General features: G+C 43.3%; 6 protein-coding genes, 3 long non-coding RNA genes and 1 other non-coding gene across 25 annotated transcripts; 5 read left to right on the forward strand and 5 right to left on the reverse strand.

The window, feature by feature from the left end:
• Positions 1–19,425: 19,425 nt before the first annotated feature.
• Positions 19,426–93,192, reverse strand: LOC136014606 (uncharacterized). 5 transcript variants are annotated; one of them, XM_065679449.1, is made up of 6 exons: positions 71,346–71,537; positions 70,614–70,683; positions 55,918–55,993; positions 54,305–54,795; positions 33,292–33,345; positions 19,426–20,880 (listed from the first exon to the last, which is right to left on the reverse strand). In XM_065679449.1, exons 2-6 carry the CDS (start codon positions 70,629–70,631, stop codon positions 20,752–20,754), a joined length of 768 nt encoding a protein of 255 aa, XP_065535521.1. In that variant the 5' UTR covers positions 70,632–70,683; positions 71,346–71,537; the 3' UTR covers positions 19,426–20,751. The 5 variants fall into 5 exon arrangements, with proteins under 5 accessions (XP_065535521.1, XP_065535520.1, XP_065535519.1 ...); XM_065679448.1 differs by lacking the exons at positions 70,614–70,683; positions 71,346–71,537 and adding an exon at positions 92,707–93,192; XM_065679447.1 differs by lacking the exons at positions 70,614–70,683; positions 71,346–71,537 and adding an exon at positions 73,099–73,631 and having other exon boundaries at positions 33,292–33,342.
• On the reverse strand, positions 76,261–87,414 carry LOC136014609 (uncharacterized). Of its 3 annotated transcripts, none has more exons than XR_010612796.1 (4): positions 86,946–87,414; positions 85,137–85,235; positions 84,691–84,876; positions 76,261–76,341 (listed from the first exon to the last, which is right to left on the reverse strand). It is a non-coding gene; the product is annotated as an uncharacterized LOC136014609 (long non-coding RNA). The 3 variants fall into 3 exon arrangements; XR_010612795.1 differs by lacking the exon at positions 76,261–76,341 and adding an exon at positions 86,706–86,899 and having other exon boundaries at positions 81,890–84,876; positions 87,061–87,414; XR_010612794.1 differs by lacking the exon at positions 76,261–76,341 and having other exon boundaries at positions 81,890–84,876.
• A 9,535-nt stretch (positions 93,193–102,727) lies between the features above and the next one.
• Positions 102,728–102,814, forward strand: TRNASTOP-UCA (transfer RNA opal suppressor (anticodon UCA)). The gene has a single exon. It is a non-coding gene; the product is annotated as a tRNA-Sec (tRNA).
• A 23,182-nt stretch (positions 102,815–125,996) lies between these two features.
• Positions 125,997–129,760, reverse strand: LOC136014610 (uncharacterized). The gene is made up of 3 exons (XR_010612797.1): positions 129,205–129,760; positions 127,332–127,547; positions 125,997–126,111 (listed from the first exon to the last, which is right to left on the reverse strand). It is a non-coding gene; the product is annotated as an uncharacterized LOC136014610 (long non-coding RNA).
• A 6-nt stretch (positions 129,761–129,766) lies between these two features.
• On the forward strand, positions 129,767–137,186 carry MRPL33 (mitochondrial ribosomal protein L33). Its single transcript, XM_065679451.1, has 4 exons — positions 129,767–129,855; positions 131,107–131,125; positions 133,214–133,320; positions 135,469–137,186. The coding sequence occupies exons 1-4, from the start codon at positions 129,834–129,836 to the stop codon at positions 135,516–135,518; spliced, it is 198 nt and encodes a 65-aa protein (XP_065535523.1). The 5' UTR covers positions 129,767–129,833; the 3' UTR covers positions 135,519–137,186.
• On the reverse strand, positions 135,707–207,269 carry RBKS (ribokinase). Of its 2 annotated transcripts, XM_065679445.1 has the most exons (10): positions 206,540–206,627; positions 192,347–192,438; positions 187,758–187,890; positions 182,280–182,343; positions 179,431–179,493; positions 171,897–172,061; positions 166,913–167,004; positions 157,100–157,288; positions 136,603–136,796; positions 135,707–135,983 (listed from the first exon to the last, which is right to left on the reverse strand). In XM_065679445.1, exons 2-9 carry the CDS (start codon positions 192,352–192,354, stop codon positions 136,623–136,625), a joined length of 888 nt encoding a protein of 295 aa, XP_065535517.1. In that variant the 5' UTR covers positions 192,355–192,438; positions 206,540–206,627; the 3' UTR covers positions 135,707–135,983; positions 136,603–136,622. The 2 variants fall into 2 exon arrangements, with proteins under 2 accessions (XP_065535517.1, XP_065535516.1); XM_065679444.1 differs by lacking the exon at positions 192,347–192,438 and having other exon boundaries at positions 206,540–207,269.
• BABAM2 (BRISC and BRCA1 A complex member 2) lies at positions 206,985–373,756 on the forward strand. 3 transcript variants are annotated; one of them, XM_065679442.1, is made up of 12 exons: positions 206,985–207,068; positions 210,514–210,673; positions 226,355–226,431; positions 236,618–236,712; positions 252,028–252,222; positions 256,067–256,141; positions 290,830–290,939; positions 330,500–330,599; positions 332,591–332,661; positions 334,195–334,277; positions 351,215–351,368; positions 370,346–373,756. In XM_065679442.1, the coding sequence occupies exons 2-12, from the start codon at positions 210,546–210,548 to the stop codon at positions 370,407–370,409; spliced, it is 1,152 nt and encodes a 383-aa protein (XP_065535514.1). In that variant the 5' UTR covers positions 206,985–207,068; positions 210,514–210,545; the 3' UTR covers positions 370,410–373,756. The 3 variants fall into 3 exon arrangements, with proteins under 3 accessions (XP_065535514.1, XP_065535512.1, XP_065535515.1); XM_065679440.1 differs by lacking the exon at positions 206,985–207,068 and adding an exon at positions 207,150–207,371; XM_065679443.1 differs by lacking the exon at positions 206,985–207,068 and adding an exon at positions 207,443–207,582.
• Positions 373,757–400,048: 26,292 nt separating this feature from the next.
• FOSL2 (FOS like 2, AP-1 transcription factor subunit) lies at positions 400,049–417,782 on the forward strand. Of its 2 annotated transcripts, XM_065679453.1 has the most exons (5): positions 400,049–400,144; positions 400,515–400,781; positions 406,601–406,855; positions 410,348–410,455; positions 412,028–417,782. In XM_065679453.1, exons 2-5 carry the CDS (start codon positions 400,683–400,685, stop codon positions 412,535–412,537), a joined length of 972 nt encoding a protein of 323 aa, XP_065535525.1. In that variant the 5' UTR covers positions 400,049–400,144; positions 400,515–400,682; the 3' UTR covers positions 412,538–417,782. The 2 variants fall into 2 exon arrangements, with proteins under 2 accessions (XP_065535525.1, XP_065535526.1); XM_065679454.1 differs by lacking the exons at positions 400,049–400,144; positions 400,515–400,781 and adding an exon at positions 401,469–402,477.
• Positions 417,783–434,556: 16,774 nt separating this feature from the next.
• Positions 434,557–517,287, forward strand: PLB1 (phospholipase B1). Of its 6 annotated transcripts, XM_065679456.1 has the most exons (59): positions 434,557–434,664; positions 434,754–434,857; positions 439,034–439,071; positions 440,743–440,806; positions 441,277–441,335; positions 442,802–442,842; positions 443,730–443,773; positions 444,692–444,776; positions 445,311–445,362; positions 446,529–446,609; positions 447,223–447,285; positions 448,566–448,648; positions 450,852–450,930; positions 451,580–451,684; positions 452,620–452,712; positions 459,669–459,737; positions 460,509–460,589; positions 462,084–462,150; positions 462,837–462,895; positions 463,963–464,036; positions 465,396–465,439; positions 466,275–466,383; positions 467,294–467,345; positions 469,245–469,325; positions 470,716–470,781; positions 471,445–471,542; positions 474,130–474,211; positions 474,859–474,963; positions 475,672–475,767; positions 476,230–476,301; positions 476,924–476,983; positions 477,389–477,449; positions 478,161–478,219; positions 479,960–480,027; positions 481,062–481,105; positions 482,344–482,452; positions 486,843–486,894; positions 487,039–487,119; positions 488,272–488,337; positions 488,825–488,925; positions 489,798–489,879; positions 490,311–490,415; positions 491,917–492,012; positions 493,097–493,168; positions 494,905–494,982; positions 496,958–497,018; positions 497,971–498,029; positions 500,955–501,013; positions 501,806–501,849; positions 503,067–503,166; positions 504,549–504,600; positions 506,417–506,497; positions 507,578–507,643; positions 508,166–508,260; positions 509,253–509,334; positions 510,589–510,693; positions 511,756–511,851; positions 515,357–515,431; positions 515,894–517,287. In XM_065679456.1, exons 2-59 carry the CDS (start codon positions 434,809–434,811, stop codon positions 516,113–516,115), a joined length of 4,422 nt encoding a protein of 1,473 aa, XP_065535528.1. In that variant the 5' UTR covers positions 434,557–434,664; positions 434,754–434,808; the 3' UTR covers positions 516,116–517,287. The 6 variants fall into 6 exon arrangements, with proteins under 6 accessions (XP_065535528.1, XP_065535527.1, XP_065535530.1 ...); XM_065679455.1 differs by having other exon boundaries at positions 434,557–434,857; XM_065679458.1 differs by lacking the exon at positions 434,754–434,857.
• A 7,086-nt stretch (positions 517,288–524,373) lies between these two features.
• Positions 524,374–525,703, reverse strand: LOC136014615 (uncharacterized). The gene is made up of 2 exons (XR_010612801.1): positions 525,618–525,703; positions 524,374–525,190 (listed from the first exon to the last, which is right to left on the reverse strand). It is a non-coding gene; the product is annotated as an uncharacterized LOC136014615 (long non-coding RNA).
• Between the last annotated feature and the right edge of the window lie 41,975 nt (positions 525,704–567,678).

The following is a 567,678-nucleotide window of genomic DNA, read 5'->3' on the forward strand; positions in this document are numbered from 1 at the left end:
GCACAGCACTGTGTGCAGGCAGGAGGGAGGTGGTACTGTCCATTGCCAGAGGGCATTTTCCTTCATGTCCTCCAGCCTTTTGCTGGGGGATGTATTTATATTTAACTCCATGTTTCCAGGTCAAAAGAACCGTTGCCCCTTCCTGAAAACAGACCATCTTAATGCCGATGCATGTGGTCTCACAAATCGTTTCCCCACAGCAACAGCTGTTGAAGCTGTTTGCTGCAGTGTAGAGGATTTCCTGAGCAGCCTGCTCCAGTGAGTCTTGCTCTTTAATCACAGGACAACACGCGTGAAGGGGACCTGATGAGCTGTACCTAGTCCTTTGCTATCACAGGCAACTAGGCCATAAAATCCTCTGAAGAGACCTTTCCTTTACTCTGTGGTGGTATTCCTGGGAACGTTTGGTTAGCAAGAGTAATATTTATGTTAAGCATGAACCAGAATCAAACCTCAAGCACAGGTTTCAGTTCTTGTTTGGCATTTCCTGAGCCCCATCCCAACTATATATGAAATCTCTAAACCTTCAGGTTTGGTTTCACACTCTGTCTTACCTGTGCCTCCAACCAGGCTACCTGGATTTGCTGCAGTGTAGAAACAACAAGCTTGCATTTAGCTGTAAGACCCTGCCCAGGGTATCCCAGGTATCCCACTGAGTGGGTCCCAAAGTGCATGACAGGCTATGGAAAGGTTTCTAGGAACCACCTGGGGTCCTGCTGAGAAGCAGCCACCTCTGAACACATTGCAGCACTCATTGAATGGCTTTCAACAGTGTGAGAGCTTCATTTGTGAGACTCCTAAGGAGATTGCATCCAGTTATCATTGCAAAAGGGGGAATTTCAGACATGCACAATGAAATTATTCCCACTGGGAGCTGCCAAAAACAACAAGGGTGGCACCCCATTGCTGTGAAGAGGGGGAAAAAAAGGCTGTAGACTGTCATCTCCTGCTGTGTGTGGCCAGGACTTTGATGTCCCATCTCCTCTGAGCACAGCCCTTCCCCATGGCTTCCCCTCCACCAGCCTCCCAGGCTCCCCAGGTACTACAGGAGACCATCGACCAGACTGGAGGCAGAGGTGAGCCCCATCAAGCTGCACATGCTATTTGCCTGCCTGGTGTGGGAGCACAGATCTGTACTCAGGGATAGGCTACCAGCTTATTTTTGGAATATTATTATTATAATAATATATTATATATTTTATAATATATAATATATATTAATATAATGTTATGATTATGGAATATTATTATTTGGAATATATATTTTGGAAGGTCAAAACTTCATTTACAATGTATTACCAGCAAATGACTTAGATCCAGGCAGTCACTGAAGTAGTGAGTTCTCCTAGATTTAACTTGAGGTTGGTGTCTAAATGCTTCCGAGGATCTTTCTACACAACAAGGATAACGGCACCTCAGGTTTTCACACAGGTTTTGTGAGGACACAGAAACTCCACCTTGTGAGGTGGGCAGCACTGGCAGCACAGGTAGGTTATGTCTTAGGGGCACTGCCCTTTCTTTACCAGGAGCTCAGTACCACCATGCAGCCGCTGCCCTGCCATACAAAGGACTTCCCTGTTGACGTCCATAAGCCTCAAGTCTTCCTAGTTGGGTAGTCCTGCCTCAGTTATCTGAAGACAAAGCCATCCCTGGGTTGTCAGGCTGGAAAGCTCATCCATAGACTGTCCCAGGCTTCCCCACCACCCTCTGGGCTCTGCAAATGTCTTCTGGTGTCACCAGCGTTCTAAAAGACCTGGGAAGCAACACCTGGACCAGATCTAGGCTTCGTTAATCTCTAAAATGTCCTTTTTTCTCTAACCAAGCTCTTCTCCTCCCAGCATACAAAGTAAAGCAGCAAAGATCTCTGGGGGAGGCTGGGCCTGGAAGAGGCTCAAAAGAACTTAATCTCATTCTTCTGTGTATGTTTTTGCTTTGCATAATGTTCTGTACATGCTTTCTCTCCAGATGTCATCATCAGAGATGTCAGCAGCCAAGCTACGGGTGACAGAGCAGCTGGAGAGGTGGTGGGGCTGCCATGAGCATGGTGATCAGGAGGGGTGGGCATCCTGCACTAGGGCAGCATTACCCTCGCTCTCTCCTATGGCATCACCGCTGGCACTTGCAAGGCTATTCCTAGCACTGACTCTGCTGGTGTAAGACAGCCTGGTCCCCAGCTGTCAAGAGGAGCTGTGTCTCATCTGATCTCCCATAAGGAGGACAGCTCAAGCGAAACCACTGGATAGGTCTGACCAATGGCTGGAGTTGGGCACCATGGCCATGGCACAGTCCTGCCAGATGCCAAAACGCGGGAAGCATCCCGCTGACAAGAAGATGGACAGTGAAATGGTCAAAGCCACATTGATCAATCTTCAACGTCAGCTCTAGATTCCAGTAGTTGTTTTGATCTGTGCGTTAAATAATACCAGTGCTTTACTGAAAGTACATTTGGAGAGGTTTAACAGCAATTAAACTCATATGTATCTCTCGCATGGGAGCTTGGCTTCAGTGAATATGGTTCCAATAATCAAGTGGTATTTTGTTTACATGCTGTAATTATGATATTAAAATCTATACACAAACCTCAGTGGAGACAGCAATCTTTTAATGTGTACTGGGCTTTGCAATTGGCAGCAGGATGCAGAGGTAAAAGGTGACAAGGTGGATGTGACGTGAGTGCCCCGAAGATTAACCCATACCTCAAACACAGCTGAGTGGGGACCCTGACAACAAAGGCACAGCTTCCAGATCTTCAGCTGCAAGCTACTAGAAGGCTAGCTGAAATCCCTGAAAGACAAGCACTGGCAGGAGACCAGTTTGAGATGCTCTGTCACACAACAGGGTCACAGCATGGATGAAGTATTTAAACTCATAGCTGCTTGTAAGCTTCATACAACTAAGGCTCATATTTAGGATTAAGATAATGCTCCCCTCAAATGACAGGATGTAGGATCCTGAACCTTAGTCCTTTGAAATTGCCTACGGGACCCAAAAAGGGTTGCACTGAGAAATTTACCTTGTGGAGGAAAGCTTTTAGGAGAACCAGAGAAAACTTCAGAGGCCTGACAAAGACATTGTGATTCAGCATCTACTGCCATAAATCAAGCACAAGTGGCTTCAGTACCATTCCTGGTTTAAAAGCCTTCAGCACCTCACTTTCCCTCTCTGGATTTGTGTCTCCCACCTCATGGTTGCCTTCTCCACCTGCACTGTGAGCTTTAGGAGAAAGAAGCTCTGTTGATACCAGATGCTTGACCCAGAGATTTCACCTAGCGAGTCATAGCCAGTGCCCCAGTGAGGACGCAGCCAGGAGATAATCGGTAAGAGCTGGTGAGGAGAAGTACCTTGAGATGTTATGTGTTCCCTTAGTTCTGAATGTGGATAACCCTGTCCTGCCAGGGACACATCAGCCTCTCTGTGCCCATCACCTGGACACTGATGCTCAGGCTCTCTGGGCTGCACTGCATGATCAGCTGAGCAGGATCCAAATGGCTGCTCCTCCCTTTAATATCTGTGGCCACAAAGGAGAGTTCATTTCTTTGCCACATGAACTGATGACTTTCCTCCAAGCAGAGGAGTTGTGGGGAGGCAAACAGTCAGAGGCTGAGATGAAACGGTACCTCCAGTAATAAAAGTGAAGCAGATTTGCCTATAGTGAGTTTTCCTCTCTGAGAGCCATGCCTGGATAATCTCAGTTTCTACCTAAGAGATAGCAGAGCTGACACACTCCATGTGGCCACACACGAAAACACAGACATGACCCCTTGGCTCTTAGTAAAGGGGAGGAGGGGAAAGCACTAGCAAGGGAAAAGAAAACAATGAAACCCAAATTCATAGAGCAAACAAATGCAAGAGCTCCTATTTTTACCCAGTGATTTAAATGCCTGGCCCCCTTCTTATTTCTTCCATTTTTTAATCTACAATAAGTATCTCTGAACTTTGCTGAGACAATAAATCTGGGCCTCTTTGAAGACCTTGGGTGGCAGTGCAACAACAATACACTTTATAAACTAAACATCTTAGAGGTTCGTTTTCCTTTTGATCTGCAGCACGGTACCCCCACTGCATACGTATGCACACACCAACGCAAGCACACATCCTGCTGAACTCACCACGCTGAGGTCTATTGTTCCTCTGCCACCAGAAATGGACATAAGAGAGGTCATAGCTGGACGTAATACGCAATAACACCCTCGCAGAGACGCACAAGTGAGCAAAGGCTTCTTGGTAAAAGAACACCATAAAAGATGTGACCACTCCAAAGCCAGTGAAGAGCAGAGTTTAAGGTCACAGAGGAAGAATTAATTGTTCCATGGTAGGGGCAGGAAGTGGTTGTAAGGAATGTTAGAGTTTATTTTTAAAGCACAGTGAGAGAAAAGGAAAGAAACTTCATTGCACGATGTCTCTCTGGCACCCCGGGGACTACCAGCGGGGTCACATCCATGAGATCTACTATGCAGACTTCAGCCCCCTGAACTAGCAGCCTAAGTGAGGGCAACAGCTATTTATCATCCTTTGTGTGAGCCTGCTCTGGATGCTTTGTCTGTGGATTTCACTGACAATTGTTGACAGAGAAAAAACAACAAGGCACTGATCACTTCACCGCTCTAGCAGATGTGCATCTCGGTCCATGTGCCTCCTACAGCCATTGAGCTGAAGGGATGCAAAGCATTTATGAACTGCACATTACCCACCAGTCCATCACTCACCTGCTTCCCAAATAGAGCTCCCCTGGGCCAGCAGTATGGCTGTAGATTAGCAAGCAAGCATGATCTCTGAGCACAGCAATTTGGGGCACAGCTCAAAGAAAGAGTAAAATCTGGAGTGAGAGGAATGCATGGCCCATGTTCTATTTCCTGGTCATGGTGATGTGAAGTCCCCATCTCATCAGATCATCCTCCAGCACCCTACAGCAGTAGGATAGGGTGACTGATCCTACTGAGCCATGAAAGAGGTTGCCATGTCTGGTGACATCCTGGCCCTTCCCCTGAGGAATGTCAACCAAGTGCTGACCTGGATCGAACCCCTTTGACTTACATGAGCTGACAGGATCACAATAGGAGTGAGGAGGTCCACGAGCATATCATTTAAGCCACAAATAGGTCAGCTACAGCACTTGCTGCGTGATGTGCATTGTGGAGATTGAAGCACGGTGCTAAATCCTGGGGAACAGACAGAAGATTGATGCCTCTTGTTCTCACTCATTTTCTTGATAATCCAGCCTCTTGTTATCCTACCATTCTGCAAGCAACGATTCAAACTCCAGAATATCAACTTCTGCTGAAGGTAGAAATGCCTATGGAAAAGCTCACTCAAAGTGTGAGATGGGGTTAATTAAAGCAATGTTGTCTTCTTGAGCCTGGAGAGAGCTTGAAACAACAGCCCGGAGAGGTGAAAAAGCTTTCTTTCCACATTAAGTTTCTAATTCTGGGACAACAACTGATTTAAGTATCACTGTTTGACTTACTAGCATTTTATCAGCAATATCCTGCTTAGATGTCCATGCCAGGTCTTAAATAATCTCCTACACTTTTCCTGCTGCCATATTGCCTTTTGTTCTATTGCCTGCTTAATTGCCTTTTGCTCTGTAACAAGATCTTCAGTTTCTTCCCTGTGATTTTTAATGGAGATACAGTTTGATGATGCATCAGTCTAGTAGTGTGTCAAAACATGGACCCAGCCAAGGGAGTGAAGGAGGACAGGAGGGAGAGAGAAGGAATGATGCTCAAACTCCTCATTCTCCCCATACTTGCTGCCTGGGGAAGAGCTGCACCAAGCACATAGAGCCATGGGGACAGAAGAGCAGGGCAATAGCTGCAGCTTTCTGAATGAACAGCATCCTCCAACCCCTGCCCTCCAAAAAGCAAAGCCAAAACGGATCTGCCTGACACACATTAATTTCCTGGAGACGGCAGAGCGAGTTAAAAGCACATGCGAGTGCTCACCCGCAGCGCCCAAGCCCTGAAACCTGACCCGGAGCAAGCTGCGGCAGGCAAGGCTGACACAGGGGGATGCTGAAAGCTCTCCATCCCCGCAGGAGGTGGATGCGAACCATGCAGCCCCCTCCATGGTTCAAGCTGGCAAGCAGAGGGAAGCGCTGGTGTTTGGACAGATGCAGGCCTGTGTCACAGGCAGAAAGGCTGAGCGCAGCACTGCATCCCCTGCTGCCTGTTATGGGTCCATCCGTAATTATCCTCCAGGCTCCTTTTAGCCATCTCAAAAGGACTTGCTCTCCAGCTGCTTCTCAGGTCCTCATCACTCTACAACTCTAGTCCCACCGTAGTAACAGAGCAGACATCAGTGAGGAACACTGCGGTTTGACAGAGCATTAGCAAAAAGTGATTCAGGCCCTGGGTTGCCCTCTGATCCTTTGAAGAGGAGCTATAAAGAGCAAAGGCTTAAAGAAATACATTTCAGGCTTTTCCACCTTGCTTTCAGGGCCCCGAGAAGTGTCAGTCTCCAGGGTCCCAACACGGAATTTTGCATGTCACTTCTGACTCTCCCTGATCACACTTTGCTGCCCAGATGCCACCCCAGCACACCAAGCCATTGCACAGCAGTGGCTGGATGCCTCACAGCAAGGGCACAGTGCCCAGAAGCATAAAGCAGATGTCAAAGTATGGGTGGGCTTATAACACCAGACACACCTAAGGCCATTCCCAGGTCCTGGCTTTCATTCTTTGTGCTCAGGATCAGAGGAGCTCAGAAATTAGGGCTAGGAAATACCTTCAGGAGTTTGCAAGACAGTATCAGCTATCCCTACACTGCTCCTGACATGTTTGTCCAACTTCTTCTTTGAGACACCTCCGCTAATGGATTTCCACCCTCTTTTATGTGATCCATTAGCAAAGACGACCTAGGACATGCTTAACAGCTTGGGGAGGCAAGCAGTAAACACTGCAGTGACTGCTTTCTGGGCTGAGAGAAGGGGAGAAAGTTAAACGGGAGAAGGATGGGAAAGCTGAGAGGAGCCACAAAAAGTCTGCACAGATTTTGATTTGTGTCCCCTTCAAACCCCCAAGAGCTGCACAAAGCCTGATCCTCCTCCATCACATCTGGAGGCCCAAGAGGCTTCCAGATGGTCTACAAACGAAGAGTCAGAGCCATGTCAGCACCCCATGAGCTCACATCACCACCAGGAGGTGATGCGTGAGAGTGTGACTGTAAAACCCGAGTCTTTGTCACAAGCCAGGAGTAAGATCACGTTGGGAAGACGGTCACTGGCATGTGGCACCGCTCCCTCCCATTAAAGTAGCCTCTTTAGGTTGGCAGATGCTGGTGGTGCCAACTCCAGGGCCTTGACACCACAGCAGCTCTCTTGCAATTGGCTTGTTTCAGCTCCAAGCGGGTACAGCCCTGTAATAGCAGCACAACTCCACTCGCTGCACTTGGACATTACCACTACTGTTGATCTTGGCGTACTATTTATCCATCTTCCCAGCCATAAATTTCCTTCCTGGATTCCATGACTTGCTTTATGACCGCACTCTTTGAGCTGAGACTGCAAAGCCCTGGGGACGAGACCTTTGCCTCTGTGCTTTCTATTTAGAGCTTTGCAGCTTTACGACACTAACAGAAAGAGTAACTTCCCAGATGACTTTGCAGCCCAAGCTTGTTGAAATGCTACTTTTTGGCTACTTAGAAGGTCGCCCATAAGAGCACGGATAAATCTCACGCCCCAGCTACTACACATGGGGAGGAGGAGATCTTGACAGCTTGCTTCAAATATGACCTACAACAAACCATAAAGTCTTTCCCCTGTTCTCCCAAATGGATCAGCATGAGAGTCCACCCCAGAGGCTCATTACTTGGCCTCTGTTTCCCGAGTTTAAAGCCTTGAAGGAGGTGAGCAGTCCCCCTGTATTAACACCAGAGGCTCACAGATCTTTGCACCAAGCTCTGGGAGCTCAAGCAAGGCCAGGGTTCACACAGCATGCATTAACACCTGTCTGTCTGAGAGTCCCAGAGCTTGCCATGCTCCTGGCTCATGCTGATAGCCTCAGAAACAATCTGATGACAGCACAGTCCAGCATCAGCTGCCCAATGCTCCTGTCCCCCTCCCAGAGTCATTCCTTCCTGCCAGCTCTCTTGCTCTGGACCTCTTCAAGCAGTCTGCTGTGGGTGTCTTTTCATCGGGGTGAGTAAATCTGAACGATGCTTTCCATCCCTGCCTGCCTCAGCTCAGAGGAGTCCCTTGGGTGCACTATGAAAGGAGAGGCGCATCTCGGCTGGATTACGGGGCGGTGCAGTGGCTTTTAGAGCTACAGATTCCTGCATATGTTTCCTAGCAGGATGTATATACTTGCACATAAAGATGCGGAGAGACCTCAGGGTTGAGGGCCCTCATATAAATGAGTCCTTCTTGCTTGCCCCCTCTTTGGAGGGCACCTTGGTGGGCTGCGGTTGGTGGGAGATGCTCTTGGCTGCTGATAACCAGGTCTCCCACTGGGCAAGGAGTGTTGCTTCTTTCTGAGAACAGAGGCCAAACAGAGGGAGTCATTTGCACCATTGGGAAGTGGGTGTAACGCTGTGATTTACTGGCATATTACAGCCACATCGGCACTGACTTCGCACGGAGAAGGACAACTGTGAGGAAAACAAGGGAGGAGGCAACGAGACTCAGAGTAAATCCACAGAGATCAATAACGTTACATCAGATTTACGCTGGTTAGTAAACCAAAGGTTGCAGTCTGCTCCCCACAGCACTGGTTTATTACAGCTCCTGATTTCATACCACAGCCACTGAAACCAGGATCTGTCCCCTGAGGTTTGATAAATGACCTCTTTCTCTCGAAAAACCTCTTCTTTAGCTCTCCGTGAGTGGAGAAGAAGAGACAACGATGCATGGATGGAAAAGCAACAAGAAAAACTAAATCAGAACTAAAACACAGCAAGGCTCCAAAGAATTCACAGATGTCTCTCCTCTCCTTCCCCCCTCCCCTTCCCCGTGGTCAGCTGTAAATATTTATCTGGCAGGCTGCAGTGAAAGGCATGGCCCAAAACACTTCATCACCATTTCAGCGTGGCTGCCCTCCAGAGCACCCTGAACATGGGGGTCGGCGAGTTCTTTCCTGCAGCTTTGTTAGAGGAAGGTTCCTCTGTCCTTACGTGGGCACAGGAGTGCTTTCAGAAGCAATTCAGAACATCTCAAACACGGGCTGCCAGATGTGTTGGTTTTCTTCTGTTTTTCCTTCCTAGAGGGTCTGATTTTCCTTTTTTAAGCTGGAGGGAGGGATGTGGGTCAGCCCTGCCACCCCAACACCAGCAGCATGGTGCTGATTGCCAGACAGAAGTAGTGAAGGGGAGATGTGAAGTTGGACCGGATCAGTCAGGAGATTTGGGAAGCAAAGGAATCACTATATTTCTATAATTCACCCCAAAGTGTTGATGAGACACAACCCCACCTCCCCTGGCAAGGGTGGCTGTCTCGAGGGAGGAGCCCATCAGCTCCTATGGGGAGCTCAGCTCCACTCGGGACAAGTGGAAGCACTCCAGAGGCTGGCAATTTGAGGGGCTTTGGTTTTGAGGATGCCCAGCAAGAAACACCATTGGTGCCTAGGGCTGTGTTCAGAAACCAAGTCAAAACATTTCCAGCAACTGCACTTAGTGTGTATCTCCGTTTGCCAAGAGCAGCTCCCTCCTCCTATGGTTGTGGCTAAGGGAATGCATTGTGTGTTTAAAGGGGAAAAAACCCAAAGGCTTCCTTGGAAACTCTCAGCAAACACTTGGACACGTGTAGAGTGATGCCAGCCCAGAGAAGATAGGGACTAGCTCAGCTGGAGTCCTGTAGCTGAATGACAGCTGGATCTCCCTGGCTGGTGGTGTTTAGAGGTGCCAACACAGGGTATAGAACATTGCCTTCAGCTAGCACCAACGTGACACGCAGAATCCAAATATTCCATCCAAAATATTCCTCCTTTTTTTTTTTTTTTTCCTAACTTTTTCCTGCCCCTTCCTCCCTGTTCAAATCCAGAGCGGTGTCTAGGGCCCATAAATATTCCATAAAATTCATCTATTGACTTCCTTCAAAGAAGATATTCTGTTGAGCCTCTGCCAATGGCTCAGTCTACGCTCTGGTATGGAGGAGCTGGGAGAGGAGAAAGGAAGGACACGACCATAACAAGTCCACCCTCAGGGTCTCCTTATAGGTTCACTCCAGCCCCACAGCACCTCAGAGGCTGGAGCAGGTGAAGAGGCCCAGCCAATGCATGGTAGAGTCTTCCCTGAGAGAGGCACTGAGATGTCCAACCAAAACCTCTCTTGCTACTTCAATGAGCAGCTTATTGCCCCAGTCTCCAGCTGAAGCATGAAAGTAGTTTGTTTTTCCAGTTCTCTGCTATTTTCTGCAGGGAGCAGCACACTTTGGCAAAGCAGAGCCACGCCTGACATCATGTATTCTTACTGGCCTTCATCACACTGCAATTTACTGCCAATTAGCTGGTTCACCCCCTGATTATTTATTAGTCTGCCTCTATGCCTTCCTGGGCAATGAGATTCAGGTCGCTTCTTCCCTCCTTGCCAACGCTTCCAGTGGAAATGAGGCTTGGTCAGCACATCTGCAAACACACAGAGCTCCTTGAAAAGGCAAGTCCCCTCCTTGCAATGAACTCATTTAGAGCAAGGGATCAGTAACCACACACATGAACTGATCTGAGGTTAATCTATTGTCATATCAATGGCTCTTGCAATATTTAACACTCTCAGAGCCTCCTGCCTGTAAATGTATGAGAATCTCCTCTTCCTTCATAAAATAAACAGCCCTGTAACTCCCTCTCTGCAGTAATTATGGTGCCTTTGCAATTGCAATGCAAAGGGAAGCTGAAAATGTGGCCCAGCTGTATCCAAAGGTTTTAAAAACCCAAATAGAGGATAAGTAATCAGACCTCAAACTGCACAGTTTTTAAGCCAGTGGTGTGAGATGTGAGGCCTTACTTGGGATTTTGAAATCTCCAGGGCTGACAGTGCTGCAGCAGTTAATCGTGTGCACTGACACTGATCACAGCATTATTACCTGGATGCTCTGCGAGCAGCATCTCCTCTTAGGGCTGGCTTTCCCAAGAGGCTCTGTTTTCCTTTGACTAAAATGGGCTGTTGGCTTTTTATTGCATGTAGGGCACAGTACCGTGAGCAATTTCCAGTCTCCCTAGTCCTGTCTCCCTCTGAGCCCATGCCAGTGACTGCCCAGCATCACACCCCAAAATCCCTGATACTGGCAGGCCCACCTTTCCCCCTTGTAATGTACTAAATGACAACACACAGGGGCACCTGGGGAAAGACCACTTCTATGGCAAGGTGCACGGTGCCTCGGAAGAGCCAGGGAGAAGGTGAGGGAAGGCTTTGCATTACTGATACAACAGGGTCTGCCCTGGCAGTGCCAGGAACCAACCTTGAGCAGGACAGAGCAGAGCTGGTGCTTTGCATGCCCACGTGGCCATGACCCCATGGGGTTAATATGGCATTGAGTTTACCCAGCTGCCATTCCCATCATCTGCTCTGTAGTCAGTCCCCATGTCCCGCCAGCAGGCACTTGGGGTAGCTGGCTCCTCCATCAGCCCCGCTCCATCAGGGCAGCCAGTTATTGCTGCCTTCTTAGCACCGAGGCCGAGCATGGCAGGCATGGGGAGGGCATGGAGTGGGGGGATGAAATATTTTGAGCACTGCAACTGCTGCCGAGCTGACAGCAGCCAGCAAGAGCTGGGATATCCCACGATCCCTTCACCTTCCTATCAGTGGGAAGTGCCAGTCTGGCCCCCGGCTCCTGGCCAGCTCTCAAGGGGTGGGGATGTGGAAGGGACTTCCTAGGCCCAGATAGAGCTTCTCTGACTCAGACATCCAGCACGATGCTGTTTTGGCGATGCACTTTGCCCTCCTGCTTTATAAACCCTGCGGGAAAAGTGCCTCCTTTTCCTCCTGGCACTGCCAGCCCTGCTTTCAGCTGCAGGCACTGCTTCGCCACCTGCCTCTGAGCTGCAGATGCAGCTCACTCTTCCCTCTTGTCTTATTAAAGCTGTTTGCTTTTCCTGGGCAAGGGACCGGCTTGGTGACAAGCAGGAGATGATAAGGAAAGGTGAGAAGGAGCTGAGGCTCTGTGTAAAGCCCATAGACAGAGGTTGGCTGACACTGCTGCACCACAACTGCCCCTTGGCCAAGCCTGGGTGGTCAGAGCCTCCCTATCCCAGCACTGAGCCCATCCACAGATTGGGAAATTTGCAGCAAACACACTGTTTATGGACTAAGAACCTTGGGAGTTAGGGAAGGGCACCTTGCACCTTGGAGGGAAGACGATCCTTGCAGTGAGACCATCAAGACAGACCGTGGAGATGCAGGGCAAAGTCTCCACGCAACCAAGAGTTTCTCTAGGGACTGAAATGATTTGCTTCCTCTGCTCTGAGTTTCAGCTCCAAAGGGAGGATCTTTCCTCTGTGCAGATTTTTCCTATTCAGAAATAGCAGGAAAACTCAGTATTTTGGTGTGCGCAAGAAGTAAAATCCCATTTACCTTGAATCTTGCACCGTCTCCCAGAAACAACCACAAGGCTACAGTCTGTAGAGCACCACAGTAAAGAAAGCCCCAGAAAGACCACTGGAGATAGAAAGGGGAGGTGATTTAATATGAACCATACGTGCTGCTCAGGGGTTTCTGAGTAATCCAGCTTCTGCATGTCCTCGCTGCATTACAGAAATGATGCATTGTCTCCCCTTTTCTTGGCTTCATTGCAGGGAATGAATCTTCCCCGAGACCCTAATTGCTTCAAATGCTCTCTGCTCTATTTATGTTTGATTTTACCCAGTGGTTTCAAGCAGTACTGATCCTGAATGACTGTTGATCTAGGGCTGTACCCTGGCTAACATCCATTTTGAAGGAGCTGTGTGCAGGTCTGTTTGAATAACATTAGACAGGGCAGAGAGGACTTGACTCTTCAATTAAAGGCTTTAGAATGACCCAGTCAATACAGTGCTTTTCTTCACAGACACAGCCATGTGACCATGATGGCTTTAATTTCAGGCTAATGTGTATGTTTCCACTATCTTTGTGTCAATTCCTTGCCTTAGCTGCTCCCTGCCTCAGTTTCCTCCTCACAAACTGGCTGTAGCTCCTGTGCTTGGGCCAGCGTGCAGTCAAAACCTTAATACCACACCGTGCCCTATTAAAAAGAGATCTTTCCTACCCTGACTGGTGGAAAGATCTTCAGCAGCCACTACTGCCATCAGCCCTAGCATCCAGAGATCAGCAGAGAGGGGCAGCATCGCTTGCTGCTTCTGGGCAGAGCAGGAGGGGAACATGTGTACCCTTGTCTGAGCACATGGTGACCTGCTTCACAGGCAGGGCAAAGTGATGCCTTCTCTCTCTGCTCTCATGAGAACAGACACAGCTCAGTTTGTGTGGTGGTGGAGGACAGGAGGAGCATGTAAAGCAGACAGATGGCTACACAGCCAGACCGGTTATTACTGGAATAAATTGGGTAAATCACAGGCTAAGCAGTTGCTCTCCCTGTGGTAGGAGAGGATCTGACACTGTGATTGAAAATCAGCAGCACCTCAGAGGCAATCATGGCTGGGAAGCTTGCTGTGCTGGGAAGCTCCGCTCAACCGGGTGCTGCACTTGGACCCTGTTATTACTGCACTTTAAACCACAAGAACAAAATGTTTGGGACATGCTAATGACACCAGGAGAATCAGAAGCATTCTGATTTGGTAGTAATTGTTGTAATTATTTGCTACCAGAGCAGACAGGAATATAATATAATGAGTCTGATTATTTATCAGCATTCAACACAAGAAGAAAACAGTGCCGGTAAATAGCAGAGGGTTTATTTTGGGGAACTGTTTAAAGCTAAGAAAGGACAAAACATCTCTCTTCAAAACAGGGCCTGTGCAGGCTCTGCATTGAAGATCTGACAAAAGGCTTTCAGGATTCAAAACAGCTGTATATGGTTGAGGGTTTGCCCTATGTATTTGGCTTGGTCAGACTGCCAAGGCCAGGTTTGCTGAGCAGCCTTCCCTTAGGCAAGACCCTTGCCAACATCTTGCCAAATGTTACCCACTGGCAGTGAAATCGTCCAAGGTGGAACACCCTGGTTACCCTTTGTGGGAGAATCTGGCAACGATGCTTCAAACATTTCCAGGAGTGGCAATGTAGTTTTGTCTACATTAACACTTTAGTGCTGCTGAGATGAAAGGCTGAAACAAGATTGCCAAGGAAGGAAATGAGTATGACAAGAACTGTGAGTGAAAAGAAATTGCACTGAGACCCCAGTGCCAAAGCCTCTGGGCTGGTTCACTGCAGGGTCTTAGAGGAACCTCAAACCAGGAGAGGTGAAGAAATGGGAGGCCTGGAAAAATACATGGTTAGGTAGAGGAAAGGCATTCATGGAGGCCAGGGGGAAAGAGAAGTAGGCCCAGGTGGACAAACAGGAGAGCTATGGGCACACAAGGACAGGTCTCACACCAGCAATAAAGGGTACCAGTACGCCAGTGTGCTCCAAGGCTCCCCTACACAGAGGACACATGCTGGTTAGCCCACCCTGGGGCATCTGCAGGATGAGGCATGGCAAGAAGAGCAGAGCTCCTGGGGGACCCTTTGATAGGAAGCAACTTTCCTCCCATTGTGGATGGTGACCACTTTCCTCATCAAAGGGGCTTTGTTGTCTCCATTTATCTCCCCATTTGGCATCTCTCTTAAGGCACTTTCAGTTCCCCACTCCTCTGACCTTGGAGCTACAATGCTATGAACATGTCAGACAGGAACATGCAATCGATGCTGGCTAACCCACTAACTGACTGAGCTATTATTACAGCAGGCACTGATGTGAGCAGCCACAGAAAGGAAAACAGATTTTGGGGCTCCTCATGTGTCTGGGGCTATCTGCACATCCTGTCCCGGGTTAACTGAAAACATGTGGTCAAGGCTGCCAGGCTGGTGTGCAGCTACAGCCAGAGCTAGCTCTCAAGGCATCGGCATCTTCTATTTCCTTGTCCCCTTTCTTGAGTAAGCCCACTAAAATCTAGCTCAGGAAATGGTAAGATACCAACATGCTTAAATATCCTCCTTGTCACTGATGTTAATTCTGCAGAGCCCAGCTGTTTCAGCTGCACCCTTTTTGGCTAGCTCACTCCCACGTGAGGGTTACCACTTGCTAGAAGACACTTGTCCTTATTTTCCTCTGGTGTTCCTATATCCCAAAAATATACTACATGTGTAATATACATGTCATAAGCCTGAGACAGTGCTCAAACCAAACTCACTTTGTCGCTATGACACACAGACACTGTCCTGTGACCCGGTACAGACCTGACCCACTTCAGAAACCTAAGCTGTGCTCTTGCAACCAGACCCTGCATGCAGTAACCATGGATGCCTCAGGCTCAGCCTGGCTGTGGCAAGGTGATGGATACCGGGCAGCGTTGATGAACTGCAGTGAGAGCAGAGAGGCTGAGATGGGGCTGGCAGACAGCAACCTTCCCACCTCCTCACCTTCCTCAGCCAGAGGTGGCACTTGTGCAGGCAGTGTTTCCTGGGGAGCAGTTTTCGTTCTTTCTTTTCAGATGTGGAGCCATGTACATAGCGAGCAGCCTCCGCCTCCTGTGGTGCAGGGTTCCCCAGGGCAACCTCGCACTTGGTGCGGATCTGCTTCCAGTTGTTTGCTTTGAACCTGCCACCTGCTGCTTTTATTTGATGTCCCTGAAGTTCTTGTCTGATAAGGTACAGTGTACAATCACTCTCTATTTTGTAACCAGGACTCTTTGTTTTGAGTCACTGTTGTCTGGGTCCCTGCTTCTTTTTAATTCAATGGCAAAAGCTTCCAAGTGCCTCAAGGGCACAGATCAGGCATTTGCAATTTTTAATTCACTTTTCCTAAACATTACTGGTGTGATGCTTTGCTAAAGCCTGCCAGTTGCTACCACAAGTGGCTAAGACTGCAGAAAGAGCAAAGAAATACTCACTACCCTTGCCTTGGCACATGTAACCTATTTGTACACCCTCTGTGCATCGCCATCTGCAGACACCTGCAAACATACAGCCTCATTTATGTCCCTCCCCAGCACAAGCTCTTCTGCCCATGCCCGAGGATCCACCAGCAGCCACCCTGCCAGCCCCACACCTGCCTGCATGCATACTCATTGGCTCCACGACTTCCTTTCCACTTCAAATATAAACAACATGCTGAAAATGTAAATGCCATAACCATATAAACACCACTGTCAATGCATTCTGTATCTATATACACCCATGCGGTATCAGCACATACCCCATGCAACCCTAACGTGATACACACCCTTGAATGCATTCTTCCACCCCACGCCTTGCTACAACAGGCTAAGCAGCTTCAGAAGGAGCAAGGGAAAGCCCCAGTCTTTTTTCCCATGCAGATGGAAACGGGGTAGGTGCGTTTTCCAAGCATCATCGTGCTTTGTAGCACACAGACGGTGAGCGTGCCACATGTGGGCTTCACATCGGGCCCTGTCAAAGAAAGGCTCAGGAGAGCACAGGCTCCCTGCTCATGGGTGACTGCAGGAGTACAGAGATTTCTGCACAAATAAAACATATGGAGACATAAGTACCTATTACGTTTGTGCATATATGTATATACATCTGTATAAGAGGACGTTTGGACAACACATCAAGCAGTGCCAGTCTTGTAGACTGGTTGCAAAGGGACTTGCCAATCCCAGGGTACACATACAACTCACTTTGCCACTGCTGTGAGCTTGGATCCCCTCTGTTATTTTTATAAGCCCATAGCATTAACCTAATTAATTTGCTTTAATTGGAGAACATTATTAGCCTAAATGGTCCCACTTAAATCACAGAGAAGCCTTGGCCAAGCTCTTCAAACAGCCGCCTGTCCCCACTCACCCTCCTGCTGTTGGTTAACACAGCTGGGTTCAGCCCGGGCTGTGCCTTGGCACAGCAGTCCTCCTCTTCACAGGGCTTGTTTTCTGCTCTGGAGGGAAACACCTGCACAGCTCAAAGCGAGATCGACCCAGAGCAAAGATACCAGCTTAGTAGTTACAGGCTCCCTCACGGAGCCACCACCCAAACCTGGTGGGAGGAGAACAGTTATCCTGAGCCACCTCTGGCAGTTACACTGGTAACTACAGCTGAAAAGTACCCATAAAATCTTCACAAATACCACTAGCCTGCTATTGGCTTTAGAGATACCAAGGTTTATCGTCACATTTTACCACAAAATCTGCCCCCTTTTTGTCCTTAACATTAAGGGCTACCTGCAGGGACATAGAGAGGTGGCCATGACTGAACTTAACCCAAACATGCTGGGAACCCAGACTACAGCCCTGGGTGCAGCAGAGGAAGCTCACCCAGAGGACTGCACACCGCAAAGCTTTATGTCAGCTTTCTGCCACTCCCTGCTGAACCCAGGCTTTGGCACAATAGGGGCCCATACCTATGGTGTGGCTGATACAAGATCAGTGCATCCCTCTCTATGCATTGACAGACTTATGATCAAGCTTGACCTGGCAGAAGGCTGCGGATGATCAGTGTTTGTGGAGCCAAAGCAGTCACAGTGCTTCTGAATGGCCTCTAGGGCCCCAAAAGCAGGTGCTGAGCAGTGAGGATGGTTTGGAATAAACATCACATAGAAAGGTAATTCTGTAGAGGAGGTATAAGAGCAAAGGGCTTGGGAGAGCAGCGAGTCCACCTTATAACCCTTGCAAAATGGGCCAAGGCCAATTAACTTTGAACTGCAGCTGACAGAAAGGGGAGGAGGATTTCAAGAGATGGCAGGAAGCCTAGAGGAGATCAGAGCTTGGAGAGGAGGACGGAGGAGGCCTCCTGGGAACGAGTCTAAGTAGGACTGCTAAGGGAATTTAAGCTAGTATCTCTCAGGAGGCCTTGGAAAAGGGGACATAGGTAATAGCTTTGTGAAGTGCTGGCTAAGATACAGAGCTAGGATTGTGGGGGAGAGACAGGTATTAGCTCAAGGAGATAGGAAGGGGTGGGGAATGCACATTACAGGTACCTGAGATGGAGTTTTTGAAGCAAGATCCAGAGGAAGGTGATGGCTACAATCATGCCATTGAGGAGCACAAGTGCTCTGGCTGTAAGCAAAAGGGCTGCTGAGAATCTTGGCATAGAGATGCAAGATGTGCTGAGGCTAAAATTGCAAGCTGAAGACCAGCTGTGTGGTCACCCACCCTTCTGTTCTGGCAGGATGGAGACCTCCAGCCAGGTCACATTCAACCCCCGAGCAATAGGCAGGTCACTCAATAGCCAAAGCACCTTCTTGATGAGGGAAGCACTACTGAGAGCAAATCAATACAATCCTGTCAGGGCTAGACTCAAAGGAAGCAGCTGCACAGGGAGCTCCTCTTACATACAAAGAATTGGGTATTTGTGTTTTCAAAGCTCTTGCTAGCTGGTTGTTTCCATGCTCTTGCAGGTCTGAGATTTGGGAGTGCTTGGGACCGGCAGTGCTGTGTCATAGCTCACTCTTCTCCATCCTCTCCTATACCCCAGGCCCACAAACACCTAGATGGTAGCAAACAAGAGACCCACCAGAGGTGTTAATATAGCAGCTGTTACACTTTATTTCATTGCTTTTTAATCATTTTTCCAATTCAAAAAGACAAAAGTTACAAAAGTACTAAAAGGCATCGATATTGGCAGGACATCCCTGTGCTCCCACCCAGGGAAGGCAGCTTGCAGCACCCATGGGTTGGCAGAAACACAGCTCTGGGGCCAAGCACCTCAGCAGCTCTTGCTGAGCAAAGCTTGGGGCCACGCAGGGGCTGCTGCCCCAGCCATCTGCATGGGGAACGTGGCTCTTCAGACAGGGACCACATGTCCTGAGCACAGGCATTTGGTCTGAAGGGCCAATGCTTCTTGTCCTGCACTGATCAGGTTGATTGGCAGCAGTTAAAAAGCAGAGGTGTGCCATCCAAACAAGACAAGCAGAGTCTCTATAGGGGCAGGAGGATTCAGCAGAGGAATTGGCCTTTCTTGGAAAAAGGGACTTACTGCAGGGAGCCACGATGCTCTGCCAGAGGTACCTCACCAACAGAAGCAAGCACACCCTTGGAGGTGATGCTGGGGCGGTGGGTGGCCCAGCTGTGGTGGCCTGGAGCCAAAGAGCAGGCAGAGCTGGGTCAGCATCTGGACAGATGTTCCCTCACTGCCTTGCCCAGCTGCTCTGCCTGTCTGCGTGAGAGGTGGCTGGGGAGCGTGGAGGATAGAGATGGGGATTTGGGTCCCCAGGGCTCCACAGCCTTTGGGCTTTCCCCAGGGGTCTCAGTGAAAGGCCCAGAAAGCACCAGTCAATGCTGGTTCACTGTGTAGCCTCTTAGTGGCAGCCGGACTGACCATTGGTCTCATCCACAGAGTGGCATCAAAGACCTCCCCGCTGCAGCAGAGTTAAAAACAAATGTTTCACTCACAGTTGCTCCTCTTGATCCAAGCAAGAACTGCTCACTCCCCCCTGCATTCAGCAAGATAGAGGCTCAAGGTGGGGAGCACCTAGACAAAGAGGTTCCTCTCTCTGCCAAGTGCAGCAAGGGGGAATGCCTTGTTTCTCTGCCTCACCAAAAGAGGTGAAACCTTGTTCTATTAGCTGTTGCCTTGTGGCGCAGAACACATACATGCCTCAAGGACAGATCCCAATCAAATTCCAGTGGTAGTAAGGCCCAGCATGGTCCAGGCTGCCTTAGGACTGTATGGAGAAATGTCCCATAGCTTCACTCGAACTCCCCTCCTGTTTCTTCCACCACTAAGTGGCCACAAAACAGAGACCTCTTTCTTCCACTCTATGCTACATCTGGGAATATTTGTTCCACTGATATAAGTGTACCTGAATTTACTAGCCAGCATAACAGGGGAGTGGAAAGCTTGCTGGAGACATTAGATTTGGTTGAGTCTGGTGATAGCCATTACTTTTAGCATCATGCTAGGGCAGCAGGGTAATGCTGTGGAGAAGTACTGCATATTCCAGAACACAGCCTCAGCAGAGAGGAACCCAATAGCTCACAGTCACCCCCAAGCTGTTCTCCCTGATCATGCTGAGGACTGAGGGTGGGTGCTGTGTTTTTTCAGATGGCTGAACACAGACCTTCCATTCTAGAGTTTTACTCTACAAGTGGGAGGCTCATGCCTCTCATTTCAATCCCTTTTTAGATGATATCACTGAGTTGCCAGCAGACCAGCTGGAACTCACAGCTAGATGTGCCTGCTGCCTCTCCGCACCCCCCTCCAAGGGTCTTCCATTCAGAAGAGTTTGAAGTGAATGCAATTATAGCAATATCACAGAGGGATCTTCTTGCTTTGCAGGCAGCCCTGTATAGCCTCTGTCTCCAATCCTGAGGTCACTTCTGAGTGAGAGAACGATCAGGCCTATAGCAAAGCACTGTAGACACAGGCACTCTTGGGAAACTGCCTAGACTTGGTCCCCGCTGCCATATAGGCCATACTAGCCCCTGAACCCCTCAGAGATATCAACCACCACCATCCCCAGGTTTGACACTGCCTTGGTGGCTGCCCTTGCCAGTTTGTGGACCTGATTGATTTGTTTTGCCCTGAAAGACAAAATCTCTCCCTTTGCCACTATTCAAATATGGCATTGGTATGAAAACAGGCACTGCTGCAAAGCCATAGGCTTCCTGCTGCCAGAAAAGCTGTACTGCAAAGAAGGGTCAATGTCCTCTCCTTCTCCCACCCATCCCCTTGGGTATCACCACCTCCCCTTCTCCCTGCCAGGCAGGTGGCTGGATTATAGTTCCTGAGGTTTTTGGAGAAACTCCTTCAGTAGGCACATGACGGTTCTTCCACTGGAGCTATCGGGCTCAGCGGCTTCAAGGTGCTGAGGGAACGGAAGGCAAAGGTGGATGGATCATACACAAAGTGGGGTGGTGGGCAGCCTCCATTGATGCTCTGCCAGGGAATAAAAAGAGGGATTAAGTCAGTGCTCATGCAAGCTGTAAATGGTAAAATTCCTGCCTTGAGTGCTGGTCACATCCCTCTCTAGCACAATTGCACCTCCTTGAATGAGGTCACGCTTGTACTTGCAGCAAATGCAACAAAAGCAGCGCAGCTCTTTGCTTGTGTCCTTACTCTTACCCATTGAGAAAAAAGCATGCATATCCCACCTTCTCCAGAACTGAGATCCCTGGGATCCACATGCCTAGGACTCACTGCACCTGCAGCCAGTAAGTGAAATAGGATATCCATGATGCATGGCTCCAGACTCCAGAGTTCAATGAGGAGTGGCTGAGAAATTCTCAGAGGAAAATATCCCACCTGAAAGCCTTAAAGCTTTGTTTGTACCACTGTACCAGCCACCAAAAACCATTCTCTTCTCTTTTGCTCCCAGTGTTCAGAGCAGATCCAGAGTAAGGAGGCCAGAAATACCAGTGCACTCTCTGCAGTGCATGACAGAGAAATGTTGTTCTTCCCTAGGCTCTGCTGGGACCTGTGGATCCCAGAGGAATTAATAGCGCCAAAGAAGTGATTCTGCTCTGTTAAATAGGAAGAGTTTTCCTTCTGCTTCTTGGGAACTGTTTTGTTTCTTCTGTTCCGCAAGCACAAGCACCAGTGGGGCAGCTGCTTCACAGACACTCTTTGGCCAGGAGATGAGGTCTCACCGCTTTATGCGCCAGCAGAGTTTTTAATCATAATCCCATAGAGTTCTTTCCCCAGGGATAGGGGTGAGCTACTGTGAGTGCCACAGGCTGGGAAGTTCAGAAGCTTAGAAACTCATGCAGACGTCCAGCACCCTCATCTCACTTCCGTCACTGCTGGGAAGGGCTTTACCGTTGTTTTCATGGAGGTTAGATAAGAGATCTGAGCTGGGCTCTGGTGTTACGTGTCTCCCTGCTCCCTCTTCCAGACTTCTCCTAGCAAGACCCATGATTTCTCCTGCTCAGCCTGCACTAAGGGACTGCTCTTCAAGTAACAGAGCTTTTTAGGAACAATTGCCAGCTCTGCTGTCTCCTCTAAGACAGAGGTACATTTTGGCACTTCAAAGTCAGGTCTATCAGACAGCTGCAACCACAAAATGGCATGGCAAGGTGATGTTTTGATGCCACATGCTTCTGTCCCCGCTGGGTTTTCACTTGTCATCACAGCACAAACACACACAACTTTTCCCAGAAAGCTGATCAAACGGTCAGGCTTACCCAGTCATATCGAATTAGAGGGTGCTGTGGCAGTGTCCAAGCCAGGCCCTGGGTGCTGCAGTCACATGCAGCAGGATCTGGGAGCCTCTGCCTCTAGGATCTTGGTCATAGCTGGGCCCCATAAGCCCTTCATGTCAGAAAGGGCCTCTAAAAGCCAGTATGGGCAGCATGTTCCTGCCTAATTGGTACCTCCTCTGCCAATTAAGATGGGCACTTGAGAATGGAAAATGCCAACATGGTGCTTGGCCTCATCTGTGCCTGGATTTTCAGCCAGCAATCATGCCCTGCTGCATCCCCCTGACACCTTGGCCAGCAGCATAAGAAACAAGAGAGGCAGATTTAAGGGCCTTTACTCAATAGCCACCTGCTGTGGGGTTATATATGGTGTGTGCTCTGGCAAGCCTCAGAGCTGGAGAGTAACATAGCAACCCCTATTCAAAGCTAAGGGGCAGAATAAATCAGCACATTTGTCCTTCTCCAGAGCAGAGAACGTCCCCTGCCAGTGCCAAAACGGAATGGGAACAAAGAACCTGGCAGTCCCCTCCATTTTGAAATGCCAGACAGGATTAGGGAAGGCAGCTGAATCGGTTCATTTCTGGCACACAGCAGATGAAGAAGAGGCTGGGGAAAGATGGGTCCAGAGGAGAGGCAAAAAGTCATCCACAAAAGCCACCAGGCTTTGGATGGGAAGGTGCCCTGGGGTTTCTCTCTGGACCTTTTTCTGGGTCAATGTATGGGGCGAAGAGCTTTCCCAGGTACTGCAAGGAACACAGGCACAGAACAAAGGCTGAGGAGAAGGACAGGGATGTGAAAAGACATAGGAGGATGCAAAGATTCACAGTTGGTCAGGGAGCTGCAAGTAAGGCTCAAACTGCACCAATCCTGCCTCTTCATCATGAAACCTCTCAAGCAGCCACAAGATGATGTCTGACTTTCAACAGCACAGCTACCATAATGGCAGGGCGAGAAGAGCCCTGCAGGCAGTAACAGGAGGATGCAGTAATGCAACCACCTTAATTCATGGCAACACCAGGGCCAATCTGCAGTGATTTATAACCCTGAACAGTATGGGTCTGTCTTGCACCTACTCCGTGACTGATAGAGCAGCAACTCTGCTAGGAAGAGCGAGCACCGGCACCAAATCACTCCACAATCTTCTTGCAGAAGAGCATGTTTTCTTTGGAACCTTATCCTGCTCTAGGGATGACCAGACCTGATCTGGCTTAGTCCACGACACCATTTGGGATCACAGCATGTGGTGGTCTGGCTCTGATGGGTAGCACAAGGCAAAGCTCTGTAGATGTATTCCCAGAAAGAAGGCGGAGGGCTGGCTGCCAGAGAGGGAAACATGTTCCTCCCACCCTATCCCTTGCGCCAGCTGCCTCTCTGTAATGTGGGCAAGCGTCCTAGCGAGCCTGCTCTTCCCCTCGGGTGCCCAGTGCCAGCCTGGGATGCCTAGGATATTGCTCTGACTACAGAAGGCTGTTAAGAGTGGTTGCTGCCGCTGCAGCAGCTCCAGGGAGCTTGCTATAAACCTGCCTGACAGCCCCTGCTGAGCAACCCCAGACCAGCTCCTGCACTGGCTCCTCAGAGCGCAAACAGTCCCTGCTGACATTAAAGGCTGGTGCGTTCACTCTAATGGCATTCAGACAGCTGGGTAACTCGCACAAAATGGAGCCTAATATGGGCCCTGTGCTAATGGCAATCATTAACCAGAGCCCTCAGTTTGTTAGGCAATGTATTTACACAGCTGGAGAACGGCCTGAGACACGAGCACTCAGCTGCAGGCAGGAGGGTGCACACGCTCTGTCACACGTGCCCGTGCTCACTTGCACACGCTCACCTGCTCTCACACACCTCAGATTCTCCCCAGGACACAGGCACTTCCCTGGTCACTTGTCCACATCCCTCTGCGCACACACAGACCTTCCTGTGACTCAGAAATCAAAAGGAGAGCTCTCCCTGCTCATACAATTCTTCTCTGCTCACGTTGCAACTCAAGCCAAGGAGGGCTTGAACTCCACGGGCATCAGGGGACAGTCCAAGGCAGCACTGCTCATCACTTGCTTATACAACTGCCCGGAGCAGGGGGTAGTTTCAGTACCTGCAGACACCTGCGCTGCCTCATTGCATGCCTCATTTGAGTTAGAGGAGCTCCTAAGGGACCTAGCTTGGGTTACACTATGTGCAGCCCACCTTGGTCACGTACACTTGTCAGCATGCACACAGACACACACTTTTTCCTCCATATACACCCCCCTACATGCACACTCTTGCAAACCTGTCACCAGTTGCATTACCACCACTGAATACAGGTGGTAAATAAGCAGCCAGGCTTGAAGCGTATCTAAAGCACATTAACAAAGCAGCACAACAGACGATGGTACAGATAGCAACCGGATGCAGGTGCCTCAAAGAAGACCAGTGAGATTAAACACCACAGAAGAAATGCAGGATTTCAATCATATTAGCAGCCCTCAGAAAAGAGAAATGTGCAATTGCTTCATAAATCCATCTGTAACGTGATTGTACATATCAGCAAGGAAAAAGCACATAGGAATAAGATAAAACAGGTAAAGCATAAGCCTACTGAAACAAACACACATTCCTTCTAGAAACCCATCCCTTACCCCTGTGAAGTCTGGGAAAATATCCCAAATGCAGATTGTGAAACAACTTTATTTTGGACTCGTAATTCCACAGAAGTGAGGTTCTCCAGACAAAGCAGAAGCAAGCACAGCTCCAAGCATGCTTTCAGCTGTGGGAATGACAATCCCCACAGGAGGGGTAAATGAAGTTACCTAACACAACAATGTCTTAGAAGGGAGTGGTGTGCCAGGGGTGATACAAAACTAAGCCCTGCTTAATACTCTTTGGTCCTCTTTCATAAGAGCTCTAGTATCCTGGTGGGATTCAAAATCAGATCAGCTTGTGCACTCTGCCAACCCATCCCTTACTCAGGGCCAACCCAGCACAGGAGTCCCTTCTTTTTCCTACCCTTGGGCCCTGCTGATTGGGAAATGCTGTTGAGCTCTGTTTAAAGGATACTGCCTTCCAGTGGCGGATGCCTCTCAGTGGTGGGTGAATGAATGATCCCTTTGCAGTCTGCAGACTCACTTGTTAAAAGTCCTTTGGGATGAAAGGCACCATGTAATTGCAAGTTGTAAAGGCGCATCCGATTCCCACCACTGCCCTATGTGGAAAGGAATAAATTCCCAAAAGAGCCTTGGCAAAGACAGATGTCTGCCTGCTTGAGACAGTTGCCTTGCCCAGGAGTAGACAGAGCCAGAGGTAGTACAGATACTCAGGCAAGGCACAGAAAGAGTAAAGTCAGACTCCATACTGGAGCATTTATAGTTACACTGCTTTTAATTCCACTTTTCATTCTCCTTCCATTCACCCCTGCCAGGTGGTTAGAAAAGAAGCTGACAACACTTCAACTCTGATGTGTGAAACCATCAGCTGTGAGCAAGGGAAGGGGACCTTCATACTTGCTCCTAGCTATATTCCAAACATGGCCCTGACCGAGCCACTTCCTCAGTTTCTCCTGTCCTGGTTTCAGCTGGGATAGAGAAATGCTCTTTCTAGTAGCTGGTACAGTGCTGTTTTTTGGATTTAGTATGAGAGTAAGGGTGATAACACACGGCTTTTTAGTTGTTGCCAGGTAGTGTTTATATCAAATCAAGGATTTAGAGCTTCTCAAGCCCTGCCAGTGTGAAGGCTGGAGTGGCACAAGGAGTTGGGAGGGGACACAGCTGGGACAGCTGCCCCAGGGGATATTCCACACCGTATGATATCTGCTCAGCATATGAACTAGGGGGACGTTTGGAGTGATGGCATTTGTCCTCCCAAGTAACCGCTAGGTGTGATTAAGTCCCGCTCTTCTAGAGATGGCTGAACATCTGCCTGCTAATGGGAAGCGGTGAATGAATTCCTTGTTTTGCTTTGCTTCTGTGCGTGGCTTTTGCTTTACTTATTAAACTGTCTTCATCTCAATGCACAAGTTTTCTCACTTTTACCTTCCTGCTCCCACTGGCTGTGTGGCGCCTAGCTGCCAGCTGGGGTTAAACCCTGACAGTACACCACAGTCAGGCAGCCAGGATGAACTAATTACCATCTAGGTGTTGGGACCTTCGATGAGAGGTGATTTCCTTTGAATTACAGTCTTGCTTCAGGCAGTTTTCAAGAAATAGTGGCTGACAAGCAGGACCAGCTCCTCCAGTGGAGCAGCAATTCACATTTAACTGCTGCTTCATTAACTCCTGGAGGGCCTCTGACAATTTATTCCAGTCACAGACCTGGAGCAGCAAAAAGAGTAACTTTTCAAAGGCAAGCCCTTTTCCTCCTGGAAGTCTCTCCTCCACATCGAGGTTCATATACAGTTTAATTTCAGCTAAAAGATACAGCATAACAGAACTTCATTTCAAGACTATCCTCCCTTCTCTTCCAAGAAAAGAAAGGGTCAACTCCAAACACTGCTCTGATAAGGAAAACAAAACTCTGCAGTGAGCTTTGTTTCCCTGGGTTCTCCATTGCCCTTCCCTAAAAGGCTGAAAGGGCTGGCTTCCTCCATCAGCATATGGCTGCCCAATACCAACTTCCTTCTGTGCAACCACACTGCAGAGAGCAGTTCAGCAGTTTACAAACACATCGCTGCTCCTCTCTGAAAGGAAAGAAACCCCTTAAGAATCTACAAAACATCTGCACATCTGTGTGCAGAGTTGTCAGATGGCAACTACCACACCTAAGAGAGGTGCAACCAGACAGACATCATCAAACTTTTTTGGAAGGTGCTTCAAAGGACCTAGCAGATGCTTGCTGGTCACTTGCCCAAAAGCAGAAATAAGCCAGTTTCAGCTATGGGTCCCTGCTGGCACCAGTGAGCTAAGCCTTTCTTCTCCTCTCTCTTACACATCTTTGAGATGTGTCTTAGAGAAAGCTGTTTGCAAGCTCTGATTTGCCAGCCTGACAACCTGAAGGAAGGAGGCTGCATGTTGAAAAGAGACAGATGGGTCATTCAGAGGGGCAAGCTGTCAGTGGTCCCTGGCCAACCTGAGGAACTCACGCTCCAGGGTCCCAGTGAAGCTCATGCATTGAAGGCCACACAAATCTCTTATGAACAAGTGAATGAACCCACATGCCCCTACTAGTGAGCTGTGCCTTGTTCCCACTTTCTCTCCTTCTGATACAATGGCCTGTGCTTCCCTAAACACACCTGCAGCAGCTCCTGAACACACCACAAGGTCTGTGTGTGCCTGAGTGGGATGAAGAGTGGGCATGAGAGGAGCTCCAAGCACCCACAGACACACACAAGGCACAATCTGACCCTAAGTCAGAAGTCTGTACCTAAGTGACACTACATTTTCCTCTCCTCCTTCTCCACCTTCCCTTTCCCTCCCTGTGTGGCAGGAACATTGTCCCTCCAGAGAGATCACAGTCAACTGCCCTCACAGCCCTCCTCCCTTTAGGGTAGGAGCCCCAGCTACCATGCTTCTCACACCGCCAGCGCGTGGTGTGTCCTTGTGCATGTGCAGCTTCCAGTTTGGATGAGGCCAGGACAACCTGACTGCCTCTGGCCAGGCAGGCTGGCACAGAGCAGCACGCAGCTTTCAACTTAAAGGGAACCCAAATTAAAACGGCAAAGTGAGTATTAATTACCCTGGCATGAGCAGGCTGCAAACACATGCTGACACAGTGCGCTTGCCTCTGGACAAACCGCCCCCAAGTGCAGGAAGTAGGTGTATTAAGGGAGAGGTGTGTGGGAAAAGAGGATTACAGCTCTGGGGATTGGCAGAGGGAATGGGTGCCAGGTTCCCACAAACACGCGAACGAAGGGGAGCGGGGAGCAACTGCAGTGGGACTGGATGTGGTGGCAAAAGACATGCCTGATGTGCCATCTTGGACTCGAAGCTCTGCTGGAAAACAGTGGCAGAGCCACTGTGACCCTCTGCCATCCCCTACCATTCTCTCTCTGCTCTACTACCCAGGTGTGACCAAATCTGTCCCCCTCTCTGAGAAACATGCCTTGCCACTTCCCAGCCCCTTGCACCATGGTGCCGCCAGCCACAGCCACCACCAACACCCAGGGCTGCCCCAGCAGCAGCTGGTCACTGGGCTGCACCTCTGCCGTAAACTCCTTTCTACCCCTTCCTCACACCCCCCCTTCTTAAACCAGACCCACAACCCACATCTGACCACAAAGCAAGGACAGCGCTGAGAATAGGGATAGGAAGGATGTCAGCCTCCTGACTCACCAGCCACTCTCTACTTTCGTAATGCTGTCTGGATGATGGAGCTCTTGGTTATTCCACAACATCCCTTCAGCAAGCACTTACATGATACAATGGATGCAAGGGCACACATAGCAGGACTTTATGAAGAGCAGGCAGCAATAAAAATCCTTTAAGGAAGCAGAAGAAGAGACATGACAGTCCCTCTTCTGGCTGCTATGGACAGGTTGAAGGCTAGTTAGCCTTTGCCATGAAATCTAATGAAAGCAATGCTAAATAAAAGAACGTCTAGAGCCAGATGCTTGGGATTGTTTAGAACAGACAGAGGCATTCCCACCTTGGCTACACTGGATCCAGAGGAAAAGTCTTTTGTCAGGAATTATTCACACTAAGGGCTGAGGTTCTCCAGGGCCAGCTGTCCCTGCACAGAGACCCTCAGCAGGAGCAGGCAGCTCAGTGGCTGGGTTGGGAGCATGGGGGGATCTGGTTCCCCCAATAAGCTAATGGATATTCATACTCTCACTTAGCAGAGGACCTTCTCGATTGGGCTCAGTACACATGTGCCTATCAACAGGACACAGGAGCCCACTCAGGGAACTGGAATGTGAAAACCTCAGTGAGCAGCCTCTGCACAGCAAGTAACCCAAGGATGCGACTGGCAAGGAAGATGAGTCTCTCTCGTCGCTTCTAAAGGGCAGGTTTAGGTTTAGGCACACTAAAGACAACCAGGACAGTATGACAAACTGTTAGCTAGCTGCAGTTTGGGATCTCCGCTGCCTGAGATGTCAGAGCTGTTTGTACTGCGTGATAGGGTACGCATACAGACACAGCTCAAGGTATGTGGTTTGAAGATCAAAGTCCAGACCTCGGGTCTCCTCATGCTCTCTCTTTGGGCAAGTGCTGGTTTCTCAGTTTAACTCTGCCTCTGAGATGCTATATTTAGCAGTGTTTGCAAAGCACATTGGGAGCCTGTGACGGAAGGGGCAACATATGTGTGTGTATGTACACACAGTCTTCTGACTTTTTAGAAACCTTTACCTCATGCTGTGTGGCCAGAACGAGAGGTTTGCACCAGTACTGCTCTGTCACCTAGCCTGCCTTACATTTGTGAATGGCTCAGGTATCTGCCAAGAAGGCTTAGGCTGGCATATCTCCTGCTCAGCTCCAACCTGAAAAGGTCCCTTATTTTAGGGGAAGAAAACCTAGCATGTTTCTGCAGTGGCCTTTTAGGATGCAGATGCAAGAGATATAAGACAGGGAAGTCATTCCAGGGATCTGGCCTCTGTCCAAGCAGAAGGCGTTCTCAACATTGATAAGATCAAGGCAAGAGCACAAGAGGTTTATGTTCCGATTTAAAATTCTTATTTTGTTTTTACATAGCAGAAAACATCTCTCTGATCAGCCAGGTTATCAGATTGGCCTTGAAATCCTTACTCCCTCTCTGCTTGCTCCAACAAGAGCTCTTGAGATAACCAGGGGCTTGCCAGTTGGGTCTTCTACCCACCTGCTGCTGCTGAGATAAGCCCAGCTCCACTGATCCCATTGAGAGACTGCAGGTAGGAATTTGTGATGGAAGAACAAGAATAGGACTAGACGAATATCTTGTAAAAGGGCCTGGAGAACTGAAAACTTCTGGTATTACAGAAAGACATTGGAAGATGGGTCTCTGCATTCAGAGCTGGCTACAGCTGACCAAGTCTGGCCCAAAGCAGAGGCAGTTACCTGTGAGCACGAGCACATCCTTCCACAGTCATCCTTCCAGTGCTAAGGAAGTGTCTCCATGCAACACCCAGCTGAACCATGCAAACATGCTCTGGATGCTCAAATACACACACTCACACGCATGCTGTACCCCTCATCCACATCTAGAGCCTTGCTTCCAGTTACACACATTACACCAGCTGACCAGGTCTGTACACATGCGTTGCCCACCTCACTGTGCAGCACCCATGTAGGCTCATGCCAACCCCTCCCCTTGCAGTGACATGTGCTATGCTACACAGAATCACAGAATCCCAAGGGTTGGAAGGGACCTAAAAAGATCATCTAGTCCAACCCCCCTGCAAGAGCAGGGTAACCTACAGTACATCACACAGGAACTTGTCCAGGCGGGCCTTGAATATCTCCAGTGTAGGAGACTCCACAACCCCCCTGGGCAACCTGTTCCAGTGCTCTGTCACTCTTACAGTAAAGAAGTTCTTCCTGATGTTAACATGGAACTTCCTATGTTCCAGTTTACACCCATTGCCCCTTGTCCTATCACTGGATATCACTGAAAAAAGCCTAGCTCCATCATCCTGACACCCACCCTTTACATATTTGTAAACATTGATGAGGTCACCCCTCAGTCTCCTCTTTTGCAAGCTAAAGAGACCCAGCTCCCTCAGCCTCTCCACGTATCTACTATGTACAGATCCATACTTCATACACACACTGTCACCTCCAAATGATCTCTGCTGGAGGGGCTGATTCTCCTGTTCCATTACCCTTTACTGGGGGGGAACAGAAGCAAGATTTTTTTGAGCATTATTTTCTCTTCACTATAGGCCCTCCCCTTGCACAGCTGCTAGTCCTGAACACATTTCAACACAACTGCGCTGCTGGACATTTGGGAAGTTTATTAATCTCTCTGCCTCAATCTGTTTAAGTTCTTAGACTTGTCACATCACTGTCCTATCATCCCTCTTAAGAACTGCTGAATGAGAAGAAAGGTTGTAGCCTGACACCACCTGAGCTGCCCCTTGGGAAGCTGAAGGGAACAGTGATAAGGTGACACCTTAATGTTAAAACAGCACGTGGAAAAGCAAAACCCCACCTCACTACCATATGAAACGCTGTCCTCAGCCAGGACAGGACAAAAATGCTTCATTGATGTTACTAGCAGGTCACCACCATCATCATCCTCACAAAGGAGGCAATAAGCATAATCCTTTCTCCTTCACTCTATCTGGCAGCAGAACTACAAGGAGAAAACAAGCATGTCTTAGTGGCTGGACTGAGATTTCCCTTCATATGACAAGAGCATAGCACCATCCTTCAGAGGTACTGACCTCTCTCAGCTACTTCCAGAGCTGAGGCACCTCAGCAAGGCATTCTGCCAGGGACCTGCTGCCTCCTAAGCTAGATATACTAAAGTGGGCACTTGCAATCACTTTAAAAATTGAAGCAAAAATGGTCCTTTACCTAATGACTCTGCCACCACGCCAGACCACCAAGAGACAGTGAAGTATCATATGCTATTGTCATGGAAACCACGAGCACCTCAGGTATAGAGATGCACTGTCACAGCTTGGCAAGGTTGGCCAGAGAAGCATGGATTCTGTGCCATCTGTCAGAACGGTGTGCTCTCAGTTTCTGCTGTTTATTTTAGTGTGAGCTGACATGGGCTCAGCAGGGAGCAAAGGGATAATTCTGCCTCTCAGATTCTCCAGGGACACAAGAGTAGCTGCAATAATGAGCTCAAGGTGTCAGAGGAAACCGTGCCACTGAGGCATCACTGGAACCTCAGGGACTGAGGGACTGACACCAAGCAGCATTGCAAATAGCTACAAGTCCAGGGACACCCAGGAAAAATAGTGGAAGGACATGAACAGGCATAAAGGAAGGTGATAAACAAGTTGCACTAAAACACTGCAGCAGGATTAGACTGTCAGTAGGTCTGAAGGATAGGCATAGTACAGGGAGAGCTCACAGGCAGAGGAGGAGACAGCTCTAGTTAAAACAATCCAAGCAGGAGCACAAGAGATGATAACAGATCAGGATTAATTGTGCAATCAGAAGTATCAGGTCATTGTGGGGTTGCTGAAAGACAGGACTGAAGTGCCCTGGCAGGAGGCATGTAAGGGGGTTGGAGAAACACTGTCCAGCTCTGCACAAGGTTCTAGCCAGGCCAGCCTGCTCCTCCTCCTGCCAAATACCAAATCCACCAACAAAGCAATGATGGATAGGGGCACTCAACAGTATGCCCATAAACAGAAGCACTTCTGGGTGCACAAAGGCATCAGTCCCATTTCCTGCCGGACAAGGCATAAACCCTGAAGGATCCTGGTCTGTCATTCATCCCTCCTGCAAGACTATAATTAATGCAATGAAAGTAGCAGTTTTATCACAAAGGATACCTGTTTTCTTCATCCTGACCTGTTTTTGCCTGTGTATCACAAACATGGGGAGCATCAGATGCAGCTCAGTGGACTAAGGCACTTGTTTTGGCTGCAGCGTGCAAGGTCACAGACACATCTCCCACAGCACTATCCAGTACTGACCAAAAGAATGCCAAGGTACCCATGGAAGAGACAGGCTGGCTGAAAAGTCAGGGTATAGGATGCTAGAGACAGAGACTCAGAGGTGCAGGCAGCATAAATTACAAGCAGGAGAGTTGGGCAGACCTAGCCCTGCCAGGCATGCATGTGCTCAAGAACAGGAGATGCTCAGACACTGCAGTGCCAGCCCAGCTACAAAGCCACCCAAGCAATCTAGCCTTCTCGTGTGCCAACATTCAGTCCCACATGCCATGCAGTCCTGCAGGTATAGTCCATTTTCTGCAGCTGCCTACTCAGTACCTCTCACCCCTACCAAACACCACTTGTTACTTCAGATTAGCACTTCCCTCAGCCAAGAAGGAACCAAATGACACCTTACAGGATAGTTATGCATAGCTGTATGCACATACATATGTGCAATACATAGCTGTATTCACAGCAGGGAATGTAGAGTTTCACTCCAAGAAAGCTTTGAGCCCACAGCCTCCAAAATGGAAAAGCCAATGTATTATTAGCCTCATCAGCACCTAATTACAACTAGTAGCTTTTGTTATGCAGCTGATCAAGCCACAGGAAACCTCCAGAAATGATCTTCTGGGTACAGATGTTCACAAAGAATCACCACATTCAGATATATGTGGAAAGATGCAGGAACTGGACCAGAAATGGGCAACTTACACGAATTTTAATTACTCTAGTCTTCGTTCCACAATTCTTCTTAAGCAGCATCTTCTGAAAGAGAATTAGAATCAAGGGATTAGTAGAAGTAGCACGAGGGAACAGAAAGAGGGAGGTTGCAGGGAGTCTCTTTTCATCAACATTTAATTAGCAAACAAGATAGACAGATGGATGGGTAGGTGAGATATGGAAGGCTAAGAATTACTAGAGGTGGCCTGAGACTGTCTCACCCAAACTGCACAGTCCATTGGCAGTGACTGATACCCTGGGATCTGAAAGAACATACAAGAAATTCCAAGGAGAAAGAGACGGAACAACTTCCTAAAAGGAAGTTTCTTCTGTCCATTAGCGGTTAGACTTTGCCCTGAAGCAGCTGAATTTATCTTCCTTTCATGGAGAATAGTGTATTTAATGTAAATGTGGATGTTCTCATTATTTAATAGCTATTTTCATTATGTCTGTTTATTTAGAATTAAAAAACAAGGTAAAAAGCACCTGCCCACAGACCTAAATCCCCTTGCTATACACTGCAAGGGCCATTAAAGTTGCTGTAACACGTGAACTGCACAACTTAGCAAACAGGATATCCTTAAACCAGCAATTACTGTGTGTAACTACAGAAACAAACAGGTGAATTACAGCTTTATCCCAGTTCTGAAGCACTGCTTTGAAAGTTGGCAAGTGAATAAAATCATTCCTTCCCCTCAAAAAACCTCCAAAAAGTGACTCCAAGTGCAAAACCAAAGCTTTTCCCATAAATAATACTTCAACTACATTTTTATGACAAAAAGCTTGGTGATGGAGGCACATCAGGAAGAAGCTTCCCCATCAGCTTTTGAAATAAATAATAGATTTTGCTAGCTCCTGCCTGTTTTCAAAGAATCAGGTTGTAAAACACCATTAAGATCACAGAGCCCAACCATTACCCCAGGACTAGCAATCCCACCACTAAACCATGTCACTAAGGGCAAACTGATCTCCCTCATGGCTGCCTCTCATGACCTCCAGTCACAGCCACCACAGTGGGATAAAATGTGTGAGACAAAGTAGGGTCCAGCAATCAGTCTGGAGTCCTGATTCTCAGTTTTCAAGCCCCATCCTTGAGGGGACGAGCACTGTTACAGTAGAACATATCCTGCTGCATCCCATTTGACTACCAGCTGCATGACTTTGGGCAAGACTCTCAAAGTTCTCTAAGCAAGGTTCTCTAAGCTCCTGTAAGATGAGCTTTACAATGGTACTTGGCTGAACCCTCACGGACGGAGCAAGGCTGTGACACCAAACTCCACAGTGCCTCAGTAGCACCACAGGATCCTCAGCTGAAAGGGGAAAAGTATCTTTAAACACAACCCTGTCAGCCATGGAGCAAGCAAACCACTTTCCAGTGCAGTCCAGAAGGATCCAGTGCCTAATGAGGTCCCATCCACAGATCCCCCAGTGACTCCATCACAGTGCAACAAAAGACATTATTTCCCAAGTATCAGTTAGCTGAGGCAGCAAGACCTTAAATTTACTCGCCCTGACCTTCTACTAAAATGCATAGGGAGGAAAAACAGAGACAGCAATTACAAGACAACAACTAAGACTGTCAGAAAAGTCTGAACTAGCCCATGGGTGAATGGATGGATGGATGGATGGATGGATGATGGATGGATGGATGGTCGGTCAACCGAGCAACTCTACCAAGAGGAATTCAAGTGCTCAGCTATATCCCAAACCCTGTATTTCTGGCAGAAAAATCAGGTGCACTTACAGCAGTGCTGTTGTGATGAGTTTTAACCATATGAAGATCTTACCACTATTTGCACTGTTGCTACAATGTGCAGCAAGAGCACGATGCCCTACATAACAATTTTTGTTAGTTAATAGAGGTCTTTGGTGTGCCTCTTGATGGGCTTAGAAGTAAAATGCAGACATGACATCGTCTCATCTACAGGCGGTAAAACTGGAGCATAAGCCTCAGAGGAAAGTCTCTGGAACTGCTGGATTTTCCTACTTCCATTTAAACTGCAAGTGGAGCAAGACCATTTGTGCTGTACTCTTCCAACTTCACTGCAAGATCCCAAGAACTCCATAACAGACAAAACAGAGGGGGGGCAGACAGCGAGCAAGCCAGCCACATGATCCTGCAGCTGAAAATGAATAAACAGAAGGCCAGTTATCAAATGTTATTCTATTTAATCAAATTGCTTCCACCTCACTTGCAGCCACACACTCGCTGCACCCAGCACAGTAAAGCCATGCTTTACAAAAAGTAAGTTGAGCATCTTTGTGTGGTTTTCCATCCCTCGGTTTTCCCTTTCCTTGCCAAACCTGAGTGCAGACTTTCAGTCGGGGAAGCTAAAATGCAGTGCTGCCTAGCAACAACCAGGGACTTTCCACGGCAGCAGCCTCTCCTCATCCTCCCTCTGGAGACCTCCACGTCACGAGTCAGCCAGGAGATGCAGCAACTCATTAACTCCTATTTACACAGATACAGGGTAGAGCTGAAATAACATTTATTTGGTTACATGACTTGCAGTAGCCTAAAAGCAGGAGAAATGGCCTGTAAGAAAGGTGACACGTTCAGTTTAGTAATTATGTGATTGTTCCTAACTACTAAGCCAATCTGGAAGTGCAGTTTTGTTTCCGAGTTAGTTTTTGGGAGCTATGACAAGGACAAGAGCAGAGATTTGCTGAAGGTCATAGAGAAAGTAGCAGAGTTGAGAATAAACTGTAGGGTTTGGTTTCTGAGATTCTTTCTTCCACCTGCAGAAAAGGAAATGGAAGAAGAGGCAGCATCTGTGTTCAGCTTTTAATTTCAATTAAAAAGGCCCTCCTGTTGATCTCTGACAGAACTTCTGGCATCAGAGCTGAAGCCTACAGATTGGGAGCACCGTTATTTGCACAAAGGAAAGTTTGTTTTATGATCCTCTACTTAAAAAGAGGAAATGACATGACTAAGGAAACGTGGAAAGTCTTTTTGAGGGCACAAGAGTTATGTCTCTCTCTAAAAATAAGACTAAATTGGAACGATTTGGGTTAAACTCCCAGGAAACAGCAGAATCCGGTCAGCCTAAAAACCCTCCCATCAGTCTCACCTCCTGTTACACAAATACTTTCTGTTTATAAACCCCGTGACTGTGCTCTGGATTCAAAAGAAAGTTGCAGGGACTGGAAACGATCACTTGGAGAGTTACATATTTACTGAGTAAGATGTGGTAACGAACCCCTGAACAGGCACGTGTGGCTTTGCTGCACATCGCTGCCTCATCAAAATACCACATTAAGAGCAGAGATGAACCACCACCCCTGCTTCCCTCACAGCACAGCTCTCTAGTCCAGCCTTGCTTTAGCAGAGATCTCTGATTAAGCTCCAAGTCCTCTAACACTAACTTAAGCAGTAATGAACTAACCCCATTAACTAATGAACTAATACCCTAACTAAGGGTGTTAAGTCCTGCACACAGGTATTTGCTTATGTACACAAGCTCCTGTACCCAGATCTAGACTGGGTTATCTGCATTATCTAGATGATTGTAACAGATACTAACAAAATACAGGTATTCTTAATACAAGGTCATTCTAGGAATAGCGAAACTCTCAAGAGGGATGAATCTATGTCACCCTACTGCAGTTCAAAACTAAGTATGTACCACTGTGCCAATGAATGGCTTAAAGACGGGCATCACAGCTAAATATTAGAATATTTAAGAGTTTGAACAATCTCTTAAGTCAGTGTACAATGGAAAGTATCAGCTTATATGTTAATAAACACCTTTCATCTTACATCTGCTTTTTATGTGCACAGTTTTAGAATGATTTCATTTTCGCTACCTCCATAGGACAAAGCAGCAGCTCTTCTGTCTACTAGTGGGTGGATTATTATTGTTATTTATTATCTGGTTGTAGTTTTAAGCCCAAGAGCTGGATGCTGTTTAACTACTACCATTTCTTTCAGAACAGTTTAGTCTCTTTCATGCAAGAGAGCACAGGAACTCTCAGTTCAACTTAACCCGTTTAATTTACAACAAATCAGGGCACTTCATCAAATGGTCCATACTGATACACAATCAGCTTTGCTTTGATTGAATAATTTTGCACGTATTTTCACTTGCTTAATGAAAAAGATTTCAAAAGTGAAGAATTTGTTTCAGTAACTGTGCTGCCACTTGACTCAAAGACCAGACTTCCAGAAGAACATCAAGCAGGCCAGAAGTTTGCCTTTCATTAGTTTTCCTGAGACCCTCCACAGCACTTTGAAGATACCCATGTGTCCGTCACTTGTTGGCATCTTAAAGCTCTTGACAGAATACAAAGGTTAAAGCAGACCAAGTTTTAAGAAGTCTCTTCAGCTGCATAACTCGTTTTACTTCCACGCTGTTAACCCTACCAGTCTGCTTCCCAGTTGTCTGGAGTCTTCCAGAAACAAGGCAGACCAAGCTTGAATCTCTATCACAGAAAATACATACATAGGAACAGACTGATGAGGCTTCTTTGTTCAGAAAGAACTAAAAGAAACATTGCGACATGAGTAGAAACTGTGCTCTAAGTCATAGCAGAAGGCTGATGAGAAGGAGAAACCATGCCCAGTGATGCGATGACCATAAAGAGAAGAAAAAATGACAGCAAGGCAGTGAAGCAGCTCAATGGCCCAACAAGCAGAGGGCTTAAAGGCCCTCGACATGATGCCTCTTGCGAGGGGGAAATGAAGAAGACACTAATGCAGAGGCAATGCCAATGTGTGAGCTCCAGCCCAATGCCACTCCTGGTGCACTCACAGAGCTGGCCAGGGGAGCACAGCCCCATGGCCCTTCTCTCCTTGGAAGGCACTGGAGAGCAAGGAGCCCGCCCGACTTCTTTCCCTACTGGCCCCTAGAGCCCGGTTTGGGCCAGGAGACACAGCCTTCCCCACCAGCCTGCTGCTGAACACGGCCTGTCCCAGCCCACCGCTGCTGAGGCAGGGAGAGCACACGGAGGGTTAAGGCGCAGGGCAGCAGTGCAGCTGCGGGCAGTGGGCAGATGAGGTCAGGGCACCGCACAGAGTGGCTATTGTGCAGCACGCTGCGGCTGCAGGCTTCCGCTTCACCGAGGCCCACCTCCGTCCCACCGCGTGGCATGGGGTGGATGGCCCAGGGGTCCACAGGGGCAGGAGGCTCACAGCTGCTGGACACCAGAGAAAGGTGACACACACATGCAAGCAAAGCAGCAGCACCCACATGGTACCGAGTGGAGCATTTTAGCAGGGCCCTTTTTGCAGCACAGGATGAATTAAAAGAAGGAGATTATCTCCAAAGGCAATGCTCCCACAAGCGAGGCCCTAGCCAGAGCTCAGTGGGGATGCTGAAGTTATCAGTCCCTCCCTGACACAACAGCACCAATGCCTTTGGGCTTAAACATCAGAGCCCAGTGCTCTCTGCTTTCGCAGATGTCTCCTATCCAGGAGCTCAGTGCTCTATGCCCATGCGGCACAGCACAAGGGAGCCAGACCACAGCTCCCGTCCTTCTGCCAACATGGAGATGGGTGCTCTGCAAGGGGGAAAGCTGGCTCTGCCCTCCCAATCGGTTTAGGAGGATAACAAGGAAAAAACCTTTTAAATCTATTTTGTAGGTTGATTTTGGACTGGATCTTGAAATTCCTTGGCACTGAGCAGTGCTGCTAGGGCACTGGCATCACCTTTTAGCTCTGCAGTACAAAAACTGTATGGAAGAAGAAGGTCACGGGCTCCTCCTTACTGCTGGAAAGCTGAGGCAACTCCAGCTGACCTTACCCCCCAGCCAGGCTCAGGCTCACAGGCACACATGACTATAATCAGCAGAGAAACAAGAGGGGCAGGCCTTCCCAGCTCCTACATGAGCACAGCGCCATGGGGGCTGCATTTCACCCACAGCCTTAAATCACAGTTATCATCTGTCGGTCTGCAAACTGCTCCACCAGAAGTTTGACAGCCTCACAGCACTTGAAAATACAGGCTAATTCAAGTGCTTTGGCCAAGAGGCTCCTCCCAGGAAAACAAACTCCAGCATCCAAAGCCTGTAAGTTGTGGTAATGCTGTGGATATCCTGAAAAGCTTTTGAGTTCCTTAGAAAGTTCTTTCATATTCAGTTGAATTAGTCATTAAAGCTTCTTTTGCAACATTTACCCTCAATCTGCCTTCAAAACATCAGTAATTTTGGTCTTTCAACACTGTCATAAAGGACCCCATCTCTAACTGACACAGGAGCCCCAGTTTTTCAGGCAGAACCTCTGCCAGCAAGTGGCACGAATCCATGGCCTCCGTATAGTGCAAATAGTGACCACTTAGCATCTCTGGACAGGACAGCAGAGGGAATGCTGGCTGATTACTAAAGTGATCACTGAGAACAAATTCAAACTAGAAGCGAAACAAAAAAGCCAGACAAGGCCTTACAAAACAGCGTACTGCAGGGACCTGCCTGAGATCACACACGGCAAATGGTAGACCATGAAAGCGACAATAAATTAACTTCTGTGGTTATCAAAATCCTTTCTAATCACAGTGTCACTCATCACCTTATTTTGTATGCTACTAGGAGTGGTTCAGCTGTCACTGCTTAAGAGAAATGGGTGAAAGCCTACAGCAAACCCAAAATGGCCCTGAACCAGGGGTGAGTCTTACCTGGCAGAACAGCAAGTCTATCCCACAGGTGATTGCTCTCTAAAGCAGCACAACCCACTTGCAGTGCCCACTACAAGAGAGTGTGAGCCCAAGCCTGGCCAGGAAGGTCTGCCACCTGGCAGGGCATCTGAATTCCCACCACTCCCAGGGAGCAGGAAGCAGATAAGGTTATTAAATTACAGGCTGCTTTTTGAAGTTCTCACTGACTATTACACTACTGCCAGAGCTAATGCAAACACAGCTACCAATTTACACAGTTATGGTCTAAGCAAACAGACTGTCCAGGTGACTGGTTTTCTACTGCTCCTCTGTCACCTTTGTGGCATATGGTCTCCAGATATGCTCTGGATCTGTACAGAAGCCCTGTCCCCCTAGGCACAGATAAGAGGCCAGATTTGCCCTGGCACTTTTACCACTAGCCCTTTGATTTGAATTTGGGGATGGAGGAAGTGAACACTCTGCATGGTGCATCTCTGCCTCAGCAGCCGTTTCCCCTGCTGGTTTGCCTGGCAGGGTCTGAGTCTGCTGGTCTGCGGGGTACATCAGATGGTTCATCTATTCACCCCTCGCCAGCCCCAAATCCCTCACTGGTTTTCTTTGAGGCCTGGAAAGAATGCAAAGCTCCATTTGTGTAGCAAGCAGACATGACCAAAACCTCCAGCACCTGTGGAGTAACACAAATACAAAGAAGGAGCAAGATTCATTAATTCCCTATCACTCAGCTGCACTTTGCCAAAGTTATCAAAGTTCAAATGCTGGGCTTGCCCCTCCTGCTCACTAAAGCCTGGCAATGGAGGAGGGAGGGGTGTGAAGGAACAGAAGGGTCTAGTTTCACAGCTGGCAGGCATGGTAGCAGCTCTTGAGGAAAAGCTTACAAGGCTTTTAATTCAGGGTTGCCAACGTGACTGTTTCCTCGCTTCGTTCCTGGCCTTGGTAGCAAAGCTGTCCACAGGGAACACCCAGTCTGGTCTACCGTATCATCTTATGTCTCTGTAGTGTATGTCACTTGTGCAGCTCCAGCTTGTGACTGTTAACTGAAGCCTTGGCTCGGATGCGAGTCCAAAGCCCTCCCTCCCCATGGACTTTCACCATAGGCAGAGGAAGGGCAGAAGGCACATTGCTGCTTGCAGCTTTATCCTGTTCCCCTTGACAGCACATGGGAAATGCTGCTTAAATGCTGTCCCTGAGCACACCAAGAAAGGATTAAGACATTAGTGGAAGTCAGGCAATAGAGTAAACAGTTTCCTCCAAGCAGGAAGACAAGAGAGGGCTCTCAAAGTCACACAGCTGAGTTACAAGAAAAAGAATTCAAATCAATGAAAGGTACAGGCTCTTGTCAGCTGTGACATTACAGGGACACAGAGAGGAAGAGAATCCACAGATGGCTGCACACAGGCACTACAAGGAGGAGGGCCAGGTTACCTGTACACCATCCGCTAACTGAAAAACCTACAAGACACTCCAAAGGCTCTCTGCAAGCCACAGGTTCTGGTGCATACCAGCCAGAAACTGAACAGCTTAGGCACCTGGGAAACCACATTTCCAGAAGGAGACTCCATGCTTGCACAGGTTCAGCCTGGCAGAGGAAAGAATAGCTGTACGCAGAGAAGGTAAAAGAAAAAGGTCAAAAATCTTTCAAGTCTAGGTTTTTAAGCCAATTTCTTCATGGTTTTGAGCCAACGTGAATGTTTTAGATGTTGATATCATGTATTTATGTTTTAAGTATAAATTCTTGGCCTGGAATGCCTGTTTGTGAGCCCAAAAGCCTGCTCTAAAGAGTATAGGCATAAAAGGGACTTTTCAGGAAGTAGAAACCCCACACTGTACCTGCCTAATCCATCACAGTAACTGTACAATAGAGATCAGTGGGTTGGTCTGGGGAGAATCTGGAATATGCACCTTTTTAGCAGATTCTTAGCTAGATGGTTGGTCTTAACGGAGCTTACCAAAAATAGGGCAACATGGGGTATACTCATTGGACTCAAGGAAGGAAGGACTTTTCAGTGGCATGGCAGGCAGGCATGGCCTGTCCTTCACAATAGAAACCTCAAAACATGACTGAATCACCTCCCACCCTCTCTCCAGCTGAGTGCCAGAGACACTACCCTATGGGAACCCCTGCCTTGGGTTCAGCTGGTGCTGCTGGGAGCACTCACAAAGGCAGCTTTCAGCAGAACACACCCAAGGTCACATCTTCAGATGAGAACTTGGATGTGTGGACAGTGGAGAAGCTCTGAAGAAAAGTGAAATGCAAGCTGCCTGCGTAAAGAGCTCTGGGAAGCCAAAACGAGCCTTGTCAAACAAACAAACATCCTGAGCCATGGAGCTTGCTCAGGCTCCACAAAGCCTGAACACAGGGCACAGAGTCCCACTCTTTCTCCCAAGACACACACATGTACACGTCATGTCTGCACAGCCCCACAGCATATTTCAGCACCTCTCCTTTCATATGATGCTATTTGTGAGATCTCATTTGTTTTCATGGGCACATGAAAATAATTTTACATAAACAAGTAATGTATTAGAAATTGCATGCCAGAAGATTATTAACACGCCTGAGAGACCATTTGTTTGTCTTCAGATAGATGTCCATGAAGTGGATTTGTAGGTTGAAGCTCAGAGCTTCTGATGAGGTTTGATCACCAGCTTTAAAAGGGCTGACCTAGGCCTGTACCCATGCGAACAGCTTGCAAGGATTTCAGAGGCACCAGTATCCCCCACCTGGTACTCTGTCCTTCCTCTTAAGTAGGTATATGATCCCCTTCAGCACTGGAGATCAGCACTTGTGGATTCCAATACCCTATTGCATCCTCTTTGTTCACATCCTCATGGTAGCATGTGACTCCAGATGGCCCAGAAGCTGGTCCAGGGAAGCCTCCCCTGTGCAAGACACAAAACAATCCAGCAAACTGTGCTTTCTCTGGTCACTTCAGCACACTCAGCTTCAGCATCTCCTCTTGTCCATGGGTGCCAGTACAGGATACACATCTCACTCCTGCAATGTTTTGAACCTTCTCTATGTGAGAGCAGTGATGAACCAGCTCAGAGCCAGAAGCAGGCCACCACCTCCCCAGCCCCTGTTAGCAGAGCATGGCAACCCTTATAGCTGTGCCCAAAGCACTAATTGGAGAACTGCTGACCTCTTGTATTGTTTTCAGTTGTGCGCATCAGGATCCACTTTCCAAATCATTGGAAATATGCCTTCAACTCAAATGCCTGTAAGATCCACATCACAGCCTGTATAACACATGTCAATGCTCATAATACGTGCATCAATTTTAACACACAAATACATTTGTTGTTTCCTTTTCTCCGTTCAGGATTTTGGCTCATCTGATGCTTACAAAGCAGTCATGTCCTAGGACCAAGAGGACTCATTCACCCACAACACTGGAGAATAACAAAATGTCAGGTCATCTCATTGAAAGAAGAAAGAGTCCAAAGAGAGACCTGAATGTCTCAAGGCCAAGGTCATTAAGATCCTCTGTGCACATAAAAGTTGATAATCAAAGCAAACATTGATACCACATTTATATGAATAGTTTTGAGGTAGTTTGCATGATTTGGGTGGTTGCATCTGGAAAGCAAACAAACCAGTGTCCCAACTCAGTACAGTTTTATACAGTGGACCAAGCATAGGCAAGTCTCACAGTTGCAGCAGTAGTTACCACTGCTTTACACTTCAAACCCTACCAGCAGCCATTATGAGATAGCAATCTGATTTGTTTCAGCTTCTTGTGGTTTACTGTTGCACTAATCCTTAGGGTCTTCCTATAGGCTGTTTAAGCACAACTGCCCATAGTGATAGCCTGCAAAATGCAGACAGGAAGAATTAGCACAAAAATGCCTTTCCATACTTATTCTTCTCAAGTCTGGCTGCTACATTGCCTGTATGATGAAAGAAAAGATACAAGAACACTACAAAAATGTCTACTAGAACTCCCTCTGCTCAAAACACATGCCTTCAAATCACGTTTTCCAACAGCACCACTTCCACTGCTCATAATTACACTCCTACCTCTAACAATACTTAGAGCTGGCCATGTTATTCAGAGGATGACATGAAATTCTATTGAGCTGAAGACGAGCTAAGAGCTTGATTTGATGATACACCAGATTCAGAACCACAATAAAAACTCAATATAGTGTCTTATTACCTCAATATAGTGTCTTATCACCTGGCCAGGTACAGCATGTTCTTGTGTGAGGTTTGCCCGTCTTTCTTGCACATATGGGAAACAATGGCAGTAACAGACTTTCCTGAGCAAACCCAAGGCATTCCCTATGGTGGCTTCCCCAGCTGCAGACCACATGGCCTGTAACATAACAGCTAATGGGTTTAACAGCAGCGAGAAAACCAGACACGTGACTGGCTCCATTTTAAAGATATTCCTACCTATACCAGGAACTGCACAGATCCACAGGCTTCGCAGCTTGGAAAAGGATGTGTTAAACTGTACTTTGTTTCTTAATCATGTATTATGCCCACACCCTATCACACCAGAGCCTAGAGGATGTCTGATGAGCCTCTGAAGAGATATGCAAGATAATAGAGAGGTTCCTGAAATCTCCATAGGTAGGCAAAAATACCGTCAAAAAGGAACATGCTTACAATAAGATTGCAAAGTAACTTGCAAAGTGATTCAGGGTTTTATCCTTTGTGTAACCTACTTTTTCCATAATCAAAGGCATGAAGGTGAAATTATAGCTTACAAGGATATGCCAGGGTCTTGAAACACAAGCACATTCTTAGATTTAGAAATACAGTTTGCCTAGAGTAGATATGACCACAGACTTCATTTATATTAAGTTCCTAACACTCTAGAGGATCCTCAGTGTTGTGAATTCATTCCTATGGAAATTGCTTTCTATGAACAAGCAAAGTCCAACAGGAGATTGAAAAGATTATTTTCAATAAGGAAAACCAGCAAACTTAATAGGGCTTCTCTTAAGTATCTTGATTTGTGCTTTCTTTTAATGTACCTGGAGCCTCCAGGACACCTATGCTTTTGAAGCCTTGAATTCAGAAAAGAACATAATTATATGTTTGTGCCTTGGAGAGGAAAGGTTCACCTCTGACATACCGGGCATCTCAAAACCAACTGCAGCTCAGCAAGAAGTGTGTGTCTGGCAACAGAGCTCTGGAGAAGGGCAGGGAGGTTTAGAAGAGAATCTGCTCTGGTTTAATTCAGTCTCCATCTACATGTGGATGGAGATGGATAGAGGCCTCTATTGAGTGCCTCCTCCTGCGAGATGAGCTGTGGACCAATGCCCAAAACTCCCATTGACATCAACAGGCTGAAAGGGAGCGTGAGCAGAGCCCAGCAGTGCGGTTCTCATGTGAGCCAACAATGGAGAGGCTATTCAGAGCTAAGGCAGAAAATCAGAGCTAAACCCCAGCCCATGCCAAGGACAGCTGTGTTGTTGACAGCCAGGCTGGCTATTCTACTATGCCAAAGCTTGTCCAAAAAGAGTATTTCCTAGAGTGTTTACTCTAGTTGTAGGCTTAGCCTTAAAAGCTCGGCCAGTTTCTGCCTCTTGAACAGCAATGGCTGCTGTATTTCCATGTGTCAGACTTACCCTGGGACAAGCTGCTTGCTTTCAGTGTGCCATGGCAGACCCGGAGCACAAATGCCTGCCATTAATAGTTAATGCGCACCATCACAGGACCGCCCTGTTTCTGTTGATTCCAAACCCACACTACCACATCCCTCCTTCCTTCTCACTCACACAGGCAGTGCCCCAGGGGAGACTGCAGGGTGGAAAGCACACCTCTCAAGCACCGGTGCCAAGCCGTGCTGGATGAGGACAGTGTCCTGCTTCAGAGATACTAGGCTAAGCAGTGCCGGTGGAAAACAAAGGGAAAAACAAGCTCTTACTTTCCGTTCCTTGATACCATTGTAGTGCTTTGAACAAGCCTCTTACTATCTGATTTTCAAGCAGCCGCAGCCCCTGTTGTCTTATGGGTGCTGACTTTTAAGAGACTGGTCATTTGCGTAAGTGCTCAAGGTGGGAATGCAACACTTAGTCGTGGTGGTAGGGTAGGAACAAGAGAAAAAACCTAACCTACCTCTTGTGCTCATTTCAGTTTCTTAATCAATGTAACAGCAAGAAAAGCGACCGAAAACTGCCATCAGGCACTTTCTGGACTACATGAGGAATAACCAGCTTGGTTCTAAATAGCAATTTACCCTCTCTAGTCTCCTCAAGCTCACCTCACCGCTCCTCTGAAGAGGTAAACGTAAGGCTTTCTCCTTTTCAGAGGTTGCTAGCATAAGCAAAAGATGTAACTTCATCCGCAAACCAAATACAACATGGGCAGTGGCAGCATATGGTGAAGCCACCTGCAAACTCCTTTTCTCCCCAGGCAAGGATGAGATATTTGTATCACAATGAGCCACATGCTGCAGGAGGAGTAGGAAACGAGAGGTATCAACAGCCACATGGGGACCCAACCCAGGCTGCACTTCTAGTCCAGACACACCAAGGCTGTCTGAGGACAATCCAGCCCTATTCCAGAAGAAAGCACTATAGAGAAGGTTCTGGCCTTCATTTCCAAGCAACATCTACTAACTGGTCTTGCTGGAAAGTACAAACAGGTTACAGCAAAACTTCTTAATCTGCCAGGCCCTCAAGGCTACTTGGGCTGAATTGAGACAGTGGGGAAGAAAATGTGCCGGCATTATCCTTCTGCACTGTACTGTGTCAAAACAAGAAGCAAAACACCCTTTGGAAAACCTTATTTAAAAAGCATCCACAACAGCCACCTCCCAAGAGAAAGAAGAGGAAAACGCTGCAAGATGGACACAATTGGGTATCCAACCCAGCACCCGCTCTGTGACTGCCATTCACTCCACCTGCAGTTAGGATCTCTAGGGTTTGCTGAGTGATGATTTGTGTGGCCTGCCACCAGCCAACCATGAACCACTTCAGGAAATACGGGGGGACTGGGCTTTCCTTCTACTTGTTCAGCAGACATTATTCTCTGTGGTTCTCTGAGAGAAAAAGGGATAGAGGTCAAGACCCCAGCCCTGTCCATCCATACGCAGATATTCTGGCAGCCACTTTCAGGTGGCAACATTCTCCCCTACCACCCCCAAATTTACTCCCTCCAGGCCTACCTACCCCTCAGTCACACCAGGAGTTCAAGCCTCACACAGTATCACCACCCTCACTCGGGACTTGCTCCCTAAATCACATCTCAAGGACGCATGCCAGTGGTGCCCATATGCCCATTTGATCTCCTCTCTCTGGTCTGCAGCCAAAGAATTGGCTTTAGCCTAATACCTTCTTACCAAGCTTTAGAGCTTAGAGAAAAAAGGACAGCAGGATTGGGAAGGTAGCCAGCAAGCTTGCCAATCTAAATGATAAGCCATCGGCTTTAACTTTAGGCTCACAATTTACTGCCACTGGTGCCAGGGTACTATTATTGTCCCTTTGGGAATCTTAATACAACAAAATTACTTTCTCTCGCTCTGTCTCTACCCATTCTTGATCTTGTCTTCCCCACAGCTCTTTTCTTGCCTTCAACACGTACTTTTCCAAACTTCAGCCACATCTAATTTCCTTCCCTAATGTTCCTTTTCCTTCACCCAAGCTCTTTGGTGCACTCTAAATCGCTCTGACCAACCTAATCCCCACTCTGATGATTCAAAGCAGCACCTCAAGGAACCAGGCTTCAGAGGTTTCAGCAGATGTTCAGACTGCTGGCTTACGCTTAGAGACAGCCCAAATGGTACTTAGGTCTCATGGTAGCTATATTCACCAACATGCAAGCTCCTAGGAAAAGAAGGCAAAGTTACATGGCCAGATACCCAGAGACAGATAAATATTTCCAGAAAGAAGCACACAGAGTAGCTCACTTGTCCATCTCCCCCTTGAACTGATGCCCCTTTGCATGTGTTACAAGACCAGGTGAAAAATGCACTCAGGCAAAACGGGGAAGGAAGGGATTAAGGGACAAGAGCTGAAGTGTTTGGCACTAGGAACAGACAAGCCAACACACTGCCATAGGGCTAACACAATGATAGAAGAGGTCCAAGGAGAGATGCATGATCAGAATGAAGGTTCGCAAGTTGCACACCTGAAAGGTGAACACAGCATCAACAGATGTCATGGGGTGAGGCCACACCTGGAGTGCTGGGTCCAGCTCTGGACAGGAGAGATGCGGAGCTACTGGACAAAGTCCAAAAGAGGACCACAAAGATGATTAAGGGACTGAAGCATCTCTCCTATGAGGAGTGGCTTAGAGAGCTTGGATTGTTCTTGTATTGTGCACCAATATCTGAAGGGAGGATGGAGCCTGTGCTTTTCAGTGGTGCCCAGGACCAGGGGCAATGGGCACAAGCTGAAACACAGGAAGAGGTTCCCTCTGAATGTCAGGAAACACGATTACTGTGAGGGTAACTAAGCTCTGGCACAAGTTGCCCAGGGAAGTTATGGAGTCTCCATCCTTGGAAATACTCAAAAGCTGTCTGGATGCAGTCCTAGACCACTGGCTGTAGGTGACCATCCTTGAGCACAGCAGTTGGACAGGATAATCTCCAGAGGCCCCTTCCAACCTCAACCATTCTGTGAGAATGCTCTAACCTCTGTCATACTCACTGATGCCAAGAGTTTAGGAATAGGATTACATTATCCTATCTGCTTTGCCCTTGGCATTTACAGCCTGGCACCGTGGCAGCAGGTGAACCTTACTGTCAGTGAAGTGAAAACATAGTCAGCCCAATTACCTCCTTCAGGAAAGAAGAGAAAATCATTACCCTTTCTAGGAAGCAGCTAGGCCAAGTTCTACATGGGTTACTGCTCTCTGATGCTCTGATTCATCCAGCCCAGCAGCATGCAGGCACTTCCACTACGGCATGTTTTTGCCTGGATTAGATAACCATCCAGGGAACACTTAGGGAACACAGAGAAAGAGGTATCTGCTGCCTGGCAGAGTCATAATCACCCCCTCGGGGCAGGGTGGGGTTCCTCATGCCTTCCCTTGTTATTGAGTCTCTCTACCTTCCAGACAGCACCCTTCCTTCCCACTCCCCCCTCTCCACCACTGTCAAACTAGGAGTGCCTTAATCAGCAAACCAGACATCAGCCGGGTGGCACTGAGCCAGAGTCCTTGTAGCAAACATCAAGCCAGAAGAGAACATCAACTCAGCTCCTCCAAATGTGCGAAGAACAAGACACCTCTACCAATGCCCCATTGCACACTCATGTGGTCTATGCCTAGAGTCCCAGAGCTACATCCCGGCTGGGAAGTAGCCTGGACCACCAGTCATTTTCAGCTCCAGACTTTCTCATGCTCGGATTGCCTTGCAGCAGCCAGGCACAGCCTTTGTTTTGCTGGCTGCTTTGGTGCCAAATGCTGGTAGGGGTGAGATGGACAGGAGCTTCTGTGCTGGAGGAACAGCTGGTGTAGAATATTTCTGGGGGTGACAAATACAAGCAAAATTGCAGGAGGTTACCAGAAGCAGGACTTCTCATTCTGTAATGGTGCAATCAGCTTCTGCAACAGTTTCCTTATTGCATTGCTTCAGCAAGCACTCTGCTGCACCCTGGGACAAAGAGCTGCTATGGCCCAGTTTCTCACAACTGGGAGAGACAAGTTCTGGCATGGGGCTGCTTGGGAAATGGTGTAAGCCATTAACACTAAGCACAAGCCCCTCAGGTCCACTCAGTCCCTCTGGAGAGTGAGGCTTAGGGTAGAGACAGCACCAGCACCGGGGTTTCCAGCTCCCCATCGGCACAGAGGCAGGTTCAGACAAGCAAACAGATGATAACAATCTTCAGGAGCTGACAAGGCCTGGATTCAAATGGGAGGCCAAGAGGTGAAAAGGACTCAGGAGCTCACACGTTCTCTATCTGGAAGCTATTTGTCAAGTCCTGGAGAGACAGACAAGGGCAAAGCCCAGCTGTGGTAAAGATATGGGAATCTCACCCTGGAGTCATTAGCAGCCCAAAGGCCTGACCTCAGTGAGCCAAGGGTCATACACTGGTCCTTGGTCATGGGTGTTGAGTGCTGCCCTGCAGCCTCGGTGCAACCACTATTGGCCCCAAGAAAGCTTCCAAGTGACAATCACCCTACCAGGCCCAATACAACCAAAGTAGCAGCAATCAAACATTCAGCAGAAGCATTGCTGGGCTTGGTATTACACAGCTAAGCCCAGATCAGAGCTCACACTGTATTAAGGCCACTTTCAGTGTCAGGCCAAGATGGACTCCCACTTACCTGTTGTGCACTGCAACTATCCACCCACCAAAGGGGTGCAGTGCCCGCAGTGAGAAATCCAAATGTTAGCACAGGATGCATTTTTCTCTTCTGTGATAGCCTTTTTCACCCTAGCACCTCAAAGCACTTTAAATAATGCATTAAGCCTCCATAAGACAAGAGTATTGATATTATCTAATCATGCATGCAGGCAAACCATAGCAGGAAGGTTTCACAACTTGCTCAGAACTACTAGTGACTTTGTAGTGTAACTGGAAATACACCCTTGTAGTCAAACTCCCTGCCTCGTACTTTAAAACAATGCTTTCCTTACTAGCCACCTACCCACACATAAATGAGGACAATTTGGATTGCTCATCATGCCAACCCAAAGCTGCTGTCCTCCAAGAGAGATATCTTATGTTCTCTCTCCCTGAAACACTACACTCTGGCTTCTCAAGCTGCTGAAAGATTTCAAAGGAGCTCCAGGCAGTCCCACTAAACAGCACTGGAGGAAGGACCCTTTACTTCCTCTCCATTTACACAATGTGCCAAGACCAGTTAGTCTCATGTGCTGGGAATAAGTTCAGCAACTCCATGGAGTCTTTGTGACACCCTGGACTTCCTTACACCTTAGCCAACCCTTGCATCCCTCCATGCCTTCACCTCAAGGATGTCCCTGCTCTCCTTGACCTTATGCTCTCAGCATTGCTGTAAAAGCCAGGTCTGTCAAAGGTAACAGGGTGGAAGCAACCACAGGCTTTCTAGGACACACACCGTCTTCATTCAACAGCAAGTGGATGGCAGCAGGGCCTGCATGTAATGACATTGCTGTCCAAGGACCATAATCAAGGGGTGTCTGGAGAGGTCATTCACTGCTGTGGCATGGGTGTCTGCATGGCCTGGCACCTCACCAGAAAAGGACTTTTTAGGCCTGCTCCTGTGCAGCCTTCCCTGCTGAGGGAGGCTGAACTGAAATGCCCAGATAATAGAGATTTCCATCTGCCCACAGGCCATGAAGGCAGAAGCATAGCAATTCCCTAACACCTTAAATGTGCTCAGATTACCCCTAACCCACTTGGTCTCTCCCACACTTCCTAGAATCAGAGAATGGTTTGGGTAGGAAGGGACCTTAAAGCTCATCCAGTTCCAACCCCCTGCCATGGACACCTTCCACTAGGCCAGGTTGCTCCAAGCCCCATCCAACGTGGCCTTGAACACTGCCAGGGATGGGGCAGCCACAGCTTCCCCGGACAACCCTGTGCCAGTGTCTCGACACCCTAATATTGAAGATTTTTCCCCAAATATCTAATCTAAATCTACCCTCTGGCAGTTTAAAACCATTCCCCCTTTTCCTATGGGATCTCCCCAGAGCCTTCTCTTCTCCAGGCTGAATGAGCCCAGCTCTCTCAGCTGGTCTTCATAGGAGAGGTACTCCAGCCCTGTGAGCATCTTTGTGGCCCTTCTTTGGACACAATCCAACAGGGCCAAGTCCCTCTTGTGGTGTTGCCCACAGAGCTGAATGCAGTACTGCAGGCGGGTCTCACAAGAGCAGAGGGGGAGAATCATCTCCCTCAAACTGCTAGCCACGCTCCTTTTGATGCAGGCCAGAATACAGTTGGCTTCCTGGGCTGCAAGCACATACTGCCAGCTCCTGTGGAGCTTTTTATCAATGAACATCCCCAAGACATCCCACAGAGCTGCTCTCTGGCCTAATTTTCCATCACCATCCAACATAAACAGGATTTGATGCAAAGGCAAAGCACTCAACATCTCTTCTTCAACCCTTGAGTGACCCATACCCCATCACGCACCCAAAAGTGCTGTTCTGCCTTAGAACACATTTGCTTCTGGTACAAATTAATCTTGCCTGATCCTCTTTGTCATCTGTCAGCTCCACAAAGCTGCAGGAATGGAAAGTAAGAGCCCAGATGAAGCCTTACAGTAGCCAGTTTAATATTGTCATTCCTCACTTAAATTGCTTACCTGACTGAAAAACACATGATGCCAAGTGCTGCCCAGGTGGTTAAGACCAGTTTTGTTGGAGAATGAAAACAGATCAAGAAACACCTTGGTCTCATTTTACAGGTGGGGAATAGAGGTATGGAATAAGACTTGCCCGAGGATTTGTGGCAGAACTCAAACCCCAGATTTTCAGATCATTCTCATGAGAAATAAGATTGCTGAGTTCAGCTAAGCTGATGGGAATCCAAATGTCAGAATATGGAACCTACAACACAATTCTATTGCCATTTTTGTAGCAGAAACAAGTACAGGTAGCAAGTAAGAAGTCATCATAAAGCTTCAAGATTTACTGGTTGACAAGTAACCAACTGGAACTATAAAAATGATGCAAATGATGACACACTGTTTCAATATTCAGGCTACATCTTGCTTTGCATGTGTTATGTCCCTGCTGTCCCCCACCAAAGTACACTCTTAAATTAAAGCCACTAGGTGAACATCCTCTTTTTATCACAGGGATTCCACAACCTACAAGTGTAAAAGTACTTTAAAAACCACACAACTCCAGTCCAGCTTCCAACATCTTTTGCAGAACTCTTTGCCTCAATTGAGAAGTGTGGAGAGCAGATAGACCAGGGAGCAAATTGTTCTCACAAGGTTGCCCAGAGAAACAACAACAGTTCAAAAAGCTTACTTCATTATACCCTAACCTTCACCAACATACTGCTGAGAAGAACTGAAGGCAGAGTAGGTAGATGTTATGCCTGGGATCCAAATGAGAGCAAGCACCTGCTCTAAAGGAACATTTCTGCATTTACTCACATGCACTCCAAAAGAACAGGCAGCTGGGCACCAGCTCACCAGCTTTTCTCTCATCTCATTAGGATGTGAGACTAATTAAAGTCTGTCAGTATCAGTAGAAGATTTGGGTGATGTGAAATGCAAGACTGGGCCTTTTGAATGTTCTGTGAGCAGAAACTTGGCTAGAAGAGCAAAGAGGCAGTGATGAAAACTGTACTGAAACCACAAGTCCCTGAATTATGTATTCATGAGATGTATGCTGCCAGCAGGACTGAGAACAAGCAGCAATGTAATGGGGAAATGGAGGAGTCTAACTTGCATACATCTTGGAAAATATAGTCCTTTCTTTCAGTGGGTTCATCTTGTAGGCTTAAAGGGAGTATTGTTAGTGAGGTTAAAACTAGTACATCCTACCAACCAGAGGCTGTAAAATTCTTCCCTAGCAAGAGGAAATTCAGAATTAAGATTAACTGTCTTTAACTTCCTGCAGTTTACCAGGCTCAGCAGATGCCTGCAGGTACCCTTTCAAACAGTTTTTCTACACCAGTGCAAGAAAAATAAGTAATCAAGAGGGAGCTGGAACACTAACTCTGCAGTAATGCCTTGTGGAAACGAGATGCCAGATGGGCACTGTACAGGGCAGCCCAGCACACCAGTACCAGGTGCACTCCATTTCCCAGCCACTACAGAAATAAGGCAGCCTCCTGGCATTTACACACCTTAACCCCAGGCCCCTACACAGGTCCTGCAAAACCAAGAGTAACTGCATCTAGAGCAAGCTGTAATCCTTTGTAAAGTGTTAAAAAGGTGGAAAGTACTGGATTACATTGCTGTGAAACTCCTAGGAGGCATAGAGAGACTCAGCTCCAAGGAGATCAACAAGTGTGGAAATACCTATCATCATCAAGTCTACAACCACTTTCATCACAAAGGTGTCTCCTTATACACCCCTGAGCAATTCATTTCTTTTGGAGTAACTGGTATGGGTCAGATCATGGCAGCAGGGTAACTTGACACAAGTCAACTCCAGCAATTTTGTTCCTGCATCGTGTGATCAACTGGACAGTAAGGATGTCGCCTTCCTAATGGGGGTTGCCTTCCTAATGGGGGTTGCCTTCCTAATGGGGGTTGCCTTCCTAATGGGGGTTGCCTTCCTAATGGGGGTTGCAAGAGAACAGCCCAACTGTAGTAAGAGCCACTCAAGTAGCAGCAGCTACTTGAGTATCTACACTTTGGTATCTACACTTAGGCCTAGCGTACCCTAGACAGACAGCAGAAGTAGGCTTAAAGAGGGTATTCGCAAGAAGACCTATTCACAAGAAGCAGCCCTATGAATTTACTGAACCCTGCCCCAGTAACTCATTTATGTCTTTCCTTACATCACCTTCTCTCAAGTGATGCTGCCTTCCTCTTACAAAGTTCTTACCTGTTGCATTTTTTCCAGGTCAAGGCTGGGCCTGCTGACCTTATCCCCATACCCTTGTCGATGTCTCTTACAAGGCATGACTTGCTCAAGGCCTGCCCCAACACTTGTGAAGATTAAAGGTCTGGAGGCTGTGCTCCGCACCAAGGGCTGGAGTCTCTTGGGAGGGGAGGCACTGAAGAGCACAGGGCTGGGGCTGGCGTGCAGGCCATCGGCGGGCTCTGCCACAGGCCGGAAGGACATGGCGCACAGGTTCTTCACTTCATCGTCGCTGGAGGAGGTGTTGTTGCTGTCACTGCAGCAGGCAAGCCTGCTCACCTGCGACCACTTCCGCTTCTCAGCCGCAAACTCCCGGTGGATGCGCTCAAGCTCCTCTTCTGAGCTGTGGCGGTCAAGGCTGGCGTGGAGGAGGGCACGAACCTTGCAGCATTGGTTCTCCTGGTTCTGGAGCTGGTTGGTGGCCAGAGGGGTCAGGGTACAATTCCGTCTTCTCTCTGGTGGGAAGAGAAAAGAGAGTAGTTGCAAAGCATTTCTGTGTCCCATGCCCTGGGCCTGCCTTTTCCTGACCTGTGCTTTTTACCTTCTCCCAGGTAAACTGAGCTGTTTTCCTCCCTTTTCTTCCCCAGAAGACACCCACTCTGGCTGAATGCTTCCCTTTGGAAGTTTCCAGACTTCTGCTTAGACTAGACTGCTAGACATCCCCTCACAAACTGTCACTTGGAAGTCTAGTTGCAGAGCAAGAATGTGGATTTGCTGCCCACCTCATCTCCTGGATGAGGAACTTGCTTCCAACTAAAACCATTAAGTTCTAATGACCAGTTCTCAGGGCAAAGGAGGCAAGTAAGTTATATTATTCTAAGCATCATATCTGTGGCTCAAATAACAGAGATCTGGTTTCTGGGGGTGAAAGTCCTCTTTCTATTACAAGGCTTGTCATACAAGAAAGCCTGCCTTCAGCCATAAGCTGGGCACACTTTACCTGTTCTACTGAGCTCTTTCTATGTTAAGCATATGGGGCAGGGATTTTAATTTTGATAGGACATCTCCTGTGGGTCAGGAATTTTACTTCTGCCTTAGCATAAGAACCCACTTGAATTTGGCTAAACAACAATAAAACACAGGGTACACACAAATGGCAGAGACTTAGCACAGCTCAACAGATGCTCTAAGCTGCTTTCTACCAGATTCAGAAACAGCAGCAGAGCACGTGTCTATCCTCTGTCAATAGGGCTGCCTAATACCAACAGTACAGCAGGAACAGAGCAAGCTAAGTAGAAAATGAGCCCAGGGGAATGAGGTAAGTAAAGGTCAGAACTCAAGGAAAAGGAAACCTAGAACAAAGATGATGCAGGTGCACAAGAATGGAACAGAAGATGAATTTTTAGTCCCAGTTCTGCCACTGGCTCAGTTGTAAATCTTTGCTGCCCCATCTCTGCAGCACTGATGCTTTAACACATCTACCTCTGGTAAGAAAAGTGTGACTGCAGTTTCTGATAACACCAGCTTCTACCTGTGAGGTCCAAAAGACTACAGGGTGACTGATTCAATGTATTTGGTTGTGGTACACTGAGGACAGAGAAGGAGATACTTCCAAGAACATGAGCACATCCCTTTACCTCTGTCAATCTGAGCAAGTTCCTGGTTCTCTCCCTCAGAGTCATCGCTGTCCTCATCACTTTGGGGGTAGGAGATCTAGGGGGCAAAGAGAAATAAAAGGCTTCATCATGAACACTGAATATTGCCCTGCTGCTGCCCAAGCAGCTTCTCCCACCCTCCCACTCTCATATCCTGCAGGCATCACCCCACCTAACCGCACACACTCAGCCATACCACCTCCCTATTTACACATCCTCATCTCCCACCTCAAACTCCCATCATATCCTCTTTACTTGCACCAACACAGAACACACAACCCACTGCTATTTCCACCTTACTGCACCGCCAGCTCTTTCCCAAGCACAACGAACATGCCCTGCCCTGAGCTTGCTAGGCATGCAGCTTGTAACCATCATGGCCTACCACATCCACATCACGTGGACAACTGCATCTCCAAAACCCACCGCCGAAATAAAGACACATCCTGTCAACAGCGCTATCATCTTGCAAGGTACCCACAAATGGAAGTGGTATGTTAACTTCAGCCATCCTATGCATGTACCCACACTTCCCCCCGACAGCAGACACTATGCTGTCCCTGCCAGCACAGAATCTTACAGTCCCACTGGACACCTGTAAATGCTCTTAGAGTAATGATAATTCACATATTCTGTCTATCAGGAATTTTCAGGAACATTTGCTCTGGGTAATCCAATGGACTTCTCCAAACAACTTATTGTATACCCAAATACCCAATTAAAGTGTGTTCTAACACTGGACAAACTTGGTAGTTGCCTCTTGAGAAGGGTTGGGATATCTGAAACCAAGCTTTTGTAGGTCAGATAGATCCCATTGCTGCAGTCTCCTGTGTAGAGGAAACTCTACCTTAGCATGCGTCTCTGGCAGCGGCCAAAAGCAAGTAAGTCAAAGGAAAATGCAATACTTCAAAAGAAACCTTTATAGAGACAGTTCTGGAATAACATGATCACTACAAGAGCAGTTTCATCATTCCTTACAGCTTTTTATTCAGAGTAACAAGCATTCCCATCAGTCTGAGCCAAGTCTCACAGGCTACTCACCCACAACAGAACTCAGTGACAACAGGTTTCAAAAGGTTAAATGCTGTGTTTCCTTTTTAAAAAGGCCTGATGTGCTGTGCTTGACTTTTATAGATAAAGCAGCATGCAGCCATCACACTGATGGGGACCTGTTTTGCCTCCACCACTGTTCTAGGGAAGCATCCTTGGAGTGTTTCAGCCTCTCGGAGACCCAGAAGAGCAACTACACTTCACTAGGTGCCTACAAAAGACACATAACAGCTGGTGCAGAGAAACAGGAACAGGGGAGAAATTCTGACTGACACAGCTAGCAAGTCAACACATCTACTTTGTGATCGTCACAATATGACTGTGTTTGTAGATTCTGTTCCCCCCCCAAGCCTATTGCCACCTTTTTTCTCCTCCTTTTCTAAAGCTACCTTTTGCCCTTCTCTGTTTACATTGCTCTTTAAGAAATCAGAACTATTTTCCTTCCTAGCTAGTCTTCAAACTACTTTCCCAACTGTTAAATGATGAATGAATGGTGAAAGTGGCACAGCTTTACCCCCATTGCTGATATTCCTGAAGTAAACGCAGGGCGTTGTTTTTCCCACTGCAGCCACAGTTTTCTTGTATGCGTTCACACGCACGTGTCATTTAAGAAAGGCAGCTGGCACTGAGGAACACTGCCAAGTTAACAGACCTCTGCTTGTCCCCAGAACAGGTATAATACCTTGTTTGTGCCACAGCAGTTCATAGAGGGGACAGCTGACACTGAGGTGCCATTGTGCTAGCTGCTGTACAGACAGACAGCAGGGTCCTGTCTTCCTTACAAAAGCCAAGGCTCCAATTCTAACCCGAGAGGTACTGACCTTGCTCTGTGGCTCATTCCTACATAAAACCCTTTCATTTGGATGTGGCAGGGCTTTCAGTGAAGTTTAACAGCTCTGCCTGGGAAACCTATCAGCCATTTTTTTGTACCATGTAAATGTCAATACATGGCATGGCCCTGCTTCAAAAAAGAGGCAATGACATCTAGCACATGCAGGTCAGAGAGCTACGGCACAACATCACTGGCTTGAGATGCTTGACATAGGAGTTGGATTTGAGTCAATGATTGACACTTTGAAGGTCTTGGTGTCTATTGGTCCTGGGCTTCCAAAATACTCACTCTTCCCTGTAGAAGTGCAATCTTGCTGGCCTATTGTCTCATAGGGATAACTCCCCTCTGTTAAGTGTTCACCAGTCCCACAGGCAGCCTAACACTAATCCCCCGTGAGTTGCCTCGACCGCTTCTCTGGAGGCTTTGTTCAGAGCACCTGTGAGAGAAATCTCTTTCAAACAAGAACATACTGGGTCTGTGGATTTGGTCTCATAGTAGATCCCAAAGAAATGTAAGTGGTGGGACAACATGAAAGGCTTCATGGAGAAAAGGGGATCCTACAGACTTGCATCCTGACACTAGTCACGGAAATGTAAGCTCCAGCTCTTTAACCAGCTACAGTTTTTACAAGTAACATATCAAGTGCTTTTCAGAATGAAGACAATCAGAGACACCTATGGAGTCACTCTTCCCGACACCTACCTTTTGGAAGAATATACCAGTAGCCCATTTCTCTACACAGCCAGACTTGTGTTCTCCCATTATTCCCACTGGTGTCATCATACCCTTGTTCTAGACCATACCCTTGTTCTAGACCATACCCTCAAAAATTAGAGTATTTCCATGATGTACATCACAGGCTAACCATAAAAAGTGTTAAAACCCAGCAATTGTGCATTTTGTGCATGACAGATGCTAAGTCTCAGAAGTCACATTGCCTCTTATGTCCCATGATCTGTACTGGCTTTCAGGCTGCCTCGCATCTCTTATTGTGTGTGTGTTACATGCAAATACCCTCCTCCTCCGTCTTTGCATCTTCCAATCAGAAACATCACCATTTTCTTCCCATTTGTCATTTAGCAAGGTCTTCTGTTTTAGTATTGTTACATTCTATTAGTAAACCCTCCCACAAATTACATGCTAGCTGTGGGAACTGAAGTCTCCCAAGCTCCTGTGTATGAGACCCTAACTCCCATGCTCCCTAACAGAGAGCCATCACTCATGGCAGACTAACTCATCGCTCATGAATCTTGCAGAGTTGCTATTTTACACATGAAACTCCTTGCCATAATACACCACACGGATGAAGACTAATGGAAGTTGAAAAAAGAAAGATTTTCTCTCTGCATGGATAACAAGAATTCCTAGAAATGATAAAGATATAAGGACTCAAAGACTAATGCTTCAACTACTTGGAAATTAATGCTCTCTCCCTTGACTTTTCCAAGGCTTTCACACTTTTCTCTTTTCAAAAGCATTGCACTAAACACAGCAGGACTGTGTTCAGGTCTCCAGCCTCCCTTGCATAGTCCCTGTCTTATATTAGCCACAGCTTTACTTTCATCCAAGGAAGCACAGCCTTGTTTTCCTCACAAACTCAGAATTGTGGCACTGCTACAGCAGAAAACTCGATCTCCTCCTACCAGGTCACGGCTTCAGTCACAGCACACAAGTCTTAGAACTGTTTGTATTGAAAAGACACCTCTTGTTATCATCTCATCCAAGTCCCTGATCAACTAGAATAGGTTGCCCAGGACCGTGCCCAGTACACTCTGTACCTTAACACACAAAATTGAAAAGAAGAATCTCTCCAGTTCACAGAGATCTGTGAATGTCTAAAAGCCATGGCAAAAAAAAAAAAGCCAGAAAAAGGACAGGTGCCCATCCATCCTCCAGGCTTTCTTCAGGAAATGCATCAGATCCAAAGGTCAAAGGCAGCGGCCTCCTGTTGATGAGGTTCTCAATCTTACACCTGAGTTCTTCAGCTCCAGCACCAGACATGCCTTCTGCCAGGCTAAGGACTACTGTGACAAATGGAAACATGGACAAATTTCCTTACAGATTTGATTTTGTAGTCTCCAGCAAGGAAAGATGGGCTTGTACAGAATAACCACATGGCATTTAAGAGGAACTAAGCGTCAAGCTTATAACTTTGAGGGACATTTAACATAAAAGAAATTAGCAGATACAAGAAAAAGCTAGAGACAGAGAAACATCTCTTTCTCACCACACTGCTGTTTTTCAACTGAGTAATGATAAGTAGCTGCAGCCAGAATTGTCCAGGTCCTAAAGAGTCCCATCACCCTTGAAGTCTGAAGTCCCAAAATACACCAGACAACAACACACACACCCCACCCCCCCGGGTAAATTGGAGTCCCTCCTGGCTTTGCTTACAGAAAAAAAATTAACCTGCTATCACAGGATCAAAAGTAACTGCATTAAGAATCATCTGGGCGCTTACAAAAGAGAAGGGAATCTCACAGGCAGAATAAATCTCGCCCAACAGACTTCACTTAATGTCTGTATTGTCCTAAAACCATAAACACCAACAATGTGGTTTGGTGCAGTGGAGGGCGTTTGCCTAAGGAGCAGATAAGACAAAGATACAATTGACCACAGGCAACCCCTCATTCCCAGTTTGAATCAAGAATACACATAGGCTGGAGGGCATGTTCCCAATCTCCCTCTGGGAGGGAGAGAATTTACCTCCAGCCAGGTGGCTTCCCCAGCAGAGGTGAATATTACCTGTGCTGCCACATACAAGGCTGTGTGACACAAGCTCATTCACTTCAGCCCTGCTACTCCAGGGAGTCTCTGCAACTGAATAAAGCCCCTTCCAAGAGCTCTGCAAAGAGACTTTGGTGAGTTGGTCCCACTCACTGGGTCCTGGCACAAAAGCACAAAGGGATGATGAGCTTACCAATGACTACTGGTATCTCTGCTGTGGGGAGCCAATTTCCATTTCTTCAGATTAGAGAAATGAAACCAGTGATCACTTACATCGTCCCTGCCACACAGCCTTCGGAACAGCTGCTAGAGACATGGGCATCCTAAAGCACAGGGCTCTGCTCCTGGCTCTTCTCCATCCCCACTGCTTTGGCTTTAGTAAAAGCATTTACTAGATTTCCCTTGTGTTATTTTTCCAGGTCAACAATCACTGCAGTTGCTATGGGACACTGCCTCATCTTCAACAAGGGAGGTGCCAGCCTCCCAAGTATAAGAAACATTCAGTTAAACAAGTGAGAAACAGGAGTGATGAGACATCGAAAGGCAGTTTTGAGCCATGGAACAACATGAGGAAGAAGGAAAGAATGAGTCAAACAGACCTCCAAATTAACATCTAATTCCTCTCACAAGTTCTTCTTTAACTTCTATTTTAGAGATATTACAGGGACAATTTATGTTAGTAAAACAAGCTGTAATGCCTGCTCTTTCCTCAAGAACAGTTAGAGATTTAGTTCGGTCTTCAAATATCCGTGAGATATGACTACCCAGACCAGATATGGGTTTTACATCTGGGGTCCTTCAACAGCTAAACTTCCAGCCAGAACAGTCTTTGGAAATGCTTTCTAAAGTCTTTCTTTCCATTGTTACTATTATTTTCCTTTTTAATTTTCATAGCAGCTCTGCCTTCCAACACCTTTCCCCATTTCCTTGCAAATGGCTACAGTTCAAACCCCCGGTTCATAACCTGTCCTGCTTGATAGAGCAGCTGTCTGGATGAGTCCTGAAAGCAGAACAAGCCAGTGGGACACAGCACCCCAAGGTCCTCGTTTTCCAGGCTTGCTCCATGCTGAAAACAGCAAAATTCATGTTTTTGTCGGAATGCTGCACGTTTAGTCAGACACATCAGCTTCTGCATGGGCCCAGAGTCTGCTTAACCATCAGTGGTCTCAGATTTGAGAAGCAGAGGGTCACTCCAGGTAGCAGAGCCCACAATGTGTTAACAATGTAAATGTCATTTCTGTTGAATGCTTGCCTTACACAAACACAGGCAAACATGGGGAGTGGCAACAATCAGGGTGCAAGTGGTGGGAGTCATTAAGCAGAGAACACAGAAACTGAGCCTCTGTTCTGAGGAACAATTGCTGAACTTGATTTCCAGAAGCACAGGTTTCAGTTGGATTACCTAGACCTTGAGAGGAAAGCACTATGCTTGCACACAACAGTGAGGACATGCGCGATGGGCTGGCGGAGGTGCATGTGTGATCCTCTTACTGTTTTAAATCCTCTTCGTCATGCTTCTGCAATTCCACGAACAAACGGGTGTTCTGAGCGTAGTTTGCATGGCAAGATTATGTTTAGCTACTGTCTACAGCTCCTGCAAAGAAGTGATAACTGTGGCCAAACCTGACTAGAAGTACAGAGGCAACAAGGGCACTGGCTTAGGCTTGGGAATCCTCACTTGCAAGTGGAGTGCAGAAGAAGACTCAATGCAAAGGCAACTGCAGCGGGGCTCGCTCCAGCGCTGTGAAACAGGCCAAACCCACAGAGCAAGCGGGGCTTCTTGCACTCTCTCATCTGCCCCATATCAGTTCTTCTGCATCAGACCTCCTCTTCTAGACCTCCCCTTGCTCTTCCCAGGGCAAAGCTGAGGTGAGACTAAAGATGAACACACAAAGGGCTTCCACAAAGTAAAAAATAATAAATTAAAGCACACACACAAACCCAAACAACCAGCAAGTCCCAATGCTTCAACATCACTCCAGAGCAGTATGGTATACAGCACCAATAATCCTCTGGTGCATGAACATGTGGACTACAGAGTCAACCAGAAACAACCGACATTTGATGTTCTCTGATCCCAGGGAACTGAATGCAGCTGATGCTTACAGCCAACACTTCTATATCCACCCTGGCTCTGTTCTCAAAAGCTCTGGGCAAATACTGTTAGAAGAGCAAAACCAAAATCATCCTTTTTAATTCCACTCAAGATAAACATCCAAAAGACAGTGTTTGCAAAGAGACTAGAACAGACTTGGTTCTACACAGCAGAGATTCTCGGAACAGTAACATTCACCTGTTAACTTACTCATCCTATGCAGGGAGATAGCATTTAACATACATTCAGAAAGGAATTAGCAAGAAAAACAGTGTAAAATGTTGGGAAGCACCCATCGGAAAGAAGCAGTGACCTACAAAACAGTTGTGCTGCAAAGAGATCCCTTTGCAAAGGAGGTCAACTGTTCTGACAGCTCACAGCATGGAGCCCTGGCATTCCCCTGGCTCGAAGTGCGTTACTCAGCAGTGTTGACACCACAAAGCACAGCAGTCCAGAAAGACAAGAAGGAGCCTGAAGGATTAAAGACCTTCATTATGGGGCCTCATCCAACCTGCATTAAGATACAGCAGCTTAGCTCCATCTGTAATTTATAGCCCATTTGCTGCTGAACCTCAGCTCCAAACACAGTCAGATTAAAAGCAGCACTATTTGTCACAGGCTGACAACCCTCGCAAACATAAGGGGAAGACAGTACAAGGGACACCTAGAACTGGACAGGCACCTATAGCATAGCTAATTTTATCTGTAACGCACGTTCTGAGAGGGGAGAATGGGAGATGGATGCTCACCAGTGGCAACCATTCCTGCTTTGGCCATAGGGATTTAAATACACACCCTCCCCACTGGCATAACTCAGTTATTACACTGCTGTGATGAGAAGTGATGCCTTCGCACAGACCAGCTTCTCTGATGGTTCACAGCAAGATCCCAGCACTGCATGGGTCCCCTCCACCAGGGTGGTAGAGCTGGCAACAGCTGCCATAAACAGCACATCTGGTAATGGTTGTTCCATTCCCTTCTCAAATGGCCCAGAAAGGGCAACTGCCATTGCCCCGAGATACCTCATTAGCTGAGGAGAAGCTGTCGGTGTTGGGAGACCTCACTCAACACTCACCTCTGCTCAGCCACAGAGAACTACATTAGCCAGATTTGCAAACACAAGGAACAATGCCTTACAGTCAGGCTGGAAAATGCATTTGGAGCACATGAGACATTTCAGGCTTCTCCTCCTCTAAAAATCACACATTAACCCTTCTGAGTACAAGCAGACATGAGCTGTTTCATCTCTATGGATTGACACCAAACTTGCACTTTAGCATGGAGCAAGGCAGTAATGCAGGATAACCCATCAAGAGCAGATCTTTGAATCATCCCATCAAGCATCTTTTAAAGTAAGAGAACTATATAAGAGCTTGCAGTAGCTCTTGCAGCACCAAATCCTCTCTCTGTGGGATTCCAAGTGGTTCGTAGTTAGGAGAGTCCGGCCAAAGTGGTGGTGTCTTCATCCTGCACGTGAGGGATGGGCTAGAGATGAGTGACACAAAGAAAGAATTTGAATGTTTACTGTCTCCTCCATGAAATTAAATTAGCAAAGAGGTAGGGCCTAAACAAACAGTGGTGATCCTTCAGCAACACGTAGTTAATGGTGTGATATGTTTTGCCACAAGATGCTCTGGATGCAAACATTTGGTGGGGGGAAGTAGACAGGTTTAAGTAAAAGAAGTTCATTGAGCTACTAATACACAGACAGCAGCTCTTCCTGAGAAGTCCCACAGACCAAAATATGTGCTGTTCTCGTGGTCTCCCCTAGGTGCCCACTTCTGGTGCCTGCAGGAGATAGAATACCAAGGGAAACAGACTGTATGGGTTTACGACAGAATGAATGCTCTCAAGCCCCATTCATGCAAGCAGGCCACGCAGCACATACATCTACTTGCAATGTCACAACAAGGGAATGAACGCAAAACCCAACAGTGTTCTTGCAGATCAACTCACCAGCTTGAGCCCGTGCCCAAGCACCACGAAAATCAACACCCCAATGTACCATTTCAGGAACATGAAAGGAAAAGTTGCATTGCAGAATACCACTGAGGGGTTTCCCAAGAATGACTTGTTCTGTCCAAGCCAGGATAAAGGGTTTCTATGAACAAAAATATATACACGGAAGCTGCTGATTTTTTAAGCCTCTAGATGATTTCACTGCACATGCTCCACACCAAATAGCACTGCTCTCCCCTGTTAAAGGGCCTTTGGCCAAAGAACTTTTATTTCTTTGGAATAACCAAGTCCTAAGAATAGAAATTAAAAAAAGGAACCCCCACACAAACCAGTCTGGCTGCAGACAACTGTCTGGAACAACCACTTGGCTTGTGCGTAGCAACTGGGTGACAGGATATGGAAGGATTATTTTGTATTTTCCCAGCTTACATCCACAGACACACTCTCAGCACACTGGAGGATGGATCTAGACGCCTGTCTGGCACCTTTCCGCAAGATGGGAAATTCCCTCTTCGACCAAAGAAAAGTTTCTTCTCATCTTATGCCCATATAGAGCTTGGCAGATTGTGGCCTCTGATGCCAAGAAGGACATCAGTTAAAAAATAGCCTGCACCATGGAAACAATGTGAGCCCAATAGGAAGGAGAAAAATAAGACAGATTTGTGGACAAAATGAGTGTGAGGGGATGGGATCTGTATGCCATCAGCAACTTGTATTCTGTGATCAGCTTGCAATCAGTGGCTGAAAACCAGGGATGTAGCCTGGTCAATCAATCAGCTAACCAAGACCAGTCAATAGTTTGCTCCCTAGAAGTGTCAGAAACCAAGGTCTGCCTACTCTCATTGTGGACATTAATGAATATTAAGGTATTTGGGAGTACTTCATGCAGGCATCTCCTGTCCTTTCAGAAACTCAAACTCAGATAAGGACCTGCCTTGCAGTCAGGCAACAAACCTCAGGTCAACCCATCCCTGAAATAGTACACATGACTAATAAAGACCTCCTTAGGCTACCTAGGCTTAGGCACTAGTTGCCTCTTTTCCTCAGAAGGCACTTCTAGTTGTGAACTCTTAGGTCTTCTCATATGGGCTGATGCTGGAACAAGGGCCAAAAGCTGATCCCAGGCAAAGCTGTAAAGGGCTTTCCTTAGGTGAGTTTGCTGGCTACAACGACCAACCCACCCATGTTGTCATGCCAGTCCCACACAAGGCAGCTCATCTCAGGAAGCCAATCCATAGCCTCACAGTCTATCATGCTTGAGGGACACCTCCCCAGGTTTCACCACATCTAGCTGACAGCCCTCATTTAGAAGGTGCGTGCCAGTGGGACACAAGCACTGACTTCTGTTCCCAGCACCACAGCTCAAACCTTGGCAAGCTGAAAGGGCTCTGCAGCAGGACTTCATCTCTACAGTGAGCCTGGATGGTGAGCCAAGAGTGCTGGGGGAGGAGAGGGTTGAAAACAAAGACTGCCTACACCAGCTGCTTGCAAGGCTGATAGTCACATAACCTTACTTAGGCTCTTAGCTGCTGCCATGCTAACCCACAACAACTAAGGAAGACCCAGGATCTGGATTACTGTATGTGCAGCTATGTGACAGCTTTGATGTAAACCTTCCAAGCAAAATACTTTCCTACATCCAGCTCCACCAGGAAGCTTTCCTAAGTGTCCACAGTATTTCACACTCCATAAAGGCTAGACTAGAGAGGCAACCAGGTGAGCTCTTCACATGATGTAGTTTGTTGCAGCATTCCCATTCTGCTAGGGCTGTCTCAGAGAAAACAGCAGACATTCACCTGGCCAAGGACTTGGTATACTGCAGTAACTAAAGAGGAGGCAGAGAGACTTCTTACCATGCAAGATCGACTCCCACTGACTCAGCCAGCTCCTGAGATGCTCCAGCCTCAAAATGCCTGTCCTATAACAACGATTCATAATGCTGTATGTATTGAGGTACATGTGGAGGCCGGGTCGTTGTTCAAGCAGACCAGTCCATGGCAGGGATAATGAGTCCAAAAAGCAAGAACACAGCAAGAGAGGGGAGAAATGCCCAGAGGCACCCAGTTGGTCTGGAAGAAGCCTTTTTTGAACTGTGCTTCACCTGTGTGCCATGTTCCCACAGCTTGGGCAGGCCTGTGTCCAGAGTAGGATGCAGACAGCTCTGCAAGGTCACACTGGGCCATATGTCCTTTACACTGACTTTTAGGCCTGGGTCAGAGCAGAGTTTGCACCACACAGGGAATGCTTTCTGTGCAGATAAAGGTCAGGACTAATTGGCTTTTCTCTAAATCCTTGCCTGGGTGTTCATGCTGAGTAGTTGTGGGTGGTACTGGTGCTTTTCAAAAACAGCTTAGCTGGCTTACTCTGCTGGTCAACGATGGCAAGAGGACAAACAGGCTCTGCCCACAACCACATACAACAGTTACTGCAGAGAAAACAGCCCTGAGTGCACAGATACCTGTGATGCTGGTTGCTAGGAGGAGTTGGGTCACCAGGCAACCCGAATCCCACTGAACGGGAGAACAGGGGCTACAGATAAATGCATGGGGGTAGGAGAGGTTGGCACTGCCTACGCTGCGGGTGGTAGTGTATTTCTCACTGAAAAGGGAATACAGCCCCTGATTCCCATTCTGAGGCATCCCAACAACACTTCTGTAGCCCCAGCATGCTTGAGAAACAGCCGGAGGAGCTGGCCAGACTGGCCCTGCTACCCACCACTCCTCAGAGATGTCCTCAGTGGATGCAAGCCTTGCCTTTTACTTTAAAAAAGGTGAACTCACTGTTCTGCAAGACAGAATTAAAGTAAGTTATGACCTGCGTCTGCTTTCTATTTTTGCTTGAGCTATAAGCTGCTTTCCTGCTCAGGAAAACTTCTAGCATCCCAAATAGTGCAACATAAATTCAGGAGTTATAAGACAGTGCATGACAGCAGGAAATTAAGCACAAAGTCCAGCAAAGCAAAATGGATTTATCTGTTTAACTTCACGCAAAAGTTCAATACACAGTATTACCTTTTCAGAATTCATTTTGCGTTCAAGTAAAAATCAAGAATTTAGAAATACAAGAAAAACTAATGATATTTCTTCATTACACTGGTGAGTAGGTTGTTCTTCTTTTAATTTAGCCCATATTTTCCTATCAGTCAGAGAGGAGGCAGCTGAGGGGATGTCCACTGAACTATCCCAACATCAGTGAACTGCCCATTATGCTGTATTTGCAATACCTGCAATTTGTCTAAAGTCCAGCTCTCTGGAATTAAGTCATTACAGGAGTTTATCAGCACTGGATGTCAGCACAGGAGAGATGACAGCCCTTAAAGATTTAGACATTAGATGTCAAGTAGAAAGATTTGCAAACCTATTATTTTACAATGCCTCAGGCATAAATCTCAAAAACTCAAGGTTTCTGAATGGCTGGGATTGCCTGTTCTATCCTTTCCCTTGGCTAAGTGTCTACCACAGCATTTCTAATCCTTTAACATAATTCTAGTCAAAAATACCACAAGCCTAACTTTAGGCATATTCACAGATACTCCAATAGCCAAAACTGTACTTACACACATTTATGCAAGTGCTTGGGTCCCTCCTGAGTGAGAGCAAGATAAACCAGAAGGATCTAAGGTTACCAGGTGCTAATAGGAGGAAAAGCAAAGCTGGAGGAATGAACCTGCTTGGTGAGATGTGCTGAAAAACCCGTGAAGGAGACAAAACCTTCATACACCACAGGAGACAGACAAAGGTACATTTTCACTGCGCCAGGCTGTCTTCAGCAAGCCTGAAGAGCAGAGGCTAGCTGAGCACGTGACAAGCAATCAGCCCAAAGAAAGAAGGAAATTAATCTGTCCTCATTCATACAAAGCATGAGCCCTTACACAGATCTTTGAAAGCACACCCACTGTGCACCAATAATAATGACTCTACTTCACTCTTCTTTTGGTCTGAGGAGACAAAAACTTGAATCACGCACTCCTGGCTCTGCAGAATAACCAGCTGCCATCAGGACAGTGGCTCAAGTCACTGCCTGCAAGCCTGAGGTTCACTTTGCACAGCCAAACGAACCCCTTCATATAGGAAGGATCAGGATTATTCCCAGGCTGGCCACACTGGAGTCTCACAGCTGATTCCACACACAGGTGCCAGTAGAAAATAACCAACATGATTTGCTGGTCCCCAGTGCTGTGCACGCACACACGGGAGCTGCAAGGGCACGTGAAGAGAGCCGATACAGTGGCTTTGTTAGTGCCTCATCCACAGTTCCCTGGTGGAACGGACACCCATGTTCCATGTCACCCACAGTTCCCATGTCACCTGAACAGACTCACCTATGACTTCATTTCATTGATGAACATTAATGAAATGACAAACATGTCTGTCTTACCTCTGCCAAGGACAAAAAGGAACATGCCAAGCACATAAGGAATTTAACAACTTTTTTGGATTAGAACATCAATTGTATCACCTCCAAAGCTGTCTGTGTCGACAGCAAAGTTGGAATGGACTTGCCACCCTTAAAGTGCTCAGTTTCCTTCAGCTGCATGTTCCAGCCAGCTACTTTTTTAACACCCCACAATCCAAGTACTTCATTCTGATAACACCTAGGGCCACAAATTAAGGGCTTAGTTTGACTGGCAATGCACAGACTTGTTCCAATGAGATGCTCCCTACACTTCAGCTATTACGCAAATGTGCAAGGGCACAAGAGTTGAAGAGGGATTTGGAAGAAATACATTTGTGTGAGAAAACCCTAACCCAAGGTGCAGGGATTAATAAGACATTTCATTAGTAGAAAGCTTACTGTGTCAGTGGAGAATACTCCTAAGGACTCGGTACTCAACAGCAATACACTCTGAGCAAGTTTGCTGACTACATCAAGCTGTGTATTGCGGTCAACACAGAGCCACACAGAGGGACCTGGACAGGCCTGGCAGGAGAGGAGGGCCAGTGCAAACCTAATGAAGTTCAACAAGGCCAAGTACAAGATCCTGCATCCCAGCTGGGACAATGCCAAGCACAAAGGCTGGGAGGAGAATGTATTGAGAGCAGCCCTGAGGAGAAGGACCTGGGGGTGTTGGTCAATAAGAAAATTAATATGAGCCGGCTTCTGTGTGTGCTCACAGCCCAGAAACCAACTCTGTCCTGGGATGCATCAAGAGGAGTGTGATCAGCAGGTCAAGGGAGGTGATTCTCCCCCTGTACTTCACTCCTGTGAGACCTCACCTGCAGTATTGTGTTCAGCTCTGGGGGAAACAACACGAGGGATGTGGACCTGCTCGAGCAAGTGCAGCGGAGGCCACAAAGAAGATCAGATGGATGGAGCACCTCTCCTGTGGAAGCAGGTTGAGAGAGTTGGGGTTGTTCAGCCTGGAGAAGAGAAGGCTCTGGGGAGACCTTAGAGCAGCTTCCAGCAGCTAAAGGGGCCTACAAGACATCTGGAAAGGGACTTTCTACAAGGTCTTGTACAGATAGGACAAGGGGCAATGGCTTTAAACTGACAGAGGGGAGATTTAGATATTAGGAAGTTCTTCCCTGTGAGAGTGGAAAGACACTGGCACAGGTTGCCACAAGAAGCTGTGGCTGCTCCATCTCTGGCAGTGCCCAAGGCCACGCTGGACAGCAGCCTGGTCTAGTGGAAGGTGTCACTGCCCATGGTAGGGGCTTGGAACTAGATGGGCTTTAAGGTCCCTTCTAACTCAAACCATTCTATGACAACCATGCTTCAGCCACAGCAGCTGAAGGACTCTAAGCCAATTGGCTGGACTATGAACCATAACAGCTCAGGAGCAGACATGCTGCCACTTACAGTGGAACAGGTGCCCAGTGGGGAGGCAGGAAGGTCAGCAAGACCTGACTTCCAAGCGTTCAGATTAGAACCCTAACTAACACCCTTCCAGCCCAACCACCCCTACCACAAACTGATGGCAGCACTAACCCAACAGCAGGTGAAACACTGGTCTGTCAATCCCTCCCTTCCCATTATGGTGACTTCTGGTGAAAGGGCAATAAAAGAGACACTAACCTCAGCAACACCAGTCATCTTGAGTCAAAGCACTCTGAGCAGTGTTAGCTGTCAGCTGCCTAAAGGCCAACTTCAATAGGGAACAAAAAGAAGAAAAGTTCATTATATCAACACCCAAAGCTTGTGTATTTCCTTGATTCACTTACAGGAGGCAATGGCAGCCTCTCAGCTTCTCCAAGGAGGGGAAGACTAGGAAGACCAATCACAGCAACATTAAACCTGTTCAGCACACATGGTACCAAAGCGAGGCCCTTAGACTGGGCAGAAATTCCATCCTGAAAAGATTTCCAAAGCTTGGCTGACAATCCAAGGTTGGTCAAATCTCCCAAGCTTACAAGAATGAGTTGACAGTTTATCCAAGGACAGTCTCCTGGGACTTTGCCTAATGGTAATACTGTTGCAAGCTGGAAACAAAACAACAGCTTGCTTTTCCTTGAATTCGGGAACTTCCAACAAAGGTCATAAAGTAGAAAAGCAAATGGGTAATGAAGGAGAAGAGCAGTTAAGCACGCTGTTTTTAAAGCTCTGGAAGCTCTTGGTTTGGGTGGTGGATGCAGAGCAGTTTTTATTCTACCCAAATTAGATGCTCATTCTCCACTTACACTACTATAGACCTGATTTTATGCTCACACCTAACTAACTTTTCACTAGGTTTCAAGACAGCAAACTGAAGCTTTTAAATAATGCACATAACACGTGCCAGACAATATATAAAGCTGTAGAGACACAGACCAGCATGAGGAAGTTGAGAAGGCAGAAGTTGGGTCCATGCCTGGCAGCCTCATGTCATCTGAGGGCAAGAGAGGGAGATGGTCCAGGACACTTGGCCTTGTCAGAGGGTCCATGCAGTGAGCCATGGGAAGCTCCCACACCACTTGCTGCTTGTGACACCGACCCACTGTCCACACCTGCAAGGAGATCTGGCCCAATGCCTAAGATAGAGCACTGCATGGTGTTAATGTTAAGGAATTATAGATGCTGACACAAGGCTCCACCAAGACCAAGCAGCTGCACAAGATCCCCAAAGGCCCACAAAACACACATAAACCCAGAGTTTGAAAGTCTGGCTTTCTGCCCATACACATGTATACCAGCCATTGTACCACTCTCATGCTCTGTGCATCAGCCTTGCAAGAACCAGTGCAAGATTACACCTCTCTTCTCGACTGAGCCAGCAAAAATGCAGACAACCTGTTTGCAGCACAAACCCCCCACACCAGTATGGACAAAATGGCTGCAGATACCCACTCCTGCAGCCTCCAAGCATCCTTAGGGCTGTATATACCCCCAGAGCTCTTTCCAAAGATTCTCCTGGTTTCTCAACCTAAGGTTCCAAGAGACAAACAAGGCCCTGAAACACAGTGTTCAAGAGAAATCCCCCCCAGTCTCTGCAGAGATTCACTGCACTAAATAGGTCCACAGCCTAAAGCATTGACTTTATTTCTAAAAATAAAGTCTAATCCTGCCTCCAAGAACCATAGAATGTGCAATCCCCAAAGGAAGAAGTTCACGGACGCAGCAAACTTTGAGGAAGCATCAGCACTGTTTCTAACCAAGTTACCATCAGCCAGTCCAGTGAGTGCGCAGAAGTGCAGCCACACAGCAAGCCGCCCTGTGCAACACATACAAAAGACCACTAGAGCCTGGTATAGGAATCCCCAGCCCCCAACTCACGCAACGAGGGCTGCTACTTTTCCCAGATCCCTTCTTTGATTTGTGGCCAGACACTACACTTCCCACAGTACTGATGCCAACCCAGCGCAGCTCTGCTGATTACAGGGGGTATCCCTGAGTTCACAACGCTTCTGCCAAGTCAGGATCTGGTATTTTTTTGTAACTCACTCCTCATGACTCCATTTTATCCCATTGCATATGGCTCAAAAATTCCTCCTTGCATTTGGCAGGAAAGGCTTCGATATTCCTTATCCTGAATTTGTGATCCTCATTTTTCTTTCGAGCACTAAGAAAGGATGTAAGCAGAGTGTGGAAAGCCAGGGGTCAGTGCAGTGAGCCAGCCTGTAAACTCCAGCTCAGAATCTGTCCTTTAGGACCAGAGGAGAGAAATGCAAATAATGAGCCAAAAGGCATTTTAGGCAAACCATGTTTGCATAGTACCTGGCACAGTGGGGCTCTAGCCTGGCAAGGGCTGGGAGGTTGCACACATACAAAGGTAACTAGACAGACAGACAAATGCCTATGTAGTTAAACATGAACCCTGTTAAAAGTAAATACTTCTAAAGGACAAATACATCTACCTTTATCCACCTTTCTGTATTACCTATTGGATTGTGCAGAATAACCCTCAGAGCAAAGAAGCACGACTTCAGTATGTGGAACACAGCCTAGGCCAGCTCAATTAAGCACACTGGCTGAGAGGAAACTGGCCTGGCATAATAAACACTGCAAGTTACTAGCTTCCCAAAGCCCAGTTATTAGTTACCTGAAGGGTACAAAAAACAACAGTGACAAAACGGGCTGTTCTTACCTTTAGCTGAAAAGGTTGAATTTCGTTCAAACTCTGGTTCCTGAGCTTTTTGGTGAGGATTTTGAGCATGGTACAAATCCGAGGAGTCAAGAAAGGGTTAAGTATACGCGCACGCCTCTTACATCTGCCGAGCCGCCGCTGCTGCGCTCGGAGGAGCTCTGCAGAGCTCGCATCCAGCACCCCAGGTACACGGCGGCGGGGTGAGGCTCGGGACAGCCCGTTCCAGCTGTGCCCCTCTCTCTTCCGCACCGCACTCTGTCCTACAGCCCTCGGCGGTGGGAGGGAGAGGGAACCCCTTCTCAAAGCCTACAAATACACACCAAACTTCCTTCGCTTTTAGCCCCCTCCCCGGCTACGCTTCATAAAGGAGGGAGGTGCAGCGTGCTAAAGGGGACAGGCGGCATGGGGCGCAGCGCCTACTGCGGGCCGAGGCCCCGGGCTCCGCTCGCCCCAGGCGGGTCCCGCACCGCCCCGCACCGGCACCGCATCGCACCCCACTACCCCCGGGCGCCGCGCGCCCCCGCGCCCGCACCGCGACGCGCAACTTGTAACAAACGGCGCGGCAGCCGCGGAGCCCATTGGCAGCACGGGCAGGGACGGGGCGGGGCCTCCGCTTAAAGGGACCCCGCCGGCGTCACCGAGGTGGAGCTGGGGTAGGTCCTTAGGGGCGATGTAACGAGATAGGGAAAGAGCACCCATGGAATGCTGACTGCAGGATGGAGAGCGTCTTCCTGCAAGGAAAGGCCTCGGTTCGGCTCCAGTTGGCAAAGTAACTTTTCTTAAAGGCATACAGCCAGAAAACAGCTCTGCTCTTCAGACAGTGCCTTCCTAGAGGTGCCTGCAGTACCTCATCTGTTAAACCACACTGGCCCTGTAAATTCTGTATTCACACTGTGAATTGATTTCCTCCAGTTCACACCAAATTGAAATCACCATCCAGACTTATGTCTCTAAGCCACCATACACTATTCTAGGTACTTCTGGTTTCCTCATTGCAGGAATACAGAAAACCAGGGACAGCTCACATGAGCAGATCACTAGCTGAGCATCCTGCCGCCGACGGGGTAGAGTAAAACGCCAGGTGAAAGCAGAAATCCTCCCTGTAGATATGCAATAGTATACCTAATGTTAGGTAAGAACTACTCCTGATCCCTAACTGGTAATCACGGTATATCCCTAAGCCCAACATCTGAGAATCTCTTATTACAATGTTCTTACCCCAGTGGATGTCACTGTCTATAAAATCTCACCCATAAACCATCACAAACCATCACTTGCTGTGGCTGCTTTCCCATATCTGAGCTCTCCAGGTTCAAGCAATGGGACAGGCACACGTCAGGGCCCAGTTTTTTGTCTCAGGGCAGATGAAGCTGAAAAAGCTCCCTGGAACAGAGAAGAGCAGAACCTGCCATCGCTCTTGCATCACCTCACAGCCCTGTACACAAACTGTTACTGCCCCACTAAGGCACAGAGCAGCAGTGTGGTGCTCAGCTGCCTGACCTGCTCTGGGGCCAGTGCTGCTCAAGACAAGCAGCAAAAGCACGTGCCCATGGGGCACTTGTGATGTGAGAGAGACTACAACTGTAATTCCTTGTGTTAACTCTGCTCCTCCCACCTTTACCTGCATGTGTTCCAGCAGACACCTGCAGAGCAGCTATTTCTTTCTTGCTCTGTATTCCATATAAGCAGAATAGACAGGAAAACCGCCTTCAGTGTCTTGTCTCAAACTGCATAGCCATGAGCATCTCTGTGTTCCAGTAGGCTCAGGAGAAACTCACACTCTCAAGTTCCTCCCCAGCTAACCTTGTACCTCACACTGGTAAAGTACTGTGACCTCTCTCCTGCTCCACAAACGCAATGCCAGGAGGAACTGATTGACAGATCACAAGCTCTCCATTGGTTCACAACATCCAGCAGCAATTCTGAATGAGGCACAAGGACACACTGCTATAGCCAACAAGGAATTTAGCAAACCCTTGCAGAAAGCAGAGCTGCAATGTATTGCTACGACTCCTGTCTTGTGTGATCCCTGCCCCGAGGATGAAGCTTGACATGCTAGATGGTTTCCCAGTAGATGACAAGTCACACTGCTGCATCATACACTGGAAAGAAAGCTTCCTGAGAGGTCTAGATGTGCTGCTCCTCCGCACATGTACAGATTGCGGAACACTACCAAATAATTTCTATCAAAGGATAGCAACATACTTTCCAGGCATAAGTAACAGTATTATTCCCAAAGGAGAAAACTAAGACAGAGGAAGGTTACTTGACTTTCTAAAGGTCACTGAGGAAAGCCGTGGAAAATCCAAGAATAGAAGTGGTATCTCCTGGCCCCTAACCGCATGCTCCAGGCTGTAATCTAGCCTGTTACTAGATCGCACTGCTGGAGCTATGCGAAGTTCAGTGGTTTCACTGCCCAAGCATCTCATGTGATCACTTTGCTTTGGTTTTGGTTCCTGCGGGTTTCTCACCCCTGCAGTTTTGATCTGCCTACTGGGTTCAATCCAAATCTCAAACCTCGTCCAAGTTTCCTCTGGTCACATGATAAAAACCTGAAAAATACATTGCATAACATTGGGGTAAGCCCAGACCCCTGCTCCAGCATTGCTTGAAGGTCTCTTTAAATTCCTCGTGGCCACACCAGAAGCAGAAGGGAGGCAAGTGGCAAGTTTCCCCTGCAAGAGCACATGGCATTGCAGAGACAGGGAGAGGGCAGGGGGCTGTGAGCTGAGCCGGGATCCTCGTTCACTTCTGCAATACCTGCCTGTTGCTGCCATGGGGAAGAGATCCCTGGAGAACTGCCTCAGCTGATGGTGTGCCCCATCTTATTTTCCTTCCGAGGCATACCTCTGTGGGAATTCTGGCCAAACAGCATAATAAAGGAGACAGGCAGGAGGTGTGAAGACAGTGCAGCAAGGATTACTTTAATACACAGATTCCCCCTGAGCTGTATTTCTTGTGCTTGGAGGACAGTCTAATACCTTCTGCAGTTTATTCTGCCCAGGGTGTGCCATTAACACTGCAAGACACAAGAACAGGAATGTGTGTGGGCGCAGCAGGGCCCATTAGGCAGGCCTGGCCAAGCCTGCTCATAAGCAAAGAGACTATTTTCACCTTTTGAAGTCACCCGGGGCTCACCTTGCACAATGAACCCCCTTCGGCCCCTCTTTCCTTCACACTCTGCCGTAGCTGGATCACGCTGCATCTGTGCGGTCGTTGGTCTGAACATCCCGATGTTGGAGGCTGTTAAAAAGCCATCCAAGGCAGAGGTTCAAGTGCCATCTATTGGGGATCTCCCCTCATTACACCAAGGGAGGCAGAGGAGGGGATGGAAAATCCCTATCTGCCGGGACTCGCTTATGGCCCTGACTGGATGATGTCTGAGATAGACACTGGAGCTACAGCAAGTGCCAGGCACAGAAGCGGCATCTACCTGCCAAGGGCAACGCTAAAGAATAGCAAGGGAGAGGCAGGATGAAAGCTGAGCCTAAGGCTTGCTTTGGAGGGAGATGTGGGCCCAAAGCCTGCCATGCTTTGAATGGTCCCACAGAGCAGAGCCATCCACCAGCTGTCTCAGCCACAGTCCAGTGTATGTAGATAAAAGCAGAGGAGAAGGACAGTCCACAGAAACAATGATAATTGTTCCCAGAATAGTATGACTGGCAAAACAGGCAAAGGGCACTGAGCTCTGCCCCTGAGCCAGCTACTGATCACCTGTGGCAGGTACCGCTGGGCATCTCTCCTCCCAGTGAGGGAATTGCTGAGCCTGTAGGCTCCTTTGGGAGGGATCATCTCTGACTCTGCTTCTGTGCAATGCCAGCCCTTACATAGGCCGACCAATGCTGCATCCCCACCAACACAAACCAAAGGCACACCATGAACCAGCTGCAGGGGTGAAGCTGCAGTGCGCACGCATGATCTCAGAGCTTTGGCTGTGTGGTCTTAAAATTGGGAGTGTGGGGACAGTAGTTGGGAACCATCCCATGTGCAGTCACCAGGCAGCCCTTCACTAAGTCTATAGGCACCCATAGGGGAGAACTGGCCACTCTTATTTGAATGGCTACAAACTGTCACAGAAAAGAGCCAGCTGCTGTCACGCAAACACTTTGGACATGCAGGGAGCATCAGGAAAGGCTGGTCAGAGATGGCTGAGATTGACAACTGTCTGTTCTCTTTTAGATACATCTTTTAGGCACATCCGAGCAATGAACTGTTCAGTATACATGCTTTGCAGATACAGTTTTTGACTGCCACAAGAAGAGGAAAAGAACCAGAAAAGAAATTAAATACACAGGTGTTTGGCAGTTACTGATCCTTACTATTTGATAGAGAAACAATGTCCATGCCAGCACAGGCCATGTGACAGCAGTAAGGAAAAGAGATGATCCTCTTAACAGCATTGCTGGGCAGCCTCGTTTCTGTTATAACTCCCTTGCTGCCAATTCTCTCCCTGCAAATTGCTAGGGCCAATTGGAAAGTCAGCGTGTGGCTAATACACCAACAGCCAGGGAGAGCAGGATTACTATGGCTGTTTACACCATGCTCCTCTAACTGGTATATTTGTTCCTCTGCAAAGAGGCCTCTAAGGGGCCCCATGACACCCACTTGGTAATGAGCTGCTTGGACAGTGCCCACAGGGCCCACGGTTTAGCTTGGCCAACTGAAAGCTCCAGGGTCAGTGTAGCCTGGCTTCTCAGAATCACAAGCAAAGACAATAGATGATTCTTGCTTTAAATAGGTCCTTCCCTCTAACCCCTGGAGAAGAGGAATTATGTCATCTGGCTAAAGGATCTCTGACCTTCTTCTCTTCAAATACAGCCACTGTAACTCTCTTCCTTTTCAAACGCGTTCACGGCAACAGTCCTCAGCATAGGTCACACAGTGGTTCTGAGTCCTGCCATGTAGCTAGCCAGGAGTGCAGAGACAAAATAAACACCCTACCCCCACAGAGAGGGTCAACCAACTCATCAGCTGCCTTGGGATTGAGGCCTTTAGGTCAAAACCAAGAAACCTCAGTCTACAATGCTTACTTAGAAGGGCAGCATCAGAGAGAAAGGGCCCATGATCCTGCAAAAGCAGGGAACTTCTTAAGCAAAAGTGCTAGAAATGAGCACACACAGTCTCCACATGGGAAGGGAAAAATATTATTGTGGTTGCTAGTTTGATGGGGGGAAATTCCTTTCTGGAATTTCCTGGCTGCCCAGACAGCCTCTGGGCTTATCCCAAGTGTACAAATAAAATACAGCTTTCAACATCAAAGAGGTTTCCCAGTTCGTCTAGTTGGGCGCCATGTCTAGATCTGTATTTGTGAGTGGTTTCAGTGCTTCTAAGAAAAGTGCAAAAAGAGCCAGGTTAGCATCACCAGGGAAAGAAATTCTGGGAATGATTTCCAGGAGGCGCAAGTTTGAACTTGCTGCCTTGCAGCTCCTCCTTACCATGGGCCCAGTGCACGAGAGGAGAGCAACAGCCAGGTGTCACACATGCTGGGCCAGGCTGGAAGTCTCCTGGCCACAGTGCCTTGCTGCAAGCCTGGCCAGACCTCTCAAATTGCCATTAGCTGATCAGGAAACATCAGCCAGGCACTGGAGATGCTTCACAGGACTCCCATCAGCCTGCCTGTGCCCCAGCTCCAGTTCATCAGTGGGGAGGGAAGACAGTTCTGGGTCTGCTGAAGTCAGGGCATAAACCTGTGCTACTGAGCTGCTCAGAGAAGGCTGGGGACAGGAGCGTGTACTACCTGAGGCCTCTGCAGGAGTGACAGAAGATGAAGACCTTGGGCCCACTGTAGGAGAGGATCTGGTTCGAGACCATCTTCAAAATCTGAACGCACAGAAGTCCGTGGGACCTGATGGAATCCATCCGCGGGTCCTGAAGGAGCTGGCGAATGAAGCTGCTAAGCCACTGGCCATCGTATTTGAAAAATCATGGCAGTCAGGTGAAGTTCCCGACGACTGGAAAAAGGGAAATATAACCCCCATTTTCAAGAAGGGGAAAGTGGAAGACCCGGGGAATTACAGACCAGTCAGTCTCACCTCTGTGCCTGGCAAAATCTTGGAGCACATTCTCCTGGATGGCATGCTAAGGCACATGAAAAACAACAAGGTGCTTGGTAACAGCCAGCAGGGCTTCACTAAGGGGAAATCCTGCCTGACCAATTTGGTGGCCTTCTATGATGGGGCTACAGAATTGATGGATAAGGGTAAAGCAGTTGATGTCATCTACCTGGACTTGTGCAAAGCGTTTGACACTGTCCCACACGACATCCTTCTCTCTAAATTGGAAAGACATCAATTTGATGGATGGACCACTTAGTGGATAAAGAACTGGCTGACCTTGAGGTCCTTTCCAACCCTAACTATTCTATGATTCCATGATTCTATGACAGCACAGCAGAATCCTCAGAGAAAGGCTTGGAGGTAAAACATACAGCTCTTAAAATAACTGAAGAACTGAAAACGACTGAGGATTTGTGGCCACAAACCAGCTGAAAGCCAGTCAAAGGGTCCAAGCATCCAGTAAAACTGCGCTTTGATGAACAGGACAAGACAACTTGTCTTCATAAGCCTCTGCCTCAAAAGTGCAGATTGCCAGACTGGCCAAGGGAAGAGAGACCTTAGAAAATTTTGTAATGAGAATAAACCACAGGCATGTCTTGCTCCTGGCTTTCTGAACTCTGAATGCATGCTGTGTCTGTATATTCCCCCTCTTCCTCCCCTCTCCCAGTTTCTTCTAGAGGCCAAGGCCAAATGCTGAAGCTTTTATCAGTTTCTTACAACTAAGGACAGTTATTTGCAAGCTATCCACCAGAAATCCCAGTTGGAACAGCTCTCTAGGCAGCATGGCTGTGTAAACAAGGATGAAAATGGCCTTGGGAGGGAGGAAATGAGTTTGGCATCAGAAACCGCAAGCTTCGCATGCAGGCACGCTAGCACTAAAAATGGTCAAAAAGGGGGGCAAGAGAAGATGGGCTAAGACAAAGATCAGACAGAGGGTGAGGATGGGATATTACTGTGGAAGTCTTATGATACATCACTCCCTTATGCCTCTTTGTTCCCAGGGTAAAACACTTCAGCTAAAAGGTGTTGTCGGAACAGAAGCAGGATCTGGCAGGTCCATGAAGAGACGACAGCCACGGCCTGCTGCTTTCCGACAAACCTCCCTTATGGGGGGGCTGCCTAAAGGAAACCTTGTGGAAAGCCGTGTATTGCATCCGATACTTTCTGTTGCCTGTATTATATACATCCGTCCCCAGAGGGCACAAGAGACCACCACTTTGCCTCCCCACCGGCTCACTCTTTCCAGCTGAGAACTGACAAGAGAAGGCAGAATGGTCTGGAGGGGTTCTTGTTTTTTCCCCATCTTTGCCTCTGTGTCCTTCCTTCCTTCCTCATGCGCCGAGGCAGAACAGGGATAACTACATAGCAGCAAGGAGCTGCTTTATGTTGACAAGCACGCACGTAAGCGGGAAGTTACACTTTGTTAGCCAAAGGCCTGGGTGCCTCACGCACAGCCAGCCAGGTTGCTGATCGCAGGCGCTGCACTTCCCTTTGTCAGTGCTTAAGCCCAAGGACAGGGTAACCAGTCTCCCGGCCCTCAAAGGAGAACAAAAGTATGGCCCACACAACCTGACAGCGTTCAGAGGAGGCAATGTAGAAGCAAATTCTCTGGGTCTTAGTTTCCCCACCGCAGCCAGCATTCCTAGAGGTATTTATGAGTCATTTTCTGGAACCTGGTTTTGAAAAACCTCTTGTTTCTCAGCCAGATCCACTCAGCTGTATGCTGGCTCCTCTCTAGATGGGTAACGGGCCCAAATACACAGCATCAAATCCCCCCAATTAACCTGCTCATGCTACACAAAGAGGCACATACAGCAGGTGCGTGGGATTCAATCTCTGGGAGACCTGCACAGCTGTGTAGCAAATTGCAAGAAAAGCAGGACAGATTCAGCCTAAAGGATAAGCTGTTTATCTCATCACTCCCCAACCCTCCCCTTTTCTCCTTTGTAAACCCAAAGGATGACTTCTGAAGATCCAGGCAGATTTGCTGTATATATGGCAGACACACATCATGCCAGAAGATAAACAGGCTTTCAACATACTTCTGCCCAGTTTCTTGCTGCTGTCATCACCACACTGCATTAACATCACTACAGTATCAGAGTTGTCCCAACATCTATTTGCACATGTGGGCGGGATGGCTGGATACTTAAGTCACATATTGAATAGTAGAGTGGGAGTTCGACCAGAGCAACCAGGCTTGCACAGGTAAGAAGAGACATTCATTATGTCTGTGTTCATCTCAGCCCTGGCCTGTGCATTCTGATGCTAATGTGGTGGCTACCCTGACAGAAATGAAGCTCAAGTTACGGTAAGAGTCAGGCTAAGAGGATAATAGCCATAAAAATTTAGGAGAAACAGCTACGATTAGAAGAGCAGATAGGTCAGGAAAAGTACCCAACATGGAGCACTGTCATTAGCATCCTGACCAAAGGAATTTTGTTCCTTCACACCAATGCATCTTTGCTGCTGTCAGTCAGACACCTTTCTGTGCCATTCCTCAGAGGACATAGAGAGCTAAAATCTCAAGTGCATTCACGTAGTGGAAACTGGATAGCGCCGTTCCCAGGAGGTGTTGTACCACAGCGGTCAGGGTAACTGGACACACTTGCAGGGGTGTTCCCTTGCAGAATATAGTCAGTCCCTCCATAATTTCATATAGCAAAATTAGTGTAATCTTAAAATCTCCAGGTTTTACCTGAAGGAAAGGAAACTATTTTCTACAAAGCCTGATGAAAATTAGCCAGGCTTTGAAAAGCTACTGGTTTGTATGGTTTTATTTTTAACTCTTATGTTTTATGTGACTTTCTTCCTAAAAAAATATGTTAATTACACAGAGTTCACCATTGTTATATGCCACTGTCATGAAGGCAGCAATAATAAAACTGTGTAATTATACTTCACCTTCCACCAGGGGTATGTTATTTAGGGACAACAGGAAAGGGCCATTAACTGCAGAACCAAGGTGATACAAGATTTAAAGGATCAAGGCCCATGTCCACAAAACACACAAGGTACTATAAAATGGATCTTGGGAGAAATCAAGTATCTAAGTCCAGGCATGCAACCCTTAAAACCCTGCCTAATCCCTTGGGCTCCCAGACTATGTCTATACCAGTAAATTAAACGTGCCCAGGTCTGTTCTCTGGCACTGAGGGCCCTGGCACAGGATGGCTTGCACCCATAACATTAAACTCTTTTATCCTTCAAGCAAGGCATTTGGATCCAAGTGGTTGTTGGGAACGGCCCCTGGCCCACACTAACTCCCTCCCTCAGTCATGCCTGGGAATTGTTTGGAAGAGTGCTAACTGGCACAGCCCAAAACACATGGCAAGAATAAATTAATGGGAATCAGCTATTCATTTCTTAGATGATGGACTTGTAGTGCCCCAGGGCATTTGCCAATATAGATGTAACCCTAAAATCCTGTATGTGCACATATATTATCTATATACATACTTATATAATACCTCTTTATGTACATTTATGTAGACTATTATGCACTTATACCATATATAGTTACAAGCATCAAGCTTGGTCTGCATAGGAGGGATTCCTTGGCAGAAATGCAGTGGATAGGTGTTTATGTTGCTGGGTGACCAGCCACCAGCAGTCCTTACTTTAAAGGGTCTTCATTCCTCCCTTCCGGGTCAGCCTGGAATTTCTGCCTTCACAGACACTGCAGGTTTGTTCTGAATAACTGGAAATATTTGGGGGCAATCTTCACATCCATTTTCACAACTGGAGTGTGAATTCATCCATGCTTAGAGGTACTTGTCTGGAGACTGCCTTTGCTTTGGAGATTTGCTGTGCATCTCTAACACTGCCTCATGTCTATGCTGTACATGATCTGGCAGATCGCAGGAACAGTGTAAAGCCCAGGACTCTCCTGTGACTGAGCACCTCGTGTCCACCTTGTCAGAAGGGAGCCTGAATCTCCAGCTCTACCTGCTCCTCCTGGAAAACACTGCAGCCCTTCGGAGCTGGAAGCCGTTGCTCTGTCCTGCCTGCCTGATGTCAGTCACAGTGTCATTTTGCAGGGGCAAACAGGACACACAGGGATGACAGGATTGGCATGGCAATGGTGGGCCCGTTCCTATAGCACATATAGAACCTAGAGCATATCCCAAATTACAAGGCACACTTTGATTTCTCCTGGTAGCAATAGCTGGTTTTCCCTAAAACTGCTCCAGGCAAGTCACGTGGAGGCATATAATATTCATTTCCAGGCTTAGCTTTCAGACCATCCATCAAAAGGATAGCATCCTCTGTCCAGCCTTGTTTCAGCAGTGGAACATGAGCAGTAGCTTGACTACTACAGGAAAGAGCCTGAGCTACAACGGCAAAATCCGATGCTGTAGAAAAGGAAACTCTTTGTTCATATATAACCATGTCCCTATAAACTGTATCATGTCCTTGTTCATATAAAACAATATACTGTGAAACCTGTCGCTCCATGCAGTGGGTCTTCTGTGCTAGCCAGACAGCATGAGCTTGAAAAGCCTCTTCTGTGAGACCCTGCAGGTGACTTACCTGGTCCTTGAGCCATGCTGACACCTTTCAGTCAGCACTGGGTAAATACCAGGCACTATGAAGGCTGCGGAATAGCACCCTGCCAGCTGCAGTTAGTGCCTGATGGGTGCTGAGGGACCCGCAAAACAAAAGCCCAAGGCTTGTCTCCAAGCTGCCCCTGTGCGAGCAGGAGAGTGTGATGTCTTCACAGCTGAAGACCTGAGCTAAAAGCCAGAGCCATACGCGCTGTGACTGATGCCGCTGAGTCAAGAGGAAATGACCCACTCCTAGATAGCCCTGCAGGAACTGCTGCAGGGATACAGTCACACACATGTACGGCCGGGCAAGGCACGCCGTAACTGAAAGCATCTGCAGACTCGCTCTGCTACAGCGGACCGGCCAAGCCATGCCCGGCGAGGGGGGCTCGGGGAGCGGGGTGGGCCGGAGGTCCGCACAGCCTGCCCTGGCAGCAGCTCTCTGCTCACAGCCGGACAGGGGAGTCTTGCTCAGCCCTTAGCCCAGGCAGGGAGTCACATCCTCCCGTCCAAAACAAGACCTCGGGGGTCTTGTGGCCCCGCTGTCCGCGGTCCCTGCGGGCCGAGATCGCCGCCGGCCGCTTCCCCTCAGCGCTACCTCAGCGGCGCCGGCAGGGGGCAGCAGCGGCGCACGCACCGACGGCCGCCCGGCCGGTCGCGCTCAGCGTGCAACGGCCCTAACGGCCCGCGGGGCGCGGCCTCTGCCGCCCCGGGCACCACACGCGCCCTGAGGAACCCGGAGCCCCCCCAGCACCGTCACCGCCAAACGGGCCGCCTGAAGGAGCCCCTGTGCTCGGCTATAACACCACTGGTGCCTGGCTTACAGCGCTCAGCCACCCAAACCATCTCGGTCCCCTTCTCCCCTGCGGGAAGGGAGTACCCCGTGTGCCCTGTCACTGCAGTGAGCCCCCTCCTCGCTTCACCCCGAGGCCTCGGCCAAGAACGCTCGCATGGTTGCCTCCACACTCCCCTTCCTGAGCTTTCCTCACCCCGGTGCAATCCCTTCTTACAACAGCCGGAACATTGAAGCCAGTTGCAAGAGTGCGTGTGCGAGTCCCTGCCAAGATTTTCCCATTGTCACGGCTCGCTGAGTTCCTTCCCCTTCCTCCACCCACCGAATCCTGCTGGGTTACTGGAAACACCGCAGTCCTCATGTACCAGTGTCTTCAGGCCACCTATGGCAGAAAGGGATTTTTCCAGGAAAGGCACTTAATCACTGTCATTCCCAACTGCTTTGCCACTTGTAACTGCTTCTTCTCCCTTACTGAAGAGGGTGAAAACCTGTTTTGACAGCATAATCTCCTCGATAGGGCAGAAATAAAGAAATAAAACTTAATAATAGTAATCTAGGTGCATCTGTGTTCCCCAGGCTCCAGGACACAGCCAACCTGGTCCATACAAAACCCACTCCAGAGGCTAGCTCCATCACACCCACCTGTGCCGTGGCTGGAGCCTTCTGATAAGGTCACTATGTAGGCAGGCACTTCAGTTACCTGGGGTTAAAGTGACAATTGTACCTTTTTAGGGTTGCAACCTGAAGGAAAATAAGACTGATGGTTAACTAGAGGTGGAGAACACTCCATTAATGAAGGCAGTGAAGGCAGGACTATAAGGTTCTTGTTCTCTTTCTGAAGGCTGGATTATTCTGTCATTCTGCAAAATTAGCTTTTAAATGTTAATGTCTTACAGCATTTTAAATGCCTCAAACTGCAAAATGGAGGTAAATGCCTACTGCACAGAGGCAACATGAGGTTTATTTATATAAGCAACACTGGAAAGGTTCTTGGAAGTTGCCAGATAAGGTATGTCACAGAAGAGCAGAGAACAAAGTTAATATGGTCAATAGCTTCAGCATGAAGGAAGTAGCGTATATTTTTGTCTTTATGACACTGAGAAGTATAAGGAATAAACAGCCTCTTTTTACACTGTACGTTGCATTTGCTTGCTGGACATTCCCTGCTAGATACCTGATTTTCTTAGCTAGAACTCAGGACTCTCATGTTATTGTCACCAGACACAACCCTAAAGAGAGCGAAACACAAACAGAGAAACAACCAGAAGCTTTCTTGTACCATCAAAGATGTAGGAAAAGGAGCAAGGAAAGGTGGCAAGCCACAAAGTCTGCCCAACAGAGAGACCAAAACAGGGCAGAGAAGCATCAAAAGCAGCCACAGGCATCTGAAAGGAAAGCACAAGTGAGTGGGAGGGAGACAATGCAGTAACACAAAAATAAAGCCCCAGGCCCATTTGGGCACGTTCAGATTAAAGGGCAGGGGCCAGCCAGACTGACAACTGTCTTGGAGCTCTTCCCCAGGCAGCAAGGCACTGAGTGCTCTTTGTATGCAATAGGAAGGCTTTAGGCACTTCTGGTCATGCCAGCTCTCTTTATTACTTGTTCCTCAGTGAACTACTCATCCTCCCTCCATGACTTTCCCCCAGCAGCCTTACCTGAACCCTTTAGGCAAGGGCTGCTTTCCTCTGCCCACAGAGCAGCAGAACACAACATCCATCACACGCACCCCACCACTGCCTGCCCCACCAGGCCTACCAAGGTACAAAATCTGCCGGAGCAACTTACTAAGGACTTGCTTATTTTGGCCATTCTGAGGAGAAAAGCCACAGGGTTTTAGTCACAGCTCAGGTGCTCTTTTTACCAACAGACCCCCACTGAGCTAATGCACGAGACCCATTAGGTGATGCTGGCTAGCTGCACTGCATCTTCACTATCATGAAAGCACACAGCATGGTACTGCAATGGTAAAAACTTGAAAGACAGCTAGGAAATCTCCCTTCTCTCCATAACTCCAGCAGAGATATACACATGGGAATACCCTGACATGCTTTTAAATTCAGTTCTTGCCCCAAGGTTCAGAGCTTGCTGCATCCTAGTAGCACGTGCAGTATAACACAGCCCAGCAAAACCTGGGTGTGATATAGGTGGGCTCAAAGCCTCTACCCTGCCTAAACCTTTTATACAAGAAGTCATTCTCACAGCCCTACTCACCCCTAAGTAAATTCTGCTCCAGTTTTGGTATCCTCTGTGCACTGCTGGAATCTCAGGACTCTTTCTTGTCTGAGAAGACCTCACAGTATAAGAGCAGGCTCTGTGGTTGCCCTTTACTGCATTTGTGAGCCATGGAGAACCAGACTGGTAGGAGCCCCTTGATGCCACCCTGCTAGCTAGGAGAAGTACAGCAACTAAGAAAGATAAGATGATCTCATAGCACTTCAGGCTTTTTGTTACCTCCAGGTAGTTAGAGTTTGATCCAGCCCCATCCTCCTTGAAGAATCTCCAGCCAAACTGCCCACTGTTCTGTAGGAAGGACACTACCTGGTTCCCCCCCACAAGCTTGGCTCACCAAGTTGCTGGCAGAATGGTCCTGGTATGAAATGATGGGAAGACCCTGAGTATCAGATCTGTTGTTTCTCCCAGCTCAAAGATTAACTAGGGAAAGCTGGTGCCTTTCCTTTCTGAGGAGCTTGGCTTGACTCCAGAGAGATTAAAGAAGCTGAACTGGGAGGGGAGGATCCTGCCATTAATAAAGGACCAGGTGCAAGTGTGGGGAAGGAATCTATTCCATCATTAAGATATCCCCATTCCCTCTGGGAGGCCTCTGACCTGTAGTAAGGGTTCAATGTCATTCTTGAGGCAGGTCATTAAGCAGGAGGCTGGTGGAGGAAGTAATCTCTTCACTCTCTCCTTCCTGCTCCTGTCTCCATAGACATCTTGCACCATGAAACAGAAGTCCTTACCCATGCACAACCCTTACCTATTGCCAAGCGCTGGGAATGCTGTGCCTTCAGGGACCGTCACAAAAAGGTCACTGAGCTGCTGAAATCTGACAGCATCTCCATCACATCCAAACCATGGCAGCCAGCTTGTTCTCTGCACAGCCTTCCATAGCTACAATAAAAGTGGGCAGCCCAGCAGGTAATGCTTGCAACTCAGAGTAACTGAAATTGCATAGGGCCCAATTCCAACCCTGCTTTTGGGCAAATCTGGAAAAGACACCAGTTCTTCCTGCACCCAAGCGAAAAAAAACAGCCATCAGGCAGGAGGCTGGCTTGTCTGAATGAATTAATAGCTGTAAAACCACCTGAGTTCCACACAGGCCTGTCGAAGCCATTACTGGCAGTTTGGCTATTACCCCTCCCTTAGAAACAAAGGGCAAAAAGAGGCTACATCAGGCAACTGCAGAATGACCCAGCCTCAGAGAGAGATTCAACATCATGAAGGTGCCTAACAGTAACATTCATCCATCAGGATGATGTAGACTAGTTATGACCCAGGCAATCTGTAGTTTCATAGCCATCCTCTTAGCTCCTAAGGCTGAGAGCCTTAGAAGGTTGTAGCATCTAAATAACATCAGCTACCTGAAACCTAAATACTTTTGAAGAGCAGGACCTCAGGGTTAGCCTGCTAACCAAAGGAGCCTAACTTCATGCTGCTGGGAACACCAGTCTCGCCTGATACTTGCAAAGAGGCAGTTGAGGATTGAGAACCCACCCAGTTAAAGCAGTGTAGTATCTTGCTTCTTAATAGGGAGATATAATTGATGTTAATCTTTTGGGTGTGCTACTAAATATCCAGAGGGGATGTTTGTTTTTCAATTTCCCTCTTCCTTAATGGCAGGTTTTCCCTACCCTGCACAGTCAGTCACCCTGCAATTCAAAGCTATATTTTAGCCGCTTGATAGCTGTAGCATTTCAGTGCCTTTCACCTCAAGCTTCACCTCATCCATTATCCACTGCTCCTTTGTGGCGGAGTTTCTGAGCTGATCTCCTCCTGTTAAGCTACACAGGCTGTGAGTTCTGTGTCAACTTTTCCTCCAGCTGATCCATACCAGGTACCTGAAGGGGAAGTATCAAAGGAGAGGGAGCTCCTGCCTTGGGCAACTCGGGGAGACGCAAGCTGTTTTCCTGCACCACCAGAGACAGCAGAGATGTCCATCTCTGGCTGAAGAAGATGGATGAGACTGGGAGCCAGGGAAGAGTGAAAAAGGGAAAAGGGGAATAGAGAAGGAGGGGGACAGGATGGGTTGTCATGAGAAGGGCAGCAGGAAGCATAAGGCAGACGAAAGCTGGAGCAGAAGTAGGGAGAAACAGGGTTTGAAATAAAGGAGTGGGCTGATAGGCAGAGTGGGCATGGCTTAGAGTCATACATGAAGTTTAGCTAAGGGGCCAAATGTATGTGGAAGAGGGGAGATCATGTGGGAAAAGAAGGCAGCAGCAGTTGTGGATATGGATGGATATAGATAGATTCTTACACACCAACTCCTAGCTATGGAAGTAGTTTTGGAGTTGCTATACAGTGGGCCTTAGCAAGGGCCCAAAACAATCCAGTGGGTTTTTACAATGGGACTTGAGAAGTCTCTGACATGATGTCTAGAGAGGACATGTCTAAGATGTGACTGGAGAGAATGGAAATCTGCAACCTGGAGACTTCCTAGGCATAAGGGTTGGGAGGGTTGGGAGTAGTGGGTGAGTGAACAGCAGATGAAGGTGGCATTAGTGTGCAGAGAATATGAACAGATTGAAGGAAAAGTAGTGCTGCTACTGTTGTTCCTAGCCTCTTAGGCAACCATGTGCAAGTGCTCTAGATGAAGCTGGCTTTGCTGCAGGCTTTACAGTTAATGCCATTTTAATTTATGACATGTCACTAATGGAGAAAGATTTAACATGTATTTATTCAATGTCACTAAAAATACTCCAGCAGTTGCAGGGGGAAGAGGACACGGCTGATCAATGGGGGAGGGTAAGGAGGACCTGCACTTTCGTAAGGACTGAAGTGTGATGCTTACAAGTGGGATTTGGAAAGGCTCTCTCCCACTAACTGCCCAGTATCCTCTGCCATGAAAACCTGCTGTCAAGTGTCATGTCAAATCAGGGAGACTGGGCAGAGGCTGAGAGGGACCCTTCTCCTAAATGCAGCCTGATGGACAGACAGGAATTTCACTGCTATGGCAATGCCTGAACCTGGCAGGTTCTCACTAGAAGCAAATGCTGTTTGCCTGATAATGAAGGAAAGGGTTAATCTGATTTCAGTCCGGATGAGAATGTTCAGTGCAGGAGTCCCTTTGTCACTGGTAACACTGTGTTAGCCATGAGCAATCATCTGGCAGGTTTTAATCTGTCACAAAGTCTGCAGAAAGTGTGGGGCAGTAGGTCAGCTGTGGGGACAGCTGGGTGCATGATTTTCTTCCTCCTTCTTCCTGCAAAGCCAGGTCTCTGGTTCCTGTCCTGGGCTTCTCCCTTATCTCTACATAGGGAAGCTTGTCTCTACAGCAAGTGGTAGGGGTGGCAGAGTGCCTTCTCTCTTCTTGCCCTGGAGCTGGATGCAGCCTTGATGCACAGATGGTGAAGATGTACAGATCCGCCCCTACTTCCACACGGGAAGGTAGACAGCACACTGGGCAGGGGATTATGGCTCCCTGCGCTCCCTTGGTAAACCGGCCTGCCTTCCCTGCAATAACCAAGAGGATATAATGCTTCCTGGCCAGGAGTGACCATGATGTCCTGACTCCTTCAGAACATAACTGGGCTATAAAGTAACAGAAGGCTTCTTGCTCACAATATGCAGCTCTGTCCCTATGCTTGCTAATTAGAGATGGGCTCACATAAAATGCTAAGATTCAAGCCTCCATGGGCACCAAGGGAACTGGGATCCAGATTAGACAGTGCTTGGATGCTTTGGTGATTGGCACCTTAGAAATTACAGAGATAGAGCACAATGGAAATAGATGGGACTTTGTAGCTTTGACTCTTCTCTGCTAGTTATAATTATTTCAGATGATGTTTCACATCATATTCAAGCTCCTGTGCAGATAGCAGCAGCAGCAGAGAACAAGAGCTCTCAGCCACCTAGGAGAGGCTTATGTGGCTATGACAATGTTCAAACCCACTGGGCTCTGCCATGCTGCATTATTTAAGCCCAGTAACCAAATTTAGTAACCAACCCCTGAGGCACTGAGAGAAAAACACAGCTTCCAGAGCTCCTTCCCTGCAGTCCTGTCGCTCCCTCCCTTAAAGGAGCCACTGCTTTTCTCTTCCTCTCTCAGCCTTACCAGCCAGGCCTGATCTACCACAGTGCTCCCACAGGAGCAGTGAACTCCTTTGCACAGGCATAACGTGTGACCCAGGCACAAGCCATTCCACACAGTGTGAAGCCGTGGGAGTCGGGTGCAGAGTTACCACACAGGGAAAACAAGAGCTGTCTCAGCTCCAGCCCTTCAGGATGCATCAGGCTGATATTGCATCTGTGCAGTGAGGCGTGAGCTCAGGTATAGACAGACCAACCCTACAGCCAGCACAAAGCCTGTCTGGAGGACTGGCTGCTTCCCAGCTGTAGCTCCGTACTAGATACCCACGTGTGCTCAGGCTGCTAATGCTTCCCACTCTGCCCGGACCCGGCTCTCAGCTCTGAAGCTCCAGCTAAATCTGTGCATGAATGTGCCTGCTGGTAAAGTGTGTGGACAAAAGCAATTCTGGACATACGGGCAGGCTTAAACTTGTGCTTGGGTGAAGATCTCTCCTTGCCTCCCCTGCCCACCAAGCGCTGCAGCTGGAGGAAAGAAACGGACTCAGCTCTAGCTCTCACCAGCTCATGCCTTCCCTCATTGGCAGAGCTTTGTTGCTGCTCCACCATGTCACAGTGCCAAACACTGGCACTTGTTAACCAGTTTTTAAAAGGAATAAGACAAGGGGAGGCTTGGAGTCTTGGGCAGACCCTCTTCGCCAGCACCTCAGACTGTTGCATCATTTGGCTTGTGGTCAGTGAGAAGATGCTATGCCACAGCAGGCCCTTGTCTCCCCAGTAAGATGGGAGAGCCCAAGTCCATGTACGTGGCCAAGCTCTCTGGAGACATCTATGGGAAGGAGAGGTTGGGCAGAGTGAATATTTAACCAGCACTGTGTCAAATGCAAACACACATCCACTGTGGTGTTTGTCATCACCGGGCACTGATCTTGTACACACATTTAATGCAACTCAGCTTACCTCCCTGCTGATTCTGGCAGAGCTGGCTTGAAAGACCCAGAATTTACCTTGGCGTGTGAAGAGGTCATTTCAGTAAAGCCCAAGGTCAGCCTCAGGGAGCCATGAAATAGTGCTGAGACCTGCGGGTACCGTAGGTGACTCCCACCACCACCGCTATTAACTGCAAGGTGTGTCCGCTCCACAGCAGCAATCGGACGCCACAGCCTCTTAAAGCTGTCTGCTGTCTCTCAGATCCCTCCCTGGCCTCCTGCCCAGCGCCCCGGAGGCAGCGAGTCGGAGCCTGGTGTTTACAAACACAGCCTTTCAAACCCTGCCTGGAATGAGGAAAAGGAGCGAGCCCAGCTGAAGGGCCCTGGGAGGAGCACATCTCATAGGAACTCATCGGGAACATCTTCCCGAGCCACCTCTCTTGACCTAGATGAGCTATGGCTGAGCTGCCAGAACAAGGAACAACGACAAGCCAGCAGCAAAGGGGCTCCTGCCAGACTGGCCTTGCTCCAGCTGGGCCTCTGGTGGCTACCATGCCAGGGAGCATACAGCAAGACTGATCATAAAGGCGAGCTCTGCAAGGAAAGAAAGACTTCGGGGTGGCATGGATGGTATCAGCTAGTTGACAGGCCAAAACACCCCTGCCATCTTGTGCCATTCTCAGATGCCAAACTGTGGGTATTCAGGATTGATCGGGCTTCTAACTTCTTTGCTGTTGTTGTTTCTGCGATATCCTGCCTGACCAAACTCAGAGATGGGCTATTTATCACATACCTTGAATGCCATGACACATATAACCTATTGCACCAATGCCCCTGAGCTGCCCCTATGCCACAGCCATTTTGTCTGCAGACCTCAGGCTCCTTCCCAGTACTCGTATTGTTGTGGTGGCCACCAGAGCCGATACCAGCCTATGGTGGATGATCCCGACAAGCAGGCAACGCTCAGCAACAACTGAATTCTTGTCCCTCCCTGAGCCCTCATGCCCAGCCAGCTCTTTCCTCGCCACACAGACACCCACCACAGTGCCGCGGGTGGCAGCGAGGATGGCGGCGGTGGCCGTCATGTGGAGCTCGGCCCTTGGAGAGCTGTCCTCATCCAACGCACGGCACCAAACGCCTGTCGGTTCCAGGCTGGCTCCTGCTGCGCAGCGCAGGACAGGGCTGGGTTTCTGTGAAGCCAGGATACCCGAGTCCTTTCTGAGGTCTTGTCCCGAGGGGGAAGTTTCCCCAGCATGGTTGTTGTGGGAGAAGTTATTCCGCAGGAACCTCTAAAATCCCATGGGATGCAGTGTGCTGGAAAAACAGTCGGTTCGTTCCAGTGCGATCACTCCCCCCGCTCCCATGCGCTGGAAATCAGCTCGCTTGATTCAGCTGCAAGCTCTTTTGCGGGCCGTGGTTTGGCCTGCGAGAGGACAGCCGCCCAGCTCTGCAGGCTGGGGTGCCCTCCTCGCTGCTTCAAAGCAAACAGCAGAGCGTGCAAATGCGCAACGCCAGCGTGGATCCTGCTCTTGGGAAGGGAGGTGGCTCCTCAGCCTTCTCTAGGGACACACATGGAAACTGAGCTGTCGGGATAAAAATAATGGTCCTGGTGAGAGCACAGCAGCTGTGACTAACATCAATCCACTTGGCAAAGGGCTTCCCGCTCTCCGCCTCTCCCCTTCTCCGGGAACCTCGCAAAGGGCATAACTGGAATCCCCGTGTGGGGCAGGGGAGGATGAGGAACACGCAGACGCCCAGCCTGGGATTCCCTACAGCTATTGCTGGTTCCCGGCAGACGAGAGCCACGTGCAGCAGTCTCACAGGAAGGGAAAGGCGTGAGACTGTTTGTGTGCAATATATACAGGCGGGCTGGCTGAGGGCAGCCCGGGCCTCTGCTCTCTGCATGCAGCAGCAAGGCTCCCGGTTTCGCCAGCAGCCTGCCGCCGCGCAGCCTGCTCGCTTGTGCTAGCGGGAATGCATCCGCAGCAGCAAACATCCAGGCAGAGGAGATTTGCAGGATGGGCTGCTCGGCCGGGAGGGAAGGGGTGAGTGGGTGTGGAGAGGATAAACCTGTGATGCTCCTCAGTTGCGGTGCAGAAGCAGGCCTCAGATTTCCTACCCAGTAGAAACCTCCCATAGTAGAACTCTTACCAGTGCCCAGCCCCACAATCACGCAGGGGAAGTGCCACCACTGCTGGGTGCACAGGGCCCTTCTTGGTACTGCAGGCTCCGTTCTTCTGCCTTAGACTCCCTCAGGGCTGACCCGGTGGCAGCCAAAAGCCGCAGGAGACGCATGGATGCAGCAGAACCAGACAGACATGAGCTGCGCTCTGGCACAGGCAGGATGAAGCAGTTGCCTGGGAGAGAAATTACTGGGGGCATAGAAACATGCTGGTTGCCTTCACACAGAAGCAGGCTCAGGAGAGAAACCCACTGCAGAGCAGTTGAGCTCGGTCCTGTCTCCTCTACACCACAAAGCACGTGCCGCTCATGCTGTACCCTTCTCATCCCATGACTGCACAAGCCATGGCCCATCATTAGCAGCTTTCTTTCTCAGACAGACCATCCTCACAACAACGGTAACCTGAGTGGAACTGCACTTTCAAAGCAGTGTGCCCTGCAAGCCATGGTCCTAATATTGTTTGCATTGAAGTCCAAAAGATCAGCCCTTTTTGATCTTTCCCGGGCAGCCAATAACTAACCTCTGGAACCTGCCTGTTTACGAGACACGGACAGAAAATATCTAAAAGAGAGCGATAAAGAGGACGTGGGTGCAGGGGGAGGAGGGAGGCGGGGAGGGGGAGAGGAGGGATACGTGTGTCACAGCTTACCTCAGAGCCAGAATTAGAAGCTGGGTAAAAAAATAAAATCACAGCAGGAAATAATGTGTGGCTTAAAATAGCAACGTCAAATGGGAGCGAGAATGGGGAGTGGGTGGCATTTGAGGTTGCTGCTCTGTTCCTCCCTCAATGGCAGGGTGATTAATATGTCTACGCTACTTGTGTTTATGTAACAAAGGGCACTAAAGGCCAAAGCTGCATTTTCACTAACAAACACTGCAAGGGAGTCTGTGAAAAGCCGTCACCAAAAATCCATGCTCCAGCACTGCATGTTTCCACGCTTGGCACTGTGGCACAGAGACCTCTAAGGCTTTGAAGGCATTCTTCTGTCTTTCATGGCTCTCCATGGAAAGAGCCTGTTCCCAGAGCACACCTGTAAGTGTGGTCGGGTTGTCTCTGGCTGGAGGCTGTGTTCTAATAGCAGGCAAGGTACCACTGCGTGTTACTACACATTTTTGTGCTCATTCTCTGTATTTGCAGTGAATCATAGATCTCTGAGATGGGTCATGCAGTCCATTTCCTTGCCAATGTAGGACTGTTCCCAGCCATATACTTAATCCCTCACGTTTCTCTTGGGAGACAATGACTCAGACTGATCAGTCTTCTCTCTCCACACCTTGTACCCTGAGAACTGCATTAAAGACTGGCACTCACTCATGTGTTTTGGTAAGGAAAGGACATTTCTCTTGGGTGCATCAAGAAATAGTGAACCCACCACATCACTGTTCACAGATGATGCTGAAGTTACCTAGCAAAGAGGCCAAGGGAGGTATGGCACTTGTGTTTCGGACTGCTGTGATCTCCTCTGGACTAATAAGCAGAACAGGCCTGCTCTGAACTTGCAGACAAAAGAGACCTGGAAAGCATCCCAAGTGAGCCCCGTGGGGTGCAGGAAGCTCGGGTCTCAGTACCTCCCCTTCATCCAAAAGGCGGTGTGCTACTACAGGTCCCCCCTCCCACGTCTGGTCCACTCAGAGAGCGAAGGCAAGAGCAGAGACCTCCCTTCACCTGCACTCACAGCCTAAGCCTGCACCCCCTCACAGTCACCGCTCCTATCAAAATACCCGTTTGCAAATATCTGTACACACAAATAGCACAAGACCAAGTTTGTTGTGTGATAAAAACCTGCTGCACGGGCCTGATTCTGATACTCTCTGACATCAGCAGATATCTTTGACATAAGCTGCGCTATGCTGCTGTCAGAGGAAGGAGAATCTGGCCCAGATCTGATGCAAATCTTCCCACAGGCAGGCAGAGCAGCACGATTTGTTTAAACATGGTATGCTGGTGGTGCAGACACAGATCACTTCCAGCAACTCCATCAACATGTATAATATCCTGCTAGTTAAATCCAGCCGAGGTAAATATCTCCGCCATGTTATCCCTCCAAGCAAATATAGTACCTGTATGGAAGAAATTCCTTAGAACATTTCCTGTCTGGAGCTGAAGCTTGCCAGGGACTGAATTTCCTGTGAGGCTACAGTTGGGAATGCAAAGCAAAGAAGCTAACAAGAAAATGAGATGATATGTATTTGAACCTGCTCTACACAGATCCTCCTCAGCAAGCACATTCCCCCCCTCCCCCTTTAGATAAAAATGAAGCACTTTGATTTTCACATATCGCCTGGGTCATTTTTCATTAGTAATTTTTGGTTTTACCCCACTGCCTCCTTTCTGCCTCTCTTTTTCCAGCTGCAATTCCGTGACTTACACATCCTCAAAATGAGAGAGATTGTTTTTGCCAATAGCAAAGTGCTATGCATCCTTTCAACCATCTGGAAATGGATTTTTTATTCTTCCCGTCTCCCAACCGCACATGCACGTGCACACACACAACCAAGTCTTTGTCTCTTAGAATCACTTCCCGCACCGAAGCTGATGGCCATGAAAAGAATTCAATAAAAGAAGTTCCACAAGCATTAAGAGGCTGAGACAGAATAAACAGGCCGACTTCCTGGGCACTTGTTCTCGTCCAAACTGCCACCTCACGAGGAAGTGATGAATGCAATGGAGCATATGGTTCAGTGGTTAGAGATTAAGAGAGGTAGTTAAGGCTCCTGTGTTTTCATCCTGGCTTTGCTACAAATCTCCTTTGCCACTACCAGCAAGTTGCCTACCTGCCTAATGCCTAACCTGCCCCAGCTATAAATAGGGTTACAGATATTTTCTAATCCCTTGTGATGACCAGTGTGTTCGTGTTTGTAAAGTGAGCTGATCTCCAGAGATAAAAGAAGTAATCTAAAGTGAAAATTGCCATGGTAGCTATATGCTGAGACTAATAGAGTCAAGCAGGACAGTCTGGGAGCCAAAAACTAGACTTGATCATCTCTTGCCCAGAGGCAAATGTTAAGTGAGCTATGTCACCATGCTATCCAGATGACTGCAGGTCTGCAAGAGACAAAGAAGAGCCAGAGCCACACTGACTGGTACAAACATGCTTACGGTGTCCAGCTGAGAATGAGTAACAGCTGCTTGCTCATCATCCTGATTTCTGTCACTACTAGTGTTTCTGAACGCTCAAGTGTCCCAATGCTGTGACTCAGGGTTGTGAGTCATGGGGCTGCATGTCTCTACCGCGTGGAATCACTCACTTGCTCTCTCTGATGAGACTGCAGAAATCACAGATCATCTTGGGTCTCCTATCCTGGTAAGCCTTAAAAATATAGGCAGATATTTACAAACACATCCAGGCCAAAGTCTCCAATGACTGTCTCTCTGGGATTCATATTAAGAAATCAGTTTCACATAACACCCCCCCATCAAAAAAAATCTAGGAAAAGTAGAAGCATTTTTTTTTCTTCTGTGGACATTTAATTCCTATATCCCCAAAGCTGTCGTAAATCTGGAGTAAACAGGATGCAGTGCAGGTAGCATTCAACTTCTTGCTTCCCCTGCTTTTACCAGTCATGCATTTAGACCTGAAATGCTGACAGCAGGGCGACACAATGATTTTTGGCACCGCATCTGCCTCAGCCTTGTCCCAGCTCCCCAGCCTTCCTGGTGAGGAAGCTTTGATCTAGCAGCATTCTCCTCACCTCAGCGCTAGGCTGCAATTAGCTGCACACAGGGCTGCAGTGGGAGCCCTCTGTGAGCTGGCTGGCAAGACCTCTGAGAACACACCAGATACTCCCCAGGTATCATCAAGACCTGTGTTGACCACATACAATGCAGTGGACAATCTTCCCATCTGCAGACTGCAACAGCAACCGGCTGCGTGTTCTGGAGCTCACCTCCAGTTTGTATAAATTCCCTGTTGATACAGGTGCAGCTGAAATGGCCGCTGCTTCCTCTCGGGATGAGGGAGCATCACCTCAGCACTGAGGTGCAAAGCTCTGCGTGATCTCACCGGCTGGGAACCTCCTGTGCTGCCTGCCCATACAGCCCCTAATCAGCGGAGCGGAGGCCCCATGCTGACAAGAGTGGGATTGCCGATACTCTGCTAGTGGCAGCGTGGTTTGTGTTGGCAAAAGAGTGTTTCTGTTGGCATATGCCTCTTCCCTGAACTGATTAAGTCATGCCTGTTTTTGCAAGTATCTCTGCAGCAAGGTGTTTTGCTGGTGTAAAGATGTGGTAAAGAATCACTGTCCCTGCTCACAGCCAGTTCCCCGAAAAGCAGATAAAGAGCTACGATGGCAATCTCTCTGAGTGAGCTTTCAGTGTGCTGAGACAGGGTGAGTGCCCTTATATGTCTGAACTAATGCAGACAATCACCAAGATCCGTACTAGGAAAGCAAACACAATGCTCTGAGCACAGGGACTCCCGAGTGATAGGAAGTGACTTCAGCACACCAATTCCTCTGTTCCCGTAACTCTCTGTGGGTTTGCCAATAATCCTTATCGTCCTTGCTGAGAAAGGAGCGCCTTTGCTAACTGATTACATCCTCCTTTCCTTACCATGGTCAGCCAGTTGCTGCATGCCAGAAACAGCTGGTATGATTGAAAGATAAGCACATGTCTCAATGTATTTTCCTCTGTCTGCTGTAACCCATCCATCCCTGCAGCCGCTAGAAGGCGGTTCTAGAAAGGAGTGAAACAACACAGAGCAGTTTTGTTACCAGTACTGGTTTTCTAGAAACACGAATCCAGGGAATCTCAACCTTTCTCGTATTTCCATACAAAACACCGCAGGTCTCTGTGAAGGAAGGCAGGGTGGTCCCGAACTTCCACCTCTCAGCTAGCATCCATGCCCCGTACTGACGCAGGGTCAGGTCTAACAACACAACCGGAGACTAACCAAGAAATGTGCAGGAGCAGACTCTTTGAGGACAAGCATGAATGCTTTTGGTCTTTTATCCCATTTTGATTAAAGCTTTGTGCACCTGGAATTCAACATTTTTTGATAGCCTGCAGGCATTCTTCGAATGCAGTAGCACAGTTGAGTAATAAAATGCTTCAGGATCCTCTCTATTCCGAGTAAATCACCCTCTTTTAAGTAGCACATCCTAACAAAAGGCATGTCAGGCCAAATTTCTCTTCAATTTGAGTCACAGGAGTGACATCAGAGACGGAGTTAGCCCTGCTTGTTAAGTGACTCGAAGATGCCCAATTTTATTTTATGAGGTTTTGTTCTGTACTAGTTCCTGGAATCTGTTTTGTAGACACAGCCCTTCCCTTGCTGTTAGCTCACACCATGAGGTGGGCAGGGAATTTCACACAGCATCTTCTTTGACCTTTCTGGTACTGAGATGATTGCTGCTGCTGTTTTGGAGGCTTCTGAGAAGCTCCCACAAGGTTTTGTCCCCCTATCTCCTGAGCTGCATCTGCAGCATCCAACCACAGTCCCTCCGGAGGGCAGGCTGGCTCTCACAGTGACGACACCGCACTCTTAATTTGTTCCAGCCTGTTTCACACTGACATTTTAGCACTGACGTCACCAGCTGCTGAAATTTCATTGCTGCTGCTAAGAATAACAGCCCTTCTCTTCCCCCACCTTACTCCAAATAATTAGTTTAATACAGTAGGGATCAAGGCTTATCTTCTCTGACACAAATCAGGTTCTGGTGGTTAAAAGAAGTAGGAACAGAGCAGTGAAGATGCTTATGTGTTCTGTCAGCCTGGGACCAAAAAAAAACCCAACCTAGAGTGTATTGTTAGGTAGGTGGTAAGAGTGCTATAAAAAAATGAATGGGCGAAGTTCAGGCTGATTTAAGCCTCTCTTGCCATACATGCTTAGGCACAGCAAATTGCTTAAATAGCCTAGGCTACAGTCTGCCCCAGAAGTCCTTCATAAAGCCCCTTCCCAATTCTCCAAGGCTTAGTACCTTGAATATTTGCTTATACTGGTGCAGTGTGGGCATAAAATACTGCCAAATCCAGATTTCCCATTGAGTTTGGGGCCTGAACCAAATCCCATTGATTTCCGTGGGAGGATTTCTATTAACTTGAATGGGCATTGAATCAAACCTAAATTGGCAGTGCTCTGCAGCCATTTGGCATAGTGTAGTTGTCTGCATAAGGTGGAGAATTGGGTCCAAAGACACTAAGAAATGCTTTAATTAAGAGCTTTACCGAGGAGAGCGAGATTTTCCATCATTAATCTGATAAACTGAATTTGCTCTATACTTTTAATGGCAAAGGGTCAGGTTTTCAAGGATGCCTGGACTGAAGACGAAGCCGAGTGCTTATGGGGTTTTAAGAAATGTTTCAAGGCAAATCAGGCACTGAGGAGTCTTTCCAATCAACAGGTCTGTTCAGTTACTCACACCCTTTGAAAATCCTACTTGCATTTTGGGTAGCCTTATAAATCCAGTCATAAGAAACCTGTCCCCTGTGGCCCCTCCTCATAGAAGGAGACCGTCACCTCTGACAGATGCAGCCACTCATCCGCAGTCCCTCCTGGTCAGAGGTGACAAAGGCCTTTATGAACCAGACACACAGGGCCCTGGAAATGTTATTTCTAACCCCTGCTGGGGAAGTTGGTGGCTAGCACAGCTTCCGCTCCAGAAGCAGACCTGAACCTACACAGACCAGCATCCGGTCAGCAAGAAAAGTCTCAAAACTTCTTTGTTACCACTTCCCCATCAACTCTGAGGTCCGGCATAATTTCCTATGTTGCTGCTGACCCTCTCAGGCACCTTCCTCCAGTGCTTGATCTTCAGAAACAGCTGCATTCACTATCTCCGCATGTCCCTTTACTGCAGAACAAGGGAAGTTTTAGGAGCTGGCCCTTCTGCTGGATCCTTTGGCTACTTGGCTGGAGTATTTTGCCTAGTTATTATTTTGAATTTGGACTTGAGTGCTTGGCGTAGTCTTTTTCTGGAGAGCACAGAGAGATCGGTCACAAGACATGAAAGAGACATGTCTGCTCAGAAATCCCAGAGGACAAGGGAGGAAAGAGGAGCGCAGCACTGTCATGCTGGGACGCCTTCCCCTGAAGTGCAGCAAGGGAAGAGATCCAGAGAAGGTAGATGCTAGAGAGGGAAGGAAAGAGAAAGTGAAAGTACTGTTCAAGCCGAGCCTTGAAAATGAAGCAGAGGAGTGCGGAATGTCTCCTCCGACCCCTGGCAGCCATTCTTGTTCGGCCCAAATCAGTCAGCCAGGTCAAATGCTGCTAGGCCAAAGGAGCATATCTCCGAGCTGACGTGCCTCTCCCAGCAGACGTCAGGATGGGCTTGGCTGGAAGCCTGAGGGATTGCTGCGGCCACCTGATTTCCTCAACCCCCCGCGCTAACCTCTTCCTCCCCATGACTAACTGTGCTGCGCCTCCTCCCCCGTGGTCCCTCACCCCGTGCACTTTCATGCACGGAAGAAACTTGCACCACCTAATCCTGGGATGAGTACCAGGTAAAGCGAGAGGGGTGCATCAGGGAACACAACTCCTACAAACCAAGGGAGGGGAGAAAAACTCCAGCCTGGCACTGGCAGGCACTGAAACAGCTGCTTCTGATAAAAACCCCATCTCTGGGTTGGAAAACGTGCCCTAAAAAACACAGACTGAAGCTGACGAAAAGCTGTTTGCTACCAACAGTAAGGCCTCAGGTAAACTCATGCCCAGGCTGCGGAGTCAGCAGGCCAGGTGATACCAGAGCTGCTTCAGCTCCAAGCTTCGTGTCTTGGAGCCCCACTCTAAAGCCAAGCTGTGCCCAGAGGCATTCCTGGATGGAAGCAGGAATGGCACTGCCACACTGTGTACTTTTCATTTTCTTTTGCTGACATCCACAAAACTGCTCCCAGCTTTCGGCTGTGGCCCTCGTTCTGTTCCATACCAGTTTGCTGCTGGTGCTGCTCCACTGAGGACCAGTTTTGAGCCTCATCTTCCCCGGGGCGAGCAAGAGGGGGAATGGGCCTATGGTTTTATTTGGTGCTTACTCCAAAAAGAATCATCTAATTAAAAATCACTGGAAACCACATGCATTTGCAGAAATGGCTCCACTTCAGAGGAATCTCTCGAGGCAAATAAGTGAGTAATTCTTCAAGGGTTTAGACGTTTATGAAAATAGCCTCTATAGTTACACTCGCTCGGATAAAATTACAAGTGTTTCCAATCCTCATACTTTGGGTCATAAGTTGATCCTCAGCTGGGGGCCAGGGAGGAATTTCCTCCCAGAGGATATTATTGTTCTGCGAGGTTCTCAGGGGAGATTCACATCCTCCGGAGGATCTGGCAATAGCCACTGCATCGAAAAAAGACACTGCTCAGAACGAGCCTGTGCTCTGCTCTCCTCTGCCGAGCCCTGCCTGTCCTGGCTGTATGCATTTAACTAACCCTTCAGTAACGGCTCAACACCGGCCGAACGCCCCGGGCAGCCCCACCGGCGGAGAGCGGAAACGCGGACCCGCGCCCGGACGCTGCCGCACGTGGGAAGGGAGCCCGAGGGGTCGAAAGGCACACGGGTGTCCGCGGGGACCGCGCTCGGGAGGCGTCCGGAGCGGGACGGGTGCGGGACGGGTGCGGGACGGGTGCGGGGTGCGAGGCGCTGGCACAACCCCACTCATTCTGGTAAGCGCCGTGACTCAAAGCAACACCGCCCCGCCCCGCCCGCGGGCTCAGCCAATCACCGCCAGGAGATTTGCATACAGGCCCGGGCGGTTCTGGGCCCGCAGCAGGGTCCGCGGCCGGCTGCTGCCTCCGCTCCCCCTCCAGCAGCCGCTACGGGCACCGTGGCGGCTCCGCAGGGGAGCGGGCGGCAGGAGCGGCCCCCGGGCGAAGAGCCCCTCGCCCTGTCCTTGGGGTGACAATAGGAAGCGGCTTTATGTACGGAGAGTTTGCGGTTTGCAGATTGCCCGGATGACCCTCAGTGGTCTGGGGTGCAGGCTTCAAACCTGTAGCTGTCTAGCGACAGAGTGGTTCAATTCCACCTTTCGGGCGAGCCGCCAGAGACCCCGCGGCTCTAAGAACGCTTTTATGCCCCAGGGTCGGTCGGGTTCCAGCATCCGGCATAGCCCGAATGCGCACCCGGCAATCAAAAGGCCTCTTTCCCTGCAGCGTTATCCCTTGACACAGTGCAGGGAGACACTTGCCCCAAAGAACACCTCCTGGGGCACAACCGGGAGGTCCCAACCACTCATCCATCCGCCCATCTTCCACCGGGCTGGCAAACAAAGTGTTTTCCCTTTCCATTTGTTATTGCCATCCCCTCAGAGCACAGGACTGGACTGATGAAGTGGCAGTGTGCTGGCACAGCTGAGGGAAGAGAAATCACCCAGGGGAGCCTGGGTGAGATCTGGATTTTAATTGGATTCTGCTAAGCAGTTCTTTGTTATGGTGTCACGCATCCCACAAGAACAAAAAAGAAGTAAATAACAGAAGTCATTCTCTAGATCTGCTCCATATTGATGATAACCCATCTCCCACCCACACTACAACAAAGATGCTTCACTTCAGCAGCAAGCATGGGTGCTAATAATGTCACCCAGCCCCACAAAAAATAAAGGTTAGCGTGAAGCTAAAAACCATATTCTCCAAGCAGAAGGCATTTATTTTGTGATACCCTATTGCAATGACTCCAGCAGATGATTTGTGGAGCCTCTAGCTAGGATGAGACCCAACCACCCCCACTGCAGGGGAGAGGGAGGATTTGAAGGGCATTTCCTTGGCACCTCCTGGTCCCACAGGCAGGAAGGGTGATTCTGCCTGGTGAATCCCCCGGAGGGAAGGGAGGAATGCCGAGTGAAATACCGGGTCTCCGGTGTTCCTGGGTGCTTTCTGGGGTGTGCACTGCCATCCGGAGTTAAGTAGGTAAGCACCCCTGGGGAGGTAAGCTGGAATGACTGTGCTTCCTGTACATCAATGACTCACTCAGGAAAGCACCGGGAAGAGAAGGGAAGGGCAGTGAGGGCCCTGACACCCCTCCTGATGGCCACTGCTGCTTCCAGCCCACAGATCACCCCATTCAATCTGAGAGGAGCAGCCCTAGTGCCAGCAAGGCCTGCTCTCGGGAATACACTGCTCCATTATGGGAAATCTCAGGGGAAACCCCCTCTGTGGCTCAGTCCAGGGTTTTTACGGCCTTGTAGGGGACGTGCGTGCGCTCTCGCCAGCGCAGCAGGGAGTGCTCCAAGCCCCAGATGGCTATCTATGTGCTCCGTGCTGCTCCGTTTACCAGCCGGCCTCCTCTGCCCATAATGAACTTTCTATGTGGAATTTCTCTGCAGCCTCAGAAACTGGTATCTGCACCGCAGCTTGGCTGGGGGCTTTTGTTTGTGGCGGGGCGGGGAGAGCATTGGAAAGGCCTTTGCCCAGTAGTGGGCAGCTGAGAACGTTAACGTTGGATGTCAGTTACCAAGTCGAACATAATACGGCTCTTTCATGTGGTGTTTATAACTGAACATGCTGTTTTGTGTCAGCCTGGGGTTTTTTCTCTTCCAAGAAGTAGTTTTGGATTAAATTATGACAATTACATTCTTATATTCACCCCCCCTCGCCAACCCCCACCCTTGCCCTGCATGCACATAAACACAAATGGGAATTATGTGCTCTGAGCGCGATTTGAACTATACAGCCTGGGATCTGTGCCTGGCATTGAGTTCACTTTTTTCCCTCCAGAACAAAAAGGCCACATCCACTCTGCACTCTTTCATCGCCTTAGGATAAAGTAGGATGGTCAGATTGCTGGGGTGGGTGATACTGTCCCGCAGGGAGTTCATGGTGAAAACAGACTTTCAAGCTCATGAGACGGGAGGCTGGGGCACCGTGGCAGGGGAGGTTGTGGTAAGCAGCATGGGGGGCTAGGTTTGTGAAATCCAGTGTGAAACCCTACTCCGAGCTGCTTACACACCCCAGCTGGCTCACGTACCTGGGCAGTGCCTCATCTGCAGGCAGACAGCAGGAAGTGATCCCGTCCTTTGGGGCTGTGTGCCCTTTAGGATGTGGCTGAATGTAGGGAAACATGGGGTTTCATCAGGACAGGAGACACCACAAGGCTGCTCTTGCAGCCTTTAGCCGACACCGTAGGTGGGACAAGGCTCAGGAAACAGGGCACCCTCTATTTTGGTGCTATTCTTTAATCACTAGCTGGAGAAGAGCACCAGTGCGGATTCCCGTGTAGATGATCTGCCTGTAGGAGGGACATTTTGCACAATGCTACCCATGTCTTGCCTGAGTTGGCTTTGTTTGGAGTCACTCATTAGTCAGGCAAAGCTTTCAGCGTTTGAACCTGAATGTCACTTTCTTCCCTGACAAAGGGCCAAGCTAAGAGGAGCCAAAGGCTTCACCACTGGTTAGAAGGCAAGCCAGGGGTTACTCAGAGCCAAGACGCACGAGATCCTGGCTCCTCAGCAAACGTAATCTGCCTCCTGTTGTTTTCCCCATGGAGTCACGGCGGGGTGAGGAGGATGTGCTGGTGACAGATGGCTGACGCGACTCGCTAAGTGCTAAGGGTGACTGGGCTGTGACTCAGCAAGTGTTTGGTTTCAAGAGCTTGGGAGCATGTGCTTTTGTACTGGTAACGGTGGCCCTCGCTGGCTCTCCTGGAGGACTGGGCATGGGCTGTCATCTGAAGCCTGTGCCTGCCATCCTCCATGGGAGGAAAGCAGGCACACGTGGCCCATTGAAGCAGAAAGTTAAGCTCCTAATTACTGTTTACATTGGTAAAGGATAATGTTTGAGTGTGTATAAATGTATGACCTGCCAGTGGTGCTCAGGTGTCCTGCTGGCCTTCAGAAAGGAAACCATTCAATATCCTGGCCTAAAATAATGACCAACTTGCTTGGAGCGAGTAGGACTCGGAAAACTTCTTTTGCAGTAGAGTCACTAGAGGGGGACAAAGACCTAGTCTGGGTACACATCAGTCTACCAGCTCCCCTGGTGCAGCTGTGGGAGACACCTCGGAAAAGCAGAGATGGCCCTTGTCTACTCTAGACTTGAAGGTGTCCAAGTGCTGTGACAGCTTTCTGCATGCTGAGAACCAGCAATGCACTGGGGAAACAAAGCCACTCTGCTCCCCCAGAAGCAGGGTAGCGCATGCATGTTCATGGGTAGTTGAGCAGCCTTTATGTTGGCTCTTCCAGCATATCTCCCTACCTAGGGCAGCCTGTCCATGGCTGGCTGGAGTTTCCAAAGGCTAAATTCCAGTCATTGCACAGCACAAGACAGTGTCACCTGGGTGGACAGCCCAGACAATCATGTATGTTCACAGGCACATACCATTGTTCTCCTTTCTCTTATGAATGGGGGAGAGCTGAATTCTCAGGTCTGGATAGGTGCCAGGTGTTACTGTTATCTCTGTGTGTTAAAGACGCCATGGAAACACTGGAGGACTTGAACAGAGTGTACCTGAGTGCATCCCACACACGTGCAGGGAGTAGACAGAAGTGGCCATGGCAAGCAGTAAGGCAGCGTTTGCAGCTAACATATTGACCTGAAGGGCTTAAAAGCCACTACACATTCTCCCCTGGCAAAATGTCGACCAGAATGACTCATGCGAATGGATCGTGATACGCAGCCCTCAGCCCAGCCAGGCTGTGTGGGGAACCAAGACACTCCCATTTTCTCCCCTCCAGCATACTTCCCTGACCAGAGCCAGGACTGAGCCATTTTGGCTCTGACTGGAGCTGGTCAGAACATGTTTTTCTTTTCTTCTCTTTTCCCCTCCGTTACCCTTTGGAAAATGTTGACATTTTAGCAAAGGGCTGAAAACCCAAACACTGAATATTTTCCATTGGAAAGTGCTGGGGGGAAAGGGAGGAGAATAATCCCCAAAATGCCAACAATCAAATCTCTTTTGCTTTTAAGGCTTTTGGGTTTATGAGAGGGGGCACATTTGAAGGACAGTGAACACCTTCTATGAAAATATCTGTTCTCTCAAGCCCCATGTTTTTACTAGGCAAGTGTCCCAGCTGGCATCCTTTTCACTGGCGATGGTTTGGACATTCTCTACGTCTAATTTTGGAATCAACCTGAAGAAAGCTTAATTGATTTGATTGGAATATAACGCACAAATGATACTCCCACAGCACAACCGATACTCGCTTGGTATTCCCAGTACCAGGAGAATATATCCTGATATTCTCTCTTTGACAACAGTACTGTTTACACAAACATCTCAAGCAAGTCTCTGGAAACACTGCACTCCCAGAGCTCCAGCTGACTTGCCTCAGACCTCAGAGCACATTCCTGAAGGGAATCTACCTTTCACAAGATCACATTAAAGGCTGCGAAGGAAAAAATATGTACTGCGAGGCGCATTACCTGTAAATATTCCTTGAGTAATTGATAGCACAGAAACACTTACAAAGCATTTTGTTCTGATGTCTTCAGCTGATTTAGATTTCTGTCTGAATTGTAATGTGGACCTGGAACATCTGTTTCATCTCCTCTTTGCACATCACTCTGCTTTCCTGTAAGTTAAAAACAAAAAAGGGACGGTGTTAGCATAACAGAGCACACACATTTGTAGGAGATGAGTTCTGCCCTCAACCTTTTACTGAATGTGGCTAATAGCAGGTTGGAGTTTAAAAAAGGAAAGATCTGAAAACGGGCATGCCCTGCTCATACATAAATTCAGGCTGCAAGCTAGCAGAAGCTTTCAAAACAACAGCAGAAGGAAGTTCAGAATAGCCTCCAAAGAAGAACAACAGGAATAAAACCTGTTTGAACACATTTCTTTATCAGTTGTGGGATATGACAGCAGAGTAGATTCAACGACCCAGAGATCCCTTCTCATTTGTTGTGCCTCTTCCCCCATTTTTTTGCACACTGAAGTAGTTACTCTTTACATTTACTCTTTATATTCCCTCTGCTATAATCGAGCAATTGCACTGCTGCACTTTGTCCAGATTTAGCAGAGGTCTCTGTCCCCTGTCACCTGCAGGCCTTTCGGAACTAGCCACCTGTGGTTGAATTAAATCAGTGCCAAAGAAGAGGCATATTTGGCGCTATCAAATATCTGTGTTTCATTTCCTTTTCTGTTTAGGAACATCCCCCGTCATCATTAAAGCTTATAAAGCAGTGGGTTTAAAAAGATAATGGTGCAAAATCTCAATTTTAGACCTCAGCTGTATCAGCTGGGGTCAACTAAGTTTCATACTGATAAAAGGAAGAGGCACTAAATGTCTCTGGTAATGCGATGACAAGAAACACAGAGCTCCCAAGAACCTGCATTGGTGCTGTATGTCCTTGGTCATCATTTTTCAAGGTAAGTAACCAATTTTTCACTTGCAGAACTCTACTTCAGACTTAATAAAGTCAGAAGATCAAGAGCTTTCATCCCTCACCTTGGAAACACAACTGCATGCAAGAAGCCACAGCAGATACCCTAAAAGTAGCCATCCAGATGAAGAGCTGTAACTAGCCGTTGGAAACCCATACACACATAGCTGTGGTGTAGCTATATGATCTGCCAAAGGCTGAGCTGTCCTTGCTCCTGTCGGTGCTAAAGGGGCAGATGCAGAAACAAGGAGATTCCAAGTAGGAAGACAAAGGGTCAAATGAATCACCCAGTCCCTGTGTGAGATGTAACAACTGGGAGAGCAAACAAATTAAGCTAGGGCTTGTGACTGTTAACATTCAGGAAACATGTTCCACAAATCCAGCTTTCCAAGAAAAATCCGATTCTAGCTTCCTTCTGGTAATTTAAGGAAGCAACAATCTGTTCATACGACCCTCAGATCAGGCTGGCACAGGGACCAGATCTGTCAATAAACACTGAAGAACAGCCCTTGTGGGGCAGAGCAGTAGTACCCCCCACGCACCACTCTGCTCCCAACTGGGGCAAGGTGAGAGGCTATCCAGAGAGAGCACATGGACCTGGACATTTCCCTCTCCCTTGTGTTTCCTCAGCATTTGCCTATGTTGGATAGGGACGTTAGATGATGCGTCTTGCTTGTCCCCTTTAGTGTCCATTTACAGACCTGTTGTCCGTGAATTTGTCTGATCCCACTTCGAGCCTGCTGATGCTGTCTGCCTCAGTAGCCTGCTGAGCCAGCAGCTTCCAGAAGTTCTCTACTTCATGTGATGTAATTTCTTTAATCTGATTTAAACTTGTCTTCTCCCAGTTTCACCGAGTGCGGCCTGCTCTACTGTTGGCCACTAACAGCTCTGCATTCACCTCAGCCATCCTTGTTTTGTGAACGCAGTCCTTAATCACCAGAAAAATAGCCAAGAATTGCAATATTGGATTGCTCAGCTCACTTCCGTCCCCGTCGCTTGCTGACCTGCCCGGAGTGGTTCTGTGCCTGGAGCACTCTGGCTGTCACCAAACTCAGAGAGGAGCAAAATGACAGCAGAGGAAATGGAGCACCACTTCCTTCCAGTGCTCGAGTCCCTGCGCAGCTGCTCACAGGCGACGCAATGGGTCCGTTCCTGCGGTCCAGAGCTGGATGCTGATGGTCCTGTCCCCATCCTGGGGCTCTGCAGGTCCCTGCCCTGCAGGGGGCTGCAAAGCAGCGAGCAGGATTTGGGCAGGGTAGGCTGGCAGCCCCAGCGGGGGAGTCAGGGGCATCTTCCAAAGTGGCTTTAATTAATGAGCACATGTGCGGCGAGGAGAGTTACAGCATCCCACTCAAATTGTTGACTTGGAGCCGCTTCTGGAGACAGCCGTATTCTGCTCATTAGGAAAGAGCTTTTTTGCAATGCCCTTGGATTGGATGGCTCTTGGATTGCACCACGAGATCAAGTCCACGTACGGGCTGCCTGCCTTTCGGCTGCCAGCTCCAAGAGGGTTGTTTTTCTTGTCTTCTCATTCTCAAGGAGTGCTCAGCCAGATGGCCTGTTTTCGAATGCACTGTGCGTTGGTTGGATGTGTGTTTGGAGAGTCTGCCAGCTTCACGAGAAGGAAGAAAGAGCAAAAGAAAGGGAAAAAAGCGCCATTTGGTATCTATCTCTGGGACCCAGCCAGAGTTGAGGCTCTGTTTGAAGAAGGGGGGAGTCTTAAGAAAGAAACTCTAGACAAAATTAAAAGCTGGAAAAACTTTCAAGCTTGACAGACTGGGAGACTGAAGTTCTGTGCAACATCCATCCACTACCTGGCTCCCTTGCAAACATGGAGCAGACTCCTTCAAGATCAATAGTGAGAGCAAGCACAAGCACCGAGTATCTGCCTTGCTGTCCTCCCAGCGCACTTCACCTATGGGCTGGCATGTGGAGGGATGAACCACCCATTCTGCTCACCAAGGCTGGGTAACACTGCCTGTGGCCTCTGGGATTTTGCTCTCAGTTCACCGGCACGCAGCCTGAACACATCAGCCCAGAAAGAGGAGCCACAGTTGATCAGTATGAAACCATCATCACCACGGCCCAGCTCTCAAAGAAGCTAGCCTTAATTTTACTGCAGGCCAATGTCGTTTTCTTGCAGCCCCTCATGTTCACTTCCCAGAAATACCTTCTGTTGATTTGGGGCAGCAAATAAACACAGGCCAAACCAGAGCAACGGCTTTTTCCAGCACTCATTGGCAAATAATTTGAACCTGACGAGAAAAATCTGTGGTTGAAGGGAAGGGGGAAGTTTTGAAGTTTGGGTGGATTGTGCTTGGCTTTCTTTTTTAACTAGATGTCGTGTTGTGGTAAAAACACATTGTTCCAAGCAGCAGGAGGAGGTCTTGTTAAGCAGAGCCGGAGAAAGCCACGTTTGTAACCATCCCCGCTGGCTGTCACGCCACTGCGCCTTACAAGCAGACTTCAGTACTGAAACCATGGCACAAAGAGGATGGCGGTGCGGTGGGTGCCTGCAAACCCCCTGTTTCTGCTGGTTGCATCATATGATTTTCAGTGAAATGATGAGGATTCAGGGGCCCAGGGTGAACAGTGTGTCCACAGCAACACCGGCTGGGCTGTGGGTTACATGCTACACACAGCAGGGGCAAAGGGGCTCTTCTCACACAAGCTGTGGGTCACATATCTCAGGCAAGACCTGCTGGTCTCTGCAGCCTGTGGTAAGTACCTGCAGCCTTCCAGAACTTCCTGATGGGCACTGCACCATGTCCAGGATGGATTCAGTGTTCCTTTCACAGCAGCAGCAAAGAGCATTTGCAGTCCCCAGCATGTCAAGAGCAGGACCCTTCCCTGCACGCAGGGAAACATCAGCAGCTGGTGGCAAAATGGACTCTGACACTGAGACTTGGTGGTGCAGACGCTGCCCTGGAAGGGAAGGAGGATCTGACAGTTCAAGACAAGGACTACGGCATGCAAATACATTTCTTCATGGGTCAAAGGCTGCACAATGAGATCACCTCAATTCCACTCTGAACGGGTAAACTATTTACCGATTTTGGTAAATATTCTCAGCGTAAGAAACCCAGGCTGCAGTACCTACAGTCACAGCTAAAATCATTGTAAGGGGTTGGATTTTCTGCCTGCTGGAAAACAAGGTGGGAAAATCCAACAGGAAGTTGAACCAGGGCTTTTGAGGGCTCATTAAACCATCCAGGCAAGTGCCTGATTGTCACCAAGTGTGACGTCATGGAACTGGTAAAGGAAGGATTTCTGTCTTTAAGAGTACAGAAAATGCAGGGGTCCAGGAGCCATAAGACTGAGCTTTGCCAAAGAGGGATGAACTGCCTTAGGCTTGTTACTGCACCTCTTGGCACATGGAAATAGTAATTACCACAGCGTTCACATGAGAACTGTTGGGATGAGGTAGCTGCATGTTTTCAAAGGTCTTAGGTGCACTTTGGGTGAGAGATCAGCTGGAAACAAACTCACCCAAGGTGCATGGCTGTGTCAGACCCCAATACTAACGTGTTAGTTTTCATGTGCTTTATCTCATTGCTGTAGTGCTGCCTGACCCCTGGACCGGTGCACCTCTAGGACACACACAGTGGGCTTCAGGCAGGAGCTGACAGGCGAGTCTGAGAAAACCTTTTCCTCTAAGCTATCTGCTGGCTGTCATTACATAGCTAACATTGTTTAAGGAGGGGAAGCTACAGGGATTGCCCAAACATGGGAGTTTGGAAATGCACGTACTGTAAAGAACGGGGAGGCTTGCCTTCTAGCACCAGTCCTGGCTGCTCTGCCACCAGGCCTTGTGTATAACTATTTTAGCCAGTCAGTACCTGGATGGGAGATCTCTAGTATTCGGAAAGTCTCCTCTACCTAGCTAGGCAGAGGTCAGTACACACCTCAATATGGCATGTTGAGGTATTGTGTTGTCCATTATGAACAACAGTGAGTGTGGCTGCACCTGAGTTCAGTAGCACCCACTGAGATACTGTGGAGGATGGCTCTGATTAAGCTGCAGAGCAGCTCACTTAGGCACCATCCTCCTTCAATGCCTCAGGGCTTTGAGAGGGAGCTCCCCAACCCAGTTATAAAATGGCCAACAATCTCCTTTTCCTCCATGCGTGGCGTCTGTACCCAGAAGCCTTCAGAGCACATTCTTAACTTCAATCAAAAAGTAATGTTGCTACCAAGAAGAGATGATGGGGAGCACACAGAGCTTCTATTTCCCAGTTGCCAGGCAAAACTTTCTGCACTACATCTCCGAACAGGAGATGACACGACAGGCAGAGGACAGAGTTGGACATCAGTAGCAACAATGTGCTGATTGAAGCTGGAGAGCTGGTTTAAATTTAGACCCTAAATATACACAGAGTGGATGGTGCCTGAGAACCATACTGCTTACGTTGACAAGCCTATGCAGGCCAGGCAGGGAGCCAGTCCTGTTCTTCTGGAGTGTCTCACTCACATCCATTCTCAGTCCATGAGCTTCCCGTGATTTTATTGGTGGTCCATATCTCCTATAGACCATATGTTTGACATTAGTGGGGAAAGCAGAGGTCAGAAAGATTAGAACTCCTTTTGAAGTTAAGGGAAGGAAAATCTTTAGAGAATGACTTATGGCTGGAAGTAGCTCCATCATTCACATGCAGAGACCCATTTGACACATGACTGGAGCTGGATGTAAGGACAAAGATGGTTGCTTTAAGAAATCGTGGTCAAAGGTAAAATGAAAAACAACAGAGCACATGTTCAAGAAATCTAACTCTAAGACCCAAATTTACTTCAATGCCACACTGATTGGCTTTTAGTCTGTGACTGCACGGTAGTTCCCAGTCTGTTTTCAAAAAGCACATGCACATACACACACATACAAGTAAATACAAAATATGTAGCTGTTATTCACACATGATTTCTTGGCAGGCATTTTACCATGAGTTTAGCAAGGCTTAACACTATCTACCACAATATTCGTGTATTTCAGTTAGGATGTTATGGTCTGGATGGATGGACTAGCAGAAGGTAAAAAATTGGTTTAGACGGTCAGGCTCAGAGGGGAGTGGATGTGTGTTGTGCTCTACCTGCAGGTTGGTAACAAGTGGGGTACTGTCCCATTTAAACACCTTTAGCATTTGTCTGGATCAATGGAGTGCTTGTTCATCAAGTTTGGAGACAACATCAAACTAGCAGGGGGCAGTCGATATGCTTGAGTGCAGGGTTGCCATTGAGAGGACCCTGGGCAGCCTGGAAGAATGGACTAACAGGAACCTTATGAAATTCACCAAGGACACATGAAAGCCCTTCACCTGGGAAGGAAGAGCCCCTGCAGCAGTACAGGTTGAAACTGATGGGCAGATGAGCAGCTCTGCAAAAATGATTTGAGTATCCAGGCAGAAAGCAAGCCAAAGGCACTCTGGGCTGTATTAACAGAGTCACAGCCAGTAGGTCGACAGATTGACGGGTGTGTTTATCCCCTTTCCCTAGGTACTCAGATGGCAACTGCAAAACTGAACCCAATTTTGGACTCCCAATGCAAGAAAAACATTGACACATGGGACCAAGTTCAGCAGACAGCACCACGATGGTTAGGGGCCTGAGTCCTGTGAGGAGAGGCTGAGGGCAGCTGGGCTTGTTTGGTCTGGAAGACAAATGGCTTTGTAGGGGACAAACAATGGCCTGACAGCTCCTACATGGAGATTATCATGAAGATAGAGCCAGACTCTTCATGATAGTGCATAGTGGGAGGACAAGAGACAATGGACATAAATTAAAGACACTCAGGCTGGCAATAAGGAAAAGCATTTTCACCATGAAGACAGTCAAGCATTGTTCTCGTCTTATAGCTGACTTTCTCCTTCCTGTTCAGCCTGGAGAAGAGAAGGCTGCGTGGAGACCTCATAGCAACCTTCCAGTATCTGAAGGGGGGCTATAGGGATGCTGGGGAGGGACTCTTCATCAGGGACTGCAGTGACAGGACAAGGGGTAACGGGTTAAAACTGAAACAGGGGAAGTTTAGATTGGATCTAAGGAGGAAATTCTTTACTGTGAGGGTGGTGAGGCACTGGAATGGGTTGCCCAGGGAGGTTGTGAGTGCTCCATCCCTGGCGGTGTTCAAGGCCAGGTTGGACGAAGCCTTGGGTGGGATGGTTTAGTGTGAGGTGTCCCTGCCCATGGCAGGGCGGTTGGAACTGGATGATCTTGAGGTCCTTTCCAACCCAAACTATTCTGTGATTCTATTCTATGATTCTTTGAATAAGAGGTGAAACTAGAGACCTCCTAAAGTAATTTCTAACCTGAGCAATTCAGTGATTGTATGGTTTTGAAAGGTATGTGGGAGCCTGAATGTTATCCACTTCAGGAGCAAACACAGTACTATGTGAGATGATTGGCCAACCACTCTGCATGAGTAGAAACTACTCAATCAAAAGTCACAATGAACCATTTGCAAAAAGATCTGTTTGCATAAAACAATTCACTGACAGTTTTAGACTAACAAATAGTTGAGCAAAAGTCTGTTCTTCACAGCCTGACAAGGAACGCAATTTCAGTGAATTTATTACCCACTTGCACACCAGTTCTCCTTACTGCCCAGTAAACTGAAAGCTCTCTTCTCTCATTGAGGGCTGTCATCTCTACATGAAAAAGAATAAGAAGACCAAAACCCAAAGCAGCTAGAAATATTTCTTTGATTATTATTATGGCATCTTCAGACTGAAAACTCAGGTTGCTTCACTGTTGTTAATTAATTAAGCCTAGAAACACTTATGCCAGGAAGTTTGATATCATCACCCCTTTTTACAGATGGGGAAGAACAAGACATAAGATTCACTCGGGGCCACTCAGCGAATGAAGGGCCAAACCAGAAATAAAACCTGGGAATCCTGGCTCAGAGTCTTCTCTTACAATCTCTAGACAAAGCTTCTTTCCTGTAAAAATCCATCTAAGCTCTTCATAGAATAATGAGAGCCAATTTATTTCCTCACTTGTTAACAATGAAATCTGACAGGCTTTGTAGTCAGGATGCTGCAGCTCAGTTAGGGGACCAAGGCTCTTCCCCATGAGGGGAGGCCTGGAATGTCAGTCTTTAGGTGGCTTAGCAGGGGCATGGTTCCAACTGCCAGGTACTTGAACTCCTGCCCAAATCCCTGTGGCAAAGCTTTAGGGAAGAACTGGGATATAAATGACCAAAGTGACTTGCCAGAAATGTTAGAGAAGGATTTAGACAAATAGCAGCTGGTTTTGTAATGATAACGCTTTGCCCTTGCTGGCACTGAAGAGGTAATGAAAGAACATTTACCTGTCCCTGTATCAGGTTGGTTTCTCTTTTCTTTCTGTTTCATTTGCCTATGAACCACTTCAGAGAGCTGAAAAACCTCTGAGACACAGGCAAGTTCCCAGCAGCACTTCAGCTGTGCCCCTCAGTTCTGCCTTCTTCAGTTCCATCAGGTCCAGAGCACACAAAGTTCCTAAGGGCTTACAGCTCACGAGTAGTGACTTGCACTACCTTGGGATACATAGGAAGGTAATGAGTCACAGACTTCTCTACCTTCTCTGCCCAGGGCAAATGGCTCACCATCCTCTCTGTCATCACTTCTACAGTTTCTTCAGAGGCCAAGAAATGGAGTCATGAAGAGCTCCACAAGTGCTGACCATCCAATATTTTGAAACTAACGACTCTGAAGATTGCTCAGCACCTTTTAACCACAGGACATTACATTTGAAACTGCAGCATCCCAAACTAGGGGATGCATGTAACTGTGCCATACTTGCTCAGCATCACATGAAACAGGCTCTGGCAGAGGAGAGGCACACTCAAGATTTCCACATTAAAAACCCTGTACCTTTTCTGCTCTGATGTATTTTCTTTTTGCAAAGCAGTACAAGAAACACTATTCCCACAGAGCTTCTGGGGAAATCCCGCATGCCCTCTGCGTTGCTGCCTTCAGCTTTTGGCTATAGGAAAGCTTTCTGCAGGGTAGAGTTGAGGACGCTGATTATAAAGTACAGAAACCAGAAGAGGGGAGGGAGGGTCCATCTTTTACAATAAATCCTTGGGGAATATGGAAACTCATCCTCCCTGTCTCTTTAGTGTCATCTGCCCCATCTCTACCAAGTCTCCAAGCTCAGGTCCAGTAGGTGGCATGTTTGAATGGACTAAACATCTGGAACTAGTTTGTTATTTGTAGTCCCCTCCCTCAAAGCTCAATTTGTGGTTACACGTGGTTAACAAATCACTTCTTTGGTCCCAGATGTTTGCTGTGGCCCTTCCCTTTCCCTCGGGGGCATTTTTAGCCACTAGTACAGAGTGTGCATCACCTCCTGCAGTGAGGCAGACTGACAGAAAACAATGGCAGGAAAGCCATTGACTTAATATTTGGGGCCAAATCACCTAGCCTCTGCCTGCCCACATCCCTTGGTCCAGCATTGTCTTGGTGAGCTAGGAAGCAGAATTTCATATACACCTTCTCCCATAGGAGAAGTAAAAATGTGAAAGAGGTAGATGCAACCTTTCTAAGGTTGCAGACTCAGCCGAGATCTGGGGAGGGTGGTGGTAAAAAGAGGGAACAGAGAGAAAAGGGAAAGCACAGAGAAGAGCACTTGTGTCTGTCAAAGCAAAACTAAAAGGTCTGGGGAACAAAGGAGGCTGGCTTTGGCTTTGACTCAAGATCAAAGCCTGGAGGTTGCTGTAGTTTTCTGAACTTCTAGCTAAAAGTAGCAGAGAGAGGCTCCTGTTTTATAACGCTGATGGTACTGGGAGCTGCTTGCAAGGGTCCAAAACTGCAGAAAGAGAGTGAGACCCAAGGATGCGAGCCTTCCCATCACCCTGATTTTCACTTGGAGGGGAAGAGGTTGGTGGGATTCGAGTCTCATGTAACAGGGAAGACAATTTAGGTTATACTACCTCAGTGACTTCAGAAAGACCAAGAGCAAACAACCACAACTGCCTATCTGGTTGAAGAAGGGTCAGGGGAAGCTGCAGGATAGGGAAGGGGCTAATTCTTCACCAAGCTGTGTGTTCGATGGAAACATGCTTTGGCAAGAGAGGACAGTTCAGCTGAAGCCTAGAACATGAAAGTGAACAAGTGGCTTTCTAAGGAAAAGCTAAAGGAGAAGTTCCACAGCTTGTTTCCCTGTAGCAAATCACAGCAAGACATTGCAGCCGTAGAGAAGGGAGTCAGGTTAATTAAGAAGGGACTTGATACTCTGCTGAACTACAATTTGTGTAATTGTTGTATAGACAACTGTTTTCTTGAGGGTACCTACCTCTTTCAAATGTAGATGAGAATGGCTGAGGACATTCTCAAGAGGATAGCCTTCCATGGTGTTGAATCTTTGCCCAGAAGCCACACCACCCATCTATTCATTCACAAATGCCCCAGTCTGTCAATCACTTACCATGCAGCCTGGCCATTGAGATAAATCGCTGGGATTGATAGGTTAGGAAGCACTGGATATTGTAACTAGGATCAGCTGAAGCAACCACTTAAGAAGCTCCTTGGGGTGAGGGACATGCACCCATTTCAGGAGTTTCACAGTTCAGTACAGTTGACATTCAATTATTTCTCTCTCTGAATTTCTTGCATACCAAAGGATTCTGGCAAAGAAACAAGGAGAAGGGCTCAGCTAACCCAGGCGTAGCTGGTTTTTATGCCTCTTTGCATCCTGAGACATGGGAACACTTTTACACATTAGTGTGTTGGTGTCTCACTGTGGCTTGGCTGGGATCAATGGCAGATGGCATAGTGGCATGTCCAGCAGAAGGCCTAACAATACAAGAAAATGTCTTCTGTGGCCAGTGAAGCTGTGGCAGAGACCACTGCAGCTGTTCATGTTAACAACTCACAAATAATACAACCAACCATTAGGAAGGTTACTGTAAATTCATCAGGAAAATATTATTCAACCATCTGAAGAACGGCTTGACTAATGAAAAGGTTATTTATGAATAATTCCAGAAGGATGATAACACACTGGAAAAAGGACAGAGAAAAGATACTGGGTTGATTAAAGGGCTAGAAACCATGCCTTACAGTGCAAGACTCCAGGAGCTCAATCTGCTTGAACAAAGACCAGGTGAAGGGTTAATCTGGTCACAGTCTCTTAGTGCCAATATAAAAGCAGAGGTCTGATGAAGGAGGGCTGTTCAACCTGCCAGACAAATAGATAAAACAATGGTAGAGAAATGAAATTGGACAAATCCTGGCTAGAAGAGATCCCATGCTTTTTCAGAAGTGAGAGTCATTAAGCAGTCTAAGTAAGGCTTCTCATGGATTACTCCATTCACCAGCGATTTGTAAAGCAATAAAACCTCTCTGAAATCTCTATTTCCAAGAAAAAGCGAGTCCGTGTGATTCTGCAGCCTATGGTATTTAGGAGCTCAGGCTCATGATACCACTGGCTCCTTCTCACTTTGCAATCTCTGAACCAACTCAGAACTGGCAGCAGAAGGTGCTGAACACAGGGATACACCAATTGTGAGTGTTATTCAGCAAGGTTTAATTACTATGTTTGTAGTGACTGAGGAGATCAATGGAAAGACTCCTAGTGAAGACATCACCTTGAGGAAATCACTGTCGACAAGACACACCTTCTCTCCCTTTGTTCTTCAAAGAGCAAAATCCTCTATGCAGATGCATTTTGCCCCTTGCTGTGCCTCTTTCCCTTTGCCTTCCACCAGTGAAAGCAACTTAGCACTAACTCAGGATGAATTTGTGAGGTTTAACTCATTAATGATTGCACAGTGCTTTAGGAGCCTCATCTGGGAGACCCAGCCTGTTTGTGTGCGATCCCCTCAGACAAATGGAGGGAGGCACTTGCATCCTCCTATCTGGCAGCTACTGCAATAACAACTTCAAAAATAGATTTTGGCAGAGAATTCAAAACATTAAGTGTCCTAACTTTAAAGGCTAGAACAAGGATTAGACAAGGCTGCTTGATCTGGTAATTCACAGGGCAATCAGTAGTGCCTTCACTCATGACTGTATCATTCATTGAATAAAGAGAGCCACTGCCTGAACCATTCCCAGTTCCATGTAGCTTAAAGGAAAAAAAGCCACTCTTCTTGTGGCCAAAGGCGAAGTCACTCTTCGGATCACGGGATAATGCCATAAGGGTTTGCTGTGATTCCTTTTAAGAGAGGAGGTTTTCATATTGGTGAAAAAGGCAGTTCAAGTTCAGCCTCCACTCCATCAGCAGATTTCACCTCTAAAATCATAACAAAAGCTGCTAGGAGGGAAACAGGCCCACTGCTCAGCTGCCTTTCTTTGTGTATCTGCTTGAAACCAATCTTGCAGAAAGCTCTTAGCCTCTAGACTGAACACTAGTCGAGCTGAAATAAATATGAATCAACAACAGTTAGGATGCTCAAGAACAAACAGTTGGTAGTGTGGTAATGGAAGAGAAGAGAGGGAGTGGTGAAGGCAGAAGTCCATGTGTGTGGATTCCTTTGACAGTGGGTTTGCTTTGCCTAAGTATAATAATTCCTTGTACTTCTACAAAGCTTTCCTTCCAAAGACCTCCAAATTTCTTAGAGATAAAACTGTCCTTTATCTTAGAGCTGTCAAGCAGTACAAACAGGGAAATGTAACTGTCCTTATCTCAGAGGTACTGAGAGGTACAGAGAAAATTAACTACTTGAGACCACACAGAAGGACCGCCTATTGTAAGGCACTTAACTAAAAGACCTAAACTGTAGATCTCATGCCAACTACTGCTAATGGAATACAATTCCATCTGCTCTCTGGAATGGCTATAGCAGTTGATGAAACTTTAAGTATCTAAGGTTTGATAGGATGAGGTTAAGACCTCAGCCCAACATCTTAATGCTTTGTTTTAGCTGAAACTCCCTCCACAAAACTCACTGAAATCAGTGGGAAACCTCTCAAGGATGCCAATGAACTTAGAAGAAAGCCATACAGCTCAAGGTCCAGGCCTTGGTGGCTACCACTTTGTTTTGGGAACTTCAGCCTAAATTTCCAAAACAGTTCAGCTGCAGATACCAACCCACCACCAAGACTGTCCCGTTCAGCCTGATTGGGAATAGGTGTCATTCCCTGTAGGACAATCAGAGGCTGAGCAGATGCAGCATTTCCTTAGTGCCAATGTCTCTGAGCCATTTATATGAATCAATTGCACGTTTCCAAAGTGGCTGGAGCTCCGGCTGCAAATGCAGCGGAAGATGGTCTACCTGTGTGTGCTGCCCCACTGACCAGGATTTCTGGATAGCCACAGTCAGAGCGGAAAATCCATCATTCTGCTCAAGAACCTCGGCTACTCCTACCTAATTTCTGTTGATCAGTCAGTGAGTTATAGGCTCCTTCTGGAACAGGAGCAACCTCACAAGAAGCAAGGCAATGAACACAGCAGCAGAGCAGGCAGCTGCTCCATCCTCCTGTTAAGCAGAGATTGCAGAAGAGTTACGGAAGATTACACACCCCTTCCACTGCCAATCACAGTTGTTCCTCTTCTTGAAGTGAGCATTGATCAAAGGGCCTTTGCTCTTTGTTGCATTTCACACTGTTTGACCTTTCTGCTCAGGAGTTCTAAGAATGAGAAAATGAAGCCAAGATCGGCAACTGGTAGATTTGCTTAAAAAGGTTAAATGATAAATTGCATCTGACTGAGTGAACCCGGGAGGCCTACAGCAATTCAGCCTCTCTAAATCCTGGGATTTTATTGAAGGGGGTATAGCTGCATCTGATATGAACATATGCAGTAGGGAGACATGAATGCCCTATTTCTAAGCTTACTCTGGTATTACCAAAGCCCTTGGATACATAAGGGCATACTATCCATACAGCCTGGCACTCAGGAAGGACCACGGACTAACCTGCTGTCGCTCTCACTGCCACTCACAGCTGAGTGTGTTTAACCAAGGAATCATTCAGCTCCTTGTAAACAGAACTCATCACTGCTGTATCTGAGCATCTCCATGCAGGGCCAAAATCAGGACCTTCAAGGACTTGCTGGCAGAATTTGGTCACAGCAGCATTGCAGGAGTGCGCACCCAGGAGCATCACCTAGGCTCTCACAGAGCGTCTGACAGCTCATGATATCAGTGCTGCCTAACACCAGGAGATTTGGTGAGAAGAGGGAAGCCAGCTGCAAGGAGACACAGGCAGGCAGTGCCTTTTTAACTCTCTCAGTGAAGGGGACCTTCTTTGCTCTTTGCTCTGACAGTCTTTTCTCATATCATTCCTGGGAGGGACCACGCAGAGCCCACTCCTGGGGAAGAGCCACCCAAGCATTTATAGCAGCTGGAGATGTAAGATACTACTGTGGCTGGAGAATGCGTTAGGATTCTTGTCAAGGTACCAGTAAGTCACTGGTCTCAGTGTGCTGCTTTCTGAAGACAACGCAGAGCTGGGTCCTGACTTCACATCAAAAGAGGGGAAAAGGAACCACCAAAAAAGCCTCAACAGGGAATGTTTTCCATAGGGAAAGTGAGAAAAAAACCCACACCAATAAATAAATAAAAAAAGGAAATTGTCCACTGGGATGAAAATCTGAAACCCACTGAAACCCATAGACTTCTCTATGCAATTAACTTGATTTTTAAAAATAAAATAATAATAATTAAAAAGAAAAGTGAAAAATGTTTACTTTTTTCCTCACCTTTCCTTTCTCCCCTTCCACTTTTCTCCTGTGCCATCACTGAAAAGGGGGTAAGAGGAAAACTGACAATAAAGCCTGGGTCCCACAGGCTTCTGAGGAGAGTAATATGTTCTTTGTAGGAAGACTTTCAAAAAAGGTCCATGAGCAGCCCCACGTGTTGACATCAGACACGTTGAGCTCCCCCCTCTGTACTTCCTGTTCTTCGGGGAAATCCATTTGCCCCTGGGGTTAAATGCTTCAATTATTAATCTAGGTATATAATCAGGGCTGAATACAGCCACTATGTGAAGCATGACTGCTCTCTCATCAAACAACTGGGAATATTCACCAAAAGAGCAGAGAAGGTGTGACCTCTTCACATTCCCATTTAACTCTGTTCCTAATTAAATACCCTAAAGGCGAGTTGATCAGCATGAGACCTCCCATCGGACAGGGAAGTTGGTACAGAGGGGTTTTATTCTCCTTGCTTTCCAATTATTATTTCATGAAAAATACATCAGTTCTAAAACGTCTGGAATGGATCCTGAGCTACATATGGAAGCGGATGGTTTGCCAGTGCTGGATGCTACCATAACATGTACGTCACCATGCCTTTCTCAGTTGGTGACTAGTAGTTTGCAAAGTCTGGGTGAGCATGGAGTGATTTTACCAGACATGAGTGAGATGCTATGTAAAAGCAGTCGTATGGTGTTTGAGGTTTGTCTTTGTAACTGGCTCCAGCATTCAAATACACCTCCTCCCAAGCTGTTGTTTCCTACTCTGTACATAAATCTTCCATCCACTTAGCTTGAATTGTGTTTTTTTGCTATGAAAGACATTATAGATATGAGATGTGATTGCCTAGAGAGGGCAGGCAGATAATCTCAGTTGTAGAGTTATATTTTTCTGTGTTAGCTTTCCAGGTTTGCCCTTTAAAGATATGACAGTTGTATATAAGTGGAAGTAATTTAGCCCTGGAGGGGTGAAATTCTTTTTTAAGCTCTCCATGTAATCTTAATTTGTTATTGCAAAAAGATCTCTAACCAGGAGCAACTGGGTCCAATCTGATGCTGAATTATAAATAACTAGAAATCCTGGGGCAGTGCTCTGCAGTGCCAGAGCTGTTGCCAGATGCAGTTGGCGTCAGATGTACGTCTAACTCGAATGCATCTGCCCATATTTCACCCACAGGTATTGCAGACAGGAGGGGAGCTGTAGATGTGTCCTGCTGACTGTCCTGCAAGTGAAGCCTTCCAAACACCATGGTGCAGAGGGTCAGATGGGTTGGCACTCTACAAAACTAGTGGCCGTATTGATACAGAGTAGAAGACAGTCCCTGCCTAGAAGAGTTAAAAGGCTGCAACTGGTAACAGAGAAGTGCAATGACTGCCTCTGGTTGTTCAGCAGCTCAGAAAACCTTTGGAATTGATTTGGCTCTGCAGACACTTTAAAAACAAGTTTAATCCCTTTACACTAAATCATTCTGGTTTAGTGCTAGCATGAAATGTCCTGACCACCATTTTATATACAAGCATGAGGTCGCTACAGCCAATACTGGATTATGTACACTCTTCAATGGGAGTATCACCATTTCAAAGTGATGCAAGAGTGTTTTTGTACTGAGGAAGCAGTGAGATCTTGTTACCCAGAACTAGGTCATCAGAAGCTAGTGCAGGGCAGGGCTGGGAATATCAACCCACCAGCCTTCTCCCGCTTCATCTGGAGAATGGACTGAGTCACGTGAGAAAGCAAAACATTTGGGCAGGAATTTATCTAAGGTCAGGTGCTATGGATTGCATCTCCATCATGTTTACATATATGATTATTACGCAGCCATGCCCCTTGGATGCTCACTGAAGTTAGGCTAAATAGCAAGGCACCCTTAAAGAACTGGAGTAGAGTCATAGGACCTTTCGGGAATAACAACTAGTCTCTTACTGATCTTCACAGTTGGGAAGAGCGGTATTTCCTGTAGTGAGGTTAGGGCCTGTGTTGTAAGACTTGTGAGAAAAAGGATGGTGAATGTTTTTCTCTGGTTCCTTCAGGTAGGATAACTTCTGGTGAAAATATGTGATTCAGTCTAGCTTTGTTTTGTGGGAAGTTCAGGAATATCTTGGTCTATCTAATGGCATGGGAAAATAGCTTGTTCTTTGTCAGAGAAGGAATATTTCCAGCCAGCTAGCTGGAGCTAACTTTAATTGATTTGATCTAGCAGTATGACAGCACTGAAGGGTTTAATGTGGGCTAAAAGGTGACTGGAGTGTACATATACCTTCATTGATCAACAGATCCCTTACAACAGGCCACCTGTGAATGTTGTTACAGTCCTTATCTTGTTAACCTAATGGACTACCTCCCCTTTACAGAAGGGAGACTGTTTCTTCATATCTGGGAATGTGACGGGGCAAGGCCAGATGGACAGTGCTTATGAAATAGAAAGAGGAAAGACAACGTTTTTGCAGACTATGCAAAGGTCACAGCATACACATCGTGCGTCATCAGGACTTTAAAATTGCTTGTATGTATTTGAGTGAAATGGGTCTAGGGAGACCACAGCAGATGAAAAAACATTTAGGGAACTAGCCAGAGACAGTTAAGCAAGAGTCCAAGACTTTAAACAGATGTCTACACACGCTCCTGCCGAGCCTCATTTCTGGTACCTGTCCCTTTGTGATGGTTCCTATTTCAGGTTTTCATCCCAGGTCTAGCTCAGACCTGAGCTGGGCAGACAGAAATGGATGGAACGCTGCCCTGCTTAACGCCATTTTTCCTGCTGTCCCATCAGGTGCAAATGACTGACTGGCTTCAGAAGCAGAAATGCGTAGAAAAATGAGTGATGATGCATTCAGTGCTTGCAGTGATGAAGCCCTGGGGCTTTCTAAGCCTGGTGTTCTCAAATCAAACAGCCATCAAAGCACATGACACCGCAAATTTATGTCCTGCTCCTCCTTCCCAGCTCTCCGCCCTTCATAAAATCCATCAATATGCCTGCTCCAAATTCCCCAGAGACACGCTATTACCAGACATAGCCAGCCAGCCAGCCATCAGTTAGTGAGGTACAGCTCATAAGTAGCTCACTAAAGAGCCTGCCGGGATAAGGGAGGGAACTGCTGTGGGTGTATTGTTACAGCCCCATCATTTCCCAAAACACTGAATGGAGTAATAACTTGTTTATAATGATGCATGACATCAAGGCAATGCTACACAGCAGCACTTGAGAAACAGCTTTGAACCCTATGACTTTCTTCCAAGTGAGAAAATCTTTAGGGATGCCATGGGATGCAGAAAGCCCTATCCTTCTTCCTCCCTTCTGGTTCTCTAGAGAATTATTATTATTATTACTATCACTATTATTCTTAGTATTATTATTATTATTATTAAATGGACAGGACCACATCCACTTGCCATGCTTGAAACTGCCTATTTTATTTTCCTTTAGAGGTGATCACTCTGGCTTAAAGTTGGAGATATCCCCTTGCCAGGAAGTGATGGGAGTGATACACCAATTATTCCATATTAGATTTTTGACATAAAATGAACCATGTCCAGGCACTTGAGCTATTCCCCAATAGGAGGAAAAAATTCCATTCCCTATCTGTGTCGCACCATGTTCACATATTTATTCTGACATAACTATTCTCTCCCTTTTCCTTTATTTACCCTGGTTAAAGGTAACTGACCTTACAGGTTCACAGCTTTGATTTTGATACACTCTTTCTTTGCCACAGTACCACAGCTAAATCCCTTTGTGCTACATGGCAACCAATCCCTCCTTCCTTTGATAGTGCACTCGGTACGCTGCCTGGTTGGATTCCATGTTTCTCAGCAATAGAGAGCATTTGCTGACCAGCTAGCTCCTTGTATTTTCATGGTTTACACTGCAGCAAAAATAAAAGCAATCCAAATTATAGGGGGGTTGAGGGGGAGAGGGGCACAAGCCAAAACAAATGACAACTGCTCCTGTTCTCCTGAGATATCTGCTTCGGAGATGAAATCTAACGCATCTTCTATCCCATCCTCCCCCAGGCAGCTTCTTCCGAAGAAAGGAATAATGTCTCCAGCATCGGTGTAGGTGACTTACGTCTGGGGGACTAAAAAGTCTTTGGACTGAGCCCTGCAGATGACTTAAGCTGCTCTGTGTACAAAAGTCCATGCAGAGAAGGCAAAAGCCTAGTTTTGTTGCCCCAAAATGGAAGAAGGTTTAGAGGCTTGCTAAAAACAACTTTCAATCAGTTTTACACATGTAGACAATGCTGCCTTTAGTGTCCCATATGGTCCCAGCTGTTGGCATAAGCAATGACAATGACATTCATTTCTTTGCACGTATGTCCCATGCGAGTCCAATTTTTCAGCTGCCTGCTGATGGGAAGTGATATTCACCCAGAGAAAAGCTGTCCTTGAGGCCCACAGGATCCCAAATGCTGTGGAAAAAGTGTCAGTGGGGAGGATTAGTTGTACTATCACTTCCGGCTACTATCTAATTTTGTCTGTGTATCACTGATGCCGAACGTCATTCTTTTTACCATGAGAACCCCTCGACAAACAGGACTAAAAATAAAAAGCAAGAGCTCAGAGTTGGCACAAAGTGTGCTACATGGACTCCAATTTGTATAGCAGGAACTATAATCACTCTGAGACGTGCCCAAGCCCTCAGGCATCCCACGGGATTTCAGTCACTTGTTTACAAGGTGTTTTGATTTGCAGCTGTTTGACTACTGTGGCATTTCAAGAGGGGGCGGTTTGAAAGGATGTTGTTACTTTGGACGTTTGGATTGGGAAATGGGTATTGAAAAATCACACAAGAAAACAGGTGAGTGCTGTCTTTGTTCCTCCCCCCTTACATGTGAATGACGTCAGTGCTGGAGAAAGGAGCGCCGAGAACAGATCTGGAGACTGGCGCTTTGGAAGGGAATAAGCAGGGAACAGGTAAAGCTCTGAGAATGGAGCCATGCCCTAACCTACACCACCAGAGCTCCCCATATCTGATCTGAGGGGACTAAGTGCCGGAGGTAAGAAGGGAACCATCCAAGCCCATTGCTTTTCTGCCTTTTCTAACAAGGCAGCCAACAAATACATTGACACTGTGCCATGGACACCCTATGAACTGGGCTAAAGGCCATCACCAGCTCACTTCAAACAGGCCAGCAGCTAAAATGGATTTGGTCATTGGCTCAAAGTGATTTAGCTCTTTCCATCATTCCTGCTCTCCTGACCTGGACAGTACCTCTTTCAGAGCTGCATTAAGCTAATTCCCACTTTCTTCTGAGCCCTCTTGGGATAATGGATTCAGATACGCAGAAAGAATGTAAAAATCCACCTGCTATGTGGGATGAGTGATGTGCCCGTGAGTGTTTGTTTAACACTGTGGACAGCACGAACTCTACTAAGTTGTAACACGATGAGAAAGGAAAAGCAAGGGGAGAGGAGAAAATAGCCTGGCTGTTTTAAAACTATGTCCACCGAGCTGTGTGCGTTTTTGGCTTAGTTAGCTGTTTGCCTGTTTTTTTGTGGGAAACCAGGAAGGACACGTGGAGCTTTTCCCAGGCTTTAGTGTGTTATTCTCTTGTTTCCAGCATTGGGTTCTGTATGTGTTAACTGACAGTAACTCATGTAGAAAACAGAGTGCCAAGAGGATATTTACCTTGCAAACGTTTCATCTGCTGCCCCGCTCTCCTTCCCTGTGACTTTCTCAAGTGATGACTGATTTGAAGTGCCACACGCACTTGAAGAAGCATCACTCCTGCCAACCTTCGGCACAAGTGCCTTTGCCTGCCCAGTGTGTGCCAGCAACCTGACCGCACTGTCTTGGCAAGGAGCAGACATCTCCTCACTTCCTGGAGGTAAAAGAGGGCTCAGCCTAGAATGTAAAGCATAAAAATGGAAGGAATAAGTTAGGGTACAACATGACAAATTGTTGTTTTTCTAGCTGAATTAAAACCCACCCTATGTTTGATTCTGAGTGACACTGATCGGTTTCGCACCAGCAGCTTCTCCACTGGAGACATAAGTGACTTCTCTCTAAGCAAGCACCAGAATTATCTAGGCTGGCATTACAGTTCATCACACTCCTTGCTTTCTTTAGGCAAAGTTAAAAGAAAAATGTGCATTTGCATTGCACATGCCACCGAAGATCCCGAAGTACATGACTTATCCTAGCCCACACAGCAAATCTGTATCACAGTCATGGTTAGAAATCCCGACTCTCCCTCCTTTCCTCCAGCCAGGATGCCTTGTCCCCAAGGTTAGCTACGACTACAACCATCAGGGGCGTGCTACACTCTCACCACCATGCCATACGCACCAGTTTCAGCCTCCCTATTTTTCACCCATAGCTATGGAAAACTGTCTGCAGAAGAGGCTGCTAGAAAGGAAGCCGAAGATTGCTGAAGTCTATTCTAATCCACGGTGTCTATATTTATGCAGCCCTTGTCACAGCAGAGCAGAGAAAATGTCACTGGAACAGTTTCCTTTTTGCCAGCAGGCAAGAGGTTTAAAAAGAGGCAGTATAACCTCTATTTGATGATGTGTTTGTACAAATGTTTAACTTGCTATTTCATTTTAAGATCATCTTTAATGTTGATTTATATTCCTGGCAGTGAAGCCAGGAGGTTGGCAATCCCATTCCATTTCAGTCTGTTCTCTGACTGAGGCAATAACGCAGATCAAAGAGAAGAAGTCTTACAGCACTCACATTCTATCATCCTGACTGTTTTCAAGTTCTCACTCTGGTATTCATGGGCAGATTATGTAACTACTAGATTTATACTTCTGAAGGCCAAATAGTAAAGACTGAGCCGACGATGCATCATTAAGAGGAAGTATTTGGAAATGACTGGATTGAAACAAAGCGCAACATATCAAGTGAACACTTGACAGGAGCCGCGTGGCTTTCCTTGAGATGTCGTCTTGCTGCAGTCTTTTACAGGGTCAGCCACTTGTTTTTGTGCCACAGAACATCAAATTAACTGCATGTTATTAAACATCCCAAGTCCTGCTTTCCATCTAAATACGTCAGGCTGAAACTGTAATTGCCTTAGTAATCGCTAAATAGCCAAGGACTTGAACTCCATTGGTGTACCCACAGAGTTGTTATCCTTTAGAGGATAACAGCTTACAGTTCGTTTCCTAACAGCTCAGAAGAACATGAAAACTTGCCTGCGTGCCCCTTCGAGCCTCCCTGCCACGGGTTTTGCACAGTCTCTAATAATACTGATAGGCTTAGTTTCCTAATGCCTCAGGGACTTGACACCGCAGTAGCACTCCCTTTTGCACACAGGGAACAAAGACAGGTGGGGGTTAGCAGATGTGCTGAAGGATGACGGAACGGATTGAAAGCAGCCCCAAGAAGAAAGGCTTGGGGGGGTGTAGGTCCATAAGAAACTTAACATGAGCCGGCTTCAGTGTGCGCTCGCAGCCCAGAAACCAACCGTATCCTGGGCTGCATCAAAAGGAGTGTGACCAGCAGGGCGAAGGAGGTGATCCTGCCCCTCTGCTCTGCTCTTGTGAGACCTCACCTGGAGCATTGTGTGCAGTTCTGGTGTCCTCAACACAAGGGGGATGCTGCTCAAGTGAGTCCAGAAGAGGCCCAGAGAGCTGGAGCACCTCTGCTGGGAAGACAAGCTGAGAGCTGGGCTTGTTCGGCCTGGAGAAGGCTCCGTATGGGGCAGCAGCGCCAGTGCCTAAAAGGGCTAACAAGGAATCTGGAGAGGGACTTTTTACAAGGGCACGTAGTGACAGGACAAGGGGCTTTACACTAAAGGAGGGTAGGTTTACATTGGACAAGAGGAAGAGGTTCTCCCCTGTGAGGGTGCTGAGGCGCTGGCACAGGGTGCCCAGGGAAGCTGCGGCTGCCCCATCCCTGGCAGCGTTCAAGGCCAGGGCGCCGGAGCGAGCTGCTCCAGTGTGAGGTGTCCCTGCCCGGGGCAGGGGTTGGCGCCGGCCCCTTCCAACGCAGACCCTGCTGGGACTACTCTGTGGGGCTGACCCCATGGTGGCCCTCAGCACCAAGCAGTGGCGCGGGCCCCACAACCCCGGCCCAAGGGCCCGGCGCCCCGCCCAACCACCGCTCTGCGCCCCGGAACCGCTTCTCCGGGCGACCCGGAACTGGCGGTGGCGGCGGGGGGTGCGTGCGGCGGCCGGCGCTATGTTTGTCACGGCAGCGGCCTGTGAGTGGCGCGGGGGCAGCGCCGTGGGGGGAGCGGGGCCGCGGTGGGTCCCTGGGCTGCGAGCCGAGGGGGGGAGCAAGGGGAAGCGGAACCTGTGAGCCCTCGGTGCGGAGGTCGAGAAGCTCCAGCTCTCGAGTGGAGAAATGAGAAGTGGCGGGGGGGGGGGGGGGGGTGCGCTCCTGGTGTCTGGGTGAGGCTGGGGTGGGATGGGGTGGAGGAACGGTGCCGAGGGAGGCTGGCCAGAAGCTCGCGATGGCCTAAACAAGACCTGCATGGGCGGAATATAGATCAGCCTGTTCGAAGTTACTGTTTCGGTGGGGGTTTGTTTGGCGTTTGTGCTTGGATTTATGATTGCCTTAGGTTCAATTTGCTGACAGAAATAGGTGGTTCTGCCTATTTCATGCTATGTGGCGGGTTAGATCAGGGGAACCTCGTAGCAGCCTTCCAGTACCTGAAGGGGGCCTATAGGGATGCTGGGGAGGGACTCTTCGTCAGGGACTGCAGTGACAGGACAAGGGGTAATGGGTTAAAACTTAAACAAGGGAAGTTTGGATTGGATATAAGGAGGAAATTCTTTCCTGTTAGGGTGGTGAGGCACTGGAATGGGTTGCCCAGGGAGGTTGTGAGTGCTCCATCCCTGGCGGTGTTCAAGGCCAGGTTGGATGAAGCCTTGTGTGGGATGGTTTAGTGTGAGGTGTCCCTGCCCATGGCAGGGGGGTTGGAACTGGATGATCTTGAGGTCCTTTCCAACCCAAACTGTTCTATGATTCTATGATTCTAACAAAACACAGCCTTCCGAGAAGGTCACTGTTATCTGAGAACAGCTCTGGGCTGGTTCACTGTGCGGCCACATGATCTGTTGCACTGTGATTGGAGCCAGAGCAGGTGTAAGCAAGCAGAGACTGGGGCCGCAGCTCTCAGTGGCAGAGTTGTTTATATCATACCTGCCCTAACTGTTCATCCCCATAGTGAGTTCATACCCAGTACTGAAAGCATTTGGAGGCTGCAGCATCTGCACACCGCAAAGGTAGTGGTGGTGGAAGACAGAGCAGGCAACCGTGAGCACGTACACGGGAGGAAGAGTGCAAGGTTTGGGTGACAGCAAAGCTCTTTCACAACGTATCTGGGGCTATGGCAAAGGCAGGCAGTAGAAAACTCTTAATCTTTATATGTTGCATATACAGGAAACAAGATAAAATAACTGTTTTTCTTTTTATTATTCTTCCTCTTCTTCATGCTGAAAACAACCAGTGGCCAAGAGCAAATCTAAGTAAGTGTTTTCCTCATCAGATTTTGATTTCTGCTACCAGCCTATATCTTCAAGTGACTTGACAGAATATTAGGTACCTCTAGCGTTTTGTAATGTACCTGAGAGGACCGCAGTCCTTAAGTCTAGCTGCATCCTCTTGGTCCTTTGGCATGTATGTCTTTTCACAGGTAAGCGCAGAATGGTATGAACCTCCCTCAGGTTCTGGAATTGCAGCAAAGGCAGGTTTTGCCCTATGGGCTGTCTCATTTTGCACAGCTGTAATAGCCAAAGCACCCTGCACAGGGGAAACACGCGTCTGTGCTTTGTGATTAAAGAGGGGCTGTAAATTATCCCCATGACCTTCCTCTTGTTGACCTTACATATGTTTCAGTTGAGAAGGGCAAGCTGGGGTACAGCGTGGGTCTTTGGGCAGGTGCCATGAACCTTTCCCCTGGGCAGAGTGCAGGACACTTCCCGGCTATAGCATGTTTGTGTGTCTGTGTGTGAGCGGATGGGGTGCAGGCAGTGCTCTGGGCATCTTGATTTGCTCTGTACTCCAGCTCAGGATGTCTTTGTGTTTTACTGTTATCTGTTATTTGTGGAAACAAACACAGTGAAGCAGGATGTTTCTGTGAGGTGGAAAAACAGCTTTTAAAAACGGTGTTTCTCATGGTAATGTACTGATTTCCCCCACTCCCTTTTCTGTTTTCCCCCTGGTCTTCCTTTCTCTGTTCTTTGCATAGTCCCATCTATATTTCAGGAATATGTTATCTCCTTATAGTACCTATAAGATTAGGTTTTTTTGAACAAGGTGTGTATCGTTCAGAAAAGGGTTGGCCTCAAATCTGTGGTGCACAAGAATTTTAAGGCCTGGTTGTACAGATCCACTGATTTCCCCCGAAAGGGGAAACCACAAAGAGGGTTTGAGGAAGTGGGTGAGGTACAGGGGAAAGAGTCTGTATGGTTACTGTTGCTACAGTACTGCACAGGAGAGGATAGTAATTGGGGATAATCCCTAGACTGTCCTTGGTCAGTTGGTCTCCAGGAATCCAGCATTCTCTTTATTTTGATCTCTAGAGCGAATTAGATTGCAGAGCTAAAAAGGGAGAGCTCAAGGAAGTACACTGGTCAGAGCTGCACAAGTGGGGAAGAATGGATGTCTCTTCAAGGTTAATTTTGAGAGACCATTTTGTATTAAAAGCAGGAAAATCCAGGGAAATTAATTGAATGCTTACGTGCAGAGATGTATCCAACTTTACACTGCAGTGCAAGAGAAGGACACGATTTGCAGGCTGGTTAAAGGGTTTGACCTTTCTTTTGAAACTCCAGAAGCTGCCCCGTGTCTGGGAAGCTGTGCAGATCTCGGCATGCTTCCAGGCTGGAGGTGTGGTGTCTCCTCAGTCTCCTGGCTTGCCCTACTCCAGGGACACTGCAGCTGCTGCCAGTCAGCCCCACAGACCAAGAGCCCTCCAGTGGGGAAGGGGCTTCCTGGCACTGGGTTAACATCAAGCCCCGTATCTGTAGTGGGATGGGCCGTGCTGATGTGTCCCGCTTCTCCTTTTGCATGCCACTTGTTGCATCCTATCTGCTCGGGTTCTTCCCTGCATGTGGAAATGATATGCTGTGATACAGTGTCATCTGTAGCCCAAACATCTTCAACTACCATCATCCTTCCTCTGTTGCTATTCTCTTTTAAGTTATAATGACTCAGTTGTATGCTGATTCATTTTTCTTTTCCTTTTTTTCCCCTCCTTTTACTTTCCCCTTTTTTCACTTTTTCTTTTCCTTCTCTTTCCTTCTTTTCTGTTCCCTTTCTTTCACTTTCTCTCTTCACTGCTTTGTGGAGGAGCTACTTCTTTCTGGGCTTGTATTCTGTTCAGGAGTTACTTAAACTTGATGCTGGATCCTACAGGTTATAGTGGGCTCTATGTCTAAGTTTAGCATATAATACTGACACTCCTATCCAGAGCAACCATGAAATTGAAATGGAAGTATCTTAACGTGACTCTGCCAAGTTGTTTATGCTGAAAGCTTGTCCATGCCCTGGCAGAGGGGCAGGCCCTTGGTGGGGTTGGTGCACTGATACAAAGACATTCCTTGTGACTTTAGATACATCCTGGTGAGGATGAAAAGTGCGGCGGAGACGGGCTACTGTTTCAACGTCAGGAGACTCCGGCTGCAGGAGAAGCTGGTCCTGTACAAGTACGATCCCATTGGTAAGAGCTGGGGGAAGAAGTCAGCCTGCTTTGTATAAGCTTCTCGGACTGTGTAGGGCAAAAGGTTTGAATGTAACAGGATTTTTCCCATCTAAGCAGAATATGTCATAAGATGTTTCATACTGGGATGACTGTATGGTTGGTGTTCTTTATGACATTCCAGTGGGAAGTAAACATTACCCTCATTACAGATTGTGGCAGTGAAACAAAGTAATGACTTGCCTGACACATCAGAGCTTTGATGACAGCCATGCCACATGTCAGTGGCAAAGCAAAGTAACACAGGAGTTCTTTCATTCTGTTTCTTTGTGTGGTTTGATAGACTGTGCTACCTCCAACAAGCAGCCATGAAGTACGCCTCAATAGAAGTGTTCTTTTATGCTCCCATGGGTGCTCTAGACAATAAATTTTAACCATCACTTACATAATAGACTTTTGAAGAAATAAACACAAGTTCGTCCTTCTCCACAGATGATACTGCTGTCCAGATGACAGTTTGTGGGTTCTTTTGTAGATTTTCTCAGTTTAAGAATCCTATTTGTTGAGGGGTTATAGCACTTGCCAAGCTGCCTTTTGCTCACCCAGCTTTCTGAAAGAGGGCTGAGAGCTCAAGTTTCTGAGGGAGAAACGAGTCTGTACTCACTATTCAAAAGATGAATTTAATGCTAAAAAGCTTAATTTGGGGAAACTTAGAACTTAAACCAGAGCATGCTAGAAATAGCATGATGGAGTTAATGCGAGAAAGGCTTACTTAAATCTCTGGAACACAGAAGTGTATTAAGCAGCTCTAAGTAGATGACATAATGCATGGCCAGTAGTTACGTGGTTCAAGCTTATTTTTTGATTATGTTCTTGTTATCTGACTGGCCTTTTCATCCTGAGCTCTAACAGTACAGTACATGGCAGGTGACAGGAAACACCACAGAAGCAGCATGCTCTCATTAGAGCACTCACGCTGACAGAGGTTGTGGCTCCCCTTCTGAATTCCATGCAGAAGGGGAACTGGAGATCACTGGGATTATTTTGTTGACTAAGAAAAGTTGAAATTACTGCATCGAGACATTGTGCAAAGTGATCTTCCAGAAGCTTCTCAATCTGTAGGGAATACGAAGAGTAGGAGAGCTCAGGCTAAGTAGCGCTTCTGTTGTGGAACATGTAGTAGGTTGTTGAAGTACGAAATTGGAAGTAATTAAGAAAAAAAGCTCTGATCTTTGTAGCCGGTAGTAGAACACAAGTGAGAAATTGATGTGAGAAAGTGCTGCATGTGTGAAGGGAAGTAAATCCGAGTCTAGATACCAACTCACATCAGGAATATGTTAGGAAGCGTTTTCACTTGGCATGCATTTTCACCTTATGTTTTGTACTTCTCAGAAACCTGGGACCTCTGCAGAATGAAGCTTTTTAGTGAAGTAGTGGCAGTGGTGCCCAAGTTTCACTACCTCCTAACTGCAGCAACAGAATGTGTTACTAAGTTGCACTATTTCTTAAAATGAAACTTTTATGTGGAAGAAGAGATTTTGTTATTGTGTAGCTTTCACAGGAATTCATATAACGAAGTTCAGTTGGAACAGTGGTGCTGTTCGCGTGGCATTGTAAAGCTTTGCTTTCATTTATTTTGGGGGCTTTTTTTAAAGTAAGGCATTGACTATGCTGAACCTGCAGCTGAACTGACTTTGCCAACATATGCATCAGGCATTGGAGGCAGGGTCAGTCTGTGCCTCTCTGAGAGATCCACAGGACACTTAGTTACCATTTCAGTCAGTCTGTGAGACCACCTAGATCCAGCTCATCATCTGTAGTTGTTTGGGCTTTGAAGTTGAACAGTAGAAAGCAATAAGAACCTATTTTTGTCCCTCCACTGAGCAGCTGTGACTCAGAATAGTCACACAGAGCAGCTGTTGAATGTTTTCAGGCACTCAGATCTTGATACGTATTTCCATAGAGGTAAAATGGACCTCTTAGGAACTAAAAATTACACATGGTAAAGTGAAAGCACTACTAAAGCCCTTCAAGACCTGGTTAGCAGCAGCGCTGCACCAGTCGGTTGCTCCACACTCATTTAGGCAGTGAAGACAGCCGTAAGAAAGGCTCGTTGGATTGCATTTTAACACTTCAGGCTTCTTAACAGAGTCTTTTTTTCCCCTCTAGCAAAACAACGTGTCCTCTTCACAGAGAAGAGAAAAATCCGCTCTCTCTGAACAATGACCGGAGTTGATTTATGTGAGAGGAGAGATGGTATGGGGGGAGGATGGGGTGAATGCTGATTCCGAAATCCAGCAACATGGGCTGAAAAGAGAGGAAATGAACTGGGATCACCGTCTCCTGTGATTTGAAAGCCATTGTGAATAAAACAATGTAGAGAGAGAAAATTCTTAATGTCTGCACATAGATCATCACAGTAACATTTATTTATCTTTTGAGTTATTTTTACAGTACTCAATTAAAAAAAAATTAAATAGCAAATCCCATTGTGTTTTCCATTGTGAAAGAGGCTGTAATCTTCAAAGGAGCTATTGTTTTATGCGGCAATAAAAATTAACATTTTCCACAGCAGGAATTCAATGGCAGGATTACGAGTTTTTCTAACCTACCAGCCACAGATTCAACAGTAGTGACCACGAACTGGGCATTCCTTGGAGGGGAAGTTCTGCACCAGCACCTTCCTAGGAAAGGAATAAACAGTGGGAACCTGGTGAATTGAGATGAGCTTTTGGATAAGCTGTGACCACGGCTACAAGGGTTAGGTTATTGTCAGTCAGGTAAGCAGGATGGAGTTTTCTCTCCTGCGTGTTTGTCAAGCATGAAGAAAGCAGACAGTCAATGTAGTTCTGGGATGGTTTTGCAAGTTTTTCTTCTTTAGTTAGCTCACCTATTAGCTAACAGTGCTAGAAATGTTTTTCAAAGTCTACCTTAGTAGCACTCTCATCCTCTTTCCAGTCTGAGGGACCTTCCCCAGCCTGGCAGAGCACATGGGAGCAGATAGGGCAGGACCCAAGTGCTGGCCTGGGTGTCTGCAGCCCAGGACTGATGCTGTAGTTTCAAAGCTAATGCTCTGCTTCATGTGAACACTAGCCCCGTGGTTGTGTGTGGGCCTAGAGAGACCTGCTGCTGTGCTGTGTTCAGAAGACCCCATGCGCCCACCCCATCTTACTGCTCTAGAGCAGCAACGAACAGGATTCCTTAGGTAAAAAGCAAAAAGGCTTTCCTGGTCTTTCCAGGTGGCAGAGAAGAACCTCAGTGGTCAGGAGACTAATGTTGTCTGCGATAAGATAAAATCAGTACCTTGAGCTAAGGAATGTCAGTTAGAAGAGGTTCTGAGGCAAGTCCTTCCTATAAGGATATGAAGATTGTGCCCCTGCTGCCTGGACGCTCACTGATGCGATGTAGTTAGAATTCCTGACCATTTCCTCCATGGGTAACTTGGGATAGTAAACCAGGTAGAAGGCCAGTGCTCCCACAAAACTGTCTCCAGCTCCCTGGAATAAAATGACAAGTTTCAGTAACCTCAGAGAGGGAAACAATTCAGACACATTTACTGGAAAGACAAAAAGTTGCAGCACGGGTTGCAGGAGGCCGGAAATTGTTCAGGGGTTGAGTACTATTCACTTTTCTATGCCCAGGAAATTCTGCTGTGTTAAACTATTGATACCACCACACTATCCAAACCACGATCCTGTCTTTGTGCCCAGCTGTTGAGTCAAGGTATACACTATAATATGACTGAAAACAGAAAAAGAAAAGCAAGTGTGCCACAGTTCAGCAACGTGCTGTTCTAAACACTGCTTTTGAAACTTCCTGTTGTTGGAGTGTCCAATTTTGATTTCTCAACCTGAATGTTTCATTAAAGTTATTTTTCTCTCCTTTAACTTCTGTTTTTCATAAAGGTCAGTGGTAGAAGGGACAGAGAAAAGGGGGGAAAAAAAGAAGCCACGTGGCTTGTGGCATCTGTAAATTCCTGGTTGCAGAAAGATACATTTGGATGCCTCCAGAACTTGGCTGTTGCTCATTAAAAAGGTCCCACTCATGAAGGTCTGTGCTGTGTCTCTCACATAACCCACTCTTATTCCCGGGGCAAGCTTTGGCACCTGTGATGGTTTGCTGTAGGAGTGGAAGACAGTGAGGTTCTCCTGGCAGCTATGGCCCTCTCCAGCTATCCGTCCCTGGGCCACTTCTCCTAGCAGAGCTGTCCCATGCTCTGCCCACCCTGCATGATGAGCCCTGGGCAAACAGGGAGGACACCATGCCCTGGCTTGCTCTGAGGTACCACTAGTGCTGATCTGATCAGCAGAGAATGACAACTGTTTGCCTCCCAAGAGCTTTTGAATAATAACTGCTGTTTTGTGATGTTGACTGCTCTGTAGTGTCCCCAACAACTGGCAAAATGGTTCATTTTTAACTAGAGTTGCTCATTTCTGAGCAATTTCTGCTCATTTGAGCAGAAATTCATTGCTTAATGAGCAAGTCTGCTCATTTCTGAGGGACCACAGGGTCCCTTCCTCCTCCTCCCCTAAAACTGCCTTGATCTCTAAGGCCAGACTAGTAGCAATTCTTGTTGATACCATAAAACTGGTTCTAAGGTCCCCTTTTTTAAATCATACTTTATATCAGGAAAAGCATTACACTGAATGCACTGGTAATATCTTCTGCATTCAAAACCCAGCATATGGACTATCTCCCCTCAGGGGATTTGCCTCTGGAGTTGTAATAAATAGGCCCCGAGAGTCATGGGACAAGAGCAAAGGGCCTGGAAAAAGTTAGTTAAGATAGCTGAGCAAAGTTTGTAACTGGAACTTAATGTTAGGAAGTAGTTTTCCAACTCTGAGTTCTAGTGGTTCTCAGTGTTAAACTCCTACTTCCCCTAAAATGAGCTGCATGTAAGATCATTCCAGCTAAAAATCCCACCACTTCCACAGAAATCTGTCCGTAACGTTACAAGCAGCTGACAGGCAGAGCACTGTGGCAATGCAAAGGGACCCTACAAGGTTAAGCACAGGATACAGGCGCCCACACCATGCCTTGGCTCTCTTTGTCCAGCCCTTCCACAGCAGCTGTTTGCACTGGCGTTCCCAGCTGGGAAACTCCCTGCTTAACTCTCACTTAGCCTGGCATTTGGACTCTGTCTCCCATTGCCTTCCCAGTGGGACTCGATGGAGAGCGGCATCTGGCAAGTCAGAAGTTAACAGGGAAGCTGTACCCCCGGCAGGCAGCACCTGTTTCAACAGTTCTGTATTCCTGAACATACCAGGGGCAATCGAAGGCTTTTATCAACTTCTGCTGGGCCTTTGTCTCTCTCCTGGTTTCCAGAGTGCTCCCACAAAGGCAGGTGGAGCAGGAGCCGGTGAGGGCTAGTTAAGCATTGCCACTGCCTTTTGTCTGATGCATAATACAAGAATCTCTGGCCCATCTCACGAGTTTATAATCTAATCAGTGCATGATTAATTATTAAAGCTATTTTGGTGCTGCTGTTACAGACAAGTAGAATTTCAGGTCTGTTATGCTGTAGCTGTAGCAGGAAGAACTCATTTTTACATCAAATATTTCTCATACCGTGATCACTGGGTAATGGAAGTGGCCAAATACTATTTTCATGAGGAATACTCAGAATATCAGGTGTCAGATAGCAAAACCTATTACTCACAAGCAGCATCGAGCAGAATACTGGCTTGCTGATCTTTTTAAATGGAGGTAACTAAATACTGCCCCAATTATTTGCTGCACTGTTTGTTACTGGAGCAAGAAAAGACTAACTGCACATCTCCCAGGTCTTAGCATGGATCATGGCAAGAGGGAACGTAAGTGATTCTCCTTGCAATGTTACCGTGCCTCTTCACTTGTGGGTGATGCACTGACATTGTGAGGCAGCTGTAGATCTCCCTTTTGAAGAGGCTGGACAACATGAGGGGACTACAAAGGTGGAAAAGGGGTGAAGAGCAGATCTCCGTGCAGACTGGAAAAAGGCCCCCTAGATTTGTTTTTGCAAGAGAAAGGCTTATGGAATGATTGGGACAATATACAGAAGGATTTGATGCCTGTAAACCTTTGCTGAAATCCTTACTTCCCATACTGAAGGAGTCGGTATCTCTAAAGCTCAGCTACCGCAGACCCCAAGGGTATCATATGTTCAAGTTGCTGGTCAGTGAATGTTTTGTATGTGGGGTGTTTTCAGTATAGCTACTGCAGTGCAAACAGCAGCGTGCATCAGGGTGATGAGGCAGATACCCCGTTCAACCTCGCTTCTGGTCCATGCAGACATGACTGGCCAAACATGCCTTAAAAAGCAACAGCAGAACTGATTGAGCTGCAAGGTTAACTGCAGTAAGAACTATTTTCAGCTTACAGAAACAGACCTTCCCTCTGTGGTATTGTGGATTAAGCTACGCTGGGTTTGGTAGATTCAGAAAAGGTCAGTGCAGAGCAGAAGAAGGAATCGGCTCAGAGTAAAATCAAGATCATCCAGACTCTGGATTAGCAAATACTGATTTTACATTTACCTGTTTCAAAGTCTTCTATAAGCAAAAAAAAAAAACCCCACAACAACAAACAAGTCCTTTGCAAAAATAATGAATTATGAAAATGACCACTAAGGTGCATTTATTCTGCCCACTGACAAAATATAAACACAGGATATGTAATATTTCACATTCTTCAGCATTTGTCTTCCAGGAATTCTAAATCCATTGCAGATCTCGAGATAATCTTCATCTCCTTGAGTGCCTGGAGACAATTCCTTCCAGAAGTATAAAAATTTAACTTGTTTAACCTTTCCCTAATGCTTGTTTGCATGAAATAAAATAGAAAACTAGATCAGAAAAATAAGGCCTGATATGGTGTGGCTCGCTCTACAATGCGAATGTTACGGTTTTGACTAAGATTTATGGTTTTGAAAACCTATTTATACTCTGTGCCACTAGTCTGGAAGGTCCTTGTTTTCCTGTTTGTCTGGAAAAGGGCATTTTTGTGTGTTACAATCCAGCACTGATTGAGATTCTGTGCCTCTAGAGAAGAGAAAACCCACGAAAACACTTCTATTTATACCTTAGCTTTTGTTAGTCCTGATTTGTCAGAAGCTGGTTCACAACTTTAGTAGAACTATTTTTATACGATGCTGCCCTGAGGAGCTTTTTAAGGAAAGTGCTTTGTAAGTGGAAACTATATTGTTCAACAGACTTTCCAGCAACGAAAGCATTTTCAACCAATCATGCGCAGAATAATAGGATGCATTTCACTTATACAATGAGATATCTTGTTCACCAGAAAAACTGGAGGCCACGAGGCCAAAAGCACAGTTCACAGCGTTTGCAGCTGCTTTGTTCCAGAGCAGCCTCTTGCTCAGGCTTTGCTCTCCCTGCCTGTCCTCTTGGGCAAGAGTGATGGCAACCACATAAGAACAGGAGGGGGCTCTGGCTCATCGTGTTATTGCTGAACCACAGAAAACCCTCCTCAGCTGCTTTTTCAAGAAGTCACAGTCATAGAATCATAGAATGGTTTGGGTTGAAGGGACCTTAAAGATCGTCAAATTCCAACCCTCCTGCCACGGGCAGGGACACCTTCTACTAGATCAGTCTGCTCCAAGCCATGTCCAACCTGGCCTTGAACACTGACAGGGATGGAGCATCCACAGCTTCTCTGGGCACCCTGTGCCAGCGCCTCAGCACCCTCACAGTAAAGAATTTCTTCCTAATACCTATTCTAAATCTACCTTCTTTCGGTTTAATACCATTCCCTATATGCACTCTGTGTATTACAGGGATTCACTCCATTAAATACATTGTAAGAGCATGTTCCCAAGGAATGATGTGTTGTATAGCAGTAGAAGAGAAACGTTAGGCATGCCTGTAATGATAAATGCTTTGTCTAGTGAATAAATCAAAACATCAATCCAAAAGCTGTCAAAAACTGCATTATAATGTGGAATCAATGATACTGCTTGCAATGATGCTTCTAGTCTCATAAGAGCACTCATAGCAGTGCACAAATGCACGAACCCTGAGGATTACACTGATTTAGTGTAGTCTAAATGCACGGCAAGACAGAGATGCCCAACTGTGCTGAAGGAATTGGGCCTTGGAGAATTCCTGTTGTATTTATAGCACTCCACAACCATGTGATACTGGATTATGCTGAGGATGTTATCGCTTTGTGTCACATCTGCTCAACATTCCTTGCTGTTCTCTTGCCTACTCTGTACCCGAACTACAAATTAGCCCCACGTAACACAAAAATAGCTGCCAGTGAAGATGCTCACTATCCATTCCTTGTAAGCAAGGAAAGCCTATCTCCCTACAACAATCCCTGGCTTGTGTGTTGATGAAAGGTTACTAATGGAACCGGTGCAACATTTCCAGCCCTCAGGACATACTCGGACACTCTTGTGCCATGAGGGTCTATGTCTCAGCTAAGAGACAATTTCAGCTGAAATACTCAGGGAGTGAAATATCCCTCGGTAACTGTGTGGCGGGTGCCCACCAAAGCTGCTCTATCACTGCTCTCCTCAGCTGGCAGAGAAAATACAAGGAAAAGCTCATGGGTCAAAATAAGCACAGGGAGACATCACTTACCGATTGCCATCGTGGGCAAAATAGACTTGACTTGAGGAAAAGAGTTTAATTAATTACCAATCAAATCAGAGAAGGATAGTGAGAAATCAAACCAAATCTTACAAACAACTTCCCCCCACCCCTTCCTTCTTCCCAGGCTTAACTTTACTCCCAAATTCACTACATCCTCCCCTAAAGTGGTGCAGGATGACACAGGGAATGGGGTTGTGGTCAGTTCATCACATATTGCCTCTGCTGCTCCTTCGTCCCCAGGGAAGGATTCCTCACTCTGTTCCCCTGCTCCAGCATGGGCTCCTGTCTGCATAAGCCACAGCTCCTGCCAGAAGCCTGCTCCAGGATGGGCTTCCACAGGGTCACAGCCTCCTTCAGGCATCCCGTGCTCCGGTGTGGGGGCCTCCATGGGATGCAGGTGGAGATCTGCTCCACCGTGCACCTCCAGGGGCTGCAGGGGCAGAGCCTGCCTCACTATGGGCTGCACCATGGGCTGTGGGGAAACCTCTGCTCTGGAGCCTGGAGCACTTCCTCCCTCCTCCCGCACTACTCTTGGTGTCTGCAGATACTGGTGGGGCTGGGCATGCCTGTGCTCACAAGAGCAGACCTTTAGAGGTCACAAACTTCTAAACCATGAAATAGTTGAAAATCACAAAGAGATTTCCCACTAGCACTGTTATTCCTATATCTGTGCATGGAATTCTGAGCCAGAATGAAATGACGAAAAGTCCTTAACATGGAACTACCAAATTTTGCAATAAAACCCAAATAAACTTGGAACAAATAAGCAGGGCTCACCTTCCTAGGTCTAAGTTAGGCTTTTGGTGCAGACTAGAGAGCACTGTAAAGCTACTTGGGTTGAAGATAAAGGAGGAATACCCAGAGAAGCACTCTGCACGCTGTGCTCCAGACCTCTGGGGTCTCGATCCACAGCTGCATTACTATGCTTAATCTGTGCTCTGGTAATTGAGTGTTTCTGCAGTCTTGCCACAATGACAAGCTAGCACATGTTACCTTAAGCCGAAAGAAAATACAGAGAGAGAATCCATGGCAGTAGTGCTTGTCTGCTCCTTTCTTCTTCCCCTCTGTCTTCCCCAAAACATTGCCACTGCTTGATGTGGTCTGCATGCTCCAGACCAAGTCCTGGGGAGCTGTTGTGCTGCTGCCTCACCACATGCTCCTTCCTCCTAACCACGTGCAGAATGGCTGTATTTGGCCACTGTTTGACAACGGCTGGAGGTGTAAGCACATTTTAATTTGCATTCCCTGTAGGGTGACAATACACTCTTAACTAAGTGATTCAGACTGCAGTTTCGTAATAGGCTTAAGCCAATCCATGGTTATGTTATGGCTGAAAGGCTCAGTCCCCACTCATGTTTTTATCCTTGTCTCATGCTCCCACACCCTCCTCTACGAGCGCTCGTGAGGTCAAGCAGTGAAGCAGATCAGTTCTCTGATCCTTCTGAAGGCTAAGCCAGCCAACACTGACCAAGAAACATTAGCTTCCATGCAGATCAGCAAGCTGCTGTATTACCGCAATAGCTAGTCCAGTGCAAAGGAGAGAAAGGTTAGAAACACTCCTTTCAGGAGCAGCATGATCTTGGATCAGCTTAAGCCAACTGTGAAACCTCACCCTCAGTCAACACCAGGCAATTCATTAACTCAGTTGTGTATCCAAGACTTAATACTCTGGCTTCTCACTTGCACAGGGAGAGCTGCCTGTTCCACTCTTCCCCCTGTACCCTGTGGGCTTGGACCGGAGGAGTGAGGGAATGATCACGCTTCCTTTCTGTCTCTTTTCCAGGCTCTGTTCTGGGAAGCTGTGGGAAGGAGCAATCCCTGACTTCCTTGCATTTATATTGCATCGTCATACTTGCATAGCCATGCAGGGGAAAAATCTCTTGCTCACTTACTCAAGCTAAACGAGGGCAGCATGTCCTCTGGTCCTTCACATGTCTTGAGAACTTAGAGGTAACTCAACTACACCCACTGCAGACTATCAGTTGGGAAACATCAAAACCAAAGCACACCACAAAATGCTTCACATCAGCTGTCAGGAATTTTTAGCCACTTCCTGACAGATTTCCTGATGGTTCATTAACAGTGATTAATCAGCATGACCGTTAACCCCCTGCATTCCTGAGAGATTAATCTCGATACAAGGCCTCCTGCATGCATTTTGTTTCCTTTCTGAAACATCCTACTACATTAAGTTATTCACTGTTTCTAAAACGATCAGTGACAAGCATTACAGATGCATGAATTCCCCTATAAAGTTATCTGGTTCGTGGTGAATGTTGGAAATACAACATACAGCATTCACAACTCTGCAATTTTTAATTTGTATGTCATCTAAAACGCACAGCTGAAAGTATCTAGAGATCTGGCAATAACGCACAGTCCTGCTTTACATTCCAAGACCCCTGTACAGCATCTGTTTTGAAGGCAGGTAATAGCGCTCTCATTTCAGAGGACAGGAAATGAACCCAACTTAAGATCAAGGATGTTAAGAACACCCACTTCGAGACATCTGTGGGCTCAATCCAGAGCTCCTGATCTTGCAAGGACTTCAACGTGGGTCACACGGGCTACCCATCCTTTGAAAATGAGGCACAGCTTGGGAACCCCGAGACTGATGTGTACAAAACTACTAAGTGGACCTCCACGAGGTGCCACGTTTCTGCTGGATTCTCAGTCGGGATCAGAACAGGGGAGCTCCCACCTCGCTGTTTGCAAGGGAAGTACTGCAAGGTGGCTGCAAGGTGATGGCTTTCTCTTAGTGTACAGTGAAGAAATCGGGGAGGGAGCACGGGAGAGCTTCATTCTGCCAGGTAATAATATTCCAGTACGCCACTCAGCACCAGGGAAGAAAGTTATTGCGTGTTACAGACTAACCCCAGAAAGCCAACAAAGTATTCACCCACAGGGAACACTGTTTTCTGAATCATCGAAACAATTCAGTGTGCTGATGCTCGTATAAACTCCTTTCAACTCCAGACAGCATTAATGAGAGGTGACAAATTTATGTCTTTCTTACACAATGGAGTAAGAGCACTGAACCAGGAACTCTACACGCTGTTTGGAAAACAATGGATCCATGCTGCTGAACCTGTGAAATTCCCGTCAACCAAACAATTCACCGCTACTCTGATTCCTTTGCTACCGGAGTGATAAGATATTTTGGCAAGGAATATTTCAATGTAGGATACAAGTCGATGTAAATCTGCAGTTTAAACTTCAGTTAGCTTTTGCCTTGGTACGTGATTCTTCCCCCATTTCACATCTATGTTCTATGGCCTCCTTTCATCTGATCTGAGAGTTCGTCCCTCACAGAGAAACTCAAAGTCAGCAGAGGAAACCCTCCACACTTGGGTTTTTTGCTGGAGCGCGTATAGAAAACCTATGACATACAAAACACAGCACTGGAGAACTCTCGTCACTCTTCAGCTCAATACAAAACTCTCCAGTGGCACTCTTGCAAAGAACAGCTTATACACCAAGATGGGTCAACAACAGGGGAGCACGTAGATATCGCCACTGACAGAAACAAGATTTCAGCTGAACATGCTACAGGAGCTCTATCTACCTTTCCCAAAGCTTGAGCTTGCACAGAATCAGTTGTGGTTGAAGCTTGTCAGTAAATATATCAGCTGCTCAGAAGGTTGATTTGTACTTCTCAAACTGGTTTATCAAGCCTCAACAACACACAGCTAGTCTCCTACTCTAATCAAAAGCTTCACTTATCTCACTTCCTTGAGAAGTACTCTATTCCCTTCATTATTCATGTCACGCTCATGCCAACTTGTAATTTCTTCCTAACAAAGCTCATGCTTATGTGTTAATTCACAAATTTCATGTAATGAACATATGAAACTACAGCTGAAGCCCTGCCCAGAATACATCATGTTACGCTGATAGTACTCTGCAAATACTGGCAGGAGGTTTCCCTTCCAAACAATGAGCCAATGAGCTCCCCAACCAGGAGAGAACTGGCCAAATTGTCATGCCTGTGTCACCCAGTATCACATCAGGGCTTCAGGACCCCATAATCTAACAGCCAAGTCAGAAGGGGAAAACCTCTTTGCTGGGCAATTTCACTAACCACACATGGGTTTTTTTCCTCTCCGACTGAAAATGCCAAAAGACTCTTAGTGATCCCATCTAATCTGATGAGATGCACTCAGAATGACACAACTGCCATCTCGCCTGGAATTGATCAAAAAGCCATTCTTTTTTTGCACGAAAGCTCCATATGCTCGAGTGCCTCTTTCAAAAGTAACTAGGCTTTGTTGGCTGGCCACTGCTCCTGCCTACCTCAGAACTACATATCCTGGAGGGAAAAAGAAACCACCAGACTTCAGGAGTTGTTTTTTTTTTGTCTGAGCTCACTCTAGCATTGTCCTCTTGCCAGCTCCCTGCATTCTTTTTCCTACTGAGTTTGTCTAAACTTTTCGATGAGTGCTCGAGCTGTATCTCCTCTCTCTAGGTTCAGCCAGATGTGACCTACAAGCCAGAACTGCTGCTCTGCTCTAGAGTACTGTTCTCTGCTACCCACCCATTCTGCTGTCCTTGACCTGTGGTAGGGCAGATGTGCAGAAAACAGAGTTCCCACACCTCACTCATGGTCTTCAGCAGTAGGTGAGCACCAAGACACTGCAAGCACCAAAAGGCATTCTCTGTGGGATTCCCTGTAAAATGGATCTTTACAATGAACATACTGCATACTTAATGATTTCAGTAACAAAATCACAGACAGCAGCTATGAGGCACAAGGCTTTTCTTACCCTTTCCCTGTATTTCATAGAATCACAGAATGGCCAGGGTTGGAAGGGACCTTAAAGCCCACCTAGTTCCAACTCCCCCTCCATTGGCAGGGACACCTTCCACAAGACCAAGGTTGCTCAGTCCAAGCTGGCCTTGAACATTGCCAGGGATGGGGCAGCCACAGCTTCTCTGGGCACCCTGTGCCAGTGCCTCACTACTTTCATAGCGAAGAATTTGTGTCCATTTGTGCTTTGAAATGAATAAAACTATTTACTTATAGCCAGTAAATATTGTTGCCAGAATTTGGCATTTGGTTTTCTACAGTGGAGCTGTTCTAGAAGAGCTGGTTTTATACCTCTATGTCTATCTCTACACACACAGACATAAAACCCTGAGAAAAGTGACAAAATCATTTCACTCAACTGTAAACTCACTATTAAAGACATTTCTATAGTTACTGTCAGCAATCACCAAAACTCACGGCTTTAGCTTCCTTCCATTAGTCTAGCTTAAGCTGTAAAACATATTCTGTCCTTGGGACAGGCTACTAAAGATCTAAGTTCTTTACTCTTTAGAAGAAATAAAACTTCTGGCATTTTCTGTGGTTAGAATTTGCAAAAGCAAGAAGCCTGATTTCCCCACGATTCTCATTTCTCTGTTCTTGTTCTTTTGAAAACCTAATTATGCAATATCACCAATCCAGCACAAACCTTTCTGGTTTCTGTAGTGACCAGAATTGGCAATGTAATCTCTGTTGGGGGAAATCAGGTCTTAGTTCATTATCGACATTACTGTGATTGGGTAACTAAGCAGGCAAGGGGCACTGGAGCCAGGCTTGCCTTCTCTCTCACCATAGCCAGAACTCATGTACAAATTGAGCAGACTAGGCTACATTCCACAGTAGCCAGGATGATACCTGGTTCTGCAGAAACTAGCTTTAAAGAAGAAAAGGAGGCATAAGACATGTGTAAGCTAACCATAAACACAGGAGGTAAAAAATTCTGAGGAGTTTGGCCAAGAATATGCTGCACTATTACACAGCAGATCACATTTGCAGCTTCCTACGGCTCAGGCCAGAAAAAGATGCTTGGGAAGGTGACGCTCTGGATGTGCCAGAAGCGCCAGCTTCCACTAGCTATTTTTAACTGCAGGAATTTAATTAGAAAGGATGGCTGCACACAGTTGGTCTTCCTTCCTCTCCATCCTTTGTGCAGCTCAGATATCCTCGTGTGCTATACACCATTACAACTGACACTGTCTTGTATGCATGCTCTGGAGGCCCAATGTCTGCTCCGAGCACAGGGTGAGCCACATACCAGGACTGAACATCCTCTCGGAGGAGACCATGTGGTGGCTTCATTGTAAAGACAGGGGGAGAAGAGCAAATCACAAAAGGGATGCAGCATGTTCCACTGCAATGATTTTGATTTACGTTGCAAACCAGAGTTAGCCCAAGAGAAGCAATAAAAGGGCATTTCCTACTCTGCTCTCAACCTGTATAAATGTTACCACTGTTTCATTTACTAAAGCATCCTAGAAGTGAGACGGCACAAAGACAGCTTGAAGATATTTCTGAACTTATCTTCCCTGGACCTTATGAGAATATAATCTCAGGTCCAGCTGTTGGATGCTGTATTCTTCACTGGTTCTGGCCCCAAACAAAACAATTCAGTTGGTGCATAAATGCTGCCAGCGTCCCTACTTTTTCCTGTCCATGCCAAGCAAATGGGTTAACTTCTGAACTGGAACATTTCTCAGTACGACAATAGTGGAGCCAAAGCATGTGTACTTGTAGTATTATCTCCACAAATCCCTTACAGCCTCTTCAAGAAGCATCCAATGCAAAGCAACTCTGCATTACTATGCACTTTTTCATTTACACTGATATGTACAATGATGTCCAGTTCTGAAAATGTGACAGCTGATAGCCTGACAAAATTTTTCCTCCAGTCCTGACTCTGGTTCAAGAGAAGCACAGAGAAGAAGTTCTGGTTTTACCAAGGGAAGCAGGTTCACTTGCCACTGGCAAGCCAGTCCTGTGTGCTTTTGTTCCTCATCTGCAAAGCAGTGGTAAGAATAGTACTTTACCTTGTATTGTGAGTGTTGTGAGTACAGAGGCAGTAAATAATGTAAAGTGCTTAGCAACTTATGTAAACATATACAGAACAAAGATGTAGGACACAATGGGACAAAACATCATGAACTGATATGGATGGTGTGTAGCCAAACCAAACAGTTCTTGGTATCACTAAAGTAACTGGGACAGAAACTCAGATTTATGATGAAGTTTTTGTTGCCTGGCACTCTGCAACCTTAGAAGGGGCTTAAAAAATATAAATATTGGTTTTAATCTTCTTTTTTTTTTTCTACATCTTCACTAAGTACCCCCTTGTAATTTAATCCAGTTTGTGGCAAATGCTAATACTGCTTTGGGCCCACTTCTCCCTGTCAGCTCTATCTGTTAAATTATGCATTTCCATCTGGAAAGAAATTGTACAGGACTATAGGCTCTCTTCCACTTAAGAGTCAGGAATGGAAAGGGATTTAATTAGATGCTCCGTGGTTGAGAAAAGGACTAGCGCGAAGCCTGGGTGGTCTGTGGAATCTTCCACTGGAAAACAAGGCTGAAAATTGTTCTGTACAAGCCTGCTTCTGTTTGCTCGTTTTGTTTACATTGTTTGTTCTTACAGATTAAAATAGACAGTTACTAGGCAGATAAACAGTGTTTCCTTCCATGACAATGTTGTCTAGAAGTAAAGAGAGTAGCATGGGTCATTTTTTGGCTGCATGACCCCAACTCACCATGTAACTTGGAGGAGGGTATTTTTAGCTGGTGTTTCAGAGCACCTAATCGCTAACCTTTTTTGTTCCATTTCTCCTATCTGTGAAATGGGGATAGTATAGCTTTCTGCTCTCAAAGAGGAAAGAGGGCTTGATCTGCCATTTCTCAGCTGACTGCCAATGCAGAGAGACACATCTCATGCAGTCCCTCTCATTGCTGGCTGGATACCTGTACACACTTCAGCCACTGGCCAGTCCTTCAAAAACAGAAGTGTCTTTAGAAGGCCTGAATCAGAAGCAGAAACTTGTGATGAGCCAAACAATTCCCATCTACACTTAACCATGAGTCAACTCAAATGCAGTGATTTCAGTCATGTGCCCTTTCACAGTTCAGCTGAACTTAGAACATAATAGATGCAGCTTTAAATAGATTTACAGTGCAGATTGCTGATTGGAGTGTCTGGAAGATTAACTTATTCCTCATGGTTTTTCTGTTCCAAAATTCAATGGATCCCATATTTTCAAAAGAGGGAACGCAGAAGTCTAAGTCAGAAAGTGGGCTATGACTGGAACTACACTTATTTATTAACCTATTTTGGTTGTGTGTTAAAGAAAGGAAGCTATTATGCTGTCGGTTTGTGGGATGTTAATGGGAGCTCTGGGCATAATTACTCTGTGTTGGTGTGTGAATAAACCCTACTGATAGATAAGCTGTTTGCCCGATAGTAACTTTTTCTCTTTCCTTGAAGAAGAAAGGGAAGATAAGAAAAGAAAAAAGAGAAGAAAGAAGAAAGGAGAAAAGAGAAAAAAGAGGAAAAAAAGGGAAGAATATAAAATGAAGCAAAAAATAAAAATAAAATAGAAAAGAGAGAGAGAAAAAAAGAAAAAGAAAGAGGAAAAAAGAAAAAGAAAGAGGAAAAAAGAAAAAGAAAAAAGAAAAAATAAAAATAAAAATAAAAATAAAAATAAAAAGAAAAAGAAAAAGAAAAAGAAAAAGGAAAAGGAAAAGGAAGAAGAAGAGGAAAAATAAAAAATATGAAAAGGAAAAGAAAAAATAAAAATCAAAGAAAAAGCAAAAGTGAAAAAGACACGAAAAAATAAAAGAAAAAATAAGAAAAAGAGTAAGAAGAAAAAGAAGAAAAATAAAATCTTGCCCTTTGTGGTCACTTTACTCCTTGCTACATCCTTGGGTAGGAAAAGGTTAAACACTCAACAACATTTTTCTCTTCTTAGCAAGTTAGAGGACTGTACATCAGACACATTGTCTGCCAAATGCTTCATTTACTACCAGCTGCATTTTTACTTTGTTGAGAGATAGCCGAAATAAAATCACTGTTCTTTGTGGAAACGGCATGCTAAATAATGTACGGCTACAAGATTATTAAATAGCAAAGGCATTTGATAATATTAGAGTCAACCACAAGTCCCACTTCTGCTGATGCACAGAATTTTGAGTAATTAGTCATTGCACAGAGTGTTGTATTTATATCCCCTTGAGCTTCAGACGTTAGGCCACAAAGTCAGGAGACAAAGAATTGCTGTTATTAGGAGGACTGTTTTGGATTTATTTATATTCTAAGGCTTTATTTCAGTGTCCACTTCACTCCTCTGGCTCAGGCCTCCTCCAAACCAGAAGATACAGCTAAGTCAGAGAATTTTAGTGTAAACCATATTTTTACAGACAAGACCTCTTAATTTCAAGCAGAACTTCAATGAGTTTGCAAAGCCCCCAAAGAAGCACAACTGGCCTGAGGTTATATGACAAGCCTGGGAAAAAGGCCTCCCAGGTTCTGTTCTGATCTCTAACAGACTTCTCATGGTTTACATGCAATACATTAATAGCAGCTCCAATTTACGGATAGATGAATTGGGATACAAAGAGGACAAGTAACTCTCCCAAGGATTTACAGCAAGTCTTTTGCAGAGCCCTGGAACTCTTACTCAGTCCTTTGTTCAAATTGCTAAACCACACTGCCTTCTTTAGACCACAATTACTGCACAGGCCTGAATACTGTCACATATCTAAAATTATACAGCTATACACTTATATGAGGCTTTATTGAAATAAAGATTGTGTAACATCTTCAGAGTTCAATACAAAGCTGCACAGTGAGCACTCAATTGCTTAAAGACAGCCTTTTTAATTCTCTCCCATAGCAAAAGAGCCAGATGTAATATACTGCAATGAGAAATCAGAGGGAAACTTAGTAGGATTCGCACACAAAACATCTGATGACAAATTCATATTCTAGCAATGAGCCTTCATTTTGCAGAACTGACATGAAAAAACAGTGGTAACATTTATGATTGTGACAAATAGTATGTATCATCTGTCTCTGAGAATGTCATACAGAGTAAGACTCTATGGAATAAATCATACACTCATGTCAAATTTCAGGCATAACCGAGTGGATTAAGTTTTGAATTTGATCATGTCTCAAATGAGTTTCCTGTTTATAAGCATGGTTTATAAAGGCTATAAGGCTAAGGAGATCAACCTAAGCTGAGCTCCTCAGCTTCCCTCAGCAGGTTGTGTACTCTCTGTATTCAAAAAGCACAACCAGACAGGGAAAACGCTGGTAACGTGAGAAATGATACAGGAATTTAATGTTGTGCTTAGAAATACTGTGAAGTTAGCCATGCTGGGTTCTCCACGAGATTTAAAACAGAGACCGTGGACTTGTTTGGACTAGGGGCACCTCTGTGACAAGCGATTACAAATTTCCATTTAAACATTGTGTGCCCAAGTGTCTCTATTTGCCTTCACAGGGAATACATCCATGCCTAAGCCAGATATGCAGAAGCCTGATCTCCTGATTGCGAGTGTGCTAATGCAGGACTTTTGTGCACACAGCATTGGCATGTGTAAACCTTGAGGTCAAGTAAAAGCTGATGAAGAGAGCTTAAGCAGAGCAACTGTACTTAAAACTCCTGATGGGATGGAAATAAGAAAGTCACCCTAGCTGATGCAAGCATGTATGGATGCTATTCAGCATCTTGATTCAAACTGGGCTCTAGAGCAAACCAGAGGTTACAAAAACTAATCCTAGAGTACTTCCCTCCCCAGAGTGACCTCTGTGCTGCAACCTGGAAATGCGGATGCAGGGGGTGTCAGTGGGGCAGCTCTGGCTTGCTTGGTCAGCATTTTCCACTAGTACCTGCACATAGGAGAGATTCTGCCTATGCCAACCCTCCAATTGAAAGCATAGATCCTAGACAGGATATCCCACCTTCAGCTACAAGGAGCAATGACAGTAAAAGGCAAAGCCCCGAGTCCCGGGGTGCAGCCCCAGAGCCAGCAGACATGCTCCAGCCTGCCACAGCTTCTGGCCACCAGACTGACCCACGTCCCAGGAAGGCCTGGCATGGACAACCCATGGATAACCTGGAGCTCCAGACAGCCCAAGTGCCCCCACAAAGCCCACCTGCACATACCAAGCCCTAGGCAGTCCTCCACAGTACCTCAGGGGCATGACTTGGTCCCCAGCTGCCACCTGAAGCACTCGGCTCTGTTAGATCCTATAGTGCTCTTTTGCAAAATGGAAGGGAACTAATCTCACTGCTGGCCACATTCCAGCTTTGAGTAATTACTTTCTTCTGACAAATTTTCCTTGGCAGTTTGAATGGAATATAATTAGTAAATGTAAATAGATGTAAATAGTGCTGTAAATTACACTTTGCGTGACTGCAGAAGCAGAGGGGGAGAGTGAGGGTGAAGGGGCAAAAAGATCTGAACTTCATTCTCCACACCATAGACAGCAGTGTTGCCTTCCCTGCCATCAGACTGGGAATGCCTCTGCCAGAACGTTGTGCTCAGGGCTCGTGCAGCAGCAGATGCCACGATCCAGGATCATCATGTGGTTCATCACCCAGATCATCCACTTCACCTCAAGTACAGTTTTGACCTGGTGGTGTTCAGTCATGTCCCACAGCTGTGTTCTCAAGCAGCTGCTGCGTTCCACCTCAGCTGTGCTTCTGCTTCAGCAGCAGGCAAACAGCTTCACACACAGACACACTCAACTGCTAAATGTGTGTGCATGATATTATTGTTTTCTATGAAATAGTTATCAAATTTGTGAATGGTTTGTGAAACCTTCTGCTACCAACTGAAGAAGTGTCATAGAAGTGGAGTTATATAATTATCCTTCGCAGCTATTTTAATGCAGCCTCGTGTACTGGCTTCACCTAAAGTGGAAATAGCTTCTTCCAAAAATAAAACAAATGCATATATTTAACTTCACGCAGTCAACTGAATTTAAAAGCAACTATTTAAAGTAATGAAAACAGATTATAACGTACGCTTTTCTTATATTATCTACACATTAATACTTTTCTACATGTCAAATGTCTCTTACGTAGGTCATCTGCTTTAAATACAGATTGATATGGCTAGTAAGCTTCATCAGGTATTTCATATAGTAAATCTGAGGATGATTTTTCAATAATTCACCTATTTTTGTTTTCATCAAAATTTGCACGTAGAAAATAGCAGAAATTAGTAAAACAAAGGGAAAGTTTATTTTCTTAACAAAAGCTTGTTGCACTACTCAGCTATAACAGGAGAAACAGATGTTTCAGCTTTACAATACCACGTCTTGCAAAACATCCTTCTGAACGCCTATTCGTGCTCTACATGTTTTGGACTGCGTATGGAGAGCTCTGCTAACAGTCATGGGAAGCATTGCATACATTAGCAAAGGCCACATTAAGATAATTAGCGCTAAAAAAAAAATAAATCAACAAGCCTCTTTTTTTCCCCTTTATAGTATTGATTTAGTGTGGGTGAAAAATGCCAGATTTTCAATCTTGAAGATTCATGTTCCACCACAGAGCGGGAGATGGAGCCAGCTTTTCCCAGTGTTCTGCCAATAAACTCTGAGATTAACCATCTCAAGAGCTACGAGGAAGAGCCAGGCTCTATGGTCTAACAACCCTTAGTCTCTCTGATGAACCTATGAGCACGGAGAATGGGGAGCACCCAGTGTGGGACAGGGAACTCAAATTCTTAATCTTTGTGGCTGTACTTATGCAAGTATTTTCTTGTAAAAGATGTTCAGAATTGCTGTGGCTGGCAGAAAGGGCCAGGAGGCAGTGCTAAAGTTGCACTGCTGCACAGAGGACTCCAGGCAGTGGTAGCAGCTATGGGAAAAATTCTCCAGTGAAGGAAGTTCATTTTGTATCTCAAATGTGTATCTTCGAAGTGACACGCTCTGTTTTAATACAGACTGTTTTCCTAAGGGGTCTGCAGTGTTTCGCAAGTCCTGTGATGGGTTATACACACATTTAACTCTGTCTGGTGGTAACTTTACCTTCTGTGGATCCAAACAATGTCAATATGCACACAGGCTCATAACCAGATGTGATTGGACTATGGCAGCTTTAAAAATGACTCCCTGGTCCCTCGAGCAGCTGAAGTCAGGGCAGTTTAAGGTAGCAAGTTTTGTTTAGTATTAAATTACATGCTAAGAGCTTGCACATGAGCAGCTCTGAATACTCTGGGGGTAGATGGCTAACTTGCTAAGCCACCTAACAGCTTGAGTTTATTCTCCTGGGGAAGGACCCACTGCAGACATGCCTCCAAAGACTGTAACGTGTCCTACTAGGACGTTTAGTGTTTATCTCAGTAACAGTTATCCAGGTTAGTTGAGGATGTTTGGAAGGGTTGCTTTAAAACCACTTGCTTTCAGGCAAAGTGATAATCAGTCTAAGCACTGTACGACTTTTCTAATGGAAGGCCAACACATCTTTTTTCATTCAGGCTGCAAGAGTAAACCGAGCGCAGCTGTTTTACTGAAAACAACCCACTGGTATTTAAGCAGATTAACAAAATTAACTGTGAAAATCCTCTGCTATGTGAAAGCCAATAACCTGTTGGCCACAAGGAGGCAGGGCAAGGATTCAGTAAACTCAAAGAAATCGCTTCATTTAAAAAAAAAAAAAAAAAGAAAGAAAAAAAAGAGAAGAATTAAAAAAAAAAAAAAAAAAAAAAAAGAGGAGCATTAAATTAGTTCAGTCATGAATCTCTGAACTGCTAGGCAAGATAAAAAGCACTTTTCAGCCCCAGTGTGTGGTTTCAGTATTGCTGTTTTATTCCAAGAGCAGCAAATATCTTAAGATACCAAACAATAGCTGATCTGGCAGCAATTGTCTGCTTCTTTTGAAGAAGCAGATCACACATGTTTCTTCTTCATCACTTCTGTGTGATGTAAAGAAAAACTCTAATGCTAAGCTTTGATAGCAATAGTGGTTTTACCAACTCAGAGCAAGCCACACTGCCAGGTTCACAAGGTGTTGCTCCCAAGCTGATAAACCGTGCTTCTGGGCAGCTTTGGGAGCTCTGCCTTTTGCTCCCTTGGCACTTCTAATTCAGTGCTAAAAGCAAGCAGAGGCAACTTGGTGTCTCTAGTCCCCTACCAAGAACCTTATGCACAGTACAGTACAGCAATACTTCCTTAAACCAGAACTTAAGGACATTCCAAATTCAGCACTAACGCAAGGTCAAACTTCAAAATGACAAAGGGGCAAAAGAGGAAAATAAAGCCAAAGTATCCCTGTTTCAGAGTTAAATTGGAAAGGATTAAATTTAACAGTGAAACAGCCTTCCACAATATCAGCATATCACAGTCCAAATCTATGAGTGATCTTCTGTCTCAGATGAAGTGACTATGCTCCGAGCTCTGCCACTGCATGCTACTGAGCTAGGTAATTCCAGTCCCCTGTGCCTCTGTTTCCTCATCTTTTAAGCAGTTGCTTTCCTTCTTTGTGAAGCAGTATGAGGTCCATGGATAAAAAACATGCTACAAGAACTAGTTATTATTAATGCGATTCAGATACGGAATGCACCAGATGGCAAAATCTCCAGGATTTTAATGAACTATTGTAACAGAGCATATGTAATATGACGTTATTATAACAGGCATTTAAATGTATAGTTAGTACATACAACGTGACCTGCTCTGCTCTCAATAACTCCACTGGAGTTATTTTGGATTTATGTCAGATAATACTAGGAACACAAAATAGCCCCATATGTGCAATGTGGTAAGGTTTTCATAGCAATGCTATCTTAACTATTGCCTGTCCTGTTTTCATTTTTTGCTGGGGGTATTGCATTTAGACTGAAATGCCTCTGACCAAATATCCCTTACCTATCATCAGAAAATAGATGTCATGAAGCAGCAAGAACTTTGTTTTTTTCCCACTAAATTCTCTAAAAATTATGTCTTTGAGCACCTTATGCTAGGACCTGGTAAGCAATTCACACTTGTGTCAGAAGAGCCAAACATTCAGTTTCAGACTGTGAGGACAGTAGTAACTCCTTTCTCCCACAGCATTTGAGTTGTGGACAGCATGAGTTATATGGCTGGGCAAAGGTGAAAAAGCAGGACTGCAGCTCAAGCCACAGGCATCACACATTACAGTCAGAGACAGGTACTGACTTCAGTAAAGGAGGAACATGAAGATACTATCAGTATGTATAATAATTCTAGCTCATCTACAATACAGACTACAAAACTCAAGTGAACTGACATTTAATATATGAGAGGCTGGAAGCAAGGTATCAATTTCACATCATAAATTAGCCTTTGTGCTAGTGCCCAAAGATTTGGCTGATTACTCATTGCTTTCCCTTAGTGCTTAAGCAGTTTTTTCCAAAGCAAGACAGTTAAACCACAAAAACGTACCGTAGTGTCCATAGCCCTGACCTTCCCAGCAGGAACGTGCTTTGGAATGGGTTCTTCTACTGATATCATCATGCAGCCTTCTGCTCCAAGAGTAACAATTACGAGCTTACACCCTCTTTCTAACAGCATGCGTCCCACCTTTCCAGCATCTTCAAGGTTGCCAACTGGGATGCCCGTTAAAATTTCTGCCTGGAAAATAACCCACACAAATGAAAATCACAATCTGACAGAATTCACTTTTGGACAACATTTGCATTTGAGAACATTAGTATGATTTTAAAATGTGTGTTATAGGATGATCATGAAACCACTTCCTACACTGATATTCAGCTACGTCTTGCTCCTCATGTGAAATCACTGGGTACTTCAGGCACGGCACACTAAGAGAGTAGCCTAGGCAGAGACGCAGGAGGCATGGTTTCTGTTCCAGTTTCTATGACTTACCTGGCATGCAGCTCTTAATAAAATCACATTTCTCCCACGTGCCTCAGTTTCTTCATCTGTGAAATGAAGGCAAGGGCACAGCCTTGGCAAAAGCATTTTGTGCTCTAATGTGCAAAATGCTACGTGGCAACTCGGTCACTGTTGTTGGGAGATATTTAGCACCAAGTGAGAAACTTTTAAAATTCTCTTTTAAATTCTCAGTGTTCAGCTAAGGGAAAGCATGAGGGAAAAACTCTTCAAGAGGAAAAAAAATAATTCTCAACTTTGACCACCCTGCTCACTTTAGTATATATTTTTAGATAAAAATACCCAAAAGTAATCTGGAGCCTGCTGTGGGCAAAGGCCCATTGCAAGATTATTATATATTTGTGTTACGGCCATGTCCATAGGCCTCTGTCAAAACTAAGACTCTTCTGTGTTGGCTCTGTGCAAACACAGATAAACTCTTTTTCTAACAGATGGTGACCTTAAGTCAGCTTCTCCCAGCTGGCTCTTAAAATTGATCTCTTCTAGTTCCACCCAACAAAGAGCAAATTTTCCCCAAAATTTGCAATGAAGACTCCAGAATCAAGCATCCTTTTCACCACTTCATACATCTTCTTGAAGGCATAGCACTGTCAACTGTCATGTACTTTTTCTTTTGGCAGGGAAGAGAACAAGAATGAAACAGCAAGGAAGGGAAGAGAAAATACAGTGGCATAATACAGTATGCCTTCGACTGTAAATAAAGAGACATATTCTATTTTGCTGTCTTTACTACATCTTGTCCTGCTTGACTGAGGAGAGGGAAGTCCTCCTTTATCTTGCACTACAAGGCTGCTGCTGGATCTGAAAAATGCAGTCTGAAGTATTTTTAGTTAACTGCCTAGTAACTGGGCATAGCTTCCACTCTCTTAGGGTTACTTTCAGTGGTAAACTTACTTTGGAAGCTATTCACCCGCTCCTCTTCCTAACCTCTGCTACACTGGCTTCTTGGGAAGCCAAGTTGGCTTCTTGGGGAACAGCCGCTGAAATATTTCAAAGTACCTTCCTCTGCATTACTGACACTTGAATTCAGCACACATACTTCTTGATATAACGGCCTATAAACTATAGTGATTAAACAACTGCTCCACGGAGCACGGGCCATGCCTGTAGTAAAGAGAGGGAGGGCAGACAGCTGGGGACAGGAACTACTACAGCCATCCCCGAGTAAACCGCCCCCAGCTGTGAGTCAGCACCCGCTGCTTGCCACTGTCATTTCCTGTGTTTCAGCCTGACCCACGAGAGAGCAGCCACCCTTAGGCTCTGAAGGGCCAGATTATGCCAACGCACTCCCTAGAGTTTGTAGTATCAGTAGCAGAGTACTTACTGGTTTTAACTGTCAAACTTACAGGACCAAGTTCTCAGTCCCTACTTAGACAAACGCATAAATGGTTTCAGGCATTGCCGAGCTGATCGCTGCAAGGCAGAATCTGGTGTGGCACAAACCTTGGTGGGTAAATCCGTGCAGTGCAGGGGCAAGGTGTGGTTAATGCGCACATGCAACTTAAAACTACTTTTTTTAACCTCACTTTTAATCCCAACAAGGATATAGTAAGCTTTAAATCCTAAGACAGCATGTAGACCCATCAAATTTTCTTTAGCATGTCACCATGCTACTTAAACACCTCTTGCAGTACAAACTATTGAAGCAAATGGAACCTATTTTAAACAGCTCATAAAAGCATTTTCAAAGAGGAAACTTTGTTTCAAATAGTATCTCACAAAAACTTTTGAATGTATCTTCTTGCAAGGTTTGCAAGGAGCCAGTACTCCAATAATGGCTTTGGAGAAACTAAGAACAGAAAATAAATAGTATTTTCAGATACATACACTCTATTCTCATATTTAAGTGTCTAAAGAGTCTGTGCCTTTTCATGATTTTTAAGCTCTCTGGAGCTTAGACTATGCATTCCTGTATCCAGAACACCTAGCACATCATGTTACAGGAATAAAAATGGATTAACACAGATCCTTGACTAAAACTGGCTAACTGAATTTCCAATGTACTTTATGAGGGGCAATAATTCCAAACATTTTGCCTAATGTGGCAAAGTCTCCAGGACAAAAACGGATTCGGTTTTGGTAGAGAAACAGTACATCTAATTTGGGTTTATTTACTTTGTATTGACACTTTCCATGAGCAAGGTAAATGAAGTATTTAAATATAATATTATTCCTAATGAAGCACATATGTTGTATGCCCTCTTTGTGCTTGCTGAGCCCCAGGTCAACAGGACTTTTTTGCTTAGGTAGTAAAAGAACTGTTCTGGGACTGATATGTGCAAGTTTTTGCACAAATCTTTCTTTTCATCTTTACACTGCTTGTATCAATAAACAAAATTATTTTGAACAGACAGAGTCTGTATAAAAGTAGATCTTCAACTGCTCAAAACCTATCATCTAACTCATCTACAGCAGGATGGTAACACTAAAAAACACTGGAACAAGCTGGAAGAGCCATAAAAGCAGCAGAAGCCAGACAGATTCTGTGCCAATAATTAGAGATTGCGGTAAATGTCAACTGATGTTAAATACTGTGGTGAGTTTCTAAGTTCCTCCCTTCAGTAGAATCTTATTTAAAAAACAAACTGTGGTACAATTGAAGGAAATAACTAATGGTTATGTAAAGAAAAAATTGAATAACAATACTAAAAGCCCAATGTGGACATTTGCCATAGCACTGTACAAAAGAGCAGCAAATTGAGAATTTTATTTTTCTGCAGCTAGTCCCATAAAACTCCTCACTTCAATGGACCTATTAAAGGAAGAGGACATTCCACAAAACTGCTGTCAGAATAAACCTGCGATGGGTATTACATAAATAATCTACACAGAATTCTCTTCATTTTGTTTACAAAAGTGGAAGAGAAATTTAACTGAAGCTTTTCATTTAACCGATATGAAGGTTCTTGGCAATAATTCTCACTAATCTTAGTTAGCTCTCATGCCTCTTTAGACTGTAGCCTAGTCACAGTAAGTTAACACAAACCAGCACTGCTACGGTAAATAATGGTCCTACTTTTTCCCTTCCACTCCAGCCCACATGATCCATTCTCTTGTGCCAGCACAGCCGTTTGTGTGGCCAGGAAACGAATTGCAAGGCAGATTTGTGTTAAAATTGATGCCACCCCAATCCCATACTACCCCCAAAAGCCAATCTAAAACAATTAATTCTTTCAACAGCAGTACTAGTTTACCCTGGTTATAAGTGAGAATGAAACTGTGATAGGAACCTTTGCCGAGTGTTCCTAGCTGTTGTGTGTTTGGGGCAGCCTCTGGCTTACACAGCCACTTTCAGGAAGATGTCCTGGATCCTCTCCTTGGCATTTGCAAGACCAGATCTGCACCATGGTATCTATTTTGGGGATCTCTGGCACAAGCGAGACACTGACATGCTACAGCATACTACAGCGGAAGGCTGTCAAGATACTCAGAGTGCCAAAGACCAGGACATACAAGAAGAGGCTGGGAGAAGTGGGCTTGTTCAGCCTTAAGAACACAAGGCTAAGAGGGATATAATTGCTGTCTATGGCAATTTAATGGGTGGATATCGAGAAAATGAAGCCAGAGTCTTCTTGAAGGGATGGGACTAGAGACAACAGGCACAAGCTGGAACATGGGAAATTCCAGTACTAGGACAAGCTTTCTCACCACAAGGGTGATGAAGCATTGGAACAGGTGCCCAGAGGTCATGCAATCTCCATCCTTGGAGATTCAGAACTTGACTGGACCTGAGCAATCTGACCTAAATTGGCCATGCTTCACCAGGGTGTTGGACTACAGTGCTCCAGAGGTCTGTTCCCAGCTTCTATGATCCTCAGCAAATAAAAACTGGTGAAATAACAAGAAGTGTTAATTCTTTGGGGAGCAGTCTATCACTTGGACTGCTTTCTGTGCACCTCGCACAATAACAGCTTTGCAAATGCTGCCAGGTACTGCTGGAACAGAAATAATAATAATACAGAAACGGTGCCAGTTCTAAGGCTAACCCATCTAAAATTACATATGATAACTTAAAATATTTTTGATTTAAAACGTTTAAACACAGTAAGCCAGTTGGCTACAAACTTGGCTTGTACCTTAGAAGATTTCTTTGAGAATGACAGCACAAGAACTCCATCTCATTAATTCTAACACATGCGAACAGTCCCAAAGAGGCAGTGAGATAGATCTGGTGTAAAAGCAATTGCAAGATCAGGCCACAAGCCAAGCTAGTTCCAGTTGTTTCAAATTATAAAATTTTTACATACATACAGGCAGAAATACTTATCGTGCTAGAATAATTAAAAACTGATTGAAATGAATTGGCTTGAAGCTATTCCCTCCCCTCCCCAAAGTAACATCTTTCATTTTAGACTAAATATGGGAAATTTCATCGTTTCCAGCAACTGATAAAATGAGGCTTAGAACAAAGTTGGAATTAAAATATACTGTGAAGCGCTGGCAACTTCTGCTTTATGGTGTAATAGCAGCCTTCCATTACTTGAAACAGAAAAAGCAAATTCAAGAGACATTCTGAAATATTTTAATTCTAAAGGACTTACTTTTGTTTTGACTACTAGACTTATCAATCATTTTTCTTAAGGAAGACTATCCCTAGGATTAATGTCGCTATATTAATAAGCAGTATCTTAAATGTCCTAATCCATGACTCTAAAACAGTTTTATGAACTTGATAGCCCCCTAGTCTTGTAAAGGGCAATACTGTCTCTTGATTTTGGACATACTACCACGAATTTCCATTCTTAATATTTCTTCCAAAAATTATCTAGCCTCTAGCAATAGACAACACCGCTTAAAAAGAAACAATAGGATGGTATCTATTTTAACATGCTATTTTTTACACCCCTTGCAGCTTTCTTTAACAAAATTAGCCATTAACCTACGTTTAGTTGTACTGCTTTCTACCACTGATGCCCCAAAGTAGTCTGTTAGCATTTAATCAAATCTTTGCTAGGCCTTTCTCATTTAGATCAGAAGTCTGATACCCATTCTACAACAGGGAGAAAGCAGTTCCCAGTTTTGCATTAAAAATAGCTTGACAAACTAAGTCATTTGCTGTAACCATTTAGAAGTTTTCCTTCTCCTGAAGCACTCCTCAGTATTCTTTGAACAGAGAGGCAGCTGTTCTTCAAAACGGTCAGGACCAAGCTGAAATCGCTGATGTGCAATATATTTTGGTTCCCAACCTGCAGGGCTATGTAATTGCACGCACACACTAAGTAAGAAAAACAACACATGAACTGTATTGACATTGTGGTTGTGCCTAGAGCCATACTGCAGCAAGGCAGCACACAAATACGTGGGGGGAAAATGGTAAGCATTCCAAAGGGCTCATCTTGTATAGGGTTGTCTGTTTCTCAACATTTGTGGATGACTGAAAAGAACAACCATTGGTTTTCACTACAGTGACATTGGATACATTTATTTTTCATTAGAAGAATTAAGGGAATTGAGAACTAGCACATTCCTGCACAAACCTCAGGGATTAGGCTGCGCTACATCTGGGAATTAACAAACTAGTCTCAACAAGTTTGATCTTCCTGGGAAAAGATAAAACTGAACTACAGGCTAAGCAAAGAAAGAACTGATAACCTTGCAAGATTTGTTCTGAGTTTTTTTGTTCATGAACCACATAAAAAGAAAGTAATGTCAGACATAGAAAAAAATTATTATTGCAACAAGCAAGAGTGAAAAGAACAGCTTGTGAAGAGCCTTCTAGACAAACTAATGGTAGATAATGCACAGATAGTATAATTTTGTTTGCTTCTCTCTAGCACATAAATCCATAAGAACAAGCTGTGCTGTTATACCAGATACCGCATGTGATTTCATTAAATCCTAAAGCATAAATCCTAAAGCATTTAATGAAGGATAAAGTGCAATGCTGTGCCTGATGCCTGCATGTTTGGGACCCAGCATCCCATAGCTGGCTGAGACTATAGCTGACATTTTTAAACCTTTATTGTGTGACAAAGGCATTGCAGATCAAACCTCCTGACCTTCGTGGCAGTAAATAACAGGAACTTCTCCCACAGTAATAGTTCAGCTAATCACAAGGACTACCCCATTTTTCTCATTTTTAACAATGCAAACACTGCACATAGTGTATGAAGTGTCCAGCTAAGTGTTCTGTTCTCCAGCTAACATAAACTCCTCTTAGCAAACACATGCACATAATATACACAAACCACAGGATTTTATCATTTAAAGGTATTTCTTGGTGAACAAGAAAGAAAAGGACATTTTGGTAAAACTGTGAGATAAATACTTGTAACTTTAAGTGATTAAACCAAAACTTGCAATTAAAAAAAAGAAAAAAAAAATCAGTGTAAATTTAATCTATATATCTGTTCATATATATATATATATGTGTGTGTGTTTAAAAGTATATCTGTGTTTTAGAAGCAGCTGAACTGGAATGCTCATCTTTAAATCCAAGATGATTTATTAACTATTTAAAAGATCTAGTAACAATAAAGCAGAAGTATACCATTTTTATTCTGGTGGTACCTAAAAATCCCCCCCCCCCCAAAAAAAAAGATCCCAAAAGGGGGTATGGCTGGAGCATAAATAGAACTTCAGCTACGAGGAAGTTATTTGAAACTTAGAAATACCAAGTAGGAGAGGCAATGGAGCTGGAACACAGCATCAGGAAGACATTTTTAAGTGGCATGTTCAATAAATTTGACCATAGAGACTAATGATTAAAAGAAAATCCATAAGATAAGAATAGCCATAATGGCTCAGAGCAAAGAGCAAAGTTCCATCTTACCCAATTGCTCTTTTCTGACTGTGACTGCTAGTAGGTACTGAGGGAAATGAAAAAAATATGTACAAAAAGATCTTTTCCCAGTATATGTTCTGCATCACCAAAGTCCTGGGTTCTTCCTGATGTCAGAAGATAAAGGAAATGCATATGTGGTTCATTGAATGGAAGAAGTCTTAACCATTAGAATTATCTTTAAGATCGGTAGAATTAACATTGCTTTTAAGTGTCATACAGAGATGCGACTGGTAACCTTTATTTGAGTATGTAAACATTTATCTCTCTATCAAGCTTCTCAAGTGAATATATTAAAGGGATCTGAAATTAAAGAAAGTCATGAAAGAAAACAGAAAACAGATGGCATATGAATATATAACAATTACTAAAGCCCCAACTTTCAAACTTGTGACATAAGAAAAACAAATGCTTCATTCTTCCTCTTTTCTCAGCAAAAAGAAAGGAACAATGGCAATAGTTCATCCCTGAAAATCGATTCAGTAACAAATCAGATGCACAGAGAAGATGAAATCAAACATACTTGATTATTACAGTCATGCTTATGTGATTGATTTCATTGCAAAGTATGAAAATGTTACTGCTAAAAGCAAAGGTATTTATGTGCCATTCTTGTTCTCAGAATATGCTGTAGGAGTCCCGCATTGGATCAGTACTCCCATATGGCTGGCAGGAACTTCCAGGTCTACCATTTCCACACATTCAGAAGAGAGAAGCCTCCTCAACGGTAGAGAGTGTATTTCTATGCCTGACTGTGCCTACAGTGATCCCAGCTATCTTCAAATGTTAATTACTTTTTAAAAGAAAATAGCAGAAAAGAATGCAAACTGTACCACCAGCTCTGCAGGAAAGGCAGAGGAGCGAGCAGGGATCTATTATAATTATACACCTGTATTTCTTGTTCTCCAAATAGAATTAATTTTCTTTTCTCCATGTGGTCGTAATAATAATACACTCTGGCTCCAGCAAGCTGAACTTCTCGAAGAATGTCTCTTTCAAGACTGTCCTCTAGCAATAAAGTATAACAAAGGGAAAACTTTAACATGTGTGTTGCAAAGAGCAAGGAGACAAAAGTCAGGAATAGACAAGTAACGGAAAACAAAGTTTTGCTTCTAACATATGGGGGATAAGTTTTTGCAGGGAGAAAAAAGGAACTAGTGACATTATGAAAAAAGCAAACAACGAATGACATTTACTAAACTGGTGGGAGAGCATGGGTGTTCTGAGCCCAAAACGTTAGCTAATCCAGGGGCATAGTCCAGGCACAAGTGTTTCCTGAAAGCATGAAGAAAACACCATATGGGTGTCCTGCAAGTCCTCTGAACAAGAATAAATACTTTTGCCTTAGCATTCTTTTCATTACAGCTAAGTGAGTCCTGATAGCTGCTGGTCTGAGCCACAAATGCTATCACTGCCAGTTACACTGGGAACTTTGCCTTTTGGAGACCTGAGAAGCTGTGGCACCCATCTCCCACCTCGCTATTTTGCTAACTCCTGAATGCTCTGGGGTATCTGAACTGGGCAGGCACATACTGAAACATCCCAGAACAAAATTCAGATGCCCATTTGGGTTACTTAGATTGACGCTTAAATGCTAGACTTAAGAACTGAGAACTTCTGATATGGTTTGTGATGGGTTTTAGAAGAACTTTCAGAAGAGGGCAATTGAGTCTTGAAGAACTTGCTCTGATAGACATTGTCATCAGACAAAAATCCTGTAAATAAGGAGGGCCGAGCTTTTATCTTAGCTCTTGCCCCTTATCTCCACAATGAACAAGGTAACATGTTCATTGCAGAAATCATGTTTGCTGGAGATATCTTTAACTATGATCAAGGCATGGCTTCTATCCACTGGGTTACTTCTCCCACATTCCTGTTTATATAAAGAAAGGGTGAGGGGAAGGAACACAGCATGCATAATGTTAATAAATAGGAAATTTAAACAAAGGCCTTCTGAGATGAGCTTAATTTGTCTCTTGTGTGACAAAACTAATTTCCTTTGGTAGAAATAACACACTTGAATTAGAAAAGGGGGAGAAAGGAGGGCAAAAAAAAAAAAAAAGGAAGATGGAAAACACAGTTGAAGGGTCAGAGAAACAGATTCACTGACAACAGATCTGACAGGAAAAGGCATATGAAGCTACTATTTGCCATCAAGTGCAGCATGTGTGCATCACCTCCTGGCAAGTGAGTTTAAAACTGTCAGAACACTATGGCTAGCACATTCCTGCTAATCATATCAAGGGACCGCAGACAAGGACAACGATCTATCTAAATATTTACCGCTCGGTGAAAACGTTTTAAAAGTCTCCTTTTATGGATTTGTTTTAAGGACATAACCTTCCCACTGCACATGATTTAATTTTGAGTGCAATCTAAAGGTATTCTAGAATACTCCTCTCTGCTTGTTAAGCCACGCGGCAAACTTGTTGCCTCCTAAATCCTATGCGAGAGGAGCATGCCTCAGTTTTCCTGCTCCCTATGATGCATTTCTGAGAAGAGAATGCCTCTGAAATTTTATTGCTCAGTGCTCCTTCTTTAACGTGACATATGACCATTACCTCAGTTTCATTGCAGCAGAAGATATCGGAATGGGTATAAAATTGTGGATCTAGGTCAGCAAGGGCTGGAGCTGGATTAAATAAAGTCTTTACTGGAAAAAAAAAAGAAAAAAAAGAAAGAAAAAGTCTAAATCTCTGGTGGTTTAGATTCATAAGCCATCACCTGAAACCCCACTGAGTTTAATTCACAGCCCCCAGTGCTTATTATTAACATACAAACGAGTCTCGGTTCCTGTAACCTCATTTTATAGAAATGCTAGAAGTTTTGTTTACTTTATTAAAGTTCCTTCTGATTTATGTGCAGGCACCTGTCATGATGGGAACAAGACAGAAAAGTAACAGAAAAAACAACCAAGAAATGACTAACTAAAAAAGGGGGAAAAGCATTAGCCAGCAATGCGATTTGTTTAACTGATGATGCTTCTTCCAAGATTTTAGTAAGTGTAGTTCTAGAGTTTTTTCAGTGTTGTTACCTGCGTTCTGTACATGAAGCAACAGGGGTATGGAGTAATGAAGGGCATGTCCAGACAAGGAGTTAAACGTGCTTCTGAATGTGTTACCTAACTTGTTCAAACTGCCACATTATAAAACTGTAGTGTAGACGAGGCATTGTATGTTTTTAATATGCTATCTGGCAGAGCTAGACCTAAACTTAACACGTGGTAGAATATGTTAGTTAACCGAACTTTAAACTGTAGCCTAAGGCCCTGTGTAACAGCAGAAAAGGTTTGTCATGAGGACAGTGACTTACTCACTGCTAGCACAGGAGATCTTCAGACTTGGTTTCTCACTTTGCCAATTTCATGATTAATACTTCTGTGTCTTAGCCACAAGGCCATCATTTTTATACAGAGCACACTCTCTCACATTAGAAATATTCTTTATAGTAAGTGATCAGATCTTCCAGATTGAATGCCTGTGTTTTCAGACTAAGTTTTAGACCCTAAGCTATAGCACATAATATTCAGACTATTCGGAATCACAGTTAATGCCCTAGAAGAGAAAGATGCACAGAGACCTGTGACACTTGAGTACTGATGACTTCAGAAGATGAGCTTTCTGATTAACACTCTGAGAGTTTTAGCCTTTGACTGTACAACTTTATCGTGTTTCTCTACCTGCCTTGGTAAAATGAGCATTAAAGTGACAAAGACATTTATTCAGACGTCAGAAAATGCAAGGATTAGGATTTCCAATGAAATTTTAATTTGGCTCCCCTATATTATTACAATACAGTATGTATTATAATAAACTCTTTAATTATATGATCACATACCACTGAAAAACAGCATGTGATCACATAATTAAAGACTGCAACATAATACATATGCAGAAAGGATACAAATTAAGGTTTCACATGCAACCTTAACTCTTGCATTTCCTATTCTCTGAATTGCAACCCTAACAAAGTTTTTTAAGACACAAATATTTAAGGTATACCTTCCTAGGTAAGACAAACAAACAGCACATATTGGAAAACAAACTCTGCCATGTGGTATCATACCAAACGTATACATGGGTCAGGAGCAGCACTGGAAGTGTTCCAACTTGGGTTTTAAGTAATACAGGTGCATCATGAATAGTGTGTAATACATTACTATGAGTTTGCTCCCATATTTAATATCTGCTGAGCCTGGGGGAGATAGAGGATCCAGGAAATTCTCTTTCAGGCTGTGAAGATGCGCATAGCTTGTGAACAGGGAAATCTGTTCGGTCTCCCTGAGGAACACCAAATTGTTTTTTGCCCAGTTCTTTCTCATCCTTTGCCAAGAATCCATACTCCTCACCTAGCTTCCATTCTTGATGCTTCCTTACATAAGCACAATGCAATACTAACCTTTTTCACTCAACTTGTATCACATAATAGCTCTTTATGCCCCTTCTCCTATGTCTTCTTTTTCTCCTCTTCCGATACCCACAGCCTACTCCCTACCTCCATATTCCAATTTCTATTCAAATTCAACAAATCCTATTATCTATTCCAATTTTGTTCCCCTTTCAGTTTCTCTCTTCCTTCATCCTCTGCCACCCCCAAAATCAAGCAAATCCCTCCTACACTTCTCTTTGAAACCTACTCTTCGTCCCCAGCATTCCTGTCCAGCTTTCTCTCTTCTGTATTCAAATCAAGGAAGCTCCTGCTCTGCACTTCCTTGGCCTGCAAGAGATCTTCAGTAGTATAAAAGAAGTTACTTAAAACCAGATTCAGGAACTACACTGAAAGTCATCCTGCCCAAAGGGACAACTGCTTGCATGGACAGACTCTCATGGGAAGCTAGCTGTGAAGTTCTAACAAGTCTATGTGGAAAGTAGTTATTTCTCAAAGGCAGATGATACAGTAAAAATCATGCAGATTTCCATGCTATTGTAAAGGCTTTTCTTTGAAAGAAAGCTCCTTTGCTATCAAGACTTATGTAAATTTTAAGGTAGGCAGTATTCATAACTTAAAAGGGGGTAGCCCTTTTAGCCGCTGTGCTTTGGCAGAAATTACAAGGAGTTTAACCACAGAAAAACAACTGATCTGAAAAATCACAGCCCGAGATTAAAAAGGTGAAGCACCTGAAAAATAGATCCTTTACTTACAGGTGGCACAGAACCTTAATAACTGGGGTTGCTTCCAGCCCATTCTTCACTACAGTATTAATAGGCTGGACATTATCAGTCATCTTTTATAGAATCCTTCATTACAGAAGCCCCAAAACTGCTTTATAGACTTACATACACACTAACATTTTGTCCATCAATGAAGTGGTTCTCTTCTTGGAAAAATCAGCAGCTTCACAACATGTGGCCATTAAAGACCTAGAATTTTCCTGTCAGATTTCCACTACAATTTATACAAACTTCATATCATTATTCACAATTAACCTTTTTTCCTTCCCTTTCCCTTCCCTTTCCCTTTCCTTTCCTTTCCTTTCCTTTCCTTTCCTTTCCTTTCCTTTCCTTTCCTTTCCTTTCCTTTCCTTTCCTTTCCTTTCCTTTCCTTTCCTTTCCTTTCCTTTCCTTTCCTTTCCTTTCCTTTCCTTTCCTTTCCTTTCCTTTCCTTTCCTTTCCTTTCCTTTCCTTTCCTCTCCCCTCCTTGACATCTCTATATCTTTAATAATCTGTGCCACAATGAGAGGATATCAGAACATGAAATGTCCCTCTCTAGCTTACAGATCCAGGTGATGCTGAAGAGAAGCCGAGGGTTCCTGCCAGTGTGTCCACATTCTTTCTCCATCTTACTGCATTTTTTCCAGTAAGAATGAAGACAAATAAGCAAAAAAAAAAAAAAAAAAAAAGCCCCTTGAAACAGAGGTTTGAGGCATCTGGGTTTGCATCTGTTTTAAACAAAAATAGTCTAGTGCACTTCTTAAGATGCAGTACTGCATTATACATGAGGGTATTGCAGGCTAAAAGAAGGAAAATTGCAGGAACAATTTACAGTTGGCTAAGGATAGATTTTTACAGTGCTACAAACTCAGCTGTTTACTTCGATGTGACTGCACATGACATTTGAACATGTGTAGCCTACTGCTTTAAAGCAGAAGCAACCAAAGCTTTCTGCATACGAGAGCTGCACAGTGGTAGCTGATTGACAGCACAGAACTACAGCTGGCCTTCAGTTAACTACTATCTTTTCTCGATATATTGTGCTGTCTACAGATGCTGAATGCTTGCATGTCAGTTCCATGTATCAGGTTTGGATTTTTTATTTTAATTGCCTTAAGAAAACACCCCCCTCTTCTGTCACAGACTGGCATTTTGCCATATGAGGGTGACAAAAGTGTGAAGCATCTTACCAGAGCTATGCATAGAGTTAGAAGTAAACAAAATAAGTCACGGATATTGACTCGTGACTCAACTATAGTCCATGAACCACTAGGTTAAGAATGCCTTTATCCATTTTCTTAAAACATAATGAAAAAATATAGTAAGCTCTTTTCCCCCCCTTATATCTCAAGCATTTCAGGTGCTACTCAGTTTTCTGAAGATTTTGTCTAGATTTGCATGAACCCGGCTTTGATATTTCAAACAGAAGTCAAAGTAATTTTTCCCCATGCACAGTTCTGTTTATAGAGTTTATAACTATTACCACCTCAGTTTCAGAGCCACTCTCCTCCAGCCTCGCATCTGGTTCCATCTCTGACCTGCATCTCTATCCCCTCCCAGTCTTACCTTCTCGATAGACATGAACAACATACTTTTCATCTCATACAGATGTCTCACTAGCACAATTATTTACTTAGTGTTCAAACACTGTGGTAACTGTGCTTGAGTAACTGAAAGCATTACAGGCACTTAAACAAAAAAGCCATCGTGTTGGTGGTGAAAACTCATCCTGTTCAAGCAAAATGACAGTTGTCATCTACATATATACTACACTGAAGAACAAGCACCTACATTTTAAAGTACAGCTCAGTAACAATTTACTAATGATTTCACAGACCATAACTGTCTGTTTAATGGCAACATGTCAAGTCACACTCTAAGAATGTTGGTTAAGAAGAAAAAGCTTTAAAGATGTTTACTTCTATGCAGAAAACCACAGCCATACCTACTGCTATGCTGGGAGAACAAGGGCATAAGCCTGGTTTTGAGGTCATTTCATTCACTTCATTGTGTGAAGGACTTCACTGACTTGCATTCATTATCCTTGTTCTGCTCTGGAACAATACCAGAGTCAGGCCAATAGTTCCTGACCTAACAAGATAATACTGTATTTCTTCACAGCATGAAAATCAGAGGAAAAGCAGCACCAAACACATACAGGTTGATTATAAGGGTATGGGTCGATTTGCCATGCAAGGTAAAGAGTGCAAAGTTTAAAACCTGAACTCAGTTTTCATTGGTGTAGCATGGATTTGTTGGCTATTGTTTCATTTCTAAATAAAACCAGTATGACAGAAACCAGAATAGACCTCAAGATCTTTACTTAGAAAGCACGATAAAGGATATTTTTCATGCCACACAAATGAGGGAGACAGAATGGCTTATGTTAAATTACCTCCACTGGCGCGTGCCATTTTCAGAACTTCAAGAGAAACAGCAGGGGTTATTTCTAGCTGGCAAACAACCACTTTGGCTTTACAGATGACATCAGAAGCCCTCTTCAGATCTTCAGAATTTAAAAGCAGGTTGGCTCCTGGGACTATGACAACAACATTCTGTCCTAAAGAGAAGATATTGTGTTTTTTATCTTAACATTTGCAATAAAGTATGTAAAACAATTCCCCGCTTTTCTACAATAAATTTCAGATGAGTGTTTCAATTTACTTTCCAAAAAATCTGCATTAAAGATGTATGCATTGCTGACATTTTCAAGTGTTGGATACTTTTAAGACTCAGCTGGACAGAGTGCTGGGCCATCTTGTCTAGACTGTTTTTGCAAAGAAATGTTGGACCAGATGATCCTTGAGGTCCCTTCCAACCTCGTATTCTGTGATTCTATGACACAACTGAAGATTTCAGAAGATAATCAAAAAGATCATCAGACTAATGAACGATACAACACACAACAAATGCAGTATATATTCCATTGGGAAAAGTCACATATGAGCTTTCCCCAGACTTATTTTGGTGTTTTCTATGAATTCTAAAGATTCACTGTACATTCACTGTACTAGTCACAGTGGAGATGGGGGACATATCCTAAGGCTGATATTTTATAGAATCCTAGAATGGTTTGGGTTGGAAGGGACATTAAAGATCACCTATTTCCAACCCCCTGCCATGGGCAGGGACACCTTCCACTAGACCAGGTTGCTCAAAGCCCTGTCCAATCTGGCCTTGTTTTGTCTCGCTCTTTTAGTCAACAGTTTGTCAGCACTACTTTATGTTTGAAAAATAGCCCCCAAGTTCTTTCTTATTCAATCCAGCTTCATTTCCCTCCTCAAGAAAGCAGAACAAAGCTATTACTTCTTGCGCACATAGCTGCCCTATCGCATTTTACACACCTCATCAGTACAGAGCACCAGGAAAGCAGGGGACACAAGTGATGGGGCAATTTGCATTCTCCTAAAATATGCCAGTAGCACTTGGAAAAGCATCAATGTGATTATTGAGTTCATGCGCCAAAAAATGCCATAAACATTTTAAATTTTCCCATCAGCTGGGAACAGAAGACTATTTCCCACAGCTATGAAAATGATGCACGCTCTTTAGATTTCAGAGCAGCAGGCTTGCTCCATTCACCTGTGACACTTCAAGTCAGGGCCCCTAACTATCATCAAAACCAGAAGCAGCTAGTCACAAAACCCTAGAAAGGTAAAATGTCTGTGTCTAAGGAAAGCTTTATCAGGAGTGAGTAAAGAAGGTGGGTGACACATTCTGCTGCAATTAGAGCTGGCCAGCAGAAGGGTCTAAGCAAAACTACAGGTGCGGAAGCACAGCAGTATCTCAAAGCACGTGAAAGATCCTTTTAACACTCGTAGTTTGTTTTACAGTTAGGTGAGGAGGGTCATTTACGTAGATTCCGAATATTCTTTTGTTTTCCTTCAGACATGCAAGTTGCCTTCTTTTATTGCAGTTTCTTTCTTTCATTGTTCTTTTTAATCTCTGTTACAACACCCAGAGACCTTCAGGCATAAGAGCCTTCAAATTAAAATTTATTGTTAATCACTCAGGTATTAAATTCAATAAGTCAGTTGTTCCTTGATTTACAGGCTCAGCCCGCCCCCGCTGAAGATTCCTTTAAGGACTGCCAATCATTAAAGGCTACCAATTCTGTAATGAACTGAATTACTCTGTAAATAAATATTTATGTTTTTAAATACATTATTTTTGTTGAATGCGACTTCAAAGTCCTTTGCATGAGAAATGTGCAAAGCTTGTCTCCGTAAATATGTTCTGAAAAGAAAGCAGGACAATGGAAAGAATAATATAGTGATCTCAGAGGGAGGGGCCCAAGCTTTCCAAAGCAATTCTGCTGTCAATGGTTTGGTACAGAACAGCTGCATATGAAAAGCAAAACCTCAGCATTTAAAGCCAACGCCCTGCTTTTCAACAGACAATGATGGGCATCTGGGATAAAAAAAAAAGAAAAAGAAACAGCCTTCTGCAACAAGTAAATGCTACCAAAGATACCTGAACCCTGTAAAGGGAACATTCAAAGGCAAGTTGAACCTTATTTTGAAAGCTTACAGGGTGCAGCAGTGCAAACAGTAAAAGGCAGGAAATCAGTGGACAAAACCACATTTCATTTCTGCCTGAACTCTGTGCTACCTAGAATCTCAGACTATCCACATGTCTTGCTGCATTATCTTGCTGAACTATTTAGCTGTACTGACATGTATATTATTATTAGACTTTAGAGCTAATGGCCCAAGGCAATAAGGAAGGCTGTTTGCTTAAACCCATATGTACAAATTCAAGGTAGACCATGCTGCACTGGAGCACAGTCAGAAGCTTTTCTTTGCAACTACAGAAGGTCAGAGACTTAAAGTCTGCTTTCAAACCTGCCAGGGAAATGCAGCACCTACTGCGGTACAACAGTCCGGATGGGCTTCACCCAAGCTGGAGGGAAGTAGCTACATTCTGTTCTTAGCTACATATACCACACTAGCTGTGAACGACAGCACCCACCACAAGCTTACACCAGTGTGCATGAAAGCAGAATCTGGACCCATGCACTCATAATTAATACCAGAATTTCGTATTACCAGCAACCATTTTGTTGAAAGCAATTAGTTCTTGCCAGGGAAATCAGATGGGAAATTGGCACCAGGGACAACCGAGTTAAAGACAGATGGCAAAGAGGGGTGGGATTCATCTTGTCCAACATTGACTAATTTTTAAAGTTTAAGAGAAAAATTCTACATTCTAGGAAATTCTAAGAAAACTGATTTCTAAAAAATAGCCTTCTAAGTTCCTTCAACTCAAGTATTTTCTGAGTTTTTATAATCCTACATATCTCAGATATCTGGTTGATGAGGAGATAAGCTACTGTCCAGAAATGCCTATGTACTTCTGTTAACTCTAGGGGAAGCCTTAAGCCATACACCTCATTTTGAAGCAGCTCAAGCGAGGTTAAATGTTACCCACATTAAGAATGAAAAAAATATACTCACTGCATTGCCTTTAATTCTAAAAGATCTTTACTTAGACTAAAAATTCGCACTTTTAATGGGAGCATCTATATAATTTTAAGTTTTGCAGACATCAGCTGGAATATTAAGGGCCACATTCACAGTTGCTATAAGCTAGAATAGCTAAATGAAGCTGATAAGCTTGTGGAAGCTTACACCAGATGGGGATTGGGTCCAATCAATACTTTAAACAGTGTGAATGCTGTCCCCAGTTGGGCTTCTAAACCTGCTACTGTCACTTCTTAGAAAGGTGGGTAACCCAAGCTAGATTTTTCTTACAAGTGACATTTTATAGATGCCACTAGATGAGAAGTGCCAGCGGAAAAATCAAAGCCAAACCATATACAACGCAGTGCAATAACCATCACTTTTTAATATGGATGGTGAGCTAAAAGCTGTCTGTAGTGTTTAGAACTCCCCAAAATCTCCAACAATGTAATTATAACAATAGCTGTGGAGCTTCTGCATAATAATAAGTAAATAAATAAATAAAGGTGATATTGGTGACCAGAAAATAATGCTACGTGAAAAATGTTTGCTGCCAAATCACACAGTTCATGAATATGAGGGCAAGTTCTGGGTGTGTCACGGTATCATAATTCTTATGCAATTACTTGGTAGAAGCATTGTGCAGTCTCCTACACAAAACTTTAAGTTCATGAGGAATGCCAATACATAGTTATGCTATAAAAAATCAGGTGACATTTCTTCATAACCCTGAAGGTTCCAAACAAAGATTTTCTCTTTGGAAAGTATAATTCAAACAAGCTGGCATATGTACTCTACATTTGCCCTGTTTATTTAGCCTTATCTCAATATACATTTTGAATAGGTTTATACTGGTAGTGCTTTGGTATTGAAGGTACACTAACCTACAAAATAATGCCTATTTACCACTCATGAATCATTAATAACTTTACTGTAAAGTCAGCACAATGCCTATCTCAAGTGAGGGTTATCTCACAGTGTCCTGTGTAGGTGGGCTCTAAGTTCTAACTTGTAATAATCAAGAACACGTTAATCATGACTCGTCAACCTCTGTTGCCCCTCCATTTAATTTTTGCTATGAACATTGAAGTTGTCAGACCAGTCCAAACTATTGGTCCAGCCAGGCCAGCTTAAAGGCACTGTCAACACTCAGTACTAGATATATATACAAAGTGCAACAAACTTCAGAGGTGATCATGTAGAATATTACCCATAAAGAGGTTTTTTTCCCTGTAAGTGTATGTAAAAGTGCAACACACATCTTCTTACCACTTAATAGCACACTGTTAGCAGAAGGTGTGCTAAGTGACAGAGCTAGTGGAAAGGTGGCAGGCTGAAAGGGGAAACAAAAGCTGGGGTTCAAAGTGATGTGATGCACTTCAAAGAGAATGTGTTAAGAAAAGCAGCCAGATGTACCGGCTTTTCTCCTTAAGACAGAAAGTACAGGTTCAAAGTGTACAGGGTCCTGGTAAACTGAACTTGTGTTTAGTCAAAATCTATCTGAATAGGCAATCGCACATAAGAGAACAACTGAAAGGAACACAAGGTTCCAGAAAGATTTCTGCACAGAATTCTGTGACCAGTCCAGAGGGAACCTTTGCAGTGTCTCTGGGCTGCATATTTTCCACTGCAGCATTATAATCTCGTTATACATCTCTCCATCATTTTGCATTAAAGCAGTAATTCAACCTCTCTTTTATTGATATATTGCCTTGTCCCAGAATATAACACAACTTTGAGAATATCAGATGTGCCTGATAACTGCCAAATTTTTAGTACTTTGCAATTACAATAATGGGTGAGTTATAGCTGTGCAACTCAGTAACCAGCAAAAAGCTTCCCAGAAATTGAGCAGCACTGGCTAGACAGATGCAGGTAACATCAGGGAAAGTTTATTTCAGAGCTTCCTCCGAGTCTGCTCTCTACGGCTTTCTTTTCCTCTGTATTCACTCATCCATCATTGCCTGCTCCCTCTACTTGAGTATCTCCCATACTCCTGCCTGTGATTTTATTCAGTTGATTGAAGTTGGCATTTTTCTCATGTATCAGTACTTGTAAAGAACCGGTAAGCTGTAAGTGTGGATTAGGCGTGTGAAAATACAGCAATTAAAACTTGGCGATTTAAAGAGATGATACCTATGGTTTTTTATTTGTCCTTCATTGTCTTAACACAAAACACCACCACCACCCCCAACTTCAAATGCTTCCCTTTTAGGTACAATTTGAATTAGCACAAACTGCTTCACATCAGTGTGGTGTTTCAGCTATGCCAGCACAACTACTGCGGTAAAACATACATGCGTAGACAAGCCCTCTGAAAAGTGCTGTAAAACCTGTTTAAGTCAAATCAGCCAGGTTTCTACAGGGGAAAAAAAAAAAAGAAGAAGAAAAAGATGTCTCTTGCAACAGCAAAGCACAATACTATTGCTATTTTATTGCAATTTACGCAATTCAAGGACCAGATGGTTTTAGAGAGAAGCTACAACCAGAACCATTACCAATTCTGTGCATGCGTTTGCTTTGTAGTATACTTCTGACCAGGTTTGCTCTTCTACTAGATTTTAAATGAAATCTGAGGCCAGTGGTAACTTAATTAAGGATTTTTTTCAGTTTCTCAAAGAAACTACATGACATTTTGCATTATTCATCTTACTATGTGAATCACAAGACTGTCACAGACCCTTTGACAGTAACGTGTAAGACAGCCTACTGTGAACTTGTGCCACTGAACAGTCAGTTTCCATTCCTGATGTTTATGAAGGTTTTAGATCCACAAGATGGTTTTGTTCATTAGCCTCCAGAAAGATTCATGGTGTTATAATTCTAAGAGGTCATCCTCTGTTCATTCAAGTTTAGATCACATCTATCTTAGCTATGCATGTGGATCTGGAAGTAGTCAGACTGCTTCTTGCTCAGCTATTCTGTACAGCAAACCTTGTGCAAATCATGGTTACATGTACAGAACAGTGAGGCCTGGGAGCATGCTACTTTTTTCTCACAGTCTCTCCTATTTACAATGGCAAGAGTAGTGACTCTATGCAGCGTAAGAGAGACCTTCATAAGAGTTACTGTGGTAATTAATCTGGCGATGTAAACCAAGAGAAGGGGGTGGAAATAAGAGGCAGGTATCCAGTTTATTCCATGTATTAGAGCTACCTTATTTCTGAATTAGAGCTGTCATGCAAGACTTTGATTAATCTTACTTACAGAAAATTAAACTGACATCTCCAACTAATTTGCCTAATTTTCTGAATGTTCCTGTGTAGACTTGCCTTAAGTCACAGTTCCTTCCCAGGTCTGCTCTTGGAGTGAACAGTCATGTTTCCTTTCCCATTTTGAGCTGTAGCCCAATGTACTACCATCAGGTTACAAAGCTTGTTAAATCAACGTGTAGCTAAACTATGGTAACTGTTCAAATGAAAGCTTTTAGCTGAACTTAAAGTAAATTAATCCATCCAATCAAACTTAAATTGTTAGGTTTGCGCAACCATTATCAGTCTCCTGAGCTCTACATTTTGATCGAGATACACGTACTTCTCCTAAGAGCTCTCAACAGCACAACTTGCTTGAGGAAAAGATAGAAAGTTTTCAGAGGAAAATTTAGCAATCTTGAAGAAGAATATGAAAACAAGACAAATTTTCTTTTCTTCTTCCCCTGCAATATGACAGCAAAGGCACAGACTAAGGAAAATCAACATAGAAAAAACAGATATGCCATTTCACAATTCATCACTGCAGATGTAACTTGGGATCAAGACCTGTGGTAATATTACAAGATCAACATAAATATTTCTACTTATACTAAGGACAATTCCTTTTCCTGATTCAAGGCCTGATGACTCAGTGTGCTGACGAAGGAAACCCCTTTCCCACAGGACACGAGGAAATGGAAATGGCCTCAAGTTGCACCAGGGAAGGAAGGTTTAGATTGCACACTAGGAAAAATTTCTTCACCAAAAAGGTTGTCAAGAGTTGGAAAGGGCTGAAACAGGGAAGTGGCTGAATCGCCATCCCTGGAGGTATTTAAAAGACCTGTAGATGTGGTGCTCAGGGATACGGTTTAGTGGTGGACTTGGCAGTGCTAGGTGAACTGTTAGACTCAATGACCCTAAAGGTCTTTTTCAACCTAAATTATTCAATGATTCTACAGTAAAAGTGGAAAAAGGAGAGCTTTAACCTTCTGCTACACCACGTGCTCCGGCCAATGTAAAATTAGACAGATCAGCTGGCTGACTAAATTATGGCAATCACCCTGTTAATCTAAGTATTTGAATTCTGCCACTTTTAGGCACCTCATCCTACGACATCATCTGAAATAGAAGGAAGTTCCACAAAGTATGAATAAAATCTTGAAAAAATTGAAGATGTAGAAAAAAGTAATTCCACAATTAACAGTGATAAGGCAAAGGTTTCTTTTATGGCTGTAGAGGTAGAACACAGAGGACAATTCAGAGTAGAAATATGTACCTTCACTGTTGACAATTACTGAAGCAGTTCCAGTAGCAGCATCTGCAGTCTGACCTACAAATGCTAAGAAAGGGAAAAGTTACAGCATGCATTAGTTCAATACATTACTTTCAACCAATAGCATGTGATGGAGTTTAATTGAATTAAATCTAAAATGAACCCATAACCTCCAGTAATTTAAAAATGCTAATTACTCTTTCATGTGCAACAATGCCAGAGAAGCTAACAACAACAAAAAGTGTTAATTTACACCCACAAAACAGAAATGCGAGTCCAACATTCTTTAATTTGGCTACATCTCTGCTTTAGAAAAAGAACGTTATTTATACAGCCTTCTCAGGCATTCTACTCCTACGTGGAAGTACTTCTTTTATCCAACGAAACAAAAGAGTCAAGGCTGGAGAAAACAAAAATATTAAAACAACACAGCATTTAATTCTGTGTAGATTTGCATTTCAGCAGTAATATTAACATGTGCTATAAAAGCAGTGGTGAAGCTATGTTTCCTCTTTGGATTATTATTAATCTAAATTAACCAGAAGTGAGGCTGGCAGCACTGTCTGTTACAAAGATTGTTCCATGTTTACTACTATAAGAACCTGTGTTCAGCAGTCAGCAAATTGGTCAAATATTAAACAGTGGTACAAAACTTTCTATGACAGGTGGAGGGTTTTTTTAGGGAGAACTGTAATAGAAAACTGTCAAAATAAGTTGAGTTGTTTCTCCCTCAAAAAACAACCCCTGTATTTGAGAAAAATCTACTATTTGAGGCAAATTCTGGTGACCTTCTTTTTAAGAAGCACTCGTGTTCTAACATTTTAGAACGTGGACTTGATGCTAGGCAGAAGTTCGCTTCTTTCTTAAGATGTGCCTTTTGCAGCCAATTTAGAAAACTGCTCGAATTTGAACAAGGCTGAAAAAACACATAACATTATGCTCATTCAGGTTTGCTAAAGTATTCCAGGTACTTGCCTTGGAGGTACCCTTATCTAGCTCAGAGTTACAGGGCTCAGAGCAGAACTTTCTTTGCTTCTCTTCACCATGAGTTAGGTTTGCACACTAGCATTGAAAACTTGTGCCTTCTGTGCTCTCAGTGCTCTTCCTTCAGGAAATAAGCAGCATGAGCTGCAAGCTGCCCAGTTTACATCAGTAAAGGTCTAAATGGTCTGAGCAGCACTGGTAGCTGACTGTTGTGGAAATTGTGGAAGACAAGAAGACTGGGAAAAGAAAATTGAGAAATGGTTTGAAATTGGAAAGAAAAGGGGTAAATACATTAGGAAACAGAAAAGTGATGCAAAGAAGACATACCACAGGAACCCAGGATATGAAATTTGGCAGAACTGGCATTACAGCAAGGATTTTTATCCAGTAGCTGGTATCTTTATGTATAACAACAGGGATAGGCTAGACAAGAATGAAACTGAGATGGAAAGACAGTGACTGAAATAAGACAGTCCTAAGCAGAAAGGCCTGTGCACATTGAATCACCCTTGCCTACAAATCCAGGAATGCAAGCTGGCATCCTGGACCAGCATCACCAGCACTACATCCTATCTTCCTGTAGGGCGGATAAACATAAGGGGTGACTAACACCATTCTGAGATATTTTTAACTCAATCAGCAGAAATTGGTAACTTGGACCTAAAACTTCCAACCCTTCAGTTGATCTAGCTAGGTATCAGTGAAGTGCAACATGATGGAATTTCTGGGGTTTTTTTTCCCTTTATGATTTTTTTCTTTTGCTGCTATAAAGACTATTTAAAAATGTATGTTAAGTTTGCAAGAGCAATCACTTAAATCAGAAAACACAATATTTAAGGTTCCTTGTGGAATATACATTTTCATTAAGTGCTATGCATTATAATAGCTTTATTTACATGACCAAAGTCTTTATTCATGAGGTAGGCATGCTTTAGAGAGATTTATGACTGTACATTAACAGACATTATTTTTATGGTATCCTTGCTTGGTTTCTTGCGTAAGTTGAAAGACACATAATGAATAAACCTGTATATACACTGGTGAAATATTTAGATGCTGTACTGATAAGCCTAATAAAAAAGCCCACAAAATACTGATAGTTCTGTCTTTAAAGCAGGATCTGAATGCAGTAAATGAAGCTTGTGGCTGAACATTAAGCAGAAACGATAAACAGAATATCGAATTGCCACTTAATGATTGCATCTGCCCATCCTTGTCCACCCTGAAGGAGACGAGTCATGCAGACAAAAATGTGATCATGTAGTCCAGCAGCACACAGTAATACATTTACATAAGAGAAAGAATTAGGCTTACGAAGATACAAAGATATCTAGAATACTGTGAATGTTTAATTTTTCCTTTTCTCCGAAAGCTTTTAACATTGATTTTTGTGTGTATGTGTGTTAACAAATATCAGTTGCAGTCTCTAAAATGACTGCATGTGTCATTTCACAGAAGAGAGGTGAGATGCACTGAGTTGACAAATGCATTTCCACTCTGTCTTTCTGTTCCCAACATGAAATTCAGAATGAATAATCAGACTGGAGTTTTCAATTTCTCACAGGCATTACAATCATTAATGCCAGCCTAAACAATCGTATATCTCCAAGATATCTTCAGGTGAATTCCACTGATGTAATCAGCTGAGATTTAGAGGTAATAACACTGTATTTTATTTTTTGTGGTACAGCTGATTTCAGAAGTCCCCATATTCTCACTCATTCCTTCCTGCCAGTGGTGTCAAAATAATTATTCATAGTTCTGAATGGCAAAACACATCAAATAAGGCAATAAAATAAGAAACCCTCCACTGCCAGTTTTTAAAGCTTAAAAAGCATACGTAAGGTTTCTTTAAAATAAAATTTTACCTGTGGAAATACCATTCTTCTTCAAATTTTCAACGTAATCATTGCCAAAGGAATCCTTCCCAACCTATACAAAAGACAAAAGGGTAGGTTTTCACTACAGAAAGGTGAGAGGATAGATAGATCATCTTTACACAACAGAATCCTCTACTGTAATCTGAATGTAATACTTTCTGTTTTGCAGCACTTTGCCTTATTAACAAACAAATAATAACCTAATAAATAATAATAAAAATGTATTAATAGTATTAATGAGCAATAGGAATAGTGTTCTGCAGTTTCCCCTCCTGTATTACAAAACTGCCCTGTACAACAATGTTGCTATATTAAGGCTTTATGCTCTTAATACCACCTGGCACTGGAGCTTTCTGGGGATTGTAAAATCTGGAAGAATACTGAATCATTCAGCTTCAAATTGAAAGCATTTATAGTAACTCCCATGTCCTTTTTAATTGCAGTTCATGTTTTGAATTTTCTACCTCAAGTTTCCTCAGTGGAAAAATATCAAACTGTCCTTATAGGACAAAAAGGGATGATAAATATGGCATTGATGATTTCTGTAATTCTCGGCACTAAACGTACTGTTTACAAATTTAACCTTTTTTGTTTGCTTTATCCAGCAAGAGCAGATTACGTTGAGTTGGGAAGTCAAGCTATGCTCTATTGTTTTTCTAACAGCAAATTAAAGAGCTTGTAATTTCAGCTCCACTAATCCTTTTAGCTGAACAGAATTCTGCTTGCTGGTTATTCAGACTGACAAATTTTTTTTGGTAACATTACACAAGCTGAACAAAGGAGATGAGGTATGTGAAGAAAAAAAATGGTGTAACTTGCCTAATGTCAAAATAACAATTAAAATATATTTAGAAAGCCAACATAGTTTTAATTTCACTACTTTTAGGTTATGTCTTCAGCATGCACAGCGTGTGCTCCCACTTCCAAGGTTAAGTTTTGTATCTGAGTGGTATCAAAGGCTGACCAGTACTACAGGAAGTATTTTTGCATGAGAAAACATCTTTCAGATTAGAAGCTAAATCAAGATCCTGGTCACAGTCTAAACAGCAAAGGAATTACATGGGAAGCCCTAACTAATGACCCACCTTCTCACAAAACAGCTGTAAACAGCTAATGGTATATTTGAGTTACTGGAAGCACAGAGCAGTTGCCCCTATTGCCTGCTATTAGAAATTAATCTATTCATGAGCTCAGTACTTTAGAAAGCTCAGAGAAGACCTGAGTGCTAGCTAGTGATCACAACAATCAAACCTTGAGATTCAGAATTCTGTAATTTAAAGTGTCATGGATGGATGATCCTTCCCCCACATGTCCTATTGCACAACCATGTTTTGAAACATACTTTCATTTCCTACAATCTCTATAAGGGATTTTTCTAAAGTATTATTAGGGGTGGTCCTGATCTTTTACCAGATGAGGATGGGAATTTAAGTCAAAACAGTCTAAGCAGACAGAACATTCCTCTAGCATATGGAAAAAAAAATCCAACGAACAACATTTCTGTGGGTCACTGTGTTATTCATTGTTTGCACATTAGAGTATTTCTGTATCTCTGACTACTCCCAGTTTGCCAGACAGGGCGGGTTGTCAGAAGCTGCATCTTCTGACTGCTTCAGGCTGGATGACTGCAACCATCTGTGATTTCAACCTGAGCTGTGCTCACCTCTGCAGCCTAACAGCTGTACTACCAGAATGCATTCTGCCTGATGGTATCACCTTCTCCCTGCCTTGCTGCTACAGAGCTTCTACAACAAATCTTAGGATTTGCTCAGTTATTTCAGCAACAAAATATTTCATAACAATTTTCCAAAAGCTCAACTGAAACTTCCTTCCTTCATTTCTGGGTCCTACATAACTGACAGACAGGCATCCCGTATTGTTCAACTGTCATAACAACTGAGATCAGCCGTGGTACTTTTGCTCACAGCAAGACACTGCAGTGCTGGAGGGATGCCCTTGAAGGGGTCTCCATGGAGGTCCTTTTCCTCTGGAAACTTTTTTCCATGTTAGTTCATCAGTATCTAACCCAGTTAATCCTAGCGTGTTTGAAGGGCTTATCTTTCCATTCAGGCTTTACCCCCAAGGAAGAGAGAGTATTGGGCATCAGACTCATTTTAGATTAAAGGCATATTTACTGACCATGTCAAATTATGTAACATTGTTTTAAATATTTTCTGCTTTTGCACAGTCCTTGCTAGATGGACTATTGGATAAACAGAAAAAATAAATGTCTTGGTCTGTTGACCACAGAACATTGTATGTGCTGAAATAGCATTTCTTCTTTCTTGAGTCCTTAACAACAAGCTGTTTGTACAAGCATTATGGTCACATAGTTTGCATATTAGAACAAGTGGAATTACATCAGTATTTTTCAGTCTGCTTTCTTCCTGCTCACCATCATGTTTTCCATGTGGAGCTAAGGGACCTGGCTGGCATCACAGAAGCTAAAATTCTAGCAGCTGAGAGAATCAAATTCCTCTGTACCTGAAAATTAATTGCAATAAAATCATGTACCTCTTAGCAACTGGTTGTTTAATCTGTTCTATATGCTCTTTTTTCTTCATTAGGGAATTAAACAAGTACTAAAGAGTAGTATAAGACAGTAATACAAAAGGAAAAAACAATTGATGTCATCCATCATATTCTGGGCTGCATCTGAATATAGCTATGTTCTTACAACGAACAGAATAAATAAAGTATTCTTACAAAAAAGTGCTTACAGAACTTGAACTTAAATTTGGCTTACAGAGCATTTAAAAAGAGAAGACTACATAGCATGGTAATACAGCTCTTCCTATTTCTAAGTAGGAATCAAATGCAGCTGGTGTTTAAGTAGAATTTAGTATGTGCAGTATCAGGCTAGTGACATCGACGTCCAGTGAGGAGGATTCTAAATTGTTTGTCAGAAGTAAACCAGGACTTTTTTCAGTATGCGCAATGTGTTTCAGATCAACATCCCTCCACCATCTGATTTTTTTGGTAATGGCCACTATAAAAACAAACAAACAAAACACCCCAAAACACCCCCCCCCAAAAAAAAACAAAACAAAACAAAACAAAACAAAAAAAACCCCAAAAAACAAAAAAACAAAAAATGTTTGGGACTTAGGAATTTCTCAAGACCACTGTGCATTTTTCAGTACTGCAGCAGGGTTCTTGCATGAACAACGAGCAGTTAATTTATTTGCTTACTTCCTTTAGTTCCCTGATAGTAATCCTTTACTTTTCTCTGAACAACTGGCTTTGTCTGTTTGAAGTAGCAAGTTTTCCATCAATATGTTGTTTTACTGTACTGAGCAAATTGAGGAGGGGAGTTCCAGACTGATACTGTGATACATACTGATAACCCAGAGCAACGGTGGCCACTTGCAGAGACATCCAGGCAGACCACTATTTGCATTTCCATTACTCAAACTCAGTACTTGATTTTACATTAAAATTCACAGCATTCTGTGGCATCTCTAGTCTTAACTGTAAGTCATTCTAAAACTCCCTCTTCTCTCAAACCCTCACCAGACAGTCACTGGCTCTCTCTTGTGTTTTAAAGCTCTGAAGTATGAAGAGTTCCTTGTCATTTGATCTGAGATGTCTGCTGCTACTCTTGCTGAGGACATCCTCGGTCTAAATTACAGCCCTTGTAAGAGGATGCCACACTCCAGCACAATATCCCTCTAGTATTAACACCAATTTTATTCTGTGAACTTCAGAATGTAGAAGGCATTGTTGCACTTGTACTGGATAATAGGTGCTCTGAATTATGATCAAAACAAGCATATTACTGAGCACTGTGTGTGTGTGCGGGGAAATCTGGCTTTAAGAACCACTGAATACTTATGATGACTTGTTAAAGTAAAGATAATCTAATTGTAATGGCTCATTACTGCCTGACTCTTCTTAGTTTACTCAGCAAGAAACCTTATAGGTTTCCCATTGACCTCTGCAGATATAAGACTCTACTGCCATGGGATGAGACTATTCTGGGAGGTTTCAAGTGCATAATTAATTCAGAAAGTAAATATTGACTGGTAAAATCTAGAAAAAATACAAAATGCTAATACGGATATTAACAGTCAATCTCTGCCACTTCTTTGCTCCAACAAATACACATCAGAATGAAAGAAAGAAGACTGGGTTTTACTGAAATAACATAAATATGATTTTGGAAAGTAATTAGAAATTATAGTAACTGCTAAATTTTATTAGGAATGCAAATGTTTCCAGAAACATGTATGCACTGAGCAAAGGCTAGACCATTAAAAAATAAAACAAAATTCACACTTTCAGTGGAAAAAAACCCTGCTAACATTTAGCAGGAAATGTTAGCAGGGAATTCATTGCCAGTTCATCTTGTTCTTGAATCTGATCGTTATTGAATGCAAAGAAGATCAAATATACACAATATTACAGAAGCACAAACATTGCCAACATATAAAGTACATTGTAGAACAACTAGTGATAATGACAGACAGAAATTATTGCAAGTGTAATTTAGACTTATAGCTATCATTCTTTAGCTTAAAGATTGGATTGGAAAACCAGTGAGAAAGGTTTCTTTGAGATGTTTCCAGTATTTCTCAAAAAATCACTGACAGACAATGATCCAAAAAATTTAGCATCCTCTCCAGCTATGGCAAGAACAAAGCATGCCCAGTCAATTTGAAGTTTCATTTACAGTTGGCACAGAATGGACAATAAGGCTACAGAGAAATAAAATTTGATCTTAACTTTGATAATGATCACCCCAAACTTATAATGTTTAATGACAAAAACGAAATAAAATCATTGTAAGAATATAGCATCTGTCAAGCTGAATCAGCCCGACCGTCTGCGAGCCAGCCTCTAAAACTGCTGCATATTAGATGTTTCAGAAATGTGGGCAAAAAAATCCCATAGCATGCAAAGGTGCTAGGATTTGGATGTGAACATCTCATCCTAATCCCAAGTAATGAGATAATGATTCAACCCTTGAAGCACAAAGTTTTGCATTGCTTCTCAAAGTTGTTACTGGCTTGTCAGTGTCCGGTTTTTAATCACTTACAAAGTAAATTTCAGATTGACTGTAGCGCCTAGCACCTGAATGTCATCGAAGAAGCCCTGACTTTGCAACAGTGGTGAACATAAAAAGGAGAGGCTAATCAAGATTACTAGAATTTCGAACACCTCAGACTCTCTCCCATTCTCTTTTCCATAGTGCATCAATCTTAAGTTTCGCAATCCTTCTTTATATGCAATTTCTGCCAGATCTCTAGCCAACTAGTCTTTGGTTCTGGCAGTGTTTTTAGAACAGCCTCCTCCACGCTTAAATTTATAGCTGAAGTAAGGAAAAGAAAAGAGAATTAGAGAGGGATTAAAACAAAAAAGAAAACCCCAAACCACGAGAAACTTTTCTGTAAATCACCTAAAGGTTTACTGGAATTTGCATAAACATTTAGTTCAGCTGTAATCCAAGAGCATGTCGGTGCTTACCTTGCAGATCAGTGAGGTCTTGGCCCCAAGTCGAGCAGACTGGACACACTGGTTGGCTCCTTTCCCACCAAAACCAATGAAAAACTTATGTCCAAGGACAGTTTCTCCAGCTCTTGGCAATCGTGTAGTAAGGCTATTCCAATTTAAAGCAATATTTACATGCATTAGTGACTGAAAATAACAAGCATCTTCAAAATAAGAGTTACATTCTTATAATCCTGAATGGTCCAACAGCCAGCCAGTAAGACCAAAAAAGACTCAAAAGACCTTTTAGGGTCTCTAGTCCACACCCCACCAGTTTAAGTTTATTCCTTATAGGCCACCCAGTCAAGCTTCTTGTTTATTACTCAAGAGAGGTACTGCATTTCTTTTGTTCATGTTTCTACAGGAAAAGAAGCACTTGAACCCTGCCTGGGATTCCCCAGTGCTAACTCGATACAGATAAATAATAAATCTATAGTATCACTGCTCATGTTGTTTTACTGTAACATTCAGTTCAAGCTTACATATTGTTCATTTAATTTCATTACATCTAATTATACCTTCTTGAACCACCCTCAGTAATTTTTCACTCTGTTGGTATTCACACCCCTCCAAAGTGTAGATTGGTATCAAAACCTTCCTCCCCTCTGCTGTCACTCAGGAGCACTGTACGTATTTAACTTTTCCCTTTGTGAAGTTTTTCTCTCACAAATCAAGCTTTACAACTTCTTAGCATATTTTTTTTCTTGAATGCAGTCCAATTGCGTTTACATCCTTCTGGGGATGGGTGCCCAGAATCAGATGCACTAATACAAGCGGAGACCCATCAGGAGTGTGCTCTGGTTTAATTCCCATTTTGGAAAAGAGAAAACAAAACTGTAATTCTGTTAACCCCACCAGATGCTTTGCTATCTCCAGCAGAAGTAGAAAGGAAGAAAAAAGACACCACCGAGACTATGTGGAGGAATTTCTCTGAATTACACAGAATCAACCAGGTTGGAAAAGACCTTCAAGATCATCAAGTCCAACCATTACCCCAGCACTGCCAAGACCACCACTAAACCATGTCGTTACGGGATGCGAAAGGCTAGCTTACTTTTGCCACTTTCATTAAAACATGTAACACAAAACTGTTTACTGCAGTTGGATTACCAAAATTTCTGCCTTCTCAAGCCATACATTCCAGGCACAAAGTTTAAAAATGTAATTCTTTCTATCTCTTAAGCTACAAACAAACTCACAACACGTGTGGAGGGAGGGCTTCCTATCTATCATGTGCTAGTGACCTGTTCAGTGACAGTTCAGACAGGTTTCCAAAAGTCTGCAGGAAAGGAAAGTGGGGAAGGGGAATCTGAAAGAACACAGAGGAATGTGCCCTAATGAGGAAGAGACTAACTTCAATTCTGTTTGTTAATTTATAACATTATTTTACCCCAAAATCTTCCCACAGCTTCAAAGTTGCCAGCCCTCCAGTTCTGAAAAAAAGTGACGTGCTTCTGCACTAGCAAATCACTACAGCGTGCTCTTTGAAAAGGATATGAAGAATATGTGTAATTACTTTCTGAGTTTATGCTGCACCTTCTGAGGCATACTGGAGTTCACAAAATCTTCTGAATTAATGACAATGCACAACCTGATCTACTGAAAATTCACAGGAAAAAAAGGAAACAATTTTCCCTACTGATTTTCCATTTCAGCACCCATCAATCCAAAGGCTTAGGATCATTAGGAAATCAAGAAAACCTAAAATTAAACTAGCAAACCCAAACAAGTCCTGAACTCCCAGAAATTAAGATTTTTCCTTTGAAGGAGATGTAACGGGTCTGCGCTTCATCAGTTACAGTTTCTGGAGAGATGCAGTCTCTAAGAAAGGATGCTCACTAACAGAGCACCCCAGATTTTAGTGTGAGGGTACGGTGCGCAGCCAGCAGGTTTATTTCATGTGGGTGACCACAAAGCAACCCCAGAAGGCTCACACACACAGCTAATGGCACTCACTTTGTTTCAAGAGAGGCAGAGCTAGGATCATTCTGTTGGGAAATGCTTAAACCATTTTAAATAAAAATACAACATTTTAGAAGCATACTTATAGGTACCTTATACATGGAAAGGATTGCTAGGTTAAAACTACCCACAGCAACATCTGGCAGGTTGCTTACAACAGTGAGTAACTGTAAGGTTTCAGGGAATAAGGTGTAATGAGTGCATATAAGTAATGTTTATTCATGGCAACATCTATAATTTATCACTATTTTAGCCATTGGAAGATAAAGCAGTGAGGGTTGTGAACCAGAGAATGAAGGTCACAAAACTCAGCTGAGGAACCTCCTCTTCAGCTAGTGCCAGGGTACTCCATGCACACTTCTAACATCATGTACATTTAGTAAAGAGTAGTTGTTTCACCCAGGCTTGGTAAGAAACAGTATAGTAGCTTTTGTATAATTGCTTTCATCCACAGATCTCACTGCACTTTAAAAAGCAGAACAAAAACATTATTCCTACTTTTTGGGCATGAAATTTAGGCAAATCATTTTGCCTTTTTGTGCCTTGGGTCAGCCAAGAAGCCAGTTGCAAAATCAAAAATAGAGATCAGCTCAATTCACTAGCTCATGCTGTCTTCTCATTTAAATTCTGCAGTCTGAAAATGGTATCAAGTCTCAATTCATTTTCCTTCCTTAGGGTGCTTTTCAGAGATTATAGCTTATTCTATATAGAATTTGTTTCCACAAAAAGCTAATATATTTTTAGACAAAAATTAACGATTGCGACATCCCAGCAGACAGCTGCTAATAGCGCTGTGCTGAGTTCATAAGCATTCTCAAGAAGTACTTTCAACCATATATATTCTTGTTTTAACAGTAACCAGACCATGACTTAACTCTTGTCTCAGTTATGTTGGCATCAACATGCAACTCCAATGGAAGCATCATAATTGAACTGGTGAAAAAACTGGCTTGGTGAGATGAGAATCTCGGCCCCAGTGTTACAAGCAGCATGGCACAACAACTGCCTGTGGGAATGAAACGGCTTGTTGAAGATGGGGAGATGACCTTTTTTATTGTTTTGATGGCAAGGTACAAGGCAAAGGGCAAAGGATCAAGTTGGAACAGTGACTTATAATTAGGCAATTTTAAAAATAGGCTAACAGACTAGGCAAGACCAGGCAGCAGGCCCCTGTAGCTGACTGTAAACAAACCCTCACCTTATTACATTTCAGGCATGACCGTCAATCCTTTTAGACCAATTCTCCAATTCTTCATTTCAGAAGCCTATTTTTATTTCCCATATTAAACAAATTTAGAGTATTGATCTATTCGTCAGGGACTGTAGTGACAGGACAAGGGGTAACGGGTTAAAACTTAAACAGGGGAAGTTTAGATTGGATCTAAGGAGGAAATTCTTTCCTGTGAGGGTGGTGAGACACTGGAATGGGTTGCCCAGGGAGGTTGTGAGTGCTCCATTCCTGGCAGTGTTCAAGGCCAGGTTGGATGAAGCCTTGGGTGGGGTGGTTTAGTGTGAGGTGTCCCTGCCCATGGCAGGGGGGTTGGAACTAGATGATCTTGAGGTCCTTTCCAACCCTAACTGTTCTATGATTCTATGATTCTGTGCATAAGCCTGGAGCCTTCACTTTCACTGCAACTGGTGTTCCAGATTCTTATTTTTTACTAATGTAATGCTATTCTCTTGTCATTTTTTTGTGCAACTCTACTAACTTTTGATTCACATCAGAGAATGTTAATGAGCATTTCGGGCTTCTGTTATGAGCAGGCAATGATGAGTAATCTGTATGATTAAGGAACCCTATAAATTCTTGGCTTATTAATGGTGCCACAAATACTACTCAAAATAGCCTAAAAATGATGAAACAGCTAATGTTACTCCAAAACTAGGCTAAATTAGTTAATTAGAAAAACTGTCACACAGGCTTTCAGAACTGTTACAAGAATGTTTTGTAAAGCCATTTACAACTTTGACGTCATTTGAAAACACTGACCTGTTAAACCTAATATAAATTGCTATCAAACAGACTGCTCTTTGCTTATGTGATAAATTCTGCTCAGCCTTGAGAGAATAAATGGCTCAAAGGATATTGGGCTCTTATGCCTTATGAACAACCAGAAACGAAACTTGAAAACCCCCAACACTTATTGATGTGAAATAAAATGATTATATAATGTTTTGCAAACTGTGCACCACACTACTGAGCCATATTTATAGAGGAAAGTTCAGACCGAAGCACCCTGAAATACTTACAAAGGAAGGAACAGAATCACTCAGAATTTCAACTGAGATTTTACAGCACGGTATTTAAATGTAATGCACACAGCAATGCTGCCCTAATTTGTTCAGGGGAAATGAAAAATCTTACAGCAACTTATGTTTCAGAGGTTTGGGATGAATAAAAGCACATACATTAGAATTTCACCACTGTAGCAAATTCAACCCTCTTCCAGTAAGTGTGTGCCATAAGTTCCCTTAGAGGCTATTCCTGAGTAGCATTTGTATTTTTAGACAGACAACCCTTTGGAAAGATGGCATTAGAAATAGAACAGAGAACCTTTACTACGGTGTTGAAGCACTGAATCAGAGGTGAATGTGTAACTTACTGAGTCATTAATGCCACTCTCACTGGTATTCTGGGTTTTCTTGTAAAGTTCCCATCTAAGCAGTGACCAGATCATATTCAGAGATAGAAAATCTGAAGAAGAAAGAAGTGGAAAGGAAGAGATGTATACCTGCAGCATTTGCATAAACTAATCCTGAAATTAGTCATGGTTTGCTTCAGATTCTTGACACCTAATCAGTGTGTGTTCACTGTTTTCAACACATGAAAGTGCTATAAAGATGTACTTTTATTATCTTAAGCTGACATAAACCCCCCCCCCCCCCAGCAGCATTTTTGTGCTGTTTCTCTTGCATTGCTTTTATTGCTCACAGAGCTTCCTAATTCAAACTATTTTTTTTGCTCATAGGATAGTTTTAATTTGGATCACCAAATTGGTCCAACTTAGTGCACAGCAGCAAGGGTGGACCAGAACTGCAGAACTGAGGAGAAGGCATCAGTGCACCCATACTGCGCTAAGCCCGTGTTGAAACTTTGACTTGACACTACTTTGTATGTTGAAAACACTGAATACCATGTAACTAAGGCTTAATGAAGTAGTCCAATATATCATTAAACACATTGAAGAAAAGCATAAAGTATCAGTATGTTCCTGAGAAATCACATGTGCACGAGAAAGGAAAATAGACAAGTACATAAATATTTTTCTTAAAAAAAAAAAAAAGAAAACAATATTCTCGTTGGGCAACCGAGAAAAGAGAAATTGTAGGTTATCTGAGGTGACTGCCATTTATATGGTACCAGGAGAAACATTCAGACTTGTGTTTTTATTCCTGAAGAAGGGTGAAGATAATCATGGGTATCAAAATGGTAGCGGAAATGCCGCATTCAAAAGTGTCTTAAGGAAAAGGAATATAATGGTAAAGGTGTAGAATTTAGCTTTGATTCTGCTCTGTTTGAATCACTGAACAAAACTGACTCTTTCTGCCCTCTTGGGAATTTCCTAGAATGGGGAAAATCCCTGTGAGATTAGAGTAGGTGTAACTAGCCACTGTCTAGTACATACAATTTACTGGGCTTTCATGATTCTCAGAACTGAACAAATATCAATGAGGGAACAGTTCTTGCCTCTAACTAAGAATATTAGTACAATATTGTGGTGAAAAAAAATCTTAGACCTCTTTTGAATCTGGCTTAATATTTTGGTTTAGCCTTGGTCTGTTTTGTCTGGCGTAATTTCTAAAGGTTTGAACATGTGCTATGAGAAAATATCCATAACACGGAGACAAAAAGACCACAATTCTTTTCAAAATCTGATGTTCTTGGCTCATTGATGCTTTCATCCCTTTTAAAAATCCACTAAAACATCTTATTGGAAGGTAGAAAATGTCCAAGATTTATCAAGAGCCCACCTCAGGAACTGAGTTAACTACAGCTTGGTTTAAGTATGGGGCTATTCAGTTCTAGGTTCTTAGATCTTCAGTGACTGAAAAAAAGTGTTACAAGACAATTAGAAATCATAGAAATTCTCTATTGTTTTCTTCCTCCTATGTCCCTGAACATGGCAAGTTTTTCTTCAAAAAATAAAATAATTAACTTTTCATACAATTCAAATAATTGGTCATTGCTTGGCTGGGCTTTCTCTCTAGCCTCCAGTAAAGAACAGTGTAAAAACACTACCCAATCAGGTACCAGGAAAAAATAATTGATATTTAAAGAGTGGTCCCTTCTCAGGACAGTGCTGAAGCACAGGGTGAGATGAGCACCTTTACCCCATCATCCATTCAGAGTTGGTTTTTTAAACCTGTTTGATTTTGCATGCTAAAAAGTTTGTTACCACAACACAAACAAGCGAATGATGAATTGGTGCAGAGCAGCAGGAATCTTTTCGATCAATTTTGCCACCAGCAAAAATATGTATTTTATGAAACACAAATATATACATATTTTAAAAGACAAACTGTTTTGTACATCTCATTACTGAATGGATAAACAAGTGAACTGAAACAAATGGTGAAAATTTCCAACAAGGGAGAAAATTAAATGGACGTCTGCAACTACAGGCAGGAGCACCACAGTAGTCGCTGTCTTCTTAGATATGCAATCACCACCTCAATTTAAAAGGACCGAAATCTGTAACATGTAGAATGAGAACAGATGTCCACAGCTCTTTGAGACTGAACGTTTCTGTTGACCCTATGCACAGAAACAAATTTTATGCTCCTAGATATTAAAAGATGAAATAAACAAGAAGGCATCCAAATGAATGTCCTGAAGCATTTATGATAGCTCACTGCACTGAACCTGAGTGAAACAACAGTATCACCAAGAGATCAAAATTCCTAAATTATGGTAGGAGTATGAAACCTTCAGCGCAAAGAAATTATTGATTTGACAAATTGCCATAAGTAAAAAGCTTTCTCACGGAAAATCAAACCTCTAACATTTCCTCACATCACCAGCAGTTAAATTCTAGGAAAAGGTGGGCACAATTCATCATCTATAGAATGTTTAATTCTAAACTCGAACCTCTAAAGAGATTAAAAAAACACAAACAAATATGAATCTATCTTCAGATATTTAAGTCTCACCAAACATTCCATCACTCTTACCAAACATCTGCTTTGTATTTAAGAAAGATTGTGGAAATTTTCAGAATTGCTACTCTCTAACTTTATTTGCCTCCCACGTTGTTCTTCATTGATGTCTCTCGATTACATTATTTTTGGAACTGCAGTTACATAATTATTTTCAAGGCAATCTGATGGCAATATTAGAACAGACTGTCGCTGAAACATGCTGTGCTCACCCAGTGCTGAAGAAGGCTGCCTATGGTTTCTATGCCAAACAGAACATTGTATCATGATGCAGTACCAGGGCTAAAGCAGAAAAACCAACACAAAACAAAGCAACTTTTGCGACCAAGCAAAGAGTGATCTTCATATGCCTGAGGACAGACTAAGATTAAAGAGACGTACATAGAATCATAGAACAGTTAGGGTTCGATGAAGATTAATCTTTACCTCTTAAAGAAAGGATTTATCAGGCAACAAAAAACAAAGTGGAAATAGTATGGTTGAGTGGATAGGCTACAGGGTCCTTGTTCATGTCATCATGATTTTTCATATACTGGTAAATCAACAAAGTAATCTGTGCTTCTGCTTTACTATCATGAAGAAAATAGGGCACCTACTGACCCCTCCACAACTCTCATCATCAGTCTTTTCCAGGTAAAATACAAAGAAGGACCTCACTCCCCCTTAACTATTGGCATTTTTCACACAAGCATATTGTGCTTTATAAACTGCAAGATTAAGAGTGATAATCATAGATGTGTTCTCACTACATGTCATCAAAACAAAGTACAGTCCTGTCCAAACACTAATAATTTTCTTCAGTAACATGTTGCTCTAAAAGTTTGCACCCAGGACAATAATTTTGACAAGTACATTTTTCATCAAGTTGGTAACTACAGCGCTTCCTACAGAATCCATATGGGTCACAAATGTAAAGTATAACCCAAATAATACTTTACTGATACTTACTCAATGTATCACAGATAGTGAAGGTAATCAACATATCTAAGCTTAGTATGAGGACAGGATGGAATGGAATAGACTAGACTAGTCTGAACTAGACTAGAATAGAATAGTTCAATTGGAAAGGACCTACAGTCATCATGCAGTCCAACTGCCTGACCACTTTAGGGTTAAATTTCCAGCGTCTTCACTAGACAAGTTTTCACTTTGAAAATATCCTACCCTTGATTCACTGATTTAAAAACCGAAACAACTTTATCTAAATTCAAACTAATTATGAAGGTATCTACTAAAATCTTGGATTACAGTAACATTCAGGTTTGTGGGGCAAAGATGAGAACGTGCAGGGGGATGCCTGGGCTTTGCTGGCCAAGGTTAACTCTGCTGTGACAGGTAGGAATCTCCTCTAGATAGGTACCTTCATCTTTTTCACGATCTAAGCTCTTTTGGAAAAGGTAGATCCCTGAATACTAAAAGAGGTGCAATTCTGTATAACGCTGCCTTGTGATGCTTGCTGATGGACAACTCCCAAATGCCCATTAATGCCCAGAATTTAATGTGTAACAGGGAATGAAAACTGAAGAAAAATCTGCCCCTTTTTGCTGCCTCTATATAGAGTACTACAAGCTCCAGCAAAACCACCAACTGTTTTTTCCCCACAGGTCATATCTTACTTTGTTCTTTCGAGGGGTGGGAGGGTGAGAAAGGTAAGAAAACTACATTTAGAAAAGATTGAACAATAACAACAAGATATTCCCAATGAATAAAACTAACAGATTCAGACAGAAGAAGACAGGCATATTCACTCTTATTACAGCTGAAAACCTGGAAAGTGTCTGTCTTTCCACGCGAGTTCTGAACATGATCTGCCTATCCTTTATTTTCAGCTCTGACCAAATATGTTTTTTTTCTCTTTCTGCTGTTTATACTATTGGGGTTTATGCATTTTGTATAAACAGGTATCTGAAAAATGACAGGAAGTACAGTAAGTGATGGATGGAATAAACTAGTGAAAGAGAGTTATGACTCTGGAAGCAGAAGTTATTTGAAAGATGAGAGGCAAGAAAAGGGCAATACAGAAAAGAACTTCACTGTAACAATGTGATGTAGAAAGACAACAAGAAGAGGTGAAGACAAATAAGGGGTAATCACAGATGGTTCAGGGATGACATGCTATTGATCTAGTACAGGAAAAAAGGAAAAAAAATGCACTGAAGTCAGAAATGGAAAGAAGAAATAATGAAACTCAGAAGAGAGCACATGACCGATATATTCGGGAACATTACCACCTTCTTATTTTATAATTAGTTGTCACAAAGATCAACCTGTTCTATAAAGCTGCACCCACTTATGCAACATCCTAGTGAAAAATAATCTTGTATTTTTCTTCAGGCTCAAAGTATATGATACTAGGCTTGAAAGGAACCAGGATGCCAGCATCAAATAACCTACTGCAGCTTGATATAGGGGCTAACAAGTGAAGCCACATAAAACAAGCAAACAAAACCTTCCTGGTAGACTCCTATGGAAAGAACAGCTCAGACAGCTCCTAGAGGCAACACGATATATATGCCTGCCCAGAGTGTTTTTACACAAATTTGTTACGATCGACTCTGGATGATTTTTATTGCAGCTTTTGATTTGTGCCAGAAGCTCTTTACTGTCAGGAGTACTAAAATTCACCCAAAAATATTTATGTCTAGAAATGCATCAAGGAAAATGGTTATTTCCATTAACAGTACAGCCAGCAAATAACTCACTCCCAAGACAGAACAGAACTATTACTCATATCATTCTGTGGCTCATAAAGGGGGAGAAACTACAATATTCTCAGTGTTGAGTGTTAAAATATAGTTCCTAACAACTGTTTATTGTTAGAAATACTTTCAAAGGAGTTCCTTTAGAGAATTTCCTCTTTGGCTGTTGTGAATCTGGTATGTCAAATACCTCTAGACTGAAAAGGCAAGAGATGTTTTATTCTAAACAGTCAAACAGAATTTCCAGTAATAGCAGGGATGACAACCAAAACAGTAAAACCCCATGGGAGTTATATGGTAAAAGAGTATTCACTGGGGCTAGAAAATACAGATACATTCATAACACAACATGCTTTTCAATCTTCATCACTGGGATACAGAAGAAGCCCAAGGAATACCCTGAAGTACTGACAATGCCAATGACCAGTATACTGCTGGTTTTCATGCTATTTACTTGGAACTGCCCAGATGCCAAAGAACCTGACAGAAAGCAAATGGCAACAGTTGTGATACCTGTAAAGTGGGATGTTTTAGCATGAAGCAATGGCCATATGCTGAAGTGTATTGCTGAGATAAAATTGTATCTTTCCGTAGCAGAAATTGACACACTACCCCTTACTCCTGATGCTGATATTGGACAATTGGTAAATAAGCTTTTATGCCAATAGCCTCTCCCCTGATGATAATGTTAGTACTTCCTGACTTCTCATTTTCTTCAGAGGTATCACTCTGGATTTTCCAGAGACAGATAAAGCCTCAGCAGGAATGCAAAATTACAGGGAAACTGCACACTCAGGAAGTTGCTGTAACATCACTTGAATGTATGCTCAGCAAACATGGGCCAGGCCTGTTACGGCAGGAGTGATCCCAGTGTCCAGACAGTGATTCTGTCTGTCTTCAGTTCCGTTCCAGCCTGGTTTCATTTCCATGAATGCTGTCAATGAGAAAAGGAACTTCTTTCTACTGTAGTCACTAATATGGTAATGATTTCAGAAAGAACCTTTTCAGGTCCTAGACTTTCTGTGGACTTGGACACATGCAAGTCTTGTATGCATACAGGACACACCATTTTGAGGTATTTTTCTTTCCTAATATTCTGATTTTTTTAAACAAATATTTATTTGAAGGGATGAAATAAATTGTGTTCTGGATCCACCATTTTCATCTTGCAGAATTAGCAACTGATCTAACACCAGACAATAAGTTTTAAATGAATGAATTTTCTTCTGCCATCACAGTGTTGAAACTGGTCTCTGCTGTCACCAACCCCTGAGAAAGCATGTACATACTCATGAAGGTTCAACAAGGAGATCCAACTCCTGATAGCTGGCAAACAGGGCAGCCATTAAAAAGATGAAAAGTCTGATAACCTCGTGGTTTGATTTTTGTGGGTAGTGCATAATAGCTTACTGACCTCCAAAGGGGAAAATGCCAGTCTAATGAGACTAGACAATTGTGATTCTTTAAGTCATGCATTTAAAAAGCTCTGGATAACAAAACAATAAGGAATATGATGGTGTTTCAGACAAGTGTTCTTTGCCAGACAAGAGAACACAAGATGGAGTAGCTGATTTTCTTCTCCCATTAGGAAAATATACCCCCAGAAACTTATCACCTGCTACGATCAAAATGTTTCTGGATTCATTTACTCCATTACCCAAGTGAACTCTCTAGAGAATTAAGCAATAGTTTCCCAGCCTCATATGGACTAAACCTAAAAGCTTGGTAAACATTAGTTTTATCTCACAAACCATAATTTTTAATTGCTAACACACATAGGAAAGGCATAATCCTCCACTGATGATATCATAGTCTACTGCCATGGAAATGACTGCAGAATCATAAACACAGGTTTAAGATGACCTCACTTTCATAGGAAAGAGGAAAATTTCACTGGAATGTGAATGACATTGGGAATAAGCACACACAGATCCTACAGAGTGAAAAAACTCTCTTACTAGTCAGTCAAAATATGGAAGATGAAGACACCAGCTAGATGTGCAACTGAACGGCGAAGGGGTTGTCCTGTCCAAACACCGTATTACTACCTATGAGTCTTTGAACAAAGAGAGCTTTCTTAACTACTGTCAGGGCTCCCCTCCATAAATTCACCATACCAGACAGGAGTGAAATCCCTGCCCTGACAGGCTTACAGTTTAACCACAAGAACATGAACAAAGTATGGCTATAAGACTACAGTGTAGGATCACAGAACAACATCGTAGCTGGAATGCTTCCTAGAATGAGTAAGTACTTCAGAAGTGGGAGGAAAAGAACTATACAGTCTCTTCAAGCACACAAAATAACATGAAGTCAGACGCAAATGCAGAAGTACGATCTTAGTGCAGCAAGTGCTAAGTATTCTGGCTTTGGCTCAGGAAAATACATATATTTAACCTTCAGCTCTGAAGCACTCTAAAAGGCGTCAAACAACTCAAAGATTGGAAGTTCAAATTTCTGTGTAAGCTTTGTGTTGCCGTGAGCTGGGAATGTTGAGCACTGTGCAGGACCCCAAGTTGAGATGAGACAAGAAGCTTGAGCTGAGAACAGGGAGTGGAGAAATGTAGTAGGTGATAATGATCTCACTTAAGTAGAACCTTTCATCTTGAAGGATCTCAAAGCAGTTTACAAACTTAGACCAGACACTGCAGCTGGTAGAAACAGAAGCAGACAGCTGGGAACTCATTCATGGGAGGGAGGAGGTAACAGAGGACTTACTGGGTACCATATCTTCCAAAATGCTGGTGCTGGGAGAAGATGGCAAGACTACAACAGAGCTTTTCCCTGAACCTTGCCATGCAGCCATGTGAGAAAGCTGCAGAAAGTAAGCAGAGAGCCAGAGCTGGCACAGAGTAGCAGAAAAACCTCTGGATAGCCGAGGAGCTGTCACTGTTAGGATTGTAGTTTCCCTGCCTTTTATCTCAACCTCAATTCCATACACTCTTCACACTTTCTGCAGTAAAACCTTATGTCTTTCTTATGTATGCCCTTTCCTATTTTTATCCTTTTTAATATATTTCTCCTATTTCTCTTCACCTTTTTCCTATCTTCTTACAAAGCAAACTGCCCTTCTACTCCTGCAACACCAAAATGTTTTCCAAATGCATAGCAGGACAAACAGTGCTAGTCTTGGTTACTGGGAAGCCAAAGAAATTATTTCAGCTATGGCACTCATGTAGTACAGGCCTGACTGTAGTACCAGAAGGGCTATTCTTTAGTTCAAAAGCACTACTAAATACATGTTATTAAAACTGAACTAGATAAACAAGTCTAAAAAACAAGAGTCATATTAGTTATTGCTGAAATGGAATTGCTTCCTGAAGGAAAGACAGCGCCTAATTAAAGTACACAGTAGCTTAGGACACAAAATGAAGACACCAAATGAAAGGGCAGGGAGGATTCAATTAAATAGAATTCAGAAACCAACTTTCGTTGTGCTTCATTTAAAAGACATTGTGTGACCAGTTTCACATTCATATTTCTCAAGACTTTTAAAACTTCCATATTTCCATTTAGGAAAGGGAGAAAAAAAGTTTTTCATGGATAACAGCCAAAGACAAGTGCGGAGCAGGTGTTCCAGCAACACCAGTCCTTCTCAGAGAAGACCACAGCATCCTCTGTTGCATAAACAGCAGTTTCTTTCAGAAAGTGCCAGCTGGGATCAATGGCATGCTGTTTCTTGCTTTCATAACCTTGGTTGCAAATACAGCTCTTTTAATGGGTTAAAAAAGCCTTTAGTGGACTTGCCCTAATTATTTTGTGTCAATTTAAGAACACCCAACCAGACATTTTCTCTCCTTTTTCCCTCTTCAATATTTTGTTACTTTTTGTTGGAGGAATTTTGCTGGAAGCTTTTTAAGTTTGGAGTAGAACACCAAATATTTTTAACGCAACTAGAACTGAGTCTCATCCTAAAATAAACTGATCACTCATTTTGTGATCAAACTTGATTTAATGGAGGGACAACAATTTAATGAGATTACAGCAGTGAAAAGCTTCTTTTGACATGAATGGACTTGTGTCAGGCCCACATCAAATGAGCAGTGCCTGGGCCACTATAGATATTTGAAAGCTGTATACAAACAGAACTCAATTTTCTTACTGAATTCCATTACTGAGGATTTAATCTACTTGATTTTTATCCCATTTTTCTTTTTGGGCCCCTGAGATACAGCTTTCTGCCTGTCAGGCAATAGAAGGCAAAGGGGAGTTTCTCTAACCTGTGTTTAGGTCCTCTAAAATCAGGGCAGAACAACAAAACACTTAGCCTGTGCATCTTTCATCTACCATACACCCAAACTTTGTTAGGTCAGAGAAGAAGACAAGGGAATAGTACTGCCTCTGAAATCAAGCCCAGATTTTTCACTATTACATAAATGAAACGATTCACAGATGACACATTTTCTCATGCCTTGATGCCTTTCTCTGGATCCAAAAGATTAATTTCCTCAACTGGACTAAGCTTGTATTCCTTCACAGTTGTGCTTTCCCATGCTGCTGGCAATGGCAGATTGACTAGAATAAGGAGTGGCTGCTGCAGGGGAAGCATTATAGATAAAAACAAACACACAAATGGATTTGAAGGATTCTAGAGCACTTTGCTGCTAGGAGAAGCTGAAGAGCATAAAAAAAGAAGACAGTAAAGCAAGAAAAAAACATTAAAACTTGGTGACTATGCATGCACGAGAAATGGTGGAAATGAGAACACACGTGAAAGACCTGAAAACAAAGCAAAGAAGAAAATGAAGTCACATGTGAGGCTTTGCTTTGCTCACTCGAAAGAAGCATGAGAAAATTCCTTTCCATATTCCCAGAAAAGAAGCCTGAAATTATTGCCCCAAACATTGCATTTTGAAAAAAGAAAGTATAGACATAGCTTTGGATCATGGACATTTCCAATGAACCATTTACTTCAGCTGACAATGACCAAAACTAGAGACTTAAGAGGAAGATGTAGAATCTCACAAACGGAGATACCTTTGCCATTTTCCATAGGCAAAGACTGTGCCCAGACAGCGAAGACTTGATGTGTCCATCAGACTGCTCTGGGATGTTAGTTCTGGATGTGCATTTGTCACCACTGCTGTGTCTTTGCTCTCTTGCTAAATGCTTTCAGTCAATCAGTCTAATACTTGTAATAACTCTTAACAACAGTTGTTACAACAGGGGACTGGAAGCATTTCTTTCAGTTACACTCCCTGCAGGGTATGAAGCAACCTAAGGGAAGGAAAGAGCTACACAGAAAACTAAGACTTCAAATTTTGAACATCCTAACAAACACAGTTTTACAGTATTCGGCCTGTGGTCTCATTCCCTTGAGTTAAACTGAAAAACTGTTGTTGTTGTGACTATCCAAACACTGTTTTTCCATTTACATTTTGTTCTTTGCTTCTGCTGTTTTCAATTGCCATGCCAAAGTTTCTCCTGTTTATTCTAATTGTTTTAGTATGTCTGACTCTCATTGGTTTATATGTTTAGTCTTGTCCTGATTTAATATGAATTAAAATGCCAATGCCACGACCAGTCTGCAAATATGAGTCAGAGCAGAAACTATTTAAATAATACTATGGATGGTACCCGTCTGGTTTGGTATCTAGATCATATAGAATAAAGCTGTTTTTGTTTTCTACTACTATTGCCTGCTATTCCCAATGAAGTGTTGATTGTGATTTTGACCACAAATATGTTTTGTTCCTGGTCCTATTAGCCAAAAGAGTGTGGTTTACTGCATGTATGTACGTGAGGTTGTTTTGATTATACTAAATTCACTTTAGAAAACCCACATTCTGCCACTGCAGTGCTACAGGACAATGAGAAAAGAATTTCCAATGAGAACAGTATTTTAAAAGCAAACCACTGGGCCCCTTCCCTTTAAATGAATTTTAAGGCACACTACCCTTTCTTCTGAATTTGATTATTACATCTGAATACTGCCTTCCACAGAAGGCCCCTGTCCTTTCCCATCTCAGTCATTACATAAGACAGAGTAAATTTCAACTTGTACATTTCCAATTCACACCAAAGTTATGCTTTTTTAAATCATTAGTTTACTGCATTGAGGAAAAACATTAGGTGCTAACTGTTTTTTTTAATTATTTATTTAGTGGTGAATCTGGCTACCACATGGCCAATGGCAGCTTGAAGCTTATCTTTCTGATTCTTGGTACCTCTGTGGACATGGGAATATTTTCCATTTTGTGTCTGCCACTCTGAGCTTCTAGCTTTCCAGACAGAGGGGCAAGGCAGAGGGGCTTCATATTTTATCAGTTCAAGTTATAATAGAGCACTGTCAAGCTCTGGCAGAGTCTCAGTTAATATGACTGTCTTCTAGAAAAGACAGCCTTGTGTCAAGTGGTGAATATGCCTATCAAACACAATGCATCCTGAATTCCTTTGCATGACTTTTTCCTAATTTAGTTTACTCAGTCTCCTCCAAACAAGTGATAGTTGGGCATCTAACATGCTGTCCATGTCTTTTACAAGCTGAAACATTAGCATTAATGACAGACAAACTAGCAAAAACCTGATACGCTTTCATCCTGGTTGAAATGAACCTGAAATGAACCGGCTTTAAACCTAGAATATGGAACCCCCTCTAAATCCCAGACATAAAGACTGGGCATCAACCCTAATCCTAATCAGTCAGTTTTTACCATATTTGATAAAGATGGCTTATCATTCCCTGTTTCATAGCTTTTCTCTCCACCCAGGCGCATCCCAGCCAACAGTTTAGTACTTCCCAGTAATTTTACCAGGATTTTGTAACACAGGATACATTTAAACTATGTGTACATGGGGACTACATGGAGATTTAAGTAAGATTAAACTCTTGTCAGCTAAATTTAAATGCACTCTTTGTCTTCAGTGCCTGAAGTCCTGTGCTACTAACACAAAGAATGAGGGAATGAGGCTGTCCCCTCTTTTTCAGCGGAAGCAAATCAGCTTATCACTAATAAAAAGCCCTTCACTGCTCCTTAAAGTAGAGACTAATAACAGTGAGTCAGATATATTCTTGTGATAGCATTTGTACAATTTAAGAAACCCTCCCAGCTGATTGAAAAGTGAAATGGCGTTTCTCCAACCACTTAATCTCAGTGTAACAGCATCTGTGGCTACAACCCATGGTTTAATCTCTGGTTACAGTACGGCCAGTTAATATGGCTTCAAATAAATGACTGTGTTTCTATCATATCAAACTTGCAGCCCAAAAAGAGGGGAGTTTTGGGTTTTTTTAAGTGTTAGAAAAAAAAGCCAAGAAAGCCCAAAGCTGTGGCTGTCAGCAGTGCTTAACCTGGTAGACAATTTCTTGATGATTTTTTTCCCCGCATTTCAGAGAGACAGGAAAAGGAACGTCTTGTCATGTTTTGTATTTTAATATAACGTCACACGCATCTGATAGCTCATTCACACATAACGTCAAGATCTGTTCTACAAGATCTTACTGCGACTTACAAGACAATTACTCTCCTTGGAAAGCTGCCAGTATGTTCTGCACATTACATAAAACATTAAATCTTTCTGACACAGGTTCTATGATTATTTCAAGGGTTTTCACTGTTTCTGCTACACACGTCTATGCCTATACTGTACTTACTCCTCAACATATTCTTCTAATCATCTATTCTACACTTTCTTGACCCACAGGCTTTGATGCAATTGCCTGGTGATAGAGGAATTGAGTTTTTTATTGCAGAATTCCCAGCAGGAGAAGCTGATGGAGTCCAGATACATATACTTTTAAATCCTATTTTAACTAAGACTGCATATGTAGTTTAAAACCAGATGTGTTTAAAATTGTGCAAATCAAAGACTGATTTGCAAGTTTACTGGGGCTGACAAGGTCAACCAGTGTAGGTTAGTATTTTGCATCGTTTTTAGTATCTTGCGTCGTTGCCAGCTCTTGCAATTTTGCTTGAATTTGTTGATACTTAGTATTAACTATAAAAGGCTGGAACTAAGAGCTTTCATGAAGTTCTGTACTTTAATCTTACAACGAAGTTTCCAAACCTTACTTGTGTAAAAAAAATAGAGAATGAGTACCTAATTATAAATGCAAAATGCCCAGAAAAATGAATAAAAAGGAATTAGAACATTCCTTTAAAAAAAGGTTTCTTAATTTAAAAACAAGCTTTGGTGTGCAGAGGTGCTAGATTTTTGAGGGTTTCCCATTTCCACTTCTTACTCTGTTTGGATATGAGTAGCTTGGGAAGCCTCCTCCCTCTCTCCTTTCAAAAGGTCACATAAAATGTTGTCTTCAAGCAATCAACATACAACCTACTTTTTCATGGAGCTAATTTCAGTTTCATTGCATACTTTCTCGCTTTTCTAGTGGAGACAAGTGCTTTGAACAGCAAACGTGTTACAGCTGACCAGCTTTATTTACTTTCATGAAATCGTTTCAAACTCCTCCGTTGATTAAGAGTATCAGAGTTCACAATTCCCCATGCGGGATCACTACGAAATGCCGCTTTCCTGGCAAGACTAACGCCGACCCACCTAGCACAGCTGAAAACACAAACCTAAGTCTCTCTTCTCCCTACAGTTGCAGACAGCCGATCAAAGCTCCAGCAGACAACACGTTCGAACTTCTCCCCGTTCCCACAGTCTTCTTTCAAAGCAGTATTCGCAGTGCTGACATCACCGGGCCCAGCCGCCCCCACGGCTGCTCCGCTCCTTCCCCCCTGCCCTGCCGCTACCAGCTCCCTCTGCCCAGGGCAGACAGCTCCTCGTCGCCGCTCCAAGTGGCGACCCCACGACTCCGGTCCTGGCCTGGAGGGAGACAAGACGCCCGCTGTCCCCGGCCTCAGAGTGTGTGTGTGTGGGGCACCCGGGCCCGGTCCGCTCTCGGGAGGCGCAGGGAGCCGCTGCTCTGCCCCGGGCCCTGTGACCTCGGGGACCGGACCCGTGTCGGGGCCTGCCGGAGCCCCCGCGGGTACTAACCTGACCAGGTCGGTCATACAGGATCCCACCACCACCACCTCAGCGGCCATGGCGCCGGGAGAACGGGGTATCACCGGGCCCCGCTGCCCGGGCCTTGGACCCCGGACCCTGCACCCGACCTTCGCGCTAGGCCCCGCCACCGCCGTGGCGGCGGCTTCACCCGTTGCCACGGGCAACGGTTGGGGGAGCGGCCGGCCCGCAGGGACCTTCGGTCTGGAAGGGTGCCCGTGGCGAACGCCTGCCGGCGAGGTCTCCCCCTCCTCTCCTCCCCTTCTCCCTCGCCCCACTCCGGCTGCACGGCCCCGCAGCCTCACGCCTGCACGGCGGGACAGTCCGCACAGGCACCGCGACAGCCGCCAATAGCGGGGCCGGTGAAGACCCCTCCGGCCCGAGGAGCGGCGGTGGCGGGGAGGGGGGCGGAGGCGCGCATGCCGCGCGGAGGGGCGGGAGCGCGCACGCCCGGTGCGGGCGGACGGGACGGGCGCGTACTCGCAGCCGTTGCTAAGCGGTTGCTTTCCGGCCGCCGTAGGTATGGCGGGGCCCGGGCAGGGCCGGGGACGGGCGGGCGGGAGCAGCGCCCCTGCCGGCCCCGGGGGAGTGGCGCGGCGGGCGGCAGGCCAGGCACGCAGGCGGGCTGGCTGGCTGGCTTTCGCCCCGGCGCCCGCCTCCTCCGCCAGCCCCGGAGCGGCTGCAGGCCGGCTCTTAAGGAGCTGGCCAGGAGGCGGCCCGGGGGCCGGTGTATCCCGGGGTCACGGCTGGCCGAAGCCCGGTTCTCTCCCGGGCGCCGCCGCCATGCCGGGATGGAGCGGGGCGGCACACCGTGGCTCCGGGGGTGGGCCCGCTTTCCTCACCGGGGGGCGGTGGGGCGGCGGGCGCGCCCGGGTGGAGCGGAGGAGCGGGGCTGCAGGGTCAGCGCCGTGCGCGGCCTCTGTGCCAGGGCTGAGGGAGCCTGGGGTTACCCGGGGCTCTGCAGGCCCGCGGTGCTGCTCCCGTCGCGGGCTGGCAGGCTTGGCTGCCTTCGGCCACGGCGGGAGGAGGCGAAGGTGGTCGTGAGTTCCCTGGTTTCTCTGCACCCAGACACCCGTTGCACCCTCGAGGTGAAAACCACAGGCCCAGCCTGCCGGCAGCCGAACGAGAGGGTTGGTCTGGAAGGGTTCCCTCGCTCTTTAAGGCTCCTCCGTCACAATATTCACCTTTTCCTTGCTTCACGTAATGCCCGTAATGCTGTTATCGGTGGTGGGGTGCAGAGTATCTTGCATCTGGACACTCTCTGGTGCCCAAAGCAGTGCCTGGAATTTTAGGGTTGCTGTGAAGCATATGGTACATTTGCCCGAATGCAAAGGATTCACTATTAGTTTGTTTACTTCTTTCAAATGGCTTGTATTCAGAGGGAAGCAGTCTAGTGGATTTTGTTTTCGTTAACTCCCTTGAGTTTGTTTGCGTTCTGTTTCAAGTGCTGTGGGAAAATTAAGCTGGGAAAAAGAAGTGACAACTGAAACTTGCGAAAGCAGCCCTAATTGCGTTAGAGGTTGTAAAGACCTCTGTTTACAAAATAAATTGGTGAGCTTAGTTGGTAGTGACCCTGTATATCTGGCTTGTTATGTAGAAGGTATTGTGGACCTTAAAGAAATGATGCAATAAAACTAGGAAAAATGCCCAGTGGTCACTGGCATCTTGTTTTGACAATATCTGCGTATTTTATTAACAAAATGATAAGGAATCTCATCCTGCAGTTCATTTTGGAAGGTGCAGCTGTTGATCAGATCATCAGCTTGGATCACTGTGTGTATCTCTTAACGCCTCACAATTCTGTCCTCGTAACATGGTCCCCTTAACGTGTCATTATCAGAACTGATTCTGAGAGGCCTGTGTATACCTTTGAGATTGTTGATAGCTTGGTTTTCAGCATGTTTTTAATGATTAGGAAGTTCTTGCTTTCTTCAGTCTAGCTGCCTCTCTGCTTGAGATGACTCTTCCCAGCTGTGGAGCTAGCAAACTGAAACATGTGCTCTGTTTTAGCCACTCTTGTGCAAAGAAATTCTTCAGTGAGACACTGCCACAGGGTGCCCAGAGAACCTGTGGCTGCCCTGTGCCTGGCAGTGTTCAAGGCCACGTTGGATGTGGCTTGGAGCAGCCTGGCCTAGGAAAGGTTTCCTTAGGGGTTGAAACTAGATGAGCTTTAAGGTCCTTTCCACCTGAAACCATTCCATGATTAGTTTAAACTCATGTTTTATTACTGGTTCAATCTAAACCATTGGACTTTGCGCTGAGAGAGGTCAAGTATAGGCTTGTGGTCTCTCAGTTTCTCTGGGGAAGAATAAAGGCGAGCAAGCAGTAATTTTTTGTAGAAAAGTAACAAACAGGAGGTAGCATCTTAAATTGCTGTGGATGTTTGCTAAGTGAACTTAAGTAGTTGCCTCTTGTCAATTACAGCAAATCAAACGTGTGGAGAGTGTGTTATGTGTTAGGACGTGGATATTTAATCTTCAGCTTTTTGTCTACCGTAAAATGTAAGAACCAGAGTATTAAAGATAATTGTAATTTTTAGGAAGTCTTAGTTTATTAGTCTTTTTGTTTGCCTTAGAGTGTCTGGCCTTTGCTTTGTTCAAATACATTCCAACTAGCTAGGATAAATACTCTTTTCTTGAACATTGCTTCACACTCCTTCAGTCGGAATGACTTTCATGAGAACAAAATGTGTAACTTTAATGTTGCTACCAGTTCCAGGGAGTTACCAGTTTGTGGAATATCCCTTAGTTACCAACTAATACTTGTAAACGGAGTGTTAGAAACAACAGCAAATTGCAACTGTTGCCATGAGTTGTTCACACTCTCTTTATAGAACACTTATTAGTACAGCAGCCCATATGGGGCATTTTGCAAGGAAGTAAATACAGTATGTATTGGTGGTTTTCAATTAAGTGGATGTTTCTAAAAGATATTTGTTAATGGTCAGAATTTAAGTATGAGCTCCTCTAACCCACTTGTCAGTGGCATGTTTATGTTACCTTGAGTCATTTATGGCTTTGTTTTCTCAAGCTATCAAGTTCAGTTAATTTTCAGTTGACACTCTCTGCCTAAGAATATGCTTGAATATGATAACTTAGCGTTTTAACAGGTTACCCTTCTTTTCTCCCATTTCTCTTACAACAGTTCGTTGTCCACATACTATAGCCTTTTGGGGGTACAATGAGTTAAAATGTGTGTATGTTAAGTTTCTGCATTTCAGCTAAGAGGTAGCATGTTCTTGAAGTGTGCTAACTTAGTGGACTAACAGATATGGCATAAGGTCACGCAATTGCAAGCACTTCTTTAAAAAGGCGTGCTTAAAATGTGCACACATCAGCTTCCTGATCTGTTTTGTGAATGAAGATGCCTTTCAAAGAGTATGGCGATACCACGGAAAGAAAAGCAGTGTTAGCTTTTAAAAGGCATTGTGAAATGCTGTAAATAGCTACCTAATGGAAGTAATGTGAAAGTAATACTGATTAAGGTTAGAAAAGTGGTATTAGAAATTACAGATGAGAATGCGAAGAGACAATCAAACCATTGCAATTGGTAATGTAAGTGCCATTGATTTTGGTGGAAGCAGAACAGCTGTGGCTTGTCAATTACAGGCTCCTGATGGAAACACTCATGAGAAGGGCCAGGCTGTGAAGTGTCAGAGTGGCCATCAGTTTTATTTCTCTTTCTTGTAGGGATAGGGTCTTAATTAAAGGAGCCTAGGACATATGTCTGTTTTTATCTTGATGTTGAATAAATGGGCTTCATTGAATGTTGCAGAGGTAGGAGGAAAAGAATTAGCTGTGTTTATTTTTTTCTTTATAAAGCTGTGCACACTTCAGTTACTCTACATTCCCAATCCTTTGCATGCATAGATTTTTTCCTGTCCGTGTTTGCAGAGTGCATGTGATTTTACATCAAATAAGTAGGATATTTTCTGATTTTATTTCCCCTTTACCATCCTTGTGCAGCTCAAGACAAAAGGAAAGAGGAACATACTAAAATGTCACCTGAAGTAGCCTTGAACAGAATTTCTCCAGCACTCTCACCCTTTATTTCCAGTGTGGTCAGAAATGGAAAAGTAGGACTGGATGCTACCAATTGTTTACGGATTACAGACTTGAAATCTGGGTAAGTGATCCTCATCCGAAAAGAATATCCAGCCCCTTACAGTTGTCTTTCTAGGACTGAGTTTTATGAGGTTCATGTGTGTTTAAGCATTTCCAATATATCAAGCTGACATCCTAGCTACATTATTTTTTGTCTTACTACCATTTTGTAGTTTGGGAGACATAATTTGTCATATTGTTGGCAATAATACTCCTGTTAAAACACTTCCATTGCTGCCACTTGATAGTGCCGGTTTTCAGCAGCAAGATAAACACTTTTTCTTGTTGTTTATCACTTGCTTACTTGATCTTTTCTGTGAATTAAAAACTTGAGGATAAATCTGTGACCTTGCCTTTAGTCAGGAATATGCTAAATAAGAAAAAAATGTTTATGACTCCCTCAAGATCAGTACATCAATTGGCTAAGGGCCAAGTGCTTGAAATGGGCCAAGCTACTCCTTAGTTTTAATTTTGGGAGGGTTCACGATAGTTTTCATATAGCAGTAAAGTACATGATCCACATGTACAAAGGGACTTTGGTGTGTAACCTCTGTGAATAATACATGGGGAAAGTGAAGTGCTTACAGTTTACTTTAGGTATTGGGCAGAGTGTGGAGGCACCTAAGGTCACTGATAAAAGAATACTTGAAATGGGGTGTGTTGGAAATGGCATCGTTCTTTTAGAGTTAGGCATCTAATGGCATCCCTGATTCAGGTGTTTGATACTGGACTTCAGAGCCTGAAATTGGTTTAACTTACGGTGTCTAAATCATGGCTTATGTACAAACTGCTGCTTTGTGTGTGATTTTGAATGGTAGTGTAACCCATCTTGAGAACCACCACAAATCACTGTTGTTTAAAATTTAGTTCTGCTGAAAACTTTGTTTAATATGCTTCTGTAGGCTGCATGTTTCTGGGAGTTACAGTGCCTTTTCAGGAAGGAGGGGTGAATTCTAGAGTTAGTTTGAAAGGAACCACTTCTTCCCTGTAAGGCCCTGTGACAGATTTATGTAGTCTGAGAAGCTATAACTTTGTTGCTACTGATCTCTGGTTTGGCATTTAGGCTTGCAAATTATCTGAGATAGGCTGAGCGTCTATGCATCAGCTGCTGTCCTTTCATGCAAGACTTTGCTTTCTCTTGAACTATGCTCCCATCTCAGCCTTCCTAGAGGACATCTTCTGTTTTTCCTATTGAATCTGAGAATGAAAAATAAGAGAAAAAACACAGTAGTCTGGTGGTGAAGGTGTCAGCTTGTTAGGAGGTAGATAAGGGTTTTGCTGTCTGCCCAATGAATGCTTATGCTGCCTATCTTTAAAAGAACAGATTAAAATAATATGAAGTGATATTTTCCAGCTGACTCTTTTCAGAGGTATTTAGAATAAAGCGTCTGAAGTTTTCAGCCAGTGATCTTACCAAGATGATCTTGAATTTACTTTGATAAATCCTGAATGTTTTCCAGGGGTTTATTCTTTGGAAAGCTAAAACCTGTCCTAGCAGCACCTGTTACCCAAACCCAAGGATTCAAATTGTGTATTAACTGTGTTGAACATGGTGTCTACAACGCAAATACAACACCTGACAGAGGTTGGACTGTATATTGTTAAAGGCATAGGCTCAGCTAGATGTAAGTGCTAGCAATTTATTTATTTATTTATTTATTTATTTATTTATTTATTCTTGTGCTGGAGCATAAAGAATGAAGTTCATTTCTATGTTGAGGGTTTTTTTTATGGCTTGAGGTTATTAGGAGCTGGAGTTGAGATAATTAAGATCCTGTATTTAGTTGAGAATAATTTTTTAAGGTGATTTTATTTTGGGGGGGTACAAGTAAGTTTTATAAAAGCTGTATTGTAAATGGGATTTATTAGCAATTGCTTGAAACTTGTTTAAAATGTAAATTTCATACAGGTGTTTTTTTACAAAAGGTTTTGTTTTTGTCTTACAAATAAATAATTGCTACTTTATTTATAGTAGGAAAACTCTGGCTTTATGCATTGGTGTGTAAATACAAAGTTCCTTGTCATTTATGCTTTATAGGTAAACAGCGTAAAATCATTCAACATAAGACAGATGGAATTGCAGAGGAGTCCCTTCCGTAACTCAAGATCTCATTCAGTGGTCTTTAACCTTTGATACAGGAGCCTTTGGGACTCCGTGGACTGTTTTTGAGAGGCCTGTATCAGTTGATAAATAAAAAAATCCTCAACCCACCATATTGTCAGGAGATGAGAATTTGTTGCTGCTTCTTAAGGAAGAGAGCCCAAAAATGGATTGAAAACCATTGCTCTGCTCTCCTCCCTATCCTCATATTTCGGGACTATTCAAACCCTGGTATACGGAACAAATAGCAGGCAGAGGTAAATGCAGGCAATATCCACATGAAGAAATGGAAGTATAAGCACGTAGAGGTTGGATGTAAGCAAGAGGAAAATGAGAACCTTTGCTAGAGAAATAGAGATGAGGTTCAGGACTTTAATTGCAAAAGCCCCTTCAGTTTCAATGGGGCAGAATCAGGCTTTAAACAGTGGAACAGGAAGGTGAGGAAGAGGTACTAGATGAATGTCTGATGTTAAATAAAAAGAAGTTATTGCTCTCAAATGAATATGACCATTTATAAGAAGTATCAGTTCAGAAACTTTGCTTTCGAATAGTGATTGCACAGTTATTGACACATGAAAAGGGCTGTAGACACATCTCTTCCATAGTCTAGACTGTTATTACAAAATGTGTGAGTATTTTATACTATAACTGGTGTGTTGTGTGGAAGATTTTGAAGCCTAAAATAAATTAGATTTTACTATAACCTCTAAGATGTTAAAATACTTGAAGTAATCATCTTAATAACTGTTAACTCCAATAACAGAATGATCTGGAAGCTTCTGGGACAAGGGGAAGAGCTGCATGGCTGTTCCATTGTCATGTACCACACTGTTACTCTGATAGAAAGTTAGTGGTTACTGTAGTTACCCCATTTTCCTGAGGAACTGGTGCTTTACAGTTATAGCAATGCAAAATGTACAAACTGAAGATCCATCCATTCTCATTTCTTAGGATTTTGAAATGAGCTGTGATTTAAAAGAGAATAATGGTAACATACTGAATACAGTGATATCTCTAAGGCCTTGCCCATTCAGAGCCTTTGTTTTGACATTCTCTACTCGAAAGTGGAAAGAATTTCGCTTTCAATTCATCAGTGCAAGATCAAGTTCCAGGTTTATTAGTCTGTCATGTCAGTTGGTTTTGATTTGTAAATGGCAAACATGTTAAGCCTTTAATTATTTGAAAAGTCAATCCATATGTCAGATGGTTTTAGTAAGGAACTTATTTTGCACTTATTTGAACTTACTGCTAAGATTGACTACTTAGGTTTGTTGTGTTTTATAAACTGTATTAAAGAGCTGATGGTAGATTAGAAGTATGAAGTATGATGATATGTTAATTTGCTTTGCTTGGTAGTGTAGGAGGGAAATATGTCATAGTAAAGAAATCCTATTGTTTTGCAGTCTTTGAGTATGTAAATGTTTTATAATGATATGTTATGGTTCCATAATGTCTGTGTGTTTTACAAACTTATTAGACAGTACCAGTCTCATCAGACACTTAAATACATTTACATCTATGAGCAGGACCTTCAGGAACAAGTCCTGTTTATAGAAATTATACGGCCACTGCTGGTATAGAAATTATACGGCCACTGCTGGTGTAAGAGTGAGTTAGGGTTAGGGCTTAACCTAACCCTAACCCTGGGTACCCCTGAACTGAGCTCAGCAATATGGCATGACAGGAAAGAAGGCAAATCTTCAATGGAAATAGTGATAAAAAGTTAGGTGGCTAATTCTGCAGTGCCGTTACCTTCTTGTGAAAAGGGCTCCAGAGTGAACAAACCAGAACCTGAGCGTTGGGTCACATCTAAAATACAGCACCGTTAGCAGCATTGATTCTGGTGATAAGAAAACCCTGGCGGCATCTCTGTTTCATTAATAAAAGACATTCTTTGAGATGACAGAGTGGATCAAAGCATTTTTAACTCCTGCATAGCTTATTACCTCGTTCTAGACTCAAAGAAAATACTGCTGCCAGTTGACTCAATGCCACATATTGTATCATGCAGTAAATCTCAAGTAGTGTCTCTCTGAAATAATGACCCATCTTAATTAGATATTAAAATCTACTCATAACCGACTGACTTGTGGCTAAGGCATTTTTCTTAGCATTTATGCATATAATCATGGGAAAGATGTTGAAGTGATTATTAGGTAGATTTAGAAATAGAGGGCATTTGCCTGTGTGAAGGGTGTTTAATTATTGTATAATGTAGAATCCAATTATTTAAGAGGCTGCTGCTTTTCCTGTGGTGTATTGCAATAGTGAAAAACATATTTGTGGTGGTCATTGCCTTTGAGAACTCTTTTTTTTGGGGGGGGGGGGGGTGCGGCAAGTGTTTGGTTTATTTTGTCTTTTCCCCTACAGCTGCTCATCAGGGCCCATGCTTGATCCCCAAATTATGCTGCAAGGCTATTCTTACCCAACAAACTTTGCTTTGTTTTTGAAATTACTTTGATGTGTTGCACCAGCCAGAATTTCAAAATGAATACAGTGATTTAAAGCTGCGTATATGAAGATTTTATTTTATTTTTTCGAAGATACCCACTCATAGCGAGATTTTAAATTTCATACTTGTGTGGTTCACCTTTTTCCATATTTATGAGGAGATTAATTGTGGAATTTTGATGTAACTGGTTTGTAGTAAACCGTGTTGGTATTCTGTTCTTTGCTCTTGTCTGATTTGCTATTGATTTCTGCATCTTTACTTGATATTGAGCTGTGCTTACAATCAGTGTGTTCCTAAAAGAAATCTATGTGAAGAGTGGTCAAAAGAATCTAGTAGATTCTGAAGTAATGTTTAACATACAAATATATTATCAAGCTGTAATAAGCTATTTATAACTTTATTGCCCTGTTTCCTAGTGAGCAGTGATGATTTACTTTTTTGTGTTATCAAGTAGACTGCAATATGGTTTGGTATTTCCCTTTCTTTTGGGCATTTCCCTTTTCAAAGTAAATATGCATTTTTTGTGCATATTTCATGAAATCATATTGGTTTTGGCTGTGAAATACTATTACAATACTGTACTGGTTATTTAAAGCTTCTGCTTGATCTCTTGATTATTTTAAACTGAAAGAGTCAACTTCAGTTACTTGATAAAAGTTCACATTCCATCAGTTACATTGGTATTTATAGAGGGTTTTTTTAACATGCATTCTGTTTATGTATGAAGTTTAATGAGTCTGACTCTTCTGAACACAATTGCTATGAAAAGCTGTTTTAAAACCTGATAATGTTCTGAGTGTAATGTATACTTGAAAGGATTGGCAGTTTCTGGGTGAGGTATGGTGTTACGAGTCTTTTACTATTATATTGGATAAGTCATAAACTATTACTTTTGCACAGAGTAGGTAATTTCTGATAACAAATACATTTCTTTGCTACAGAGAACTTTATTACTTGATGTCAAGCAAAGTTTAACAGGCTGAAGTTCTGATGGGACCATGTTGAGAGAGTTATCACTGTGGAGGAGCACTTGGAACTTCAAACAGCAATTTTTCTGTGCTGGTCCAAAAAAGGCGATCCCCAGGATTGCTCTTTCCTGCATTTACTTCTGAATGTTGAAAAAACAAAGACAAATGTCTGTCTGATAAAGATCTAAGTGTTATATGCGTTCATTTCATAATGGTTTTGCAAATACTCTTCACAGAGTTTAGCTTTTTTTTAATACTAATTTTCAACAAGGTGCTTAATGTTGTTCAGGAAAAAGGTGTGTTTGTCAGTTTCAAGTGCTATGAGTAAGGAAAGTATTCTAAATAGTAAAAGTAGTATTAGGTAATTGTGTTAACTTAGGCTCTAGTTTGAAAAACTACATAGGTTTTCCCAGAATTTGTTCAATTTAAATACTGCACAGTATGTATTTGCTGGTATTTTTAGTCTGGGACAATGAGTGATGAGTGACTTGCTCTTCTTTGACCTTGAAAAAGACTGCATGTAATGTCTACCAGTTTTATGCTTTAATAAAATTGAGAAGAAACTATTTGATGCTGGTGCTGTTTCTTTTATGATTTGTTTAAAGAGAGTTTCACATGATGTAGTACTGATATATGTGCCAAATACAGTTGGAAAGATTATTTTAGCAAGGTATGTGATTGTACATTGGTAATTCATTGATCACCTCTTGAAAGCCAGGGCTTGCATTAATATATTGTATGTCTCTGTCCAGCACTTTCTGCTATTGGAACAGACATTTGTCTTATTTCTTTGCATTGTGCATCATTGCAGGAGAAAAATTCCGAAGACTTTATCTTTTGTTGTAAAGATAGCTAAAAATCATTTGGTACGTGGTCTGATTTCTTTGTAACGTTTGTTTAATGTGAGCTGGATAGATCTCTTGAATACTATAGATTTTGGATGTATATTACATTTGACAAGAAGCTGAGAACAACTGGCTTTTAATTATTTATTCAGAGAAGAATGTATTCCTGGATAGGTGGTTGGTAAATTCTTCCAGCCTTACCTATGCGATTATACTTCATGTATGCCTGACACTCTCATACGCATGTACACATACATGGCATAACATTAAATAGCTGGTATACACTTGTAATGAAGCTGAAGCAAAAGACTGATTTTGTTTGTTTGTTTTATCTTGTTTGTTGCAGTCATTATCTGATGAGTTTAGGGTCTTTAAAAGCATAAGAGGTGATCAGAGGCTCTGTCTTGACAGACCTGTATACAACGGTGAAGACAGCTGATTCTGCCATGTTTATTTTACAGCCAACAGAAATCAGTGGGAATATTTCTGTAAATTGCTCCTGTGAGTCAGTGATAGTAAAAGAAGCAAATTATTAAATTTTGAAAACAGAATCTGTACACAATCATTCGCTAACTGGGAGAAATAAAAAACTGTGCAGGCCTTTCCTTATGATGTTATTGATCACTATGTAAACCTGTGTCATTGTCGTAAGTCTCTTCTGCTGATGCTTAAGCTGATATCTCTCCATTGGTGCCTTTTTAAATGCACCCTTGTAAGTGCTTTGGGATCTCTCAAACCATCAGTCGTAGCACTGTTGTGAGTGGTGGAGAAGTTTTTCTGGCTGTTCAGGTAACTTTGTCCAGCAGTGAATTTGTCCTATAGGTTTAATATCTTAAATTCAACTGGAAATTGAATAAACACACCATTGCAGTGCTTTGCTTGAGCTATTTTAATCTGTTTCTTGAGATACGTAGCTTAGGCATTTACTTGGCACTGCACAATGTAGACGTACCTTGAAGCAGCTATTGTCTAGCAGAAAGTGAGCATCTGAAAAGAATACTTTGAGCTGTATCTGTAAGTGAACAATTTTGTTTGCTCTTGAAATTGATGTTTTATTGAACATAGTGAATTCAGTCCTTGAGGTAAAGGTAATTCATAGAAAAGTAAAAGTTGTTGAAAGGGAACAGTCTTGTTTTGTCTTTCCTGAGAGAAGGGAATTGGTATTTCTGAGGCAAACCACTCCACAGTGTAGGCCACAGGTTCTTTTCTTTGTAATCTGTGGTATATGGCTGAAAGAACAAAATTAGACCACTGGGATGAGGGTTGTTGTGTTTGTTTTTTTTTTTTTTTTGCTTTGTTTTTTTACTGTAAGGTAAAGTGAAAAAAAAAACCACCCCAATGGGATTGAGTTAAAGAAAACTGCAGAATTCTGTTATGGAAAAGAGGCCAAAAAAAAAAAAGAAAGCCAAATATCAACCCCTCTAAAACAGTATTTTCCTTAAAACCCAAAACAAAACCCCAGATCCCTGTGCATCACTGCAGTACTATTTGTAAACCGAAACTGGGACAGAGTACCTGTTGCTGTTTTGGATGGTCAGTTCTTTGTTCAGTAGAAACACTTGTTGGGATTATTCTTGTTTGTAGTGAGAGTTACCAGTGATCTTTCAAAATGTCTCCCACTTTACATTATTTGTGTGAAATAAATTGCTTAGAAAATAAGAGACTTGATGGCTCCTACAGCCAGTGTTGGGAGCAATGCTAAATGACTTACTAAAGGTATGTTTATAATAGCTTAGCTTTTGTGACTTGCTGTATGAATATGCTCTTTCTGGGAACACTGAAAGGATCTGAAACTGCAGGTGGTAGACTATAATTTCATTCTTGGTGAAGAATGGTTCTCTTCTAGAGTGATCTAAAAGTAAAAATGTTCCTTATCTGGTGCTTTTCTTTTTCTTTCTTCAGAAATTGAATTCACATTAGAGAGCAGTAGAGGTAGAGCATGAGAGATTATTAGATGCTAATTCGTTACCAAGTAATACATAATCAAATGGCAGTTGTGAAAATATGAAGCAGAACTTTAAATCTGCCAGGAGGGGAAAGAGATGAAGTGAATCTAAAGGACGCATTTGCCACTCCCTCATGTGTTCTCTAAAACGTTGCTTATGAGTTTCAAGGATTTGAGGTGCAGCTGGGTTTACCTTACAATGAAGTAGTCCCTTTTCCCTTGCCTGAATGGGTGATGGAAAGGCAGTTTATGATACTGCAAATTCACTAAAACTTGGGTGTGCATTATGAGTGTTATCCCATTGCAATTGTCTTATTTCTGTTAGTTTTTTCCAATCACTCGTTCATTAAAATTTCCATCTTCTGTTTCTATTTTATTATTCTGGGGAGCAAGTGTGCCCTGTGTAGTTCGTAAAGAGTTACAGGCAATTACCAGACTATAAAAGATCTTGCTTACAAAGGTGATCAGTTGGATTATAAAAGATGTTTGAAAATCATGTTTGTAAAGCAGGTTTTGTTGTAAATTTTCTTTTGTCAGTTGATTGTAAGTTGTATCATAATTAGCTCCCTGAGACCCAATAATAATGAGCTCCCACCCTAAACTATGGGGATTTTACAAGTGGAAACCTTTGAAATGGACTATTCTTTGGAGATTTTCAAGTACGCCTTAAAGTATATAAGATGTGGTGCTGGTTAGCAACTCTGTCTTAATGCTCCTTTTTGTAGTGGCTCTTTCCAGCCTGTCCTTCGGTGGCTGGAAAAGAGCTCTTCTAAATCCAGCTTTCCTAGGCTAAATGAACAGATAGTTTGTGATGCTAAAAAAATATCACAATCATGCAGGTTTTGTATATGCTTTCTTTTAATGTAGAAGTTCTCTGAGAATATATACACGTGTGCTTCCTCTGTTTCCCTCCCAGAGACTGGGCTGAATGCCTGCTTCCAGCAGATGTAGCCATACTTTGGGAAACTGTGGGATATCTGCCACAAGACCAGGGCAGATGTGAAGGAAATTTGTAGTTCCAGAAGCAGGCCTAGAGCTCTCCCCACCTGCAACATCTGCTTTGGCAAGCTCTCACCCATATCATGTAAATCTACACTTTCTGTTAACATTCGGCTACTGTATTTGTTTTACTAATGACAGTAGTCATTGGATGCTTTTGCGTAGTGCTTCTGGTGAAAGCAGGTTGCTGGCAGCTGAATCAATCTTAGTTGTTTGAACTTTACTTTTTAAGAAACACTACTCTGCCTGTGGGTACAGAAGGGAAGCAAGGCATTGTTTTCCTAGGGTGTTCTGCCTAGTATCCCACCCCTTTTCTGAAAGTTCCAGTTAATACGATGAACATACAAGAAAACAAATGCATACATAGAGTAAGATCAGCACTGAGAGAAGATGAAGGTTTTGTTGGGAATATAGTTGACATATGTGGAGACACCTTGGAATTTCCCAGTTCAGAACTATGTCTTGAAATGCTGTTACAATATCTGCATTAACAGGATTTATGAACAGTATCATCATCAGTATTACAATACCAAAAGTACTCTCTATATCGTTTAATTTTCTACTAGGTTTACTAGGTTTAAAGAAACCAGCTAGATTGCAAATGAATTTTATGAGGTTTTTTATCTGATGGAAAGTTCCTTGGAATAATTGTCAGTGGGCTTTCAGATTTTAGTATTTTAATTAAAATATGTAACTAAGTAGTGATCATTCTAATTGTAACTGGGTTTTTATTTGCCGAAAGCAGTGGTGTGTGTCTTTGTTTTTGAAGTGCAAGTCCTTCTGTCTCATATGTGTAATGCATATGTTTGTACGAAGAAGGGGAACTGAAGATGAATATTGGTTGACTAGACCATCTTTCCCATTTCAAATTTGGCCTGATTGACAGAATTTTGGTCGCATCTGTCAGTTTTCAGTAGCAGCTGCTCAGTACTCTTGTGTATTTGCAGGCCTCTAGGAACCTGTAAAGCTTTGTGCGCTGTTGCACGGAGCTGCAGTGTGATGCAGGTTTTCACTGTCAGTGTCAGCTGTAAAAATGTCACTTTTGCCATTTTTCTGTTTCTTGATCCTTGCAAAAAAATCCCTATCACCTGCTGGCCTTCCTTCCACTCTCCTCCCCCCTCCATACACTTTAATTATTCTTAATGCCTCTGTAGATGACTTACCCATCTGTTGTGAATTCTGCAATTAATTCTTAATTAAACGGGGTAAAATAATGTCTTCAAGGAACACTGGAGCAGATTTCCATCTACAAAAATGGGAATGAAAAAGAATCTAGAGGCTGTTGTACTTGAGTTTAACATTGAGTTTTTCTTAGCAGATACCACATAAGAGCTTTGGGTGGAGTTTTGAGTTTGCTGCTTCTCACTAGTAACAAGGGATTTACTTGTCTTTGTCTCTGAATTATATTTGACTCTTGCTGACAGAACCTTCAGCCTCTAAACCCCTGACTGAATTGCCTCATCATTACAAAAATAATCCACATTTTCTTCTTTAGCCTTTTGTGTTGTGAAAGGAACTTGACCTCCTTTTCCCCCTAGCAGTATCTTTGTGTGACACACATAAGAACAATTAGAAATGTATTCTAGGTACTCTGGAGATGGGAAGGGTTGGGAATACAGCCAATGGTCAGAATGTACTTTGTGGTGTTGCTCTTTTTATTTGTGTGTGGGTTTTTTTAGCAGTGGTCTCCATCAGGGTATCTCTGATGCTGTGTGACACTTTCTTGGCTTTTTACATCAGCAGCCTGGTGAACAAAAACGTTGTCTATTATCCAAAAAGTACTGATCCTCAAGAACAGCAAATGCAGCAGACTAAGCATCATGAGATTAAAGAAGCCTTTGCATTTCTTGCTGTTTGGTTTAGGCAGTCTCAGTATTAAGCTCCTGAAATTATAGGGGTTATGGGTTGGGGTTTTTTAAGTCTTTGGATAGACTAACCACTTATCTCCAGACTTTAAGGATTAAGGTGGTAAACGCTTGGGTTCTTGTTCCGTTGTGACCCTTCAGCCGGCACAGAACTTGTTTTTTGCTAAGATCTTAACAGAGGCCAAATAATTTAAGGCTGCTTGTCTTGGAAATACTTTCAAGTGGTGGTTGTAGATGACTGGTTGATAGAAAGACCATATTGAAATCTACCACAGTCTTCCTTATTGTCAAATATTGCAGTCCTCCTGTCAAATATCAAAGTGACTCAGGTGGGAAAGGTTTTGTTCGTTTGGTTGGTTGATTTTTAACTTAAGCAAAACAGAAGAAGAGTTAATTTAAGAGAATTGTCAATTGTAAATGCACTGGTAGAAGAGAAAACCATGATGTTAAGCTCACCTACAGCTGGCTTTCCAGAGGCTTTTTGAATACTCTGGGAAGAAGGATTGATTCTGCAAAAAAATACCTTCTGCCACAACTGTTGTTATAGGCTGATGCCTTATTCCAAGCAGCAAAACTGAGTAACTTTCCTGATATTTTTATTCCTTTATTTATTTATTTCCCTCTTGGATAATCTTTCCTGTTTCCTTTTGTGGCTGGTAAAGAATTCTGAACATTTCTAACTAAGCATCTGGTGCTGACGATGACCTTTTATTTGAATAAGAACTCGTTTAATTTATGTGTGTTTTATTTACTGTGAAGGAAACCTTTCCCAACAGGTCACAGGCAATTCCAACTGTAAGATGCATCAAATGCTGAATGAAGGAATGTTCTACTTTTCTTCTACTTGGAATACATATTTCATAAGAATGTAATGTATCTCAGCTTGCTTAATCTGCTATATTTGCTCAAGGAATTTAGCTAAAATCTGCTGAGAAAGGGAAGAGTTTATATTCAGCTATGGTTTCTTGCGTACTCAGTTTCATCGACTAGATTCCAAATGTAGATCTCAGTACAACTCCTGAACAAGGCAGTATGGCTTTAAGCAGTACCTTCAAGGATATTCCTTCATCCTGGAAACTTGTCAAGTGAATGATTCTTTGATGTTTTAATAGGGAAACCATTGTGGGAGATCTTGTGGTATGGCATTAATCATGTTACGAAGATTAATGCCTATCACTGCTCTGAGCATCAGAGTGTTAATTCTTGCTTCCATGGCTTTGCTATGTAAAATGTTGACTATTTAGATGAAGATATGCAAATTAGTATAATACTTTTCTGTGAATGAAGAGGGAGATAGCACATCATTCATCATGAGATGGAGTCAGCTTCTGAAATTAATATTCAACATGAGGTATTACTGTTCTATCTGTCAATTTCCTGTGAAAAAAGGACAACAGATAATGTTTAACAGACCTTGTTAAAAGTAATTCCATTTCACCATGACTTTTTTTGTGGGCCACATTAATTAAAAGGATCAGCAAATGTAAAATCTTATACTTTGGAGGAGAGAGAGGTCATGCTTCTGGGTTGGGTGCGTTTGTAATTATAAGAGGTTCTGTGTATTAAGGAAATTCAAGCAGATGTCCATAGCCAGGCCATTATCTGTGGCTATCTGTTGAAATAAGGTCACATATAGATTGGTAGATATACCAAAGTTTTGATTTGCCTTATAAGTTTTGTTCTTTTACTGCTTATACTAAAATGTAGCTGCCTTCTCTCAAACGGATGCATGTAAGGTTTGTGCTTGGTTGCTCAGCCTGTCACAGTTATTGAAGCCTCTTGCACAGCCTAGCCAGAGTAATCTGGGAAAGAACGAAGGAAAGACTGTGAATACTGTCACTTTCTACCACTTCTATACCAGTAAAATTAAAAACATCTCTAGTGGAGTTCAGTAATCTAGGTAAAGTACTTAGTATTGCTTTTAGGGACATTTGCCATTAAATCAGGCTTTTATTTTGATGTTATAGAATATTCTACTTTCCCTAAGTATTTCCAAATGGCCCATTGTACTAAAAGTAAAAACTGTAGGGTATTTGCAGGATCAGAAAGTTTTTTGTCTGCTAAGAAGCTAACAACAAAGTTATTTTGATGGTATTTGAGAAATGCGTCTCAGACTGTGACCTATGATACCTTGAAAGAATCTTCCATTAAATATTAACGGATGCTGCAGAGATAGTTTTGAACCCGCAAAGGAGTTTTTTGTTTCACTTTTTTTGTGTGCTTCCTAGAATTGGCCTTACACATGATGTTAGCCTTAGAAATTACTTGAAATTAGATAATACTTTCATATCTATGGCTGTTAAACTAATCGACAGCCATTAAAGCACTATACTGATGGGCACTCCTGTTTTGCTGTTCTCACCTACTAAAAAAAAAAGGCATCTTTGAAAAAATATATTCTTTTGTTGTTTCTGTTGCACTAAAGCTTCAGTCTTTCATATTCTCAAACTGATGTTACTCCCAGTGATAATGGTGGTGCTTTACGATTCTGGCTAAGCCTTACCTAGATGTAATTCATAAAGAAGTAATTCAGACTATTAAATCTAAACATTTTCCAGCCCTGGTCCTGTCATCCAGCATGCTGCATTCCCTTTTGTGTAGCATTGTTGGCCTGTTTTATAAACAGCATCCCTTTTCCATCATCAGTCTTTCAATGAAATGTGAGGTAGTATTATACCAGAAAAAACCCAGTGAGTTCATTCTTCCTAGGTGGAGCAAGATGTGAACTAATCTGTTTTGAAACTTGCTTTCCAGTCAGCTCTGCACACATCTAATATTAGTTGTATGTATATTGTTTCTCTAAATCATTTGCATGGTGCTCTCACAAGACATTTCTGAAGTGAAGATAGGGCATTGTTGCTTCCCTTTTATTTGCAAGGACAGTGTTCTAATTTCTGTAATGATACTGAAAGAAATGTAGTGTATTGTTGGATCAGTGTAGGCTATTAATTGCATCTGTGTTAGATTCTAGGTGTCCATAAGTGATTTCCTTATGTTTTCTAGTATTTTTTGTCAAAACTTCATCTAAGTTAATTGATCCAGAGTTGGTTGCTTCTTTTTGATGAAACTGAATGTGGGCAGAAATCTGGTTAAGTAGTAAATGTAGCTCACTGAATAAAAACAGTCTCAAATTTTCTGCCTGTGGTGTCCTTAACTCGCAAGTGTCAAGAGAAGAGAGTGTAGAGCCAGTGTCTGAGAAAAATGGCTCTCTAAAGCATTTAGAGTATGCTGATGAGAATTAGCATTGCCCTGTTTGCTGTGATGCCTCTTCTGAGGTAAAGCAGAGCTGCAGGAGTTGTGTTTCTGCCTGATAAGGTAGGATGAAAGATTTTACTTTTTCGCTTACTCATCTTTTATCCTTTAGCGTGTGTATGGCCCAGTAAACCTATCTCATTATATTGTCAGTGGTTTGTATTAGAGCTCTACCAGTGGTCCAATATATAAGCTTAGTCAAGTTATTTTACCTTTGTCTACCTTGTTTCCACTCTTTCGTCCAGAGTTGGCCAGTATAGCTTTGAGCTTTAAGTGGCTTGCAACAAGCCTAGCGCTAGTGCTGGGGCCATAAACATACAAGGCTAGCAAGAAGACTTCTGGGTTATCGGGATCCCTGGATAGCGATGTACTGCTGAGGGCTTCCAGTATTTTTGCTACTGGGACCTGTCATGCCTACAAGCCCATAGTGGTGACAGCTCCAGGGCCCATTCCTGTTGGTGAAACAATTTGTGTTGCTGTTTCTCCTTTTGCAGCTGAGATTTTTGGTGCTTTTGTTATGCAAAGGTTTTTGCACATAATTTAAAAGCTTGTGAAAAAGCTGATCATTTCTGACCTAGATGCTGAACAGTTTTTCAGTGACTTTTGTGTTCATAAAATACTCGCTCATCAGTGTAAGGCCCAACTGCTGTTGTGATGCTCTGGATAAACAGGAGCTATGCAATAATCACAGATCATGAACATACGTGCTCAGTTGTCACAGCCTCAAATACCTGATGCTGAAACTTGCTCACCTGGAGAGTTATTGTGAGACTTTTCCACAAGGGAAAAATTAAAGCTTAGTGTAGGTAAAAGTGACTGAACATTTGTGTATTAAGACTAAGATTTATGTGGATGACAGGGACAGAGGGCATGTAACCCATGTAACCATGGTACTGTGGCACAGACAGAGTTGTGACCTGCAAAATTGTATACAAAGTAGAGAATTTGGTGGCCTTGACTAATTCATGTAGAGTCATATATGATTCTAATAACACTCTTGAACCAATTGTGTATGTATTTTCTGTGTTAAAATGGGAAAAAAAAAGATAGTTGGCACAGATTCTAAAGTTTCTTATGCTGTTATGAGAACTGCTGGTCAAACGAGGGTGGGCCTCCTGCATCTTTCCCATCTTTTCTTCTTTTCTAGAATCCTAGGGATGAGTATTTCTAGTATTCTCAACATCTTTATTATGTCAGTAGTTTTTACCCTGTAGAATAATGTCAGCATTTGCATCTGTAACTGCTTAGCACATTCTTTTCTTATCTTTGTTTTTAGCTGTACATCCTTGACCCCTGGACCTAGCTGTGATCGGTTTAAGCTACATATCCCTTATGCTGGAGAAACACTCAAATGTAAGTTAAAAACTATTGCTATTGCATCTTGGCTTTTCTTTCAATGTTGTATATCATACTAAGTTTTCCAGTGTGTCTAACTTATGAGTTTTGAGATACCTGTGTGTGTTGTTTTTTTCTTAAAGCTTCAGCTCTAAGAATATGCGACTGTAAGAACACCTAATTTTTAACATATGTTTACAGCCTTCCTTGATGCTACAAATTGGAAAACATGAATCCTGAAAGCCAAAAGTCACCTCCCAGTATTTCTAATAAAATGTCATGACTAAGACAATCCCATGACCATTTTTAGACTCACTTCTGATTTGTATATGCTTTGTGTTGTTTCCTTTTACGAAGAATTCCTTATTAAGCTCCAATAAAAGTAGTTGGTCTGATCTTTTATTAGGTGTCTCTAAACTGTAACTGCTATAATTGACCAAATTAGAGAAATGTGACTTTTTTTTCCTGATTTAGTGGTGTGGTTAAATCCTCCTTACCCTCGGAGGCTCTGTAGATAGCTGGCTCATTTGTCCACTCTTCTATTAGTTTGTTTTATTTCAAAGGATTAGGATAAAATTTGCTTTTTTATCTTTTTAGAAGGTAAAAACCAGTTTTCTAAACACTTGAGTTGTTGAAAAATGGTAATGTTGTGCTGTTTTTATCTCTTAACAACAGAAATATGAGAAGGGATGAGGAATTTTCAGATAAAGTAAAATTTAAAGTTTGGTGATTTTAGATTTAGGGCAGCTCTGGTGAAACCACATCTGTAGTACTGTGTCCAGTTCAGGTCTATCTAGTGCCAGAAATGCATGGACATAATGGAATAAGTCCAGCAAAAGACCACAACAATGGCTGAGGGACTGGAGCCTCTGATGTACAAGGAAGAGGCCAAGAGAGCTGAAGCTTCTCAAGAAGAGAAGGTTCAGGGCAAATCTTTTCAGTGTGTATCAATACCTGATGGGGGGAAATGGAGAAGATGGTGCCAGGCTCTTCTCAGTGGTGCTCACTCTAGGGAAATGGTCACAAATTGAAATACAGAAAATTCTATTTAAATGTAATAAAAACCCCCTCATTTTGTGAGGGTGGTCAATAAGAGGAACACAGTGTGTTCAGAGCTTGTGTAGCTTGTATTTCTCCATTCTTGGAAATACTCAAAATGTAGCTGGATGTGGTCCTTATCAATCTGCTCTTGGTGACACTGCTCTGGGCTGAGGGATTGGACTAAGCAGTCTGTAGAGATGCTGTCCAAGCTCAGCTACCTTGTGGAGTCTGTGGAAAATAATGCTGTCTGGAGGCGCATGTACTTAGTGTGAACAGAAATGGTAAACACTTCAAACACTGCTTTGATAGAATCCGCTTAGACTGCATCATACATATGCTAGAGCTCTCCAAGACATTTAAATAAGTTGTATTCCTTCTGTAGTAGTTTTTCTTGTCATTATGTAGCACGCTAAAAGCCCTTCTTTATGAATAGAAATCAACACAATTAAACTTCTTATCACTAGAAGTACTTTAAAGCTTCTATTTGGCACTTACAAAGAAAGTTGACTTTCCCAGAAGGTGGTCTAGAAGTTTGCTCATGTGTTTGAGAGGGGAGCTAGGCTCGTGTATCAGTCTACTCTGACTTTTTTATCTATTCTAAAAGTATGAAATCATGGCTCAAGAGGCTTTACTAATCATTCCCAAGAGACAAAAACAAAATATTAAGTCCTAGCTATCAATTATTCAAAGAAAAGAAGGATACAGCTGTGCATTTATGCAGAATATTTGGTAAGTAATCACAGAATCACAGAATCCCAAGGGTTGGAAGGGACCTAAAAAGATCATCTAGTCCAACCCCCCTGCAAGAGCAGGGTAACCTACAGTACAAAGCCAACGACCCTCCCATGCAGATAGTTTTTGTCTTTATTTAAACTTCTGTTTAAAAAAATGTGATACTGTGTAGCAGACTCAACCTGTTGAGTCTTCATGTGTCCTGCAGTGTGTGGTCGATTCTGCACGAGGCTTGTTTGATGACAACAATCAAGATGCGGTGAAAAGAGGCTTCATTGGATGATACTGCTTTAGAGAATAGTATTTTATTTTCTGTGGGACTGTAGTAACTCTTATTTATCACCATACAGTGCCTTACTAGTACGTTCTGAAAGCTTTACATCTTTACTTAAGTAGAGGCTATAATTGTTCCAGATTCATAAAGGAAAATTAGTAGATTAAAATGCCGGTATGCAAGGACATAGGAATACGGACTATACGAACATAATAAATGACTGTAGCCAGTTAGAATACTTAGAAATACGATTACGGACGATGCCTTAAATATTGAGGAACCAGCTGCTTACCCCCCCGCCCCAGTTCTTTTATTTTGTACATCATATAAGCAATTAAAAATAACAATCGTTCAGTCTCACAGCATGTGGAATAAATAGTGATGTGAGCAGATTCGAGGAAGCTGTAATAATTTTGTGTTTAGATCTGTAATGTTGGCAAGGGAAGACGGCCATGGTGTGCAACCAGAGATTTGTAGATACTTTGTTGTAGGCTGTTGCTAGATATGTTATCTTTCAAAGGCAGAATATTTCTGCAAAGGAAAGTTGCGAAATTCTGCCAGAATAAAAAGATTGGCTGAAAATACTCAAGATCACCAATGTACGGTCTTTATTATGTGGTACCAAATACAGGCTCAAGTGTGTAGTTCCTTTGTGGTTTGTCTTACATCCTCTTTGCAACAGATCAGATCTTTGCATATCATCAATCATAACCGCTGCCACTGCACAAATACCCTAATATGAATCCTAGTGTGTCGAAAACTGTTGGTTTGCTACTTTAGGGAAGTATAACTGCATAGTCACAGTCCTCATTTGTGAAAGACCAGAAAATTCACTGTTTCTTGAAAAAGGAGAAAGTACTTGCAGGCAAGGCAGTGGCTGACTACCTATAGTGTAAAACAATTGTTTTATCAGCTTTGGTAAGATCTTGTAAACATCTTGTGAGTTAACAATGGCTTGTTCATAACAAATACGTTTTCCGGAGATCCAGCTAGTTACCTAATAGGGTTTTTTTTTTCAGATGTCATGTTTCACCTTACTCTTGCATGTATTTCGAGCTGCTGGAATATTATTCAGCTCCACCTAGGAAGCTTGGAGACCTTGGAGATAACCACAATTTTATACTGGAGGGAAAACTATGTCAATGTGTGTTGTTAGGGGGCTTATAAGGATGCTGAGGAGGGACTCTTCGTTAGGGACTGTAGTGACAGGACAAGGGGTAACGGGTTCAAACTTAAACAGGGGAAGATTAGATTGGATGTAAGGAAGAAGCTCTTTACTGTGAGGGTGGTGAGGCCTGGAATGGGTTGCCAAAGGAAGTTGTAAATGCTCCATCCCTGGTGGTATTCAAGGCCAGGTTGGACAGAGCCTTGGGTGACATGGTTTAGTGTGAGGTGTCCCTGCCCGTGGCAGGGGGGTTGGAACTTGATGATCTTAAGGTCCTTTCCAACACTAACTATTTTATGATTCTATGATAAATTAGTTTGTCATACCATAAATCTTGTGTTTTCATGGCCAGAATGGTTAGAAAATTTGAGCCTACGCTTGCTTGACTGTCAATTAAAATCTGAGGCAGACATTGTTTTATTAGTTCATCCAGCACTTAATGCTATTTTGTTAAACTCAGTGCTTTCCTTTATATTTGCATTTTTCACATCTCGTAATGTTTGACTCCAAGAAGACTGTCTGTAATATCCAGTAAGAGGTTGAATCTGTGTTCCAAAGATAAAACTTACTTTAAGTGGCATGCAGAGCTGTCCTTTATTGCTAACTGGACAGCAGTATCTGCTGAGTAAAGTTTGGTATTCTTTCTGGAGCAGTACTTGTGTATTTTCAGGTGAAGTGTTTTGTAACTCTTGCAGATATTTTGGTTTTGCTTGCTACACCGTCAAGGCAGATGCCGCAGTGGAAACTGTCAGGCTAAGCAGAGTTCTAAGCTGTAATGGTCTTTATTGAATACTATTAATAATTAAAATATACCATTAAGAATCAGTTCCTTGGTCATTGCGATTTTCTTCCAGTGAACCTTGGAATCTCTTGATTTTGTTTTTCCTTTGTCACTCAAGCTTTCACTGCTTCTTGCTGATGAGAGGCTGACTCTTGGTAGTATTTTGGTTTTGTGTAGGTTTTTTTTGCCTATGCTCTTCAGATTTTCTTTTTCAGGCACTGGTGCCTCCCTCCCTCTCTTTCTGTCCTTCAGTGCTGTCATCTGGAATTTCACAGTGATTAAACAATGTGTTGCCCTTGCAATGCTACTGTTCTCTGTGGCCTCTTGAACTCTAGTATTTGAATCTTCTGTCTGATTTTCACTGTTTTTTCTGTGAGCGGATTACAGCTCTGGGTCCTACTGGCACCACTTTGATTTCCTTGATCTCAAAGAACATTTCCTTTGTCTCATTTAAAGCTTGGATTTTCCTTTTTTGCTTCTGATTTCTATTTTTTACTGTCTTACTCATTTTAGTTACAGGTCTTAGAGGAGGAAATCACAGTTTTGCTGCCTAAGTGGTCTAAGAATATAGCTCGTAATGTACTCTACAGAATTTCATCTGCCTTTATTCCTGTGATGGACAGCAACACCACAGCAAAAATAGAATTACTCCTGTATCTTCTCCCAGTAGTAATTTTGTATTTACCAAAGCTGTGTTGTCATTCCAGGAACTGTATCTTTCTTGCCAGCCAATTAATAATGGGCTTTTTAGATAGTCTATTACTATATTTGACTTCAGGCCTCTAGAGCAAAAATCTTTATAGTGGGATCCAGTGACAAGTCAGCAGGTCTGCATTTAGTTCATTTAAATCCTGTCCTGCTGACAACACTGACCTGATGTCTTGGTTGCAGATTGTAGTGAATAACTGATTATTTTTGTACCTGCAAAGACAGTTAACAATGGCTGGTTTAGGTAAGAATTAAGAATTATTTTATCGAGGGGATTGATCAGTGGTTTTTGTCCACAACTTGTGTGGCTATTAGAAGAGATATGTTAGCATTCTGCATAGATGAATAATATGATTCTACTTACTGTCTTTTCCTTTTCAACGAAAGCAGTTTCTTAATTTTTCCCCAAACTGACTCTACACAGAGGATTGGCCCCTTGCTTCAGCACTCTTCCTTACCATCCGTGAGTGCATTTCATGATCAGGTAGCATTCATGGTTTTTATTTGCTTCTTAAAAGCCAAATGGGTCAATCTCCTTCGTATGATGAATTCCATTCAGACTGGTCTTATTCCAGGCTGCAGTGGGCACATATGTTTATTCTCCATACTTAGTGCTGACTTAGACATTCTTGTGTCAGTAAAAGCTGAAGAATACTGACGTGCTCTCAAAGGTAGAGTTTAGGAAGTTAACTGGTACATTGTTTCCTAATTTTGCTGCCTTCAGGGGTGTTAATGCAATGGCACCCCATCTTTCAGTACTACCAAATATACGGTATGGTTAACAAAAAGAAAGAAGAATATCTCAAAAAGGAAGTTTTCAGGAGAGGAAAAACTGTATATAGGAGAGGCCAGTGGAAAGCAACTATAAGAAGTATCTCTGAGAGTTACACCTGTCTTGCTTCAAGTCAATCCTTACTACTTTGTTAGGATTGCTTATGTGTTTTGATAGATGAGAGAAGAACAGTGTGTGTGTGTTTTAAAGAAGTTATAGATTTAAATATGATTTTTTTTTGACCATTGGGAGCATATTATCTTTTCTTTTGAAATTCTGTAATGTAAAATATTTCAAAATATAATGTTGTTTGCCTGAGGAGATAAAAGGAGGAGAAAGTAATATTTTTGGATAATGAAAAGAGAAAGATCTACCATACATCCCTTTTCTTCTAAATTTATCTTTGAGCCCATGGCTTTAACTTTATTAAAGTAATTTTAAATTCTGTAGTAGTATTTAATTGGAAATGTAATTCCACTGAAGTAATTATTGGCTAGTATATCTATAGAAATGAGAGAAATGCAATCTAAGTGTGAAGGTTTTGCTTCCTTTGTTCTAATAGTGGGATGGTCATGGTCAGTAGCCCTGAGAACACCACTGTCAAGGGAAGAACAGTTGAAACATGAGGATCTGCATACTCGTGGGCTGGAGATGCAAGAGAAAAGGGTATTTGTTTCATTTAGGTGAGAGGGGGAGAGAATACAGGGGGTTTTGCTGGTTTTGCTTTCCAAATTAAAATGGTAGCCATTCTCAGACTCTTTAAGCGCCATAATTTTGCAAATGGCTTTATTGGTTGAAAATGTTATGATTTCACCGCAGCACAGTTATATTGAAGGAAGGTAAACCACTGGTAAACCGTGCAATTCTCCAACCAAATCTGTAATTGTAAATTGCTAAAAAAAATGTATATTTCTACTAGGTAAGGACAAACTGGTAGCTTGCGATTCAAGATATTGAACAACTTCTATTTTGTAAGCCCAATGCGGAGACTAGTGTTAGCATTAATGTGAAGTAAAACCAGATTTGCTGTTGCCTTGGGCATTGGTTTTGGTTAAATACCTTGTATTTGACTGTAAAGAAGCATTTTTTAATTTATGTGTCATACTCCTGCCAAGCAAACTGTTAACTGCAGTTTTAATTTCTCTGGTTTGTGGAATTTAACAAGAATAAAATTCAGATTTAGGATTGTTTCCCTTTAGTCTTTAGTCTGATTTTGAATGGTGTATTTTTGTGGAGCATATATAACTTAAGAAAATACCTCATGCTCATAGTTGTGAGTAGAGCAAACTCATTCCTTAGTACCCAAGCTTCTGAGAGTCAGAGGTGTTACTTTTTCTGTCCTAGTAGGGTAAAATAAGCAAGACCTATGAGAAACTGCGTGGAAGAGGAGAGCATGGAAAAGAAAAGATAAGAGAGGCCAGGGATTATGTGGGTGAATGTCCAACATGGCTCAGAAAAAGGATCTTTTTTCTTTCCTCTTAGCAACTAGATGAATGCTTTTGGATTCATGGTGTAAGTGAGACTTACTAGAATAAGATTTGACCAAGAGGATGCATTTTTCCTTTTTAAGTCAGTGGAAGCTAAGGTTAGATCTTGAGTAGTAAGCTGCAGTATTTAACTGCCAGAATGAAAACCACTGACGATCGAAAGCACAGCTTTTTTCTAACTGTTTACATTGAAGTGGAAATGCCATTTTGTTCCGAACTTTGCCTTTAATGTCACCCAGCCTGTGTGAGGTTTGATTGTAGCAGAATAAATTAGGGTTTACATTTGGATAAAAACCTATGGTACTGTAGGAAGAGGGTGTTGTGTTTCTGATTTAGTTAGAAAATGAGGGCAACAGCATGGTTTGATTGGTTCCATGGGGTTGTAAAATGTTCTGAGTATGTCTCAGTGCTAGTGTTTTGTTATTGTATGATCAACAGGCACTGAAATAATAGTTTTGCTTATTTTGAAACCTGGAGAACCCTTCAGCCATGTACTGTGTAGCGTTTTGGACTATGACTATACTATAGGGAAAAATAATCTTGAGATACACATGGGTTTCAAAATTACTTTTACTAAAGGGACTTGGGAATTTGGATTTGAGGCATGTTTATCCTAGGCCAGTAGAAGCAATTACAGCAATTATAAGTAACAGTAACAGAAAATATCACAGTGTTAATTTTGACTCTGGATTCTGATCCTTGTACTGAGTAGCTCTGTGATGGCAGTAGATCGTGAAAGCTTCTTAAACCAAAATACCTGCGTAGTTAGTCATTCACTGTGAATAAGGAGTGATATACCACTTGGTAGGAGAAGGGGTGTGACAGAAAGTAATAAAGAACTATGGGCATGTAAAAGAGGTAGTAGATTGGTTTGACCAGCTGCAACCGTGATGTGCCTAACTTCAGCATGACCATGCATCACACCTGAGTGGTCAGAGAGGGTCCTGTCCTTAGCTATTGGTCCTGGTTCCACAGCAGGAATCACTGCATGGATCTGCAGCTGTCCTAAACGTCAAATTGTGAAAGTTTACCCCTTAGCATTTTAAACTAATAATGCCAATTTCAGTTTACTGTCATACTGCAGCACTGCATATGATGATGTACTGGGAGCTGCTGTGAATTCACTTCATGCTGTAGAACTGAAAACACTGGGGGGAAGCAAGTTTGTACCTGCTTGAACTTTCACATTGCACCTACTGTCGCAGCTTTGCTGAAGTTCACCTGTTACTGTGGAGCTTGCAGACTTGAATACGGTTTATGGCAGCCTCACTACTCTTAGAAGAGTCTTGGAGCCACCTCATGATCTAAGGCTCTATAACAGCTTTTCACTAATCAAATATGGAGTTATAACATGAAAAATATGCAGTTATTTTGATCCTTTTTTTGTTCTGAGCAGCCTTTTGTAGTGTCTGTGTAGTCGGAGTGCAGCTCCTGGTGAGCAGAGCTGTAGTTATGTGCACTGTTTCATCAACTCTGTTAAAACAGGAATGCAGAGAATGAAAAGCATGCAACTGGCAGCTGCAGTACAAAAAGTGTGTGTTAAATGAGTTACTTAGCATCACGTAAGAACATGGTAAGACCACAGATACAGTTCTTCCCTTCAGAGTAGGACTGGGTTACCTAACTCACAGGCCAAGCTTTTTCATTGTGCTGTGTTCCGAGTTATACCTAACTGTCCTGGTTCGAGCCTGTTTATCTAAGCAAAGATCAAAGATGGTATAAAGGTGCCATCTCCTTCAACACATAACCTCAAGAGTTGCCTGCTCTGGATGTAGAAATTGGTGAGGTTGCTGCAAGGAGTGATACACAACTTTTTAACTGTAGTAAATATGAAGAAAAGGATTGAGTTTTGGTGGCATAGGAACTATCCAGTCTAATAAATGTCAACTTTTCTTAATCCTTTGTTGCTGTCTTAAGCTATAGGCAATCTAGTAATTATTTTCTCTTGCTTAATATAGGTGCATTTCTTATTGCAAGTTTATGCAGTATCCTCTAGGATTTGTGCCTGTTTTGTTCTTCTTTGAAATGAAATGAAAGATTGATTTCTGTTGACTGTGTTGGGTGTTTTAACTGGCAGACTTCTGTTATTTGCCGTGTCCCATACTTACATGTGCTCCTGACAGTTGTGAAAGGAAGAAGTGCTTACAGGATAAACCTACCCTGTGTTCTACTGAGTCCCGTGATCAGTGAGTTCATGATTTAGAGTGATACTGTAGAGCATACCTACCGCAGCCTGGCTGTTGGCTTCTTGGTGGTGAGCCCTTGGTGGTGAGCCCTTATCCTCTGCAAATTAGTCTTTACAGCATCCTTGCTTCCAGCAAGAGCCAAGAGAAGTTTACAAAATATTAGCAGTTTAAACTGTCACGTTGAATGTCTTGTTTACGTACTGACTTCTTTCTTCTAATGCTTGCTACCTCACAAATATGCTTTATGTAAAAGGTCAGAGTTATGTTGTCATATCTTCATAAAGAGGAAAGAATGATCATGGGTGGGTTTTTTAAGACCTCACATGCAGATGACCACCTCAACCTTTATGAACTCTGAAGTATGTTTACTAGTGAAATAATACAACCCATATTTCATTGCACTATCACATCAGTAATTGTGTATCTTGTGACACTGGCAAGATGAGAACTCAGTGCCAAGCTGTGATGAAGTTTTATGGTTTTAGTTAATTTTAGTCTTTCCATTTAGATGCATAATACTGCATTTCTTTTGGCCTGAATTTGGATAGTTGGAATAGTTCCTATTGAACTGCATGTTCTTCCTTCTAAGAGTTGGGGGTGGCAAGGAGACTGAGGAGTAAGTGCTACTAAGTTTTGAAAGCTTCAGTATTTTGAAAACTCCAGTCTTAGTAGTTTGCATTTGACTTGAACTTAATATGCCAAGCGCAGCAATCTAAATGTAGCACTTCTTAAAAACAAGATTGCTTTTCTAAGTTGATGGTTTGAGGCAACCCTCGGTAGTGTTTGAATTGCCATTTGAGATATGAAGCAATAATGTATTTCATGTTTCATTGCTTGCAGAGGAGGAAGAAGCTGTGTCTCAGGAATTTGACTTCATCCCCCAAAACATCTGATGCTTATCTTGCATGTGAAGTTTTGTAAAATATACGGACATATACATGAAATATATTTAATGTCGCTATCAAATTTTGTATTAAAATGTGTATCATATGTACAATATTTTATGTATTTATAAGCACATAAAAATGCAAACAATGTTTTCCTTTATTACTTTTCAGGGGATATAATTTTCAATGCTCACTATCCTGACCTGCCACCAGATTTTATCTTTGGAGAGGATGCTGAATTTTTGCCAGATCCTTCTGCCTTGCATGTGAGTACTTCACTGTTTGAGAGCCTTATACCATGCAAGGAGACTTGGCTTTTTTAAAATAGCTTCAGCAGTAGGAATTTTCTAACAATGCAGAATAAAGAGAAAAACTCACCTTTGTTCTCACTGTTATGTGAGTATAAACACTTTGTCTTCTAATGTAATTTAAAGTTGAATTCATAAATGTGGGTTGTTTTTTTTTATAAGTATGCTAATCAAGATGACATTTACAATAACTATTCAGAGTATCTTTAAGAAGATGTCTGTTTAATATTTGCCCATCTTAAAAGGTCTGTCTCATCAGAAAGGATTATCAATTGTGTCTTTAAAAAGCATTTAGAAAGTAGCATAATTGTGTGTAGTGATGTTGATTTCTGTTTTCCTGTGAGGAAGGGTAGAGCCAGGTTGCATGTTGTTGGAACCACTGCATCAAAGAAAGGTAGCTGCTCATATGTGTTAGTGTTACCATCAAGACAAAGAAATGCCCTTCTAAAAGGTGGGAGGGTCGGGAATTAGCAATAAAATATTTTTATGCAGTCTTTTTACTGTGGAAAAGAAGTATCACAACCTGAAACTAAGCTTTTGTTGCCTATTCAAAATTAGCCACAAGTAGTAAAGCCTTGTTTGAAAAATCATAGAATCACAGAATGGTTTGGGTTGGAAGGGGCCTTAAAGCTCCTCCAGTTCCAACCTTCCTGCCACGAGCAGGGGCACCTTCCAGTGGACCAGGTTGCTCAAAGCCACGTCCAACCTTGTCTGATAAGAAGCTATTAATGCTTTTAAAATACTTTACCTTAATATGGCTTTAGTAACTTCTGAGAAGGAATTTTGAAACCCAGAGTGTTTTTCTCTTTTACTCTTCCCCTCTCTTTGGGCTCTGTTCTGATGCCTTTGCATATCTGAAGCCTTGTTTCTGAGTTGACAGTATCATTTGTCAATAGGATTTGGGCACATTTGCTTTTTCCAGTAAGTCTGCGGTGCTTGTAGTTATGTTCCAGAGTTTAGTGGCTGTGTCAGAAAAGTATGCCTTAATTCCTGCTTGGTCATTTCCTCTGGACTTTCAGCGTTTATTAGAAAATTGACCAAAAATCAATTGACACTTTAAATATTTCATTTTATAAGGTGCCTGTAAGGGTATATGGGAGTCACTGGCACGAACATGCAGCTGGGAATTGTTCCTTAATTGAACTTCTCCTGGTGTAGGGCCTTGCTAGGCTCTTTGCATAGTCCTCTCCTGCAGGCTCTTGTGTTTTATGAGCATGACTCCAGAGCTCCACAAAGCAAGTTGGAGGCTGTCACGCTGTACTGTTCAGTGCTGGGGTATACGTGTTGTGGTGGATGAACACAAAGCAGTGGCCACAGAGTTGAACACGTCCTTCACATGCGATGTGACAGATGTGTTCTTTTTTGGTGTTAGCTTTATTCACTTCACAGAAAGTTATATTAAGAAGCTACACAATCTTAAAATAATGAGTTTTAATAATTATTTTTAGCTTGCCTAGCAGAATTTTTAAAAGGTGAATGTCTTCTATTCCCAGTCACTTTGCTGTTAAGCTTGCAGGGTCTTTTGGGAAGCAGGCAGGCTGCTGCTGAGGAGTTATTTGTTAGTCATTTATAGGAAAGGTTTTTCTTTATATGATAAATCTAGAATTATTTTTACACTCTTTTATTTACTGCTTCTCCTATTCTCCCCTTTTTATGTTTTGTTTTTTCACAGTCTTACAACTTCCTGACAAGTATTCATTCTAACAACCACTTTCTACACTTCATGTTAAAGGAAGAGGAGCACTTTTTAATGTACTGAAAAGCTGAAATTAATAACAAATAGAAACCGAGATATTAAATAAAGACAATTTGTGGCATCTTGCAGAAATGCTATTCAGATGGAGAAGCTTTCTGGGAGTGATATGGTGCCATATTTCTCATGTGAAAAGAAGTCATTAGCAAGGATAAAAACTTCTTTAGCTTTCTTCCTTTCTTTCCTACATTATTCATTAATGATGCTCCTTTTGGGAGTGTTGTTTTTCTCCTGCCTAAGCACAGATCAGACTGCCCATCCTCTTTGTTGAATAGCATCTTGAAGAGCCATTTGCTCCTTGATAGGTGATGATATATGAACCAGCCTATTTTAAAATTAATTAAAAAGAAACCAAAAAGGAAATTTGCAAGTCAACAGCATTCTTTTGGTCATTATACCTTGCTATAGTATTCACTGTGTAAATGTAACCTTTTTTGATAAGGTTCTTGGTCATTCTTTTGCAGTCCATCCTGATATTATCGCAGTGCATTATCTCTACCTTGCAGCTGTGGTCTATATGGAGTATTTTTGCTTTTGCATTTGCCTTTTAGTGTTCAACATGGTTTGCAGAGTTTTTCTTCAGAATGTTACAGTAACAGTTATGCTAAATATTTGAATAAGTCCTTTTTTCCACAAATCTCAGAGCTGTTTAATGAAGATAATTTTAATTGAATTCTAAGATATTAACAGGATTCTTTTGTGCGTTACTATGTCTTTCTACTAAATATAAATAAAAATAGATTAGCATCTTGAATGTGATTTAATGCTCTTAATCTTGAGCAATCTTCCGATACTTTTGATGCAATGGTTCCTGGCAATCAAAGCAAAATCTGCCATGCACAAAAGCATGTAGATGGCATTAAATGAGGAGTGCAGTGTCTAAGTAATATGTACAGCTGGATCTGTGGGAATTCTGATGTTGAGCCTTCCTGCACTGCTCTCATCTGCCTGAATGTCTTGTCTGCCAAGCAGAAGTCATCAGACTCTTACATGCCTTGAGTCAGGCATTATGCTTAGCTTGAAATGAGAACCAGGTACTCCAGATTCCTCAAGCTTATGTGGCTTTAATAGAGGCTGTCAGCAGAGCTCCCTGAAGACATTTGAATGGCTGTGCTGCAGATGGCTTCAGTCATTCCTTCAGTTTCCATGGCCATGGGCAGACCTTCGAGTTAGGTTTTCACCAAGCATGCTAACAGGTGTTCAGTTAAGCAGCTTATAGGCAGACAGCTAAAACAAGATTCCATAAATACTGCATTTTAAAAAGTAGATGCTGTAGGTGAAGACTTCATACTATGGTTTGTTTCTGTGGGGTTTTTTTCCTGAAGAATTCCTAAATAGTTGGGCCAGTGTTTCCGCACTGGGGTGATACATTGAGTGCTCCTGTGTTAATAAGGAGAGCTAATCAACTGCTTTGTTAAATTGGTATTGCAATCACAGAATCAAGTTGAAAATGCTAATTGAAACTCAGTTTTGCTTCTATGTCTTGCACAAATATTAGAAGTCACTTCAGTTTGAAACTCCTGTTGAATCTCAAGTTTAGCACTGCAAAATATATGCTTGTTTAAATGCCTTACCAGAAGTACTTACCCTGCTGGTCACAGGGTCTGATGGGTCTGCATTCTGATCTTACTCTAGAAAGATGTAGACATCGAGGAACAACTTAACAGAGGGGCAACTGTTCCTTATATTTTGGGTTGGTTTTTTTTTAATAATACAGTTTCAATTACAGTCAGAGGGCTAAATTCTTCAGGTTGATGATGCTATTCACACTAGAAACAGACTTGTTTATTTTTTAATTTTCATTAAAAAGGTACTCAGCTGTTGCATGCATTCGATACTTGTGTATAGTATGCATAAATAAGATCAGCTTCTCTCAATGTAAATAAAAAGCTTCTTCCCTGCTCTAGTGTTTATTCATTTTGGACAACAAGTATTAGAGATGTATTTTAAAAACAACCTATGATTCACTCGGTTCTGATTAAAAATTCAGTTGGCACAAAACAAGATTAGTGATTGTGTGCGGATGAGATTAATTTGGAGCTCATTACAATGACGCCAGTTTGAGTAACAAGAATTGTTTGTTATGTTAGCCTAGTTGATTGTTAATGTGAGCCAGTTAATAACTGGAGTGCCTATGCAAAATGTTAACCCCAGTTTTCCAGTGATTTTGAAATATATTCTGTTTGGCAAAGAGGAGACAATAGCAGTACATGCAAGCTAACTGTCAGTTTGAGGATTTGGGTTTCTTAGCATCCTACTTCAGGTCTCCAGTTAGTCTTCCCAGAATTATTGTGCCCACCCATTGATATTAAAAAGGCTCCATTAGCCTCATTGAGCACGGAGGCAAGAGGACATTAGCATTTCCTGAAGCTTAGTAAGTGCTGAATGAGGTCCTTGTGGGATAGCCTATATGGGAATACTTAGTGTTAGTGACATGCATTGGTGTGGGAGAGGGAGGAGGGCACTGCCATCACAGAACTTCAGAGAATGGGCCACTGCTATTCTCGTGCCCATGCATAGTATTGGGAGGATCGTTTCCCTTTGTCTAATTGTTATTACTGACTGCACATTTCAGTCGCTGTAGAGTTGATTCAGCTAATTGTGCACATTGAATGAGTTGGCTGTCATGCTCTATATCTTCTGTAAAACAATGTTTATTTTAAGTTCTTGTATTTGTAGTTATTAGACTCCATATTTATCATTTGGCTATATGATGACTGTCATGAAGGCTGTATTGCTTTCTATAGCTGTGTTCAGAATCTTAATCATTATTACTGTCAACTTGCTGATTTAGCTTTTAATGAGTAGCGTAGAGATCCTTTAAATATCTCCCTATTCCGTAACTATTGTTCATTTACTATCAGGTGCATGAGACTGATGTTTAACAGCATCAATTGTTCCTATGCTCACAGTAACTACAAAAAAGCCCAAATACCCCTTATGTTAGCTAATGACATTTGAACTATTTTGTTCTAAAAAGCCTGTTGTAATATTGGCAAAGACGCAGGTGTTACGTGTTCTAGTATGAAAGCCCCACATAAGAGCAATGAGCACGATTGTTTTCAGAGTATGACATTAAACTTTAAAATCATGCAACGGGTTCTCTTTGTCTGGGAAATGTGTGGGTAAGTTCAAATTATTTTGGATTACTGTCACTTCTGCTTGCTTTATTTGGTATGGCAGCAGCAAATTTCATTCTTGGACCTCTAACCTGTTACACTTGTACTGAAAGCCTTAAATTACTTTGTTTTCAGTTGAACTTGGGGAATTTAAGTGAAACAGAATGTGGGATTGGATCCTGCATCTTTTTAGACTTTTTTTTTTCTTGTTTTAAACTTCTTTATATTCCTAATTTTTGTGTTCACTTTTTAGTCATGTCCTGGCTTTCTATGTCAAGATGTGTTTTGATGATTTATAATCCAGTGCTATTTGCTGTTTGATTTTCTAAAACAAATGTGAGTTCTGAAAACTGTTTATTCCTGTCCTTCTATGTCGATCCTACCCATTTTTATGTATTGGGGATGTATGTGTGCATATATGTACACATATACATGGTAAATGCGTATGGTTGCTGATGTTTGTGTTTTATGAATAGGCAGTGGTAACAGAGCCACGTTTTATACCATCAGAAGAGTAATTTAACTCAGGAACTTTCCCAGCAAGAGGACCTTTTGGCCAATATTGTTGGCTTTTATGGTATACGTTTTTGTCCATGTTTTCAAACCATAGAGTTATTGCTCTTTAAGCCAGACCTGAAAGGATCTAATTTTGGGTGTATTTTGGTCTAGGTTTGATGTCTGAGCTCCATGCAGTTCCCCCAGGCAATCCTCATTTTTTCATCCTTGATGCAGCTAACAAGGGCTGTCACAAACCAGGCATAGGCTTTCTGCCTTTTATTTTTGCTGTGCTTGTACCTGGTTTAAAATCCCCAAATATTTGGCTGGGAATTGTCTCCTGGGGTGGCCTGGTCAGCTTGACTATAACCTGTGTGAGGCCAGAATCCAGGAAGTCCTTTTGAGAAGTCATACGGTGCCGAGAGTGAGGGTTAGGATAGTCTGTGTAGCTGTGTGGTACAGTTCAGCAGAAGGAATTCAAGACAATGACAGAAAACAAGGTTTTCCTATCATCTTTCTATTTACTCTTCCTTCAAGGCCTTTCTATAATGGGAAATTACTCTTTTTTTCTCCTTGTTTTAGTGTTCTGAATGTCTCTTCTAACTTTTCCGTTTTATTTGCCCTCTTAGTCCAAAATGTCTATATTTACAGGGCTGAGAGGGAGTTAGCTACATTGTATTACTTTGCGATTTTATATTCATCTAAATCGTTGTATATATTTACCTTACTTTTGTTTTCCAAGCTCTCCGCATTTCCTAGCACAGTTTACAAACCTTGGCTTTCTGTCTCAAAGTGTAAGCAGAAGAGAATATGCTGAGATCCGTAGTTCTGCTTTAGTTAATCACAGCATTTTGGCTGGACTTTTCCCCTAGGAAATCCAGAAGTTGGGGAAAAGGTCCACTGTTTGTAGGGAAGAAAATACCTGATAAGCCAGGTAGTTTTGCCTTTCTTGTTCTAATCTTGCTAGCATAGAATGCAAAATTAATGCCATTAGTTCTCTGAAGGGCTCAGTGGGGAAACAGTTCCTTTCATTTTGTGGCACAAGCTTTTCTGATAATGCAGTTCCTCCCTAAAATGTGGAAAATCTCAAATATTAGCTTTTAAAATATAGTATTTCAGTTCAGGAAATGCTAGTTTCAGGAGAACATTAGGAATGTGTATGGATCATTTGACTGAAGGATGGCAAATTGGGAGAAAATATTTTTCTGCCATACTAACTGACGTGCGTAAGATGAGAGACTTAATGATTGTAGACTAGCAAAATAGGGAAAAAAACATTTAATGACTTTCCATTCATGGTGTATATTACTTTAAAAAAAGTAAAAGAGTTTATTTTCATTTGTCACATGAGTCTGACCATCTTTCTCAAGGTCACAGAGTTAGGTGATCCGGAAGGTTGGACCAGAATAACAGATGCTTAAATCTTACTGTAAAGGCTGAAAAAGATGTTTAGGCTTACATTTCTTTCAAGCTTATGTCTGTTTAGCTTATACCTGAGCCCAGAGTTCTGGCCTCATGAGTTCCTGGATTCTCTCTTGAATTCATGTTGAATTACTCTTGATTACTCAATGAATTAACTAATTTCTTAGGTGGGCAAAAGTTGCTGCTGAGCTTGAGTTGCTCCTCTAAATGTAAAATGAATAGCAGATCCTGAAGACCTGGTAGGTGATGAAGGAACACTTAATATACGTAGGTATTAGTCTTAGCTGAGAGCTGCCATATGGGCACTTACAAAATCATCACTCATCTCTTAATTCTTTCATGGCAGGAGGGATCATGGGCTCATCTTTGCTCTTCTCTGATCCCTGGAGACTGAAAGGCTAGTGGTGGGACAAGCTTGCTTCTAATTCTGGGTGTGAGGGGGAGCTGAGCAGGCTGTCAGTGAGCTGGTGCACAAGCTGAAGCTTAGGCTAGTGCCTAAACTTATACTCCCTATACAGCTGAAGCTGTGCTAGGTAGCTTTGCCAATACATGTTCTTCTTATGCTTTTCAGCAAGGTACCCGTGCATGACTGAAATCTGAGTACATTTCAAACTTCATGGTGGTTTTTTTTCTTTAACCTCTTTTTATTTAATTTGTGCTTTATTTAATTTACTCATCCAGTTAGGTACTCTCTATTTCCATCTTCCTGGTGTTCCTTCCAGTTCTTCAGGGGTTTTGACTGTGTTTATGTGCAAACTCTTTAAGAGTGCTAGGCAATCCATCTCACTATGGAACTTAATCCAGATGTTTCCAGATTTCCTCTGGAAGCGCATTTCAACATTTGAAGGTCCTCCAGACCACTTACTCTACAGGCTGTGATATAATACCCCATCAGAGATAGGCAATCTGTATTAGTACCTTGTACTAATGTCTCTTGCCTTAAGGGTAAGTGAAGTCTGTCAATATGAACAAGAGAAAAATTGAAGTTGTGAACTGTGTAGTTAATGTTAGATAACAAATGGGGGGGGACACACAGTATGGCCTCAAATATTCTTTAAGGGAGAGTTGAAGTCATTGAATCTGCAGTTATTCTTGTAGGCAATGACTGTTGGGTCTGTGACTTGCTTCCTCCCAACATCAGTTGCTTATGTTGCTCAGTATTTTCACAAGGGCAACTTGCAACTGATGAAGACAAAGCAAAAGCTCCTCTTTTGGCTTATGTTTTTTACCAGTTTTCAGAGACTTTGACCAATTAAGAGACTTTTCACCATTTCGCATTTAAGGAGCTATGCATAGCAACTCTTCCACTGCCTGATTTAAAGGCATCTAAATCTAGTGCTATCTATTCCAATATGATCACTGTGTATTAACTGTTACTCCTTTTCTGTAGGAACACTTAAAGGGATTTCTAGACTTTGTGAAGATAGTTTTAGAAAGTGCTCGGAAGAAGCTGCAGAACTTGCTCAGATTTTCTCAGTGTATTACATTGCCATTATTAACACTGTGAATGTCTTTCTCTCCAGCAAGTCTTTCTTTTGTGGCCACTCAGGTTGATCTAGTAATGCCCTAGTCTCCTTCACTGTCTCTTCCCCTTATATTCAATAGGCATCAGTTTTTCCCCCAAGAAGCACAACTTTCTCTGTTATCACTAATGGTTGCCCGAGGAAGCAACAAGATTGAGCAAACAAAAGACTCTTCAGGCAGATGGTGTCATGTTGGAGGTGAAATTGTGGTAAGAGTGAAAGACTTGCTGTTTAAAAAGGGGCTCTTGAGGTGAAGTGTTAACATTGAGACAGTGGTCTGTTCTCTGGATCACTGAGGGTCTGAAGAGTTGGAGCCTGTTCACACTACCATCAGTGCATGACGAGTAAATCTTTAGATAGAAGATGCCCATGCATATGTATTGTCTTGAAATGAATCTTCATGCTTTGTTCCTTTTACTTGCCATGTCTCGTTAAATGTGTACGCCTCTGGTAATCGACTCCCAAGGGAGAAAAATGTTGTGTACTCACATGGATTAACTAATGATTAGTTCATTGGATTCCCTATCCGAGGAATTATTTTATACGTGCTGAGGGAATTAAGAAATTCCTTCTTGGAACAGATAAAGGTACCATCTGCTTTCCAAGAGAGGTGTGCTGGGAGGTCTGGAAAGGAGCAAAACTTGCTCTAATCCCTTAGCAAAGTAGGGCAAGAAATTCTTCTGCGTGCCAAGTCTTTAGGAGATTAATTAGATAGCATTGTACTCTCTTTGACAGTAGGCAGTTGTAGCTTTTAAGGGTCTGATTAATCTGTAAGAGAGCTCTGTGGGAGAAACAGGCAGACTTTTTTAAGGAAGAGTGCACAACTTAAAAATGCTCTCCTGGGCTTAGCTTCACAGTTTCTGCATCTCCATAGCACCCTTAGCAAAGATCAGCTCTATCTTAACTGCTCCTACAGCAGGGCATAGGAGTAATCTGTAGTAACCTTTGGAAGTTCAGTTTGCTCCTTTTTGCCTCTCCTTTTGGAGAGACAAAGTGATGCACATATTCTAGGTGAATACAGAGGAGTGTCTTCCATGTGTCAGATTTGCTGGGGTTTATTTTAGAGTTGCTTTTGGTATGGGATCATCAATCAAGAATCACACTGTGTGTCCAGTGGAAGAAAAGAGGGAAGATAATTTTATACAAAATGTAAGGTGCTTTCCAAAAGCAGAATTCGTTTCTTAATGCATTTTTTTTCCTGCTCTGCATTTTCATGCTAGTTTAAGGCCTTCAGGTATTTGAGATTAGAGCTAAGCATTTATAAGCTGCTGTAATTTCTGCATCCAGTTTTCATGGCCCCTCACTAAAACTTAAAAAATAAAGTAAATTTTGATTATCCCAAGCTTTGCTTTATGCAAAGCTTTTAATATCTTCTTTTACAACTTTTTAATATCTTTATAACTTTTTATCTGTTATACACAAGAGCTCGTAGAGCACACAGGGTCTGTAAGTTTTTCGGTTGTATTTGCTATGACAGAAACGCTCCTGAGTTGAACTGTTTTTATGAAATGTTAAGTTTTGATGTTTGCTTGTGCCCAAAAATGATCATTTTTCAGCAGATCACTCCAGAAAGTTGTTCCAGTGGTGCTTTGGGGGAGGGGGATTCGAAGAACCTGTGAAAATAAGATGACAAGTAGATGGCATGTAGGTTTACAGTGATTGATTTGAAGCTGCAGCCTGTAGGATGTTTAAGTGCTGGCTGCTAAGAAACTGAAGCCTTTGAAGTTGTTCTAACACTCCAGCCCTGCAAATACTGTGAAAAATATCTGTTGATAGAAAGATGTGAGCATATGGCAGATAATGATCCTGTGCCTTTCTCTGTGAGCAATTTCCCGTGGTGGCCCAGGAAGATTATAGCGAAGTAGGAACTGAAACCAGGTATCCCGGTTTCTAGACTAATGCCGTACCCTCTGGACCTCTACGTATCTCCTCTGTATTTATGCGGAGCTCAAGTGCTAATGTCAGTGTGATCTTTCCTCTTTCAGGTAGAAACTCCCTTTGGTACTGATTTTAAGCCACTGCAGAGCGCAAGTTGCGTGCGTGTAGTGTGCAGGGATATAAACAAAATGCAAATCTGTACTTGCATTATTCTTTATGATAATTCTGGATGAAAGATCCGTAGAGATGCATTACCACTGTTACGGGCTCGGGAGGTTTTGTTTACCGATTTCTTTCTCATGGAAGTTAATTTCTTGCTTAGAAATATAAAAGTACACTAACTTAAAATAAGATCTTGGTGTTGTTTCCTGTAGTATAGCCAGGAAAAACAGTTACAATCTGTCTTCTTTAAAATCACATTCCTGGAAGATATTCTGGCAACCTGGATATTTAAACACATTTTCAAAGAAAAACAACTTCAGATCAATTAGAAATTATCGTATTTTCTTTCTGATAGCGTAGAATTATACTTCACTGCAGACGTTGCCTGGAGTTATGAAATAAGCAATAACCTGTGAAGGAGGCTATGAGTTAGCTGCTCATGGAACATGAGGTGCATTATGTTCTAAAAAAGGAGGAATAGGTAATCACAGACACTGAGTGGTTCGCATAGGTTCTCAGCTAGATTTTTGGAAGGATAAAGGAAAGATTGCAAAGCACAAAATGTTCCAGAACAAAATTTAAATGTGGTTTCTTTGCCAGAAGTTGAGTAGTATGGCTACTTTGGAAAGCTGGAGTCTGCATGTTTCTGCTAGTGGGCCTGAGAAGCTGCTTTGTGTGTGTGTGTAGGGGGGTTCACTTGCCTCACCTCTAAGAAGATCTCAATGGAACTGATACTATCTGCCTGCAAATTTTCTTTGTCTCTTCTTGAAATCCAGTTGGTGTCACTGCTAGTCATTTAAATGAGTTACTGTTGAAATGGCTTCATTTTCACTGTGGGTGGCCTTACAATATCTTTGCCTCTTTATACACACTCTTAAGTGTATTCGTTTTCTCAGAACCTTGTTTGTGTTTTATGGCCTAAACCCTTTCTGAGTCAAACTGCTTACTTGCTATGGAACCAACTGCTGTCGGGAGACAGGATCAAAAGCCGGAGAAATTGAAGATTGACTTTGCACCCCAACAAAATCTATGGGGTTATACTTCTTGGTGCAACTTAATGCTCTTTGGTGACAGATCTTCTGAACAGATCTCCTGAATCAGTTTGCCTATTTCTAGCGTAGACATACTTTCATGGATGCCTACTGTCAACTAGGTATGAATATTGTTTTTATATTGCCACACAGCATGAGGTGGAGGGCAGAGTTAGTGGACATACATGCTATTGGTTAATTACTCTAAGGTCTAGAGCTTTCATTTTCTCAAAGATCTTATCCTGAAGCATAGACCAATAAAGAAAAAGGTTGTGATAGCCAGGGAAGCTTCCACCACAAAAGAATACTCAGCTTCCTTAGGTTGAATTGCTTACTCACAGATAGGTAAGTAATTATTGGCCATCTTCTGTATGATAGTAGCTACAACTTGTGGGCATCGATGCTTTGTCATATGGAAGTTCTTGTTCCATTACATTTTCAGTTCATTCCCTAATGGGGAAAATGGGGATTAGCCAGTCGTCACTGATGACATTACTGGGCTTTTGTAATGCAACAAAATACATAGTCATCTTATGATGCCACTAAACTGTACAATATATGATTTATATGTATATATGCATACCAAAATACATAGTCATCTTCTGATGCAGTATGACCAAGCCAAAAGCCAGTTAAAAGCTTGAAATTAAGATCTGAAGATCTTAGTTTTTTGGAATTATGGAAAGACATGAGAGCAGTGTCTAGACAGAAGAGAACTGTTTAACTGAGCCTCCATGCATGTGCTCAGAGATGACAGGTATGTTCTATGATAAGCTGAAAAAATTATAGCAATAAAAATGGTCATAACCAATCTGAGATGTGAATATAAGCCTTCATATGAGACAAGCATGAATGCAGGTCTAGTTGAAGATGCACAGTCTGAGTTGATTCATACTTGTATATTGTTGTACAGTGGGCCACTTTCAGTCTAGCTGGCTAACTTACGAGAAACTTGGAGAGTTTGCACTGCAGAGTTCACTTACAGATATCTATTGGCAAACAAGACAAGGAATCGGATCCAACTCTGTATTTCTTTATTGTAAATGCTTTAGTGATTGTTCTGTAAAATTTGATTAACTCTCTGGAAAGTCTGCAGAAATCTCATTTCAAATTAGAAAAGATTTATTGAGTGAAATACCTAACTTAAAACCCCAGTCAGTATGGTCATTTTGTAATATAAAATTCATTTAAATTGGAATTTTGTAGTAATTTCAGATTTAAAAAAACCCTGTCTTTTTGGCATGCATGACATTCTGGTACAATGATGTGAATGTATAAATTTTGTCAGCGACAAAATGGAAGGTCATATTGAGAAGAGCAGAAGGCGATTTTGACAGAAGCCACAGAAAGCAACAAGTCTTTAGCTGTGTACATATTTGCTGGTTATTTCTTTAATTAGATTTTTTGTACCTGCCAGGCTTCAGCAGTCTGACTGCAGAAAATGAGGTTATGTTTGTTCCAGGGTTTTTCTGAACCCTCATGATTTTGAGGTTGCATTCAGAGCATGATTCTTACGCAAGATTTGAGTTTTGTGGCAAAACTTGGATCCATGGAGCACAGAAATACTGGAACCTCACTTTGTTCTTCTAATGTTTAAAGTGTTTTAAAATACTGTTTCTTTAAAAAGCTGCATTGGCTAGGGTTGGAATACAGCCTTTAGGCAAACAGTCAGAACATAAGCGCACAGGCTACCCTTCTTTTCGCTTCAAAGCCTTTAGATTAAGATTTTGCTGAATATAATGCTGCATGGCTAAACAAAATTTTATTTAGAAGATCCTTTATCTCTAAAGAAGGAGGTCAACTTGCTGTTGCAGAGTCACTACTCATCGACTGAAGCGACAAATCCTTGTGTGTTCTCAGAAGAATCATTATAATGCTGAAATTGTAGAGCTTAAGACATTCTGCAAGAGATCACATCAAATTCTGCTGTAGTTAGGTTTCAACAGCGTATGTTACAGGTAGCTGCTTACTTTGGTTTCAAAAATAGAAGAAAGATTAAAGAAGGTACAGTTTGAGAGAACCATGTAACATGGATTTTGACATACTGTTGAAACTGGATCACAATAAAATGGTTTGAAAGTGTTTTCAGGTGAATAATGATGAGGGCAAATAAGCAGCACTTACATATGTCAGAATTTTGTCATACATAAGTATGTCATTGTATTCAGAAGGGTTTGTGTTAAAATTTAGAAGATTTGATCTTCTGAAAAGACCAGCACTTCTGCAAAGTTAACAAAATGGGCAGAAGTGCGATGGCTAACTGCCAGACAAGAAGCACTACAGTAATATAATTCAAAAGTTCCAAATGAATGTTTATTTAAATGAGAATTTGTGTTACAGAGAATTTGTTTAACCATTGTATATTTACGCTTTCATCAGCGAGAATCTGTTGTAATTGATGTATGCACTGGGTGGGTAGTTGAGTTTTTCTCCAGGTGATTTATTTTTATAGCCAGTTTGTACTTGGTTTGAATATTTACTGAATGAAAGGTATTTAGTAAGGATCCTACAGTCAAATAATTCATTTTAATTCATGTAGCTTTAAGGCAATACAGCATAAAGCCAGTTTTCACGCAGTGTTCTTGAATTCTTTGAAGAGAACGGTACTCTCGCTCTATGCTGGACAGATGACAATGGATTTCCTCTTGCTCAGTTTTTTTCTTGTTCTGTAGTGTAATGTTATTTAAAAAACAAAAGGTTCGGTTGCATTTAGGTCAGTTATTAAAATATTGCTGGTCATTTCCTTTGACAGAACATTTCTATTGTGTTATACCAATGACATTAGGAGGAAAGGTTATTCCCACTTGTCTGGCTGATATCAATACATACTGGCATATTACATCCTCTGGCTTTCTGGAAATGCTTTATTTCAGCAGCAGCTTGGGAACAGGAAATTTAAGGTTATACTCTGTCTGGCTTTAGACTGCTTGATACAAAATGTGTTTCCTAGAAGACGCTGTCTACCTGACAAATTCTGTAGAATTGGATAAGTTTAAATGGGTCAAGATGGGATTAGACTTTTACAAGCTGTAGATGCAGACAAGGTAGAACAAGGCTTTTAGTCTCTTGGTAGTATGTATTTGAGGAACTTAGATGAATCGCATTATCATCTCAGCCATTCAACAATTACTCCAGAATGTAGTTTACTTTTTAAGATACGGAAGTGATAATACTCTCATTTTATAAGTGTTCTTACTGTCTAGAAGGAAAAAAAGCAACCAACCCCAAACCAGTGCTTCTACTTCAAGCCATCAACAAATGTAAAGTCTGTGACGCTGTAGTAGCTTCTAAGGACAGAGGTTTAAGGAGTACAGGTTATTCCTGTAACTGTTCATTCGTCCATGTAAAACAAAGCGCGTTGTGATCAGCAGTTATGCCCTGTTGAGCTTTTTAAACTGAGCCTATCAGTCTCGGGTGATTCTGTAAATTACGTAGATATCAAGTCCTTTTCAAATCTGTACTCAGGGGTAGGTGTTCCCCTAAGTGCTGCATCTGCATTCTAAGATCATAAGGTTTTCTTTTTAGCAAAGCAAAAACAGTGCCTGTGTTTCTGAAGAGTGGGATCACCACCTTCCAGAACTTGTTTCCCCCAACTATTTTCATGTGACAGAAATGTATGTTTTTCATCGTAATCAGAAATGAGTGATGAGTAGACAGTTAATGCAGCACTACCAGCCACAGTCATACAAATATCATGAATCGTGTTGCTGAAAGTCATGACCTGGTTTTCTTCCAAAGCATGATATAAATTTTGCATTTAATATTATGGTTTAGCTTTGTCACAAAGCTTACATGTGCATACATGCCTTTAGTATCAGTATGGAAGGGGGAGTCCTTGTCTTTCTATTGCTGTAGACAATTTTGGTCTCTGTTTTTTTCTAATTCAACAGAATTTAGCTTCTTGGAATCCTTCAAACCCTGAATGTCTCCTCCTTGTTGTGAAAGAGCTTGTGCAGCAGTACCACCAATTCCAGTGCAGCCGATTACGTGAGAGCTCTCGTCTCATGTTCGAATATCAAACTTTACTTGAAGAGCCCCAGTATGGAGAAAACATGGAAATCTATGCTGGCAAGAAAAACAACTGGGTAAGCTATTAAGAATATTTCTGCCAAAGTGCTTTTAGTGACACTTTCATTTTAATAAATACAGCTCTTACCTTGCTAAACTTGAGTTGTTTCTGTGAATCTCCATGCCTTGTTTCAAATGGAGAAAACTTCTATTTGACTTCAGCTCACTTTCTGTGTTCTTGTTTTGTACGTTGCTGTCATTCCACTACCTTGGTTGAACCAGATTTCCAGGTGAGTAACTGTTTATCAACCTGGTGTTATGTTAGTTCATCTGAGTTACAGATGAAAACTATGAGAACTGTTTGAATGGCCTGTGCAGTATTTACAGGGCACAGTATGGTGTTATTTGAAATCTTCTGAGTTAGCTCTGAAGATTTGAGAAGCAGAATAACAGTGTCGGTATGATGCGCTGTCCTAATCGGCTTGCTTAGAGGTAGGATGTATTAGGGTGTGTGCCATATTACACTTGAGTTGCTGCAGCTGTCTGTGTCCCTCTGGCATTTGTTTAAGCTGAGTTGTTTCAGGAACCTAAACTGGAGAGGAAAAAAACCCCAAACACCAAAATTTCTGCAGAAGGACAGTAAGAGGTGACATGAGGTAAGGGTAGTGACCTTGTACAGCCATGTCTTTGTACAACAGTTAGACATTAAATGGGCTTATCTGTTTCCTGAAGTTGCATCCTTTGCCTTAGGAAATGTGCCGTGCTGCATAGAAATGCTTCATGTGTACCATCTCATCCTCCTAAAATGAGGCTATTGGCAGTGTAGACATTTTGGTTTGCGGGTGTTTTATTTTTTAAGGTTTTTTAAATGGATCTCTGCCTCAGAATAAGCTTTACAAAAATCAGGGTTTTTTTGCATTGGTAATATATATTTATCATGGGAAGTTTGGAGTCAGATATATCAGGAAATAGTTGTGTTTATGCTGAACACGTACCCCTCTTACTTTCATCAGTAGCATACTCTCAGGATATACTGGCCTTCAGAAGCAGCATCTTCTAAAATAGAAAACCGATGAGAATTCAGCATTCCTGTTATCAGGGCTGAAATTCAGCTTTATGTCACTTTAATCATCCTTAAGTTACAGGTGACACAAGGATGTTTACAACTCTCAGTACTGTTTTTCTTTTCTTAGACAAGTCATATAGGCTTTTTATTTTAAGCCAAGTAAAATTTTATCAGAGAATTTCTGATTTCTTATGTTCGTAGATCAGAATATTTCATTAATTTGTTCTTAAATGTTGTTCTCTATAGCTCCCATCACAAACAACTTGCCACATCTGTAAATATCATCAGGCTGGTTTATTGAAATGCAGAAGCCTTTCTGAACTGTATTGAGATTTTATCACAGTTTTTGGCAGCTGTCAAAATTCCGCTCAAGACTGTAGAAAACTATGGGTGTTTTCCTTTTTTTTTTTTCAATAGGAAAGGAGCATCTACTTGAATCTTTTAAGTCTTTCCTCAGTCTTTGTTTGGTGACTGAATAAACAGTTTATTTTTTTCACATTTGAAATGCTGTCTTAGTTAAAAATATTCCCATAAAATAAATCTTAAATACATTTTGGGATAAATCCTTTAAATCACTGCAGAGCTATTTGAGGTTTCTGTAGTGTGTGCTTTGTTTTCAGAGTTCATGTTCTCCATCAAGAAAGACTGAGAGCCTTGTTTGAAGATTCTATGAACCTGGTACATACATGACAGTGGCTTGTTTATGAGCGTCCTAAAACTCAAAACCATGAAACTACCTTGTGTTCTTTTTCCCGTCCTTTACAACTGTTTTGCTAGTCTTGATTATCAGGGCAACAGGAGTGTTTATGTGAAAAATAAGATAAGCTGCATGTTACCTCCTTTTCCGGGAAGTCATTGAATTTCATGTTATTGCTGTCTCTCAGGGATTAATAGTAGCTCACCAGGCTCATGAAGTTATCATCTATGAGTGAACCTTGCACAGTGTTATGAAAGCAGTCATTATAAGTGCATGAGTTAAAAAGCTCTGAAGAGGAGGCCTCAATTCAGTGCTGTGTCCCAAAATGGAACAGAAATTTTCTCTTACGCATTCATTCCAGAATCTCCAATTTTGTGAAGTGTCTCCAAGATCTATGACAAATAGGCAAACCATGATCTTAAGGTCCTTTCCAACCCTAATTTTCTGTGATTCTATGATTATCTAGCTCAGCATCTTCATGTTGGCAGACTACTGACTGATACAGATGCCCATTAACTCTATAATCTCTTAGTGCTGTGGCCAAAAATTCATTTGACTCTACCTGATGGCTGTGACCAGGTGGTTGGATTTGGGTAGGCGAGCACCACGGACAGGGACTGCTCCCTGCCCCTCCAGACCACTTTGAAAAGTAATGCTCTGCAAAATAATCATGGTTGAACGACACAAAGATCTAGTCTGTGAGTCCTTATTTACTCCCATGTCTTGAAGCAGCTGATGCTTTGATCAGAGGCCATTCTTCTGTTCAGTGGCAATCCCTGTTCATCAGACTTGGTATGTTACCAGGATTTTATGGCCAATGTCCTGTGGCATTTTTTGGAAGCTAAATCCAGACAAGAAGCACTGTCTATAATATCAGTTTCACTCTGAATATAAAGCAAGTGCCCTGGCTGTCATCAGAGCAGTCTTTGTGTTATACATGCACAAGAAGGCGGTGATTTTTCTGCATGCATAAATAATACAGCTTCAGAAATTTGGCATCTATCCTCACAAGTAGTATCATCAGGAAAAGTCTGGCTTTAATATATGTTCACTTTTTGTTGCATAGTTCATATGTTCAGGAAACAGTGCAGTAGTACATATGTGTTACAGTGGGAGATGCTGCATGTTCGTACACCTTTGATTTGTCCATTTGCCTGTTAAAATGAAGTCCTGTTTTAAAAATTGTATGTCATCATGTAACTAAGTAAGGGGTGTGTGCAAAAACAGGGCAGTGTGAACAATGAAAACAAGTTTTGCTACCTTGTGTCAAGATATCCCAATTTGCTATACTGAACTATGCAGTTAATGTTAAATGCTTTTTGTATGACTAATTCAATGTGACAGATATAACTGCTATATGGCTATTTGATTGAATTAAAAAATAGAGATGAACAAAAAATTAATATAGCGGAAACCAGGCAGGGGTTTGTTTTTCAAAAAGAGCCAACTTCATTGCTTCATAACCAGGTGGACAAAGTCTGGTTTTCGGGAAGTGTATGTAACAGAAAGGAAATCCTTTCCACTTCCTTTGCATACGCTTTATGCATAAATAAAGAGCAATGTGTAGGGGATGCTTGGCAAATTCTTAGTAAACTGTTGTCTAGGTGTTAAGAGTCACATAATTCTGAAAAATGAATTATAAAACCTGCTACTTCAGTTCTTTCCTCTATGTTTATTCAGAGGACGCTTGCGGCACAGTGTCACATTAGTCATTCCGAATTCACTTGGGAAGATGCCTCTGTCTCGTGTATATGCTCTTTTAAATTTGTCAGGTTTTTAGCTTTGTTTTCAGACTGTTTGCATGTCTTGCCAGGCCTTTGTCCGGAAATGAGTACAGCCAAGACAGGTCTCTATTTAGGGCCTAACAAACTATAGTCTGATTTTTGTCATGCACATTGTTGTATTCTGACTACCTTTTGATGTTGACTTACTGGCAGTGATGTTTTATGGTTTTTAAGGTGTTTTCTCCTAACAGCTGTGAAATCTGTAAATTATTTTCTCCATCTTCAGTAATTCCAGTAAGAAATGTTCTAAATGTAAACCCTTCTGCTTGGTGTGAACGCTCACATTTTTCTAGTTACTATTTCATACTCTGAACATTCAGTTTGCAGTTCTGTCTTAGACACCAGGTCTCATTCGTGTTACCTTTTTTCCACAGACTGGAGAATTCTCAGCTCGCTTCCTCTTGAAGTTGCCTGTAGATTTCAGTAACATTCCTACATACCTGCTCAAGGTAAAGTTAATGTCTAAGTTGACACTATTTGTGAGAGAGTATGAGTTCTGGAAATGTTCTTAGTAAGAATTTTGGATTTCTTGCCCTCCTCCTTTCCAAGACTTTGAAAGTCCACCATTTCTAAACCCGATTGGTTTATCTTTTGGAAAGGTGATGTTAGGACATACTGGTTTTTCGCATGCCGTTTTACCAGGTAGTAGATATACACCTCTCACTGTAAAGGACCTTGCAGTATTTGGGTTGTTGTTGAAGATGCTGTGCAATGCAAATGTTCTGGGTTTTTAGACAATATGGTAAGCAGCAAACTCTTGACTAAATCCAAGGTATTATCTTGGGGAGCAAATTTAAATATTTGCAGATAAACTCTTTTATATTAGTCTATGGAATTTCATCTTATATAAGTTTTTTTTTTTTTTCTAATGAGCAGTCCCAATTGTACCAGTAGTCTTAATAGTAGAAGCAGAGTAGCAAACTAAAAATGCCATTTCTTAACAGGGAATGAAAGCAAGTACTGGTGACAAGAATTGAGGGTTTTAATGTTTACCTTATTTCTGAACACTAATTTGACCAGATACTTTAGAAAGTAGGACTATAGAGTATTGATTTGAGTTGGAAAAAAGTATTTTTACCAAAAAAAACCCCAAACCCAACAAACAAACCCAAAACAAACTTGTGACAGACTACCAGCATGGAATAATTTGAAATGGGTGGTCTTCACAGCAGGGGACAGTCATTCTTTCAAGCCATTGCTGTGGAAGCCCATTTCAAAGTCAGTGTTACTATGTTCAGTGAACGCAGTGAAAGATCTGGGTTGTCACTGTAATCATTACTGTCAGAATGAAGTGCTGAACTGCTACTGCAGACGAGGTTTGAGTTACCTGATATTACCAACACCCATCTTTCCTTTAAACTGCGCGTCTGCCTCTTAATCATCTTTTTACTTTTAAATACTTGGGAAGAACAGATACTTAATGTTGAGTAACTAATGTGTTAAGGTGAAAACGTCAGTGTGGATCCCATTACTTCCTCTTCATCTTATTGTTACAACAGTCTTCAACTATTGTTAGATCACAATTGCAGTTTCTCCAAATAAGATGTTTCAAGCTTAGAACCATGAAAGTAAAAGCAGGCATAGCTATGATCTGACTGAAATTTGCCATTGTAGTCTGAGATTGGTATCCTGTGATCTGTTTGCTTTCTGTAGACTGCTGTTTAGGTAATGAGCTGCTCCTAACTTTCCCCAAAACATCCAGATATTTTCAGTTTGTTCTGTGTTCATCAGGATGTTCTCCTCTCACTTGATGGGAACGTTTCCAGTCAGATGTAAGATGGTTGGCAAAGGCCTTTTCAGGAAGGGTGGTGTTGAGAAACAGGGCGCAGCTGCAGCTCACCTGGACTGCAGGGTAGCTGTGATTTGCTTCTGAAAGACTGTGGTAACAGAAAGACTAAGAACATCTAATGCAAACCATGGAGTTCTGGCAAGAGCAGACAGCAAGTGCCTTATTTTCCAGGAACATTTTTAAATTGGGTGGGAATTTCAGGAGAAGTACATACCCAGGACTGTCTTAATACCTCTGTTCAGTCTCTGAGGACTCTGTGTAACTTGGAGGTTGGAACTGGTGTATGAATTAATGTAGTATGTAAGACCCTTGTGGTAGAAACAGATACTACTTTTGATTCTAAAGGGTAACATTTTAATGCATGGCAACATACTCCTCTTTAATGTAATGCAATGTTCACTGAATATCTTCCACCTTCTCTAAACAGCGTTGGTATACTGTGGATAAACCATCAGTGCTCCACAACTGCTGCGTGGAGCGTTGTTCGCCCTGAGTACTGAATGATTCATTAGTCTGAAGGAAAATGTGTATTTTTTTTGCCTGCATATGTAGATAGTGTGATGTGAAGAGGCATGCACAGAAGTAGTAGCAGAATCAGTTTCCAAGACTTTCTTTATTTTCACATTTCTAATACCTTAATGTCTAAGATTTGGGGGTTTAAAATTAATGTATTTTTGTATATAGCAGCCTTATAACAGCTGATCCTTCTTCATGGACAATGTACTGATGAAATCCTTAGGTTTCTTATACAGACTTCTACTAGGCAAGCAGATATATTAACTGTCTGTGGTAGGAGAGTGATATGTAGTCTGAGTATCCGCAGGAGAAGAAATGTTGTTTTATTCCAGTAGTGTTTGATGACAACAGAAGAATGGTTTGACTCAGGCTCCAGCATGAATTATGACAGTGCGTGCTCTGCAGCAGGCATGGATCTTTTACCCTTGTTGCATTTAGCTCCTTATATTCTGACATTATCAGCCATACAAATGTCATCTCTTAAGACAACAATATAAAGGCAGGTAGAGTTGGAACTACTCTGTTGTGGCTGAAATAATTATTCTCTGACTGCTCCAGATTTATAAAGCTATTAAAAAAAATTAAGCTATGTCTTTTTTTTCTTTTTTTCTGATGAGACTTTTGACATAAATAGATCTTTGATTTGTTGCAATAAAATAGGAGTTGATTTTCCATCATGCCTGCCAGTTGGCTTCAGTGCTACCTCCTGGATTATGGTACATGATAGAACGTCTATTGACTGATGCAGTGGAAATAATTGTTAATGTATTACCCTGAAAGGTGGAGGAGCAGTCAGTAATAGAAGGCTGTTAGTGTATTAACAGCTTAATGTTTAACTGCAGAATTTAATGTGTTTGAATTATGTTCTAGTCTGTAGCCAGCCTTACAGCTTCTCTGTGATAATTTGCAAAGTTCAAACCTGCGTTGTACTTTCTCTATCTTCTTTTTTGATGTTTAACTAATACTACTTGTATTAAAAGCTGGTGAAATATTTAAAGACCATCATTTTTGCCTCATCAATTACTCCTAGGACCCCAATGATTTGTAACTCTCTTCTGAAATTTTTATTGATGGCAGTAGGTAATAAACCTTGAAGTAGTTTGAGACACCGGCTTGATTCTGCAGTTATTTCAAGAATTAAAATTTAATGAATATGAATTTGCCCTAGAAAACAATGCAGAAATGGATAAAAAGGTCCACATTAAATTCAAAACCTTTGTATTAAAGTACACCTCTGTAAAAGAAAAAATAACGAATGGGTGTCTTTTCCCAAATGCGCTTTTTCAGTGTAAATCAACATTTTCTTTCTGAACAGTTCTTTAGCGTGGAAAAGAAAGAATTACACTTTTTTTTTTTTTTTTTTTTGCAAATGTGAAGCAATGTGCCAAGAATACTCAGGAAAAAAGATTTATCTGCTGCAGGTGGTATTATGTTTCCAAATGCAGAACTGAAGAACTTTTTACTAGAACTTCAGAATTCAGAGGAAGAGATAGCATGTTTTGCATTGCTCTTTTAACCATGCTTGCTCTTCTTTACGTGCTCAGCTATTTTCCTTAACATGCATACACTTGAACTGAATTTTGAATTTAGTACAGTGAATACCTTTAAAATGACCTGGTTGAATCTGCCCCTCCTGTATAATAACCCAACTAGTCCTATGCCTTAAATTGTTATTCTTTATAGGGAAAGAATACTCTCACCACCATCAGTGCAAATTTGACAGAGTAAGATCTTCTGATTCTGGAGTGTATTCTCAAGAACTCCAAAGATTTTGTAACACTTACAGACTGTCCTGACAGCTTACATCCTTAAACCTGAATACTGGCAAGCTACACAAGGCTTTCCAGCCACACATTTGGTTCAAATTCTTTTCTGTTGGTTGCAATATTTTTAATTTTTGCCACTGTTTCATAAATGGAAACGTTCACTGTACATCCAAGTTTCAAGAGTCAGTTCTAGTTCACACTTGGGCCTCTTTACAGGTATTATGTGTGCCACAGCAATAATGGAGCTAATAGACTTAGTATCTAAAATACCTCATCCAAATCTTGTTTCATTCTTTGCGGTTTTGGTCAGCTACAGGGCCATGTGTTATAATAATGATAATTCATTCAAAATCTCCAGCTGAGTAATATACAAATTATACTGGGTTATGTGACTCTAGTATGAGTGAACTTTAGCATATGTTGCTGGTGATGCTGTTGAAAGCAAGACATTTAGGTGTTTTTCTTTTATTTCCATGGGGTTTTGAGGTTTTTGGCTAAGAAAGATTTTCTGTGATTACTACCACCTTCCTGTATGTAATTTTTAAATATTCATTTCCTATTAAGTATCTGCTTGTTGTGCCCTGGTGAATAGCTAGTATCTGGACCAATTTATCTATGATGCTGTGAGCAGCAGGCTTCCAATGATTTTTTTTTTTTTTTTTAATATTCAAGAGTAAAGGAAATACAGAAAGCAGACCTAATTGCTTTTTGTAGAAGATTTTCTTTTTTATAATCTTTAAAGCTATTTTTCATGAGTTTTTTTTGTGATGACCATTTTATTTAGTGCGTATCTTTTAGAACTGAAACAAATAAGAGACGTTGTCTAGACACATTGCCAGGGGCCAAACAGTTGTGTGTAAGACTGTCAGTGGAAAAGGTTTATCAAGTCCAAATTGAAAGATAACAACATATTTGTGTTTTTCCTTACTGTGATTTCATCATTTGGAAGTCTGTTAAAAGACTTCAGTGCAACCTTTGTTTATGACGTAGACCAGATTCCAAGTACTGTGAAAAGATTGCAGTACTTGTGTGTGTATGAGTAATCAGCTATAGTAGAGAATAAACAGAAGTTAAGTCATAGTATTCAGGGTCAAATGAGATATATATTTTTTTTCCCCAGGCCGGTTTCTTTACTATTGTGATTTAGCAGTTGGATTTATTTGACAGCTTTTAAGGTTCGTGCTAAATTACTCTAAATACCAAAACACAAACATGCTTGTATAAAAAGTAGTACTTCAGCTGTTTAATTAAAAAAATGAGCTAAATATTCTGAAAAAGTATCTTTTCCTTTGAAATTCATTTGATTTTGTTGCTGGCTGGCCAACTAAAACCTAATGTGTGGTGTCTTAAGGTCACAAAGTCAATGGCAGGAAGGAACTGGAGTCCAGATCTGACTTGATCCTTTTACACAACACTGGGCAGCTACGTCCCAAAAGAGCATAAAGCATTTTGCCGTTAGATACTATTTGACTGTCTTCCCATAACGTATGTATGTCTTCTGTATTGGGTAGAATCACGGACCTGTACATCACATGAAACTTATCATTTCTATGGTGCCAGCTGTCATTTTACGTTCGTTACAAATAGGAAGACTGGCAATATATAAGGCGTGTAGGTAATTCTGAAATAACCTGTAGTTCTAATAACTCTGAATACTTTGACCATGCTTTCCATAGACGTCTTCTAATACATTGCTGTCAATCTTATGCTACTTAACTTTATGCCTCTGTCACAAAGTCTTAATTTCCTGATTGTATTCCATAATGTATTTCTGATCTTGAGATGTATTACAGGCATTTGGAGCCAATAGTTGAAGGTTTAAAACTAGACAGAGGTATGATATTCATTATATTACTTATTGTAGCAGCATCAAATTACTTAAACAGAATATCAGATTGTCAAAGATTGTCTAAGTTTCTTCTGTTAATAGTTTAAATGTAAACCTTATAACATGCAATTATAATGAGCCATTGAGATTTTAGATTAGAAGTGGGTCTGTCAAGTCAGTACTGGCAGAGTTCAAAACAGAAGTTTGTAGTAGCTGAAGCCAGTAAGTTGTACGATCCAGGGGCCATGAAAATAAATATATCTGTGTGTAAGACATTTATCAAGAAGAGTTGGCATTGGTAGTTGTCTCTAAGAATCTTTCCTTTTAGCCTGTGCACAGAAATCTGTGGTTTACTTTTGCTGTCTGCATATTTCATCAAAAAGTACTAAATGAATTGCCATCAAGGAAGTGTTCCTCTCCCTCGATATGCTGGCCAGTGTCAGAGTAGCAGCCTCTTGCCAGAAGCATGGAAACTCCAAGCAGGGAAGGTGGCATAATGAGTGAGGCCAAAACTAAAGAGAAAACCAAAACCGTTTCATGTCATGAAATGCTTCTGGCAGTTTAGGAAATTGTAGAGTCAGAAAAACAGTGATTCTTTTGGTGATAAAATATTTTAAACGTAAGATCTGTCAGCTGAAAAGGTTTGGGGGTTTTGGTTTGCTATTTATTTATTATTTTCTTTTAATTTAGCAAGATATTTTAGGTGTCACTGTAGGTGGAAGTGTAAGATCTTAACGTATTCCACTGCATTGTGCTTCTTGGCTAGTCTTACTGCTGCAGTCTCATTATTACTCATACAGGGTTTTGCAGAATAAGTCAGGCCTCTTGCTTTGTTACAGAATCTACTCATTCTGGCACTGGAGAGTTAAGAGTAAAGTGTTACTGCTATAATTTAGTGAAGCTCCAGAAATACCTATAGAAACTACAGATCGATTAGTCATTCTTTCATTATTTTATTCTACTATCTTCTGCCCACAACCCAAGGGAAGCAAAGCCCTATAAAAATACAGTATATAATGAGAACATGTTATATTTGAATTTTGTAAACTGATCATTTCCCTTCATTCTCAGTGAATTATATTAGTACAAGTTATCCACAACCACATGATTTGTCTGCAGTAACTAGTCACTAAAACCACATAAAACATGTTAGTGTCAGGAGTACCTTAAGGTCCGTATGCTGAAAGGCAAAAGCAGTTTTTTAAAATCAGCTTTTTCTGTAATTTATTGGAAGAGTTTGTTAATAAGATCTGTCAACTGGAACAGCTCATTCTGCACAGCTGATGATTTTTATATGTTATGTTTATATGTTATGATTTTTATATGTATATGTTTAATGTGAATCATAATCTCCAATCAGCTGTATTTCTGATGACAGTTATAGTCAAACATTTTATTTTCATAGTGCAATAGTAAAGGGCTGCCACATCTACTGATGAATTAGAGCATTTGTCTTGATTTCTGTGAATTTTTCTCTAATTCGATAGAACTAATTTCCTGTTCTGAGATGAGCAGAAATAGGGGGTTTCCATTAATTTTCTAAAAAAAAAAAATAAAAAAAGAAATAATAAAAAAAAATAGAAGGAAAAACGAGTTAAAAAGAACAGCTTTTGAAATTTAAAAGCCTTTTTTGCATCTGGTGGGAATGTTTATGGACAAGTTATGTTGCGTGACTTGGTTCAGATTTACTGCCTTGTTAGGGCTTGTAATTTGTACTATTGCTTTATATTTGCATTCTACGTATTGCATAGGAAGAATGGAATTCAATAGCCATAAAAATAATTGCAGGTTATTACATAATGATGGTGCTTGTTTTATCTTTCGTGGTCCACCCATAGTATGTAGGCCAAGCATTGTACAGCGGTCTTAAACTGGGAAGAGGATCTTGGACCTATTTTTAAAAAACCTTTTCTTTCCTTCCCCATTGCTATTTCTTCCTGAAAGGAAAAATATTTGAGAAGTTGTTGAGCATAAAATATGAGTATAGCAATAATCTGTAAAATTCATTAACCAGGAACTATGCATTTAGAAATACAGAAGTACATAAAGCACGATGGTAGGATTTAAAGCAGGATATTTCAGTGCTGAGCCCACAACTTCTTTCTACTGTTAGGTTTCTTTCTTAGTCTTCAGATCAGGGCTTAAGTCCAGCAGCTTATATTTTGAGGTTTTCAAGTCGACTTTGTGTACGAAAGTGCCAGTTACTTACTGTTACAGTGATTGCTTTGGTTTAGTGTTTGGGGTTTTTTGTTCTGGCTTTCAGATTATTAGATTATGTTTATCTGAAGAAATAGTACTAACACGAATGTACGTCTGTATAATGATTTCATATGATTCTTACTCATTCTTGTTTGGGTTCTGTTACTTGTGCTGGTAACTTTCTGTTAAATCCACAAAATCCTTTGATGGTTGTCAATCTAAAAACAGGATTTTTTGTTTGGTTGGGTTTGAAGGAGTGGGGTTTGTTCATTTGGGGTGTTTTTTTTTTTTTATGTACCTAAAAAAATACTGCTCTCTTTTATGTGATTCTTAGGTCTCAAGGTTTAATAAAAAGTATTAAAAAAGGGGAAAAACATTAAAGCTTTACTGTTGAATCAGTTACTCTCAGCAGTAAACATTCTGAGGTTGGGGGATCCATCGCAATCATTTCTGCCTAACTGATACTGACAATGTCATTGATCATAATATCACCAAACATAAGAAAAAGAAAACATCTAGGCTGTTCTGCTGTATTCCCACCATGTTACCAAAAGAATGCTCAGCATTTTCTCCATTAATTGCTAGCAAATAATGTGCTACATTTCTATCAAGACTTATATTTCTATAGTAGCTTCCATTTAGGAAAGTAGTTGCTTGTTTACGTAAGGTGCATTTTGGTATTTTCTGCTTTAGGAGACTTTAGATGGAGGAGGGTAAAGGAAAGTCTGCTTTGTCCAGCAGCATCTCCGTGAAACAGTGAAAGAATAAATAAAACTTAGACCTGTTGACTCGCTATTTCTGTTTTAGTGGTTTAAGTGTTCATGCTAGAACTTGTATGTCTTTTATGTGCTGGGACCTGTAATCATTGCAAACAGCACGTCCATGGGAGAGATGGGGCACTGAGGAGGAGCATTAATTTGGCTTCAGTGGATGCAGTTAGGTGCAACCCTTAAGTCTTAACAGGTTACGAGTACATCAGAAGTTGGGCAAAAAAATGTCTGTGAATTAAATGTTGTCTTTCAGTTACGTAATGAACTGTCTGGAGTGCACATACAATATTGAAGTATCCCCACATAATATAGATAGGAAGTACTTATGCTGAGGGAAAACAGTGAAAATAGTTAAACTAATAATGTTGCTCGCACTCAGCCCTTCTTTGGCATTTTAATATATTTTAAAATATATCTAACCGTGTTTATATATAAAATATCCTGTATTTTACTTAAAAACTTTCCTGGTCTAGAAAAATGTTAAACAAATATGACTGATGTCTTGACTAAAACTGATGACTGACTGACGGTATGTAAATAACCAGCTACTTATTTGCAAGAACCCTGAGGACAATGTGTTGGTTAACAAAGAATAAACACGCTCATTCCAAATTGTTATTTTCGTTGTTTAGCATTTATAATGCGTGTCCTAGATAAAATCATTAATTCTATCTCATTTCACTTAGACTCGTGACTTTTTCTAAGTAATAAATCTTACTTAATTTCCATCTTACTTTTGCTAAGTGATCAGATTAGCTCTTGGAATGTAGGTCAAATTATATGCAAGTTACCCTTTAGACATTGTATATAGGTATTGTCACTTTTTATCTACATAGGCTAGATGAAAACAGTAGCTGAGCATCTTACAAGTTCTTATTTAGTGTATTGTTCACAGTAGTTGTGACATGAAAAAACACCAGTTTTTTTAGACAGGACTAGAAGCATTTAGGGGTGAGGTGTATATAAACTTACAGTGGAGTGCTGAGCCCTGAGCAGAGAGCTTGTCCAAGGCTTTAATCAGAATGGTGTTTTTCCTCTCCCCTCTCTTTCTGTAGCATTCACAGTTCATCACAGTTACAATGAGCAGTCATTCAGGTCCAATATATTTTGTCACATTTTACTTGAAAGAAAAGCAAGTTACTTCTATCAACAGGGAGAGTTGTATGACTTGAGTTGTTGGAGGCTTTTCTTGTAGGCCATTTTTCCGCTGATAAAGATTATGTTGTCCTTCCGTAACTGTTCTTGGGTGTCTTAAGTAAGTGCCTGTTGATTTTAGGTATTATGGACCCCTCTTAACATTTGGATGATTACTTGTAAGATGCTACATTGACTCATATAAGTCACTTTTTCCACTGGAAAACTTTATGCCCCCAAACTATATAGTTAAACAATAACTCTCTCTAGCATTAAAAAGAATGGTGCTCAGAATTCCAGCAGTTGGTCCAAGCAATAAAAAGCATTTGATTTCCATTTCTGAAAGGAATGTGATGCTCCCTGCATTGCCAGTGACTTCAGTGGCAATAAACTCATTCCAAGTACATAATATTTCTCAGGATCAGGTTCTTGTTAGTGTGTTGTAGAGCCCAATGAAATGGAGTATAGCTCTGGTGATGCTTAGAACTCATATGATACCTTCCTTCCAAAGCTCACAGACCCTAGCTTTGTTCTGCATGAAAGAAAAGTATTGTAACTGTTTCATTAAAATTTCATTTAAAATTAAAAATAAGAAATTAAAAAAAAAAAAAGAAATGCAAATAAATGCCAGCAAGGTATGGAGTACATGAAATCTGGCTTGCTGTCTGCTTGATAACCCTCTCAGGGTGAGAAATATCTAAACTAGGATACAAGTTTAATTTGCTATTCTTTACATTGTGCTTCATCTTTCTTTACAAATGGAACATTCAACTTTCTAGGTAGACTGTGGTTCTTTGTATATCCATTTTGGTTCATGCATATTGTGTATTTTGACAGTGTATATAAAAGGCTATGAAAATGGCAGTAGTTTCTTCTACTACTATTACTACTTCTACTTCTATTACTTTGTGTAATTAACCTTGACTGCACAAGAACTAGTGAACAGAAGAGCTGTTTGTCTTGCATTAAAAATTCATTTTAACGTGGCAACTCAAGCTGCTTTTACAAGTTTCAATATTTATATTTTTTTAATGTAAAATCAAGAAATCCTGAGACTTTATTTCGAGATGTGGAAATTAATAGGTGGATGCTGGGTAATGGAAAAGACTTACTTAGAGCAGGCAGTGTATCTGGATTAGTGGCCAGGATTTGTGCAACTTGTTTGCTAGAAATGAAGGGCTGTGGTGCTAATAATACAACACTTCAGGACTGCATGGCTTATGAGCTCTAGTAAACCAAGGGAGATGTTGGAACGAAATTACCAGAGGAATTCTTCTGGTCGCAATAGCAAACGTTTCATGAGAAGCTGTGCAACTGAATTTGCAATAAACAAGACTGGCATTTTAGGACGGAGTTCTTGCAGCATCGGTTTTACTGTGTGGCAGCAATGTAATAACTAAAATATTCTCCTTTTTTTTTTTATGTTTACCACATTGCCAGTTCCTTTTTGAAAAGATGTGGGATCAAATTGCAGCCCAGTTTACAGGCCTTCAGGCAATGATAGTATCGGGTTTAGGAGACTATACCTGTTAAAGCAACTTGGAGGCATGTATTATCTTTGACTCATGGAAAGCAACACTGTTGTATGCAGAATTATTTTTCCTTGGCTTCTTATTTATAAAGTTTGTGAATATAAGTGGATAAATTTACCCTTCCTAGAAAACTGGTATAGAAAGCTTTATGCCAGTGATACCAAAATATTATCACTGTTATCAAAAGGTAAGTAACTGTGTAAAGATTAACTTTATATTCATATAATGCTGCAACAGTAAATAAAAAAGAAAAAATAGCACTAAAAAGGAAATTTAATAGCAAAGAACTGAGAATCATTGGAAGCCTTGTAAGAAAAGAAGATCTATATAAGATTGGAAAAAATGCAGTCTGTTAGGTTTGGAGGGATGCATTCCCAGGAAGTTTGGACAATTATATTGGTAATCTGTATAAGTAGGATGTAAAAAAAAAATTGCCATGCAGTTCAGCAAGACAAAAGGTGAGTTTGTGCTTAGTAGGACTGCTCTTATGGAGCAAGGTGATGTGTGTGCAGTTTTCTGGCACACACAGAGGTAGAATTGAAGACTTTAATTAAACCAGCCAGCTTTGTGAGCAGTAGAAATAGTGAAGCTTCACTTTGTACAGGTTTAATCCCTTATCTCCTTGAATCTCTATGCTGTGCCATTATGGTTTCCCCATGTGTCTCACACAGTAATTTATGAAATGAAAAGATGAGAAGTGTTTTCACTGGTTGCCCCCCAGTTGCTACCATTTATAGCAAGCTGTCTTTACCTTTTGCAGTATTAGGTGGGGTAATCGGTTGTCTGTGTCCGTGTCTCACTACTGATCTTCATATAGCTTCTGTGGACTTTGTTATTTTTGAGACTAAGAACAGGTTGTTGAAAAGAGGGAGCAGGGCTTAGAGGCATCTGAAAGTGTGCTCGCTATATGCACTAAGCTTGAAAGCAAACTAAAAGGGAGAGAAATCATTACAATGTGTGTACTTTAGGAAGAAAAACTTGTTGACACTTCAGTTTTCCATCATCCGAGAAGTTTTAGAACAGTTTTGCTTGAGTGGGATGAATGCCGAAGTAGAACGTTTGCACTTGGTTAGCACTGAGACATTTGGTTGAATTTGTTTGTAAACTCATTCCTGCAACCTAATCCTCTATCAGTATTGTTTAAATCGAATTGGGAATGCCCATCTAAGTGATTTTACAGTTAAAAAATGAATCTTTAGTCAAGAGAACAATGCAGGAAGGTTTGTGGTAGGTCAAGGTGCGACTGGTATTCTCTTCCACCAAGTTCATCACTGTTACTGTGAAGAAAAATCTCTCCTTTCACATGAGCTAAGAGAATCAATAGTAAGTTTTCAATGTGAAGACTGCTTAACAGCTCATTTAATGTGCCAAATCCATTTTAGGGCCGGACAGTAAAAGCAAGACTGAGTTTGTAGAGAAAGATGAATAATCTGTGCATTACCATATTAAGATAATTTTGGAAGGTACTATCAATTTTAAGTTATTGACAGCGATACAAAACACATTGCTTTTTAAATCTCGGAGAAAGAGTGGAAACAAGTCTTATCTGTTCATCTTTGTTTCATTTTGGATTCTTTAAAATACAATGAAAAAGATTCTTATTGAGATTAATATTTTGGAAGCTTACTGCATGTAAACTTTTAAAATCACTAGTTGGAAACTTTCACAGTATTGTCTCCAGATATGTGGTTGTTTCTTCTGTGCGTGAGTGCATTCAGATCCTTACAAAACTGTTACGAAAAGAGGTATTTGAAAGTGCTCAGTTTATTATTTTTAAGTAAACAATTCTTTTGGGGCTATTTACTTTTTTTTATGCAGCTGTTCATTGCAAACCAGCTTCTAACACACTGAAAGCTAGACAAACACACAGCAAGGCATTTATCAATGCTGATAGAGAAAGGAATATTCAAAACTTGACAAAAATACCTTGGCAGTGTCCTGTTAAGTAATCATCTGCAAATATATTAATTCCATTCTTTTAATGGCTCCTTTCTTGATTAATCAGTGACCTTATTCTCCTAAATATATCTGTCAGGACATGTCTTCCTAACAAATCTATTCAGCCTGGAGCATGTAAAGCATCATCCTCATCTTCAAACTGTGTTAAGTCAAGAAAGTATTGTGGTAATGTGGGCATCGCTTGTCCAAGAACATTAAGAGCCTTGGTCAGGATCTTTTTAACCATAAAAGGATGTGTGTTATGCTTTCTTGTTTGGTATAAGTTGGAAGGGAGTGAAAAAAACTACAGAAGGAATTTTTATTACAGAGAAGTATTTCCCTCCAAAGAGTACACGGAGGAATACCGTGTCTGAAAAAAGATTTCATTGGCAGGGGAAGGAGTAGTCTGAACTACATATTGTTGCTGATAAAAGTTTTAGTTGTAGATGAATAATGTATTTAAAATTCAAATTTAACAGTAGAAACAGTTTTTAGACACCTCCTTACTTTTTTATCTGCATAAATCTTTCTCTGGGTACTAGGCCAGATTCCTCTCCCCAGACTGTTATCAATCACAGGTGATTAGAAGCTTACCTGTAAAATGAAGAAGTAGTAAATGAGCTTGGCATTGTGTGTTTCCAGGGATTTGCATATGAAGAGAAGAGTTTTTCAGAGCAATTCCTGCCTGGTGGTGTGCAAAAGTAATTGTTAGCAAAATGTTTGTTTATTGTTCTTCGGTATGTTTTGTATTTCTTTCGGGAATGATGAAGAAATTCCTGGGCGTTGATATTATTTATGGTGGGGAAAAGGATACATTTTATGATTTCGCAATCTTAAAAGAAGTTCAGAAGCAAATACCTACTTTAACGCTCTTCAGTTTGCAACCCATTTTTAAGAGTATGTTTCCTTTTTAAGTTTCGCAGCATTGATACAGTTCCTAGTTTCAAGCTCATCTTTAGTGACCGAAACTGTTGAGCATAATAAGAGGGAAGTACGCTCCCTTTTGTTTCCATGGATGATATATAGATTGGTATATTACACATAAGTATGCAACACATGCCACTGGAGAGACTTTGAAAGTTTCTGAGATTCTATAAAACCCAAAGCATACTAATATCTTTAAGGCTTCTGTTGCAGGGGGAGTGTCAGTGTCTTCTCTTTTAGTATCTCACGATGATGAAACTGTGTCAATATGAAGGACTGAAGGAGCACAAATTTATTATTCTGCCTTGATTTCCACAGAGGTTCTTAAACAGGTTCAGTGTGATGCTGAAAGGACAAGTCACATAATCTCCTGTTTTCATACTTCAAATAAGCGAGGGGGAAGGACTGTAAAACTCCTTAGTGACATACCCTTTCACACTGATGCAGTGTTTTGTTTCTTTATTGCAGTCTTAAATTTCTTTCCATTACAAATGATTGGTTCTCAGCTATTCCGGTGGTTTAGAAGCATTTATGTGCTGAAAAGGCAGGTAGAAATCTTTTCAGTAGGGGGGTGCGTGTGTGTCTAATATGTGCTTGCAATTTCAGAGCAGTGAAAGGATTCCTGAGAGTGTTTTGGTTTTGTTTTGGGGTTTTTTGTATTTATTTTCTGTGAAGGACTGGAGGAATGAGACTAAAGTTTAATTATTTCTGCTGTATTTTTCCCTCCATGTGTTTTGTAGACAGTTATACGTGTTGCAAATATGAGATATAAAATGTAGATTTCAATCAATGAAATAACACCTACAAAGCTATATATTTATAGAGAAGTACACAGCATGGAATGTATATTGCCATGTAACTTTTTGGAATAATGATACGGCTTCACTGAGTTTTCCTTCTCATCTTTTCTTACACAAATACTGGAAATAATAGTACAGTTAATCAGGGTAACTGGTTATTCAGTAATGAGAATCAAGTCACTTGGATGTGGAAACAATGGATCCTGACATACTCAAATATAATAAAAAGCAGTTGATCTCTAGCTTTAAACCAGTGTTTTGTCTGAAGTGGAGAGCAAGCGTTTACATCACGGTTGGTGGTTTTTCCCTGCTTTGCAAAGAAATATTCATTACACTTCATATTGTGGGAAAGGACTAGCTAGTAGATTCATTTCCCTGTGCTTGTGTTAGAAGAAAAGAAGAGGTTTATGATCCTGGAAAGTGATCAAGGCAAGAAGTATTATGACTCCTGTTATGAAACCAGTTGCATGCAGTTTTTTGAAAACAAATATTTCAGATGCTTTTATGGAAAGGCCGGTTTAATGGCCCATTTGGTGGATTTGGGGCCAGTCAAGAGACAACTGGGTTTTTTATTCCACAAGGTGTATTCTGCCCTCATTGAAGTCAATAGGAACATGATCACAGAACTATGTTCATAAACATAGATTTTCAAACCATCTGAAATATGACGGATAATTATATGGCATTATAAATAAAGGCTTCTTTGTGTTATGTGCTTGTTCTGTGTTTCAGAGGGATAAATACATACAAGAATTGTGGGTGTGTCAAAGCAGCAAAACTGGTTCAGACAGGTAAAAGCATTTGAAGTGGTGTCTTTTTTGCACCATTAATAGTTCAGAGTTTGTCTCAATATTTCTCCATCAATATTATGAATCCTGTTTTCAGGGATTTATTGCTCCTATTAAAAACATCAGGCTGAAATTTGGTTCAGCAGATGAATTACTCTTTCATTCTTTTTCTATTAAAAGAATTTTGTGCTGTCAGTGATAGCTGTCTGATACTGGAAATGCTTCTGCAACTTGAGTTTTTTTTCACGTTCACAAAGCAGTCGTTAGTAGTTAAACGAATTAAGATTAATAGGCTTTCTTTCTGCTGCATTGATGGAGAACTTTGCAGTCAGGATCTAAAAGGTCAGAAATACTGATTTAAGGACTGGAACATCACTGATAAGGTGTATCAGTCTCCGTGTTTTAAAACTGGGAAACTGGTTTATGAAGTTTGGCTACAGTCGTGTAGTGATAGATCGGAAATAGGTTCTGGTAGTTGTGATTTTGAAGGCATGAACTATCAAATACAGTAACTACTTTATGTGCTAATTTAGTTGTGGCTGTCAACCTAAATTTAATCTGATGTTTGTTCAGAGGGGGGCACAAGCTGTTCTGTGTGCTAATCTTTGTCCATTTGAGTATTTGTTTATCATGGTTGAACTTTACACGATTTAAGGAGCTGTCATTCAGTAAAAGTTTTAAAATCTTCGAGTAATATCCTTTGATACAGCAGTGCTGGAGAGAGAGGAAATGAGCAATTTTATTAATTTCAACCAAACTGAAAAGGCTGGAAGTAATTGCTTTGAACACTACGTTTTGCTTTAGTCATAGGATATCTTTTAAATGCTTTTTCAATCCATTTTAATTATCGTTGGAATCGCTATAAGCAGCTTAAAATGTGTGTATGTGTGAATTTAGGATTACAAGTGTTTTGCATGATAAGTACTTTGCAAATGCTTTTGTGCTGCTTTATTTAAAAAACTATATAATGTCAGTTCAATATGTTAAAGTCAAGGAGAAGAAAGTGGAAATTATATTATAATCTATCCATGTGAGCACTGGCGTGCATCAAGTTCACTTAACATTAAAATTAAGTAGACTTTCAGTGGTGAGACTTCATTGTTCTGCTTGCTTTGATTTCATTGGCAAATAAATATTCAGACCTTTAGATGTAAACAGCAACTCGAACTGTTGTGGTGTCAGGCTGATCAAACCAAACCTGAATTTAGGAATGGCCTCCGTTCTTTATGTCTTCCCCTAACTACCCTATGCATGATTAGGCACTCTGTGAAAGAAACTTAATAAATAAGTTTTATTACACCAACTATCAGTTCACAAGCATTGGTGTTCCCAGTACTGCATTGCCTGTTACCAGTGTCTGGATTGCTGGCATCAATAGCATCTGCTCTGGTAAGATTGCAAAACCAGTCACGATTACTTCTGCAATAACCATGTTTTCTCAACACTGAGCTCAATCCTTGCTCTTCTAAAGACAGTGGCTTTTATCATCTTCCTTACCTGCTGCGAATTGTGCTGGAACCTGCTAAGCCCCCACTGCATCACTGGGAGTAAGACCGTCCGTCTATGTGGTTCATTTACTTCTTGAGTAGAAAGCATAATAAATAAGGAATCTTGGCCTTCAGAAGTAGTATTGGAGGGTATCTTAGAATCCTAGAATGGTTTGGGTTTTAAGGGGCTTTAAAGATCATTGAGTTCCAACCCCTCTGCCACAGACAGGGACACCTTCCGCTAGATCAGGTTGCTCAAAGCCCTGTCCAGCCTGGCCCCTGTCCAACCTGGTCCCAACTGCCAGGCATGGGACATTAACAGCTTTCATGGGCAACCTGTTCCAGTGCCTCACCACTCTCACCGTAAAGAGTTTCTTTTTTGTATCCGACCTAACTCCGCTGTTTAAGTTGGTCATACCTACAGCTTTCTTTGCAACATCCTTGGAATTTCTGTATGCCTGGAGAAGCTCTACAATGGCCAAGACCTGTTTTATTTTCAGATTGTACATTCAGAACTAAATCAAGTGCTGTCTTTGAGACAGAACGATAAAGCAGATCAGTCTTATTCATGCCTATCTTATCATTGGTACCGGTGTCAGAAGTTTGTTATCTCTCTTTTCGAGTGGCATTTTTGTTCGTTTTTGATTTGTTGTTTGGGTTTTTTTTTCTTAATTAATGAGGGTAATTTAGTTTTCTCAGTATCACAGCTGGGTACCCTCAGACCATGCATCGTTATGTTTCCAGGTGCTGAAGTATGGAAGATATTGAAGTTTCCTTATTATAAAACCAACCCCCCCAAAAAAAAACCAAAACCCCCCCAAACAAAAAAAAAGTTAGGTCTTGATAAAATATGGCAGACAGAAGGTTTTCACCAATTCAAAATACATGAAATGGCATCATTTCTAACATAAATGAAATTGAAGATCAGTATTTACTTTATTGGCGATCTCCTCTAACACGGGATTTTGTAAAAGTTGGCAAATATCTACTTAACTTCTTTGCTAGAATAATAATGGTGTCTTAGTTCTGGTGAGATTTGTAACATCCTAAATTTGTATAATTAAATCCAACTTTAAGTGGGAATTAGTGCAAAGATATATATTCACAAACTGCCTAAGGCTTATAAAAACAAATTAGTCCAGTCTATGAGCAGACACCAGGTAACTACAACATTGCTACGGTTGCTCTGGTTACTGCAGCTACGTTTGTACCAGCACCTGTTCAAAGCTCAAGCTTTTGATTCCATTACCTAAGTTTCCTGGAGAATTACAGCCAAGAAAAAGGATCTCCTATTAGACTTTGCATTAACAATAGTTTTACTATGTTAGATTAAAGAACAGTGTTTTTAGGTCACTGGGAATGTACATATTCTTCTAAGAATAAATCTTTTTAGCTGAAAGAACTGATCATGAGCATCACAGATTGCAAGAAAAATATTTATAAGAGCCGGTGCATTATCTAGTTAATCTACTTATCTAGTAGGTTGTGGTCCCATTCATTGCCCTGGATAATGCATTTTACCTATTATTTCTTTAATGAACATACGATCGAACAAGAATGACACCACTTCATATTTCATAGGAAATTCATGGAAATTTTAAGGACTGTAACTAGAAATGATCCCCTGTAGTGTGAAGACTCAACAAAGTATTTCCTCTTTCAAAACATAATACAGTATCTGCGATCTTCAAAGGAAACACGTGTTTCTGTGTTCTTGCCAATTAGTCCACCCGTGGTTTTTGTGTAGTCAAGTGAGCAGCTCACGTAGAGGGGCATTTAGACAAAGGTCTCTTCCCGTAAGCGGAGTGAAATGGAAGCATTTTTCAGAATTGAAGAATGCAGTATATAGTTCATGTTAACAGACGGTGCACTTGAAATACTTTATTTGAACTGAAACAAAGAGGAGACAGTTGTTTATGAAAGGTGATTTAAAGTGTAGCACCTTTGCTACAGTGCGGTAGTTTTAAGTGTGTATGTTTTAAGTGTGTGGGTGTTCACCAACCTAAGTATGAAGTTAAGTTTTTGGTAGCATCGTCTTAATTTTCTTCAGCAGGCACTAAGAAAAGACCTCACCTGCTTTGTTCAAGGAGTACATTATAACCTGGTTAAAGTTAGGAATGTCTGTGCCACTCTTTCTCATTTCTTCTCCCATTAACAGCTGTCCAGTTTTTCTGTTTCCAAAAATAATTTCAAACAAGGAAAAATAATAATCTAAGGTCTGATCACTCCCCCAGGAGGACTGCCATTTTTACAGACTTTGAACCTCTTTACAGTTCAAACTTACCTCCTGTTTTGTTTTCAATCTTCCTATAAATCAAGACATTTTGTCTGAAACTGTTTTTTTCAGGTAGCGAATGGATGTCTCTTTATGGGGAGCTGTACAGACATTTTACTGTCGGTCTTTAGCCTCCACTTTCTATGCTTACTGAACCTTAAGTACAGCTTATGGACTTGCTGCAAGTACATGCCATACTCATCTCGGACATATATCGGCTTGTACAACACAAACTTCCATTTTTCTTTCTCAAGTGTGGCTTTTCAATTGGAAATATCAGCCTCTAGAAGGAATGGGGTACTGCTGCCATCCTCTGAAGACAATTCCGTGAATGAATGTTTCATACAGTTTTATGTCAAGGGTTTACCTACCATATTTGAGAATTTCATAAAGAACACAATGTTTGTCTGACTGTAATTGTAGCTTGGTTTCCTAAGGAAACGAGGTATCAGTGATTATGTTGTCTTGAGTGGGTCTGTTCTCCCCTTTTCTCAAATAACTGTACCTCGCATATCAGTATGTTCCAGAGTGAAACTGGCTCTGGAAATAAATGCCCTTCAGTTAGTTCCTTCTCTTGTTCTAAGATAATTTGCTGTGAGAGCTATAGAAAATGAGTTAATTACAATACAAAGCAAGCAAATATTAGGGAAAAAAAATGGGATGTTTATTTTTGTCTCTGGACTTTCCTGGTATCTTTATACATCTGCCTTCCAGATAGTAAAGACTTATAAAAGGGACTGCTCCTCTTTTAACAATAGAGCATCAAACACGTGGTTGCCACAAAACCAGTTATTACAGTGCAACTAATAATTATAGTAATCTTGTGAAGATTAAAGTTTTAATGTAAAGCATCTTGGAAACCAATTTCAAAGATACGAAAATACCTGCAGAGAATATTTCTTAATGTGGGAACACTCTATCCTTGATTAATGCAGTGGGGTTTAAACTGCTCTCAGAATGAATGAAATAAAAGTTTTGGGGGAAGAAAATACAAACAAAGCTGTAGGTGTTGACTAGACCTAGTGGAAAAGGATATCTCTTCTATATTTATTAAAAACAAACAACAGACAACCTCTTACCCTAAGCACATCTATGTGGACACAGGGTAGTTTTAAGACAAACTAGTGTCAAGTAAGTGTAGTTGTTCTGAGTAAAAGCCAAGACAGATGTGTTCAAGTGACCAGCTTGTATTTCAGGCTGAAGGGACTCAAGCAACTGAAACTTCTGTTCCCAGAAAGATCATCTATACCTTGGAAATAAAAAAAATATTAAAAAAACAACTTGCCAACCAACCAACTAAATGTTTACAAAGCCCTTCAGTTAGTTTAGGATAGTGAGGAATTGAAAGTGGAGGAAGGCAAAGGGAAATGGCATTATTTCTTTACCGAGCATTCAGAAAGTATTGAAAATTTCTCTTTTATCTAAGTATATATATTGCCATTGATGAAAGTGGGAGTGTTAAAGCCCAGCTTGGAAATCAGTTTCAGGAGTAAGCCTGCTTGAGAACTGGAAGACTCTGGAAGTTTTCATACTGATTGATTTAGAGTATAGGGGTTACAAAGCACTCACAGGGAGCCAGGACAGTGGTTATCTCCAAAGAATATTTAACACTTTCTGTTTAATATTACTCGAAGAGACTTGGATACCTGTCAAGAGCAACGAAGGCTTGATCTAAACAGAGCTTTCTGGGCATTGCTGTGGTGCCAGGAAGTAGAGGGAGTAGGAGTACCTGTGGCAGACCAAGTGGTAAACGATGCGGTATGGAGAGGGAAGGTCTTGAGTTTCATAGTTAATGGGAAGTCTGTGTTCATGACATGAGTAACAGGGCTGAAAGGTCAGAACTTGCAAGACTCTAGTATGGATCCCAAATGAAGCAGCAAAAAAAGGAGAGGATAGAAAGATCTTCACTTCTGTTTCATTTAAGCTGTTTACTATAGTGTCTATCTAGTAACTAGAGCATAACTTCTGTTAGAAGAACCTGTATAAAGTCATGTGTATGTGCACCTGCATATGCCATGGGTTTATCTAAGGAGCTTGTTATCATGATGATAACATTGTAGAAAGGAATGTGAAGATAAATAAATTGGCATATCATTTCTTTAAATAGCTTTTAACATACTCTACTGTGGGGCACTTTGCCATGGGTTGCAGTTAGTGCTATTTTTTAATTGCTGGACACCAATTTAACCAAAATACTGTAAATTTTATTACGACAAATAGCTATACCTTTGGAAGTATCGCCCAGTAGAACTAAAACTGAGGGTCCTTTCCCAGTGTGTGCAACTCGATGGAGCTCTAGTTAGAATGTAGCATGAAACCAGTCTGATTTAAGTTTGTATTTCTTGTTAGACTGATCCTTTTTTTGGATTTACTGTTTTCAGTGATGCGAGGATTGCAGTAACATTTATGGGATTTAAAGCCTAAGTAAGTACTGAGTGTAAGCACAAATTTAATTTTTTTAAATAAATCATTAAATTGACAATTTGTTCTTGCTTTTACAAATATCAATAAAAATGCAGATAGATTTTTTCTTTTGAAGTCAGGTCAGTTACGATTTTCACTTAAACACGAGTTGTTACATTGCTAATGAACTACACATAACAGAGACATATGGCTGTCACTTTGCTAGCAGACTTTTTAGTTTAATCCCATGGCTATATAATCTGTGTAACTGTGAAGTTAATACAAAGGAAGGTCCGGTCTCTGCATAGCTGTAAAGTAAAAGTTAAGATGGTGCTGGATTTCACTGTCAATGCCTAACAGTTCCTTTAATTGTGATGACAAAATATTCATCTGCTCCATGGATAGCTCCTAAATGTTTCTGTTGAACTACACAGCCTGTGTCTGTTACTAAGTTCACAGTTTTAATTGGTAAGTTTTCATTTTCTGTTATGCAAGAACTTAAATTACAGTTGTTTCTGGGATTCTCCATGTGGAGATGTTTCATTGTATGCTATTTCAATTATGACGCTACAAAGAGTCAGAGTCTCCTGTTAGGTTTTAAAGAGAACATATTGCCGCTAGTTAGTGGGTTTGCTTAATGTATTCGGTTTTAATTAGAGTGGACTTTCAGACAGCTTTATCTCATGGCTAGAACTTGAGCAATGTTTATGGTTAAAGCAGTGATTCTCGACCATTTTGTTTGAACCTAGATCAATATCTATCTTAAAATGTTTTCATCAACCCTTCTCGTTTCTCTAGTGTTTTTTCTCTGCTTCCAAAGAAGTGGAAAAGTAGAAAATTATGTGTTGGGTGGGGCAGAACATGCGTGTAGAGGGTTTTGTTCTGTGACTACCATGGATGTGCAGTGTACAAAGTGAAAACAGGGGACCAAAATTTCAATTGTTCTTCATATTCAGAACATAGCAAGATAGGATAGGCTTCTGAAATTGTGTTTGGACAGTAGACGATGACACACATTTTATTTCCAGAAAAATACCGTGAAGTAAAAAAGAGGAATTTTGCACGAGATACCAAGATGGTAAAGGCAATTTTACATAGGCTTGCAAAAAGCAAGTTGCTGATGGTGGAAAGATTAATTAGAAAAACTGACCTGAATTTAGCCGTTTTAGAGAATTCCCAGAATGCATCCAACTTGAATGTTTCCTCTCCCTTGATCCTTAAAATGCTATTGGCTGTGATTTTATCACTGATAAACACAACTGTTTTCTGAGTGGCTTGTTAGTGGAAAAGGCTCGATGGTGTCAGACTTGCAGCTTGCTAATGTACATGGGAGTTTAAATATTGCTCTTTAACACCACTAATTTTAATATGGGGTTTTTTTAGGATGGCATCTGAAGTATTGACTTCTCAGGGTTTTTTTAGCTGGCAGCTACATTGGTGTTCTTATGCTATTTTATTTTTAAAGCAATTTCCGAATCTGCACTTTTATTAAGCTCTTTTTAAAATTCTTAATATTTTGTCCCCAAAGAACTCTCACAGTGGGTCCCCCTATAGGTGTGCATATATGACACAAACGAAGGGCTACATTCTTTTGAAACTGATGCCTGAAGGGGAACTGAGGTCCATGAAGAAGTGGCAAGTAAAGGAGTTACCATTGTCTGTCAGTCCACGCTAACTGTTTATAAAAGCAGGAAGGAACCCAGTTGAACCCCATCAGTTATGAAGTTTGAACAGCAAAATTGCTTTGTTTTGTGATGGATGCAGTAATGAAACAGGTAGGGGAAAAGATCTGGTGATCTTTTCTGAGTCACCAGGGAAATCTCAGTGCTAGAATCAGTCTTTGATCTGGAAATACGTGATGTATTATTCTAGCAACTACCACTTTAATTTATTTGGACCACATCAGAGCTGGACACCCTGTGTTTCAGGCACTGTCTTGGGCGAGGTAAATAACAATAGAAGAGTCAACCTTAACCTGAGCAATATGCTGAGGTACAGGAGTTACTGTCTCACTCTATAGGCTCCAGAGACCTTTCTTGACACAGAATGTGATTTACTTATGTATAGAACAAAGACTATCCATGTGAATTTTTCCTCACATTGTTCATCTGATTTATATGCTTGTTACTGAAGTGAACTCTGAAAGACCAATGTCTCAATCATTTTTGAGTAATGCAGCTTTTATGTCGTTCTTTCTGCTTTTTCCACGTGTAGCAGGATCCACCTTCACAAAAATGCAAGAAAAAAGTTGTGTTTTTCTTCTTTGTGACATCTATACCCATATACACGTATGTGCATGACTGCGCCAAGTATGTTGTTTGTTGGAATGATGAGTGTTTGTAAATAGAACTGAATGGGATAAGATGCTCTGACTTTCATGTTCTTTGTACAAAGCCAAAAATGCCCCACAGACAAACACTCTTTTACGATCCTGTAGACATAAATGTAATAATGGGACAAAAGGGTAATAGAATTCTCTGGAAAAGAAATGTAAATATTGTACTCTTGAAATGGAAGTGCATAATAACAGTTTGTAAATCAAAAGTGCTGTAGACTTCAGTAAGAAACATTCCTCCTGTTTTTGGGAAACAGTAGTTGACATAGCTATTCCCAGCAATTAATAGTTTTAATATTGGTATCTTTTATAAAACAAAATGTCTCATATTTTTAAATCAGGTCAGCAGTGCTAAGCTGCAATGTTGAGAGACCACTGAGCAAGTGTAACTTTGCTTGTTTTCCCCTTACACTTTGATTATTCACTTTTTCATCTGTGAAATCTTGTTGGTACTTCCTGGTTCACTGAAGATACATCTCAGGATATGGCTTTACTCTGGCGTTCATGTTGTGACCCATGTAATCTATAGTATTTCTGATTCTGCAGAGATATTCACTGAACCAGGAACGTATAAGAATATGTGGAGAGTGGAGGGAAAAGCTTTTATAGAAGTTGGATTGATTTAAGAAATAAACGTTGGTGTTGACTTCCAACTTCAACATGGTTACAGAAATACTCATCACTGGTGTCTTTCTTTAACTGTATTTTAACTTTTACTCTTTTTTTCTTCTTGTGTGATTTATTAATTGTATCAGTGAGCCATTTCATTAACTTAAAAAACCCCCTTTCATTAGTGTTATGCTGTCGTTCTAAGACTTAGCTTTGTACCTAGTGTCCTTACTTGCCCAAATGTATTGCAGTATTCCCAAAGAATTATTAAAATGAGACTCTTCTTCAGCCCTGTATACTAATCTGTTTGTTTTGTCAACTTATATATATAAAATATAAATACCTATGTATGAAAAAGCTATATTTGTTAATTAGAAAGTTGACTTTGCAGGAAAATGATTTCATTTTTAACTGTATTAATGATCTGTTTGCACTTTAGTTAAGTACTTGGGCATTTATTAGATCTTGGTTTTCACTGGAAATAGAATGACTGCTCTTTGGCCTCTGCAATGACATGAATATTTTTAAAGAGATGGGAAATCAGTAAAATGGGGGAGAAGAATGTGAATATTACTTTCTGATTAAATTACAGCCCAGTCATCTGAAGAGATGGTTGGAGAGATTCGAGTCTCAGTGGAATCCTCGTGAAGGTTTTGAGTTCTAAGTGGCGTGAGTCTCTATCTCAAAAAGCAAGTTAAAACCAGGGCTTACAGTAAGAAATGGATCATACTGCATGTTGAGGAAGCAGCTCGATAGCTTTGGGAGATTTTTAGAGAAAGAAACTACATGAAGGTGACCTGCCCTAAGTCATCTAAATGGGAAGTATTTTGTGTTTTCTTTTTATTTCTGTTTACTTGTTTCTGAGAGCATTGAAAGTGGGCTTTTACATTCGGCAAAATTATAAATGCACTTTACATTGTTTCCAGGAGCTAAGACTGTATATATACATACACAAGAAGGTTGTCTCATGATCTTTGAACATCAGCATCCTTGAACACTGGGTTTTGAGCTATATTTTTATTTCCTAGTACAGTTCTTGTCAGTATTTGAAGTGTAAAAAGTAGATAGCATTGCAGAATTAAGTGTGAAGTAAATGTCCTTGTGACTGTTGTCAGCAAGGAAATACCATGGCACGTGGCAAAGTAATACAGAGTCTGAGCCCTTACAGAAGTCATAGAATTGATTATATTACTGCATCGTAATCTTAATTGTTCTCAAATGAAAATTTTAAGTAGTGAACATCTAAAACACTGGTGAAGAGGAGTCCTCCATGCACTAAATATGCATACAGCGATGTAAAAGCATACAACTGAATGTAGTGCTTGCCTGGAATCAGTGTGTCTGTCACTTTGTTGGTAGAAGAAATAAGATTTTGATTTTCAATAATTGCTTTTGTGCTGGTTGGTTTAAAAAGGAAAAGTTGTTTATCAAGGCATGGCAACATTGGCTTGGTCTGACTGGATGCAGCTGCTGCTCACTGGTTAAGAATGGGCAGGGTGCCCTCTATGAAAAACTAAGCTTTGGACTCTCTGAACACTCTGTTCATCCCATTATCAGCCGGTGATGGCAGAGGCAGCTGTTTCTGTCAACCTCCAGGTGTTTTGCCTGAAGTTTTAGGAAAGATGTGGTGGTGTTGGCATCCCTTTCCTGCCTACAAAACTTCATTAGAATAAGGGGGTGTGTTCAGGTTAACCTACTTTTTTAATGGTAAAACTGTAGTGTTTTATTATAACTTATCTGCTTAGAAATTAGAAGTGAAACAAAAATTAAGCACTCTTGTATAGTGTTGAATAAATCGAGATCCTAGGAAACAAAAGCACTCTTTCCTGAATGCATGGGAAAAGGTCTGAGATTACCTTCCAGAAGTGTAGATTTCTCCCTATTTTGTGTTATCTTTATTCTAGTTGGTTTGCAGATTCATTCCTAACTATGTAAATGTAGTTTATTAATCTTATTTTAATATGAGCATGACACCTGATATTGGAGTAGGTAGAGCGAATACTTATGTTTCATAGAACAAACTGAAGTTTAAGATCACAAGCATCTTATAAATCAGTCTCTTCTAAAAATATAAAATATACCCTACTGTAGTGTCATTAAAACATACGCAATAAATGCAGTCGTTTGGTGAGGACTTAGGTTCAGTCAGTAGAATGGTATGGTCCTTGCTTGCAAATGCATTTTGTATTTCTTGTATATAAAAATGATTATGTAGAAACATTTTAGCTCACTCGAAATTAGTTCAGAAATACTAATTTTAGACTGCACCCAGTATAAAGCTTAGACGGTGCTGCACAGGAATTGTTTCCAGTTTGAGTCCCAAACTTAACCAAAACACGATTTTGACCCTTGAAGAAATCTGCCTTATTTTCTGAGATTGTGTTTTTCAGGCCTAAGGATGCAGTTGTGGTGAACGTATTGCCACAACTTTATCTGGTGTCAAAATGAATTCATTTTTATCCATTGAAATTACATTAATCTTGAAAGTTGTGTGTCTAGTATGTATCTTTGTGGACAAGAATGTTATTCTTTCTTTTTAACCATTTGTTTTTTCTTACGCTTTTCCTAGCAGCATTCTTTACCGAATGGAGATGGTCAATCATATCGTGAAAGTAGTGGTAAATTACCATGACAAAAGAAAATGGTGCAGGCAAAACAGATTTGTTTTAGGGAATCACAATATATTTATGTGTAAAAGTCTGAAAACAAAGCAAAACAAAAAATGGCAATGAAAAAAACCCTGGGATGTTACTCGCACTTAAAGAAAATACTGCTTGTTCTCATATTCGCTTATCAATGCCCAGTGCTATACGTGGAGGTCTTGCTGTTACTTTTTGATGCTTAGTAGATACTAATTTAACAGATAGATTAGTAGATTACTTAGAAGTTAGTAGATACTAATTTAGTTCTGTTTTAATGAAGAAAACTCAGTACATTGTCCTAGAAGCTCACTCTTCAGCTTCTGCAAAGTTGTTCCTACACTACTATTTTCATGTAACTTTTACACTGGGTTCAAATGTGCTCTCTGCCCCTACTGAACAAGGCAAGCGTTTTGCTGCATTACCTTGGGAGAATGGCTGCATTTGGAACACTTTGATGCCATGGGCAGTGCATGCAAGGTAACTGCCTTTGTTTTCATGAAAGATCCTATTTAAAGAATCAGCACTCCTTGATCAGACCTGGTGGGTTTCCTGGAAGACAGGAGAAAGAATTTCCTGGAATAATCGCATATTCTCCCTGGAGTGAAGCAGATTTCTCAGTCTCATTTGCCACATTCCTTTGCCTGCTTTCCCTTAGTGTGTTTTTGTTATATTTTAAAAAAACATTAGATATAGAAAAAGGTTGGGAGAACATGTAACTGCTTGTGTCAAAGCTGGCTGCTGACACTGCTATGCTAAGCATACAAGTTGCTTGTGCTTTGACAGTTGTTTTTCCTGTGGTTGCACGCTGTCATTTGGAGGGAAAAGGCTGAACTTTGCTAACTGGTGTGATGCAAGTAGCCCATTCGTACCAATAAAGTGAATAAGTGTTTTCTTCTCTGATGCAGTTCACGTTTCAGTTTCAACAAATTCTGTTGCTTGCTTCTCTGATCAGTTGTTAGTATGGTTTCATTACAGGTTTGTATCGCACACAATTACATGGGGTTAACTTTGACCCTGAGATAAATTACCTTTCGAATACATGTTGTTGTCATGCATTTCTCCTCTGGAGACCTTTTCCTCCAGAAGGGATCATGCAGTATAAATTTCACACTCCAGTGAAGCTGGCTGGATTGGTAGGGCTGAGTGGTACCAGTCTCAAGTGTCTTAACTGTTAAGACTCCACATATCATAAGCTGGATGCTAAGTTGAGCGCCTCCACAGTCCACTGTGCTCTCATCTGTATTCTACCTTTCTATTCCACCTTCTCCCAACATCCATCATGTAAGCTGTAAATTGTCTGAGTTGGAATGTGAATGGTTTGGATTGGAAGGGACCTTAAATCTCACCCAGTTCCAGCCCCCTGCCATGGGCAGGGACACTTTCCACTAGACCAGGCTTCTCAAAGTCCCATCCAACCCAGCCTTGGAACACATCCAGTAGGTTGAACAGTTTGTGTCCTCTTCCTTACCTCACTTTTATCCCCAAACCAGTTGCTTCTTGCATTTACTGTACTGACTTAACCCTAGCAGAAACCCTGTTCCCTTGTCTCGTTTCCTGCCACCCCCCAGGCCTGAAGCTGCTTGTCCTTCTCAAAGTATGACAATGCTTTTCCTGCGCATCCTTTCCTATCTTTTCTACCAAATTCTAAAGTTATTTTCTTCTCAGTTCCGACTTTACAGTTAACTGTGCTAAACTAGATACTGTGCTTCAACTGATTGCACACTTTCCTCCCAGCCTTAAGTCCCTTACTTTTCAAGTCTTCCACTTCCATGCAAAACCAGGTCCTTCCACTATGTGGGATATACCTGCAGTCACTTTCCACTTTGTACATTGATATTTGCTGCAGGAAATTGCGCTTGCATGCCAAATACAGAAATACCTCCTCTTGAAAGAGTATGCTAATCAAAGGTTGCAACGGATTCTTTGTTGATAGCTAAGAAAAGGTAATAACTGATTTTCCAGACTCTGCATCTTTAAGGAAAAGGAACTGCAATGTACAACTTGGTTGGACTCCAGGCACAAGAGGAAATGGGTTATAGCAGTTGTGACTGTGTAGAGCAGATGTTTTGGTTGGACTGGCTATCAACCATCTGACTCATAATAAATTGTCAGTTCCAGTAAATTCCCAGTTTTCAATTACAGTAGGTAGGATACAAGAAAACAATGCCGCTTGGATGTTGTATTTAAAGTGGTTTTGATGACAATTTTCATAAACTACTCATATGAACTCTGTGAAAAGATTAAGTATCTTGCAAAGGGAGCAGCTGTAAACATTGAAGCATACATTTGAATGTTATTTTGATTGATAGGAATAAAGACTAACAAATGGTTGTCTTAGACAGTGTTGATATAATTAGAAGCAAGATTCGAAGTTTTACTTTGGAGTCTTCAGATACCTAAAGTCTTTTCCTAAAGTTTTTTTGAGGGGAAAAAATTAATCTGAAATCACTTCAAACTGCGGTTTTCATCTGGTCTGTGCTGCTGTATTTTCACGTGGCCTCTTGTTCTTGAGCTTCAAACATACCCGCTTAATGAAGCTTTCACCTGCATTGGCTAAGGAGACCTAAGGGTAAATAAGACTAAGGTACCTGGTCTTTCTCTCTGGTTGGTTGTGAACACAAAGTTTTTGCTAGGTCTCTGCAATAGAAAAAAGAGTCTATGGGTTGAAAATCTTTAGGTTTGTTACTGTTTTGTTCCTTTCACACCACATTGCTTTACAGTGTGTATTTTGCATTTACACAGTACTTCGGAGGTTTAGTCAAGGATCGGTCCATGCTGTGCAAAGTATCCTGTAAATATAGGAAACCCCTTGCAGTTCTTGAGAAGGAAAACTGTTGATTTTTAGTGTAAAATGGTGCACCCAGGGTTGGGGTTTTTTTCCTGTTTGATTTGAATGCGCATTTTCTAAAATGAGGAAAAGATGATTTTTTTAAAAAGCACGTGGTAGAGAAATGCCAGAAAGGCACCATGAAAATCTGTGTTGGATCTTTTACACTGCAGTGTGTTAAAGAGGTTTTTTTTTTACTATCAAGCATGAGACTGTTGTGGAAGAACTAATAGGTGTGCATTATCCCATGCTCAACTACTGTTTTCAAGCATTTTTGCAAACATCCAGTTTTTAAACCTCAGAATTCCTGTGGCCCAGATTGCGTTCTCTGTTCAGTGGAAGTACGCTTTAATAATACCTTCTGTAGAGTCTTGTGTGGAAGTTCTGTGACCATAAAACAGTACTTTAATGTGGCAGCTCTAACCTTGGATGCTAATATTTATAGAAAATCACCATTCTTAATGTTCACAAAATCAGGTTTTCGTATTGAGAAAAAGTTTGTATTTAACTCCTCTAACATTGTGCTGTGAGTTAAATGCAAATTATGAGAAGGAGTATGGCTACTTAAATATTGTAAAATGCATCTTTAGTTCAGCAGTCTCTTTTTTTCCTAAAAGGAAATAATATTGCCAAAGCAATTGGATGTCACTCTCTCTTTTGAAGCCAGCTGAAAAATAAAAACAGAGGTGATATTTGCTTTTCTGCTCTATTTAAATCTGGCCTCTTCTTTGAGAGAAACACACTTGCAGAAGTGGGAAAGGGGAATGCACTGCCTGGGCAAAGTTTGAGAAGCATTAAAACAACCTTTGCCTTTGGACACTTTGGTGTAATGGTGAAAGGATCTCAGCATGTGTTCTGGGGAAATGTCATTGCCTGGTGATGTAAGGATTTGTCTCTGCACCTAGTCACTAACAGGTTTTGTAGAGATGACCCGGAGGGAAATCACTGAAGGAGTTAAGTTATGGCTGGCACAGACAACACAAAAAAGGTCTATTAGTTGTAAAGCTTTCCACAGTTTATCTGTAAGACATGTGGCTTTGGTTTAGTTTTATAAACGACAGTTGTAACAAACATACTAGGGTTGAATGCATTTCTAGCAAGCAGATTCTCGCATAAATGAAAGTAACAAGGTCTGAAAGGAATAAATATTATGGTGTCAGATAGAAGGGCCTTTGTCATAAATCTGTGTAAATCTGCAGCCACCTGAGCAATAAGGTCAAGCAGCTTCATGGTGTTACTGCATGGCATCTTTTAAACCCTACAGGAATGAAGTGTTTTGGGGGCTTTCATAAGTTACAGCTTTCATTTCTCGGAGTGGAAAATATGCATCCATTTGAATAGTGGTAATTATAGAAGAATGCCAGTTTCCTCACTCAAATTCGCATTGGGCAGTAGCTGCATGAACACAATGCAGTGCTGTGCTGGCAACAGTAGTTGCAGTAGTGTTTGTTGGGTGTTATTTCTGTCAAAACCCCAAAAAATCCCATCTCAGTTTTTTGTCCTTACTACACACATCAGTTTCAGCTTAACAAGCAAAGATACTGTGATGGTTTATGTTGTTGTACGGTGGGGTTTTTTCCCTGGCGTAAGTCTTCATACTAAAAAAAGCCACTAGTGGGTGTAGAAAATGCAATGTAATAATACCATATGGGTTAATAGCTGCTGTGGTGGTGTTCACCTAACATTTTTGGGGGGTTATTTTTTGTTTTCTTTTCCTTGTTTTGATTTTCTTTGATCAGTAAGCACCCAGGTGGTATTCTAGAAACCAGCCTTATGCGTGGTGTCAATCTGTGTATGCACGTCAATTAAGCACCAATACTACATGCAAGATTAAGTATGTTTGGCTTTGTCCATGCAGGTTGTAAGATGCACATGGGTTCTATTCTGTAAAAACAAACTGTGTAAAAATAATTGCAAACAAAAATAAGGTCTCAGAAGAACTGTATACGTATATGAGTCAATGTATTATATCATAGAATCATAGAATGGGTTGGAAGGCACCTCAAAGATTATCTAGTTCTAACCCTCTGCTATGGGTTAGGATGCCTTCCACTAGACCAGGTTGCTCAAAACCCTATTCAACCTGGCCTTGAACACTTTCAGGGATGCAGCTTTACTGGGCTGTCCAGTGCCTCACCACCCTAATAGTAAAGATTTTTTTCCTGATGTCTAATCTAAAACTACCCTCCTACATTTTAAAACTATTCCCTCTTGTTTTATCCCCACAAGCCCTTAAGAAAAGTCCCTCTCCAAATTCTTGTAGGCCCCCTTTAGGCACTGGAAGCTGCTCTAAGGTCTCCCCAGAGCCTTCTCTTCTGCAGGCTGAAGAACCCCAACTCTCTCAGCCTGTCTTCACAGGAGAGGTGCTCCAGCCCTCTGATTAGTGGCCAGTAAATTCCCAGTTTTCAATTACAGTAGGAAATACTGTACAGTAGGAGATACCTGGATCAGAGGTCTTTCCTGTACTGTACATCCAAAGCTGGATGCAGTACTCCAAGTGGGGTCTCACAAAAGCAGAGTAGAGGGGAAGAATCACCTCCCTCAACTTGCTGGTCCCACTCTTTTTGATGCAGTCCAGCATACAGCTGGCTTTCTGGGCTGCAAGTGCACATTGCCAGCTCATGTTGAGCTTCTCATCAGCAAAACAATTATATGTACTTGTCATCTCTTGAAGAATGCCCATTGAAATGAAATCTTTTTAATCATTAGCATTACTGCTTAATCTGTCTTAATAGTTCTTTTCATTTGACTGGCAATTAGCAAATTAATGGGAAATGACAATTAATGCCATATTCAGCTCCAGGAGTTAAAGCTCTTCCTAATTTAATTTTTTGTCTTGATGTCAGAAATATATGAAATACAGGGGAAAAGGTTGTAGGGGCTTGCACTCTTTGGGTATATTTATTGTTGTTTGTCTTGTTGAAAAAGATTTTGTCATTTGTGCTGGTTTTTCTACTTTAGATCTAGTATCACTTGGAAATGTAACACTGAAGGGAGTATTGTGGGTCGCAAGATCTTGTCCATAGCTGTTACAGGCAACCATGTCATATAATCCCATTCATAAACTGGTCATACCCCAACAGGACAGCAGCTAGTTTTCGTCCTCACCACTTTGTATGTGTTGCCCTGTAGCTGCAGGTTAAAACAGTGTTCTGATTTCCAGCCATAGTGTGCTCGTGACCATTTTATAGACATTTCTTTCAGCTGTCAGCAGTGAGCTGCACAGCAAGGCAGAATTTAAGAAAACACTGTCAGCTCCATCTCATTTTTCATCTAAGACAATTAAGCTTTTTTAAGACCCATTCTTCCCTGCAGCTTATCACTGAGTTCCTTGGCATGTTGTGTTCTGCACGTAATAGCTGGTATGCGGCTAGTCTCTCTGGACGTTAACAGTTTCAGTCCTGCCAAAGCTCCAAATGGCACAAGACTGTCTTCCTGAAACCGCTCAGCAGGCACTTTTGTTTTCTCCCCAGATAGGGCAAGGTCTCCTAACAATGTTTAAGTGGTTTGCATGTTCCTTCCTCCCAGCTGCTTGTGGGACAGAGCATACCAGGGCACACTGCACCATGTTGATCCTGCTTTGAGCACATATCTGCCGGGTTATCTATTTCCTCTCATATTTTTCCAAAACGGATAAAAACAAATGCGTCTTGGCGAGTTGCTATGTACGTATGCACAAACACATTAAAGGACTTCTTTGTGAGCAGCAAGTGACACACCGTTACTGCTGTCAATGAAGGTGACTGCACTGCTAACTCATTACTTTCTGACTAGAGGTCAAGAGCTTAAACTGTGTGTAACATAAATACACTTGTTCGCACTGTATATGATTTATGAATTGGAGAGATGTCAGGTTCTAACCAGAAACAATTTGTTCTAGCTGATCCCTAAACTGTAACTGATTGTTCTGATACAAAGAAAGCCTCAACTTTGAATGCATTAAGATTGACTGTTATGGTATTTAGCATGAATGTCCGGGTTTTTTTCTTACATTAGTTTTTATAGAGTATGCAGTCTTTGCTGAAAGTAATACATGTATTTAATTTGCAGGAAAGTTGGGGACGGTGACTTCTAGATACAAATTTCTGTTTGCAAAAATGATTTTCATCCACATGAGTTGAGTACAGCAGAAATCTTGGACCGTGTAATACTTTCAATAACAAATCTAAAATCTGTGGTCATAACTCAGTGATCTTATAACATTTAAGAGAAAACTTCGGCATTTCCATCAGATGTTAGTGTTAAACCAGGAATTCTTAAAAACGAAATCTGCATCTTTACTGAAATAGGAAGTTCAGCTGATTAAAGAAGAGGAGCTACACTACTGCACGCTTGCTAACACAGTAATTTTATTTTGATATATCAAAGGAAATTAAGCATGGCAAAATATCTTTTAAGTATTAATGTAGTAAGAAATAATACACTCGTAGTCTGTTTTTCAGTGGCTCCACTTTAGTTTCCTCAGCTAAGCGTCTCCTAAATAAATTGGTATTTGACTTACTAGTTGTTATCTGTAAGCTTGTAACTACTCAGTTTGTTATTTGCTATTTTATATTTATTATGTCTTGTATACAGGATGTGAATGAAGACCCTGGAGAAGATGTTGCACTTCTCTCTGTTAGTTTTGAGGATGCAGAAGCCACTCAGGTTTTTCCTAAGCTGTACCTCTCCCCGCGTATTGAACAGTGAGTGAGACTGTTTCTTCTCGAGGGTTTGTTCCACTTCATCTCTGAACTTATAATTTTTCCTGATATATATGATTAATGTCAGCTAGGTGATAACACACTGTTGCTTTAAATTGCTTAGAGTCATAGTGATGACCTCAAGTGTGTGTCTGGTGTAGAAATGACACATCTTTCAGCTAGTTCTGCATCTGTGGCTGGACCACATCTGAATGAGGAAAAGGCATCACTGGCTACATGTAATATCCTTGTAGCATCATGATCTATGAAAACTATGCTGTGTTGTAGCAGATATTTTGCGTGCCTGCTGGGGTACAGCACACTGATAGCCTCTTTTGTGGAGGAATCTTTTCTTTCTTTTGGAAAGATGTTATCTGTATGAATATAATACATTTGAATGAAGTATTGTGGAAGCTAAAGGGCTTTATTAACTGTGTTTTAGGATTTTGCAGCTTTAGTAAGTCATGTTTTTCAGGAGAATATCGGAATATTTCATTTAAAGATTGCTGAACATTACTGGTCTGTTTGCCAGTTGGCAAACAGATTTGTTGAGAAATGGATTTCTGCTCCTAAAATGGAAGAGCGAGGATTGGAAATCAGTCTGCTTTCATTGAATTTCTCTTCTTCCATTTCTGGAATTAAGAATATTTTAATACTTCTCCTTCCCCTCAGTATTTCAGTCTTGTAATGTCTGCTTCAAAAATGTCACTATGTTAGACTGTTCAGGTATACAACAGTCACACTAGCATTGTTTCAGTGATGCTTTGTTTTTATGGTTAAAACTGCAGTGACTTTCCTCTGAACCTGTGGTGACACTTCTGGGTAGAGAAGACAAGATGGGAAATACTGACTACCACAGTTCTATAATAACTCAGTGATAAAGCCTGTGTTGAGTGATGGAATGTGGTATCTTGTTATTTTGCTCAATGGGTCATTGGCCTTGATAACATGTTGGATGCGATTTAAAGAAAAACCAAAAGCCAGGATTTGATTTAGATAAAGATGTAAGATATTTAGATAAAGATTTTATTTAGATAAAGACTTCCCATGTATTTTATCTAAGAAAATGTAGGTTACACATCCGCATGCAATCACATGTATGATACATTTAGCAGCTGTTACCTCTTCATATTTTGTATCAATTCACTACTTTCTGTCAATATTAGTTGAGTGAATAACTGTAGTCAAACATGTAATTATCCTTCTGTGTTCCAAAGAATTCTGCTGGGCTGCAGTTAAGGAAATGGGCTGTCGCTAGTTTCCATTGTATTTTCAGATGTACTCAGGTATTGATTCTTAAGGTATTTCAGGCTACCTGGTTATGTCTCTCTAAATGACCCATTCGCTAATGAATACATTGCTTATTTTCCTGCTTTCAAAAGTATTTTAGAAAGGTGTTAACCTCTTGATACCAGGCAGAATAGCAATACACGAAGGAACATTTTGTCTTCCTCATTTTGTGTCGGTGCCCTGAAGAATATCTGATTTTAGAGGTGTGATGTAGAGCGATATAGCAGAAAGATATCTGGGTGGTGTTGGTACATATCTGACGTGTTTATGACTTTGTCATTTATAGCTTATGAGGAAGTTGGGGCTGTTCAGCCTGGAGAAGAGAAGGCTGCGTGGGGACCTAATACCAGCCTTCCAGTACCTGAAGGGGGCCTATAGGGATGCTGGGGAGGGACTCTTCATCAGGGACTGTAGTGACAGGACGAGGGGGAACGGGTTAAAACTGAAACAGGGGATGTTTAGACTGGATATAAGGAGGAAATTCTTTCCTGTTAGGGTGGTGAGGCACTGGAATGGGTTGCCCAGGGAGGTTGTGAGTGCTCCATCCCTGGCAGTGTTCAAGGCCAGGTTGGATGAAGCCTTGTGTGGGATGGTTTAGTGTGAGGTGTCCCTGCCCATGGCAGGGGGGTTGGAACTGGATGATCTTGAGGTCCTTTCCAGCCCTAACTATTCTATGATTCTATGATTCTGTGTTAGAATCATGCCAGTAAACCCTGGAGTTAGTTCCGTACCAGATCCTGTCCCATTATTAGTGTATCAGAGTTGAGATAATTCACTCGTCTAACTCAATTTGTCCTCATGTATTTGTAAGGTATTCACCACAGTATTCAGATACTGGTAACCTAAAATACCAGAGTTGCTTGCGAACTGTTGCACCTTCCTTTATTCTACTGGCTACTTCTTATGTGCCCTGAAAAAAATACATGGGTATGTTTCAGTGTTTGTTCAGTTGCACTTTACAACAAAGATGGAGCTGTCTCTTGTTCTTTTCCAAAACCAATCTCTGCTCTGTTTAGCAGGGGCTGACAGTTTAGATATTTGACTTTCCAATGTTTGGGAACTGAAGCAACAATGTGTACTACTTTATACTTTTTGCCAAAAGTACAAAAAGCCTCAAGGAGCCCTGAGGATTAGTTTAATGACTTGAGGCTGTGGCATGTTACATTTGAATTGTGTTCTGCTTATAAAAGGTCTTTCCTGCTGCTAACAGTAATTGCATCTACAAAAGCCGTGTAAGCAAATTACCAGTGTATTTTTTTGTGTAGCAGATTCTGAGGTGGAGTAAGTAGTAGTTGACAGTTCCCAACATAACATTCGCAAGTACTCAACAAAACAGGAAAAATACCAAATTCCCACAATTATTTTGCTAATACTAAACTCAGTTCACCTTAGGAAGAACAAGCAAACAGGAATAGCATTTTCCTGACGTATGAAAAAACATATTTGGATAGAAATGTTTCAGCTTTGTAGAGAAATAAGAGCAAAGGGCCCGTTTGTGTAACGTGAGTTATCTCCTGCTTTCCCAAGAGGTTTCGTTGCTTTTGTGTTTTACCATATAAACATGCATTCCCACATCGCTTTTTCTAAAAATGCAATACCCGCAGATCTTGTCAGCGAATTTGAGCCCTAGCAATATGAATACAGTGGGTTTGCTTCCAAGGGTTGTTGTAAAGCGTGTTTGCTCTATGGATGATAAGCATAATACTAGTAAGACTTTGACTGGTCTTTGACATAGATTCTGGAAGAAAGATCTGCAAAGTGAGGAAAATGTTCACTTTTTAATGGTTTGGGGCTAAGATGTTAGTACATCGGTTGGCTTGAAAAAGCTCACATATTAGAGCAGGAGGTAATAATGCAGTAGAGAAGTATTGTAGCTCATTCAAGGCAATATTGGTGTGGTGTCTAGCTGCAAGAGTGCTAAGTCCAGTTCTTATAGTCAAAAAACAACCCCATGCTTAGGGATGGGAAGCATTTGTGTTAGCTTATAAAAATCCCAGCAGTAATTATTCATAACTATACCTCATTTAATTCTTTAATTAAAATCTGCTAATTTAAAAATACTCCTTTAAATACTACTTGTTCAAAACACATTAACCACAATTTCTAGTTAATATTTCCTGAAGTTGAAATCAAACATTTAAAAAAGCTTTCATTTTATGATTTTAAGAATTCTTCTTTATTGCACTGCATCAATAAGCAGATAGATGCCAATAGCAGCCACTTCTAATGATTTCAGATGTTAGATTAAATTAAAATGAAATGTGGGGTATTTATGATGTGTTTTGTTTAAAAAGTACCATTATAACTGTAATGTCATAAAAACAAGTTCCTGCACACTTCTGGAGGAAGTGGCAAGATGGGAAAACCCCACAGACTGACCACCCAACTAGAGAAGACGGTGCTTGTCAGCATCCATAAGCATGTGTCCCCAGCTCGTCCTGCTCCTCCTCCGTCCTTGGGGCTGCAGGCTGTTCTTGACCCCAAGCTCATGGCTGCTGTGCTTTGGGGAGTGGGTCAGAGAGCTAAGCAGTGCCAGGACCTGCAGCCCCTCACTTGCTCATCCACCTGACCTCCTCCTGCTGCTGGGTAGGCATGGACATTCTGAGGCTGCTTCTGCATGACAGGGAGCTGCTGGGTTATTTACCCCTTATGTCTCTGTCGCATTTCTCTAAACCTGTCAGTAAAGAGCATCTTGATGACTCAAACTTTGTAGTGAAAGTATACTAGACATTCATATGGAAAGGAAATCTGTATTGAAAATATCCATCATATCTTTGGTTTCCATATGTTAAAAATCACTGGACTCCAAATCCAAGCAGTCAGGGCAAGATCGAACAGCTAATTTCTATATTAATGCTTAAAATGTGGGTCAGCATAGTACACAGCGATGTGGAGCAGAAGTTTTGTAGGTTGGGGGGTTTTAAGAAAAAATTCGCTGTATGCATTTTTCCCCTGTATGAGTTGTCCATGCTAAAGAAAATAAAAATGGGTTTGTCTTGCTTCCCATCTTACAAAAAGAAGATATCAGGGTAGGAACACTGTTAGTCAGTGAATGCTGTGTTCCTTGGATTCACAAAAATAATCTTGCAATAAACACTGTTGTCCTCGAGGGCTTTTTTCTGATAAATATGTGGACATGAATATGCTAAGAAAACCAGCTGTCAGTAGAACTTGTTTTGCTTAAATGGATCAGGCTCCATGCTTTGGGGACTGAAATGGTCGTATTTACTGGTCTGGGAGTTGTGCCAGAGGGTTCTTCGTGACTGAGGGTGGTATGCAGAGTTCGGTGACTGCGTTTAACCTTCTCTTGTGGGCAGGGGAGAATAACAAGAACCTGATCTGAACTCTTAGACTTTGAATGTTTCTGTATGTTTTTCACTGATGAAAGAAAAGTAGAACAGAAAATTAAACATGTATTTGCTTTAAGGTGTTTCTTATCTTTTACCTGTCCTTTCTGCTGGGAGCTGGGAGGAGGAAAACCACAGAATATTATCCATTTACTGCCAGGCACCACCTCTCACTATGTTTGAGGTATAGGGGTGCTGTGAAGGGCTTTGCCTTTAAAATTGGCATGCCATACTGCTGAGTGTACATCACTGGTTGAAGCCTGCTGTTTCAGAATGATTATGAATACACAGTCTTTAAATGAGTAGCCATGTTTAAACCTTTTTATATGTCTGTCTTTGTAGAAGGCAGAAGTAAGACGTTTTTCTGTTTGACATATTAAAATGTGCATATTCATCCGAGCTGATGATTTCAGTGGGATTGTTAGTAGGTAGCTAAGACAGCCCATGACTTCTTCAAATCCCAGGGCATCTTTGCCGACATGAGAAGCAGGAGTGATGGTTGCTTTTCAGGGCTTTCTCTTCCACTAAAAGCCTAGTTTGGTCATGGCTCTAAGCAATGCCTGGCCTGTGAGTCAGTGATAACTCCTGCCTGCTGTGTATGCCATGTCCGTGTCATCTAAGTCTTCTGAAGCTGTAGACAGTACAGGGCCAGTTTCTAGTCTAGCTCTGCTTTGCAGTTCTTCCTGTGTCCTAAAAATCATGTTTTGCTGTAGCCACCTTTTGATGGCTTGTTGACAGCTTCAGAAGAGATCAGGGTAGACTGGAATTGACAGTCAAAACAGATTGACATGCACTCCTGTCCTGAGTGTTCAGTGTACTGGCTGTTCCTTTCCTTTCTAAAACTGACAGAGAGCAATTACTGAAAATAGTTGTAGAAGAACTAAGATTATGTGTCCATCATCTAAATGGTGCTTTAATGCAAGATATGCTAATGCTGTCCTTAAACAGTTCAGTTAGTGAGATTTTTTTCGGATGGTTTCTTTCAGTTAAGAGACTAAGCAATTACACCTGATCACTTAGGTATGAAATACTTGAAGCAGTTTGGGACTGATGTTTGTTGCTAGGTAATGAGGTACCATTTCTCTGTATAGGAGAATAAGGGGCAGGTTTTGGTCTGACATACACTTTGTGGCAATCCGGAGCTCATCATTGCCTCGAGTCTCAGAGAAGAGTATTGAGTTGAATGTTGAGAAGGGTTTGTGCCTTGCTGGAGGGTTTGCCAGGTTTCCCTCAGAGAGTCAGCATGTATCTGTAAGGTTCTGTAACGTGATGGTAGAGGGTGTGTTTTCAGATGATATATCAAATACTTTAACCTTTAAAGGATTTTCTTGTATAGTAGAAAAATAGGTACAGAAAATTGAGTTAATAAGAAATTACAAAAGGAAATGGAAGCATGATTGGGAATAGCCCTTCCTCTACATGCTTCTAACTGGAGTGGAATGGTCTATAGAAATTTCAGTACTTTTAAGCAATTTGTTTCCTTAAGATAGAAATCTTTCCGTTACGGTGTTTTTTTTTTTTGCTTGTGTTCATATAGTTTATTTCAGGTTACCCTGATTAAACATACAAATCTGTTTCATGTTTTGTTGTCATATGCTGTGAGTATACCGTGTTTCATTGTGGTAACCCCTGTTTCAACACAGGCATTTTTAAGTACCACAGTAAAGCTGTGCTCTTCTAAAATATCCTCCTCAGCATTTTTACTGTGGCATTGCTGCATCTAGGTGTGTTTACCCTCCTACAAAGCATGATAATGAAGGAAAAAGGGAACAAAGTATTTCTTCTTTAGGATGTCAGACATTATTATAAGGGTATTCTCGATTCTTTACCGTTACCCATAAGTTTAGACATGTATCTTTGTACTGTGAGATTGTCTGAAACACTTCTCATTAGTCAAAACTAATTCTGGCAATGACTTCAAAACTTACTGTCATCACAGCTTCTAGCTAGGCCAGTGCATAGTACAGTTGAAATTAAATGTTCCCCTGCATTTGCAGTAGGGTTTTGGGGCTTTTTAGGTTGTTTTGGTTGTTCTGTGGGGTTTTTTTAAGTTATTTTCTTAATTGTGTTTACTTTGCTACTGAAATTCATTTCAGCTTTACAAAAACTCTTACTTTTCTTTTGATACATCTGTGGTTTTTGCTTTGCTGTTGACTGTGGTGTTCTTACAGTTGGCGGGGGGGGGGGGTTGGAAGGTATTTTTATTGCTATTCTGACATCCCTGGTGCAGTACTGAAATGCCTTTCTCAGATAGCTCCCCAAGACATTAGAGCACACACAGCATATTTCTTCTTCCTTTCCTGAAGTGTTTTTATAGAAGGAGGGAAGCCTGCTGAACAGAATCAATCCATGTTAGCACTGAACCGTGTCTGTTACAGGTGACAGGATTATTTTATTTTATACCTAAGAATTAATAGGAATAGTCTTGATTTCTTTTATGTATGACTTTTTGTTCTACAGAACTGTGCTGGCCAACTGTTGGGTGAGCTTGAATTTCTTGGAATGCTTCCCTTAAAATTAGTTAGGGAAATTTGACTAGAGAAATTTGAAACAAGTGTCATCTTGTTTTATTGCGTGGCTTGTGATATGGCAGTATTAGAGCAGGCAAGAGGGTCTGGTAACTGGAGATACGTGTAATCATAGACTTGTTTAGGTTGGAAAAGACCTTTACAATTGAGTCCCACTATTAACCCAGCACTGCGAAGTCCACCACTAAACTATGTCCTTATTGTGCTACATCTACATGTCTTTAAATAACTCCAGGCATGGTGACATAACAACTTTTCTGGGCAGCCTGTTCCAATGCTTGACCCTTCAGTGAAGAAATTTTTCCTTATATCCAGTCCACACCTCCCCTGGGGCAGCTTGGGGCCATTTCCTCTCTTCCTATCACTTGCTACTGGGAGAAGAGATCGACCCCCATCTCATTGCAACCTCCTTTCAAGCAGTTGTAGAGAATGGTAAGGTCCCCCCTGAGCCTTCTCTTCTCCAGACTAAACAACCCCAATTCTGTCAGCTGCTTCTCATAAGACTTGTTCTCCAGACCCTTTGCCAGCTTCATTGAACTTCCTTGGGCACACTCAAGCAGCTCAGTGGCTCTTCTACTCAGGGGCCGACACCTGAACACAGTATTTCAAGTGCTGAGTACAGGGGGATATCACTGCCTTAGCCCTGCTGGCCACACTACTATGATACAAGTCAGTTGGCCTTGCCTGCTGGGCACGAGCTGACTCATGCTCAGCATCCCTGAGTCTTTTTCCACCAAGCAGCTTTCCAGCCACTCTTCCCCAGGCCTGTAGCATTGCATAGGGTTGTTGCGGTCCAAATTCAGGACCTGGCACTCACCCTTTTTCAGCCTTATACAATTGGTCTTGCCATTGATCCAGCATGTCCACATCCTTCTGCAGAGCCTTCCTACCCTCAAACAGATCAACACTCCTGCCAAGCTTGGTGTTATCTGCAAACTTACCAAGAGTACACAGGATTCCCTCATCCAGATCATCAGTAAAGGTATCAAATAGAACTGGCCCCAACACTGAGCCATGGGAAACACCAGTTGTGACTGGCCACCAACTGGATTTAACTCTATTCACCACCACTCTTTGGGCTCAGCCACCCAGCTGGTTTTTTGCCTAGCAAACAGTACACCCATCTAAGCCATGAGCAGACAGTTTCTTCGGGTGAGTACTGTGGAAAGCAGTGCTAAAGGCTTTACTAAAGTCTAGGTAGATACATCCACAGCCTTTCCCTCATCCACTCAGCAGGTCACCTTGTCCTAGAAGGAGATCAGGTTAAAGGAGATCAGGTTAGCAGAGCAGGACCTGCCTTTCATAAAGCCATGCTGACTGTGCTTGATCACCTAGTTGTCCTTGTACATGCCACATGACTGCACTGAACGTGATCTGCTATATAACCTTTCCCAGTACCGAGGTCAGACTGACAGGCCTGTAGTTCCCTGTATCCTCCTTCCAGCCCTTGCTAGCTTCCAGTCAACAGAGACCTCCCCAGTTAGCCAGGACTGCTGATGATTGAAAATAGCAAGAGCAGGTAATGCAAAGTTTTCCTTTAAACTTCAAGCTGAGCTTTAGCTGTTCAACTGTATCCATTCTAGCTGGGTATTAATTACCAAAACTGACAAACAGTACTTAACAGTGAGTTAATTAGAATATGTCTTGGCAGCAAATACAGTGAGTATAGAAAGACACGTTTACCCAACAGTTATGAAAACTCAAATTTCCTAGAGTACACTTTGAACCTGCTTTTGTTGCTGCGTGGGTATTTTTCCCAGTTCTTGATGTAAATCCAAGCCCACCACTACAGAACATGGTATCTTTTAACACAGTACACTTTTCTCAAGCTGAGTTTTGCGTTTTTGGGATATGTGGCTTGCTTTCTGAATATGGTGACTAAGTCATTTGTTTTCAGAGAATTTCACTCTAATTGTGGTCTGCACATTATGGTGTTCTGTCTTCAGACTTTTACTATTTTATTATTTAAAACAGTTAACAAAAAGTCGGCTACTGTTCAATGCTTGCTCCCAGATGGTTACATTTAATTGGTACAAACCTCTGACCACTTGGAAGTGAAGAGTTAAGGATTTTCAGCTAAAATCTCTGAAAAATGTGGAATGTAGAATTCAAGTTGTGTGTGAAAGACCTTGGTTTTTATTGGCTCTGTTGTCTTCTTCTCCCCACTCAGGTTGGGGAGAGCTGGCAATACCCACTAGGTAGGGTATGTTCCAAGGAACTATGGGTACTAAGTACCCGTAGTATATACTAGGTACTATATATACTATACTATACACTAGGTACTACGTTCCTGTTGCTGGCGTTTCAGCAGGGAATGCAGTGGCACAAGGGATGTGCATTCAGGAGAATGGCAGAGGAACAGCTCTGCAGGGAATCTGATGGGCAGGAGGGAAACTGTAAGTGGAGGGGTCTTCTTGAGAGGAGCTTTAATACCTCCTTAATTATCTCTTGTAGGAAGATGCTATTTCCCCAAAATAAGTTGTGACTGATTTTTGCAACATGACTACTAGGTTTCTGGGGAATTCCTTTTCCCTAATTATTGTCAAGAATGTGATTCATTGAACTGCTGATTTCATTTAAGGCTTAAGAGGCAGGCACAGTCTGTCCTGCTACATCACTACACGACCTATTCAGCTCACGAGAATGCTAGTTGAATCCTCGTTTCCTTTCAGCACTTGCACATTGGACCTATCTGGAGAATATGTACAAAAGACACATTCTTAAATGTGATCATTCAACTTCTTGTTGCATGATCTGTTCCTAGATAATGAAGATTCCCTTCAGAAGTATTGAGAACTTATTTCCTAGAAGCTTTCCTTTAAAGAATCCCCTTAACAAATCACAAGGATTTGTTGAATTGCAAACCCAACACAGGCATCCTGTAACTATACTAAACTTCAGTTTTCTTTAAATGAAAGTACACATTGTGGGAAACTTAGAAAAGTCATTCTTTAATTGGAATGGTGTTGCTGTATTTTTTGGTTTGCTTATTGAAAAACATGTAAGCTGACTTTTGTGGAAAGATCAGAAACAGCCGAAAACATAATTGTGCAGAGCAGGGCTTCATGTCCCATATATTTTTCCATCTAACATTCCTTTAGGACCATAACTTCTTGAAGATTAGCAGGACCTGATTAATCTGCAACCTGGAAGAAGCACACAGAGGTAGTCTGAGTTGGCCTAAGAGCCACCTTGCATCCAAGGAACCGAATACTCCTTTTATGTTAAAAGAGCCTTGGGTTTTTTTTCTGTTTTGGGTTTTGTTTTTTTAATCAAGAAGAAACATTCTTGTACCTGAAATATTTTTTTGTGCTTCAACTGAATAGATCAGTGAATTATTCTGTTGTGTTATATCATAGAGTCACAGAAGGTTTGGGTTGGAAAGGGCTTCCTCCTCTGGACTTCTTACAGCAGTTCTATATCCTTCGTATGGTTAGGACACCAGAACTGCACTCGGTGCTGCAAGTGGGGTCTCACGAGAGCAGAGTAGAGGGGCAGGATCACCTCCTTCCACCTGCTGGTCACACTCCTTTTGATGCAGCCCAGGATACGGTTGGCTTTCTGGGCTGCGAGCGCACACTGAAGCAGCTCATCTTGGTTGATGAGAAACTCAACACCCTCAAGCCCTTTTCCGCAGGGCTGCTTCAAATCTCTTCTCTGCCCAGTCTGTAGCTGTGCCTGGGATTGCTCCGACCCAGGTGTAGGACCTTGCACTTGGCATGGTTGAATTTCATGAGGCTGGCTTTGGCCCACCCGTCAAGCGTGTCAAGGTCCCTCTGGATGGCATCCCTTCCCTCCAGCGTATCAACTGGACCACACAGCTTGGTGTCATCAGCAGACTTGCTGAGGGCGCACTCAATCCCACTGTCCGTGTCACTGACAGCCACCTTGTTGTTTTTCCATGTGCCATAACATGGTTTCCAGGAGAATCTGCTCCAAGATTTTGCCAGGCACAGAGGTGAGGCTGACTGGTCTGTAATTCCCCGGGTCTTCCATTTTCCCCTTCTTGAAAATGACTTTTTCCAGTCGTCGGGAACTTCACCTGACTGCCATGATTTGAGTTGTTACAGGCTACAGCTGAACTATGGGGCTGACCTCTGAGGTTTGCACTCTGGTCAAATTCATAACTGGTGTCAGGAGAAGACCTGAATGTTTAGCATCCTACTTCCCACCCTGATTTACTTTGGAAGAAACCCTGAGCACTTGGTTATGGAGGAGCTCGTGTGCTCCAACAGGCACACGATCTGGATGATTGAGAGCCAGAACTCTGGTGTACCTTGTGAGGCACGCCTGCTGTACTTCGTTTTCTGGGTTTGTGGGGTTTTGTTTGTATTTTTTGTGCAGTTACTGATATATCTAGCCAAGAAAATTCAGAAATGCTTATTTCAGACATACATTGAACATAAGTTGGGGTAGCAGTGTTTTGAAGTCCTTTCATTGCAGGGGCTTTATAAACCATTGCTGTCTTCCATGTTTTCTACATGTCTGTGTGTTGATAAAGAATATGATAGAATTTAAATCGCTGATCTCATGTGTGATATTTAGTATGCGCATGCCGTCTGTGTCAAACATCCCGTGGTTGAAGACAAGTTAAATTCGGCAAGAACTGAAACCCTAGAATACAAAAATATAGATTCTTTTTCATTGGATTTTAAAACTAAATTTCTTTGAGCTGGTTTCTGGCCAGAGGCCACTGAAAATACAGGAGGAGGAAACCAGCTATTTAACAACTTCAGTGGACAAAACTCTGTTAGTACCAAAGTTGCAGACACCACAGTGCAGTGGAAAAACCTGTACAAATAGAGCGAAACAATTCAGCTTGCAGATATTTGCTGTTGAAGCCAATAAAGGGGCTGTGCTCTTCTGTGTGGTTTAGTGATGTCAAGCACTACTTGCTGGAGGCAGCTGTGCTACTGCAATGCTTTCTTGACCTTAAATAGCCTATATGCTGGGTAATGCAAGCATTCAAATATAAATACAGGGCACATAAGGACAGAAGGAGGCCAGAAAAGCCATCTAGGCCCCTTCCCTCTCTTGAATTACTCAGTGTCTTCCTCAGTGTTCTTCTAGTCTGGTATTTGTCCAAGATACTTACAAAACCGTTCAGACTAATTGTTCCCTTGTGTTGCCTCAGTGCTGTTTATTCCATATGTTAAGTACTGCATGCAAAGCAATCCTCTTTAGCATGGCTGCTGCTTGCTTTCCTTTCCTTTTCCTTTCTTCGTGGTCGTCTTTGGTAGTAACCCAAACAGCTGTGCAACCTCTGTCCTGAGAGGTTGTGTGTACCTCAGCAGCAGCAGCCCACTGCTCTTCCCTAGCCCCCCTCTCTAGGGCAAGTAGGACTTTCTGGCACATTTTGTAGAGGTAATTCCTTCAGGTCAGGTTTTTGATTGATTTCCCAGATATTTTGGGGGGATTGTTTTTTTTTCCCTGTTCTACGCTATAATGGTAAGATGGTATGTAATGGTAGATGGCGTGTTTGTGTAATTGCATAGTGATCCTCTTAATTTGTTCCGTTGCTCAAAGATTTTCTGTGTTTCTTTTTTAGCTGTAATGAGGACTGTGTAACTCACTTCCTACCACCTCAAATCCTGTTGTTTTCAGTTGGTACTCATGTCTTTGTTCACTTACCTACCACTTAAGTTTCTCTTACTGCTTTTTTCTTTCTTTCTTTTTTCTCTCCTTCGCCCTTTAAGTTCCATCTCTCTTTGCTGGTTTTTGTGTTGTTTTCAGCTCTGCACACATCTCTGATAATGTGCTCCGTTTTCAAGAAACGAGCCTCTTTTTTTGCACGTCAGGTGTTTTTCCTGCAGTTGACATAGAAACTGCGAGGAGCTTTGAATGATGAGTGTAGATCATGACAAAGGAGGCCTTGCTGAAAGTTCATGCACAGTTTGATCAATGGAAATCTATACAGCTTTTTAATTGCCTGATGCACAGAATCAGTGCACATCCAGAACAGCCATTAGCATTGTCTAAGATTTCAGTGCCTTTGTTCTCTTTATTTTAAAACATTCTAACATTAATGGGCTTTTTAAAAAACACTTTAAAATGGTTTCTTACATTTCTTTTAACAGTATTGCTCTGTACGGTTAATTGCTTCCAGGTATAAAAGGAGTGAAAATTTAAGGATTTTTATGCAACAATGAAAGCAAAAAAAAAAGGAATCCATTATAGTTTTTTTTTTGGTCAAAACTCAGGTTACATACAATTGAACAACCTTTTCTCCCCTCTTTAACAGTATTCTATTTAGAGTACGTGCCTCAGCCGTAACAGGGGTTGTATTTCTCAGTACTATGAATTTCTTTACTGATTTTGTTTTTCTAGTATTACGTTAAAATTTTCGAGGTCAAATCAATTCATAAAATATATTGAGTTCCTTAACCTGTGATAGCTACAGTGATCTGTAGAAAATTCATTTGCGCCAAATAAGATTTCACATCAGAGTCCTAGAGCTCATTGCAGGAAAGGAACTCTGAGTCATCCAGCGCAGCTTCCTGCTTGGCATGGGAATACCGCCAGCACCAGCTCAGGTTTTGTGTAGCGGGGCCTTTGTCTGGCCATGTCTTGAACACTTCCCACAGTGTAGATCCTACAGCTTCCCTGAGGAACTGGCCTGCTGCTCTGCTACTCTCCATGGGGGAGGAGTTCTGAAAGAAGCTCCTGAAAGAAGTCCGAGCATCCCAAGACTTCGGTTGGCCCAGTCCTTGAGATCATAAAGGTCTGTCTGGATTGGGGCTGTGCAGTCTGTTGTAGCAGTATTACACAATGTCATTAACAGTATGCTGTTTATCATGGGGGGCATGGAAGCAAGGTACTCTTCACCCTTGAGCTTCCATTCTTCTATTTCAACTCGGAATCAGTAACAAGCTTTGTTGACACCATTGGCTTCCACCATAAATCAGGCTTTTTTAGTCATTCTCATCATGCTTCTCCAGCAATATGGAAGGGTGAGGTCTCAAGGATCTACTAGCGAGAGTTTGCTGTGGCTAGAGGTCATGATGAGCTGGTGTAAAGTTACATTACATTCTTATCTTGCTGCTAACACAGTAAAGGGATGGCATGAAGAGTGAAGGTATGAGTGTGCTGCCTTCCGGCAAGTATTGCCAATGCATGGTCCTTTGGGACTAGCTGGAACATAACATAATTCAGAGGAGTATAGGGCAGTATGGGGCCAGAAATCAAATAAGTTGGATCAGTTTATGGGTGGCGTTTATGCCTTGCCACGCCAAGGCAAATAATAAAGGAAAATCTCTTTTATTTCATCTCTTTAACTCTGTATACTGAAGGCTTCTAGACTCCTTTTCAATACACGAACACAAATTTGTATTTTCCTATCTTAAATTTCATATATTATAGCAAAATAAATTAAAAATAAAAAATTACCCTAAAATAGCAAACTAGTCCCAAGCAGTGAATGATCTTGGCAGAGCAACTGGCATTGTACCGCTGAGTACTTTCTACGTATAACTGAGCATACTTAAAATGCTGGGAAAAGAATAAATTTACCCTGATTTTGTCTGTTACACTAATGCTATGAAAGTTTAGTGTTCTGTTTTGGTTCATCTACCAATCTGTTGGGCATATTTAGTAGCTTAATGGTAAAGTCTATATGCAACCACCCCTGTTACATCAGACTGTGCAACTGAAAAACTGAAATGTTGTTTACTTTTCACCAAGGCAACTCCCTGGTTTTTGTCAGTTAATACCCAACAAGGTCCTACAGCTGACTCCCTTTAAAGTCAAGAATATAGAGGTGTTCAGGATTTATAGGCATACTGTGCTGAGGCCTTGTAGCAGCAGCATGTTTTATGTAACTGGCCTATTCAAGCACTCGGTTTGGGGTATTTTAATTTGGGGTTTCATTTTGGTTTGGGTTTGGTGGCATTTTTTCTCATTTTTATATGTATGTATATTCCTTTATTCTTTAGTTATCTTGGACAGGTCGTGTTTGCTGTGCGCGTGCGCAGTCCTGTAATACCTGGTGCTATGAAGTTATTTTCTTAGTCAGCAGAATGAAACTGAGAAGATTTGTGGAAAAGTCTTTGACAGCAAATAACCTCTCACTGTTCTTTGGGGGACTAAAGGAAAACTCACATTTCTGATGTGGTCAAATTGGGAACCATGGCTTGTGTTTAAAGTACAAGCACTTTATATTTCTTATTGTTGACAACAGGACATCCCTCAAATGTCTCCATTACAACTGCCAGCAGGGGATATTTTTATTAAATCTTTATGTGTTTTGTCCAGACTTGATTTGAAATATGCAAGGAATACAGCATACACAGTTTTTGCAGTGCTATTCCAGTGATAAAATATTTTACTGTTTTTAATCTGAATATCTGTCAATTTTTCACAGACTTTAATGTGTTTGTCTTCTTGGTGCCCTCCTGGGACAAGTTAGTACCAAGTATTGTCAGGATGTGGGACTGTATCCCTGCATGTCAGAAAGATTTCATGATTAAGAAACTAGAAGCAAATAGAGACCCCATTTGATAATCTCGGGCCATACCACAAATGTTGCTAGGCTTATAAATGTGGTCTTTCTTTTATAGTCACATCTTATACCTAAAATGTCTTCCTGCTTAATGATCATCCTTAATTATTGTCCTACCTTAGCTATGTAGTCTGTCTTGAGGCTATACTCATTTAGATGCACTGACACGTAATACAGGTTCCTCTAGCATCTCCACTGTTGTCATTTGAGTAGTGTGCTCTAAAGAAAATGACATAAAAAATTCAGTATGTAGAGAAGTACATTTCTTTCCAGCATGAAAAAGTCTTAATAATCGCCTTGACCCTTGCCAGAATATCTTAGTAGCATAGAGATAAATAGATATTGCAGTTGGCAAGCTGATTATAATTGTATGTTAAGGCATGCAGAAAAAGTCTTCTAATTCAGTCCTAAAAACCTGTAAAAATACTGGATTCTATTTTAAGAACGAATAGTAGGTAAATAGTGTTCCACCCAAAATCTGCCAATTGCAGATTGTGTTTGTGTTCTCTTGATTTTTATGGGGCTTTTTTCAGCTCTTTTGTTGTAGGAGGACATCTTGGCAGAGCTTCATGTATGTGGTTAACTTCTTGCTGAGCCACAAGCAAATAATACTGTACAGTTAAGCATTTCTTCCTGCATCACCAATTTCTATTCTCTTGGGCAACAGGAGTTCAAATCTGGGCAAAGATGACAGGCGTAAACCTGTCTGATTGGATTAATAGCATAGAAACTGTTGCTAGCCTCCATAGCAATATTTTAAAGTCGGTCTCGTGGTTAAGTTTCTCAACCTAGATTTTGATTTTATTATACCTGCACATAGATAGGTGAACAACTCTTGAGTCCTAAAGAACAAGAGGAGAATCTGCTTCCTGTCTTCAGGCTTGGCAGATATCAGTTCTTCTAAAGGAGGTCGGAAAGGGTACGTGGAAACCTGATGGGCAATGGTGATTCAGAGATATTACAGTATATTGACCATGGTGGACTTGTTTTAAAATACTGTGTCATTTTTGCTGGTGTGGCATTTTTAGTCTTCCAAACTGCCTTTTCTTGGAAATAAGAAGTAATTAGTTTGAGGAGGTACAAGTTTTCCATTCAGTGTGTTCATTCACACCTGGAATGGAGCTGTGAAGTAGAATCAGTTTAGCTTATCAATTGTATAATAAGGGAAAAAAGTCAGTTTGATAAATGTATTTAATCATAAAATCAGTGCTGCACAGGGAGAGTAATGTTTGTTGTTGTGTGTTGCTAGGGAGAATGACCGTAAATTGTCCCTTTATCATAACCTTGCAAAAGGCTCAAGTAGCGTATTTTGGGTAGTAGGATCTCTGTTTTGGGTTGTACCGTTAAACTGAATGCCTGGGGAAAATCCATCTGTAACTTAAGTTTCCTTTTCTATGCCTTTGTAGTTGTGCTGAAATAATAATAACAGCAAACAGGAGGGTGAAGTTGTATTATAGGAACGCATAGGGAAGGCAGTTCTGAAATCCGGGTGATGTTCAAGGACTTAGCTTATCGTAATTTCTTGTACCTACAACATGGCATAAATTCAACTTCCGTTCTCTTCAGAATGCTGCAGTAGGCCTTTACAAACTCAGCTTATAATTTTGTACATGCAATGTGAGACCTAAATCCTTAGGAAGGAAAAAGAAGAACATTTCTGGAAACAGACTTGGTCCTTTTGGAATTATTCCAGTGTCTGAGCAGTCTTGATACGGTACCTGCTGAAGAGACCTCAACCTTGATGAGGATAGCGGTCCCTCAAACTGATTTTGGAAATGTCACAGCCATGGCTGTTTTAAACTCTGGTTTATGTTGAAACTACCCAAAAAATTTGTTCAAGTATAGTACTTACTTGAATTAACTGTTGGAGAAGTATCTGTTTCTTTTGGGTAGCTTTTAGTACCATATGAAATAGGAAAAAAAGTATACGAAGTAACACAAAGGGGAGGCTCAGTTTGTTTAGGAAAAAACCCCAAACCAAACCCGGAAGTAAAGTTACAAATTAACTAAACCATAAACTGTATTTTATGACTGTATTTTCAATGTTCAAGTGTTCTCCTAATTTCTCCTGTGTCTCCTGTCCAGCTGTCTTTCCTTTCTCTCCTTCCCCTCCTTCCTTTTCTAGCCTTTCACCACCCAACTTCTCAAAGCTGCTACCCAGGGACGTTCCTAAATCTCTGTTTTCTCTGTCACTTTGTTTGAGCAGCTTATTCCTCTTGTCTTGCCAGGCCTTGCCCAGAAATCCCTTCCTTGTTCTTTTAGCCAATAGAAATTCATTTTGAAAGCGTAATTATTTTTTCCCCAACTAGAAGCTTTTGCTCTTTTATTCTCCCTCTCCTCATTCCTTAGGAGTTGTTTTTGTTTCGTCTCCCCTTTAATGTATATTTACATTCAAGGAAAGATGAAAGCGCCTGGTCCTGAAGATCATTCAGTAGAATTGAGCAGTCTTTGGGATTGCATGGTAGACAGATGGTAGAGTGCTGGATTTTCAAGGCAAAGCATGAAATTTAAAATGAAAAGATTGTATCTTTGGGATCTTGAAGCATCTACCCAGAGTTTTACGCGTGATAAATAATAGTTTGTAGTCAGCCATTCTCCAGACTTCCCTTTTACATGTACTGCATTTTTAGTTCTTCCTGCGAAGTAGAAAAATCAGACCATGTATTGGACAGAAATTCCAGCCTTTTTCCAGCATTTGGCTGGAGGAGCTACAATTAGTTATTTTTAGTCCTGACCAAGTTTGCATAAATGTTCTTCACGTTGACACTAATTAGACCCTGAATAAATACATGGTTCCACGAAGGATAGATCTTTTTTCCAAGTCCTGACTATGGCTTTAGATAGATCACTTTCCAAAGTAGGTCTCCAAAGACAGAGGAGTTTGGAGCAGGTGTTGCACAAGCTATAGGAGTGTTTGATATGTGATGGTCTGGGTGTCTTCTACCACAATTAATACATGGAATTTGAAGTCACTCACTAGGCAGTAAATCTGTGCATTTCAGAAAATACATTTTACTGTATTGTCGAGTTGAAAGATAGAAGTCAGGTGTTCTCCCAGCCAGTTCTTTCATGCTCTGAGAATATTTTGGACACAAATTACATTGGAAATTTATGGGTATGCTAAATGAGTTGGTAACAGCTGCGTGTTACTGGTTTGCCAGACTTGGAGAATAGGAAGCGATGAGTTAGTTACGAGGAATAATCTAGCTATTAGATTATTAGAATATTTTATGATGTATATAACCGTGACATCCACTCTTTTTAGTAATGCTATTGCAATCACAAATTTTTAACCGAAAAGCTACTGTCAGGTCAGTCAGAACGGAGATGCAAATCGTTTGTGTTTCCTTTATAAGTGCGTCTTTGGTTGTGTAGCTCAGGTGCTGCAAACAGGCAACCTAGTTTTTCAGGGAACTTGTCTCTCATGAAAGAATGAGGTGTATTCTTCTCTGCCACTTCTGCTTCTCTTGAACAGCCCGGGATTTCATGGTGAGTGCAAATCCGCCTTGGATGGTGCCTTGCCTCTGTTTTACATGAGTCTTCAGATTTCTCTCTAATGGAAACTTAAATTGCCACACACACACCCCTTGGTATTATTATTTTCCTGAGGTTGTTTGTGCTTAAATATTCAACTTATATTCTTCCACAGTAGGAAATTTTCGGTAACTTAATGCTGGGGCTTTTGCAGTGTCTTAACTAGATGGCATTAGTTTCCTAACCTTTTACAGTGTTCAAGGATAGCAGCGAGTTAGTAAGGAAGGGAAGGCTGGGAAATATATTAACTATTGGTTTTTATCTGATTTTAATGTAGCAAAGAAGTGGAATACCTACTGGGAAGTGGGTTGGTTGTCTTTTAATTCCTTGTAGACACATCTTTAGTCTGATAGTCTCTTCCATGCTATAGTTCTGACACATCTTGTTTGAACTCCCAGTGAAATAGCCAAAGTCTGACTTTGTAGCTACTGAATTTACCTCCTGTGCATAGGGAGGATTTATGTGAGCATTTATCCTGAGTTTGGAGGGTTGATATGGAGATGCTTTTGTTGTTGCTGTCCTATGGAGAACTGTTTCATGTACTGTGGATTTCAGTACTGAACTGTGCTAAGTTGCAGAACTTCAAATAAATTGGCCTGTCTAGTTGTACTTGATAATATTTTTACTTCAAGTTCTCATGAATAAAAATACCCCGAGTATCAACTCAAGTTTGCATTATAACTCTCCCAAAGAGCACACAAAGAAGAACGTTACATCAAGTAAAACATTTGTAGCTCTGTTCGCTCCCTCTCTCCCCACCTCCCAGAGAAGGTTAAATAGAACTAGCTGTATCTCTCATCACCCACATCTCTACTATACACTGCAGTGGCTTGAAAACAAAGAGCACGCAAACAGGCAGCAGCACTGGCTAATGACAGAATCTGTACATGTAAGAGGCCTTAGCAGTGATGTTTGTGATTGCTGTAAGACCTTTAATCACAACTGCAGCATTGCCTGTACTTCACTAGTGTGTAAGTGCATCCCTAAATCACCTCTGTGTTTGGGGATGTGATTTGCTCGCCCTCCTCTCTCGGGATCTGGCAGCCAGCCATACCTGTATGCAGCAATATCGCTGTACACAGGAATTTGCTGGTGGTGTCTTTAGGCCTGTTGTGTCCTCATTTGACTCCACCTACTCTGAGAAGTTTGACATAGTCTGTTTCCCAAAGTACACAGTGTTTGGGGTTTGGTTGTTTTGTTCATACTGTTTCATCCCCACAGAGGAATGGAGACATTTTGTAACCTTGACTCTCAGCTTACTTCCTTCACTCTCCTCTTAAAAATCACAGTAACTGTTAGCGTTTGAAATACTCTTTCAAACAAGCACATGCCATCCAAATCATGGTGGTATGTGAAATGTAATGTTAGGCAACTGTTGATATTGTCAGAGGGATTGTATGTTAAGCTGGGGTGGGGAAGCTAGCACAGTACATTTTGCAGAGCTGTGCATTTTTAAAAGCATCATCATGACCTCTGGCATATCACTTGTACTTGCAGAAGAGGGCAGGGTCCTATACCTTCAGGTGGGGTGCTTTTCCAGATGTTCCACCCACCCTGGGTTCATGTCAGACAAGTCAGGTCGATGTTACAGAGCTATTGAGGTATTCAGAGGAGGATCTGTATTTCAGCGTTTCATTCTTTTTATCAAATCTAGTGCTCTTTGAAGGTATACCACCTTTCATTCTGCTCATCACAAAATTAGTTACTTTAAAACCTTCCTTGGGGGAAAATATAGCTGTTCTAAAGTTCTGCCTTCCCCTCCAACCCCCAAGAGTTCAGGCTAAATTTACAACTACTTTCATTGCATTTTTAAGCAAACCCCATCATTTAAATGATTAGCATTTGTTTTAATCATATGATACTGTGACAATCCTTTTCATTTTTTGTTAATAGAGATATGTTTGTGATTATTTATCACTGTAAACGACCTTGCATCTAAATATGTTGCCCAACTAGAAAATCACATGCATGTGCAAAATCCATGATATTTTCCTGTTGGTTTTGAACCTTGCTCCTGTTTGCTTGTGTAATGCTGACCACTACACTTGTAGTGGAAGAGACAGCAACTAGACAATGCTTATTCACATTTTCCACATCACTCATCATGTTATGGTTCTCAGTCATACTCCTGCCCTCGTTGCCTTCTTTCCAGACTGAGTCGTCCTGCAGACAACTATCTATTTCTTTCCTCACAATCCCATACTTCTTTTTGGTTTGGCTTTTTATTTGGTGCTGAGCTGATATTTTAACTGAACTGTCAGTCAAAACCCCAGGATCAGCTGAATGTACAGCTTGGTGTCCATCACTTTCTATTTTCAGTTAGGTTTGTTTTATCCATGTGCATCACTTCCTATTCATCTGTGTTAAATCTCCCATTTCTTGCTATTACCCAGTTCTTCTGCAAAGCATGTTTATTACTTTTCATGGTTGAAACTTGACTACCCTCCATAAATGTCATCACTGGATTGCCCCCTGGCAGGTCACCTGTTTGCCAGGTCCTTTATGAACATTTTGAACAACCCAAATCACTACTGACACTCCCCCATCACTCGCCGTGGCCTTAACTCCCCTGTTAGAGCTAGTTATGTACTCATACTTCTCAGTGACTCTTTGCAAAGAGCTGCAGTAAGCGTGTGAGGCAGGACTAGCCTTAACTTGGAGGGAATCAGTAGAGCTCTTATATAGTGCGTTATGCATGCCTGTGTGCTGGGAGAGAGGTTCTGAAATGAGGAATTACCCATTTAGGCTAATTATCCATTCACTTAAAACTTCGGGAAACCCCTGCAGGAACAAAAGCCAGCTTTTATCATGTATTTGTTGTTTCCATGGCCACCTCCTTTAACTTGGTTTTTGTTGAGTGGAAAACCTTATCTTTGCAGGGCTTAAAAGCCCTGGTGGTGATTCTCCGGATACAGGTTGCTCTAAGGGTACTGTTTCTTAATGTTAAATTTCCAGTGAGTTTTCCCTTGTGGTGCCTGACATCAGTGTGAGAGAGAGCACAGTGCTTGAGGTGACCTTCATTGACTCCAACAAGGAGCAACCAGTCTTTAAGCATCCTTATGAGAAACTAAAGGAAAATTTAAGGGAACAAAATTAAAAGAAAATAAGTAATAAAGCTACATTCAGGAATATCCTGTGCGCTCATCAAAATGGAACCAGTTTAAAGTCCAGAGACCTGTTGTAGCAGTTCATATACACGTGAACAGCAGCATTTCTGCTTTGTGCGGGAGGGGGTTCTGTTCTGCAAGAGCTAACAGAATCACAGAATCACAGAATCCCAAGGGTTGGAAGGGACCTAAAAAGATCATCTAGTCCAACCCCCCTGCAAGAGCAGGGTAACCTACAGTACATCACACAGGAACTTGTCCAGGCGGGCCTTGAATATCTCCAGTGTAGGAGACTCCACAACCCCCCTGGGCAACCTGTTCCAGTGCTCTGTCACTCTTACAGTAAAGAAGTTCTTCCTGATGTTAACGTGGAACTTCCTATGCTCCAGTTTACACCCATTGCCCCTTGTCCTATCACTGGATATCACTGAAAAAAAGCCTAGCTCCATCATCCTGACACCTACCCTTTACTATCTTTGTGTAACAGGCAATTGTTTTACAGTAAATCAATAGCAAATCAAACGGTGAGTAGCTTTTACTAGTCAGTGTTGCTACACAGAACTCTGAGAGCTGGTTCCATTGTGGGGGTTTTTTACCTCTTAAGTGTATAGAACAGAAGAATCTGCTCAAGGTTTTCCAGAAATTAAGTGGTGCAGATAAAAAAGAACAGCAAGGAATGTAAGAGTCTCTCTTTGTATAATGTTTTTAGATAGCATTGGGGTTGGATAATACACGAGGAGAACTGGCTCCTGGAAAAACAAGGCACATGCATTTTGTATTATTTTTTTACATTCAAACTGGAGGGGATGGGCAGAGTGCAAAATCCTTTTCTAACTTAAGAAATGGTGGTAAAACATTGATATTTTCCACTGTACCTAGTGAATGTAAGCCAAGATATCGTCACCTTCTAGGTATTTTGATCATCCTTTTCCCTGTGTTGATTCATTCACCTTCTTTGCCCACCAACTGAGCAAGGATAGTAAACTTCCTGTGAAACTACCAGAACTCTCCAGAGGTTTTTCTGTAACACAGGCTGCCAGCTGGGGAAAAAGGAAGGGGGGGAAAAAAAGGGTAAAACTGGCTGACGGATGCCTTTAAGTTTTACAGTGTGGGTACTGCCCATGGAGAGACTCATAAATACTTGACATGTCCGAAAGTCAACGATAAAGCCTAATAGATTCCTGCTCTGGAGCTTCAGGGAAAAAAATGGTCATATCTCTAAACTTAGACTAAAAGGAGTTTGCCAGATATTTTCAGCGGTATTAAGCAACTCCTGCTTTCCAGTAAAGCTGGAAGCTGGGAGCACGAAGAACCTTTGAAATTTGCTGCAGTTGGAAATTGCCTCATGTTTTCCATTATAAATATTTTTCTTTTGTTTCTTTTATTTAGAAATTTGTCAGTTGCAGACTGAAGGTTTTCCATATGAGATAACTGCTCCAAATGAGGACCGGTTTGAAGCTTCTTTAGGATTAGGCGTATCTGCCTTAACGATTCAGATTTCCCTCCCTCAGAGGCATCCATATTTCTTCTGTGACAGTTATACCCTCCTCTGGCAGGTTTACAGAACTTTGTATGAACTTATTCTTTTGACTATGCACCTGTGTGCCCTAATGGTAAAGATTACTGGTATTATATTAGCAGTCCTGGGGTTGTGGTTAAGAAGGCATTTGTAGAAGCTCTCACAACAGTGGTTTTGACAAATGATTTGCCTAATGGGATGAAGTTTCCTATGCTTGTTCTTATTCAGGAAGCATCTGAAGGAAAACTGTTCATCTCTCCGAATTGTACGTGCAATGTGAATTCAATCAGTTATTTGTCACTTTTTTATTGAAGCTTTCAGGTTAATCAGTGAGGTTGCTTTTGGGGGGGTGAGGTTTTTTGGGAATTGCTGTAGTTTTCCGCATAGGCTGAGGGTGAGGTCTTGGCTCTGTTCCGGCTGGTGAGCTCTGCCAAGCACTTCAGTGGCGTCACAATTCCTCCTTAGATACTTTGTGTGGTGGGAAGCCATGGTTATTTTTTAATCTGGCTTCCTAAGAAAATGAACTTTTGTTTCCTATAAAATGAGGTCATACTGTCTGTGCATGGAGGTGTCTGTGTTTTCTGCCCTACAAACTTCCTTGAGCCTGCTGGCAAATGTCAGGAATGTGTGGCAGGAGGGTAGAAGTCTTGAAAATGCAAAGTTCCTGTGGTTACATGAATATAACCACTTATAAGAATCAGATTCTGTTACTGCTACCTGAAAGAAAGGCTGAAGCCCCTGCACAAGTGTATCCTGTGAACAGAGAGTCAATCTGGGAAAAATAGATGATGAATATACTAATCCTAGGAAGAGCTTCAGTGAGAATTCATGCCTTACAAAACATCACGGGGGAAAAAAAAACCCAACCTCCTCTTCAGTCCAGATTTGTATCCTGAATATATTCTCTGATGTATTACGAGGAATGAACACCATTTGAAGCTTTTTCTTTGGCAAAGACATTTAAGACATCTTTCCTGTGTGGTTTCTCCGATCTTTAATAAAGAGCAAACTCATGCTGTGCTGTGGCTTTAAAACAACTCGGCTACAAAGTCAATCCAATGCAGTATAGAAGTCCATTGGAAACCAAACTTTGTAACTGTGCTATCTGTGAACTTCCTTGTTATTTTTGCTGTGAATAGTCCCGATATAAGCAAATACAGATAGGTAAACATTGACTGGCAGGTATTCAGGAATAAATAAATACAGAGATTACATCCATGGAATATTACACCCAATGTTTACACACATAAAGCTCATGCAATATAAAGAAGTAACTCATCAACCTTTAGTAGCTCATGTCCATATTGGTATGGTATTAACGTCGGTAACTGTGTGTTGCTGTAGCACATGTGCAGAAGAGGACCAAATTAATGTTCATATGGGAACTAAAAATTTGAAACTGTGATTCTTTTGGGGTTTTGGAAAAAGGAAGAAAAGGTGTTATTTGACTTACTGTTATGCATTTTGTATATGAACGTGTGTATGAGGTTCATACAGATGGAAGTGCTTGTGTGGGTAAAGGCAATATCTCATTTTCTTGCCAAATCCAAATAGACTTTCAGATAAGGATTTACACGTTCAAGGTTATAATAACTGAAATCTGTATATAGTGCATTGTATCCAGTATATGGAAATGCCAAGTTTGAACCAGTGTACTTAAAGAAAAAAGCAGGAATAGAAGCAATTATTTGATTTGCTGTCCTTCCTGACATCAGAATTAGATAACCTCTTCGCACTATTGCTTTCTTTATCAGCATGAAAATAGGTTTAATGAATCCAAATCCCATGGTTAAAAGCACATTTTTATTTTTAAATAAAGTGGATAAGAATTTACCTACGTGAAAGAGGATTAAGTCTTTCCTTCCCTCATTTGCATTACCAAACAGCTGCTCTTTTAAAACCCTATGGTTGATTCGTGATCGGAAGTGAAATTGGACATGTGTAGTATCCGGGAACTGCATCCTCACCCTGGGCTCTTGGTGAGAGATGGAACGCCTGAAAGAGGGAGATGAATAAGATTTCTCCAGTGTCAGTGTAACCCCTGCAATTTTTAAGGAAAATTAAAATTGACCATTAGCCAAATAAACAGAAACTATAGTAGTAGTTATTAAAGGCAAGGCCTCAAGGCATTTGGAAGAAGGAAACCCAATGAACAGAGGCTATATACAGGAAAGTTTAGATTTAAATTCAGAACTGTATTTTATTTTTTGTTCTTGTAGGGCCAGTTTATTTTCTTTTTTCCTCCAACTTTGCAGCAGACCTAAAATCTTCATAAAGTAACACATTCATTATAATTCACTTAAAAACATCCAATGATGGCCTGTATGTTAAGACAGGAAACAGAAGAGAGAGCAAAAAGCTCTTTCTGAGAACTTAAGTGTTTGCACCAAAATAATAACCTAAGCATGTCGAAGCCCCGGATCAGCTATTTCTGCCCTTGGGGTTAGCAGGTGAGGTAGAATTCTGGAATACTATTTATGGATTTAAATAATACTGAAGGCTTCAGTTTTTACGTTCTTTAGTCAAACTCAGAAATAGCTTTTTTGAGTGACAGACCTTCACAATAAAAGAAGCTTGCGAAGTTTCTAGGTCCAACATAATGTGCTTCTGCAATTACAGGTAGATGGTGTAGACAGTGAGCAATGTCCTTCTTAAATTTTGTGAAGTGAGAAAATGGGTAACCTGCCTTAGCAGTTAGTATCCAAGGGATTTGGCTGACACTGTGATGTTATTAGCTGATGGAAAGACGACTTTGGATGAACTGAAATGACTTAATGGTAAAATTCACCTTGAAAGATGCTGAGGACCTCCTTGAGAAATGCTGGTCATATTCAGCCATTTCCTCTTGATTTATCCCGGAAACTATTGGCAGAATTGGGTTAAAATGCAGAACTTGTCTCTTCCAGTGCAGTGTAGTGATTTGACATTAAAGTGGAAGATCATAGACTTTAAGCATGCACATGTGAAAGAGAGATCTTGAAGAGAAAACACTTCTATGTTGTACATTTTAAATATATTACTGTAGCTTATTTGGTACTTACGGCGATTTATCAAATGGCATTAACACAACTTTGAATGCTGAAGGTTGCCAGTCATGTTGTGCAGTGACAGGGATGGAGGTGGTGAGAAAAATCAAACTGTTTGGTAGCACTGCTGAAAGACTTTAAAGAAATCAAACTTTAAAGAACTTCAAAGAAATAGAAGTACAGGATATCCAAACATATGTGTGGATAACACAGAAGATTCCAACACCATGCTAATGTTTATTGCGGGTAGAAACAGCCAAATGCAATTAGAATGCAAACATTCTCAGCCAAAAAATAGAGTATTTTTCAATAAGTCATTGATAGGTTAAGCTAGATGAAATATTAAGACCACATGCTGTTATTTAGCCTTACAAGGTAATTATAACAGCTTCCTACTCATGGGCACACATGGGACAGTGCTAGCAGCCACTTCACTTATGATTTAATTAATGAAAAAATAATGCCCTATATATTGTATAATGAGTGAAAAGTTGCTAAATCACTGAATTGGTTTGAATGAAGGAAGAGTCCTGTTATAATTCATTCACATGTCAAGTCGATTAAAAGCTGATATATTTGGGAGGTCTTTGTATACAATGCAGAAGTTTGTCATTTTTTTTTTTTAAAGGAGAAAGTTATATTCTCTTTTGGAAGAACTTTATATAAGAACACAAAAATACTGGCAAAACATCGTAATCTTCATCAGATTGAATGATTGGCATCCTATAATGTAACAATACAACTAATTACAATATATATAACTAATTACAATAATATAACTAATAATATACATAAATATATAACTAATATAACTAATAATATACAATAATATAACTAATTACAATATAACTAATAATAATACTAAGTTAGGTGTCAGAAGTTTGGAGTACAGGAGTGAACAAAGCATGAATATAATGGGATATGTTGCATGATTTATCTTGATAAGTAAATCTCTATGGACTGGTGGTAGATCTTTGACATGGAAATAAGCCACCATTACCAGAAAGGTTTCTTTGAAGTAGTTCTCATCTCTTGTAGATTTTCATTTTAGTTCATCAGATGTTCTCATTCAATTACTTGGTTTATGGTTTTTAGCTGTCCTTTTAGAGTGTATCCATAGTGCTATTGGTTTTACAATGTCTGATGCATTTAGTACCAAATACAAAAATTAGTGCTTTTGGGTTTTGAACAGGTAGATGAAAGAACTAGTTGGGAAAGAAAACAGAAATTGCTTTCTAATACTTTAAAAGTGAAAGAGCAGGAAAGCAAGGTTCATGCTATTTCGTATTTTAACCCATTCCTTCATTATTATTAAAAACTTCTCTGAGGTGCTTGAGGCTGTGTAACTTTTTTTTAAATGTATGTATAGGACTCAAGAGCCTTAGGATAATTTCCAAAAAGAAAAGACTTAACTTAGGAAGGTGTTGATGTAGAATCCGAATATCTTCAGTCTTTTTAAAAGACGGGATGTAAATGATTTAGAGGCTGACAAGCTCTCTGAAAATGACATTCTTCAACTAAAAAGGCTGGTTTATCAAAGCATCTGATGCTTATTTGTGAATACATCTACAACAGATACTGTTTAGGCCACTCCGTTATCTAAGCACTCAACTTGCAAATGCACTCAAGCCCTTAAACATTAAGTAAGATGAATCAAACCCTTACAAAATGATAAGCTATCCTAACATAAAGTTGGAATTTCTGTCTTTTGGTGGCCATGTAAGTATTTGCAGTTTCTAAGGGAAAAAGGGCCTGCGTTGAAGGAGGTTTACAGGATGCACATGCATGCTTTTGTCTCAGGCCTGACTGATGTCTATGTGCACTATAGGCATTTGTAATCTCTTCTGGGAAAAGGGGAATCTTTGTGGAAAGGATTTTTGCTCTAGTCTCTGTCTCGCAGCATGTGCTGTAATGAAACTGCTCCATGGACAAAATGCAGGCAGCATCCAGGAATACTTGTATTAACCTTTCTATCAACTAAGCACTGCTCTAAGTTGAAAATCACAACACTTCCAGTTTCTTGTGCATGTACGGGGTCCCTGCTTTGATTTTAACACAGTGAAGACCTGTGGTTTTATTTTCTGCCTTGCCTTTTTTGCTTTAAATGTGGACCTTTGTCTGCCTTGTTACAGAAGGAAGCTTTGTTACCTCTGATGTAAACCAGGGTTTCAGAGTGCCAATATTTTCTTCTGAGAACTGTTCCCAGTCTTCGACCTGCCAGAGGCTGCCTTTGTGCAAAACTCTGCTTCCCTCTCTTTTGAAGATAATATATTAGGATGAATATTGAATTATTTGTGTTATAGAATCAACTAGGTTGGAAAATACCTTCAAGAGCATCAAGTCCAACCTATGATCTTGAGGTCCTTTCCAACCCTAACTATTCTATGATTCTATGTTCACAGGAGCAAAACACACACACATGCCTGTGGTAGATTCTGAAAGGGGCTGTAAAAAACATCTGAACAGATTCATATCATCTTGTTAAATGAGTAAGGGTTTAACGTGGTTCTTGTTAGCTTGTCTAACCACAGTGGCTGTATTTACATGAAAAGCGTATGTTCTATTGCCTTGCGTCCACATGTGAACGTATTTGGCTTACATAAAACCTGAGCTCCCTAGGCCTCTTGGAGCATTTAGCAGGAACACCAGACCAGACTAGTAGCATTCCACATCATTTGTGAACATAAGATAAAGCCATTTGCAAGATCTGAGCAAGAATGCCCCTTAATCATACTGCGTATGCATGGAAATCAGTGTCAGAAGCCAGATGTATGAAAGAAAAGCACTTTTCTAACTTTCTGCCTCCCTTGGGCATTCTTATCAATGACCTAAATGCTCAACTTCAGATCCAGAAGATTTCCACCATTTCATTTCTGCATTTTTTTTTTCTGCAGGATTTCTAATCCTTTCAATACTTTACATTTTTTGTCCTTCATGTAAGCTAAGCACATGCGATGCTGATGATGCAGGGGACAGGATGTTTCTTAAACAAAATGTTTCTGCAGATAGAAGAGATCCTCAAATGAAGATTACTGTCTGACCTAAGGAGAATGGAAAAAATTTTATGATGTGGAAGAGGTCTACAACACCGCTCTATTTTAGCACAGAGGGAAAAAATAGCATGCTTACAAAATGACTGGAAGCAGTAGGCATTAAGCAATATCAGGAAAAGATTAACAATAACAGATAATTACTGTAATTTGACTAGTAGATTAGGGAACATAAATAAAATAAAGAACAATATAAGCAAGTGCAATTATAAAGTACAAAAGGCTGCGAGTTATAGGAAATGACTGTTGTTCTTCAGAAATAGGTGAAAACAGTAGGCAAGGAAGGCAATGGAGTTGTACAGGTTTTGGAGACTAATTTTGCTGCTTTATGATAAAGACACTGCTGGTTAGCTCGGCTTAGTACAAGTATTAGAAAATTACCTGCTATGAGAGCAGTCATAATATAGTAATCTGCATGTTATTGGATGCATGCCGAAAGAAATTACAGGTATATAAGGCATATGTTTGTAAATATAACTGATACCATCTTAGAACAGTCATTCATTTGTTACCCACTTTATTGATGGATAATAAGAAAAAAATCATATGGATTTGTGATAATATTCTGTTCAATAGGATTGTGTGAGAGATCTCCATCACTAAAGCAGAGGGGATTATCTTAAGTGATGACAAGCACTGTGTAAAACACTGCCCAGGCTTCAATGCAGAAGAATTTCCAGTGATTCTCGCTGTAAATAAACCCTCAATTATTTCATTAATTTATTGAGTCCTTCTGTTTCGGAGGAGAAAATACTGCTCACAGCATACCAGATCTCTAGTCTTGTTTCTCCTGCTTATGCAAAAGTTTCTAATTCCCAGCTCCTATCTTCATGCTATATGTAAGCCATTTTTAGTTCCTTTGAGGCACCTTTTCAAGTCAATACGTTTTTCCCTCGAAGAAGAGCCAATGCCCAGTGTTGTTTTGCTTGCTACTTAGAAGACCCTCAATATATTCACAGTTAAGGTGGTTGTAAATAAATGTGCAAAACAATTAATGCCATTAAAGGCATGCTTCTGAAGAGCAGAAAACTGAAATGTACATTTTCAGGTTCAACTTCTTCTCCTTCACAGCCCATGTGAAGGAGAAATGGGGATAGTGCATCAGTTTAAAGAAGTCCCTGGTTTTGCGTTGGCATCTCAAATCAATGCAGGATGAAGAAGTGTTGCAATTAGGTTACAGTTCACTCTTTCTTCAGCCAAAATCTTGTTCTCCCTCAGCTGTGACAAGTCCCCAGCCTGTTTCACATATGCTCGTCTTCTTGAGATCCATACAGAAGACAATTGCTGCAGGTTAAGCTACATAGTCTTTCTCTTGGCATCTTAAATAATTTCTTTAATCTCTACTTACTGCTTTTTTAACTTCTTTGGAAGTAAAAACAGAATAGGATGGCATAGTGGTCTCTTTCTTATCTGCCCATGTTGCTTATCTGACCTGTACCTTTTTCTGCCAAGATTCCTTTGAGAAATAAGCAAAATATTTTGGAAATATATATTTCTCCATTGTACTGTGTAAGTCTTAAGTCTCCTTGCTGCAGCCCGTATTCTTCCTCCCCTGTTGTTCAGTGCCTGCTTTCCAGTTCCTTGCTGTGCTTTGTAGTGTGAAATAGTGGATTGCAAAACTACTTTGGGACAAGAACCATGCTCTCCTGTTTAAACTGTGATGCATCTGGCAACTTGTTCAGATCTTGTTATAACTATTTACCTCAAATAATGCTGTGCTGATGGAAAATTAATATTACTAAGTAATACATTGTGAGGGGAGAAGATGGGGAATATGACACACTAAAACTGTGGGGCTTGGCTCATAAAAAGTGTCTCTAAAGTCAGTTCTTACATTATTTGCTATGGATTCCTATTACTATCTGCCCCAAATGACTGAGTACATTACATTTGTGATACACCTTGCTACTGGGTTTTTGGGGGGGGAGGCTTGTGGGGGGATAAATGTGGTAAGTTGCAACACAGAAGTGGTATTTCTCAGATTTTTTGAGCCTTATAAGGAAGAATCACACTCTTTTTATAGCCTGTGAAACTTTCATTTTCTCTTTTTGAGCCTCTTCACGCAGTATTATGAAGAATCATTCTATATTTTAAGTATAAGGGGGTTTTCAGTGCTGTGAATCAGTTTGAAGTACATTTCTCTTACACTTTTCACTTTGATTTTAAATTGTCTGAAGGAATAAGTGACCAAAATTTCTTTACTGTGCAGTGTTTTACAGAGTAATATTATTGGCACTGGCTAAGTTAACCTGTATTTTAAACCGCTGCACACATTGAAGCTTTGCTGATAATTTCTGTTGCACTTGCTTGGACTTTTGCAGAAGTTTATAGCTTGGAATACGGTGAAGGTATGATGTCCCCAGAGTAAATACTAGTGTTCTCAGACTTTTGTACTATGAAATAGCAGTAAGTAAAGCTTTATACTGCAAGAGTATCTCTTCTTTCTCCTTCCAGTTCTACGTCTTGCCAGAGAAGGTAAGAAATGTATTCTAGTTTAATTATAGGGCTAGCTATCTATTCATCTCACGCTTTTTGTTTGGTTTATTTTTCCCTTGAGGAGGAGTAGAATCCTGAGACAGAGCTCCTATCCTCATCTTTCAATATTGGATCACCTGAGCTATGGTTGGTGTGTAAGTCTGTTAGGTTAAAGTCTGCTAAACCCCAGAATTTATACAGTTGTGTAAATCTTTCCTTGATGCAGCCACTTTGTCTAAAATGAGAAATACATTATAGAAAACTCTTTTTTTGACAATTTTACCTGCAGCAGAATACTGAATTTGGAATAACCCAAACAAAGCAGCATTCATTAGCACTTAAGGATGACTTCATCCCACAGCTTTTATACTACTCTTTGAGTGTTATTAAATCACAGTGTACCTCAGTGTAAGAATCTGGACATTATTGGTGGGCAAGCAGAAAAGAAGACTGGTTGCAATAACTTGCTAGAACATACGAAGTCAGCAGAAGAGTTGCAAATAAGGCTCAGAAAGTCTGACTTGCACTTTTCTGCAGTCTGTGAAACTAAAATACATTTGGGGTTTACTATTTGCTTTTTACAGTGATTATTTCATATTGTTTGTAGTTACTAATCAGAAGGAGCTCAGAGGAATTTACCCTGAACCTCTAGTAGGTCAAGGAAAGAATATACAGTATTATCCTTTCAGCTCTAGTGGCCAAATTTTCAGTCTGACCGGCTTTCTTCAAATAAGTAGACTTGGCATAGTTTTCTCTCGGTCTACTTGTGACTGATTTTTTTTTTTCTCTACATTCAACAGTGCAGCTACCTCAAATTTCAGCTAAGTTTCTAAGAAACTAAGCTAATAAACAGCTAAGTTTCTCTTAGCTGAAAACATCAATTTCCTTTTTAGCGATATTGAAATAGAAATAACTGTAAGTAAAAATTATTCTTTTAAAATAGAATGGAAACTTTTTGGACACACTTTAGCTTGGAGCAGATTTGAGTGGACAAGCAGTATGTTAATTATGTTTTTTTAAATGGAGTGTTACTAGAAAGGGGGAAAAACACTGTCATAAACTTAGACTGACCAATTTTTGAGTAACAAGAGCGATGTTCAGTTCTTTTACCATTAATCTCTCCATTGCTGATGGAAGCACTAGCCCAAGGCTTCTGCAAGCACCACGTTGCTCATGTGATAAGGGAGGATTTGGTTACAGTCGAGCAAGTCTGAAAAATGGTAAACTGACAGCAAATCTGGGCTCATGGTTGGGGAGGCAGCTTTTGTGGTCACGTGCTTTTATTTGATGTGGTTCCTTGTGTCTCCTGTGCCAAATGGTGTAATGTACTAAAGTGATGAAGCTGCAAAAGGGGGGGAAAAAAAGGCAACTATTTACTTCAGCAACAAAGGAGAAAGGGAATGGGGAAGGAGATCAAAGCCCATAGCATGAGGCTCGAAACAGGAAAAAAGAGCAAAAAGAAGGGAATTTCTTTCCACGTGCTTCAGGCTACTCTTGCTTATAGTCATTGTGAGTAATAAACCCTTTAAATGCTTGTGTCGGTCTGCAGTGTGCTTCAGTTTCAAAATAAGGCAGGTGAGAACTTAGAGTTAAGGAGGGTGTATCCTGGTAAAAGCAAAGGCTACAGTCTATAAAGTCTGTAGTCTACTTTCCATCACTAGTACGTAGATCTGGACATGTTTTAACATCGGCCACGCTGAGAGAAAAGCTCTTAGTTATTTTAAACCAGTATAAAAAGTCTTTCCATGCAGAGGCAAGTTTCTTGTTTATTTACATTTTCAAAGCTAGACAAATCTTCAACTGTATCATTCACAGTCATTGAAATTGTTATTTCCCTATTTCTTTGCAGAAAGAATACATTGGATTAGGAACATTTCTTGGTGCAATCAGTATAATTTACCATTTTCTTTTGATGTAAAGCTCCTTAATGCTACATTCACACTGTATTCAGGGATAAATACCATTCTTCTTCCAGTGCTGGACCTCCTTCCCAAATACATGTTTTTCATTCTTTCCTCCCTTGGAGCAAAAGTACGTTTTGGGAGATGGGGAATGCTAACAGATAAGGCAAAAAAAGAGCAAAATATTACATAGACAGTATTACCCATGTACAGGTGCCGAACTCTGGTACCGTAGCCTGTGTTAGCACATAATGTTTACTTATTTATAAACTGTGGTATTTTTATTCTTGTGGGACCCTGCAAGAAGTGGTGGGTGTCTAAAATAGTCCTCATTCTCCAGAGTCAGCTAAAAAGTTTCCCAGCAATCTAGAGAAACCTCCATTTTTGTGCTCTGAGCAAGGCGGAAGCAAAATGGATTGCATGGAAGAGATGGGGTGAATATAAAGAGTTTAGGGACTAGTCAGGCCCAAGAGAGCACGGGGAGAGTTGCAGGGAAGAGGTAGGTTAGGGATGGGAGTAGGAGCATCTGCCTTCATGCCTCCAAGTCTGCCTTGCCAAGCCACCTAGTCTTCTGAGCGTGGGACTCGGAAACGCCCTGCTTCTTCTCTACTGAAGTGATGTTTTTAAGGAAGGGGAGATAACTGGTTCTTTACACATAAATACCCAAGAACAAAACCAGTCACTTCTGTAAACCTGTGAATTAATGCTAAGGCTTTTTTTTCTTTTAAGAATCGTTTCTTGAGAAAGACATTTTAATGTAATTATAAGCTATCAAGAAATGGGAAATGACTTTTCATTTTGTATGTGGGTCTGAATAAATAGATCCATTGAGAAACAGACAGAGCAAGTCTCTTGGAATGCACCAGTCAACAGCACAAATGTAAACATACTCCAGCTACACTCTCCGCACTTGTATTTCAGCACGTCTCAGAACAGAACTGCTGTTAATGCAGGCTGACTGCTGCTCTTGTTGAATTCAGTGGTGAGTTCCTGACAAAGTCCAGTTTAATTCACAGACCATGGACCAGAACCACATTGTGTCTGACACTCTGGAAACTCAGGAAAGCAAAAGAGTCTCTGGTCTGTCTTAAAGTGAGGTGTATGAAGTTGGTTTGCAGCTGAGTAGGTTGAGGATGACAGCAAGGGAATAAAATGCTGAGGACAACAGATCTTTGTCTCTGTGTTCCAATGTGTTCATACAACCTTATCTCCTAGATAAAGTAGACCTACCACATATTTATCCTCATCTGGTACCAGTCCTGATGAAACAGAATCCACTAAGACTGTTGCTCTGTGAATGCAGGTAACGGCAGAAAGCCAGTAGCAGAATCTGTTAGAATCTTAGCCTTTAAAAACTACCAGGTTGCTGGAAAAAACACTGTGTAAAACTCAAACACAATTCATTTGATTGTGCTGAAACTGGACTTATCCTGGCAGCTGTAGGGGAGCAGTATCAGTTAAGCCATGGTTAAAAATAAAATACCTTCTTCATCATATATCGATTTTTTGTTAGGGTTTTGGGGTTTGGTTTTGTTGTTGTTGTCTTGATAAATGAATGTCACCAAACCTGATCGTGTGATGTTATAGTTGTCTTTATTCCAAAGTATAAAAATGTGGTTTGCTTGTAGGGGGTGTATAATAGTGATATCAATGAGGAAAGCTTAATCACAAATGGACGTATGTAAGATCTGTGCTCCAAGAGTCCTAACTATCTGGAAAACAGGCCTGATGTGCAGGAATCTCTAGCTTCTGCTGGTGAAATCTCTTGCCAAATAGAACGTCCTTGACTATAAAAAGCTGCTTATGGCATTCTTTGTCTTATGCATTTTTGATTGGGGTTTGTAACAAGCAGCATTAGATACTGAGTTGCATGCTGAAATTCCCTTGGCTAATTTTCTCCATTTCACGTATTTCATTGCTTCTTTTACAGATCCGTCTTATGTGACATTTAAGTCACTTCTTCCTTCACCTGCAGGTTTATTACAGGTCAAAGGAATTACTGTAGCCTCTTGTCCTGTCTCATGATTGGGAGGTACTTCAAATATGTTGCTCTTGCATGACAGAGGCATAGAACAGCATAGTCAAATCAAACTCTTGAGCCATAACTTCCTTATGTGTTTAAAAATAAAAGTTAAATATAAGTTTCATTAGGCAAATGTACCTTAATTACTGAATGTTTATAGAACATTTTGTGATGGTCAGAGGCAAGGTCCTGGGCAAATGCAGTATTTTATTAAAATATTTAATAAGCAGATTCTCTGACCCAGTAGAGGGAACAAAGATGCCTGGCCTCTCTTAATTTTCCCTACCCATAATTATTTCTACAGAACATAAATTACATATTGTACAGCTTTATTCTGTTTTCAGAGGATAATTACGCTAGAATTTCCAGCCTTCTTGCTGTGGAGGGACCTCTTTCTCAGAAACCACACCTTGTAGCAGTCTGTTTTTCATTTGAGAAGGGTTGAATTCCCATCTTTGTCAACAAGTTTTTTACGGATTCACTACTTTCAAAAGATGGATACAGGTAAAATGGGAAGCTCTTATTCACAAATCATAGACCTCATAGCAGCCTTCCAGTATCTGAAGGGGGCTATAAGGTTGCTGGGGAGGGACTCTTCATTAGGGACTGTAGTTATAGGACAAGGGGTAATGAGTTCAAACTTAAACAGGGGAAGTTTAGATTGGATATAAGGAAAAAGTTCTTTACTGTGAGGGTGGTGAGGCACTGGAATGGGTTGCCCAGGGAAGTTCTGAATGCTCCATCCCTGGCGGTGTTCAAGGCCAGGTTGGACAGAGCCTTGGGTGACATGGTTTAGTGTGAGGTGTCCCTGCCCATGGCACGGGGGTTAGAACTGGATGATCTTAAGGTCCTATTCAACCCTAACTATTCTATGATTCTGTGATTCTATGTTTCAGTCTGGAAGTTGTATTGGAAGCTGATGATATAGGAGGGGAAGGGTTTTTTTGCATGTGAAATCTGTTCGCGATTACTTCTAATTTCATGCCTGCTACTGTAATCGTGAGAGGAGCCTGTAATTCTTGTTGTAGTCATCTGAACGTCTTCAGCGGTATCTCCATGCTGAGGGGTAACTTGGGCTTGATTGCAAATGAGACAAGGCAGAATGCAAAACGGGCAGTACGATTTGCTCTGTGTATAAGATCGGAGGCTTTTATGGATATATTTACATAAGCATCTAAGGAGTTTAATAAACTGAAAGACAGGGTCTTAAAGGAAGGTTCACAACCCCCTTGGAACAAACCAGGAGGGACGAGTTCTTCATTCTCCAATGCTGAAGACTGATGGACCCACTATACTTTCAATTTCCTAAGAGCAAACTACTGTTTCAGAAATGTTCCAGCTTAGTAATAATCTCCTAGTCACGCTTCACCGTTTCACTGTTTTTAACATCCACAAGTAGCAAAATTATATTCCCTTGTGAGTAATTTCAGTAAGGGGGTAAGCAGCAAGGAAACTGAATTCTGGGGGGTTTAAATCCCACTGAAGTCTTTCTTCTCCTGGCAAAGTTTGTTTGTGTTTTTATGTAGCTGTGCTGTGCTCAAGGCTTTTTTTATTTTTTTTTTTCCATCATTGCATATGCAAAATCCAGACCTGCAGAACTGTTCCATGTGGTGAGCAGTCTGCTGAACCCAGACTGTTTTGCCTGAGTAGCAGATTTCCATATACCTCATTATGAGTTTGGGTTTTTTGATTTAATGTAGGCTCCGTTCCTTCAAAGGGGTGTACGACTGTAGACCTTTATACCTACCAAAGTGATATCTTATCAAGCACAGTGGAAAACACAGGGGCAGGTCCCACTGGAGAATAAGAGCCTTGTTTTGCAGAGAACTTTCTTTCCAGCCTGTTTAATCCTTCGTGGAAACAGCGTGTAAACAGGAGTCCAAAGTAACTTAGCTTTTGAAGCTTTTTAATTGTACCCAACAAGGTTCTGGATGTTTTGTGAATGATGTAAGCCACGGTGTGTAATGCAAATTTATACCCCTTTTGATTGGTAAAAGACTATAAGAAGGATTTAGTCATTACTGCTAAAATAAAGTAGTATGGACTTCAGCTGGTTGTTGCCTTATGCAAACTCATTTAAATAAAAAGTGCTAGGTCTTTCCACACCAAAGAAGTCACTATCCTCAGCAATAGCAGGCATGCTTCAGTCTTCCATCCTATGATAAAGGCAATTGATTAAGGTGCCTAAATATACCTCTGAAGTTATCTTACTTCTGTGAATTCCTACCATTCAGATTTCCAGTCTGTGTATGGACAGAGTTAATGCCTTTGTTCTTATTATATCCTTCTGGGGATGAACAAAATCATAAAACAATGGAGGCTGGAGAGGACCTCTGGATATTACCTGGTCAAGCCCCTCCTTGGAGCAGGGCTAGCTTATATCAGCGAACACATGGGCAGCTGCTCAGCTGAGCACCTCTGATGACAGAGATGCCCCAGCCTTTCTGGGCCTACCTTCCAGTATTTGGTTACTGTCATTGGGAAAACATTTTTCCTAATAGCTAACCAGAACTTCCTTTGTTGCAACATGTCTGCATTGCCTTTCATCCTGTCACTGTGCACTTAATAGAAGACTGGCTCTGTTTTTCTATATTTTTCCATTAGATGACTGAAGGCATCAATATGCCTTCAATAACAATATGCCTTCAACTTCTCACTTCAATATCACCCCCCTCTTCCTCCTCAGTGTTCTCTTAAGACTGAACAAACCCACTTCTTTCAGCATCCCCCCCTTACATCGTGTACCTAATAATCTTTTTTCCCCCTTGATCTAAGTACATTAACATCTGTGTTGTATTGGAAGGCCCAAAATTGGAGTAAATGGCATAACTGACATTGCATATGCCAACCTATTACTTCTCAGTCCTAATTATTTTGCTTTGTGTAGCTGTTTTGACTGAAGGTGCCTTTTTGAGTAATTCAAGACTCAGAGTCTCTCCTGCCATGTTAACAAGATATCTTAACTACAGTGGTCCACATCTTATTGATGAGGGCTAAGAAACAGAACTGTTTAAAATGGAAAAAGCTATTTCCTGAGAGAATGCTTTGCATTAGTGATCCTCTTGATTAAAGTAGTTTAATTACAGTAGGTCATGGTATAACCTGCTTTTATAGATGGTATCACTCAATACTTTTTATATCACCACAGCATAAAATCCACTTGCTCATTAAGGCCCTCTGACTAGGGAAAGAGGGCAGTGTAGAAATCACTTTCAAATCCCAGGACTATACATGTAATCTAGTGTTCTATTAACTTCTATTCCTAGTGCACTTGGAGGATCATCTGCCCTTCACATCCCAGCCTTTCCTGGTGGAGGTTGTCTTATTGACTATGTACCCCAAGTATGCCAGCTGCTAACAAACAAGGTAAGTTAGTAAAGAGAACTCAATTATCCTTTCCCTTGTGCGCTGTGTTGTACTGTATTGCAGTAACAAGCTATAGCATCATTTCTATAGACATAGTTTTTCTTCTGCCAGGTCCAAGCACGCTACACTTAAGGTGAACTGCTACACAAGGTGTATCTTCTTGATAAGAGCTGAGCACCTGAGAAGAGTGTTAAATACAATGACTCTTTTAAGTAAAAAAAGCTTGTTTGGGATCAGATTCTGGAGTGGGATTTTCTTCCCACTTCCCATATTAAGATTTAGGACAAAATGTTACTGTATCGTACAACAACTGTAGGATATTATTTCATTACTGGATACAGATGTAATTTACATATTATTTTTCCAGTTGGAAGTTCTCATGCCATAGTCATCATTGTAGGTTTTGAGTACTTTCAGTGATTTTCTTCTCATCTCTTTCATCCAGATGAACTGAATCAGCAGTCTGTTTGGGGTGTTTATACAGCAACAACTGTTTAAGGTTGCTGAAAAGGTTGCCTTCTGGTTAGCTTGCTCTTTAAACAAAAACGAGTGACTATAGTGTTTTGAAAGCTTCTCCGTTATTTAAGTGTAATCTTCAAAAGAAAGCTTAGGTGCCAACATCTAGGAATCTGTGTATTACAGACCTCCTATTGTATATTATTTTTACCTTCAATTGTCCAAATGAGGAAAATAATTTTATCCTTTAGCAAAAGTTCTTCAAAATGCGTTTCCGTCATTCTGTTGGAGTCTGTCTTTAGAGTTGTTTTTGTTGTGGCTTTCTGTTCAAATTACTTTCTGGTTTTAAAATCGGCAAGTACACAGGACTGCTTTTATCCTTTCTTAAACAAAGTCACTTAAGCAAACTTATCGTATGTTTTCCTTTTCCCAAAATAACATTTCAGATGCTACACAAAACCTTCAAAACCATTGCAGTTTTTTATCAAACGCAAGAAGTCTTCAATTTATAAATAAAATGTAAGTTTAAGGGGTACAGGATAGCTCTCAGCAATGATTGTAGCAAAGCCTTTTCAAAAAATTTGAGACAGCATTTGCCAGCCAAGGAATTCTGATATTACCATAGGCAAGAAAAATATTCTTCCTCTTCTTTTCATGTTCAGTGGGGAAAAAGGGTTCTTAAAATGTTAGTTTTCATTCTGGACGACAAAGGTATTTATATAGGGAATCACATATGGAACCATACTGTAAACACTCAAAATAAACAGTTGTAAACCAGATGCTTTTGCAGCCTGACAACACGTGCATTGTTTCTGTTATGGGTCAGACCCTGTTCATGCTGTTCTGCTAAGTAATCCCATTCAGATCAATAAGAAAACATAACATGGTGCGAGGAGAATTTTGCCTGAAGTCTTCCAAGTTTAGCATTGTTGGGTTTTGCCAGGATGGAAGCCTTTCAAAACCCAGAATGCCTCAGAAATTGATGCTCGCAGTTGAGTAGGTGGCTCCCTGAGTCAGCATGAAACCACTGAGAGAGCTTAGTGTTAAGAAGATTTTGTTGGAGGTGCAGTCTCCAGAAAACACCCAAGATCAGTTGTGAAATACTTTTCTTTTCTTTTATAACCAGAATGTTATTTTGACACTGAACCGACTCTCAGTTCAGGTAATTATGATTTGCTTATCGTGGGTTCCTGCTCAAACTTCAGCAAGGCAAGGCCACGCATTGCTTTTCTTCACTCTTCATCTCGTGCCGTTAAACAGTGCTTCAGTATGCTGTGAAATGCTAAGGTTCACTCAGAAGTGAGTGAAGAGATTTCTTTGTACAAGAAGAGATTTTCTGTGTGCAAGATCCAGTGTTTGTTTTAAAGGCATTTTAGGATTCTTTAGGGAAATCATGCAAGCTAAATGTAGGATTCAGAGCTGCCACCATGACAGACATAAATTTTCCTTTACGAGGAATATATGACAAATTGGGACCATTGGCTTTTTTTATCTTTGTATAGCTCTGGATTTGTTTGTCTCTTTTCTTCCTTAAGGTACAATATGTTATTCAGGGATACCATAAGAGAAGAGAGTATATTGCAGCTTTCCTGAGCCACTTTGGAACGTAAGTTTTCTTTTGATACATTATTTTCTGTAGCATGGGGAAAAGAGTTGGTTTTTGCACATGGTCTTTGGTTGTGTTACTGCTCTCCACTGGATTAGATGGAATCTGGTCATTTTTCACAGAATGATATGTGTAGATTGTCCCTCTGTGGCAGCGCTGGGATGAAGTTCAGCGTTACTTCTGTGCCAGTTGCCGATCTGATGTTACTAGAAAATAGCTGGTGATGGGAAAAGGACAGTCGGGGTTTTCTCCTTGTGCAAAAGAAATGTGCTCATTTCTGAATAAATGACTGGAGGGGTCTTACAGTAATAGGCAGTCACTGAGGCGGGAGGACGGGGAAGTGGGTACAGTTACAAGCCTTGCAGAAGCCAGAAACCACTGCTTGGCAGGAAGGCAGGACTGGGAGACCAGCTGCTTCCACTGCCGAGCAGGATCTTGTTTCGAGAGAGAAAGGGCTGTCAGGTCATGTTGAATTCCCTCTGCTCAAAGGGCCTGGCATGACAACATATTAGCTTCACAAATCAACTAACCAGGCGCGCCTTGGCACCATGAAGGGTAGGCACGTTGGTTTCCCACTGAAATCCTGACTCAAGCGAGAGTCCAGGAGCCTATCCAAGAGTGACTGCCTGACCAGCAGTGCTTCATTTCACTGTGAGGAGGGGGTTTCTGCTTCCAAGTGGTGATGCCAAATGACAGGAATATTCGGGAGCCCATCAGCTCTCAGGTCTCTCAAGTGAAGGTAGGAAGACAAGTGGCTTCTAGTATGCACCCAAATTTTGTACAACTATAGATAGGTAACAATGACTTGAACTGGACGTATGAATAGGCACGATGTATGAGTTGATGCAAGCTCACTCCTTATTAAAACGAGATACTTCCTTTTCCCCTGAGAAAACTACAGTATAGAAGTGGGCCAGGTATGCCTATGAATTTATTTCACTCATAAAGTGGTTCATGAGTCCTAATACTGCTTGAGGCTGTTAGAGAATACCAACTCTGGGTGGCTGAAACTTTTATTCCATCTGCTGAGCGAGTCTTCTGTATTTAATTTTTCATATGGTCTTGTGCTTTGCTTTCTTTATATTTATCCATTTGAATTTTCAGATCTGAACTCTTCTCAGCCTGCACGTTTTCAATGTTGCTGTCACCTACTACAGAGTTACGGAATTATCTTAATCTGAGTAACATACAGGGAATTTGTGCGTGTAGTTTTTATCAATTTAGTGTTGCAGATGTGTTAGCAGCTCTCCTTTCATTCTAAAGCGTGTTTATATAAACTGAATACGACCTTTCTCTGGGTAGGAAGCTCCAGGAATACAGTAAGTAAATTATTAAGATGAAAAATGTAATCGAATTTTCATTCAGCCAGCAAATTAGAAGTTAATAAATAAATAAAATCCTGGAAGTTTCTGAAACAAACATAGAAACAAATCAATCCCTGTAATACAGAATTTACATATTTATCATCCAGTATTAGAATGAATGGTAGATAAAAATTACGTTCATTTTTTTGTTTGGATTTTTTGTTGGTAGTGGCGTGGTGGAATATGATGCAGAAGGCTTCACAAAACTTACCCTGCTGCTGATGTGGAAAGACTTTTGCTTTCTTGTTCACAGTGAGTAACGCTTTGCCTCAGGTGTAAATGTCTATCGTGAAGATGCAAGTTCATAAACAAAAAAATACAATTACAGGAAACGGTTTAAAAGTTTTAGCTATATTTGTGCGTTGCTGAATGTATTTTTGATGTGACCACGACACTTTGAAAACATAAAATCCTGATTGTATTTGGAGAAGGAGAGAGGATCCACATCAGTAGCGTGCTGCCTGCTTTGCAGAATGCCAGAAGCATTATGGGAAGGTTTTCTGGTAATTTGACTCAAGATTAAGTTCACAGTTGTACATGCCTAAAATCTCCTGTAATTGTCAGGCATTGATGCATTGATAGTGGTAGTAAAGACACTTTAAGTGTAAGGAAAAATCTATTCAATGAGAAATAACACTATACTGTCATTATGAACCAGAAGTTATTCCTAGATTGGAACTGTGTAGGCAAAACTGTCTAGCAGTTTGCTACAGTATGTAGCTGGATTTCCTGTAATTTGAAGTTTTTAAATCAAGATCATATTACTTTAAAAAGACATTCTTAATTAAATAAATATGTAAAAACTAATTCATGTAAAAATTAGTACATGTGGTTTTGTTACTGCCTTGTACATGTTACCTTAAATAGGAGTTATTACTTTTCCTATGGTAAGGTGAAATTCGCAGCTATCAAAGAGGTTTTGGTTTGGGGAAATCCAGTCATTCTACCCTTTATTTTTGATTGTTACACTTCTCATCTCTGTTTAAAATAATTACAGTGCAATCTGGGCAGCAGCAACATTAGTGCTTGTTTAACACTCTAGCACTGGAATATTTCAGAGTATGTAATTTTTGACTGGGGATATGATGTGGCAAACTATGATGTCTTAATGACATCACAGAAACTTGTCCCAGAGTTTTTAAAGCAGGAAGTGGGGGTTGTGATTGTTCAGAGAAGTCCTTTTCCCTGTGTTGTATTGGAGGTCATAAAAAAATGGTCTCACTGATCCACTTGGTTTTATCACCTAAGATTTCCAGACAGTGCTGACCATAAGAGGTCTAGAAAACTCAAACCTGAAATTAAGAAACTTCCATCACGTTAGTATGATTTACATTGTGGGGGGAAAAAAAGAAATAAAACTGACCCTTCCTGAAAAATTGTCCTTATTACGTCTTTACTGACTCTTCAGCTGAGAATTGGTCACTGAGTGATTGTCTTCTATAGGATGATGCTTTTTTATGTACAGCCTTCTTGAAGACTTCCTACCTTTCCTACTCCCCAGTCTGTTTGGCCTAATTTTATTGGTGTTAAAATTCCTGTGGATTTGATTCTTTGCTATGGGATAATGTAACTGAGTAGATGTTGAATCAGTTAGATTTCAAGGGAATCAAAATTCAAATATCTATTAAATAACAGAGTAGGTTTTAACTGTGTAATATTCAGAGTATCCAATTTAAATGGCATGGAAGCTACAATTATAACTGAATACTTTATCACTATGTATTAACCCTGTGGCCTTAGAAATCATACATTGGCTTAGCTATGTAAGCCATTGCATCACTCGCTTGTTGAACAACTCACTGCAAAAACATTTATGTTCCATGCACTGAAGGATATTGCAATGAAAGGACCGAAACCTGCACTTCATTTCCTGAGTGAAGTAATGTAGGCTTTCATCTCTAAACCACTGACATAACTATGTATATTATGGTGAATATTTAGCAAGCGTCTAATAAAATGTCTGGGAGAGATAGCTGTAAGTTGAAAACTGTTCCACTTTATGTATTTACTGTAGTATGTAGAGAAGGTATTCAGAGCAGAATAAATAGGTCAGTATACAGCAAGCACTGTGGCAAATCAGCTGAAAGGAACCATAGTAAATTTTACTGGCATCTGAATTTTGGTTAAGATTTTAGGTTTAATTGAGATTGTGAGGTATGTAAGCCCTAACAGGAGTTGTGTTTCCTTTAAAAGATGCATTCAAGGATTTCAAAAATAACTTTTTTTGGTGACTGTATTCAAAGTTACAAACTTGTCTGGAAACGAGGAAGAAGTAAAATGAAATTGTTCAGGGTAGTTTTGTTGAGTATACTGAGTTAAAAATAAGAGGAGAGAAACAGTAAAGTACTTCTGGATTTAAAAGCCCAATAACCTCAAAACAGTTTCACTTGCTAAAAAGAACTGATTTGTGCTGTAGTTACAGAATGAAGAGCAAAGTCTACCCGCTCTATGTTAAAAAACAGAAGAGCTACCTAATTGCAAACTTAATCATTAATGTACTTGCTGAAGTTGTATTAGATCAAAGAGTAGTCAAAGGAACTCTTGCTTTAGTGGTTTAGTTTTAAGAATTAATCAGGTGCTTTCAAATATATGACAGAAGAAATGAACATTCAGAGAAGTTCATGCATCCATACAGAAGAGGAAATCATTAATCAGGTTTACTGCTTTTGATATTGATACTGGTTTTGAGTGAGTCTCAGTACGAAGCTTTGTAAGTAAACTTCAATAAGCTGCTGATTTGTTTCTCATTTCTAAATCACCTATGATTAGTTTTTGGAGATATTTTTTCTTTATATTCTTGTTCCCGCAGACATTCTGTATGTTTATACCATGTATAAATGTAAACACAACTAACTATGCATTATTAGCCTTATGGAATGGATACAAGAGTAGGACTCCAAAGCAATCTGTGTATAAGCTTTTCAAAGATTGTATTTTATGTGACGAGATTTTTAGGCTATTAGCACAAAGGACATTGACAGAAGTTGGGCCAGTTGCAGTAGCAAATGAAACGCTGTGTGCGTTAGTGGTTTGCTTGCTTAAAACATCTTGAACAGGACAGATGCTAGCTAAAAAGGTTTTGTTTCATTAAGCAATATTTCGAGGGATAGAGAATGTTGGAAGTTGCCAGCATTTGTAACCTAAGTTTGTGGAGGATCTCAGACTTGGTGAAGCTGAAGCTGGTGGGAGCACTTGCTACCACTGACCTTGGCTTAACTGTAGGGGGTTTCAGGCTCTTTGTTGGGTAATGCCAGTGACCCACAAGGTCCAAAGTGCTGGTCGTGTAAAAGCTAAAGTTTAATTATTGAGCTTTCTGTCTATGGAAGTGCCAATTGAAATAGCTTTTGTCCACCCTCTTACCGTCTGTGCAGTTATGTGGTTACCTTTGTCAGAGAATAGATCAGAAATAGGCAATACGTCAACAAGAAGGAGTTGTTTACACAGGAGAGAGAAGGAAGCAAGGGGCCTAGAGAATTATTTGGGTAATAGAATTTTATACCAATGAGTGTCAGGCTTTGGGCAGACACCCACTTCTGGATTCAGGGCTTTTTTGGTGGAAGTCATCAGTATCAGCTTCTGATGCGTTCCTGTTCAATACTGCTATCTGCACGTTTGTCAGCAAAGCAGTTTGTGCCCCTGCAGTCGGCTTGCATCATTTGAATTGAGGGCTTGATCTAAACAGTGGATGTTCGCTCACATAAACCTTTGTTGGATCTGGATGAGCACATCCATCCACAGTCTCAGAAAACAGCCTGGAAAATAAAGACACAAGCAAAGAATTTTTGGTAGCCGTGGTTGTCAGATGGGGTTTGGAAGAAGGGGAAGGGGGGAAATAGGACAATTTGGGGAAAGAGCATTAGTATCTGGGAAGACAAGTTTACACTGCTATGAAAAGAGAGTACAGTTTGTTCTAGAAGTGTTCAGAGAGGAACATTTGCCTGCTCACTGCAAATAAAATTGCATTGAAGAAGTAATTCACTCCACCAGTTCCCTCTCCAAGCAGAAATATCTCAGTAGGCTTTGTGTATTGTTTCAATAATTCAGTAGAACAACAATAATCCTTAGAATGTAGGTAAATGTGAATTTTTTAAGCACCTGGTATAGTTTAAGATGTTACCTTTCCTTTAAAGGAGATTACCCCAGCTCTGGAAAGTCAGCTGAACACAGTTAATGAGCATTTGTCAGCCCCTTCATCTATTCCTCCACCAGCTGTTCAAATAAACAAGTTAGATGTTGTAAATGGCTAGCAAGGAGGTTTGGTAAAGTCTTAAATGGAAGATTTTTCCTAGATGAACATGTGTCTGATTGCTTAGTGTTTGCTACTTGGTATTAGGAGTACGAACGTGTGAAGGCAGAAGTATTTTCTTCAGCTAAGATTGTATTTAGTGTTCTTCTTTAGATTGCTTCTGCAGATTCCTCTTTGAAAAGTCACGTGCCTCTCGCTAATTCCGTGGGCAGAGAGATAAACAGATTCATAGAATCATAGAATCATAGAACAGTTTGGGTTGGAAAGGACCTCAAGATCATCCAGTTCCAACCCCCTGCCATGGGCAGGGACACCTCACACTAAACCATCCCACCCAAGGCTTCATCCAACCTGGCCTTGAACACTGCCAGGGATGGAGCACTCACAACCTCCCTGGGCAACCCATTCCAGTGCCTCACCACCCTAACAGGAAAGAATTTCCTCCTTATCTCCAATCTAAACTTCCCCTGTTCAAGTTTGAACCCGTTACCCCTTGTCCTGTCACTACAGTCCCTGACAAAGAGTCCCTCCCCAGCATCCCTATAGGCCCCCTTCAGGTACTGGAAGGCTGCTCTGAGGTCTCCACGCAGCCTTCCCTTCTCCAGGCTGAACAGACCCAATTTTCTCAGCCTATCTTCATACAGGAGGTGCTCCAGCCCCTGATCATCCTCGTGGCCTCCTCTGGACTTGTTCCAACAGTTCCATGTCCTTTTTATGTTGAGAAATTATTTCTTAAATATTTTTATTACCCAAGCAATTTGAACCTAGAACATGAGACTGTTTCATGTTTTTCCTGTAAATATTTCAGTAAACCTGTGTCTGCCATAGAGCAGTTTTGGCCATAGAGCCCTCTGTTATATAGGAGCTATAGATCTTGTTAAGTGTAAACATGAGGAATAGCTAGTGTTTGTTGTTTTGATATGGTATTTAATGCAGTTGGATATGTTCAGTGATTCCTGTGTGCTACTAGAGTATGAATAACCATTTGAGTGGGGTTGGTAGCTTTGGGGATGTGTATTTTTCAGTTTTCTGTCATGTAAGACCCAGTCGCAAACCTTTTGGAAGCTGAAAAGAGGTTCACCTTCAAGAGTATCTCATCTTCATCAACATCAGTGTCTCGCAGTGATTACAATTAACACTTAAAGTTCCAGGGAAAATGAAATCTTTGGAGGAAACGAAGATTTTGTTCTTTGCTTCATGGAAATTATTCTCATTATGAAAGAGAAGTCTCTTCAACAAACAGTATGGAAAAATAAATTGCTGTCTGCCCAAATCGTTCCCTAAAAAAGAGCCAGTTGTTGAGTGGAATATTTGTAGAACCATAGAATCATAGAATAGTTAGGGTTGGAAAGGACCTTAAGATCATCCAGTTCCAATCCCCCTGCCATGGGCAGAGACACCTCACACTAAACCATCCCACCCAAGGCTTTGTCCAACCTGGCCTTGAACACTGCCAGGGATGGAGCACTCACAACTTCCCTGGGCAGCCTATTCCAGTGCCTCACCACCCTCACAGTAAAGAACTTCCTTATATCCAGTTTAAACTTCCCCTGTTTAAATTTGAGCCCATTGCCCCTTGTTATATTAGATTGCTTGGGTGAGCTTTTATCTAATGAGGTGTTTTGGCTTCCTTACACAGTGCTTTTATTTTATTATTCTATTTTATTATTATTTCATTGTTCCTTAAATGAAAATAGGAATTTATCACTCTCTGAGGGACGAGGAAAAAGAGAACTCATGACAGGGTGCGTAACAAGGTATAGGAGAATGGGGCAATGTCTGGTAGTGTCAGGAGAGCAGGGTAGTTCAGCAGAAATGTTAAGCATAACAAAATAGTATGAGAAGAACCATATTGATCAAAAGAGTCTGCAAAGATTGTTATAAGGGTGTCATTTTGTTCTTAAATGAGTAACTAGAGATTAATAAAGCCCCAGTGATGTAAAGTTGGCTGGCAGAAGTCAAAAACCATTTGGATCTTATGGTTGGGAGTTATTTTTTGACTGTTTAGCAAGCAGGTAAGTGTCTCTCGTGAGGTGGTCTTTTCCTCTGACTCTCCCAGTAGTCTTAGTTTGTACCATGTGTTTCTTTGAATATGATCTTGAAAGTTCCTGGGCACATGTCAGTGTGCCTGCAGCAGCGCATACCCTGAGCAGTTGGGGTCTCTTCAGCACTTTGTACATTGTTTTAATCACCGCAGAACAAGGCACTCTCTGACATTTCCTGTGTAGTGAGCTGTGTATCGCTTAACCGAAGTCAATGAAAGCTGCAGACATTGCAGTGCTGTGGATCAGGCAGCGTGGTGGAGAAGTAGCTTGAGTCATAGGCACACGGTTCAGCACTTAACCAGGCATAGGCAGGGTCTAATCCCAGGACAGAACTGCAGCATTTGGAAAATACATTAGCTTTTTGCTGAGCATTTTTCTCTGTTGCATATTTTTCTCCTTTATTTCTAAGGAACACTGCCAACTAGATTTAGTTTGCATTTTCTGTTGTAAACTGATAATTTTATTTTTGTCAATAAGAGTATATTAAACAATATATATTCTTTGAATCCATCGTGGATATTTACTTGTACATGAGCTGAGTGAGATTTTCCTTATTTAGATATTCATAATGGATGCAAGTGAACCTGAGAAGGGAGGTTTTCTATTCCTGTTTTTCTGTTTCTGTGTGTTCATTTCGTAACGATGTCACTCAGTATAAACTAGTCCTAGGTTTGTATTCATAATTCCGCTCAAAAAGGGAGAATGGACACCAGGCAATTCATAAAACTTGGTATGAACAGCAGTAAACAGGAAACAACTGTTGTGATGGGAATTAGGTTTTACAAGGATTTTATGATGGCCTGACGTGGGTGGACTGGCAAACTATTTTCAAGTGTCACTTTGCTGTGGATTTTAACTGTATAATTTCAGAGAAACACATATATTTGCCATTCATTTAAAACCGTAGTACAGCTGTAGACATTAATTGATGTTCTTCCAGGAACTACGAGCACTGTAGCAAATGGGCTGAAAGGCTTTGTGATAACTTCTAAAATTGCACTTTTCAGAATAGCCAACTTGTTGCTTTTCCTTATCTAATAGATATATCTAGAGTAGTGCTGTGTGCCCGAGTAAGTGACAGATAGCTAATAAATTCTCAGAAAAGATGCCTGAGATAGGGAAGCGATACAATCCTATTTTATCCACTCGAGTTTTGAAAAAAAACATAATAGGGTCACAGGATGTCACTGACGGAGTTGGGACTTGACTGCAGATTGTGGTACTTCTTCTTGCTCTATGTCTTGTGACTACACATTTTGATGTCGTCTTACGTGGCATTCGCAGATAGCCTTTCTCTAAGGTGAGAAATACATTAAAGGTGTGAGATACAGCAAGTTGGAAATTGCCCGCAGTAGCAAGTAGAAAGCAAATATTTTGTTTTCAGTCTGGAAAGGAGATTATGAGCATGGATCAGTCCTGGGTTCAATACGGGCACTGCTTTCAGGAAAAAACAGGATGATACAGAACACCGCAGGAATTTCTAGAAATAAGAGCTGCATCGAGAGATTTTCTGAATTCTTTTTCCCTATCTCCCTCCTCTTTCCACCAAATGACAATCAGTTTGTCACCAAAGTAAACTTTTTCTAACGGTCCATATATAACACAGCAATGGCACACAAATACAACAGCTGCATGCCTTTTATGGAATATGAAAATATGATTTATTTTTTAAGAATAAGAATTACAGCTTGGTTTAGAGGTGGAATTGGTCACAAAGATACTTAAACGTTGAAATGATGGAAGGAGGGAGGGGGTGCTTAAGCTTCTTTTCTGTTTCCTTTGTCACCAGTTCCCCTGCCCCATTCAACATCAGTCCCTCATTTTCACTAGTCTCCCTTTTTGCTGTTGCTGCTCCTGTAACAGCCCATGTTGTTGTCCTTCGTGCCCCTTGCCAGATTCATTCCAGGTGAACTTTGACATTCCCAACCTGATCTCTGCTTGCTAAGAGAGTGTCCACATCTCATGTGCTTCCTTTTTATATTTGATTTCCTTTTTGTATTTGAGGTTTCTTCTGTGTCAGAAGCATCTTGTTCATCCATGTAGGCCTCTTGCTACTATTGCTTCACTTTCTGCTCATTAAGGTGGACCATTCTTGTGTTTGGAGGAGGTGATCATGGACCCCTCTCCTCTCCAGGACCATTATCCCATAGGATTCTTCAATGGGAGGAGCAAGATCCCCGAACAGACCAAAGTTTGCTCCCTGGATCTTAGGGCTGTGATCCTCCTATTTGTCTTCACCCTTGAATGGAATATTCACAAGAGAGCACCAAAAAATGGCTGGTAGTCTAGAAAGAATGGCTTACTAAGAGTACATCCCACAAGTTAATTCTTTAGGTCATGAAAAGGTGATAGAAGGTTAAGCCTTTCGATCTGTGAAAGGCGGCTTCAAGAGCAGAAGTGATAAATGGTGTTATTCAGGAGCGGGAAGAAGCAATGGCCGTATATTGCAGTAAATAGTTTTCCATTTAGCTTTAAAAATATCTGGAGTGTCATAGCTGGCTAGTTGGGTCAGGCAGGATTACATTCTGTTGTGATTTGAAAACCATAAGCTTGCATGGAGCAGAGCGTAAAAGAACGGAAGAGCATGTGTGTCGGCAAAGGGTCCTCTTGACCTGCAGGATAATGTCACGCTGATCACAGATGACGATGAAATAAATCAATTTATGTTCAAATCCCAGGCAGCATTTAAAACAAGAAAAAGAACTTGTTTGAAAACCTCGTAAGCTTAATAAAGTGTCAGTGAGAGAAGCTAATGTTTTTACACAGCTGCTTTTTGGGTGAAAACATGCTTTAGAATTCTTTCTGTGCTGCTGAAAGTAATGTAAAACTTCCTAGTGTTTAGCACTGTCTCTCTATTAAGAAAGCAGAGGACAAGTTTTTGCCTTTTCTCCACCTGTTACATGCAGTGGTCACCAGCCTGCGACAAGAAGAGGCACAGCTTGCTCTTTATGCCTGTAACGACTGCAACTGTGTTTAAAGTATAAGCTTCAAGCAATTGAGATGGATAAGAGACAGCTTTTAGTAGCATCAATCTCATCAGCACTTAGAGAAGTTACTATAGAAACTGTTACAGCAGAAACAATAAAAGGAAATAAAAACGGAAGGGGGAGGGAATGAAGATCTTTGAGAATGTGAAGTAAAAATAAAGCAAAATCGATGTCAGTAGCTGTAGCTTGTAAGGTAAAAATAAGAAGCCGTTTTCTCAATTAAAAACAATCCTGGTTGCAGGAATTGGAGAAGGAAAAGAGCTGTAAGGCCATTATGCCCTTCCTCTGGGCTCGATGTACGATTAGGATTGATTCTGTGGCATGTTTTTAGGAGGTAGTCCAGTCTTGCTGTGAAAGTCTGAAGAAGTATGACATAGTTGAGATGGGTGATGACACCCCAAAACAAGAAGACATTATAAAGCAGTTTTGGAGTTAAGCTGCAACACTTCTTCATGGTCTTTGCATAGCTGGAAACTGAAGAATATCTTCATTTGATCTGTTATTAGTTCCTCTTCAAGACTAAACACAGAATTATATACTCTGCCTGCAGCACATGGCTGTAACTTAAGGAATTTAAGCTATTTTTTGGCACATTTTTTTAAATGCCGTTTTGCATGAAAGCTGAGGTACTTAACAAGAAAAATGCAGGTTATGATGAAGACCTGGAGCCACAGGATATTTTTACAACAGTATCACCTGCCTACATTAAAAGCAAATTAAAACAATAATAATCATAAACCTGGTTGCCATTGGTGCCTAGACTATATTGTTATTCCTATTATCAGTGGAATAAGAACCACAAAGTAGATACAGCAGTGTCATGCAGTCCTCTTCAAATAAAACTGGGTTACATACTTTGTATTAAAAGAAATAAAAGAAAACTAAGTCATAGATTTATTCTAGTCTCATTGACATCCACAAGTAAGCAAATCTGCTCTCTGTAATGTGTTGGAATAATTTACTGTTTCCATTCTTCAGAAAAAGTAGTGGCCTTTGCAGAGAGGGACCTGGGCTTCTTGATGGACATCAGGTTGTCCATGAGCCAGTAGAAATGTGCTCTTGTGGCCAAGAATGCCACTGGTATCCTGGGCTGCATTAGGAAGAGCATTGCCAGCAGGTCAAGGGATGTGATCCTCCCTCTCTACTCAGCCCTGGTGAGGCCCCATCTGGAGGACTGGGCTCCCCAGTAAAGAGAGACACGGAGCTCCTGGATCGAGTCCAGTGAAGGGCTACTAGAATGATTAAGGGTCTGGAGAATCTCCCATATGAGGAAGGGCTGAGGGAGCTGGGCCCGTTCAACCTGGAAAAGAGAAGATTAAAACAGGAAGTTCTACCTGAACATAAGGAAGAACTACTTTATTTGGAGGTATTTTGTATATAAATTATCTTACTCTTTTACTCTACAAGTGTTAACTTTGCTGATGGGGTGGGTATTTCCTGTAGCAAAGGCAGACTTAATTATTTCAAAACCAGCTGTGATTACCAGCACACCCAAAGTGCCTCATTTTGAAATGTTGATTTCAAAACAGCATCTTCCTGCAGAGAACCTGTTTTTCTCCAGAAGGGATGTTAGCCCTAATAATATTGAACAAATCCAAATTCCTATGACTACGCTCTGTTAACCTAAAGTCCCACAGTCATGCCATTGATATGTTATTTGTCATCTTGCTCTCTCATTCTTGCAAGACTACATCACCACGCACCAAAGCAGGATAGCTGTGGCATTTAGTAATTCTGTGTGTTTAGAGCCAAACTCGCCCTTTCAGTTTTTGCCAGTAATGGCCTTTAGCCACATGAGAGTCGAGGAAGGGTTCACTAGGCAAAATAGCCTGAAATCCTACCCTGCAGAGATTCGTACTAGCCACTCAGTCCCCAAAATACTTGTGGCTGAATCCGTTCAGGTTTCTGAGCAGGTAGAGCGATCAATATGATTCCTGAAAGGCCTTCTGTACTGGAATTTCTGTGTAAAAACTGAAGATTGCTGGTTTTCCTTGAAGATAGATGAAGATTTTTCATCCATCATCCAGGCTGTCTGGAACAGCTTTCCCATAGGAGAAGTTATGTCAGAAAATCTAGACATTTTCTTTCTAAAACAGAGCTTGATAGATGTGTCAGGATCATTATATATAATATGTTGTCTGTGTTATCCCCAAGTTGCATTGTAAATTCACATGAGTCTTATCCACGTGAACACATCATGAAAACTGGAGAGCTCTGAGTTCAAGGAACTTTTCATTTTGAGGCAGTGCGTTCGAATCCACAAGTTGTTTTTCCCAGCACTGTGAGCTCAGTTGTAAGTAAAGCAGAGAAAATGGGAGATTCAGTGAACCAAAAAAAGAACAAGGAAAAAGATGAAGAATATATACTAATAAGAAACAGTTCTGAAGTCTGGAATATGTGTTTCCTGTTTCCATTAGTTTGCTTCATCAGAAGTACTTGAATGCACAGGCAGTCCTGGCCAAAGCTGGATGATACGTGAAGGGTGGGAAGGAGTAGAAGGAGTTGTGTTTTGGCTATATAAAAGATAGTCTACTATTAAATCTCAGAAGAATTGGGTTCTACGCGCATCAGTACACATGTTGACTGTCCTTTTGCTGTTCTGTTGTTCCTGATCTGGAATCCCTAGGTAGCCTCTCAACTTGTGAAGATGCTGGGAAACAATTTTTAGACTATATTAATATTTTTTAAATATTCAATATATTTGATTTATCATCATCTGTTATGATAGTTAGAATCATCTCATTGAAAAGCTCCTGAAGAAATGAATACATATTTAACCAGAGCAAGGCTTTGGTGTTGTGCATCAAATAAATGCAGAGGAGTAAAGTCTGACAGGTGGGGCAAACCAGAACAGTGTCTCATTTGGCCATCTCTGTCCATCCTAGGCACAGAACTAGAAAGAATACTCAGTGTGTTACCTTGTGTTTGAAGGCTGCTCCGTAAAGCAAGCAGAGATTGAATTAAGGTTATGCAGGCCGTGAAAACTTCTAGAAGGAGAAATCTCACCAGTAAAATAACCAGATCAGCTAGTGTTTATGGGGGCATAGCAAATGATAGGTGCAGTAAACTGCAGCAGATTCAAGCATCCAGAAGGTTAATAAGATAACCAGTATAGTATCACCCAAGCATTAAAATGGTGCGTAAGAGTCAGTGAGTAAATGTTGACTTCTGTGAAAACAAATACCTAGATTTACCCAGTGCCATCCAAAGAACAAATAAACCTTTTCTCTAGAACAGGGGAACAGTCTATGGAAAAGTTTGGAAATATTACCATCTAAGTACATTGAAATATTTGTATGGTCAGCATGCATTTCAACCCTGGGTTTGTTTTCCCTTCTCTTCTCTCCGGTACTTAAAGGCAGGGAGGGGAGCACTGTGGTAACCCTGCCTTTTTCTTCCGAGCATTTTTTCCTTCAGAAACCCTGTGGCAGCACTGGTGTATGCTTTTGCATGGCTTTGCTTTTATCCCTTCCGCATTTCATACCCTCTTTAAAAAGCTATAAAACTAGATGCTAAAGATATTGTTTTGAAGTTAATAAGACTGTCAAAATCAACTCTGTGGTTGTTGACAGAAGCTTAAACGTGTAACCTGTTCCAGATCTCAGATGGTTGTTCTTTAAGAAAATGAACAATTAAACCTTACTAATTCGTTGCACAGATTTTTAGTTATTAATGAATCAGGATTTTGGCTTTAAGATAACTGTGTTTTGAATATATGTATGCATTAAATGCTAAGTCAAGAGAAGCAAATTTATGTGTTACTTCTCGGTAGTTTCTTACGTTTCAAAAAGAGAGCAACTTCAACTATTTATAAACTGTAATTAAGTTTCTTTACAACATGACTCATTCTCAACAAGCAAGTCCTTTTTCTTTTGCTTTCTTATGAACTGTGTGGGAAAATTAGGGTTCAATCACCAAAGAATTTACTCAATGCTTAATTACCCAAAGCAGCCCTCCAAGTTCTGCTCATGTAGAGCTTTCATAAAGATGTGATTTTCCCCACATTATGCCTTTCTAAAACTTGACTTTTAAAAAATGATCTGTAAATTGTAACACAAGAGAAAGCAGTATTTTACTATGGTATTGGCTTCTTTCTCCAGTCTGCTTCTTTGAGCTCCTCTTATGTTAACAGTGTGATGCTTAGAAAAGCCAAAGTAAGAAATCATCAGGATTAAATTACTTTGGGCATGGAACTAAATTGGAAACCTTTACTTTCCTGCATGAGCTAATTGTTTAAATTTTCCAAAGGAAATGTTTCTATTTCTGTGAGAGAAGGGGTAAATGGGACTTCCTCTGACATAACTTTCATTTTAAATCTGGGTTTGACAGCAAGATTTTTACCTTCATAACCAAATATTACTTCTTAACTGCATGACTTGTATAAGCCTGCGAGTTGCAGTGACTCACTTACGTAGATGAAGTTATTTTTAGGGAGATAATTTGCACTGTTTTAAAGAGAGGAAAAAAAGGAGAGAGAGTCCTACTAAAAGCTAGATACCTCATTATAGTTTACAGAGCTCGTGAACCCAGCATCCAAGCAAAAGATGACTAAGCAAGGGGTCTATTGGTACTTTCAGGAATTTACAGACATGAGTCATCTGCTTATTTTCTGCAGACATATCACCAGGGTACTTTATGAGTCAGCTGTTATTTGGAAATAGTACTTTTATTCAACGTGAACACATTTTTTTTCAGTTCTCAGGTAACTAGCATGCCAAACCGAAGCAGGCTCTCATAGTTTGCCTCATTCAGGTGCTGATTTACAAAAGTAGTGCATTGTTTTTAGCTGTTGATACGTTTTTCATGCCAAAGTGTAAATGTTGTCTGGGATGTAATTACGATAACACTTCCTTTGCCACCTTATCTATTGCATGAAGGGAGATCTGATTTGATATTAATGCACAGATTGAGAGTCAGATTGCCTATACTACCGAGTAAAAAGAAACATTTTCTATATCAACCTGCATGACTGTGAGCAGAATGTGACCTTTTATCACCTTGCTGGTGTTCACTACCAGTGGTATTTATTTTTCATGTGCAGTAAAATGTTGCACCCCAAATCCAGGCATTCTGTGCCCTCACAGTGTCAATGGATGGGCACCCACTGCGACGGAAGTGAGTTCTTGCCTTCCCTTCCTACTGCTGAAATAATAGCTGGCTACCTTGAGATATGTATAACACTTTACAGCTCAAGGCTGTTTCCTGTTTACTGGTCTTTTAGGTGTGGTTGTGTTCCAGAATTAGGGACAGGTTTTTTTACTTGGTCTGGACTCATCTCACACCTTGTATTAAGGAAACACTTGGGTTAGAAAAATGGGAGTGGGGCAGTTTGGGGTGATACTGCTGTTGGTCAGATGTGGGATGCACAATTATAAATCTCATTTGGTTATCTGATTTAACAGTTTCTATTGTAAGCTATTCCTGAAAATTCCTAGATAGGTTTTGCTTAATAGAAGAAGAAAATGTTTTCTGTCGTATTTTGGTGGTACCTTTGTTGAAAGAATATCTTTGTGAAAGAAAGGCTTCTTGTAACAAATGGAAGCATCTCTGTAGTGAAAGCCATATCTTGATTATCCATTTAAACGGTGTTTCTAGTGCTAGATGCTTTCTCCTAGATGCAAACCTGTAGCTTTGGGTAACAGGAAGAAAACTGCTATGTCTTCCACCTGTTATGTATACAGAGGTTTTCAAGGGAAAGTTAATGGAAGTTAGGAAGGAATTCGCAAGTAAAAATTGTAAGGACTAAACTATTACTCAAGTGTCTTGCTACGGTTTGTTATTCCTTTCGCACAGTGACAGAGTACACAAGTATGCAGAGTAGTTTTCTGTTAAGGAGTTGGTACTTAAGGCAAAAGATGCTCTAGAGGAGCAGAATTGAAACACTCAGAGCAGTAGAAGTATATTTATAACATTAAAATGGAGAGCCTGTTTTCTTGCTTCATGCTCTTTTTCCATGGTGAAGTCCTTCACAGGCTGCAGCCCGCACATAACATCTGCAAGGGGAGGAGACAACTTGCTGATAAATGGCCCTGATACACCAATGTTTTTCATGATTGTTATTTAATAATCGTGTTATAAAGAGGAATTTGACAGAGCAATCATTGAATCTAACCTTTGCTACAGCAGTGATCTGCCCTCAAATTAGCAGAACTCTGCCCATGTCGTTACCGCTTAAGTATCTGCTGGAAGCTGCTGTGTGAGCTGAGTCACCAGAACTCCGGGAGTGAGCACGTGTAGCTCAGACTGGGTCATGAACTGAGCAAACACTGTTGTCCACAGTGATCTGTTGTATTTTGAGACTACAGCTGAGTCTCAGTGTTCAAACACATTCAGTTTTGTGTCCTTCGTGGCTACAAATGGTTTTCCTCATAGAGCTTGGAGGGTAATTTAGGAGAAAGGAAGCTGTGCTGTGTCCGATGTACATCCATGTATTTCAGGTGTGATTAGAAGAAACTAAAAAGTTAAGACTAACAGGATGACAGCATGGTATTTGGAAAAATAAAACCTGGCTTACACCGATGGCTCAGTCTGTGAGCAGAGATTTCAGAGGAAGTGCTGGAATCTCTGCTCCGTGAAGTATTTAAAAGTGGAAAATACAGCACATTACCAAGTGTATTGGAGGGGAGATCCTGTTGTGTCTGAGGATGGTCTTAGTCCTGTAATGTTCCTTTCACTTCAAATTCTGTTTGCACTGATTTTGCCACCTGCTTTGATTCCTACTTCAGCTGTTACAACCTGTTTATTAACTTGGGAGTCTTTCCTTCTCTTGAAAAAGGACCGTGAAGTGACAAAGAGAATACCAAGAACCCAAGCTAATATGAATTAATTATAATCTTATTAATTGATTTGACTCATCGCTACACCAATAGGAAATTATGTAAGATTTACAGGGAGGTACTATTCCATTGCAGTGCTCTTTCATCGTGCAGAATTAAAGAACCGGGATTTGAAAGATAACAAAAAGTGAAGTTGTAGGTGCTTTATAAATGAAGTCTGCCCCTTTAAAAGAAATGCACATTTTTGTTGATTTTGGTGTTAGATTAGCCATTTAATGTAAATAATTCGAGTATGTTGTCATGAATCAGTTTAACTGCAGATTTCTGAAGCTGAAGTAAAATTAGAGCAAGAAAATCTGAACTATAAATCCAGCAATTAAAAGATTAAGAAACAGCTTCTGACTATATTATTAACTGTTGCAGACTGTTGTTCTGCTGGACCTGGCTGATCATGAGACAGTGATAAGCAAAGGGAACTAAGAGGTTCTGATTTTTATTTTTAGCGAGGTATTTTGGGTATTAGTGACTTTGCAGTGTGTTTTTGGTTTTGTGGGTTGGTTTTTTTGTCTAGCAGATGACAGCACGTTGAGATCTTTTCCAACTCATGTGACTGAATGTTTCTACATCCTTTATTAAATCATTTAACCGCTTTAGGTCTCAGATAGCTGTAAAATGAGAATGATGTTGTCCATGGGGGCACCAAAATGAATTGGCTAAAGCAGATGAAGTGGAATCTCTTTCTTGAATGGAAAGCACAAACAGAAAGTATTTTGTGAATTTTCAAAAGGGAAAATTTCACTGTAAAGGAAAATAACTGTGTTATTTTTTTCGATAACAAAATAATCACGGTGTAAACATTATGATTAACATAGAAATACTCTAGCTAAACGTTATTTAATTATGTACGTTACAGAAGCGTTTTGATAAAGCAAAGTGTCCCATACAGTGATGTGTTGGAAACATTACTTATAAGAAACACAGAAGTGTATTTTAATTATCAATCCTTTTCTCTCACCTTTAAATCAATAGAAAGGAATTCTGTATTCCCAATTTAAAAAAAAAAAAAAAAAAAGGAAAAAAAATGCAATGGTGAATTTTTGTGACTATTTTTTTTCTTTTCCTTTTTGTGTTTCAGTTGACCTTCCCCTATACTTTCCTCGAGATCAACCAACCCTAACATTTCAGTCCGTCTACCACTTCACTAACAGTGGCCAGCTCTATTCCCAGGCCCAGAAGAATTACCCTTACAGCCCCCGCTGGGATGGCAATGAAATGGCCAAGAGAGCAAAGTAAGTCTGATTGCTGTTTCCTATTAAGTATTCCATGTGTTGCATGGTTTTCTGCCAGTAGAAGTTTAGTGGATTTAACTGTACATTACAAAAGCTGAACTTGTTTTTGTTCTCTGATAGTTCTAGCATTCCCATATATGAGTATAGACAGCTACTTTATTAATCATGCATATTACATTAGTGCCAGAGGACTGATCAAAAGAAGACTCTTTCTGCTAGGCATTGTATGGGCACAGAGTGGTGACAGTCTCTGCTCCCAAGAGCTTCCAGGGTAAGCAGACAAGATAGCCCCCAGCAGGAGTAATCTGCATGGTAGCAGTGAGGCAAGGTAACTGCATGATTTTGTGTGGGTGTTGGGGCGACCCTGAAGGGAAGCATGTGAGATGGAGAGAGCAAGGAAGAAAAACAGGAAAGGTATGGAATTAGGCTGTAATAAAAAGACAGAGAAGAACGGGAGGAGATAGAGCAAACCACCTATCTGGCGTAGGAGGCAGTCCTATTAGAACATGAGAAAGTTATCTGAAAGTGTGACTATCTCTTTCTTTACTGCTTTTTCTGTCGGCTAGAAACAGAGAATCTCTGACTCCTTCCTCTTTGGTTTTTCTGCAAGCCTTTGTTTCAGGCCAGGGAGACACTACTTCAGTCTGAGCATCTCCTTTAGTTAAAGATGACAGTAGAGCCTCCCCAGAGCGGCTCTATTGCAAGGGCAAGCTGCCATGGGCAGTGGTGCCCCTTTCATATACTAGGTAAGAGGAGCAATATGGGCAACAGCCTTGCTGCATTATTTCCATTTTCCAAAGTGTAAAAATGTTAAAACAGCAAGAGATTTAAACAGGCTGGTTATCAGTTATTCAGCATGTAAAGGCATCAAACCGCATAAATAACAAGGCATATTGGGATGAGTGTTCTGAATGACAATCAGAAGATTAAATTAAATTAGCAAGGATGCGTAAATAAGAGTCAAATGAAAATTGTTCAAGCTGAGTAAATCAAATGAATGGCATGGGCAGAGACTGTAATTTGGAAATGATGGAAGTGAACAACAATTGACTGAAGCATTTGCAGATTTAATACATTTAAATTTTATGGAGAACATCAAGTAACATTTGATTCTGGATTTTGATCCGTTGTAATAGGGTTTTTTCCCTAGTATTTGGTTTTGCTGCCATACTGTTGAGGAGAGCCATTTTTTGATCAATGTGATTTTGATTTTGTGGACTCATTTCTTTTCTCTAGCAGAATATTATGAGTATTTTGTTAAAAAAAAAAAAAAAAACAAAACTGGAAGCATTGCTGTGGCTTGTTTTATAACTGTACTACAAAATGCACTTCTGCAGCTGGAAGCTTACAAGTACCTATGTGCTGTCTGCTAAGTGCATTCATTTCTGAGTGGGTGTCTATAAGTGGACTTCTCTGTCCTGCACTTGAAACTCAGAAGTATGGTAACAGTTCCTTTAAAAAGCACTAAGTATGTACACTTACTATCACATGTGGATTTGTGAGGTTATTCACTCTTCTCTTTGAGCCTTCGCATTTAAGTTTTACACTGGATACGTAATATGAGAAAGATGATGAGAAGCGGGGGAAGAAAGTATGCTGCAGTGTCTGAAATAACTATCATTGAGCTGCAGAGACAGAGAAGCCGCTCTAGTTAAAAGCGCTTTGCTTGCAGGAACAAGTAGTGATTCCTCAGTAGGTACCATAAATAAATCTGTATCAAGAAAAGTATGATGTTACAATACGTGTGAGCATATTTTAAGATAGGTTTCTAACACAATTGAGCACCTTATGTAAACAGTGCCTAAAATATTTGCTAGGGCTGCTTAGAATAGTGTCTTTCAACACATCCAAATAATTTTTCATTCTATTTTTACCATAGCCACATTATGGGCCAAGAATATAGGAATATATATAGACAAGTATATGGGAACATATATACGGAAGTATTCTAATTAAATATATTACTTCAAGCACCACGTCAAAACATCCCAAATAAAAACAGAAAAGGAGGATATATGATTTAGCCTCCAGAAACAATGTAATTCTGCTCAGCTGAAGTGAATTTAACCCTGGGCAAATCAGAGACAACTTGTTTGCGTTTCTAAATACTGTCCATTAGGTTTTGCTTTTATGTAGGTTTTTTTCCCTCTTAGCCAAATGGTCTCCCAAGTACTTGGCATCCTTTGGGACAAAATAGCTCTGTTTATCTTTCTGGCCCTACTGTTCTAGGGCCACAGGATCTCCCACTTGACATTCTGCTATCTGACCACATTCTCTGCCCTTGTTCTGAGACACTTGACGGATCAGTCTGCATCTTCCTCACTGTAGCTTAAGATACCTTCAAGGATGGCTTTTACTTGCTTTTGCACCAAGTGGGTTCATTAGCTGTCTAGTCATATACTGAATGAAGAATGTATACCACATTGCTCATAGGTATAGAAGCACCACCAGCTTTGAAATTACACCAGTCAGCAATTTCCTTGTCCTCAATTTTGGCAAGCCCTGCGTCTGTTTTCAGCAACTCAACACAGTCTGCTTATTCATAGGCAGAGCTGTCATAAGTTCATGCCAAGGAGACTTTGACTCTGTGCCCAGCTTCTCCCAGGGTTGTTGGGGTTTTTTCCCAACCAGGTGAGCCCATCTAATGCCTTCAACTCAGGGCTAAACTTGAAAGTCTTGGTATCCTTGCTTATCTTTGTGGCCCCCAGCAGAGGCAGGCATCTCTTTTGAAGTTGGGACTTCACCCTTTGCTGTAGCCTTGAGACAATCAGTAGTAACTGTAAGTAGGAGCAAAATTACTCCCCTAAAATGCATATATATAGAAGTAGATTGTATGCATTCACACTTAGACCTAGATTTAAGAGGTAAGTTCTCAAATGAGAGTATCAGTTTAGGAGGAACTTCTTCATTCACAGGAAAAGCTGCTCATGTTCTTGATGGAAAAATTGGACCAATTTATGCCTGTCTGATAAAGTCCATGAAATCGAGTTTCTCTTTCTCTGTGTCCTTTTGAGCAGCTTTTAAAATCACCTGGCTCCTTTGAGGCCCAGTGACTTAGATTCCTCACTGAGATAGCATCTGGTAACTGAAGCTTGCTATTGTCTTAGCCCAGGGATTGCCCTCTGGCTTGATTTAATTCTAAGGGACAAATCAAGGCCTGATTAAACAGTGTGATTCCAAATGCCTCCAGATTGCTCCTTTCTCAGCTAAATGCAAAATTTTAACCTGTTCCTCCAGCCAGGAACAGGGAAGCCAAAAATACTACCAGTTTCTTACAAGCTGCTGAGATGCTGTTTCCTCTCAGTTCACATCTCAAGCTTTGCCTGTCTTAGGTAATTTATTTATCTATCTGTGGCCTCCTGTGTAAGCAGCTTCTCCAAAAGATATGGTCCTAAAATACAATAGCAAGCCTAAGAAAATACAGTAAATTCTGGAAAGTTAGCAGTCTTGTTTGTGGTGTACGTGTGAAGTAAAACATCTCTGCGTGGTTTCCATGGGAAAGCTCTCTTGTTTTTCGCTTAAATAAGCATTCAAGTGTACATAAATGGATTCTTTAATGAACATGCAGACTCCAAGCCTGGGATTTTATGAAGGAATACAGTAAATAAAGCTTGTTTGTTTATACAAATTCAGTTCAGTTCTTAGATGCCCGATTTCTCTCTGACCCAGTGCTGCTCTGTAGACGTGGGTTATACTCAGGGCAAGTTAAGACTCAGTTTACTCTTTTATCCTACATAAATCCTCCTGCTCCTCATTAAAAATAGCAGGAGAATGGAAAACTGGTATCACAATAAAAAGTTGTTCTGAGGGTTCATATTCTTTCTTTCAAGGGGGCTGATAAAGCTGGTTTCTGGGTAAGTGTTGTTCATGGCCGCTCACTGGTGTTTGCTGGATGTGGTGTTCATTTTACATATCCTTCAGGGCTCTGCAAGAGTGAAAGCTTAAAAGGGCTCTTAGTGCTCAACTGTATATTGGCTGTTGCTCTGCCATAAGGTCTTAAGATTATGTGCAGACACATCTTGTGTGAGCTACATGTGTATCACCAGCGTTGCTGCAGCTATGGTTTATGGTCAGCATAAGCATGCTATGATTAGGAAGTGTCAGGCTGGTGCTGTATCATTTTCAGCCTCATCAGTACCTGTTCCTTGAGTATCATCAAACTGGAAGACGGGTATCATGTGAAGATGCTAGTTGCTATTTGGCTGAAGTGGTTGCTTTAAGCTCTTATGTTCCCTGGCAAGGAAAGAAAATGCCTTTTTTTTTTTTTTTGTCTAATAAAAGGATATTTGGGGAAAAAAGAAAGGAGAGTGGGACACAGTTGTTGTGTTGCTGTTAAGACAAACTCAGCTGTAATATGTCAAACACTTGCTCTTGTATTCAGTAAATTTTGAGTGCCCTAGTGATTTTTTAATTTTATTTTGACATTAACCAGTTTTTCAACTCCTACATTTTTTTATTAAGTCAAAATTCTTTCCCATTTTAGGCAGAATATCTATTACCACATTTGAAATTCTCTTAAAGCAACAGGTTTCTCTATTTCCATGAAACCTTTGTTTTCCCTCTATACTACTTTGAATCTCACTATATAGTTTACATGTAAACATCGCACGTTTTTTATAATTGTCTTTCCTTGATAGGTGTAATTAAGGTAATAAATCGTCATTATTTGGTTTGTATTTCAGTATTTTCCTGCTTATACATAAAAGTAGCAAATTGTATTTGCATGTATTACGTGATTTTCATGCACATTAGGTGTCTTTAAAGAGCAGATTTCCAAAAACTAACTTGCTTGCATTTGCATGTACTCACTGACAAAGCTTTTCTCGTGACTGTCTTTGCCTCTGTTGTGCATTACCTTAAACTTAAAAAGAAATTTAGGAGAAATTTTAGAGTAAGGAGCAGAAGCAGAAGACGTAGGAGCATCACCCTCCCGTAGCCATGTGTGCGTGTGTGAAGAGCGTTTGCAAGGCTCAGAGGATGGTTTTGGAGAAGAGCAGCAGGGTAGGTACAAACTAAGGGCTGAGGTGCTGAGCTAGGTCGCTTGTTTAGCTCACTGGTCTTCAATAGTTGCATATCGGAAACTGAACAAAAGTGATTTCCTTGCCTGAAGCAAGGCTGACGCTTTGTTGCCGCTGGTGGGCTCTTTCTCAGAACACAAAAGGGCCAATACGCTGTGACAGCCGTAACAAGAAAAGATGTGGCGACCAGCCGTGTGAAGCTTACAAAGGAGTTAATTTGATTTTATAGACGGTTAAATCAAACCTGATTTTCTGTGGGCGTGTCAGCTGACCAGAATTATATGTGAAAAGTAGAAAGGCAAATAGAAAAAAAACATGATGTTTTGTTAAAATACTCAGGGATTGCATTTGTCCTGGTAGCGTGTTCTGCGGCTGATTTATCGGCAGACCTTAATAACAAAACAGTTTTGATTGTAACATATAATAGGCAAAGTAGATACAGCTTTTCATTAGAATTTTCCCTAGCTATTAGTTCATTTTACATTGTTCCTCTGCATACACTGCACAGTACAGTGCATACACGTGATAGTCGCACTTCTTGAGTCATATTTTTCACATACTTTTCTTTAAATGTCTCCTTGGATAATTATGTCTGACTCTTGAGTTATGGTATGTTAGTTTCTGACAGGTGCCTGCCAGGGATCTTCAGTGCTGTCATGCATTATGTGGATTTCAGCCAAGACAGAAGGGCCTGGATATTTGTTTCTGGTCACTTCTCATTAAAGCTTTGACTGTGGGAAAAGAAAAGCAGCTATTTAAAGACAAGGAGTGTAACTGCTATAGGAAATGCATAGAAATAAATCTGTTAGAAAACTAGTTTTTCTGTGTTTTTATATAGACATCATATATATGTGTGAACTGTACATATGTGCATTCCGATATATAGTAAATATTCTTTCAGCAAAAAAAAGGATCCTCTTATATATTGATAAGAGAAATGCACAGAAGAGATAGGAAGAGTTGGCTTGGTATAAGTGTAATATAATAGCACTTTGCTGGAAGACAACTGCTTTGTAGGAATTAAAGGCTGGAATTTCACGTAGGTGGTTCTTAGATTACCATGGTTAGGTGGTGATCCAGAAATACTATGATAATCTGTCTGATTTGGCTTCATTAGAGAACTCCATTATGTATTTATAAAGCTGATAGATCTATATTAGAGCATGGAATTATAGTTAGGAACTGATGCAAAAAAAATGTCTTCCACTGCTTGAGAGAAAACAGTAGAGAGAAATATGTGGTTTTGGAAGGAGCTGAAGTTTAACAGCCCAGATAAATACTGATGCTTGATCAACTGCAAAATAAACAGCCAAGTAAAAATAGGAGGTGGGCTCCATGGGCTTCTCTTTAGGGTAATATCCATAATTACTCCGATAAATACAAAGAATTATCATAACTAGGTCAAACTCAACACTTATTTAACCCTCTATCATGGCTCTGTTAATAAGTCGTAGCTAGTACCTGCGGAAGAGTGTGGCAGAGCATGTAGTCGTATTCTCATGGCATGTTCTACCATCTTCAAGGAATTGTATATCCAGGATTGGTACTGTTTCTGTTGGTTTCTGTTCAATAGCTCTACCTAGCTTTCCTCCTGGTTGATTGCTTTTTGAACCCACATCATAACATCACAAAGTTCTATGGCAAGGGATTGCACAGAAAATGTGTGGTGTGAAGGACAAGCTTTGTTGGCTTTTTGCATTCCTGCCTCCTGCTAGCTCCAGTTGTTACACTCTAGCTCTTGTATGAAAAGGCAGCAAATTAATCCACTGGTCCCCTTCATAACCTTTGTGATTTTATGAACCTCTTCGTGTCTCTTCTATCACCTTTTCTCCTGCTCTGCACAGTCCTTCTGCCAGAACCATTTGTATTTATGAATGCCCTTGTCCTGCTTCTTTATCCCTGTACTATTTCTTTCACATTCTTTCTGAGATGGGGAACTGCATGTTACTCATGTACAGTCACTGTGCATTTATATGGTGAATATATCATATGGACATTTTAACAGATACTGTCAGGTTTGTTCTTTATTCCGGTTCTAATAACATCTGATTTGGTTTTCCACATATGGCTGAAGGTTACACCGACATTTTAGCACAAAGATCTCCTTACTATCTGTTTTTCAGAGCCTGCATTTTTTGTGTATGTAAAATTAAGTCTTTTTCCTCGCATATCTCCCTTTCATGTTTGTCAATATTGACTTTTCATCTGATATCTTATCTCCCAGTCTCCCTGTGCGGTTCAGAACCATCCGCAGTTCCTCATAATTCTGCCTCAGTTTTCCTTCTGTTACTGAATTGTTAGCATTAGCAAACCTTGCCATCTCATCTTGTGCTCATTTTTGCAGATCATGTAGGAATATGTTGAACAGCACAGGTCAAAACACCCATTTCTGTGCAGTTCTCAGGTGACTTCACCCTAATAGTACTCATCACTCATTCCTATCTTTTTTTCCTTATCTTGACCTGCTGTTTATCCACTCATGGGTCTTTTCTCCTGCTGTGGTAATTCAGTTTTTTAAAAGCCTTTGAAAAAGCTTCCCAAATGCCTGTAGGAAAGTTGAGCAGTGTGTGTCACTTGGATCTTTCTTGTCCACATGGTTTTGGTATGTTAAGAAAATAAGACATTTATGAAGCAGAAGTTTGATTCCTATCCAATATATCGTATTTACTTGAGTCCACCAATGCCGGCCTTTTTATACATGTATGGTTTCTTACAGCAGGCTCTACCAATTTGGAATGTAGAGATTTACTCATGGCAACATGGGATTTACTGGTCCACGGTTCCCTCTACCCTCCCAGAACTTTTTTACACTGACATCACACTTCTCTGGTACCAAGCTCTTCTAAGCAGGAGGTTACAAGCTATTTAAGAGTTTAACTTTCTCACGCTTGAGTGTCTCTAGAGCTCAGGTGTGAATATAATATGGGCCTGCTGATTTGCTTGTGTGTGTTTTGTTGGTTTGTTCGTTAACTTTTTGGCTGACATTTCGGTGTGAATCAGATCTTTTGGTACATCCCTTATAAAGCAGGGCTCTGGTACAGCAGCTTCTTTAAGTGCCTCCACAGTGAACTTGGATACAAAATCCTTTCAGTTATTCTTGGTGACTTTATTTCTTCTGAGCATTCTTTGTACTTTTTGACTGGCTTTTGTGCTGTTCGACAAGTTATTTGGAGGGCCACAGCTAGTTTGTTCCTCATTCATTTTTGACCTGCATTTCTGCTTTTACCTGTAAGTGTCAAGGTTTGTTTCTGTCTTTTCTGCATTTGGAGAGGTCTGACTTTTTAAGACTTTCCTCTTATTCCTAGTAGCAAACATACATCTTTTAAAGAGCAAAGAGAAATAACGTCTTTAATACGTTTGATGTAATCACAGGTATGTGGCATCTCATCCCTTTCCTTCTGACTGGTTTTTCCTAATGAATAGCCAAGGAGGTTTCTTTTATGTTTTGGTATGTTGCCTTCGGCCCCTGTTGATAAGCAATCTGGCAAAGGAAAGCGGATGGCATGATGAAATCAGTACTTTCACCTGCAAGCAAACTTTGTTTTCAGGGATGCTGGTTGTCAGACTCGTTATGGATGCATCCGTGGTGTAACCCTTCATTTCTGCCTCTGAAGTACAATTAGGGGATTCAATAATCTCTTAAAGATCATTCAAATTCTATTATTACTTCTGCGATCTGCTCTCTTCTTGAATCTCTACACTTGTCTTTCTTTGCAAGCTTCACTCCTGAATGTGGTTTTGCCCAGTCTTTTCTTCTTTTCTTTACTTCTTACATGGTCCCTGCTTTCCCCCCCTCCTTATTTCATCACATTCTTCACCTGACCTTTTATGCTTAAAAGAGATTTCTAGTTGCATCTTGTCTGGCATTGACTCTCTCCTTCAAATCTACTAAATAATTTGCTAGATAATTGCTCTCCAACAATAGAGTTCAGCATGTATTTATGTAGCCTAGGTAGAAGGAAATAGTGTCTTGAATAAACAGTCTCTCTTTAAAAAGTTAACCTTTACCTGGAGTGGAAAAATATGGCTATGGCACTTCAGCAAATAGGAAAAATAGAGCAGGCGTGTCACACCGTAGCTCATAGGATTGGAAATTTCCTACGAATTAGCACTGTATTTAAAAAGGCTATATGAAGATTGACTTTTTCCATGATGGTCTTGGAATTTCGTTCTCATGATCCACTGGTAAGGAAGTGGAGTGACCGTGCTGTGATAGAGATATTCCAGGGCCCCCTTCATAGATACCCGCTACCCCAGCACTGAGTAATCCCCAGGGGGAAAATGGAAGTTAAGAAAGCAGAAGCAAAATTTGCTATGATCTAAGACCACAAGCCTTCATCTGACTGAAGCAAGTCTATTTATGTATGTTGTGGAGAAGGTAAAGGAAGTGAAGGGTTTATCTCTTGAACTGGCAAGAAGAAGGCATTGATAAAACTGTTTCAAAACGAGAGGTTCGTTTAGCTGTGTGTGCTTTGGGACACATAGAGCCACTGTGACTGTATCTGTGCAGTGCACCTTTGTCAGTTCCCAAATATCTGTATTAAAAACCTGAGAGAATAAATCCCAGCGTCTTGATTTCCAGATGATTCAGAAAGGTCGCTTGCATAATTATTGGCCTTGGTCTATATGCACTGGTTATGTCCAGTGGCTGTAATTTTGCCTGTAATGTAATGTAAGGTCTATGCGCTTGGGAGCACTTATATTCTTGGAATCAAATTTGACCCTACTTGTGCTGATACTTTAAAATAAGCATTAACTGCCAGCCTACATAATGATCTACAGTCCTGGCTCCACAGCAGTTCCCTAACAACTCCCTTCCTTTACATTTTGCCTTTGGTCAGGTTGTTATATTTATGGTGTTTCATGATTTGAACAGATTGTTAAGATTCATTTTGCTTTATGCGAAGTTGGGCAGCAAAATCATCTCAATTTTTACAGCAGAGCTGTGTTGACTTCTTGACTTCATTTATAAAATCAATTGATACCATATTTTATTGGAACAGACACACAAATACGTAACCAAATGAAAATGCTTCGTTTGAGTAAAGCCACCTGTTACTTCTGCAGTCAGCAAACTGATTAAAAACGTGTTTAAATATAGCCATTTTTGTACCTTTCTGTGTGACATGAATCAGAAATGGTAATAAATCCAACAGCTTCTGGAGGAAGGAGGTATTGTTAGTAAAATACAGAATACAGCTTTTGGACATGAGTGAATTTTAATGTTTTAACTTCAGATGTGTACTTAGTTTCAGTAGTTCTACCACTATTTCCTGTTATGGTTTTGGTAGCACATTTTGTTTTGCTTGTATCACTGGAGACAATTTTGTCATGTAATACAATGAACTGAGCTGAAGGCAGCAGTGTTTCTTACAAACTTGCATTTTAATGGCTGCCCACTGCAGACCTCCAGCTCACTTGATGCTTGATTACTGTCCTGTCCGTCAGCCTGGCTGCACAATCAGTGCCGTATGTAGACTGGCAGGTAGAAATGAGCGTAGGAAGTTTACTAAGCTCCTTGTAGGTTAATCACAGCAAAAGGAATTAGAGAGAGAGAAATATTAGAAGAGGAAGAGAGATTGGGATGAATTTGTTTGGCGCCTGGAATAAAAAATTGCTAGCAGCATAATGGCATCGTGCGCTGCTTTGTACATTTGTGTGTTTAGCCAGTTACAGTAGCAGTAATTTAAGAACTATTGTCTTGCTGTTGTATAAACACTTCAGATGCTTGCTTGGCATTGCCAGTTTTGGAGATGTATAAAATGAAGAACTGTGTAGACATTGTGTTTCACATAAAAGCAAAATATTTGCTATAGATAAAGCTGCCTAGTAAGGAAATTATAAACCACATCCCAGAGAGCATACCATCAAGAAGCTTAGTTTAGAAACACGAGTACGTGCCAAGTATCATTATGTATATTTGGAGCGATAAAGAAATCCTGGAAGGTACCTTTATCATTCTGCTGCTGTGCTTGGATAAGTTTTAGTGATGTTTGGATTCAAACGGTGGTTTAGAAGTGCTGCTGCTTCCCGAATGCCTAGCGCATGCCATAATAGTTCTGATCTTCATTCACTCTCCTGAGCCTTTGCCACTTGGCACCCAGTCATGTTGTGGGCCTGCCTGATTCCAGCTATGCAACCAAAAGTTAGAGTGCTGAGAACTATTTGTCACTTCAGTCATCGTAATATCTTAGATCTGGAGAGAATTAGAATTTGGTTTAGCAGTCATTTTCTCCTAATGGAGGTGTCTTAAAATAACTAGTGTAGAATTCATCTCCTGTTACCCTGTATTTATTCCAAAGCAGGAGACTGGGTTATTCTGCTCTGCCCTGAGTGTTCATGTATCTTTAGCCTGTTGAGGAATGTTGTAGAAGTGCCTGTGGATAAATAGACAACATAGTTTGCCCAGTGGAAATATGTTGTTAATGCATTATATATAGTAAAAATAGCAAAGAGGTTTAAACGTCTTGTATCTGAATTTACAAGAAAAAAACTATGCCTTGGACGTTGGACTAAGGCCCATCAAAAGAATGGGCTTCCAGTAGATTTCCACACTTCTGTATTCAGCCCTTGTTAAATGCAAGGCATGGAGATGCAGGAGGGGAGGGTATAACCACCTCTTAAGGACCTAATGAGCACTCATATGGAATATGACCTAAATACATACCTGCTATTGGAATTAATGTAACAATTTTTTAATTTAAGATCCTTTGGTTAATTAGTCCTAATCATGTTGAATTACATAGCTCCTAACAAATGGAATTGAGAAAGAAAACAATTACATAAAAAAGAAAGGTTGGTGCCTTTGATTTTGTTCTGTTATAAACAATCAGCAAATCCTAGAGGCTGGAGAGATGGTAAATATCTTCTACACAGGAGATGAATTATTAGGGGTTCCATGAAGCAAACTCTTCCATGAAGCTGGCTCTGCCTGTGTAGTCACGGGAGGACAAATCCTCTTGTCTAGCACCCAAAAAGGATTGTTGTAGGTGTACAGTATTTTCAAAACAAGTTTTCATTGAGTCAAAACAAGTTGCAACAGGAACATAGAAGTACCAAAGGCACGGTACATACATGTATGTATGCTCCACGCAGAAAAGCTTTGTGCTTCAAAAAGTGATTAATTGGGTGGCGTTGATAAAGCCCTTTTATAATTCTATTATGGCTGTGCTGTTGAAATAATTTATATAACAAGATTTTATTGCACAATGTCAGCATAATAGTACTAGTCTGGGAGGAATAGGTCAAAGACCTCAAGAAGCCTCAGGCTGTCCTTTACTCTGACCTACGCCCTTCTTAGTTCATGTTTTCACCTAATTTAATTGGAAGAGGGGAGAACGTTGCTATTCTAGCCAATTTATTAAGATCAGTCGCCTCAGACTGGATTTTTTTCTGTCAGGATTCTGTGGATTGAAGAAACATGAATATACCTTGCAGCAGTTCCTTTAGGGTGCGAAAGGAAAGAAATATGGGATACAAATGATGCAAATCATAGAATGCTTTCTGTTCATCAAGTTTCAACCGCCCCTGGCATGGGCAGGGGCACCTTCCATTAGGCCACATTGCTCAAAGCCCTGTCCAGCCTGGCCTTGAACACTACCAGGGATGGGGCAGTCACAGTTTCTCTGGACGATCTGTTCCAATGTCTCACCATTCTTATAATGAAATCCTAGAGCTGCAACTCCTCTAAAAGAAATGGACAGTCGTTGGGGTAAATGCCTCAACAGTGATTCTCAGCTTCGCCTAATACAGCTGAAAAAGGTGCAATTCAATTCTCACCTCAGTCCTGATAAATAATAGCATTTGCAGGATAGTCAAACTCACTGGTGGACATTGCAAACAATAGAGGACTGCAGAGGAGGAGGGTGTCCTAGCTATAGATCATGCTCCAGAAGACTTGGAAAGGTTATGTAGAACTATTCAGAGATCCTGGCAACTACAGGAGTGCTTGCCCAAGTCAGATCTATTAGCTTGAAAAGGCTGAGGAAAAGAACACCACATTTCCCTGTATGCCTTGCCTACAGTAGGAGAAAAGGGATGTATTTATCAAATATAGTAGCTACAATGATTTTGAATACAATAAGGTTCTATAATTAGAGCCTAGTATTTTCAGAATTAAAACATACTCCTGGTAGCTACTAAAATATTTTCCAAGAATGAATTAGAATATTGAAATAACGGGTAGTATTTAAGAATAATGTTTGTCCTCAAAGCCAGTAGTAGGAAAAAATCCAAGTAGAATAACCTGAGTTTGCCTTCTGATGAGAAGAAACACAATATATGCACCTGATATGGTGGCAGAAAGTAATGACGACCCTTGTGTCTTTATGAAAAGATGAAGATTTTGGATCAAGGGCTTTCATTTGCCAGTAGGGAATATGCAGGGACAGAATACACTGTGCTGGTAGTAGACATGTTGCTATACAGCTAAGTCTGTACTTGATGTGGACCATCAGGATTACTTCATCCCCTTCCTTAAATCATCTTGTGATGGAAAAGGCACTTGAAACTCCCACATCTTGAGTTGAAACACATAAAACATAAGTGCAGATAAGGCTAGCATGGATGAATTTGAGATCAGGCTGCTGAAAAACTTGGCACTATTGAACCAAGGATTTTAAGGGGAATCTATTTTGTGAATGACTTAAGAAGATGATTCATTACCCCTTGATGAATGTCCTTGTCCCAGACAGGAAAAGCAGAAATCTCACTGGTATGGCATTTTGCGTGCTTTTTTCCTTGCGGAGTTTGAATGTTCTGCCCTGAGTTTCCAATGTGACAATTTTAAGAGAAATAGGAACACCTAGACAACCTTCTGACTTTATGACTCAATGAGCAGTAACTAGAAAGCCAGAGTATACTTGGTTGTAGCACCAGTCAAGCAAAAACGATAGCAGAAAACTGTTCACAAATACGTGTGAACTGGTGTTTGATGGGAGATCACAGCTACATAACTTAAAATCTTTGCAGATTTTCAGCGTAGGAATCGGAAGGCAGAAGTTATTATCAAATGGTCAATGCAGATTTTCTACCAATGACATTTTAAAAACCCAGCACTAATTTATACTGGGGGAAAAAAAAAAAACCAAAACCAAAACAATTTGAATGAAATTTCACAAAAGCGTGTGGTTTCTGAGTCAAGTATGTTTTAAGCACTGCAAACCCATACCCTAGGGTTTAAACATGTATGGGCTTCTGGAGACCTTGGACCACAGTGTTTTATATCACTAGAAAACACGTAAACAACAAGTAATCCAGTTCTGCCTTCTTTTAGATATTTACCATTTGCAATAGCAAGACGTTCTTTCCACTGGATAATAAGATGAAGGAGAGATAAGTGCTTCACTCTCAGCAGATGTCCTTGAATGTAGCACCTGAAATTCAGTGTACGATATCAAGTATATATAGCAGTTAGCTACAGCAAAATGTGTTGTTTTCTGGAGTGCTGAAGTAAAATTTCCATAGAAACCCCTTAACTTGCTACCTTGAACTTGGAAAATGACCATTTGAGGGAACAAACAAATAGGCAAAAAACAATAGATTCTTACAGTAAGGCACTCAAGAAAGAGTTTAGATGTGTGTCCGTATGAGTATGAAGATTGGCATCCACTCTAAGCTGAAAAGAAAGCAACTCTTTAAACACTATTTAAGATCTGAACCATTTGCAAGAGGGATGCAGAGCCATTGTACTCAACACTCATATAAAGGATATCTGTGGAGTTTGTACAAACCAGTTGTTCTGTATTTGAAGGAGCATTTTATGTGGCTCTTCTGAGCTTGGTGTAAGGTCAGTGTGGCACAGACCCGCCATGAACCTGGTAGAGTAAAGCAGGAGAAAGAAGGAACTCCATGTTTCTCAGAAAGGTGAAAAAGCATTGATTAAAACGTGATTTGTGCTGTATGGCACAGGCTAGAGAAACCATAGGTCAGGTTAGCTTTCTCCATCTTCAGCGTAATCCAGCAGGTACCCAAATTACTGAATTTTTTTAGTAACAGTTCTCTAGAGCTGCAAAGTGTATCTAGTGGATGTAACAATAATAATTTCAAAGCATCTCAGAGATACTTGAAAGGATCATGTAAAAATAGGGGTTTATGTGAATTCTTGTGGTGTAGCACAAATCAAAGTTGCTGAGGGTGTGTAAATCTGAGTAGGTTTATGTGATAGGGTGTGAGAAATTAAACTTTTTCCAAAGTTCATGTTTACATTTGCTTTTTCTCCGAGCCTGCATGTGCAGGATGCTGAAGTATGAGTGTTTCTGTTAATCTGAAACCTTTCTAAAAGGGATAATATTCCATGTGAAAAAGGTTCTTGCCATCCACTCTGTAGCAGTCTTTTGGAAAATTTTATATTTCTCTTATGCAATTTGTTGTGACAGAATATATCCATGTCATGGGCCTATCTGTGTGGAAATGTGTACACTTTGACCTCAGTTCCAGTTGTTTGATAGGTGAAACTTACTCAACCAGTAACTGGTGCTTGTTCTTTTCCTCCTTACTGGTAATCTCTGCAGAGGAGAAAAAAATGTCACAATTTCCATTTCCCAGGAAATCTGAATATTTTAACATATGGTTTTGTCCCAAATTTCAGATGAAAAGTTCTGAACGAAATTTTGCTTGGAATACATGGAAAAAAAAAAAATGCTATCAATGTGACACTGTAATGCATCTGCTAGCAGTAGCACAGTGCCTCCTGGGACAAGAAATTCTAGTGATTCATACCGTCATTCTTTCTTCATGGACTGGGTCCTTTGAAGAGACTACATTACCTGTTATGTTTATACTTATATTTCAGTCTCTTGTAATGCACCAGGGCCTTTTTGTGTGTGACTAGACACATTATCTCTGAAATGCTGGACCACACATCAGGAGGTTAATATTAAACTGATTGTTTAGGCTTAGTTCTACAAACCAGAACATCTCAGATGAAGCCAAACTGAAGCAGCTCATTCTCCTCTTTCTTTTCTTTAAGAAAGTTCAGTAGTGGTTCCACAGAAGTGCACACAAATGGGTAAAAATGTAATCTTCCTTTGGATTTCACGTGATTTTAATAAACTAATAATTCCAGCAAGTTCTAGTAGTGAATAATATCTTTGCTGCTTGGTCTACTCTTTAATATGTACTCAAAAAAGTCTTGTTACTTTTCTGCGCTAACACTTGCCATTCCCTCCCTGTCTGCAGTGTCCACTAATATTGAAGCAGTTTAACCTCCCTTCTCTTACTTCCCCATCTTTCCTCTTCAGTCTGTTAAATGTGCTGTAGCTGATACAGTCCTACCAAGTGTATTGTGCTTTTGGATCTTTTGGCAGGTTCCTTTTTGGTTCGGGGTGTGGGGAGTTAATTTATTTTTGGTGTGAGTGTGTGTGTGATGAACCATGATTACCCAAATGTGTTTTCCAAAATGTCTTTAATCTCAGATACCTCGGGTGTGTGGGAGAGGGGCAGAAATGGAGTTATATATCCTGGGTTAAACATGTGGTATTGCATCTGCTTCAGTCTGGACAAGACCGCAAATGATAAGGGCAAACTTAAGCCTGTACTTTAAAGTAGGAAAGAAAAAAGTAGGCATTTACAAATTACAAAGTCCTAATGGAATTTTTGTAGTGCATGGAGCATGGCCAAGAGGTTCATCTGAGCTACCAGGGAAATAACGTCCTCTTCAAAATAGTACATCTGATAGAACATAGGGAGGTGTTGGATTTAGTTTTGCAGCAAAGGATACAAGCTCTACTGTAGGAATCAGTGAAAAGAAAGGATGCAAATGTAGATAAAGATAGTGTGGGAGGGTGTATGTGGTATCAGAAGCATTCGTTCTGGAATTTGCCTAAGTCAATGCAATATAATGCAGTAAGTTTGGTTTTAATACAAAGCACAGAAATGCTGCAAAGGAGGTGTTTCAGGAAAGAAATAAATGTAGAAAAATACTTCTGCTTACAACCCATTTAATGATTAAGAATTTTTACAGTTTAGGAAGAGGGAAGTCTTAAGTAACATTTATCAAGTCAGTAAGAAGAGCATGTGCATGGAAGAGAGTCTGCAGAGACACTATCAAAGGGGAAGGAAGAAGCTACTTAAAATAAGCAAGCAGAGGAAATGTAGTTAAATGTTAAGACAGATAATGCAAGCAGAAATCAAAGGGTGATAGATCCTGGCATTGACAGTGTGCAAGTGACATTCCTTGAGCTAGCAAAATGACATAGGGCTGACCAGGACATACAGGGGCTGCAGTTCCAAAGGTGTGCTCTAAAAACACAAATACAGAAACATCATTCGAGTGTAAAGACCAGATGACAGGCCTGGCATACCTTCTTAGCTGGTTTATGCATGCATTTGTGCCAGGATGAACAATCACTTTTGTGGGCATGATTATGAGGGCCGCTTTCTGAACTTTGGTTCAATAAATCAAAGTGTAATCTGTAAACACACAGCACAAATCTGTGTATGCTATAAAATGTGTGTGCTGGTTGCCCTTTTCCTTTTCTGCACTCAGCTCCTCAGTGCAGAAATGCTTTTACTTTCCATTGCTCTTTTAACCTTTGGATGGCATCTTGTATGTGTTTACAGCTTCTGTGCAAAAGCTGACTGCAGCTCTGTGTTAATTAATTTGCCAGGCACAACTTCACAAAGAGATGGGAGTGTTCTCTTTTGTGATCTTGCAGCGTTTTTAGTTGTGAGGTACGGTTGGTGTTCAGTGATTGCCAAGCTTCTGCCCAAATTATGAAACGCGTATCATGGTTGCGAAGATGAGCAGCCTGTGTTTGCTTCAGGAGGTATACCAGCGGAGAGATCAGGAACATAATGAACATAACTGCAGCTATTCCCACTCTAGATTGTTTTGGTTTGGTGGGGGGAGAGGTTCTTTTGTTAGGGAGGACAGGAGGCAGTTCTCCTTATATATAAATTTATTAAGGCCAGTAATGTGAACGCAAAACAAAAAGTTGGGTTGTTTTTAAGGAGGAGAGAAAGTGAAAATTTGGTGCAGAAAGTAGTAGGCAGAGACCAAAGGCAGAATGATGAAGCAGCTTTTAATATAACTTGCAAATAAAGAGTATCATTGGGACACATAAAATATGCTTAGTACATGGTTGAGTATTTCAGAGCTATAAACTCGAAGGTACAGTTCATACTCTATTTTGGATACTTAGGATCAGCTCATTTTACGGATTTATGAGTCACTTGATTCTTAGTAAAGAAGATAGACTAAGATACAAAATATACAAAGCACATCCTAGTTTAGAGAATAATGTTCTAACTTTCAGTCTAAGAAAAGGAATTGCAGTTCACCCAAAGCGTTAGTATTTATTCACTAAGTCTTATGTAAACTACTGCCATCGACAGTGACTCTGCTTTGCGTCAAGGTTTCTGTAAGGAGACAGATAAACAGCTTATCTCCTACATGTATTCTTACTTCATGACTTTCCTGCTCCCTTGACTTGTCTGACTTTGGGCCTTTGGTACCCTATATGAAGCTTTCCTCAACATGGGAGGGGAAGAAAAAAACCCCAACTTTTTATCCCAGAACACCAATTGCATTGGAAAGTCCCAGTTATAAAATGTTGCAGATCGTGGCGTAGCCACACTTGTGTTTCTCATTTTTACAGCAATTCAGAGGTTTATTTTCCAGTGCATAATACAGTTTATCTCTGGAGCTTTGCATTGGGTAGAATATGGGTAGTCCATCAGGTTGTTCTGACAATGTCAAATTGCTGATGTTGACCACTTGGTTAGTGAGGAGGACACTGAAGAAAGAAGAACTGCTGGGTCTAGAAAGCTGAAGTGTACGGATCTACTGCGTTGTAAACACTTGTAAGAAAAACACGACTCATTTATGAGATCTAATACTGGACTGAGCATGATCACATTATGCTTCTCTGTTAAAACCCTATCTACATACGCACACATATTAAATTCCAAATTTACCCTTTCCTAACCATGCATTTTCTGTTTGTTTTTTTTTACTAGGGCATATTTCAAAACGTTTGTCCCTCAGTTCCAGGAGGCAGCATTTGCTAACGGGAAGCTTTAGGCAGCCTTGGGCACAGAGATGATACTGGACAGATCCTTCAGTCTGCGTGCGCAGCCCACAAGAAGAGTGCCTGGAAACGGGTTGGACTGTCTTGATGGGTGCTTTCTTGCCTCTGAAATTGTTTTGGTAGCTTCAGGTTTTGTCAGGTTTCTGAAACAAAAGACCTCACTAACATGCTTAAAACTGCATATTTGATATTTGGCCTGGCCCTTTGCCTCTGCCACCACCATTCCTCTATATATCTACTGGATTAAATTGAAAAGGGCGTGTTTTGATGTGATAACATATTTTTGTGCCAACAATGTCCTGTATGTTATGCCTTGTTTCCTTGTCTTCAGATAGTGTAAATTGGATATTTTCCCCCCACGGAATTACAGTGTAGTTTGTATATTTAGTTGCCATTTCCAGTTTATCCTAAGAAAATACAAAACTGCCGTACGTACCAGGAATGCCTAATGGACTGTACAGTGCCATGTTCTGCCTGGGAGATTTGTGTCTCGCTGTGGTTGTTACTCTCACAGGTATGGATATGAGTTGCACACTTCGATTCTCAGTGCCTTTCAAGTTGGTCTGATATTAATATGGCAAGGTATTGGAGGGTTTTGGGGGGGGGGGTAATATTTCAGTTGAAAGCTCGTGTTATATGAAATGTTGTGCTTTTATGCTTTGTTTATATTTCCAGTTGTACAATTTAAGTGTTTTTTTTTAATGAATTCCCCTTGCCATTATGAAAAAGTTCTACTTCTTTAGTACCGGTGTGCAAAGAACTAGTTGTATAAATCACTGTAACAAAATAAAGCTCTTTCATAGACCTGTAATTTTTCCAAGTAAGATAAATACTGCTGAGAAGCAAACTTTGAACAAAGGAATGAATGATGTCTTGGAAAATAACAGTAGAGCTGCAGGTATTTAGCTTAATGCTTAAGTTCAACATGTCTTCTCAGAAATGATTTTAAGTGTATATAACTGGAAACATTACCTCTCCTAGTTCTGAAATGCCAAATGCAAAATCCCACCTATTCATCCTTTCTTTCATGCTTGTGTCAGGCACACCAGTTGGGGCTAAAACTGTCACGATGTCACTTCCCAAATTAATTTGTAAATAGACCAGGGTACTTTCCAGTAAGGAATAAAATTAACAGTGCATGGAAAAAACACTGTTACTTCTGCTAAAATATAAGGAACTAAATGAATAGTATGCAGATGATACAGTGGCACTGGAAAACATTGAAATTATCCACTGTAGCACTACTGTCTGCTTATGTGATGAAATCTCATCAAATTACTTGATTGGCAGTATTCTCCTACCCTTTCTAAAACTTATTATTTTCCATTAAAATTAGTCCTTTCCAGGCTAACATCCACCTAGGAAATGCAGATGGGGTTTGAGCAGCGAAGCTTAATAATTAAGAATTATGCAAATAATTTGCCTCTAGAAGCTACAGGTATTTTTAGCTAGTTTATAGGCAAAAGTTTAGTTTCTGTTTAATACTGAATTTCTTGGCTGGAAATCAAGCTGCAAACAAAATCAGAAGCCTTATTGCAAGAGGAGGAGGCAAGTTCTGTCCTGGGGGTTGCAAACAGCTCCAAAGGTCTAAGCCTGAATTTCCTCTATTGGAGGCATTGCATTAGGCTTTTGCATGCAAACCAAGACTTAAAATCATGGTATCGTAGAATAGTTGGGGTTGGAAAGGACCTTAAGATCATCCAGTTCCAACCCCCCTGCCATGGGCAGGCACACCTCACACTAAACCATCTCACCCAAGGCTCTGTCCAGCCTGGCCTTGAACACCGCCAGGGATGGAGCATTCACAGCTTCCCTGGGCAACCCATTACAGTGCCTCACCAAACTTAAAGCAGACGTGGAGGGTTATGGTTGTATGTGAATAGCAACACCATAAGTGCACAGCCTTAAATGACTGAAGACACATTTTGTTCCGTATACCAGGATGATCCCACATCTGCATTTCTTCAGGTAAAAGTCAAAGCCACACACATGTTCAAGAATAAGCTAACTCTTGTTAGGGTGGGAGAAGGAGGATGGCTAATGTAAAACATTTGTTTTCGTAGTGTTCAAAACCTGATAGAGACCATCTCTAGCCATCTTCAAAAGGTAAAAAACAAACCTTCAAGTTTTGTAAAAGTATACGTTTTATATCCTCGTGTTTTGTTCAATGTTGGAGTGGTTGCTGCATGAACACAGTGTTCTTCAATGTTCTACTGTGATTCAAAGACTAGCAAATGTTATGAATGACAAAGTATTTCAAAAAGAGGTCCACTCTTCACAGTTAATATGAGTTTTCAACCAAAAATTCATCCTTCGTACATTTGGACAAAAGCCTGTTTTACTATTAAAGGACTAAGAGTTTTAGAAGTCGTGGAAGAAATACTTGGAGGATATAAAATGCCTAGACCAGCAGTTCCTTATGTTGAATGCAGTAGTTTCATCAACTTTTCACTGATATATATGGAAATGACCCAGTGGTTTCAGTCTAAATTTTTCATTATGTTGCAACAGGTAGTATTCTGGGGAGGGGAAGGGTAGAAATGGAACTGTTTGTGTTTAAGATGAAGTCTGCAAGCTTATCAATTTTTAGATTAGCAGAAAAGGTATTGTCCTTACACTCAATGAACATTTTCTTTATTTCAAAGCCACCATACACTCTGACCTGCAAAGTATTTTATGGAGCCCTTCCTGATGGTTCTCAGAAGAATGTAGGGGGGTGTTAGCACTACAAATGGGTGCTGGAAGGGAGGACATAGAAATGAGAGAAATCATCTCTCCAGAAGGAGGATTACCATATAAATATTACATCGAAAAAGAGAGGTAGTTTAATTTCATATCAAATCAAGCATTTGTTGAAGGCATTTAAATTACCCACAAAAGTTCTAATCTAGTAAGTTGGAGTTATTTCTATTATCTCCTTTTTTACGATATCCATTGTGGCTGCTTTAATGGCAATGAGGCTTTCCGCACTTTCTTTCCTGTTATGTGATATATGTAATTGAAAGGAGCAATCAGACCTAGGCTAGTTTCTTCAGGTTTTGAGAACCACAAAATACAAGAGGAAAATAGCAATGTTACAAACATCAAAAAGCCGAAGTTCTACTGTGTCATAATTTTGATTGAAAGAATGTAGTAAGTCTCTAGTTTCTAAGCCCCTTTAATGCATGATTGCCAAAGGTCCTTTACACTGCAAACTTAGTCATGCCTGTATTCATCTGCATACTTAATCCACTGTGCTAGAAGTAATACCAAATCTTTTGGATTCAAAGTTAGACTTTTGTGAACTTGCTGGAAAGACTGGTCAAACAGCTGGAAGAATAAATAAAAGTTAACTATATCATGTGTAGTTTGGCCTTCATTCATCTCCCTGTGTGCTGGTCATTGCTTTGTTGATTAGCATGTTAAATTTGCTGAATCAGCAGCGGTTTTGGTATTGTCATTGAACATCCTGCCATTCGTATGTAGAGTAGGCTTGAGTCAGTTTATGAGGAGAAATCATTGCTGGAATTAGCACAGATCTCCTACGCGTTGCTAGACCCTCACTAGGCATGTTTCTCTGTGTGCTTCCTTACTCTTATTCTGTCTGGCGCTTGTGGCAACAAGCGTCTTTGGTGATTCAGTCAGGAGACAAGATTTAGTAATAGTACCCTCAGTCTTACTTCAGGTGGGTTTACACAGAGACTTGTTACCTCTGAAAGAGGGGAATAGATCTGAATAGTCTCCACTGAGCAGTGCTCCCTCATACAAGTCAGGGCGTTTAGAAGAGGTCAAAACCCTGTTTAATAAGTAGTGAGTAGGGACTGCTGCTCAGGCCTCCTTCTATGGTGGTACCCATAACAACCAGAGAAGCAGCAGGCAGTAGAAACCCCTAGCAGTACGTGAGGGTCACCCCTGCAGGTCTAAATCCATTTCTAATGCCGTGCCTACGCAGCAGCAATACATGGAGATGAAGGGGTGAGTCCTCTGTCAGTGGAGAAGGGGAGTTTCTCACCTTTCCAGCTTTGTGAGAAAGGTGTGCTGCAGGGAGCTTTGGACACGGCTTCTGACCATGACTGCTAATTACAGGGTGCTGTCTCTGCCCTGTGAATCAAATGAAGTCTGTGACCAAACTGACAGCCAGTGAACGCTCTTCCCTTAAATGACTTATGTCTCTGTAATTGATGTATTGTAACGCTCATTAAACCTAAAGGTTACGCTTACTTCTTAAATGTTACTGAAAATCCCTTAAGTCATCTCCTTTTCTGTTTTTATTTCCAGGTGTCTGTAATGTACGAGGACAATTTTGTTTCATCCTTACTGCTATTTTTAGCAAGTTTGAGGTTTATGTTTTAACAAGGGAACAAGGTCTGTGCCAGCATCTTATGGGCCTACATTAAATGTAGAATTATTTGCCTTAAGAATAATCAGTAGAAACTGGGTTTTATTTATTAAGCCAAATATTGTGTTGCCCATAACAGAATAATTAGGGGGAAAGACTCTGTTGTTACCCAGAAGAGAGAGGATAATCATTCTGATAGAATTGGATACATATTTTACACCAAATTTCATTTCATTTGTTTCCAGGCATCAGTGGGGGAAAGTGTATTCTGCTTTTCTGAAGGAAACCTGCACCTGAATTAGCCGTTGATCAGGCTGTATCTTTTCCTGTTTGTACTTTAAAAAAACAATAGGGTTTGTCCCTATAGGCAAAGCCAGTAAAAGGCTGAACAAAGTCAGGTACATCATGTACCGCCGGTCAGGTACAGGGATTTTTCATATCTTTATTTCCTGATTTCTGTGGATTCAGAGAATAATTTCAAGCTTTGTGCTGGGCGAAGGTAAACAACGCAAATATCAGAAGCGCGCAAGTAATTTTAGCTAGCATGAAATGAAAGCGTAGCAGTTTAAATATTATTCTGCAGGAGCTCAAGGGTTCTGCCATATATTTCTAAGCGCGCCGCTTGAGAAGCCGTGGTGTGGAGGTGATTTTAGTGCTGCTTTTCCTATTCTGTTCCCTGTCTTAAATTTAAAAGCTCAGTTCGTGGTTCCAAGGCGCTGCACAAACACCATTTTGTTAAAATGGTAGTTACCAAGCAAAAAGGCAGGGGGGGAACTGGGATCAGCTGCTGAAAATAGGTCTTAAATCATCAAGAAATCAACAAAGGAAGCAAGGTTTGGCGGCTGCCCTGCCACTTGCTGAGTCTACAATATGGGCCTTCAAACGTGTCCCCAGCACAAATTAGAAGAAAATACAGGAGGTTTTTCTTGCAGGGCTAAAGAATAAACACAGTTTTAAACAACAGGAAGTAAAGCAAACGTTTAATTGCAGGCATGAAAAGCAAAATACATGCTACAAGTTTAACATTGTTTGTGCCTACAGCTCCCCGCGTTTCTCCTGTCACCAGAGAGGGTGAAGAATTAATGCCTCGTGCTGCAGCTGCCCGTGGTGAAAATTGATCCTTGGGGTGCTCCGTGTTTTCATCAAACTCTTACTTAAACTCTAATGATGCTTTTTCTATCCCTGAGGATGGCAACACGGTGCCAGGGAAAAGCGAATCTTATGCTATCAGGGGTTTCTGTTCTACTGCTGCTCCATTTCAAGCCCTTGATTTGGGTTGGGTGGGGCGAGCACTTTGTAAGCCGTCAAGCCTGCCAGCAAACAGGGTACATTTTATTTCCTTGCTGTTTATTTGAAACGATTCAAGCTGATTATAATGGGACATCATGTTTCCTTTATTCTGCTGTGCCATTCAGCCAAAGTTTGTTTGCTTGTTTAAAAATCAGAGCCATCAAGGTTATTTGTGTCTTTTGATGGGGATGTAGCACAGCTCAAGCTTGGAGCCCTGTGTTTCTTCTGTGAACTGCACGGTCAGCAGCAGCCCAAGCATCACGCACCCCTCCCAGCAAACCTCACTTCGACTCAGCCTGACAGGGTGACAACCAAGAGTGACAAAACCTGACCTTCTTTTGCTTGTCCTCAGAGGGCTACCTCAATGGCATCCATGGCTCAGTCACTCTATATAGCCTCCTCCACTACTTCCAAGAGATCCTGGCCATAGGAGGTAATGGGCTTTGGTCACTCTTCAGCTGAGGTTAGGTTCATTTCTGTACCCAACAGACAAGCAGTGCCAGAGGGGAATGCCATCCTGCTGCTGCTGAAGCCAGGCATTTCCTCTTAATGCCCTGATAGGAAAAGACAGCTGCAAAATCCAGCTGCAACTCAAGTATGGTCCTGCCAACTAAGAGTGATTTCTTGTGTGTTTTGGCCAACTGAACCGGCTCTTGATTCAGATGCCTTCATTCTGCCGGAGAGTGGATGCTGCAGAAAACTCTTCCTTGCATCACTGGCGTTAACATAGAGGTATGTAAAAAGTTCAATGGCCATCAGCAACCAGCTTCCTATATGAACTTTGCCATCCTTGTTACGAGAAGGGGAAGCAAAATGTCCAGATAAAAACCTGTTTCTTACATTTCTGACATGAGGAAGAAATTCTTTACAATGAGATCGGTAAAATACTGGCACAGGTGGCCCAGAGAGGTGGTGGATGTTCTGTCCCTAGAGACATTCAAGGCCAGGCTGGATGTGGTTCTGGGCAACCTGGTCTAGGGGAAGGTGTCCCTGCTCATTGCAAGGGGTTGGACTGGCTTTGAATGTCCCTTCCAACCCAAACTGTTCTGATTCCATTACTTATTTTGACGGTTATCATCGCTCTCTGATGAAAGAAATACTAGCATCTGTGTTTTCTAGCCTTTCTGCACTCATCCCCCTGTGCCTTGTATCCGGTAGGCACTGTGTCAGCATCTCTCTTTACCTCTGGACCATAGGGATGCCGTTAGCACCCTACGAACCAGGACCACACATGAACCACGAAAGAGGGACAGCATCTTCTGGTTTCAGCAAGAAAGAGGTGAGTTTGGGTGGATGAGTTTGTGCTGTAAGAATTGGGCTCGTGTGCTTCAGAGCACCCACAGCACTTGCAACCGAGAAGAAATAACAGCTTCTGTCTAATGGGGTCAGATAGCTAAATGTGGAGCAGTTTCCGCACGGTGGTGGCTGGTATAATTATACGCTGGGCCGTGGCGTGTCTGGTCCTAATAGCACCCGGGACTCTTGTGAGTGACTCAGCCGCTGCTTGAGGCTAATTATGGGCAGGTTGCATGAAAAAACCCCGCAACTTGATCCTGCCTTCCTCTCAGTGGATGGGTGTTCAGCACCAACAGGGATTGCTCATGCAAAGCTACATAAATGCCTGTTCATAAGGAAAAGGCTTTTCAAAGCAGGACTGCGAACAACACTCGGAGGTGCCTGGTTTGAGAGGGGGTGGTGTCTGTCAGGACATAGCTCAGTTGAATCCAGTTCCCTTTCCCTGGCATTAGCCTGTGCCAGGGTTCCAAAACTTCCAAAATTTGAGAGGTTCCAAAATAACCTAATTACTTGGTTTGTCATGCTGCTTGTGGTTGACAGGACTATTTCTTCGGCGTTTGTAATGGCCATTTTGTTGAATTTAGCTTCATTTTTATTATGGTGGTTTAGAAATGGATCACAGGCTTATTTGTCGCTTTAAAAACTGAACCTTGTATGGTGATATACTCTGTCAAGAGCTATAACGTACGAAGTGTTAGCTATCTTTTCTGCTTCAGAGAGACAGGCACAAGAAGCAGGTTGTATGCTTGCAGTCAGCTCAGAGAAGATTCTCAGAACGTGCTGGTGGTTACCAGCATCACCTAATGCATTATTTGTATAACCCCATCTTTGCTAAGAACAACTTACTGATTTTAAAGCATATATGGGAATGACATATATCAGAATGTATATCAGAAGTATATACCTGTGTCTAGTGTTACATGTACAGGATTAGAGGAGCTGCAAGAAGGTGTTGCAGTGAATTTGCAGGGAGTTTCATGACTCCTTCATGAGGCTCTGTTGGATTGTGTTTATGGGGAAGACTTTTATCTAAAATTCTTCCTCCAGAAGCAACACCATCAATAGCATGTATCTCCAGGGTACCAAGCCCAGGGCAGAGAGCGTTTCCACCAGGAGGACACAGTCCAGCAATGGAAGAGGTGCCCCTGGAGACGTATGAGACATTCCTGATCTAGCCACTGATGATAGTCCTGCTTCAAGCAAAAGGTTGGGCTAGAGGGCCTGCAGACATACCTCTCAGGCAACCTGGATGTGGTTCTATTAACTTTTTTAAAAGCCTGGGATACAGATCTGAGCAGAACGCGGTAATACCTGCCTTTAAAGATTGTTCAGAGGCAGCACCACATGAAAACAAAATAAAGAGCAGCAGTGGTGGTTTCAAAAGATCACTCTATCCATTTTCAGATCTTAGAAGCGCAAAGACAAATTCAGTGCTTTTACAGTCACTCGTGTTAGTAGGGGTGGCTGCAAAAACATGGCTAATGACAACACAGTGCTCTTAAGTAAATGCCTAGGCTAATTCTGAGCAGAGCAGCTTAACTACTTGAAGCACTATAGAGGTATTGCATCATCCCGTCATTTTTATGAAAGGTACCTTGATGTTGCCTTGAAGAAAAACCATGTTTGGATTTGAAAGTAGGCTGGGCATCTGGAGCCAATGCTCAATGTATACAAACAAGATGCTTCTTCAGGGAGGAGCCAGGGCTGGAAACTGGTCCAACGTGCATTGAACTCTAGCTGTTTGGAGTTGTTTAGACTGCTTAAAGAGCAGTTCACAAACAGGAAGGAGTTAAAACTGAGTGAAATGAGCTGTTTCATGAGCCCTTCTATCAGGGCAGACTGGCAATTGTAGCAAGAAGCCCTTTGAGGGCCAACCTGAGGGGCCCATTAGCAGGAAAGCCAGCTTTTATATCCTGACATCTTGCTATAGAAAAGTAAGAAATGGTTTGAGGTTTGTCTTTGCGCCTAGTCCTGCCACTCAAGATTAAATCTTGCAGACAAAACAAGCTGTTTGGGAGGCGGACCAAGAATGCCTTTACAGTGAAGAAAAATATAAACACTCAGCCAACTGTGATTAACTATTGAATGCAAAACACTCCCTGGGTTTTGTTTATTTGTAGACTGTAGAAAAAGCTCCCAAACGATGCCATGCATTCAGTGTGAAAACACTTCAGCCTCTGCAACCCACTGTTGCTGGAGGAAGGAAAGGATTTTGTCCAAGATGGTTTTGGGGGCTTTTTCTTTATATTTTCCTCCCAAATGCGTTGTTTATCTGGCTTTGCAAAGGCGATGTATCCAGCTTCCTCTCATTGTGCGTATTCCTGCCTCCAGCTGCTCACACCTGAGCTGGACTTTGGCTCCTTCGCCTCTCTGCCCACTGGGCAGGATGGGCTAAGAGTGCCTGGCTCAGCTGCAGTGCTGCCAGCAACACTGCCATGCATGGGATCCTGGTGTCCTTTGGATGCTGCCCAGATAAGCATGGAAAAATTGTCACTAAAACCAAAAAAGAGACCAAAAAAGTGTTCGTGAACAATTGCCTATTGCTCAAAGGCAGCTCTGGGCATCCCCAAGCTTTGAGGTGCCTGCTGGAATGATGGTGTACAAAGAGCCCTGGCCCTTTGCAGTGTGCTTCGTGTGTGTGCTTACCTGCTTGTGTAAGTGAAATGGTAACGTCCAAGTTCACAGCCAGTTTTAGAGTTCAAGGAAGGGAGAAAGAGCGGGTGCTGGCAACTGGGGTGGGAAGGGGCAGAGGCTCATTCACCACTGTGCTGCTGTCCCGTCTGGAACAACACTGCTGAGTGCAGTGAAATTACCCTGTCCTGGGAGGTCTGACTGCAAAGTATGTCTTGTAAATGTGCAGTAAATGTTTATATGGAGTTTTATTCTAGTTTTATAATCTAATTTAAATCAAGTGTGACGCCACTGGGGCCGCGCACAGTCTGGGTGCTGCGTTAGGGCTGTAAGGGCTAAAGGTGGAGGCAGGTACGTGGGATTGTGCAGGATTGCTTTTGAAGGTCAAGGAAATGCAGGAAGTAAGGAGTGTTAATTGGGAAAGAAAAGCAGGATTATTAAGACTCCTTTGGCTCCAGTCCCCTGAATTACAGGAGTCGACGCATTTGTATTTTGTCATTAACTTACTGGTGCATCTTTAGAGGCAGCACTGGACAGGCCTGTTGGGAATTCCTAACATTTAAAGCTGCACTTTCATCCCTCCGCTGTGCACACACATCTGAGCCCTCATATGGGCCATACAAGACTGTTTCCTCCTGTTTCAACGTTAGTTATCAAATGAGTGCAAATCGAAGCATGGGCTCTGCAGTCGTGTCTGCTGACTTAACAGCGCCATGCGCTCCATGACGAAGGCAGAATCAGGGCTCCTCGGTCCCAACTCCCCAAGCTGGGCCTTTACCACTGAAGCAGTACAACTGTAAAGGGGACAGTTAATGGCAGATTAGACAAAAGCAGCAAATGAGATTTGACACAAGCAGGCTCTTGTTTAGAAACCAGTTGACTTGTTGGGTTTTTGTTGGTTTAGGTTTCTTTCTTGAAGGACTGTTTAGCTTATTTCAGTGACAGTAAGTATAAAGTCACTCCTGGCTGCTCCCTGAACTTACAAGTAAGAGGCCTCTGCATTAACTCTTCTGCCATTTTCCTATGTTACTCTTTGAAAACAAAGCAGGATCCAAACCATGCTGCAGCAGTTTCTGTACGTGTAAAGAACAAAACTGATAGCATCTAATCAGCCTCTTTGCCAAGGCAAGACAGCAAGAAGTTCTTGCTTTATAACATTAAAAATGCTTTGTAGTTGTATAGGACTTTTCGTGTGAAGACATCAAAGCACATTACAGGTATTAATTAATTAGGTTTCACAACACCCTTGTGAAGTATTTGTGTCCATTTACAAACAAGGCACTGAGGCAAAAAGCAGGGATGTGGCTCGCCGGGGGTGGCATGGCTGCCTCACGGACTGGGCTGTGCCTGGTGTCGGTGTGAGGCTGGGAGATGGCTCCATCCTCATCCCGGGTCTCTCCTGCCGCATCCCAACCCCACTGCCTGGGAGCGGAGGTGATGGGAAGGGCAGCGCAGAGGCTCCCCGCTGCCCTCAAGCCAGTGTTTGAGCTCGGCCATGCAGCGGGACAAGCCCAGTACAGTGGCATAGGAGCAGGGCAAGGCAGAAGGCCATGCTCATCCTCATGCAGGCTCGGTGCTCTTCACCCCACGCCATCGCACGGCATAGCCGTGTCCTGAGTCACCGGCCTTTAAGACTATTGCCTAAAGCTGGGAGCCCGTTGACGCTGGCTGGGAGCAGGCAGTTTCCCCAGGAGCCCACCGGCCACGTTGCCGCCTGCCTTGGCTCACACCAGAGCCCAGCGCCAGCCCTGCTCTTCTTCCGGCTGATGCCAGGCATGCTCTGCGCCCATCTCCCAGTCGCCCTCAGGAATCAGCCCTGTGTAAGGCAGCAACCCATGGGAGTCTGGTCACGGAGGGGAGGAAGCTGCCACCATCACCCTCCCGTTGAGCAGCTGCGTGGTTGAGAGGAGCCGCTGTGCTGGCAGAGCTCCCGAGGATTTCCCCTCAGCGCCAAGCGAGGCATCTAATCCCAGGGGGAAAAGGGACGGCGCCCGTTGGCTCTACCACCCACAGCAGCGGAACCTCCCTGTGGAGCAGCACGAGTGTGCCCGGGAGAGACAGGTTCGGACGAAGGAAGTACGTGGGTCCGGTGCTGAGCATGAGCTTAAGACACGGCCAGGCTGGAAGCCGCTTTGCCAGCAGGAAAGGGTGGGGGAGCATTTGCATGCCACTGCTCCAGCAGCAAGGTATGCCTGCCTCTCAGGAAACTGCCCAGAGCCCTTTGATCAGCAGAGAGAATAATGGAAAAATCTGATTTAATAGAGGTCAAATTAACATAGATTCCATTGGCTGAATGGGGAAAATCTTAAAATAGAAGATGTTCCTTAAGAAAGCAAGAAAAAATCAGATTAAGACCAGATGAGCCTTGTCCAACTAAGAAGCATAAAATATTCTTCCCAGCATGTTGTGGTTATTTTGTAATAACCATGCATTACACTGATATGCCTGTGTAATTGCATACAGGGAGAACAGGAGTAGCATGCCGTATAAAATTGCCAGACACCATCAGCTACCATGAGGTAAAGCCTATTCATAGTGGTCCATGTTTCCCTTATCTGACATGTCAGTAATTCCCTTTCTTGTGTTGTTTTGCCTGAGTAACGTTATCAATTTTTCCTCAAGATTTGACCCCATAATGCTTCCTTGAGGAAGAGGGAAGTGTCCTTGAAGACCACCTCATTGTTTCATTCACTTCCCTTGAATCCTTAAAGCTCAACCTATGACAAACAGTTTGTAAATGAAAGATGCCGAATGACGTAGTCTCTGCTTCCAGTTCTCCTTGATCTCAGCCGAGTTTTTGATGTCCAAACTGAACTGAAATGTGGAAATTCCTCTACAGGCTGCATAACGATATATAAAAAAAGAGACAACAAACCCAGTTGGCCAAGGTACGATCTTCAGGCCCCAGTTCAAACGTAGCATTTAAGCACTTGCTTAACTTACTAATTGAAATCAATGGGATTTCAAGCACTTTGCTGAAATGGGAGATTCCGTGGACAACGTTTGTGCCAGTGCATTTGTAATACAGAAATCAAGTCGTGCCAGGTTTATTTTGGCTTCGGGTTTCTTCATGGTGGTGATTGACAAATCCACAGAATTGGACTAATACCAGAAAGGTGATGACTATAAGAGAAGCGATGACAAGAAACAATAAATCCTGAACTGGCAAACGCTTTTACTTGGGCAGACTGAAAACCTCTACGTAAGGGAACAAAGCGGTCCATTTATGCTGATAGATGCACTCTTTTCAGGAAGACCTCCAGTTAATCAGCAACTAATGTGCTCGGACAGCTAAAAATCTTGAAGCAAATCGTTTTACAAGTGGTGTAACTACTCTGAAGCTTTTGGAAACGGGCAGGTTTACATCACTCGATAGTCTAGTCATATAATCTTATAATCACTTTGAAAAGATTCATTTCCTGGAGAAAAAATTTCATGCCTTTGCATTGCAGGCAATAGGACAGAGCTCAGCATGGTAATGGATTTCGTGTCTGTTGCTGGAGGTTGTCCAAACCCACCCCACTAACCAATAAATCACTGCCTAATTGAAAAGATTCACAGAAACAGATTACAACATAGAGGATGGAACCAGTACGGTAAGAATTAGACTGACAGTGTCCATACGTAGGGTGTGGTGGTGATCTTACAGCTTGCCCCCACTTGCCCTTCTCACTCCTTTTCCTCCTCCTGCCACTCCTTGCTGCCTGATCGCTCCCTTCATCCTCGACACCGGCTCCAGTACATAGCCGGTCACATGGAGAGTGCGTTTGACTCCCTAACCCAGAGAGAAAAAGAAACAGCATTTTTCGGTTGAGTTAATTTTTCCTATTTTAATGACTTGACTCATTACAGTGCGAGCGAGGAGAGCATGACTGGGGAAAACCTCAGTCCTGCTGTGGACACGGGCAGTTATTCCGGCTTTAGCCACCTCATGATACCACACCTTGACTGTGCCGTGCAATTTCCACTTTACTGACACAGGGCAACATGGACAAGTTATTGCCGGTACATCAAAGAGCTGGAAAAAATTAATCAACAGCACCTCCGAGCTATTAGGCATAGGCTGTCGTTAGATAAAATCATAAATAATGAAATCCCGTAAGGATGTTGCACAACAAGCACTGAAGCAAAGCTCATAAACCTCTTCTTCGCTGCATTTGAGCGTTTTCCTTCCACAGAAGACATCGTTTTCTAAAAGTAATGTTTTTTGCACAGCAAACTCACGCTGGGCAGAGGCGGGAAGGGCCCCAGCCCTTGTGATGTCAGGATAAATATGTGGGAAGCCAATGCAGCAGAAAATCCAGCCAGAGGAATGTCTGGTGCAGAGCGAGTGGCGCAGGAGCGGGCTGGCTGCTGCTCCCACCCGCCACGGCTCCCGCGAGGTGTGAGCGAGTGCTCAGGCTCCGGCCATGGCCAATGTCAATGTGGGGTGGCCCCTTGGCTGTATAGGCTCAGCCTGAGGTTTGTCTCCTGCTCACCCATGCCCCGAGGGGATGCCATCCCAAAACGCGTGTTCCCCTCCCGAGGGTGCGCTGAGTGAACTGGATGGGCTTGTCTATCAGATGCAGAAGCAATTAGCCTGGGCTTTAATGAAGGATTTTAGCATCTGAGTGTAGAAAACCTTAACAAAAGACCTTTGCACTAGACTCTGCAAATTTGTTGTAAGCAACAAGTAACAAGAGCAGATTTAGAGATTAAGATAATAAAAAACATTGCATTCCCTTGCCCAAAAGCCTATAAATCAAGACTTTGGCTCTTCACTGCAGAAATGCTCTCAGATGTAATTGGAAACAGGCAGCACCAATCTGAAACACTTCATCGAGCTCGGTTTGCTTGGGTGAGGAGGTTTCCAGCGCCCCTCAAGAAGAGGCTCCCCCTTCCTAGTTAACAGGTTAGTAACATGAAACCCTGTACCACCACCCTGCCTGTCCATTTCATCTGAAGCTGACTAGGGATTCAGCAGCAATAAAACATGCACCCAAGGCATGTGCGTGAGGAGGTCCCTGTGGGCCCGCAACCATCTGCGCACTGAAGAGGCAGGGCAAGGCATAGGGCAGAGGCACATGGGTTAGCAGAGCCAGGAGCAGCTGGCTCTTTGCATGTGGAGGAAGAGGAAGGACTCCTCCAAGCCTACGGATCCTTCCCACCAAGTGCCTGGAGTAGGACACGTGGTGCCACCACCTTACAAATGGCATTATCACCCCACATGCAGCATACCCACGATGGTTTCCCTCCCAGGACACCACCCTTGGCTTTGCCCCACGGGGGCAGAAGGTCCTGACACCTCCATAATGCTGGAGGATCCACTCTGACAAAGAAGAGTCACCTATTCAGTTTCCTCATTCTGGGTAGCATTCATACCTCAGAGCCACAGCTATGGTGGTTCAGGTATCAAGCATGGTTTGAACTCAAAGGCCAAATAGCTGTCTAAAAGATACTTGCGCAGGAAAGCTGTGCTGCCATAAGGCAAATCATCATGGATATTCTTCAGCTGAGCTGCTATTGCTTTAGAAAGTGTTTAATTCAAACTGGAAAGGCTGCTTTTATCCAGAACCATCCAGAAGATGACCATAATGCTCTAGTTATATATCAGTAATAAACAGCAAAGCTTGCCATGAAGAGGGGAACGAGCGCAGCAAGTAGTTCTGCAGAGCACTGGTGCCAAGCCAGATCAAGGCAATAGAATTTATAGCCACTATTATCTGCATGAGGTATATTTATGACTCCACTCCCCATTGCTCTGATATCTTCAAATCTCTCAAGATTTGTATATTCATTCCCACAACATTCCTGTAGGTAAGGAATCTGCAAACAAGAAGCCCAGTACTGGAGCTTCTCCATGCAGCATGGAGCAGGTTTTGGAAGGTGGGGAAATCTAAGAGACCTTCAGCACTTACAGATACATCCATGAAACTTAACCAGATAATGTAATGTAAGTAGTTGGGCTATCTACAAGGTAAGTAGCTAAATTGCTTAGGGTTGGGCTGTTCAAGAGTTCAGACTAGATGATGACAGTGAGTCTTTATCACTTCAAAATATACCTGAACTTGCAACCTAAGCAACCCTGATCTAAGACTCCTTGATACAGGATGCTTAGAGGCATAGGAAAATGAAAGTGCTCCAAGCCCTGAGATTCATAATAGGAAGGAGAAATAATAAGCAAGTTTGTATACATGAATGTTTGATCATTTTAGGTTTAAAATAGACCTTAAATTTTGTCCCTAATTCTTCAACACCCGATTTATTATTCATTACTTTGAGAAACTACTGATCTCATTAAACAGCAGAAAGGGACTAACACAACACCTGGGATAAATGAAACAGCATTCCTTTTCTGTTGCTCAGCTTTCACATTGATATGGGGAGTCTATATTTTCATGTCATTTTGCCTACATCTTTTACTGTGACATCAATTGTATTGTATTCCGAAGTGAAAATAACTTCTCTTCTTCCTGTCCTTCAAACAGGGGAAGACACTCCTGAGCAGAGCAGGCAGACTTGGCCAGTTTTCAGGCTGAAGCTCTTCTCTTCAGGAGGGGTTGTGGCCACTGCAGCTGGGAATGGTTCCTCTTCTGTGCGGGTCCCTGGGGCCTCACGGGTGCTCTTGGACAAGCTTGGCCTCGGTTCACTGCTCTGTTCAATGACGATAATTATTCATTCTTACCTTGGTGAGCTTAATTAATACTCATAAAGCACTTTGAGATCCTTGGATGAAAGACTCTGTTGACAGACAAAATACTTTAATGGTGACTGTCAAATTAAGGTCCACTGAGCTTCCTCAGCAATTGAAAGGTTAATTAGCTTGTGCTAGGAGCCTGCCAGCCCCAGCAGAGACAGAATGCTGGGATGGAGGTGTCCATCCCTGTCCTCTCCTCACTGGGATAGCTTTGTTGAACGGAAGTCCTTCCCTATTCACATCTCACTGCTGGGAGGTAATGTCCTTACAGTACATATATACACACATCTTCCAAATGGTTGTGTTGAAACCGTTTCCCTCTTCCTGGGACCCCACATCCCAGCCGGCAGGGAGGCAGGCATCAAGCTTCCCCTGGCAGAGCTCAGGCAGGTAGGTTTCCCTGCACCCATGAGGGCTGTGAGCACCGCTCATCCCCTTGGCAAGCACTTGTCATCTGCTCCTGGAGGAGCCTGAGGCTGGCACTGGAGGCACAGGCAGGTGAATGAGCTCTTCAGTGCAAGAGGTGCTGCCCAGCTCACGGCAGGAAACCAGCTGTGTTTCCTGGGCAGGTCACGGCTTGGTAGGGCACAAGGGAGGAAGGCGCCTATGAGTAAACCCTGCATTCATTAGGCATAACGCAGTGCCTTGATATGAAAATAAGGGGAGCCTGCACCTCCCTTGGGGACCCCATCCTCAGGCACCACATGAGGAATCAGAAATGATTATTTTAGCAAGGGGGAGCTTTGGTTTTGGTTTTGGTCTTGGTCAGACACTGCAGCTGTATTCTCAAAGCTGAGACAATCAAAAGGCTGCGGCACAGTTTGCCTTTGCACACTTGGCCCTTCTGTGCACCGTCACAGCTTCAGGTGGGCAGCTCTTTGGGGTGGTGCCTGCAGACCCTGCTCGCTGTGGCTCACACATGGCCAGAACAGCTCACAAAAAGCACATCAGCTCCTGTATGGGCAGAACATCCCACCCCAGGTTCGCAGCATCGTGCTTGTGCTAGTTCAGCCCATGATGAGTCTGCAGAGGGGGGCAGTTGTTAAAACCTGGTGGTAGCTTGTGCGAAAAGGGGGTGTCCTTGCCAGCAAAACCAGGGAGAGCACCAAACCTGGGCTCCCCTGCGTCGCAGTGCATCTCTGTGTCAGCACCAGTGCCCGTCGCTGAAGCACCAGCAGCCTGACTGGGCAGTCCTGTGCCACTGCCCATGTGAAGGAGAAAAGAATGGCTGCATTTCCACTGGTGATGGTAGCTGCTTAGCTTCTGCATGGGTTTTCTGTTAGCCAGGATGGGGAGCTCTGCTTTGCTGGTGGTTTCCTTTCTGCGCTCTCTCTCGCAGTGCGCACCAACCCAGCCCCAAACCGCCTATGTCCTGCCCTCCTCTTGTTTCACTGCTTTCCTGTTGCAGAGAGGGTGCTCAGCTTTTGATGGGCTGATGTTGGCCTCAGCAGAGCACAGCACTCTGCTGGGTGAGCCCAGCCCTGGTGCCCTCCTTCCTCTGCACAGACCATGACCATTCCTGGCAATGGCTCCTCAGGTACCATTTTCTGCCTGAGCATCACAGCTCCAGCAATGATAGAGGCACCCTGCGTATTTCGACCCTTCTGCTCTCTGGAAGTATTTAAGGGCAGAAAGCACAAATCTCTGGTACTAAAAGCCCTGCTTTGTGGCCAGTCTTCACCTGGGAAAAATCCACAAGCAAAAGCAATCCCTCCTCTCTCTGGGTAGGAGATACTGCAGTTTGACTCATGGGATTTTAGACCACATCTCGTACGTGTATGTTTACCAAAAGGCAGCATCTTGTGCCCCAGCTAATTGCCTTTTGAAGCGGCCTGGGGGAGAGAGCATGAAGGTTTCTTAGAAGATTAAAAGTAGTAGTGAAAGTCACAGGGCCTTTTTCCTTTATACAATCGAAGCCAAATTTGAGTAATAACCCTTCTGATGTCTCTGGGGGGAGGAGATGTGACGTCTTGAGGTAAACCACACATCCCGTAACTACTACTGTGCCATCCGTGAGAGCTGCCTCGCCACAGAAGTGGCAGAACTGCTTTTCAGCAAAAGTCACCGCTGTTTTTTGGAGGGGAACGATTCCAGTCAGAGAAAGACCGGGCAGCGGGGAGGAAGAAAACCCGACCGCAATAAAGCAGCCATTGAACCTGAAAGGAAAAAGACGTCAGCATCTCCGGCAGGGGCTCTCCTCTTTTTCCTGGTATATCCGCGAACCATAATTATGTGGAAAGAAGTCGTGGGTGGGACCGGCTTACTGACAGGCTGAACCGTATGACCTAATGCCGTGACATTGTGAGGGAAGAGGGGTTGGCTCACCCACCTTGTGGGACCTGCAAACCCAGGGTGGCCGCCCACTTGTGTGTCTTCATTAGCCTTCCCCTCATTGATGGTGTGAGGAGGGTGTCCCTGCTCTGGCAGAGACTTGTTGACTGGGAGGCAGCCGGGTGATGGTGGTAATTCAGGAAGAGATCGTTAGGGATAGCAGAGGAAAGGTCTAAGGGCTATGGGAGCTGAGCTCTGTCCCATCTCCTTTCCAAGAGAGGCCTAAACAGGGATTGGAAGCCCAAGGAAAGGGCAATTTGGAGCTCCTGAGCTCCTCGGGATTCAGAGGTGTGCCCAAGGAAAAGCTGGTGCTGAGAGCTGCAGCTGAAGGCTGTGGTTCTCCTGCTGTAAAATTTGTAATGGGTAGAGTTTGAGGTGAACGGTGCAGCGCGTTGAAACCCTAAAGGCCTCTGAGGTGGCCCTGCTGGGACACACAGGAAGGAAGCTGTGGCCAGAAGAAGGGACTTGGGCACCTTGGGGTGGAGCCTGGAGGCAGATGTGTGGCTGCTTCAGACCTCCCATGTTAAAATATCATAGCAAGGTAGCTGAGGAGAGCCCAGCTGAGGGAGAGACATAAGGAGAGCCTCTTAACCCCTTGCAAGGTCATGCTCCACCCCTCATCCGTTTAAACAGACATTGGCAGAACACTGAGGTGGCCAAGGGATGACTACAGGCAAGGTCTGAGGTGTAGACCTGTTTGTCTCCAAGCCTATGACGGAAATAGAAGTCTATCTGTAGCTGAGGACTGAGGTGTGCTCTCCAAGTTAAATAAGGATGTACAGCCCTAGAATGGCATGGAAAGCTATGGGTTAGATCTGTGCTGAGGAAGCACCTACCAGCACTGACTGCACTAGAGGTCTTTCAGGGCAGCATTTTGCTAATCATCTCTTCCAATCTACAAGCTTTGGTCCCTTCCCATCACTGTTCCCCAGAAAAACTAGGAGGGGAAAAATGTGCCTGCTCATCTCATTGATACAAATCCAATTGTCAGGATGGGACAGCGCTGGGATCGTCGCTTACCTAGCTCTAACATCTGGGATAACTGTATTTCTAACATCCCATCACCAAATGGTGTTTTCTGGCATCCCACCTCTCTCCCACCCGCAACCAGCGGGCACTGCAGGGACACGGGATCCCAGGTCAGCGCATCCCAGCAGCACCCATGCCAGGATGGACACGCCACTGGCAGTGCAGGGGCCCTTGTCCCAGGACCGCCTGGCAGTGGGGCTACCTGCAGTGCCAGCACAGCCATCCATGGTGTCTGATGTGTTAATGCCCGCGTTTACAGGCTCCCCCGAGCGAGAGAGCACAGGGATGTTTAGGTGGCTGAACCTCCTCCTGTTGTTTTAAGGGTTCTGGCAAACAGTCAAGAACAAAAGCTAAGACAGCCAGTTCCCGTTTGCAGGCACGTCCCTACATTTCAATGTGGCAAACCTTGTGATTTAGCAAGTGAGAGCCTTCTGCCCCAGGGCTGTTAAAAGCTGCTTTTTTAAAAGCGGGGGGGGAAAAAAAAAGAAAGAAGGAAAGAAAGAAGAAAACAAACCTGTCAAGACTTCCAAGAAAATGAGAAAAACACCAGCGTGGATGGGCTGCAGGACTGGGCCCAGGCTTCTGACTGTGCCTCCACGTAGGGAAACCTGCAGGCTGAGAGTCTGGCCCTTTGAAAGCTGCTGGGGGCTTTTGTTTGGTTGTTCGATAAGCTTGTACTTAAGCAGATAGGAACAAAATGCGAGTGGCTTTTGCTGCCTTCATGAATAATGAAGACCATTTGATGCTTTTCCCTCTAAAAGTGAGTACCCCCCTGGCTGAAGTGGAACATGTTGGCTCACGGGACAGTGTTCATCAGTGGAAAAGGACAAATTTAGTCAATCTAGTCTAATATTTTCCACTGCTGCAGGCTGTGGCTGGTGGGAGCCTGAACCTGAGAGGCTGTGCATCCGCCCCAGGACCAGCCCCTGGCATGGAAGGAGCAGGTTCTTGCATGCCAGGTCCCCATGGGCTCATAGGTAGGTATCTGTGCATACATGCGTGGACATGAATGTGTGTACACGTGTGTGCCCTCCATAGAAGAGCCAAAAGGTGTTTGCGGTGGGGCAGATCCCCTCTTGAGCTGGATCCAGAGACCAAGGGCTGCACCAGGGTGGCAAGGGACAGCCCCGGGAACCCAGCAGTGGTCCTAAGCTCCTTCAGAAGTATGCAGCCATCACCTGATGGGCTCCAGGATAGGTCCAAACCTCTGTGGTTGCTGCAGTTGCCAGCACAGGGTTACAAGCCCAAAGGCAATGTGCACAAGTTGTCACCACTCATGACATGAGGCATCCTTGCATGGGAGAAGAGCAACCTGCCACTTCTTTGGGGTACCAAATGCAGCAGAGATGTGACTGGTGGCAGTCTTGATGCCCTGACCCTCACAATGTCCCTACAAGCTGTCCTTGTAGGGACCTGCTGGCACTCTTGCCCACATAGCCGGTCTGCCTGTCTTCTTCCTGCAGCTGCTGGGTCCTCCTGCTCCCAGCCCCAGCCTCCGGCATCACAGCTTGTCGCAGCCTGCACTGTCACTGCTGTCCGAAAGGCAGCAGGGAGAGAGCAGGGGGGATCAGGCTACTTACTTATGGCTTCTTGGCTGTTCATTTGTGTGCAACCAGCAGTGGGGCTAGCCCTGCCAGTGAAGTAAAGAGTGTGCCCCTGGGTACCTGGCTGTGCATGTCAAGCCAGGCATCTTAAATGAGAAGCTATTGAAAAGACCAAAGAGCAGATAGTGTCCCTGGCCACACATAATGGTGTCGGTGGGAGAGCTCTGTGGCACAGCACCCAGCTGCAGAGCTGGTACCCAGAAAGCCAGGGAGCAGTGACATTCTTTGTTTTACAAATAGGTATTGCCTTTGGAAGCGGGATCAGTTGTAACATATTTATTGCGAGAATGAAAGACAAAAAGCAGAAGCCTCTGCCAAGAGCAAGTGAAATGGGCTTGCTTTTTAAAGAACTACCACAGGACCGATTACCTTTCCAAGTAATTAAACATTGTGAAAGGTTATTAACGTGCCGATAATAGACAGCTTTGCAAACTGCCAGCACAGTATGATCTGACAGAGGATGGCACAACGGCAAGGAGCAAGCCTGCTCTGCCTGCTGTCCTTTGCAGCCCCACGGTTTGGATGTGCCCGCAGGGACCCGCCAAGGGGCCCAAGGGTCCCAACACTTCCAGCTGTGCTGAATGCCTGCAAGGCTCACCCTTGCTGGTGGGGGGGCTGCGGGATTGCAGCTTCCTGCATGGGTTGGGTTGGATCATCTCACTCCAACCAGGGGCAAGGCAGCAGGTGCCTGCAGGCAGCCCAGGACCTGTCCGCGCTCGCCGCCCGATGTAGGTTAATGTGCATTAGTTCTCTTAAACCGACTCACATCCACAAACACCATCTCTTGTTGTGGCCCCAGTGGTATTTTAGTGCGTGTCACTAACCCCGCTATGGAAGCAGGCTTGCAGAGGGACGGGATGCGTTTGCCTGAAGCCACATGCGCGCAAACGGGGCCCAGGCTGAGCCTGCTGATCACTCCCACTGCTGTCCCATGCCCCTTCGCCAGCTCCTGAGGGTGCCCCTGCTCTGTTTACCTGGGCTTCAGCCTCACGCTTTGGGAGTGCTCCTCCAACACATCCCTATCTATAGCATTGCCTGCGGGCAGGGGCAGCCCTCACTGATCCCAGCTGCGGGGAAGCTCCCGCAAGCCCTAGGATCACATCCTAGCCAGAGGGACGGTAGGTGGGCAAACACTTGACCAGAGCAGCCACCTCCTAGTCCTTCCCTGAGACTCGAGGTGGAAAAGCTCTGCTTTTAACTCCTCTTTCTGTACTCAGCAGCAAGAGGAAGAAGGAGGAGGAAAGAAAAGTGCAGGCCGTGGTGGAAAGATTCAGTAACATCCTGGGGGAGAACATCCTTGTAACCCTCCTAAAGCTTGCCCAGCACTATAAAAGCTTGGTACATTTTCCTGGACTCAGTGTTTGTGTTGGCATGACACCATGCATTGCTTTGAAAGAACTTAAAGTGCCTTTGCATGTAGGCTGTGTGCAACCCGAGCTTCTAGGTCATCCTGCTGCTTTCAAAAGCCCTGTTCTGTATTCCTGAGCAAGCCAGCAGTTTATTATGGGAGGTGTTTAGACTGGGGCATTTAAGAAGTACTACATAATAGCAGTCTCCACCTCACGTCCCAGAGAATTTGGCTGGTATTGCTAGTACTTAAGTGTCATCAGGATAAATACAGAACTAAAACAAATCAGGGTAGTTTGTATTTTCCTGCTGTGACTCTTACAGGCTTTCCAGGGGCTTGGCAAAGAGCAAGGTACTTCCTCAGGCATGGATTGGGCTCTCCCTAAGCACAAATGGATAGGAGCAAGGTTTTCAAGATAAGCCCCCATGAAGTGAGTGGCCCCAGCTATAGAGTCCGGGCAGCCACACTTTGCAGCAAGACCAGTGGTTCAGCCTCCTGGTCCCACCAACAAGATGTCTGGGGCAGTGAGAAGCTGAGTGCCAGACACTCCATGCTACACAGCAGCTTATAACTGCAACCAGGAGGGAACCACCAGCATCACTGAGATCTGTGTCCACAAGTCCACAGGCTCCATCCCTGGCAGTGTTCAAGGCCAGGTTGGATGAAGCCTTGGGTGGGATGGTTTAGTGTGAGGTGTCCCTGCCCATGGCAGGGGGGTTGGAACTGGATGATCTTGAGGTCCTTTCCAACCCAAACTATTCCATGATTCTACAGGGACCTCAGCCCAGTGGGAATGCTACCATTCTGCTTCCCTGAGTGAAGCTGCACAGGTCTGGGTTTGGTTTCATGCACTGGCAGTCCTGTGCCATCCTTATGGGTGGGTTGCTGGGGTAGAGCCTGTCCTGGATGGCAAGAGAGGAAGAAGCCTTTCCCAGATGCTCAGATGGATCCTTGGTCCATTTTCAGTCCTAAATGCCCAATTTCTCAGAAAGCATCAGTGCTCCTAATGGATATTTCTTTGCCAGGGGTATCAAAGGACAACGTATCCCAGGAAGATGGAAAGATGCTCTAGACCACAAGGACACCCACTGGGACGGAGAAGAGCCGGGCCACACAGGGACAGCAGCCCAGCCTGCGAAGCCTCTCCCTCCCTCCAGGGTTTGCAGCAATGCACAGGTCGCTACCCTACAAGACAGAAAGGACACTTCACGGGTTCAGTCGGCAATTAACTTTACCTTTGCTTCTCAGCCGCCTGTTCTGCTCACTCCTAGTGAGCTGTGCTGAAGTCCCACCAGTGCCCCGAGCCATGTCTGCAGGCGCTGCGCTGATCAATATTACTTGCTGGAAAAAGTAAGTCTCACTTATCGGCCACACATTCCCCTGAGTGCTTGTGTCAAACCCTTCATGTCAGCTGAAGGGAGGCTCACCACCAGAAAGGTCAAACTGCCTCAACGAGATCTGAGCTCAGCCATTAACTCCTGTGTGTTTATCTGCCTCCTGCTATCAGGACTATCACTGTGTGCCACACACGCCCCTTCTCCTCCTCCTCCTCCTCCTCCTTGCTGCCATGCAGCCGGGGAGTACTTCTGAGGGGCTGAATCACTCAGGCAGGAACAATGAGCTGTCTGATAAGCTCGGCTGGGTGATCCACTTGGCCTGCACCAAGCGCTTTCTGACAGTTAAGGTCCAAAACTCTGCAGTTTTGAGAGGCTGTTCCCTCTCCTGCCAGCCCAGGCTGCGAGGGCATAGTACTCGGTGCTCCTCAGCAGCATGGCTGTGGGCCTGATCCTGATTGTGCCTGAGCAAGGGCACTTCAGGCAAAATGCTGTCATAGACTCATAGAATAGTTTGGGTTGGAAAGGACCTTCGAAGCCCATCTAGTCAAACCCCCCTGCAATGAGCAGGGACATCTTCAACTAGATCGGGTTGCCCAGAGCCACATCCAGCCTGGCCTTGAATATCTCCAGGGATGAGGCATCCATCACCTCTCTGGGCAACCTGTGCCAGTGTTTAACCTGCCCTCAGCATCTGTTCAGGTGAGCTATGGGGGTGCTAACAGGGGTGGGGGTTACTGCTCCTGAGGTAGGTTTTTGGTCCTTTCCACTGCTCTGACACAAGAAAATGTGTTTTTTTGAGGCCCTGCTCACAAAATACAGCAGGAGAATAGTCAAGTCCCTTACCAGGCTGGGCAATGGGAAAAGAGCTGGGTCCATGCTCTGCAGGGCAGTGCTCCCGTCCCCTAGAACACCTCCTGTTGCAGTGTCTGCCCAGGCCGTACCGGCAGCCCCGCTTGGGCTCTTATGGGGAAGCCCCCGGGCATCGGCATGGATGAGCTTCAGCGGGCCCTTTGGCTGCTGGGACCAGAGGTGGTGTCTCTGCAAGAGGCGGGAGCGGGGCAAGGCAGGCTCTCATGTTGCTGAGACAGGTTTGGAGCTGGGCAAACAAACACAGGTATCAAGATAAGACCGTTCATCTCGTGCCAAGAGATGCCTAGAGCTCGGCTCATGGGATCTCGGTTCCCATCTCTCACATCCCGTGTACTCTAGGGCTAGGAGAGAGCTCTCATCCCTAGGATGGTATCTCCTGGAGCTGTTTTCTGCTTCCCTACACCAGCAAAATGCCATAAAGTGTGCGTTGTGGTCACTTTTAATAAGCCCTTGGTCCCAATCCACCTTTTGCACCTGCTGCTCAGTGGGTTGGGAGGATCTTTAATCTGGAGCACTTTAAGAGGGCTGAAGCTGTTTCTGCTTTGAAGTAGCGTTTGGCTTTGTCGGCGTCTGGGATCTCTGCAGAGCTGACCCTGTGTGGAGCCAGCAGGACTGCTGGCTACAGCACTGCACCATGGCTGTGCAGCGATTTGGTGCCCACGCTGCTGCAGGACTGCCCTGCTGCCACCCTGCAGGCATCCCAAGACCTGAGCATCACCCAACCCTGCTCCAAAAGGAGGAACAGCGTCACGGCATCTGGCTTTATGCTGGGCTTTTATTGGCACTGGGATTGGGAAAGAGTTAAACGATGTCACCTCATCCCTCAGCAGCAGTGAGGGTGGCAGGATTAATGTCATTACCCCGGACTGGACATAAGGCAGCACCCACCCTGGCAGTCACCTGAGGTTTCAGTTGAGGGAGTGACTCCCTGCCCTAAAGATACAGCGCACTGGTTGCTGGAGGGAGGCCTGATGGCCACCCTTCTGAAAACAACAGGGTTATCAGCAGGAGAGAGGGCTCTGGCCCGACAGTAGTGGGTAGGAAAATTACTCTGCTTGGCGAAAGGTGTGTTTGCTGAACCACGTCCTGAAGCCCTTTGAAGGAGAAAACCTCCATTCTCCCTTGGATATGCTGCAGTACTTAATAAATAACTGTAATTAAGTGTGAGGTGGTAGCTTAAGAGCTCGTTCCCAGAAGTTAACATCAAAACGCTTGCTCTTAGCACTTAGAGAGACAATATGAAAGCAGACTTCACGCACGGATGAAAGTAGAGTAGTCAGAAAAGGCTGGAGAGCCCCAGAAAGGCATACACGGCTTCTTCAGGGAGCTCGAGGAAAAGGTCTTGGGAAGCAACAGCGCCGCTCCTGTAATAGAAGTCCCTTTTGATGAACGGTGACCGAGATAGCACCGGAGTGAGTTTTAAAACAGGAGATGGGAATCTGGTGGGGAGAAGAGGTGGGTGCCCTTTCCTGCCCCGCAGCAGGGACAACCACAGCACCTCTCAGCTTTCCTTCACTGCCAGCTGGCACGTTTAAGGTGAAGTGGCTACTGCAGGCTTCTTCCTATGAGATGTTTAAAGGGGTGTAAAAAAGAGGAAGGAGGAGAAAGAGGATGGTGGATGCAATGTATTTCTGATCAAAAACCAGTGATCCTGCCCTTAGGCATGTGTCATGGCGTGGTGCTGCTGGGAAGGCTGGAGAAAGAGGTCCTGACTGCAGGCTCTGCCACGTGCTTGCCAAGGGCCAAGTCTAAGCCACTGCAGAGTGCCCTTATCCTCTGCTCCTGTAAAAACATGGTGAAAAGCATTCCCAGGTCTGGGTTTCAGTCTCCTAATTGCTGCCGAAATCGAGAAGCACGAGGAGCCAAGGTCTCATTTGCCTTACAATGATCCTCTCCTGCCCTGGAACCTGGGCTGGTCTTAATTTGTCTATGGTTCAGGCAAGAATGGACTAGGCAGAGGTACATGTTATCTCTTGTTTTTTTGGAAGGAGGGAGCCTATTGCACAATGAAGCTTGGTCTGGATGCGGATTAAAAATGCATGTGTCTGGGGCACTGCAAGCCAGGCTAGTTTGAATTACTTTGACCCAAAAAAACAGAGAAGAATTAGAAAGGGCTGATATGGGAATGAGGAGGCTCCATGGGACTGATTACTTTGTTCTCTATGGGAGACAGGGACCACTTCTGTGCGTGTGAGCCCCTCTTGGCCAGAGGGGTTTTGCACTCCCAAGCCAAGAAGAAACTCTCACAAAGCCGACGTAAATACACAGTAGAATTTCAGCGTCGCACCTGGGGGCCATGGGTCAGGCACTGGTGGAGGGCAGGGTGGTGCTGGTCCAGCCATGGAAGAGAGGTTCTTCACCCCACAAGAGCTGAGGGTTTGGCCTCAGGTGTGCCTCCAGCTTCCTCCACTTCTTACAGGGCTTTTAACCAGAGGATTTACAAGTGTCAACTAATTGCATCCACATTAACTGCAGCCAAATATTAAAACAGCACTTGAATGTCATTTCAAACAAGCTGTTCCCAGACTAGGTCTCATGTAAATTTGGCAGGATGGCGTAGATGTGCCAAAATCACTTTGGAATAATGTCTGAAAATGCTTGTGCTTGAGCTGAGACATAGGAGCAGGTAGTTTAGGTTTAATGATGTGCTGGAGGAAAACTATAGAAACACTTCTAAAGAGGAGGCATGAGAAACCCCCTTTCTCTTCCACTCACAAAATGCCCCAGCACTAACACTCTAAAACACCCCTCTCCGCACACCCTGCTTCTGGCCGTCTCTCTCCTCTGGACCAAACACTTTTGCGTTCCTTGCTGCACGGTAGTGCGGGTCCTCCAAGCCCACCAGCCTACCTTCAAATGTGGTCGAAGCCGTGGCTGGTGGCCCCCAGTGACAGCAGCAGTTCCCAATGCCTGGTGAACCCCAGCATCTCTGCCCGAGGAGAGCTGACAGCACAGCCAAGGAGGGACCAGCCAAAACCCAACCCCTTTCATTAAGCTGCTTTATTACGATGCGTGTTTTCCCCTGTCTCTCTTCATCTCTTCACAACTTCAGCCGAGCTCCTCTCACATCCTGAATTAATTCTCTTTCCAGCGAAAGGAAGCACATGCAGATCACCTGCCTAATGTGCAACCCAAGGGGAAAAACACGGTACAGCCTTGTGGTGCCAGCTCAAGTGCATCTGCCCTCCCCAACCCTGTCCTCACCTCCCTTAAAGCCAGACGCTGTGTGAAACAGGTTGGCTGATTTGGAGGGAGAATTTCTCTTGCCTGGAAAATGAAGGTGCTGGAAAACAAACAGCGTCAGTGGGAGTTTTAGTCCCAGATGCCTGGCTCAGTGCTGAATAAAGACCTGGTGCTGAAGGCTCAGCACCAATGGGCTGCCTGGTTTCAGAGGTGCCCGAGGGCTCTGCGCCTGAGGCAGGTGCTCAGATGAGCTCCTGTGGGAAAATACTTTGTCCACAAGACAGCTTAAATGGGACTTTACAGCTTGAACCTAGGTGACTTCTCCTTCCCCACCAGCAGAAACGACTCAGGGCTGGGCAAATCCCCCAGAGAGGGTGAAATGGGACATTTTGGGTCTAAGAGCAGTGCTGTATAAAGCAGCATCCCCACTGGATTTGCCATGGGTCACCCCAGAGCCCCATTCTCTGTGCAGTGTCTCTGCTCTAATCCACTTCTGCCACCTTCCAGCCTGTGCTGGGCAGTGACCTGGTGATGCCATTGCCACCAGTGGCCGGCTGTGACTGACCTTCCCTGTGAGCTTCCACTGCAGCGAAGCCTTGGACTTCCACCTGCCCTGCCCATGACATACTCTGCTTTGGAGGCCTTGAGCGGCTCTGGGGCTGGGTCCTGGGAGGGTGCGGGGGTACACATCAGAAAACAAAAAGAAGTAGGAAGGTAAAACTGAAAAAATAAAAATGAGAGGGGAAAAGAAGAAAATATAAATAGGAATATTTAAAATAAAAATATTTAAAAATTAAATAGAAAATAATGATGAATATTTAAAATTAAGGAAAAAATAAACAATAAAAGAGAAAGGTAAATGTATATAAAAAGAAAAAGAATATAATTAAAAGTGAATAATGTTTTAAAAATTAAAATAAAGATGAAAAATTTAAATTGAAAATAAAAACATAAAAGTAGCAATATAAATAATTTAGACAATTGAAAGAAAACAAAAGAGGAGAAAAGAAGAAAAAAAGAAAAGAGGGAAGAAGAGAAAAGAGCAAAGATAAAGCAATTTCAAAAGTAAATAAAAAAATCGTAAGTAAAGATTAAAACAACAGCAAAACCAACACTAGGGTAACGCTGCTCTGAAAACCAGCCGAGCCCAGCGCTCGGCTCCTCGATGCGGTGAAGAAGCGGGCGGCGCACGGGGGTGCCGCTGGTTGCAGCCCCCTCCGGCAGCGGGTAGTGCAGGACGGACCCCATGTGTGTGTGTGTGTGTGTGTCCCCGAGGTTTGCTGCCCATAGCCCCCATCGCCCCCTGCCCCGCGGTGCGCCTGCCCCTTTAAATCCCGGCGCCGGAGCCAGGGAATCCCTCTCGCAGCGCGTCATCCGCAGCAAGGAAACCCGCGCTCGCGTCGTGCGACGCAAATGACCATTTTTGGCAACGTGCGACAACGGACGGGACCAAGTGGGGCGGGGGGAGGCGGGGCCTGACGGGAACACGGCTCCGCACCGCCCCCGCCGCCCCGCCCGGTCCCGCGCAATGCCCGCGGTGCACCGGGGCCGGGAGGGGCGGGCAAAGCGGCGGGGGCGGCGCGGCGGGCGCGGCGAGGGCGGGCTCCATCGCCATGTCCCCGTCCCGTCCGTCCGTCCCCCCCCCCGCGGCGGCGGCAGGTGGGAGGCTCCGCGCTGGCAAGGTGTGTCCGGTGCGCCGCGGGTTTGACGTGTGCGAGTGCACATGGTGCGGGGCGGCGGGCGGATAATAAGCGAGTGGGGCCGCGGCGATGCCATTGCTCTGAGTCACCGCGGCCGCGCACAGCTCCCGCTCCGGTAACCGGCGTGGGGCCCGCTTGAGTCACCCCGCGACGGGAAAAGGGGCGGCCGGTGCTGGCGGTGGTTGGTGGGGGAAAGGAGGAGGAAGGGGAGGGGGGGGGCGGAGGAGAACCGCTCCGCCCGTAGCCCCCGGGGCCGCGGCTGCTCTGCCGGCGGGGTGAGTCTCGCCGGGCAGCGCGGAGAGAGGACATCGCGCTGCCTGCGCGCTCCGCTGCCGCCGAGGCTGCCCGTCCCGTCGGCGCGTCCCTACTGCCCGCGCTTCTTTATTATTATTATTATTATTATCATCATCATCTTGATTTTCTTTTTTCTCTCTTTCCCCCCCCCATTTTTTAATTTTTTTTACCTTTTTTCCCCTTCTCCGAAGCCTTTTTTGCATCACTTTCCCCCCACTGTCCGCGGCGAGCGCTGACAGGCGAAAGGCAAGAGCCGCCGAAGAGGTCGGGAGGGAGAAGGGGGCGGGGAGACGGCGAGGGAGCGGCGGGTGTCGGTGCGGGAAGGCGGGGACGCGGCTCCCCCGGCCCGACCTCGGACCATGTACCAGGACTACCCCGGGAGCTTCGACACCTCCTCCAGAGGCAGCAGCGGCTCCCCGGGACACCCCGAGACCTACCCCAGCGGCGCAGCCCAGCAGGTAAGGCCGGGCGCTGCCCCTCTCCCTCGGGTCCCCCGGGGGCTGCCGCCAGCGCTCCGGGCACGGGAGTTCCCCGCCACACCCGGGGAGCGGCGCTTCCTCCGCGGGGAAGGCGAGGGCGCCCGGCGGAGAGGCGCCGGCCGCGGGGGCGCAGGCGGGGCTGGCGCGGGCTGCCCGCAGCCGTCGTCCTGTCCCGTCCCGTCCCGTCCCCGCCGGCGGAGCAGCGCCGCTTGCCTCCTTCCCCGCCTGCTCCGGAGCGGGCGCCGCGACGCTATCGGGAGGGACGCTGAGAGGAGCTCCCCGTCGGTCGGGGCTCGGGATGTCCGCTCCGAGCGGTGAGGAAGCGGCCGGCGGGGCTGCCCCGCCGCCCCGGACACGGTACAGCGTGGCCCGCGGGTGTCGGTGTGCCCCGCTGTCCGCGCCCCGCCGGGGTTAGCTCCCTAAAGGGCACTTGCCGGTATCGGCAGCACACGGGCGCATCTGTGTCTCTTTACCCTGGCTTTTGTTCTCGTCGGGAGCTTCGCCGTGCCCCGCTCGCCGCCCGTTCCCGGGCTGTGCCCTGGCTCGCTCGCAGCAGTTCAGGATGGCCTTTTCCGGGCTCCGGGAGCTGCCGCCGAGTTACTCTCAGGGCGCTGCCGCAGCCACCGTAGCGCCGGCAGTGTGGGGGGGGGACGGGACGGGATTCGGAGCGGGCTCCGGCTTCTCCAAGCGCCCGAAGCAGTCTCCCCGCTTCTCTCCCCCTAAACTTTGTCTCCGGGGCTGCTTTCCGCCTTGCGCACCGTGAGCACCAAAGGCTCTGCCGCTCCATCGGGAGCCCCAGCCGCCCTCTGCCTGGCGACGGCCTCTTCCCGAGCGAGACTTCCCGGGAGCCGGTGGAGCGTTCCCTGGCCCCGCTCCCCTCGCCGGCTCCCGTGGCCGGGCGGCGCTTAGGGAGCGGGAGATATTTCCTTATGGAAGCGGCGTGAGCTCACGGACCTAAAAGCCGAGTCGGGCGTTTTTTTGGTCTATTCCCCCCCACACCTTTTCGTTTCCTTAAGAAAACGTTTCGGAACGGCTTATATGCCTACATGTACTAAATCCACCACTTCTGGGGAAGGCATTACACAATCGGGCCGGTTATACAAACCTGGGTTATTTCATAACTTGTTTACATCAGCTGGCCCAGCCTCACTCTCTTTTTTTGCCTCTGAAAAGTCAGAGTCGGGCTGCCCCCCACCCTCCCTAATACTGTTATTTCATGTGGGGCTCGTATGAGCGACCTGGCAGCGGGAGCCCATCGCTGTCCTCGCATCAAGAAGTCATAAGATCATAAACGAAGAAGGTGGTGGGGGGGGAAAAACCCGTCCAGTCTTAAACTTTGCCAACCGTACCAGCCCGTGACATTCCTCACATAAAAGAAGTTTTACCAGAAATGACTCGCTGCCGCTCCCCGCCTGCTCCAAACGCATCTCGCTGGTGCCCTCTGCGGGCTGCGCACCGAGATTCCCAGCGGCTGCAGCGCGGCTCCGGTTTATCCCCCCTTTTACAGTAAATGCTAGGGCAAGGCTGTGGAGCGGGAAGGGGAGCTGAGAAGCTGGAAACGCCCGGTTAAGAAGCTGTGAATTCTCCGCTCTCCCTTTCCTCCCTTCGCTGGATTCAAGCACTTGCTGCGGGAGGCCGTGAAACTCCGGAGCCCCTTCATACTGAGCTAAGTGAGGTCTGACTCACAACTGGGGGTCCCCCGTTTCATTGTCGGGGGCTGCACGTCTTCCCCAGGCAGCTGGTGTGCTTGGCTTTTGATACAGGGGCCGGAGACCAGTTTCTAGGGTTACTATCTGAAACGGGGCTCTGAGCAGGACAGCGGCTTAGCGAGAGCATAAATGCTTTCTTTAAGAATCTGGGAGATTTCTCAAGGCTTGTGCGTCGTCTCTCCCTTGATCCCTACAGATGTTGTAGATTAGGATCAAATGTAAGCGTTGCCTTTACCCTAGCAGTCGGGCTGTTCTGCTGATTCTGGTCTTTGGAGATCTGCAGTTTTATCGCTGTAGAAAATATGCATTGTAGGAATTTTTTCTTTCGTGTCTTTATTTGTCTTCCTTTCCCAAAGCAAGAAAAGATGCATCAGTCACATGGATAACTGGAAACTGTGTCTCTGAGCCAAAACTTTGATGCTTTTTAATTATTTTTCCCATACAACGCAGCACTGGAACATTTTCCTTTTAAGTTGCGTGTCAAGCTATTTTCCTAATCACTGACTTGCCATGTGGTAAACATAGACTTTCATGGGAGGAGTTTGTGTACTCTTTCAGACCAGTCGACTTTCCCCTCTGATATCCCAGCAGTGTGTCCATTTTTCCTTCGAGGACATGTTCAACTTGGGAGAGCCACCAGGGCCCTTGTATTTATTATAGGATGTGTCCTGAACACCCTGTATTTTATAACTGAGTAGCTGTTAAACATCCTCGGGGTGGTTTTGTTGTTGGGTTTGGTCTTTTTCCATGGCCACCATACCTGTTTCTAGACCAGTTTCTGGTGCTACTCAGCACTTGCAGTTACAGAGGTAAGCGAAGGTCTGGAGGGGAGCAGAGATGCTGTGGGGTGTGGTATAGAAGCTCCTTGTTAAGATGGAGAAGGAAACCATGGAGCCAAAGCCTGAAATGTTCCCGTGCTCCTCCACTGTGACCTGCTAACTGAGCCTGCCCCTGGCAGGACTCACTGGAGACTCCCTGGCTATGGACTGGGGGAGGCTCCCATCCCACCACATATTTCTGAGGCAGAACAGAGACTGACCTCAGTTCTTGGCACTCCTAATAACAGGACTGTTTCTGCTTGCTGCTTAGTTGCTGGGGTTTGTTAATGATACCTTCATCTGCGTGTTGCTTGGGTCAGGAGGGGAGCAGTGGCTTGGTGGTTGAGCGTGTGCTGCGTGTGTAGCCCTGCAATCTGGCTATCGCCACATCTTTTCTGTAGTGCTGTGAATTCCTTGCAGATAAGGAAAACCAAGAGCCGGGCAGAGAGGTGCCTCCAGGAGCCTCTCCCGGATCAGGGGAGGAGAGCTGCGGGTGGCCTGGGCGAGGAAATGGCAGGAAGGGGTCTGGAAAGAAGAGAAATGGGGATGTGGGTGAGGGCAGGTGGTGCTGCCAGGGAGATTCAAGCTCTCTGAGGGGAGGAGGGATGAGGAGAGCAAAGCTGGGGCTGCAGCGTGGGGAAAGGTCTGGAGCTCCAAAGCAGGGAGGCCGGTGCTCAGTGGGGCTGTGCAGGGAATGCAGGGCCTGCCACTGAAGGCAGCTGTGTCCCAGGAGTCGGGGCTGATGGCCACTGGGCACAGCAGCCGGGGCAGCAGCATTTTAGCATAGCTAATCTAATCCAGTGCAGTGTCCTAGCAGGGAAAGACTGACCAGTCAGGAAGCAGTGCTTGTAACCCCCGCAGTAGCCTGCGTGCCCTTATCTGAAGACTCAGCCTGTCACAACAGCATGTCCCCCGAGTTGGTTATCGAGGGAAATACAGAACAAGGGTTTGGGAGAAATTGTTTGAAGATATTTTGAGGGACTGGAGAGGAAGCTGGTGACAGAGATGGAGCGCGACACAGGCAGGGGCTGCAGCCCCACTGGTCTCTTCCCCCAGTCTGCAAGCAAGGACTATGAATGGATACAAGCAAGCAATCAAGCCTGCGGAGGGATGTGGCTGGACTGAGCAGCTCCCCCTTGCTGTCCAGGAGGCCTCCACTGGTGTTAGAGTCCTAGGCTGAATACAGGACTGACTGCGAGCGGAGTAGTTGCTTCATCAATAACTGGGAGCCTGATCTTTCTGAAGGGCACTTGCATGTGGCTGATGTGGTGGTGGGTCTGACTCTCCTGACCTCTGATGGGAATTTTTAGGAGGTCGTTGGGTGTCAGAGGCAACGGTTGTTTGCTCTGGAATGCAAACGGCGTCTTCACATAACAGAGCACCAAAAGATCTCAGTTTTTCAGCCATAGCTTTCTAGTGTCCCTGCAAAGAAGACAGGACTCTTCTCTGCATTTTGGGTACAGGAGGGATGGTGGCACAGGTAGGCAAAAGGTCATTGTAGAAGCCACTTGTGGAGCTGGAAGCAGAACTTGCGTCCCTTGACTTGAGCACTTGTGGTTCAACCAGTCTCATACTTCCTCCCTTCTGGGAGCTTAAGGTCCTTTGTGTTATGGTTTTGGATGCACCAAGGCATCCTCTCCTGTGCCGTGTGGTCACAGCCTGCGCTGGGCAGAGCAAAGATGGGGATCCGCACCCTTAAGTTCCTTTGTAGTGTTGACAGTTTTCATCTCTGGGCCTCTGCAGTTAACTGGGAGAGGTCACAAAGATGGCATGTGCTCTGAAATGTGGGGTATGCTGAGGCTGTGTGGGGCTCAAGCTCCAGGTGCATCGCGCAGGTTCTGGTGGGGCTTTTTGCCAAGGTCTTGGTGCCAGTGTCATCCTGTCTGTGCAATTCCCCCGCCTGCTTAACTGGATTCACTCTGTCTTTCTCTCGTCCTTTCTTGCTAGATTTTGAGCTGTCAAATGCCACCTTACAGCTTTGATCAGTATTCAGACTGGATCTCCTGGTCTCGAGGCGTTGGCAGCTGGACTTATTGCAGCTAATACCGGCCCGAAATGCTGTAGCTATCAGAATGTGAAATACTATTTGCAGTAGCCTTGGTTTAACAAAGCACTTAAGGTGCTTGACTAGGCACACCCTGAAAAGGAAATCTGTGCTGAAGTGCTGTCCCTTATCTGGGACGCTTACCTGAGCTGAGGTCAGGCTGATGCAAGGGCTCTTGTTTCTCTGGGAAGCTGGTTTGTTGACCCAAGAATGTGCATTTTTATGTGGGATCATCTCAATGCTCACAAAATCAGTGGTACTGATGGCTGCTGGTCTTACAAGCCCTGTCCCTTGGACTGTGATTGCTGGAGCAAGGCTTGTCTGTCTGTAAAACCAAGTCTAACCATTGAAAGCCTCCTGAAGTTGCTCAGCACAGACAAAAGCATTCTTTCTCCCCTGCTTCCCCCTCCGGGGACAAGCAATTGTTTTCCTTGCAGTTTAGTGCCAGCATATTATCCAGATGGATTTACCTCTGTCTGAAACAAGGTGTACATGTATTTTGGAGGAGATCATTAGCTGCTGCCTCGGTTTTACTGCTGCCTTGTTTTGTCTAGACAGTGCAGAGAGCTGCAGGGAACTTGTCCGATCTGAATCCTAAGATCTATTTTATAGGCTGCTATTAAAATACATATCCTTGCACGTAACCATCCCGGGGCCGGGTTTCTCGCCCTGTGTGTGGCAAGCGCAGAACCACTGAATAAGAAGCAAGCTGCTGTTCTCGCCATACCCAAACCCGGTGTGGACCCAGCCCAGGTTTAGGGTAATCCTTTGGTAGGAGATGGCTTTGCTCTGCCTGGCAATGGCGTTTCAGAACTGAAGTTTCTCTTCCTTTTCTTTGGACTCCTCAATTCCCCTTTCGTTGCACACCGGAAGGAGCGGTGGGCACAGGCGGGAGGCACTGGTGGGGATGCTGCCCTGGGGGAAGGCTGGTGTAGGGGATGCTGAGGAGGTGTGGGGGGATGAGGAAGGGGGATGGGAGAGGGCAGGCTTGCTCCGGAGGGGAAGCACCTGAGCCCAGCACCTTCCTCAGGGGGCTGTGGTGAGCAGGGGCAACCTGGGATGCTGCAGAGGCACTGCAGCCTGTGCCTTTGCTTGAGGTGCTGTTTTGATCCTGGTTGGTGCTGCTCCTGAGGGCCTAGCTGGTTTCTGAGTAACCGTTTATGTTCTGCTTTCATTGATGGCTTCTTCTCTCTCTCTTTCCCTTTTCTCTCCTGCTTTTCCTCCTAGAAATTCCGAGTAGATATGCCAGGATCAGGCAGTGCTTTTATCCCTACGATCAACGCCATCACAACCAGCCAAGACCTGCAGTGGATGGTCCAGCCCACCGTCATCACCTCCATGTCAAGCCCTTACTCCCGTTCGCATCCCTACAGCCACCCACTGCCCCCACTGTCTTCAGTGGCCGGACACACAGCCCTTCAGCGACCTGGTGTCATCAAAACCATCGGGACCACCGTGGGCCGGAGACGGAGAGACGAGCAGGTAACCACGGCGCGGAGAGCAGCTGGGGGTGCCCCAAAACCACTTGGACAGAGATTCCCCATGTTCTCCCTTGGGATCTCCTGGCCCCATGCGGAGTGCTGAGGTCCGTCCCCCTTGCTGTGCAGGTGCTGGGGTTTCTCAGGGTGGCAGAGGGTGATTTAATTGCTGCTTCCTCGTAGTACAGTGAGATTTACTTGATCTCTGTCAAACGCTTCGCACCACTGGGCCGCGTTGCGGCTCGGTTTCCAAAGCAGGTGAAACTCTGAAGTTGAGCCCTGGGTTTCGGTTTGAGTGTCTCTGGCTCTGCAGGCTGAAGGAAACCTCTGAGCAAGCAGAGGAGCTTTCTCATAGGTCTTTTATAAATCTGACACCCAAATTACATCAGCTGGTAGTTTGTGTCTGCTCGGTGGCAGCTAGCACTGCTCTGGTCTCACTTTGGGTGATACCACCAGTACTAGCCAGCATCGTGCATAGAGGAACAGCTTCCTTAGAGCACCTTGGCTATAGTAGCAAGAACCTTCTGGATGTCTAAATCCACCTTCCCGCTATGAACATGCAAACAAACGCTTGATCTCTTTACGGTAGTGAGCTGGGGATCCCATAAGCAGAGGGTTTTCTGCTCCCAACTCAGCGGCATTTTCATAGCTGGGATGGGGTGGCTTGTACCAGTGCTGCTCTGTGCTGAGCCTCCCCTTGGGACGATGGATCCTGCTCTGGGACAGGGTGGTGGAGTAGATGCAGGCATCTTCTATAAATCCTTTCAGCCCTGTCAATCCCTTCTTACTAAGAAACAGCCTTCTCCAGGGCTGTCTGGTGAACAGTTATCCTCTGTGCTAGGCTGATTTCTTTAAAGAACAACAAAAACAACAGCCTGAATAACCTAGATCTCTCTGTGTTCCCAAGCAGCAGTTGTGTGGGTCGCTGCACAGAAGTGTAATGAGATGTGCCGCACACCCTCGGTGCACGAGCACACACCATTGCGTGAGGTCTGTTTCCAGCAAGACTCACCAGCCCTACTTTTACTTCCATGTCATCTGTTTTGACTCATTGTCTGGTTATTTTATGTGGAGTAGCTGTTTGCTGTAGACCTAAAAGGCAGGGAAGGGGTTAAAGTCACTTGTCCAGAGTAAGACAAGCCTCAGTTTGAGGAGCTGGGATGGATGCACTGAGGACTCATTTTTGGGAGGAAGGAAAGGCAGTCGTGCTGGTTCGGGGATGTGGCAGCCCTTTCCACCAGCCGGAGCTACCTCCCGGTTCACTGCGTGCAGGGCTGGTGTCCAAAGCCAGGGAAGCTCTCACGAGAACTGGGGCAATAATTAGCAACAACTAATTTGTTTGACAAATGCTGCCTCTGTGTTCACAAATTGGCCGTGAAGAGATCACCATATTCTCCGCTTTATTTGTTGTTCAGAGTTATTTGCTGAAGGATGCCTGCCAAGCAATTCCTGGCCTGTGGCTTGTTTGCAAGTCGTTCATTGTGGGTCATTCAAAGCCAAGTCCTTTTGATTAGACACGTGCTAAGGCAGTACCCGGGCGCTCTACCGTGGCTCTTTGGCTCAGGTTTCCGCTGTTGGTGCTCTGACCGCCACATCAGAGTGCCTTTTTGGAAAACACTGTGTAAAGCTTCGTGAAAAGAGCCTGTTTTGATGCATGTTTCTGCCAGTGAATGCACGTATTGGGCTTGGACAAGCTACAGATAACGCGTACAGCAGAGGCACAAATGGTGCCAAATCCAACTGCTTTCAAACAAATCCAGCGACCACTGACAGAACAGTCCTTTGTAGACCTGGTGTAACATTAAGCATGTCCAGATTAGGGGCTTGAGCCCCCTCTATGAGATATTTGCAAAGCCATGGCCTCCAAGAGAGATAATTTCTCCTGGGAGGAGAAATTTCAGTCCCAACATATTTCAATGAGGTCTGCGCTTCCAGAGCATGAAAGGGCCCTTGAAAACTGTACACAAAGGCCTCAAGTCAGTACAGAATCTGTGTGCATGCACAGCGCTTTGCTGTACTGCAGATACTGGTGTGCAAATACATTTTCACCCTGCACACATACAAGCTGGAAGGTGGAAAGGCAGAGCTGTAGCGGGGACAGCAGAGTTTGTAGGGGCTCCTTACTGCTGCTTGGAAGGGCACCCGGGGATAGAGCACAGTGATCTGCTGATGGAAAAGCTCTCAGGCCCAAAACCTGTGTCCTGAAGTCCTAGAAGTACTCGCATTGTTCGGTGCGCATCTCATGCTGTGTGCAGGTGAAATCACAGGCACAGACCCTGATAAAAAGAAAGCAGAACCAAGCGAAGTGAATGCCCAGAGGCTGAGGTAAGCCCCCTGGAACTGCAAAGATGAAAATTAGGGAAATAAAGGAAACTGAAATGAACCAGAATGAGGTTAGCATAAAACTAACACGAAAAAGAAAAACATGGTAAAAGGGTGAATGTCTCATTTGCAATTTTGACAGCCCCTGGAGATGCTGAAACTGAAAGCTTTCATGGGAAGGTTTTTCTTCCCGTTCTCCGCTGGCACTACGTGAGCTCTGACTCGTGCTTTGCAGGGTGCTCGTTTCACCGCTGTTGGCAGTCGCTGGGCTAGAGCCCTCGCTGCACACACCAGCCGGTGAGGCTGAAGTGCGGGGCAAGAGGTCAGTCCGCAGTGGAGGAGGGTGCGCAGCCAAGCGTGTGCCGTGAATTCCCATGGTGTGTGAGCCGAGCCATGCCAGCCCTCTTCACACGCTGCTCTACCAGCTCCCTGGCCTTGGCAGTGGTACAAGCCTATCTGCTGCTGCTGGGATTTACAAACCTCCTCTCAAACCCCAAAAGCTTGGCCTGACTTGACCAGATCTTGCAGGCTCCTGCTCACTTCCTCAGGTTTCACAAGTGCCGCCCGATGGGTTTCTATGGACTTGCTCCTGATTTACATCAGTGAGGATGTCGGGAAGCCCTTGGTATCACTGGAGTCTTGCCTGCTGATGCAAGGAGCACGGTGTGTTATCTCGCCGAGTGCTCGAAAATCTGAGGTCAGATTTTTGGGTGGTATAAATCATTGTTGCTTCATGGATTTCATGGGAGCTCTGCTGATTTTCCTGTCTCCCCCTTCCAGCTAACAACTATTTTTTGTGTGGGAAGCAGCAGATTATTTTCTTTCAAGAAAGAGGCACTTACAACATCGTGCTCTGGTTTTGCTTAATGTACCACCCAAGTTGTGAAACAATCAGAGCATCTTTTATCTGTTTGGCCTTGGTGCAGATTCACTGTCCTCTTACACAATCTTCCCCCTGCTCCCAACTCCATCTTCTCCTCACCCTTCTGCTAAGACCCAGTGCAGGCAGAGATACTGTGTGCTTTCATCTTCTGCTGACACTAGTGAAGAGGGGGAGTGCTCAGCATCCTGCTGGATCAGGCCTTTTTCCTTTGCGTTGCGGTTAAATCCTTGCAAACTTCAAGGAATGCCTTGCTCAGATCTGATTGTGGGTTTTCTTGGCACTTGCCTACAGCTGTCGCCTGAGGAAGAAGAGAAGCGAAGGATCCGGAGAGAGAGGAACAAGCTGGCAGCTGCTAAGTGTCGTAACAGGCGTCGGGAGCTAACAGAGAAACTCCAGGCGGTACGTGCTCTGCATACATTCCTCCTTCCTTGTCGCCTGCCCTTTGGACCAGCTCGAAGGGTACTGCTCTCCCTCAGCTAGCATGTTTAAGGAGGATGCAACAAAACACACACTACCTTCCCCTTCCAGGGCTGCCCAGTGACATTACTCCTACAACAGTGGTGGTGAGGGCTCAGACTCAGAGCTCAGGAGGCTAAATTCCCAAAATGTCCTAGGAGCTCCCTTCCCTCTAGCCTCCCAACTAGCATGAGTCTTCCTATCTCTGGCCTCCCCCTAAAAGTGGAAATAAAGATGCTGTATGCCTCAAAGCAGACTTTAAGGACAAAAGCACTGAAGATGGTAGGATCATCTGAAAGCAGTAGAAAAAGAAGCAGATGTTGTGTGCACCTGTCAAAGCTGCATCCTTTAGGCTAACCTTTCTTTAGTGGGGGTAGATGATTTCCTGCACTAAGGAAGCAAGAAAGGTCTAATGCCACAGGGGAAATAGCCAGTTAGGCTGGAGAATGTAGGAATGACCACAAAGAACTGTGGGGTGTGTAAGGGACTTGCTGAAGAGGAGGAGAGGACAGGTTGTGTTGAAGGAGGCTGGAAGGAAGGCTCTAGTGCTCCTGGTCAAGAACCATGCTGGGGCTGGTTTTATTCAGTGATCTTATTAAGAAGAACAGCAGTGAAAGCGTATCAGTGAAACATGCTGCTGACTCAAATTTGGGAGGTATTCCCAGTGTAGTGGAAGCAGGACATCCTGTAGGAAGAATCTGAGGATTGTCATGACCAAAGTAATAGAAGTGAGAGGAGTGCAAAGTGGGAGGTCATAACTTGAAGGACTGAGGACAAGTTATTTGTGAAATGGTGCGCTCCTCACACAGGAAGGTATTAATTGCTCACAGATTGACTATGACGATCAGTGTGACATGACCACAGGAAAGATAAATGTGTAAATCCTAGGATGCAGTCAGCGGAGATGAAAGTAGAGTGCAAGAGTCAGACCTAACCTGGAATATAGAACCATAGAATCATAGAATAGTCAGGGTTGTAAAGGACCTTAAGATCATCCAGTTCCAACCCCGGACACCTCATGCTAAAACATGCACTATATATAATATATTATATTATATATATGTAATATGCACTGTAGGAAAAAAAAAATGGAAACAGCTTAGAGACTTGTACACTACCTCTTGTTTAAGTGAAAAGAATATGACTTACCTAACACAAAAAACAACAGTGGGAGGATATCTGAGTCCTCTCTGCTATGCTGTCTGTCAGGCAGACAGCAAAGGAGAAGAGTGAAGTCGCAGGCTAAGAGCGGTAGAAGCTGGCCATGAGAAAATGAAGGTGAACACATGAGAAGACTATTTATAACCCTTATATTGGTGAAGTTTGGGAATAGCCTACTGGCAGACACATGAAACACAAGACACTCAGCTGGCAACGACCTGGTGCCTGCTTGGGTCACGAAGAGTCTAGGGGGTATCTGCCCATGCCAGGTGGGAACTAGACATGAAGTTCATGCTCCAGGTGAGGTGCAGTTTCAAAGCCTCTGGTATTTATTTATTCCTCTTTTGTCTGCAGGAAACTGAAGTGCTGGAGGAGGAAAAGTCAGTGCTGCAAAAGGAGATTGCTGAGCTCCAGAAGGAGAAGGAGAAGCTGGAGTTTATGCTGGTGGCTCACAGCCCTGTGTGTAAAATCAGCCCTGAGGAGCGTCGGAGCCCTCCATCCAGCAGCCTCCAGAGTGTTCGGACTGGAGCTAGCGGAGCAGTGGTGGTGAAGCAGGAGCCTGTGGAGGAAGAGATCCCTTCTTCCTCTTTGGTCCTTGACAAAGCCCAGAGGTCTGTCATTAAGCCCATCAGCATTGCTGGAGGTTTTTATGGGGAGGAGGCACTCAACACTCCCATCGTGGTGACCTCAACACCAGCCATCACTCCTGGCTCCTCCAACTTGGTGTTCACTTACCCCAACGTGTTGGATCAGGAGTCTCCTCTCTCGCCATCCGAGTCCTGCTCCAAAGCTCACCGGAGAAGCAGCAGCAGCGGTGACCAGTCCTCGGATTCCTTGAACTCTCCCACCTTGCTGGCGTTGTAATCCCCCTGCGGCCCCCCATTTTGCCAGTGTGTTACATCCCCCCCAGCACCATGGGGGGAGCCCCCCTCCGTGGGATTAGAGACAGGCACAGGATCGTTCAAGCACAAGGGCAGCAAGAGCAAGGATGGGGAAGTGCTGCAGCTCCAGGAAGGAGAATGAGGACCAACGCCAGCTCCCTGGAGGCAGGAAATGACAAGGGTGGGACTGATGCACCAGGACTGTTTGGAGAGGGTGACGTCCCCTCTGTAGGGACTGCCTATGGAAACCTTTTTATGGCTGTGGTGGACTTGGGGAGCACTCCTGGCCAGGACTGAAGGCGAGCTGCAGAAATTGCTGGTTGTCCCTTTCCTTTGTGAATGGATCTGATCGGTTGTGCTCTGTGCTTAGATCATTCTGGTTAGCTGATCTTACAACTTCTCTCTTTCGGTCTCTCCCTCTCTCTCTCTCTCTCTGTGCTTATCATTTTCAATGTTGTCGATCCCATGACATTTCATCCAGTTGCTTTGAACTCTAAAGGCTTGTTAGGATCTTTCCCCTTGGGACAGGCTGTGGGGAAGCACGTAGGGTTGCCCAGGCAGGGGGGATGGCTAGGAGGTCCAGGAATGAGAGAGGATGGGGGACATGAGGGGCTTGAGGGCTCAGCAGCAAGGGCAGAGCTCAGAACTCTGGCTTGGGGCACAGAGACAGCAGCAGCCTCATGCAGAAGCCTTTCTTCTTAAAAACGTAGATATATTTATCCCCTTGGGCTCCTCAAAACACAAGTTAGCATCTCAGGGCCAAAGTAGCGCCGGAAAAGCTGCTGGGCTGGTACTTACCAGTGTCTTTGGCAGGGTTTTACCCCAGTTTGGTGGATATCAGATCTGCTGCTTGTTGTTTACTTTTCCTGGGCTGCCTGCTGTCTAGGGAGTATTGCATCTTCCTCCCCATCCAGGCTCCTGACTCAGGCTGATCTCTTCCTGTTAGTAAATCCTCCCCTTGGCCATATTAGTAAAACATGCTACCGAAAAAGAGGTGGCACCATGTGCCTATAAATCTAGGATGGAGACTGGCAGTGGATAAGATGGTGAAACTACCTGTCTGTACCCTTGCTGACCTTTTCATTGTTGGGAAACAAAGCCAGTGCACATCCATCAGTTGATATTAGTGGGTGTTGTTTGCTCAGAGATTCCCAATTTCCGAGGTTGGAGGGAAGGCAGTGGTCCAACCTCCAGCACAGCACAGGCCACAAGGTGCTCCTGACCAGGCAGGAATGGCATGGTTGAAGTGGTGACCTATTTGAACTAGAACAGAGCTTCCAACAGCCTCTGGTTATGAATGACAAATGACAGCAGGGGAAAACAGGTTACTATTATTTGCACCTTGATCTTCGGCCTCTGAGTTTTTACATTGTAATTGATCTGGTTTTGTTGGGGTTGATTGGCCTGAAGACAAAACAAATCAGAGGGCTCTTCCCCCTAGCCCTGGGTCCTTGTCTTCTCCAACCTGTGGGCTTGGCTGCTACTACTAAGTGCTGACAGAGGGCACAAGCTCTCCAGCGCTGCTGTTCACTACTGAAAATAGTAATGTGTATAACCTATTCCTGCATGGAGCCAAGCTCAGTTCCTATCGATGTCAAACCATGACTATGTGCACACTAGGATTGCTCAGCTTGCCAGCTAAATCGCTTGAGGGATAGCTCTCTGGTCCTGCCTGTTGAAGCTGTGGTGGCAGCTATTTATTTTGGTGTGAGATTTTCTTGTCCTTTTATATATATATTTTTTTTAATCAACTGAACCCGGGATATTTCTTGGTCAGGCTGGACCTGAAGAAACGCAATATACAATTATAGGGCCAGTCCTGTGAGATGCTAAACTGCTGCAGTCCTCACCAACTCCACTGGGAATTAATAGGGTTCAGTCTCGTGGAACCAGACCTTTCCTCAGCAGGGTTGGTTTCCCTCAAACCCTGGCCACTGTCCATTCCATGAGTCATTTCAAAGGGACACTACTATGGCTCCAAAGGTAGGCTTTGGTTTTCTGTTATTACTATTATTTTCAAACACAGGTATTTACCAAACCTGCCAGAAACAGAAAAATATGAGTGATCTTTTTGCTTTCTAAAGCTGATTGGGATTTGGGCTTTATCCTTTAAACACTTCTATCATTATACCAGCGCTGGAGGTTTCAAATGAAGCTTGCACAGTAAGTAAAATTGATGAAGGAATTCTCTTGTCGTTACATGAACATCAGAACTTCCTTTTTAACAAAGTAGACCTGAAACTTCCCATAGTTAGCACAGAGGGTCCTGTTCTCATAGGGGTTTATGTAGATGACATCACTTTAGGTTGCTTGTTTGTGCTAGTCTGAATTGGGAATCTAAAACTGCTCAATAAAATGGCTCTGCATGTCATTTCCACCCATTTTTGAGCAGAATACAGCACTGACAAGTGGCGAATCCTAAAGTGATGCAGCTACTTTTGAGGCTAGCTGATCAGGATTGCTGTTCCTGGGAATTTAGGAGCATTCCTAGTAGGGGTTTCAGGAAGTCAGGTGCCTCCTCAAATCCAAATAAGCCCAACTCCTAGTGCAACAACAAAACCCTACCTTTTCATCACTGAATCATTGCCAGAAGGAACTAAGGCTCTGCAGCTGGCCCTTGCCCACTGCCTGCTGCCTTGGCATTGACCTTCTCAGGGACAGGATGGTCCCCTTTCCTGTCCTCTGATACTAATGGGAGCCACTTGAAACTGCCTGGAAAAGAGGATTATTTTCTACTATCTGTAAAAAGCCCTGAATACCTTGTGCCTGCCCATTTTGTCCCTTAAATCTCTCAGAGGATGTCTGTGTTGGGATCGCTGGTCTTCCTGCCTCTTCTGTATTTTGTGATCAGCCTTACTCTTGTTTAGTTTCTGGCAGACAGGTAAAACTTGAGCTCCTCTGCTGTTTTGGTCTGGCCCTGCATTCTTCTCTTCAGGTTTACTGGTGTGCTTTTTGGGGAAATTACTGTCTTCCTCATCCCCCAAATGGTATTTTCCACGAGTACCTTCGCTGCCTATTCCTAAATGTAGTCTTCACGTTCTGCATGTAATGGGGATGCGGGAGCTGTTATAACTAGTGTCTGACCAAGAGCTGTTTGAATCGATGGAAAAAGGCCCAGGGGATTGCAGCTGGTATTGGGTCAATCCCCTAGTGACTGGCCCAACGAAGCCTTTAACAACATCTTGAATTAATCAATGCCAAACTGGGAGGAGCAGTAGCAGCTGCACTGAAGGAAACATTCAGCTTCCAGGTGATGTTCGCCATTCCAGTTTTGCCCTTGTTCCTCCTTCCCCCTTCCTAGTTGTGGCATTGCCTTCATCCATTCCTTTCTCGTAGGCGTGGAGACAGGGTAAGACTCAAACTGCTTGTGGTGTGATGGGATTTGGGACCAACATGCTGGGGACAGTAGCTCTCTGTTGTGTTTTTATAATTATTATTTAAATGATCTATTTAGTTCATCTGAACCTTTTAATTTTGCTGCTTACTGTATGTAGGATCCACCTGGCCTTCATCCTAAATGAAAAGAAAAACAAAATGAAAGCAAACCTAAGACACCCCCCCCCCCCCCTCCTCCCTGGTATCTTATTTATTGGCAGGCAACCGTCTTGTGCCTGCTCCAGCAGATCTGCCCACCATTAATTTAACATCCTCCCAGCTCACATTCCTGCTGTTTGGTTGTTGCCTTCTTTTTTTGCCTTTTGTTGTTGGGGTTGTTTGTTGTTCCATTTCTTCATTCTAAAACAGACTTCTGAAATGTAAGAGATCTTCTTATCATGACACTTACAGGTTCATTTTCATTAGGAAGGCCAAGTCAAACATTTTAAGAGGTGGGGGGAACAATCTGCATTTTATTTCTTATTTATTTATCATGTTTACATCTTTTTTTTTTTTTTCTGTTCAAGACTTGGATATAATAAAGAAAGCATTAAAAATATTCCAATCTTCTTCTTTTTTTAGGTTAATAATTTTTTTCTTTAGATTCTTTAAATGAAAGATTCTGGGTTTTGTTGTCATCTGTATAAAATGTACAAAGAGATGTGTTTCTAAAGATGCATTATCATTCCTCTGTGAACAGTAGGTTGAGTTCAGGACGAATCTCAGAATACAAGATAATAATAAAATCCCATCCTGTTTTACTTAATTGTTCCCCTCCTATCCTGTATGATTAAAGGGTTATTCCACTTTCTTGTTTGTGGTTACTTGATATTAAAACCATATTAAAATGTGTAGAAAATAGGTATCCAATTGTTTTTGCTCAGTGAGAGAATAAACTGTTGTATATATCTTGATATACTGTGTAGTTCAAAGTAACATCTATAAGGGATAGTGCATCTTTATTAGGGCGATAAGTTACTAGTGTCACTAAAGTCTACTTTAAGATCCTCACATACAGAAAGGGCCTGATTCTGATTCCACTCTCCTGGGGGCACATTGAGAGCGTCAGTAGCATTTTGCTGCTGCAAAGCGGGTGTCAGAGGTGGAATCAAGCCTCGGTGATTAATAGGTGACCATGAGGATTACTGAAGGTTTGGGGGCACCATTATCTTTCTTTCATTTATTTTTTTTTTTGTTGCGTTTTCTTTTTTCCCTCTAAAGTTTTAGCTCATGGGGGCTTTGTTTGTTCGGGTTTTCTTGTTTGTCTGCAGTGAAATAGTTTCTGCCAAGCTGGTTCTTAGAGGTGACTGCTGAATTGGGACCCTTCTTCGCTTGTCGTGATCTTAATATCGTTCTTGCAGTCCTGGAGAATCAGCTCTCAGGCATTCTCTCTGGCGTTGTCTCTTTTCTGTTCTTGTTATTTTACCAAATTACAGGCCTACAGTATTTGCACTAAAACCAAAAGCTTGTTAGAGAAAGCTTGCTGCTATGAAAGAAAACACATTAAAATGGTTTTGCTTTTACAATTTTAACTGAGTAGCATTTTGTAGAATAAAATCAATTTAGACTGAAAAGCAAAAACGACTTTTCTTTTTTCCTCTGCACCTTCTTCGCCCCACACTCCTCTCTTTTCCTCCCGTTCCTCGGTGGTGTGATGTTCCCCCCCTTCTCCTTTGGTGCTCAGTTGTAATGATTGGCTGTATTGTTGACTATGCTGCTGAGAATTATGACACTTGTAAATCTTGTTTTAATGACATTGTGGACACTTTTTGTATAGCAAGAGCTAACTGGAGTTCTTCTCTCTCTGTTAATTGAAGTTATTAAAAAGCTCCCTTTGCCATGAACAATTAAAAGCTCGCATGTTCCTTCAATATGAACAAACGGGTACAGCATCGCCAGGTGCCCAGTTGCAGCAGGGCTCAGGGCTTCTTTCATGGAGAGCAGCTGCAATCCAGACATCTGTTAGCTGCAACAATGGTAAATGAGGCAGAGGCTAGCTGAGCAGACCACCTGGGCTAAAAGGCAAATAATGCATTAATCCTTTCATCTTGGCCTCAGAAAGGAAAGGGGTAGCGTGAGGGTTGGGTTAGGCAGTAAGGAGGCAGGTTAAGACTGGGATTCCCTTGCTCACCTGGGAAAAGCTGCAGTCCCTGGAGTGGAGAGAACCCGGATACACCAGGCTGAGAGTGGAGGGTGTCATATCCAACTTAAAAAAGAAACGGTGGTAGGGAGGAGATACTGGGTGAGTCATGGCTAGCAAAGCTGGTGCCAGGCCAAGCTGCTCCTTACTCATGGGTTTCCTTAAGTGTAATGTCTGCTGTGGCTTCCTGCTGTTCCTTGTCCCTCTTTTTTTTAAAAACCCTTCTTTTTTCTTTATTTCTTTTTTTTTGTTGTTGTTTTTGGTTTTTAACCCCTGCATCCTCCTAGTGCCATGGGGAAGGAGATGGGAGATACTGGAGTAAGTTCTGTGGCTGCTCTATGAAAGTATTCGTGAAGTCATAGGGAATGCTGAAGGTATCAGTCACCGGAGCAGGGTATACATGCACATGCCTGTGTGAAGTGAGCTCAGCAGTCAGGAATCCATGTTGTAGGAGCATTGACACAAAGTCAACATAGGAGGGTTTGGGTTGTAGAGCTGGAGACAGCCTTAGGGTGCCCCATGGGGTCAAGGATGATGCAGAGCATGAGGGGGAGCCTTTGGGAGGCTTTTTCTAAATGCACTTGTCCTCACAGGGCTAAAGGGAAAAAGCAGGTATTCGGGGGGGGGGGGGGGGGGGAGAATGGCAATTATAAGCAAATACACCAAAGGACCCAAGAGCATCATCGCTTAATATACATCTTAATGGGGCCTCGGGCATGCGGGAGTCCCCATCTGATCTCCTACTGCACACAAGCTTTCTCTAAGGGGAGTGCCTCCAGGATTTCCTGCCTCGCGAAGGGCTTTCCCATTACAGCAGCGCACAGAGGCATCCAGCCTCGATTTTTGTCAAACCGGCTCCTTTGGCAACGTATCCCCCCTCCCAAAACAAGCTAACAGGAGGATACGTTCTTGCTTGCCTCCTGCCAACCTGAAGTGTTCCCTAAGCTCCCGTTTGCTGACAGCGCCCTTCAAAAAGGCTTAAGGTTGCTTGTCTGCAAATGCTGGTTGCGAGGCTTAGGACTCCCACCTGATTTCCTCCCAGCACTGGAGGGTTGTAACTGCCTTTTATCATCATCAGCTTGCAGATGCTGGAATGTCCACAGCAATTACTCTAATTCAGGTTTTGAAGGATGAAACTACACAGCAGAGTGAACTGTTTCCCACCAGCCTTCTAGCAGTGGGAGGCCAAATTCCACCACATCGACATGGAACGTGTTTTTTTTCCCAACATCCTCGTCTTGGTTTAGATCTCCACTTCACACAGGGAAGTTCCCCTCCTTCTGAAACAGATAACCCTCCTTCCACCCTGCGATGCCCAGACCTTGCTCTCGTGCAAGGGAGGGATCTGTGTGTTACCGTGGGGCAGGTAGAGTCATGCTGGAAGAGAGATCACCCAGTCCTTTTGCAAAGCAAGGATGTGAGGGGCATCTGCACGGAAAACCCTTCAGTCGGGATCGGTATACATCCCAGTGTTCTTAGTGTGTACAAGAAGGCTCCTCGCTCTTTTGCCTGTCCCCTTCCCATGATGTGAAACTCACCTCCGGACATTCCTCCCAGTCTCATTTCTTAGTGAAGGACCAAGAAGTGGCTCACCTCGCTGGGCACCATGTGCGGGCAGCCTCGTCTTCCCACCTATTCAGTGGAGGGGAGCCCCTACCTGGGGAAGAAAAAGCCTAGAAGAGTGACCTTAATGTATCATGCCAGAAGCGGCAGTTTGTCAGACGAAGGCCTGCGGCGGTTATTTACCTTTGCTGCTTAAATTTTGGTCTAGAATCTGCAGGAGCAGCTACAGGAACACTGTAGAAGTTCTGCAGCCAATGGAAAGAATAAGCGTGTGCTAAACCTGAAGAAAGCTTAATGGCAAGCAGAGCTGGAGTGGGAGTGTGGGGGAAAGGAGAGCATCCAGAATGCTGGTTTGAAGTGATGTTTCCACTCTCATGTGGGAAGGATGTGACAGAGGAAAACTGTGACACAGTTATTGCATCAGATACCCCGAAGTGGAACAAATGATGTATGTTTATTTTAAAACACACATCACCTTATGGCCCTACTCCTACTGATGTCTGTGACCTGTGTCTATGACCTGACCCCCTGAAGTTTCTTGTCATCATAGCAAGCTCTTTAATTCAGTTGCAAGAGCCCGGTGTCTTATGCTCTGTCTCATGTGGCACAAGTGAGGTCCTCATTCAGCAGTGCTTGGCCAGTGTCAGCACAAGGAGCAATACCTATGGACTATCAACCTGGGTGGAAGTTGCTGGTACTCCCTCATAAGGCTGAGGTTTAAGAAGAAGGGGTTTTGTGTGTGTTCCAGTGTAGTGAGATCCAAGACACCGCAGGAAGATTCTTCGTGATGAAGAAAGGGCAAGGCTGGGAGGAGAAGTTGAGAGAGGTAGGATTGAGAAAAGAAGTCTCAGGGAGCATCCTACCAAGGTGTGCAAATACCTGATGGGGATTGGGAGCAGGGGAGATGCTGTCAGACTCTTCCCAATAGTCCCAAGTGACAGGATAAGAGGCAATGGTCACAAGATGCAGTAGAGGACATCTCTTTGTCGCTGTGAAGGTGGTCAAACACTGGCACAGGTCACCCAAGGAGTTCTGTGGAGTCTCCACCCTTGGAGACATTCAAAGCCTGACTGGGCATATCTCTGAGCAATCTACTTTAACTGACCCTGCTTGAGCAGAGGGGTGGATTAAACATTCTCCAGTGGTGCCTACCAACCTCAGTCACTCTGTGTTCTTCTTTTGATTCCACATAGCCCAGAAGGAGTATATTGCAAGCATATTTCTTTCCTCCTTGCAGTCCTATCCCATTTGAACTCCAGAATTCCTCTGTGTTAAATATCAGCTTTTTTTGATGCTGGCTATGCAAGGTCAAGCAGATAAGGACTAAGCTGGGAGGAAGATATCATGGCAGACAAGAATGTAAACTGTTCAGCCCGCCGCAGTGCGAGTCTCAGATTTCCCTTTTTATTCTGCATGCTCCATTCCACAGACTAGTGTGGGGGAAGAGAGGGAGACAGGACTTACATGGCCATGATCTAGAGCCTGCATCCCACAAATGACTGTACAGCTCTGCAAATCCACACGCAGTGCCAGGAACTGTTGCCCACTTGCCTTTCACAGGCTCTCCTACCATTTTTCTTCTCTTAGGCAGAAGTTGCTTTTCGAGTTCCCTGGAAAGATAAATATGGATCTACAGCTGGTGATCCTCATGGGTCAGGCACAATCCATCAACTGAGCACAGATGCACCCCATGACCTCCCCACCCCCTTTCTGTAGCCCTAATTGGGTCTCCAAGACTCAGGGAAATTCATCATTGGCTCCCAGTGATGACACACACTCATGCTGGTGGTTACTGATGTGAGTGGCCACAGCAGAAGATGACGCTGGTTTGGGGCAAAGGGAAGAAACAGGTCAGTTCTTTTCCTTTGGGTAGCTCAAGTTATTCAAGTACTGGATGCTCTAATTCACCTAATTCCTATTTCACTTGCTTACATCATAGTACTGCTCTGAAATGCACTTAGTTTTGAAACTGTTTATCTCATGTTCAGGAGAGTAGAGCAGCAGACACCAGCCTGTGGGCTTGAAAGAAAAGTTACATGCCAGAGGCCCATGAATTTCTCCAGTAATATAGGTGGAAAGAGGAGCTCATGATCCTTACACACCTAAGATCTCCCTGTGCTCTATCCAGGCACTGCCCTGCTCTGACCCCTCAAAGCCAGGGCTTAGGGCAGGGTGTCAGCACCAGCAGTGAGCAGCACCAGAGCCTCACACAGCAGCAGGCAGTCACTGTAGCCTTCGTTCTAGGCTGATGCTGACTTAGAGGGCTGCTATAGGTCATGGGGGTGATGGGAGACATCAGCTGCCTTTTGTAGCCTCCGATTGAACTTTGTCTTTATGAGCCACAAGGACCGCGATTAAATCTCTACTCTGAGAAATGTTCTGAGGCCATACTGGTATCTAATTACCTTCTCTACTTCTGGCAGCTTAGGAAATGAAGATCTGCTGTGACACTGTCTGTGGTGAAAGGGAGGGAATAGGAAAGGAGAGTGATGCCTTCAAAACATCACCTGCAGGTGCTTCCCATGACCTTGTGCATGCTTTTCTGTCAGCACCTGCAGCTGGGATGTGTACTCATTGTGGAGCAAGGCTCTTCCTTCCCTCTGCTCATGTCATCCTGGTGGAGGTGGGATTTTGCTGGAGCCACAGTTCCTCGTAGTCCTCCCCCAGGCGGGTGCAAAGGGAAGGTTGTGGTGTGGCTGCCCCATAGCAGGAGCTGCTCTTGGCAATTCAAGGTCCTCCAAGGCACACCTTGGCTGTAGGAGGTCCTTGGCTGTATGGACCTGACAGTCCTAGGGGGCTGGAAGAAAGACCTTCCTGGAGAATGGCTCTTAAGTGTATGCTTGGCAGGACAGGTCTATCATCCACCCATGTTGTTGGTCTGGTCCCTATTTTGTTTTTCTCTTCTCACTTGGCTCCAACTCCTAATTTCCCCGTGTAGCTGCTGCCATAGCTCTGCTCCTCAGGACCACTGCCTGCTCTACAGGCACATTTCCAGTAGTGGGGAAGGAGGAAGACTCCACCGCAGGGGTCTACGAAGAGCTGAATCTTGTGACCCGGTGCCACAGGGAAGAAAGCCATTGCTAATCCCTACTGTACAGCTGCTCCGCCTGCCCAGCAGGATCAATGGCGCCAGCTCAGCCCCATTATGTTGACTCTGAATCAGGGAGGAACGCCACGGAGCTGGGAGGAGAAGGCTCCTCCCTGTGTGGGGCACCGCTGCCTGCCTGGGACAACCTGGTCCCCCTTTGCCCTGACTTTGGAAGGGGTAGGGAAGAGCTCGGTGGTGCTTATGCCCACAGGCTAAGACCCTAGAGAGGTCCCTGCTGGGACAAGTGCCAGGTCACCAGCCCCAGGATGTGGGGCGAGCACGGCTGCCACGCAGCCTCCCTATGGAGGCCAACCAGTTCTGCTGGCAGGTAGAGGCAGGGGTGGATCTTGGAGCCGTTTCCAGGGAGCAGGCTGGCGCTGGGGAAAGCGGGGAGGCTGCAGCTGCCTCCTTGCCCCCACATTCACACAAGGTTTGGGGGTCCAGCATTTAGACAAGGGTCCCGGTGGGAATGCGCGCATCCATCCCCACGCTGCTCATGAAGACGAATGCGGACGGCTTTTCAGGCTATACCATTTAAGGAGTTCCTCAGCTTAGTGAACCTCAGCTGACCTCGGGGTATGCTGAGTTTCCAGCTCATCAGAGCAGCGTTTCAGCCGAAAGCACGCCACCCAAAACTTCCCTCCTTGCATCTGGGGGAGCAACGGGGGAGCTGTGGGAGGGTGGGTAGCAAATGGCACCAGGCAGAAGCAAAGCTGATTTCACCCAGGTGACCATTGGATGTAGCCAGGTCCCGTCCTAGGAAGGATGTTGCAGACCCACAGGACCAGCTTGAACGTGAAGCGGCTTTTGGCAGGCACTGGTGCGAGGGGGATGGGAAGGCGCCAGGCCCGCAGCACCACTGGGTGCTGCAAGTCGGGGCGCAGGAGCGTCGCCCCAGCAGTGCAGTGTTTACAAAGGTGAAAAACGTTAACAACATGCACTATGCTCCTCCTGTTGTTTCAACAAGATCAAGGTGTGTACAGGAGAGCGCGTGTGTATATACATGTGCGCACACACGCACTCGCTGCGGCTGGCGCGGGATGCTGCTCGGCGCAGGATTATTCCAGCCGGGCTGCAGTCAATACTGACAAATACAGTATAGGTCCTGTCTTGCCCACAGCAGAGAGGGAGCCGTGGCAGGCTCGATGCTTTCCTCCCTCTTGTGAAAGATCCAGGGTGTTTTCAGCAACACAGGGAGCTAAGGTCCCGACCGTGTTGGGTCTCGGTGGTTCACGGTCTTGCTGCTGCACCAAGTGAGCCGGGGGGAGTGATTCCAAAGCTGCAGTTCTCCCTCCACGCTCCGCGCGCTCCGTGTGCTGCATGAGACAGGGGTTCAGCGTAAGAAGGGAAAAAGAAAAGAAGAAGAAAAAAAAAAATAGCATGTGAGATCATATAATTAAAGATGGTATCAGAATGTCTAATTAGGATGACTGCGAGAACTTGGCTGGGAGACGCAGCCAAGAGCTGAGTTAGTGTGTTTGCCAGTCCAAAGCTCCTTAACAGTAATTAATCCTTAAATGTCCAATTGTTCAGAGTTCAAGGAAACACCTCCTACTACTGTACTTTGTGTTCCTGTTAAGCAAGGAGACACAGCAGGGCGTGTGCCCTTATTCTGTAAGAGCGACACGCCTAGGGGTGTTGTTAGGAACTAGACCGAAGGTTGAGTATAATTATTAACTACCTAAGAGTTCCCAGCATTGCACAATTACCCAGGCCGCCTTGCAGCCCTGCGCTTGCCCCTTTTGGGGTTTTGTTCTTTTAAAATAGAAACGCCGAGCTTTAGTGGTGCGTAGGGACAAATTATACCCAAGTGGATGTGCTCCCCTTCCGCTGTCCCTTCTGCCACTGAGCTGGGGTGATGTAGCAGAAGGGAGCGTATGTGCATGTATGCGTACTGTATGAAAGCCGGTGCTCTTCCTCGCTGAAACCCAGTAGGCTTATTTACATCACTTGCAAATTTGACCCAGAGATTTATCCTTTGTTTTGATGCTGTCAGCGACTCTCGCATTAACATAAAAGCCTTGGCTATTTACTCGTGTGGGGTTTTTCACGCTGTTTGCATTTTTGAGGTGGGTTGTGTTGGGGTTTTTTTCTTTGTGGATATTAACAGGGGGGAAACCCAAAGGCAAAAGACACAGGTTTGACACAGTAGGTGAATCAAACTGCTTGTCCTGCTACAGGTCCTCTGCCGCTGCCAGACTCTTGTCCGGGCAGTCACTGGGATGGTGGGCAGGGATGCTCCGCTGCAGGCAGGTGGGCTTGAGGAGCAGAGGCACTGCCTTCAGGAAAGCCCAGCTCAGCGGCCGCATCGCGTATCGCGCACAGACAGGAGGGAGTTCGGTGTCATTTCCTCAGGTGCAGCATCATCTCTTAAGTCTCGTTTCTATGTCTTTATCCTCTCCCGTCTTTTTTTAATTGACCCTCTCTGCCAGGCGTGGCGAGGGCCGGCTGGGAGCCGGGCGGCCAAAGTCGCTTCTGCAGGGGATCATTAACTCGGGCGTCAGCCAAGGCCATTGAGTGTTTATAAAGCTCAGACAATTAAACACGGTCGCAGCCCTGAAATGCTATAATTGGAAACCAGACTGTGACGATGTCCACCGAGAGGGCCCGGCTGCCCGGCTCCGAGGCGGGATGGGCGGCAGGGCTGGGCAGGGCTGTGCCGTCCCGCCAGCATGGCCGGGCATGGCCAGGGCTGCTCCGTGCAAACGCCCAGGCGGGAGAGTCCCTGCCCTGCTGAGCCTACATGTTCCGGTGTGAAAACAAAGGCTGGGGAGGGAAACGCAGGAGAAAAGGGACTTGCCCAGGGCCACCCAACAGCCAGGAGCTGGCCCTGGTCCATGGTGGTCCCTGTGCCAGCCTGGAGCTCTGACATTGCTCCTACAGGCATTTATCATGGGATGAAGACCCTCCCCTTGCCAGGACGCTGTTTTGGGATGGTGAAAGGGCTGGTCTTGTCCCGTGGCTGCCGTCTGGGGGTTTGGGAATGGCCATTAACCAAGTACTGAGCCACAGGCAGGCTTTGGGGTTGCAGCCGGTGGGGAGCTGCATGGCTGCGGCTCTTCCCAGTTTATAGGGTACACCTGCAACCTGACCTCCACTCGTAGCCAGTTCTGGGTACCACAGTACCAAATGCCGTCAACGCTTGCTCCCCACCAGTGATTGAACAGCCACCGGAGCTGCGTCAGGCAGCTGTTGGACTCGCCTTCCAAGGAGATCTATGTCTTCTGTAAAGATGCCGAGCACTAGACTGGGATCACCACAGCCCTGCTCTAAGCTCTACAACTGACTCACTGTTTCACCATGAGCATCACTTCACCTTTTTGTGACTCAGAATTTTCATCTATCAATTAGGGATTTATGAGGTTTAATTAAGGTCTGTGAAGCCCTTTGAGATCCTTGCTTGAAAGATGCTGTGCAGGCATAAAGTGGTGTACGCAACGAAGAAAACAACAGAAATTAAACGCTCCAGACGAGAGAGGAGAGAGGGCAGGTTTCCCACTGCTTGGTCTCCCAATTACATGATCCTTGTTTGGATGGCAACCTCACTTTAACCTGTGGACAAACGAACTTATTCACCCCTTCTTGCAGCAGACAGGCGATGACGTGCAGCAGCATCTTACTCATTAGTTAGCCTTCAGTCATCTTTCCAGAAGTATGAGCAAACAGGGAAGAGGGAAGGGGGAAGGGAGCGAGGGCGGGTGAGGAGTACGAATTCCAGAGAAAAGGGAAGTATCAGAAAGCAAGCTAGGATGTGCAAGGGCCTTTATCACTGCTGCTGAGATCTAGCTCTGCATAGTAACAAGCAGGAATAGATCTCATCTGTCCCTAGAGGTACGTGCCCCGGAGCAGGGAAGAGTTGATGAGTTACAGCACAGAGGAAGCAAGAGAGTCTTCTTATGCAAGGCCTCTATTTCAGTGTCAGAGAGGTGGTAGATTCAACTTGAAGGAGTCTGAGGAAAGTGTTTGAACCTAGCTAGGGTTGTTTTATCCATCTATTTAAAGGTTAAGGACTTACTTGCAGAAGTTGTTGAACACATACTTCTTTGGCAGCTCGTGCTTAATTAAGGCCTTCACTGAATGGGAATATACCCAAATTTGTTTAGGTGCTTGGTGGAGACCAGGTTGAAGGGGTGGGGGGTCTAACAGCAGCCATGAGACTAGCCAGACTGTGAAGGTCCCCAGGAGCTGCAGAAAGCAGTAATACATGGACAGCCTTGCCACGGTATTCATAAGGTCACGTTGACACGGGGTAGGAATGGGCAAAAAGGAAGTTCCATCTCCAATCTTTATTTTCTCCTTTGCTTGCTGTACAAACAGCCCTGTGGAAGCTGGCTCCAGCAGGTGTGGTCTGTGTATGCACTCCTGGGTGTGCCACTTTGTTGTGCTAAAAGGACCATTCCTCAACTGAAAGCAAGTTTCCAGGTTGTCAGTGACAGTCACATCAAAACTGGCGACCCCTCCCAACCCCCATCTGCATGCCTTCCCTCTTAGGTAAGAACAGAGATGCCTGTTGAGATGACACCCAAACTAGCCATGGGTTTGGTGTCTTTGTGCCTTTCTGACCTGGGACCCCTTTGCACATCTTTGTCAGGGAAAACTAATGCATGATAGTAATTGCTGCTGGCTAGAACAGCCCCCTGCTTTCAGGGCAGCCACCATAACTCTCCTCCTCTCTTCTGGAAAAAGCTCCCTGAGTCCCTGCAGCTCTCCTCAGTGTTTCTTAAGCTTATTGTTGGGCTGGTTGGGCTGCTCTGAACTCCATCTTCCTGAAAACGCTGCGCTGCTGCCCCAAATCTGGCACAAGGTTTAGCATCAGTGAGAGCTCTTTCGGGATAAAGCATAGTAATGACCTTCTGTGACACACTTATGACACTCCATTAACATATCCCAAAAGAAAGGTTTGTGTATTTTTTGTTGCAACAGCAGCATTCAGTTGACTCATTATATGATCCACTCTAATTCCTCCAGATCCTTTTGTGTAGTACTGCTGCTTAACCAATTATTCCAAGTCATTCATTTGTGCACTTAATTTCTCATTCCCAATCATAGTACTTTGCTGTGTTTTTATTGAATTTTATCCAGTTGATTCTGAGCAGCTTTTGCAATTTATTGAGATCACTTGAAATAATAACGTGCAGATTAATTGTTCAGAAAATCCTATGCACAGGCCCATGCCTGCACCCGTAGCCGGTTCCAGAGCCCAGCCTTTCCATCTTAAAAACAAAGGCCTCTAGCACTCGATGGCATTCTTGCAGCATTCAGCTGAAATGTCAGGATGAAGCTTGGCAAAGCTGTGAGTTTTGGAAGGCTCTTCCACTGGAGATATGGAATAAGAGCATCTGTTCAGCTGGCAGTGGCTTTTGGTCTCCAATCATCTAGCGTTTGCTTTGAATCACTAATAGTTTTTGCATTACTACTCATCTTCAAAGCATGCAGTCACTGAAAACACGCAAGCCTGAAATCGGCTTCTGCCTCTAAGGGAGGAGATGGAGCTGCTGTTGTGTGATGGTACACCCCGACCACCACGGCTCTCATCAAGAATCCCCCGGCCTGGCCTTCTCCTCCTAAGGACTGGAGCTACAGCTCCATTGCTATCACTTTTTTTCCCCTCTCCAGCCGAAAGGTCCGGATACCCCTCGTGTTCAGGAGTGAAAACGTAGGAATTTGGTGTCCTCTGGTGGCAACTGGGAGAGTTACAGTTGGCGAAGCGAGCGTGACCTTCCAAAGGCCAATGGTCGTTCAGGCCAACTGGCCGCACGCTCTGGGCAGAGCAGTGATATTCCTTCCCACCCTGCTCTGTAAATACTTCTAGTCCAGGCTAGCTTCTGTGGTTTCTGTATGCTCACCCCTCCTATTTATTTTATGCCTGGTTAGCCGCTCCCCTTTCTGGAGCTGTGACTTGGGGTTCAAGATTGACTTGATGGGGTTTGCTCTTTCTTCCCCTGTGCTTTCTTTAGCTCACAGAAGGAGCTTCTGTAGGCACCTCTTCACAGTTAGTGATGGCTTTAGCTGCATGCCCTTGCATGGCCCCTTAGTAAAATAGGTGTGCCTACGTCCAAAGACCTTTTAACCCACTTCTTTGAGCGCTTAATCTATCACCCTCAGGCTTGCCCCAGTGTGGCTCCACTCGCTGGGTGAAAGAACTGGTGAGCAAGAAGACACAGAGCACCTGGGCAGCCTGTGTTTGGCTCTTTTAGCCACAAAACAGGTGAGAGCAGCTCAGAGCATTTCATAGATGGTGAACACTAGGGTGGGAGGACTTTTGCCACAATTTGTGGTGTATAAAGTACGTAAAAGGAGCATGCCGAGCCGTAACCTCCAGGTGCTTCTGCTGGATATGGATGAAAACTGATCAACCTCAAGGACCTTGGAGGTTAAAAGCTTGTGTTTGGTGCGACTGCAGCCAGAGGAGTCAAACTTATGACAAAAAGCAGCCTTAACTCCTCTCCTCATTTCATTCACTATGCTACCACCAGTTAGCCTTTTTCAAGGGCAGCGCACGTATTAATGATACAGAAGGAATACAGCACAGCTGGGGCTAGCTCATTGAGGTCAAAGTGATATGCTCTCTGACATGTAGAGGCAGGCTGGGAGACAAACATCTGCAGGGGAGTGAGGTAAACGGAGTCTTTTGGGGTGTGGGCAGCTGGAGTGGCAAGGCTGGGACACCATGGCACCTAGACAGGCTGACCCCACGGAGTCTGCGTGTTGTACCTTCACGTGGGGAGAGCTTCAGAGAGCGCAGTCAAGAGCTGCCCACACAGCTGCTGCAATTACAGCACTGGCTGTAAACGGAGCCCCTTTGTGGCGTGCATACAAGCAGCAAAAAGCTGGCACTGCTCTGGGAGTTTTATAGCTTAATGGAAAAGAATGGGAGAAAGGGAATAGTAGTGCTTCCGTTTTACAGAAAGAACACAGCACTTTGAGACTTGGGCTGCAGTTCACAGAGGTATTTATCTAGGTGCCTGATTTCCATGCAAATCTTTCAGAATTAGCTACTTTGGATGCAAGCATCAGTGAGCTCACCCAGAGACTCACAGGAAGACAGCATATATTTCCTGGTCCCTACTTTAAAACTCCATCACTGTCTATCAGAGGCAGACAGACTGCTTCCCTTAGCTATCTGCCTTCCTGCCAGCGCTGCTCTCTCAAGGCTGTGGTAGCACTGGTGGACTCTCCCAAGACTGTGGCTTTAAACAGGGCTCTCCAGAAACGAGCATTATCTCCTGATCTGATAACTGAGGGGCCAGCTGAACATGAGGACAGGGGAAGTAACTGGTCCCCATCTTCTTCCTGCTTACAGACTCAAAACAAACCATCACGTTATAGAAAAGTCAGTAAAAAGTCTTTAGCAGGTGATCTTTAAACCTTGACTTCTGCTGTTGTCTGTTTGTTCAGAGCCCTCAGCTGGCTTGCAGCCCTTATGAGCTGGCCTACAGAAGGTTAACAACTAGTAGGAGAACCTGCTCCCTCCTTCCCACAATCCTGGGCCATTTGCCCTTGTGGAGCAGGGGGGATTTCTGCTTATGCCATGGTCTGCAGCTCACCTATATAAAAGGCCCCGAATATGCTAGAAAAGGCAGTGAGGAGCAGTTCCAGCTTTTGCTGTGAGCATGCATCATGGTTTTATGACAAGTAGTGAGACATGAGGGAGCTGTGCCAGCTGTCTGAGCTGCAAAGGCAGGCTAGGGTACCACCAGCCTCCCAGCAGTGCCAAGCACATCCTGTGGAGATGGACTTTGTGCTTTACTTTGGTGCCAGCCTCAGGTCAGTGGCTAAAGGGCTTGTGCCCTTGCCAAGCAATCAAACAGGGGGGGGGGGCGGGGGGGAATGCACCCTCCTGCAGTCACAAGGAAGAAATTCTCAGTTTCATTCACTTATTGTGAGGTTTCACTGTAATATTGCTGCCTTCATCTACTGCTGGGTGTTTGGAGGAGGCTGCTGCCTCATAGGCTCATCCAAAACATGGCTATAACTTCAGCAGTGACCTTCCTTATTTACTTGCTTATGGCCACATCTCAGGTCTCTGTAGCAGCTCGGCCAGTCCAAAGTACCCAAGCACCCAAGTGAAGAGTCCAGTGCTCCAGTCATGTGCCGAGCTTAGAAAAAACCATTACAGAAGTGTATCTGGGGCTTTGTGTTTGCACTTTCTTTACAGGCATTCCTTTTCGAAAGCCGTTTTACAAGCAATTTACATCCTCCTCGTCTGCAGCTCCAAAGCTTGGGGCGTTTTTAAGAAGGGCACCAAGTATTGCAAGGCTTTTCACCCACTTTCCATAAGTTGACCATATGCAGGGAGGTGCCTTCTAACTCCTGCCCTAAACGGCTAAATTAGCGTTTGGTTTCTTGTGTTCTTTTGAGTACTCGCATCCTCTCCAGCAGGTGGTAGCAGCCTCCTTCAAGCTGCGCAGCCCTCCCGCTTATTGCTGCGGCATTGCTGCCCGGTGATCCACGTCCCTGGCTGTCCTTGGCCTCGCTTGTCCCATCCTCATCTGCACGCCTGGGTTCTCCTGTGGAGGAAGATCTGCTGTTTAGGTACAGAGAGCGCACTCGCAGCGTGAAGCGCAGCAACAGGAGGCAGTGGCACAACAGCATGAGGAAATGAGAAATGTCTCGCAGTTGCATGTGATTTACTCCTGATGGTTTGACAGCACTGTCATGTGAAGGTCTTGTAGATAGAACAATACAATACATCCAGATTCAAGATCTAAAGCCTTGGGTAGGCAGTAGAATTGGCTGAAGCACTGACAGGTCACAGACAGGCTGCATCTTCAAATGAAACGGAGAATCAGTCTGCTTTGTATTTCCACTATGTCCTCTGTTATACCTGTGTAATAGGATAGTTTTGCACATACAATAACATGATCCTCTGTTATATGGCCTCTGCTTGTTAGATGCTGAGCGAGTTGCCTCCCTAACTTACTCAGTAAAAGGCTGTGCTCATGGTGGTAAACACCATCCGTTCAATTATGAGTGGTTGAGTGCTATGGGGTTTTGTGTCTGGGTTTTGTTTTTCCTTTTTTTAGTGTGCAGCCATTTACTCACTATTTGTATTTTAAAACACTGGCTCTATAGGTGAGGAGGCAGATAGGTTGTCAGAGTTTCTGGTGCTCAATATGCTGTATTAAGTAAAAGGAATGCAGGAAAGAGCTCTGTTTCAGTGAGCAGATAAGAAAAATCTTCAAGACAAGGTAGAAAAATCCCTTGGCTTTCCTGGCTGTAACTCCCATAGCAGGTATGAGAGGTAAAGCTCTAGGTTTATTATAAGCCACCGAAAAATGAAGCAATGGGCCAGGAAGTTTGGCTACTATGTCTGAATGCATATGTTTGAGTATCTGGGTGTTGCTTACTCTGAAGCTGAGACTGGGACCTGACTTTTGTTTTTGTGGTGTTTTGCACTGTTGAGCCGAGATGTATTAAACAGGTCCTTCTCTTGCACCAAGGCGCAGAACTTCTGCTCTTCACCACCAACTCCCATATAAAGCTCTTCTGTGCCAGTTGTGTTATGTTATGAGCCTTCTCCATCCAGGGCAGGTGCTACGAAGGCTCACACAATTCAAGCAGGGTTAGTTACAAGGCCCAGCTAAGTCCTTGTCCCACCTGAGCAGCAGCAGGGTGATCATTAGGTCATCAGCTATATGGCTGCGGTTCCCTAGGATGTTTAAACCACCATCAGCTGAGGGCTGTCTCATGGCCTGGAGCTCTCAGTGCCTTCTGTAGCTGCATCTAGCTTTGCTCTTATACTAATGCAAAAGCTTTAATTTGTCTCTGACACCTTCTACATCTAAGAGAAAATTCTCCCTTCTCTCTTTTGCAGGCTTCTTTGATCTTTGCTGCCACTTGCTATTTGCTGTTCAATCTAGGAGCTATTTTGATGCTTGAGTGGTGGGAAGGAGTGTTTACGGAAGATTTACAAGCCTTGTAGTTAATGCTGTTTTCTTTCTGGAGCGTGTCACAGTGTCTAAAGGCTAAACTCTGAGTCTTGGAGCTGTGGTTTATGGCAAATGTTATGAATTAATGCTATCTTCCTTCCTGTGTTTGGTTGGTGTACGATGAGGAAGACACTTTCTGGGATTTTAAACATGTTCAACTCATTAAGTCTGTTTCTCAGACTTGTTGATAGCGACAATTCTCTGTCAAGGAGTGAATCAGCCACAAGCCCTTTCATGTAATGACAAAACCCACCAAAGGTAAGTCCCATTCATGCTGATACTGTGCAGTGCCACTTTGACTGACAGGTGATAATAGCCCTGACCAGCCTCACCTGGGACCTTCCTCATCCTGCTTGTCTGCCTGGGAGCTCCATTTCACCTCAGCCCAGACAGGGGAGCTGTTGACTGGTGTGTCCTAACAGTGAGTAAGCTTCCAATTTTTCGTTACCTTACTGGTCAAAGGAGTCTGGGTGCTCAGCTGTGTTTCAGACTGTGAGATCCACAGGTGGAATGAGCTCATCCCTCCCAGACTTGAGCATTTTGCTGTGTCTGAGTTGAGCAGCCCCTTGCACTGGTGAGGTTTGTGGTATGTTTGTGCTGGCATGAGCTTGGAGACTCAGGGGGTGGAGGAATGCTTTCCCCTGTCTATGCAGATTCCTTCTTGCATGTCGCTGGACAAGAGCTGTTTGTGTCCAGAATTAGTATTGCATTCCTGGTTTTGAAAAGGAAAGTGGGCATAAGATCTGCTTCCAATGTGTTCCTTCCAAGAATGTCAGATTTTAGTCATGAAACAACAGGAAACCAAAATAAACACAGCCCTTTGAAGGATGGGTTAGACTGCCTGAGGTGGGTGTGTCGGTGGCATTTAAAGCTATTTATTCGAGCAGCCTCCCATTATTCATGTAGGAGCTTTATCTGGGTGTCAATGGGCTCTGGGGAGACCAGAGGGTACTCTGGTGTTTTGTGTGAGGGCAGCAGGCTGCTCTTCAGAGATCTGATCCTGTAATTAAGGCATAACAGTCTGAATGGGGAGTATCACATCACAGTGTAACCAGCATTTCTGCGTGCTCCCTGACCCTGCAAAAGTGCCCAGGCTACTGCAATAGCATTCTAGGAAGGGGTTTGGAGATCCCTTTGCAGAATGAGGGCACAGTTACTGATCCTGCTTGTCCACCAGTTCTCTGCCTTGGCAAATACTGGTAAGGCGTACCTCAGTGAAGGAAAACTCTCAGGAAGCACTGCCTGCATCCTATGGGCTGAAGCTGTGGAGGAGGTCTTTAACACGCCTGCTGCCAGGACTGGTGGTGCTTAATGGTTTGTGTTATTTCCCTCAACACCTCTCTGCTTCTCTCGCTATTGAGGAACTTCATGGTCTCAAGTGACACATCCCTTACTTTGTCTCACTTTAGGACAAGCTTTCACAGCACAAGGCAGACCTGTGCTGCTCTGCATCACAGTTTGCTGCTGCAATATGTGGAGGCTTACTCTCCTCGCTCAGGTCACATCCCTCCCATGCTCTTCTGTGCTGTGTCTGGTGCTGTTCATGACCCTCTGTCAGCCAGTCAGACTGAGGTGTTTGGAGTTACGGTGCATTAAATCAGCTTGGGAAATGAGCTGGAGCTAATGGAAGAGAGATGAGGCTGGCTGAAGGCAAGGAAGGAGCAGAGGCAGGGAAGGAAACAAGAGGAAGAGCACAGCCTTCCTCTTCATGTGGGTGTGAGCTGTTACATGGTTGGTTGCCCTTGTTGCCCCAGGAACAGAGGCTCCTTCCCTGCCTGGTAGAGACAAACTAATGCCAAATTAATGTGTTCTGTATTGACTGGAAGAGCTTTGACCCTGCTGGAAGCTGATTCACGTGATTGCTGTCCCTTAGGAAAGCAGCCAGTTCTCTCTGAGCAGGTGAGAGAAGCTGTGCCACCTCTGTATTCCTTTGACCCTTGGATGGGGCAGCTTATAAACGGAGATTGCATGTTTCTTTAAGTTGGATATCACTGTCACTTTGCTTTCCAAAGGTAAAGAGCCTAATAAGTTTTATGGCTGCTGAGTTATCAGCTTGTTAAAATATAAAGGAGGACAAAGAAGAGAATTTCTTTCTTCACAGCCTTAACGTCTAACAGAGAGCACTCCGGGATTATGAGTTCATAGAGGCACTTATCATGAAGCTATTGTTAGGCCTGTTGTTCCTTTCGTTGCTCTTCTCCAAAGGTAAGTTTTGAAAGGCCTTTGGATTTGAGTTACACAGTATTTAGGAACTTCTATTTTTAGGTGTTGCAAGGTGGGTGTATAGCAGGAGCCTTAGAAGCAGGATGAAGAAAATCTGTGAGTAAAACTGTGATCTTGTATGTAATTTTGGGTATGTTTGATCATTTTCAATAAAGATATATGCATTTGCACTGTTCTGGGGATGGACTGCATCTTAGGCAGGCATGAAGGCTTTCTGCTAAAAAAAACCCATCAAGTAATTAGACTAAAGGTGAGATCTGTCCCAAAATAATGCACAAAGTCAAGAAAGGGACAGAGGTTTTTCCGAAATTCATATTTACAATCACCAGCTTTTTGGTGGTACAAGCTTGTGTGAATGGGTTAGGCAGCATCCTGGTACTGAAGGCATCGTTGTGCAGATTCCGGCAAGTTTCAGGGTAGCGGGAAGTCTTTTTTTCTCTGTACTGGGTCTGTGAAGTCCATGTTTGGTTCCAGAAGCCAGTTTTATAGGTGCTCTGGGACTAAAAATGTTGTGTATATTTTGGCCTACTTGGCTCTGTGCTTCAGCTTTCTGAATGCAAAGAAGCAATGATAGTGATAATGCTTTAACTTACAAATAGGTAAGTATCTTCAGAGGCTTGTAAGGTGCTCTGATAAATAGCTAACTGTTAGGAGGTTTTGATTCCTAAAATAAACAGCAGAAATGGTCTCAGCTGAGCCTTTTAATTTAAAGGAAAAGAAGCATGGTGACTACAGTTCTGTGAAAATTTGGTTGAGGGAAAATATGTCGATTGAGAGCAGCCCATAAGAATTATTGGCTGAAAGAGGTTAACTGCAAGAGCAAGGGAGGGGGGGAGTAGAACCTTTCTCTCAAATCTGGGAAAAATTGCCAGAAAAATAATTCACCTTTTTCTTGGGATGTTGAGAAAATGAAAAATACAAACTAGAATTATCGAATGGTAAAGTAAGGCAGTAACTATAACAATGGGAGCAGCAGGAGTTGAAGGAATCATCCTATGGGAAGCCTAAATCCAAAGCAAATTGAGAAAACTAAAGAAGTTAAAATTTAATCAGCCGAGCCAAAAAATGAATCTGAGGGGAAACAATGAATTGTTTTTGAAGGAATAACACCTAATAAATCCTTTTTTAAATACATCTGAGGCAGGGAGCCTGTAGGGGTGGCCGATGTGTAAAAGAAAGCTGAAGCCCAACAGAAAAACTAATTTCTTCTTTGGTGTCTCTGCACCTAGCTTAAAAACAACCTTGCACTTGGAGCTGTTCAGCATGGGACAAGTGGGGAAAGGGTCAAATCCTTTAAGTAATTGATAACAAATGGCAAAACTGCCAAGATTAGATGATATCCACCCAAGGGGATGAGCCAAGCAGAAATAGTAACCTGTCCGTTGTATTAACTGTGGTGCAAACTAGTTCTTGAATCAGTATGGTGTTGGGAATGGCAGATGGCAAATGGGAAACCAGTTTTTATAGTGGGCTCTGTTTTAGGGGGATCTGGAGAGCTGCAGAGGTAGTTGTACAAAAGCAGCAAGGTTGTCCTCTGCACTAAACAAATTGGTGACAGCAGTGTAAAGAACTGAGTGAACTGACTTGGGGTAAATATATAAGAGGGGACCTTCCCTGTGGATGAAGAAAATCCATGACAATGGGCATATGCCAATGGATTAATTCTTCAGCTGGGTTGTGTTTGTATTTCCACAAATCCTTTTGAGCAAGAGCTCTTAAGGAAGCCAACTCTCATGGTCTAAGAGTGAGGACACCTTTGTGTGCCCCTGGTTAAAAGCTGGCGACTGAGCAATCAGATTGCAGATTCAATCTGTGAGAAGAGGGGAGAGTGAACCTGCAAAAGCTGCACTGGGACGTGGGCTCTCCATGTATTCAGAAATGATCTGAATGCTGGTTGGCTGATGTAAAACTATATAGGATGCTCAGAATGAAAACTTAAAAGTAATACATACAGGGAAAACTTACTCTAGCTATGTGTACACCATGGTGAACTCTAAATCACATACTGCTTGGTCTCAGAACATAGCTGTCTGAAGACATCAGCTCAGTGTTAGAAACAGAGACAAACAATTTCAGGAGTCAGGGAAAGAACAGGATAGGAAAACACTTCTGCTGCTGTGTATGGGTCCATACTTCATCTTGACAGCTGTCTGCATGAGGGAAAGCTAGGAGGAGGATAGAGGGGAAGAGTGCTCAGACTTATGAAACAACTTCCACATGAGATCAAACAGACTCACTTCAGCTTGGAAGAAGGATGGATAGGTGTACGATAAAGATATACGCACGTATGTTAAATGGTGAATTTTGTGGAAACGGGGAAATGACAACTCTTTACAAGAACAAAGAAATAGATCAAATTATTAACAAATGAGATTACTTTTTTTGAACTCTACTAAATTTTGAAGCACCTTTGCCACCGGTCTTGGGGAAAGCGAAAAAGAGCAAAAAAGACAGGAAAACAAACAGGCAAATTCATGAAAGGAAGGGCTCAGGGAGTTCTCTAGCAGTAATTGCTTTCTGAGGGACATGGTGTAGCACTGATAGTTGAAAGAATAAAGCATGGAAGTATAAATGTATTATTCTTTCTTTAAGCATCTGCATCTGGATGTTGTCAGAGGCAGAATCTTATATTGGATGGGACCTTCATTCTGACACAGTACAGCCGTTCTTAAATGTTTGAAATATTAAGGGATTGTTCCCTGCCCTCCAAGACTCCCTCTAGCCCTGGATGCTGGGATTGAACCCTCTTTTTCCCTTGATACAACCTGTGGATCTATTCTCAAATACAGTTGAAACTAAAGTTCTCAAAGACGCTGAGTTTCTGCAACAGATTTGCACGATGCAGGCCAGTCTCTCATTGTACATGTCTCCAGTATCTCAAACAGAAGAGCTGGGGTTCTGCTTACTGTCCTGAGTAAAGCATCATCTAGAAACATGGACTGAACAAACACAGATTTTAAATGACAGCCAGCAACAAGTGTCCCAAATTACTATCAAGTACAGTAAAAGGAATATAAATTTGCAAATGGCTCATGCCTGAAACACAAGTGGGGAAAACCCCCAAATATATGGAAGTTGCTGACAGTTACTAAAGGTAACTGTAGTGTGACTCATGAGACAGGCTGAGGTGGACATGGGGAGCAGTAGTGGCCTTCTTCTACCATGCTGATCTCTGTGTGCACTGGTATCCTCGTCCTGCTTGGGCCAGGCATGCCACCTCCTTGCAGCATGAGTGCTGCCAGCTGCCCTATGCACAAGCATATCTCACGTGCTGCGCTGAGCTGACTCTGCGTTTTTCTCTTGGCAAAGAAAGACGTACAAGCAGAAGTATGCAGCAAGACAAAACGTTCCAGAACTAGCTCCTGGGTACTAAAGGGCAACTATTCCAAGCACAGCAAGACTTGTTACGAGACTTGCTGGATGCTGATGGCTTCAGTGTGGCACAGGTAGGGACACAGCTGTGAGCATGCTTTGAAGTTCAGCTGAGGATCCAGACCCAGACTTCATGGTTACCTTTGTGGAGATTTTTAGGATAAACCAAAATATATGTGTATAAGTCCAAGTGTATACTCAAGGAAAGAGAATAATGTCTGCTGAAATAGCCTGTGGAGCCAGAAGTCAGGTCTGTAGCTATTTAATCTGTCAACACTCTCAGAGAAGAAACTACAGATGTTTCTGTACCGCTACGGCAAACTCACAACAGTGTGATGTTGCTGCCTGAATGTGGAAGATGAAGATTAATGTGAATTGCTCTTTCTAAGGAGTTCCACCTCGTACATGTCCAAATGTCTTTAACTTTAGGCAGAATAAGACTACATTGATATACGGAATGTACTGAAGAGGAAAACAGGTAGAAAAGGCCTGCGAAGGATGAGGTTGGTTGAGGAGATCCAGAAGCAATCCACCACCTGTGTGTATGACTTCACTGCATTCCACTGATTTCAACAGATCTCACCTGCTTATAATAACTAAAAGCTTATTCTAGTATAACAAAACTAAGAAAATACATTTGTTGGGATGAGCCTCACCTCTGGAAAGTAGGGCGGAGGAGCAAGGTTCCTCTTCTCAAGATTCTGTGCTTTTAGGTATATTAAATCTACTGAACTGTTTTTTATTTAAGAAAAAGGCAGTACAGCTAACTCTTTTAATGTTTTTAAGGTAACGCAGATCATCCGGAAGAATGGGGGAAACTGAAGGTAAAGTATGAGTATGGCTCTTTTTTTCCCTTTATTCAGTACCTGTCATCACCTCTCTAGCTGTTGCTTCCTCTGAGGCAGGCAGAAGAATCAAAGGTACAGCTTGGCGCTCTAAACTGTTTAATTCTGCAAAGGATAAATGCTAAGCATATGATTCAGCAATGTAATACTGCAGCTGCAAGATTAAGGTACCTGATCAGGAAATCAAGGTTTCTCAGAGCAACATTTGGTATTAGGTTGCATATCCTGTAGGTAAGTAGTTTGTGGTTAGCACTTGTTCCTAGATACTCTGTTGCTCTTTTAGAAACACAAGGTTTAACTCTTCCATGTGCTGAAATAGTGCAAAGTGTGTGCACCATTAAATTCCTTCAACTGGGGGCTAAGGGGGTGTGTGGGGACTGTGGTGGTCCTTGTTGCAATGTAGATTTTGCCATTACATAGCAGTGATGGTCACCTAGCCAAGTATGGTCATAGTGACAAGGGAAGCCCTAGCCAAGCCACCTCAGGGAGGTTGTCTTTCATCTGTCTTTAAAGTACTAGATGTTGGGCCATATCTGTGGTCACATAGATGTCATTCATCTGGATTTATGCAAGGCATTTGACACTGTCCCCCACAACATCCTTGTCTCTGTAACTGGAGAGGCACGGATTAAACAGATGGACCACTTGGTGAATGAGGGATTGATACTGGGACTGGTGCTGTTCAACATTTTTGTCAGTGACATGGGCAGCTGGATCGATGAACCTTGGAGACAGGCTGAGAGAGTTGGGGTTGTTCAGCCTGGAGAAGAGAAGGCTCTGGGGAGACCTTAGAGCAGCTTCCAGCAGCTAAAAAGGCCTACAGGAAATCTGGAGAGGGACTTTTTACAAGGGCTTGTAGGGATGGGACAAGGGGCAATGGCTTTAAACTGACAGAGGGGAGATTTAGATAAGGTATTAGGACAAAATTCTTTATTGTGAGGTTGCCACTGGCACAGGTTGCCCAGAGAAGCTGTGGCTGCCCTATCCCTGGCAGTGTTCAAGGCCAGACTGGATGGGACTTGAAGCAACCTGGTCTAGTGGAAGGTGTCCCTGCCCATGGCAGGGGGTGGAACTGGATGAGCTTTAAGGTCTCTTTTAACCCAAACCATTCTATGATTAATGTTCCTAGTTGTACTGAGATGTCTCTCATGCTGGGTGAAAAACATCACTCACATTCTTGTCCCAAAAGCAACTGTTTTCCCCCACCTCTTTAGTATTTTCATGATCACCTGGAAATTTTGCCGGTTGTCATGGAGCAAGAATTGGTTCATTCTGCCTTTCCTGTTGCATACTGGAGATGAGGCTTTTTGTTGTGTCCATTGGGCGTCCCTTGGCATGTGAAGATGCATGCGGTAGCTGTCCTTATGACACCTTTCAGGTTAAACGCTCAGCATTTACAGCAATGGATGTACCAGTTTATACTCAGCACATTTAATCATTTGCTTAGGCCAAGTTCTGGGTTAATCGGTAAAAAAGCTGTGGTGGTGTGGTTTTTTTTTTTTTGTTTGTGTGGTTGGTTGGTTTTTGTTCTTTAAAATTGTTAAATGAGTAAGAGCTTGGTAGTGTGTAAAAATGGAGCCCATGGGACCCTTTCTTTCGCAGATTTCCTTGTTAGATCTAAACAATCAACCCTATTTCTTTATGTCAAAGGCTATAAGAAACTTCCAGCTTTCATGTGAGCAGGTGATGTTACCCGAGACCCCTGCATCTTCAGGTTTGTGTTTGATGTTATCCTTGTAGAGGCTTTCCCTCCCAAAATCATTTGAGAATGGGCTGGGGGAGAAATCAGCTGTTTGAGGGGATGCATATATGTGGGATGTGAGGTATAAGTGTAGGTAGATTCTACCATTTCCATAGTTATTGTTCTAATCATAATTGCTTTTCTACCTTAGTTTCTTCAGCTGCTAATTGAGGATGCTACTATTACTTCAGTTATTCACAGCAGTGTTCTGTGATCTCTTCTTGCTTGATGGTTGAGCATTTCAGTGCACCTAAGTACCCAAAGTATTTATTGAACACCTGAGTAAAGTTTCTCATCCTCTCTGACTGATTTAAAACTGCCAGTGGAAACAATCGGTATAGACTAAAGTTTAATTAATTTTATTGTTTTAATATACTGGTGAATGTAATTTTCTGTTAAGATTACAGCTCTTTTTTAATCTGATGTCTTTCACTTTTCTGCAGTTCATACTCTGAGGCTAGCTGACATTAAAACAGTCACTGCAATAGGAAGTTTGCAAAGAGTAAGTACAAGCGGGAAGTGTGCTAAACATGACCCATTTCCTTCCCTATGATGGTGAAGTGAGCTGATGATGTAGTTTGGGGTCACAGTTAGGGCATTCAGGACTTGAATCTTTCCACAATCTTCAAAGGCTTCTGGTGAAAAAGGACTGGAAATACCTGCTGTTCAGTGTTTCAGTATAACCTGAGACTAAAAATAGCCAGCTGACTTCGTGCAGGAGGAAATGTGATCACAGTGCTCTTGCAGAGAGCCATAATATTTGATTAGCGTGCTTGGATTTTCCTAACGATGAGCATAACAGATCAATTGACTGGAAGAAGAAGATGGGAAAATTCGGACTGGAAAAAAAGTATAATTTTGCTGATCACCAGTAGAACAAATTATCAAGAATTGCTGTAGATTTTCCATCCTGTTGAAACGCTTTCCATAGAAACTGGTTTCCTATCTAGAAGGCAGAAGGTCTATAAGAACCACAAAGATGTATTTCTGATGCATAAATCAGTGGGTAAAGTTCTTCTGCCTGTTCTAATACAGTCAGATGTGGTTGATCTTTACTTACCTTAACAGTTGGAAATGAATATCAGAAATAGATCTGAGGCCCAATTAAAAGCGTCTAACCACAGCTGTCAGTCTTTAGAGAACTATAGAAATGCACAATGGGCAAAAATCTGTAGCCATTGCAAGTCTACAGCTGCAAAGAAGTGGGGGAGATTCTGCTTTATCACAAAACAACTTTCAGATTTGAGGTGGTATTCATCAAGACCTCATACTTTTCCTTGGGATGAAAGCTTCCTATTAGAAATTCAGCACTCCTTGTGAGTACCTCTCTGAAAGGAAATAATTGTCTTAACTGCAGAGGCGCAGATGCATGGTCCTTTAGAGCAAGGATTTGGTCTTTTTTGCACTAATGTCTTTGTTGGTTGTAGATGGTGCCATAGAAAAACATATAAATGGTCTTCTTTTAAGGAATGTCTACTTCCCTAGAGCAAACATTTCTGTCACTGTCTTCTTCACAGGCCATCTGGAATCATTGATGTTCCTCTGGTGTGTTCAGGGTTTTTTTAATAGACACCATATTGGCTGAGTACCATCCGTGTAAATTGGCTAAATGACTTCTGGTAATGTCCCTTGTTGAAAAGGACTAGATCCTGAGAAATTTAGTTTAGAGCAGCATTTCATTTGACTGAATTTGTGTTCAGCTAGACAAATTGAATTTTAAGCCATGTGTAATACATTCATTAATGAAAGTAGTGACTAAGAAAGGATTACTAGGCTATGAAAATACAGTGTAATAAGGAAGCTCTAGAAAATAAGTGTGTGAGTAACTACAACACAATGGAGAAGACTATGTAGAAAAATTGCTCCATATACAGAAGTGGATTATGGTAGGGGTATGTACACATGTAGCGTACGTAGAGTTAGTTTACCCTTTGCTTAATGCTATTCTTCTTGCTTGCTTGTTCACAGACACCAGGATCTGGTGTACATCATGAGGATTTACTCCAAAGGTAACAATCATTTGTTAGCGTTGACAAGTGTCATGATACTAATTTGTACAGTATCACAGTGCAGGAATTGCACCCAAGCAAAATTATTATTGTTTTCTAGAGAGGAGGAGAAAGCCTATGTAAGATATAAAGCATTTTAAGATGCCGGATCCTTCTCAATCCTTAGTTAACAGAAATCCTTTCTAGTTTGCAAGATACAGAACTACCTTAGGGTTGCAATAACCTACATGATGAATCCTAAGTAGTGAATATCATCATCCACTAGTCAGAGACCAGAAGGCAGGGATTTATTATAGCAAAGAAAGCACCCAGGAGTCCTGATACTCTGTCCTCTGCTTGAATTATTCCCAGTGCTTCATGGACAAGCTTTACCCCATTTTCGTCTTTCATGCCCCCTTAGAAGATGTAGATCAACGAGTGAATATATGATGCAAGTCTGTGTAGCTCTTTTGTGTCACAGCATTCCAGATGAGGATTTGGCCCTGCACGGATGAACTTTAAAAGACTAATTTTCTCAAACAGCTGCAAAAACATCTGTGCCCACTTGTATGTGGGTGCCCACTTGTATGTGGGTGCCCACTTGTATGTGGGTGCCCACAGAAAGGTCCCTGCATTACTTGTGCCTATGCATAAGCACAATTACTGCAAAGTTTATAGTGTAGAGACACAAAACTTGTGATCGAACGCTGTGTTCTTAGTCAGCAGTAGCTGATGACACGATGTTTTGGAGAAAGAAAGTCCCCATTCTTAATTTCAGCAGCTGCAGTGAGCACCCATTCTGAGCTGTAGTGTAGCTAATAAGAAATCGAGGCTGTGCTGTAATATGGTTTTTTTTCTTTGAGAAATGGAATAACAGCAACTTCCTGTTTTCTCTTCCTTTTCTATAGCACAGGAAGGAGCCTCCTCGAAGTGAGCGTGGAAACTTTAGCAGGTGCGTCTTGCTGCCGCACCGAAAATGGAGCCAGTTGATTGAACAGCTTGCTGACAGGGGTGTAAGGGAAGCCTAAGGGACAATGTACTTGGGGCACATGAGTACAGTCAGGCTGGGTTATCTCTGCTGGCTTTAAAGAGGCTCTCTGGGTACAAAAACAGCAGTGAAGAAGGGGTGCTGCAGCGTGCTGCAAGAATCTTACATGAACAGCAGGGATTTTTTGGGCTGCTGCTACTACTCATGCCGCAGTTTCTGCTGGTGTGTGCCTGCTGTCCATGCTAGCCCAGAGAAATCTTGTGTGGGTTTGCCTGTCCAGCATTCTTCCTGCTGCCATGTGTTCAGGATTTACACTGGAGCTGCCATAAATGCACCACATAAATGAATTATTCATCCATCAGCTGGTTTTAGCTGGCTCTGAAGGCAGCCTGGACTTGCAGAAGGGTGTTGCAGGTAAAACCTTCAGGTCCACTGAAATGTTAATTTACGATAGCTCAAGGATTCTCCTTTCAAAACCTGCTTCTCAGTTTCTTCACATCACCTCCATTCCCCTTTGAAAGGGATTTAAACCTGTCAGCTCAGCACTGCAGGAGGCTGTCTCCAGGTAGACCTTTCCAGTACCTTCATACCTAGAGCTGCCTGTATTTAAAACCACCTACACCACTTGCGGCTGACATGAGAGATGGGGGATGGAGGTTTCTGACTGACCTGAGTCTGGAGGCAAACTCGGGCTCCAAACCTGCACTTCAGAAGGTGAGGAGCAAAACCATCAAGAAGAGTTGCAGAGGGGCCTTGATGCCTACCAAGAGATCCTCAGGCTTTATATTTTCTGGCTGGTTTAGTTCTGTTGTGTTTATAGTGAAATGGCAGAGTAACAGTCCCTTGTGGGCAGAAATCACCTAACCCGTGTATGTCTTTCAGCTCTCGTTCGCAGTTTTAATCCCTCAGTCCTACACCAGTCTCCTCTGCTTGGCACAAAGGGAGCGATACCAGACAGTCAAGCCACGTGAGTCTGAGGGTGTTTCACTGGGCGGTTGATTTGCAGCTGGCAAAGGGTAGGATGGGAGCCTTTTACACTGCAGCAGTTCACTGGACACCCAATATATTCAGTGGTGGCAGAGGCTACACAGACACTCCAGAGGCAGAGCCTCCCACTGTGGCTCAATTGTCACCTTTCAGAGGCAGAAGGAACAAAGCCCACTGTGCAATTTGGGGTCTGGATAATCTAACTTAAAGGTCTCCATCTTTATAGCTGTAAAACAATTCTTTTGGATCAGATAGAATTAGAGATGTGCCTACCAAGCCGTGTCTGCTGTTTTCATCTAAGTGCACATGTCTGAAAGTGAGATGCCTGAATATGAGCTAATTACTCCAGGCTCTCTGTGTAGCACAGACAGGTGCCTAATCTTAACACATTTAGGAGAGAAAAGATTAGTCCCACCTGAAGTTTCAAATGTTGCTCGATTTAATGGTAAAAAGCAGCCAAAGCTTTACATTTAACGATGCTTTCATAGTTTCTGTTTTCCTTTCTGCTTTTCAGAGACCTCCTGCATCAAGCTGAAGAAATAGTGAAGCTCATGAAAGAGAATCAGGTTTGTTTAAAGCACAGGACAATTCAGAGAGTTTGGTGTTGAAGCAGGAAAAAGGGAGAAATGTGATTAAATACTCTAACAGCACTCAAAAGTCTCTTCAAAATAGAAAATGGCATTTCTTGAGGTTAATGGACTTTGGTCTTTCTATAGTAAATAAGAATCAGTTTTGTACCTTTCAATTAAAGAGTTTTGTTCTTGAAAGTATCCACCTGGTTTATGATTGTCAGTCGCTGAAGAGCTTGGTAGGGAAGCCAATATGTTTGGTTCCTTTTGATCAAGGATGTGAGACCTCTGCTAGCTACACTCTCTAATGGTGCCAGTGCTTCTGAGAAGTCAACACCCAAACCCAATTCTCAGTATTCATCTCTTCAGTTTCCTCTTGATCTTTTAGGGTCATATTTTCCAGAAAGACAGAAAAGACCTAGATATGCTTTGGCTGGTGTCAGTGATTGACGCTGGTGAGACCTTGAATTATTACTCATGGCTGAGTGCTTTGTAAATCCCATCCTGCAATTTTATGCATTCTGTTTTCTTTTATTCTTAACCCTGAGGCACTTAATTCTGTAAAATGGCCTTGATATAATGGGAAAACGTAATTGGCAAGGAGATTCTGCTGTTGCCTCCTTGCTCTACAGGAGCCCGTTGGACTGTTTGTACATGGACTTGGCATACATTTGGGGAACTGAGTGGTTCGAACCCAAGCTCTTTAGGATTGGCGAGAACTGCCTAATAAACAGCTGAGCAGGGCTCTGGCGCTCAGATTTTTGCTCCAGTCTTCATCCCACTAGTGTGACCCAGTCTCAGCACTTCAGGAATGTTAACCCTGTCAGCAAGCTGTGACACTGATAGAAAGAAGCAGCATTAAGCTCTGTGCTAAGTTGTGTATGCTCAGCTTCTCAAATAGACTCCCTGATGGCAGAAGGAATTTCTGGCTCTCTCCTGACATTTTTATAGTTGACAGCTTTAATTGCAGCATTTGCTGTCTCCTCTAGGGAAGAGTGGGATGGCTTGTCAAGTGGAAGGGATCAGGACCACCAGGGTCGGGCCATGGACTACTGCTTGGTCTTCCTGATTTAAAGCCATAATAAATCTTCTGTGAGAAAGGAAAATATCAAACAGGTCTCTTATTGTCCTATTCCTTCAATGTCTTTATTTTTTCCTCCCAGATGATGGACTTCCAAAATGACTGGAAACTGATCACAATTTTTTTTAGTGCTGAATGTTCTTCCTGTGCCTCCACACAACTGGTAAGCTTTTAATGGGGTGGTTTAGCAGTCAAGGCAGGTGATTAAGACATTTCCCCCAGGTCTGCTCTCTTCCACAGAGAACCAAAAGAGTAGCTACTTTTGGGATGATGGAATTAAAATCCAGTGATTTCAGCTCCCTGCACATAGAATCACAGAATAGTTAGGGTTAGAAATTACCTTAAGATCGTCTAGTTCCAACCCCCCTGCCATGGGCAGGGATGCCTCACACTGGACCATCGTTGCCCAAGGCTCTGTCCAGCCTGACCTTGAACGCTGCCTGGGATGATGTGCTTTGTATTTGTAAACATCTGCATTTAATTTGTAATCTCAAGTCTGAGATGCCTTAGGAGAACAACTCTTACCTGCCTTCAAGTCTATAGATGCTTTTCATCCCCACCCGTGTAGTTTTTAATATGTTGTCTAATTATAGGCAATTAAATTGCAAAATTGGTTGCATGCTTTTTTCTTAGTGCTAACTAAGGTTGAATACAGAATATAGTGGTCATTGGTAACCTTTCAGTACACAGTTCAACACATAGGGTTTGTGACTTTGGGCAGATTGATAACTTTGGTTTTTCTACAGTTTTGATGACATTTCTTATTTCATTTACAGAAGAACTGTATATTGGACAACCTGGAAGAACTTAAAACTGTCTTGGATTTTTTTTATAAAAAGGTAAGGTTTATTCATCAACCTTGAATACCTGGATCCTTTGCTTTTTTATTTTTCCAGTCCTTGCTGGACTAGGGCTTGTACCACTGGTGTAAAACACCAGCTTCTTTGACTCCAGTCCACTGGCTCCATTCATTGTCACTAAGTGTTTTACAAGAACAGATGGGTAACAGCTTCATTTTGCAATACAAGCTGATGTGCCATTCACTGTTGGGGATGTGTGTGTGTGTGTAAAGTTATTTCTATGAAAAATGGAGTATATCTGTCTAGGTCTGAAAGCCATTCATGTTTAATGGGTCTGTTTGTGAAAAGAATGGATAGCTAATTATTGGATGTGTAGAGCTACCTAGGCAGTGTACAGGCTGCTAACTAGGTGATGGCTTTAACGGAGCAGGGAAAGCACCCATTAAAACTATGTTTAATAGATTTTTTTTTTTTCCTATTATGTGCTCATTTTAAGATCTCTGCATTTTGAAAGGTTTTCAAGCTGGGAGAGTTAGGAATTATCTGCTTATCTGGAAGGATTTCTAGGAAATGCTCTGTGTTTTAGTCTACCAATGAATAGTAGACTAAATACAGATATATCACTACTAAAGCAGACTATGAACTGTTTACATGAAGTATTTCAATAGCATTTTCCAAGAATTTTGTTTTGCTGGACTGAAGGCCTAAAGGGTACTCTAAACCTGCTGCAGTTTGATTGCATTAAGCCGCAGCCGCTCATTTCTCTGACTGATTTCAACAAATGTTGTGTATGGGTGAAGTTCCACCCGCATGTTCTCTCCAGATTCTCTCCACTGTTACATCCAGAGTCTGTTTATGTGCACTTGTAAAAGTGAAATATCATTATGTAAATGGAAAGCCGCTTTCTGCTTCAGGGAGAGGTGAGGTGGGACATGCGAGTGCTTGTGTTGTTATACAGGATGTTTCATCCCCAGCTTTGCATTGGTATGTTGCCACAAAAATGGTAATTCCTAGACCATCTGAGTCCAGTTAAATTGGCTGGTGGCCACTTTAGTTGTGTAAAATGGATTGCTGGGTCTCGGTCAAGAAGTCATGCTCACAAGTTATTTGTGAATGACGTGTAACAGTGTTCTAGGTGGCAAGCATAGGAGTAGGGCTCAGAATGGAAGTGTTAAAGATGTAGATCATTGATTTTACGCAGGCAGAATCTAGGGCCAGAGGTAATACATGTGAAGCTGTAGGTGTAATTTGTCATTATCGCTACTTGCTGATCTTCAATTGTAAATACAATGTGATTAATTATTACTTTGCTACTGCAGGTTCCCAGGGCCTTTGTAAATCTAGTGGACTCCACTCAGCTTACAACTTCATCTCTTGCATGCCATGATTACAGTCATATCAGGTAATAGAGGTTTCCTTAAGTTCTTGACACTGCTTCCTGCTAGTACTCAGGCACATAGCTATGTATGCGTATTGACTTTATAACTGAGGTAGAGTCTTCTGAACAGTTTTTCTGCCCTTAATACAGAAGTATAATAAAGATTTTCTGTTTCCACTTTGTTTCTGACAGTCTCTCTCTGCAAGGCATATTTTTACCAGGTGCTTTAATCCTGCCGAGCCTGATAATGTATGTTTAAAAATTGGGTCAGAATTGAGGGTGGGAAGAGAAAACCTTGGTGCTGTACAATCTCCATTCAGCAACAGCCAAAGCATTGGTGTGTTGTCAACAGTTTTAGCCACAAATCCAAAAGCCACAGCACCATATGGGCTGCTGTGAAGAAAGTTAACTCCATCCCAGACAGACCCAGTACTGTCTGTGATTATGGTCACAAGTCTGCACAATCTATCTGCCCCCGGCTCTTTAGTCAGTGCTACTTCTGCCCTGTAACTCTTGAGTCAAAAATTTTAAAGGCTCTTTAAAAGTTTGGGAATCAATGTTCACAAAACTGACAATTGGTCTAAGCACATTGTCAGGTTATGTGAAAACTACTGCTAGGGTGTGGTAGGATGGTGAACATCCAATCTGTTAGTTCCTTATGGTAACTGCATGCTTAGATGGTTTCATCCATCTTCCTTTCTCAGTACCTTGTAACAAAAGTGTGAGTAGCTTATGCCCCAATTTAGTATAGAATAGGAGCATGCACATGGACCGTTATGATGGAGTAGTTTACAGCTGATGAGATTACACTCCACCTTACTCCACAGTAATTTTTTTCTTGTGCCTGTGGCATAAAATACCATATGTACTAATATAGTCATTCTGAAGTGTTTCACAAGCTTTGCATGTATGCAACCCAGGATACATTCCGTCAATCAAGGAATGGGTCTGGCTGCTGTGTAACCATGTGCTTAGCAACGAGTATAAGCAGAATTCAAGCTTTCCTTGTCGAGAGTGACTGCGTGCAGCATTCTAGCTTATTTCTCCTGAACTAAGGGGGAAAATGTGAGACAGGTAGATAAGAGGTAGAAAAGATAGATTTAGGAATATGGGCCTTGCCATATGTTGAAGGTCTTAAAAATAGAATTAAATAGATCTAATCTTTTTTCCTCTGAGCAGTTTTTATATTTCCTTTTCAACTTCAGGCATTTTGATTTCTCACTGTCAGCATGGTCTTATAGCTGTGTTTATCTGCTGGAACAGTTCTACCAGTTTGCAAGCCTTGTACTTCATGGTCTGGTAAACTCCTGGATTCATCTGTGCCTCAGGCCCAGATTGTCTCCCAGATAAAGGGCTTGGCATTTGGTTATCAAGACTTCATTTCAAACTGCACTTTGAGCAAAAGCATAAGCAAGTGCCAAAAGATGAGATTTCAGGAGTTCAAGAGGACAACAGTGGTTGATATTCCCAGTCCCATATCAGTACCTAATTTTAAGCATTGAAGCCTGCGACATAATAGGGTTTTAAAGTTCCTTTCTTTATTATTTTATTACTAACTTACTCACAAAAAGGTGTTGTCAGTCCCTGCAGGTGGCAGGGGTTTGGAACTAGATGATCTTTAAGGTCCCTTCCAACCCAAGCCATTCCATGATTCCAAACCATCTAAGCAATTTCAACTGAGTATATCTTTGCTGGATATTATTCTTAGATGTATCCTATTTGTTCCTGTCTACAGCCTTGGGAGGTCTGGTTTTCCAGCTAGCTGCAGAAATATCTCACGTGCACATCTCACCTTGCAGGTTAGAAATCTGGCTGAGACTGGTTAGCTGCCTGACAGTGCCAGGCTATCCTTTAGCATATATAAGCTTTTACAACATTGAGCTTCCATTCACATTTCTAAATGAAGGTCTTGTGGCTGTTACTAAGGCAAAAGTTCATGTGGAGGTGCTTTGAGTGTGTTCAGTTTTCCTATGTGACTACAGAGAGGGAAATGTTTGAAACGTACTGCTGCTGCTATTTTAAGCCTGAGCATGCTGCTAGTTTGTAAGACCCTGTGCTAATCCAAGTCTGGTGTATTTGTCATCTGAATAGGTTTCCAAATGAAGAAGTAATTCAAAGCTCTGGATTTAGAAATATAGATTATTCTATGTTTATATAAAAAAATTAGGATGTTCCGTGTTTATCAGAGGTTCATAATGTCTTTCATGTTTTTTATTCATTTCTGCAGCATTCCAGGCAGGAATCAGTGCAATTGTGTTGGTGAACACTCCCCATTAGATGAGAACATATTGAGGTGGTCCTATTATGTATGTATGGCATCTTCTATGCTGTTTGGTTCTCATATTGCTAGACATGTCTATTCTTTTTCCAGATTGGTCTGAAGTGAGGAGTTAAGGGAGGAATAGTAGTGAGGAAGTTGAGTAACAGCCTTTTTACTACAAGTCTACAGCAATCCTGACCCTGTTTCTTAAATCAGGAATATTGGAGACAAGTTCTCTCTATACCTGACTGATCTTAGTATCTATTGAAGTTTCTAATGACTATATAGCTTTTTGGCAACCTAGGATTTGTCATATCCCATCAAAGAAATGATCCATCTTGTCCAGTAACCTGCCACATGGTTTAGAAAAGGGAAACCTTCTGTTAAGACTGATAGAGCTGGCTGGAATTCCTTTTAAAAATGACAGGGAAGCAATAAGCATGACATTTCATCGCCTTGCTAAGCCTCCTGCTCTTTCAGATTATAGTATATTAGTGTAGCTTTCTCATAGCTACAAGGAGCTTCCAATTATTGTTTAAAAAGATTTCGTTAAAATACTGTCTTTGTTCTGGATTACACAATTTTATTACTGTGGTTTACTAGAAATGGGGATAGTCTTTAAGCCGTGGCAAATTGCACACATATTACACTCTCTACCTGATAATACTTATCTGGTTAAATGTTTGTTTATTCAGGATGCTTGGGAAAAACTGCTGGAGTCCGAGAGGTTTGATCAAAAGGATGACTTCACTGTCGTTCTTCAGCCTTCTCTCCAAGAAAGGAATCTGCTGTTTAGACCAGTGAGTAAACTTGAGTTGCTCCATTCTTTCTAGCTTGTATCTGCTGAGATTCAGAGCACTATTCAGCTGCCTCTTCCCTGTCTAGGCTGTGTGTAATGCTAGAAGACAAGGGTAGCCAGGCACATGCAGAACACACCTCAGGATCAGACCACAGGGGTCCTGAGGGCAGAATTTGCTTCAAACAGCACCAGTCAGAGATCTTGTGCTTTTGAATGCACTATTCCTGGAGAAATCAAGTCGTGACACCTCTGTAGATTAGGTCACGAGTGTCGGGAAGTTGTCAGTGCTGATAGTTTTTCTGTATCTTTGTAGTCATCAGCATATTCATCCCTGATTACGCTCATGTGTGTTTGACAGCAAAGGCAAAAAGTGGGTAACAAGAACTATTTAAAAATGGGCGTGTGTGTGGGGAGGAAGGTTAAGTTATGGCATAGGTAAATTCTTTATTTCTTCTGCTTTGACACCTGCAGGCCACCATGTATAATCTTCCAAACTCTTCCAACAGTCACTTTCATTTAAAAACACGCATGATCTGTTAACACAAGTTCTGCCTGCTTCCACTTTTTAAATGCGTGTGTTAGCTATAGGAAGCGTTGTTTATTCCAAATCATTTATGTGATCACATCTGTGTGTTTCCCTCATCACCTGTATGTCACTGTATGTCGCTTTGTTGTTGCTCTGGTTGTCTTGTCATGATGATGTGCAGTTCCCTCACTGCTGCCTTACAGTGGTAGGTGCAGCAGTTGTTTCCAAGACCACCATTTGTTCTGTCTTAATGCACCAGTAGTAACTGAGATCAGCAACAAGTGGCTTAATGAGAGTACCAGATATGTGGATATGAATATTATTTTATGGCTTGAGACTTTTTCTGTGGAATATTTCATCTTTCCATACTCTTAAGTGTTTTCTAATGCTCAAAATGCTTTCTCTTTCAGGGCAGGGATGCTTTCATTACCACTTCAAAGACACAAGTGGAAACTCTGGAAGAAGTTTATACCATCATGGCTTTGGGTCTCTGGAACAACATGGTGAGTAGTACCACAGACACTGTTGCTTACTGGACTTAGTATGGATGCCTGGTAGCAGCTCCACATTAGCCAGGCTTTGAGTAGCGAATAGGCAGGGGAACAGAGAATATAGGAAAGAAACACCCCATGAGTGCTATCCTCAGCTTCAGGGAGACTGATCGAATAACACTAAACGCCTTACGCCCCCATGACAAATCTCCTGCTGTTCTGTGGCTGCTACTTACTATGAAGAGCTTTTTGGAAAGGTTTCCAAAGCAGCCCTTTGGGAAGTTTCATGGAGTAAATGAGCTGTGACAAACCCTTCTTTTGCTAGTTTAACTGCTGTGACAGGGCAGCACAGTGACAAGTGAGGCTCATTCTAACCTGAAATTACAGTGATAATACTCTTTTATATACTCTGTCATGTATCCTTTCCACTGCCTTTACTAACAAGTCTCTTAACATTGCCTCCTTCTTAACCATCATGCCTCAGCTGCTGTTGTTTATAGCAAAAAGGTGATAGAAAGCCTTGAGGAACTCCTGTTACCTCCTCAAGAGCTGGGTGTCCTACCCAGCTGAGGAAAGCAAGTAAACAGTGCCTTCTAATGGGTGGGAGAGGGTGTCTGAAAGGACCAGGGGCTCTCCATCTATCCACTCGACCTTGAAACCAATAACCACATCTGTAGGAGGCTGTTTCTTTTGCCCACTTGAGCTGCTGAAACACAGCACTTCTGTGTGTCGCTGAGTGGATGTGTAGACAGCTGCAGGGGTTTGCATTTTAAAATGGATGGTGGGGGCAAGTGAAGAAACAGGAGCTGCTTTTCAATAAGACTAGGACAAAAAAGCAAGCGCATCATTTTGGGTTCACCAGAGCCATTTAAGTTAGACTGAAGATATAAGACTTTTCTTGCTTGTGTTGCAGTCTGGGTGTTAATAAGACTTTCATTTGAGAGCACTTACTATTCCTGCGTCTGTCCAAATTACCTTAAGGATGAAGAAAAAAAGTCTGTACTGCAACTGCCTTTTAGTGAACCACATTTAAAAATACATCCATGCAGACTGGCATGTTCTTGTTTCGTTTGTTGCTAAGTCTGGCAGTAGTAATGCTACCGTAGCCTTGATCATTCAAAGAAGCAGGATTTTCAGGAGAAGCTGTTATTCAACCCAATAATATTGCTAGAAAAAATCAGTCACTTTCATAAAAGATCATAGACTGGTTTGGGTGGGAATTGACTTTAAATTTCATCTAGTTTCAACCCCCTGCCGCAGACAATGACACCTTCCACTTGACCAGGTTACTCCAAGCCCCATCCAACCTGGCCTTGAACACTGCCAGGGATAGGGCAGCCACAGCTTCTCTGGGCAAACTGGGCCAGTGTCTCACCAACCTCACAGTAAAGAATTTCTTCTTAATATCTTATCTAAATCTCCCCTCTTTCAGTTTAAAGCTATTGCCTTTTGTGCTATCCCTACATGTCCTTGTAAAATGTTCCTCTCCAGAAAGGTCTCCCTGGAGCCTTCTCCAGGCTGAACAACCCCAGCTCTCTCAGCCTGTCTTCATAGGAAGGGTGTTCCAGCCCTTTGATAGTCTTTGTGGCCTCCTCTGGACTTGCCCAAGCAGGCCCACATCACTCTTGTTTTGGGGCTCCAGAGCTATACACAGGACTTCAGGTGTGGTCTCATAAGAGTGGAGTAGAGGGGAAGAATCATCTCCTCTGACCTTCTGGTCACGCTCCTGTGTCTGTGCTTGGGATTGCCCCAACGCAGTTGCAGGACCTTGCACTTGGCCTTGTTGAAGTTCATGAAGTTCATACAGGCCAACTTCTAAAGCCTGTAAGGTCCCTTTGGATGGCATCTCTTACCTGCAGCATGTCAGCTGCGCCGCACAGCTTGGTGTCATCGGCAGACTTGCTGAGGATGCACTCAATCCCACTGTCCGTGTCATCAACAAAGATGCTGAACAGCACCTGTCCCAGTACTGACCCCTGAGGACCACCACTTGTCACTGGTGTCCACTGGGACATTGAGCTGCTGACCACAACTCTCTGAGTTTGACCATCCAGCCAATTCCTTACCCACAGAGCGGTCCACTTGTCAAATCCACGCCTCCCCAGTTTAAAGACAAGGATGCCATGCAGGACAGTGTCAAATGCTTTGCACAAGTCCAGTTAGATGAGGTCAGTCACTCTTCCCTTGTTCACCATTGTAATCCCATTGTAGAAGGCCACCAAATTCATCAGGCGTTATTTGTCCTTTGTGAAGCCATGTTGGCTGTCACCAGTCACCTCCTTGTTTTCTATGTGCCTTAACGTAGTTTCCCCAAGGATCTGCTCCATGACCTTGCAGAGCATTGAGGTGAGATTTTATCTTTTAGTTAAAGTTAGTAGGAATTTGGTTAGTTAGTAGGAGCCAAAGAGTTAAAAATTGATCAGCTGTTGAAGCTTTAACCTTGAAATAACCATGCTGCATTCAGATATCTCCTTTGCTGTTATCTGTGACATTCCTCATGATGATGCCAAAGTTCCTACATCCATTCTTCTATCATAAAACAGATGTAGTAAGATACACATTGGATTTTTTTTTATCTTTGTTTTGCCTTAGTCTCACTTGGCAATCAGTTTTGCTAGTCGAATGAGCAAAGCAAACACTCAGGCTCAGATTCCTTAAGTGTGAATTTAACATCGTCTCTGGTTCTGGCAGTTCCCTGTAAAGAAACCGAGTTACCTTATCTGCCCATGCCTCAGTGTCACCATCAGTGTTGGAGATATTTACCTGGATCGTAAAATTACCATCACCTAAGCACGATTTGTAAGACACAAGAAAGCAGTGGCATATCCCCTTCAGATAATAAATTGAAACCAGTTTGGAGCAAGCCATACAAAGTATGGACATACAATTTGTTGTGAAAAGTGGCACTTTACATCTGCTTAGCATGTTTTTTTGCATCAGCAAATTATTGAAATTGAGGGCTGAATAAGTTTTACGCAGAAAATGAATGCTTCTGACTGGAGAGGGAGCACAGTGCCACCAGTTTGCCAGCCTATTTTGTACCTTTCCAGCAGGAGTTGCTGGGGGACAACTGAACCAAATTCGTTGGATTCTGAGATCCATCTAACTGTGGCAATAGATCAACCTGAACTAATGCATTTTCTAGGGCTTACCGAAGCTGACCTCCAGCTTTGAGTAATGTCCTTTTTTTAATCAGAGTTCATGTATTTCTATGGGCTTTGCCATAGTCTATACTATATACTATATATATATACTATAGACTATATATTTTTTTTCCAAGTCTATACTATATCTATTCTTTTTCCCCCTATGGCCTCTTACTGTCCATCTTTTTAGATTTCAGTTTATGCAGAATCCAATACTAGGCATCTTGAATATTCTTTACGTGGAGTGTCATCCTCAGTGTGAAACAGGAATACTGCCTCCTCCAAATCCAGGCTCTGTATCACGGGAGAGGGCCAGGATTTGTCTTCTGAAGTTTAATAACTCATGCAGACATGGTCAGCTCAGCACTGATTCCTCTTTCTTGGCCTCTCAAATTCTGACACTTATTTTGCAACACATTCCTCCTGTCCTTTCAGATTATACTTTATTTGCATCTTCTGCTAGCAAAAGAATCTTCCTCTCTACCTCTGCGTTTTTATGTCCCAAACCTATTTCTGCATAGACTTTATTTTGCCTCTTGGGCACTGTTCTTGAGAATCTTGTTCTTTGGTGCGTTGCCACTATTCTTGCCACTTTAAATGCTAGGACCATTTTGTTGGCACAGCAGAGGTGAAAAACTGTGAGCAAAATAAAGTGGCACTTTCAAAGATGACTGCATTAGGGCTGGACAGCATTCTGGCACATCTACTGTAGGTCATGCTTTGCCTGCAAATGTTGGACCAGATGATGCTTGAGGTCTCTTCCAACCTGGTATTCTATGGTTGATTCTATGATTCCCCTCTGTTTTTCTGCCTTCTCTTTGATTTGTGAAGTTCTCTTAATGCAGCTGGCAATCACCCGAGAGCCACCTCTCTGGGCTGGTTCTTTGTCTCCCTGTGATGGTGTTCTGCCACGCTGCAAAAGCAGGTGACATGAAAGATGCTTTCAGTGTAAAAAGCACTGGCAGGTGTCCTTACCTGGTAAAGGTCCCTCTAGTTCTGCTGGGAAGTCCAGCTAATGGTTCATGCTGACTTGCTTTAAATGCAAAACCAACCCACCCACAATGCAGTATTTTGGAATTGATAGGAAATCAAGATCAAGACTTGCCAAGCAGCAAACACAGCGGAATGAGGTGCCTTTGGAGAATTTCCCTCCTCCTCCTCCTGTCTGCCAGGCTGCCCTTACCTTGTTCTGAGGCCTGGGACAAGCCTTTTTCTTGAAATGATTACCTGCTTATTGGCCAAAGGGCAAAACCTTGAAAACCTAGTGGCAATTGGCAGCAGGACTGCCACTTCATTCTGACTGAGAATTAGCTGAGCTAGCAAGTGCTAAGGACTTGTCCTAGGCACGGCTGGATGTTTTACCGTAACATTACTAGCTAGCTAGGAGCAAATCAATTCTCAGGCTGAGCACATCACAGAACAGTCAGCTAAATGACATTGAGTAGCTAAATGACATTGGGTAGCTAGGAAAAGCCGAGAGAAGTTGGTTGTTTACTTGGACAGCCTTGAATATCTGCTATGGAGCCTGGTTGATTAATTTTGGCAGTTGCCTACGATTTTATTTCTGGAAATACATCCAGGAGCAGAGCTTTCATGTGTGTTAAGAATTTAGTCAAGAAGCTCTTGCTTTTGTGTTTGGCGTTCTTTTGTGTAACAGAAGCCTCATCCCACAACCAAGATGGAAACCGAAACTGGGCAAGAACCTGAATGGGAACAGTGCTGCAGGAAGCTGCCTGTGCCCCTCTTCTGCATTCAGGGGTTTGTACTGACTTAGAAACTGCTAGAGCACCAGAACAGACTTGCACCCTAATTTTAATTTCCCTGCATGACCAATGTGCTAGAATTCAGGGAATATTTTGGGTGACCACAATACAGACTTGGTGCCCAGTTTCCTGAGCAGGACCTTGCAGCATTACTGCATTGGAGCTGTGTGTCTTTGCTGGGAGAACAGTGTCTCTGAGCCATCTGGAATTAGTTGCCTCCTGGGGAAATTCATTCTCATCATCCAACTCCCAACGACATACAAGTGTCTGATACTTGTCTGAAATTCATTCCTAGCTAAGAAACACCACTGTTGTCCCATGTCCTGTGGGATGGTGCTGCGCTGGAAGCAAAATGCATTCTTTTAAGCATGTCATTAAATAGCTATGCTGTTTTGTCCTAGGAGGATAGGAAAGCACCAGCTCCCAGTGTATCTCTTCTCTGAGCTTCATTATTTTGTGTGTTTCAGCAACATTCCTTTTATTCCTATGTCTCTCAAAAAACCACAGTTTCTTCAAAGGCTTCTTTTGAAGAATATCAACTCTATAAACCTCTGTTTCTCTGAATTTTCCCATTATCTTCATTGATGGAACAACCAGACCAGAATATAACATCCCTGCTCAGAATGTACTGGTGACATTAAGCCTGCTATTGTTGAATTTTCTAGTCCCTTCAATACTGTTTCTTTAGCCTGCTGCTTCTGGCAGCTGCTGCTGCTGGTGCAAGCTGAGCAGACGTTCACTGAGGAATCTAAACCAGTGGCCAGCTCCTTTGGGTGTGATTGCTATTTAATTAGCATCCAGCCGTGATTCTTTGTGCTGTCAGTATTGAACCATTCCATAATTTTTCATTAGCAACAATCCCCTCTCCATCTTGTTAGAAGGCAGCCAACAAATACAAATATTATCAACCCTTTATGCAGAGTTAGTCACCTTTTGATGTTGTCTAAGGCATATGAAAATGTAGATAAGGTGGGATAAATTAGCAAGCTTTTCATTGCATGGGCTACAGTGACCATAGGGTTGGTCTGTGACTATATGTCACATATGTGTTATACCCCATGTTTCCTGACTTTGCTGCAAAATGAGCTTGCAGCAGCAGTACTTAAAGGTAGCGCTCCTGAGACAGAGGGAAAGAAGGTAGTGCAACATGAATGTATCACCAAACGGAAGACTTTTAGTTTTGTATTAGGGATTTTGTACTTTCTGCTTCTGAGGTACAGCAATGTGGACTTACCCAAGCTTTCAGTGTATAATCTTGAGTCTAAACTTCATTTTCCAAGCAGTTTCAGTAAAACTGTATTTACTTCAGGTTTTCGATCTACTCGAAGTTGCTTTTCCTCCCACTCAAAATCTTCTGTGTTTCTTCATACTCTCCTATGAAAACTCTAAACTCCCAAGCGTGCCTTTCTTAAGCATTTGTGAGCATGGTTTCAGTGCCTGCGAGAAGACAAAAAATGTAGTGGATAAGTCCTGGGAGGATGGGCAGGCTGCTGTTGTTACCCGGCAGCTGAGCTGTGGCAACCCACCCTTTGCTTTGTCATACCCAGCCCAGGTGGGAAGTAAAACTGGCTTGCAAATGGCAATAAAGTTTAAGCTGCGTACCATAAGGCAGGGGGAGGTGGAACTAATCATGAGGATGGTTTAAGCTTTGCTTATCTAGAGCTTGTCTACAGTTACTATGGTTGAGCTGATAAACAGCAACTTAACTGCAAGTAGCTGAATATTGTTGTATCAGATCTGTGCCTAGTGGGGAAAAACACTTACAGGATCGGCATTCCCAAGAGCAGAGTTAATGGGTGGATGGTTGTTTTAATTATGATGGGATGACAGTCTAATCATGTGAGAGGCCTTGTTTTCAATTCCTTGCTTTGTAGGTATTCATGTGGTATGTTATACATAAATAAATATTTATAATAAGCAAAACAAGTTTTAAACATATACATGGACATGCTGGAAAAACTCCAGGCACTACAGCCTTTGGGTTGCTGCTGCTCTCCCTTCCTTCCCCCACCTCCCACACACACAGTGTGTGCAATTCCTCTGTTCTCTCCTTTTCCAGATGGAGCCAGTTGGACAGAAGCAACCTTATGGTGTCACAAAAACGTTTCAGGTTCAGTGTCCGTCTCAGGTAAAAGGGTTTCCTTATTGCTCTGAGCTTTTATTTACTCCTTGGAGAATGTCCAAGTTTCCAAATAGTGGTGTCATCTTCTGAAACTGTCAGGAACATGCACTTGGCCACGGCATTGCACTGTTAAAAATTCAGTGTTCTTAACGTTCATTGACACGGAGTCTTCTTTTTAGGGTTTTATCTTTATGAAATAAATAACTTTTGAGAAAATCTAGTTCAATCATCTTACTACGTCAGGTTTTTTATTCCAAATATAACCAGCTAACGTGAATTTGTTAATTGCAGATCAGAGGTGTGTCAGCAATAAAACTAAGTCTGTGTATTTTGATATAATTTGGCTTTTCTGTGATTTGACTCTGTCTGCTGTCAGGTTTAACGATTTTGGCCCCTGGAGCTGTCAGTAGCGCAGTAATATCTTCAGGCTCCGAACATCTTTGGTTCGAAGAACAGGTTCTTGAATGCTTTTGCATTTAAGCTTTGACTTCAGTAATTTGATAGTGATAAAATACTACCGGCACCCAAAGGCCTCACTGAGCAGCAATTAAAACATCAAAGAAATTCAATTATCTGTTTTGTTTGATGTTAGGTTTAAGGCAAGAGGTGGTGCTGCGCCTAGAGCATACCAGGGATTAATTTTCAGGTCTAACCTGGTTTACTTCAGTAGCGCAGTGTCATCCAAAAATTAATACTGTAAAGATTTTCTCCTCTTGGAAAATCTAGCCAGAAGGGGATTGTGTTTCCACTAGCATTTCCACTCTCTTCACTCTGCAGGAAAATCCATATTTGTTCACATACAGAAACAGTAACTACTCATCCTCCCCGGAGACGTTAAACACCAAAGAAACATCTCAGGTATAGTAGGACTGTTTGTTTGCGTCATATGGACTGAGTGTATTCCAGGGAGTAGGGCACGCGGGTGAGAGTGTGTTGTAGCCTGATTAAACAACGCTACCTGGGAAGACTAAATACAGAACTCCAGCTCTTTATTTCCATGCTTGACTAAGTAGATGTTTAATAGCACATTTTCCCCTTGATGGGTTTTGTAGAGTGTGATTTAAGGTAAATGTGTTCAGCCAGCCTAAAGTGCATCTTACCTTCACAGTTAAGGATCTTTGTTAAACATCTGGATAACAGTGTTAATTTCCCTGGGTTAAGCAGGGAGAGAATATGGGGCCATTTAGTCCTACCGTGGAGGAAACTAGATCAGATCAGTCTCACACCACTGTGGGAGTCTGAATTCGTCTCGTTTACACCATAGTGAAAATGAAGAACAATGGAATTTTCAGTTTTCTTTTTTTTGTGAGATGGCTGTGAATGAGGTGTGTGGAGATCAACAGCCATGCTCCTTTCTTTTTTGTCATGGTACTCTGATTCTGAGCAGAACTTGGTGCTCCCAAGCAGCTACCAAGGGAGGTGACAATGCTCATTTTCATGTCCCAGAACATAGTGTCTAGACTACATCTGCACTCAAAATGGCCTGTATATCATTGGAATAGTAATGCACGTTTCTCTTCTCATTTTAATGTTACCATCTGTTTTGTTAGTGACTTAGGGTGTATATACCTCTGCATGCGGCGATGGTACCTACCACCCTGATTTTTAGTAGTAGCTATGGTGTAGGAGGTGAGAAGCAACACTGCGTTATGTTTGTGGGTTTTGGGTTTTGATTGGTTTTATGAAAAAACATAAAACCAAAATGAAGCAATGGGACAAGACACACAAGTATCTTTTCCCTAGGCAAGTTAGTCTACCTGAAGAGTTCTGTAGAGACATCTGGAACAAACACGTCCTTGAGTCTTATGCAGTGGTCTGCTGTGTGGTGTACTGGTGGTCAGCTTTCACTAACAGTAGACCTTGGGGATGTGTCCGTTAGTAGACTGCAATCCAAAAGAGCCAGAAGGGCAAATCCCTGGCTGCACACAGAGAGATGTGGAGAAGGCAGGCTCACAGTCTGCTGACAAAGGTACAGTTTAGTGCTGGTGCATTCCAGGGACATTCAAACACTTTCTCACAAAGAGACGTGAGCTCCCCTCACTTGGAGTATGGGAGTACAGAACTGATGCCCAGGTGAACACAGCCATGGCACAGAGTCTGAAATAACTGGCCCTACAGGTAGGCAACAACTGCATTGCACTGAAACGGCCATGCGACTTCTGAGCAGTCCGAGCTTGTGTCTGCCTTCAAAGGGCACTTGTAGGCATGGCCTGAAGACAGGGTGAGCTGGGTAGAGCTATACAAAGCATGTGGGACATTTGTTAATCTAATGCTCTGAGACATAAATCACTTATCACGACCACAGTATAGTGAGTCTGATGTGAAGCCCTGACGTGTGCTCTGTCTTTGCAGGAGAGAACATATGGAACAAATATTCCCTGTTTAGACCAGGGTCCGTCTGATACAGTTCCAGTCTCAGGTATGCCTCTACGATTTGTATTGTAGAGCTACTTCATTTAATGTTAGAAAGGGAAGAGGAACTGGGTTCAGTTAGGAAAGGTACACTTTTACTTGAAGCAGTGCACGCTATTGACTGTGGCTTTGTTCTTTTTTGGAACAACGTAAATAGTTGTTAAGTGCAAGACGCACATTCTCCCTCAAGGATGGTGAAAGCTTGTGCAACTGCACCTTTTGTGTACAAGCAAAATGACAGTGGAAAAGACAGGAGGTAGCTGGGTTCATGCTTCAGTTCAGGGGTGGAAAAACTGTATGTATGGAATGGGGGCTTTTGTCAGTCTGGGGTGCAAAAAGCCACATGGAATTTTGTCACCAGGTGGGACTTGTTTTCCCTCAGAAGCTGTGATTGTCCCTAAATTTTCACCTTGTGTTAGCACAGAGGCTGTGCCTGCTTTTTAGTCATTTTCAAGAGTTAAAAGGTATTTCAGTAAGCACAGATGCGAGACTGAAATCTTACTGCCTCCCTTGCCGCTGTAGCTAGTACCTGCCTATAGTACCAAGAATCATTTTTGATTTGATGCCTTTCATGCCTGCAATTCTGAGCTGATGCTGTCATGAATGCTAAAATACTGTCTCTGCAATGCTAACCAACACAATTTGAAGTTTTCTGTCTTTCCTCTTACACTACCTTTATTTTTCATGTGTTAGTTCATAACTTGAGGCCAGCAGACATTCGGGTGATTGCTGCCCTGGGAGATTCTCTCACAGTAAGTAAAGGTCCCTGGGTAACCATCATTAAGTAACGAAAAAGCATTTCTGAATTTCTAACACGAGAAATAGAATGCCTGCAGTTACACCCTATTGAGCTAAACACATTTGTCACGTATTTTCTACACTCCACCTTGACTGACTGGTGACGAGACTAACGAGAGATCACGAGACCAATCTGAGTGCACAGTTCCCATTTAAAGTCCACAAGAGCGTCACACAAGGAAGAGCCGCAAGAACAGATTGTGCAGCAGCAAACCCAGCCTGCTGGAGTGGACTTGCAACAATTGATTTCTTTATTGGTTTTAGGCAGCTCCCAAGGTATTGGCTTTCAAAGCCATCAGTAAGCAGCATAAATAGGAAACCAAATCTGCAGATAATTGTGTGTATGTGTGTGTATATATGATAAATCTGTATATATGATAATAAAGCCTATAAAGCCATGTCCATTTATAATAACTAAATACTGAATTAAAATCACAATATAACATCAGATGTGTCAAATGTAACTTATCTTGAGAACTTTTTTTAACACTGTTCCTGCAACTCTGTAAACTCATTACCTGTAAATGGGCTGTGATCCTTCAATCAGTGACGACTGTTCCACTGCTCATACCATAGTTCATGTTTCTCCTGTATTCTGTGCTGATTATCGCATTAAACCCTTGTAGTCTTCTTTCTTAGGGAAACTGGGGGAGGGAAGAAATAAAATCACTGTAGCACTTTTTAATATGAGGAGCATTATAACAAATTATTCACTCAGAACCACTGCTATCTTATTTATTCTTCATGTAAATTCAGGATATGAATATTTTGAACATTCTCAACCATTTTTTCCCCGCTTAATCTAATGAAGAAGTTGATAGACAAGGGTGATTCACTGGCTCAGAGTTAAAATACCCTCAGCCCTTGATCCTCTTGAGAACAAGGATCTGGTTTATTTTGGGAACATGACGTAGCTTGCTTCGTTAATGTACTCTTCAATTATTTTCACTAAGATCAGTCAGAGAACTAGTTACTGTAGCAGTATTTATTTTCTGAAGGTGAACTCCTCTTCTGCTTCCAGGCAGCTAATGGGGCAGCATCCAGACCTCATGATGTCCTGGATGTCCTGACTCAATACCGAGGTCTTTCTTGGAGGTGAGTCCCAAGAATTTCCACCACCTCAGCCCATCCCAGAGGGAAGGGAATCCATTTTCTTGGGTTTTGATAGATATAGTTGTTTTTGTGGCAAATGGGGGCTTGTGGAGAGTGAATTTGACTTTAAGTTTTGCATGGAGGCACATGGTTGAGTACTACTCATGATAAAGAAAATATTCAAACTAGTGGCTATGTAGAGTACGATGTAGCATGGCTGGAATAGACCTAGATACTCGGATGAAATAGGGCCCTTGTTAAGATGGTCTCTTTTCCTCTCATGGTTTAGCTAATGCGAAGGAGGCTTGTAGATCTCAGCACCATTGTATCACTTGTGTATTCTGTGTTTCTCTCCCTGCTCTTTCTGTAGCCTGTCTGCTCTTCCACAACGTGGCCCACACCACCCATTTGCCACATTTAAAATCAGTGGTCTACAAGAAGTCAGAACAGGGTCTTTTTTTGCTGTTGCTGTTTCATATGCAGTACCTATTTCCTTCACCCTTTTCTAGTATCGCTTACATCATACAGAACAATTAATCAGTACAGAATTTTACATATGCAGGATTTTATTAGACATGTCAAAAAGCCACCCTGAAGAAAGGCAATCATATTCACTTGTTATTCTGCAACTATATGATTTAATACCAAACCTGTTAGGCTGATTTTCTGTTCATCATTTCTTAAGGCAGCTCCAATAAGTTTAAACAGGTACTAGAGCACTTCAAAGTATTCTATTCCAGATTAAAGAGATACTGTAGAGGTGTTCAACTTTTTGCATTTTGATCTTCGACAATAATCTACTGACAATTTGGAGGAAAAAGTATCCTAACATTTTCTACAGCATGAAGGAGAGTAAAGAGCACACAGACATATGGTGAATTTTAGCAGTCTAGTAGTATTCTTCCAGTTGAGCGAAATGGGGAGGCGAAAGGTATTGAGTTACTTAGCGCTTTGAAATACATGCTTTTAGAACTTGTTGTTATGGATACGAAGGGTTTGTTAACTAAAAATGGCAGTAATAAATATTTTAATAGGGACAACAATAGCAAAGATGGCAGCTTTTCAAAATTCTCATTTCTTTCAGCTAGGTTTGAACATCTGCCAAACCACGCGAGAATTGAAAGGGCAGCTAGCTAGTACAGGGCTTTTAATTATGATTATTATGGTTATGACAGAGTCTCTGATTTCGTGACCCCTTTGGTATGCACGCAAACAGCTTGCTTTGATTTAGTACAACCACCACAAAATGTGCTATGTACATGTGTAGAAACCCCAAAAGGGGGAGCTCTCTTACTTAGTCCACTGCCTTACCAAGCCCATCATATCTTGGAATACTTTTTTCTTGTTCTTTCTTTTTAACAGTGTTGGAGGAAATGAAAACATAAGCACAGTCACGACACTAGCAAGTAAGTGCCTTTTCCCATAAACTTGATAAATATCTGGAGCTGTTTATCAAAACAGCTGTTGTTATAAAAGAAGACATAAAGAAAGATTCAAAATTAATAGCATAACAGAACCAATCCGTTTGTTTTCAATGCCCACTGCTGAGTAAAAGTTGTATAACAACCAGGCTGCAATTTTCTGTGCATGGCTTAACTATGTATTTTGTAATTAGAAGGGGTTTGGTTGTTTCAGTGTTCTTCTGTTGCTTATAGTTCTGTCCAAAATGTGTTGGGGATAGATGAATCAAAGATCTCAGATCATAGCCTAAAGAAACTATTTTAACTGCATGGGAAAGTTGTTTTAGGCAGGAGAAGAATCACATTACAAGATCAGATTTTACATGCTTTTTAGAGGTCAGGGCATCAGATCTGGGTGTTTGCAAGGCTGGTTTGTAACCTAAGATGTAGAAGGGAATCTTGGGTCTTTGGAGTTAATACATCTGGGGAGATCAGGCTAAAGGATTTGATTCCAGCCTATCTGCAGTTAGAGTATGATGGCATGGGAGCATCCTGCCTGAGTGTAGGGTTACTTAGCCTCGCTTACCAGGCAAAATAGCATTGCTAGCCAGGATGATCACGTAAGGTCATGAGATATATGAATTCATGAAATTCAGAAATCTTGAAGGCAAGGAAATAGTTGCATGATAATGAAACTCCACATTTATTATGCTTAAAGGTTAATTTTTTGATAGGATCTCTCAAAGCTTTTTAATAGTCTTTTACTAAGATTTAATCTTTATAACCTCATTCACTACCTGCTGCAGTAAGCAACATTTCAGGGTGCTGTCTTTTTCTGCAGATATTCTTCGTGAGTTCAACCCATCCTTGATAGGGTATTCCACTGGCACTGGAAGGGAGACTACAGATAACGCTGCACTCAACCAAGCTGTGGCAGGGGATTGTGCTGAGTAAGAAGAAAACCCTTTAAATTTTAACAGAAAGTAATTTTTCTTTAAAACTCAGGTCTAACTAAAAAAGGGCCCATAACCTGGACTTTGTCAGGAGCATAATAAAAGGCTGCTAGGCAGACCCAAAAATACTTCATTAGCCCAACTCTAGCGCGAAGGCCAAGAAATGAGGTTGTTTCCAACCTATGCCAAATTAGCAGCAGAAAGCAATGCTTTCTCTAGTATCCTCAGTCAAGAAGCCCAAAGTACTTTACAAGCACTACTCAAAACGCTTCACATCTGTATTGTGAGGCAGAGAAAAATATCCCCGTTTCACAGGAGGTATATTCAAAGCCTCTTGTCAAGAGTTTGTGTAGAGGAACTAAGAGGAAATTGTGGATTGCTTACGGTCACTCTGTGGTAGAGCTGGGAATTAAGTAGGGACCACTATGCTCAGTCTTCAGTGAAAGTCATATAATGTATTCTTCACCCAGAAGCACTTCTTATAAGACATCTCAGTGGCTTGAGGCCATGTAATAACATTGATACATGCATGGGTGCTTCACTGATACGTGTACCAGTAGCATCTGCCTGAAGCTGGAAAGGAACAAAGTGCATTTATTTTGTGGTGGCACAGTGAATTTTCTGTATAGCTTGTAAAAGGGTAACTATGCAGCATTCGCAAAGTGGTCGAGTGCCTGTAGGATGCTACTAATTTTCTCTTCTTTTTTTCCACCACTGTCTCAAAATATAGCCTTTTTTGGGTATCATAGCTTTCATCCAACGAAAACTGGACTTTCCCAGGTTTTTTTACCCATTATGTGAGGGATGTCCATTCATCAGCTTTCCTCTTTGCCTTGCTCTCTATGCAGGATTCTGTTTTCATTTTTATTATTTGATTTGTTAGGACTTCATTTTCTGTTATTTTTAGGGATGTTCCTGCGCAGGTTAGAAGACTGGTGGACCGCATGAAGAATGATACTGTGAGTTTAACATGTCGTTAAGATCTTTAGAATGAAGTTACTTTGGCAGCATTAGTTTCTGACAGATGCCAACAGTGGATGCCGAACATGAAAGCTACAGCAGTGTACAGTGTAATATTCCCCAGTGCGGGGTGAGTCAGCGCAGAATAATCCATAGCTTTGTCTTAAATGACACCATGTGATAGCTACTATCAAACCCAGATAATTGTAATCTTCTTATCATTTTTATGACAAGTGGCTTGTAAATTCCCTGCTGTCATTTCCCCTCCCAACCTATGTCACCGTGTAAGGTGACAGAACGTCACTTCTGTCAGGATTTGCCTCTGGTACTATTAATTATCTTGCAAGCGCATGGGTTTTCCAGCAATAATGATACATGCTAGGGTGTTGAGGGAAAGCTTTTTAAGTGGGGAATCATGGGGAGTGAACATGTGAAATGAGGAAAAGACTCATTTTCTTAGAAACAATGTCATCCCTTCTTAAGTCATCAGCTGATTTTTGACTTACACATTTGTTGTTAGGAATTAGTCAATTTGCGTTCTGTAAAGCACGCATTAGGCTGAGGATCGCTTGCATGTTTTTCACCTCAACTGGTGTTTTGAATGTTTGCTATTTGTAATTTGACAAATGTGCTACGCAGTCAGTGACCTGTTACATTATTTGTGCATTTGGAAAGCGGCCAAAAGGCCTTCAAGATAACTCTGTGTGCGTGTCTGGTATAAGTACTCTGGTAAATATTCATACTGGCAAAAATATTTGCAGTACCTTCTTTTTTGGTTCACTTTCTCATAAGCAAGATTCCACTCTGATGTCTCTGAAATGAGAGTAAAAGGATTAGCAGCTAACAATGAAGCAGTTGGAGGGTTTTAATTCAAACCATTCAAGGCTTTTAAGTACTACTATACTTATTGTGTCCTATCTATTGCCTTGTAAACACCACACAACACAAATGAATGCAAATACCTTTTATTTAACTAATGAACTTCTTTCTGACTAGAAAGCCCGTTCATATTACAGATCATGTAAAGATCTTTGGTTTAAGAGCTCCTTTTTTTTCCCCTCTTTTTAAAGGACCTGGTTAGTGAGGGAGGAAAAGAAATTTTCCCTTCTCTTGATTTAGATAAGTACATTTTGAGACCAGCCTACTGAACAGTGTGTTTACTAGTTGGAATATGTTGCCTTCTGTCTCTGAAGATAGATGTTTTTAAACCACTCGAGGCTGATGTACTATTGCTGCTTTTCTTAGTGGTGTTTTGCACTGGAATTGAAGTGTTAAGATACTGAGTACAACATCTACTGCATTGTACTGAGCAGATCTGAACCATTCCTCAAAGCTAAGAAGATGTGTTTACTATAGTGCAATTACCCTGCATTAGCTATCCCTCTACAAAATCCTTTCAGAGGAAAAAGTGCTATTTTTTACTGTTATTCTTAGAGTTAATATTGCCCCTCTATTCTTTGCAGTTTGTCTCACAGCAAGGCTGAAACATATCCCCCTCCAGGGTTTTCCAGCAAGATAGCTGCATTATTTATAACACAGTAAAAGATATACCATCATTTCTGCAATGAAGATATATTCTTAGAACTGCAGGAAAAGTCCCTCAATGTATACACAGGATATTCTTAAGAAAAGCATCCAGATGGATTTTGGGCAATAGTTTTTGGAAGCAAACAATTTTGCATGGTGCTACTGATATTGTAAACCTTACTAAGAGTGCAGCAGTTTCTACATCTTCAGTCATGACTACAAATTCATTTTGTTGTGGATGCAGACAGAACTGCATCCGGGTACCCTGAGAAATGTTAAACTTGTGTTGATGTATGTTGCCTGCCACTCTCCCTTTTTTCTTCTTTTTATTGTTTATTAATAACTCTCATTCTATCTCCTTCTGTGTGCAGAGAATAAACTTTCAGACTGACTGGAAGCTCATAACACTTTTCATAGGAGGAAATGACCTATGCAAATTCTGCAGGAACCCAGTAAGTCTCCTGCTGCCTACAGTGTGACGTGAGCCAGCCTGGGCAAAGGGTCTTTATGCATTGCATTGGGCGAGAGGTCAGAACTCAGTGGTTGAGACCAAAATAAGCTAGGTCTTATTTGCACAGCTCTGGAATGTAACTATACTGAGACCTTCAGGTTGTTCAACCTGATATTATGATAAATGAAGTGATATCTTTAGAATAAGTTACATAATTGTCCCTACTTTGTTTTGCCATTAACTATGATAGCTTTCTGTTATCTACTTACTTTGCCACCTGTAGATAAAAGGTCAAGGGTTTTTGCTCTTCTTTGCCCTCTGCACGGTCACACTTTGAAGTCTTACTTGGTGTTCTCTTACCAGTTTTGGTGCTGTGGGAATGGTTCTACCCACAGCTCATGCTGATGTAATTATATATAATATAGCATATATTGTATAGGTGTATGATATATATACATACATATTGTATGTAGCCTTTGTTATGTGTGAGTACAGAGGGGGTGAAAAGCTGTGGCAAACTCTTCACTTGGTGAGGAGTGTTCCTGACCCAGACACGAAATGGCAGTTGCACATGCTTGTGGGTGGCAAGGAGGTAGCACGTCTGCATCCAAAGATCAAAGTGATTCTTCACTTATGCTGTACAGCTACAAACAGTGCCAGCCACAATGTGTTTGGTGAGCTGTGATTTAGGGAATGAATAAGGGAACTGAGCTGTCTGGTTTTGTAGAGTAGGCCAGTGGGGCTCTCAATGAACTTCTGCTTGAAATTAAATCAAAGAGAATTAAGGCTGAAAATAAGGCAGGCGTTTCTCATAGGGAAGCTTATTTGATTGTTGAATAGTTCCATAAGTGAAGAAATAAAAGTTGGATTACATGAGACAATTAAATTAGAGGGTTTAAGCCACTCAAATGGAACGGGGAAATTTTGCTGCTGAGAGGCAAGTATATAAAGTGATTTAATTTCCAGATAAACGCCTAAGCTTTGCAGTTATTATTTGTGGCAGGGATATGAGAGGCGTGTTGGTAATATTGCATACAGTAGAAACAAACTTACTTTTACACAAACTGATCTCTCCCAAAGCTGGTTCCTGTTGGTACCCATGCGTTTAAGACCAAACCAAGCAAGGCTGGGGATGGAGGATATTGTGATGTCTGATAGTGCCCCCTGAATTTGCTCCCTTACTGATATCCAGCAGCCACTAGATTTTTTTCTTGTGAGACAGCTGTGATGGGAAAGAAGAAAAGCAGAGACAGGACAGGTTTGCCTAAGACTCTGTTGCTCTTGACCTCAGAGTCAGAAACGTGAATGCTGCTGTGAGGGACTGTAGCCCAGTCAGTGTTGGGCATGCTTGAATAAACCAGTAACAAAATTCAACCCTCTTGCTCCAACAGGTACGCTATTCTCCTGAAAACTACACCTACAATATACAAGTATCTTTGGACATACTTCACAGAGAGGTAAAACAAACTTTTCTAGTATATGGGAGTGGGGATCGTGTTCTGTTTGTAAAGCAGTCACTGGTTATTGATTGAGAACTGAGTTCCTTGCTTTCATCCGCAGAGCACTGCTGTATGCAGAGGTGCTTGCTTGCAGGAAAATCTTCGTGAGAGGCAGAAAGGGCTAAAGAAGTATGTTATCAAAAGCAAAAGGATGTGCTCAGTTCTAGCTGATGTGCTGCAGAAAAATGATGTAAAATGCATTGCTACGAATTCGAACAAACCTGTGGTATTCAGTGGCTGGGAGACACTTTACTCATTCATTATGCTGCAAATAAGTACATTTTTGTGGTCATTGAGAGATTCTGATATTCCAGATGAGGGTGAGGATGATGAGTACTTGAGTGTCTGAGCCAATCTGAGACCTTTCTAAAGTCATCATTTTCAAGTGACCATTCATCAGCATCTAAAATAGAACCAGGCAGCGCAGACAGGGGCTGTAATTTAGTATTGTACATGTGGGGGATTAATTATTGAGAAACTACTTGGAACACCTCTGTTATAAATAATGCAAGCTGCATGAATCAGCAGGCTGCTACCTGAGGTCTGCTGTGGCTGTGTAAGGGCCAAGATGGCACTCTGTGCTCGGGGTGATGACTGCAGGTTTGCTTGTTCTCTTGGCAGGTTCCACGGGCATTTGTGAACCTGGTGACAGTACTTTACATAGTAAGCCTCCGGGAGCTGCACACATCAAACAATACGTGCCCGAAGCTGCTTATGAGGTTTGAAGATGATTTATGTTACAGCTCTCACTGTTGCTCACAGAAGGCTGCAAGGTCTTCTTGGGCAACCCTTTTGCTTAAAGGGAAAAGGTTCTAGTATTTCAGACCACTAAAAACCTTCCTCTGTGTACGCACATGTACCCACACGTTGATTTCAACGCAGCATTTAGAAATACCTGTCTGTCACTGTCTCTGTATCTGATGAGCCCTGCTGTTACCACTTTTCTGTGGAGGTGCCATTGCAATGATTCATCACTTAGACTGCAAGGGAGTCCAAGACGGAGCAGAAAGAGCTCAGCTGTGTTCTTTTTGGGTAAAGACAGAAGATACTGAGACACAGGGTTTTCGTCATTGATCACTTTAAACTATCTTTATTTACAGATTTACCTTTCTGCAGTCTTAAAACTCTCTCTCATGCTTCTGTAGTTTCTGATCTCTGTAGTCTCACTGCTGATTATTAGTTTTATGGTTAATTAGTCTCTCAAGTAGATGTCTGGGGTGCTTAATCACGTTGTGTGTTGCCTGGTGGCTCAACAGTCCTCCCAGGTCAGAGAGAATCTGCCACTGGTCTCTGCTCTTCTGGACAGACAGGCAGAACAACCTTGTTCTGTGAATGCAGGCAGCCACCGAAGGAGGTTTTACAGGAGGAACATAGACGCAACCCTCTTACTCTGATTTAAGGGCTCTCTGGTGGCTCTCAGTGGAAAATTAGCTTTTCAACTTAGAGTGCTTCTGATAATCAGTTGTAGGTTTTCTTTTTAACAAAGGTTACTGGCTAGAGCACACATATATCTCAAGACCCTAATCATTAAGCAGTGATAGTGGACCCTTTAAGATTAGATTATCTCAAGATACCTTTAACCTTTTCCCTTCATTTCAGGTGCTGTGTTGAATTTAACATTTGCTTCTATGGCAGCAAGCTAAGCTTACAGGGTACTAAGCAGATCCTAAAATGATTAATGTTATGTTACTGAGTTGAAGGACCTGAAGAAAGCTTTTGGTCTTGAAAGATTGTCTCCCTTTTCTTGCTGAGAGCAGCAAATCATCTAAAAAGAGGTTACATCTCAGCTAATTTTGCATTTCTTATGTTACTGAAACACATTTGAAAACACAGTCTAGGTTAGTATTGCCTGTCATATAGAAGTACTATAGAAATAAAACATTGTTTTATTACGTGCTCTCCATTAAGACAAACTTGGAGGTGATAGGGGTCTTTGTATACTTTGTATGTATCAACTGCATCTCTATAGGAGGTATTTCTCTAAGAGTTCTCTCAGGGATGATTTGCTCTGATCATACAACAGGATATTTAAAAGCAGTCCTTTTTCTCGTTTGGATTTATCAAGTAATAATTAGGCATACCCAGGACGAGGAAGCATCAGGAAAAAAATCGTGTGCTTGAAGGATCAAGATTTCAGAGAAGGATAAATGTGGGCAACGTGAGTGCACAGAAACTTAGAATGGCCCTGGATGGCATGGCTTTTGAAGGACGGAGATTCCAGCATCAGTCTTGGCATCTCTTTTGGTGCTCCGCCATCCTTCATGTGACACATCCTCTAACTTGTGACCCTCTCAGTTGATTAGGAATCAATTTGTGGGAACTCTGTCTTGAGGGACGCTTGCTGAAGAAAACCACATTGTGCAGGAGTACTTATGAGCGGGTGTTGTGGTGGGTTGCTTCTGTGGCGCTTGGCAGGAATACGAACAAGAAAGCTTGTCAAAATAAAGACGGGGAAATCACTTGCCAATTACCATCGCAGGCGGAACAGACTTGATTTGGGGAACGTAGCTGAATTTATTGTCCGTTACCGTAAGTGTTACTGATTCTGGTATTGGGAAACAGACAAACAAAAAAGTTAAACAGTTGAAGCACATATCCTCCTTCATTCCAGGCTCAAGTTCACTCCAGGCACTTCTCCCTCCCTCCTTGTTACTGCTACATGCTACCCTCAGTCTCTTCAGTGAGGCATGGGTGGCACAGGGTCTGGACACAGAGCTCTCTCTTTGCTGCTTCTTCCTTCTCACATGTCCCATGCTCTGGCATATGTGCCTGCTGTGGTGTGGGCTCACCCACAGGCTGCGGTCCCTCCAGGATGGATGCTTGCTCTGCCAGCGAGCACCTCCTCCTTAGCCCACTGTTGCTCTCTCCTCTTCTTCCTCTCTAGAGTTTTCTGCCCTTTCGTACACAGGTTTTGGCAGAGGCACCACCACCTTGGCTGACAGGCCCAGCTGTGCCCTGTGTTTGGTTCACTGAAGCTGTCTAGAACTGCCTGCATCCAGTGCAGGCAGCCCTGGCCTCTCTGTACAGAGGTTCACTCTTGCTGCCAAAACATCGCCATGGGCATCCAGTGTGATTTGCTTGCATAGAGGTTTTTCCTTACTTTATCCTCATGAATTTATGCTTAATAAATGTGTTTCTGCTCAAGAATCAGGGCTGTGGAGAAACTTGGAGGTGAGAGCTAATGCTGCCATTGAGCAGCCTTTGAGAGAAATTCCCCTCCAAGAAGCTTTTAACCCTGCAGCTTGTCATCTCAAAAATGGTGATAAAATGAGCAGCAGACTTCAGCACCATGCTCTCATCCCACAGGCTCGAATGCCCTTGTGTTTTAAACCCAGAGGACAACTCCGATGAGTTCAAGATGTTGGTCTACTTTAACAGAAGGTATCAGGTAAGACATGTGGCGTTTGTTACAGGTTTAATGTCACCCTCCCGTTGATCAAATAATCACAGAAAAGCTAATACTTGGAGATGGGGGACAGTTTCCACTCATTTTACTGACATGTTTGTAGTTGTGATTAAAACAAAAGAAGGGTGAGAGGGAGATGGGAGCAGGCTCAGCATCTTTCCAACTCCGTTTCACTAAAGCAGGAAAACAGGCAAGAGGAAAGATTATTCAAGAGCCAAAGAAAGTAGAGTACCTCAGAGAGCCCACAGTTTTTTTGATCACTTATCTTCTTGAAGGTCAGATTAAGTCAAAGAACGTGATAACTCAGGAACAAACTTCGGGCATGGGACGTCAGCCAAATCAAAGATGCTTCGGAGGTTCTGGAAGAACATCTTTTTGACAGCAAATCCAATTGCTGGTGTCAGTCAGGCACCCATCCCCAGGCTGCCTCTGCAAAGAAGCCTGGGATGCGTGTCTTAAAAACGGCTGTGTTGGCTGCCTTGTGTGAGCTGGAAACCACAGCCGTGTCTGGGTTTCTGCGTTAGGGAGGGGAAAGCCTTGGCTGAGGTGTAAATGGACGGAGGGACTCAATAAGCTCAATAAGTTCCTTCAAAAGAAGGAACAGTGACGACTTTTCTTTGACTCTTTAGGAGAGAACACGCCAGTTAGTGGAGAGTGGAAGGTATGACACTACAGATGATTTCACAGTGGTCATGCAGCCGTTTTCAGTGAATATTGACATGCCAAAAACACAGGTAAAAACAACCAAAACACCTACCCCTACATTAAATCCTGGTGTGATTCCAGTTGAAAATTGTCTTGGCTTTAAGTGTGACCAGCAGTTTTCTAGACTAATATTTATTTATATGCAGTTTATATATATATTTATATGAATCTTAACTCAAGATTCAGTAGAGTTAACATCTAAAATTGCAGAAAATGCTTATGGAATAACTAGTAGATAATGGGCAACAGGAATGCCGACCTTGAAGACATGATCTGGGACACTGAGTGCATGCCACAGCGATCAGACAACCATGCAGTAGATACTTAACTCAAAATCTTCAGCAGGGAGCACTTCCTCTGCCTTCTCTATACATCACAAACCCCTTCCAGTGCTTTGTTATAATGACTTTTAGTATGTGCTTCAGAAGACGATACTGTATGAATCTCAGGAGAAATAAAGAATACAATCAATATCTGTGCCCAGGTATTCCATACATACAGTCATAGTGGTTTGTATTCCTTATTACTTTGGAAATCCTATATTAGAAGATTTCAAAGGCTTCTTAGTTCTGAATGACTAGTGTTCTCTGGACCTGTTTAATTCTCTTGGCTTCAGAGACCTTTGCAGCTACTTGAGTTTGAAGTTAGCTGCAGTATTTCTTTGGAAGAGAGAGGGGATAATGCACAGCCTGTTGCATATTTACTGCCTCTGTAACAGTACTCATCCTGTTCTCTAGGAGGGGTTGCCGGACAGTTCATACTTTGCCCCAGACTGTTTCCACTTCAGCCAGAAGACTCATTCCCAGGCTGCACGTGCTTTGTGGAACAACATGGTAAGGTTTCTAAAGGATGTATTGGTCATCCCTTTTCTGTTCCATCCTACCCTTGGCAGCAAAAAAGCCCTTCAGGGAGCTGGTAGCCCTACCTCTTCCAAACCCTTGATTGTGTTCACAAAGAGACTGATCATGTGAGAAAAGCTCACCTGGACTGTTAAACCAGTCATATCCAGCTAGTAAATCTCAGAGTATGTTAAGGCTGGGGGTGCTGAGGCTTCTTTCAGGGCGATGATTCCTGCCTGGCATGTTGATTATCAGACTGCATTCAGGGTGTATGTGTATTAGCCTCTTCAGCATGCTAAGAAGCAGTGCATGGAGGCAGCCATTAGCATGGGTGCAGTACACTGTGTTTGTCTTGCTGTGCTGCAGAGGTGGTTTCCAGTGGCTGGTAGCACAGCATTACTTGCTGCTCTCTGATACTTATTCGCTTTGCTTCTGTGCACCCCCATTTTTTCACAGGTGGAACCCTTAGGGGAGAAGACAAATAATCAGCAAATGGACCATGAGATTGTTTTCAAGTGTCCAACTGAGGTAAGTTTAAAAGGTGTCTGTGTTTTTGTGGAGGTGCTATAGGCAGCTGGGAGTCTGCGTGAGCCTTTACCAACTGCCTGGAGCACTGTGTCCATGAGGGGCAGCTGGCTCTTGCCCATGTATTTTGTGCCTCTCCCACTAGTAGCAATATGAGTGCTTCCCTGTTAGATGAAGGGAGGCAAGCTTGTCTTAGCAATAAGCTTCTTCACAGTCACACATCATGATTGGCAAAAACATGAGGGAAGGGTGTTGGGCCTACCTAGTCAAGGTCATCAGTTATCCACACTGAATAACAGAGCTTCAGTGGAGAAACAGAGTCAGCATAGCTTTGCAGAGGTCACTGGGACTACCTTGCTGTAAGACCACAAGCTTCTTGTTAATCACGCACAGCAGGGTCCTAAGCATATTCTGTGAGTTCTGGCTGTGTAAAAATATTTACATTGTTATTGTAGGCATTTTAAAAATGCCTTTTTTGGGGGATGTGGTTGTTTGTTTGTTTGGGTTTTCATTTGCATCAAGATGCTAATCGTCTACAGACATCTGAGAACTGAAAGCTGGGAAATGGAAATCTACATAGATTCTTCCGGTGTTTTGCATTGACTGAGATTGTCCTGTTTTGTAGGCTGAGCCATTCCTGAGGACATATAAGAACAGTAATTACACATACCCGAACCAAACTCCAGTAAGTGTCAACTGTGTCATCATAATTCCCACACTGCCACATCTGTTTCTGTATGGTAGCCAGATGAGTCATGATCTGCACTGCAGGTGAAATCAGTCTTTGTTCAAAGGGGCTTGGGAGACTGACTGCATGGCATGGAACAGGAAAGCAGCCCCAGAATTAAACAAAAGACATCCAGAAACACCTATAAGAACACATGCTCAGACAGCAAGGTTATCAGTGCAGGATGATACCCTAGTCTGAGCAATACAAAACATGACTATTGAATGAGCAACCAAGACCTGCCTGGTTAATTACATGCTAAAGAGGTTCTGGTTTATCCACTTGGCCTCTACTAGGAAGATCTTAGTTACTACTGACTGTATTTGCTAGTCAAATGCTATTCAGCTTTATTCTTCTCTCTAGAATTATGGAAGCCAGCTGCTATGCGAGGACAGGTCTCCATCCTCCCCTCCTGCGACTTCAGGTAGTCTTGCCTGTTTTATGTTAAGAGGCTGAATAACCTTCAACTGTCCTTCAAGATGAGTTTTCATTTCTGCTGCAATGACTGCTGGACTGTGAAAAATACCGCTCAGAAAAGATGTCATGTTTCTCAGTAGCTGCTTAATAGATACCGCGCCATACTGTCACGCAAGGTAGCATTCTGATTAAGTAGCTCCACTTACTGCCAGTGGAGAACTTCAAAATATCCCATGCTAAAGTCCAAATCTGGGCACTGACATAGCCTGTAAGTGATACCACCTAAATCTTGGGGAAGGAAACTGGAAATACAGCTTCATGCATGTTAGTCTAAGACACAGCAGTATTCAGTTTTTCTAATAACTTCTTGTTGTCTTCTTCTTCTCCACCTTTTTAGAGCTTTCCTGTTCCTGCTTTGTCTAAACTGAGCTGTTTTACTTTCAGCTTGGTGCTGGATATTGTTTGCAACTTACTGTTTGCTCCTTGCTCTTCTGTCTTTTCACTGGCGATGTTAACCGCTGATATGCTGTGCAATACGCGTACGCTACTGCTACAACCACATGAGATGAACTGGAGAGGCCTCCTGTTTTATCACCTGGGTATTGCAGAAAACATGTCTGAGCATCAGAATGCACGATGGCATGTTTCACACACACAGTGGTAAAAAAGAATTGCTATTTGCTATCCAGGTTCAACTGTCTCTCTCTTCCCTTTGCAGTGCATTCCCTAAAGCCAGCTGATGTGAAAATTATAGCAGCCCTTGGGGATTCTTTGACGGTAAGAAGATAGCATTTTTACTGTTCTCTTGGTAAAACTGCAAACATGTGCCTGCTCCGGTAGAGAGGAAATAGCTGTTGTACCTAGAAGCAAAGATCCATTCATTCGTGGATGATAATAGATCTAGCAGTTAGAACAAGAAAGAAGGTGTCAGTTCTCCAGCACTCTGTTCCCCCCACGCACTTATTCACATGCTTTTGAACTCAGGCAAAACACAGGCAAAGAGGTGCCTAAATATCTTTCTGATTTGCAGACAGAAGAGATCAGATGCTGTTGAAATTAATGGGACACAGCACCAGCCTTAGGTTACTGTGTTTTTTGAAGCTTTTCTGAATAGAACCAGGCTGGTGAACCTCTTCCTTTCCCTCTGTCCTTTCAGGAGCAGAGTGTGACTAAGGGATGTTGGATAGTAGCATTTTATTTAATGAGATAAGGATGCACAAGCATAAGAGCCCTCTAACTTTATCAATTTAAGAAGATGTTCAGTCTTGTGTGTGTGTGTGTGCCTGTTTTAACTCATAGCTAACTTCTTTATCAAGATGTAGCTCTTGATGGCAATGATTATCTTAGGCAGTCTAGAAGAAACATGTCTCAAGGTCCAGACATTGTATATTCCAATTACGCCCTTCTGCCTGCTGTTTTCATATCGGTCAAAGACTGAATCTCTACATCCAGCTCAAAGGAAACACTGGGCAGAAAGACATAATTGGAACATAGGTTTCTCTGAATCTGAGCCTTAACAACAACGATATTGTGTGTACAAACCATGAAGCCTTTACAACTCTCTGGCAGGCATGTTGCTAAAACTCCTACACACTGGAGGCTGCTGAAATAAATAGAAGCTTTTACATGCAAACTTGCAATATTGACAAATATTCTGTATATAGCTGTGGTTGCCACATTATAATATCCAGGATCCTGCAGGTGTTTCTGCTTCTAAGTATGCTCTGTAGGAGCTGAGAATAGAGCTTTCATTGAGAGTGCAGTGGTGCATTGCTGTATCCGAGCTGCACTTGATCTGTGCACAGTCATTCTGAACACCAGCCTTCCATTAATCCAAGAGAGTTTATACATGGAAGAAAATGTAGTATTGCTGTTTAATCTGAGGTAGTAGCAAACAGTCTACCTGGTCTTGTGCTATACTACGCCATACTCAAATTTAGTATGGAACTATAGTATCACAGCTGTCAGGCACTCTGCTTCTGAATTCTTGGTGGTATTTTAGGAGGGATGTAGTTGCTAGCTTGCCTCTTTCTTTAGCATAAATGTAGAGTGCCTTCCTCCTAGCTATAGTACTGCTACAAGACTCTATTTAGCAAAATGCTTTTCAAATTGGTGTAAAGATATCACAGGGCTTGCTTCTGAGATACGTTTGTTTTCTCTGTTGAGTTCATATAGTCTTTCTTATCGTTAGCCAGAAAGTTTATAGGTATGTTTGAGGCGCTTTCATCATTCTTGACTAATGCAACCATAAAGAAGTTATTCAGCTCTTCTAGACCCATGAGAAAAAAACCTTTTGTTCCCCAGCTCCATCATTTATTTTGTGTCACCTACAATAAGTTGCTTGTAAATAATTATAAAAGGTATTGATGCCTTCTTCAGAAGGAAGGCTTTAGAAAGCCAGATGCTTTCTAAAGCTTTTGAAGGGATGCCTTCAAAAGTAAATGAAATTATAATGTATGACTATTGCATTAGTAATTGTGCTTTAATTTCATTTGGTTAATGAAAACTAATGTGTAGGCTGGTACAGGAATTGCCTCAGATAGTCTCCTGGATTTGAGCACTGAATATCGGGGACTGTCTTGGAGGTAAGTCTTCATTCAAAGTGATGAGGAGAGATGCATTCTCTCCTGTAAAGAATACTATTCCTTTCCACACATTTGGGGTCTTTCAGCTGTCAGAAATTTGAAAGAAACAAAAATAAGTTGCTTTTTGGGCTACATTTCTTGTGAAATATGTACCAAGATCCAGGATTTGTCATAAAGCTGCCTTCACAGAAAATGTTTTAAGCAATGGATTTTAAGCTAGCCTTGTGACTTCTCTCATGCTTTCATCTTTGGCTGCTTGTGACTGTATTTTTATGGTGGGATGGCAAGTTGTAAATCTGCAAAGCTGGAGAAAAATCACTGGTAGAAACAAGTCATAACTTGCTGCTTTTGGGACTTCTCAATGTTTGCTATTTGAAAGCTTTCTGTAGCACCACAGAAAATGTTTTTTTTAACTGGAGAACTCTTACCACATGCAGCACACACTTGTGAAAGACTAAATTTGTTTGGTGTGATGATGTAGCTCAGTTGACATTGACTTCAGCAGCTCTGTGCTGCCCTAATACCCCTCCATAAGCCAGAGCGTGGCCTCAGTGTGCCCCACCAATTTGGAAAGCTTGAGCGAACATCAATGTGCAGGATGCAGGAGCTGAGAATGAGGAGCTGCTGTTGCAGCTCTCTTGCCTCCCATGGGCTGGCTGTTTGGTACAGCCTTGAGTGGCTTCACAAGGCTGGAACTGGTCTCAAAGCTGACCTTCTAATCTGCAGTACTTTAGGACTCATCCATTCGAGTATATAGCTGTCTCAGGCATTTTCTGCCATTTCATGATTGACTATACCCTTGTACAGCTGCAAGACCATTAAATCCTTCTGGCAAGCATCTTTACCACTGAAACCTCAGCCATTTTCCCCAATAGCACTTCCACTTCTGTCTTTTCCATGTAATCCAATATATTGATAGTTACCAAATTAATCACCCTTCCCTTTTCCTCATGATGTGTGGTAGGTTTTCACTTTGGTTATTGTCTCTGTCCAGCTGAGAGATGAGTGATTAGGATTTCTCTTTCCCGTTTCAGTATTGGAGGAGATGCATCATTGGAGAACATGACAACTCTACCTAGTAAGTAAATGCTTTTCTAGCTCTAATTGGCAAGGTTGGAGAGAGGGAGAGGGCTAATTGATGATGTGTTTTCAGAGTATCTCAAAGCTGTATTAGAGTAATTAACAAGAACTACTTTTCAAAGGAACAGTATCATAGGACTAATGAATTAAAAGCTGGCTTCATCAGTGAAGCTGAGAAGCATCTAGAAATTCCCTTAGTTTCTTTTCCCCCTCCCTTCTCGACTGCTTGGCGAGTGTTATTTGAATCTCTATAAAAGCTTGCTATGCCTGTGCTTGTGATGCAATTAACATTTGCATTTAATAAATAACCCATCACAGCTTTTTCCAAAAGGAGATGTTTGCATAGAGTAGACCTCTTTGGTAAATATAGCTGACTACTCATACATGTAACCTGAAGGGAATAATTTTAGCTTTCTCTTCACTGAAACATGCAACTTCTTGTAGCTCAGTCTATTGTTACTGTAAAGCCACTCGAGAGTCAGTTTGGATCAGCTTTAATAATAAACTTCTATTTGGCGAGGGACAGCAAACTGTCCTTCTGTGTGTTGCCCATTATCATAAGCAGAATGTAACAAGAATATAATCAGAATAAGCAATTAATGGATTCACTGGATGCTATTACATTTGACAGAGCCTTTATTTGAAATGTGGTTAAATTCAGCCTTTGAGATTATAGTTTACAATGCAACCATTTTCACTCTCAGCTGTGAATTACTCTATTCACTTCTTTTTGTAAGCTACTATGGAGGTAATGGAAAACAAGATGGTATTTCATCAGAGCCACGCATCTGAGGCTTTCATCTTCATATTTGTCAGTAGTAAGAGATTTTGCACAGCCATGATGCAGACCCAGATCCCCTGGCTGAAAATGAGCTCCTGCTGGGTTGAAACCCCCTTCAGGTTTGCTTCACAAAGCCACCATTATATGGCTGAGGGTCTTATTTTAGGCTTTAACCTCCACAACGTGAGCTATTACCACACACAGCAGCTCTCAATTCTGCTCATCGTATCCACCGGTGACAGTGCAGGGCACAGCAAGCTCAGGGCTGTCTGCATCACTGCCAGCTGGTGGTCCTTCCTGCCACTGTTTGGTGGATGCATCTATAGGACTGGAGGCTGCAGCAGCTGTGGCAGTGCTGTCAGAGAGCAGAACTGTAGCAGTGCTGGTGTGTGCGAGCCCCTGAGGCAGGCAGAAGGTGTAATAACTTTCCCTTCGTTGCTATCTTTCTTTTTCAGACATCTTTCGAGAGTTCAATGTTACAATTGTGGGCTATTCAACTGGTACGGGGAGTGCGAATGAGTCGAATGCATTCCTTAACCAGGCAGTTCCTGGAGCAGAGGCTGAGTATGTAGCTTCTTGTTTAACATATGCAGGTGATGGATGCTTCATCTAATTGACTTTCAACTGTCTCATGTGCTGTCACAACTTGCTCTGAAGAGCAAGCAAAACCAGTCTAGTTAGGGTTTAAATTCGCTCAAAAACCTGTTAAATGTATGGGCTTATTTCATAGCTGAACATTCAAATGAAGATAACAGTCCTGGTTATGAAATTCATGATCAAGAAGCTGGGAGAAACTAGTGATGGTGGTTTCTACTCTTCCTCCTGAACACCTATTCCTTTATCTATTTATCTGTCAATAAATCTCTGAGATTATGGATGCTTTCAGAAAGTGAGCACGTAGTGAAATGTTAAAGAGATAATAGGAGAAAAAGTAGATGAAATCTTTCTTAATTCTAGCCTCAGGTTTCTGAATAAGCAAGCAGGAGTGGACGAGAGAGAGTAAAAAGAACAGCCACAGTCTTGAATCTGAAGAGTTAGTAATGGTCATATATGGGGTTTGGTGCATTGCAGACCTGATGCAGTTGCAACCAGTTCTGTCAATATAATAGGGATTGTAATGCCTTGCAGTCATTTGAATTTGGCTTCTTGCTTATAGTCATACCTGGGAGGCTGCATGAGTTGAGCTTTGCTATACTTCTTATCCTAGAAATCCCTGGCTTCTTACTGAAAGAGTCAGTGCTGTTTAATTAACAAAACAGATGGCTGCTGGAATTCGGTCATAGTTTGGGCACAGGTTCTGGCAGACCATGCCTGGATTTGACATTGTTAGTTGGTATTACCCAGACCTTATTTTGGTTCTTTAAAGAAAAAAAGTCCCTCTTACTTCCCAAAGAGGTCTTGGAGGTGAAGCTCAGAAGCTAAGTGAGGTGTTTGAGTTTGTTATATCAAAGCAAAGATTGTAAGGATTTATTGGGTATTTTTATTGCTCTCCTGCAGGCCTTGAGTAATCCTGAGTCGTACCAGCAATCTCAGTAAATGCTTTTATTTACTGAGAGACAGTCTGCTAGGTGCCCTGATATATCCGACAGCTGCCCATACCTGAGAGAAGGCTTTTTATTTCCTAGTGATGACTCAGTGTATCTGTGTGTCAGTGAAACGTGCAAGGATTATGGCTCTGATTCAGCCACCAAGGAGAATTTATTAGTATACTTCTAAATGCAGCTTTTATCCAGACTAGTTTCAGCTTTTGCTTGTTATAGGGAAGAATAAGGTAGGTTCCTGGTTTGTATTTTGTGTCAGTTAAACCCTAAAGAGGCTTTTTTGAATGGTAGAAAGACTTGAAACAGGATATACAACCTCTTAAGTCACCCATAAAACTTCAAGCAGCTTGTATCAGTAGCAACCAAGATGTTAGCGTTAGCTGAATGAAACGACCTGATGCATGTTAGTCTAATGAAAAATTGTCTACTTCATCTATACCAATTAGTCTTCTCTCTTCCCATGCGAGCAGCTGGACTTGATAAACATGATGAAGTGGAGCTATCTGTGTTCTGCAGCCATACTTTGTAACCATCCAGCAAGGAGATGCAGACAACAACTGTCCCAGATTTCTGCTAGTCTTCTGTTGTTTCTCTCTCTTGTGACTCTCTGTAGAAAGGTGTGCAAAAGTAAAGTCCTGTAAACTACTTCGCTAATGTCCCTTCACTAATATCCTTGAACTTTGAGTTGCTTCTTTTGGGGTTTTGTTTTGTCACGTCTGTCTGTTTGTCTATTTTGTTCTGTTTGGGCTCTTGGTGCACCTGAGAAGATGAATGCATCCTAGTTGAACACTGAAATGTATTCAAACCTAAGGAACTGTTTCTCCTGCTTTAGGTATTTGGTCCTGGAGCGATGATGCAATCCAGCATTTATTCTTCGTCAGCCAAATATATTAATTTTAATCTGATTCAAAGGGGAAAAAGAGCCCACCGGTTAATGCTGGTACTTCAGAACTGTTCTGTGGCCTCTCTTGGTTTTGGGTACCAATCTGGAAAGTGCTTTCCAGAAGTACTGGAACCTTTCTAAAATCAAGTGGTTCTGCACCCTTACCAGTCTTTGGAAACCAGCTGTAAGGGTGTCTTAAAATGAAATCACTGGCTGCTTTGTGTTAACTTGATGGCAGTGTAGCAATGCAGGTCTCATTCAGCAGGATCTGAATCAGATCTAAGCCTATCTGCATTCATTGCCAAAGTGCTTACGTACATGCTGGAGTTAAGGATAGATCTGAAGCATGTTGCTGAAGCAGAGCCTGGCTGAGATCTCCAATTTCACGTGGAAAAAAAGGAGGTTGAGAATTTAGAACTGAGAGTAGAGAACAGGTGATAATAACTGAAAATATCTGTATTTCCCATTAGCAAACTATTTCTGTTGATCACGATCTATATTTGGTGGAAAGTGCAGCTCAGGGATGGGTGATTGCTGGCACTGCTTCATTCATGTCAGATCTTACTGACTGCATTGGTTCAGGATGCTCCACTGTTTCAGTGACTGCATGAGAAAATGGAGGTGTTGCAGACAGTCAGCTCAGTGTTTTCCTCTGGATCAACATTCAAGTTGATGCCCTAGCTTAGGGGTTTCCATAGTAAGAACAGAAGAAAACTGTGACCACTTGTGGTTTGTCATAGCTTTAGGATGTAAATAAGTAGGTTATGACATTGGACAAGGGTAACAGTGAACAGAACGATTACATGCCTACAGTGTCTGTGTCACAAGTAGATGTATGACAGGGTTCATTGCCCAGTAAATACTCTTATGTTAGTGTTAGACCAGTATTCAGTTGGAGAAGGGTGGTGACAGAGATCTCCTGTTCCTCCAGTAAACATGGTATTGCAATGGAGAGCTAAGCTCTGGTTGCCATACAGAACAAGTGTCATGCTTATTAATGTCAGCTGAAATGCTTCCAGAAACGATAGACAGCCAGTGGAGTGTTTCTAACAAGAGCCTGGAGGGAGATGCAGCTCATACCATAGTACAAAGCTGCCTGGAAGGTGGAAGCTTTCCAATCACATTCTCTTTTCTATGCACATTTGAGGATCAGCGTGTCAGGGCAGTCAAACAAGGCTGAAACGTTCAATCTGAGTAACTCAAAATTCATGGAAGTTTATATATATATATATACACACATAGATATTAATGTATATGTGTGTGTATATACACAAAAAGAGAGAGAGGGAGTGCTCACTTGGCTATTGGAAAACAGCAAGGCTGTCATCTTAACCTGCCTGAATAATCTGGAAAGTTTCTTTGGTTTTTACTTACCCTGAAAGGCAGTGTGCACAGAGATGCTTTACATAACTGAAAATGAAGTACTGACTCCGGGTGCAGGCTACAGAAATGAGGGAGGTGTGCACAGCGAACTCGGAAACACTTCAGCTTTGCAGGGGGATGAGGTGTGGTTTATGCACAAATTTTGCTCAAGTGATCAGTTAAATACAGGGACTTGGGATTCCCTTGTTTTACTCCAGGGGGAATAGACTGATGGCCACCTAGCTCTGAACAGGCCACCTCATCTGCTTACAAACATGTTTCTGTGTCTGGCTTTTCATAGAATCATGGAATAGTTAGGGTTGGAAAGGACCTCAAGATCATCCAGTTCCAACCCCCCTGCCATGGGCAGGGACACCTCACACTAAACCATCCCACACAAGGCTCTGTCCAACCTGGCCTTGAACACTGCCAGGGATGGAGCACTCACAAACCCCCCTGGGCAACCCATTCCAGTGCCTCACCACCCTAACAGGAAAGAATTTCCTCCTTATATCCAATCTAAACTTCCCCTGTTTCAGTTTGAACCCGTTACCCCTTGTCCTGTCACTACAGTCCCTAATGAAGAGTCCCTCCCCAGCATCCCTATAGCTCCCCTTCAGATACTGGAAGGCTGCTATGAGGTCTCCACACAGCCTTCTCTTCTCCAGGCTGAACAGCCCCAACTTCCTCAGCCTGTCTTCATACGGGAGGTGCTCCAGTCCCCTGATCATCCTCGTGGCCTCCTCTGGACTTGTTCCAGCAGTTCCATGTCCTTTTTATGTTGAGGACACCAGAACTGCACACAATGCTCCAGGTGAGGTCTCACAAGAGCAGAGTAGAGGGGCAGGATCACCTCCTTCGACCTGGTGGTCACACTCCTTTTGATCCTTTTTCAGCTGGTTTAGGTGCTAAGCACTGTAAAAGCAGCTAAACTTACGGTTCCAGATTGATTATTGAATTTGAGAAAAATCAGGATTCAAGTCCAATTTGATATCGATTTTCCACAAATATATGAATTTGTGATTTGGTCACAGCAACATGAGTATTGTACTGTCTTCTCACTCAACCCTTGTAATATCTGACAATTTGATTTAAGATGTTTGGAGAGCTTTAATATTGAGCTTTCCATACAGGTGCTTCTTTCACTCACAAGTTGTCTTCTCCACAGGCACTTACCAGCCCAAGCAAGAAATCTTCTGAGACTAATGCAAACTGATCCTGTAAGTTGCCTGGGACTGCTTTAATCTTACAGCATGAAAAGAAACAGGTGTTGCTTCACACAATACATCCACCTGCAGTGATACCGTGTGCATATCTAAAAGTCAAGGAAATTCAGGCCTGTTATTTTCTTCCTTATTGCACAGAGAATTGACTTCGGTGCTGACTGGAAGCTGATAACAGTACATATCGGAGGCAATGACCTGTGCAACTATTGCAAGGATCCTGTGAGTAGTAAACTGGGTAACTGGAAGTGTGGTGGGATTGTGATGTGAATGTAGAAACACTTCAAAGGAAATCCACGGATCCTTAGACCCTTCACAGAGATAACATGAGTTATATATGTGTTGCTGTATGTTTTGATGGGGGCTGCTGCTGACAGTGCCCTGATATAAAACCAGTTACAGCATCAGATGGTTTTGTTTTCTCTGCCTTACTCCAAGGTAAGAATCACTGTCTTTGCCCTAGAATCACTTACCTTTGTCAAGGTAAGAATCATGGTCTTGTGACCATGGGCAAACAATGGAAGAAAAGCTTCACTCCTCTGATGTGGTAACTGTTCTACTGCTGGCACAGCCTCATTAAGACATCCAAGAAAGAACTGTACTGCTTTGAACTACCGCTACTCCAATCCTACAGGAGTCATTACCCCATAACTCGCAGTGTAGGGTGAGTTGTGTATGAGGGTGAGGTGAGGTGTGTATTAGGGAAGTTGCACAGTGCCCAATATCATTCGAATTTAATGCTTCTCTGGATTGTGGAGAAGCCTTTAGGGATGCCGTAAGGGGATTATGTGAGTTGAGTGGGCAGGTGGCAAGGAGAGGCCACCTTTCTCTGCCAGCTTTTACTCTCTTGCCTTTAAAATGCTAAATTCTTGTGAGCTTTTTCAATTCTCCTGTACCCCCTTGTGCTTGAGATATTTGCTGCTCCTGCAGGAGCCTCACTAGGCATCTTCGCTGCTGCCGCCAAGTTTTATAGCTTTATTTATAGCTATGACCTTGATTAGCAATGATTTCACCTCATTTTATGAGAGCTTATCAGCTGGCTCTGAGCACACCTATGGCTGCTTGGTTTATGCTGTTCAGCATGCATTCAGATTGGGTTCCTTCCTGCATCTTTACATGAAGGACCCAGTGGATTTGAGTTAAATATACTGCTGCTCAACAAGGTTTATTTTAAACCTAAAATTTCACCCAGACTGTCTACATTTTGGATTAATTGATATGCTTAAAATACCTGGTCTCTAGAAAGAAGCAAGAGCAGTCAACCAACCACAGTGTTGTGTGCCAGAAAAGAAAGTGAATTAACGTGATTCTCCAGCCTCCCAACCCAAATGCCTTGTGTCTCCACTTAGCAGTAATCTCTTGTGTTTCTCTCAGGATCACTACTCAGCTGTGAATTTCACCAGGAGGATTCAAGAAACTCTTGATATTCTGCATGAGCAGGCAAGTGCTGTGAAACTAATTGTCCTTGCATTCTAGCTTGTACTGGTACATGACTGACCGGTGCTAGCTCTTCTGTCTGTTTGCTTTTGTTGTGTTGTTTCCCATTCTGGCACCAAACGTATTCCATCGGCTTCTACAAAAGCATTTCCTTTTGTCTTGTCAATCTGAGAGTAGTGAGATGCAGTCTGAAATGGCAGACAGTAGTACTGGGCCATGGGGTTGGAGAAGGATCAAAAACTGAGTTTGGGGGGGAAATTGTTGCTTCCTCCCCCTTTATTTTTTTTTTTTCCTTCAGCAATTGAGAAAGTAAAAACAAAAAAAAAAAAAAACAAAAAAAAAAACCAACCAAACAAAAAAAAAAACCACAGGAAAAAAAGACAGAGAGAAAGGGAAGAGAGAGTCAAATGACTGGACTTTAGGGTAAAATAAATGCAGCATGGGCTGCGTAATCAGTTGCTTCTAAGCTAAAGTCTAACTTACCTTTCAGGTTCCGAAAGCTTTAGTGAGTCTGGTTGAAGTGATGGACCTCCACCCTCTGAGACAGATGTTTGTGGATACTCAAGTTCCGTGCCCCACTTACATGGCAGAGTAAGACTTGTTTGACTTCCTTTTGTACCTGAGCTTACTGTCCATGGTGAGAAAACATGTTCTTATTCCACACTTCTCTCCTCATTTGAACTGATGATCAAAGGTAGCACTACAGTCCTGAAGACATTCCATGCAGTGAGGACATCATCCTGCCTGATGGCATTGCCTTCTCTTGGCTTTGACCTAAGTGTTGTCAGAGAATCCGTGTATTTTGCCCATGTCCAGAGCTGGAAGGTTTCCTGTGGTACACAATATACACCTCCTCAAGGGTTCCTCAAGGTGGGGTTGAAGTCCACAAGCATTTGGATTTTCAGGCCTTTTACAGAATGTGAAGTATTTGCAGAGCAGACAGGTTTCTCCTGTTATAGAGGCTTTATTGCAATGGGTAATTAGCATTCGTTGCTGACCCTCCAGACAGGGACAAATTCTGTGTTTTGGCAATGCAAAAGGAATTGTTGATTGGAAAGGTACCAGCTCAGAGATAATGCAGCCAGTAAATTTCAAAGATCTATTTTCTAGCTTCAGAGGGACTGGCATGTTCCTTTGTCAAGCTGCAGGACCTTTGGATGCCAAGGTGTAATGAAGGGAACAAACTATCACAAAGTAAAGTACGGTGTACTTTACTTTGATATACCTGGGAGTAAAATCAAACTGATTTAGAGTAGCACCATTCACACGAGGCAGAACATAAGACTAAGGGTTGAAATGATGAACAACAGCAAGGATGATAAGCCATTTCCACAGAAACACAACTGTACAGGTTTCCTTATTACTCCCATGTCATGAGGATGTTGGGTGGCAAAGGGGGACTTCTGCGTTCTCAGAACTCCAATTCTCTCTGTTCCTGTTTTCTCCTCTAACCTCTCCCGCAGTTATCTGTGCAGTTGTGTTCTCACAGAAGAAGAAAACTCACAAAATTTATCAATGGTGAAGGAAGCCACCAGAGATTACCAGGTATGTTTATCAAGAGTTGGTGCAGTAACTCGATTTCCAGTTGAGGCGAGCTCTTGATTACAAAGCAACACATTATAGCAGTATTTTACCCATATGGGCCCTATGAGCTAAGGAGAAGGTAATTTGATGCTACCCAAAACACCATATGACCAAAAGCAGCAGAAAAGCTCTTTAGAAGAACTCTGTTTCCTAGTACAGATGGATAGGTGGGAGTTTAGTTACCAAAATCCTGTTCCCGACAGTATTGTTGCAGTATTGTGTTCCAGCCTTCTCAGCCACTTTGCAAGCCACGTCTTCCAACGTCTGTGGCTATTTCGGTTAACAAGTAAAACCTCCTTTTAATCCATGGGCTTTCAGAAAACAAACCAAACCCACAGTTATGATGCAGAGATGCCGATGGATTATCGGTGATGGCTTTTTGTTTCTTGTAGCTTGGAATTCGGAGGCTGTTGGAGTCTGGCAGATACGACACTCATGAAAATTTCACAGTGGTCATCCAGCCTTTCCTCCGAAATCCCAAGATTTCTCTCGGTCAGGTACAGTCTAAAGAGACTTCTGCATGCAAAGGACTAAGTGTGCATATCTAACCTATAGAGAACACTTTCATCTTGTTCTGTGCTTTTCTTATTAAAACTGGTTGCTTTCTGGTATAGTACATCAGATTTCTTCATATACTCGGCAGTTCTTTGTTTTACATATTATGCAGTATATGTAATATGAATTATTGTTTGGGAAAAGGAATCAAAACCTGAATGAAGAGGTTGGTTCTCAAGGGTACAGAGATATTTTTCTTTCTTGAGCATACAACATGATTAATAAAAGCCAGAGGTACAAAGTTACACTTTTTAAAGCAGCACTGCTGCATTGCTCACTGGAGACATCTTTATGTCCCATAACTCATTATTCTGTGTCCGACAGAAAAAGAAGTTTACATACGATCTAGTGGAAGTAGCAGTTTTATGTAGTGAGCCCTTTTTCCTGTCACTGGCAGTTATATTTCAGTTCCTTGAGTTGTAAGTCTCAGTGATCCACAAAGGAAGAAAATGACCCAAACCTTCTCTGAAACTGAAACTCCACTTGCAGATTTTCACATGCCTCTGCACTTCCTCATCTCACCTGGAACTAAGAGTAGATGGGGCAAAATATTGAGCTGAGATTGCTCTGTAATAACTGAACTGGTCCTGAAACTGTCAGCAACAGCCAGGGACAAGTATGAAAAGTTCCGATGCTGCTATAAACAAATCTGGAAAACACGTGGAAACCTTCACAGGGTAACCAGACAGGGATTTGGGGGTTTTGGTGAAGCTGGTTCCTGTGAAGTCATCCCCAGTTGTTTTGGTACTGAGATAGGGAACACAGAAATGAAAACAGAAGCAGCATCAAAATATTTCTGAACATTTCATAGTCTCACAAGCCTTAGTTCAGATTTCTATGAAGTTCAGGATGCTGTTTTCTATTTTTCTTCTCTCACACAACATTCAGATGTTCCTGGACTGAAAACTCTACCTCTAAACATGGCAAAAGACATAGATGCAAATTTCGGTAGCAATCTTCTAATAAGCGAGCCTAAACACACTGCATCAAAACCTGCTCAAGATTTGAGGAAGAGCTACTCTGACCAAATAATCTTATTTCAGTCATCTGTGACCTAAACTCCTCATCTCAGTACTCACACAAAAGCCAAGATACTAAAATGTCCAAACTCCATTTCCTTCAGATGCTCCAGTGTCTATATCAAAGTAAAGCTTTGCTCAGAGAAGAGGCTAAACATGAAATTAAGAATGGTGGGTTTTCTATCTCTGGATGGATCTGCTCTTGGAGGCACATGAGCATCTCTAGTTAGGTGTTTCTGGTAGCTCATGGACCTGCTGAAGTACACTGTGTATCACCAGGTGATCGTGAGACATTCTGTATCGGATCAGAAAGAAAAAGTAGCATGAACCTCTCATTACTGGCTCTGATTTGGCCTCAGCAACCCCAGGTTGGAGCAGTGTGGATTCTTCTGCACTCAGATGTCCTTTATGCTTTCATTTGTAGGATGGGCATCCAGACGTCTCCTACTTTGCACCTGACTGCTTCCATCCAAGCCAGAAAGGCCATGCTCAGCTTGCCAAGGCTCTCTGGAATGCACTGGTAAGGTGACAGGCTCTGCATATAATGTGGTCTTTACCTAGACCTTACTACCATTGAAATAATCTCTGTAATAAACATTGCAATGAAAGCCTGGATAGTGCTGGACATTCGTGTTTGTTTCTTAACTAGTCACATACCCTCCATATTTGATGCTGCTCTCAGCCTAGAATCTCTTGCTTCTGAAAGTGTGTGGGGAGGAGAGGGGTGCTGTAGGTGATTGATTACAGCTGAGAGACTTCAAGTCTACTTCACCCATTGTCATGAAAAGCAGGGTAGCATTCAGTAAGGGTGATGTTTCTACGGGCTGCTCTGGGAAACCACCAAATAAAGAACTGTAACTGCAAACGTCAATTCAAAATGGATTACTTAGAAGTTTGTTTTAAATCCATGTGTTGTGAATGTCTCATTAGGAATTAAAGTGGCTTTAATTCAGTTTTTTAGTTTTACTACCTTTGGAAGTGAGTAAAACTTAATGAAAATGAATCGTTAAAGATTGCTTAAGCAAACGCATTTTACTTAGCGTTGCAGTGAAGTGCAGTACGCAGTTGGAGGCATCTCGGATCCTGGATGGTAACTTTTATATACTTTGGGATAATGTCTTAGCAGCTGGCACGATTGCTTGCAATCATCCCGCAGTACCTCTAACTAAATTTGGTTCAATCTTCTCTGCATAAACAGCCTCTTGTTGGAGATGCCATCATCCAGCTTAGTGATAAAAATTGAGGGACTCTTAGCCTCTTGTCTTTTATGCAAGAGAAAAGAGTTTATGACCTTGCCTCCTGGCTAAATTCCAAGGTACTTCATGTGCCTGCCAAAATCCTCCAGGAGTTTAAACTGATCCAGTGTAGCTTTCTACTTCCCATTTTAAGCTTCTTTCTAGAGTTGTTCTGTTGTTATGCAGTTGCCATGTTCTTTTTGAGAAGCAGATGCATTTCAGCCTTGGGTAAATCAAGGTCTGTAAATACAGGCAGTTTTATATAAATTTGAAAGCTATATCGAGGTTCTTTTAAATTAAACTTGTTATGCAAATGTAAGATGAGCCAACATGGTTACAAAATGGGGTTTTCGTTGTCTTCCTTTCTAGTTACAACCTGTACACCAGAAAGCTGACTCGTTTGATTTCATGGAGGACATTGTCCTCGACTGTCCAACTCAGGTAAATATACCCACGTTGTGGAAGCTGGGCATCGGGAGGCTGTGTGTGCCTGTAGCTGCTGCAGAGAGCAGGGGTCTGGGATGTCTGGAACAAGTTTACTGGAAACTTTGGTTCTCTGCTTAGCTGTGAGTTAGCAGGTGCTCTCATATACCTGCTCTGGTGTCCCTCAGCCTTTTACTGTGCCATGAATACTGATTGACAACACGCTGGTTAGTATGGGTTTAGTTGTAGCAGGGGTTCTGTTTTGCTGTGAAGTACAGAGGCAGGTCAAACAGCAAATAATAGAATATGTCGCGTTGACTTTCCCATCGGAATCAACCCCTGTATCTGTTATCTCTTGAACTAGTGCCAGGTTGGATTTCCTGGCCTGATCCGTAACAGGGATACTTCAGACTCTTTGGAAGCTGCTTCTGCAGTTATAAAACAAGCTGCTGAACTTGCAGTACAGTTGCTAGGTATCAGCACGTGGAAATAACCACTGCAGTCAGCAATAATTGTCTCCCTCTCCTCAGCAGTTTCAACAAGGAGGCCAAAGGACTGAACAGATCAGAGAGCCGAGTTGTTATCTCAAGTCACAGAGGAGGATTTTGTCCATATCACATCCATCCTGCCAAAAAAGGAAGATCTGAGAGTTATTAACTGGCATGTTTCAAAAGTCCTCAGATTCACTTAAATTGATCCTATTTAATTTTACCAAGTATTCCTTCCAGGCAGCTTAAATTAACTTAGCAACTTCTTCAGTGCCAAATAATGTGGATTTTCTACTTCTTTCCCTTCATCTACTCCTATTCAGAAGTAGGCACATAAAAGTTTAGTAGCTCTTGCAAAGAATACATGGCCGTTGTTTTCAGAAATGGTAAGCCCCCCAGTGCTTTGAGAAAGTCACTGATGGAAGTGCCAGTAGCTTTTCCTGCACAGAAAGCTCTGTGGCAATGATACAAAGGAATAAATAAACTGTTTCCAGGGGATTTCACCGCCTGTGTTACGGAAGGGAGTAATGGATTATTTCAGATTCTGACACACACAGATTCCATTTGTTGTTCCCACAGTTTCTCACTGCAGGTTTAAAGTTCTATCTGCTTTAAGCAGTCATGGCCATCACAATGCCAGGTGTGCCAGATTGTAAGGGCCCAGCAAGCCAAGGAAAGTAATTTGTATTGAGACAACTTAAAGTTAGGGTAAAACCCTGCGAATAACAGAGTAGTGGGTCTTCTGATCAAATATGTTAGTGCTTTACCTCCTCAAGCAGCCACTGGAATGGCTCTTAATTGAGATATCCCAGTGAAATTTTTTAGCCTATACAATGTGCATGTCTTCCTGAATGTGTGTTGCATTGGTAGGGAACAAAAATAACCATGCAATTTATACAGTCTCTCTCAGAGAGAAGTGATGTTTCAGTAATCAGTCTTTTCATTTCCCCTCTGCTGTCAGGTTTCTCTAGACTTCACATCAGTATCTTTTAAAAGGATTAAATATCTAATAAAATCTAAGAAATTCCTGAAAGATTAGGAGAGGAAAATGTTAAATTGCAATCAGGACCCGGTATATGTCATCTCTACCATAGGGTGCTGAACATGAATCTTACTTCTGAATTTTAAGAAAGGAACATGGTTTCAAAATCCAGATCTCCATTTTGCAGCTTATGTATTTACTTTCTCAGTTGCCTGATATCACTTGCTGTGGTCTGTGCCATGTGCTTATTGCCTGTTTTCTCTTATGTATTGCTCTTTCTCCAGGACAAACCATTCCTGGCAACATACAAGAATAGCAACTACACATATCTACCTGTGGAGCCCACTGATGAGCCAATAGAGGTAATTGTTGCATCTTTTGCTGCATTTTCTCTGACGCATGCAAAGCTGTATCTGTTCACACATCAGCCTGAATGTATAGATGAGATAAACTACTACCGGTTTTTAGAAAGAGAAGTCTGTCTTGCACTGCATTTTTTTTTCCCTCTGTAAACAAATGTTAAACTCTTCCTAAAAGCGAAACAAAAAGAATTGTATGAATTAGTGCAATTGCATCAAAACTGTGTTCAACAGTAGAGTACCTGGGTTGCATCATTGAGATAGCAAGTTCCTCACAGTAGCGAGAAGATAACGTATAACCCTGAGCCCCCAAATGATCTGAGGAAGGTTTCCATATTCTCTTCTTGAGCCACTGTACTTCCATGCACTAAGGGAAGCTTAACCTGTAGAGGGCAGTCACCTTTACATATTGGATATGTGGTTCGATGCAAAGGTGATAAGAATCCATTTTCAAAGAGATTCATTTTCCACAGTGACTGAGCAACTACCACAGGGCTGATTAAAGGAACTGCTGAAACAAACTTGGTGTAGTATGTGAAGAAATGGGGCAGTTAATTGCTCTTGACAAGCGGCTGCAGGCATGCAAAGTGTGGTTGGAGATGACTGTCAAAATGGGCTGGGCTACTTCAATATACTGGGGGTCCTCCTCCTTAGCTAAATGATGAAAATATCTATGTGCCTTGAGCGTTACAGAAAGCAACAGCTGGTTTTGCTTTAGCAAGCACAGTCTGCAATACTGAAATGGGATTTTTATCTGTAAAGCCAGAGTTATACTTTTAACGGGTAATCTTGTACTTCCACTGAATCTCATCAGCAATAGCTTTTAAAGTGATAGGGCAAAGGAAAGAAACAGTAGAGAGAGTAAAGGAACAGTTCTCTCTTTGATCCGAAAATAACTCCGGCTATCCTTTCTACCCTCTGCAACCAGCCTTTAGCTAGATGGCTGATAGTAGAGCCATCTTCTTTTATGAGAAAAGATGAATTTGTCTTGATGATTTTAACACTAAGTATGCTTTCCGAAGAACACTGCTCCATGTAGTTTTTCTCTCAATGTTACGATAGTGAAATTGCAGAATAGTTAGGGTTGGAAGAGACCTCAGGATAACGTTGGTCCAACCTCCTGCTCCAAGCAGGGCCTGCTTTTGCATCAGCATAAGCAACTCTTTGCTCTTGCAGGCACTGCCCATTACAACAATAACAGTGTTGCTCACTACCGAAAAGTGTGGGCGGAACATTCATCAGCTGTCTCTGCTGGTGAACCAAGATGTTCTGCAATGCATGGTTCACTCAATTTCCTCAACTGGTGGAATAAACATAATAGCTCTGATATCACCTACAAATATAGCGTAGAATGGTTTAGATTGGAAGGGACCTTAAAGATCATATAGTTCCAACCCCCTTGGCATGGCAAAGTGCAATTATTTAGAGGTTAATAGCTGTCTTTACGGAAACTTTTGAAGTTTCGAACCTTTTCACATTTTATATTGAGTGAAAACAAGCCCTTTTTGAAAGTTTCTAGGAAAAGAGTAGTTTTCTAGCAAGGTACATGGGAAAAATACAATGTAATAAGTCAGTATTATAGATTTGCAGAGGATTTTGTTATTGATTTTTGTTTTGTTTGTTGGTACGTCTTTAGAGATGGAAAACCTGGAGACCCCACTTTCTAGGTCATGCACAAAATCTCCAGGCTGTAGAGGAGAGGAAGAAAATAATCCTCCTTAGGAAATTTTGTCATAAGCAATATTTCTCAATTAAATACTTCATCTTTGGAAAGGTTTTATGCTTTGGTTAGAAAATTTCATCAAAAGTAATTAATGTTTTGACAGTATTCAACAAAGAGGAGGAAAGGACTGTTGGGCTATGTAGGTACCAAACTTGGATCTGTGTCTTAATTTAGTTTTGTCCTTTGCTGTACAATTAAACCATATAAGAATTCCATATCATCAAGGTGAACCAATTTTGTAACTTGCCATTGCAGAACTGGGGCAGTGACCTGCTGTGTTCCGAACAGGCTTTATCCAGTCGTGTCCCAACATCAGGTGAGAAAGAACTTGTAAGCTAAAATCGCAAAGAGGAGAGATTCCACCTTTTGTTTTTAAAAACAGTAAGATCTAGAAATTGCCCATCCTAGATGGGAAGCAAACAGTGAAAGCCGATACATTTAGCAGCAAAGAAAGTCTGTCTTGCCATACGCAGTAAATTCTGCATCACAGCAGATGTGCTCTCTGTGGATAAATACAATCACATTTATCATTGTCATGGTTTAACCCAGCCGGCAATTAAGCACCACACAGCCACTCACTCACTTCCCCGCAGTGGGATGGGGAGCGAATCAAAAGAGTAAAAGTGACAAAATTTGTGGGTTGAGTTATAGACACTTGCAAAAGCCACACAGACAAAAGCGAAGCAGCCCATCCTCCTCGCTGGTGGGGTGGTGTGAGATGCAGAAAAGGCCTTGACTCAGTGTAAGCACTGCTCAGCAGTGACAAAAGCATCCCTGTGTTATCAGCACTGTTTCCAACACAAATCCAAAACACAGCCCCATACCAGCTACTACGAACACAATTAACTCTACCCTAGCCAAAACCAGCACAGTCATATATACATGTATCATGTACAGCAACACGGCAAATTAATATTGCATATAGGTTAGTGGCTCAGCAAGTTTGACCAATCTGATCTATGACCCAAACCTGAAAACCGATTGAAAGAGATGGAATGTACGCACCCCAAAACGTATCTGATCTGTTTTCATTTTTTTCCTAAGATGTTTTAAGTTCCATCTATTTCTGTGTTAGTTGAGTAAACTGTTGCAAGCAAAGGCGAGAAGTTATGCCTCTTGCTTAGCTGACACAGAATTTGAGGCTTGTTTTCCCTGGAAAACTGTAAAAATACTGTTGGATTGGAACAAGACACTTGCAACTTTATTCTGTTATACTGGGTTTTGTCTCAATTGTCAATAATCCTGATTTTTTTCCTCCTACTTTTTAGTACATGAGCTACAACCTGCTGATATCAAAGTCATAGGAGCACTGGGAGATTCCCTGACTGTGAGTACTGCTGTATTCCCATATTTAGAATGAGAAGAGAAATTGTCAGATTTCTACCTAGATGTGATCATGTCAGGCACCATCAGACAGAAATCAAATTGCTTTGGCTTGGCAAAGCAAAATCCCTCTGCCTGTGTCCCTTTGCAAAGGAATAACCCGAAGGGATATGAGTGACACTGGCAATTGTGTAATCCAGTAATAAATAATTCAGGCTAGAACAGAAATGGGATCACATTCTCTATTCCGCACAGTTTATTCAAGTGTTTCTGCAAGGGGAACTGTCTGCCTTATAGGAACAGTCTTTTCTGACATTAAACCAAGAGCAAGCAATTGACACTTTTCATTAACTGAGAGATCTTGATGAAAATTCCAGTGGAAATACCTGATTGCAGAATAAAGTGCTTCTCACTCAAGATGAGTCTGATATGCCTGTATCTCAGACTTCTGATTGCAGATGCTGCATCCTGGCTTAGGCATCTTCCAGTTAAAACTCTGATATGTACCAAGAAATGCAAACGGAAAAGAGTAGGCACTGCAAAGAGAAGCCCCAGGAAAGAATAGCAGGGAATACTGCAGACCTGCGTCAAAGTTTTCTGAGGAAAAGTTCCAGAATTACCCAGCACTACAGAATTGTTCTGGCATGGGATGAAAGCAAACGTTCATGTCAACAGTTCCCATGAAATTTAACTCCTGAGCTAAACCAGTGCTCATTCTAGCAGCTTCAGCCCCTGTTGAGTTCAGAGGGAGCTGGAGGTACCAAAGCCCTTAAATGATCAGGCTTATCTGCAGGCAGGTGTGCACGTCTTCATCTCCTCACTAGCTCCGAAACTGATTTTACTTGACCTGATGTAATCCTGGCTTTCCTCCCCACTGCTGAGCTTTGAGCTTTCCTTAGAAGACCTTAGTAATGACCCTGCAATCTCCCTCCTACCCATTGCTATGACTGTCAAAATTAATTGCTTGATTTCCTCCCCCACATCTAGTGCTATAGATGTGCTCTAGCGCACATCTCTTCTTTTTTACAGTTTAATTCTTTTAGTACGTGAAATGTCTCAGAGACCCCTACTCATAAGGGACAGACGAATGCTCGAGCTCCCCGTCTCAAGAGCTGGGCAAGACAGTTTTTCATACTGCTGTTAATTCATCCAGTTTCTATTAGTTTCTGTTGCCACAGCAAAGCGTAACTGGGCTTTTTGATAAGGGATTAATTGAGGGTAGGAGGAGGGCAGAAAGCATGGCAGACTGTTTCCCTTATGCGTGTACACACACACCTACCCCTCAAGTACAAAGTGCCATACAGCCAGCAGCAGTGCAGGCTTTGTACTGCCTAACCATCCCTGGCACAGCTGACTGCCCCAGCTAAGATCTGTTGTGGTCCACTAAGACATTGATTTTTCCTCCTGGTATTTCCCACAAGAGCCCTGAATGCAGTCAGTGTTCATGGATGATCAGGGACTGGAGCACCATCCGTATGAAGATAGGCTGAGGAAGTTGGGGCTGTTCAGCCTGGAGAAGAGAAGGCTGCGTGGGGACCTCATAGCAGCCTTCCAGTACCTGAAGGGGGCCTGTAGGGATGCTGGGGAGGGACTCTTTGTCAGGGACTGCAGTGACAGGACAAGGGGTAACGGGTTAAACCTTAAACAGGGGAAGTTAAGATTGGATATAAGGAGGAAATTCTTTCCTGTTAGGGTGGTGAGGCACTGGAATGGGTTGCCCAGGGAACTTGTGAGTGCTCCATCCTTGGCAGTGTTCAAGGCCAGGTTGGATGAAGCCTTGGATGGGATGGTTTAGTGTGAGGTGTCCTTGCCCATGGTGGGGGGGTTGGAACTGGATGATCTTGAGGTCCTTTCCAACCCTAACTATTCTATGATACCACTGCTTTTTGAAGAATAGAAAATGAAGTGAAACCACGAAGAAACTATAAAGCTGCAGAAGCAATTTTCACGACTGCTGTCCTGAATGTGAGTGAGGGTGCTGACCTTGCTAGAGATCTGTCCTAGTCCTGTCAGCTCCTTGATTCCTCACAGCTTTGTTCCGATGTCTTATTTGTTTTTGAAAGGTTAAAGTTCACACTGCAGGAAAGCTGCTCTCAGTCCAGATGCACTTGGAGATTAATGAAATGTTCAGGAATTTAGTCATGTCACCGGCTGGAACGCATCTGTCTGACTTCCTAGCACCAATGCACAGTGAAAGCAATAGCTATGCCAACATGCTTATCTGTATTGGCAAAAAACCACCCCTGCTACACCTCATCGGGTCTGTGTGTTGGATGGGCAGACTGGGTCTGGCAGAGGAAAAGTAGATTTTGCACCAAAGATTTGTTTTCTTGGCAGATTAAAAAGCAGCTCCTCTGCTGATTTATTTACAGCTGAAACTGGCTGGGAATTTTTAATCAGTGTTTGGGGTTTTTTTCCCCTGGATTATTAACTCTCTCAAAATCAGCTTTCTTCAGGAAATGCCAGGATGAAGCATTTCCCATCAGAAAAATCCAAACAAATACAAAGCTGTTGGTTTTAATCTGGGTCCCACTGGATCACTAAAACAATATTAGAGTAGTAGTTCTAAAGCTCATGTCCTTGACCTTACGGTCTGATGCATTCTGTCTGGATGTTCCATGGTCTGCTGTTTAGATGAGCTGCTTTTGGAAATGTGAAGGCCTTGAATTTGAAGCACAGAACATGCAGAGCAATGAGAAGCCCTTGAATCTGAAGCACACAACATGCAGGTCTGCTCAGAGGCCAGTGTGTGGTGCTGAGTAAGGACATGGACCATTTATGCTAAAACTGGGATATTGCAGAAGGTTGGCTGGATGCAGAGTAAAGTGACCAAAATGCTTCTGCACTTTGAATTCACGATGTCTGTCTTACCTAATCTTGCAGCATTTTTTTCTCCTATTTTATACATTATTCTTTCCATCCTTTCCAGACCGCACAAGGAGCCAAAGCATCTGACCTACGAACAGACTGGAGGGGACTTTCCTGGAGGTGAAAATGCTCAGTCTTCCCTTTTGCTTTTTCATCCACAGGCACCGTTAAAAGTGTGGGTCACCCCGCTGTGTAGTTACATACTTAAGCATGTAAATGCAGGAGTGGGATGTTGAGAGCTTGGTTAGGGACTGGAGGAGTCAGGACTGGAAGAGAAAGGCAGTGATTCTTGGGGGGGGGGGGGGTCTGTTTGTTTTTGTTTGCTGTGCGGATTTTGTTGCTTTTTTTAACCAGACCTGATTGCTACAAGCAGGGTCTGGTGTGTCTGGTGGTACTGGGTTATTACATACCTGCAGGAGGGGCTGTCCAAAGTGGTATAAGAATGTATTGGCTCTGCACGCAGATAAGTTTTTGGTGGTAGAGGCAGCAGTTCTTCTCCTAATCAGCATTGCAGAAACTGCAGATGGATGGTTAGTGAGTGTTTAATGCAGTCTCTCTTCTGTGCGTAACTGCGCACAAGTTCAGCTTCAGCAAGGTCACATGGACCAACTTTGGTGAGGGAATACGCCTTTCAGTGACGGGCATCCCAGCACGTCCTGATGACAAATCAGTTCTCTCAGTTTGCTCTATTCCCAGTCTGGAAGTTTCCCTCTTAGCTGATTCCCTGCTTGATGTAATGTGAAATTTCCTTTCAGTACTTTCCCTGAATTCTTGTGGTTTATCTCCTTAGTCCTCTTTGAAGTTAGTCTTTTATTTTCCCCTTCCTGGGCTGCTAGAGCAACATATGGTGGCAATAAGACAGATGGTTGCAGGATTAATCCTACTTGGTGATTTTGTTCTTTCCCTTTGTAGCATTGGAGGTGATGGCACCCTGGAGACAGAGACTACTTTACCCAGTGAGTATCCTGGAAAATCAATGTGAGAAAAGCAAAAGGCAAGTATTACTCTGAAAGTACTCTAAGTGGATGCTAGGGAACATCTGGAAATGGTCATGCTTTCCTTGCAGACGGTGGGGAATGCCCATCTATTGTGGATTTGAGCAGTTCATGTGAGTCATAGCTGAAACCCAGATTGACTTGACATGTTGTAAAGTAGCTGTAGATTCAGCCCCTCCACATCACAGGATCTCCATGTGATTGTATCATCCTTCTGACTGAAATGATTAGGAGTAAATGTGCTGAAGGTGATTGAAGTAGCAGACCTGCTCCTCCTTTGTTTCATTTTCTGCTTTTCAGTGACTGACTGAAAAGGATGTGGGCAAATGAAGGGTATGAAACAACTAGTGGTCCATCTAGCTAGGGTTGTTGACAAGGCTGTGGTTCCTCCTGACAGTTTCGAGTTGCTACATTGCACTGGAAAAAAAACACCTAAAAATCCTATACATTTCTTGTCTTATGTTCTCTGTATTCAGTCCTGTAGTTTCCATAGAAACTATTAAGGGGTCAGTGTGACTGTAAATTGGAAGGGACTCTGTTCGCAATGGTTTGTCTATTTTCATGTGATCCAAGCTGTTGGAGCAGTTTGACAATACCTGACATTGTTGGTAATAAAATCTGATATGCTTTGTCTTGTACCACACACATTGCGGTGCTTAAGGAGAAATAGAAGGTGCATTTCACTTATGCAGTATGAATGAAACTCTCTGAAGAGGTTTCAGACAGCGCTACAGGTATGGTAACAATAACATCATGCTTCCCTGCTGAGGGTTTTGGTGAAATCTAGAAATGTGACTAAAATTTACTCTTCTGAAATAAACAGAATTATCTTGATGGGTATCCAGATGAGTGGAGTTAGAGGGCCATATTCAGAGCATCTGCTCCTGGTACATGAAGTAAAGTAACCACGATTACTGGCACTCAAATTCAATACCCATGAGTTGCATGAGACGTGCATCTCCTGGGCTGCCAGGCCCTGACTCCTCAAGGCCATGGAGAGAAATAGTTGCAGTGTGAAGTTTGGACAGTAGAGTCTCCAAAGCAGCTCTGTAAGGTCATAGTGAACAAAGGGGAAACCCAGGTCCGTATTCCTACCGCTGGATTGCTTGTGCTTCTGAGGGAGGCAACGCTACCGGTTGTACCGCGCATGGGTGAACCTTGTGGTTTTTCTTTTGAAGATATCCTGAAAAAATTCAACCCGGATCTCTTTGGCTTTTCCACTGGCAGCTCCGCGGATACAGCCGGATTCAACGTTGCACAGAGAGGTGCCACAGCACGGTAAGCACAGTCACAGCCGAGAGAGGGCAAAGCGGAGAGCACTGATGGACACCCAGGCTCTCTCTGAAGTGCAGGTTAAGGCTGGGTGGGTACTGATTACCTGCTCGCACTGTGCATGTCTCTGTGACCTGATGTTCTTCATTGGGTTTTTTGAATTATTTCATAAAATTCAGTATTTGGGGGATTTATTTTTATCTCTAAATTAGAAATGGAGAAAAAAACTTACTTTCTTGATTTGACTTCCGCCCAGGACTTCTAAGCCAATGCCTTAGTTACGCTTTGAATTCTACCAGTACCTTTTTCTCCCCAGCCTTCAGTACGCAGCTCCCTGATTCTGTATCAGGCCATATCTGTAATGAGGAAAAAAACCCCATGAGAATCTCTCATTTATTCCTTGATTTCTGGGAAATGTGCCTCAAGCTAACAAATAAAAACCCACTGCGCCCCTAAAGGCATTAAGAACTATCTGTGTTTGCAGTGCAAAGAAAAAGAACAGAATGAGCACCTGGAAATTAAAAGTCTCTTCTTTAAGAAAAACTCTACTGTAGTCTGTTAAGAACCAAAATGTGTAAGGGCATGTACTGTGTGCAGTGTGCTTGCTTTATGGATACTCATGGAATTTGTTTCCAGGACTTTCTATGACACCTGTAACAGTAAATTCACTGCAAAAGAGTTTCAGGATAGCCTGTGTAGCTACTCAATACCTCATGGGTGCGCTGAGCAAAGACTGAGGGCAATCAGTATGGTTCTGGGAGTCCAAATACTGTAACTGCATCTGTGTGGGTGCTGAAGGGAGGCAGGGCTTATCAACTCAAGCACAGTCTTATTCTAGTGTACCAGGAGCTCGGGTTTCCTGCTGGGGTCCCAGCATGGTTTGTGCTTCAGCCCATGGACATTGCATCCTGCCCAGAGCTGGGCTGGGACTGGCAGTTCCACAGCGTAAGCAATGTCTTCCAGTCATAAGGCAAGCTGTAGGAGTTTAAGGTCAGGTCAGGAAGGGCGGTTAGGTGCCCAGCTTCTGTGTAAGCATCAAACTCCCGCACCAGGTTCCAAAGAGAGTTATGCAAATAAATGTCTCTGTGCATCTGGGCATTAGTGGCTTTCTCCAAACAAAACGCACTTAAGCCAACTCTGAGATGGGAAGAATTCATACCAGTTGCCTGCCACTTGGCAGTCATCCTAGCTGAAGCCCTTTCAGATCGTATTATTCACTTGTGCAACTGCTGCTGATCTCTGTCTTATGTTTGCTCATCCTTTCGAGGTATTGCTTCCCTTGCATTGATTTCTGCTGATCCTAATATTCCCTGAAATGAGGAGTGGGAGGTTAGGAAGATGATGGGTGCTTAAAGCATGCACCTAAAATGCTTCTGTTCTCTCTCTAGCAATATGTCAGCCCAAGCACGTGAATTGGTGGAGCTAATGAGAAGCAGCTCAGTAAGTAGAACTTGGGCCACCCCTCAGTGCTCTCATGGTCTCCGGGACATGACTTTATTTGATGGGATGCTTGAGCAGTGATGGAACAAAAGTCAGTGTCCTTGTCTCTGGTGTGCTTTCCAAGATGAATGTGCCAGGGATTAGCCTTTAGGAGATGATAGGAACCTATAGAAATCCATGTAGGTAGGTGGAAACATACAAGGCAGAGAATAATGTAGGATGCAGTGTAGCCAGGAGGGTAGCGAGAAAAGGAGAAATCTGAAGGTTATGGGAAGATCACAGGACTGCTTCAGTTGAGCAGCACCATTCGAAGTGGAAGTCGTACAGGCTGGGTGTAAAATAGCTGCAGCAGGCACCTGGTGACCAACATGAACAGCACTATTCACTCTTGGGTCTGGGAAATGGCAATTTTGGGAAGGGGAACCACTGAAGTCTTCCTAGGAGAATAGGCCCTCTGGCTCTGAGCAGGCAAGTGATTGATCAGTGGCCAGAAACCTCGGGGTTGGGTGAATTCCTATCACCCCACAATTAGTAGGGAGGGAATGTAGCACTGAGGGACAGACCGCTGTGCCAGTTCCACTGAGGGCTACAGAGGGCACTATTAGGATGATTCCCTTTCAGCTCAATGGCTGCTGATGCAGTTTGTGGCGAGTGGGGGGGAAGGATATCTGGGAGAAAACCAAGGCCGCCCTGTTCCAAGTGTTGGCTGAATTTGAGCAGATGACTGTCTGGGTGTGAGCTGCTGGTGCAGGGAGAGCACCCTGCGAGGGAATGGGAGTGCCTGGTGCTCCTTGGCTCAGGCTGAATGGGAAAGGAAGGTACTGAATAAGCAGGATTTGTCAAAGCATGTGTCTCTCTGCGCCAGCGCTCTTGACGGATGCTGCATGCTCACCCCACTGTCAGTTATTCCATGTTACCGATTGTTTGGCAGGGTGAAGGGAGCTGGCGTGGCTCTTCAATAAAATAGTATGTGGCTCTAGAGCTTGGTTTTATCCACTGCTTTTTGTTCATCTTTAAAAAAGGGGGGGGGGGGGAGTCCCTGCCACGCTTTGCCTCTCCATGAAAGGCTTTCGGAGCAAAGTGCTGGTTAAGGAGCAGAATTCAGACCCGTGGGTGATTCCCAGGCCCTCCCTCTATTTGTGGGATCCTTTCGCAGATGTTTGTTATGTAAATGCACTACCCTAAAAATAGTTGCCTTTGATTCCTTTCTTTGTACTGAATGTTACAAAATGTTTTGATGAGATCCAGCTCTCAGCAGCGCCTATTGTTAGCTTGCGGTGACGTGGATGCTGCAGCTGCCCTTATATGAGCTCAGTGAAGTCACCAGCCTCCTGGACTCTTCTATTTTAATCCAGCTGTCTGCTCCCTGGGGCACCCCTCGCCCCTCCAGCCCGTGGGGTGATACTTGCCCAGCTGGCAGGGATCCCCAGCAGCTCCGGTTCCACAGCTCCATGAGTCACTCCAGCATCCACTCCCACAGCGCTCCATCCCCATGGCTGGCAAATCTCCCCTGGCCATCCCTGTCCTGAAGCTAACATTCCTTTAGGGACACTTGCTGCCACAGACACGTTTCCATGCTTGGCTACCTGGACAGATCTCATCTGCTGAAGGGAATTTCCTTACAAAAGCCAAGGTGAATTGCAGTTGGACTAGCAAATAGTTCATGTTTTCCCCCTGGAGAGATGCTTTCCTTTTGCCAGCTGAATTCAGCATCTCCTTTCTCTGTGCTGCCCCACTGTCTGTAGCCATTTGTGAATGTGACCTCTGCATGCCTAAGCAACGGATGCTGCAATCTGTTTATTTTATGTGCCACTAGAAAATTAACTTCAAGGAAGACTGGAAGCTGATCACTGTCCTTGTTGGAGGCAACGACTTATGCCAGTACTGCTTGGACAAGGTTTGTAACTCTGAATTAGGCATGCTCATCCAGGCACTTGGCAAGTGACCAACCCTGGATATATAACCTTTCTCCTGCTCTTAGCGAGCCAAAGTTCCTCTTTGTTTAAAAAGCACTTAGAAGTCCTGTTCCTTTCATCTGTATTGTATCAGAAACAAGTGCACAGCTTTTAATACTGGAGCATTGCAGCTCTGGAGTCGTATTATTTAAAAACCAGCAGCCTGCCCCATACTGAACAAAGCACCAAGGACAAACTGAAGAGCTCTCCCAGCTTAACTGGACAAGCTGTGTAGTGTTTTAGGCATGTTTTTATGGGGACACAAGCGAGGTTTTATGTTGGAAAGAGTCTCCATGCAGTAGTCACTGGGGATGCCCGATTCTGGCTTCAGAATGACACCAGAAGAAACAACATCAGTGTGTATTGAAGATGTTTTTTATCCAGCTGTCAGTGGTCATCCCCTCTGAAAAGGTCCCTGTGATGCAGACTGGGGGTCTGGACCACAGCTTGTTGAAATGACTGCGGCTGTTCCCTCAGGTTTGCTCTTTGTTGTTGTTTCTCGGAGGCTGCTGCCTGGAGCCTTTGCCCCCCCAGCTCCACCTCTATAACTACAGTCACAAAGCAGTTTTGCCTGTGGGTTTTCTGGGGCCTCCATAGCAATTTCCCCAGACTGGCAGAGCAATAAAAAGGTATCACTGTTCATAAGGCAGACTAGGCTGGTCTGGATCCCATAAAAGACAATATCAAATCCAAAAGTGTGATTTATGTAGGCATTCATCAGGCAAAGACTCTGCCAAGAGTTATTATATACCTTGGGATTTTCTACAGAGGTTAAGAGACTATATTAGTGACATAGAAACACAAACACTGTATAACCTGGGTCGATGTGGCAATAAACCTCTTGATCTGAAAATATACCTGCCAACAAAGGCTTAAGGAAACATTGCATCAGTATATCTTCTCATGGGCTGCCTTGCAACTGCAGAATGTGTGGGCTCCTTTGTTCAGGTTCAGAACAATTAAACTTCTTAGTTCCTCAAAGAAGACTGATCCTTATTTATGTGTTTGTTGTAACTACACAGGAAACCTTTTCAGTGCAAAAGTACGTAAAGCACCTTCAGGACACTCTGGATATTTTCTATGAGGAGGTAAGCTTTAAAGATACCATAGCAAGCTACGTTCCTGGCGAGCACACCGATGTTTTTCTCACCACTTATAGACTGTCAGTGATCATGTTTCATACAAGGTCATATTCCAAACAGCTGGAGTCAGACTCAGCGCTGCATTTCAACAACTGTGTTAGGAAATGTCTTGAGAAAGTGGGCTGCAGTTTCAGGAGAACCGTGTGCGTTTCACAGTGTTTTTGCTGAGGACCGAGCATATCATGACCCTGTGGCCAGTTCTGACAGCTAAACACGGTTTCATTTACCCTAGAGAAAACGGAAATGCCCAAGGGACTGCGGCAGCATTTCAGTTAGTTTGTACAAGCTGCTGGGATGTTTTTGGCTGACATCCACCATATGTCTCCCTCCTCCTATACATCGTCCTTGCACATGCCACTGGTTGCAGTTTGCTCCGACTCCCTGACCTATGGATGGCACTTCTTCCTCACTTTGTAGTGGTATCAAGTTCTGTGATTTGGTATGATCTGGTTCTTATAATCCCTGCAGCTCCCAAGGGTCTTTGTCAACATGGTGGAGATGCTAGAGATTTCTGGACTGCGTCAGATTGCAGCAAGCTCTTCGACGTGCGCTTTGATAACAAAGTGAGTGAGCAAAATGGGTCTTTGCCTTTAAAGGGTTATTTTCTTGGATCGCTCTAAATTGCTTCTTCAGTAGGCATCCTCACCGAGCTTTCCAAGCTACTTGCATTGCAGCCTTTACCTGATACACTAGTTCCCATCAACTTCCTATTACTTCTTCCAATACTTCAGCTAAAAGGCACGCGCCTGCAGATAGCAGAGTTATCAGTTTTCTCCCCGGCTCTAAGGCAGCATGTCACAGCACAAGTCACCATAGAAGTGGTGTATTGCTGAACTTCAAAGCCTTTTTTGTTCAGCCTTTCACTGGTCAGCAGCGTAGGCTGACATCCCTGATGCCTCTGCCTGTATTCAGTGCTGCATCACCTATGGTGCAGGCTGGGCTGCATACAGCAGAGTGCACCATCAGGAACTGCTTTTCACACCTAATGAAGGAGGAAAAAAAGTCCTAACTCAAAGAAGGTTGGGGGACTTGTTTTAGACAGCAACAGACACTTTACAGGAGTCAGCATGGACATGAAGAGGCTCTTTATTCTAGCAGAGAAAGGTATAACAAATACAGTGGTTGGAAGCTGATGCCTAATGAATTCAAATGAAGTTCGGCACAGATTTTTAATACTAGAAGTGATTAACTACTGGAACACATTAGAAGGGAAAATAACGGCTTGATGTCTTCATGTTCATTCCAAGCACATTCTAAGAGGATGCATTTCAGTGAAGCACAAGTTATTGCCTCTCAATATGGGAGTAACAGAATAAAATACAGTGGTCTAAGGAGTCAGACTACATGAACAATTTGTCTTTTCTATCTTTAAACCCTCAGGTATATGTGGGGTTTTTTCCATTCTAGCACATGGTTTCCTGCTGATGTGTGGCATACTGAACCCTAGCTAGCCTTGAGCACCTATCCTGAGCTTTGTGAAACAGACACACATTGCTGAAGAGTTGCATAGGCTATTCCAGATTGGCTTTTAATTCTAGCATTTCTTTCACCGAAGGAACATTTGCCCATGTGTCTTAAACCCTGAGGAAAATTCTTCTGAGCTACAAGAAATTAAGAGAGTTAACAGGGATTTTCAGGTAATACCTCGATTCTGTAACTGGCCACCTTCACTTCTTTATATTGCTTCCCTTACTGCCCTAATTCTCATGCATATCCATCCTCAGCAGCACAGAGGGGTAACTGGGAAGCAGCCTGGCTACAGTCTACCCTACCCAGCTAAGCACTTAGCAGCAGGGAAAGTCTTTCTACACTGCCTTATGATTTGACCTTGATTCAGTTTCCAGATGCTGTTTCAACAGCTGGAAAGGATGATGATGGCTATCATGTTGATGTGGTTGTTATGAATCCAGTGAGTGGCTCACATGAATTCACGTTGCTGCAAGGGTGACAAATTACCTTGCATCAGTAGTTTTGTGGTAACTTAGCAGAAGAAATAAACTAAACCAACCTGATATTCCTTTCATTCGCCATAGGCTGAAAGCATGCACATGGATAGCTTACCATGGATCAGCTTGCTATCTAAGAGTAACCTATCATAGCCTTGGGCATAAGATTCACTCAAAATTAACAAAGGCTATAAATAGCTACTGGAACAGAAAGTTTTTCCATCATTATTCCTGTGAATACAGGATTCACTGTATCAGATCACATTATGTTCTCCAGCCTTCCACTCTGGCTCTGGCAGTGGGTGCTGTCCAATGAATCTCAAAACAGTGCTCAAAAACCCATCTCAAAACACTTCTATAAACCTACTAGAGAGGACATTTCCATTTAACTAAGGAAGCTGGATTAGGAATGCTTTGAGATATGACCAAGAGCATCAGAGTTTATACCCATAAAGGGGCAAGTAACAATGAGATATTTTTATCTGTTTGAATGTCCTTGGCCATAGTTTTCAAAAGCGGTAGGTAACTTTTCAATGCTTAAGTTTTGCTTTACTTCAAGCTCACCTTTCTGAAGAATCAAGAATCCTTCGGCTTCAAGTTGGCATTCTGAACCCATTCATCACTTCTAAAAGTTTTGGCCTAATTCCTTTTAATTCTTTGTAAATCTCAATCTCATTGTGACTGTGCGGCACTGATTTCTATAAGCTATGAATGGCTTTCTTTTCACGAAGCAACTTTACATTTCAAATTATCCTAACTTTTGTGCATTTTCCTCGTGAAAATCTCTCCATGAACCAAGCTATTTTCTTAGCCGTTTCCTGGACTGCTTTTAAAGCTGGCTTTACACTAACAATTTATGGCTTCCCACATTGAAAGAATGCACGCTTTTGATAGCTGATAAATATTAGAAGAACCTCATGTTTCCAATCATTAAACTCTGCACAGGCTGAAGCCTTGCAGCTGGTCAACAGCGGTCGGTACGAAGAGCGTGAGGACTTTGCAGTTGTCATGCAGCCATTTTTCCGAAACACGTTGTTGCCCCTGGATGGCGTGAGTCCTGTTCTGATTTCCCATTATGCAAGCACCAGTATCTTGATTTCTCTAAGTCGGTAAGATTGATTCCACCAGGACTGTGTTTTCCTCTCTTTGCACAGTCTAGCAGCACAGGGTGCAACCTGCAGTAAGTGACAAAGGGGAAAACAGGAAAGACTCTGCTGCCTGTGAATCAAAAAGGCTTTAGGAAACATTCATAGTGTCATACATTAAACCTAAGCACCCTCTGGCTTCCTCTAACTGCGTGTTGCTTCCCCCATTGGGGGATTGGTTGGCATTCATGTAACTTTTGTCTGATCTACGTGACGGAATATGTTCAGGTTTCCTTCACACAGGGACCAGAACGTGCATGCCTGGTTCATCCCAGCCTGGAAACAGGAATCAGCCTTTGAAGCCAAACAGTGATTCTCCTTTCCTCCATCCTTAGCATTACATACACAGTGTAGCTAGGGATACAAATATTCGTCATGATTCCTGGTCAAAGCCACCCAATTCTGCATAACCATGATCCCTTTGTCATATCATCCCCATTTTGTTCTGGCAGCCTTCAGAGTTCAAAGAATGGTCACCATGCAGACAGTGATAAGGCAAATTCTCTCTAAGACAGATATTTGCTACAACCGGATAAGACCACATTTTTTAATGTTGCCTGAAATCCAGCACAAATTTCAACACCTGAAAGGCTGTAAATTTGAGTTATAGAAGTTTCGCAGGCAAGAGTAAGCAGTTTTCTGTCAGTTCTGTACGAGGTGGAGCGTGGATCAACGGCAGTGTCCATGTACAAGCTGTGACTCTTGGCTTAACAAGGAGTTTAAGTAAGTGTGTTATGCAAACTGCTGTGTGAAGCTGAGCAGGCTGCATTGCACAGAAGGTCTCAAGATGAGTGCACAGTTAGGAGTACCTGCGTTTATTTGCAGTGCCAAAATACAATCATATTGTTTTTCGGAAGATACCAAAACTGTGAAGTGGGAATGCCAAGTACAGTACACTATTAGATCTATTATGTCAGATCTCAAAGGTTGAAACGTGCTGAGAAACACGTTTTTGTTTTTATCACAGGACAGCAAGCCAGATATGAGTTTCTTTGCTGCAGACTGCCTTCATTTCAGTGGAAGAGGTTATGCTGAGATGGCTATAGCTCTCTGGAATAATATGGTAAGAGGTTACAACCTAGATCCCCATGTGTTGGTGGTAGCAATCCCTCCAAATGATCATGAGAAAGGTGTCTGAAACAAGACAATAAGCAAGAAATAAAACTGAGATCATAACAAGAGGGGGCTGTTCAACTCTGAGACCCTTTTCACTCTGCATTGCCCAGGAACACAATCCAAAGTGATCATGGTGCATAAAACAGTGTAAGCCTTAGCTCATTCAAAATGAGTAATCCTGTGATTTCTTATTGCATTTAACTCATTGCATTTTTCATTATGTTAATGTAATGAGAAATCCTCTTCTGATTTGGTAAATAACTTGTATTAAAGCAATAAAACCCAGCCTAGTTAAGCATTCAGTCCTGTAGGCTGCCTGAAAACGTCTCTTGAATGAGCTTGCCCTTCTTGGGTGAATTCTGTTAGATTTATTAGAAATGTGATTGAATTTTTGCTACCATTCATAGTGTGGACATGTTATACCACCCACTTTAGTGTCTGAGGCAATTCTAGTAGAGTCACTGAAGCTAATGTGGGGCCGAAATCACACCTATGATGCCTCTGCTTGCAGTCATATCCCTTCTGTCATTTTGGGGGAAATGATAGCTTTTGAGTAATGCTGTGGGAGTGTGCAAGAGGCATGTGCTAGACTTGATAACTCCAAGGTCACAGTCGCTTTCAGAACCATGATGCTTCCTATGATGGAAGGAAGACTATGCCGTTTTCATGCCACAGCAACACTTCCTCCTCTTGTCTCAAAAACACCAGTACCCAAATATATTGTGTGAGCAGAAATCCTGTACCCTGGTTTGTACAAGAAACAAGCGTAAATGGAGGGGAATTTCTTTTCCATATATGTTAAAGTCTGAACAAGATAAGAAGCTTACAGGATACTCCAAAATGAGCTTGAGCACCAGGACTGGGCAATGCAGGGCAGAAATCTGTGCAGCTGCCAAGTATAGCATATGAGCGTTAGGCCCAGGGTTATAAAAAGCAGTAGATGCACAGTGCACGTACATGCTCTGAGTAATTGATTTGTGCGTGCACAGCAAATCTGCCTGGTTTCCATCAGGCTTCCCTGTCTGGGACTCCAGATGACAGCAGGCTGGTAGGCTTCACTGTGCTTCACAGCTCAAACAGGGCTAATGGTGGCCCAGAAACCCCAGGCAAATGGAGAAAACATTCAAATTGAGCACGGCTGCAGGTTTCAAGAGGAAAAAGAGACAATAACTGGACATATGGTAGCCTTAAACTGGGTTTCTGTTGCCACATGGCGTTCCTGTTAGCCGTTACTCATTTCTGAATCACCATCAGTCCTTTTAATATGCCACTGGAGTTTTATTCTGTCCAGACTGTCACTCATTTCCTACGTGTGTAAGGTTATAGACACAAAGGTTTCTGCAGGGATCAGGTTCTTAGTGATGCTGACTATTTCCTTCCACACAGATCTGCCAGTCTGTGTCAACTGAAGATTTTACTGGTTTAGATCTAGTCCATGTAACACATCCCTGCTTTTCACTCTCAGTCCATGTACGGCGAGGCCGTGCAAGCTTTTACTGTAAGGCTGTATTGTTTCCCTGTTCCCTGAAAAGCTCAGCAGGCTGTAGGCTTATGGCCAAATGACATGGATTCTTGTCAGCGCACATAAAGGGCCAGACTCTGCCTGGCCACTGCGTGGGTATGCAGGGATAGGGATGGCTGAAGGAGCCTCTCCCTCACCATAATGTTCTTTGCACTTTTGTGCAAAGCAAAGCAAAGCAAAGCACGCTCCTGCTCTCTGAAGTCAGAAGATTCTGTAGTCTTGAGGAGCCGTCACTGGTCCCAAATCCCTCTCATCAGCTCTCTGGCCCAGCAGAAGCGCACATGGACAGTGTACTCAGCCTGTTTGCCACATGCTGTTGATAGCTGTGTGTTTCTTCCAGAAGCTGTCCTGTGAGCTTATGGACTTGGGGGTTCTGTCACCTTCTAAATTCACATGCTAATGCTCCAGAGGAACAGATTGGATAGAGATGGAGCAAGCATGGCTGGCTACAGAACTTTGCACCTTATCGTCCTTTGTCTGGGCTCTGTGCCAGACTCCTTACCAAGTGCCCTGGCACGGGAAGTATTACAATTATCTACAAATAACCAGTCGTATGGCAGACAGAATGCTGCAGGCTGCGAGCCCCACATCTTATAAATAACCACATCAGAATCCGAGCTGTTCCCTCTAGGATGCATCAAAACTACCAAATTCAGTCTTCACGACATTAGCTGCGGGTAAGGTCAAGTGATTAGGATTCCATATGAGTTCAGCAGGACCCCATGACAATCAGCAAAACCTGGCATTCTGTTTTGCTTGTCATCTTCTCTCCCTTTGTTAGCTTTCTTCCCTTCCCTAGGCACATTTTTCCATGGTTCATCACATTTTGACGTGGTTCATCTCGCTCTTTTTATTTTTCAGTCTCTACTTCATTATTTTTCTTTATTTTTTTTCTTTAACTGAACTATAAACTTTTTCCAGTGTTTCCATATGAGAGTCCTATGAATTGTGATGGGCTTGTTGTGGTGTTGTTTCTCTCCAGTGTACAGCTGACGTTTCAATCACTTGAGAACAGTAAATGCACGTATGGACAACAGCAGAAGCAACAGCACTCCTCTGTGCTGTACTCCCAGAAGTGCTGGATGACAGCTCTGCGGTCTCCATGGGCCAGTCCTGAAGTCATTACTTCAGGCATGTCCATACACATTTGTAAACTCTTAGTTAACATGACTGAGCAAGCCTCTACTTGTTAGCTTAGCTATGGTAACCAGTGGTATGTGCACTCCTAGCCAACCACAAATGCTATGCCATCAGCCTGGATATATTTTGTGTTCAGTTTGAAATGGACTTAGGGTGAGCCTATGGTCACTTGTAACTTAGCTGACAACTGATAATATAAAAGGCTTTATTTAGCTCAATTCTTGCAATCTCACGAACTTAACTGCAGCAAAAACTCTCAGGGAATTTCTTGTCTGAGCAAATACTGCCCAGGTTGGCACCATCTCACCCTGTCCCTGTAACTCCGTCGTTTCTGAAGTCGCTTCCATCACCGTGACACCTAAGCATCTTTCTTTCTGTAACGTGTTAAGTAACGTGACTAACATCTGTCATGTGGGTTTGGTTTTTATCCTTTGTGGTTTATACTGTCGTTTGAGATGTGTACGTGGGAGAACTGGGTGTACAGTGAACCACTTTGTTCTACCAGAACGTGTGGTATTCAGAGTTACTTTCTCAGCAGAAAGGGAGGAAAGGCTTCTCCTGGCCCTTGTTTTCAAGAGGATTTTTCTGCAGAGAGGACATCAGCTTCTCAATGTCTTCAGTTCATGAGTGATAAAACGTTTGGAAACTGTTCTGTGGTGCTCCTCCCACCACCCTTCCGCATTGCTGCAAGCACCAGAAGATTGGATGAAAAGCTGTAACCACCCAAGTCAGGAGAGTCTGAGGAGGCAAAGTAGCATCATTATTTTTACTATTGCTTTTTTTTCTTCAGCTGGAGCCAGCTACTGGAAAGCAGACTTACAACAACTTCACCTATGACAGATCAAAACTCAAGTGTCCAAGCCCAGTAAGTAAAGGCCAAGGTGTCTATACTCTTCACGGATGACTTTGATTTTTCTCCTTTCTTATTGGTAAAGCTCTTTAAAAAGAGTATCTTTGTGAAGGCTTTATATAGCTAAAATATGCTACGCAGAAAACCTAGGTAAGATTTAACGGAAAGAAAAAATTATCCTCATTGCAGTAGAAAACTTTTGTCATTTAAGCCAGTTTTCACTAATTTATATGGCCATCCGTGGCAAACCAGTTTGGAAATGATGCCATCACTCCCATTTCTGAGCCGGCTCCTTTTTTTGCTCTAGGAACGTTCAGGCAATAGGGCAGGAAAGATTTGACCTAAGATAGACAAAAAGTAGAAAGAGCTGATAGTCTGTCTAAAGAGCAACAATTCCTCTCTGGGAAGGGGCATATTGTCTGAATGCTGCCTGGGGGGTGGTCTGTGGTCAGTAAAACCTTTGCTCTCCCTTTGTAGGAGAAACCCTTTCTATCCACTCTGAGAAACAGTGGGTTCAGAAGTGCAGACCTCAACTTGGGTAAGACAGAACCTTCAGTCCCCTACTGGGCTGTCATTGTGGCTGCAGTAGCTGGAGTCCTGGCGGGTTCTTTGCTCATCTGGATCGTGCTGAGAAGAAGAGTAAAGAGGTACCAAGATGGGAGTGACACAGAAAAGAACACGAAAATGACGCCTCTGTAACGCAAGTGGAACAAACATCTTTCTCTGCTGAGGCTGCTCTCTGGTGTGGTGCAGAAAGCCATAGAATAAGAAAACCCGGTTGGATATGAATGAAGCTTCTCGGTTATCCAGGGATTTTGAGGCCCAGTAATCTTGACCAGAAATGTACTGTAAAGTTAGCCTCCGCACATCAGCCAAGTGGAGGGTGAAGTTCAAAGTGTTAAAGCTTTTCGTTCTGGGATGCAACTCTCCATTTCATGAATATTACTCAGGATGTCAATTTCTTGCACGAAGCGAGAAAACTTGTTCATGCATCTCGGCACCTTAATTGTGCATCTGCTCTTCATACATATAAAACTGCACATAGAACACTAGATACAAGTTCACGATTGTGACCTGGTATTCCCCAGTAGCAAGGTGAGATAAAAAAGTTTCCATTTCACATGTTAGATTCCGGTAGGTGCTAAGGTGATTCTACACGGGCAAGTACAATACCATGGAAACATCTTTAAGCCAACTTCTGAGCAACCTGGACCATCCATGTGGTATCCCTGGGCAGCACAGCTAGAATAACTGCATTCTCTCCACTGCCTCGGGCTCCAGGCTCTGCCCATCTGGGATTGGAGGTGGAGCTGGGCCATGCACATCGCTTCTCCCCTGGGGCTGAGGAGCCCAGAGGCAGTGCTGTACCCTCCTGCCCAACACTGTGTGGCGGCTGGTTCCAGAATGACTCTTCCTGTGAAGAAGGAATTCCTCTGTAGCATGCAGTAAGGGGTCTAAGCACAAACGAGGTACCTGATTGGCAAATTAGCCTGGCTTAACCCTTCTCATAGGGCCTGTGGTGTGTTCAGGTCTCCCAGGCTGGACAACCCATGGCTGTTCTCCAAGGAAGAATTCGCAAGGTTCCTTTAAAAATCCCCATCAGGAGTGCACAGATCTTTCCTGGGAATTATCCAGTTCTTGTTGTATATTTGCAGGCCAATTCATGCAGTCTGCTAGTACAGAAGATACTTCACAGGTTCCATGCGCTCATGTTTTCCAGCACCTTTCTTATTTCCTATGTCAAATACTTTGCCTTTTGATTTTGTTGAAGCCAAAGTGTGGTTTGTACTGGCGTAATTTCTGTGAGGTGTACTACGTTTCTGCTCCAGAAATGTAAATGAGAAGAAAATTAAAGTATTTTGGAGAAGAAACTGGTCTGAGGTTCCTAAATCTGCTCACAGAGAGCAGTGAGAATGCACACAGAAGGCATTCTCCTTTTTCCATTTCATCGCTCTCATTGTCCTTGCTAAGATAAAAAGAGGTGGATAAAGTACAAGCTGTACTTACAAATCAGGTTTCAGGGCTGTAGCTCCACTCGCCTCTCCTTTGATCTGCTCTCAAAGGCTGGGCTATTACAGACAGGACTTTTATTTGCCTAAATCTCATGCACAGATGCGTCTCTAGGAGCTCTACATGCAGCCCCAAATAGGGATATATTTGGAATGTGAAACAGAAGCACCTGCATCTTGCTTTGGTGCGGTGCAGGCTGCTCTTCCTGTCCCTGTCTTCACTGTGGGTCATTAACTATCTACCTGATAACCCAACTGCTGGTATTTATTTGGCTCAGTAAATGGAAGCATACACAGCCTCAAACCTGCAATGCAGGAGGTAAGATTTACCGTATTCCAGTCCATTCCACGGCACGTTCACCTCAGACACATTGGGAAATACAAGCGTGGCAGCCTGAGCAAATATCCCAGTGGATCATGAAGGCTACAACCTCCTCTTACCCCTAAATATTGTTCTTGTGAGTCCTCTTCCCTCCTGGGAGCTTGGATAGCCTTTGCTCTTGGCTTGAGGAGTTAAGAGTTCTCTGCAGAACCTTTTATCAGTATTAGGTATTTCAAAGGAAACTCAAAACAGTAGCCCAGTGCTGATTTACCTTTCTAAATCATGTGTGCCTGCAGGAGGTGGGGTGGGGGTCCTAAAGCTTAAGTTAGAGCTACAGCGTACTGCAGTTTCTCACATCAGGTTTGTCCTGCCTAGAGATGGGCACAGTGCATGCTGGGTTTCACGCTGGTGCCCCTGATAGAACAGCTAAACATCCCTTTTCCTCACTTAGCTAGATTTTGCTCTGAGCTTCTGAAAGCCAAACCATAGGAGGTGCAGCCAGCTGGGAGCTAGGATGCCTCTTAGCCCTTCCACCATCCCGAAGGATTATGGGGAGGAAATAATTCTTGTGCACGAGTGACTCTGCTTTGGACTGCAGATCCTCAGTTCCCTGTGGCATTCCGCTCTGTAAGGAATGCTATGTTTACTAATGCCTTGGGGAACTAAGAAACCATCGAGCTCAAGTTATGCTGGCTCTGTACCTCTTCTCCAACAGGAGACTTTTCCCCTAGTTTCTGTAGCTGTGGTGTAGCTCTAAAGCGCTACTTAAGCAGGAGCAGATAGGAGCTGGAGCAGACACTGGCGGGCTTCTTATTTAGTCTAAGAAAGTATCTTTTGGCACCTTTTTGGCGTAGAACAAAGTATGTGATGAACAGCATTGACATTTAAAAAACACATCAAGGATCATGCAGCTGCTCCACAAGCAAAATTATTTCCTTGAAGATATTACTGCTGAGCATTCCCTCTGTGCTCATTAAGCGGAGGTAACATTAAGCTGGAGCGAATGACAAATGATTAGGTCTGGATCTTAGTCTGGCTGCATTTGGTGACACATTAAATCAGAAAGTAATCTGTGCATTCTGTTTGTCAGTTGTCCATTCCCCCATGTCCGTGCCCTTGGTTTCAAATACCTTTATGGCATTTTCTCTCAGTGGACTGCTGAGTAATCCCAGAGTGCCTACAAAAGAAAGAAGGATTAGGAGGAGCTTTAAATCTCTAAGGAAAAATAAATGAAACGGCCAAAATCCTGGTCACCTTAGCCTAGGATTCTGCTTTGGCGAAGGGTGGTCTCACCCACCACTGAAAATCACCTCTTCCGTGTAAAGTGATTTCCTAACGTTCTAAGAAAACAGGCTTTATGAATTCTTTCTCTGGAGAAGAGCTACTGCTCAGCCCATGTGAGCAGTCTCTGTCCAAAGGGCCTCTGTGGATACTGGCCTTGCTGCCCAGCTCAGGTAGTTGTGAAAGGCACTGGGAATATGGGTTATGCTGTTGCGTGGTCTTGAGAAGTAATCTGTTCTTCAAACAGGGAAGAAATGGAGCCTGACAAGTGTTGGCAAACTTTGTCTACAGCTCCAGCAGCAGCTGAGCTCAGGTTCTGCTCTCCTTTGTGGCTGCTGTTGGACCTCCCTCTCGTCATGGTGCAGCGTGTGCATTTTGCTGTGTAAGGCCAAATGGCACACAAGAGTTTCCTCTAAGGTGAGTTCACCCCAAAGCCCAGTTTAGGTGCTGAGTAAACCTAGGGAAGAGAGGGGAAATGCAGGAAAACATCTGCACGGAATAATGCTGTATGGCTTTGGAGATTGCTAAATGCTTCCTCCCACCAGCTTCTAGATGGCGAGATAGAGAGATACTGATGACAAATGATGGTCACCATTAATAGATGGTCAGTATGTTTTAGATCGGGGCATCTGGGCAAGGATTTTGTTACTTTGAGGGGTATGTAGCTAAAATGTTGAGGTGAAACAACCCCATCACAAAGGGAGGGGTATGGAAAAGCCGTGGATTTTTACAACTCTGCCTTTGTGTGATTCATTTTCCCTGAGGTATTTAACAAATTTGGTATTGGAGGACCTCAGGTTTCCAATACTTGCTTTTTTTCACTCTTTTTTTTTTTTAGAAGGAAGGTATCTGGGATTTGGGGAAAAGCAAGACAAAATTTTACCCATAAAGTAGTTCACAAATACTTAAATGAAACAAGTTTTCTGGATATCGTAGATCTCTGAGCACAGCAGAGGAGATGATCCTGAGAACTTGTGTTAGAAGTATTTCTGTCCTGGGTACAGTTTGCTCATCCAGCAACCTGAGAAGCATTTCTAGGTCTGTATCCTGAAAAGGGATTGGTGGAAGAGGGAAAAGAGGCTGGCACGTTTCAACTTGGCACATGCCGAGCCTATTCCATGTAACTGTCAGCAACCCTCCTTACCACCACTTAGCTCCTGTGGACACCAGATATTACGATATCTTTTGACTATCAAATTCCTTTCTGAGTTCAGTAGATTTCTCTTATGCGTTCCGAAACCCAACACTGTTAACACACACCTGACTGAGGAAGGGATCATTATTAATTTTAGCTGCTTCTGATGAATGTCCTAGTGCAAAGCAAAGGTTGTTCTGTTTCTGACCATTGGGGAGAACAGTGACCCAAGGGAAAAGACAGAAAGCCCAGGGTTTGAGCCATTTTAGACAACAAATCCAACAAAACACAGGAGAACTGAATAAAGGGGTTGTTGGGACTACTCGCTGCTATAGGCTGGAAGAAGTTCCCCTGTGTCTTTCCATTTCTGTGACCCATGTAACAGTCACTCATAGCACAGTCATAATTAGATTAAGTTATGTGGGTTTTACTCATAAAATGGCATTCACTGAACTGTATGGGTTTCCCTTCAGCAGGATTTGTAGAAGTCAGGTATGGAAACGTGCTTGTGCTCCATGTTGGATGGGGTATGGGATCTGTATTTCAGTGGTAGGGTGCTTGCAGTTTCCCAGCCTTCTGCTTCCGTACAAGAAGGATTTAACAATCACTCTGGACTAGTGCTCTGCGGGAATATGCTTCAGTGAGGGGCAGCCTGGAATTCCTACCACTGATCCATGGGCTGACCCTGCAGTGAGTTATTTCAGCTGGAGGCACCAGCTGCTTCCAAACATCTAAGAGTGCTTTCTCATCAGTGTAAAATGATTATGGCTATGAAGAAGGAAAGTGACCTGATACTTTCAAGTGTCTGCGTCGTAACCATCATGGGTTATTTTAAAATCCCTTTTACTGTTAAAAATAGCCACAAAAAAAACCCTTTTGGCTACCAATTGTGTTGCTTAGGTGACTGGAAGCGCCACCTGAGGGCCCGATGGATTTAGGCTGCGATGGAGATAATCCCCAAATTAAAACTGAGGGCTGCTCAGCAGTGGTTCAGTTTAACAACTGGGACCCTCAGAAAGCTCACCCATCTGCACATACAGCCTTTACAGCCTGGAGTGCAGCAGCTCCTTAGCAGCCCACAGCAAACCGGAGTGATTATGTGGATCATGTAATATCCCTCAGGATTGCTCCCTGACCCCCTGGGGATGTAAGGCACTGACACATCTAGGTTATGAATGCCAGTCAGCCTCAGGAGCAGGACAGACAGTGAGATGTTCACCATAGGCAAGAAGGGAACACCACTGGAAAGATACAAAAGCAGAATTTCAGGTATCTGAATGCTTTTAAAGTCTGAAAACAGAGCAGACCATGTATTCTGAAGAAATGACATGGGACTTTGTGACCGTGTAATACTTAACAGGATTAGCCATCAGCATTCCATCACTGTGTCACCTACATAAGCTTTTTGAGCGCCTGGGCTGAAAATGACACAGATGCCTCTCAGCCTTTGGCATAACATTTATCTGTCATGTACTTGTTTTGTGGCATGAGCTGACCTTTTCCTGCTGCAGCAGGAACAACCTGAACATCCTCTTCACCCTTTCCCTACCTGAGACATCTTTTTGGTATGGCTGCCAGAAACCTCTGGTGCAAGGTAAGTAAGCAAGCCAGCCTGGCAATTAGGGCATTCCCCTGGCTGTTACCTATTCACCAACAGAATACTCAATGCCTTTGTGAAGCATCATCTAAAGCATTTTAGAAATATTTATGAGGGCAATTTGTGCGTCCTAACATTCCTCTGAGATAGTCTTATTACCCCCCCCACTAAAGATGATGAAATTTATGCGCAGAGAAGTGATGTGCCCTGGGCTACCTGATGAGTCAGTGGCTGAGCAGGAGATTAAACGCAGAAGTCCTGGCTCCACAGACACAGCCCAATTGTGTAACCACTACACAACTTATCACTCAATCGCTAACATAGTTAGACTGGTAGCTGTGCCAACTTTACGCCTGTTTTCCCCCTTAGCTTGAATGCAAATGCAGCAAAACATTGGCAGTGTGTTTGAGCGGGGAGAGTGCAGTGGGGAGTAGCAAGCTCTGCGGTGTGCAGGTCACTGGTCAGGATCATATCTGCCCTGATGCTCCATTTCCACACAGGGGCACTGGGTGCCGGGAAGTGCTTTGGCAAAGGCCCAGGCTGGGATTAGGACAGGGTGGGGAGTGGAGAGGAGAGAGAAATTCACTGCTCTCCCATCGTGCTCCCACTTGCATCACCCACACCCAGTAATTAGCTCAGCGGGTTCCACCTCCAGCCTGCAAGATGCTCACCTAGCTCTGAGGGGATCCTTGCTCATTGCCTACAGTAGGAAGGGTCAGGACTGCGGATCTCGGATCTGTTTACCTGGTGAAGTTATGTCCTTTAGAACAGGAAAAAAAAATCCTACTGAGAATTAATTGTTGCTGAAATGGATTTTTTTCCCTCACATCACTGGCCTGTTTGTCTTTCATTATTTTACTTGGTGGAAGAGAAGTGATGGGGAAAAGTGGACCTGAAGTGAAATTTTTCATTTCAGAATGTTATTTCAAAGACACTCCGGCTATTTCAAAGACTATTTAGTTCAGAATATTCAGAACTGCAGGATGTCTGCCTTTTGACTTATTTTCCAGCTCAAAGCATATAGTTGAAAAATAGTACTGATTTGGAACCTCTTAATTTTTGTATACTGGCATCCTTTTTTATTTGAAATGGGAACCAACTGAACCATCAGCATGCCTGGGAAGAAAGAAAAGTTGTTTCTTCTGAATAGTTCCAGTAAATTCAAAGTTATTTCAGTGCTCAAGAGGCAGCTTCACTGCAGAGCTAACTCCTGCATTGATCAGCATGAACTGTTTGTATCAGGTAACTGTGCCAGCTATGGCAGTGACCACAGACCAAACCCAAGCCGTCATCTGCACTGCTTGACAGTACCAGTGTGTAGCTCTGAAACCAATCTATCAGCAGCCAGCTTCAGTAAGAAACTCTGCGGTGTAATCGCTGTAGCAGTTGCTGCATGTGTGTGACCATATTGATTGGATAAGCCTTTCCCACTGACTCCAAGAGCAGCCCAGAATCTTAAACCAGAACAAATAAAACAGGAGGAAATAAAAAAGAGTAAAGGTATTTTTCCACACGAGGCTGCTTCCCATCAGGCATCATGTCCGCCAGGATGCTCGCAGCTCACACCTTCAACAGAATGCTCTGCTTGACCTAGCTGGCAGTGCCATTGCTGGAAGGAGACAAAGGGTCATGGAAAGGGGGAGCATGCAGCACTCCCTGTGCTGCTCCATCCCAGGGAAGGGAAACCTGCGCCAGTAGGCCCTGCTTATCCTTTAACCTGCAAACAGTACCATGGAGCTGGGGAACTGCTCTTGGGCATCTTCCCATCAGACCATTTTTAGCAGAAACCTGTGGCTTACTCAAGTGTCTTTTTTGGCTCTTGAACCGTTGTGACTTTATGCAAAAGCAGTTGTGAGCTGGAATGAATCCTCTTGATGGGAAACAGGGCTGCCTCTGTAAATTAGATAACGCTATTTACCAGTATGTTCTCCTTTGGTTCTCCTTGGAGCTGCCCCAACTGACTGTTTGCTATGACAATCTAATTATAACTTAGTTTGGCCACGAGCACCAGCTGCCTTCGGTTTCTTCTATCTCGTTGAACTGGGCAAGCAAAAGTTAGGTGCTTCAGAGCCTGCTCCCTGCCTGAAACTGAGGGAATTCAGACATGTATTAGAAAGGCATTAGCCTGTCCTTTTCTCTCTTTTTTTCCACTGGAGCCCATCCAGATGGAGCACAAACAAGGAGAGGATAAATGCGAAGTGTTCTGCCACCCTGAAAGCACGCGCTGATGTCAGCTTTCATGAACTGGCACTTTAATCATCGCATGGGGAATGTTTCTCTCTGCAGCCTCCCTTTGAATTTCTCAGTGCACCAACATTAGCATTTATGGCAAGGAAGATTTATTTTCTTTGCTGGTTAAGAGAGTAGTAAATTTGGAATGCTTTTCACAAGCTGCCAGACGGAGAGCCCTGGAGATCCGAAATCCTGTAGGCTCGGACTAGGTGCGTCAAGGGCAGCAAAAGGGCAAGCTTCTTGCTTTACGTATCTCTACTTGCATTAACGGCTAAGCTGAAAAGCAAGGGGCTTGTCCAGTCAGCATACACAGAGAAGTTACTAGCTTCTCCTGCGTAAAATGCTCTGAAGAGGAAAAACAGCACAGACATGAGAGACAGATGAATGAGGGACCTCCAAAGGTCTTTTTTGAGGCATGTAAGTTAAATTCTTCAGAATTAAGCACTGAAAGTTGGCATTCTCATTTTCTTCTCATGTGTCAGACCTCAAAGAAGCACCTTGCTCTCTTCCTCCACCCCAGTCTTCCTGGCTGGACAACGGGGAATTGGACCTTGACCCCTTCTCACAAGAGCTGGGGGTAATGAATTCACCACACTGTGTAAGAGCGTTTTGAGCCCCGTGAAGAGGAGCTCTGTGTAAGCGCCTTGCATTTGCTTTCATCTAACTTTCTGCTGGGGTATAGCCTAGGCTACTCCCCTGCATCTACTACTGCCTAGTTGTATTTTCCTTTATGCCCTTCACACATGAGGGAGCATGTGTGAAGCAAGAGTAGGATGCAGCCATCCTTTCCTGGCTGATCGCCATAGGTGTGCCCAGAGGTGAAATTCTCCCCCTGGCACAGTGGCCATCGTAACTCATGAGCGGGGGCAGATCTCAGTGGAACAATTTAACTCAAGATTTGGGTCTTCATGGTGTGGGGAGATTATCTAACTCTATACATTGAGATGTGCTGGAGAGGGGGGAAAGATGACAGATAGTAATGATGCTAGCAGGCTGCTGTCAATATAGATGCAGTCAGCTGGTCCCATCAGCTGCTTTCATTAGACTGCCGGCTTCACAATAAAGTAGTTTCCTAATTATAGCCTTCGCTTCACTCTCTGTACTGTACAGTCCTGCGTCATCTGGTGCTGCTGCTTCCTTCATGCTTGCTGGAGCAGACTGCAGCACGGAGCTGTCTCAGCGTTAAGGCCCCACTCGCCTGTGTAATTAAAAAGGAGGATTAGAGATGGATTTGTGGCAGCTACATTCTTACTCTGTAACTCCTGCACGTTGTGGCTGTTGCTTCTTTGAGGCCTTAGGTGGCTAAAGACTTGCAGGCATTTAAAACACACACATCCATATATATATACATATGTATAAACACATATATGTGTATATATATCCCATATATGCATTTCCCAGGTATTTGAAAACTTCTGTAGTGGTATGTTTGAAACACAAAGAGATAGGGAGCAAGCGTAAAGATCATCATTAAAGATTTAGCTAGGATATACTTTTCCTCCCAGGTCCACCTCTCACACACAAAAAAAAACACATGAAAAATACACCTATTCCTTCCTACCATGCACTCAGCCACCGTATTTTACTTCCTTATCTTTTAAGAGCAGATACTCCCTCCTCCTTACCTCTCTCTCAAGAAAACTCAATTTTCTATAGTAGAGCAGCCTGCAGCTATCGGCTCGACTCAGGCCATTGCACATCATGAGCTGTCTGCTGGAATACCTGAGAGTTTGGAGTGTGTTTAATAATTAGTTTGATGTGCTTTTTTTTATTTACCTTTTTTTCAGTGGTAGCGCTCGGTTCACGGCTTTTAAACTTTCAAGGCTGGAAATATTTTTTCCTTTTAAATGAGAATAGCAATTTCAGTGTAATTACAGAGCTGCAGGAGCAAGGGCTGTGGAAAACAGCACCAAATATTGTGAAATTCATGATGCAATCATCACAGCGTTCCTGACGTCAGTGCACAATTTGACTTGCTAATACTGGAACCCTGGGTTTGTTTTCCTGGGCTCTCTCAACCTGCCTCTTGCCAGCCGTTTTAAAATCCAAAGTTGTTCAAAATGACCACTCTGCTCCTAATCTAAGATCTTTATATTGTCCGCTGCTCACAAGAAGAGATCTGACGGCAGAGCTCTTCCTGCAGTTCTTCCAGCATAGGCTCAACTGGTACTCACTATCTGCCTTCTGCTCTCCTTTATTAGCTCCCAGGGTGAAAGAAACCACGTTTAGTGACCTCGTTCTTTTGTCATCATAAATACATTATAAATAGGTTTTGCTGATAGAATGTGATATATTTTTTTCAACACACCCTTGTTGGATATTAGATTGATAGATTAGAATTGGACAGAATTATACTGATTAGAATTGGACAGAAAAACAATAACCAACTACAGCCAATGCAGGCCAATAAAAAGCCCCACAGTTCCACAGAAATTCGTGATTTGCGCATTTTGGACAGTGGTGAAATGTTCTGTTTCCACTATTGGGGGCCTTTTAGAATAAAAACATGTCCTTTTTCCATGTGAAATGTTTGTTTTCATACCAACATAAAAACTCCCCAGGCAGGTTAAAAAAAATCCTTCTGCATTACAATCAATCCTAAACTATTCTTTTTCAGGGTTTTGCAATATTCAGATTGCATTCCTGTGTGAAAAAAAAAACATTTCAAACTCAGCATTCACAGAGGAGAGGTCTTGTCTTCTAGCCAGTCTATCGGTGGCAAGTATTCCTGGTAAACTGGAGCTATTTGGCTCAGAGCTGGTAACGGCAGTACTGGGTACAATAATACCACTCTGGTGATGGCAGAAGACCTGATGCAATTAAGACATTTGCAGTGTTATGGCTCTCCCCCGCTACTTAAGCTCTTCAGATCAAAGGTTGCCGGAAAGTGGGTTCCTGCTGCTCCTACTGCTGCAGTGCGCGCTTGCCACTTCCATGGGATCTGCAGCTTGGGGAGCTTAGGTGGTTTCTTCACTTTTTTCTGCAGTACTAAGTAACCTCAGAAACACTTGATGACTCCATTGCAGCAAGCTGTTACTGTATAAACAGTTATTTAAAATACTGTGTCCTGAAATATCCACCTCATGGTCTGGGGAAATAGTCATATATTACTGCTCTGTGACACCATATAATCAAGGGGACTGCCTGGCCGGTGCCTTCTGGAGTCATGTGGATCTTAACAGTCATCACTAGAAAGCAGTGGAGAAGCAACTGTCAGCATTTCTGACCCTCGCTGGCTCCTGCTGGGTAGCTGATCCTCCAGGATGATCTCATGCAATCATTCTAAGCCTACCGTGCCCATTTTATTGGCATTTATGTGCTGGCAACTTTTATTTCCAAGAGCTATAGCAGCTATTCAAGCGGAGCTGCAGACTAGCTGATGACTCACCCAGCTGAAGCTGGATTCAGATCTCTCCTAACCCGTTCCCAGAAATGAATGTCTGAAACCTCTGCATCCACCCTGCTGTCTGCCTCATTTGTGTTTTGCGCCTTAGGAGAGAAATCTTTGTTCCCTTCTCCTTTCTTGACTCTGTTTTTCTGGATGAAAGAAAACACGTGGAAGAATGGGACCAAGCAGAAGTCACTCGCGCTGTACGTGCAGCGGTATGCATACCCCCGGCACCTGTTTGTCCTCCCTATTTTTGGCCCTACAAAATGCCAGGAATTCTTCATCAAAGGGTTTTTCATCAGCTATCTCCTGAGAGCAGCCGAGATGGCCATCTGTCCATCCGGAGGGAGGAGAAAGCTGGGCATGGTGCTTTCCTTTGCACTGCAGGCCTCTCGCTGTTCCCTGATCTGTGGCCAGAGCTCCTTTTGAAGGTGTCCCCAGTTTCTTCTTTGATCTGGGCCACAGCATGCAGGCTGCTGCTCAAGTTCTGCTCTGAGACTTTCCATATGACACATTGACCTACATACCTGTCCTTGCCGGTAATGGGTCGTATCCTGGCTTATCTGGCCCTGCCTTTCCAAGGGTAGTAATAAAGGAGAAACCTCTAATTATGTGGTGGTCTCCACCCACTGGTCCCCAGGTGAAATGTGCTGCTCTCCTCCATTCTTGTTTGTGTATTTTTGAATAAGAACTAGCTAACCTAAAGGATTTCCATCCAGGCATCTCTGTGGAATCTGAACATCTTAATCTGTCCGCAATCTTAACTAATTGCATTTGTTTGTAGAGGAAAGCTGCCTGTGGTTTGACTTTCTGCAGAGCAGCGAAAAAACCCAAACCAAACCAAAAAAGGTGTGTGTGGGGGGGCAAACAGATAGAACCAAATTACAGTAATGAAGAAAAAGCAAACTGCATCACAGCTTACACTGCTGTATAATAGGTATAAATATTGCTTGAATATGCAGTGGAGGTTTTGCATAAGCAAATCAGTGGCCTACATGGTGCTTAATATTCCTCTGCCCTTGTAGGTTAGTTATGCAGGGGACATTCCTGCAACGAGTCCCACTAACATGTCTCATTTCAGCTTCTGGTACCATTGCTCTAGCAAAACTCAGAATGTAAAATGCAGCTTCTCTTGAGAATGGCTTGTAAGTGCTGCTTTACTTCTGCAGCCATCAGTGATGAATTAGTAAATGCAAATAAAAACATGAGTACCCAGGGAAACCCAAACTCAAGAGGTTAAATAACTCATTTTAGACTGAAGAGTCACAATCAGGTTAACAATATATACACCCACTGGCTGCTGAGGTACTGTCCCTATCACACTGTTAGCATAGCAGTGCTGCCTGCTGCTATCCCTGTGTCCTAGGGTACCGGACATCTGCTCCAGCTGCATAAATTATGTTTAGATGACCAAAAAGCCAGTAGTTTGCCCAAGAAACTTGCACCCCTGCAAGCACTCTCACACTGCCTGAAGTGCCATCACATCAGGAATGAATGCTGCTCATGGCTCATTTAGCAGGGTCTGTAGTTCACATACGTTTTGTGTTTGGTGCTTCAGACTTCCTCCTGGCTGGAGGCAAGCAGAGGGAGCTCAGCTGTGCCCAATTATGGTCAGAGACACATGGAGGGTAGAGCTTAAAAGCAGTGCAAGGGGTCAGATGTTCACTGTGGCTCGGAGATGGGGCTGTATTTCTGTGCTTTGTTCTGTTTTATTTATTATCTTTTTTACCATTCCTGAAATTTTTGAGGCTGATTCCAGCTTACTCCGTATCAGTTCTGTACTAATGTTGTTCCACTGAACCTTGATTTTATGAAGGTAAGGGTACTGTGAGGCCTGCTCACTGTAAAACAACAGGTCAACCTGGGCTTGTTTCCTATTGCTTTTGTCCATCCCTGTGATGGGCACCAGAGGAAGGGGCTGAGCCTGAGCATAAGCCAAGCCTTGCGGAGCATCAGAGGCTACTTGAATCCATGAGATTTAGGTGAGGGCTATGCTGATACCATTTTTTTCTGAGCTTTTTTTAGGAGTATGGAAGAACACTGGTCTTTAAATGAATCTGTTTAATGCATTTAGGACCTCTGTGATTGATGGTGTCTATAAATACCATTCAAGCAATAGCAATAGGACATCTAACATACCATTTTCAGCAGGCTGTGAGCCAGGCTTGCTGCCTTGCTCCTACAGCAGTTTCCCTTGGCTGCAAAGGGACACTCTGGATGACATGTCCTTGGCACTGGGGATGTGTGCTTGGGGGGGGCTCCTCAATGCCACCCCCCTTGATTTTTGGCAGAGGGGTTATCACTGGGAAAGAGAGGCACATAGGGCTACCAGGGATTGCATCAGGGGATTTCTGTGCTTGGAGAATAACCTCAGGGTCCCCAAGCCCTGGGTCAGCATGGGGCAATGCCTGTTTCCTCATGGGAAGAGGAGGAGCTAACCCAGAGGACAGCACAGGCAGACGGGGCAAGTGGCTCCAGGCAAATAGTTACGGGTAGCACAAAATAGGGCAGGGGGAGGGAAGAGCTGAATTTTTCCCTTCTGTCATTCTGCACCTATTTCTCAGGCATATCTGTGATGTTATTTCTAATATGAATGCTTTTCCTTGGGGGGAGGGGAAGCATTTTATAGGAATCTGATTATGTGTTTCTATATTTAAGAAGGGAGATTTGGGGTTTTTGATGCTAAAGTAGAAAAAAAAAAGTGGTTTACTGTATTAACATTTGCAAGTACTTACCATAATCTAGTGATTAAAGCACTCTTTTACTGGTACGCTTGTAAATCGCACACTCCCACTGCAGAATGGCTCCTGTGGCATTCTGCCAATTAACCTTTGCAGGCTTTGATCTTGGTTTGACTTTAGAAGTTCAGGCTGCTCCCCAGCTTCTTTGGTGGCTGTTGTTAACAAAACAGTTGCTGTCTGAAATAAACAGTGCTTAGGGTACGTGCTTCAGGTCCCTGAGCACATGCAATATTGATGTCTTGTGGATCATAGAAAAAGACTGACTCATTAGTGAAAAGGTACTAAATAAACATCCTCAGAGAAAGCAAACAAACTCGGCCATTATAAAGGCTATTTTTCAGCCTGATCTGCGCTAGCAGATGCTTAGGAAATGTGGGTTTAGTGAACTGGTGAGGAGAGGGGAGCCCTGTTATGTTCACCTACTCTGCCTCCTGTCCTGCCTTTCCTGGGTACTGGGAGCAGAGCTGTGGGACAGACAGTAAGGATGGAGTTTGCAGGGAATCCTCTGGCCTAGAATGTGGCAACAAGCAGCCAGCAAGCACAGACTGTCTGCAAAGCACTGCAGCCACAATTGCTGCTGCATGCATGAGTCCATCCTCATTCCTCCTGGGTTCACATCCAAGACCTGCCTTTGGCTTACCCCCTCTCTTCATGTTTAAGTGTACAACATATGGCATTTACCTTTCCCCCTCCCTCCCATAGGTAGTATCCCTGCAGTCAAGGAACAAGTAAACACTGGTTGAGACCAAAAATAGTTTAAGATATAAACTGTACCACAAGCATTGAGTATTCTTAAATAGGTTAGATATAGGTTTTGCAGGCCATGTGACATTTATTATTTATAACTAATGAATATGTGACAGTTGAGAAATATGGAAGAGAATTTGCTCTCTGTGTTCAGGGTCTCTCAGTTCACATGAGTCAGCCTCAGTCTGAAGTCTAAAAAAGGTCACTTTGCAATCTGTAAGTAGCTTTAAAGCCTTCATGGGCCTTAAAGCATCAGGCTTAGCCAGCAGGGAAAAAATCTCCTGGAGCAAGGTAGCTCCACAGGCAGAGAGCTGGAAACTGGGAAGAGCTGATAAGTCTGCCATCTCCTGCTCTTGAGGCAGGTAAAGCAGGAAGAGCAGAAGGTTTTCTAGAGGCAGAGCACGTGTCTGATTTGTCACAGCTTCAGCTCATAATTCTCACGTTTATCTATTCCAGACTCTTCTCCAAATGACCAAATGCAAAACTTGACATTGCCTTGTCAAGACGTATGAAACAGTCAGAATGGTGAGTACTCCTGTCTCCACAGAACATCGTATTCTCTCGTTTCCTGTCTGTTCTGTCATTGTGGCCTACATATTCCACCAGTAAGCCACCAGCACCTGTCTTCTGCTGCTTCTCACTAGATCCACATCAGCCAAAAACCTGCCACAGAATTAGCACATTTCTTTAAGTTCAGGTTTTCTTTCCATCCAAACCTCCAATACCCACCCATGAAGGTGAGAGCCTAGCTGTCTCCAGTCACACAGCCCATGCTGGAAATGTGTTCAGAAGCTGGTCCCTGCTTATTTGACATAGCTACTTTTGCTCATTCATTTCCTAGTACTTAATTTTCCCTCAAGTGGCGTTTCCCCCCATGATGCCTTACATGTATGAGAAAACCTGGGATAAAATTCCACCTTGCCACCTTCCTCCTGACTGCCTTCCTCTAAATGCCTCATCAGGTTGCAAAGCTGGTGCCATGTGTCAGCACTGGACTGTGACTAATGTTTGTTTTCTTGCACAATAGTATACTTGTCTTATTACCTAACTTCAACCTTCCTGCCATCTTCTTCACTTCCTATTCTCCCATTTATTTTGTGCATCCATTCCAAGTGATTAGATCTTAGAAGCAGGAATTGCTAGTCTGGTTTCCTCAGGAAATTAGGTGATCATGCTCTGTACATCCTCAGATAACTGTTGAATACACCAGTTGATTTAATTTGGTTGATGGAGACTTGGCTCAAAGCTAATTGGATTACTGAAGTTTTGTGCAAGTAGGCAGCTAGCTGGAGCAGAGAGAAGCCCTGAAGTCACATGGCAGAAAGAAAGGTAGCAGATGAACTTACGTCTTAGTAGATACCAAACAACTCATGAGGGAGATACACTAGTTAATTGTTAAAAAAAGCACCTCAGATTGTACCCATGAATGACCACAAGAAAAAGAACCCATAAGGAACCTGGACTTTTCCAGTGTTTGTTGAATTACTTGCTTTTTTTTATGTTGTTTGTATTGTGACTGGGACAATAGCTTTACAGCCCTGAGGAGGACTTTTTGTGTGTCGCTACAGACCAGAGAAAAAATAACAGTAATAATAGCAATAAAGGCTGAATGTACTAAAGAATGTTTCCTACCCATGAAGCTATTTTCAGGGCAGCACCTTTCTGTAAATCTGCTGGCTTTGGCACTTTTCCATAGTTTTCTCTCTGCAGCCTTGTAAAAGTCTTGTTTGGTGTTAATACACTAATTTTGTGTCTGTTTAACCTCAAATGGCGGCACAACAGGGCTCAAAAGGGTATTTGGGCTTTTGTTGTTCCTGCTAGGAATGAAAGGCAACTCTTGTGCTGTATCACCAGGGTCCATCAAACTGACGTAGTGCAGTTGGGGTTTAGCCATCTTCTCAGGCTGTTCACTGTCCTGGTCTGTGACTCTCAGGAGATGGAATCACCAAAGGGCTATCTGACATCTGAAGGGCACAAAATCTTACCCCAGTATGTTGGGGAGTTTTTGCCAGCAGCATATCCTCAGCCTGTGTCCACCCCACTCCTCTTCCAGGGACAGCCTTATAAGTAGCCAGATGACATGCAGGTATATGTAAGCCCCAAGAAATCAAGTGGTTTGCAAATGGCAAGTGGCAGATATAAACCTAGCTCAAGGTTTCCAGCTCCTGAGTGATTACGAAGGTGGTAAGTACAGTACTAAAATCAGCGTCAAGTTTTGAGTGGTGACATGTTCCTGCCCAGAAGTGGGCAAAAAGGAGGATTTAACCATAGACCAATTCTACTTTTTTTCTGCAAAAAAGGCACTTTTCCACTATAAGGCAATTAAAAAAAAAAAAAAAAAACAAAACCCAAACCCAAAATTAAAGCCATAGAAAGGCTTGTGCAGCAGTCTAGCTGCCATGTTTCATGCAGTAGTACTGTGTTACAGAGATAAACATCGGTGCTTAGCTTACAGATTGTCTCTACACCTGGAAGGCTGTTATAGAGAAAGGTTTAATAATTAATTGCTATTTCTTTGAGACAATGCACCCAGGATCTCTTATTGAGCATACTGGACACCAGATAAAGGAGGCATAGGCAATAGAGGCAAAAGCATTAGAAAAGATAAAAAGACTGAGATCAAATATCATTATTCCTCATGTCATGGTGGCAATGGAGCTATATTCACCTGATCCTACAAGGAGGATTGTTCTGCCTGGCAAAGGTTCAAAGTACTTGAGGTCAAAATACTTATATTTCAAAGTTGCTTTTAAATAAATGACTCTCCATGGCTGGCGGCAGACAAGATGGGAGCAGATCAATTCCTTGATGCTACTGTGTTGGGCTTATACCATGTCACCCTGAACAGAAGGGGATATAGAGGGGTTGTATTATAATCAGAAAAATATTGTACCTAGAAATGGTGCTGAAAGGTTCCGACAGGATGTTTTCTGTATGTACTATATATTTTTCTCATCTATATTTAGCATTATATTTTTCTATGAAAGCTATAAGCCTAATGAAATTTAGTGCTACAACGAAGTGAGTAACACGAAAATATTATTCTGCTGGGCTCTTTAGTGACCATGACCCAAACTATAAACATGGGCCATATTCTGGTGGTGGAGGTGCACTAGCATTGATTTCTGTCTGTGTCTAAGACACTTTTCCACAACATTTGTCACCACTTCACACTTCTGTTGGCCTGTGTGTTACGACGGGGGTACCAAGAAGAAAGGTAACATCTGTGTGCACTCATGTATTGGGGCTGAAGATAGAGAGCTGGGTGAAGGTGGTAGGCAGGAGGGGAGGCAAAGCCAGGCCTGAGGTATGCAAAACCAGAAGTGGACTTGACTTGGGTTGGGCAAGTGGTGTATTTCAAGGCGCAGTGGGCGAAAGTGTCAGATGTGCATGTAGGGAAGGAAAGACCCCAAACATATGAGCTCCATCTTTCTCTAATGCTCATATTTCTTAAACCAGTGTGAACACATGAGGGATTTCAGCCACAGGGATATTAATGAAGCACAGCTTTAATTTAAACCAGAGTGCAGGTACCAGCACCAGGAGCAAACATCATCTGCTAAAATGGTTGAATAGATACATAGCAGCTGATGGCACAGAGCTGCATATTCTGGTAGCAGTGCTGCTTTGCAAACTTCACTACAGGGCATAATCTTAGCATAAAAGCTTATTTGACCAAATATATATGTTTACTGATGTGAACAGTCTGATCTTAATGTAATCAATGAAATGAGCAAAATTATGAACACACTTTAGATATCTACAAGGACAGGACTAACTGCTGGTACCTGCTGTGCTATGAGTTTAGGCACATCAGTGTGTTTTGTTATTGAGTGAAGCCCACTGACATCCTGGGCAAAACACAAAGCCTATTTTCCCTATGTTTTTTATTGCTGAATTGGATCTTGATTTCAGTGAGTCAGATAATGTTCTTTGGTAAACTTGTCAGCTCAGATGCTTTTGAAAAATGTGTTTCTTTATGGATTGTAGCTGGGTCTCTTCTTTGATAAGCACAGTGCAGAAATTGAAATACTAATATTGGATCTGGGCAGTTAAACTACTTTTGCAGATGTGTCTGCTGTTGGGCACATTTTCCCGGTGCTGCTGTTAAAGGAAGGAACTCCTGAGCTGGAAGAGGGGTTTAACAGAGGAAATTATTTGGGATGGCCCTTGTTTCTGTAAGATAGCAGTTACTGAGGAAAAGCGCTGTTGGCAAGCTTCCTCTTAGTTTATGGCCAGAACCTCAACATAGAAGTTATCCTAGGCCCACTGAAGTTACTTTTGTACTAGCTGAATTTCTTATCCTGTACTTTATAATAATTTTTGGTAGCTTTCATCTGTTAATCTGCCATGGAAAACCAGCCTAAGCTGAAGCACAGCGTTTATCAACCCAGTCTGTAAATCTCTCCTCCATAAGACATTTGAAGTAATTCTTTCTCTCTGGCACAGAGACTTTAGAATACATGATGGCAAGCTGTATGTGAAGAACCAGTAGGAGCAACAGTGAGGTGTGTTTGTGGAGATGGAGTTGCTCTCTTGATTGTGAAAAGCAGCAAATAGCTCCTGTGACTCCACAATGTCTGGGGTTTTAAGCAAGTGCTGGAACATGCAATTGTGATACCACAATTGGCTCGTAAAGATTGAACTCATTTCAATTTTGGTTCCATCTCTGATGAAACAGCTTTTTCTTATCTCCTTCTTGACTATAATTGCTGGCACTCTTGCCATCCAGTACTGCTCCAGCACTGGTGATAACATTCAGCATTTTCAGAGTACTTTACACAATTCCAGTGTTGGAAAAACATTAAGTCATTAAAACTTCCAGTATTTCTGTAATGAGAGCAGCCATTCTTCACTTTAAGGGCAGGAATAAGGGAGGATGAAGAGTTTAAGTGATCTAACCATGGCAAAGTTAGGATGGTGCTATTGATTTCTGCATATCCTCTAAAGAGTCCTGAAAATTAAATTCTTTATTCACTCAGCTGAATAGCCTTGGGCTTTTTCTTACAGCACTGATGTGGATTTAAATCTAATGAGTAGTGGGATTCCAAATTTCTGGCACTGACCTTTTTTTTTTTTTCCTTCAAAAGTCTTTGACATTAATTGGAAAAAAATTTAAGGCTGTTGAGTTTTCATGGAGTAGTAAAATCCGTATCACAAGGAGTTATGGGGTTCTGCACATCAGTGTTTATAAAGCATGCCATTGCCTTGTAGGAGAAGCTGCTCAGCGGTGTAGCCACTTCCCCACTGGGTCACACAGTGTGCATGCTGTGCCAAGTAGCGCTAACAGCAGAAGGGGAGTACAGTCCTCCTAGGTGCTGGCAAACCTACCCCTGTAAACAGAGCTTTGTGGATGGAGGGCTTAGGACAAAACACACCCTAGCATTCATTCATGGCTCTGCTCACGAGTCTAAGAACCTTCCTTATCTCTTGCATTTTCACTTGGTTCCTTGCAATTGCTGTAGTGGTGGAGCAGTGCCTTAAGTTGCAGAGCAATTGCATGCCCTGATATGTTTCGAGAGTTATACCCCCTTCCATGCAAGATCATGGCTTGGTATCATGTTTCTTTGAGAGATGGCTTATTCATAGGTGCTAAACTCAAATGCTGGATTGGGTTTTCTGTCTTGTCACTCACATGACAGCAGCCATTGGCATTCAATTTTGCATCTCCCTTATTGAGATCACAGTTGCCCTGAGTAGACTGCTCTTTGCATTGCAGAAAAACTGCAAACTACAACAACAACAAAAAAAAAAAAACAAACCCAAAACTCAAAAGTGTGGTCCCACTTCCAAACCAGTACCACCTTGTCCAGCTCCACATCCTGATGTCTTCTGTGAAACTTGAAATTTTGATTGCCACTCCAAGTTCATTTATATTTTGCATCAAGGCCTGTGCAATAATTCACTTTTTACTGCATTTGCCACTGACAAGAATGGATCATCTTTAGAATTTTATTTCCTCTGTGGAGTTTTCTAGAAGCTGGAAACTTGGTAATTAATTTTATTGGGACAATAAATTATAAAGGAAGGACTATGTCATTCTTCAACAATGCTTCTTCCAGAGATGACAGAGTAATAAACTGCAGGCATACAGCAAGTTCCTAAATGTAATCAGTTGACTTGGTGCTGGGTGGATGGAATAAGAGCAGTGCTGATGGGCTCACTCACTCAAGTCTCATGGAAGCTTTACCACTGCCTTAAGTCAGCGTTGGGTGACCTACTTTTGACAGATGGTTGAACCTAAAAGCTCGCATTGAAAAAAGTTTGTTTTGATGAGGTCAGCTACTCTCTGTGTTGTTGACAAAGATCTCTCCTCAAGTATCTTATTTTAGGGTTTGTACCATAGTAGGATTTGTCTTGCTGGATTCAGCCATAAGTCACTTAATGTTTGAGGCTTCAAAGCAAATGAGAAAAAGAAGGAAAGAAGGAAAAAAAGAGATGGCACATTAAGTCCTATACCATAGAATGCAGGAGATTTAGATTAGACATTACGAAGAAACTCTTCATTATGAGGGTGTGATGAGGTACTGGCACAGGTTGCCCAGAGAAGCTGTGGCTGCCCCATCCCTGGCAGTGTTCAAGGCCAGGTTGGACACAGGGGCTTGGAGCAAGCTGCACCAGTGGAAGGGGTCCCTGCCCATAGCAGGGGGGTTGGAACTGGATGAGCTTTAAGGTCATTGCAACCCAAACCATTCTATGATCTATACTGAACTTCTGCTTACATTGTACCATTTAACCTGGTAATTCCTGTATGGGACCAACCAACCTGTGACTGAAGAAGTGTGTCTTTTTAGAAACTTCATTAATCCCGATTTAATCATTCCACATCTCTGAGAACTCTGGAAAAAATCTTTGGAAAGCCATTCACCTGATTTTCCTAAATGTAACCAGGAGATAATTGATCTGCCCAAGGTGGTGGTAGGAGTTGCCAACTAAGGCCACGGAACAGAACTGGGTGCGTGAGCTCCCAGCCCATGCTGTCAATATAAGAAATCCTTCCACTCCAACATCCCTAGGATGTTCTCAATCAAATTGAAATACACCATTTGTCATTCCAAAACCACTGGCTGGTAGTTTCATCAAGTGCCCGTGTATTTAATGCTCTGCTGTGTGGTCTCTTGCTGTTTTGGGCTGCATTTTGAGGGGAAAAGATGCTCCTCAGAAAACCAACAGTCAATATAAGACTAGGGTTCAGAAACACTGGAATATTTTTTTTACTCTCATCTGTATGAGGAACAATTAAAAAGCTGAGCTGCAGTCTTTAACAGGAGGCATTCTGGACCTGAGAAGGCAGAGGACATGGCTGCTAGCTTCTAGGCATGACTCCCTGACTTCCACTGTTCACAGAGTTAACTGACATAGGGCGTACTGAATGCAGATGGAAAAAAAAAAAAAAAAAAAAACAAAACCAAACAAACAAAAAACCCCCAAAAAAACCCCAAAACAACAAATGAACAAAAAAAAAAAACCAAACAAACAAACAAAAAAAAAAACCAAACTAACAAATAAATGAACAAAAAACCACCCAAAACACCAAACCGAAAAAAAGCCACCAGAGATCTTAGTGCTCTTGCTCTTATTCAGGTAAATTCCCACTGATTATCATGCAGAGGCAGCATAATTTAGGTCATCACCCCTGCTTTTTAAACAAACATGTAAACACATGCATGCACACACTATTCTGTCCTTTTAGGGACCATAATGTGTTCTTAAGAATCTGGGCCACAGGTTTTGAAGAGAAAATCTGCTTAGTGGTCCAGAGATTTATAAAGCTGCTAGCAAGCATAAAGAGAGATATGGCACAACAGATGTGCAGACACAGTTAGGAGGAACTATTGCAGACATGAGAATCATTTGTCGCTGACCCATGTTCCCCTGTTTAGTTGACCCACTTGCAGTATGCCCTTTGTAGGGTATTTGCAGTTGTGGGGTTTTGCTTTTCTGGCCATGTACTAGAGAATCCTACTTTAAGTGTGTTGTCATTGGGGAGGGAAGGAATCATGTTCCATTAGGGCTTATGGGGGCTGGGTGAATTTATTCTGAAGTCCAGGTTCGAGGTAACAAGGGTTACAAGGTGAAGATCTTTGATACCAGAGCCAATAAGAAAAGGAAGGGTGAATGAAAGTAAGAGAGAATAACTGAAGTCCCGATATATGTATTATAATCTTAGTTTGAGAACCACTGAGCTGGAGCTTCCCCGAAGCCCTGCTGGGGAGGTCTCCTTGGCAGGGCTACTGAAGCAGCCATCGCATTACAGTTGTGGGCACTCAATTTCGCTGAGACTCAAGCAATTTTGGTGTCTAATGATAGGTAAAGTATTTTAGTACTCGTTAATTCTGTAGGGGAAAAAATAAACAACACAAAACTTAATTTGGGATTTTGGTCTAGAATAGTCCACCATCTAATATACATGGGCAGGGTTCTTCAGTGTTTTAACCTCACTGTTTGCCACATTGAAAATGCCTCTTATTTCTTTATCTTCAGATCAATAATACTGGCACAGTCTCCTAACAACCTTGAGAGTTTGCTGCAGAGAAACAACTTCTGAGTCATTCTTCCTCCTTGTTTGCTTCTTTGTGGTTACTCATTAGGTTAAATCAGGAGAGAAAAACTTTTTTCCTTACTGAAAGTTGAATGGGCTTTGATGAGCCATCAATGTAATGCTTTCAAAGTACTAGGGGTGAGTACCCATGTGGGCCAAGGGACTGTGAGGTGTATGATCATAATATAGTGATCACTACTCAAAAAGTAAATATTCTTAAAAGTGAGCCATCATACAGAATCCATGTATTCCTATAAAATAACACTAAATCAGTCACATCAGGTTCTACAAAATGTTTTTTTTCAGTGACAGATTCCAGGGAAAATAAGGAATTCACTGTATTTCTGTGATCATAATTTTTGCATAAAGGAGCAAGTTATTTATTGTTTTGTAAATCTGTCCATGTAACAGCAGTGAAAACCTATGTTTGGAGGAACATAGCTTTCTAAATGCCTAAAAAGATGAGCTGGCATGCTAGCTCTGACAAGGGCAGAGCATTAGTTCTTTCCTGTTAGGGTGGTGAGGCCCTGGAATGGGTTGCCCAAGGAAGCTGTGAATGCTCCATCCCTGGCGGTGTGCAAGGCCAGGCTGGAGAGAGCCTTGGGTGGCATGGTTTAGTGTGAGGTGTCCCTGACCACGGCAGGGGGGTTGGAACTGGATGATCTTAAGGTCCCTTCCAACCCTAACTATTCTATGATTCACTCTTCTTTGGAAATAGACCAAATGATAAAGTTTTGTTGTTCTTCCATCTGAAGAAGCAAAATATGGCACAAAGACTGTGAAGCAAGTATGTTTAAAAATTTAACAAACTGCAAACGTATTATAGGGTTTGATGCAATGTGCACTGAAGTCCATGGACAGGAATGGTTTCTCAAACACAACATGAATGGGAGAGAAGGAAAAACAGTGGAGAGCATCAGGAAAACAAGAACAAAGTTAAAAAACAGAATGAAGTGACAGGCTAGTCAGAATTCTGTCACTGTCTATCTCCCTCTTTAATCCCCACTTTGCTTCTCCTGTGGCCTGCCCCTCTAACACTCTCCTCACAGGACTGTAGGCCCTTCACTCATGTTGTGCTGCAAAATCTTTCCTTTGTCCTCCTCATTGCGGATTCAGTCGTGGCTCAGAAACAGAGACTGCCGACCACAACATCTTTCTCCAGGGGTTCAGAACTAATCTTAACACGATCTGTTGGCACCAAAGAAATTAACTTCTTTTGAATGGGACTGGATAAAAAAACATTAATGTGAACGCTTATCTGATAAAGTACCTTTTCTGTTTATGGAATTATCCTTCAAGCCTTTGCATGTTCTTGATTTGCCTTTCTTCCAAGCTGAAATTCAACCCAGGCAAAATTTACTTTCTCCTCCATGATGATCATCAAACTTTTACTTGAGTGAACTTTCTTCCTCGAAGCTCAAGTCTGCTCTGTGTTTTCGGCAATTTAATTTGCAGCTTCAGTTGAAAGCACCAGATCTTTTTAAATTACACAAAGCAAATACTTGCTCCACTGTGAAGCCAGAGTCACTAATGAGTATGGAATTGCTCAGTGATGAGATGGCTGTTTGCAAGAGAAAATGCTATTTGGAAAAGTTGCGTGTTACTTGGATAAATCCCCCATCGGGAGGCTAAGCTGCTTGAAAAGTAGGATAGTCAGCAATAGAGAAGCTTCTGGGAGGTGTGATCAGGCACATTATTTAACATTGAAGTCAGTAGATCAGTAAGTTCCTGCACCTCTCCCGCAAATAAATATTTCTTTGCTGAAAAAATACCATGTAAATTATGAGAAACTCTTTACCACTGTGGCTAGGATGAGACACTTTGCAGGTTTATTTTATATGCTTTATGTGTTAAAGGCTCTAGACAGGTGAAAAGATGTGTGCTACCACATTAATATGAAATAGTGATGGCAACTGCAGAGATGGAAAAGCATCTTGATTAAAGATACCAAAGGCAAATGTGGGGCTGTTTAAAATGCTGACTTGTGCTGTTCGGGTTGATCACAGCGCAGTCCATAAGCCAGCCTTGAGCCATGAGACACATCAGGTCTGTTATCATCCCATGCTCTCTGTGTGGAGATGCAAAATACCCCGTTTGCACAGGCTCTTCTCCCAGCTTGTCTTTGGGTGCCCCACAGCACTGTGGCTCTGCCAGCTGCCTGCTTCAGAGGTGCGCTGCAAGCAGGGAGCTTGGCCTGCAGCCCCAGTCATGCGGGTTTCGTGTCCCATCTGCTCATGCACAATGGAGCAGACCTGGACCACTGGGGTATTACGGCATCCAGAAATTAAGGGCAGGGAAACATGGAGTTTTCTTCATGTTTGGATGAGTTTGGGTTTTTTAAATCTGTTGTTCAGACATTCACTAAACATTCATAAAGCCCATACTCTCCAAATTATTTACTATTACTTTTCAATTATAGTAACCCCCTGTTGCTTTGTCATATGGGAAATAAACAACTGCTTTGACTAACTAAATCTTGAATCAGGTTGGAGAAGGTTTTAATTAGTTAATGTCATTAATCACAGTCTGTTGGTGCTGTTCAATGTACCGTGGAGCAATAGAAATGGCTGCTATTACGCAATGAGGCTGCAACTGTGCTTCTTCAATATTGCTAGTAAAGGTATTCTCTGTGTGTCTCGTAATGTGCAAGGACAGGTGTACTTTTTCTTAGGTTTTTGTCTTGTATATTAATGGTATTAAACTCTATCATTTGCTGGGGACACATACCTTACACTAGCAGGAGAACAGGTTATGTGATTTATAGAGGCAAGCTACAAGTTTGCAGTGAAATGGGAGTTCAGTGAGTACTGTGTTACATCCTGTTTGTATCTACCAAAGATTGGGGAGGCCAGAAATATCAGAATTTGAGACTGGGTTAATGAATGCATGCACCAAAAAGAAAAAAAAAAAAAAAAAAAAAAAAAGAAAGAAAAGAAAAAGAAAGAAAAGAAAGATTAAAAGCACTTTTCCAGCAAAGAAATGCCATAAAGCACTTAAAATAAAATCTAAACCTATCTGGTTTGCCCCTATGTGCTGTAAAATTAATGTGGAAGCTTAAAATCTGATATAGTAAGAGGGGAAAAAATCCAAGGAATTCATTTGAGAAGCATATTTTCTAACATTATAAGATGGAACAACCTAGAGTAGTCATATTTAATAAATATATGTAGTGCTCATAAAACTCTTCAGGCTGACATCAGTGTATGTAAACCCTGTTGCGCTGACTCTCCTGCAGCATAAGTGATGGTAATTACTCTGAAATCAATGACCCAAACTCTGACAATTTGGACTGGCTGCAGGTCTGCCTGTACTCATTTTTCATATGGTACGTACAGATTGGGCAATAGCGAGACTGGCTTCTCATGCAGGGCAATTGCTTCCCCACCCTGATCAAAAGGGATTATTCCCAGATCAGAGTTGAAAGAGATAATTAATCTCATACATTGTTCAGCCTTGGGTCCTTGTATAGTGGTCAGCAGTTCATGAAAAGCCTGTGTTTTTTCACCACCTTTCCTCCCCTTGGCTGCCAGGCAACAACTTTGTCACTACTCACCTGGGCTAGGCTCATGCCATAGCCTGGAGGTAAAGGATACGCAAGCACCAATGAGTCTTTTGAATTGCCTAGTTCCCACTTCTTCACCTAAGTCATACTTTTTAAGGCTATTTACCAAAATTGCACAAAGCATTCTTTGAAGAAGAAAGTTTCTTCTTTTCATGGGCATCATTATTTATGTCTTCTCTTTGAAAATTGCAGGTGCATTATATAACTGCTATGGGTGTTATTTATTATTATCTCTACTGGGAAATCAGTTGGTGCTGCAGAGGATAACAACAAACACTTGGAGCAAAGAGGAGATGATATTCTCCTGCGGTGATAGTGATGACACTGATAGATGGTAAATAGATGGTCAAAGAAAACTTTACTGTTAGCCTAGCAGGATTGACCTTAAACAGCTATGTAGGCTTATAAATATTGTGATTTCAGACTGACACCAAAGCAAAAGTAATGGGTGCAGTACACATGCGGGTTGCATGCCAGCATTAAAATTGCATTTGCGTCACTCTTCTTTGTTTTCAGAAAAATGCTCTTGGGTCTTCTTGCTTGAGTTGTGAAGCAGTAATTTTGTTGTTTTAATATGAGCCTCTGTGGCCTGAAGTGAAATAGCAGCCACTAGTCCTTTACTGGTTTTGTGAACAAAAAACCAATACAATGATATATCAACATGTCTGGTCTCTGCAAACCTCAGCCACTGCAACTACTGTGTATCCCATGATCAAAAGCACATGCCAAGGCTCCACTGCAGACCTGGTCCCTGGTTTGTCCTTTAAGTTCCTCCTTTTCGTAGCTTTCAGTGCTGGTTGCAGTGATCTCTCAAAGGATTATTTTCCTGTAAAGTCCTACAGAGGTCACAGTAACATGACAGACTCTGCAAGGGACTGTAAAAACACATCATGAGCAATGATACATAAATGGGATGAGGTGCAAACCCTATATGTGGCAAGGAGGTATCCCCTGGTATTATCTGTAACAAGGGTACAATGCCCTGATTTAATTCCAGCTTGGGTAATTACATTGTCTAGTCACATTTGCTCGCGGTATCACCAGGCCATAGTGTTCTTCAGCTACTCCTTTGGCTGTTGCTAACAAACTGTTCAGCTACCACACTGTTAGCTAGTCCTTAAACACCATCATGGACATTCTCAAAATCTGTAAAATAGGCAGAGCTGATTGAGCAGGTCCACATCACACTGCAGAATCAGTTGTATCTCAGCGATAAATGACGTTTCTCCTTTATTTAGTATAGGCCTAAAGCTACTTTGAATTTGGTAACAAACTGTGACTGATTCCAGGATAAACCTGGTTCCATTGCTTCATTAGAAGATGAACTTCATGCTTGCAGTGAGTGATAATTGCACTGTATCTGTAAGATAGTAATGTTTTTCCATGTGATCTCACAAGTAACCTCCTCTCACTTCTTCAGGTCCTAGCCTTGCCAATAATAAAAACTTGTGTCGTTTCCTGAAGGGCTGCATTTGCATTTTTGAGGAAACCTAGCAACACTCATGCGGAAGAAAAACAATTAAAATGCAGCAGACTATTAGAAACGCAAGACTGAATTACAGTCTGATGGGGAAAACTAATCTAAGTGTGCCTAATGACATCCTTTAGAAATTGATACTTGGCTAAGAAGATATATTATTGCCATTTGTATTGATAATCCACTATGTTAATGCTTGCAAATACTTTAAATTATTCCCAAAATTTTAGGGAGTCTGTATCTAGAGATCCAGCAGGGTATTCATCAAAGTGGCAGGCATTTCTTTCTCGCTGGTATCTTAGCTATGTTTGCAGTTCATGGCATCAAAACCAAACAAACATGAAAAATCTGAAAGGAAAAATTACTCTTAATACATTTAACTGAGATGACAACCAAAGTAATGTACATTGGAAGAAACATGTCAGCAAAGCTAGTGAAAAATAAGCTGAAATAAGAGTAAATTTCACCCTGGCCCTATTAATATATGATGTAGTTTAAGGCAAGTTAAAGGGTCCCTGTTCAACCACAGCTATGCAAAAACCAAATGAGATTATACCACACTGGATACATGGTTTAGCTAACACAATCCTGAATGGGAATTTACTTTGTCTCTGCTGACTATTTAGTTGTGGTCATCACATTCTGACAAATCTACCTTGGTTTTCCATAACTCTATTAAAGCACAGTAACATCTGGCTGGGCAGACAAGGTTTAAGATTTCAGTTTGCACTTGAAGGCTTTATGCTGTGTAGGGTGATTTATGTGACATAACTACTTCAACAAAAACCCTAGCGTAGACACAATTATACCAGCAAAAATGGTGGGTTTGATGTTATGGCTTATATTGCTTGCCAAACTGGAATGCATTTTGCAGGCACTCCAATTATGTAGGAGGAGTTTACTGGCATAACTACACCAGCATGACAAAGCTTCCAAGTGTAAACAGGAGCTGGGTGCTTATTTAAGTCAGTATGTCTTCTAATCACTTAACAAAGTATAATTTGTCTTCCAAAGCCTCCCCTTCCCCAGCCACACACTGGGTCTGACTCACCCAATTTAGAAGTCAGCAGCAGGACACCCATTGGAGAGGGAAGGATCAGGCCTTCTCCTTTAGAGAGACTGCACTGATGCAATTCACCCACTAGCAGAGGGTGGTGTAACGAGGAAAGCAATGCCCTGGAAAGTATGAAAACAAGCAAAAAATTAGTCCTTGTCCTACTTTTACTGACACATTCGTATGACTTCTCTCACACTTCCTCATGTAACTCGTGCCAGCTCTAACCTCCTTACTAATCAGTGTATGGGTGCTGCTGGGACAAAAAGATTTAAGGAAACAGTGTGAGATGCTAACTGGGCAGCAGGTACACCACGCTCTGCACAGAGCAGCTTGTCCTTCACAGTGTGATGCTGTGTGAGGAAGATTTACCAACTTGAGTTGAGTTTGGCTCATTCTTCCACCTCACAGCACAGATGTACCTACTAAGGCTGAGCAGAAGGTCAAATGTAAAAGATTACAGCAGTTGGGCAGTACTGTACCTGCCTGTTCTACTTCTGTCTGCTGCCATTGCTATTTTAATGAACTTTGTATTCACCCCTTCCACTCTCCTGCCAAAAAAATCCAAGTCAGACAAGGGAAAACACTTTGGTTTTGTATTTTGTACTTTCTCTTGTATTTGGGTTGAAAGGGAAGGAGGAAGGAGTGAGAAAACTGTAAGATCATGTTCCAGAAATATTTTGGAAATCCACAGGCTTAATGAGAGAAAAGAACTAAATGCATGAATGTTGTCACTAGCAAGTTATCTGAAGCCTGGAAGGGAAAATGCTTTTAAAATCTTTAAAGTAAATGATCGTGCCAAGACACAGATAGTCAACACTTGAGGCAAAAGGTGTTTAATTAGAGTAGGAAAAGTCTTTGTTCTAAGTAATTAAAGGTAAAATTCCAGCGCAGATGAGAGAAATCCAAACTCCTTAAATATTTGACAGCTTTAAAGAGAAATCTGCAAGGATTCAGAGATAAACCCACATAAGGAGAGGCAGAGGATGAGGCTGGATTGCCTGCTTATACAGCTTTACTGAGGTGTTGCAAGGGCTGAGAAGTAGGCCCCTGCCCATGTGGGCTAATTGAAAGCACTTGAGGCAGGTGTTCAGACTTTCCCTGCAACCAAGGAATAAAACAAGAATCTTCCAAAGAGTGATGAGAAATCCCACATGCTTTAATCTTACAGGTTTTCAGTCTGAGAAAGATACACCTTCTGACAGTGTCCTCTCAGGTTTGTGTAAATTCAGTAAATAAATTTCAGGAAAATCCCAGGTAGCTGCAGTCTGTAGGTAGTACATGGAGAGGTGTACAGAAAGCCACTTAGGCTCATGGGGTCCAATCCCCCCAGCTCAGAACAGGGACAGCTTCAGTCAGATACCCATCACCTTGCTGAATTCTTGTCCTGCTCAGGAGGCTGGGGGGCTTGTTCCTTTTGCATGCTGGTTATCACCTCCTCTCCTTAGCTAAATATTTAGCAGGAGGACTTTTTAAAACAAAGCTGTGGTGGTGATGGCCTATCAGCTAAAGAGTACACCCAGGAAATGGGATTTGGGCTCAAGATATCTGACGCTCCCCAGGGAATGCTGTAATCCCCAACTGATGGCATGGTCTGAGAAAGAGGGAAACGTTTCCTCCTGCTACTGAAGTTAACCTTGGCTTGGCTTGGCTAAGCTGTGGGGCTTAGACAAGAGGTCAGGGCAATGTGCTGTGCAGTAGGGCACCTAAACTTTGGTTCTTACTCTCAGAGCCGTTACTAGATTTTATATTAGATGGCATCTTCTTTATATAGAACGCAAATAATCCTGGTATCAGGGACAAGCAATACAGGTAAGGGAAGATTTTGTTCATGGAACCTCATGAAACAGAGATGTTGACGTATCAGCACTGCCCATTCTGAGCTACCCCTGGACATGCTTAGAAACAGGACTGCAAGAACATGGAGGATGTAATGAATTTGAGATTTACCAGTCAAAAACTTCACTCAGAGGCTGCTGATAGGGTGACTGTGGACATCACAGTTGTGGAATCTGGCATTTCCAGAAGGAACTATGTATGACTGAGACACCTACCTATTTTTGGAGGTCTAACTGTAACTATATACACACTAAAGTGACTGCTTTACATGACAAAAAGATTTTTATGATAAATCTCCATCTCCTAGGTGAAAGAAAACTGGTAAAATCCTCAGTGTGCTATCAGCTGAAAATGTTCTTTTTTCTTTTCCATTTGTTCCGGGTACAACAAAGTCAGGTATTAGTAGTATAATCTTTCAATTCCAATTGTTTCCAGTAAAAACCATATTTCACGACAAGTTTTGCTGTATGAGAGACATGAATAAGCTTTGAATAATTTGGATTCTACTACAATTTTAATAGCATTTTCCAGTTTAGTGCTTTCTCCCTTCTCTGTAATGGTTGGCATTATAAGTTCATAAGATTTCCCAGCAAGAGGATTTCGTACCGCCCAAAGCTTTCCTATGGAGACACTCATCAATATTCGCAACCATTTTTGGAATTATGACACAATTATACAGCTACCAAGTGTACTGTATTTCTCTTCATTAGCAAGCTTACTGATGTTCACTGAAATTTATTTATTGCATTTATCCCCATATGAGAAGACACTGTCAAAAGGTGTATCCTTTCTGAGGGCTGTCCAAGACTGAAAACCTTTAAGATTACAGTCCAACTTTTGACCAGCATATACAAACAGGCTCATAATCATCTGCACAAAAGCCTATGCCATTTCCTAGCTAGCATACTTTAAAAAGGCTTGCCACAAGTGGAAGTACCATTGCATGGGATTATGCAGAGCAAGCTAATAATTTAAAGTAGGTCCCAAAGGTATGGAAAACACACATATGATTACCAGGAATCTTTCCTTCCTGGTGGAATAGGAGAGAAAACAGAAGAGCCAATTTCTACTTTAGCAAACAGAAAGTAAGCTTGCTGCTGTCAGAATAAAAAGACAAAAGGCATGTGCCTAACATGTACTGTGTACAGGCAGAAGTGTCCCACCCCTGCTGTGTTAAACACAGGCAAGGTTCTTAGGGAAAGTAAGGTGGTCTTGTCAGTTTGTTGTTTGGTGAGGTGATTGTTTGGTGTTTTGGGTTGTTTTGGGGTTTTTTTCTAACTACATCAGCACTCTCTTTTCCTGTCTTTCTATATGTATCTCAGTATCTTCTTGTTCCCTGAATCAGACAGCTCCAGACTCAGTGTTTTGGTTTCTGGGGGTCTCATTCAATGACCTGACTGCCTCTGCCTTAGGTACAGGCTTTCTGGGGGATCCCTAGAGCGGCAGAGGACCGTAGTGCCTGTCATCCCTTTGGCTTTGGGCCTCACACAAAATGCAGCTTTGTCCTTTTGCTCTGCCTCTGTGAAAGTCACGGAAGTGTTTATAAAAAAATGTTTTCTCTTTCACTTGTGAGAGAGCCTCAGTAGCTGAGCTGAAATTGCCTGGATGTTCTAAACTTATAAGCATCATCCCACCAGAGATGTGTTCTTGAATGTTAAATTTAGGCTAATTGGAGGCATATCCTTTAATTTAGCAAGCTGAGGTTACTAATACAGATCAAGAGCTAAAAATTAACAGTGGAGCTGATGTATGCTAAATGCCTAAGTGATATCTTAACCTATAATTATACAAGTTCTGTTAATAGTGAATAATTCAAATCTTCAGGGATTTCAATAGTCTAATGGGCTGTAGTTATTCCCAATTTACATTATGGTTGCTAGGTTTCATTAAAATGAGAAAAAAGCTGTATAGCGTAGCAGAAGAAAATTGGTGTTTGAAGTTATCACCCAGGAACCAAAATATGAAATTTAAATTAGAAGGTGTCCAAGCAACACAATGACACCAAAGCCAAGCACTGATAATGAAAGTAGGAAGAGAGGGAGTTTGCAGAGAATATTAAAGGAAGACAGCACTACTAGCAACATGCTCCGTAACTACGATACCTTAAAATCTGCACTACTGCCGTATGTAAGGAGTCCAAAACATATCACAAACCTCATTAAGGCTCGCAATGCTCTTCTGAATTATTTAAATTTCGTTATCGCTGATTTGCAGATGGCAGGCTGAGGCACATAAAGCTCATCTGAAGTTCTGCAATGACTCAGTAGCATGCAAGAGGAGCAGCTCAGGGCTGCAGCCTCTCCCCTAGCCTTCTGCCAGGTACAGCTGCACCACACCATCAGCTCTGGGAGGCTCTTCAGCCAGTCCCCCTCCATGGTTTGCCACTGCTAGTTTCATCCTCACACAGCGGTCATCAGTCTTCTCAGCTGAGCTGAGACATGCTGGGAGATGTGCTATACACCAGGTCACTCAAAGCAATGTGGGTTAAAGCTAGTGCTTTCCAGAGAGCCAGAGGGGGTTGTTATTCATCTGAACCACTGTAGACATCTGGTTTGCAGTGCAATCCCACAAACACGACAGCACAACTTCAGGGATGGCAAGTCACAGCGGGGAGGGACAGCGGGAGCTTGGAGAGAACGCCTTCAACTGGTGTTGAGACCACCAAGAAAGCATTGTGTAGCCAGCTCTGGTCATACATGTTTCCACAGACTTGGGATATGCTTTTGGGGGGCCACAGTATACATCCCCTAGTTTACTTATTACTGAGTGATCAAAAACATGTACAACAGCTAATGGCCTCCTCTTAGCCAAGCCCACCCAGGCTTTCAGAGTAAGTCTAGGATTTGCTGACTTGAGGCTTAAACCTGTCAGTGTGACCCATTGCTACTAGTCTACGATGATGTGGTCTCTCCCAACTCCTACTCTTCTGAGCCATAATGTATGCAGATGAACTATTTTTGGAACAATGAGGATAAATTAGATTACCTGACAGGTAATAAAAATACCACAGAAGTTAATAGAGATGAGCAGGATGTGTTTCCTTGACTTGTATCAAATTGTATCTGACACATTTTGGTATCTAAATTTGACTTTACATTTCCTTTCAATTCTTCTGGAGCATACTTTGGATATAGACAGTATCTTCTTATGAGCAGACTAACAACTAAAATGTTGTTTTGTTCCTAAAGATTAGTGATTTCTTCCATGTTTTGTTAGTGATTCATGTTACTTTATCTAAATTCAGGCTCAAATTCCTCACATTTCAGGTTTAGAATCTAAGTTAAGTATCTGAATTTCTCTAAAAAGGCAGAGAATACCGTGGGGTGGGTTTGCTTGTTTGTTTTAATTTAAATACCTTGAAGCCTTGTAGTCTGAATGCTAGCGAATGCCCCAGGAGACGAAGAGTTGTAACTAAATAGTTCTTTCTTTATAAAATAACAATTCCCAATAACTCCTTTTTATTCTTTTCTGAATCAAAGTAACCTCTTACATCTCACTGTGAAATACATGTATCCATTTTGTAAGCTATTGCTAAATATCTCTAATTTACATAACAAGCAACAGCCAAACTCCATGTACATTGTGTTAGTTGTTATTATTACTCTTATGCAATTACATAATGGAGAAACAGCAAATTCAAACTCTTAAAGTGCTGATCATGAAGTATATTAAATTATAGCATTGCCTCCACTGCAGGGGAGGCGTGTCCAGTGGCACACCCTCCATCATGCAGACGATAGGATAAGCCAGAGCACAACACAGCTTCTCTTCTGGAAACTGAAGGAGACACCCAAGACCCAAGGAGACTTCTTCAGATTTCTGTTGTGTCCCGCAACCAGGATGTACTTCAGGGTTCACAGGTGTAGGACTTAAAGGCAGGACCTAGTGATTCACAGGAAATATGCATTTCACTAAGTGATCCAGAAAGCAGATGTGCTTCTGTGGGCAGGTTCACTCTGAAATTCCAAGTAAAAAGAAATCCTTCCCAAGCCTACTTTTACACACAGCAGATGAGGATTCAGCAGGGTTGGATTTGGCTCAGGAATATGTGCTGCAGTCACCAGTGACCACAAGGCCTAAAGTCCTCATAGCCTTGCTCTGCAAGCTATGAGTAATCTTGAGCAAACCACATCAGCCTCCCAGCAGTTCAACAAAACAGCATACCTATAAAAATTGCTTAGGTTAATTACTGAGTGATTGAAAACCACTTTCAGATTGGTAGAAAATAGGTGCCTTGTTACTACAGAGTTATGTTAAGCAATAACAACATAAATCAATAAAAATCACCAAATAAGCATCTTCAGACATTTTAACACCCATTGCAAATGCCATTAGCAAGAGGTTTGAGGGCTGTTCACAAATCTCTTCAGTGTGAATATTATAAATTCCCCATAGAGCACTCAGATGCGCCAGCAACAGCAATGCATGTTGCACACACCGCAATCCTGTCCCTGTGCTATTAACAGTAATGGTTTCACATTTAAAAATTGTGTCCTGGGAATACGGCTGAGGACACAACACACTACAAATGCTTTAGCAAGTAAAGAGACATGTGGATGGTCACAGCATGAAGGAGACCAGACTGTGACTCACTGCATAACCCGAAGGAACTAACTTACCTTCTCATCTTTACCATAATCCTCTGTAAGAAATGTGTATCAAAATTTAATTCCTCCATGGACTGTTATGCAGTCTGATTAATAATATTTAGACAGCACTTGGAGATCCTTAGATAAAGGTTGTTGGGTTTTTTTTTTGTCAGCCTATTATTACTAAAACCTTCATAACTTTCATATCTTGTGTTGGGTCCCTGAGTTTAAAGAAGTTCTTTCTAATGCTCTGCACGCATTTTGTGAAACTCTGGCTGCTGGTGTCAAATGCCAGCATATTCACAAGGCATAAACCATCTGGTTTTGCTGAAACTAAATATTCCCGTGTTTACTTAGGAAAATTGACGCAGATACTTTCAGTTCTCGCAGCTGTTCCTTCCTGGGAAACAGGAGAAGAACATTTTTCTCTCCAAAGAAGAGAAATAGTAAGCTTGATTGATATTCCCAAACTGCAGATCCCGCAGGCCCAAATTATTTGCCTTGTTTTCCCCAGAAGTCCTTCCCCCTTCCTTGCTTGGGGAATAATGCCACAGCAGGTGTTGTGTATTTCTGATGGTTTTTGGATAGTAAGAGAGGCTGCCAGGGGAACTGAGATTGTATCATATGCTAATGAATATAATTTTAAAAAACCCCAAAACCTCCTCACACTTTCAAATAGTTCTGACACAGAGAGATGAAGTAATCTGTGATACCTACCACTGGGTACGCCTCACCTTGTCCTTGTTTTGCATGCAGCTCCCGGGAGGCTCTCCCATGCCTTCAAGGCAGGGCTTACCTTGTCCAAGCTAGCTGGAAGCTATCAGGATAGGGCTGAGGCAGCTGCTCTTTTCAAAATAAGACATTCAAGTCACACTTACCATGTTGAAATTTATTCTGCTTTTCTTTCTTAACTATTTCAGCACTGGTTCTTGACATCAACAATCTGTTTTCTTTTTTTCAATATCAGAGAAAATAAGGGAACATTTAGACCTGCCCTGACTTTAAAGTATGCATAAAAAACAATGATGACATAAGTGCATTCACAGGAATTTAAGATATCAATCTACAAAAAAATCTTGTTCTTCAAAAAGTATTACCAAAGCTTTGATGGTTATAGCAGACGTATTTGTGTATTAGCCAAACATTTCATAATGTGTTTCAAATATTTCAGTTATGTCTCTTCACACATATTATTATTCCCATTTTATAAATGTGGGTATTAAAACCAAGAGCTCACCAAAGTTGCCCAGGTAATGATGAGCACATGTATGACAAGAATCTGGGGAGGCTAAATCTGACTTACCTATTAGCCCTTTGAAGTGGAAAGAGTAAGTGTAAAATGTATGCAGAATATTTACAGTATGATACCTTAATAATATCCTGCCTCTGTGATCGGATTAATAATTAACTATTTCTACAAACTGTAGTGGCTACATTGAGAGAGAGGGACCAGCTCTATTGCTGAATGATTGAGGCATTCAGTCAATATAGATCCAGACTCAAATGACTGCTCCAGTGGATATTTAATTATCTATACAAAGTGTTGCAATTCCAAACAGTGGTACCAAGAGACCAGCCATGGATACAGCAGTTCAGAGAAGAGTTTTTCACATCCTAGGTACTCTCCCCCAAACCCAAACCACTGGCTAGTCTGGGATTCTCTGCCTCCTCCTCTAATTTCTCCAGGTAGTTGAGAAAGCTCAGTGTAGAAGAGTAATTACTTTTATTGATTTAAAAACCAAAACTTTAAGGGATATAACAAAATGTACTCTTTACCCAGCTTTAGTGCAAACACTGAGAAACAAAAGAGCATCATAAAGTTCTATGGAATGGAATCTGGTTTTCTGCACCTATCTCTGAATCTAAAATTTGGGGACAAAATAGTGACAATATATCTGCAGTCTTTTCTTTGAGATTACCTCCATACAGGTAATTTAGCCATTTCTGACTAAAGAAACTATCCTAAGAAACAAACTATCCTACAAAAATACATTGCTGATTTGGATTACTAACTTCTGTTTCAAGTCGGAAACTGAAAAAGGTTGCTGAGGAGGCAGTGGTGGTTCAGCCAGAGCCACCCAGGGAGAATATGCTCCTAATTATATGCTGGAAGACTAACCACATGTCTCCTCCCAACTTTCTCCTTCCATCCACGTAACAGCTGCAGCCAGCCTTGAGTTACAGTTAGAAAGGGGATAGAGTACATTAGAAATGAGCTATAGTAATGGCTTAACACTGTAAAATATTGCCGTGTGCTGTCTAGCAGGTAACTGATGACAGACCTAGGAGGGCAACATAGCTAGGGCCGTGCCTGTTGAAAATTACAATGACATACTAAATAAAAGTATGCAGTCCACTGACTTTAAAAGTACAGTGAGTAGCAGAAGTGCTGGCTGTACCAACATAAGGTTACTAGGGAAGAGTAAGTAACATCAGAGATGCTAACAGCGTACTCTGTAGCTGGGGAAGCAGCTGTCTCAAATTCGCAGCAGGAGACTAAGTGAGAACTCACGTCTATGAGCCACAGTTTAGGGAATGGCATTAACATATAATTTTTTGCCACCTTCTTTGGAAATGTCTGTCCTTCAAATCTTACAAAGTCATCGGAAGGGCAGTGCAAATTAAAAGGACACTGTGAAATAGCATGTGGATAAAGAGAGGAAAGTTCACACACAGGGTATTTTCGGGTAAATGACACTAAGACCCAGTAGGGGAAATCGGAAGCAAAGCCATATTAAGGGACATAAGAGGAAATTGCAAAATAACTGAAAGGAAGTTTAGAAAGGAGAACTTTATTAATGAGAATTTGCCACAAGCATCAGTGACATGCAGCTCCTGCTGTGACTTGAATCACCAGTTAGGCATCTTTACTCTGTATCTGTATAATGGTATAATGCCAAAAATTACTGAACATCTCCCCTTGATCAAAGAAAATACGTTCAGTCCACATTAACTATTTTTTTCTGAAACACAGAAGACAATGGGCCTCATCCTCTGATCTTTTAGTTCTATTTACTGTACTGGGATTATGCCAACGTAAACTGCGGGACTGAGGGAGAAACTCACGTCCCCATTTCCCTGCTCAAGCTATGATGCAAGGGGGGGGGACAGACACACACCACACACTTCAAAGGGTTAGGCAGCACAGTGAGGTGACCATCCTCCCGTTTGACAACCCACGTCCAGCTGAGGCATTACTGTCACCCAGCTATGTTCCCACTACCAGGCCAATGGGGAAGGAAGGAATGCATGCTTTGGTGTGCGAGTTGGGATGCAGCTGTGACGGGAACCAGAGATACCCCATGGGGTGTCATACTTCTGATGTTGAGGACAGCACCAGGGGCTTTTCTCATTGTGTGACCCCAGCGTGACGCTATCTTTCAGAAAACTGAGAGAACATAGTAGTGAAATGGAGCAGAAACCAAGTTTCGTGTGCTCACCAGAGATCCTCAATAATGTAGTGACACAAGTTATACAGGTCAATGTGGGTTCAGATGTGATGTGGTAATGTAAATAAGGCACCGGCACAGAATCAACAAGGAAAGAAGTGAGATATTTTTTGCAGCTTGTTCTGTTTCATGGCATCTCTGCTTATTAAATTGTTTTGTTGTTATGATACACTGCTGAATTGTTTCTGGAACATGCTGCCATGCCTAGTAAAAACAGTTGTTACTGAATTATATGTTTTGCTCAGTGTATCAGGAAGTTACACTGTCTCCAGGAGCTTTAGAAGACATATTAATTGTATCTTTATGCCACAGTGAAAGATAAGTGCATATCCCCATTTTGTAGTCAACGCAGAATGTTCTGTGATAAGAGTGTCATTATGTCTGAACCTGATGTTGCGACGGCTTTAAAATAACCTTCAGGGCAGTTCGTCTGTGTGAAGTGAAACTGGGACAATTCCTAAAAGCTCAAGAGGGACTGTGGATTTATTAGTTTAGGCAGCAATGAAGTAGCTGTTATAAAGCAGATCCTTTTAAAAGCTTGAATAATTATTTTTTCTGGTTTACTAAAAAAAAAAATTTATATATATGTATCAAAAATTAGAATCATAGAATCACAGAACAGTTAGGGTTGGAAAGGACGTCAAGATCATCTAGTTCCAAACCCCCTGCCATGGGCAGGGACACCTCACACTAAACCAACCCACCCAAGGCTTCGTCCAACCTGGCCTTGAATACTGCCAGGGATGGAGCACTCACAACCTCCCTGGGCAACCCATTCCAGTGCCTCACCACCCTAACAGGAAAGAATTTCCTCCTTAGATCCAATCTAAACTTCCCCTGTTTAAGTTTGAACCCGTTACCCCTTGTCCTGTCACTACAGTCCCTGATGAAGAGTCTCTCCCCAGCATCCGTATAGGCCTCCCTCAGGTACTGGAAGGCTGCTGAGATCTCCACGCAGCCTTCTCTTCTCCAGGCTGAAAAGCTCCAACTTTCTTAGCCTGTCTTCATACGGGAGGTGCTCCAGTCCCCTGATCATCCTCGTGGCCCTCCTCTGCACTTGTTCCAACAGTTCCATGTCCTTTTTATGTTGAGGACACCAGAACTGCACACAATACTCCAGGTGAGGTCTCACAAGAGCAGAGTAGAGGGGCAGGATCACCTCCTTCAACCTGCTGGTCACGCTCCTTTTGATGTAGCCCAGGATACTGTTGGCTTTCTGGGCTGCGAGCGCACACTGCTGGCTCATGTTCATTTTCTCATTGACCAGCACCCCCAAGTCCTTCTCTGCAGGGCCGCTCTGAATCTCTTCTTTGCCCAACCTGTAGCTGTGCCTGGGATTGCTCCAACCCAGGTGTAGGACCTTGCACTTGTCATGGTTGAACTTCATCAGGTTGGCATCAGCCCACCTCACAAGCGTGTCAAGGTCCCTCTGGATGGCATCCCTTCCCTCCAACGTACCAACCGAACCACACAGCTTGGTGTCATCGGCAAACTTGCTGAGGGCGCACTCAATCCCACTGTCCATGTCAGCGATGAAGATGTTGAACAAGACCGGCCCCAACACCGATCCCTGAGGGACACCACTTGTTACCGGTCTCCAGCCGGACATCAAGCCACTAACCACAACTCTTTGTGTGCAGCCATCCAGCCAGTTCTTTATCCACCAAGTGGTCGATCCATCAAATTGATATCTCTCCAATTTAGAGAGAAGGATGTTGTGTGGGACAGTGTCAAACGCTTTGCACAAGTCCAGGTAGATGACATCAATTGCTCTACCCTTGTCCATCAGTTCTGTAGCCCCATCATAGAAGGCCACCAAATTGGTCAGGCAGGATTTCCCCTTAGTGAAGCCCTGCTGGCTGTTACCAAGCACCTTGTTGTTTTTCATGTGCCTTAGCATGCCTTCGTGGAGAATCTGCTCCAAGATTTTGCCAGGCACAGAGGTGAGACTGACTGCTCTGTAATTCCCCGGGTCTTCCACTTTCCCCTTCTTGAAAATGGGGGTTATATTTCCCTTTTTCCAGTCGTCGGGAACTTCACCTGACTGCCATGATTTTTCAAATATAATGGCCAGTGGCTTAGCAACTTCATTCGCCAGCTCCTTCAGGACCCACGGATGGATTTCATCAGGTCCTACGGACTTGTGCATGTTCAGATTTTTAAGATGGTCTCGAACCAGATCCTCTCCTACAGTGGGCCCAAGGTCTTCTAACAGTCCCTGCGTCTACCTTCTAAGACTTGGGTGGTGCGGTTGGAGCCTTTGCCAGTGAAGACTGAGGAAAAGAAGTCATTCAGAACCTCAGCCTTCTCCATATCCTATGTAGCCAGTTCTCCCGAGAGCATCCTCAGGGGGCCTATGTTGTCCCTAGTCTGGTTTTTGTTTGCTATTTACCTGTAAAATCCCTTCCTGTTATCCTTAACATCCCTAACCAAGTTTAATTCTAACTGGGCCTTAGCCTTCCTAACCTGGTCCCTAGCTTCTAAGTTTTACTTAGAAGTTCACTACCAGCAAAATTTCAAAAATAAGAAAGGATAACTGTATGTGCTTTCAGCAAGTTGCAGTTACATTTCCATATGACTGCCTGCAAATGAAGAAACAAAACCAATTTTCTGGTTTCTTCTTTCAGTGTATCAAGTAAAACTTCATTATCATTTTGCAGGTGTTTCAAAAGACAGTTCTTTACCAGACTGTCTGGACACCTAGCATTACCTGATGCCTACTCATTGCCCCACCTTGTTCCAATTCACTGACTCACAGAATGACAGAATCAGGTTGTAAAAGACCATTGAGATCACGGAGCTCAACCGTTGCCCCAGGACTATCAATCCCACCACTAAACCATGCCACTAAAGGCAAACTGATCTCCCTCATGGCTGCCTCTCATAACCTCCAGTCACAGCCACCCCTCACCTGCCCCCTCCTAGTGGCCCAAACTATAAAACTGCTGCCCCTATCCCTCATGGTTGGCCCTCCTCTCCCCTCATGATTTTCACTCGAGGTCGCTGCTGCTCTCCTATCATGCTCTTCCCTCATAATCTTCCCTCATGACTGCCCCCATTCTTCCCTTGCAATAACCCCTCACCCCTCACGGCCGCATCTCCTGTCCCCTCACAATCGACCCCTCAGTATCAATGCTATCCCCTCATGATCTTCCTTCATGACTGCACCTCTTCTCTCCTCATGATCTTAACTCACAGCTGCCCCTGCTCTCCTACCATGATCTTCCTTCATGGCCGCCCCTGCTCTCCTACCATGATCTTCCTTCATGGCTGTCCCTGCTCTTCCCTTACAATAATCCCTCAGCCCTCATGGCTGCCTCTCCTGTCCCCTCACGATCCCCCCTCACAGTTGCCCCTGTTCTCCCCTCGTGATTTTCACTCATGACCACCCTGTTTCCCTATCGTGATTCTCTTTCATGGCCACCCCTTCTCTCCCCTCATGATCCCCTCTCATGGCTGCCCCTCCTCTCCCCCTCATGATCCCGCCTTATGATTGCCCCTGCTCTGAACTCTATTTCCTCATAGCCGCCCCTTCTCTCCCATCATGATCTTTCCTCACAGTCCCCCCTGCTCTCCCCCCACGATCCCCCATCATGGCCACCCTGCTCTCCCCTCACAATCCCTCCTCATGGCTGCCCCTCCTGTCCCCCCACGATTCCCCCTCATGGTTGCCCCTGCTCTCCCCTCACGATTTTCACTCATGCCCAACCCTGCTCTCCTTGAATGATCCTCTTTTATGGCCATCATTATTCTCCCCTCATGATTCCCCCCCATGACCGCCCCACGTCTCCTCTCATGATCTTCCCTCATGGCCTGTCCTCCCCTCATGATCCCCTCCCATGGCTGCCCCTACTCTTCCCTCAGGTTCCCCTTCATAGCTGCCCCTGCTCTCCCCTCACAATATTCAGTTATGGCCGCCTCTGCTCTCCCCTCACAATCCACCCTCATGAGCACCCCGCGTCTCCACTCATGATGTCCCTTCATGGCCACCCCTGCTCTCCCCTCATGATTCCCCCGTCGTGGACAACCCTGGTCTCCCCTCACAATCCCCCCTCACGGCTGTCCCTCCCCCCACGATCCCTCCTTATGGTTGCCCCTGCTCTCCTCTCACGATTTTCTCTCATGGCTGCCCCTCCTCTCCCATCACGATTTTCAGTCATGGCTGACCCTGTTCTCCTATCATGATCTTTCCTCATGACCACCCCACGTCTCTGCTCATGATCCCCCCTCATGGCTGCCCCTCCTCTCCCCTCATGTTGTGCCTGCATGTTTGCCTCTGCTCTCCCCTCACGATTTTCAGTCATGGCCGCCCCTCTTTTCCTATCGTAATCCTCTTTCACGACCACCCCTGCTCTCCCCTCATGATCTGCCCTCATGACCACCCCATGTCTCTGCTCACAATCCCCCCTCATGGCCACCCCTGCTCTCCCCTCATGATCACCCCTTATGGCTGCCCCTGCTCTTCCCTCACGATCCGCCCTTGCGGCTGCCCCTTCTCTCCCCGCAGGATCCCCTCTCATCATTGCCCCTGCGCTCCCCTCATGATTTTCACCCATGGCCGGCCCTCCTCTCCACCCCTCATGTTCTTCCTTCACGGCTGCCCCTGCTCTCCCCTCACGATCTTATTTCATGCCTACCCCTCCTCTCCCCTCACGATTTTCAGTCAAGGGGGACCATGCTCTCCTATCATGATTCTCTTCCACGGCCGCCCCTGCTCTCCCCTCATGAAAGATCATGGCTGCCCCATGTCTCCACTCATGATTTCCCCTCATGGCCGCCCCCGCTCTCCCCTCAGGATCCCCTCTCATGGCCCCTGCTCTCCCCTCACAATCTTCCCTCATGGCCGCCCCTTCTGTCCTCTCACAATCCCCCTTATGGCTGCCCCTCATCTGCCCCCTCGATCCCCCTTCATTTTTGCCCCTGCTCTCCCCTCACGATTTTCTCTCATGGCCGCCCCTGTTCTCCCCTCATAGAATCATATAGAATAGTTAGGGTTGGAAAAAACCTTAACACCATCCAGTTCCAACTCCCCCGGCATGGGCAGGGACACCTCACACTAAACCATCCCACACAAGGCTTCATCCAACCTGGCCTTGAACGCCGCCAGGGATGGAGCACTCACAACCTCCCTGGGCAACCCATTCCAGTGCCTCACCACCCTAACAGGAAAGAATTTCCTCCTTAGATCCAATCTAAACTTCCCCTGTTTAAGTTTGAACCCGTTACCCCTTGTCCTGTCACTGCAGTCCCTGACGAAGAGTCCCTCCCCAGCATCCTTATAGGTCTCCCTCAGGTACTGGAAGGCTGCTATGAGGTCTCCATGCAGCCTTCTCTTCTCCAGGCTGAACAGCCCCAACTTCCTCAGCCTGTCTTCATACGGGAGGTGCTCCAGTCCTGTGATCATCCTTGTGGCCCTCCTCTGGACTTGTTCCAACAGTTCCATGTCCTTTTTATGTTGAGGACACCAGAACTGCACACAATACTCCAGGTGAGGTCTCACAAGAGCAGAGGTAGAGGGGCAGGATCACCTCTTTCGACCTGCTGGTCACACTCCTTTTGATGCAGCCCAGGATACGGTTGGCTTTCTGGGCTGCGAGCGCACACTGCTGGCTCATGTTCATTTTCTCATTGACCAGCACAGAATCACAGAATCACAGAATCCCAAGGGTTGGAAGGGACCTCAAAAGATCATCTAGTCCAACCCCCCTGCAAGAGCAGGGTAACCTACAGTACATCACACAGGAACTTGTCCAGGCGGGCCTTGAATATCTCCAGTGTAGGAGACTCCACAACCCCTCTGGGCAACCTGTTCCAGTGCTCTGTCACTCTTACAGTAAAGAAGTTCTTCCTGATGTTAACGTGGAACTTCCTATGCTCCAGTTTACACCCATTGCCCCTTGTCCTATCACTGGATATCACTGAAAAAAGCCTAGCTCCATCATCCTGACACCTACCCTTTACATATTTGTAAACATTGATGAGGTCACCCCTCAGTCTCCTCTTCTCCAAGCTAAAGAGACCCAGCTCCCTCAGCCTCTCCTCATAAGGGAGATGTTCCACTCCCTTAATCATCTTTGTGGCTCTGTGTTGGACTCCTTCAAGCAATACCCTGTCCTTCCTGAACTGAGGGGCCCAGAACTGGACGCAATATTCCAGATGCGGCCTCACCAAGCCTGAGTACAGGGGGAGAAGAACCTCTCTTGACCTACTAACCACACCCTTTCTAATGCACCCTAAGATGCCATTTGCCTTCTTGGCCACAAGAGCACATTGCTGGCTCATGGTCATCCTCCTATCCACCAGGACCCCCAGGTCCCTTTCCCCTTCACTACTTTCCAACAGGTCACCCCCCAACCTGTACTGGTACATGGGGTTGTTCTTCCCCAGATGCAAGACTCTACACTTGCCCTTGTTGAATTTCATAAAGTTTCTCCTTGCCCAACTCTTCAGCCTGTCCAGGTCACGCTGAATGGCAGCACAGTCCTCTGGTGTGTCAGCCACTCCTCCCAGTTTTGTGACATCAGCGAACTTGCTGAGGGTGCACTCAGTTCCCTCATCCAGGTCATTGATGAAAATATTAAACAGCACCGGTCCCAGCACCGACCCCTGAGGAACTCCACTAGTCACAGACCTCCAGCTAGATTCTGCGCCATTGACCACAACTCTCTGCCTTCTTCCTTTCAACCAGTTCTCGATCCACCTCACTACTTGATCGTCAAGCCCACACTTCCTTAGCTTATCTATGAGAATGCTGTGGGAGACAGTATCAAATGCCTTACTGAAATCAAGAAAAACCACATCTACCACTCTACCATCATCCCTCCACCTAGTCACTTCCTCATAGAAGGCTGTAAGGTTGGTCAAACATGACTTCCCTCTCATAAAACCGTGTTGGCTGTTCTTAATGACCCCCTCATCCTTGATATACATAGAATAAGTTGTTCCATCACCTTTCCAGGGATGGAGGTAAGGCTGACCGGTCTATAATTACCCGGGTCCTCCTTTTTGCCCTTCTTATAGACTGGGGTGACATTTGCCATCCGCCAATCCTCAGTCACCTCTCCCGTCTCCCACGACTTACCAAAGATGATGCAGAGTGGCCTAGCAATGACCTCCGCCAGCTCCGGACTCATCGATTTACACCCCCAAGTCCTTCTCCACAGAGCCACTCTGAATCTCTTCTTTACCCAGTCTGTAGCTGTGCCTGGGATTCCTCCAACCCAGGTGTAGGACCTTGCACTTGTCACGGTTGTATTTCGTAAGGCTGGCATCAACCCACCTCACAAGCGTGTCAAGGTCCCTCTGGATGGCATCCATTCCCTCCAACGTATCAACCGGACCACACAGCTTGGTGTCATCGGCAAACTTGCTGAGGGCACACTCAATCCCACTGTCCATGTCAGCGATGAAAACGTTAAACAAGACCGGTCCCAACACCGATCCCTGACGGACACCACTCGATATTGGCTTCCAGCCAGACATTGAGCCATTGACCACAACTCTTTGTGTGCGGCCATCCAGCCAGTTCTTTATCCACCAAGTGTTCCATCCATCAAATTGATATCATGTTGTTCCTACATGGTTGCTTCTCTTCTCCTCTGACAATTTTCACTCATGGCTGCCCCTCTCTCCCCTCACTATTTTCATTCATGGCCGACACTCTTCTATCATAATACTCTTTCATGGCCATACCTGCTCTCCCCTCATAGCTGCCCCTCTTCTATCCCCAACCCAATCCGCTCTCATCATTGCCCCTGCTCTCCCCTCATGATTTTCACTCACGGCCGCCTCTTCTCTCCCATCATGATCTTTCCTCATGGCCCCCCCTGCTCCCTCCTCACGATCCCCACTCATGGCCACACCTCCTCTTCCCCCACGATTCCCTCTCATGGTTGCCCCTGCTCTCCCCTCGCGATTTTCTCTCACGGCTGCCCCTGCTCTGCCCTCATGTTGTGCCTGCATGGTTGCCCCTCCTCTCCCCTCACGATTTTCACTCATGGCTGCCCCTCCCCTCCCATCATGATTTTCAGTCATGGCTGACCCTGTTCTCCTGTCATGATCCTCCTTCATGGCTACCCCCTGCTCTCCCCTCATGATCTTCGTGACTGCCCCGCATCTCTGTTCATGATCTTTCCTCACGGCCCCCCCTGCTCTCCCCTCACGATCCCCCCTCATGGCCGCACCTCCTCTTCCCCCACGATCCCCCCTCATGGCCGCACCTCCTCTTCCCCCACGATCCCCCCCTCATGGTTGCCCCTGCTCTCCCCTCACGATTTTCTCTCATGGCTGCCCCTCCTTTCCCCTAACGATTTTCAGTCATGGCTGACCCTCTTCTTCTATCATGATCCTCTTTCATGCCCCTGCTCTCCCCTCATGACCACCCCACATCCCGCTCACGAACCCCCCTCATGGCTGCCCCTTCTCTCCCCCCCACGAAACCCCCTCATGGTTTTCAGTCATGGCTGCCCCTGCTCTCCCCTCATGTTGTGCCTGCATAGTTGCTTCTCCTCTCCCCTCACGATTTTCTCTCATGGCTTCCCCTCCTCTCATGATTTTCAGTCATGGCTGACCCTCTCCTGTCATGATCCTCCTTCATGGCTACCCCTGCTCTCCCCTCATGATCTTTGTGACTGCCCCACATCTCTGCTCATGATCTTCCCTCATGGCCACCCCTGCTCTCCCCTCATGATCCCCCCCCCCATGGCTGCCCCTTATCACCCCCAACAATCCCCCCTCATGGTTTCCCCTGCTGTCCCCTCACGATTTCTCTCATGGTTGCCCCTCTTCTCCCCTCACGATTTTCAGTCATGGCTGACCCTCTTCTTCTATCATGACCCTCTTTCATGGCCACCCCTGCTCTCCCCTCATGACCACCCCCCTCCCTGCTCATGATCCCCCCTCATGGCTGCCCCTTCTCTCCCCCCCACGAAACCCCCTCATGGTTTTCAGTCATGGCTGCCCCTGCTCTCCCCTGATGTTGTGCCTGCATAGTTGCTTCTCCTCTCCCCTCACGATTTTCACTCATGGCTGCCCCTGCTCTCCCCTCAGATTGTTCCCTCATGGTTGCTTCTTCTCTTCCCTCATGATTTCCATTCATGGCTGCCCCTTTTCTGCCCTCACGATTTTCAGTCATTGCTGACCCTCTTCTTCTATCATGATCCTCTTTCATTGCCACCGCTGCTCTCCCCTCCTGATCACCACACACATCCCTGCTCATGATCCCCCCTCATGGCTGCCTCCCCTCTCCCCCCCACGAAACCCCCTCATGGTTTTCAGTCATGGCTGCCCCTGCTCTCCCCTCATGTTGTGCCTCCATAGTTGCTTCTCCTCTCCCCTCACGATTTTCTCTCATGGCTGCTCTTGCTCTCCCCTCTTGTTGTGTCTTCGTAGTTGCTTCTGCTCTCCCCTCACAATTTTCACTCATGGCTGCCGCTCTTCTCCCCTCACAATTTCAGTCATGGCTGATCTTGCTCTGCTATCAGGATCCTCTTTCATGGCCACCCCAGCTCTCCCCTCATGACCACCCGCACATCCCTGCTCATGATCCCCCCTCATGGCTGCCCCTTCTCTCCCCCCCCACGAAACCCCCTCACGGTTTTCAGTCATGGCTGCCCCTGCTCTCCCCTCATGTTGTGCCTGTATAGTTGCTTCTCCTCTCCCCTCACGATTTTCTCTCATGGCTGCCCCTCCCCTCACTATTTTCACTCATGGCTGACACTCTTCTATCATGATCCTCTTTCATGGCCATATTTGCTCTCCCCCTCATAGCTGCCCCTCTTCTAACTCCAATCCAATCCCCTCTCATCATTGCCCCTGCTCTCCCCTCATGATTTTCACTCATGGCCGCCTCTTCTTGCCCATCATGATCTTTCCTCATGGCCCCCCCTGCTCCCTCCTCACGATCCCCCCTCATGGCCGCACCTCCTCTTCCCCCATGATTCCCTCTCATGGTTGCCCCTGCTCTCCCCTCGCGTTTTTCTCTCATGGCTGCCCCTCCTCTCCCCTCACGATTTTCAGTCATGGCTGACCCTCTTCTTCTATCATGACCCTCTTTCATGGCCACCGCTGCTCTCCCCTCATGACCACCCCCTCCCTGGCTCATGATCCCCCCTCATGGCTGCCCCTTCTCTCCCCCCCCACGAAACCCCCTCATGGTTTTCAGTCATGGCTCCCCTGCTCTCCCCTCATGATCTTCGTGACAGCCCCATATCTCTGCTCATGATCTTTCCTCATGGCCACCCCTGCTCTCCCCTCATGATCCCCCCCCCCCCCCAAATGGCTGCCCCTTATACCCCCCACAATCCCCCCTCATGGTTTCCCCTGCTGTTCCCTCACGATTTTCTCTCATGGTTGCCCCTCTTCTCCCCTCACGATTTTCAGTCATGGCTGACCCTCTTCTTCTATCATGACCCTCTTTCATGGCCACCCCTGCTCTCCCCTCATGACCACCCCACATCTCTGCTCACGAACCCCCCTCATGGCTGCCCCTTCTCTCCCCCCCACGAAACCCCCTCATGGTTTTCAGTCATGGCTGCCCCTGCTCTCCCCTCATGTTGTGCCTGCATAGTTGCTTCTCCTCTCCCCTCACGATTTTCTCTCATGGCTGCCCCTGCTCTCCCCTCAGGTTGTTCCCTCATGGTTGCTTCTCCTCTTCCCTCATGATTTCCATTCATGGCTGCCCCTCTTCTCCCCTCACGATTTTCAGTCATTGCTGACCCTCTTCTTCTATCATGATCCTCTTTCATTGCCACCGCTGCTCTCCCCTCCTGATCACCACACATCTCTGCTCATGATCCCCCCTCATGGCTGCCCCTTCTCTCCCCGCCATGAAACCCCCTCATGGTTTTCAGTCATGGCTGCCCCTGCTCTCCCCTCATGTTGTGCCTCCATAGTTGCTTCTCCTCTCCCCTCACGATTTTCTCTCATGGCTGCTCTTGCTCTCCCCTCTTGTTGTGTCTTCGTAGTTGCTTCTGCTCTCCCCTCACAATTTTCATTCATGGCTGCCGCTCTTCTCCCCTCACAATTTCAGTCATGGCTGATCTTGCTCTGCTATCAGGATCCTCTTTCATGGCCACCCCTCCTCTCCCCTCATGATCTTTCCTCATGACCACCCCACCCCACATCTCTGCTCATGATGTCCCCTCATGGCCACCCCTGCTCTCCCCCCACAATCCCCTCTCATGGCTACCCCTGCTCTCCCCTAAGGATCCTTCCTCACTGGGGCTGTTCAGCCTGGACAATAGAAGGCTTCTTGGAGACTTCATTGCAGCCTTCCAGTACCTGAAGGGGGCCTATAGGGATGCTGGAGAGGGACTGTTCTTCAGGGGCTGTAGTGACAGGACAAGGGGTAACGGGTTAAAACTGCAACAGGGGAAGTTTAGATTGATTTAAGGAGGAAGTTCTTTACTGTGAGGGTGGTGAAGCACTGGAATGGGTTGCCCAGGGAGGTTGTGAGTGCTCCATCACTGGCAGTGTCCAAGGCCAGGTTGGACAGAGCCTTGGGTGGGATGGTTTAGTGTGAGGTGTCCCTGCCCATGGCAGGGGGGTTGGAACTGGATGATCTTGAGGTCCTTTCCAACCCTAACTATTCCATGGGTACCCCTGCTCTCCCCTCATGATATCCTTTCATGACTGCCCCACATCTCTGCTCATGATCTTCCCTCATGGCCACCCCTGCTTTCCCCTCATGATCCCCCCTCATGGCTGTCCCTCGTCACCCCCCACGATTCCCCCTCATGGTTGCCCCTGCTCACGATTTTCACTCATGACTGCCCCTCCTCTCCCCTCACGAGTTTCAGTCATGGCTGATCCTCCTCTCCCCTCACGATTTTCAATCATGGCTGACCCTCCTCTCGTATCAGGATCCTCTTTCATGGCCGCCGCTGCTCTCCCCTCACGATCCCGTCTCATGGCTGCCCCTGCTCTACCCTCATAATCTTCCCTCATGGCTGCCCCTTCTCTTTCCTCAAGATCCCTCCTGATGGGTGCCCCTCCTCTCCCCCCACGGTCCCCCCGATGGCTGCCCCTCCTCTCCCCCCACAGTCCCACCTCATGGCTGCCCCCTCTCTCCCCTTATGATCTTTCCTCATGGCCGCCCCTGCTCTCCCCCCATGATGCCCTCTCATGGCTGCCTCTCCTCTCATGATCCCCCCTCCTAATTGCCCCTGTTCTCCCCTCATAATCTTCTCTCGTGGCCACCCTTCTCTTCCCCCATGATCTTTCCTCATGGCCGCCCCTCCTATCCCCTCATGATCTTCCCTCATGGCTGCACCTCTTCTCCCCCGCCCCGATCCCGCCT

This window comes from Lathamus discolor, chromosome 5, assembly GCF_037157495.1.
Source record: "Lathamus discolor isolate bLatDis1 chromosome 5, bLatDis1.hap1, whole genome shotgun sequence".
In the NCBI taxonomy this organism is placed as follows: Eukaryota; Metazoa; Chordata; class Aves; order Psittaciformes; family Psittacidae; genus Lathamus; species Lathamus discolor.

Bases quoted from the DNA above. Each gene is read 5' to 3' on its own strand.
- LOC136014606 (XM_065679446.1), bottom strand. From the start codon at position 73,167: ATGCTCAAAATCCTCACCAAAAAGCTCAGGAACCAGAGTTTGAACGAA. The intron at 54,796-55,917 runs GTAAAGGGATGT...TCTTCCCACCAG, and splicing joins ACTTGCTCAGATTGACAGAG to AGAGAAGACGGAATTGTACC. The intron at 20,881-33,291 runs GTAAGTTGCCCA...ATTCCCTGGCAG, and splicing joins CTAGAGTAATTAAAATTCGT to AGCATCAATGGAGGCTGCCC.
- MRPL33 (XM_065679451.1), top strand. From the start codon at position 129,834: ATGTTTGTCACGGCAGCGGCCT. The intron at 133,321-135,468 runs GTAAGAGCTGGG...TTTCCCCTCTAG, and splicing joins GTACAAGTACGATCCCATTG to CAAAACAACGTGTCCTCTTC.
- RBKS (XM_065679444.1), bottom strand. From the start codon at position 206,589: ATGGCCGCTGAGGTGGTGGTGGTGGGATCCTGTATGACCGACCTGGTC. The intron at 182,344-187,757 runs GTAAGCACCGAC...TCTTTTGTATAG, and splicing joins AGACCTCACTGATCTGCAAG to GTTGGGAAGGATTCCTTTGG. The intron at 167,005-171,896 runs GTAATTTAACAT...TTTTTTTTCCAG, and splicing joins AATGGCACGCGCCAGTGGAG to TAAAGACTTTATTTAATCCA.
- BABAM2 (XM_065679440.1), top strand. From the start codon at position 207,332: ATGCCGGGATGGAGCGGGGCGGCACACCGTGGCTCCGGGG. The intron at 207,372-210,513 runs GTGGGCCCGCTT...ATCCTTGTGCAG, and splicing joins GGCACACCGTGGCTCCGGGG to CTCAAGACAAAAGGAAAGAG. The intron at 290,940-330,499 runs GTGAGTGAGACT...TTCTATTCCTAG, and splicing joins CTCTCCCCGCGTATTGAACA to TGCACTTGGAGGATCATCTG.
- FOSL2 (XM_065679453.1), top strand. From the start codon at position 400,683: ATGTACCAGGACTACCCCGGGAGCTTCGACACCTCCTCCAGAGGCAGC. The intron at 400,782-406,600 runs GTAAGGCCGGGC...TTTTCCTCCTAG, and splicing joins CCAGCGGCGCAGCCCAGCAG to AAATTCCGAGTAGATATGCC. The intron at 406,856-410,347 runs GTAACCACGGCG...ACTTGCCTACAG, and splicing joins GGAGACGGAGAGACGAGCAG to CTGTCGCCTGAGGAAGAAGA.
- PLB1 (XM_065679455.1), top strand. From the start codon at position 434,809: ATGAAGCTATTGTTAGGCCTGTTGTTCCTTTCGTTGCTCTTCTCCAAA. The intron at 460,590-462,083 runs GTATAGTAGGAC...CTGTCTTTGCAG, and splicing joins ACACCAAAGAAACATCTCAG to GAGAGAACATATGGAACAAA. The intron at 490,416-491,916 runs GTACAGTCTAAA...TTTCATTTGTAG, and splicing joins CCAAGATTTCTCTCGGTCAG to GATGGGCATCCAGACGTCTC.